Source organism: Schistocerca americana, chromosome 5, assembly GCF_021461395.2.
Source record: "Schistocerca americana isolate TAMUIC-IGC-003095 chromosome 5, iqSchAmer2.1, whole genome shotgun sequence".
In the NCBI taxonomy this organism is placed as follows: domain Eukaryota; kingdom Metazoa; phylum Arthropoda; class Insecta; order Orthoptera; family Acrididae; genus Schistocerca; species Schistocerca americana.
In genome coordinates, this window is record NC_060123.1 from 597442531 (window position 1) to 598019246 (window position 576716).

Sequence of the window (576716 nt, forward strand, 5' to 3'; positions counted from 1 at the left end):
TGAGGTAAACAGTGACAAGAAGATGAGACAGGGTCATCACACACGTGTTAACCTCATGGAACAACTTATGTAGTTCTCCTAAGCAACCGGTACAGCGCGACATTTCATTTAGTAATGAGGTTTGACGTTTTTGCTTTGGTCTTCACTTCGGCAGAATTGAGATGTCAGCCCTGTTTACCTGTTCGTGGTATGAAGGACGTTCACTAGTGCAGTGGGTGTTCTCTCAAAAAAACAGGCGGTCAAGCGATCTTTCGTCACAATGAAAAGGATTGACAGAAGAAGGTTACGAGCATTCTCAGCATCTGTCACGCATCCGCGTAATCGACTGCTATTAGAAATTGGCTGTGAATCGATATTATAACACCATGCAGGAAGGATTCAAAGATTTAGCTGTCAGTGAAAGAGCAAACAATTACAACGATGTATGGACGGGCTTCATTCTACTGTACACAAAGACGTATACTAGGCAAAATTTGGAGGCACGCAACACGTGCAGAAACTGGTGATACGAATGGTAAAATTTCTGAAGTCGCACCCAGCATTCCACTGTCAGTTGCAACAGTTTTTGATGGAACTGAAGGTAGAGTATTGAATTTTTTAAGTCCTTTGGTTAAGTCAAGAGGAATGCCTCGAACGATTTTTCGATTTAAAACTCGCTATTGTAAAATGTATGAAGCAAAAAGTATAGCAGGAACGAAAATTAAAAGATCCGTAATGGGTAGTACACCTCGCATTTTGAGTGAACTTGAGTGTACATTGCCCACAGTAAGACACTGCAAGATGAGAAACAAATTATTTCTGATCTGATTGGGACGCGCTTGCAAAGAAAATTACATTGTAGATATTCCGACAAACACAGTGGAGTTCCCTAAACTCACTGGTGTTAAACGAAACGCGAATTCTGAATACTTTTTGTGGTGCACCTACTGTAAGACCTTCCGTACACACACCATCAGATTATTCGACTTGTCGCTCTAACGAAGTAGGCGAGTGTCAGCAATATGTCTCGTGGTCTTATCTTCTGCCGTTAGGTCAGATGATAGAAATGCCACTTGCACGCTTAGAGTAGCAGATTGACGGTGACCAAAATTGATAATCTGATGTTCCTTTGGTATTGGTAGGTTAATCTTATTCTCACATATATCTCTGATACTTGACAAAAGTGACTATACATTTATTGTCATGGCTATGTACAGGAATATGGTAATCTTTTTAGGCACAGACTGAAACTTGACTATAGACTGGCACAGACAAATGTAGAATTCGTACAGACTGATACAGACTAATGCAGACTAATGCAGACTGGTACAGACTGGTGCAGACAAATGCAGACTGACTAATCGGTGGTCTGTACACTCCTTATAATACCTCGCTCGTTCATGTATCACTGCGCGAGTGTGATCCGCAAGGAGAAACGGTTCGACGTTAGCAGCAATCTCATTGGCTGCGTTACATATTAATACGCAGATCAGCGGAAACAGAATTTGGTCCATCTCTATGGCAGCGCCATCTCATAGTGCGGAGACAGACGAGCGCTGCGCCTGCGCTGTTGTGCTTAGCGGGGCGCGCTCTAGTCGGAAAGTTGTGTACGCGCTGACTATGTAGAACTATGTACACAACACTTATTGCGTCCTTAAAAGAATTATAAGGATTGTTTTCTAAACGTTTTGAGGACGCTGCCAATTTTAGGTATGTTTTCTAGCTGTTTTCGATACTGTTTGAGTTGTAAGGTCTCCTGCATGTGTAGATCTAGTTGATTGATCTGCAATGTAATACACATTTTAAGGACAAATGCTTTTACGTTAAAACTGCTCAAAACATATAAGTTGATTTTATGGTGTCACCGCCAGACACCACACTTGCTAGGTGGTAGCCTTTAAATGGGCCGCGGTCCGCTAGTATACGTCGGACCCGCGTGTCGCCACTATCAGTGATTGCAGACCGAGCGCCGCCACACGGCAGGTCTAGAGAGACGTCCTAGCACTCGCCCCAGTTGTACAGCCGACTTTGCTAGCGTAGGTTCACTGACAAATTACGCTCTCATTTGCCGAGACGATAGTTAGCGTAGCCTTCAGCTACGTCATTTGCTACGACCTAGCAAGGTGCCATTATCAATTGCTATTTATCTTGTGATGCATGTACCGTCAGACCGATGTTTACCAATTATGGATTAAAGCTAAGTATTCCAGAAGCTACGTACCATTTTTGCTAGTCTCTATTCCTTTAACTGTTCCAGACCTCACGCCAGCCAGCCTTTCGGCTATCTCATAGTGGCTTGGCTGTCTTGCCAAGTCACAACAGTTTGGCGACGAGGCCAATTTGCGTTCGTAACTATACTTTCTGATTTACTTGTGTAATGGCTTCGCCACAATGTCCAGATGTACTGTCCGAATTTTATCGCTTACAGAACCAGCAGATGCAGGCCTTGCCTGATGCCCTTGGACAGCTCGTCCAGGATCAAAGTGCACTGCAAAACGATGCGGCGGCCGCCGCTCCACCGCTACCGCAGCCACAACATGCTGTTGCACCTACTTTTCGTCCTTTTGATGCTGCACTGGAAAGCTGGACGGAGTGGTCACGCCAATTTGGATTCCATCTCGCCTCCTACAGAATTCAAGGTAATGAGCGGCAGCCTTTTCTGCTTTCTTGCGTCGGAGTGACCACGTACCGTGTGATAGTGAAATTATTTCCCCGACGCGACGTAGCAACTCTGTCCTACGAAGAAATTTGGTCTGCATTAGATGCATATTTCAAAGAATCAGTCAATGTAGTTGCAAAAAGGTATACCTTCTTTCGTACAAAACGTACGGCCGGTCAGACTAATCGGGAGTGTGTTGCAACCTTCCAAGGCCTTACTAGGGATTGTGCTTTTGAGTGTGAATGTGGACTCCCTTATTCAGATACTATGGTACGTGATGCAATTGCATAGAACGTTTCTGATGTTCGTATAAGGGAACAGATTTTGAAACTAGTCAATCCCTCCCTTCAACAAGTGATGGACATATTGGATCGGCAGGACACACTTTCCTCAGAAATCATTTGATACTTCATCAGCCGTGTGACACATTAACCGGCCCGTCGGGCGCGCTGCACACAACAGTAAACAGCCCTCGCGCCCGTCCGCGCAGCTGCCGCCAAGCTCTCCGCCACATGTCCCGTGCCGGCAAGCAAATGCAGTGAAATCATGCCCGCGGTGCGCTACTAGACATTCGTGTGAGAATTGCCCGTCACGCCAGGCTATTTGCTTTTTCTGTAATAAACGAGGACATGTTCAGAGTGTTTGCCAGAAAAAGCTCCGATTGGACACTCACAACCATTCCCGGCCCTTTGCTTCACGCCGGAATCGAACCCAAAATACTCAGGCTCATGAACCTTCGTCCATGGAAATTCATGCAGTTCATTCCACTCCACCCAGTGCCACTCTCTGTAACAGTGACTGTGTTTGTCCCACAAATGGTGTGCATCGACATCGCCGGAAATCCCGTCAAGTCACAAGTGATTCTGTACCAGTGTCAGTTCACGTTGCACGAGACATCGCTCTTGTCGTCAGCACGACAATAAACTTTTTGTAGATTAGGACATAAACGGCAAAGAGATACCATTCCAGCTCGATACCGGAGCTGCAGTTTCCTTGATCCATCAAGACACGTACAAACAGCTGGGCACCTTTCCGTTGGGTGCCGCAAATGTTAAGCTCAGTAGTTATTCAGGATAAGCAATCCCTGTGTTAGGACAGTGCAGCCTTCTTGCAACATACAAGGGACAAACAAAACTTGTGACATTGTACGTCCTTCGTTCTTCTTCTGCTGTGAGCTTGTGTGGTTTAGATTTATTTCAGTTGTTTAACTTGTCTATAGTCACTCAGGTCCTCTCTGTGAACCAGACTGTGCCTTCAGACAGCGTTTCTCGTCTATGTGAAGAATTTGCAGACATTTTTGCACCGGGCCTTGGTTGCGCTAAGAACTATAAAGCACATTTGGAACTGAAAGTAAACGCGCAACCGAAATTTTTCAGGGCGCACAATGTTCCCCACGCACTGCGTGATGAGGTCGCAGAAACATTACACGATTTGGAATCACAAGGTGTGATTGAACGTGTGGAGGCTTCTCTCTGGGCATCACCCTTAGTAATTTTGCCAAAACCATCCGGAAAATTGAGACTTTGTGTGGACTTCAAGGCAACAGTGAATCCACAACTAGTAATTGCAACTTTTCCTTTACCCCGCCCGGAAGATCTTTTTGACAAACTGTGCCTGGGTAAATATTTTTCGAAGTTAGACCTAGCAGACGCGTACTTGCAAATACCGGTGGACGAAGACTCCCAGCGCGTTTTGGTGGTTAACACACATCTTGGTTTGTACCGATTCAAACGATTGCCATTCGGGTGTGCATCCGCCCCTGCATTGTTTCAGCAATATCTACAAACTGTTTGTGGGTCGGTCCCTACTGCAGCAAACTATCTGGACGATATTGTGATCCCCGGAAAGACGGAAGAAGAACATTTAGCCAATATCAGAACATTGTTTCAGGTCTTGCGACAAAATGGCTTTCGCTTGCGGAAGGATAAATGTGTGTTTTTTGCTCGTGACTTACCCTATCTGGGCCATGTACTCAATGCCCAAGGCATACATCCCAGTCCCGAGCACCTCTGTGCCATACAAGACTTGCCTTCGCCGCAGAATTTGAAGCAGCTACAGAGTGTGCTGGGGAAAATCATTTATTATCATCGCTATGTGCTCCACGCCTCTTCCATTTCAGCTCCGCTTCACCGCTTACGCCGTAAAGGTGTTCCTTTCGTCTGGACGACTGAATGCGAACGCGCCTTTCGCCAGTTGAAATCGCCAGTTGAAATCGGCGTTACGCCATTCGATCCCCAGAAACCCCTGTTGTTGATGGTGGATGCATTGGATTTCGGGATCGGTGCTGTGCTTGCGCACAAAGATGGTTCGCACGATCGCCTTATTGCCTTTGCGTCCAAATTGCTCTCGTCTGCACAAAGAAATTATTCGCAGATCGAGAAAGAAGCATTGGCTCTCGTGTTTGGTGTTACAAAGTTTCATGATTTCTTGTATGGTCGTCACTTTACCATAATCACAGACCACAAACCTTTGACATCGCTTTTTCATCCGACCAAGCTTGTACCTCCACGTACAGCGCAGAAATTCATTCGCTGGTCACTTTTGCTCTAGCAGTACCGCTACGATATCATGTATCGGTCCACTGCTAAGCACGGAAACGCCGATGCGTTGTCCCGTTAGCCTGTTGCTGAGGATAGAGCATTCGATTCCTTCGAGCTTGCTTGCATGTTCATTGATTCGGAAACCGTTGACGTGGTCGAATCGTTTCCGATTGATTTTCGTCGTGTAACTACAGCCACAGCTGTAGACCCTGTCCTTGCTACCGTTCTGCGTTTTGTTGCTACGCAATGGCCCTTGTCAAAGTCACGGATCGGGGATCCGTTGGTTCGCCGATTTTTTGCTCACAAGGAGAGACTTTTTGTACGACGTGGTGTTTTGCTGTTGCGTTCTGACAATGATCAGTCCAGGGTCGTGGTCCCACGTTCGTTACAGTCCTCTGTCTTACAGCTGCTCCACCAAGGACATTGGGGTATAGTGCGAACGAAACAATTTGCTCGTCAGCACTGTACTTGGTTCGGAATCGCTGCTGCGATTACGAATATGTGCTCTTCTTGCATGGCGTGTGCCGCACAACAATCCGCACCACCGCGGAAATTCTTTGCATGGCAGAAAGCCACTAACCCTTGGCAACGCTTACGCATCGAATTTGCTGGTCCATCTGGAATGCTCGATGGTTGTTCCTGGTCGATTCATTCAGTAATTTTCCTTTTGTTTTCCGGATGTCTTCCACGACGTCATCTGCCACCATCCAAGCGTTATCCGCTATCTTTTGCATTGAAGGTCTTCCACAGACTATTGTTTCCGACAATGGCCCACAATTCATGTCCGCAGAATTTCAGTCATTCTGCAGGGCCAATGGTATTCAACATCTGACGTCCGCGCCGTTTTCGCCACAGTCAAACGGTGCCGCTGACCGTTTGGTCAGGACTTTCAAGTCACAGATGTTGAAGTTGAAAGAGTCGCATTTTCGGGAGGAAGCGTTATTGCTCTTTTTGTCCTCGTATCGCTCTCAGCCCCGAGATGGTCGCTCGCCGGCTGAGTTGTTGCACGGTCGCCCTCATCGCAACTTGATGTCTTTGCTACATCCGCCGCATAAGGTTCCTGTGCAGCGGCAGACACCTGCTTTTGCCCCAGGCGACGTTGTATACTATCGCAACTATCGAGGTTCACGGCGTTGGCTCGCGGGGCGCATTCTTCGCTGCCTCGGCCGCGCTATATATCTGGTTTTGGGGGCCTCTGGTGAGGTGCGTCGGCATCTCAATCAGTTGCGCCTTTGTCGTCGCACGGGATCTGCCGCTCCCCGTCTGCTTTCAGCGACGGTGCCGTCCGGTCAGCGCCCTGGGCACCCATCTACTGGCTCGCCTCAGCCCCAGGTGTTACCGACGCTGCCTTCCATTTTGCCCCATGGCGACGCGCCGCCGCCGCCGCCGCCGCCGCCACCGCCGCCTGTTCTCCCGCCGGCGACGCCAGCAGTGGACGCGTCGCTGCAACCGCCGGGCGCCTCCCTGGATCACGCGCCGCCGATCGCATCCCGTGACCAGTTGTCCTCCGACATGGAACTCTTGCCCGCTCCGGACCATATGTCGTCTTCGCGCATCGAGTGCCCCGACCCGATGGAGGTCGACCCTTCGGCCCCTCCTGTCTCTCTACGGGCGCATACACCGCATGTTGGCGTGCACCCTGGACTAGGTTTTCAGGCGTTTCCTAGCTCCCCTCGGACCGAATGGCAGGGTGCGGGTGACACAGACTCGCCTGTTGTTAGGCTCCCCACCTCGTCGCATACCTCAACATGGGGTCCTCCCCACGGCGGGCGGAAGCCTTATTCCACAACCGTCCGCCGATTTGCGGGGGAGGAATGTGGTGTCACCGCCAGACACCACACTTGATAGGTGGTAGCCTTTATATCGGCCGCGGTCCGCTAGTATACGTCGGACCCGCGTGTCGCCACTATCAGTGATTGCAGACCGAGCGCCGCCACACGGCAGGTCTAGAGAGACGTCCTAGCACTCGCCCCAGTTGTACAGCCGACTTTACTAGCGTAGGTTCACTGACAAATTACGCTCTCATTTGCCGAGACGATAGTTAGCGTAGCCTTCAGCTACGTCATTTGCTACGACCTAGCAAGGTGCCATTATCAATTGCTATTTATCTTGTGATGCATGTACCGTCAGACCGATGTTTACCAATTATGGATTAAAGCTAAGTATTCCAGAAGCTACGTACCTTTTTTGCTAGTCTCTATTCCTTTAACTGTTCCAGACCTCACGCCAGCCTGCGTGAGCTTAAACGCGTGCCTTTCGGCTATCTCATAATGGCTTGGCTGTCTTGCCAAGTCACAACAGATTTCATCGTGCAGACTTTTCCTCCAGGTCCCCCCCCCCCGCCCCCCCGCCCCCCCCCCCCTCCCATCATCTGCCTTTGGCTCAAGAGTGTCATCTTTGTGCCGCCTCTTTCGTGCAGTGTTCTACAGGGAGTGTTCTACAGTGAGTGTTCTACAGTGAGTGTTCCGTGTTGTGACTTTTGGGAAGTGTTGCGAACGGCCATCATACTGTCGCTAGGTGTGGCTTTTATCTCTTGCGAACAGAAACCAGACTGTGTCCGTGTTTTTTAATTGTGTGTGTACTATGTTACTTGTCTGGTTCCTGTGTCTTTTATTAACATTACCAACCCCTTTTGCTTTCTGTTTTAACTTTCCGCATTTTTCCGCCATTTTACGCTTTACGTCACCGTTTCATCGCCTGTTTTTCTTGCTTCTTTTCTTCTTCCATTTTTAAAATAAAAGTCTGTAGGCTGTAGAGCAGCGTACTAGGCTGCTGCCAGCCCGCCCTCTTCGGGGGGAATTGAAAATCAATACAGGAAAAAAAATGCAGACTTTCTATGTCTCCACAATGAGGCTGCAAAAATGTTCGAATATTTTCAGCAGCATATGTGTGTAAAAGAGCTCTCTTCAGCTGTGACACTAAGTAAATCACTATTACCTGGCAACCTGAGTGCGATAACCTGCGAAATTTGTCTGCGATTGCAAAACAATACGCAGGCGTACACCTTATGTCTGCAGGATATTTTCTTCTCGCACTGACGAAACAAAATCTTAGGGAAAGCAAAAGTATGAACTTTTGATTAGGAACCCTGACTGGTATGCGGCTGAGTCTAAAGTTATAAGCGGAGAAAGGAAGTTTCCAATTTATCGATGGTCTGCTAAAGTTGATTAAAATTTTATTTACGAACATAGTAGCTATTCAGATATACAATCAACAGTTTCATTTTGAAGAAAGTTGTGCCCCACGCGATCGGACAATTAGAAATATTCGGGCTTATACAAAGGCGGAATAATTTCCTTTGGTTGTATTCCACAGCCCTCATTAACTTTAGAATTAGAATCGCGGTAACACCAGAAGCTGTTATTAAAGCCATTCTTCAATAAGCGGTGGGTTTCTGTCATTTTTCAGTATTGCTTCGGTTAACAGCAAGCGCTATATTGGAATAAAATGACGTGAAAAAGGAGCATAGTCTCAAACACTCGACTGCAGCTCCCTAGACAGTTTCCGCCAAACTTTATGACGTTGCGCTCGTGGATTCCGGGGAAGCTCTTGCTGTTAACCTCAGCTGTGCCGTAAAATGTTATAGACCGAACATTTATTATGGAATGACTCTTACGGTTCAGATAGTATTGGAAGTACGCTCCATTCGAATATTTGCAAACAGTTTTGTATAATAATAATAATAATAATAATAATAATAATAATAATAATTTAGGTAACATAATGACATGAAAGACCTGAGTCGAAACAAGGCCCCGGGAGTAGACAACATTCTATTAGAACTACTGACAGCCCTGGGAGAGCCAGTCCTGACGAAACTCTACCATCTGGTGAGCAAGATCTATGAAACAGGCGAAATACCCTCAGACTTCAAGAAGAATATAATCATTCCAATCCCAAAGAAAGCAGGTGTTGACAAATGTGAAAATTACCGAAATATCAGTTTAATAAGTCACGGCTGCAAAATACTAACGCGGATTCTTTACAGACGAATGGAAAAACTAGTAGAAGCTGACCTCGGGGAAGCCGGCCGTGGTGGCCGAGCGGTTCTAGACGCTACAGTCTGGAACCGCGCGACTGCTACGGTCGCAGGTTCGAATCCTGCTTCGGGCATGGATGTGTGTGATGTCCTTAGGTTAGTTAGGTTTAATTAGTTCTAGGGGCCTGATGACGACTGATGTTAAGCCATTTTTTTGACCTCGGGGAAGACCAGTTTGGATTCCGTAGAAATGTTGGGACACGTGAGGCAATACTGACTCTACTACTTATCTTAGAAACTAGATTAAGGAGAGGCAAACCTACGTTTCTAGCATTTGTAGACTCAAAGAAAGCTTTTGACAATGTTGACTGGAATACGCTCTTTCAAATTCTGAAGGTGGCAGGGGCAAAATACAGGGACCGAAAGGCTATTTACAATTTGTACAGAAACCAGATGGCAGCTATTAGAGTCGACGGACATGAAAGGGAAGCAGTGGTTGGGAACGGAGTGAGACAGGGTTGTAGTTTCTCCTCAATGTTATTCAGTCTGTATATTGAGCAAGCAGTGAAGGAAACAAAAGAAAAATGCGGAGTAGGTATTAAAATCCATGGAAAAGAAATAAAACCTTTGAGGTTCGCCGATGCCATTGTAATTCTGTCAGAGACAGCAAAGGACTTGGAAGAGCAGTTGAATGGAATGGATAGTGTCTTGAGGGTATAAGATGAACATCAACAAAAGCAAAACGAGGATAATGGAATGTAGTCGATTTAAGTCGGGTGATGCTGAGGGAATTAGATTAGGAAATGAGACACTTAAAGTAGTAAAGGAATTTTGCTATTTGGGGAGCAAAATAACTGAAGATGATCGAAGTAGAGAGGATTTAAAATGTAGACTGGCAATGGCAAGGAAAGCGTTTCTGAAGGAGAGAAATTTGTTCAGATCGAGTATAGATTCAAGTGTCAGGAAGTCATTTCTGAAAGCATTTGTATGGAGTGTAGCCATGTATGGAAGTGAAACATGGACGATAGATAGTTTGGACCAGAAGAGAATAGAAGCTTTTGAAATGTGGTACTACAGAGAATGCTGAAGATTAGGTTGGTAGATCACATAACTAATGAGGAAGTATTGAATAGGATTGGGGAGAAGAGAGGTCTGTGGCACAACTTGACTAGAAGAAGGGATCGGTTGGTAGGACATGTCCTGAGGCATCAAGGAATCACAAATTTAGCATTGGAGGGCAGCGCGGAGGGTAAAAATCGTAGACTAAGAGATGAATACACTAAGCAGATTCAGAAGGATGTAAGTTGCAGAAGGTACTGGGAGATGAAGAAGCTTGCCCAGGATAGAGTAGCATGGAGAGCTGCATCAAACCAGTCTCAGGACTGAAGACCACAACAACAACAACAGTGACAACTCAAAAGCAACACTTCGTTGTACCATAAGCAGTAAATGAGGAAATGGCTTTTGTCACACTTCCTTCATTCCGTCCTCCCCTTCCAGGCAGGTGTATGAATGAAAGAAAGTGTTTGTGCAGACTAGAGGACGACTAGCCAGAGACGTGTAGCATACGGTGTTTACAAGCACAGAGAAGAAGGGAATGTTGAGCGAAGAGGCTAGCAGACGCTTCGGGCTGTGTCGATAGCCTAGAGGGAGTCAGGGAGGTCAGCCAGTGAGGGCTATCCTCCGACTCAGTTTGCGTTGGCAGCCGGCTGGCCTTGTTCGTCATTCTCTCTCTGGGAACTGATGTGTGCAGTCCTCTCCACGCCGGATGTCCGTTTGGTACGACAGTACTGTGGCATGCTGAGCTAAATCATTTCGATCAGGTTAGAAACGTGTTTAAAGTCACCGTTCACAGGGAGATATCAGAAGACGGTATAATTTTCATGATTTTGATCGTTTAGCTAATTAGGACTTGGTAACTTAACGTAGTGGGGGCGCTCAGCCTAGCATCTTTGTGTGTGGGTTAATTAAACCACACAGAGGCCGAGAGGCCGCGCGGTTAGAGGCGCCATGTCACGGATTGCGCGGCCCCTCCCGCCGGAGGTCTGAGTCCTCGCTCGGGCATGGGTGTGTGTGTCGTTCTTATCATAAGTTAGCCTAGGGACCGGTGGTCTCAGCAGTTTGGACCCTTAGCAATTCACACACATTTGAACTCACTCAATTCCACAGACGGCAAGAGCTGACAAGTGCGAGAATTATCACAGAATCAGTTTAACAGTTCGTGCATCCAAGTTGCTGACCAGAAGAATGTGCAGAAGAGTAGAAAAGAAAATTGAGGATGTATTAGATGGCGATCAGTTTGGATTTAGGAAACGTAAAGGCACCAGAGGGGCAATTCTGACGTTGCTTTTCATAATGCTAGCAAGGCTAGAGAAAAATCAAGACATGTTCATAGGATTTGTTTAGCTGGGAAAACGGGTTCGACAATGTAAAATGGTGCAAAAATTTGGAAATTCTGAGAAAAGTGGTGGTGAGCTATAGAGAGAGACGGGTAATATACAATATGCACAAGACATAAGAGGAAATATTAAGAATGGACGACCAAGAACGAGGTGTTCGTATTAAAAAAGGTGTAAGATAGGTGTGTAGTCTCTCGCCCCTACTGTGTTCAATCTATATGTCGAACAACCAATGATGTAAATAAAAGAAAGGTTCAGGAGTGGAATTAAAATTCAAGCTGAAAGGATATCAATGATACGATTCGTTGATGACATTGCTCTCCTGAGCGAAAGTGAAGAAGAATTACATGATCTGCTGAACTGAATGAAAAGTGTAATGAATACGAAATATGGACTGAGATTAAATCGAAGAAAGAACAAAGTAATGAGAAGTAGGAGAAATCAGAACAGCGAGAAACTTAACATCGGCATTGATGGTTACAAAGCAGATGAAGTTAAGGAATTCTGCTATCTAGGGAGCAAAATTTCCAACGACTATCGGAGCAAGGAGGACATGAAAAGCAGACTGTCACCGGCAAAAAGGGCATTCCTGGCAAGAGAAATGTACTAGTATCAAGCATAGGCCTTAACTTAAGAAAGAAATTTCTGGTAATGTAAGTGTGGAGCACAGCATTGTATGGTAGTGAAACATGTACTGTGGGAAAGCCGCAAAAGAAGAGAATCGAAGCATTTAAGATGTAGTGCTACAGACAAATGTTGAAAATTAGGTGGACTGATAAGGCGAGGAATGAAGAGACTCTGCGCAGAATCGGAGAGGAAAGGAAGTGTGGAAAACACTGACAATGAGAAGACACCAGGAAATGACTTCCATGGTAGTAGAGGGAGATCTAGAGGGTAAAACTGTAGAGGAAGACAGAGTTTAGAATACATCCAGCAAATAATTGAGGATGTTGTTGCAAGTGCTACTCTGGGATGGAGAGGTTGGCACAGGAGGACAGGAGAGGAAATCATGGTAGGCCGCATCAGTCAGAAGACGGAGGTCTCAAAAAAAAAAATCAATTAATTAATTAAGCTGAATATACAATAAGTAAAAATGTTTCATTCTGTTATATATTTATTTGGTTTATGAATCAAAATTAACAATATTTGCTATGCTTCGTTCTTTTAGTGTTCGTGGTTATAATGTGGGATTTATAACTTAGTTACCGGTTTGAAATGTGCAGTAAACGTGTGGAAACTTTGCCAAAGCTGTGATACAGGGAAAATTTTCATATTTTTGGAGTTTTCTTTGTAGTGTGGTGTTGCTGAACGTACCACTGCAAGTGGTTGAAACGAACGTTGAACTTAGGTATTATTTGACATAAAGCTGCATTACCTGCTAAATTAAATATTAATTGAGCTCAGGGTCCAATGGAATAATTTTTAAGAAATGTGATTTATATTTAGAGGTAATTCTGTCTGTGGAGCCAGGACCTGTACACTTCACTCAAGGACAATAGACGCGATTCACTGTAGTTGGTGCTCATTAAAATGCTTGTAGACTATAATTGTGCATTCTGTGTCATGAAGAGGGTAATGAAAGTGATTTTGTATACACATATCAATAAAAGTTTTGCCTCACCCTGCTTCCCAGAACTCCTGAAGATAGACGTTGACTGTGGTTATTGTATCACAGACACAGTCCCTTTGACTATTCATAGATGTCACTACACCCGCCTAAAAGATGTAAACAACCATCCATGAGCAGCGCCTATTAGACTGAGGGGTTGCGACAGCCGATCAGTTCCAGTCATTTTACCAGGAAGAAGGTACACGGCTAGTATTGTCTGTAGTTCAACTATGCCTAGACGGTCAATACCGCGGTTCGATCGCGTCAGCATTGTTACTTTGTGCCAGGAAGGGATCTCAACAAGGGAAGTGTCCAGGCGTTTCGGAGTGAACTAAACTGATGTTGTTCGGACATGGAGGAGATACAGAGAGACAGGAACTGTCGATGACATGCCTCACTCAGGCCGCCCAAGGGCTACTACTGCAGTGGGTGACCGCTGCCTGCGGATTATGGCTTTGAGGATCCCTGACAGCAACGCCACCATGTTGAATAATACTTCTCGTGCAGCGACAGGACGTCGTGTTACGACGCAAACTGTGCGCAATAGGCTGCATGATTCACAACTTCACTCCCGACTTCCATGGCGAGGTTCATCTTTGCAACCACGACACCATGCAGCGTGGTGCAGGACTGGCATCACGTTCTCTTCACCGATGAGTTTCACATATACCTTCAACCAGACAATCGTCGAAGACATGTTTGGAGGCAACCCGGTCAGGCTGAATGCCTTAGACACACCGTCCAGCGAGTGCAGGAAGGTAGAGGTTCACTGATGTTTGGGGGTCGCATTATGTGGGGCCGACGTACGCCGCTGGTGGTCATGGAAGGCGCCGTAACGGCTGTACGATACGTGGATGCCATCCTTCGACCGACAGTGCAAGCATATCGGCAGCATATTGGCGAGGCATTCGTCTTCATGGATGTCAATTCACGCCCCTATCGTGCACGTCTTGTTAATAACACATCACTCGATTAGAGTAGCCAGCATTTTCTCCAGACATGAACCCTATGGAACATGCCTGGTGTAGATCGAAAACAGCTGTTTATGGACGACGTGACCCACCAGCCACTGTGAGGGATCTACGCCGAACCGCCGTTGATGAGTAGGACAATCTGGACCAACAGTGCCTTGATGAACTTGTGGATAGTTTACCATGACGAATACAGGCCTGCATCAATCCAAGAGGACATGCTACTGGGCATTAGAGGTACCGTTGTGTGCAGCAATCTGGACCACCCCCTCTGAAGGTCTTGCTGTATTGTAGTACAACATGCAACGTCTGGTTTTCGTGAGCAAAAAAAATGGTGGAAATGATGTTTGTGTTGATCTCTATTCCAATTTTATGTACAGCTTACGGAACTCTCGGAACCGATGTGATGCAAAACTTTTTTTGATGTGTGTATTTTGTTTGTTTTTAGATGGATTTTCTTTTTGATAGGTTTTGATTCCACGTGCTTGACCATGTGCGTTCTGACTTACGTAGTGAGGAGAACAAAAGCTTACATCTTGCCAGAATAAATGGGAATATAAATCATATTTCAAATAGTCATAGATTTAGCGCATTCCTGGTTTTTCTTCAAAATTTGTGGTTTGATTCAGGGGCTGTAGTCAGATAGATGCAGATTATTCCAAATGTATGGTAACTTGTTTCACCTCTACTGAACGGTTACAAACCTTACGAGATAAATACAAATGCCGAGTATATTTGATTATTTTCAGATTAAAGTTGGTGTTTAGTTATGCGAATGTGGTAGGTTGTGTGGTATTTTCTAATGATCGTAAGCCACAGTAGGTAGGTTTCAGTACGGCATTTAAATGAATCAGCTAAATTAACTTATATCATTTTTTTAAAGAATTTGCGAAGCTTAATACTAATAGGTGCTACAGTGCAAGCATCTGGTACTATCATTTGGTTGCTCTCACACTCAGTAGAGTTTAAAAGATAGTTCGTAATGAAAAGATTGCCCTTGGCGATAATGTGCGACGAATGATGATAGAATTTTTGTTACTTTTCTGCCACTCATCTCCACCGCGTCCCAAACAGTGTGACACAAGTAGATTTAGTTTAAGACACCTATTAAAGTCCAGGTTGGGAATTACCAGACTGCTTTATTGTGGACTTTTGTGCAAAAACTGAGTCTAAATTATTTTCGTGAATACGAGAAAAATCTCTTTTATCAATAAACATGTTGGATCTTTGTTTGGATTCACAACAGCGGTTTTCGCAATTGGAAAACCTCCGTCTCGTGCCCAACAACAGGAGTAAGGAAATAATAATAGAAAGTCAAAGAAATTATTAAAAAAGAAAGCAAATTGTCTCAGATAGGAATAAGAGCACAGAAAGGGTAGTTAGGTAATTGTCGGGCATTGCCCAAAAACTCCCCTCTCCCCTCCCTTTGGTCTGATGGTTATGGTATGCCACTATGATAGGGAACGTTATCCGTTGCTCAACTATTTATTTTCTGAATACAGAAGTTAATACAATGAGTTTGACATAACTTATCTGTACATATAAATTTACTTTTTATTGCAAGAGGACCCCTGCTGTGGTTTATCAAGACAGAACGAGGTATGATGAAGATTAAATATCACACAAATATCTCTGATGCCCATATAATAAGTAATAATATAAAACAATAGCGAGTACTCAGTGGAAGATGGGCTTTGGGAATAACAGAATACAGAAAACAAGCTTTAAGGCCGACTTCTACAAGCGGGGGTATGCTTGCGCGGTGTAAGGTGATGCCATTATACCAAAGAGTGGGGACACTCGTTATTGTTGTCCAACATGCGTGACAAGAAGAAAAATGTGTAAAACGTAACATCTCGCTCCAGCAGACAAAGACAGACAGCAATGGTTTCCCCGACACTTACCCAGATGTTTTGCTATTTACGTGGATTACGCTGAGTCGTTCCACTAACGCTGGGCCTGCAGTTTTAAAACAGCGAGCACAGAACTCTAAAAGTAAACGACGGCTTCCAGAAAACTAATTGCCAACGTAATTGGAACTCTGTTTGTCGACAGCAGGAACGCCATTAGATGCGACTCTTACTCCCAGACAGGCCATCAGTATCGTCGCTCTCCGCTGAGGACCGCCATCATGGAATTCCGGTGTAGTGGATCGGCCTCCTCGCCTTCGCGTTTCAATGTTCCTGCTGCGACGCTGAACATGACACTAAACGCATCCGGTCTCCACCTTAAATTAACAGGTCAAGCCACCATGGAGTTTGTAACGACGCTGGTCAGTGATACAATCACTGCCTCTGTTGAAGAAGACGATACACTACTTCTTACCAACTCGATAGAATAAAATTTCTTACATACAATTTCTTATATAGAATTGGAATGCCTAAGCGAGAAAGGAAAAGCTATTAATACTTGAAAGAAGAGTAGAGAGGAAGACACGGGGATAAGTTTTAGATGACGTAGAATGGAGGAGGGGGAGAAACGAGGAAATCTACCTTCTGATGCGACAACCAACTATTCTACAGAAGATAAAGAGCAAAAGAAAACAATGGCTGGGCCATACTAGAGTGGAAACCAAACACAAAATGCCCCATTGGACGACCAAGGCAACGCTGGATGGACGGCCTGGCGAAGGACCTAGCAACCATGGGGATTGAAGACACCTGGAGGCACCGGGCATAAAACAGGAAGGAATGGAGGCAGTTTGTGGAAGCAGCGCGTGGTCTGCAGGGCCTGTGATCGCTGGATATCTGTCAGTATAGAATTAGTTCTTCATCTGTACAGGGTGGCAGCCAGTGAAGGAAATTTTAGGGAACTGGTGTAAAAACTTTTATTTCAAAGGCCCAAGTCAAAATTTTACGAGTTTTCTTCCAGAGCAACTTCCGCTATATCTGCGACACACAAGTTGCCTGCCTTTCAGAAACGAGGCAGTTCTGTCCAGTTAAGGGTGCTGACAAGAGGCGCATTGAGCCCTCTGCGGAAATCGCTAGCGAATTCACACCATCGGTTTTAGCCATAGCGTGTCCGGGTTCGATTCCCGGCTGGGTCGGGAAATTTTCTACGCCCAGGAACTGGGTGTTGTGCTGTCCTCTACATCATCCTATCATCCTCATCGACTGCAGGTCGCCGAAGTGGCGTCAGATTGAAAGACCGGCACCCGGCGAACGGTCTGCCCGACGGGGGGCCCTAGCCATACGATTAAATAAAGAAATATTGTTTCTATCTAAATCCCTTTTAACTTCGTTGACCCAGCCTGTTGTGGACTTCCTACTCGAAAAGTATTTGAAAATCTCTTTAGTTAATCTACCGTCTTGTATTCGAAATAATGCCAAAAGAAAAAATTGCCTTCTTTTTCTCATTACGTTTGAAATATTTTCTATATTTCGGTATATTTCAGCAATACTTCGTAATTTACAACCTTCTGCTGTGTTTTGTGGTCCTAATATTTTCTTTATAATTCCATCTTTTTAATACTTCTGCCGGCCGGGGTGATCGAGCGGTTCTAGGCGCTTCAGTCTCGATCCGCGTGACCGCTAAGGTCGCAGGTTCGAATCCTGCCTCGGGCATGGATGTGTGTGATGTCCTTAGGTTAGTTAAGTTTAAGCAGTTCTAAGTTCTAGGGGACTGATGACCTCAGAGGTTAAGTCCCATAGTGCTCAGAGCCATTTTTTTAGTACTTCTAATTAATGTAATTTATAGTTTATTGCCAGGAATTCGCTTGCCTGTAGGCATTATTTCGAAATAATACTGACCATAACTCTAAAATGTACTATATATAGGTCACTTTTCATTTGAAACCTTATAGTGTATATTTCAACGTAATCAGGAAAACTATAGAATTTAATAAAGTCACAAAAAATCGATTTTTCCACCATTTATAAGTAGCCTCGACCCTTAAAAAGAGTTTGGGTGACGCTGTCACTTTGTCGTACACCTGGTTTTATTTTGAAATGCTGCGAAATTTCTCCTATAAATTTTACTTTACAGACTGCATCTGTAAGCGTTTCATAGATTTGATTTACCAGCTTAGGCTTTACGCCAAATTCTCGAATTATTTTATCTATAGCTTGTCTCTCAGCAGAACCAAAATCCTTTTTGAAATGCACAAACATAATGTGTCCTTTGAATTAAGTAATCTGTGGCGAATTACTGATCAGAGATTAAATATTTGTTCTGAACATGACCTTCCTTTTCTAATTCACCTTGATATTCATCTAAACGACTGTCTAATGTTGTTTCTATTCTGCTTAATAAAATCTAAGGAAGTACTTTATATGATACTGGCAGTAAAGAGAGTCCTCTGTAGTTATTTACGTCCTGTTTATTACCTTTTTGCCAACGGCCTTGCCGTAGTGGTAACACCGATTCACGTCAGATCACCGAAATTAAGCGCTTGGCTGCTTGTTGGGTTGGTGACCATCTGGTCTGCCGAGTGCTGTTGGGAAGTGGGGTGCACTCAGCCCCTGTGACGCAAACGGAGGAGCTAGTTGAGCGAGATGTAGCGGCTCTGGTCTAGCAAACTGACAAAACGCCCCCCCCCCCTACCCCCATCCTCATCCAGTGATGCCTCTGGGCTGAGAATGACATGGCGGCCGGTCGGTAGCATTGGACTATCATGGCCTGTTCGGGCGGGGTTAAGTTTAGTTTCATTACCTGTTTTGGGGAGTGGGTGTATTAGGGCAACTGTCCATTAATATGGGATCTATTCTGTTCTCCAGATTTCTTCAAATTTAGCTCCTTTGTTATGTTTGGCAAGGACCACATCAAATCAGCTGTAATAGAATCTCCTCCACTAACTTTGTTGTGTTTGAGGGTCTTAATTACTTCTTCAATTTTGTTGTCGGTAAATCCTCTTCCAAGTTTTCATTAATATTTGAGAATTCCAATTTATGGCTCGGTTCAGGAGAATTCGGAAGCTGATATAAATATCTTGCTAGTATTTCACAATTTTCAGTATTGCTTAACCCAATTCTGCCGTATTGATTTTTGAAACAGACATTTGTAGCATGGTACTCCTGTAATTTGTTCTTAAAATTTTGATAAAGGTGATGGGTATTATTTTTAACAATGGCCTTTGCCACTGATGGTATCTATGTGATTACAGATCCTTGTTGTACGCCCGATGTGCCATGTCACTCTGTAAATGTTTTTTTCATCCCAAATACATTTTTATGACATGATTTTTGGTTGCCATACACTTCTCCTGCTACGATGTAAATCAGTGGATTCTAGGTTACGGAATGTATGTAAGTTTTAGATAATGAGTGCCATTGTAATTTTATTTTCAGATCCCTTTTAATTATCTGGGTCTGCCATCTTAAGTTCAAAATGGCTCTGAGCACTATGGGACTTAACATTGAAACGCGTGCGTTTCGTATGTTTTCATTACCAGCGATGGCGAGGCATGACAGAATCTCTGACCAGAGAGTTATTTATCGTGGCTAGTCTGCACTTGACTGCGCGAGAGTTCAGTTGCGAGTAGGATGTAGTAAGTTGCGAGTTGTACTCAGTGGGAGTTGTGTGTGAGGAATCGGCGGGCGCCGACATGGGTATCTGGTCACGGTTCGGGACGAGGTATATTGTTAAATAAGGTAATGAAGCAGCATTGCGCTCAGCCAATAACATCCGTTAGTTGTAATTAATTTGTTCAAGAAATGCCCCAATAATAATTTTGTTTTCAAAGCAATCGTTTTTAAGAAAAGAATCATTCCAATTGAAACAATATTTCCTATGCTTTTCCCACCAGAATCTATTTATCAGATTAATTATTGCACAGGGCCTAAGGTCAGCGCACCTGCCCTTATAAAATTTATCAGGTTCACCTTAACGTTAATTTTGTGGGGACTTAACATTTTTGCACATTTTTATTATCATTGAGTTTTATTACTGTGGGAAGCTAACATTTGGCACTATTTGCAATTCTATTCAATTCTTTTCACTTACATATTTTTGCGGGGAGATTACACTTGGCGACATCCGGACGAGGATCGTATTTCGTTGAGAATCTTCTGAGAAGTAGTTAGATATCTGGTCTTATTTAATAAAATATAATTAGCATTTGGCGCAACGCTTTTACTAATTTTGTGACTTTATTTCCTCAGATCATCGGGAATTCGTTGCTCTTTGTTGTATTTGTATTTGTTGGATTTTGCAATGTCTTTGTCTCATTAGTGAATAATTGTGATTTGTGTAAAAATGCCGCGAAAAACTATTAATAGTACATCGCGAGGTGTAATGAATGAAATTACCGACTTAAACAACTTCACCGATAGTACTTGTGTCACGCAGTGTAATGATGACAATCCTGCGTTTACTGACAATCAGTGCGTTCCAACCACTAATGATGATTTTTATCTTAATGATGAACAAACGAACTCAATTGTCTCCTCTGTTAACTTAACGACAATTGATGACGCGGGGCGTTCTGTTGCAATGAGCGCTGCCCAGCTCAACACAGCCGGTTTGCAAAATTCACGTGACGAACAGACGAATTTTTCCAATGAAAATGAACAGGATACTCGAAACACGACAGATCTATTTAATTCCAAGGTAGTGACGCACAGTGCACATCCGATAAGCAAACCTTTTTGTGAGTCACAGAATGACCAAATGGTCACACAAAATGTGACAATTGCAGGTACACCACTAAAAAGCACAGAGAATAAAAATGCTAATTTTGACTTGGAACAAATTATGGCAAGATTGCTACAACAACAACTTAATGAAATTAATAAAAGCAAGACATCCTTAAAGAAGATCTAAAACAACAATTTAGTGAAGATTTCAAACAACTTAATGAACAGAACAAACACCTTAATGAAAAATTAGACAGCAATTCCAGGCAGCTTAGTGATCATATTAGAGCCGTTGCTGCACGATGTCATGATACTAAAGAACAGTTACGCGAGGAAATTGAGGCTTGTGCTAGGGAAAGTAGCGAAGAAATTGGATCTGTTGCGCAAGAATTAAGGGATATGCAAACAGCTACAACAGAATCACTCAGAGACCAAATTAGTAAGTCGGTAAACAATGCTCTGAAAAAGCTACACAATTACGCGACGAGTTTAAATTAATGACAGCAGAACTTTCGCGCACACTGGATGCAAAAGTAGACGAGAAATTCGAACAACAGAACAGACAAATTGACGAACGTTTTAATCTTCACCTACAAAACAGTGATACGCGTTTCCGCAAATTTATACAGGATCAAAATAAAGTAAAACATCAAGTCATGGAAACAATCACTGCACAGAGACAAGAAGACAAACGTAAAATGTTTGCGAAGGCAAAAACATACGTAGACAACAATATTGCTACAGTATCGGACAAAATTAATACCATCGAACAGTTGAACGCCGAATTACGTGGTGAAATTTCCGATCTTAAATCAAAAACAGATACACACACGGCAGATATTCAGACAGTGACAGACAGATTCTAACAATTAGAACTAACACAGGATTCCGATGTCGTCAAAGCTGACGTTAAGAAACTGAACGAAACTACACGTAAATTACAAAAACAGATTAATGCTTCTGACAGTAAAAACGATGATCAGGCAAAAATACTGACTGAAAAATATGATGAATTGGCCAGTCGTATTGATGTTATTGAAAGTAATAATGACAACAAATCAGACGATACTGCACCGATTTCGTTTAACCAAACACCTGACTTCCAAAATTTACAGCTGACAATCAATGAGATCGATTCATCTAATAATACATTACGTAGAAAGTTGTCAAGTTTACAGCAAGAAGTAACAGAGATGAAAAATATTTCAGTTAATAACACATCACAGCAGACGCCACTTTGCGAACATTTGTCAGACTCACGCAGTGCGTATAATTTGGGTAATCTACAGAGAGTACACGACTTAGATTCCGAACAGACACAGACAAATAGATTCTCTTACAATCATGAACCTGTTCCATCGTACAGAGACGATAATTTTGATTACAAACATTTTCTGTCAGTGAAAAAATTTAAAGTGTTTAAAAATGTCAGAACACAGATTCACCCATTGGATTGGATACAACAATTTAACTTTGCTTTTCCACCGACTTGGCCCGTTACGCATAAACTTGAATTTATTTGCAGTTTTTTGGAAGGCGAACCGGCAACTCGTATGAGACCGATCGCGAGGCAATGCTATTCAGTAGAAGAGTTTCAGAATGCTTTTCTGTCAGCGTATTGGTCGAAGACGACACAGCGCGGAATTAAAGATCAGTTAATTAGTTTACCAATTTATGAGAACTCCAATTTTCCTAGTGTGACGCAATTTTTTGAGCATATGGTCCAACAAAACCAGTACTTAAGTGAACCATATAGTGAATCTGCACACATTCAATTATGTATTTCTAAATTGCCACGATCATTAAGAGTGTCACTTTTAACGGGTCAGCAAAAAGAAAATATCTCGGAATTCAGGGATCTGTTACAGCTTTTGGAAGTGCAGCAATCGGATTATTCCTTTATAAACAAAAATTTTTCTTATAATAACCAAGGTCAACAAACGTACAGCAATTACGTTCAGCCATGTAATTTCAATAGCAAAGGTAACAGACGCTTTAGGAACGACAACCACCAGAACTTTAATAACAGACAAAATTTTAACTATCAAGGTCGTCAAAATTATCAGCAACAGGAACCACATTTTGGTAATAATAGACGTTTTTCACCACAACAGCATCAAAGCCAGCCGGTTAGGATACTTGACCAACAATGCAGTGTGCAAGGTCAGACAGGCTTTAATGTTTCGCCGCGTGCACGTATAGTCCCAGCTACAACAAATAGTAACGCACACCAGCAAGGAAATAACTACGTACAGAAAACTCAATATTTCAGTTTCTATCGCAATGCACCGTATAGGAATGACTATCACGATAGACGTAAAAACAATGAGCACCATTATCAGCGTACGTATAATAACAGTCGGTCCTACCAGCAGCAAAATGATCAGCAACAACATATTCTGATGAATGAACCAGACAGTATGTATCATCCAGAGCGTAATACGTCTGGAAGAAATAATAGAACAGTTCAAATAGTCGAAATGCCACAGAATCGTCCTGACAATAATAACACGTCAGATAGAATTTGAGTAGATACAGGTCGCATCTTCCAGTAACACAAGCACTACTTTGGACACGCAGAATGTTGTTCACGAAAATGTTATTACTTTTGACGACATCAGAGACACTCTTTTGCAGGAAAGACCAATTGTGCAAAAATCCATTTCACATTCTGTCATCGAAATTAAAATTGGTTCATCGAAATTCTCAGCAGTAATCGATTCTGGATCACCTATGTCAGTAATAAATGAAGAAACTTTCAACGAGTGTAACAAAGAGAATACCTATCCTACATTACCATTAGGCAAAACGAAAGTGAAAGGAGCAGTATCGAATAAAGGAGTAGACGTTAAATTACAGACACATTTATCATTTTGCATTGCAGGTCACACATTTCACTCAAATTTTTGGATTGTTCCTTTATTGACAACAGACGTTATTTTAGGTACGAATTTTCTGGTACAACACGACGCAGTTATTGATTTTCAAAATTCCTATTTAATGCTAAAGGATGAAAATGTAGAATTGGCTTTAGAATTTCAGCACTCTTTATCTGCGGAAGAGCAAACAATTAATCGTACAGAGGTCATTTCCGTATCACGTGGCATAGACTGTAATTCCACATTGTTCACGGATACGTACGTACATAACTATAACACTCCAGACGAAGCTGACTACGACGTAATGCAGATGATTTCTGATAAAGTTAAACAAAGCAGTGCAAATACAGACGACGAACGCACGCAACTACACAAAATTCTTTTACAGCAAGCTCCAGTTTTTGACAATGTTCCTGGTACTATGTCCGGATTTATGTATGAATTTCAATGAATTTCAAGTCAAACAGCACGACACATTTACAGCAAAGCATTATCCCATTCCATATATCCACAGAGAACAAGTTAAGAAAGAATTGCAGGATATGCTCGACCAAGGAATTATTGAACCGGCAGTTAGTCCGTACATAAACCCGCTCCATATTGTAAAGAAAAAGGATGGCTCACTTCGCCTCGTACTTGATTCACGTCACATCAATGACATAATTATTAATGAAACAGATCGACCACAGACACTAGAAGAACTACTACAGAAATTTCACGGTACTGCTATCTATTCTACATTAGATCTGAAATCGGGATTTTGGCAAATTCAGCTCCATCCGAATTCCAGAAAGTACACAGCTTTTCTCTGTTTTGGTGACTGTTATCAATTTTGTAAATTACCGTTCGGCTTAACTATTTCTTCAGCAGCTTTTATTCGCGGTTTGAACACAATACTTCCGACAGAACTTAAAAGACAGAATTACAACGTACGTAGATGACATTCTTATTGCAGAAGCTAACTGGTCTGAACACAATATGATTCTTGAACGACTGTTACAACCCTTCGTGCACAAGGACTCACAGTTAACCTCAGTAAATCGCATTTTGGCAAAACTTCTATAAAATTTCTTGGAGATGTAATTTCGGCCGAAGGCATTGCGCCTGATCCGGAAAAACTTCAAGCGCTACGTGACATTACTGTTCCTACGACGAAGAAACAACTACGCAGTTTTTTGGGTCTAATAAACTTTTTTCGTAAATTTATTCATCACTCTGCTTTAGACACAGCTAGATTATGCCAATTGACAGGTAAAAACACTATTTGGTCCTGGGATAAGCAAGCACATTCTGAATTTAGGAACCTGAAACATGCTTTGTTGAATGCACCACTTTTATCGCACCCAGATCTTACCAGAAATTTTTCCATTGCCACCGACAGTTCCAACACCGCTTTAGGCGTACATATTTTTCAGGAAATTGAAGAAGATGGCTCAACAATAATTAAAAACATCGCATTTGCAAGTCGCATTCTGTCACCTGCTGAACGAAATTATTCCGTTACAGAACTGGAAACGTTATGTGTTGTATGGGCTTTTACGAGATTTTGGCATTTTCTTTATGGAAGACACACCACCGTTTACACAGATCACAGAGCGATACAATTTTACCTTCAGCTAAATGCACTCACGACGGATTAAGTAGATGGAAACTTTACTTGCAGGAATTTAATTTTACAATAGTTCACATTCCCGGCACACAAAATGTTGTAGCAGACGCACTATCCCGTTCTCTCAGCAACAATCAGCAAGACATCGCAACCAACTTCTGCAAAGCAAATTTCAGCGTCATGTACATTCAACAAGTTGCATTTCAAAATTTTATTTCGTCGTCATTACAGGATATAGCAAAAGAGCAAAATAAAGACAACGTGTGGAAAGAAATTAAACACCTTTGGCAAGATAGGAATAATGTTACGATTAGAAACCATTACACTGTACGCAATGACATTCTGTTTCGCCGCTCTCATCCTGACAGCAACAGTTGGTTATTATGCATTCCTGACGAGCTAGTAAACAAATTAATCTGATATACTCATTTAAGTTACGCACATTACGGAGCCAGAAAATGTTTTCTTATACTGAGACAGAACTGTTATTTTACCAACATGGAAAAACGTATACGACGAGTTTTAGCGTCATGCAAAATCTCCCAGAAAGCTAAGTCAGACACAACTTCACATATTCCTCCATTATATCCCATTGTACCTGTCAAATTAAGACATATGGCCGCTGTAGACATTTTTGGTCCGATTCCCAGAACTATTAGAGGTTTTTGCTACATCTTTGTCGCTGTAGAACTCACTTCAAAATTTGTTACTTTCACTCCGTTACGCAAAGCTACTGCTAAAACCGTTTCGAAAGCATTTGTAAAACATTTTCTATTTATGTAGGGCATGTGTTGAAAGTAATTTCCGATAATGGATCACAATTTCGTTCTGCTATATGGACACGCATGTTACGAGCTAGAAATATTTCTCCGATCTATATATCCAAGTACCATGCTTCTTCGAACCCTTGTGAACGCTTAATGAAAGAAATTGGTAAACTGTGTAGAATATACTGCCACAAAAGACATATTGATTGGGACACACACATATGCTCATTCCAAGATGTAATTAATTCCATTCCAAATGAATCCACTATGCTACCTCCGTCTGTTATACTGAAAAATGTTGAACCACTTAACAAAATTACAGAATTAGTTAACTTTCCTACATCTCGTCGATTACGACACCACGAAATAATCGACATCGCGCTGAACAACATCAAAAGTGCCGCGGAGTGCCGGGGAAGACAGCAAAACCGGTTTGTACACGCCGTGACTTTCACATTGGACAGAAAATATTAGTACGTACACACCATTTATCCAACAAAGGAAAAGGTAGGTGCAGTAAATTTGAACTTCTATATGCAGGTCCATATCGGATTCGCAGCATTCCTCACCCCAATGTTGTACACGTCGAAACTTTGAGAACCAGAAAATCCAAAGGCAACCACCATTGGTCAAACATCAAACCTTTTATTGAATGAAGACACTTTATGATTTACCATGCTATAATGCCATTTTGCTAATTTTATGATCACTTATGTAATTATATTCACATGACTAATTACCAATGATTATCGTATTTTTTCTTGGAAAGTGCCCGGAAAGGTAAGGTTAGCAGGTCGCTCTTCTTGTCGTTACATATCAGACTGTGCACATTTTTTCCAGAGAAACTTACGCATCTTATGAATAATTATGCAATGCTATCTAGTGACACATTAATTTTATTGAATTTTCTCTCCATTAAAGTGCTTAATTCTCGCCTCTATTAACTACACAACATACAAGCTGAACACAACGAACGTCACATTTTTTGTCTTTCTTAGGTATATACGATTGTTTCAGGTTTTGTTTGTATGCACTATGAAATAGTTAAGATATAGCAAACACCAGTTGACTTTGACATTTTGCCTTACGATATCTCAACATCGTGACTACTTTACTGTTACATTGTGATACACTGAGTACATTTTGCCTCTGAACACTATATAAGTTTTTCACATATTACGTTTTCTGTCATTTTATGCTGTATGCTTAATTACGTTCCCATAAACCAATCATTATTTAGTGAGTATATGATTTAAATGCAAGACATTGATCTCTGTTCATCAATTTCAGAAAGAAATGGTGCGTGAAAGAAAATTAAACAAAATGGGAATTCCACCTTCGGAATGAACGAAAGAGAATGCAATACTTCGTGATGAAGAGTAAATGGATCAGGATTAACAAGCATTAACAAGAATATACTATACACATCGTAGAATAGCAGTCTTAACTAATTTTTTCTTTCAGAATACGAGGCGATTGATGCAGGCTGTCAGACAGAACTACACATCTTAGTTTTAGTGATGAAATATGATAGGAATAAGGAATGGTTGTATAATGAGTAATGAAGTGATTTTTTTTGCAGATGATAATGAATGCTGTTGAATAATGGTGAAGAATATGCTACTATGGATAATGAAGTTTTTCTTTACAGGTGATGATAATAATGGAGTTATGATAATATAGATAATGAAATGATGGATAATGTGGAAGTTATGTATTCATGCTATGTACTTATTTAAGTATTTGTTGCAGTTCGCTTTGACAGCAGGTGTTATATTGCATAGTATAATGACTGAAGGTTTTGGAAAGGACAGCTATGGAACACATTTTTATACACATTTCAGTACCTGTTAATTCGAAGTTCACTACTTTTCAGCATAAAATGCGTTTCTTCTTTCAGCTTAATAATCCATTTTTTTTATATTTTTGCAGGAGAAATTATTTATGAAATTAATGTGCTATAAGCAGTTGCTCATTAAATCTATGTCATTAATGAATGTGATTACATATACTCTACTTGTTTCATAACCTTGCTACAGCTGACTCATGACGAATGACGTTACACATTTTCATTTGCAGGAACAACCCAGAAGCAAATTTTTTTCTTTTTCTCTTCTTGCTTTCCCCTATAAATAGCCAAAGCAATGCATTGCTAACAAAAAAATGTATTACCAGTCCCAAATAATGATACCAGTTTAAGAGAGTTCTGAGTAATTCTGATTAGCTCTGAATAGTATGTCACTTGAATAATGAATGCATAAATACTATGCCCATAATTTCATTACTCTATTGAGATGACCAATGATTAATTATAATGCTTTGTAACTGGGAAATGAATGCTACTGATTACTGTATTGAGATGACCACTGATTAATTAATAATGCTTTGTTATTTTAACTGGGAAATGAATGCTACTGATTATTGTATTGGGATGACCAATGATTAATTAATAATGCTTTGTAACTGAGAAATGAATGCTACTGATTACTGTATTGAGATAACCAATGATTAATTAATAATGCCTTATAACTGAGAAATGCATGGTACTGATTACTGTACTGGGGTGACCAATGATTAATTAATAATGCTTTGTCACTTGAATAATGAATGCTACTGATTACTGTATTGGGATGACCAATGATTAATTAATAATGCTTTGTAACTGGGAAATGATCGCTACTGATTACTGTATTGAGATGAGCAATGATTAATTAATAATGCTTTGTAACTGGGAAATGAATGCTACTGATTACTGTATTGAGATGAGCAATGATTAATTAATAATGCTTTCTAACTGGGAAATGAATGCTACTGATTACTGTATTGAGATGAGCAATGATTAATTAATAATGCTTTGTAACTGGGAAATGAATGCTACTGATTACTGTATTGAGATGAGCAATGATTAATTAATAATGCTTTATAACTGGGAAATGAATGCTACTGATTACTGTATTGAGATGAGCACTGATTAATTAATAATGCTTTGTAACTGGGAAATGAATGCTACTGATTACTGTATTGAGATGACCACTGATTAATTAATAATGCTTTGTTATTTTAACTGGGAAATGAATGCTACTGATTATTGTATTGGGATGACCAATGATTAATTAATAATGCTTTGTAACTGAGAAATGAATGCTACTGATTACTGTATTGAGATAACCAATGATTAATTAATAATGCCTTATAACTGAGAAATGCATGGTACTGATTACTGTACTGGGGTGACCAATGATTAATTAATAATGCTTTGTCACTTGAATAATGAATGCTACTGATTACTGTATTGGGATGACCAATGATTAATTAATAATGCTTTGTAACTGGGAAATGATCGCTACTGATTACTGTATTGAGATGAGCAATGATTAATTAATAATGCTTTGTAACTGGGAAATGAATGCTACTGATTACTGTATTGAGATGAGCAATGATTAATTAATAATGCTTTCTAACTGGGAAATGAATGCTACTGATTACTGTATTGAGATGAGCAATGATTAATTAATAATGCTTTGTAACTGGGAAATGAATGCTACTGATTACTGTATTGAGATGAGCAATGATTAATTAATAATGCTTTATAACTGGGAAATGAATGCTACTGATTACTGTATTGAGATGAGCACTGATTAATTAATAATGCTTTGTAACTGGGAAATGAATGCTACTGATTACTGTATTGGGATGATCAATGATTAATTATCAACATTATTCTGTAATACTATGTTATTGACTGCCTCCTGTTTAAATATTGACTCCTGATGATTTGTAATTTGGCAACGAATTTCAATGTTCTCTGTAAAACGAATGATTTCTGATGATTTGTAATTAGGCAATGAAGTTCAGTGTTCTCTGTAAAACGAATGACTTCTATGATTTGTAATTAGGCAATGAATGCCAAAGTTCTCTGTAAAATGTTCTCTGTAAAACGAGTGACTTCTGATGATTTGCAATTAGGCAACGAATTTCAATGTTCTCTGTAAAACGAATGACTACTGATGATTTGTAATTAGGCAATGAAAGCCAATGTTTTCTGTAAAACAATTTTCTGTAATACTACATACATGATACAGAAATGTTCAATAACTGGGCTATGACTGCCGCAAACTACTAATGTAATTCCCAATGAAGACTAGTATGTGACTTAATGTCCTTCACCTTCTGCCCTAACTACCCTGAATTACTGCAGTATCCATTTGTCCTGTATATCCCCTTGATCATGGAGCACTATATTTGGTTTTTGCACTAATTCTACGTTGGTGTGCCTTGTAAGAGCGCGGTGTTGACACGAAATGCTGTCCACCACCGTGAGCGATGGAGACGTTATTATGGTCCCACTGTTTGGTGTACCTGATGTACTGTCAAAATGATATCATGGAATATTATGACGACATTTCAGTGTCTTGGCTACGCTGATGAAACACTTCTGGGAAAAGAACTTCAGATTGTCTCACTTGGTGTTGTACTTCTGTGGAAAGATATGGACTTTCAGTGCAGCTGCGTGCAACCTAAAGTGCTACAACCATGATGCAATCCTTCCCTTTCCTATCCTAATTCTTATAACATAGTGAAAATCATTTTTTTTTTGCTAACATCATTTGTATTCGTGGCCTATACATTTTTTTTCGATTTGCTGATATATTCTGAACTACAGTGCGTGTGCACTTTTGTCATTTTTCTAACAATATTTCTACTCATTGTATGTACATTTTGATTTGCTGATATGTTCTGAACTGCAGTACATGCGCACTTATGTCATTTGTCAATGAGATTTGTACTCATTACGTTTATTTGTTGTGAAAATGCTAAAGAGTTTTTCAGTGCGTGTGCACTTATGTCATTTGTTAATATGTTTTGTACTCATTCTATATACATTTTGTTATTGCCTAATATGTTTTGTACATGGTGCATGTGCACCATATTTACTTCATGTTCTATATCTGTATATATGCTGTAATTGTAAAGTTAATTATGAAAAAATTTGTTGCTCATGGCAAGTCCAAATGACTCACCATCGCTGCCAAATTTTTGCTCCCCCCCCCCCCCCCCCCCCAGTGGAGGGTTATGAAACGCGTACGTTTCATATGTTTTCATTACCAGCGATGGCGAGGCATGACAGAATCTCTGACCAGAGAGTTATTTATCGTGGCTAGTCTGCACTTGACTGCGCGAGAGTTCAGTTGCGAGTAGGATGTAGTAAGTTGCGAGTTGTACTCAGTGGGAGTTGTGTGTGAGGAATCGGCGGGCGTCGACATGGGTATCTGGTCACGGTTCGGGACGAGGTATATTGTTAAATAAGGTAATGAAGCAGCATTGCACTCAGCCAATAACATCTGTTAATTGTAATTAATTTGTTCAAGAAATACCCCAATAATAATTTTGTTTTCAAAGCAATCGTTTTTAAGAAAAGAACCATTCCAATTGAAACAATAATTCCTATGCTTCTCCTCCCAGAATCTATTTATCAGATTAATTATTGCACAGGGCCTAAGGTCAGCGCAGCTGCCCTTATAAAATTTATCAGGTTCACCTTAACGTTAATTTTGTGGGGACTTAACATTTTTGCACATTTTTATTATCATTGAGTTTTATTACTGTGGGAAGCTAACATTTGGCACTATTTGCAATTCTATTCAATTCTTTTCACTTACATATTTTTGCGGGGAGGTTACAACATCTGAGGTCATCAGTCCCCTAGAACTTAGAACTACTTAAACCTAACTATCCTAAGGACATCACACACATCCATGCCCGAGGCAGGATTCGAACCTGAGACCGTAGCGGTCGCGCGGTTCCAGACTGTAGCGCCCAGAGCCGCTTGCCACCCCGGCCGGCGCTATCTTAAGTAATTCGTTTCTGCGCCTTCTACTGAAGTAATTTTCCTTCTAGTATATAAGCTTCATGGAAAAGCTCGAAAAGCAGTCCGTATATAGTCACCAATAATGTGACACATTATTCTCAAGTTCTTTGGTTCTGGTGAACCAGTCGACCTTGTTATTAATTTTTGTGATCAAAATATTCAGTAAAAACAGTTGTCAGCAGCAGACCACGTGGTCCATAGAGAATTATTAGTTACCACAACCAAGACAAGTTCAGTAAACCGTTAGTCAGTATTACATCACGTGGTCCACAGTGTCTCATTTCGTGAGCTACGTATTTTTCTTTGTAGTACAATACCCAGAAATGACATGTCGGCTGTTATAGTTGAGAACAAAAGTCAGTGTAAAGCAAAGTACAGTTATTGCTGAAATAGGACCTGTTCTTATATTTCTCTTTACCTTCCATCTATTTATACAGTCATACATTCATAATCGCATCTCCAGTTTGTGTCTGCATGTTCCGGCTAACCTCAGGAACTACTTTGATAGGATGCTCCCTAATACGTAGGCTGATTCACGAGGACCTGTTGTGTACATGACCTATAAGTATTTCGTACAACGGACTGAAACTGCCGGTAGAGCAGTTGGCTGAACAATGATGAATTAAAGCCTCTCGCTGCAGTGAAATCGATACCATTGCCATCTCCCGGTGAATGGGAGAAATCCTTTGAATCATCCACACATAATGTAGACGTAATGAAACGTGACTGCATGCCATGGAAGCATGAACTACCCCTAGTGGTAGGCCATCGTGAGGTAATACAAATGTCAATGAAATATGGAAGACTAAATTCGTCCCTCTTGGGAAATTTCCTGGCGTTTGCTGCGTAAACCATTTAAGTTGTATAAAAGTGATGAAATTCAGTTACCTACTGTTGTTCCTGACTTTTAATCATAACACCACACCGAGGTCTGCAAATAAAATTACTTATGCGCCAGACAAGTCGTCTAGCTGTCCATATTTGTGCTAACCGTGCGAGAATGGGGCAGTTAAATGTGGGCTGCCATGGGATACATCCTAATGCTATAAAAAAAAGAAGAATTTAAAAGCGAAAGTGCGAAATGAAAGCTCTTTTCTTTTTTTAGTCTCTTCAATTAATGATAACGGAAATTGCACAATAATGTTTTATGGAGTTTAATGATCAGCCTCAACTGCTGCGTTGTAGGCTTTTGATTTTAAAATCTCTCTAAGATGAAGACAGAATTTTCTGGGCCCCACATCACAAGTTCAGTAGAGGGCTTCATACGTGAGGCAATCAATAAGTAGTGCAACATTTTTTATCTGAAAACAGTTGGGTTCTATTCAGAATTCCAGTACACTCTTTCGGCTACAAAACCGTATTTGGCAACATAATCCCTCTTCATTGTGTCGGCCTTAGGACGCCTTACTGGGAGGGCGTGAATGCCAGCATGGTATCAGTTTACTGCGGAAACGGCCTTTCGGCAGTGGTAACACCGGTTCCCGTCAGATCATCGAAGTTAAGCGCTATCGGCCTGGGTTAGCACTTGGATGGGTGACCATCCGGTCTGCCGAGCACTGTTGGCAAGTGGGGTGCACTCCGACCTTCTGAGGCAACCTGAGGAGCTACTTGATTAAGAAGCAAAGCCCCTCCAAATTCGCATGCAGTGACGCATGTGGGTGAGGATGACACGGCGGCCGGTCGGTACCGTTGGGTCTTCCATGGCCTTTTCCGACGTAGTTTAAGTTTTAATCAGTCTACTGGTTGACGTCGGAGCCAACGTTTTGCTGCATCAATAACTCCCCTATCATTTCTGGGAAATGAATCCTTCATACCGCCAAACGGACGGAAGTCTGATGGTGCGAGATCTGGGCTGTATGGTGGATGAGGAAAAAGAGTGGAATGAAGTAATATGAGCTCGTCTCGGGTACATAAACTTGTATGAGATCTTGAGTAGTCATGGAGAAGGACAAGTTCGTTTACATTTTTTTTTTTTTTTTTTTTTTTTGGCGACAAACAAGCTGACCTCATTTTTCAATTTCCTGAGTGTAGCACAATATATTTCTGAGTCCTCCATGATGGAGAACGTCAAACGAAATAATCCATTGAGGATCCCAAAAGACCTTCCCTATGACTCACCATGCTGAGGGTGCAGGTTTGAACTTTTCCTTGGAAGTAGAGGTCATGTGGCGCCACTCCATGGATTGCCATTTTGTCTCCGGTTTGAGTAATCCACCCGTGTTTCAATGCATGTTACAATTTTCGACAAAAAATCTCACGACCAGGCTCGCAAAGCGCGATCAGTCCCGCAAAGAATGTCGTTCGTTGCTGTTTATGGTCTTCTATTAAGTGGCGAGACACACAGCAGGCACACATTGGCTCAGAAGTGTGTTAGCACTAACAACAGAGTTATCCAGTTTTGTAGTGAGGTGTTTGATAGTGGTCTGTCGATCATCTCGAATTAGAGTGTCCACACATTTACACAGACGTCTACAGCTGGCTGGCATGTGGGACATCGGACAGGTTAGCGCGAACTTGTTGCGAAGATGACAGATGGCTCACCAAACGACTTACCGTGTTTTTGTACACTGTCAGGTCTATACAAAAAAAAAAAAAATGGTTCAAATGGCTCTGAGCACTATGGGACTTAACATCTGAGGTCATAAGTCCTCTAGAACTGAGAACTACTTAAACCTAACTAACCTAAGGACATCACACACATCAGAACCTGCGACGTAGCGTTCTCGCGGTTCCAAACTGAAGCGCCTAGAACCGCTCGGCAACCACGGCCGGCTCTGCCAGGTCTCCATAGACATTTTGCAAGCGCCTATGAATATCTGCGATGCTCTGATTTACCGCCAAAAGAAACTGACTGACAGTTTTCTGTTTGGAATTCACCTCCGGTACAGACACCATTTAGAAAGCTACGTACAGCGCAGCCACTTAGATGAAACTATAGAAGCTGAAACGGGAATATTCCACAATGTCCCACAGCAAATTCCGCATATTTCAGCCGAAATTGGCCGAGAGAATGGAAGTTTTTCATTACTTGCTGAACGCCCTCGTAGATTTAAAGCGCACCGCAATGACCAAAGATTAATATTACAATTTTCTAATTGGAGACAGAGGTCACACCTTATGATCACATCCATAAACTGTCATACAAGTAACGCAGGTTTCAGATTACATTGTTCGAGACTTAAGCACGGTATTTCACCTGTTACCTGTCTCATGATAAGAGCGGTAATTCCGCATATGGAGCTCCCAATACGAAGCGCTGAGTGTTTAGAAAGCTGGACGCAGTGACATCGAGATGTGGCCGTACTATTCAGCATAATGTTATGGCAGAAACGCTGCGGGCAAACCCATTAGGAGGAACTGCGCAAAAAAAACTCGCGGCGATGTCACGCGCAACCGCAGCGGTCGTTGGCGGAAATTCCGCAGGAGCCCCGATCCGCGCCGCATAAACTGACCGGCCACCGCTGCATGCTCGTAAAGTGAGTGCCGCTCGTAAAGTGGTTGGCCGACGCACGGCGACGGCAGCGCCACGCATGCCCCAGCGTACGGCGGAGCGGCAGACTACCTGCGGCGCGAGCTGACCCAGCGCTGTTCGCAGTGGCGCGTCTCCAGTTCAGTAGTGAGGCCCTGTGAAGGACATTCATACCACAAACATGAATAATCTCAGTGACTGGTGGCCTCTTAAGCAACCTAGCTAAAAATTTTACACAGACAGTGCCAGTCAAAAAAGTGCATCTGGAAAGACAACGTGGTATGATGACGTCATTTGCCAGTTGGGGGGATTCCAAATGTACTGATAATGGTTTCAACGCCGTTCGCCTACAGGTGGCATAGTGGCGTAGCTACCAGAGTCCCATCTGTGCCTACCCATTAATACAGAATGTCCTCAGCCAGAAAGCTTAGTGTCATAAAAATATGTGTAGCAATCAGGCAAATACACTACCGGCCATTAAAATTGCAACACCACGAAGATTACTTGCTACAGAAGCCAAATTTAACCGACAGCAAGAAGAAGCTGTGATATGCAAATGATTAGCTTTCCAGAGTATTCACATAATGTTGGCCCCAGTGGCGACACCTACAACGTGCTGACACGAGGGAAGGTTCCAACCATACACAAAAAGCAGTTGACCGGCGTTGCCTGATGATACGTTGTTGTGATGCCTCGTGTAATGAGGCGAAATGCGTACAATCACGTGTCCGACTTTGATAAAGGTTGGATTACAGCCTATCGCGATTGCGGTTTATCGTATCGCGACATTGCTGCTCGCGTTGTTCGAGATCCAATGACTGTTAGCAGAATATGGAATCGGTGGGTTCAAGAGGGTAATACGAAACGCCGTGCTGCATCCCAATGGCCTCGTATCACTAGCAGTAGCGATGACACGCATCCACATGGCTGTAACGGATCGTGCAGCCACGTCTCGATCCCTCAGTCAACAGATGGGAACGTTTGTAAGACAACAATCATCTACACCAACAGTTCGACGACGCTTGCAGCAGCATGGACTATCAGCTCGGAAACCATGGCTGCGGTTACCCTTGACGCTGCATTGCAGACAGGAGGGCCTGCGATGGTGTACTCAATGGCTAACCTGGGTGCACGAATGGCAAAATGTCATATTTTCGGATGAATCCATGTTCTGTTTACAGGATCATGATGGTCGCATCCGTGTTTGGCAACATCGCGGTGAACGCACATTGGAAGTGTGTATTCGTCATCGCCATACTGTCGTATCACCTGGTGTGATGGTATGGGGTGCCATTGGTTACACTTCTCGCTCACCTCGTCTTCGCATTGACGGCATTTTGAACAGTAGACGTTACATTTCAGATGTGTTACGACCCGTGGCTCTACCCTTCATTCGATCCCTGCGAAACCCTACATTTCAGCAGGATAATGCACGACCGCATGTTGCAGGTCCTGTACGGGCCTTTCTGGATACAGAAAATTTTCGACTGCTGCCCTGGCCACGACATTCTCTAGGTCTCTCACCAATCGAACATGTCTGGTCAATGGCGGCCGAGCAACTGGCTCGTCACAATAAGCCAGTCACTACTCTTGATGAACTGTGGTATCGTGTTGAAGCTGCATGGGCTGCTGTAGCTGTACACGCCATCCAAGCTGACTCAATGCCCAAGCGTATTACTGCCAGAGGTGGTTGTTCTGGGTGCTGATTTCTCAGGATCTATGCACCCAAATTGCATGAATATGTAATCACATGTCAGTTCTAGTATAATTTATTTGTCCAGTGAATACCCATCTATCATCTGCATTTCTTCTTGGTGTAGCAATTGTAATGGCCAGTAGTGTATGACGTGGAGATGTACTCTTGCATCCTGCACCCAACTCAGTGAGTCTGAAAGGGAACAAATTGCTGCTATCTGAGTGGTATGGTGGTCCTTTTGGAGCACTGCCACAAAAGTTGGACATGCTGAATCAGTTGTGAAATGGTGCTGTTTCTAGTGGCCATGAGAACATTCTAAAAACCTATAGATAAGTTTCTGAATGTCCAACGCAGCATAGACGCCCACCAGGATCGTTGTGTTGGGTGGACAACAGAGGCATGTCGTACTGATACCACAGCACAGATAAGACTTGTGAGCCCAGATGTGTCAACACAAATTGTTGTGTACAAGTTATTGGCAGTCGGACTGTGGGCACACACACCTCTAGCATGTCTTCCACTCACACCACAGCACCGACATGCACGTCTCGACTAGTGCCACCAGAGGATCAGTTGGAGACGTAATGGCGCGCCATGGTCTGCAGTGATGAAATCAGATTCTGTCTGCACACAAGTGATGGTGATATGCGCAAGCAATGTAGACCTTGTGAGCGATACATTGTCTAGAGCAGTCATCCAAGACACACTGCCCCCTTGCCACGCTTTACAGTCCAGAGTATGATAACCTGCTACACTCATTCACTATTCTGGAGAGGACGCTAATCAGTTCTCGGTATGTGCTGAATGTTGTTAGACCTGTTCTTTTGCAGTCTTGCAACAGGAGTGTGATGTGTTTCTCCAGTAGGATAATGCTAGACATTCCACTGCCTGTGAAACTCAATGTCATCTGTGAGATGTGCAACAACTGCCCTGGCCAACATGACCTCCACTCTTTTCTCCAATCGAGCATGTGTGGCGATGTGATGGAATGAGGAGTGACTTATGCAGCCCATCAACCAACAACTGTTACAGAAGTATGTGAATAGGCCGACCAGGTGTGGTATAATATGTGCCAGGACAGTACTCCCCATCTTTGCAATGGACTAGTTGCCAGAGTAAGCATTCACATTGCCACCTGTGAAGGCAACAACATGTATTAATATGGGTGTTTCAGTATAGATTGGTACCTGGTACCACAGAAGTCACTGCTATTATTTATCTGTAAATGTAATCTTTTGTGCACTCAATATAAAATGTGGCAACAATAAATCTTGAGTGAATTGGAAACCTCTATAAGGGCGCACTAACTTTCTCCTGGGACTGTATTCTTTCTAGACTTTGCTACAGTTGACACTTTATTCACTCATTGTATTTACATCAAGACAAAATTGTTTCTGAATTTTTTTCCAATTTTCATATGATGTACAATTATTTGTGATATTGTATGATATAAATATATAGCTTACATCTATGTTGTAAGTTATTTGTTCTGCAGTGAATGCCACATAATTTATGTCTATGTACAATTTATGTTTCAATATAATATAATATAGAAGTATATGGCATATAAAAGCGTTCTCCACTGATAATTACAGCTTTACAATGAATTTTATTCACAGAAAATCAGCAATATATACATTTCAAAGATTTTATAACTATAATTTTTCATTTGTGATAGAAAGACATTTGTGTTAAGTACTCTGTTGTTATTTATGATGTGAAATGTTGAGAAATTATCACTTTTCTTTCAGGGTATCAATAAGATTTGCCAGATATTTTGTATGTTTTACTTCTGTCACTTTTTACTGGAGCAAACTGTCATCACAAACACGTTTATGTGCTTTGATAAATGTGACCAAATACAAAAGTTACCAGTTACTCTAAAAGCTGAAAGACAAAAGACAGATGTCCAGGAAGCAAAATTATAATTACATCATAATATCTGAGACCTAAAGAGTAGTAAGTGGCTACACTGAGCATGTTTCTATTGCACATCTTCTGGAAGAAATTAATTAGTTTTATTTTAATATAAATTAACTAAATTAATTTTGTTAATTTATGTTAAAATTAAATCAATTCAATTAGTTTGTCAAAAAATGATTAACAGATGCATGCCAACTGCCCTAAGTGTACCCACTTATTACTTATATATAATAGTCCACATCAAATTTGTGTGCACTAGAATTGATTTAAAATAAATTAAAAGAGGTAAAAAAGTTTTACTTTATGACAACAATTACATTTTATGAATATTTATCATCTCTAATTCTAAACACTAAGTGGGCCTGTTCAGGGCATTTAGGTGGAAATTAGTTAACATTTTTCTCAAGATCCCACAAACTTAAAAAATCTGAAAATCAGCATATAAAAAATCTGAAAAAGAAATTTAAACTAAAAATTCTAGATAATGATATTCGTTATGATAATTTTTAAGTTTCTTAATTCCTTTATATTGTAGTTTAATATTACCTCCTTAAAAATTGAAAATCTTAATTACTAATTAGTTTCAAATATCTGTCTAGGAAAATTATTATAAATTTGTTTCTCAGTTGCATACATATTTTCTCTCCATGTCTAGTGACCAAATATTCACCACCAGTAATGTTATGTGTGGCTCACTAATTTTTTTAAAACAAATTGGTATTGTTAGCACTGTTCAATATTTCAGTAATGCTTCCATTTATATAGAATAAAAATTTGTTAATAACATTTAATATCTGTATGGTACTGTATCATAACTTTCTAGATCTACTCTTTTATTATAGTGAAATAAGAAATCATTTTTAATGTGCTTCTTCAAGTAATTTTTAGTATTTGCATCTCTGGTTATCAGATTGTACAGTAATTGTAACTTTTCCTTATTTTACCATAGATCCTCCATTCACCTTTTCAATATATACATAGTTTAAAGTGAAGCCCTTTACTTTCATTTTTATGCATTTATAGTTTTTCTCAAAATAATAATTTTTAGTCCAGACAAAGCTGAATTTGTAATCCATTTATTACTTTTAACCTGGCATATAACCTTTTTCCACAGTAGTTTCACAATTATCGATTTATACAGGACTGTCTGCATCAAAATACACACCAAAACGCCAGAGAATCTGGTATATTCATGCGTATTCAAATACAGAGACATGTAAACAGGTAGAAGCCTGTACTGTAGTTGACAATGCCTATGGAAGACACCAAGTGTCTGGTGCACTTGTTAGATTAGCTACTGCTGCTACAGTGGCAGTATATCAAAATTTAATTGGGTTTGAACTTGGTGTTATAGTCGGCACACAAGCAATGGGACACTGTGTCTCCAAGTTAGCGATGAAGTGGGGATTTTCCCATATGAAAATTTCACGAGTGTATGGCGAATACTAGGAATCTGGTATAATATGAAGTCTCCAACATTGCCGTGGCCAGAAAAAGATGCTGCAAGAATGGGACCAACAACATCTGAAGAGAAATGTTCAGCATGACAGAAGTGCAACCCTTCCCCAGATTGCTGCAGATTTCAATGCTGGCCATCAGCATGTAACCATTCACTGATACAACATCGATATGGGTTTTGGACGTTTAATGCTCAGTTGTGTACCCTTGATGACTGAAAGACACAAGGCTTGCCATCAACTCTGACATTGTACTGATGATATCTGGAAACATGTTGCCTCATTGGACCAGACTCATTTCAAATTGTAACGAGTGGGTGGACGTGTATGGGTATGGAGACAACCTCATGAATCGATGGACCCTGCATGTCAGCAGGGGACTGTTTAAACTGGTGGTAGCTCTGTAATTGTGTGGGGCTTTTTCTGTTGGAGTAATATGGGACCCCTGATATGTCTAGATATACCTCTGACAGGTGACACATATGTAAACATTCTGTCTGATCAGCTTCCCGCATTCATGTCCAGTGTGCATTCTGACAGACTTGGGAAATTTCAGCAAGATAATGCAACACCCCACACGTCCAGAATTGCTATTGAGTAGCTCCAGGGACACTTTTCTCAGCTTATGTACTTCTACTGGTCACCATACTCCCAAGACGTGAACATTATTGTGCACCACTGGCATGTCTTGCAAGATGTTGTTCAGAAGAGATCTCCAACCCCTCCTTCTCGTATGGATTTATGGACAGCCCTATAGGATTCATGATGTCATGTCCCTCCAGCACTGCTTCAGACATTTGTCGAGTGCATTCCACATAGTGTTGTGGCATGTCTGCATGATCATGGGGAACCTACATGATATTAGGCAGACATGCCAATTCCTTTGGTTATTTAGTGTATGACAGCTTTTCCTTAGCTTATGTAACATATCTCCTGAGTCTTGCGTTTGATGTAGACAATGCTGCTATAAAAATATTTGTAGATGTATTATTTATTGCATAATAATCCTTGAAACTGTACTACATTGTACCATGTATTCGCTAATAAAATTTATGTCTTTATTTTCAAATCAGTCATCCAATAATATCTCATAAAATTTTTGTAAATCAGTAACATCCCCAGTTTTACTCATATTTCGACATTTTCCAAATTTTCCTCATAATAAATTCAGACATATCTTAGCAACAGCTCGGTTTCCTGGGTTTATTTTTGTTCTATCAAGAACTAAGTTAGCACTTATATTATGTTTCACATATTTTATATTTTTCTAATTAGCTTCAAAATTATAATGATTGGTTTATAATTTCGTTTTTATAACGTCTTTCATGTAGTTTTTAAACAATATGTATCTTTTATTTTTTAAATTCCACTCTTTGTAAATATCTTTATATAGTTTTCTATAGCTTCATTTACTTCCTTAGGTGCCCAAGTTCTAATAAAATTCTTGGATCATAATTATGATTACATTTCTTTCTTTTTTCTTCAGATTTTACACAAAAAGGAAACAACATTTTTTCGTTTTTGTCAGTCTTCATTCATACAGGTAAAGCACAACTGTTCAATCCTGTAGGTGCCGCTACTTTACAATTGTAATCTCATACCAATTTTTAGAATAATATTTTGGTTTATATACTTCTGTTATGTGTCACTCAGGCTAATAATCATAATATTGTAGTGTTGGATAAATGCTACATACACTGATATATTTTATTTTTGTGTTAACACTATCTCCTTTAGGTCTTAATTTTATTGTATTTGTATGACCACCATATAAAGCATTCCTGAATTCAATGACTGAACAACTTCAGGTAATTGTTTTAATTTCTCAAGTTTTTTACACACTCTTGAGTTAATGCAGTTATATTCTCACATCTCTATTAGATTATATCCTGATTTCGTTTTTTGGTACTTCATGTTAATGTCTTGTGATATGAATCATCCACTGATTCTCGATTTTCGTTGTTAATTGATTGTTTTAAAACACATTTTACAAGCATGCCAAAAACTGCTATGATGTTGATAAACAGTGTTGGTTTCTTTACAAATACTACCTACTTTTGTTCCACTTATATTTCCTGTATCACCATTAAGAGCATGTTCAATATTGTCATGGTTTAATCAATTAACCAAGCATTGGTTTCTTTACAATTATTTTCCATTTGTTCTTTATCTAATACACCAGTACAGAAGTTTGGTACATAAATATCTCTTTCTTAGTCCTAAACGACCTCTTCTTAATATATATACACAGATTTACAGTATTCAATAATTTCATACTTTATATTTAACGTTTTGAGTACGCCATTTGAGAAATATTTCCCTATCTTTCGGTTTCATAATGACAACACAATAACATTTTATATTTTCCCATGTATTAAATGAAAGTGGGAAGTAGCCTTTCTTCAGTTCTTTCAAATCAATTGTTATGGGGAAAAATTAGTGCTGTCTATAATTTTTAGATGTAATTCTTTTGTAATGTTGATTTAGCTCCTGTATCGATAGTATATACATTTACTGTATTTTAAATGCAATACTTGAGAATGAAAGTGAATCACTACTTTTAGCGTAATGAGTTATAAAGACATAGTTTCCGTTTTTTTTCAGATATCACCCACCTACATAATTCATCATTTGTTTTAACACTAGAACGGCGGAAGGGGTCGAAGCGACCTGTGTCATACGTTTTTCGTTCATTGTCATATGGAATTTATTTACTGCATTAAGGAAATTATATGACCTTTTCTAATTTTTTCTCCTCTTTCTGGAGATATTTTAGTGTTTTCAAAATATTTTAGTTTTCTTTGCCATTTCATTCAGTGTACATAGAATGGCTGAATATAATATCTATTCTGAATATAAGTAAATTACCCAACAATAGAGTGGCAACAGGAAGCAGTAATGCAGAGCACTTGCTCCTCATTGTGGCAACTTGGCATGTGTACATTGCAGTCTACCATGGCTTACGTTGTGTCACTCAGGCAGTCATGTGAAACAGGTTTTCGATCATGTATCATTCGTGTCGATGGAGTGTTACGTATCTTAGAGAATTCCGAAGTTGAATCGGAAATTGACTTCACTGATGAAGATGATGATTATGTACCTGACACAAGTGAAGATGAAGACATTGTGAATAATGGGCGATTTGTGAAAGAGGATTCAGATGCTAACGTACATCAATCATCACCTCTTTCACCACGAAAAGTATACCTGGAAGCGTCTACAAGGACGATTTCCAGGGATGGAACCATGTGGGAGATTGGAAATTATTTACCTTCTGGAAGACGGACAGCTGTGTTTGTTCTGAAGGAGAGAGGAGGTCCCACTGCTTATGCTTGCCAACGAGTAAACAGCTCTGTCATCGGTACCTTCTGTCTTATTTTTGATGGAACAATGTTACACCTCATGAAGAAATACACAGAATCAAATGCTTGAAAAGTACTAGAAAACAATGACTGGACTGAGTCACTTGAGGAACTGGAGAAACTGATAGCCACCATGTATGTTCTAGGTGTATTGTGAACAAAAGGTATGTCTATGGATGATTTCTGGTCACACACTTGCAGGCCTGCTTTTATCAAGGACATTATGTCAAAGGAGAGGTGTCAGGAGTTTCTCAGATTTCTCTGTTTTGATGAAAAATCGGCCTGGGCTGAACGCCTGGCAGCAAAAAAGTTTTTGTATCTGAAATCTGGGGAAAGTTAATTGAAAACAGTATTCGCCCTTACTGCCCTGAAGAAAATGTAACCACTGATGAGCAACTGTTACCAAGCAAAGCAAGATCCAGATTTACTCCATTCGTGTCTAACAAACCAGACAAATATGGTCTCAAATTCTGCTTGGCCATTGATGTAACGACAAAGTATATATATATTGCTTTCCCATACCTCAACAAAGAGGACAAGCATAGAGAGAAAGAACCACTTGGTAAGTATGTCATTCTGCGTCTCATGGAGCCATTTGTAAATCAAGGAAGAAATGTGACCACACACAACTTCTTTACATCTCTTCAACTCGCTAAAAAACTCAAAGAAAAGAAACCTTCATTAGTTGGTACAATGAAAAAGATCCGCTGTGAAATCCTTGATGAAGTAACGAAGCTGAATGCTGAAATACATTCCACTGCACCTTCACTGTATACCAAGGAAATAAGAATAAGAATGTAATTCTGAGTTCACTGCATGCTGAAGTGACAATAAGCAAAGAATGGAAGAAAAAACCTGAAACCGTGACGTTCTACAATGCAACGAAGTACAGGGTGGACATGGTTGATTACATGACCCATATATATACTACAAAGGTTGCATGTAGGAGATGGCCAATACATAGCTTCTACAACATATTTGACATGCTGGCAATAAATGTATGGGTCATCTATAACATAAAAACGAACAAGAAATGGAATGGAAGAAGTTAATACTTCCACTGGCAAATGAACTCAAGGGAACGAAAGAGTAAGATCATCAGAGAAGGGAAGCAGGTACGGGACCTAACAAGTGGAAGAAGTGCCAAATCAGCCTCAGCAAAGGCAACAAGACCAGCAAAAACTGTGTAAAATACCAGAATGCTGCTTGCAGAAAATGTGTGCATAAAACAGAAATCACCTGGGCTAAGTGTGTCTAGCAGCTTCAAATGACTTGAGTGAAAGGTAATACAGAGCAGTTTGAAAACACGTGTGAGAGTAAAATGGACCAGATATGCTAAATATGTTTAGAAGGGTGTGTAAATAGGTAATAAATTAAAGTCTATAGTTAAGAATCATATTAGCAGTAGCAACAATAAATCTGTACGATACATTGTTGTTCAAATAAATAAACTAGTAATTATTATTTATAATTGTAAGTAATTGTTGTGATCACTAGAAATAAAGTATGGATTAACATATACTAAACAGAGTACTTGTTTAAGTCAAATATGAAAATATTTGACATGGGGTCAAAATGACCACTATCCCATATTTTAGGACTGTTTGAAACTCTGCTATTCCAGTGTTAAATTTACAAACGGGATCACCATTAAAATTGTGACCTGTAGTGAGATTTGGAATAATTATACCTGTCTGGTGCTGAGCTTCAGAAATAAACCATATGTATTTTCGGTACAGATACAAGGAATTCTCTTTTAAAATTCTTTTTTGCAACACTTAAACTATTTTGCTATAACTCTATTACTGCATTTCCAAGATGTAAAAGTATGATCATTTTTATATTCTTCATTATCATAACAAACATTTTAATGCATTTTTAACAACTGACTATATTTTCTTCACTCAATTTTCTTTTGCACACAGCACTTTTCTGTATTCTGCATGTAACATTTGTGACTTTTAATTTCTACTTCCAGATGACGTGTTCGACACACTTCATTCCACATTTATGTTTCTTATATCTCAAACAAACCCTTTTACATTCCTCACATTCCTAAGCTATATAACAAACTTCTTGGCGATTGTTTAAGCATTCTTCATTATAACAGGACATATTACAGATTTCACAAGATATCTTATTTCCCAGAGTATTCTGATCTATACCCCCCGCATAACATACATTTTTCTCTTTTTATTTTGTGTTTATGTTTCTTCTGTTATTGTGTTTTATTATATTTATCACAGAAATATGATGATCCTAAAAATTCTGGCATACTGTTTATTCCAACAAAATTGTAATGATTTTTAACAGATATATTTATATTGATTTCTGAGGACCATGACAGATAACTGAATCGAAATTTTGAAGCGATACATCATTTATTTGGATATCCAATACTTCCTCAACATTTTTAGTATCATTTTCTTCCTTGTTGTATTTGTCTAATTGGTCACATAACATGCTGGTTAACTCTTTTGTAATTTGTATTTATTGCCTTCTCTAATTTTCTTAATTTTAGAGATAAAATCTGTTTGTTACATTTAAGTAATGATTATTGCTCTAGGACAACATGGGATATCACTACTACTAAATCTAGTAATGCATCTTTTAGTATCTTCATGATCAGCTAGATTTATTATTTTATTACCTTTGCTGTCTCATGTAACTGCGAAGATTTGAATATTAAATATAGTATCTGCCCTGTCACTACACTCATCAGATGTTTACATATCTCTGAGTCTATTGCACAAACCTTGAACAGATTACTTTGCATTAGTTGATGGTTTATGTATTGTACAAGGTGATAAAACATTTTTTCTCACTAATGGCATCTAGTTTATTAATATTAGATCGTTGAAGACAATTTTATAGTTAACAGAACATTTTCAAATTTTTAAAAAATTTAGATCTTATTTGCTCAGATAGTTTACTACTGATTGGATATTTTTTATATAGTCTCACTATTTTTTCTTGTCTTGGTGCTTGAGGTTACTCAAGTGTCATCGTCAAATCTGTAAGAATAACTTATATTACTCCATGTTTAGGTCTTGTTTTAGTCTATTGGAATAATTCTTGATGGAATGGAAAATCTTGTAAAACAGCTGAATTAATTAATTCTGATTTCTTTAGTATTTTCAGTTCTAGCCTTGAGTTAAGCTACTTTCATATTTGTATAAACAGGTAATTAAATTAATTCATCTTTACTTCCTCGATCGTAAATAGTTACATTATATGTTATATTATATACAATAATCACAATGTTGGGCAAATGTGAATTGCTCCAGGAACTTTAAAATGGTCTTTCTTACCTTTTGTATCTTCTCTGTATTTTCTCAGGTACATTTCTTACATGTACTTGAATATTTGTCTATGCATTATAGATTTGATTAACAACAATCTAAATACTTAAGATCTAGACAACCAACAAATTCTTTTGTGTGTTATCATGCTGTGTAGACAACGATATCTTCGAATGTTCTTCATTTGGATTTCAATTTAAAAGAGTTTTATAATAGTAGATCTATCATAAATTATATTTCTTTTATTGAAGTGTATTGGAATATCTTCATGTTCAGCTTTGTAGCAAGACTTTTTAGTTCTTCTTTGTTGACACAGTTGTTAAGCAGCATTATAATACTTTGATATTTAGGTTTTGTAACAAGTTTGTTTAGTCATAGACTCATGTCTGCTTTAGCTGATGCAAACTCATTTTTAAATATTGTTTGGTAATTGCATCATAAGCATTTACAAGATCTTTCAATCAGTCTGCTACTTTTAAAATCAATAAAACTTGCTGATGCTTTAAAACGTCACTGAAATCATTCTGAAACTGGTTAATTGTATTCTCTATTTTTGCATCCACTAATGATTGAAAATTTATTTTTGATTAGGTTTTAGCTTTACTGCTAACTAGCAAAGTATAGTCAATAGTCAAGTTACTTAATTATACAGACAAATATTTTATAGAGATTTAATAAAAATAATATTTACAAAATTATAAAATTATCTTAGTTAAAAAATTACTATCTTCATCCATTTTCATCAAGACTCAGGCTTTACCTGACACATGATCTATACCCATAGCTAATTTTCTTTCACCATGTATTATTCATCAAAGAGCTGCTGTGATTGAGCTTACTCCAGTTGCTGCATCAGATCCATGCATTCTTTCGTTTGTAGCTAACTGAAGTTCTTTAACTCTTCGTTTCACATCTTTATTCTAAGTGTTTACTATATCTATAAACAATATCGTGTTTCCTGCAAGCCTCATCTAAGGGATTTATACCCTTATCACCCTGTTTTTATCTTTTCTTTGGTCTAGTAAAAGGTGCAGAGTATGTATAGTCTGGTAGATGCTTCTCTGAATGTAACTCTGACATTGGAAAGTTCTTTAAAGACTGATTTACTAATATTACCCATGTTTTTCAGTTTTCCAAAATTATTGAGAAATCTAATCAGATATTGAATGTCTTTTGGATTGTTGGTAACGAAATCACTAAATTTATTTGTTGACATGTGTGTTATTCAAATTTTTCATTATGATAATTTTTTATTCCAGCTAATTCTTCAACATGAGCTATTGGTTGTTTTTCAATTAAGTCTCTAATATCTATTGAACAAACTTATTCAATTGGTTTCTCTGTATACTACTATAACAAACCTTCACCTAATTTCTCTTTCACTTCTGAAGAACCTATATTTCATTGTATTACTCTTAATCTTTGAAAGTAGTAATCAAATTTTTTTTATCAAACCATTGTGTTTATTATCTCTATTTCCTTTCTTTTAATTACGTAATACATCTGCATAGTTTTATAAATGAACACCATAACATTTTTCACACAAATCATCTACAGTAACTTACTTTTTAGTTAACAAATTCATTAGTCCATCTCTACCTTCATATTCTTTTCCATTGACCATTAATGATATTTTGCAGCTTTATCGCCAATATATTACATTGTACCAACAGGTCTCAAAACAAAACTGGTGCCTGTGCTATGGTCAGCATACTTTAACATTCTTTTTGTTATGTTTATTCTTCTAACATCATCCTCCTTATTTTTTGGACAGCACTCTGATCTTGAGATATCTGCTTTCTATCTTTAACCTTTTCTTAATATTTATTCAACATATTGTGTATTTGTGATCCATATAAAGTATAGTCACATTGAGGACTGTCACATCTTTTAGTTTGAGGTTTATCTCCCAATTCTTCTTTATGATGAGCATAAGGATTATATTGTTTCTGAACCCTATTTACTTCAGTGCTTTATCGCCTAATTATTCAATTCCTTCTTTATCTCTTTAAATTGCATCAATAACAGATTAGATGTTCGTTTTTATATCTTTCATATTCTGCACAACATTATCCATCTCTTAAATTGTTCTTATCGCCTAATCAATCAATTCCTTCTTTAACTCTTTAAATTGCACCAATAACAGGTTAGATGTTCGTTTTTACATCTTTCATATTCTGCACCACGTTATCCATCTCTTAAATTGTTCTTTTAATGCTTCAATTGTTTTCTACTAATGGGTAATATTTCAAAAACATTTACTAAATATAAAAACGTGAACAAAATTTGTTTTTGACATTTATGTTATCAAGAAACATGGATTTACAAATATTAATCAGATAATGCATTGTACTTTTATACTTATAAAAGTAACAGCAACCATGTATATCTGTCCAACTTTAGCTTCTGTACTAGCCCATGAAAAGTGAGTATGATATTAACCAGTTATACTAGTTTTCATATTTTATTATACAATGTGCAGCATTTATAAATTAGTTTGTGTGTTTAGGTAAAACACCATCATCATAGTGTAATAGATATGCAGTATCATCTTTAAAAAAGGGGTAATTTAAAAAGGATAAAACTGTTAGTGAAAGAAATCTTTCATTTTGTGTCTGTATTTAGAGCAAATTACCCCATGTCAAAAGTTTGTGACATTGCAGTTCATACTACCAGGAACCACTGCACAAATGAAGCCTCTGGATGTTTGTTTTCCAGGTGCTATAAAACATATTACCGCACTATCTGTAGCTACACCCTAAACGCTGACCAATTTCACGATAAGCTCCTTAACAGACTGTTTCGTATTCGCAGGGAAAGAAGGAAGATTGGGTTTAACGCTCCGTCGACATCGAGGTCATTAGACACGGTGTTTTGCATTCGGTTGCATGTGATCATATTCCATCAGTTCTCATGACCCCGCTACACCAATTTGATTCTATATCCATTCTTTAAGAGTGGATACCTAGCTGAACATCCTGCGCGGTTTCGATCTCGATGGTGCGAGCCTTAGTGGTCACTGTGGCACAACATTTTTCATTCGGTCTTCATGTTGCAAGTTAATGGTGTGTTTTGAACAACATTTCTTGAACGTCCATTCTGTGAAGTGTAACACATACATCCAAGAGAAGGTTGATCTCTGCACGTCCCGGACACTTGTTTTCTGTCGCACATGGTGAATCGTTGGCAACAAATATTTTGTTAACACAGGAATGACCCTTCCTAAAAAGTGAATTTGCAATCTCACAGTCAAGGGTTTCCTTACTAGTTTCACGTGCCAGAATGAACTGTTTTGGCGGCGGCCGCAAAAGATGCAACAGGGTAGTGTGCCTACGACCGTATATTAATTCTGTCGGTAATGTACCGTCACGTAGCAAAGAGCGATAGGAGAATACAAAAACATTTATATCTTGTTCGCATCTGTGGGAGATTTTACTTGCGACTTTCGAACGATCAAACGAATCGTAAGCTTCACCGTCATACTGAGAGTACCAAAGTGTTTTCATGTGATGTGTGCTATTGACGGCACAAAACTATTGGAAATCGGCTGAAGTGTATCGTGGTCCACTGATCGAAAATGACCTCAGGAAGACCTTCAAGACAAAAAATAGGAATCAAAGACACCGTACTGGCAGTAGTGACGAATGTCATGGGGACAACAAAATGAAACTAACTACTGTCGTCTACTAGTAACAACCATTAGATGTTCCAGAACAGACTCCAAAAATCAATATGAATACATTGCTATGGTCCAGACAGAAATGGCCACTGAAAAAAGCGTTGCGGCGGAGTTGACTGACATTCTGCACTAACGTTTCCAACGAAATGTCATTTGCTCAATGTGAACGCCCATTGCCAAGTAAAAAGACATCAGGTGAGTTGCTTCGTGTTCACTGCGTCCCAGTGAACAAGACAAAACTTCCCGCACAAGAGAGTGAGAATGACGAACTACGCATCATAGATCTGTGTTTGCTACACAAACGTGCAGAAAGCAAGTGACGATCTGAAAAAAAAGTGACATACCACTGGGTGTGGAAATTCTTTCAAACTGTGTGGTCACCCACGGCGCATGCATAGCAAAACAACATGAAGAGCTGCGTCGGAAGCAGTTGCTGCGGCAACAAGTTCAAAATCGAGAGGAATATTTTGAAGACTCTCGAACTCCTGAACATCGATCTGAAGATACCATTTTTCAGGTGAATCAAACGCCTGGGGTGTAGACAACAAGTCATCATTTGACGGCTGGACAGTTGTACAACAAGTCATACTAATAATTAGACGATATTAGATCTTAATGGTGCAAGTTTTTGCACTATTAGAAGTGGGACAGGCTTAACAGGACTGAACAAGGCCCTCAATGGCCAAGGATCTGTCAGAAAACTGAACATACGAATATTGCTGGAACTTTGTAACACCGTAGATAATGGGAAGTACTCTCTATCAGGTTAACTGTTATTACACTTCGCTATGTTGTGAGTTTTCGAGGTAAAAGTACTAGGTCAGGAGAACCAACTTTATGGGGAACATTGCTCCTATTCTGTAAGGGGATGCATCCGCAGCTAATACGACAGGCTTAGTTGGGTCAGAATGAGTAAACATCGATGACTTACAACTGTGTCTTCCATTTGCTGAAATGCGTTCTGGCATTCTTTGGACCACACGAGAGGAACAGTTTTCGGGCGCAGCCGTTTGCGCGGTGCAGTAATTTGCGCAGTGTTAGCAACAAATTTTATACAACAGGTGAGCTTCCCCATGACTGATAGCTCATTAATGTTACGCTGTGTTGGCAGTTATGTAACAGATGCCAACCGTGATTTAGTAAGATCAATACCCTGTCCATTTATGACGCTACCAAAGAAGTTCAATTTTTCTGGAAGAAAGGGTACCTCTCTTTCTACATCTACGTCTACATAGATACTCCACAAGCCACCGTATGGTGCGTGGCGGAGGGTACCCTGTACCACTATTTGTCATTTCTTTCCTGTTCCTCCTGCAAATAGAGCGAGGGAAAAACGACTGTCTATATGAGTCCATAAGGGCCCTAATTTGTCATATATTATCTTGGTGCTCCTTATGCTCAATTTCGTTACACTTTAGGCCAGCCACAGAAATAACTTGAAACAACCAGTCTAAATTTACTAGATATTTTGCAGGTGTACGACCAGTGACCACAATATCGCACAGATAATTTGTACAAGAAGGTACTTTTTCTGTTAACTGACCCAGGGACAGTTGAAAAACTGCAGTAGCTGTAGCATGTCCAAATGGTACTGTTTTAAAGCGGAATAATCCCAAAAACTCAAGTGATACATATATTTTTCGGAAAGTAGGGAACGACTGGTCGCGAGAAGGAAACCACAGTCAAAATCAAAACTGTTTTCTTTGCACATTTAGCTACACCTTCCCTATACTTCTCTACTTAGTCGTCGCTCCGACTCAGACATTTATCGGAGTGTTGTCCCAAATTGCCAACACCATCGTCCTAGAAGGCAGCCGCCTGTGCTTTCCGATAATTATGTCCCCTGGTCTATAGGGCGTAGCCTGCGCCCAAGTGTTGTCTTCGTATCCAGCGTTTCATATAAACAGAGATGATACTCAGGACGAGCCAATTAGGGCTGTTTTGTGGGTAATCGAGCACTTCCCATCGAAAAGGCTGCAGGAGCGTCTTCGCTGCCCCTGCAGAGTGCGGCTGAGAATTGCCATGAAGATGGAAGTGCGTGGCAGTTGTGTTGGGTGGGCTGCATTCATTAAGGCGAAGCCTCTCGGTGGGCCCTCCTACTTGGCGGGAGACGTCGTTGTTCTAGGCACCTTTACTCACTCACAGTGTGCACACAACTGAAAAGAGCGTCCTGATGCGATCGATGGGCGTACTAGAGACACTGTCCAAAACGTCTGTGAAAAGCCTCGCCGGATTTTAACAGTGGTTTCCCTTTCGCGATCGATCGTTCCTCACTTTTCGAATAGCCCTCGTGCATATATAACTCACGCAAATCAATCTTTGAAAAGTATAAAAGCATTTGTCCTGTCTCAGTCTGGCCATGAATTGCTCTGGACGTGAAATGGGAAAAGAATCAATTACTATTTGTGGGTTTTCCGTTGCATTAAAATCAGCACACAGACGAAAACCACCTGAAGACTTCTTAAAAATGACCGGGAATGATATTCACTGGCTTGAAGAAGCAGGTTGGCTAACCTAATTCTCTTCTCATCTTGGCAGTTCCTGACAAGCTTGCTCCCATATTGCAAGGAGGACACGCCATGCGCGAAAAAATTGTAGTTGCTCATTGTCTTCCACAGTATAGTGCGTTACAAAGTCTTTAGTCCTTCGTAACTCTGGTGCAGACAGTTCCTCTTAGTTACGAAACAAGTCAGAAACATTAATGTGAGGCATTGAAACACGTGTTTGCTATACATTGTCATGTATGCACAGATTGAATAAATCAAATAAATCTAACATAAAAACGTTTCCACTGTTTCTAGAACTGAGTAAAGGAAACGAAACACACTTTGTCACTCAAACAAAAGTTATAGGCAAACTACACACGCCAACCACTGGAATTTCTTGTCGGTTACAGGCAGAAAAAATCGAAGTAGGCTGTTACAGCGAAGTGCTACTGTCACTAGAGTGTTTATTACTCAGGGAAACAGAATAATCAGCATCCAGCTATAACTTAATTGTCTTTTGAGTCACTCGTAAATGAATAAAATATTTTTCGTCTACCAACATACTGCAGGAGTAGATTTCCACGATGCATAAATGCGAGGTTTGGCTTGTGCCGTTGTGAATTGGTTTCTCCGTAGCGGTATGCCCCTGTTGACACTTTTGCGGTGGCCACTGTTGCCTGCACCTGGGTTGCCCACTAAACAGACAGTCTGAATGTTACCTTTCTGCCCGCGCTGGTAGCATTTTGCATGACAAGGACAAGCTTTTCGGTCGGATTCGAAACCCACGGAGGACAAGGCTTCCTACAGAATTTTGTAGCACACGTCATACACCACGAGACTGGAAGTTTTTACTTCAACGCTGACTGTCTAAGCCCTATGTTTAGCCATTTAACACTATCACGTACTTCAGACGGAGTGTCTTGAGCACTCTGAACGGAGCCTCAAAATCAACCCCTGTTGCGTCCACAGTACTAACAGGCAGAACTGCTGTTAAATTAGGACTTGGCGGTTCTAGAACTGTTGCTCGAATTTGTGTTTCTCATACATCCAATGTGATTGAATCACGTAACATGACATCACTGTAACACTTACAACTTACAACGCCTTGTTAGCGCCCTGAGCTAGGCAATGCATTGTTTCAGTGTTTTCACGGGCTTGGGACGAAAAATGTTAAACCTTATTGCTGTGGCACTAGGACTGTTAATATTTTTAAGAATATCAGGGATCTGATATATCGATATTTAAAATACCGCTCTCTGTCCTCGCAATATCGAAAAACGTATCGATAAATCGACGCAGAAAAAAATCGACGTACGGACCTATGAAAATATAGGTTTCACATTGTAAATACAATGCCAGTTTTAGAGACGTATATTTAAGTATTGATTTATTATTATGGATTCTGTATATCAGCAAGCGTGCAGCCTGCCTACCCCCATCGGAGCAAAAATTCAAAGGAAAACGATGCTCGTTCACGCTTGGTGATAACCACTTTGTGTAAGTGGCGCAATATGAGATGTCCGATAGGACCATTGTTCGGTTTCGTCACATATCGGATTTGTCTGGAACACTTCATGTCGACCTCCTTGTTTTCTCATTTCTCCAATCGCCAGCGACCTAGCACTTGTAAATATCAAAATTGCGTTGTGAAGTTAAACGTTGCAGTTCCTGTTGCTAGCACCCAGCACTGATTACGTCAGCACTTCCGATCACACGTTTCCGCCCACCGAAAAGACCAATCTTGTGACTTAGATTTTCGTTCATCACTTTCAGCAACTGTTTTCGAAGAATGCTGATGTGATGAAACAGCACACTAGTTGCGTTAAAAATTTTTTTATAACGGAACGTGTGTGCCATTTCTCTATGGAATCTCGTTATTCCAATCACACCAGCACCCCCCGCCAGTGCAATCGTAGTTCTTGTTTGTGTCAGATATAGTTGCTTCAAACGAAGAAAAAGACTGGATATGATGAAAGTTTAAAAAATGGTAGGACTCCTTCACACTGCGAAAGTAAAATTATGTTCCACTACAACTTCAGATGACCAGTTTCAAATAGTTTCCGAAAACTGAGAAATAATATAACATATAATAAAATCTTCAGCCCACGATATTGTCATTTAGGTATCGGTATATCGTGGGAAGAATGTCGCCGACATATATATTGATAATGTCTTGAAAAAAAAATTGATGTATCTATATTTTACCGTCAGCCCCTTGTGGAACTGACCATCAAAATGATTACCGAGGAGGTTAACAGGGTCGTCATATGTGACTGGTTCGGACTAGAGTCTAGACACAGTTTTACGCACAGACGCTAAACCTCGGCGTCGACTGTCGATGAAACGAAAGCCTTTCGCCCCACACCTGTGGCGTTTTATGCGGCAATATGGGCTCCAGTTGGGTTCAGTAGTCCGACCGATATCCTGGTATGGCCGAAATTTTGGTGCAATAACCCACGGTGGTGCGGCTTGGCGAAAGAACAGTGACGTCAGTTGCTGGACACTAAGCAGCAAGCATTCAGTCTGCTGCAACTGAAATTCAGCGATTTCGGCTAGCGACATTTACTGTGACAGCTCGGTCGTGATGAAACACATGGTACGATACATAGAAGTCAAGAACAGAAAGCTGGTAAGACACGGAACTAAAAGAGCGTGCACACTTGCACACTGTAACCCTGCAGCATGCTAGGCAAAGGTTGTTTACAACCAGCGTCACCGCTATACGATATTACCACCCGCGGGTGGAACGGAGAGCAGACGAGTGGAACTGTAACATATAAAATATTAGTTCACTTGATTGCAAGACAGATATTAAGATTTACTTAGCATTGCACAATCCATATGCACAGGAATATTCTCAGTATTTACATCTGCCTATAGAATATCAGACAATGACTTGACGCAGACAAATTTGCAAGAATCTCAGCCTGAAAAATTACTGGCAATGTTCACTTAATATTCTGACTAAAATCTTTAGTACACTAGTGGCCTATTTACAGGATGACAATTACTCAACTACATGAAATAAGCTCCTCATAACTTCTCAAAGACACGTAACGTGTATCCGCAGGACATGTGGCCTGTAATTGAAGAAGTGTCATGATGATCTCTCCATTGGCAAAAGATTCCGGAATAGTCCCCCAGTCGGATCTCCGGGAGGGGACTGCCAAGGGGGAGGTTACCATGTGAAAAAGATTGAATAATCTACGAAAGGATAACGTTCTACGAGTCGGGGCGTGGAATGTCAGAAGCTTGAACGTGGTAGGGAAACTAGAAAATCTGAAAAGGGAAATGCAAAGGCTCAATCTACATATAGTAGGGGTCAGTGAAGTGAAGTGGAAGGGAGACAAGGATTTCTGGTCAGATGAGTATCGGTTAATATCAACAGCAGCAGAAAATGGTATAACAGGTGTAGGATTCGTGATGAATAGGAAGGTAGAGCAGAGGGTGTGTTACTGTGAACAGTTCAGTGACCGGGTTGTTCTAATCAGAATCGACAGCAGATCAACACCGGCAACAATAGTTCAGGTATACATGCCGACGTCGCAAGCTGAAGATGAACAGAGAGAGAAAGTGTATGAGGATATTGAAAGGGTAATGCAGTATGTAAAGGGGGACGAAAATCTAATAGTCATGGGCGACTGGAATGCAGTTGTAGGGGAAGGAGTAGAAGAAAAGGTTACAGGAGAATATGGGCTTGGGACAAGGAATGAAAGAGGAGAAAGACTAACTGAGTTCTGTAACAAGTTTCAGCTAGTAATAGCGAATACCCTGTTCAAGAATCACAAGAGGAGGAGGTATACTTGGAAAAGGCCGGGAGATACGGGAAGATTTCAATTAGATTACATCACGGTGAGACAGAGATCCCGAAATCAGATACTGGACTGTAAGGCGTACCCAGGAGCAGATATAGACTCAGATCGCAATATAGTAGTGATGAAGAGTAGGCTGAAGTTCAAGACATTAGTCAGCAAGAATCAATACACAAAGAAGTGGGATACGGAAGTACTAAGGAATGACGAGATACGTTTGAAGTTCTCTAACGCTATAGATACAGCAATAAGGAATAGCGCAGTAGGCAGTACAGTTGAAGAGGAATGGCCATCTCTATAAAGGGCCATCACAGAAGTTGGGAAGGAAAACATAGATACAAAGAAGGTAGCTGCGAAGAAACCATGGGTAACAGAAGAAATACTTCAGTTGATTGATGAAAGGAGGAAGCACAAACATGTTCCGGGAAAATCAGGAATACAGAAACACAAGTCGCTGAGGAAGGAAATAAATAGGAAGTGCAGGGAAGCTAGGACGAAATGGCTGCAGGAAAAATGTGAAGACATCGAAAAAGATATGATTGTCGGAAGGACAGACTCAGCATACAGGAAAGTCAAAACAACCTTTGGCGACATTAAAAGCAACGGTGGTAACATTAAGAGTGCAACGGGAATTCCACTGTTAAATGCAGAGGAGAGAGCAGATAGGTGGAAAGAATGCATTGAAAGCCTCTATGAGGGTGAAGATTTGTCTGATGTGATAGAAGAAGAAATAGGAGTCTATTTAGAAGAGATAGGGGATCCAGTATTGGAATCGGAATTTAAAAGAGCTTTGGAGGACTTACGGTCAAATAAGGCAGAAGGGATAGATAACATTCCATCAGAATTACTAAAATCATTGGGGGAAGTGGCAACAAAACGACTATTCACGTTGGTGTGTAGAATATATGAGTCTGGCGATTTACTATCTGACTTTCGGAAAAGCATCATCCACACAATTCCGTAGACGGCAAGAGCTGACAAGTGCGAGAATTATCGCACAATCAGCTTAACAGCTCATGCATCGAAGCTGCTTACAAGAATAATATACAGAAGAATGGAAAAGGAAATTGAGAATGCGCTAGGTGACGATCAGTTTGGCTTTAGGAAAAGTAAAGGGACGAGAGAGGCAATTCTGACGTTACGGCTAATAATGGAAGCAAGGCTAAAGAAAAATCAAGACACTTTCATAGGAGTTGTCGACCTGGAAAAAGCGTTCGACAATATAAAATGGTGCAAGCTGTTCGAGATTCTGAAAAAAAGTAGGGGCAAGCTATAGGGAGAGACGGGTCATATACAATATGTACAACAACCAAGAGGGAATAATAATAGTGGACGATCAAGAACGAAGTGCTCGTATTAAGAAGGGTGTAAGACAAGGCTGTAGCCTTTCGCCCCTACTCTTCAATCTGTACATCGAGGGAGCAATGATGGAAATAAAAGAAAGGTTCAGGAGTGGAATTAAAATACAAGGTTAAAGGATATCAATGATACGATTCGCTAATGACATTGCTATCCTGAGTGAAAGTGAAGAAGAATTAAATGATCTGCTGAACGGAATGAACAGTCTAATGAGTACACAGTATGGTTTGAGAGTAAATCGGAGAAAGACGAAGGTAATGAGAAGTAGTAGAAATGAGAACAGCGAGAAACTTAACATCAGGATTGATGGTCACGAAGTCAATGAAGTTAAGGAATTCTGCTACCTAGGCAGTAAATAACCAATTACGGACGAAGCAAGGAGGACATCAAAAGCAGACTCGCTGTGGCAAAAAAGTCATTTCTGGCCAAGAGAAGTCTACTAATATCAAATACCGGCCTTAATTTGAGGAAGAAATTTCTGAGGATGTACGTCTGGAGTACAGCATTGTATGGTAGTGAAACATGGACTGTGGGAAAACCGAAACAGAAGAGAATCGAAGCATTTGAGATGTGGTGCTATAGACGAATGTTGAAAATTAGGTGGACTGATAAGATAAGGAATGTGGAGGTTCTACGCGGAATCGGAAAGGAATATGTGGAAAACACTGATAAGGAGAAGGGACAGGATGATAGGACATCTGCTAAGACATGAGGGAATGACTTCCATGGTACTAGAGGGAGCTGTAGAGGGCAAAAACTGTAGAGGAAGACAGAGATTGGAATACGTCAAGCAAATAATTGAGGACGTAGGTTGCAAGTGCTACTCTGAGATGAAGAGGTTAGCACAGGAAAGGAATTCGTGGCGGGCCGCATCAAACCAGTCAGTAGACTGAAGACCAAAAAAAAAACTTCTCAACGGTTTGCGTTAGGACGTTCATACTGCATAGCCGCCCGCGGGGCTTGTTGGGAATTAGTATGCGCATGCTCACACGCCTTGTTGTCATTCGTCGTTTTCCGTTGTTGTTTGTCAATAAGCAAATTTGGCGCATTTGGGGGGATTGAGAATCCGCATTTCGCGATATAGGAGTCTCTTCACACTCAGAGGGTGACCGCATTGTGTGCATTGTCCAGTCATGGAATAATCGCTGCGATATTCCTTGGTGGGACGGTGACTACCGAACTTTACCTGAAGGTTTTGGACAATAATTTTATCCCCACTGTCCAAAGTGACCCTGATTTCGACAATATCATTCATGACGAAATTCAACCCCCATGGAAGCAGGAGAATGTTTGATGTCCTGAAGGAGTATTTTAGGGACCGCATTCTGTCTCAAGAGTACACAGAGGCCAATGGTATGGGTCTCGATTGGCCGCCATTTTCTCCGGATCTGAAAACATGCGACTCCTTTTTATGGGACTACATTAAAGATAAGATGTACAGCAATAGACCCAAAAGCATTGCTGAGACGAGGACAGCCATTCAGGAGGACATGGACAGCATCAATGTTTCGACACTTCAGCGGGTCATGCAGAATTTCGTTATTCGCTTGCGTCACATCATCGCCACTGATGGAAGGTATATCGAACATGTCATAACCTAGATCTGAATATCTGCAGTGACGTGTACATGTTGAATAAAGTGTGCGCTCTCCGTAGTTTGTGACTAATTTACGTTTATTTTCTCTTCATATACACTACTGGCCATTAAAGTTGCTACACCACGAAGATGACGTGCTACAGACGCGAAATTTAACCGTCAGGAAGAAGATGCTGTGATATGCAAATGATCAGGTTTCCAGAGCATTCACACAAGGTTGGCACCGGTGGCGACACCTACAACGTGCTGACATGAGAACCGTTTCCAACCGATTTCTCATACACGAACAGCGGTTGACCGGCGTTGCCTGGTGAAACGTAGTTGTGATGCCTCGTGTAAGGAGGAGAAATGCGTACCATCACGTTTCCGACTTTGATAAAGGTCGGATTGTAGCTTATCACGATTGTGGTTTATCGAATAGCGACATTGCTGCTCGCGTTGGTCGAGATCCAATGGCTGTTAGCAGAATATGGAATCAGTGGGTTCAGAAGGGTAATACGGAACGCCGTGCTGGATCCCAACGGTCTCGTATCAATAGCAGTCGACATGGCAGGCATCTTATCCGCATGGCTGTAACGGATCGTGCAGCCACGTCTCGATCCCTGACTCAACACATGGGGACGTTTGCAAGACAACAACCATCTGCACGAACAGTTCGACGACGTTTGCAGCAGCACAGACTATCAGCTCTCGGAGACCGTGGCTGCGTTAATTCTTGACGCTGCATCACGGACAGGAGCGCTTGCGGTGGTGTACGCAGCGACGATCCTGGGTGGTGCACGAATGGAAAAATGTCATTTTTTCGGATGAATCCAGATTCTGTTTACAGCATCATGATGGTCGCATTCGTGTTTTGCGACATCGCGGTGAACGCACATTGGAAGCATGTATTCGTCATCGCCATACTGGCGTATCACCCTGCGCGATGGTATGTGGTACCATTGGTTACACGTCTCGGTCACCTTTTGTTCGCATCGAGGGCACTTTGAGCAGCAGACGTTACATTTCAGATGTGTTACGACCCGTGGCTCTAGCCTTCATTCGATCATTGCGAACCCTACATTTCGGCAGGATAATACACGACCGCATGTTGCAGGTCCTGTATGGGCCTTTCTGCATGCAGAAAATGTGCGACTACTGCCCTGGCCAGCACATTCTTCAGATGTGTCACCAATTGAAAACGTCTGGTCAATGGTGGCCGAGCAACTGGCTCGTCACAATACGCCAGTCCCTACTCTTGATGAACTGTGGTATCGTGTTGAAGCTGCATGGGCAACTGTACCTGTACACGCCATCCAAGCTCTGTTTGACTCAATGGCCAGACGTATCAAGGCCGTTATAACGGCCAGAGGTAGTAGTTCTGGCTACTGATTTCTCAGGATCCATGCACCCAAACTGCGTGAAAATGTAATCACATGTCAGTTCTAGTATAATATATTCGTCCAATGAATACCCGTTTATCATCTGGATTTCTTCTTGGTGCAGCAATTTTAATGGCCAGTAGTGTAGATCAATAATTGTCACTCTGTAAGAAAATTTTATCGTCTTGATCGTTGACAGCCAACTGGGCGAACGTTCCTCTCCTCAACCATAGCTGCGGTGGCGTAGTGAAGCTCAAGAATGCATTGCTACGCCTGCGTTTCTCATTCGTCGTGCGGCATGCGGCGACTATACTCTTGTGTGGTTTTGTTGCGAGGTGCCAATCAATGGGACCCCGTTCTTCGGACGACACCACTATACGGCATAAAATATATACCTGATGGTAATTGACACCAATATTCGATTATCGAACGATGGCAAGGATGAGGGATCAGTACCGAACAGAAGACGGACCAAGCGAGAAATTTTCACCTCATTTGATTCATACTGATATACGAGGGGCGTTCAATAATTAAGATTCCGGATTTTATAAGAGTATATCACACACAGTTTTTCATGTTGAAATAATATTTTGACATCGTACAATCCTTCTGTTACTTTTCTACACAGTCTCCACATTTTTCGACGCAATTCTTCGTAACATGGCACCAGGTTTTCCAACGCATTGTTGTTTCGGATCGGGTCCTGCGCTCATAACGTACTCTTCACTGTTTACATTACTTCATCATCGGTGTTAAAGTGCTTACCTCCAATATGACCTTTCAGTTGGAGGAACATGTAAAAATCACTGGGAAGGGCGTGAGGGGGTGGGGCAAGATCTAGGGAGTATGAAGGACGCGGGAACATTTGGCAGCTCAATCTTCCGGGCTCCACCTGGGTCATTCCAGCTGCAACAACCTGAGAATCATGATGAAGGAAAAGAACTTTGTGAGAAAAAAGCCCAGAATGTTTTGTTTTGATGCCAGCTCCCAGATTCCTCAACATATCACGATACCTCTGCATTCATAATGCTGTTGCAAGACAGATAGCGATCGAGTAACACTCGTTGGGAGTCCCAGAAGTTTTCGTAACTTTCCCAGCCGAATGTGTGACTTTTGTCTTCTTTTTGGGTCAGTTTCGCCAGGTCTCTCCTGCGCTATACCCTGACTTTTGTCTCAGTTGTAGAATGACGGACCCAGGTTTCACCTCCATTTGAATGCTCATACAGGCTTCCTCATAGGCGGACGTTCAGTTCAGAAACATATCGGCAGCGGACGGCTGTTTTCTGCGAAAAAATTAAGTGATACAGCGCAGCTCACAAGGGGACACACGTTGTAGCGGTACTCCCACACTACCGTACTCAAAACAGTTCTAGCCTAACGTCCGCCTTCGTAGCCGAGATCGCTAACAGATACCTGTGTATTTACGCTGTACAAGGCGGTAGCATGTTAGAATACTATTGGTGGAGGAAGATCTCACTGTATGGACGGCAGGGGGAAAGAGGTGGCGGTGTAAGAGCTCTGATCATCAGACCTTACACCTGGGTTAAATTCGAAATCTCCCCTCAGTGCCTCATGGAGTGAGAACACTTGATACCGTTACTTCAGAGGGGACGTAAAGCTCGGCTGTCGCCTTGCTGCTATTTGAGAGGAGGAACTGTGTTCCGGCCCCAGGTTTCACCGTTGAAATTCAATCTCGGTACACAGTGCGCTGCGTAGGCGTGCGCATACTGTGTGTTTGTCGTGTTCGTCAATCTACCAGAGTGGGTAATTCGTTAATAACAATAGGCTTCCGACGATATTAGCACATCTGATGCTGTATGTTAATTGGTTTAGGCTTTCGGTGCTCTTAGCAGCTTGCTAGTCTTCACAATGGCTAATAAAATTGTCCTCTTAAGGTCTTAACCTTACGAGAATGTTGCAAACTGTACCACCAATACCGATTGTCGGTAACACCGTCCCCTCTGCCGAAGAAATACTTTATCCTAGAAGGTCCTAATTTAATTCGTCTAGTTGACATTAACTGCGTAACTATGATAAACAAATCTGCTCATAATTTGAAGGAATAACGTATATTTTCTCAGCTCAACATATAGTGGTTGTTCTTCATTGCTAAGACAACCAGCGACATTAGCACAGGAAATTAATCAGTCATGAGCGCAACTATGTACCTCATATCTCTCAGCTAGCGTTACGTCAGTGTCAAAAATTAAGGTACCGTTTCACTTTTGAAAATTCTAGATCACTTAAGAAGCATGTAACAAGTGTTTCGAAGTTGATCGTGGATGCTAATACTGCCTCCAACACTCAAAGTCAATGCACCGAAAATCGTCAGTCTCGAAGACATCCACTTCCCATTTTCTCAGCTGTGCTCAGTTACTGTTTCGGCTTTTACTCAGTGACATAATCAGCGTAAGACTTAATACCATGAGCGTCTAGGAGAAACACTCTTGCGCCAAATAACTTCTCAACACATGTTATAAATTTCCATTAATAATGTCTTCTGTTCAGTTTTTATTCATTCTTCGCAATGCAGTGTGTATCAAAAGGAATCATCCGGTTTCAAAGAATCATAATTGTTATGTTATCTGAGATATGTGCATGAACAACGTACTGTTGGAAAGGGCAGGCTCTCGAGTCTTACAAGGTTCCCGCTAGGTAGCAGCAGTATGCGCCCACTTCAGTGTCGCAACAACAGGAAGCGTTTTGTTTTCTACATTTCGCGCAGTGCTGGTCAGTAATAACTGTTCAACGTGACTTTCGTACTAGGTATGGTGTGGATCCTTCTACAGCACAGACCATTAGATGACGCCATGAACAATTTCGAGAAACAGATTGTTTGTGTAAAGGGAAATCGTTGGGCGGTCCCCGAGTGTCTGACACAGACGTCGAACGCATCCGTTATAGTTTCACAAGGGGTCCACAGAAATCCGTTCGCCGTGCAGCTCGACAGCTCAACTTCCCCCGATGCCCGTCTGGCCTGTGTTGCGTCGACGTTTACACATTATACAAAATAAAGCCGCTGCAAGCTCTTCGTGGAAGTGAGAAACAACAACGTTTGGCATGATGAAGGATGACAGTTTTCTTCCACACTTAGTGTTTAGTGATGAGGCTACATTCCATTTAAATGGAATGGTGAATCCTCATAATGTGAGAATATGGATTACGGAACAACCCCGTGAAACAGTACAACATGAGAGCGACTCTCCAAAGTGTATTGTGTTTTGTGCAGCTTCACGGGGAAACGTGTATGGTCCATTTTTATTTACCGACAACACTGTTACAGGAAACACATACCTCGATATGCGTGAGAACACAATTTTCCTCCAATTATACACTGATTAGAACGACTCCATTTACCAACAGGATGCGGCACTGATACATTGGCATCTAGAAGTGCGGGAATTTTTAAATCAGAGGTTTGCTGAATTACAGATCGGTCCCACTGGACCAAATGATTCAGCCTTACACGACCGGCTTCCAAGGTCACTGGACCTGACTGTATGTGATTATTTCTTGTGGAGGTTTATAAAAGACTCTGTCTCCGTTCAGTGCGGATACAGAAAAATCTCAAGGAGGGGGCGCTGAAGATATCTTGAGCTACCATTACTTTTACGAGGTGCATTCAAGTTCTAAGGCCTCCGATTCTTTTTCTGATTAACTACTCACCCGAAATTGATGAAATTGGCGTTACTTTTCGACGTAATCGCCCTGCAGACGTACACATTTTTCACAACGCTGACGCCATGATTCCATGGCAGGGGCGAAGGATTCTTTAGGAGTCTGTTTTGACCAGTGGAAAATGGCTGAGGCAATAGCAGCACAGCTGGTGAATGTGCGGCGACGGAGAGTGTCTTTCGTTGTTGGAAAAAGCCAAAAGTCACTAGCAGCCAGGTCAGGTGAGTAGGGAGCATGAGGAATCACTTCAAAGTTGTTATCACGAAGAAGCTGTTGCGTAACGTTAGCTCGATGTGCGGGTGCGTTGTCTTGGTGGAACAGCACACGCGCAGCCCTTCCCGGACGTTTTTGTTGCAGTGCAGGAAGGAATTTTTTCTTCAAAACATTTTCGTAGGATGCACCTGTTACCGTAATGCCCTTTGGAACACAATGGGTAAGGATTACGCCCTCGCTGTCCCAGAACATGGACACCATCATTTTTTCAGTACTGGCGGTTACCCGAAACTTTTTTGGTGGCGGTGAATCTGTGTGCTTCCATTGAGCTGACTGGCGCTTTGTTTCCGGATTGAAAAATGGCATCCACGTCTCATCCATTGTCACAACCGACGAAAAGAAAGTCCCATTCGTGCTGTCGTTGCGCGTCAACATTGCTTGGCAACATGCCACACAGGCAGCCGTGTGGTCGTCCGTCAGCATTCGTGGCACCCACCTGGATGACACTTTTCGCATTTTCAGGTCGTCATGCAGGATTGTGTGCTCAGAACCCACAGAAATGCCAACTCTGGAGGCGATCTGTTCAACAGTCATTCGGTGATCCCCCAAAACAATTCTCTCCACTTTCTCGATCATGTCGTCAGACCGGCTTGTACGAGCCCGAGGTTGTTTCGGTTTGTTGTCAAACGATGTTCTGCCTTCATTAAACTGTCTGCCTTCATTAAACTGTCGCACCAACGAACGCACTTTCGACACATCCATAACTCCATCACCACATGTCTCCTTCAACTGTCGTTGAATTTCAATTGGTTTCACACCACGCAAATTCAGAAAACGAATGATTGCACGCTGTTCAAGTAAGGAAAACGTCGCCATTTTAAGTATTTAAAACAGTTCTCATTCTCGCCACTGGCAGTAAAATTCCATCTGCCGTACGGTGCTGTCATCTCTGGGATGTATTGACAATGAACGCGGCCTCATTTTAAAACAATGCGCATGTTTCTATCTCTTCCCAGTCCGGAGAAAAAAAGTCGGAGGTCTTAGAACTTGAATGCACCTCATAGCGTAATAAAAAGTAATCAAGTCACATGCAAAGTTTAAGAAAGATTTATTTAAACTGATTATATACGTGTACAAGACAATGCCATCTTATGATATAAAAAAGTTGCAATTGTGGTTCTCTTCCTTATATGATGAATTCTACACGTCTATTCTTCCTGGCAAATTGCATAATTACATCGTCAATACGATGACGCTGATGCGCGTGCTAGATAGAAAAGTACAGCTCGATAACTCGATTCAGTGGAGTCGACTGACGAAAGATACGAACAAATAGCATGCAGGTTGACTGGCGGGGGTGGCGCAGGTGGTAATGCGGACTGCCCAGCAAGGATGGCGCGGGGGCGCGGGGTGCACGGTGCGCCACCCCCCCCCCCCTCAATATGTACCCACAACTGTTCCGTTATCAACGACAATGCAGGATGTGAGACAACGCATAACAGCACCTGTTCAAGCTGTAACTCAAGGCATGCTCGCTGCAGTGTGCGGACAATTTGAATGCTGCATTGACACATGTCGTGCGTCTCAATGGGAATATTGAACACATATAAAATGCACGAAAAGAAACTTTCTGAGTTTCCGTTCATCAAAAAACAAAATTCATTTTGTACGTTTACTAGTTTCAGAAATATAGACGAGCCAAATTGGATGATTGTTTTTTGAGACACCCTGTACTTCTGTATCGTCAACGTAATAACAGAAACTTTGGTTGGTCACACGTATAAGTGCGACTTAATTCTGTGAAGACAACCAGTCAAAAATTGTGACGTGAATTAACATCATAGAAAGTTTTTTCTCTTTTTTCTTACTACAGTACAATGCTCTACATTTTTTTTAATGACAACCGAAGGCCGCTGTCCCGTGAACGACGTCTTTCAGTTTCGGCACCGCGGTCGGCTTGGCGCGTATGGTGACCAGCTGTCAACGACGCCGTACCTTGCTGCAGAAAATGCACCGCCTTTGCTCCAGCGACCTCGAACCCGTGTAACAGAGTGAAATAACAACGAAAAGTACACACTATTTCAAACGTAGAACTGTTCGTACCAGAAATATACTCATTTTAGATATTACGACCAGATACAGCTGAACTACGTTTCCTTTAATATCAATATTACATACATTGTAAATCAAGAGTTCTTACCACAAACCATGCGTCGAACCGCGTCGCCGATAAAGGTAGCGGTAGCCCAGGATGTGCTGTATTCTCTCGTGAAGATCAGCACAGCAGCACACACGTGACACTTAATGTCATATCTAAGGAAGGCCTCGGCGAACCTCTGCGCTTCAACTTTGCCCTGACGGTAATGAGGGATTTTCGTATCTGCACCATCACTCATTTACTGAGAAAGGTACTCACTGTGAACTTTTTGAACATGGTAATGCTTTGACCATTTACACTTTCGTTACGCTGTGCCAAAGTGCTTCAAATCGATCAACTAAACGGCAGCGGACGAGCAATTTTCCAGGTAGGTGCTATTAACACCACTATATCGATAAAATAGCGATGGGCTGCGTTTATAAACCGTTAACTACTTTCTATGGTTTATTTTGCTTAAATAAATGAACGACTGTTTTGCGTCTCCCTCGCTGCCGCGAGGAAGACACATTTCCGTTTTACCTCTAGTTACGAGTAGACGCCTTTATCATTATAGGCGCCGTGATCATTTTACAATGTGTAACATTTACGTAAATATCGTAAAGAATATTTAATTAAACTAACTATTCTAACAATTTAACTAACCTTAATCACCACTATTTAAATAATTACCCACATTCCTCAAAAATAGTTCAAATGGCTCTGAGCGCTATGGGACTTAACATCTGAGGTCATCAGTCCCCTAGAACTTAGAACTACTTAAACCTAACTAACCTAAGGACATCACACACTACCATGACCGAGGCAGGATTCGAACCTGCGTCCGTAGCGGTCGCGCGGTCACAGACTGAAGCGCCTAGAGCCGCTCGGCCACTCCGGCCGGCCACATTTCTCATTACAGCTTTAGATTGACTATGGGAATGTCGCCATATGCCGATAACAGAGACATGCTTTTTTCCAGTTCAAATTTTCAATGCTGTTACTGCAAATCGCACGGCCATAATATCTAAGAACCTCGTCTTCTCGAACGTTTCGTTAGCGGATTTCCAAGTCAGATGGCTTGAAATTATTCTGTCATTATTTCAGTTTCCAGCAACACTCTCACGGTAATCCTTTGTTAAACAGGCAACGGCAAAACTGCTAATATTTTCTCAGTAAGATTACAGGTCTCCCAGCCGGTCCTACGCACTTAAGCACTTGCGCAAACAAAAATCTTCTATATAACTGATCCATTTGAGCTAAATTTTATTGCAATCACTAATTCCGATATCCAGTATGCAACGACAAAACCTCTCATGGGATCGCCTGATAAAACATCATTGCCCTCCTTTCATGTCATACCTTCTTAATAAAAGAACAGATAGAAATTGACGAAGATACGGATATAGAATGAAAGTATTCTATCGCTGGAGGCCGACATTCGAGGTCCTACTTGTCATTATTTGCTCCTTCATCACCTTACAATATCCTTGCGCTCCCTATTCGCTACGTTTCTCCGCAGTACCGCCGTTTTTAGCTTTCCAGCGAAGCGCGAGAAAGCGTGTTCCGGACGTACCGAGTTCCGCCACTGAGCTAACCAATTACGGCGTCCTTGTCACAGCGAATGGACATGATACAGAGGTCAGGGAGCACTCCCACACTGATCCTCCACATCAAATAGTACGAGATGAGAACGCCTGACATTACTGTTATGCTTAAGGCGTGGTGACACATCCGGGTCCGTACCGCATCATCCATTGGCGTACTGCGATCATTGAAATTGAGAAATACGTGCCTTAAGCTTAACAAGATAAACACTAATGAGCCGAAACATTATAAGCACTACCGAGTACAGTGCCTGTACTTCGTAATGTTCAGTAAAGAAGCACAGGCACTTGAATTCGTACCTTGTTTACTAAGCTGTGGTACAGATACATCGATGATACCTTCGTTGTGCGGAGCTCGGTGATTTCGTAAGAAACTTGAACAACCTCCGTGCCAACATAAAATTTACCATGGAAATAGAAAAGGATAAGAAACTACTATTTGCAGATGTGCTGGTCACAAGGGATGGCGAAAAACTGGGACAAAGCGGTGTATCGAAAACCGACACACACGGACCGATACCTGCACAAAACATCAAACCACCACCCGAGCCAGCAAAGAGGTGTGATTAATACACTCGTAACGCGAGAAAGACGAATATGTGAGCCGCAGCACGTCAGGCGCGAAATGCAACACCAGAAAAGTGCACTGATGAACAATGGGTACTCAAAAAGTTATATTAGCAGTATGACAGAGTCAAACCCTGGGCGAAGTGATCCGTCAGAAATAGAATTGTTGGTTACGTCCTTTCTGTCATGCACTCCTAGAGTGACGGACAGAATCGGTGGTATGCTGCTCATATACGGCGTAAAGACCTTTTACAAATCGACAAAGAAGGTGAAAGAGTGTCTCATATCGGCAAAGGAGAAAAGGCATCCACTTGCAATGTCGGAAACATACATCATACCGAGCACATGCGGAAGAGTTTACGTTGGAATGACTGGACGATCATTCGACACCAGGATCACAGAACATAAGCGACGTTGCAGGTTGGGGCAGGTGGAGAAATAGGCCGTGGCAGAGCACGCTCTGTGTAAGACCGACCATGTCCTGGCGGGGTCAGGGATTTGCACCTGCCTCGAGATGACTGGGTGTTTGTGTTGTCCTCATCATTTCATCACCGTTCATGAAAGTGGTGAGGTTGGAGTGAGCAAAGGTTGGGCATTTGTACGGGCGCTGATAACCGCGCAGTTGAGCGCCCCACAAACCAAACATCTTCACACCCGCTTGTTCAGAGAAGCTGTAGAAACACGCAGACCCGAAAATAACTTCAACAAGAAAGAAAAAACCTCAAGCAAAACGGATCCTGGCTTCCCGTGCTGCAGTGAGTGATCGTTTCAGGCAGCAAGAGGAGAACCGCACCGGCTATGACTACGGAGAAGCCCTTGGACGTTGGCGCGATAGATACATATAGCCTGCGGCCGCGAGCAGCAGTGGAGGGTGAAACTTTGACAAAGCGACACACTCGTGCTGGCGAAACGTCAGAAAAATCATCAGACGAACGTCGGAAGAAGGAGCCGAGATCGAAGCCAACAGTCAGCTTGTCAACAAGTGGCCACGAAAACCGTAACAGTTTTCTGTAATACAGCTGATTCCCAGAATATAGTGTCCCGTACTGCCGAGCTACGAACCACACCACGGTGTATCGCGGGTTGCCGCCTTTCCTGTCCACCAGCAACATTACCGCAGAGACCACACCTTGAGCAGTGAACTCACTGCTGAAAAAGAAAAGCCTCCAAATTAAAAAGGAGTAGGCCGAAAGCAGAACAGCTACAAAGCTATGTCTGTCACCAAAGCTGTGGCAAGTGCAGGCAAAAGAATGGAAACTAAGGAGACTGATTCGATTTATCTTTAAGGAGTGACGACAGCATGGATTATGTCCAGCCCTTTTGTGAATAATCATCAGATATTATTGCAGTGACAGATTCAGCACATGTGGATGGAGGAGATTATTTCTTGGCTGTATAACAAGGAGAAAAGGGAAATTCATACAGCTGATATATCTGCAACACACAAAGAGTGCTGGAAAATGACATAAAAGTTATGTCTGTCAAGTCTGAGGACAAGGACAAAATATTTTTTCAGTTAAATGGAAATGTCTCTTATTGATAAGAGTTTTGTGATACGTAAGTTCCAAATCCTCATGTTACTACTAAGAAGGTAAATAGCAGATGAGGAATTTGCTATTTTTGAACGGTTCTGTTGATCATATTGGAATTTTCAGATCAGTTCCAGTGCTTGCTGAAAAATAGTTATGAATTAAGGGTAGGCCTTGTGCTTGAAACGTGAGTCCAATCCACAGCAATATATCAGGTCAGACAGAAGGAAACGTGAGTAAACAGTCTCAAAATACAAAACACAATACATGGATATACAAACCACACGAAGTAATTCGCCATACCTAAGCTTCACAAAACATTTATCGATATCCATAGATTCAACTCAACTGCAAAAAAGCCCGTTTGATATATAAGAAAAAATTTGTCACAGCTAAAGACAAGAAAAAAACTACAACGATAACACCAAAAACGTTCAAATGCCACGAACTTTACGAGAACCCACATTTTAAAGATTGGGTAATAAACTAAAGATTTAATACAGACGATTTCCTAGCACACCTTATGTTTGCATATGACATGGTGTACTAATTTAGACCTGTAGCTGATTGTAGCTGGCAGCCACAGGACACACACACACAGTGGAAAGTAAAAGGTAGAGTACACAGAGAATTTAAATGACAAAATCTGGCTAATCAAATGTTCGAATTTCAGGACAGTAATAAAAAACCCACTGAGGATGCCACAACTGTGCTGAAACATGTTTGCCTGATAAAATAATAATTTGTATACTTGCAAAAAGGCCGACCCAACCTGTTGATGTTCATAAAAAATATAAGACAATGATTCTCATTCGTGTATCTCTTATTTTTGTAGTAGTGTGAATATATGATGCAAATATTGTTATCAGTACCTAACCGTACCTATTAGAGTCTATTAGTATTAATAACCGGAAAAAATAAAGATATTTCTGTAGTTCACTCTGACGTACGTTTCATGCCATAAATATCCTAAAAACAACTACCACAGAAAAATGCTATTTATACATATGTGTCTTTTGTTCGTTCCCTATTTATTTTTAAAGCCTCAACTTTCTATCTTCTGTGTACATAATGATATGACGTATGTTTCAAATATTGGACGAGCCAAATCATATTGAACAATTTCAGTCCAATAAACAGTACATGGTTTTATTGTCTCTAACTAGCATTTATAACTTTAAATAATTGAATGCAGTATCAATTTAATGCAGCTTGCACTCTTTAACTTCTACACTTTTTCACTGTTACAGTTTTTCTTTCAAAAATATAGACAACTTTTTTATTTTTATCATATGTGTGTCATCTTCCGCTAAGGTACTTTGACAGAGGGCAGATTGTTATGTCCTGGCGCCTGAGAATGTGAATCTATGGGAATGTCTGAGCTGGTCTCCTGCTCGCCTGGTACTGTAACGACCAGTCACGAAAAAGTCCAGTGAAAGTATGGGTAGGTGAGAGGATGCTCGATATCCACGCCTCATTACAGAATGTCGAGCTCTGAGGCTTAGCCGATATGTAAAGCAGGACAGGCTGAGACTGTGGCAGTGTTGGTGCAGGATAAAATGTTTCTTAGAACACCGTTCGGCGCATCGTTCTTGATCATGTGGATCCGCAACAGATGACTATTATTTGTTTTGAACCGATGAAAACGGCAATCACAGTTGCACTGGGGATGATCGAGACTGGATGAATCTATGAAACTTCCTGGCAGATTAAAACTGTGTGCCCGACCGAGACTCGAACTCGGGACCCTTGCCTTTCGCGGGCAAGTGCTCTACCAACTGAGCTACCGAAGCACGACTCACGCCCGGTACCCACAGCTTTACTTCTGTCAGTACCTCGTCTCCTACAGGTGGTGAATCTAGTTTCTGTTATATATGGTCGGTGGTCTTGTCTGGATACGCCACCATCCAGTTGATCAAGTGCGTAAGTGAAGTCCTGCTGCAACGCCGCGAGTTAATGGGCGATAACATTCGTTGCTATACAGCCCACAGTATTGGAGCCGGAGGCTGTGAAAGAAGCCGCCACTTGTTTCGTAGCCAATGAGTCATATACGCCTGCTACTACGGCGTCGTGAGAACGTCTCCTGTGTCACTTCTTAGTGACCTTACATTCACCACCTGTAAGAACCTAAATAGTTGATATTAAATATTATTAAATCATTTTAAAAATTGGTACACTACCTGTTGACATTAAGGATAAGTTTGTATCCAAGTTTAAGCTTTAGAACTATCACAGTTTTAGAGATAGAAAAATTGCTAAAAAAAGTCAAAAACCGACAGTTAGGAAACTAGATTCAGTTACAAAATATAATACACTCCTGGAAATGGAAAAAAGAACACATTGACACCGGTGTGTCAGACCCACCATACTTGTTCCGGACACTGCGAGAGGGCTGTACAAGCAATGATCACACGCACGGCACAGCGGACACACCAGGAACAGCGGTGTTGGCCGTCGAATGGCGCTAGCTGCGCAGCATTTGTGCACCGCCGCCGTCAGTGTCAGCCAGTTTGCCGTGGCATACGGAGCTCCATCGCAGTCTTTAACACTGGTAGCATGCCGCGACAGCGTGGACGTGAACCGTATGTGCAGTTGACGGACTTTGAGCGAGGGCGTACAGTGGGCATGAGGGAGGCCGGGTGGACGTACCGCCGAATTGCTCAACACGTGGGGCGTGAGGTCTCCACAGTACATCGATGTTGTCGCCAGTGGTCGGCGGAAGGTGCACGTGCCCGTCGACCTGGGACCGGACCGCAGCGACGCACGGATGCACGCCAAGACCGTAGGATCCTACGCAGTGCCGTAGGGGACCGCACCGCCACTTCCCAGCAAATTAGGGACATTGTTGCTCCTGGGGTATCGGCGAGGACCATTCGCAACCGTCTCCATGAAGCTGGGCTACGGTCCCGCACACCGTTAGGCCGTCTTCCGCTCACGCCCCAACATCGTGCAGCCCGCCTCCAGTGGTGTCGCGACAGGCGTGAATGGAGGGACGAATGGAGACGTGTCGTCTTCAGCGATGAGAGTCGCTTCTGCCTTGGTGCCAATGATGGTCGTATGCGTGTTTGGCGCCGTGCAGGTGAGCGCCACAATCAGGACTGCATACGACCGAGGCACACAGGGCCAACACCCGGCATCATGGTGTGGGGAGCGATCTCCTACACTGGCCGTACACCACTGGTGATCGTCAAGGGGACACTGAATAGTGCACGGTACATCCAAACCGTCATCGAACCCATCGTTCTACCATTCCTAGACCGGCAAGGGAACTTGCTGTTCCAACAGGACAATGCACGTCAGCATGTATACCGTGCCACCCAACGTGCTCTAGAAGGTGTAAGTCAACTACCCTGGCCAGCAAGATCTCCGGATCTGTCCCCCATTGAGCATGTTTGGGACTGGATGAAGCGTCGTCTCACGCGGTCTGCACGTCCAGCACGAACGCTGGTCCAACTGAGGCGCCAGGTGGAAATGGCATGGCAAGCCGTTCCACGGGACTACATCCAGCATCTCTACGATCGTCTCCATGGGAGAATAGCAGCCTGCATTGCTGCGAAAGGTGGATATACACTGTACTAGTGCCGACATTGTGCATGCTCTGTTGCCTTTGTCTATGTGCCTGTGGTTCTGTCAGTGTGATCATGTGATGTATCTGACCCCAGGAATGTGTGAATAAAGTTTCCCCTTCCTGGGACAATGAATTCACGGTGTTCTTATTTCAATTTCCAGGAGTGTAGTTTATCTCTTGGTAGAATGGGAAATCATAAGCCGAACTCTCAGTGTGCAGAATTAATTGATTGAGATTTTCATATTGAAACTTTAAATATTTTTCGTTGTCGTAATATAAAAATGAAAATTATTATTTGTGTATAGTATTGTTGTGGGAGCACATGTGAATATATGTGAGTGTGTACGTGGGACATTCGTCAAATTTTAATGTTGCATTATATACTATCTTAAGTAACCTGAAAGAGTTACGCAAGCCTGTCGTGGGAAAATGTTCATAGGGAATTTACTCACTATGCTGATGACATATGTCTAGGAGTGATTGTAAGTGTAACAGAGCGGCGAGAAACTCAGCTGGAGTATTATCTGCATCTAAAGGATATTTCCAGATTTATTTTAATATTTGTATGTCAGAATTGACGTAAATGCGTCTGTATATAAGGATTGATGCTGCTCAGTTTTAGCGCGAGTATGATCAAAAGATAAAAATGCAGTAAATGAAGCAGGCAAAAAGGAATACAAACGTCTCAAAAACGAGATCGACAGGAAGTGCATAATGGCTAAGCAGGGATGGCTAGAGGACAAATGTAAGGATGTATAGGCTTGTCTCACTAGGGGTAAGATAGATACTGCCTACAGGAAAATTAAAGAGACCTTTGGAGAGAAGAGAACCACTTGTATGAATATCAAGAACTCAGATGGCAACCGAGTTCTAAGCAAAGAAGGGAAGGCAGAAAGGTGGAAGGAGTATATAGAGGGTTTATACAAGGGCGATGTACTTGAGGACAATATTATGGAAATGAAAGAGGATGTAGATGAAGATGAAATGGGAGATAAGATACTGCGTGAAGAGTTTGAAAGAGCACTGAAAGACCTGAGTCGAAACAAGGCCCCGGGAGTAGACAACATTCCATTAGAACTACTGATGGCCTTGGGAGAGCCAGTCATGACAAAACTCTACCATCTGGTGAGCAAGATGTATGAGACAGGCGAAATACTCACAGACTTCAAGAAGAATATAATAATTCCAATCCCAAAGAAATCAGGTGTTGACAGATGTGAAAATTACCGAACTATCAGTTTAATAAGTCACAGCTGCAAAATACTAACGCGAATTCTTTACAGACGAATGGAAAAACTGGTAGAAGCGGACCTCAGGGAAGATCAGTTTGGATTCCGTAGAAATGTTGGAACACGTGAGGCAATACTAACCTTCGACTTATCTTAGAAGAAAGATTAAGAAAAGGCAAACCTACGTTTCTAGCATTTGTAGACTTAGAAAAAGCTTTTGACAACGTTAACTGGAATACTCTCTTTCAAATTCTGAAGGTGGCAGGGGTAAAATACAGGGAGCGAAAGGCTATTTACAATTTGTACAGAAACCAGATGGCAGTTATAAGAGTCGAGGGGCATGAAAGGGAAGCAGTGGTTGGGAAAGGAGTGAGACAGGGTTGTAGCCTCTCCCCGATGTTATTCAATCTGTATATTGAGCAAGCAGTAAAGGAAACAAAAGAAAAATTCGGAGTAGGTATTAAAACCATGGAGAAGAAATAAAATCGTTGAGGTTCGCCGATGACATTGTAATTCTGTCAGAGACAGCAAAGGACTTGGAAGAGCAGTTGAACGGAATGGACAGTGTCTTGAAAGGAGGATATAAGATGAACATCAACAAAAGCAAAACGAGGATAATGGAATGTAGTCAAATTAAATCGGGCGATGCTGAGGGGATTAGATTAGAAAATGAGACACTTAAAGTAGTAAAGGAGTTTTGCTATTTAGGGAGTAAAATAACTGATGATGGTCGAAGTGGAGAGGATATAAAATGTAGACTGGCAATGGCAGGGAAACCGTTTCTGAAGAAGAGAAATTTGTTAACATCGAGTATAGATTTAAGTGTCAGGAAGTCGTTTCTGAAAGTATTTGTATGGAGTGTAGCCATGTATGGAAGTGAAACATGGACGATAACCAGTTTGGACAAGAAGAGAATAGAAGCTTTCGAAATGTGGTGCTACAGAAGAATGCTGAAGATAAGGTGGGTAGATTACGTAACTAATAAGGAGGTATTGAATAGGATTGGGGAGAAGAGAAGTTTGTGGCACAACTTGACTAGAAGAAGGGATCGGTTGGTAGGACATGTTCTGAGGCATCAAGGGATCACAAATTTAGCATTGGAGGGCAGCGTGGAGGGAAAAAATCGTAGAGGGAGACCAAGAGATCAATACACTAAGCAGATTCAGAAGGATGTAGGTTGCAGTAGGTACTGGGAAATGAAGAAGCTTGCACAGGATAGATTAGCATGGAGAGCTGCATCAAACCAGTCTCAGGACTGAAGACCACAACAACAACAACATGATCAAAAGTGAGCATTCTGGTTGGGAGCGAGTATGATCAGCCAATCGGAATTCAGACGGTTCCCGCTGAATGCGTGATAGTTATTCTGGGAGTGAGGCCACAAGAAAGGAGCCGCTCGCTAGCTTTGAATGCGGACGGTCAAGTTACTTGAGCGAGTCAAAATAATGTGTAAAATGAAGGAATATTGAGTTCCTCGCGTTTGATACGTGGCGTGAGTAACGCTGATATAGTTACGGACAGTTTTGTGAAGCTTCGAAATTTTGGAACTGTTTTATTGGAATGATATTCACGTGTAAAAATTTGGCCTTCATAGTATCCGCGTGGCATCTTTCAGTATTCAACCACTGAGGACTTATGGCGAGCAGTTTTCTTTCTTCAGAAATCCAAAAGGACCGAATGTATTCACTCAAATTAGTGGTGAAGTTAATGACTGTGGAAACGTTGTTTGATTCGGGTCGAGTTTTGGAAGGTTTTTGGCTGCTGTGTGTACGAAATGAGTGTATGAATTGTGAATTTAAATTTGGACTTAATAGTACCGTTTCTTTGGCTATGAGAACAAATAAACATTTTTGGGTGGAAATTTCGGACGTTAGTTTCCAGAAGCCATTCCATGATCTTATCGCCCGATAAATTGTGTTATGACAGTTTTCTACAGAACTTTATTTGATTACTAGAGTTGCGCAGCCTCAGTAATTGTAGATATTAGGTGTTGTTTTTTATCAACGCTGCTTTTTACATCGTCTTGTATCTACGTTGCAGAGTGGAGGGAAATCGAGCAGACGCCGTTCTGAGGTAGGTGCAATTTCTGATTTGCAGCCTGCACAGAGATAATGACAGAATTCAAACCCGCCACGCCGCACTGTGCCATAGATGAACGTTGGCAAAGAGGCTCGGCTCTGAGCAGTATGGGACTCAACATCTGAGGTCATCAGTCCCCTAGAACTTAGAACTACTTAAACCTACTAACCTAAGGACATCACACACATCCATGCCCGAGGCAGTATTCGGACCTGCGACCGTAGCAGTCGCGCGGCTCCAGACTGAAGCGCCTAGAACCGCTCGGCCACAACGGCCGGGTTGGCAAAGAGGAAGGAGGTGTAATGGTTTAGGCATTTATAGGTGCGGCAGAAAAGTATGCATACAAATACCTTTCTAAATACAAGGTGATACTGGCACAGAAGTAAGACGAGGTATCGCAAGGGAGTTTGTCCGCTTTTGTTGTGTACGACTTCGTGCCCAGCAGAGGGACAGGTCGACTACAGAGTGATACAGCAACTGTCGTCGTAGGAAAGCTGGACAGGAGCATAAATGTTTAGGGAACAAGTTAACAGAGAAAGCAGAAGATTTACTTAACTTGTATTTTTCCTCAATACAAATAAAGGGGAAAGAAGTAATTCCAGCAGTCAGTGTCAGCAAGGAACTCTGAACTGAGGCACAAACGGTGGTATCGGCGCCGCAAGTAGGTGGGCGGCGTCTGTATAGCATCACATAGCGATGAAGCTAGTTATGGTTATTTATTTACGTGACAATTACGGCACTCCAACTACAGTTCTCGATACCAGTAATATCGTACTACTTTTCTGCGAAGTAACAGACATATTTTTGTGACAATATTCACATTTGGTTTTATTAATGTATAGGTATTCCGATGTATCGATATATTACAGTTATATGGTGCTTTTGTGTATTCATTTCTGTGAAACTGTCATAATCTTTGACTTACTTCTAACCGTTCTGGCACGAATGCGCACAGAGCAGTCTTTGTTTCACTTTGCACAAGTTAAGTTGTTATTTCGTTTTGTAAAAGAACAGTCAAGTCTTGTGTTTCGTTAAAGTGGAAATTAAATATACGAAGATTGATACAAAACTGTTTTCTTGATGATGTGACATTTAAGAAGAAGTATATGTGAATTTACAAGAAGTTTAATAAAAATGTGGATCGTGAACACCAAGTCAAAAATTATTTCTACCATACCAGTGTTCTGATCTGGGATTGTTTGATCATTAAGAATTTCCTAAAAAAAAACGCATTTGTTAGGTCTTCAAATATTGCTAAAATACAGATCTGGACCTTCTTGCAGTCAAAGCTGAATCACCCTAGAATCAACAAGATGAACCATAACAACTTTGACGAAATCTACGTGGGAATTCATTCAAGATAAGTTTCAAAATTAATTTTTTTACAGTGACTTCATTATTTCCATTCTGACAATACCATCCACAGTCAATAACTTTGTTGTTGCCCGATAAAGCAAACATATGCTGCGTGAGTAACATTATTAATCTGATTTCTAACCTATTTTGCAAGTGGTGGTATTGTTAAAGGCTCCAGTTGAGAGTGGGCCGTCTGGCTGCTGCTGGCCGTCCTACATCGCTGTGGCAGAGTGCACTCGTGGTACAGAGCTGCTGGAGGCGTGGTTCAGTGGACGCACACCACTGGGTCTGCTGGATACTGTACGACCTCTATCGCCGTCTGATGTAAACTTGCAACTCTGTTGCCAATCTTGACGCCTGTGGGCTGGTACTGATATGTCATATCACAGGTTGAGGAAAAGTAGGTTTTTGGAGGGTTCCAGAATTCAGAATAGTTGCCTGTGAAGAGTATCATCTTGCAAAGTGTTTGTGAGGGTTACTATGAAAGGCATTTGATGTTCCTTTTTACAGGTGTACAAACTACTTAATCAGTACTTTCATAACTATTTTTTGGCTAATGGTCCTTTGAACGATGATTATAAAGAAACTAAGGTACTCTTTTTCTTAATTTTGGCAACTGAGCAGGACTTGTACAGTTACTGTCATACATTGATGAGCAACATACACACTGCCGTGGCGAGCACAGCCACACAAACGCAACGGTTGGCTACCACGGCAGAGTTAAGCGGCGCCAGTAACTTAGTGCCGGCGCTTTCCGCCAACCAGTGCTAGAGGCGTTCCCGCCAAACATTCAAACATCCGCGAACTACTCACGTGCGCGAGCCTTTTTTCGGATCGGATGGTCACACTGTGATGTCACCATCCACCAGTCAGGGATCTCCAACGGCCGCCAATCATCACTCCGGAATCAGTGGAGGAAGACTGGAGTCGCCGTGTTAAATAGCCGTCCCATCCTCTGTTATGCCAGTCCCGCCTGGGTATCTGCCCCCCACAAATTCTATTAAGTCCCTCCAGATCCTTGAGCGTCATGCACTCCGCCTCGCCTTCCGTATACGCCTCCCGTCCCCCCCATGGATCCTCTATGACCTCATGCCTTTCCCCCATCTACTCCTATTCCTCGAACATATCCGCATACTCTACACCTCCCGCCGCCTTGATCCCCCTCACTCTGGTTGCTCCTCTCCTCTCCAGTCCCCGCCCCCTGACACACCTTCACCGTTGTGTCGCCCCTACCCTCCATCTCTACACCCTACATATCCTTTCCCAAGGTGGCGTCCATCAACTCCCCCTTCCAGATGATGCTCTCTCTCCCTCCATTTATCCCTCCTATCAACTCTGATCCTCACCCCTCTGTCCTTTCCCTGGGCTCCCTCTGCCCCCCGCTTCCATGCTGTTTTCTCCCCACCTAACCTCTCCGTACCTCCCTTCTCCCTCTCCCCACCCGAGTCCTTTTGTATTCCCCTCCTCTGCCTTCCCCACTCCCTGTCGCGTCTGCCCAGCATCCCCCACCCCTTTTATGGGTCCTCATCCTCCATCGGCGCCTTTCCTTCCTCCACCCCTTCGCTTTTCCTCTCCTTCCCCCCTTTTTTATTTTCCCATCATCTATCGTTTCCCCCCACCTGTTCTTGGCTGTGGAATGTCATATTTGCCAACCTTTTAGTGCAGTGTTCCAGTGAATGTTCAGTGTTGTTTTGTCTTTCCAAGTGTTGCGAACAGAAACCATGCTGTCGCTGGGTGTGAATTTTACGTCTTTTGCTAACAGAAACCAGACTGTAGCCGTGTTTTTTAATTGTGTGTCTATTATTTTACCTGTCTGCTTCATATGTAATTTATTAGCATCATCATCCCTTTGTTCTATGTTTTAAGTTCCACGATTTTTTTCGCCATATTACCATTTAAGTCTCCGATTTTATCGCCTGTTTTTATTATTTATTATCTTCATCTTTTTAAAACAAAGTCTGTTGGCTGAAGAGCGGCATACTAAGCTGCTGCCAACCCGCCCCCTTCTGGGAGAATCGAAATTCAATAAAGAAGAAAAAAAAAGGAAGAAGGCGTCTTTCGACCCGCTGCGGACTGCCGATCGGAAGACACTTCGACGCAGCCGGAACGTCAGGCGCCACGTCTTCGCTACGCCAGCCATCGACCCCGGACTCTGCGTCCGTCTACTTCCTCGGCATCCGCCGGAGAGCGTCGAGAGAAAACCCGACAAAGGAATGTAAATTCAGTTTAGTTGCTAATATTCCAATTCAATAAGGTGGCATATTCTTTGGCTTGTTATAAGATTTTGGTAGGAGAAGACGCCTTTTGTTTTCGAAGAAAGTTTATTTTTTTGTAAAATTAAGCGGTGGCCTTGCTCCACCTAATAAAAATTTTTGTTCGCACATGGGTGTTAATCAGTGGATATAACACACACCACGACTTAATACATTTTACGTCAATAAGAAAGTAAAATATCTACAGAGTCATATGAAAAACTGACATGATCTCCTAACAAAGTGTCATATAAAATGCAATAAATTGTCAACTCCTTCAAGCATAGCAACGCTTTTCTGCCAGCGGCAACGTACAGTGACTAGGTAGCCAAAAATCATGTGGTTGACATTTTGTTCTTCACCAAAGTCAGAAAATGGGGATGTGAACAGACCAGAACGTTGCAGATGCTTCCCGTAACAGCTGTGGTTGAAAGTAAGGCTTCTTAAATGCTTATAGAGTCTTTTGGAGCATCGATGTTTGTAGTGGCAGATGTTAGGTATCAGTACTGGATTCAGTTTTGCATAATCTTTGTCTTTTTATCTACATGTCTCTTTTCAATCAGTGTTCCACTTTTCTCTAATTATTAAACTAACAACACTTAGAACTTCTCCAGCTGGCTATACAAGATGTGTCCCCTCTTTCTGTCATCGACGACTGCTTGTGACTAGCTTGTCTACAATTACACTGCGCCGGTCGCGGTGGCCGTGCGGTTCTAGGCGCTGCAGTCCGGATCCGCGGGACTGCTACGGTCGCAGGTTCGAATCCTGCCTCCAGCATGGCTGTGTGTGATGTCCTTAGGTTAGTTAAGTTTTAGTAGTTCTAAGTTCTAGGGGACTGATGACCTAAGATGTTAAGTCCCATAGTGCTCAGAGCCATTTTTTTTTTAATTACACTGCCTCTTAACCGTGCCACGCAACTTCCTGGTTCATAGTTGTGTTCTGCAACACCGGACTCGTGTTGTCACATGCCACTGGAAAGTGGGATCGTCTGCTGTGGATATATCTTAGTGGGTTCTTCTGCTGATGTGGAATCAGGAAAGATAACGATCTTACAGACAATGTGCTTCTCGGCTTATTGAACGGCTCCAAGTAATGCCAAATGCTGAGCTGGATAATCATTTGTTCTTTTGTTCGTTTTGTAAGTAGGCTTTTTAGGTTTTTATGTTGGTAACGCTTCGTAGCTCTCTCTATGAAAGTCACTGACTGTGCTGCGTGCAGTCTGTGGCTGGTTGGACTCTTTGTTGGAATATTCGCTTGTGTTGTGTTGGGCAGTCGGATGTGAACAGCGAGCAGCGTTGTGCAGTTGGAGCTGAGCCGCCAGCAGTTGTGGATGGAGAGATGCCAGAGTTCTGAGAGTTTACTATAAGCGGACGATCTGGACGTGTGTCCGCCAGAAAAAGGAAATTTGTAAAGATAGATGTCATATATATATATATATATATATATATATATATATATATATATATATATATATATATGTCTTTTTATCTACAGGTCTCTTTCCATTCAGTGTTCCACTTTTCTGTAATTGTTAAATTAACAACACTTAGAACTTCTCCAGCTGTCTATACAAGATGTGTCCCATCTTTCTGTCATCGACGACTGCTTGTGAATAGCTTGTCTACAATTACACTGCCTTTTAACCGGGCCACGCAACTTCCTGATTGATAGCTGTGTTCTGCAACACCGGACTCATGATGTCATATGCCACTGGCAAGTGGAATCGTCTGCTGTGGATATATATATGATGACTTTTGAACATTATTAAGGTAAATACATTGTTTGTTCTCTATCAAAATTTTTCATTTGCTAACTATGCCTATCAGTAGTTAGTGCCTTCAGAAGTTAGAATATTTTATTTACCTGGCAGTATTGGCGCTCGCTGTATTGCAGTAGTTAGAGTAACGAAGATTTTTGTGAGGTAAGTGATTCATGACAGGTATAGGTTATTGCTAGTCTGGACCATTCTTTTGTAGGGATTATTGAAAGTCAGATTGCGTTGCACTAAAAATATTGTGTGTTAGTTTAGTGATGATCAGAGTAAGTAAAGAGTAAACTGTCTGAGTACGTTCAGTTTTGTTCAGCTGTCTCTGTATCAAATAACGTTGCAGTTTACCAGCACAGTAATTTGTAATTTTCCAAACGGGACGTCTCAGTTTGTTCCAGTATGACAGTTGCTGTCCCTCTAAGCACTACCGCATCCACCAACTAAGCTACTTCTAGTTTGAAATGGTGTGCGCAAGCTATGTGTTTACCAGTGACCTGAATGTTGTATCAAAGTATTGCTTCCCTATTGGTGATTAATGCAGCGAGAAGGAGCGAAAGTGTAATGGGAATTCGAGGAAACAAGGACCTATCGTATTCTAGTACCCTGTCGTCTGGTGGTTTCACTGGAAGCCCAGTGTGTACCAGTGCCGAGTGATATTTGCTCTTGACGGCGGCTTCATCGAGATACGGCGCTCGTTTGATACCACATTTTCAAGTGGAAACGGCGGGGAATTCTGTGACGCAACAGGTACACCGGCTGGTGCCTCAGAAATTCATTTACGTTGGGGCAGCAGTCACAAAGGTGTCAGCGGATGCCCTTTCGTTCTTTTCTAAACCGGTCTGAACGTTTGCGGCCAGAGAGCTGTGTTATTTCAGCGCAGCTCTCTTCCCCTCCACGTCCCCTCCACTCCCCACTCCAGGCGACCACAAAGAACTCACTTTGCACAGTGCTCAGCTTTTTCTATAAAAGCGAGCCGTATCGCTTATCCTCGCGGTTCAAAGCGAGCTGAAAACATAATACCGTCGTGCCTGTGGCAGCCGTGTGTATTATCACACGCCGTACACTGTGCAGAGCCGGCGTATCTCTCTCCGTGCCTGGAGCAGGGATTTGCAAGAGCCGCTCGTGTGTTTATCACGTCTGGTGGAGATGGGGTAAACACCTGATGCTTGTTTTATAGTAGAAGCGAGTTTCAAAAATTTCTTCACGTTTCACTGAAAACAGACGCAATGTTATTTTCTGAAAATATACTTAGGCCGAGATTTTTCAACTGGTTTCACGTACGCAGTGTCATACACTGCTCTGCAGAACTTAAGCACGAATAGGATAAGCTGAAACCACATATTAACTACTCTGTGTAAATTCAGGTTGCTCTAGGTCTCCCAGTCGTGCACAGAAACCTGGACGCCACATGGTGTGAGGTAAGCGTGAACGTAGGGCCAAAAGCGGCTGGCCCTGAAACATGAGGCATTTGAATGAATGTGAAAAGGCACTGCACCTAGTTACTGTGAACTTTGATGATGTTATTTGTGGTGTCACCGCCAGACACCACACTTGCTAGGTGGTAGCCTTTAAATCGGCCGCGGCCCGTTAGTATACGTCGGACCCGCGTGTCGCCACTGTCAGTGATTGCAGACCGAGCGCCGCCACACGGCAGGTCTAGAGAGACTTCCTAGCACTCGCCCCAGTTGTACAGCCGACTTTGCTAGCGATGGTTCACTGCCAAATCATGCTCTCATTTTCCGAGACGATAGTTAGCACAGGCTTCAGCTACGTCATTTGCTACGACCTAGCAAGGCGCCATTACCAGTATTGTACCGTCAAGAGCGAGTTTCACCAATTATGGATTAAAGTTAAGTATTCTACCAGTTACCTCCTTTTTCTGAAGTCTCATTGCCTTGTCCTGTTCCAGACTTCACGCCAGCCTGCGTGAGCTTAAACGCGTGCCTTTCGGCTATCTCATAGTGGCTTGGCTGTCTTGCCAAGTCACAACATTATTCGTTACAACATAGCCAGAAGAGAACTTTGTGTGACATAACACAGTGACGAGTGTGACGAGTGTGGTTCGGTATTTCTCACAGTATTGTTTCATGCAGCTGAGGAGCGTTCCAAACCACAGCCACTGTTACCCGAAGGTGAGGAGGCAGCCGACCACCGTCAACTTGAGGGCTTTCAAACAAAAATGAATGTGGCCCTCAACAACGTACCCTCAGACTCAGAGTTGAAATATTAAAAGTTTTGGCTGGTTTCGTTGTCTAGGAGCTGGGATACGTAGTTGCCGCATTACATGCCAAATACTGCTGAGTCTACCGTAAACAATATGAATACACGCATGAATCGAATGGTCGAAGGTTCCTGTCACTCGGCAATTACTAATTTTTACTGTAACATAGAAATTTATAAATGTAAAATTGCAATTAAGTAAAATCTGAAGGTACTATTTTAACGACTTTAAATGATGAGAACAATAGCAGAAGTACCTGTAAGAAAGCCATTTATTACTGCAAAACTCTTATTGGTGTCGATGGTCAAGCAATTAAATAAAATATAATTTGAATAACAGGGAAACAGTAGATAATCTGTTAACAAAATGTTTGTGATCATAGACGTAAATTACAGGTAACTTATTTCTTTTCTAGTTGTTCACTACTACATGCTCCACCCTCAGTGCTTCATTCTTGTGAAGCCGTAGGTCCTCAGGGGTACATCTAGTGGGGAAATTGAGGCATTATTGAAAATGTTCAGCATTTCACAACAATCGCTCTTTTATCTTCTTCCTGTTTCAAGACTTTTTTAATTAGATTTGATTTGACTGTCGCTACAGTTGCTGTTATGGCAATCAAAGTTCTTTAAGTCCTTGAGCTTGATGCAGTGTCGATGGGCGTCTCTTGTGAGGCAGGGTAGCCCTTCGGGGCTTCATTTTGCACAATACCACGGGATCTTTTGCAGGGCTTGAGTATGCCAGGTCCACGTAAAGCACAGTGTTAGGGTGACGATAATCGAAAATCTGTTTAAATTTTCTGTATGTTGTGCAGTTCTTTGGAATTCACGAGCGCTTTGTTTAAATGTGTAAGTCAGACTTCTAATGACTTATGGCATGTGCTGGCTCAAATGGTTCAAATGGCTCTGAGCATTGTGGGACTTACCGAGCGAGGTGGCGCAGTGGTTAGACACTGGACTCGCATTCGGGAAGACGACGGTTCAATCCCGCGTCCGGCCATCCTGATTTAGGTTTTCCGTGATTTCCCTAAATCACTCCAGGCAAATGCCGGGATGGTTCCTCTGAAAGGGCACGGCCGACTTCCTTCCCCATTCTTCCCTAATCCGATGAGACCGATGACAACGCTGCCTGGTCTCCTTCCCCAAACCAACCAACCAACCACTATGGGACTTAACATCTGTGGTCATCAGTCCCCTAGAACTTAGAACTACTTAAACCTAACTACATCACACACATCCATGCCCGAGGCAGGATTCGAACCTGCGACAGTAGCAGTCGCGCGGTTCCGGACTGCGCGCCTAGAACCGCTAGACCACCGCGGCCGGCTATGGCATGTGCTGATCTGAACCATACGGTGCCTGCATATTCCACCGTCGAAGATCAAAGAACCTCGGAAGTTCTTCTTGATACAATTGGTTCGGTTTCCCATTTTAGAATTTGCTACACTTCTGAAGATGTTGTTCCTGACCGTAACATTTGGCGGGTCTATTCGAAATGATATTTGTATATCAACGACCTGTCCTACACGACGTTTTTTAGCTGTGTTCCAGATTGCTGCCGTTCCAGGTAACGTTCAGCTTCTGTTTGCTGTTCTGAGCGAAGGTGGGAAACGCTAGCCTGTGTTTTCAAGGAGACTGGTTTCAGCGAGTCCTCTTGGTAATATTCGGACATGATGTTTAACAAGTTTTCCGTTTGCCCTTCTACTTCCCCTAAGGACTTTCCTTGTGCGGTAGTAGCCAGATCACCGGCATACAAGAAATGGTCTTGTGTTGTTTAATTACGATCACAGTACGCATGGGAAGAGCGAGATTACTCAGCAGATCGGTAGAAACATCGTCCAGTGCAATCAATCACGTTTCTTGCTACACTAGGTCGATGGTTGTGTCTGGATACGCAGTTGTTCAGGCGAACTCTCGCTCGCAACGTGCACCAAGCCACGGATCTAGAACAGTGGGTGACTTTCACCTCGATTTCCATAGGACTTCTGGTAGTAAGTGAAGGCAGAATAACAGCTGTGCACTATGTAAAAACTCTTACGAAACACCTGAATCCCCTCACACCTGATATCCCCGACAGCGATGAAATCCTCCAACGAGTTCGAGTCTCGGTCCGGCACACAGCTTTAATCTGCCAGGAAGTTTCATATCAGCGCACACTTCTCTGTAGAGTGAAAATTTCATTCTAGGGTGACACAAGATCAGAACCGTGCTGCGGTGGTCTGAAGAGTACGATAGTAAACTCACGTTGAGTTGCTGACCACAGAATTTTCCTGATTTCAATCTGGTGCAATACATCGGAGACGCTATAGTGCACCATATCTGTGTTCACACAAAGCACGGGCCCATAATTTACGGAAAGTGTGTGGCTCATGCGTTGACAACTGGTGCTACGCACCTCCGTAATCGTATAAAGAACTTTTTGATCCCTTGCCAAGCAAAATTGCTGTTGTACTTGGTTCAAAATGTGAATCCACCTCCCCTTCAACGGGTGGTCTCAATAATTTTGCTCTTCCGCGCAATGTGGGAACGACATAGAAATGGCAGATAACGAAATGGTAATAGGAGTGAGGTAGTGGAATCATCTTTTGTGTTCTCCTGTATACACCGCAGAGCTAAAGGAACCGGTACACTTGATGAATGTCGTGCAGCGACTCCGCAAGCACGCAGAAGGGCCGCAAAAGCACGTGGCATGGACTCGACTAATGTCTGAAGTGGTGCTGGAGGTAACTGACACCGTGAATCCTGCACGGCTGTTCATAAATTCGTAAAATTACGAGTGGATGGATATCTCTTACGAGCAGCACGTTGCAAGGCATCCCAGATATGCTCAATAATGTTCATGTCTGGAGAATCTGTTGGCAATCGGAAGTGTTTAAACTCAGAAGAGCGTTCCTGGAGCCACTATGTAGCAATTCTGAACTTGTGGGGTGTCTTTGTCCTGCTGTAATTGCCCAAGCATGTCGGAATCCAAAATGCATATGAATGGATGCAGGTGATTAGACAGGATGCTTACGAACGTGTCACCTGGCAGAGTCGTACCTAGGCGTTTTTTTTTTTTTTTTCTTGGTCATCAGTCTACTGACTGGTTAGATGCGGCCCGCCACGAATTCCTTTCCTGTGCTAACCTCTTCATCTCAGAGTAGCACTTGCAACCTACGTCCTCAATTATTTGCTTGACGCATTCCAATCTCTGTCTTCCTCTACAGTTTTTGCTCTCTACAGCTCCCTCTAGTACCATGGAAGTCATTCCCTCATGTCTTAGCAGATGTCCTATCATCCTGTCCCTTCTCCTTATCAGTGTTTTCCACATATTCCTTTCCTCTCCGATTCTGCGTAGAACCTCCTCATTCCTTACCTTATCAGACCACCTAATTTTCAACATTCGTCTATAGCACCGCATCTCAAATATTTCGATTCTCTTCTGTTCCGGTTTTCCCACATTCCATGTTTCACTACCATACAATGCTGTACTCCAGACGTGCATCCTCAGAAATTTCTTCCTCAAATTAAGGCCGGTATTTGATATTAGTAGACTACTCTTGGCCAGAAATGCCTTTTTTTGCCATAGCGAGTCTGCTTTTGATGTCCTCCTTGCCCCGTCCGTCATTGGTTATTTTACTGCCTAGGTGGCAGAATTCCTTAACTTCATTGACTTCGTGACCATCAATCCTGATGTTAAGTTTCTCGCTGTTCTCATTTCTACTACTTCTCATTACCCTCGTCTTTCTCCGATTTACCCTCAAACCATACTGTGTACTCATTAGACTGTTCATTCCGTTCAGCAGATCAGTAATTCTTCTTCACTTTCACTCAGGGTAGCAATGTCATCAGCGAATCGTATCACTGATATCCTTTCACCTTGTATTTTAATTCCACTCCTGAACCTTTCTTTTATTTCCATCATTGCTTCCTCGATGTACAGATTGAAGAGTAGGGGCGAAAGGCTACAGCCTTGTCTTACACCCTTCTTAATTCGAGCACTTCGTTCTTGATCGTCCACTCTTACTATTCCCTCTTGGTTGCTGTACATATTGTATATGACCCGTCTCTCCCTAGAGCTTACCCCTACTTTTTTCAGAATCTCGAACAGCTTGCACCATTTTATATTGTCGAACGCTTTTTCCATGTCGACAAATCCTATTAAAGTGTCTTGATTTTTCTTTAGCCTTGCTTCCATTATTAGCCATAACGTCAGAATTGCCTCTCTCGCCCCTTTACTTTTCCTAAAGCCAAAGTGATCGTCACCTAGCGCATTCTCAATTTTCTTTTCCATTCTTCTGTATATTATTCTTGTAAGCAGCTTCGATGCATGAGCTGTTAAGCTGATTGTGCGATAATTCTCGCACTTGTCAGCTCTTGCCGTCTTCGGAATTGTGTGGATGGTGCTTTTCCGAAAGCCAGATCGTATATCGCCGGACTCATATATTCTACACACCAACGTGAATAGTCGTTTTGTTGCCACTTCCCCCAATGATTTTAGTAATTCTGATGGAATGTTATCTATCCCTTCTGCCTTATTTGACCGTAAGTCCTCCAAAGCTCTTTTAAATTCCGATTCTAATACTGGATCCCCTATCTCTTCTAAATCGACTCCTGTTTCTTCTTCTATTACATCAGACAAATCTTCACCCTCATAGAGGCTTTCAATGTATCCTTTCCACCTATCTGCTCTATCCTCTTCATTTAACATTGGAATTCCCTTTGCACTCTTAATGTTACCACCGTTACTTTTAATGTCACCAAAGGTTGTTTTGACTTTCCTGAATGCTGAATCTGTCCTTCCGACAATCATATCTTTTTCGATGTCTTCACATTTTTCCTGCAGCCATTTCGTCTTAGCTTCCCTGCACTTCCTATTTATTTCATTCCTCAGTGACTTCTATTTCTGTATTCCTGATTTTCCCGGAACTTGTTTGTACTTCCTCCTTTCATCAATCAACTGAAGTATTTCTTCTGTTACCCATGGTTTCTTCGCAGTTACCGTCTTTGTACCTATGTTCTCCTTCCCAACTTCTGTGATGGCCCATTTTAGAGATGTCCTTTCCTCTTCAACTGTACTGCCTACTGCGCTATTCCTTATTGCTGTATCTATAGCGTTAGAGAACTTCAAACGCATCTCGTCATTCCTTAGTACTTCCGTATCCTACTTCTTTGCGTATTGATTCTTCCTGATTAATGTCTTGAACTTCAGCCTACTCTTCATCGCTACTATATTGTGATCTGAGTCTATATCTGCTCCTGCGTACGCTTTACAATCCAGTATCTGATTTCGGAATCTCTGTCTGAGCATGATGTAATCTAATTGAAATCTTTCCGTATCTCCCGGCCTTTTCCAAGTATACCTCCTCCTCTTGTGATTCTTGAACAGGGTATTCGCTATTACTAGCTGAAACTTGTTACAGAACTCAATTAGTTTTTCTCCTGTTTCATTCCTTGTCCCAAGCCCATATTCTCCTGTAACCTTTTCTTCTACTACTTCCCCTAAAACTGCATTCCAGTCGCCCATGACTATTAGATTTCGGCCCCTTTACATTCTGCATTAACCTTTCAATATCCTCATACACTTTCTCTATCTGTTCATCTTCAGCTTGCGACGTCGGCATGTATACCTGAACTATCGTTTTCGGTGTAGGTCTGCTGTCGATTCTGATTAGAACAACCCGGTCACTGAACTGTTCACAGTAACACACCCTCTGCCCTACCTTCCTATTCATAACGAATCCTACACCTGTTATACCATTTTCCGCTGCTGTTGATATTACCCGATACTCATCTGACCAGAAATCCTTGTCTTCCTTCCACTTCACTTCACTGACCCCTACTATATCTAGATTGAGCCTTTACATTTCCCTTTTCAGATTTTCTCGTTTCCCTACCACGTTCAAGCTTTTGACATTCCACGCCCCGACTCGTAGAACGCTTTCCTTTCGTTGATTATTCAATGGTAACCCCCCCTTGGCAGTCCCCTCCCGGAGATCCGAATGGGGGACTATTCCGGAATCTTTTGCCAATGGAGAGATCATCGTGACACTTCTTCAATTACAGGCCACATGTTCTGTGGATATACGTTACGTGTCTTTAATGCAGAGGTTTCCATTGCCTTCTGAATCATCATGTCGTTGATCATTGCTGATTCTTCTGCCTTTAGGGGCAATTTCCCACCCCTAGGACAACCTCTATCCGCTCCTCCGCCGTCTTTGACAAGGCCGTTGGCAGAATGAGGCTGACTTCTTATGCCGGAAGTCTTCGGCCGCCAATGCTGATTATTTATCAAAATTTAGGCAGTTCCAGGGATCGAACCCCGGACCGAAGACGTTTTGGTTATGAATCAAAGACGCTACCCCTAGACCACGGGTGACTAATCGTATGAGTGGTCTAATATCACTCCCACTGCACGCGCCCTACACCATGACATAGCCCCCACCAGCTTGAAGATCCCTTGCTGGCATAAGGGGTCCATGGATTCATTTGATATGGATTCTCCATAACCGTACACGTCCAATCTATACAATTTGAAACGAGACTCGTTCGACGACGCAACATGTTTCCAGTCATCAACAGTCCAGTTATCAACAGTCCAATGTCAGTGTTGTTGGGCTCAGACGAAGCGTAAAACTTTGTGTCGTGCAGTCATCAAGGGTTCACCAGTGGGCCTCCAGCTGCGTAAGTCGTTATCGATGCTGTTTCGTTGAATGGTTTGCATGCTGACACTTGTTGATGGCCCAGCATTGAAATCTGTAGCAATTTGCGGAAGGGTTGCACTTCCGTCACGTTGCACGAGTCTCTTCAATCATCGTTGGTTCCGTTCTTGCAGGAACTTTTTCCGGCCGCAACGATGTTCTAGATTTGATATTTTACTGCATTCCTGATATTCACGGTACACTGGTGAAATGGACGTACAGGAAGATCCCCACTTCATTGCTACCTTGGAGATGCCGCGTCCCATCGCTTGTGCGCCGACTATAGCACCACGTTCAGACTTACTTAAGTAACGATAACCTGTCATTGTAGCAGCAGTAACCGATCTAACAACTGCGCCAGCCACTTGTCTTATATAGGCGTTGCAGCGCCGTATTCTGCGTATGTACATATTTATGTATGTGAATACGCAAACCTATACCACTTACTTTGCCGCTTTAGTGTAAATCAGATGCTTATATCTAATGTACTGTTTAAATTTCTCACAAAGAATAAAAAGCGCTGAGGCTCAAGTCGTTAATGGTACTGAAAGCTGGCTGAAGCTGGAGGTAAGGTCACACGAAACTTTTACAAAGAACCTACCGGTGTTCAGGAAGAACTAAATACCTTAAGTGGTGGCGCGTTTGTAGCTTTTAGTAATTTATCTTGTAGTGCAACTGAAGCAGAGAGCTTTTGTGAGTTATTATGCTTAGTGGTCATAGTTGCGAACCGGTATTTTATTAACAACTGGTTCCTTTTACCGACTCTCTGACTCAGATGGTACCATTACTGAATCATTCAAAAAGAACCTGAGCACCATCTCAAATAGATACACCATTCTCACAGATATAGTTGGTAGTGAATTAAATATAACCACGCGGAGTGGCCGTGCGGTCTGAGGCGACCTGTTGCGGACTGCGCGGTCCCTCCCGCCGTAGGTTCGAGTCCTTCCTCGGGCATGGGTGTGTGTGTGTTGTTCTTAGCATAAGTTAGTTTAAATTAGTTTAAGTAGTGTGTAAGTCTAGGGACCGATGACCTCAGTAGTTTGGTCCCTTAAGAATTCATACACACACCATTAAATGTACGCTCTATATATTCGTCTACATACATGTTCAAAGACAGCGGAACGCATAAACCATCGTCCGGAATTGTACTACTTGCTTTCTCCGAAAATTGTTTTGCGCGACAAGTTCAGGAGCCCACTGGAACGTAAGTGTTTGAGAAAAAATGCTTGACCTCTTAGCAACAAATAATCTTGAACAAATAGGCAGCATCATGATAAACACAGGAATTAGTGTCAAGATCTTTGTAGGGGAACCAAACAAAAGCAAACTTAAACTATATCTATTTAAGAACTCAGATATTTATTTGCTTGAGACCTACTTACAAGAGAGTCACCATTACTTTAGAATTAACTATGTACGCATAGACCAGATACGACATCAGTTCAAAGAAATGCACTGCACAGCACAATGTAAGGATAACTTTTTGGAAACCGGTAATTGCCTCCCACTGCTACGCACAAGTTATTTGGCTCATAGATGCCTATAGCCTTCCTCCGTAATGGTGTAAAAGAGTGGCGCCTACGGCGTTACCCTCGAACTCGACAACGCTTCAGACAGCAAGGTGATGAAATGTGCGAAGAAAATCCCCGAGTTCAGAAGTTCGTGTGACGATTGTCACTTTATAATTAATTTGGCATCAGGAAACGCAAAGTCATCTAGGTGTAGTTCGGACGATACAGTTGACAATGCTGTCAAAACTCTTTCTTAGGGTATTTTGAGGTAGAAAAGGTATACATCAACGTATAGTTGTTCAAGAGCCTCAGAAAATAGGCATTAGCGATGTGAAATGACGGGATATTTGTACAATTAGCATGAGGGAAAAATACGAATAGAATAGCCGGCCGCGGTGGTCTAGCGGTTCTGGCGCTGCAGTCCGGAACCGCGGGACTGCTACGGTCGCAGGTTCGAATCCTGCCTCGGGCATGGGTGTGTGTGATGTCCTTAGGTTAGTTAGGTTTAAGTAGTTCTAAGTTCTAGGGGACTTATGACCTAAGATGTTGAGTCCCATAGTGCTCAGAGCCATTTGAACCATTTGAATAGAATACTATCAGGAAACTGCTGGTATTGAAAAGGATGTACGGCTGCGATGCCATTTTTCTCCTAAATTGTCCAAAGTTTCTATTGAAGAAGAAATTAAGGAAAGGGAAGAGTTTGTAGTTGAATTTAAGGTCGGGGTGTACGGCTATCAACGATAAAAAATCGTTGCTGACATGGCTACTGTCTGTGGAAGACTAATCACTGAAATTAGAGACCAGATATTAGACGAATCGAAGGCATTCTGGTCTCCTGGTAGCAAAATATCCCACGACGCACGAAGTAAGAAGAACGTAACAAATAGAGACACAGGGGTAACTGCCCGCACGAGATGTCTGTAAGTATCAAACGTAGACCTTAATTTGAGGCAGAAAATTGTGCGAATGTGCGAGAATGTGCGTATGAAAGTGTAGCGTAAGAAATTATTACGAGTTGTCATCTTGCACTGAAAGCGCAGCTTGCCATGAAGCCGGAAGGAGAGCAGAGATTAGTCCTCACGCCCGCACAGCTGACGCTGGTTTCTGGGTCGGGCGAGCGGTGTACTTGACCAGTGCTGCATGCAATAAGCTACGTGCACTCTCTGTGAATCTGAAGGAGTACTATTAAATATCAATCGATCTTTTCCATGCTTGCTATACCAAGTTCTGTGGATAACACCACCATACTGTTAAACTTTCAGATCAATAACTTCAGTACTTTCGGAGATTCAAATTTTTACCTAAAAGACATAATAACGGTGCTGGAAATGTGAAACCGAGTTAGGTCCTGTAATGTGTTCATCTATAGTATCAATTGAAACTTCAACCAAGTGTATTGGTTCACATAATCCAATTTTCTGGAATTTTCTTTAGCTTCATTACTAAAGATTTCTGGCGTGATTAAAAATAATTTGGAAAATTAGTATTTCATGGTGTTTTGGTTGACTGAGAGTTTTGGAGAGACTGAGTGAATGAATGGAGGACATATATAGAGTGAGAATGTGATATTGTATTAAAACTATATATGTATCAGAAGGTTGACCAATAGCGGAATTTGTGACGTATATCCGAGCGAGCTTGATTTTGAAAAGGCAACTAGAAGGGGCGTTGAGTATACAGTCTATTAGTAATTTATTTTGTGAGAAGGCATCATATTTTGTTTTTATTAAATTTTATTTATTTCCGGAATATCTAGATTTATAGTCTAAATTATTTGTGCTAATCTGATTGTGTGACATTATAAATACCGCCAGTATAGATGGGCTCGAGGTGATCTCATTGGCTGCTTAATATACTAGCCAATAGGAACTGAGCACTTTCCAGTGCGCTTGCCTAGGGCGCTATGCCTCAGATCTATGAGTCTGTATAGTCGCTTTGGAGCTGTCTTCTGGTAAACAATTATGTTAAATCCGCGCTGACCACATTTGTACGAAAATGAAGCAAGTCGCGCGTTTGATCGGTTCTTGTATCGCTGACGAAAAGCAACTACAGTGTTGAGTATTTAGTGAAAGTTAGAATATTGTGAGTGCTTTATTTTAAGATAGATTCGCGTGTTTCGTGTAGATAACGAGACATTATGGCGATCGCTTTTTTACAAGGAGCTTACTGAACGACTGACTGCTTTAACTCGCAAGTAGCCGTAGGTTATTGACTGTTTAGGACGTTTAAAATATCGGCTCGAACTAAATATCTTCTGGCTGCTTTCCGGTGTGAGCTTGTAATAGGGACAGTCAGTAATATGGCATAATTAACGTCGGGATATTAAATACGGACTTGTTAGCCATTTTCTTTGTTGAAAAGACAATAAGAGAACGTAAATTTTAGACATTTTTTTTTTCAAACGACTCTTGCAAGAAACCCGAACGCTCGATAGTTTAACTAACTTTCGGATGCTATCCATGGACTGGAGCTATGTGGCCTTCGCGTGGTAGGTATTTAGTCGAATTTTCGTCAACCCTGCTTTTGTGCGCTGAACCGTCACAGAGTGAAGTGGTGGATAACCTGAAGCCTATCCAGGTAGGTGGACAGATCGTTCAAAGGGTAGTGAGAGTCCGATCCGCCCCGAGAAAAGTCAGTCATGAACTGTATGAAAATCGGAAGGAATGAAATCGAGTATTTGAGACATGGTACGTGGATGGCTGTCGTCAATTCAGTAGACTGACAGGACAAGAAATCAGGATATTCTGCGCAGAGTCGGCTAGGAAAGGTATATATTGGTAACGCTGACTGGGAAAAGGGAAAGGATGATAGGCTGTGTGTTAAGACCTCGTAGAATAACTTGAAGGGTACTAGAGAGGGCGCTAGAGTGTAAAAACTGTGATAAAATACAGATATTTAAATGCATGACGGAAATAACTGAGGACGTTGGGTGTCTGTTCAGTGATGATGAAAACATTGGTACAATAGAAACATGTTTCGAAGCACCTTATCATCACTTCAGAATCTAGCTTCATGTGTATGATGCATGCATCACCTTAGTTAATTAACTCAAAACCATATACTTTCGTAGTAAGTACAGTGTTTTGTGATTGGGAGCTAATGATATCTGGTATGACGTAAACAAGGCTTTTATCTTTAATTAGAGTGTCATAGAGCGATAAATGTATTCCTACAGAGCATCTTACCGTCGTCATCTGGGAAACATTGTGTTTTTCTAGTCCCTCGCCGCTCTCCTTGAACAATAAAGCCGTCTTCGGAGAAGACTCCCAGCGGCTGGAACAGGATAATAGCGAACCAGTTGTTTCATAAAGCCAGATGTTACTGCTGAAAACTATGAATTGTTACCGAGATGAATCAATGGACCGCTGAAGTTTCAAATTACTGCCAGACCTTTTAAATTTAGCGATTTCCGTTGCTTCCCTGAGTCTGGGTGATGATTCCTTTGCAAGGATCTCTGTCAAATTCCTACCCCTACCCTCCTACAATCAAAGATTACCTATGTCTCTAATAACTGATGTAAATAGTCCATGGGATTTTAGTCCTTCAGCATTACGAATTTATAGCGTTCGTCATTGAATTTCACAGACATAAAATTTTGCAATGTTATCAGTGGAGTGGCATTGTCGCCAAGATACAAGGTTTAGAGGTGTTTCCTACTACTAATACACGCCTTAAGATGACGCGAAGTGAACTTGTCGAAACGTTGTGTGAAGAGAACACTTCCAATCGAGGGTAACCTACGAAGATTTCGTTGGCCATGATGTCGTTTGTATTTTGTAGTCTAATACTATCATCATCCTATCTAAAACACCAGTCTGAATACTGCACTCTTTCCTATACTTCCACGGTTATGATAAAGTTGGTGATGCCATTTCATGAAGTTTATATGACCACAAAAATATTCTGTGGCCGATTCCAGTAACAGATGCTTGTTCGTTAATGGTCGGCTCGGGAATTATCGGTTCGAATAGCTGTGGTACGGAACGACTCAGTAAAAAATGAAATGAAATGATCATGTGGCATTGATGGCTCGGAGACCCGATCCGGGGAAGTTAGGCCGCCGAGTTGCAAGTCTTACTTCAGGTAACGCTTCATTGGGCTCCTCGCATGTCTGGATGACGAGGACAACATAACACCCAGTCCAAGACGGGAGAAAATCTCCAACCCTGCCGGTAATCGAACCCGGGTCCGCCGCATGGTATGCAAACACGTTACCACTCAGGGACGAAGGATTAAGTGTTGTGCAACAATGTTCCGTGAAAGCAGATAGCGCTCCGGCGCCACTGCAGACTACGAAACAACGCCGGATGATGGATAAACGATGCTCTGCAGAATGAAAATTGAAGTGAAAACCAACAACTGAATTTTATCAAGTACACTGGGAACTGCAGGAGGAAGCAAAGCAAAACGTCTGCAACTTGAGAACTGGACGCTCTCATGTGCTGTTTTACAATCCTCTGCAGACGGATAAAAATAATTGTTCTCTGTTGTAGTCAGATCTAAAGCAGTGTCAGATGGTTAGGCACAATGTAGTAGTTTCGCGCGACATGTACAGAGTTCTACAAATATGTTTCTGCACGCCCAATACGGAAGGCACTCACGACAGTCTCATCTGAGGCAGCAGGTAATGACGACTTCAGCCTGTTGTTTTTGTTGGTATTGTGATCTTCATTCATAAGACGAGTTTAAGGCAACTCTCCATCGAGGTCTGTCATGACCCACCCGCTTCATTTTGAGTTAATACCTCAACCTACATTCGTTTGAATGTTCTTACTGTGCTGAAGGCTTGTTCTCGCTCTACAGATTTTTATCCTTCCAAACTTTCTCCCATTAACAAATTGATATTTTCTTTATTCCTCATCAGCTCACCCTTTGATTCACTTATGTTGCCCCATACATTCCTTTCTTCCCAATTCTATCCAGACCTTCTCATTTGACACGCCCCCTCATAATCTTAAGCACTATTCTATAGCACCACATTCCTAACTTCTGGTCTTGCCTGAACTGCTCATCATCCACATTTCTCTTCCATGCAAATTTACACCCCAGGCAAATATCTAACACTTAAGCTGTTATTAGGAACCAACAAATTCCTCTTTTATAAGAAATGCTTTTCTTGATATTGTCAGTCCGCATTTTGCACCCTTCCTACTACAGCCATCATCAGTTATTTAACTGCCCACGTAGTAAAACTCATCTATCACTTTTAGCTCTCGTTTCCTAACTGAATTTCCTTAGTATCTCCTGATCTAATTCGAGTACATTCTATTATTTTTGTTTTACTATTGTTGATGCTCATCTCATAATTTTCATTCATTACATTATCCATTCCGTTCAACTGCTCTTCCAAGTAGCTTGCCGTCTCTGACAGCATTCACTAACATCGGCAAACCTTTCAAGTTTCATTTCTTTTCCCTGAACTTTAATTCCCTTCCCATATTCCTCCTTCACTTCCTTCAGAGCTTTCTCAATGCAGGAACTGAATAACAGGCTAGAAAACTATATCAGTTGGGCTTGCCTGCCGAGTCCTTCGATTCTTGTAACTGCTTTCTGGTTTGTGTACAAATTGTAGATAATTTTTCACTGTCCGTATCTTATTCCTGCTACCTTCAAAATTTCAAAGAGTGTATCCACTCAATATTGTCAAAATATTTATTTAAATCTGCAAATGCTGTAAACGTAGGATGGAGTTTCTTCAACTTACCTTTCAGGATACTCGCAGACCCAGTTGTCTCTTGTGTCCCTACAGTCTTCCGGAACCCAAACTGAACTTCCCTGAGATTGGCTCTCACCCGTCTCCTCCAGTTTTCTGGAGTCGGTTGTTGTCAATATTTTGCAGCCATGACTTAAACTCTGGGTTAGGCAGTATTCAAACCTGTCAGCATCTGCCTTATTTAGAAGTGGAATGATTACATTCTTCCTCAAGTCTGAGGGTACTTCGCCTATATCATGTCCATCAGAGAGATGTCAAAAACTTTGAGGTAATTTCGTCTACACCAGGGCTCTTTATTCGATATAGGATTTTCAGTGCCCTGTCAAATTCTCCTCGGATTTCACATCTCATTCTTGTTTTCTTTCTATAATACGAAGGTCGTCCACAAAGTAAGTTCTGTTTCTATTTCTATCCGCCGCAGCGCTACGATCGCAGTTCCGAGCATGCGCGGCAGTTACTCTGACTAAAGGAGAAGACAAGTACGCCATTTACAGATCGCTGCTGCCGACGTGTGCTTCTTTATAATGTCAGCCGTAATTGAAAATGCCGCAACGTGTGAAATCAGATCTGTGATTCGTTTTCTAAATGCAAAAAAAGGTAAACGAAAAGAAATTCATCGGCAATTCTGCGAGGTTTATGGACAAAATGCGATGAGTGATTCAATGGTTAGAAAATGGGCCAGACTGTTCAATGAAGGACGTGATCAAGTGCACGATGGAGAACGAAGTGGATGCCCGTATGTGGTTACAGATGAACTGGTTCACACAATTGAAGAGAAGATTAAGCAGAACCATAAGTTTACACTTAGTGCCCTTGCTATGGAAGTTCCGCAAATCTCACAATCACTAATTCATGAAATTGTTACTGAAAAACTGAAATTTCGAAAACTTTGCTCAAGTTGGGTACCCAAACTTCTTACTGAACAACACAAAAAACAACGGATGGGCAGTGTACTTCAGTTATTGACACACTACAATAAAGAAGGCGATGATTTCCTTTCTCAGATAGTCATGGTGGGACTAAACTTGGATATCGTACGACACCCCTGAAACAAAACAGCAATCAATGGAAGGGCGGCACACTTCATCCCCAAAGAAGGTTAAGCTTAAGCAAACTACGATAAGTCATGTGCACCATTTTTTAGCACAGAAAAAGCATTTTGCTGATTGGTTTCTTACCATGAGACCAAACAATCAATGCACATAGTTACTGCGAGACCATTAAGAAATTGCTCCTCGCAATTTAGAACAAGCACCGAGGATTACTGTTAAAAGGTGTTTTTTCCACGATTATGTCCCCCTCCCCCCCCCCCCCCCCAACGGCGAATGTGACCAAACAACTCATACGGGAATTTCACTGGGACGCGTTTGCTCATCCTCCGTACAGCCCGGACCTCGCTCCTAGCGACTTTCATCTCTTCTTACACCTAAAATCTGTCCTTGGTGGTCAAGGATGATGACGAGCTGAAACAACATGTTACAACATGGTTGAATACATCGGCGACAACATTCCAAGAGGGCATACAAAAATTTGTGCCACGCTATGACAAGTGCCTACAAAATTTCGGGAGCTATGTGGAAAAGTGGTTTACCAGTTGTAGGTTTTTTTTACAATACATATTTTTTCTGTATCTGTACATGTTTGTTTTACATAACCATACGGAACTTACGTTGTGGACATACCTCGTATTTTCTTCATTTTTTTTTCTTTTACGGACTCTCTTTATATTCCTTTCACATTAGGACATAGTCATGACATTATTGCTACATTTCTTACAGACTTTCTCAGTCTCACTCGAGGGTGTTGCAAATCTTAGTGAGTGGAAACATTTACTCGACCAGTGCTAAAAAATTATAACCTAAAATCACAAGGGAACTATTGACCGTTCACCATATTACCTGTAATACCTAAATTTGTGGAATACGTTTTCTATCATTCAACAATCACCATAAATATCAATTAGCCAGATTAAGCCACCACAAAAAATATGCTCTCTTGAGTCCCTTTGGGTCATGGCCCATTTGTTTTCTTGCTACATGTGAAAGATATTTCATTTCCTCTACATTCTTGTATCTACTATTTATACGTAATTGACGTCCAGTTGTACCTAAGCACTAGCACTAAGAGCAATGCTGATGCTGTATCAGATACGTATGACGACTTTTGTTCAGTAATACTAGGTACACAGAATCTGGACCTCAAGTGAAATCCTAGGACATCACAGGCCATCCTCATACCACACCGCAAGTTGATCAGAGAACAGTGCCGAGAAACAGTTTCTCTTCTACTCCGTGGTGGTATCCAATCACAACTGAAAAAAAAAAAATAGGAAACGATCTCGGCTTGATCTTGGTTGAACAAAATATCACAGCATTCAGGAAATTACTCCCTTGCGTACACGCATTCTAAAAATTTAGTAAGTAAATCAACCCCAAATGAAACGGTAACTTGTGCAGTCTTTAGACTAGCCGAATCTTGCGTGTGTAACATTTGGTTAGTCATTTCTATGCTCAGTTATGGAGTATGCAACCAGATATTCCACTCGATGGTGTACATGCTCTTTTCCTTGGTAACTGGTGTCCTCAATAATTGTCCTCGAGCAAGAAATACCTGCTTCATTCCATAACTGCATTACGAGTTTCAACACATTGGCTATATCTATACATGATACTAAATGTTTCACCACCTCCTTCTTCTTTTCAGGCTCTGGAACAAACTAGCCTGCAACCAGCATTTTATCCAAATGGATATTAAACATGAGCCTGCTGCCATCGATGTAGCTCCCGTCTGGGCATGCCTTCTGTCCTTATAGTAGTATATCTGTCAAATGGTTCAAATGGCTCTGAGCACTATGCGATTTGTAAGGTCATCAGTCGCCTAAGAACTAATTAAACCTAACTAACCTAAGGACATCACACATATCCATGCCCGAGGCAGGATTCGAACCTGCGACCGTAGCGGTCTCTCGGTTCCAGACTGTAGCGCCTAGATCCGCACCGCCACTCCGGTCGGCAGTATATCTGTCACAGTCACTCTTGTCTATATATCTTTCATGAACAAATGTCCGTCAACTGTCTGTATTTCGGTTTCTTAACTTCGTATTTGCGATACGAATTTTGGGGAGAAATCTCCATCACCAGGAACTCCAAGATACTTTCGAGGCCTTTAATTGTGACATGACGATCTAGTCGCGCCTGCGTATTGCGAGAATCTGTTTCGCTGGTGGTACATCGTAAATTTTTCTTAGTTACATGTTTTAACTGCAATCACAACGACAACAAACTGATAACAACATTTTCACCCCAAACTATTTATTTTAAGTAAATACCTAAGAGGCAGAGAGTCCAGGATGTCAGTTTTAATGAAATATATACCTCTCATTGTCTCTGTGTATGGAACAATTATGGATTAGTAAAAAAAATTGTCTGTTAATCATTTTATTCTTCCATCTCGTCTCCTAGAGTTACCGGATTACTTCTCGCTTTTCTCCAAAGTAGACATCTTCTCCATACATGATTTCTGTCACACGTTGTTCTTAGATGCCATTGCCAATATTCCACGAGAATTTAATGACAACATTGCTTAACACAACGGTAATTGGAGTGAATTTTCGTATACAATCATACCATTTATACACCACTACGCTTATTTTCAATTTAATTACTGTTCTTATTTTTACTTTTACAATTATTACCACTAATGTTATTATTACTATTATTAGTATTAATATTATGTCCTGCTCAGTTACTATGCGTATTGTAATGTTAATTTAAGACGAATTTCTGGTTACATACAAGAGACCTAAGCAGACAGAATAAATGTATTAATAAATGAAAATAAATTAGTAATTACAGTCTAAGTTTACCAGTCTCGTCTCTTGGAGTGGAGGCATGTGATACAGTCGACGGCGTTCCTTCCGTTCAAATCAACAGTTCGTTGTTGCTATTCGATAGCCGAGGACAACGTACTGAAACAGGTCGGGTGGATCCGTCTCATGAATGTTAAACACGTCTGGCGCCTTAACATGCTGGCAGAGTTTAGTCAGTTTAACATTTCACTTTGTCACAGCTGCACGTAGCCACTGGAAAAGGGGGGCCTACCTTGTTTATTTATCCACATCTCACAGCCTGCTCTATTACCACTCTTCCCTGTAAATGTGTGTGTGTGTTGTGTATGTGTGTGTGTGTGTGTGTGTGTGTGTGCGTGTGTGAGAGAGAGAGAGAGAGAGAGAGAGAGAGAGAGAGAGAGAGAGTCAGAACGAGCATGAGGATGGAGAGATGGCTCCAGTATGGCCGGCATTCATAGAGGTGTGGGTCTTCATTAGCAAACTAACGTGACAGGCGGGAAGCTTAGAAACCAGAGAGTTTTTCGAACCAAGACAGGACGAGAGTGAGGTTAGTACAACACAGAAACGCTGTTGTCATTCCGCCGCTGCTCTAAGGGTAACAGACCCCTCATTTGTCGAGGGGTTGATGGTATGAACAAGGAGGCCTTCCGATGTACTTCCGTTGGGACCTGCAAGTATTTGATGCATTTTTTTAGCAATCCACTGGTAACAGGACAATGATATTTGTCTTAATTCAGATTAATTTTGTATGATGGTTAGCTTTATTTATTTCAGTTGTGATTAGACAAGAGATTCGTTATTTCTTTTAGTAGCACACTTTCACATAACTTCGTGTGTTTGTTTAAACCGGAAGTGATGCCCTATGTTCTTATTGTAGACCAAAAATATGTATGCTTTTGCCCTGTAATGTTAATGTATCGTTAAAGTTTTGGTTCATAGTAAAATTTCTGTTTTTTTTTTTGTTATTTTTATTTTTTTTAATCCCCATGTTGTTTCGTGGATCGTTATTTTCTAAAATGTTGATACGATTATCTTTGTGTACTGTTGGTAATATTCGATTGTTCATTTCATGTAATTGAAAGTTGGTTGCTGTACTTCAAAGGTACTGCACAAATTGTAGATGATAAAGAATAGAGCTAAGCAAATACCAATATGTGAGATGAATTTTTATTCTTTTCCCTATTTCTGAATTTCTTGAAGATAATGTGAACTTTGGCCTTCAGCTAACCTTGTGCTCCCCATTACGTTACCAAAGTTCAATGGCGTTGTTGAAACTACAGATCGTAAAACAAAGGGTTGAACAGATCTACATATGTGCTGAATTTCTCTTAGTTCCTCATTTTCAAGAAATATATTGGGTATAGTATAAAACTTGTACATTAGCCCACGTCGCGCTAAGGGCAAATGTTACTTGTCAGACTGTAGATCAGGGGTATCCAACCTTTTAGCTTACCTAGGCCACATTGCAGGAATAGGAGTATTTTAGGGCCGCACACAATATGCTTAAAACTATTAACAATTATCGTTGAAAAAAGGAAAGAGAGGATAATTAGTGAGGCAGGAGTTTTCAGAGTGAAAATACTGAATTTATCATAACTTACCATAAAAATAAGTTTAAGGATTGTATTTTTTGTTTTATTTATTAACTTTTTACCAGACTCAGTTCTCGCGCCACACTGATGTTGTCTTTTATCATAACTTTCCATAAAATTAAGTTAATGGATTTTCTATTTTTATTTATTTTTTACTATACGTGTGACAGATGCTCACTTCTTGCGCCGCACTGATACTTACTTTGTACTACATGCGGGCCGTGGGCTACGGGTTGGATACACCTGCTGCAGATCATAGAGCATAGAATCCAATGACTACCTACATTCTCATTGAATTTACCGTAGCTTTTCCCATTCTTGAAACTCCTGGCGTGCAATTCTCGCCCTGAAGCCCACCTTACGTCATGAGTCCCACCATCCGCGTGTCCAGTCATTTTGTAAGGCATGAAATCATGAGCAAAATGACTTTATACTTGTATGGAAAAATAATTTTAATTGGTGATTTAAGTGTTTTAATCCCTTTTTATGTGGTAATTTTGGAAACACCTTTCAAGGCCCAACTTGGATCCCTGACAATCTCAAAGTCTCTCTGATCGCAGGAATAACAGAAAATTGTAGGGTGAGTTTTTCTTGGTTTCTGCGTGGGTGTAAGTCATCTGAGTGCTCTCCACTATCCCTATAATTGTAGCTTCCCATTTCCTTAATCTGGGCTGTGTCCTCAATTGTTAACCATCTTACCCAGTGCTTATTAAGGAACCATTTACGGACAGATGTCTACTGATCAATGTAACTCTTAATCGTGTAAATGTATGATGGTGATACGTGGGCAGAGACTTTTAATATTAGCACGTTTAATAAATGCATATCCTACTTATCGAACCTCACTATATTCAAACTATACCCCAAGTTGACGCACCACACTTCCCACTTCGTCCCCAAAGACATTCCAAATATTGATATGCACGGAGAAACTGCGATTAGGCAAGTGAGAAGAAATCAATGATTAAGAAGCTGTTTAGGGAACCAGAAATTCAACTATCGTCCATAAAGCCAGTTAATGTGTAAATAAAGCTCTGCAGAATGAAGCTTCAAGTGAAACCCAACACCTGAATTTTATCAAGTGCACTGGAAGTTGCGTGACAAGGTGAAACAAAACGTGTGTAACTTGAGAATCAGGCAGGCACGTTCTGTCAAATTCAGCGAATCGGATCCTGCAGCAACGTGTAGGAAACGGCGCAGCTTCGATTTGGGAAGGGAAAGCCATGTGCAGCTCTACAAGCCTCTGCAGAAGCATTAAAATAATTTTTCTATATTGCAGTCACATCTAGGGTTGTGATAAATAATCAAGAGCAGTGTACAGTGTTTTCCAAACGTGTTCCACGCTCACAGCAGAGAGGTCAACCAGGATGGTCTCATCTGGGGCAATTGATAATGATGGATACCGCATGTTGTTGTTGTGTTCATTCCGAAGACTGGTTTGATGCAGCACTCCCAATAGTCGAATAGTTGATCCGGAGCGAACCTGTCCATCTCTGCATGAATAACCCACATCCAGCTGTACCTTGTTACTGTACTAGAGCTTTGCTCTCGCTCTACAATTTTTACGCTCCTCGCTTACATTACTATACCGACAACTCCTTGGTTCCTCAGGATGTTACCCATCAACTAATCTATTCATATTTTAACTACCGAACCTCACTCTATTCAAAATGTACCACATGTTGCACATCCTCACTTCCTAGTTCGCCTCCTACGATGCTCCAAATGTTGATGTGCACGTTGCCTAATTGAGATTATGAAACGGAGAAACAGATGAATGATTAAGAGACAGTTTGGTGAGCCAGAAAATCAAATATCGTCCACAACGTCACGTTCCTCTTCCGTCACATGTCTTTCGCAAAGTAGGTGAGTTTCATCTTAATTTTCCATTGCTCTTAATACTAATGAAATACCTGTAATTACAAGGCCAGCTCTGTAACTTGAAGATAATTAATGTGATGGGCCTGCAGGGTTATGAATGTGATGTAGATGGATGCGAATGGAATCCCAGAGGTCTGAGTTGAGACCCAAAAACAACCGCAATCACAGAGCGCATTGTAGAGTAAGCAACTAATTAAATGGATGAAACAACACCCTTTCAATTCTGCCTGCTGACACTTTCATGATACAGAGAGCACATCATTGTCTGTCTAAGCCCATTCGATATAGACAGATATTTGCCTCGCCACGCTTAGGAACGTACAGAAATTTACATCAGAAGCTACATATGTCCAACAGATATGCATAATAATGCCCCGATTCGCATACTACAGCGTGACAAAAACGGGTCGAGATTTTGGTAGAGTTATATGGTCCAAAGGACGCTTATTTAAATGTAGAGGTAGTTCTTATTTTGCCAATAAGTTATGAATTAATATATTCAGAAAACTGCATAATGAGGCACGGGAGTAGAATACGTTTAGTTCGGTATGAAACTACTTCGACATGACTTTTCTATTAGTGGACATTGTTACAGTTTATAACTATTGATGTCAACCAACATGGTGGATATAGCGTTTCTTTCCGTGAAGGAGTTTGCCATGACGGGAAGTACATTCTTGTTGGAAAGTATCAGGCGGCTATGACCAGCGACGTGTAGCAATGTAGCAAGTCTGTAGAGACCCTCAAAACTCACGTGTAAGAGTGACCTACGATTTTACGGAGGACGGTTAGTTCAGCGTGGAAATGGATAACACTGCCAAACAAATTATGCTGTTATAAGAACGTAGGCTTCCGCGGCCGGTGTCATAGTGATTAAAATTCTTCTGGGTATTACACCGCGTCATTGCTAAAAACTAACAACAATAATAAACTAAAACAGACGTTCCGGCCGAATTGCAACGGCCTTCCTCAGGGCGGGACTGGTTTAGCATGGGGTAGGTGCTGCTATTTATTACAGACTATCGATGTCACTGTGACGTCAGACATTGATAGTCTGTAATAAATAGTAGCACCTACCCCATGCAAAACCAGTACTGCCCTGAGGAAGGCCGTTGTAATTCGGCCGAAACGTCGGTTTTAGTTTATTATTGTTGTTAGTTTTTAGCAATGACGCGGCATAATACCCAGAAGAATTTTAATCACTGTAAAATATGCTGTTTTCGTACTAGGAGTGAAACTTTAAAAGGGACCCGGGGGGATCACTCAGGCTCTCTTTCACGAAAGTTTTATTACTATGCTCTTCACAGGAAAGTTATTCGAGTGGCAACACTACATATTCGACATTATAGAAGGACAACATCACGTGACGCCGTTTCAGTGACCTGGAGCTCAAGTATATACCTAACCCTAATAATGTACAATTCTGAAACTGTCACACGAAGTTTACACCAGGCTCACAGTGACCCTCAATTATTTGCCGGAGAAATTGCCTGAAAGCAGAATATTTTACAATGAATTGGACTCATTTTGTTCCACGTCTTTCATGTATTATTCAGTCAATATTAGCACTAATAAATCGAAAATTCAAGCTAACTAATAACATTTCAGTGAAGTAACTACAAAGTGATCTGGATGTAAATATTTTCCTTGCAGTTTAATTAGATGTAGATGCTATTAATTACACGTAGATGGTATTCATTTAATATTACACAAATAGTTTTAGGTGCTCTCAGTTCTCACAAGTCCATACATTCATTATTTCCACACACTTGGAATACGGAGTACAATGTTATCGGCTAGGAGGCATGAACTATCAGGGACAGCTATGTTCCAACAATAACCAGTCTTACTGTGGACGACTAGTTTGTTCATCGATATCTGAAGATGTGGTAGATTGGTCAGTTTCGCCATTTTCCATAACTACTGCTGGAGCATCAGTTTCAGAATCGTTTCCAACACGAAAGTCACTTACCTCTCTTTCACAATTGACTTCTTTTAACAAAGCTTCCCGCCTAACGTCTTTCATTAGTAAAATGTCATTCCCTCTGCCATTGTCACGTAAATGAACCTCACACTCAGCGACAGAACAGTTACACAATGTGCCGGACGGTGTGTCCGAGCGGTTCTAGGCGCTTCAGTCTGGAACCGCGAGACCGCTACTGCCGAAGGTTCGAATCCTGCCTCGGGCATGGATGTGTGTGATGTCCTTAAGTTAGTTAGGTTTAAATAGTTCTAAGTTCTAAGGGACTGATGAACTCAGATGTTAAGTCCCATACTGCGCAGAGCCATCTGTACCATTTTTTGAGTTGCACAATGTGTACTCCAGGGTCACAGTGACTCCTAAAAAAATTTTCTGTCAGATTAATTAAACAACAATGTTTCACCACATCAAACATCTGCCCCTACTAGATCTCACTCGGTGCTGAATTTGGTGGCAGCGGTTTGTGTATAGACAGTGGCGCATGCACAATAACGAACAAAAAACTCGAGGGTCAGAGTGACCCTGAACTACATTTCCACGGTAGTGTCACTGTGGTTCTCTAAAGCAGTATGCCCAGTCTACGTAATTCATTGCGATATTGTGCTCTGTTGTAAGGTACACATTAGCAATAAGGTTTGCTAGGCCTCAGTTCTACAACACTTAACACAGGTAAAAGGGATTACATCAGTTCTGCCCAGGTGGCTACGAATAACATAGATACTAAGTGACTCTTCAGATTTCACACAATTTATGACAGAATCAGTTATGTACAACATTTAATTCTCGTCTGGAAGAAGTTCCACATCAGGTACAATATTTGACAAACTATCACCTAATCCGTGTAATAACACTTTCAAGAAATTCTTCTAAGTCCAATCACAAGTCAATTTGGTGCCTGACTCCCTCATATGACTCACCTTCATGGGGAAGGCGTTGATGTGTGCATGGATGTGGGATATGTGATCACGACCTTAGTGGAAGGTACTCGGTGGTGCTGTCCAGGTGTTGGGGTAGACACCAAGAGGGCCACCCCATCGTTGGCGATATATAGATGGACAGCCCACATCTTGCTGACCTGCGCCAGCGATTTGACGAAGTGGCCATTTCACGTCAGAAGCCGCTTCAGTGCCGACACTTCCTGGTGAATCACTTCAAGGCTTGTATTGTGGATGATGGCCATGTGCTTGTTCGTCACCAGCTGCTGGAAGGTTAGTCCCATGCATTTGGCCAATGCAATTCCAAGCCCCCCATTGCCTACAGAAGAGTGATGTAGTACAGAGAGGTGTCTGCCAGCAGTCAGGCCCACCTTCTTTCAACAGGCTGGGTGCATACGTCCAGGGCCTTGTGTGTACCAATGCAAGAGCAGTTCAAGGACTGGCCATAATGCAGGCCTAGGAGGAGTGTGGTGTCGCTTCAAGGGTGTCCAGCTGACGACGACAGGCTTCTCAGATAAACAAACACTCCAGCTTGTGACAACTGTGCACCCAGGTAGCGGAAGATCTCCCGCATTCATGGAGACGGTGTGGCCAGCAGTGATGGTACTACACATGGGCAGAAGCATCCATCATGAAGGAGGAGAAACACCTCTAGACACTAATGTGTGGCCACTGGTGGTCGAGGTCTGCGATGGTGGAACCAATCTGGGACTGTGGACCTCTCTTTGTTGAGACAAAGAGCAAGACATCATCAGCAGAAGCCACAGCATTAACTCTGATGTGGGATGGCAGCTGATTTAGGACAGTATCTCTGGTCATGTTAAACTGTAAGGGAGGGAGTGGATTACCCTGAAGTTCCTCTCTGGAAGAATCTATAGCCATGAATACACTAGTGCCTTCCACTATTGTTCTTATGCTGGTCTTATAGCGCCCGTCGACATATTTCACAAACCCTTGGGAAGGAGACGTGCTCTAACCACTGGGAAAAGTGTGTCGTGGTCTACCGGCTCAAACGCCTTGGAGACGCACAGTGATGACTTAAAGGCAGACCAGTATGAGTGGACAGTGTCAGAGATAGCATATTCCAAGATAAATGAGTTTTTCAGCATCCCATTCCTCGGGATTAATGCTTGCTGATGCTCTACCACAAAAAAGGCATGCATAAGTAGTTGGCAGTACCATATGAAATGCCCTCGCAGCACAGAGCAGATCATGACAGGGCGAAAGAGAGAGGGGGACACTGGCATAGACTTCTTAGGGAGGAAGGTTGTTTGGGCAGGAAGGATGTGAGAGGGACGTTTCCTCGCTAGGAGGAAGATGTTGAAGACATTCTTCAGGACTTCACGTGGCAGGTTGTAGAATTGAGCTGGTTGACGCTGACAGGGCTTGTGGCAGACCATTTGGGTGGCAAGGAAGCTGCGACCTCTCGAGCTGTGACTGGTGTTTGGATGCTCTCGAAGTCGACTGCCTCCAAGTGTGGCAGGATGCAGCCAGTGATGGAGCTGGCAGACGAGCTTCTTGGAGAAGACTTCTGCCCAGCAGTCGATTAGCCCCAGGATGTCAGGTGGTGGGTGCTAGAAATCCATAAATGCAGTGCACATAATTCCTCTGGAAGGGATTCTCGGTATTGGCAACCTCCCACTGGAACAACTTCCATTACTGTCATGGCAGTACCCAAGACCACGGAGGTGGTGGATGCAGTATGTTCTACTTCGGCACCTACCTACAGCCTGTGACCTTTTGAACATCCAGGAGCATGCCCAGGATGGTTGAAAGCAATGCCCCTGGCACCACATTGATGATGTCGACCAGAGCCAAGAAGCATGGGACAAAGACCTGGAACATCACTAGATCCTCTCAGATGGTGGCTTTGTTGGGCTGCAAAAGTAGTACTGTCCTCTGGCGGTGTTGTGCCGTCTTCTGAGCTGAACGGGTCTAAATGTCTTCGGTGATGACTCCTCCTCTTGCTGGGTGGGTCAGGGTGCAGCCACATTGTCCTCCACATGCTTCACATGTGCTAGCATCCTCCTTTGGGTCATGATCAGGAGGCTGTGGGGTGAGGTGCTGATTGATGAAATGGGAGCTTTGGCCAAAGAGCAGTTTCATCTCAGCCAAGATGGGAAAGAACACCCTTCCTCACTTGAACACTACCTACGTCTCTTTGTGTGGATGCTGACAATGCTTGTCACTGGATGGGCACGGCTGTGGCTGAGCTACTGTGCAATTTTGGTAGTGAAAAGCATATGCTCTCGTTACATCAGTGGGTGTGCATCTCACAAAGTATATGGAACAGGGCATTTGACTGGCCAGGTGTTGAAATTGTTGGGGTGGCACCTTCACTGGAAGGGCTACTTCTCGTGATTTCTTGCAGTCTTCTTATAGTGAAATTTAACCAAGGTCACACAATTGTGCTAACTCCTGATTCGGAAGGAAGGCCATAGACATCGGGCACAGTCTACAAAATCTAACCAATCGAGTACGTGATTCCCAGCAATTAATGATCTCCCGATGGTGACGTTCATATATGGGCATTCAAATGGCTGACTGATGAAGGAGAGGATTCCTATCGTCGAGGGAGTGAACCGTTGCTAGGATATTACGACCATTGTTTATAGAGTCTTAGAGCCAAGTCCATTTGGTGACTGATTTCCCCCCCCCCCCCCCCCCCCCGTCCCCAAGACTTCTCTTTGCCTGCATGGTTTGAATATTCAGCGTATCAGCTGTTTGCTGTATTCAAGTCTCTAAGTTAGAGTGAGTATTTAAATGTTGCTTAACTTGAACGGAGTCTCTTTCTGTGGAGTTCTTTTGTTAGGGGAACTAATTGGTAGGTTGAGCATGTGGTCACAATTAGAATTCGTAATATGACTGCAGGATATTATGTTCATTGCCACGAGGTCTGGAGCAGGGGTTTTCGCTCAGACCGCATCGCCTATGAGGAACACTAATCATAATATTGCGTATGAGCGACATAAAGTAATCTAGTTTTTAATAAAGGTAGCTGAGGGGAAACCAGTCTAATTGGTATTTGAAAGACAATCTAGACTTCACGTAAAAAATTATAGAAATAAATAACCAATCAAAAGCCGCTGACTGAAAGTGATCACACTGATGAACATGGCAGGAAGAAACCTTTCAACACATCCTGTATGGCTGATAGCACTGCCAAACCGCAAAGTAAAAAGGCACCTTTAAGGCACGGCATATGAAAACCTGTCAATTTGTTTGGTAAACCCTACCTGATTACAACTTACTATAGCACTGTACGGTACAAATGACTAATGTAAAGCAGATACTCCACTCGGAAGAAAGCTTAGCGCCGGATGTACACACGATCAATTACAAAATTAAAAATAAAAGTTAGTAAAACAGCCTCTCATTAGCGATGCCTGTGTCTGTTAGATTCTGAAGTTACTGGATAATAAACTTGCAGTCAGGCATAATCCCACCATAAAATTACGAAACATGAATATAAGTGTTATGTTTATTACAGAGCTATACGTCTCTATCTTCAGCTCATGACTGGCAGTCAACGCACGACTCGTCAGATGTTTACTCCGGTCTGCTTAATCAGAATTTCAAAACGTCAGTGGTATATGGAATTCTGCTTTCTCTTCCTAACTTTTCACTTACGATGTTAGTAGAGTATTTTCTCTACTCGCTGCACTTAGTTCTTGTTGCTGTTTTGGTAAAATTATGTCCATTGTATAGACCTAATTTCCATTGTGTTATAATGGATACTGTATTTTCTGACGCGACAGAAATCATGATCCCAACAGATTTTGGCGATCGTCGTAGAGATGCTGCACTGGGCAAATGCTGGACTGCTGTTCCGAATGGATTGCGGCGTATGTTGAAATCGCTTTGCCACCAGTTTTTATTTTCCTATGTCGTTTCAGTCATGTATTATCATAAAATGAAATTGGTTTCGTGGACAACACAATTCTGTACTATATCGCCAAACGTAGATGTGGTGAACTGTCTGCTATGGCTAGAGCACTACATCGGACGCAAAGTTAAAAGTGGGTATCTCCGTATCACAATCACTGTCCGTTAACCGATAAAACCTTGCTGAATACTTCTTACAGGAGGGAAAAATTCGCATGTGATTTGGTACAACATGTCTACGAGGGATGGCATCAAGAAAAATTATGTAAGCATTTGTCATCTGCATTCACTGACGCTCAACCGTATCTGAAAGCTACTCAGTTTTGCCTCAATGCGAACGACTGCTCACACAACGATGAAAAAAATGTAGAAAAATCTTCTTCTTTCTTCGTTGCCTCACGTTTATCCCGTATAGTACAATTTCAGTTCTGTCAGTATTTTACAGATATATATCTATATGTAAAAGGCTTTTGTATGTACGAACTGCCGGACTTTTTTTCATGACCAATTCGTTGTTGTTGTGGTAGATAGAACTTGGTCTCATGTTGTTAGTAAGGGAGTTTGATCGAAGTCCGTGGCAATGCGTGAATGTGGCGAGTAAAAATCCGCGAAATATGGAGCAATAAACGCTCTTGGGAAAAGTTATAAATTCTCTGACATACGAACTTTACCGTGAATTTGAAAATGCGTTTGTTGTCCCATTCGTCCTACGTCACACTATTCTTCATCCTGTCTTTAATAAAGACCTGTAATATCAAATAGATCAATTTTTATTCTCTCATTGCGTTTTCGTCCGTCACACTTTCTCGACGATCAACAGACGAAGAAATAAAAATAAATGGATAGTCAAACGGTCCAACACAGTGATTTCTGATAAACATTTGGCTTATTCTTCTGGAGTATAATCCCTTCCATGATTTTGCGAGTTTTCACCAATCACTTCGGTTATTTTTCTTTTGCGTTATTCTTCCTGAGTATAATCCTTATCATACTTTTATTTGTTAATGCCTTAATATTACAAATTGCATAATTTCGTTACCAGACAAAATTCCGAGGCCTAAAACTGCGTTCAGAAACACTTATGTGAATTTGCAACAAAGAAAGATAGCACGACAAAACGAAACGGAAGAGGAATGGGAAGCAACGACATATACGAGGTGTTCGTAAATTCCCGTTACAAATTTCTACGACATATAGAGATGAGTGAGTACATAAGAAAATAAGAGAAATCAGAGCTCGCACGGAAAGACATAGGTGTTCGTTTTTTCGGCACTCTGTACGAGATTAGAATAATAGAGGATTATTATGAAGGTGGTTCGTTGAACCTTCTGCCAGGCTCTTAAATGTGATTTGCTATCTATGTAGATGTAAATGTATTTCGAATTGGGGCCATGTTCGGAAACTGAAGACGTTCCGCATCCAGCGACGCCTGTGGTCTGAGGATGACACGGCGGCCGGCCGATACCGTTGGGCCTTTCAGGATCTGTTCGGGAGGAGTTTAGTTTTAATTAATGAGTGGAACTGTAGAGCAGGTGATGCACTAAGTAACGCCTAATCGATTACTTGTAAAAGTGGTCGCGTTACCAACATGGTTTCAAATGCTTCTAACATGGAAACGGTAAGTTTCCGGAGATGGCTTCCAATTGAAAATTCTATCAACTGACTTCCTCTACAAATTCTAAAAGTTTGTAAAGAGAATTCCCGAGCACTCTGTATTCTGACCTGGGCAACGCCGGGTCTCCTAGCTAATTTTACTTTCTTACTTCAATTTGTGGTCGTATTCCGTTCTTCAACCCAATATAGTGTAGTCGCGTGCGTACCCTGTCTGTGACTCACGTAGCGTTTGTTCGGTATGTGATCGTATCTTAAATCCAGAACGAAATTTTCACTCTGAAGCGGAGTGCGCGCCGATATAAATCTTACAGGCAGGATAAAACTGTGCCCCGGACCGACGCTCGAGCTCGGGATCTTTGCCTCTCGCGGGCAACTGCTATATCGTCTGATCTACCCACGCACGACTCATGAACTCATGACCCGTCCTTTACTTGCGCCAGTATCTCGTTTCTTACCTTCCAAGCTTCACAGAATCTCTCCCGCGAACGTAGTGCTGCCATAAGTAAAGCTGCGAGGACGGGTAGTGATACGTGTTTGGGTAGCTCAGATGGTAGAGCGCTTGCCCGCGAAAGGCAAAGGTTCCGAAATGGAGTCGCGATCCAGCTCTCTGTTTGAATCTGACAGGAAGTTTCGGACCCGAACTGCTTGTGTATCGTGTTCTCTGATGCTGCCCTTCCAGACCAGCGGAGCATTTGCCTAAACTTGCGTGGGAAACCACCTAAAAAGCATACTCAGTCTGGCAAGTGTGCCAGCCCAGGGTCGTTAATATACTACACTGATCGATCCGTGCCTGGCGCACGTCCCTCTCTCACAAGCTAGTGCCTGATCGTTAAGCGATAAAACTAAGAACAATAAAACATCGACTTATAGCAACATTCATATCTGTGTGGCAATGTAATCAAAATACAAATACTGAATATTACTCTTGATTTTGATAACATTTTACGGTAATACAGTCACAACAGTGAGTGCATGTGGAACTCTTAAGGCAATTTTAACATCTACATCTACATCTATACTCTGCGAACCACTATGAGGGGCATGTCAGTTCGTACGTCCCATAGTACCAGTTATTACGGTTTCTTTGAGCGCGGGAAGAATGATTGTTTGAATGCCTCTGTGTATATAATAATTATTCTAATCTTATCTTCACGATCCCTACGGGAGAGATATGTAGGGGGTTGTAGTATATTCCTAGAGTAATCATTTGAAGCCGGTTCTAGAAACTTCGTTAATAGAACTTCTCAGGACAGTTTATGCCTGTCTTCAAGAGTCTTCCACTTCAGTTCCTTCAGTATATCTGTGACATTCTCCCATGGATTAAGCCAACCAGTGACCATTGTGCTGCCCTTCTCTGTATACGTTCAATATCCCCTGTTAGATCTATCTGGTGCGGGACCCACACACTTGAGCAATATTCTAGAACTAGTGGAAAAAGCGATTTGTAAGCAATCCTCTTTGTAGACTGACTGCACTTCCTCAGTATTCTGCCAATAAACCAAAGTCTGTCATCTGCTTTACCCACGACTGAACCTATGTGATCATTCCATTTCATATCGCTACAAAGTGTTACACCCAGGTACTTGAATGAGATGACCGATTCCAACAGTGATTCATTGATATTATAGGATATTCATTTTTCTGTTTTTTTGTTTTGTTTTTTGTTTTGTGAGGTTGACCCTCCATCCAAGATACAATGTTGCGTCCTCCGTACCAAAAAATCTTCAGTATAGCAACAAATTTCACTTTTGACAATAAGTGTAGGTGTGGTACTGAGTCAAATTCTTTTCGGAAATCAAGAGAAACAGCATCTATCTGATAGCCTTGATCCAGAGCTTTCAGTGTGTCATGCGAGAAAAGTGCGAGTTGGGTTTTACATGATCGATATTTTCTAAATCCATGCTGGTTGACATGAGGAAATCAATGTGTTCGAGATACCTCATTATGCTTGTGTTCAGAATATAAGACTACAGAAAATCTATGTGAAGGGTATTTGACTGTAGCCTTCTTGTAAATGGGTGCGACCTGTATCTCTTTCCAAGAAGTGGGCACGGTATTTTGTTCGAAAGATCTGTGAAGCATTACAGCTTGAAGAGCAGCTAACGCATCCACAAATTCAGTATGGAGTCTAACAGAGATTCATCGGGCTCTCGAGTATTGTTCAATTTCAACGATTTCAGCAGTTTCTCAATGCCACTGACACTAATACTTATTTCTTTCATCGTCTCAGTGGTACGAAAATTAAATTGGGACAATTGTCTTGGCTTTTCCTTTGTAAAGGAACATTTGAAAAATGGTTTTAAGCGTTTCAGCTTTTGCTTTGCTACCCTCAATTTCTGGTCCTGGGTAATTCACTACGGACTGAACACTAACATTGGTGCCAGTAACAGCCTTTACATACGACCAGAATTTCTTTGGGTTCTGTGAAAGATCACTTGAGAGTATTCTCCTACGGTAGTCAACCAAGGCATTATGCATAGCTGTCTTGACAGCCAAAAGCTTTCATTCAGCACCTCTCTACTACAGCCCTACGCTGTGTTTTTATCACCTATTATGCAGTAATCTCTGATTTTTAAGGAGTTTCTTTACAGTGACTGCATACCAACGAGGTTCCCTCAGCATTATGAACTGTTTTACTGGGTACATATCTATCCAGTGTATGGTCATCCAGTTTCGATGTGGACATCCTTAAAGAGGTCAGGTCTCTTTGTTGCCATTAGATCCAATATATTTCCAGCATGAGTGACGTTATTAACTATCTGTTTTAGTTAGTCTCCAGAGAAGGCATTTAGTAAAGTTTAAAGGGATCTCTTATGACGCCCATCACTAATGTAATTTTCCCAATTAATTGTTGGATGATTAAAGTCTAAAGTCTCCACTGATGATTACAGTATGATTGGGAAACTTACATACAAATATACAAGTGGACTGAGGTTTTCTATAAAGTTTTCAGTTACATCTGTAGATAAATCAGGTGGCTGTTAGAAGCATCCAGTTATCATATTATGCACACCTATGATACTGAGACTTGCCCAATCAATCTCTCATGCAGCTTCAGTTTGTACCTCAGTGGATTTAAGTTTCTTGTCCACTGTGAAATATACACCACTTCAACTTCCCATTTGCCAACCCGTTCGATAAAAAATTTTCCCCAAAATTCTTATTGTTGTCAATTCCAGGTTTCAAACAGCTCTCTGTACATATTATTTTGTGAGCTTCACTGCTTTTCATGAGCGCTTCAAACTCTGGCACTTTATTGTGAATGCTATAGCAGTTTATCATTAGGATTTTAATATTCTCACCATTGGGAACCATTTCTTTTGATTTAACACTGATATTTCTGGGTTCAACTTAGCTGTCGTTATCTGGATTGGATGGAGAGTCATCTAATCTAAAACTCCCTTGTGTGCACCCGACGCACAGTCAGCTACGTGATATCAGCATCTGATGTGCACTGCACACCTGTACTACTTACGGGGACCCTACAGTTATCAAACCTATGGCACAAGTCCAGGAAGTTACAGACTAGCTTCTCACAGGAGTTTCTAAGTTTACGGTTCGATCATTCCACTTGACTCAAACCAAACGGCCACCATCAGTTCTGGGGACAATTCTGCAAATTGTGAACTCCGTTGAAAGTCAGTGCGTAACGCTGCTATTGTCAACCTTCTCCGCCAGTCGCTGGAAAGATCCAAGAATGCCCTTAGAGCCCAGACGACAGGCATAATTTGTTCCCACATGCTCCATAATCTGCAGCTAATTGGACTTTTTACCTCAGTGACTGCTGGAATAGCCTCTTCAATATGTTGAATGAGGTCCCCAGGCATAGGCACTGAGTGCACCTAGTGTCCTTTCCTGTCCCTTGCTGCCGTTTCCCTAAGGAGTACCATCACTCGCCGTATGTTTGAACTGCCGACGATTATTACACCTCTACTTTTTTGCGTTTGCCTCCTCCTGACACCAAACGAGACAGCTCTTCCCAATACAGGTGAAGTGAGTCCCTTTGGCTCAATTTCTTTTCCAGTGACAGCACAAACTTGATGATTAGGAGGATTGGTGTAACACCCTGAGTCCTCCCTGGTCACCATCCACACCCCACACTGTACAGGATGCCTAGATCTATCATTGACACGCCACTCACAGTGAAGTGGACGCGTAATAACAGATCCTGTACTTTCTGCAGAGGAGACAAGATCCATGGGAGGGGATAGTGCTTGATGTATCTCTGGTACAGGTAATACAGGTACATGACTCCGATTTGCAGCAGCTGCCAGTGGTCTGAAGTAGTCAGGGCGATTTCCAGCTCCTTAGGACAAACTCACCCTGTGATCGAGAACAGCATTCACAGTGCGGCTGCATTTTGGCTGATGTGGTGTATTACAAGGCAGTGAACAAATATTTGAACAAATAACTTTGAAGTAAGCCCGCTGATTATCTTTTAATCTGTTGACAAAAAGAGTTGCTAATTCCCTAAAAGAAGTGAAGCAAATACAGGACACGAGATTTCTCTTAACACAACACAAAAACATGTGGTACTAACTAGTTTCCTAAAACGTTTTGATGTTAATTTCAGTTGTTAGCAAACTCGAATACAGAGTTATTTACGACAGATGCTGATAATATGTAGGGCTGCTACTCCTTAGGGGAAAAACAGATGTAACACAATATGCTACTTAGAAAATCTGTTACAGTAATTAAATCGCAAACGTCGATTATAATCATTAACTATAAATGCACCATTTCTATACCTGCTGAAGAAAATATCCATACACTGAAATTATCGACAGTAGTGATCACTAAAATCAAACTGTAGTAATCCACTGAAAATACTTGATGAAAGTCCTCTATCTGCTAAAATCTCTAGAATACAAGACAATGTATTAACTCATGCTGCAACGGACTTAAACGTTTAAGTAACGCTTATATATTCATTAAAAGCGTGTGTATTTTCTATTGGAACAAACGAGTAAAATCAACCAACACATGTTTTGAAAATATGCTTAAATATATTTCAATGGGAAATATTTAAGAGTTACTACGTAACAAAACGTACAGAAAGTATGGATACAAGCTTAAGTACAATTTTCTCTTTATGGCTTCTTTTTCTTTCTTTTTCTTCAGGGTGCTGTCTACAGTGATCTTCCACACATCACAAAGTTAATTCTATTTTTTGTTCTTCATTGGCTGTTAATACACCATTGACATCTTACATTAATTACGATCCACTTTCCTCCGTATCATTTATCACATTTAGATTTTTAGTAGTCCCTTTGCCACTAAGGTAGAAAGTATTTGAACCCCAAGAAAAAGTAACCTAATCTAACAAACCTAAACCTTTGCTCAAGTTCTTAGACATGTAAACGCTTTACAAAAATGACTTCATCACTTGGCTGCAGACTCAAAATTTCATTCTGGACACATCCTCCAGATAGTGACTAAGTCGTGTCTCTGCGATACCCTTTCTTGCAGGAGTGCTAGTCTGGAAGCTTCACAGCAGAGCTTCTGTGTAGTTTGTAAGGGAGGAGATAAGGCACAGGCGGAAATCATACTGCAGTAGGTCAGTCAGTAGAGCACTTTTCCACTAAAGGCTAAGATGCCGAGTTCGAGTCTCGGCCTGGCACACAGTTTTAATCTGCCAGGAAGTTTCATACCAGTGAACACTGCTCTGCAGGGTGAAAATGTCATTTTGGTGTATAATAGCAGTCAGACACACGGTAGGTACTAATAAAGCCCCATTTAATGACATGACGTGACTTCATGGCCACTGCGGCATTGTTTCCTCGTCTTCAGTTTCAACAAAAGCAGTATTAAAATTCTTGAAGCGGAAGGAAAAGAAAACTAGGTGTTGTGGGTGAAGAAACACGAAATTTCGTAAGTAAGGACTACCCTAGTAAGCGTTCTACACTCCTGGAAATTGAAATAAGAACACCGTGAATTCATTGTCCCAGGAAGGGGAAACTTTATTGACACATTCCTGGGGTCAGATACATCACATGATCACACTGACAGAACCACAGGCACATAGACACAGGCAACAGAGCATGCACAATGTCGGCACTAGTACAGTGTATATCCACCTTTCGCAGCAATGCAGGCTGCTATTCTCCCATGGAGACGATCGTAGAGATGCTGGATGTAGTCCTGTGGAACGGCTTGCCATGCCATTTCCACCTGGCGCCTCAGTTGGACCAGCGTTCGTGCTGGACGTGCAGACTGCGTGAGACGACGCTTCATCCAGTCCCAAACATGCTCAATGGGGGACAGATCCGGAGATCTTGCTGGCCAGGGTAGTTGACTTACACCTTCTAGAGCACGTTGGGTGGCACGGGATACATGCGGACGTGCATTGTCCTGTTGGAACAGCAAGTTCCCTTGCCGGTCTAGGAATGGTAGAACGATGGGTTCGATGACGGTTTGGATGTACCGTGCACTATTCAGTGTCCCCTCGACGATCACCAGTGGTGTACGGCCAGTGTAGGAGATCGCTCCCCACACTATGATGCCGGGTGTTGGCCCTGTGTGCCTCGGTCGTATACAGTCCTGATTGTGGCGCTCACCTGCACGGCGCCAAACACGCATACGACCATCATTGGCACCAAGGCAGAAGCGACTCTCATCGCTGAAGACGACACGTCTCCATTCGTCCCTCCATTCGCGCCTGTCGCGACACCACTGGAGGCGGGCTGCACGATGTTGGGGCGTGAGCGGAAGACGGCCTAACGGTGTGCGGGACCGTAGCCCAGCTTCATGGAGACGGTTGCGAATGGTCCTCGCCGATACCCCAGGAGCAACAGTGTCCCTAATTTGCTGGGAAGTGGCGGTGCGGTCCCCTACGGCACTGCGTAGGATCCTACGGTCTTGGCGTGCATCCGTGCGTCGCTGCGGTCCAGTCCCAGGTCGACGGGCACGTGCACCTTCCGCCGACTACTGGCGACAACATCGATGTACTGTGGAGGCCTCACGCCCCACGTGTTGAGCAATTCGGCGGTACGTCCACCGGGCCTCCCGCATGCCCACTATACGCCCTCGCTCAAAGTCCGTCAACTGCACATACGGTTCACGTCCACGCTGTCGCGGCATGCTACCAGTGTTAAAGACTGCGATGGAGCTCCGTATGCCACGGCAAACTGGCTGACACTGACGGCGGCGGTGCACAAATGCTGCGCAGCTAGCGCCATTCGACGGCCAACACCGCGGTTCCTGGTGTGTCCGCTGTGCTGTGCGTGTGATCATTGCTTGTACAGCCCTCTCGCAGTGTCCGGAGCAAGTATGGTGGGTCTGACACACCGGTGTCAATGTGTTCTTTTTTCCATTTCCAGGAGTGTATATACAAAAACTCTTTTTCATTTGACAGATACATCACGTGCTGAAAATACATTCATATGGAATGAATTTACAGTCTGCAATGGAGTGTGACCTGATTTGAAACTTTCTTGCAGATTAAAAATGTGGTCTGGGCTGAACCTCGAACCTGCGAACTTTTTCTTTCGCGGACAAGTGCTCCCGCCACTGAGCTGTCCATGCACGACTTACATTCTGCTCTCATAGTTCCACTTTGACGGCACATCTCTAGGCCTTCAAACTTAACAGAAATTCTGTATTCTTTGCCTTACTAGCACCGGCTGGAAGAAATGTTATAACGAATAAATGGCGTAACCACAGTCTATGGGACTGCTTTCAGAAAGGATTTTCACTCTCCAGTGAAGTTTCCGTTGATTTCGTATGCCATGGAAGATTTTTATATTCCCACAGTAGTTTAGATGGTTTAAATCTGAAAGTGTGTTTCAGAAAGTGAACTCGTGAAACTTAGCAAAATGGCACGACACACTTATCACTAGTGGCAGAGGTTACCTGATTATAGCACGTAAACGCGCTCTGCACATGGACTGATGCGAGGACATATGGACAGGTAAGTTAGTATTCTGTCAACTGTTAGTGATTCATGATTATCTATCGATCATTTTAAATATTATGCTACACTGTCCACTTGCTTCAAGAGGAAAGATTAGGTTCACGAAATTCAAGCTACTTTTGGAATTTTTCGAAAACCGAAATATCTGAAAAAATATAGAGATGCAATAGTAAAGTCAGTTCAAAGCTTACGAAATGAGCACTGGCCACATCTCTGACCTGGGCAAGGAGGTGGGTTGCTGGTGCATTCCTCCACCTTCTTATGAAGGGCCAGGCTGAGATTTACCTATGGCTCATTGAAATCGCATTAATAACCGTCCCAAACAGTGGTGTAAGACCCTAAGTCCGCAGCCCTTGTGGATATACTTAACTTCTGGACGTTATATGTCCAGGAATGTTGGTTCACGGATCTACACTGCGCAACACAATTAACGGATCACTTCTTTGAAACCCCGTAATTGCCTTTCATTGTTATGCGGAAGTTTTAAAATTTGTTGAACGTTGTCTACAAATTTCCTCTGTAATGGTGCAAAAGTGTGGTGTCCTGCAGCGTTACCTCGGCTTCAACGACGATTCAAACAGAAAGGTGTCGACACATGCGAAAAAAAGACCGCAGTTAAGACCTTCAAATGACGCGTAAGAGAGGTTAATGATGTCTCTTTAACGCCAAATTCCGCCACATTGTTGCCAAACAGCACCGTGGATATTTCACACGAAGACAGTCGTATCCCCTTTTACACAGCCGCGCGTGGTAGCCACGCGGTCTGAGGCACATCTCCACGGTTCGCGCGGCTCCCCCCATCGGAGGTTCGAGTTTCCCTCGGGCATGGGAGTGTGCGTTGTCTTTAGAACAAGTTAGTTTAAGTTAGGTTAAGTAGTGTGTAATCTTAGGGAGCGATGTCCTCAGCAGTTTGGATCGACAGGAATTTACCACAAATTCGAAAAAATTTTTCCGTCTTCTCCAAATTTAACCCCTTCTTTTGATAATGTGATGGAAGTCAAAACAGCGTTGGAATCACGCATTTTCTTTATTGGTGGCCAAGGGAAACATTTCAGACACGCCACCACTCAGAATCGCCCCTAAAGACGTCAGCAGGTGGCAATAACAGTGTCAATGAAACCACTCCTTTCCTTGGGGCATTGCTTCTCGTACGTTTCGCTGACGAAATCGACAATTTCGATGAGCACGGGACTACATTCTTCACAGTCGTTGATGCTTCTGACACTTCCGGATGCTTCAGCTCGTCCATAAGGACACTCTGGGACCGCATCCCATTGAGCGTGATAGCATCCCTCTGAAGTGCAGCTCGACCTCAAATTTTGTTCTCGTGTACAGATTGGAACCACTAGGGATCGCCCAAAACCATTCAACGAAATTTGATCTTGACTGGAACGAGGAAAGGTGCCTACACTTTTTCAGTCTTGCAGTGTGACAGTAAGACATGAGTGAACACAATGCCAAAGGGTCTCTCTAGGAGCCCCCAGGTTGGCAATACCGTTGCTGCCGCCTACCCATATTTGTTGAGAATCTACAATCAGTGCCTTTACAGAGAGAACCTACAAAGAGACAGAGGCACCTACAGGTAGGCAACTACCTTGAAAATTAACCCTGGTGGGACTATTTAAATGATTGAGATTGTAGGCAAAATTTAGTGTACTAAAACATTTATTATTCCATAACAAGGCATAAATTATACTAAAAAGTTATAGATTGAATTCCTTAAACTATTAACAGGTAATTTAGTTTTTCACTGGTTGGATCCTTGGTGGCAGAGACGGTTTAACAAGGTGAAGAGTGAGTCAAGTACTCTGGCCCTAAAATGTGGATAACGTAAACTGAATTGATCTGACGCTGAGCAGACTTTGACTGATTAAATCTGCTGAAGTTTTACTATACAGGTGCAGCTGAGAGCAAGTGGTGATTGAGATCTGTACGCCCTAGCAATGCTGGAGAGGCAGTACGCTACTCTGTTTATTTCGTGTGGCGATGTAACTTGCAGCTGGCGAGATGTGTTCGGCGGAGGTGAGACGCGGAGGCGGCATCTGTGAATCGATCGCGGCCAAGAAGGAAATGCAATAACGGTCTAGCGATCAGGCAGACGGATCGCAATTTACTCTCTACCAGAGCCCTGAGATCATGGTAGATTTCAGTGTGTGACACACCCGTTCGCTGGTCGTACCAAGGACCAATTTGGTTCACTTATATGACTGAGTGCACAAGGACCAAACGTCAAGCCTGGTAAACCAAAAACGAATAAGTGTGCCGTCGGTAAACGAGTAGTCCGAGACGTTTGAAGTCACACTGGAGGTACGGTAAGAACTCCACCACACGCTCCCCAGTCTAAATTGATCGCAAGTGAACTCATTCTCAGGACAGGTCCCAAGTACCAACCACACATGCCAGGACTTCGACCAGAAGTGCTTACCAGATCAAAGTCCTGCACCCGAGTGCTTCGCACCTCTCCAGAAAAAAATCCGTTTTCCCACAAAGTGCACGACCGACACCGCCTTCACCCTGTCTTGAGCCAATCACAGGGCTCTAGAGGCGCTAAATCTCCCCTCCCACATAACAGCACTAACTCATGTCTAACCAGGACAAGAGTTAAGAAATCTGCGCGTCTGGAAAAAAATAAACCGCCAGTTACTGGGTTTTTTAAGTTTTCCCAGAGGGGGAAGATAACTTTTTTCTGAAGTCTTGTCTCTTCCAATGGCAAGAAGTGAACAGATATTGTGCCTTGGAGCTTCTTAGTCCTAGCTATGGGGTGTAATAAAGATTCTATCTCGAAACGTTTCTCGGACACCAGATTTTTCTTATACAACTGATGTGGCCAGGGGAAGTGGTTCATCGACCTATTTGCACTATTGGCATACACGAAAACAGGTGAATTTTTATTATGTGTGGCTCTGCTCACAATGCCCAGTTGATGACTTCATTGTCTAGATATGTTCCTTCAGCCGTCTCTTCAGGCCAGGCTTCAGCTGGTGCGGCGGCAGATAGTGCACCATTGTTCTGCTGAGACCTGTCTCTATGAGGGGCTGCCCTGTCTGCCCTGTACAGCTGCGGACCTGTCTGACAAGATTTACTAAGAGGTGGGCTCACCGCAAATTGCTTTCAACTCCCAAAATGCCGTTTCTATGAACCAAGAACCATAAAAACACGTCATGCTTTTAGCGCCCTGCCAGGCTCCATCAACGTCTTCTCAGGCCGTTAGCTTTCTAGAGTCTCACTCAAGGTGCGTCAGGTTGTAATGAGATCTTTAATAAGTTTCCATATGCGAAAAATAGATGTGAGGGTAACTTGCCCTCTCTCAACCTGACAGTCCTCTGATGTCAGCTGCGTGCCTGCGGATGTCAAAGGCAGATGAGTAAGATGGGGGTGTAATGGCCTTCCTATCGTGTGACACGTCCATGGTGGCGTTGGGCGAATTTCTAGCGAAATTTGCTGCCAATGTGACGTCATTAGCACACCTTACACATGACATGAACTTCTCCGTTCTGGCTTTTCTATCATATGTGTTGACACCTTGCTATTTGAAGACTCACATGGTGCCACGCTTTAGCACCATTAGAGGTGTACGCATTTTTGAGCAAAATTTCATACTTCTGTAATACAATGGAAGGCAGTAGCAGGGATTAGAAAACATAATCCTTTAAACTTTTTGCGCAGTGTACTTTTAGTTTGACGTTCTCGAACTTTATAAATACCAAACACTAGCTTCGAGTAATGTTTATTTCTTATTCTCAGTGAAGAAAACAGTAACACAATCAAGATGCACTGAAATATGTAGGTGCAACGGTGTTGCACATTTTCGCTCTAGACAAAAGCAATCGGAGCGCCATAATCATACAGAGGGGCGTATGTCGTTGTGTGCTTGCTACAGCTGTCGATAGCAAGCCAGCGCTCACCACAGGCACCCATCCACCTTCAGCTGAGGCCACTTCAAAAAAAAAAAAAAAAAAAAAAAAAAAAAAAAAAAAAAAAAAAAAAAAAAAAAAAAAAAAAGATTCAAATGGCTCTGAGCACTATGGGACTCAACTGCTGAGGTCATTAGTCCCCTAGAACTTAGAACTACCTAAACCTAACTAACCTAAGGACATCACAAACATCCATGCCCAAGGCAGGATTCGAACCTGCGTCCGTAGCGGTCTTGCGGTTCCAGCCTGCAGCGACTTTAACCGCACGGCCACTTCGGCCGGCGAGGCCACTTCTTTTGTTATCGTGGCATCTGAGGTGACTCTCATGACGTCCAGCAAGGCCAGCTTCGGAATTACGATGTCTTATGATTAAAAGTAAATTTAATGTTATTTTATGCTTATGGTGAATTACATGGATATTTCAGTGCATCTCCATGACATATGGAGCGCCTCGCAAGTTTCTGGTTGCATGACCGTGCAAAACGTGTTTTGACTGAACGAGATTCAGTTTTAAACATCGTCTCGTAAGTAAGTCTTCTTCTTAGAATCGATGTATTACGAACCCCGTGGTTAGGTTGTAATACCTCAAACGCTTCAAATGTTTTTTCAAAATAAGTGTCGGAATGATTGTCATAGGCCTACTGGACGAAAATGCACTCGTCCGAACAATAGTGGGTTCTTTACATTGTTCTGGAAGGAAACCGTATGGATACTATAAGATATAAAATATTAGAAACAAATTTTCACTCTGCAGAGGAGTGTAAGCTGGTACAGCACTTCCCCGCAAAAGGCAAATGTCCCAAGTTAGAGTATCGGTCTGGCACACGGTTTTAATCTGCCAGGAAGTTTTATAAAAAATTTGTTTATTTTATTATAACATAGATAAGAAGAATTATTTAACACTGTGCAGTCCATTTCGATACGAATGTCATGAGTATTTGTAACTGTTTCTGAACATTAATTTATCACTTGATACAGACTATGCTGTCCTTAAGCATCAACCATACTTCGACCAGCGCAACGCCGTGGAACGTCATCTAGAAGGCGCTGACACAAGGATCAATAGAACGAATTCGGCAGCGCTACACCTCCAGGAAGACAGAGTTCAGCGCCGACTGTCAACGCAGAGTTAACCAGCCACCCATCTCTGGTCAGTCCCAGTTCGGTCGCAGTCTTCTAGAGCATCTGTACTGGGAAATGGGAAGTCGATACTTAGTCTTCATTCTGTAAGTAGTAGTAGTAAAGTTGTTGCATGTAGGAGGCACATGAAGCAGAGGAATCGAGAAGTTAAACTTATTTTTTTCTTAGAAATGAAATATTCAATTAATCTCGATGTGCTATGCACAGATCACTGAGCTGGCCGATTAGAAGGCGATGCCGTCGTCTTAGTCCAAGATCGCAGGTCCTGTGCTCGGCTATAAGCAAAAGAGCAATTGTGGCGGCATAGCGAAACTATTATGGGTGTGGCTACGCAGACGTTGCTCATTCGTCGATGCGCCTTGCAGCGTCCATCTTCTCTTGCGGCTGCGCTGCGAGGTACCAACCTTGCCTTGGCAGGTCTCTCTTTGAGGACACCACGATGAAGATGACAAATGTTACAGGATTAATTCATCGAAGCTCTCTCATAGACAAACTGCCATCGCACTGAGGATAAGAGGTGGTTCTGATTGCAATACTTGTTGGTGAAGCTGGAGATTATGGGTGAAAGAGAAGCCAAATAATAAAACTTCAACCAGTAGAAGCTATAAAAGTAGATCCAAGTAAAAATATCGTAATGGGAAGATGTAATGTTGGTATGTTTCTGTTTGTGTGTTTTCATTGTGCTGCTGACGTGCTGGGGCTCATCAGTGCAAAGTAGAAATTGTCTACCACACTTATGTACTGCACTCAACACAGAAACTTTTTATGTGCGAGAGTGTACGCGTTGTGTCACATTAAACCAACAAAATGCGCCAGATACAGCAACTGAGTCTCTCTATCATATCAACGCTGAGTTAAATGCAAATGAGAACAACTCTCAATAATCATTGGCTATATAAATGAATTAAATTTCCTACAGCACTTACTAGATGTTCCAAAGAGAGGCATCTGTTTTCCAATGGAATGAAACCACAGTGAGAGCACGATTATTTGGGTATTTAAGAAAGATCGGTTGTATTTTCGGTTGCCTTACCAGGACAGTTAGAGGACAGATTGAAAAAGCAATTTTTTTCTTTTTGGGAAGCCGAGGGCTTGTAGACGTTGAGAAGCAAACGTTCTGAATTCAGAGGCCGCCGTTGTATCTCTGAGGATCAGCCGATCACACGGCACCTGGTAAAATGTGGCTGCCAGGGGACTCCCCTGACGCTAGGACTCGTCAACTTTGGTGAAGATATCTTGCGGTGCAGAGCTGTCGGAAATGAAAACTGTTTAGCTTTTTAGGTTTGTTGCTTCTAAATATGACTACGTGCTGTAGCTTAACATCCAGCCACGGACTGGAGTGCTCACTCATGACTGAGCAGATTTCGTCATTTTCATTCGGTTTTCTGGAACGACTCGGCTAATCAGTGCACACCCATACACGGTCAGGTATTTTCGAGAAAGACCTTGTGAGACAATGGTCACTTCTGTCTCACTTATTTCTTGCGGACATTACTAAACCAATCTACCTCTGATTTAAGTGCTTTCAGTGTTCACCGTTGGTAGTACTTATCTCTTCCTAATTTACTGCTCATGTCAATATGTAATTATTTTTATTATGTATGTGCCTATGAGTAATGGCTTTTATAAATTGGGATTAAATTGAGCCAAGACTTTTAATTCATTTGTTAGATGGATTCCTTGTTAACTGAAGACCTAACGTTCTAAACGTGCTATGGACCTAAAGGACTGTTTTGACATAAAACAAAAAACCAGTATTGTACGACATATGAAATCAATACACACGTCTCATTGTACTAATAGCCAGGAAATATAAACTATACTTCAAGACCAGAGAAAATTACGTTGAATTGTCCAGAAAGAGCAACCTAAAACTTGAGAACAGAAGTTGTCTTACACATTACCTTATTCAGAGTAAATGGGCTAAATTCAACAGAAATATGGAGCTGTAGTGATCGACAAAACGTATCTAAATATAAGAGATGTAAACATGACGCAACAAATATCTTCAGTTTGGAGTATCATTTTGCAAATCAGTAAAAAAAACTGCCGATGGTGATGTGGTATAAAGGGTACCATACCTAGCAAATCCTTCTTTGTTTCACCAGATAATAGTGGAAAATGTGGCAGTACTGAAGTCAACAGTTTTGCCTTTCTTTAGGATGTTTACACTTTCCCACTGTTCATTGTCACTGCGTGTCCATTTTATGTACACTAATTTGTACAGCAGAACTTCTGTGTAGCTTTCATGTGCTGATGGATTCGTCAGCAGCGGCCTGAAAGTCAATGAAGTCCTCTTCTTCCATTCTGAGTTACTTTTTGTACATCATCAGATACATATCACTCAAATACTTTCTTGCGCTTTTCTATTAAGGCAAAATATCTATATATATGCTGTTAACTCCACAAGACCGTTCACCCTCGTGCCACAAACATATTATTACCTCGCTGTTGTCATTAGTGTATCTGTCATAAATATGAATTAAAGAAGTGGCCACCACCACAACTGGCACTTTTCGTACCCAAAAATCGGAGTTTTCTCGGGAACTTCTCATGAACAAATGCTGCTTTTATAAGCTGTCTAATGTCCATCTTAGACCGTACCTAATGCAAAACAAGCAACCAATTTGCTCAATTTGCCTGGGCTGTAGGATATGTGTAATGTTTAAATTTTGACTCTGTCCTGAAGGATAGCTATAATATGCACATTCTTCCGAAGGGTATAGAAATGGTCGCTAGGCGAAAGGCTATCCAAAACACTTGACCCCTTCTCTCTGTGATCAATAGAATCCAATTTACAGCCAACTGAAAAGTCACATTTTCACTCGATGTTTACTGGAATATATTGCCTCGCTGTTGTCAAGAGTGTGAGCAGAGAAGTTGTAACACGAAAGCTAGCATAAGTACAGTATACCCGAGTGTGTAAGATTTCAAACAAACAATACTTGTTACAGATCGATCGCTAATGTACACGTGTTACTTCGAGGCATAGTTGAAGACGTCGCATCATTCTTCATGTTTGTCATTGCTCTCTCTGCCTTCCTACGTCGCAGTTCTAGTGCTTCCTGAGTTTGTATATTCCCTGGTGAGTGGTCTTTCCCCTCAAGGCGTCTTACAAGTATCTGGGCTTTATCTTCCACAAGATAGATTGGAAAAGTTTTTGAGAAATGTCCTCCTATACTTCATTTCGTTAACTTTGGTCTGTGGAAATTAGACTTTAAAGGCTTTGTACAAACGAGTAAAATTGTGATCGCAGCTAAGGTATCATTTAGAAGACTTCTTTCTATTATAATGAGTCCCCTCTCTTGGAATTAACAGCAGAATGTTGCTTTATCAGTAGAATATTGTCCTCAGTATATTTTCAGCTGTATCGACCACCTCTGCTATCATGGTACGACACCTGATCCATCTTCAGTTTATTGGTCAATGTCGTAATCTTCCTGTTTGAAACACAAAACACTTCCGTGAATGATTTACGGCAGACTCGGGGATGACCACCTTTTCCATCAGCAACCATATACACTACATCTGACTGATGACGGCTGTTTGCAGGTTCGACATATTTACCGCTGCGCCGGCTGGAGACTGGTGGTATTTCCATAAAACCCATTAGAAATGTGCCTTGAATTGTTTCATTTTCCTTATAGAAGTCATGAAATAAATTTGTTCTTAATTTATTCGACAAGAACTTGCATGATACACAGCTTTTGCAGCTCATCTGAAGTGGGAAAGCTTACTTACTCTAGTTTCAATACACTGAAAAACAGTTTCTTATTACACTAGATATAAATCCATTACTCGTGTTTCACTAAAATAAATACCTAAAATCGTACATTATTCACTGTTTCCCTGTCACGCTAGAGTCAAACATAGTTCCGACAAAAATGGAACCGTACAGTGTATAAATCAAATACCTACTTTTTGTTCTTTTTTTACACACTTTGCTGGAATTGTATTTCCAGAACTTACAGCATATTCTGCCCCTTTAACGCGTGCATTACGCAGTCGAACTTTCACAGACGAGCGATGTTTTGAGACACTACTAGTAGCATCCTTTTGTTTTTCCATAGCAGAAACGTGCTCACAACACAACAACAATATGGCAGCTATTAAGTACACTCGTAAAACTGGTGTAATGTAAATGACCGACGACTGTCGGGTACGTTTAGAATGAAGAAGGCTGTATCGTTAACAGCAACAGCATCTGTTAGTCACCATTTCAACTTCTTACCTTCGTCATATGACGAAGCTCTTCTAGTTTAATATACAACATCAGTTATTACCGACACAGTCACTCTTGCTGATAACATCTGCGATCCACAACATAAACGGTTTATTTAGACAGTTTGAACTGTGTATATGAATGATTTTAGAAGTGTTTTATTTCAACCCAAATTTTATACACCTGACAGCAGCGAACTTGTCAATCTCTCTGCATATACCTCTATCAAGGGCACAATCAAATCTCAGATATCTCAAGTGCAAACTGAATCTGTTTTCACTCGGTACTAAGTAGCGTGAGTCATGTATGTTGCCCTTCGGGTTATCCCATAATTTCATAAGCTCTTTCTAGGATGTCTCAGAGATCCACAAAGATGTTACAAAACCAATGAACGCTTTGATCTCTAAAACATCCGTTTCTTTAGTATTCCTTTTCCTAGAAAAGGTACTGAGAAATCGAGAACTTCAGTGATATAGATAATTAGTCATGTTGCAATAACGGGTTTTGTATTTTTTATCCAAAATGACTTCGGAATATCTACTTCTTTTTCAAAGCACCGATATTCTTTTGTGTCCATGTAAATATGTAACAGTATTACAAGTGATACGTCATGGTATGGGAAAACTCAACGAAAACGTAAGGTAAGCAGAGTTCAAAGGCTGCAGGGAGTGAAAGCGTAGACTCAAATGAGGTTACAGTTTCAAACACAATTTAATTTTATTAAACATTAAAAAATATATCACAAAACATATTAAAATTTTTTAAACTCCAAGCCTTAAGGGCCGCTGAAAATTCACAACTGTTTATGTCAGAATGACAATCTTAAGATTCAAGATAATCACGGTCTGAAGGACCCAACACTTTTGATTAATTATTGACCAACACAATAAGTTACTGAAAGGAATGACTTTAATCATTCGGCCAGAAAGGCCAATCAAATATAACGACAAATGTTGTTTTGATAATGCTGCAAGAATGCAAAACCAACAGTTAATTTACTTCGTCCAAAGGAGCAGTAAAGACCAAACGACAAATTGATATACCAAAAGTGTTTCTTTTTTTTAATGAAACAAGCTAACAAGATAACATTAATAACCAAAAAGGGGTAGTGACGTCGCCACTCGGCCTGAAGAGCCTGAATATCAGTAGTAATAAATGTTTGAGAATGGTTGAAGTTAGTGAGTTAGCACCTAAAACCAGCCCATGCTCCTCACCACTAGGAAAAATTTACAGTCAGCTGTGCTAGGACTGCCTGCTTTAGCAACATGGCGCAGACCAGCAGAACAACTAGAAACTTCACCAACGTGGCGAATCGTCCACATAGGGCATGACAGCAACTCTGTATAACACATAAGATAAAAATTACTAAACATTGAAACACATGGTTCAAAATATAACGCCTATCTAGGCAGGAACTGTTAATGACGCCCACAGGCCTTCGTAAATCTTCGACTTAGTAAATGTGACGGCCAGTACTAAATAATAATATCACTCAAATTGTCAAATGCAAGATCGTTATTGCACTTGGGTCAGAATAAAATTTCAACCACAGTTAATATTTTAGGTTCAGTTATTAAGGCACAGAGTGTTAACGCTCTTTTCTAATGATAGTTACACTTGACAATATCACAACAGATCACTGAACCGGGATTTCGGGCACGACTGAGCCTACTAAAATTGCGAAACACCATGGCGCACGACCTTGGAGCAAAGCACACCCGACGACAAGGGCAGAAATTGAGTGAGATACATCAAGTCAAGAAATTCTCACCATTAGTCCAGAAGACAGACAAGCATTCGGCGACAGGTTGCAGCCAGCACCAACTCGAGTAATGTGAATCGCCCCAGTTCCGCCATAGCAACGCGGACACGCCACGTCAACAGTTTCCACGCCGAGCTTTCTTATCACACAGCCCGTCCAGACCGACTGCCGCCGTCCCGAGTACAAACGCTCGTAGCAATCACGTGCGTCCACCTTTCCCGCAACACTGCGCTGCCACACAACCGGAAACTAAACTCCCCGTCTCACTCCGGCACCAGCACTCGATACTCTCGTCGTCAGCAGGTCCCTCCCCAGAACGCAGCGCCCTCCGAAATTTAAAAGCAAACGGACCAATCGCGGCAGAGCAAAGCCAAGGCTCCGGAAGACGACACACCACACCTAGGCATAGGTGAAGATGATACGGTTCAACAAGATCTAGTTCTAACAGTGGTGGGATATTTACTTTACCTCCATTTAGCAATTCCATCTTTTCCGAAGACAAATAAGTCCTCTTGAATTACTTCTTCCTCTGACTCATATTCATCATTTTCAAACACTTGTTCTGTTTGTGATTCGTGACCACTTTCATGTACACAGTTCTTGTTCTCTGAGTCAGCAATGTCACTGTGAGGATGTTCACCTCTCAGTTCATGGAACCATTCCAGCCATACATCAAGATTTCAAATAAACTCTGTCCTAGGTATTTTTACCTTTTGACGTTTATTCCACAGACTCAAGGTACAGAGAATACTCACTTTTCGTAGATTAGTTTGCTAGCTAAAAAGGAAATTACCCTCAATTATTTTAGATTCGAATCTAGGAATGCAGTAAAGCAACATAACTTATTTCACTTTAAATTGCCGCATTAGTGTCCGCGTGGAACACCGTTGTCCTGGAAGCTATAATAACTTTTCATAAACAATGCATCTGTCCGAAACTGAAAGACAGTGATGGCTAAAGCTAATTGATGGCGAGTGGACGGAAAGGCACTGAAACTGGTACTGGTATATATATACCTACTATTTATATAGCACCTGAACAGAGGTCAGTAAATAGGGTACAATGCTTCAAATGTTTGTATGTACATGTTGATGAAAATTTGAACTGGAAGAAAAACATTTCTTAGCTTCTCAAACAATTCAGTTCAGCTAATTTGCTATTTGTATGATTACTAGACTGGGAAAGAAACGAATCATATTTCCAGTCATTTATTTTCTCTTGCAACTCACCATGTAGATAGAAAGTACTGATTCCACTAAAGCGAGCAGTATGAAAAACATATGGTGTTTACGCAAAGTTGTCATGTAGGCGTGTCTTCAAGGACTTAGGCTTTTTCACTTCAACATCACAATACACATATTCGCTAAAGAAATTTGTCTTAATTAATAATCAATCACTATATGAGAAAAACAGTGGTGTCCAGACATACAATGCTAGAAGAAGCAAACAACCTTTATGAACGACACAGAAGGGACTTCAATAAGTAGCAACAAAAATTTTTAATCCTTTGTCCAATAATATAAACTGTCTGACAGGTAGCAAAGAAAATGTTACATCAAAGCTAAAATCATTACTTCTGGAGATCTCCTTCTGTTCCATGAATCAATTTCTATTTAAAAACTTGTAGTCTAAGAAAAATAAGAAGAACCATTATTCTTAAGTGTAGTAGGAAGTCTAGGACTTACAATAAAGTTAACACTAACCGTCTATACAGATCTTGTGTACTGACACACTCCACATCGTTTCAATAAATCAATCGTTAAAATGATCTACGAAACATGTAACGAACTAGCTATTCGATTCATACAGAGGTCTGCAAATATTTGACATACAACAAGTGATGTGTGTTGCTAATGACATTTGTTGGTCTTGAGGCTGCAAAGTATAAGATATAAGCTGGGCTGTCTTGTCTTACTGTGAGTGAAATATTTTTGAAGTCAGTTTTATGTAGCACACCTTGCATCACATTATTTACTGTCAACATTAGCAGCTTTCACAATTTCAGTCTGGCAGGAACAGAATACATTGGATGTATGGGACCACTTGGAAATCTTCAGGCTAATATCACCGCCAAACGAACGCCCTTGTTGAACCCACACTACACTGAGATTAGCACAAATGGAACGACAGTCATTGTATGGCAGTGTGATGGTTCCATTTGAGATCCCCCAGGACAGGTTATGTTTAATACTGCTATGAATAACATTTGAGAACCTTCTGACATACATGTTTCTCACCCATTGGTAGAGTTAAGCGTTATTTCACTGGAAACATTACCTCGTCATCATCCAGCTTGAACAACTTGTCAGTTATATGAGATGTTCATACACATATTTACCTTAAGTACCCATAGATCAGAGGTTTAGATATGATGCAGTCTTCAGTAACTGGTTACTGCACAGTAAGTAGAAGTTTTACGTTTCTGATTGAAGCAAGGTGACTATTTTTTCATGCATTTTTTCATGTAATAACAGTGTTGGAAATTACTCATCATGTGAATTGCATTACTGAGAATTTTTCAACGTATTACCCTTTTTATACTGTTTTATTTGTCATAGTTCCTCGCAGTTAAGTATTGTGACACCTTGAAACTAAAGTTCCATAGTTTTGAAAACTATTTCTTCTGTTTTGAGTATTACAATTTTTGATGACTTCTGTCTTATTATTATTGAAAACTATAAAAATGTTGTAAAATATACGTCATAATAATTGTACCATAATAATTGTTCCGCTGACTCACAGGAACGATTGATAAATTAGACTTACAAAAACTGATATGTATTAAACATGGTATTTGTTGTTTCTGGTCTGATAAGGAGGAAACACTTCCCTCCAGTCATAGATATAATACATTAATGTGTTATCTCCTACAGTTACAGGTAAAATTTTGCTTTACAATAGTACTTACTTCCTCCCAGTTCATCTTAGGAACACCTAAACCTGCGAGAAAAAATTCTTGATTGTTAGCATTCTTCTTATTTGTTTCATATGGAAAGTCAGTACAAAATTTGTCACTGGATAATGAAAGGTCCATGTATCAACAGAGATTTGCTATATGTTTATTTTGAGTCTGGTTATTAATTGTTATATATTATTCTCGCCTTAAGCTTTGGCACTGCGAAAGACACTGAGAAAAGCTGAAAAGGTAATACTCTCGATAATTTTCGTAATTCTCTACTGATTTGTTTATTTAGGAGTTATAGTGGAAAAAGAGCATTTGTTCCTCGTCTCTGTCAATATATTTCAACTTTAATTTGGCATGTTTTTATGTTTTTATGGAAACATTTAAGATACATTATGTTTAAGGTTGTTCATAACAGATTAATAACAATACATACGTAGCTGTAACATTGGTGCTATTATTCAGTTGCAGAGTGAACAATCATGTAAGATTTTTATTGTTTTTTCCAAAAATTGTGCAGTTACAAAAAATTACAAAACGTACGTATAAAAATGAATTAAAATTTCTTTTGGTACGGAATTTGTGAGCAATAACGTCAAAACTGTCGATAAACAACGGACACATAATAACACATGTATGCTGTTATTAACTCGAAGTCTTTGATTAAATGTAAGCTAAAACGTTCGTGTTGTTTTAAGATGTGTATCGATGAGGGACCACTGGCCTAAAACATATCAGTCAGACCGCACTTTCCGATGGCGTCGTCGGAACTCTTGTCTTCTTACTGGAAAAGACGAAAATTTTCATTAGTGAACTCAGCTGCCATAACCGAGGATCATAAAAGAATGTTATATGACGAAATATTGTAGAACAGAAAGGAAGACATATAGTACTATAAAGCGTGAAAACTATTTCAAGCTTGAAAACTTGCAAGCAAATGAGCATATTACGCTTTTAAGAATTTGTATACAATAGGAAAGTTATTAAACTGAATAAAATTTGGTTCGCGTATGCAAACGCTTCACTTGTTCAACCTCTATCTGGAATATCATGCCAAGAGACAGAGGAAAGCGAGCCTTCGACTGTCTGGGTTGTAAGGTAAGTTATGTGTCACACATTATAGCAGTAACTTTGTATTTAAAATTCATTTCTTTGGTCACTTATTTACTGCTGGCTCAACATGTTATGCCTGCCTTTCGTTTCTATTACAAGTCGTTTGAAATTTAATCCATTATTGTACGACGGCTGTTTGTGAATGTATTCCCGCCACTGCCTGGCGCGGCGAAAATTGAGTGATGTCAACACAGCATTGCCCCGGCTCGGTAGGATTCCGGTAGTGCTGCAGAACGGTGACTCAGCTCTTGTTTGCGTCGTAACCCAATTGACCGCTATCATCGAAAATCCCACAGTCTGTGAATTAAGTGCTGTGATCCACTTTTGTGTGTGAAAAACGTGAAAGCTGTAGACATTGATTTTCTACTTTGTACAGTACGTGCAGAGAACGCTGTGGGCTAATGCTCTGTACTAACATTGTGCTGTTTGTTTCGGGATGGTCGGACGAACATCCATGTTGAAGAAAAAGGCTGACCACCGTCCTTTGTGGCATATGAACTACTTGCAAATTTTTGTGACAGGACCGAAGGGAATCGTCAATTAGGAGAAAAAATGATCAGTCATTTTCCTTCACATATTATGGACAATTCCATATGAACTTGTGATTTATAAGGTCAGTTATGACAAATATTGAGCACGATGAGTCCCAGAGCGTATGAGTGATATCCAGAAACTAAGAGATTGGAAGATGCATTAACATTTCTTAGGCAATACAATACTAAAGGAGATGAACCCCTCCTTTACGCTCTGACAGGCAGGTGAAACGTAAGTTAGGTATGTCAAGGTGGAGAAAAAAAAAGGGGGCCATAATAGCTCGCCATGTACTGCCAAATATCTGTGCACGAAAACTGATGACATATTCTTGTTTGGACAGAAAGGGAGTAGTCCTTGAGGTTTTATTGAAAGAAATACCAGAATTACCTCTGAATTTTGATGCAAAATCCTAAACAAATTCTAGAACAAAAGTCGTGAGATGTGGAGTTCTGGCACGATAACGCCAGGCCATATCCTGAGGCATGCACAGAAACGTTGTTTAAGAGTTACAACAGGGTACTGTACGAACATCCTCCGAGCAGCTTTGATTTGCCATGCAGTGACTTTAACCCGTTTCCGAAGTTGAAAAAATTGCTAGAGTCACAGCAGTTTGGTGATGATGACGAATTATAGGGGAATGGTAAAGCAGGGCTTAGCTCACAAGCGACATGATTCTACAGATACAACATTGAAAAACTCGTTCCTCGACATAAAAATTACTTTAATGAGGCAGACAACTGTGTATACGAGTAACTGATAGTTGTGCTCTTAAGTAAGACACATTGGCCCTATCAATACCAGCACATTTTCTGTGATGTGTAATAACAAGGGGGTAAACTTTATTTCTCCACCAAAAAGATAAAGAATAACAAATTTTGTTAATTGTCGTTAACTTTTATTAACAACAGACTCCTCATATAGGTATGGATATATAAGTTTTCCCCAAAACTTTAAAATATCTTTCAGCAGAATCTTAGCAGTACCAACGCATTTTCCGTAGTGTATACACCAAGAGTACACGTACTTTATGACCAGCGCAAAAAAATCAAGAAATAAATATTCCGTTAACTGCCGTTAACTTTTATTCACAACAATTTTTTAAAAAGTATACATATGTGTAAGAAGATAGTGAGCCGCGGAGTATGAATATGGTATTTTTTGCGAAAAGTTGCAGTCACTACTAAGACTTAAATTTTGGGAAAAGTTTTACTGAAAGAGTTAAAATAATTACGGAATCTGGTATAACAAACTATTAAACAATATGAATATTTTTTCTGAGTTTTATGACACGACGTACATGACGAGATTACAATACACTATGTTATCAAAAGTATCCGGACACCCCCCAAAAAGTGCGTTTATCATTTTAGGTTCATTGCGCTGCCATCTACTGCCAGGTACAATACACTATGTTATCAAAAGTATCCGGGCCCCATCAAAAAAATGCGTTTTTTCATTTTAGTTTCATTGTGCTTCCATCTACTGCCAAGTCCTCCACATCAGCGACATCGTGGGAGAGCAGAATTGGGCGCTCCACGGAACTCACGGACTTCGAACGTGATCAGGTGATTGGGTGTCACTTGTATGATATGTCTTTATGCGAGATTTCCACTCTCCTAAACATCCATACGTTTACTGTTTCCAATGTGATGTTGAAGTGGGAACGTGAAGGGACACGTTTAGCACAAAATCGTACAGGCTGACCTTGTCTGTTGACTGACAGAGACCGTTGACCGTAGAAGAGGGTCGTAATGTGTAATAGGCAGACATCTATCCAGACCATCACACAGGAATTCCAAACTGCACCAGGATCCACTGCAAGTACTATGAGTTAGGTGGGAGGTAAGAAAACTTGGATTTCATGATCGAGCGGTTGCTCATAAGCCACACATCCCGACGGTAAATACCAAACGACGCCTCACTTGGTGTAAGGAGCATAAACATTGGACGATTGAACAGTGGACATATGTTGTGTGGAGTGACGAATCACAGTACACAATGTGGCTATCCGACGGAAGGGTGTGGGTATGGCGAATACCCGGTAAACGTCATCTGCCAGCGTATGTAGTCCCAACAGTAACATTCGGAGGCAGTGTTGTTATGTTGTGGTCGTGTTTTTCATGGAGGGGGCTTGCACCCCTTGTTGTTTTTTGTCGTACTATGACAGCACAGGCCTACATTGATGTTTTAAGTACCATCTTGCTTCCAACTGTTGACGATCAATCCTGGGATGGCGATTGCATCTTTCAGCATATTCATAATGCACGGCCTTTGGCGGAGTGGTTACACGACAAACATAACCCCTATAATGGACTGGCCTGCACAGAGTCCTGACGTGAATCCTACAGAACACCTCTGGGATGTTTTGGAACGCCGACTTCGTGACAGGTCTCACCGACCGACATCGATACCTCTCCTCAGTCGCACCGTGAAGAATGGGCTGCTATTCCCCAAGAAACTTTCCAGAACCTAATTGAACGTATGCTTGCCAGAGTGAAAGCAGTCGTCAAGGCTAAGGGTGGGCCAACACCATATTGAATTCCAGCATTACCGATGGAAGGCGCCACGAACTTGTAAGTCATTTTCAGTCACGTTTCCGGATACTTTTGATCACATAGTGTATTTTCGGAAAGTGGACATAAAGTAATTCTCTCTCCCCCCTCCATTCCCTGGTATTGCGAGGCTTAAAAACAAACAAAGTAATATCGTTTTTTTTATATGTGAATAACACTAACCTTCCAAATAGTTTTCGCACAAATTTTGGTAGTTAGGTTCTTATTTAATAAATCAGATTGGTTAATATAACATAATCTTCACGACAAAATAGACTAAAATTAATGTAAATCCATCGCCGACTAAAGAAACAAAACTAAAAGCAAGTAATAAAATTTAACCCTTGTAGTACATGTTTAAAGTGTCGGACCAGTCAGTAGCCATGAATTCTAAGAAACAAGGCCTACTGCTAATGTCGTCGGTACAAGGATGCTGCTAACCGCATCTTCGTAAGTTTAGGCAGGCAATGGTCATTCTGATTCTAATACTAATCTCTACGCTCTGCTTGTAAGAACATTGAGCTAGGCAACAAATACATAATGAAAATATTTACTATATAAGTAAGTTTGTTGTTATTACTTCCTAATTGCATCAGGGAATTCCTGCACACCTCGGACTGCTGCGCTATCGTTCCATCCACGTGAGATACGCTTAACACTGGAGGCTCCGCTTTGCCAGTTGTGCTAGTTGCCTTGCGGAGAAAGGCAGCTTGCGACATTTAGAACATCGGCTTCCACGGTGGGAGCGGTGGAAAGATTCGACGGAGGCTTTTGACCTCTGGAATGCTATGAACTTTAGCCCAGGCGTTCTGTGATTTTTTAATCAATTATTAAACTACTATATGGGAAATACGTGTACCTAAATGAGTTTCACTTAGATGAAATGACGTATGAAATTACGTGGGCTTACTGAAAAGAAATGCTTCCGAATTTTTAATTTGAAAACCCTCAAAGCTTTTTAAATAAAACAGATTTTATTAATGTTCAACATCTTTACTCTCCACGTCTACATACTTAGTTATCAACATAATCATAGTGGCGACAAACACATTTCTCCCAACGAGAGACGAGTTTGTTGATACCATCGCTGTAGGATGATTGACTTGTTTATGGAGCTACAACCTGTGACTATCAAAGTGGAGTACTCGAAGGTCTTGTTTAAGTTTTAGAAACGGATTAAAATCGGATGGGACCAAGTCGGGACTATGGAGGATGATCGATGGCAGTGAACCCAAGACGTTGGACTGTTGCAGATATCGCAGCGTTCGTGAATGGTCTGATATTGTCATTATCAGGGAGCGGGTGCCCCATTTGGGGACTAAGTTTTCTGCGGTTTAAAACTCTATTACAGCAAGTAGTTTCTCAAGCACCTGCACAACGACGGATAATAAACCGCTACACCAAATATTATGAATGTAGAGTAATGAAATTTCTGGAATACATTGTGTAGGCAACATTTTAAGGGATTGACATTGCAAGATCAAAATTTAATGTACGCACGAGATAAGCAGTTTCAAATGTATGTTGCAAGTGCATTAATAACCGATGTAACCGCCAGAATGTTGAATGCAAACATGCAAGCATTTTGTTGTACAGGTGCCGGGTAACAGTATTTGGGATGGAGTTCCAAGTCTAATGCACTTAATCGGTCATTAAATTGTCGGGTACTACTGTTTGTGGTTGACGCTGGACTTGTCGTCCAATGATGTCCCATATGTACTTTATTGGAAACAGATCTGGTGATCGAGTAGGCCAAGGAAACGTGTCGACACTCAGGAGAGTATGTTGGTTACAACAGCTGTAGGTGGATGAGCATTGTGCAATTGGAAAACACTCCCTGAAATGCTATTCATGAATTGCATTACAATAGATCGAGTCAGAAGATTGACGTACTAATTACTAGAGGCCACGAGAGTGCTCCTGCTATCATAAATAATCATACCCCAGAGAATAACTACAGGTGCAGGTCCCCTGTGTCCATCACAGAGACAGCTTGTTTGCAGACGCTCGCCTGGTGTTCTTCTAACCAACACACACCCATCACTGGCGCCGAGGCGGGACAATCTTCCATCAGAAAATATAACTAACCTCTACCCAGCCCTCCAATGAGCTCTCCCTTAATAGCAACTAAGTCGCAAATGGCAGTGGTTTTCGATCAATGGAATGCATGCTAGAGGGCATCAGGCTCGGTCCTGTTCTTGTAGTGACCGATTTGTAACAGTTCGTTATGTCACTGTGGTAGCAACTCTGCTCAAATTCATGCTGCAGACGCAGTGCGAAGCGTCGCAGCCATACGCTGAGTGCGATGGTCTCCCCCCGGTAATACCGCATGGCCCTCTGGAGCCCAGTCCTATTGGTACCGTACATTCTAGTGACCACTGCTGGCAGTAATCACATACTGTGGCTATATTCCTGCCAAGTCATTCTGCAATATCGCAGAAGAAACATCCTGTTTCTCGTAGCCCTATAACATGACATCGCTCAAACTATGTGAGGTGTTGATATTGTCGCCTTTGTAGGCTTAAGGGGGGGGGGGGGGGGGTAGGACGTCAAACGGGCCGACTTGGAGCAGGAGAGGCATCACAGAACATTTTAATTTCCAGTGTCTATACTTTTGCAAATAGATTCATAAAACTTTATCAGCATCACCAGGAAGGATTCAGGATTCACAATCATTGCAGTGGAAGTTCGAAGACACAACAAAATAAATTTTTTTACGTGTGAAATTTCATCATTTTTTCACTTACTAATGGCTGCATTTGTTGCTATATGTACACTTTTCTTCATAAGTTAGAGACATTCTTCGATGAATTTTACACATCATACAATTCCTTCTTCGTGTTTCGCGTCAGTGTAGTTACGTTATACAGTCCGTGTTACATGCTGCAATACAGAGTCCTCAAGCGGCAAAGTGTTGCAACTTGCGTCAGGGAAGTGGAAAAATCAACCGAGTAACATGCATAACATGGCGTACCTCAACCGATATTGAGAACAGAATAGATAATTCGGAGCCACCACTTTTCAGCACGGCCTCGTATTTGCCTGGTATTTCGAGGTAGTTCGGCCGCTTAGAACTAGTCTATTTATTTGACGCCATTTTGGCGACTTGCGTGTAGATAAAGATAATGAAGTAATAATGAGGACAACACAGCTCTCAGTCCCTGAGTTGGTGAAATCCGACTCGACTTACAGACCCCATGATTCTGAGACATCATCCTAACCATAGGACCACGAGCAGCGGACTTACAGTTAGATCCAAGCATGGTCACTTATGACACAGGATTGATGGCCCTAATCTTCTCGTGTTAAACAGGATTATAATTTGTGAACTATCACCTACCCTGGCGGCTTCCTATTGGCTGATTACATCTGCATAGTGAGTAACAGTAAGGACGCTCATACCATCAAGACATTCAAACATTCTGGAACATCAGGTCATAAATGGATGCACTATAGATGGGTGTATTGTCCTTAGGGATTTTTTGCCTCCTTTTCTTTACAGCTGCACGCTAGAATCGAGGAAATCAGTATAGAATTACCTTTTATTCTGTTCTGCAGTGAGACAGTAAGAATGTATCTGTAAATTTTAATTACATTTCATTTACCTTATTGGTATTAATATTACTTGAGGCTACACATAATGAAACCCTTTTCTTTAACAGTGTTTTGGGTCCTACTTTGTACAAGTTAATAAATGAAATTAACTCAGTCCCACGCGATTTTACTCAATTAATAGAAGCATCTCCAGTGGGCGCGTGTGTTGCTGTGACACTACAGGCGTCCCTTCTGCTCTGCTGGTGAAGCAGTTTTCCCACTTCCACTGTCAACTGGAAGTCGAAGATCAGTTTGAACAACAGAACTGCACGCACGCTTGTGAAGCTACACCAACTGAATGATACTGGAAAGGTTTCAACAAGTGGTACCCATATGACAAAATTTAAGTTGTACTTGTTCAGTTGCACATGGAGATATCCTCAAAAGCATTCAGATAACATTATTTGCACTAAGGCAACTGATGGAGAGGCACAGAGAAGTACAAGCCGAACTGCATATGGCCATTATAGGTCTTGAGAAGGCATGTGACAGAGTGCCGAGGCAAGAGTTATGGACATGTCTGAGAAGTAAGTGCCTGCCAGAAAAATATCAGCGTGGTAGAAGACATTTATGAAGGTGCAGTGACACAAGTCAGGAGCAGTACAGGTGGAACAAAGGCATTTCAAGGGAGAAAAGGACTACATAAGGGATCTGCTCTCAGCCCATATCTCTTTGACCTTGTCATGGATGTGAAAAAAGATGTGAAAAAAGAGGCACCTTGGAGCATGTTTGCCGATGATGTTGTAGTCTGTGAACCCACCCAGGAGCCACTTCCAGTCAAGCTTGAACAACGGAGAAAAGTTCTAGAGGAAAGCAGAATGAGAATTAGCAGGGCGAAAACAGAGTGTATGCCAAAGACCTGCAAGAAGAACAACTGACGCTGGTCAAGAAATTTAAATACCTAGGCTCTTACATGCAATGTGATGGAGGACTGGTGGCCGAAATACAGCACAGGATAAATAGTGGATGGATGAACTGGAGGAAATTGAGTACTGTGTGATAAGAAGGTTAGCTGCAGTGCTGTATAGCGCAGAAACTTGGCCAATTACAAAAGTCCAAGAGAAAAAGATGGAAGTGGCAGAAATGAGAACGTTAAGGAGGATGAGTCGGGTGACACTAAAGAACAGACTTAGGAATGAGTACATCAGGGGAACAGTGAAAGTGGGGCCCATAGGGAAGAAGATCCAACAAAGTAGGCTAAGATGGTATGGACATGTGCAGAGAAGAGGGGGAGTATTATGTGGAGAGAAGAGTTGAAAACCTTGAGATCGAAGGATCAATGCGAACGGAAGACCGAACTTAGATGGAAAGACAAGGTAGCAGGGGACCTATGGGAGAAAGGATGGCTCAGAGAAGAAGCACTGGATAGGCATTTATGGAAGAGAAGGATCCAGCAGAGCAACGCTGACCCCACATGACGTGGGAAAAATGCTGAGATGATGATGATGATGATGTTTCGCCAAGAGTGATACGAGGTTCGGATTTAGTTGTAGGTCCTCTACTGCCAGTAGGAGTACTGGTGTCAGGTGCAGACACACAAGCCGCCGATGTGGCGTACAATTGAAAGACTTGCACGTGGCCGTTATTAGGCTATCAAGGGGAGATTCAGGTAAGATAACGATCTTATCTCAACGTCAATTGGGCCACTTATTTTCATCCTGCAGGGCATCATAGGCAATTGGTCAAGATCATCCAGGGGAACAGCAACACACATTAGGCAATTGTGGAAGTTATATTCAAGGTCACTGCGTACTTCGACACTGGTCATGTTGTCCTATCCACATACCTTAGAAAACTAGACCACTTGTATTCAAGGTAATGACATATCTGCACACTGATCATGTGATATAAAATTGGTGGGAAATTCCTAGACCAATGAAAGCACATTAAGGCCATAGGATACACCATGGGTCAACAAGATTTGACCTCCCCCCTTCCCCCTTATCATCTTTTATAACTAGCTCACCTGTGTAGGCCTCTTCATCCTAGGTCTGAGTACCGTGGGAAGAGTATGAGATTTGTTATAAGCAAATTTTTATCAAGAATAATTCTGCGGTGGCAGGTTTTGCAAATAAACTAATAATTTATTATTATTCTATTTCTTTTTTGCAGTATGTTATTTACTGTTCTTTGTTTTCTTTTTACAATGCTATTCATTATAAATATAGTATATTTTTATATATTATAATTTGCTTTTTATTAAAAAAAATTTTACAATCATTTGTTGTTTATACAATAAGATTTTGTTACAAGGCATTTTTTCAATAGTTTTCATTTCTTTGTGTATTTACATATACATACACATAGGTCTTATTCAGAAAGACTTTTTTCTGAAGACTTATGACTATCAGGTACAATAGGAAGGAAAGAAACTGCATTTCCCATAACCTGCCTGTATACATTTTCATCATTTTCTTTCTGATTCCTTTCTTCAATTTAGATGTATAATATTTGCGTTACAGATCACTCCTTTCTACTCAAATTTCAGTCAGTGCTCCTCCTACATACAGTAATGGGAAATTGGGACTAGCAAATCAGGTGAAGAAAAACCACACACACACACACACACACACACACACACACACACACACACACACACACACACACACACACACACAGATATAAATATATATACAACAGTGACAAGTGGTTCATGCAACCATAGTCATGTATATACATCGGCTATTTACAAATTACATGATGTCCTGCTCTGAATATTACGTGACCTATCATATGTGGAGTTGTGCCAATGATCTCTACTAGGCACCTCGTGTTACCTGCATTCGTGAGAGCCTTTGAGGCACCCGCATCTGTAGAGAGTTTGTTTTTATCAGATCTGACCCCTACAGTCTCCACAGTCTACAACTCATTCGTCTCGTCTTTTACCAGGCCAATAAGTTTCATGTTTTGAGCTGTTATTCCTATAGGATTATTGGCTGAATATCCAGACATTTCATATGTTTCAGGATTGTACCTAAATACTGGCCTTTACCCATTTGATGAAACTGTCTGTATCCATGTAAAGTGATCCGCGAAGTTTGGCTTCACAAACTCGTGGAGAAAGCTGTGCATGTGGTCTAGAACACATATACGAGTAAAGACAGGCTTCGTTAAGTCCACTGAAGCCTTGGCCATCACTACAGTGAATAGTTCTTCACTGAAAATGGTGGTCTGCTCGTATTCTGCCCTCCATGTAATCTCTTGAGGCATAACGCCCATCATACTGGTAAACTAAATGAATTTCGCGATATTCTCCAACATTTTCATGTTCTTTTATGAAAACTATGTTTTTCATTAACTTGGAAAAATCTTTTTCAGAGTCACACATTGCGAGAGCCCTCTATTCAGTGTTAACGTAAATGCACTCTTTCAAACAACAACTCTGAGTACATGGGATTTCGCAGGTGATACTAAGAAGTTAGTTCTCCAGCCTGACACGTAGGTGGAGGTTTCGTGCTACAGAAATAGTAGCAAGTCCTTGTCATCATCATGCAAGTCGGTGGGGTATGCCAGTTATACCACCACACTATATTCCTCACCAGCACTCTCAGCCACATCATACTCGTAGATCTACAAACTGACGATATCCTCCTCAGGTAGCGGTTGGAGCCCTCTAAAAGGCATACTTTGTGGCATGGCGTAGCCATAGACGTTGTTTATGTCCAGGTAAGCACGTAACTTCAATTGTTATTTGGCCTGTAATTGTCCTCACTCGTTTGTGATTATTTGCCTTGACAGAACTGTGCACGCAATGGCAAAGTCCCCCGATGTATCATGCGTGCAAAGAAGAGCATCATCACAACATCAGTCGAAAATTCAGTGCTGATATGTGCCTTTCTGAACATTATGTTTCAATAAAGCCCAGGTACAGTGAAATAGAAGGCGGCATCCAATTTTTATGTTGCCAGACATATACTTCAGAACTTCTTGAACATGTCCTGGAACACGTATACGAAATCATGCCAATCATAATGCGGATCTATTGCATCAGTGCCTGTTATTTTACTGGGGAATGCAGGTTATGTCAGGCAATGTAGTTTCGTAGCGTCCCTCCTTCAAGTCTAGGTATTCAGGTGGAAAGAGTTCTCACAATTTGAAACTATAAATCATCAAGGTGTATGGCACAGGTGATATGCATATCCTTCTGATCCATCATCCCAGAAAATTTCTGAAGAGATGCATGTGTGAAATGAAGCAAATCCAGGTAGCAGACCATTATTCTCAGCATGACTCTCTCAGAAAAGGAGATGTCGGGACAGGAATGATACTAACCTTATCACTCTTCAACCCAAAATCACCCACGTGTTGAAAGAGAATGTGAACATCATACTTCCTTAAATTGGGTAATAAATGGACATGTGCTGTGGGAGTTGGCACTTCAAGTTTCGTGCTATGTTTGCCGTGCCGCAAAACTTACCCATTAGTTGAAAATGTTCACTGTGTGGAGTTCTCACTTCACTATCCAATGGCAGCCCACAAGTATGACACCTGACTGCCTACTTGTACAAAGTATCATTCTAATGCGAGTCGATCATGAGGGTGTTGTTGCAATCAATCCCATTAACCTCTCATGCAAGTTTTTTGAGCTCAGACAGAAACTATCTTGCAGGAGTATTCCCAACATAAGATTCGAATTTATTGCAACTAGGTCATAGAAGCGTGCAGATTGATATGCCATCACATATGATATTGCAGTTCTGCAAATGAAGAATGGGAGGCAGAGGGGTCGCGTTCATAGCATGCCATAGGAGCAAGACGCACTCGAAGTCAGTGTAAATAACGAAGGGACATTGCTCATGGTGGTGTGCATTCTTAACTTGTAAGAAGTTTTTATCCTCAAAAGTTATATCCACAGGTCCAACTTCCAGCATCGAGGAATCATTGAGGCGCCTTTCAGGATACTTATTCTCTGTAAATGAGTTCAGGCACCTACGACAAAGATACCCTGTTCTACTGTTCTTACGATCTGGACAGACAGTAGGCGGGACATGCTTTTGATCCACACATACTGTTGCCTCTCGCGTCAGAGTATACCAACAGGTCTCATGTTTAGGGTGTTGAGTGGCCAAATTGGAAAAAGAGAGAGGACCAACCATTTAATGTTTGACTCTTTTGTTGTTCACAGTGTGCTCAGGTAGTCTTCATTTTATGGTTTATAAACATTCAGGATGGGGAAGTGGACTGAATAATGAGGGTTCTGCCTCTCAGATTTTGGTAGGTCCTGTATTTTTATCGGGAACATGATATTTTGGAAATTATAATGGCTGTAGACATCAGATTTTACACATTTACTTGTGCCATGTGAATCTTTCGGATCATTTCTATTGCTAGCCAGAATCGACAATGCTAGCAATATACTATCTCTCATCACGATTCTGGATATTAACACAACGGCATTTAGCAGCAATATCTTTCAGAAGGGGGATGTAACTAGACCCCCCAATAATTGGATCAAAAGCATTTGACTGTATATGGAGGTGGAGAATACAGCTCTGCACCTTACTGGACCTTCTTTGCTGTGTTTCAGAAAAATGACCCAGTATGACAATGTCGGTAAGAGCTCTGAACCACTCTGCAATCTATCAACGATATCACACCATTAGTCACCCCAGATTTTGACAGTACTGTTCTCCTCAACAGCAACAACACTGCTCTCTTTTTGGGGAGGTGGGGGGGGGGATATGAGTCAGTTCACAGTAAAGAACATTCGAGTCACCAGCGTGGGCGAGTTTGGTCCTGCCCCCAAATGTGCCAGCAACCATGGAACAGTCAAATGGAACTATGCGACTTTCTTGGTGATGCATAACAGTGTGGGCAGAGGTTCTGCTGCTGCTAGGACCAAGGCAGTGTCGTGGTGATCTCTGGTAAGGTTGGCGATGTTTGTGATAGGAGCCAGGACATAGTGATTGTCGCCCAGACCATGGAAAATTTTAGGTGTGATCCGGTGCCACAGACCAGCCTGATGCGACGATGGCCTGGGCTGCATCACAGGTGATGGTCTAGGTTTCTTCACATTCAGCCACAGGTACATCCAAGATAAATGAGCAGGCTGCTGCATGTATGGCTGCAGGTGCATTATCATCGATGATGGACCAAGTTGCTGCATGTCCAGACATCAGTACATCATTGATGATTTGCCGTGTGTACATCATTGCAGTGATGGGTTGGACAGCTGCATCTGAATCAGTCTGTGATACCTTATTAGTAACTGTCTGCAGCATTATTCAGCTCAGATCTGTCTACGTATTGACAGTTCCTTGATTCATGTCATCAAGTGCACCTAGAGAAAACAACAATACGTCACATTAATAATCCATGCATGGAGTTGTGTTGTGTGTTAGTACTACTGCACAAGAATAGAAAGAAGTACAACTCACATATTCGCTGCTCGGTAACTGTCTTCATTACCCATAAACTAATGCTGGAGATGGGTCTTATAGCCTGTGGTTAAATATTGTCAACTACAAACAGTCAAGAACATATTGTATTTGTAAAGCCTGCATGCACTTGTGTGGCGCATTATAGAAAGAACCACTTCTCGTGTATTCGCATCATATGGCATGGGGGCATCCCCCATGAGCTCACAATGGAGAATGGCATCGGCCATAATATGTGGATCCCCTACACATCATCATCATTGGTAATTACAATAAGCATCCATGGCGGCACTGAGATAAAAGTTGTAGGACTCAGTTATGATAGAGTATCCATACCGATGGCTGCTGACTCGTTGAATAATTCTACAGTGGATAGAAACATAAAAGCAATACAGATAACTGCATTGCTCACACACATGGAGAGAAAGAGAGGGAGAGAAACGAATATTTACGTTTACATGAACCCAGAGTTATCCAACTGACACCCTCTTGAACGTCAAGTTTCCTCACGACATCCTTGAAAGCACTGTCACTCATCAGGAGTGACAATATGCTCCCATCTTCAACTGAAGAAGAAGAATGAGGAGAGATTAGTCATTACATTCCAGTAAAAAAGAAATATGCACACGAAAACGAATGGAAATCATGTCTACATGCCTGCAGAATCATCATGACAGTCCAATATGTGGCACTTCTTAGCGACACCATCGTCATCAGCAGCAGCTATGCGACGCTTCAAGCGCACAGAACGCTGTCAGGGTATAGGCATGAACTAAAACAAAAGTACAGGGTAACAGCTGTTCCTACTGAAAACGACTCAGTGGGAATGAAGCGAATTTTGGGACGGTTACTAGTGACAAACACTAGAGATTTACTCCAGCCAGTGGCCGGACGCTGTGGCCGCGCGGTTCTAGGCGCTTCAGTCTGGAACTGTGCTGCTGCTACGGTCGCAGGTTCGAATTCTGCCTCGGGCATGGATGTGTGCGATGTCCTTACGTTAGTTATGTTTAAGAAGTTCTAAGTCTAGGGGACTGATGATCCCAAATGTTAAATCCCATGGTGCTTAGAGCCATTTTACTCCAGCCAGTCTGCTGATTAGGGAATGAATGCTTGGAGAGCTACCGAGAAGCACCAAAAATTCGCTTTGTCATTCTACTTACTATCAGAAAAAAGTGGCCCTTTTTATAGCTGAGAGCCGCATATTTCAGCCAGTAGGAAATGAGTATGCTTACTGCTGCGTAGGAAGGTATATTCAAGCATGTGTAGGTGTGAGTGAGTCGAGTTCACGCACTATAACACCACAACATCCTGTGATCAAAGGAAAGGTACTTCCGTTCGTTTCTTTGTGGATCACTATCATACTGGTGTTATTATATGAATGTAGGTGTGTGCTATATCATATTTGAGGCCGTATGTGGGCTGCAACACGTCAGACAAATATTCTTCGACTGATTTGCAGGACTTTCCCATTACTGGTGGAAGAACTACCCATGCACTCACGTGCAGGCAATCACCGGCAGCTGTCAGCCGCCGCTGTCTGCAGAGTCCTACCCACTCAGCGATATTGCTGGTACCCAGTGTAGAGGTGCCCGTGGCTGCATGGGGCTGACCAGCCACAGCGACTCAGAGCTGATCACTGACTGCACTGCGCACATCTGTATTTTAAAGTGGGTCTGTGACAAAGCTGTCGCAGTGACAGTAAAAAACATACCTTTTCCGGAACAGGTATGTATCTCAGTTCATGGATTAACTTGTTGGTTACTTAAATTATAACTCTAGTACCCAGTGAACCACAGAGACTGTGTATAATGAATCCTAATAGGGTGGCAGTTATTGAACTATACATCTACATCTACATCCATACTCCGCAAGCCACCGGACGGTGTGTGGCGAAGGGTACCTTGAGTACGTCTATCGTTTCTCCCTTCTATTCCAATCTCGTTCGTGGAAAGAAAGATTGTCGGTATGCCTCTGTGTGGGCTCTAATCTCCCTGATCTTATCCCCATGGTCTCCCTGCGAGATATACGTAGGAGGGAGCAATATACTGCTTGACTCCTCGGTGTAGGTATGTTCTCGAAACTTCAACAAAAGCCTGTACCGAGCTACTGAGCGTCTCTCTCATAGTCTTCCACTGTAGTTTATCTATCATCTCCATAACGCTTTCGCTATTACTAAATGATCCTGTAACGAAGCGCGCTGCTCTCTGTTGGATCTTCTCTATCCCTTCTATCAACCCTGTCTGGTACGGATCCCACACTGGTGAGCAGTATTCAAGCAGTGGGCGAACAAGCGTATTGTAACCTACTTCTTTCGTTTTCGGGCTGCATTTCCTTAGGATTCTTCCAATGAATCTCAGACTGACATCTGCTTTACCGACGATTTATTTTATATGGTCATTCCATTTTCAATCATTCCTAATGTCTACTCCCAGATAATTTATGGAATTAAGCGCTTCCAGTTGCTGACCTGCTTTATTGTACCTAAATGATAAAGGATCTTTCTTTCTGTGTATTCGCAGCACATTACACTTGTCTACATTGAGATTGAAACCGCCATTCCCTGCACCACGCGTCAATTCGTTGCAGATCCTCCTGCATTTCAGTACAATTTTCCAATGTTACATCCTCTCGATATATTTCAGCATCATCCGCAAAAAGCCTCAGTGAACTTCCGAGGTTATATATATATATATATATATATATATATATATATATATATATATATATATATATATATATATTGTGAATGGCAAAGGTCCTACGACAGTCCCCTGCGGCACACCTGAAATCATGCTTACTTCGGAAGACTTCTCTCCATTGAGAATGACATGCTGCGTTCTATTGTCTAGGAACTCTTCAATCCAATCACACAATTGGTCAGATAGTCCATATGCTCTTACTTTGTTCATTAAACGGCTGTGGGGAACTGTATCAAACGCCTTGCGGAAGTCAACGAACACGGCATTTATCTGGGAACCCGTGTCTTTGGCCCTCTGAGCCACGTGGATGAACAGCGCGATCTGGGTTTCACACGATCGTCTTATTCGAAACCCATGCAGATTCCTACAGAGTAGATTTCTAGTCTCCATAAAATTCATTATACTCTAACATAGTACATGTTCCAAAATTCTACAACTGATCGACGTTAGAGATATAGGTCTGTAGTTCTGCACATCTGTTCGACGCCCCTTCTTGGAAACGGGGATGACCTGGGTCCTTTTCCAATCTTTTGGAACTATATAAAATGAAGTCGTCATAACTTCTGAACAGTTTGCGTTAGGACGTTCAAATTTCACGGTTGGCCACGGGGCATCATGGGAACTGTATGGATTGGTTTAGCGACGAAGCGTACTTGCATTTGGATGGACCCGTCAACAAGCAAAATTGGCACAATTGGGGGACTGCCAGATTGCATTTCGCGATCGAGACGTCTCTTCACTCACAACAGGTGACTGTGTGGTGTGCAGTTTTCAGTCACGGTGTCTACCCAACGGTACGTGAAGGTTTGAAAGATGATTTCATCCCCATTATCCAAAGTGATATTGGTTTCTACAAGATGTGGTTCATGCAAGGCGGAGCTCGATCCCATCGAAGCAGGAGAGAGTTTAATTTCCTGTAGGAGCACTTTGGGGGCCGCATTCTGGCTCTGGGGTATCCAGAGACCACTGGCCTGAGCCTCGATTGGCCGCCATATTCCTCAGATATGAACGCAAGTGACTACTTTCTGTGGTCTTATATTTAAGACAAGGTGTACAGCGATAATCTCAAAACTGTTGCTGTGCTGAAAACAGCCTTTCAGGAGGTCATCGACAGCATCGATGTTCCGACACTTCAGTGAGTGATGCAGAATTTCGTTATTTGCCCGCGCTGCATCATTGCCAATGATGGCAGGCATATCGAACGTTTCATAACCTAAATCCGAATATCTGTAGTGACGTTTACATGGTGAGTTAAGTATATGCACGCCGTAGTCTGGAACTAATCTAATTTTTTTTCATATAGTTCAATAGTTCATATAGATACGCTGTACATGGATCCCGTAAGAGGAAGAGGAGATTGTGGATAAATAAAGCAAAGAAAGCACAGCTTTATAAAAATGACAAATTCATCTATTCATTATTTAACGTAAATGTGTTGGTACATTTCATGAAGCATAGATATAATCGCTCATGTGTCCACCACTATAATCTTTTCTGAGTCTCCAAATAGTTGGGCAGATATAATCTTCATGGTTCCCCTATTAACACACTGTCACGGAGCCACAAAACTTCTTCGTGCTCTTTGACACAAGCAATGTTCTCGTTAGGATTGTAGTTTTGGAGCGATATCACCATTCCTTAATACCGCTGTTGGTAATTGTTAAAACGATATCCGTGGTAATTCCAGGTTTATCAGGCAGCAGTCCGTCGAGTCTTGGTTCTCTGCGCTTTTCTGAGCGGTTTAGGTGAATAGTTGAAAACATTGACAATACTCATCCAGTGTTGGCAAACGCAAGGTATACAACTCATCCTAGCCAAAATTGTCCAGATTCGTCTTAAAGGCCCCACACGTCCGCGACTATTTTTAAACTTTGAGGCGACATCGTGGAATACCTCCGTTGTGAAGCAACATCGCCATATTTATACTTACTGCTGCACAATTCTTGTGGGGGGCGAGTAATTAGTAACATGATTGTATGACAATAATGAGTACACCGCTGCGTTTGGTGGGAAGTCGCCTGATGACTCACATCCAGTACGGATGTCTATAGGGCTGTCTTGATAGTTTCGTTCTGCCAAGGGCAATCAGTCAGAACTGGTACTGACTGTTTAAATCTCTGTGGGCTCATAGTAAAAAGAGCGAAACCTCGAACACATATTGTATAGAGTTCCGTTGTTCCAGTCAAGGTGTAAATTATCGCATGCGTATATAATGAATTCAGAAACGCTTTTGCATCGGTTAGGTTACACGTGTGAAACATGCAGGAATTCTTGGTCACATTCCTACTCTTGTGTGTCTACAGCCCCAGAACAATGAATCAAAGTGTCTGCAGTTGGACAGATGTTTTAATAGACCAGCTATGTCTTGAAGTGGTCGGTAGGATTGGATACTTTTAGAGTTCCCACAAATGGAAACTAAATGGCAGTTGAACACCCAAATGTAGCACACGTCAAAGTTTGAAACAGTCTCATTCGATATCGGTATATGCCGCACTTTACGCGCCAATTTATCCAAAACGACTTTATTTTACGCTGCTAGCGCTTCTTGAATATAAGCGTTCTTATCTGTAGCACATTGAACGAGAATTACTTCCAGATTGGCATTAAAATGACTCACTTATTGTCTTCAGAGAACCACATAAGAATTTGGAGCGGAATGTACATACTAATCTGATTACTTAGTGAGCCATCCTGTGCTTTTTAGAATATCAGTGTCCGAATTTGATGCTGATACGTAACTTTTCAGCAGAGGTGTGACTCCAGGGTTTCTTGTGCAGTCGATTTAGACGCCATTACGTTCGTATCGTATCTCTTCAAACAACATGGCGAATACGTTATGGGTAAGTTGCGATGTATCTGCTGGAACGATTCCATCATTCTTCGTAACTGTGCTTTCCAAGTATAGGAAACTGATGCATGAATTTCTTAAATAATCCTGATGCTGAACAAGAATGCTTACAACTGAATGTCGCAGAAGCAAACAGTTTCAGTCATCGTACTGAACTATAGTTGTTATTTCAAGTGATGTCATTACGACGTTGCAATTCTTTCAAATTAAGGAAGTCATAAGTCGAACATGTTAACACCTTCTTCATCTGGTACACACTGGAGTACTGACTGGTGTGTGTGTGTGTGTGTGTGTGTGTGTGCCGCTTTTGTACTTCATACCGATAGTGCTCATCCTGTTCAGATGAAGGTACACTATTTCAAATGAAGATGAACTGCGATTTTCACTCCTCAAAAACAACCAAATTTCTTTCCTGGTCAACGATGCTCATCTTTTATTGGACCACACGGACCTCAACGTATTTCTAACCTGGTCCCATTGTAGTAAAACAATTGTAGATCGACCATTGTGAGACGCCCTGCTGAACCCGCAGGACAGGACAGATAGTTTAAGTTGCGGAAAGAAGCCAAAATAAGCGTCTGTTAGTTACACTCGAACATACAACCTTTTATTTGATCAAACATTGCAAGAGCCAAGAAAAAATAAAAAAACACAGCTTTAATTTTGGAACTTAATTAGCGGCTGAATTCCCCGTACAATCTCATGCCTTAAGGGCAAGAGTACTTTAATTTAAAAACGGCTGAAAGCCAATAACTTAGAGCTCAACCAAAATCTGAGATTTAAAAGGCAAAGCAAAAAAAAAAAAAAAAAAAAAAATGGTTCAAATGGCTCTGAGCACTATGCGACTTAACTTCTGAGGTCATCAGCCGCCTAGAACTTAGAACTAATTAAACCTAACTAACACAAGGACATCACACACATCCATGCCCGAGGCAGGATTCGAACCTGCGACCGCAGCGGTCGCTCGGTTCCAGACTGTAGCGCCTAGAACCACACGGCCACTCCGGCCAGCAAAGGCAAAGCCTTATCTTAAAACTGTTCCTTAATTAGGCTGAAGGTCCAGAGAATCTGACACTTTAAAATCAAAGACAACTCAAATTCAAAATCGGCTTAAGGCCCAACGCTTAAGACTCAAAAATATTAATTTTAAAATACCAAAGTGAACCGTGAATTTACCTTCAAAACATTTTCTTAAGAATTTACTTTATTTACTAACGATTCACGAAGAACATTAACACATTTAATTACATTATGTGGGCGTGGAAGTAGTTGCCAGTGGGTAACTGATGAATACAAATTAAATTTATTTCAACAAATGGAAATTTTATTTCTAAAAGCCCTTTTTTTTTTAAACAGATTTAAAATTATAATCAGAAAGCACCTTCAAAATATAAAGTTATAATTTTATTCAGAGGCAGAAAGAACAAATACTAACAGTATGAGCTTTCAGGCTGAGAACCTTGCCGCTGCCTTTTGACAAAGCCGTAGTCACGACAACTCACAACGATCTCTGAAAGACTACACTGGTGCAAATCTGCAACACACCAGATTACTTTAAACTTAAACTTTTAACAACTCACACAAGCACATAAACCATGCACCCCGCAGGAGGGATGGAAATGGTACAAAACACTGACATTAAAAAAATTAACTTGCCACCGAAGGTGCAACTTAATTAAAAAAAAAAAAAAACTTACGGTGGAAGGGTGGAACTTTATATACTAAAATGACCATTTAAATAAAAACCCATGAAATGCACTCTTACATAAAATGTACAAACATGCTCTACATTACACATATACCGCTTCTCAAGATGATAGGCAAGATAAAAACATAATGCAGGAATTCGGCCGTTAAACTTCAAGCAATAAATTCGTCAACACCAAATCCGACAAACATGACAGAGGCAGCGATTAAGGTATGGCAGTTTGACAGGGAGATTACTGAACACCCGAACCGCAGGTTGCTCTAACCTGCCTCTACTCCACAAGGGAAAAACTGACCACCCAATTCAGAAAAAACCACATTCCCGCAGGTGGGCAAACGGAGAAGAATGATGAGACGACCACCAAAACAAAGCGGCTGCTGACCTCACCAAGAAAACAAGTAGAATGTAACAAGTAAATGAAACAACATATCTCCAATCACTTAACTTCTAATAAACTGCCATTTCTCGAGAAGACCTGGCGCAGCACCACCAAATCGTTCTCCCGAACCGTCCGCTGCCAGCCGCTTCAACGGTCGCAGGAAGGCGCGCCGATCTCCCGTCTCACGGCGTCGCAGCTCGCACCGGCGAGGCCGATGTCGTGGGTTGACTCCTGTTGCTCTCGTGTCGACCGCGAAGCCACTACCCCTCGCTATACGACGCGGCCCACTGGACTCACGTGGCGACCTTACATGCGCCGACGCTCAAGGTGGACAAGTCATCTTGTGTCTCAGTGCGCGACCGACCAACCGATCGATCCAACTACCAATGACCGTTGCCCGAGCAACTCGAGCAGACTGGCGGCCTAACGCGCAAACTCAGATGCAGGAACTCAGTCCAGACCGGGATCCACTAGCTGAGTTCTGTTACTGGCGGAGTGGCAAGACTCATTTGCCGGCTTTAAAGTTTGATCCAAACGACAGACATACTAGCACTCCGACGACAGACAAAAAAAAAAAAAAAAATTACTGCCGCACAAATGCGAACGAGAAACGGACCAGCAACTGGTGACGCGAGACTGACCCAGACTCACTCCGACTGACCAACAGATCGATCCAACCGCCAATGACCGTTGCCTGAACAAACTCGAGCATACTGGCGGCCTAACATATACTAGCACTCCGGACGACAGACAGACGCTGACTGCCCCACACTGACCCGGCTGACCAACTAACCCACTGGCGAGATCTAGCGGCCCTTAAATGCACGGTATTAGGAAACCTTTCCCCTTTCCCACCAGAGGGAGAGACCAAAGCTGCGATTGTCACAGCGGTGCCACCGCCAGAAACGGAGGGCGACTGCTCCACACAACGCGCTGCGGCGCGCTCTTCGAAACAGCAATTTTTACCACGGCTCTTAAATTAGGCTGAAGGCCCAAACCGTCTGACGCCTTAAGGGCAAAACAGCCTTACTTTAAAAATCAGCTAGAATCCATACAAGTACAAACAACAAGGTCAAACAAAAAAAGGCAGTACACCCAAGGGCGCTTAGAAGTTCTGAGGGTCGGCATGGAATTCAAACACTAATGTTCACTTAGGTGAGACAGGCAGTCGGCCCAATCATTGTCGATTCTACGACAGCCCAACCAACAGACAGTCAACGGACCCACCGATGAGATAACCTCTGCTTCACCCGACCAGCTCACAACAAGGAGTTAAGTGGAACATTGTAGAAGGTATTGGCGCTCACAACCAATCATACATTGAGCTTTCGAACTACACACCGTGCTGGACAGCAACAACACGATGAGGAAAATACACTGCCTGAATTTATGTCAACGGCCAGGGCAGGTAATCAGAATGTTAACGGCCATAAGGCAGAAGATTCCGCTGGTGGACTGCAATTCAAATAACCAAGTACAGTTAAACTCCACCGCAGAGTGTCTAAAATTTGCCATCTTGAAAACACACGTTGTTGCTCGAGGGAATATCCCAACACCCGACAACGAACTTCTAATGACACAACGTGAACAGTCGTGACTTGCTGGTAGATTAAGTAAAAACTTAACTGTCATGCCCAGGACCGGTGAGCCATGAACCTCATAGCAATGGGAAAAGCACCACACATTATGACACTGCATAGAGGCCGCCAGTGGGCCTGGCCGAACTACGTGCCACGGAGACTTCCTCGCTGCTCCACGCCAACCGACCAACTTCCCGCACACAGCCCAGCCGGAAACTATAAGCCAAAGATATTCCAAAGTGTGAGTACACACCGCTGCTGCCACCCGCGGAAAGAGAGCATCCAAGGTTTAATCCAACACACAGCATGAGGAATCCATGGCTCACATTGTTTTATGATTTAGTTGCGATATTACGCTGAACTAAGTCAACAAAGGTCATGCTAACAGGCAGAAGATCCTCACAGATCAGATTCGTATATTTTCTAGGTATTATTAGTGAAAACATAACTCCTTGAGAAACCGAGTATTGATCCTTTTGGGGTTTTCCGGCTAAGGTCCATTGTGCGTTTTTCGTTTTTATCTCTGTTTTGAATGTATTAATCTCAAATGTTTTACAGATTGTTCTCTCCAAAGGAGCACATAGGTTCAATAATATTAAGACCTGCGAAAATTCATCCTCATGCTTAAAAAGACCACTCCTAGACTATGTGAGCTATATTAACAAGCGCTCTGTCGTATTGGAACACCGCATCACCATTGGGGAACAAACGTTGTACGAGGAGATGGGACTGATCAGCGAAAATGTTCACATAATGGAGCCCATGGAATACCACGACAGGGCTATCCTCATCTCCTCCGAACCCCCGCCATGTTTCACTCTTGTGACTTAAATTCTGTCAGAACTTGGAAATAGTGTGAAACAATACTAGTCCAACCGAATAACGTTCTTCTATTGCTGCGTAGTCGAGATTATGTGACATAAATCTTCGGTATGGTGGCTCGTGAAACACCGAACACTTCAATTACCTTGGTTGTTGAAACACTTACCATATTAGCACCAACAATTTGGCCATGGTCTAGTTCACTAACCTCTGACGCATTGCATTCCCAACTCCGAGGAACACTATTGTAGCCAGGACTAACACATGACGCGTATTGAGGACATTGCACAGGCGCCGTCAAATAAAACAGCACCATCTGCAGGATTGACTAGCATCTGTACTTGTATTCAAGCATACTTTTATCGCTGTGTTTGCATATTGTCGTTCAACCTATTTGTGTCCCTCTCCGATGTCCGAACCGTAGTTAGGCAAGACTCAGTGAAACAACTAGCACTTCTAAAGATGTCCAGTGTAGCTATCGACGACACGTTAAGAACGGAAAAATTTCATGGAACATGTCAGTACAAACATGAAGATTTACCAAATGTGCACACATTCGCTGGTGAAAGCCTTTCATGTAATGTGTGTTACAACTGGGATTCTTACTTTATCGTAGCTAATTTCCAGGAATAGCAGTAAAAGTTTTTAAGCTCTCTGTGGTGCTAGAATCGAAGAACATGACTCACCTTGATTTGGCAAACAATGAAGTGCCCAAAGCAGTAGCATACACGTGTTTTGTTGAATCCCTGTAACGTTGTGCGGTTTCAACAACCCAGCAAACATCTTCAAAAGATCCTTTCCAGAGGAATGGCGCCTTGAAGAAAGCATCCAGAACGGCTGTGCGAAATAGATGCCAGCACTGTCAGAAGTGTGCAGGGCGCCTTCGGTGCTACGAAGGCGCACACGGCAGTAAGGTGTTGTCATCGCCAAAATTCCCTCAGAACGGCAATCGCTATACTGACGACAACTGGCCTCGCCGACGAGTGGTGAAACGCGTGGGAAACTTCTTGTTTCTGGATCGCTGCTATATTGTCACCTGTAAGAGAAAGGGCGTAACCATCAGAATCTGCTGTGAGAGACATGTAACAAATCGTTTGGGTGCAAAGTACAGTAATGGAAAAAAATCGAGACACCAAAATGAAATTAACGTATAGTAATGAAATTTCGCGAAAACACTGCTGGCCATTAAAAATGCTACACCAAGAAGAAATGCAGGTGATAAACGTATATTCATTGGACCAATTTATTATACTAGAACTGATATGTGAATAAATTTACACGCAGTTCGGGTGCATAGATCCTGAGAAATCAGTACTCCGAACAACCACCTCTGGCCGTAATAACGGCCTTGATACGCCTGGACATTGGGTGAACGAGAGCTTGGATGGCGTGTACAGGTACAGCTGCCCATTCAGCTTCAACATGATACCACAGTTCATCAGGAGTAGTGACTGACGTATTGTGACGAGCCAGTTGCTCGGCCACCATTCACCAGACGTTTTGAATTGGTGAGACATCTGGAGAATGTGCTGGCCAAGGCAGCAGTCGAACATTTCCGTTATCCAGAAAGGCCCGTACAGGACATAAAACATGCGGACGTGCATTATCATGCTGAAATATAGGTTTTCGCAGCGATCGAATGAAGGGTAGAGCCACGGGTCGTAACACATCTGAAATGTAACGTCCACTGTTCAAAGTGCTGTTAATGCGAACAAGAGGTAACCGAGACGTGTAACCAATGGCACCCCATACCATCACGCCGGGTGATACGCCAGTATGGCGATCACGAACACACCCTTCCAATGTGCGTTCACTACGATGTCGCCAAACATGGATACGACCATCATGATGCTGTAGACAGAACCTGGATTCATCCGAAAAAATGACGTTTTGCCATTCGTGCACCCAGGTTCGTCGTTGAGTACACCATCGCAGGCGCTCCTGTCTGTGATGCAGCGTCAAGGGTAACCGCAGCCATGGTTTCCGAGCTGATAGTCCATGCTGCTACAGACGTCGTCGAACGGTTCGAGCAGACGGTTGTTGTCTTGCAAACGTCCTCATCTGTTGACTCAGGGATCGAGTCGTGGCTGCACGATCCGTTACAGCCATGCGGATAAGATGCCTGTCCTCTCGACTACTAGTGATACGAAGCCGCTGGGATCCAGCACGGCGTTCCGTATTACCCTCCTGAACCCACCGATTTCATATTCTGGTAACTGTCACTGGATCTCGACCAACGCGAGCAGCAATGTCGCGATACGATAAACGGCAATCGCGATAGGCTGCAATCCGACCTTTATCAAAGTCGGAAACGTGATGGTACCCATTTCCCCTCCTTACACGAGGCATCACAACAACGTTTCACCAGGCAACGCCGGTCAACTGCTGAGAAATCGGTTGGAAACTTTCCTCATTTCAGCACGTTGTGGATGTCGCCACTGGCTCCAACCTTGTGTGAATGCTCTGAAAAGCTAATCATTTGCATATCACAGCATCTTCTTCCCGTCGGTTAAATTTCGCGTCTGCAGCACGTCATCTTCGTGGAGTAGCAATTTTAATGACCAGTAGTGTACTTTTGTCTGGGTAACATATTTAACATCACAGGTTAATGTAAGCAGGAGGCAAGCCAGTTCAAATTTGAAATGCTGGTACATCAGTAAGCAGTGCAACAGCCAAATGCAAACATCCAAACGTGTAGGCGTTGTGTTGCACAGGTGCCGGATATCAGTTTTTGGGTGGACTTCCATGCTTCTTACACTTCGTCAGTCAACACAGGAACGGTTAATGCTGTTTGTGGATGACGCAGGAGTTCTCGTCAGATGAGGTCCAACATGTGCTCGACTGGAGACAGATCAGGTGCTCGACCAGGCCAAGGCAACACACGTCGACACTCTGTAGAGCAGCTTGCTGTACATCGGCAGTATATGGGCGAGCGTTATCCTGTTGGAAAATACTCTCGGCAATGCTGTTTATGAATGGCAGTACAAAAGGTCGAATAACCAGACTGAGGTACAAATTTGCATCAGGGCGCGTGGGGTAAGCACGAGAGTGCTCCTGCTGTCTTACGAAACCACGCCCCAGAGCATAGCTCCAGGTGTAGGTCCAGTGCTCCTAGCGTGGAAACGGGTTGATTTCAGACCCTCAGCTGGCCTCCTTCTAACCAACACATGAACATCACGGGCACCGGGGCAGAACCACCCTTCATCAGAAAACACAACAGACCTCTACCCTGGCTTCCAAATAGCTCGCGATTGACACCACTGATGTCAGAAATCTCGGTGGCTTAGGGTCGCTGGAGTGTACGCTGTAGTGTGTCTGACACGGAGATGTCTTCGCCGTAACAGATTTTTGACTGTTGTGTCACTGAGTTGCCAAGGGCGGCTCACATTGCTGCTGCAGATGCGCCAGACCCATACGCCGAACAAGAAGGTCTCTTTCGGTGGTGCCACACGGCCGTCCGCATCCCGGTCTTGTAGCGACCATACATTCTTGTGGCCAACGCTTCCAGTAGTCATCTACAGTGGTCACATTCGTGCCAAGTCTTTCTGCAACATCGCAGAAGGAACATACAGTTTCTCGTACCCCTATTGCACGACCTGTTTCTAATTCCCTGAGATGATGCCTTAAAGGCATTCTTGACTTACATAAGCCTTTCCGCAGTGGTAACACCGATTCCCGTCAGCCCGGGTTCCCGGGTTCGATTCCCGGCGGGGTCAGGGATTTTCTCTGCCTCGTGATGGCTGGGTGTTGTGTGATGTCCTTAGGTTGGTTAGGTTTAAGTAGTTCTAAGTTCTAGGGGACTGATGACCATAGATGTTAAGTCCCATAGTGCTCAGAGCCATTTGAACCATTTTTGATTCGCGTCAGATCAGCGAAGTTAAGCGCTGTCGGGCTGGCTAGCACTTGGATGGGACCATCCGGTCTGCCAGGCGCTGTTGGTAAGCGGGATACACTCAGCCCTTGTGAAACAAACTGAGGAGCTACTTGATTAAGAAGTAGCGGCTCCGGTCTCGGAAACTGACATACGGCCGGGAGAGCGGTGTGCTGACCACACCACATGCCCTTCCATATCCGCATCCAGTGACGCCTATGGGTTGAGGATGACACGGCGGTCGGTCGGTACCTTTCTGCCTTCATGGCTTGTTCAGGGGGAGTAACTTACATAAACTCACCAATACAATTGTCAAATGTAACTGGTGCCTTACAACCGTTACAGCGTGTATTTAAAGGAAACCTGAACTGCATCCTCATAATAGTGCTACAAGAGCAACTCTAATGCGACTGGCGCGAAACTGGAACAGACATCATCTTTCTGATGTAGAAACACGGCGAGGAACTGTCGTTTATGTCACAGAACTCCTTCTTAGTGCTGGGATTCTTTTCCCCGTCAGTGTATATGAGCTGCTTAGGTTTAACCCACTGGCACTATTATACCTTCTGCGATACTGTCGAAAGAGCTTACACAACTATGAGATTGATTATTCTCGTAAAGATATCCCTTTGCACAGTATTCTCGGTTTACTTGTCGCTTCAAATTCTTCTCGGATCGTCGACTAATTTCCCATTGTCTTCCTTAGAAACAACAGACTTCCCTAGCGTCTTGTGTGGAGATCATTTGCGGCATGTAGACGTCGTCACATCATGCTACCAGAGATTATTTCCATTTGTCCACTGGTGGTTTCAATGGTCTCGTAGGAACATAAACAATACAGTGCATTTCTCTGAGTCTTTTCTGCGTCCAGACCTCGCTTCTAGCCACTGCTATTATTATAGCTGCTGTCTGTGATGAAAAAGTTAACGTGCATTCTATTTTCTACTGCTTCTTTAATAATGCAAAATACTGTCTAATGAACCGTAGGGAATTTGTAAGAAGTTTTGGTCCTATATTAAAGCAGTCAAGAGGATGGAAGCCATCTGTCCACGCACTCTGAGATCATAATGGCACTGAAGCGAATGACGACATAGGAAAGGACGAAATACTAACGTTTTTCCAAAACTGTTTCACAGAGAAAGATCGCAGTGTTTTGCCTCCTTTAAGACAGCACAGAAACGAAAAAATGGTTGACAGTGAATCAAGTTTGACAGAAAAGATTTTTTGAGTTTCTTGATTCTGCTTTTTGTAAGTTTGAGCGAAGTTAGACTGCGAGCGTGTGAGTAGAGCTTTATTTTCTTGTGCAGTAAATTTGATTTGATTGTTGTAGCTCAGAACCGCACACGTGGAATTAATCGCTGTTAAATAACACACTTCATTCCATTCAGTGTAAAATAAGGAGATTAATACATCACTTAATTACAGAGTCATTTACATTATTTAAATTTAGGTCCTTATCCGTAGGACCGGTCGAACAGAAGCCTGTCGACATGTTCCAGTACATACACGAATACTGACGCTTTTGCCGAGTGAGAAGGCATGTTTTCGTACGAGCACGAAAACGTGATGCGACGTAAGCCTCTTTGCATGGGACGTGCATTTCGCGACGACAGCAACCACTTTGTCCCGCTTTAATGGTAAACACTCCATCAGTCTCCCCGTCTCCACGATAAAAGTGCTCTACGCACCGGAAACAAACCTATATAAATAACAAACGCCTCGTCAGTTACAAGGAACTGTTCATACAGCAAGAGCAAAAGCAAGCAAACTGAAAGATTACAATAACTATGTGTGACTCAAAATGTGATTATTCTCCTCTGCAGCCGGAACAATGAAAAGAAAAATGTCAGAGACGATAATATAACCACTAGAACAATCTCTTTAAAGCCATCGTCTTAAAATCTAATTTCTACACTGTTTATTTTAATGTAAATTAGGATTTCTTCGACTAGAACTGCTCGTATAGCTTAAGACATGTTTTGCAACTTGGACAGCTGAAGCAACCGGTTGGTTTTCGTGTTCCGTTCATTGAAAAATTGGTAACATCGTCCGTCGCTGAGGCGGTTACCATCTGGCAGTCTTCCCGGTAAATGAGACGGAAAGTAGTACGAAAGCTCAGAATTACGTAAAGTAAATGAACTGGAGTCATTCAATCTAGAATTCCGTTTACAACACAGGGAACACCTGTCGGGATACCAATACGGTTCTACACAGAGTATGAGAAAGAACTTGCCCCTCTTCTAGCAGCAGTGTACCGGCAGGTCTTTCGTCGAGCGAAGTGTTGGGGATGATTGGAAAAAAGCACAGGTCATCCCCGTTTTCAAGAAAGGTCACCGAAGAGACGCACAAAACTATAGGCCTCTTTCTCTGATGCCGGTCAGTTGTAGAAGTTTGGAACATGTTCCATGCTCGAGTATTATGAGATTTTCGAATGGTTCAAATGGCTCTGAGCATTATGAGACTTAAAATCTGAGGTCATGTGTCCCCTAAAACTTAGGGATGTGTGTGATGTCCTTAGGTTAGTTAGCTTTGAGTAGTTCTAAGTTCTAGGGGACTGATGACCTCAGAAGTTAAGTCCCATAGTGCTCAGAGCCATTTGAATTACAGGGTGATTTTTTCCACCAGATTTATACTCTAGGGATTGATGGATGAGAGGATGCGGAACAAAAAACATCTAATGAACTTACGTCCGAAAATTTATGGTTTCCAACCTAGAGACCATTTATTCAATCATACACTGTTAGAGAGACTGCGGCCTAATACGGGCTCTACCATGCAGGCACGGTTAAATTATGTGTTGTAGATGGTTTGCATGTGCCTCAAAGCATGCTTGTACTCGCCTAGCGTGTTCGGTCTCACACGTTCACATCTGCCAGGCTGTATACGAACAGTGTCCAGGGCAGCATGAATACGCTGCTCCACTGTCTTCACAACGGGAAAGAGATCTGCATACACGATACTTTTCAGATGGCCCCCTAGCCATAAATCGCACAGGCTGAGATCTGGTGAACGAGCAGGCTATGCAACTGGACCTCCACGTCCGATCCATGGAACCGCGGAAGATACGAATGAGACGCGTCCAGACGTTTAACAGCGAAATGGGCTGGAGCACCATCATGTAGCAGCCACATAACGATTCGAATCGTCAGTGGAACCTCTTCCAGCGTGGGAAGCAAAGTCAACCGCTAGAAACGCAGTTAGTTCTGGCCTGTTAGGCGACGTGTAACGAACACTGGTCCCAAAATATGATCGCCAATTATCCCCGCCCACACATCCCGACTACACCGAAGCTGATGATTCGCTTTCACCATACCATGGGGGTTCTACATAATATCCCACAGATGGCTGTTATGTAAGTTGGAGATACCACTCCGCGTAAAGGTGACCTCACCTGTGAATAGAATGTATGTCACAAATCCTAGAATTGTGGTTGCCTGGTGAAGAAATCAGTGAGAAAACTGTATCGTTACACTTCAGATCACAACCTACTGATCTGAGTGTGCTTTTACGAGTACATGAGTGCGTGTGCATCACTGTGTGGGTGCGTGTGTGTGCACGTATGTACGTAAGGGTGGATGCATCATTGGATGCATTTCTTAACGTAGCAAATTATTGCGAGCTGTCATCTTGCATTGAAAGCGTAACTTGCCGTGGAGCCGAGAGGTGGGCAGACGTCTGGTTCTCACGCTGCCACGGCTGACGCTGGCTACTGGACCGAGCGAGCAATGTGCAATACGTTACACATACTCTGTATTAAATATTAATTTCACCTAAAACACATAATGACCGTGCTGGAATTGTGAAACCTGTGTCTGGGACTATCAAGAGGATAGGTTCCCATAATCTATGTGTCTGGAAATTTCTTTACTTTCGTTACCACACATCTCTGATGTAATTTAAAATACTTTGGAAAATTATTATTTCATCGCGTTTTGGGTTGTGTGAGTGTTTTGGAGAGACACAGAGTAAATGGAGGACATAGGTAAAGTGAGAATATGATATAGTATTAAAACTACCCTAATGTAAGTGTGACAAAGTCGCTGGGCAATAGTGCAATAGTGGAATTTGTGACGTATTTCCGAGCGAGGTTGATTTCGTAAAAGTCAGCTAGCAGATGCGTTGAGTACGAAATTTATTAGTAATTTAGTTGAAGAAATGAATCGTATTTTGTCTTCAATAAATTTTATTTACTTCCGGAAATACGAAATTTCTATTCTAAATTACTTGTGGTAACATGATTGGCTGACATTAGAAATACCGCTCGAGATGAACTGACTGGGTGCTTATTATACTAACCAATAGCAAACCAGCATTTCCCGAGCGTTTCAATAAGGTTTTGTGCCTCAGATCTATGAGTCGAGATAGTCGCTCGGAAGCTGTCTTCTGGTAAACACCTATGTTAAAGCGGACTGACCAAATTTGTAGCCGGCCGAGGTGGCCGAGCGGTTCTAGGCGCTACAGTCTGGAACTGGGTGACCGCTACGGTCGCAGGTTCGAATCCTGCCTCGGGCATGGATGTGTGTGATGTCCTTAGGTTAGTTAGGTTTAAGTAGTTCTAAGTTCTAGGAGACTGATGACCTCAGAAGTCCCATAGTGCTCAGAGCAATTTGAACCATTTTTGAACCAAATTTGTACCAGAATCAGGAAATTCGCACGCTTGATCGGTTCTCGTGTCGTTGATGAAGAGCAGATGGAGCCGTATTGAATATTTTGTGAAATATTGAGCGTTGTGAGTACATTTGGAGATATTCTCGTGTAAATCTGTCATATCGTCCATAAACTCCACGTGGAACGTTTCGTGCAGATAACGGGACATTATGGCAAGCACTTCTTTACAAGAAGACTACTGAACCAGTGAATGTGTTACCTCGCATGCAGTCGTGTGTCAGTGACTGTTTAGGACGTTTAAAATATCGAATCGGACTAAATATCTTCTGACTGCTTTTGGGTGTGAACTTGTTACAGAGACAGTCAGTAATATTGCATAATTTACGTCGGGATATTACATACGGACTTGATAGCCATTTTTCTTATTTTAAAGACAATAAAACACATAATACACAGTCTAAAAAACAATAAAGCCCCAGGTGAAGACTCCATAGTACCAGAAATCCTAAAAATAATGGATACCAACCTCCCACAAGTTTTGGAACATATGTTTAAGAAGATCTGGGACGAAGAAAGAATTCCTGAAGACTGGCAGTGTGCCCTGATACACCCACTACACAAAAAGGGGGATAAGATGAGTGTTAATAATTATAGAGGGATCTCGCTACTACCAGTAGGATACAAAATGTTGTCAAGGAAATTACTTCAAATCGTGGAGCCAGTTCTGGATAAAAAAATAGGTGAATATCAAGCAGGTTTTAGACAAGGTAGATCCTGTGTTGAACAAATATTTAACCTGAAAACACTAATTCGTTACAGAATCTCAAGAGGCCAGAGATTTGCAATAGTATTTGTAGATTTCAAAAAAGCATACGACTCGGTAGATAGAGAAACATTACTGAAAGTATTGGAAGAATTTGGGGTCGATACGAAAACAATTCAAATTATCAAACAGACGCTAACAAACAGTAAGGCCAAAGTTAAATTTATGGGTGAAATTTCAAGGAAGTTCGAAATTAAAACAGGTGTTAGACAAGGTGATGGTTTATCCCCAATCCTCTTCAACTGCGTACTGGAAAAGATATTGAGAATATGGAAAGAAGAACTCAAAGGCACCAAGAATGACATCAGAATTGGAACAAAAAAAGAAAAAATAGAAGTGGACTGTTTAGCTTTTGCAGACGATCTGGCAATAATTACAGAAAACGAAGAAATAGCTCAGAACTACCTGGAGAAACTACAAGAAGTTTCGGCCAGAGCTGGACTGCAGATTTCATTTGAAAAAACTGTGTATATGTCTAATCATAGAAATAACAAGAAAAATCTTATTACTAAATACGGCAATATTAAGAGAGTAGAAAAATTTAAGTATTTAGGTGAAATAATTCAAGTGAATGGTTTAGACAAGAGTGCAAACCAGGCGAGAGCAAGGAAAATGGAATTTGCTTTTCACAAAACCAAAGACATATATAACAAAAAAAACATTTCGATTCAAGCTAAATTAAGACATTATAAAACTGTCATTAGACCAGAATGCCTGTATGCATCGGAGTGCCTAACTCTTAACAAAAAGGGGGAAATAGAAAACATGGAAAAGAAAGAAAGGAAAATTTTGAGAAAAATATTAGGACCGAGAAAGATTGGAGAAGAGTACAAGCTAAAGAGTAATAAGGAAATATACAAAACTATTGAGAAAGTGAGTGAGGCAATGCGTAAACGCAGACTAACGTTTTATGGTCACCTGTCGAGGATGGATGGAAACAGACTAACAAGAAAAGTGTTTGAACATAGTAACAGGAACGAAAAAACCAACAATAAATGGATACAGATGGTGAAAAAGGATTTGGCCTATTTTAATGTCACCCGTGAGTCAATCAGGGACAGGGAAAAGTTTAGACAAATAGTGAACGAAATTAAGTGTTTTCCAGAAGAAACGAAACTAAAGAATAATAACAGGAAATGGTCGGAAGAGCGGAGGAGGAACCACTCGAAAATGATGAGGAAATATTGAGAAGAGAGAAAAAAAGATCAAAAAGCCGGGCAAGTGAATTGTTGAACGTGGTCCAAAGATGGCCGAAATCGAAAGAAGAAGAAACGAACTTAAAGGAAATTTTAGATATTTTTTCATACGAGTCATGCAAAACGCTCGATAGTTTAAGTAACTTTCAGCTACTACCCCTGAACTGGACTTACTTTGCCTTTGTGTGGTAGGTATTTGGTCAAATTCTCGTCAACACTGATTTTGTCGGCTAAACCAGTACCTACCATCGCAGAACGAAGGGGCAGAGAAGCTGAAGCCTATCCAGCTAGGTGAATAGACTGTTTAAAGGTTGCTCACCCGCCCCGACATAATCTGTACATACCAGCAATGAGTTAAAGAAGGAGTAGTGGAATATTAGAAATGGCAGTGTTTGTTAGGTCGTTTGTAAGTATGTAGATAGGAAAGGACGTCACACACAGTATTTAAATTGACGTCAAACCGCGCCAGTAAGTAGTTCGTTTCTGGGGCACGGGAATTAGTTACTTTATAAATATGTTTAATCGTTTACTCATTTGTGACTAATTGCACTGTAGAAATGATATGGGGGTGAATGAACAACTAAGTAACCAAATTACTATCTAAGAAGATAATGCACTTTCTAGGATATGTGCTCTACGTCCATTGCAGATCCTTCAATTTTATCTGTTACTAGTGTATTCGAAAAGGAAATTTGTCACAGTTAGTTAGTGATTGTCACTATTCGTCCTTGAAGGCAGCGTAGCGCTAGAGTCATCCATAAATGTTGTATAGTACTGCTGTGTCGGAGACGATGTATGGTCACAGTCAATTAAGAACGGACTTGCAATTTTGATTATGGTTCTGCATCAGTTGCAGAATATTGCAGGACAAATGAAAATCTGTGTTGGAATCGTACTCGGGGGATTTCCCGGTTGTCATGAGCGGTCGCCTTTAATGACCCGAGCTATCGCAACACTCTTCCAGGTGCGACCCAAATCGCCTTAAATATGACGTCAGTTCTATGTGGACGTGGACATGAGCGAGGCTTTGATTTGCAGCGATAGGTTAGGAACGATCGCATGAAGCGCGATAGCTAACGGGGCGGGCGACCACAGCTCTTTGCAGTGTCACTTGCTGACTACATCCGGGGCACCACTTACACACTTTTTATAGCCGAATATGGACATGCCTTACCTTCATCAGCAATTCCCAAAGGTGCTCAGAGAAAAATGGTTCAAATGGCTCTGAGCACTATTGGACTTATCTTCTGAGGTCATCAGTCCCCTAGAACTTAGAACTACTTAAACCTAACTAACCTAAGGACATCACACACATCCATGCCTGAGGCAGGATTCGAACCTGCGACCGTAGTAGTCACGCGGTTCCAGAATGTAGCGCCTAGAACCGCTCGGCCACCACGGCCGGCTCAGGCTCGGAGAAAATCCTGAATAATACGGTGGAGGTGCCAATAGATTTCAAAGCGCTTAACATGCTGAAAAGTAATTGAAAATACCCCTAATGACATGTTTCACCCCGTGCCCCCCACGAACTATGGATCATCGACTTCCCTAGGCTTGCGTGCCCCTACAACAAACATGGATGTGCCATAGATGCCACCACATCAGAGAAATATCTGTGGAGAGACCAAGAAACATAACTCTTCCTGAAGAAGGACAACAGTATTTGCAGTAGTTGCAGCAGCAAGTCTGAACGAGCCACTGAACTGGCAATTACGCAACATGAACTTTCCATGCTGGAACTGTAGTGCCGCTGTCATTACATGGGAAAGTCAGAGAGAATATGTCGAGGTATATTGCAGTGACTGCTAGTTACTGGCGAGCGGAGGGTGTTGTCATTTTGATTATAGCAATAAACCTGTCATGTTATTGTCAGATGGGCCAGGCTTGCTTGGAGAAACAATGGTAAAGCACAGTTATTGCGGTGCAGGCAAGGCTATTCCTCTACCAGTGGCTTTCGGTGGCGTTTCTGTGCACATGGCTGGAAGTGGCGCATTGGCGTCGAAGATGGGCTGCTAAAGTGCGCGTCATTTATGTTGGCGGCCGAGTTTAGGTTCGTTCTGCGCATCTGACGTCACAAAACACAGTCAGCCAATGAACAGAGAACAACGTTACCACATCTCGACCGCACTGCAGAGCATGGACGAGTGTCTTCAGATTTAGAAACGTTCAGTCATAAATAAAGTAATAGAACAAAAGCAATGTCTTGATAGCAGACATTCTTTTATAGAAAGTTTGGAAAAAGCATTCTTTATACCAATTGCTTCATATTCTATTAATTAATTAAACCAAACAAGCAATAAGACTCCTAATTCAGGCGATAGCAAGGAAAGGTGTTTGTATCACTCTCACGAACCGCTTTTTCGCAATAAAGAACAGCGGTAATTGTTTATTTCCTATTGTACTTCGACGAAGCGTGAGTAATTCATAGTCATACCAACAGTGTTTGTCTGTATTTTGCGTGACGTGTTATTGTCTTCATGGCGTTGTGTAGTCAGACGAGGTGCGTTAGCGTAACGGTTAAGGTGTGGGGCTGCTGTGTGAAAGGTTATGAATTCAAACCTTGAGCAGTGCTTAATATTTTCATTATTTAAAAACAATATCGAAGTGCCTTACTTCACGAATTATATTCGTTTTAATGCAATTTTTTGAAATTTCTAGTGCTTTGTCTCTTCATTAACCCTTTCGCTGCTGCAGACACGTGCTCGCCGCATTCCGCACTGTGCGCGATTTTCTCATCACTGCACTGCTCGCCTGTGCAGACACATGGTGTTCCCACTGCTTTGACACACTTATCATTCGGTTTCACAAAAAAGTATTTGGCCCACAAATTTGATTTTTACACGTCTTCTTGACGGATACCTCCCCCCATAAATGACTTAATTTTGTTTCGATGTTCAACGCAGTTATTATGCAGCATTAAATGTAGTAAACCATTGCACGAAATTTTGAAGAGTTTGCAGAGGTAGAAGTCCATAGCGTATACTTTCCGTATGGTCGATTTTAGTTGCCACAATGTTGAGAATGAAATGTGGACAAGATACCTAAATTTCATATAAAATTTACTGTATAACAATGTCTCATTTAATTTAAGTACGACATAGGTGTCGTATATAATATTGAGAAATATTCCATCTTTCGCGACTGTAATAAAAGTATTATTTACACCGGACGCGTTTGGCTTTATTTTAAAGCACTTCAATCAAGGAAAGGTATGGCACATACACAATGGTACTCATGTTCTCTTTCTTGTTTTTGTTCCACAGTCGCAGTTTTACCAAATGTATTGAAATATATTCCTCTTCTGCAACTGTAATAAGGGGCTTATTTAGACCAGACGCGTTTCTCTCTTTTGAAGCATCTCCAGTGGACAGTATTTTGTCTCCTCCATTGCCAAGTCACCTTTCGTAGTTTTGTGCTGCGGTAACACAATATTCAGCGTTTGTGTTGGCAGATCAGTGTTTTAGCAAATAAATGATGTTTGTGTGTGCCACACACAAAAATTGTATTTGACATAGCTCAGAGCACTTCGCTGATAGACGGTATATTTAAGTCCTAATGTTTTTGTAAGTCCACAGTTTTGTTTAATGTATTTTGTCTACTTCCTTTTAATTGATTGAAGTGCTTTAAAATAAAGCCAAATGTGCTCAGTGTAAATAAAACTTTTGTTACAGTCGCGAAAGACGGAATATTTCTCAATATTACATACGACACCTATGTGGCACTTAAATGAGCTATTGTTATACAGTAAATTTTACATTAAATTGAGGTATCTTGTCCACATTTCATTCTCAACATTGTGCAACTAAAATCGACCATACGGAAAATATACTCTATGGACTTTTACCTCTGCAAAATCTTCAAAATTTCGTGCAATGGTTTACTATATTTAATGCTGCATAACAACTGCGTTGAACATCGAAACAAAATTAAGTCATTTATGGGGGGAAGGTATCAGTCAAGAAGATGTGTAAAAATCTAATTTTTGGGGCAAATAGTTTTTGTGGAGTCGATTGATAAGAGTGTCAAAGCAGTCGGAACACGATGTGTCTGCACAGGCGAGCAGTGCAGAGACAAAATCGCGCACTGCGCGGAATGCAGGGAGCACGTCTCTGTAGCAGCGAAAGGCTTAATGCGGCCGTGGTGGCTTTACTTCATGAACTGCGCGCTCCCCCCTAAACGTAAGCTTGCGAACTATGCTATACTATGGCGCTGCTTCTATTGGCGCGTGCGTCGTGTGCAACTGGCAACGCAGCAATCTCCCGCGTCTGGGCGGGCATGCGCGAGCCGCCAAGATAAAAGAATTGAACTATACTTTGCACAAATAACAGTAATTTTGTGTCAGTTTCATTCACAGTCCAGCAGTTCTACCAGTAAGTGGGTGGAAGGCAGATGAGGAAACCACATGGAGCTGCCACCACGTGTTTAAGTCTCCGTCACAGCACCAGATTCCCACAATAAAAAGAAAACGACTGTCTGAACGCCTCGGTACGAGCTCTAATTTCCCTTATCTCTGAATGGTGATCTCTGCGTGTTTTGAAAGTTGTTGGTAATAATATATGCTCTACATCCTCGACCAAGATCGGATTTTGTAATGTAATGAGCAGCCCCTTCCGTTTAGCGCGTCGTCTATCTGCAATTATGTCTCACTTCAAACTTTCTGTAAGATTTGTAACGCTCTCGCGATGGGTAAATGTACCAGTCACAAATCTTGCCGCTATTCTTTGGACTTTCTCAATCTCTTGAATCAGACCCCACTGGTAAGAGTCTCATACAGACGAACAATACCCTAGAACTGGAAGAACTAACGTATTGTAAGTAACTTCCTTTGTTGAAGGACTGCAGCGCTTCAGGATTCTACCAATAAACGGCAATCTAGAGTTCGTCTTACGCGTTACTTGCGTAATCTGATCGTTGCATTTGAGATCATTTCGAATAGTCACAGCCAGATACTTGACGGATGTTACTGCTCCCCAAGACTTGGCATTTATTTTATACCCATCCATTAATGGGGATTTTTGCTTTGTTATACACAGTAGGTTACACTTACCAACATTGAGACATAACTGCTAGTCATGACACCACACTATTATTTTCTGCAAATCCTCATTGATTTGTTCACAACTTTCGTGTGATACTACTTTTCTGTAGACTACAATCGGCAAACAGTCTAATGCCGCTGTCAATATCATCAACCAGATCGCTTATGTAAGTCGTAAAAAGCAGGTGACCCATTACTCTGCCCTGGGGCACACCTGAAGTTATACTTGTTTCTGTTGAAGTCACCCCGCTCAGGACGACATACTGCTCCCTGTCTGTCAGAAAACTTTCTATCCAGCCGCATATATCATCGGATGGACCGTAAGAGCGCACTTTTTGGAGCAAGCGACAGTGCGGAAATGAGTCAAACGCTTTTCGAAAGTCTAGGAATATGGCATCAGCCTGGGAGCCGGTATCTAGAGCCCCTTGTATATGATGCACAAAGAGGGCCAGCTGTGTCTCCCATGGCCACTGGTTCCTAAAAGCGTGCTGGTTTCTGCAGATGAGTTTCTCAGAGTCTGGAAAGGTCATTATGTCTGGTCACAAAATGTGTTCCATGATTCTACAACAAATCGATGTCAGTGAAATTAGCCGGTAATTATGTGCATCCGATTTCCTACCCCTTTTATAGGTAGCTATGACCAGGGTCTTCATCCAATCTCGAGGAACTTTCCGCTGTTCGAATGATCTCTGATAGCTGATGGATAAGAATAGTGCTATACTTGCAGCACAGTCAACATAAAATCTTACGGGGATACCGTCTGGGCCAGATTCCTTCCTGGCGTCTAAGAACATTAACTGTTTTACAGTCGCAGATACACTAAACACTATGTCAGCCATCCTTGGGTTGTTCGATAATTGTAAGTGGGAATGGTGCTGCAGTACTCTACCGTAGACGAGTTTTTGAAAGATGGGTTTAGAATTTCGGCCTTCCGTTTATCGTCGTCCGTTACATTACCCATACTGTCAGCAAGAGAAGGTACTGAATTACTTTTAGCGGTCACAGATTTTACGTACGACCAAAATTTTTTGGGGTTATTTTTAGAAACTGCAGATAAAATATTGCTTTCAAATTCGTTAAAAGAATCTCTCATTGACCTTTTGAGAGCTGCTTTCATTTCGCATGATTTCTGTTTGTCAGCAGAGCAATGACTACGTTTAAAACGACTGTGCGAAATTCTCTGCTTTATAAGCCACTTTCTAATATGTTTGTTGAACCAAGGTGGATCCTTTCACTCCCCTATATTTTTGCTAGGCACATATTTCTCTAGCACGTGGTGGACAATACCTTTAAATTCCGACGCATCTCAAAGTGGCACTCAGGATCTGTTGACTGTGGCCAACAAAGCTTGCAGCTGCGTTTGGACTGTGGCCAACTCCTGCATCCGCACACAACAGACACAGTCCCTGTCCATCTAGCTAATATGGGATTTACTATAAGAGACTTAAGGGAACCTTCTGCCACACAAGGTTAACAGCTACACTCCAGTCGGCAGAAACGACACTCAAAAATCAAAAATTATAAATATGCATGGTAGAAGCTAGATCTGGTGCTTATTTTCCTACTAGGGGCTACCTAGTGAATACTAAAGAAAAACACAGTGACCTACAGTAAACTGCTAGGGGCTATCTAGTGAATGTTATTAACGAATTAAACAGTAACCTATGGTAAGCTACACCTACTGATTGTGCCTCGTATTTTAATGCAAACAAACGTTTACCTAATAAAATTATAAAAACCGCTACTTTCAATCTATCGAGTCTAAATGACACTAAAAAACTTAAATACTGAGTATTGTATACTGACATATGCAGGTACAAAACAAAACCTTTAGCTAACAATAAGAGTTCGGAATGTAAAGCTCAAATACGAACACTACTTAATAGGAACCGGTGGGCTTACAATACACGATCACAAAAGCCCACCATAAGCTAAGGAATTATAGCAGACGGCGAGGTGAGTTTTAGCTTTCTGCTAACTAAACCGTATGTAAGAAGGGATCAGAAGTTGTATTATAGCACTGATTTACTCAGATATTGTAGTGTGACACTAATTTACCACGTATTTTACGTTTTCTTAACTGTTAACGCTCGCAGGTTGCGCTAGACGAAAGTATATAATTGAGGTTAGAATTCACTGACAGTATCACTTCTCCTAATAAAACGTATAAATACTGCTACCTTCAATGTATCGAGTCTAAATGACACTAATAAACGTAAATACTGAGTATTGTACACTGACTTAACTGATAATTCCGCGTATTTAACGTCAGATAAGAATGTAAACAAACGTTTGCGCACGCGCGAAACTGTCCTAAACAAAACTCCGCTTTTCCTATTCAGAAGCAAATGAAAACTGAAGCCTCCAATCTATCAAGCCTATCTGACACTAATACACGTGAATACTATAGAATATACAGAAAAAACAATTAATTTGTAGCTAAATTACTTAACTCGTCACACAGCAAAGAAAAAGCGCTCGCAGCCGGCGTCAGGGCTGCCAATCCTGCAAGAATGACGCAAAACTGACCATTGTTGACGAATAGGGCAGCGGACCATCACAGAGAATGTACGAGATAAAGCGTCCAGACGAACTCGCATTTTGTGTTCCGTCGGGGATCTCTGTGGGAAGCATAATAAGAACTTTGGTTCCTGAGTCTTCATACCTTTAGAAGCGACCAGGCTCAGCCTGTTAGGATATTTGAACTCAAAGAATCATGTGCCATTATGCAGAACTTTAAGGAGTCGTTGCATAATCTCAAGATTGGCGTTTGCTGTGCAACGTCTAGCGTCCACATCATAATACGGTCCCAAACTGTTAACGCTAACTCGTACGTCCAGACGCTGTTGAATCCATATGTGGATCAACTCAGTAGATATTTTGAGCAAGATAGAGCAACGGCACACGCTGCCTTGATCAACTTATCGACCATTGATGAAAACGGATAATGACTGGAGAAATATGGTTTAGGTGTGCGGTTAGGAGAGAGTAATCAGCAAAGGCAGTGCAGTCTCCGGGCCACCTCGATCGCCTGATCTCTCTCTCTCTCTCTCTTTGTAGTCAAATATTCCTCACACACTGGAAGAGCTACAGCAGAACACCGGAAAATGGCCTTGCTACTGTCCCTAGGCAGAGCTGCTGCAAGTGTCTATCAGTTTATTTAGTCAAGCACAGTGCTGCATCGAGGTCAACAGTGACCATTTCCAGCGTTTCCTGTAATGTTAATTAACAACGAACAATCTCATGTCAGTCTTACTGTAAATATTTTATGGGCATTTTTTTTCTTTTGGATGCCCTGTACTTCTTTGGACATGATGGTCTGCTATTGGTTTTAATGATGACGGCATCATCCTGTGAAAATATTTGTTAGTTGAAGTGGCCTTCCACTGGGTGCCTGGGGTGGAAATTACCCAAGAGCTTGTTGTCGTGAGGAGAAACAAAACTGTCCTACTGGTCAGAGCATGGAATTTGGGATCTGCTAATGAGACAGGTAGGTTAGAGCATTTAAAAAGTGAACTGAAAAGGGTGAAGTTAGATATAGTAGGTACTAGTGATGTGCAGCTGCAAGAGGACCAGTGCTTATGTGCTAGCAATTAATAAGAAAATATGGATGTGGATGCACTACTATGAACGGCATAGTAAACATCTGATCGTAGCCCAGAAATATACAAATCCAACACCCACTCAGCGCTACAAGTTTATATGACGAATTTCTCCGCAGATGATCAAGACAGTCAATGAATGTGTGACGAGGTAAATGGAATATGTTAGTAGCAGAAGGACAAGTGTGTTGTCTCTTTCATGCAGCGATCCACTTCGATGGTAGCGAATCTGCATGCAACCATCAGAGAGATGTACATGTTATATGGTTCATCCAGCCGGACGTGAGGTATCCATTGATCCATGGGCCAATCTCGATGAGCGTGTGCCGACTACAATCATGGTATGGCAGATACCGATTGGGCAAGATGGGAGCTTGTAGGACTCATTTCTTGTGTAGTTCCATGTTCAACATTGTCCACTGAGTGAAATATCTCGGTATTCATCAGCAATGTACTCTGTCATCAAATCACTCACATACTGTTTTACATAACAGGCCTCCCTTCCCCATGTTCTGTGATGATGCAGGGATGTGCAACGACTTGTAACCTATTGGTGATTTCATCACCTTTCCACTGCTTCCCATAGATGCACATAACAGTGGAGTATGAACAGCCGACCGGTTTCACTGATGCTAGATGCTCATTCATAGGTGACAGGGTATTTCCCATTCGTCTCTGCTCCACTTATATACTTCCTTTACTGTTTCATGTGCTCACAGTGCCACCAGATTCAATCTCATAGTGGACAGTGGTCATCATATTTTGTTTGTCAGTGTGTGTTATATGTCAATTTGCACTTATATAAGCACTTTATGATTCCATCTTCTTTAGTAAGATTTTCATTGAACTGTATGTTTCTACAATGATATACACTACACACTTACTTCGACCCTTGTTGCTAGGTTAACTAGGGAATCAAGAGAACTGCAGAGGTTAACAGTACTGAAAGGTGTTGGTTAGAATGGCAGATGGTTAGTGGAGTAGCAGTTTAAAAAATCTGTAGAAACAAGTTGGTTTAACCATTTGAGGAGAGTGATTTGTTCAGTACTTAAAAAAACGGTTGAATTCATCCAGAAACCCAGCAAGACCTCCCCAGTATATATATATATATATATATATATATCAAAGGCTGAAATAACATATTTTTAGTTCCTTCTATTCAATGGATGAATTTTTAGATATGAAGTAGTAACTGCAGAAAAAAGTTAGTTATATTGTCTTAAGAAAAGCATGTTTAAGTGACACAATCCACAGTATTATGAAATGCAAGGTCTACAGAACAAATATTAATGTATGTATTGTAGTGGCTGTCTGCGGGAGAACAGATAGTTAGCGAAGAAAGGCTAGGTGCAGTGGAAGGTCAGTTGAGAGAGAAGGGAGGAGTGTTGAGATTCTGGTTGTGAAACGTTAGGCAGTTATCAAGCAGAAGAGGAGTGAGAGGTGCTCTGTGAAAAAACAGGCAGTTATAGAAGGGAAGTGAGTTGCAGTGAGAGGCTAACTGTGAGAGAACAGGTAGACAGTGAGCGAGTGGAAGTGAGGAAGAATGAGACAATGGTTATAACACATCAGGCAGCTAGCAGAAGTAAAGTGTTATGAGAGGCTGGGTGTGAGCGAAGAGGTGAAGAGTGAGAGGAAGTGAGGTGTGGTGAGAATCTGTCTGTGGAAGTACAGGTGGTTAGTAAGGGGAAATTAACTGTGCTGAGATGATTGGTGTGAGAGAACAGGTGGTTAATGGGATGGAAGTGAGGTGCGGTGGGGAGATGGCTGGCCGGCGGTCTCACCTTGAGAGACGTACACGTTGATGGTGTCGGGCTCGGTGTCCGGCGCGGCGCACGTGTAGTTGCCGGAGTGGGCGCGCGTGGCGCTGGAGACGACCAGCCTGGAGTGGGTGCGCGGGCCCGGCTCCGTGATGACGGAGACGCCCCGCGGCCCGGCGCCGCCCACCGGCCGGTCATTGTGCCACCACTGCACCGGCCGCGACGCAGGCTCGCTCTGCCACACACCCAGCCATCGCGGGTCACGTCACTCCAGTACCGGCTGGCAACACTGCTATACTGCACTACACCGTATGCCGGAGTCTAACAAGGGGAGGCCGCCAATTGTGAAATTCAGATTCGATTCATATTGCGCATAATAAAAGCTCATAGCCAGAGGTGTAATGTGGCAAAGCACCAAGATGCACTTCTCAGCCGTTGTCGAGAAAACTGACAGTTAAAAGAAACCGTTGATGTGAAATACTCTCTACGATTTGTAACTTCCTACAGCGTCGTGGCGCAGCGGTAGGCGCTCGGGTTCGTAATCCGAAGGTCAACGGATCGAATCTCGCACCATGCAACTTTTTTTTAGTATTTGTTATTTTTAATATATATATATATATATATATATATATATATATATAATTCACGGCAATCAGTTGCAACAATTATGCATATAATAAGTTGTTGAAAGTCGTTTGTCGTGGAAAAACTGGCGACTTCGAACATGATTATGTTTTCTGCAAACAAAGTTGTATTTCACAAATGTTATTAATTGTCTTCATAATGTTTACACGTGTAGTTAACGGAAGACGTAGAAACGATATTCCGAAACGAATACGTATAGTGGCCATGAGCTTTTATTATGCGCAGTATGAATCGAATCTGAATTTCACAATTGGCGGCCTCCCCTTGTAAGTGAATCCGAAATGCTCGACCAAAGTTCTTCAGGATACATGGAAACCGAAAGAGTATTCAATCTCAAATTTTATTATTCATCTCAATAATCGGTCACAGTCATTACGACCACCATCACATCGATGGAAGAATGAGCATATTCAAGAGTGGTTGCTTTCGTGTCTCTGTATGTTTTCGGCTATTAGGTTGGTGCATAAGGTTGTAGTGTTTTTGTATTCCATATTGGTATTCTGGTTGCTATGAGTTTACTTATCCATTGGCATTTTTTTAATTTTAGTTCACTCTTGCTATTTGGGCAACGGCCTTGCCGCAGTGGTTACACCGCTTCCCGTGAGATCACCGAAGTTAAGCGCTGTTGGGCGTGGTCGGCACTTGGATGGGTGACCATCCGGACCGCCATGCGCTGTTGCCATTTTTCGGGGTTCACTCAGCCTCCTGATGCCAATTGAGGAGCTACTCGACCGAATAGTAGCGGCTTCGGTCGAGAATACCATCATAACGACTGGGAGAGTGGTGTGCTGACCCCACGCCCCTCCTATCCGCATTCCCCACGGAGGATGACACGGCGGTCAGATGGTCTCGGTAGGCCACTCGTGGCCTGAAGACGGAGTGAGTTCAAGTATTCTCATTTTTTCAGTTGGGGATAGTGAGTGGAGTTGTGGGCGCTAGAAAAGCGAGAGTTACTTATAGAAATCGGAACATTTCTGACATACGTACTCTCCTCTTAAATTTCAATAGAGGATGAAAGCAGCGGAGGCATCCAAAAACACTTTTGCCGTGTATAGCGATAATCCCATTCGAGAGAGCACGACAAGAAAAGGATTTCTCGTTTTAAGGAGGATCGTTTTGACATTAGTTACTGTCCACATTCAGGACGACCTTCAGGGTTTGATGAAGATCGTTTGAAGACATCAGTCCACCATTATTTACATCATTGTACTCGGCAGCTGGCAAACGTAGTGAACTGGGATCATTTCAACATCGTGCGACGTTCTCATGTAATGAAGAAGGTTAAAAAATTGGGTGTATGGGTACCGTATGCATTAAGCCAATCCAAAATCACGAAAATCAGCAGTTGGGCATCTGCTCATCTTTGCTTGCTCCTCATCAATTGGCTCATGAAGAGGAGCGACGATTCCTATCCTGTATCGTTCCTAGTGAAGAGAAATAGTGTCTTCATGTCAACGTAAGGGAAAGAATGGAATGGTTTAGCCCAATCAAAGTAGCAGCTGCCCGATTAAAGATCTGTGTGCATCCACAAAAGATGGTATTACGCATGTGGTTGAAAAGCGACGGTGTGGTGTACTAAGAATTGCTTCCCTGAGGTGTAACCATCACTACTGACATTTACTTTCGACAGCTGATAACGCCTTGCAGGCGCAATAAGAGAACAACGGCTAGGAGGACTGAGTGAAGTGATGGTATTCCACGATAACGCCCGCTGCATTCTACTAGACTCACGAAAACCTATACACAGGAATTCAGTTGGGAAGTCATTCCCCACCCACCTTATTCGCCTCATCTTGATCCCTCAGATTTTCACTTTTCGCTCTCTATCGAACAACTTTCAAGAAAATTTCTCTCTGTATGGTGATGCACTCCGAACATGGCTCGATGACTCCTTCGCCTCAAAACCACGTGATTTCTACAATCACAAAATAGAGAAGTTACCGCAGCGTTGGCAAACTTGCACATAGTGAAGCAGAATATAGTATATTATTGATGACTAAAGCCTCCATTATGCGTATCTGTTTTGTTTATTAAACTCGTGGATAAACACTACGCACTTACGCGCCAACCCAATAGTTTTATCATGTGCTATATGCCATGTAGCACCTATCTGACAACAGGCATTTGTAAGACTAATATTTTACTGTGAACCCTTTTATATGCTACAGCTATTTTTCTAATAACAATTTTAACTCCAGAATGAGATTTTCACTCTGCAGCGGATTGAGCGTTGATATGAAACTTCCTGGGAAGTTAAAATTGTGTGTCGGACCGAGACTCGAACTCGGGACCTTACTAGAGCACTTTCCCGCAAAGGCAAAGGTCCTGAGTTCGAGTCTCGGTCCGGCACACAGTTTTAACTATTCAAATTTTTTGCTTATGTAGAATTTTGAACATCCTACCACTGGCTTTGCAAAATTCATATGTGAACTGTGCATATGGTCAGTGACACCTAGCCATCAAGTGCCCCCTCCCCCCTCCTCGACCACCCAGTTCTTTTCACTGCAGCTGTAAGCTCAGTGCGTCAATGGCACACTGCATCACAGGCCATGAGAGTTATCAGTTTTATAATGCTTTTGTATTTTGTGACAGTGCTGATCATGGCTAAAAATTATGTTTGTCCTAAAACCAATTAAGTAATTTTGAGGAGTTATAAAAGATAAATGAAGAAATATAGAGGAAAGAGTTTTTAATTTTCGAAGTTAGTTGTTCAAAAATGGTTCAAATGGCACTGAGCACTATGCGACTTAACTGCTATGGTCATCAGTCGCCTAGAACTTAGAACTAATTAAACCTAACTAACCTAAGGACATCACACACATCCATGCCCGAAGCAGGATTCGAACCTGCGACCGTAGCGGTCGTTCGGCTCCAGACTGTAGCGCCCAGAGCCGCACGGCCACTCCGGCCGGCCAAGTTAGTTGTTCATGGCATTTTATATTCATTCTGCAAAAATTGTTTCCATTCTGGTCTGCAGAAAATTTCTCTACATTGATACATAACAGTCAGCATTCACAGCCATATTGTCATGTTCCTCCTCAAAGAAGTACACTATATAGTGATACGGGACACCACACCGTTAGTTCGGAGAAATGCAATGGCCTTTCGTGAATAATCTTGAGGTTATTATGAGCCCAGTAGCGAAAATTTTGTTTATTCGTAATCGCGCTAAGGTGAAAATGTGCCTCACTGCTGCTGAAGAAAACCTGTCTACAGCGGCTTCTGTGCAAGAATTTGCACAAATAGGCTTCTGTGGTTGGCATAGTCTGTTAGGATCATTTCTTGAACCATCATTATGATGAAGGGACTGAAATTCAATTCTACATTCAAAATCATCCTCACACTGCGATCTGAAATGCCGCATGGAACAGCGTGTCCTCGAGCAGAACATGTTAGCGAATGCTCGACAGCTGCCACCACCAGCCGCACATGTTCTGGAGCTGTGATGGATACACGTCGGCTATGAGTATCTATTGTTAGTGTGTGATCAGTTTCTTCAAACCAACAAGCCGAGGACTGAATTGCGTTCGCATTAGATACGGCTTTGTTGCTCGGAAAAGCTCTTTGCGTGGCGGTGACAGATCGGTTGTTTTCAAAATACGCACACACGTGCAAATCCCCTTTGTGCTCCGGTCCAAACCATGTTGGCTGCTGAAATGAGGTCACCGACGGAACAAAGGGAGACCACGTGACCACGTGCAACTGACCGCCTCCCCCCCCTCCCTTCCTCCCACCCGCCATCGAGCAGCTATTTCTCGTAATTGCTTACTCGGTTCTGCCTCATCTTTTACTAACTTTAAGGGATCAAGTATTTTTCTCAGATGTTTCTCAGGTCATGTGAATGAACTTATGCTCTCGTATCGCTTGATTATGCACTTATTCAAAAATATATACACCCTTTTTGTTTTATATCAATATGATCATTGTCATAATGATCTAAACCGATTACGAAATTGGATAAACAAATTTCAGACCAAAAACTGTTTTACTTTCCATATATTCTGCAAGAATAAATAATTCATTGTTGTCATTCCGCTTATACCTGTTGAAAATGATTTTTGTGATTGCGATTTCTACAATTTCTCATTCTCAGACATGCTGAAAGCACACATTGTCACGAAATGAAGTACGGTAACATTAAAAATAAAGCAACTGAATGTTCGAACTGGAAACGCAAGTAGGATCTTGAAGTCCACTCTATAGCGTCAGCTTGTGACATGCTACAACATAGCTTCCAGGGTGGTGACAGCGGTGAAATGATAAGCGCGTAACCACTCAGAGGGTGAGCTGAGGAGTACAAAGATACTGGTTTGTGGAGCTCATATCGCATGGCTTGGATGACGCGTATCCAGAAAGGACGAAAATTAGAACAAAGTATGTATAATAATATCAATAGCCTAATGTAAGTAAACCAATGCAACAATGCAAATTAAAAGTAGGTAATAATGCATAGCTACGTGTAGAACTACACGGGGTTGACAAGTCATATGGTAAAAATGAAGTGATTTGCCTAGTTACGACAAAGAAAATTCTCTAAACAGGAATATATGTAGGTCGAAAAGGATAAATGTGATTGAGAAGTAGGTAAAATCCACACACGAGAAGTGTGAAGATGCATAATAAGGTTGCAAAGCAGGTATTACTGCGCAATAGTTTAGCATGGCCATGAATGTTTGCCAAGACCAATGAGTAAACAAAAGTTCATCTGTAACAAAATCACCATCAGCATCCTATAACAATTTCCAGAAATAATCTGGGCATCTCCTACGGTTGAAGTCTGTTCGTTCTAGATTTGTTCCGACTGATCTCTAAATCACTGTAAATTTTGATTTGATTTAAGAAGTAGAGTTTGCTTCCCTTAAAGCCTCTCTGAAAAACATCTGAAGAATTTTGAGTTGTATACGTCAGTGACTCTGCAGTGAACACAGTCCGCGCATGAAACGTATTCGCGGTGCCCTGGCTGCAGTGGAGTTGTGTGATACGGAGCACAAAAAATTGGTGAATTATTCTGTTTGTTGTGGTTTGAAAGTTGACTTGCGGATACATTATTTATCTCGTCCAACGCCCCTATTATGGGTACCTGTACAATTGGTACAGGAGACTTGCAATAACGCTTTGTCGCGGTCTGAAAATGGGAATCATGGTTACCGAAACCGGTAATTAACAATGGAGTTTCTGTACAGGTGATCCTGGCTAAGAAGTTCACCATCTCTTTGGCAGTGGTTAAAGATTCCTCCTGCTCCATTTATTGATAGAGCGTCGAAAGATAATCTACAGAGATACGTACGAGCCTTAATGTCGAATACTATCTTCACAATGCACAACAAAGCAGTTTGTTTCCGGTTGAAGCGTAGTGCCTGATTAAAATACGTTTTCCACGTCTTTTAGCTTTAAGAGTACGTTTTCATGGCATTATCAGTGTATTTCTATAAATATCGGACAAGTTGCGTTTCTGAACGCTAATCTGTTTCCAACCAGTAAACAGTGAAAAAGAATTAACTTTCGTTCCATGTTTATTATTGACTGTTTTATGGTAAGTTATTCAAGATCATGTAAGCTATATCAACATCAAAATGTTTACAAAAACACATGACTGATTTTTGCAGACTAATGAATTATGCTACCACGGTTAAACTTATGTGGTAAACCCATTTATTACTTCCACGTTTTATTACCTGTGTGATTTTCGTGTGAATGAGTGACTCTGTTTGCGAGAGCTGATACTGTACCAATGATCACAACATTTGCATGTTTATTGTCTCGGTCAATCTTCTATGAGTCTATAATCTACTCAAATGTTCCTATAAGTAGATGCAGGTATTTTTCTGTGCAGCACAATGTCATATGGAAACAATCTTAGAATGATATAACATTAGCCTCCGTGCTTTTTATACACCCACTTTTAGGAAAATATACACTGAGGGAAAAAATAGCAACACTGAAAGTAATTAATGTAGAATAAATCAATTTTTTGAATGGACTTGTCTGGTAAGTGGTTATCATTGGAAGATCACACGTTAATGTAAGCGCGAGATAAGATATTTCAAATGTGAAATTCTGGTACGTTAATAACCGGTGTAACCGCGATAGTGTTGAGTTCAAGCATCCAGACGTGCTTGAATTGTGTTGTTGAGGTGCCGGAAGTCACTTTGTGGGATGGAGTTCCCTGCCTGATGCACCGGGTCGGTCAACACACGAACGATTAACGCTGTTTGTGGATGACGCTAGAGTCCAGTATGTGCTCGACTTGAGACAGGTCGGGTGATCGAGCAGGCCAAGCCAACACGTCGACACTCTGTAACGCATGTTGGGTCTCAACAACAGTATGTAGGCGAGCATTATCCTTTTAGAGAACAACCCCTGAAATGTTGATCATGAATGGGCAGTACAACAGGTCGAATAACGAGAATGACATACACAACTGGCCATTAAAATTGCTACACCACGGAGATGACGTGCTACAGACGCGAAATTTAACCGACAGGAAGAAGATCCTATGATATGCAAATGATTAGCTTTTCACAGCATTCACACAAGGTTGGTGCCGGTGGCGACACCTACAACGTGCTGACATGAGGAAAGTTTCCAACCGATTTCTCATACACAAACAGCAGTTGACCTGCGTTGCCTGGTGAAACGCTGTTGTCATGCCTCGTGTAAGGAGGAGAAATGCGTACTATCACGTTTCCGACTTTATCATATCGCGACATTGCTGCTCGCGTTGGTCGAGATCCAACGACTGTTAGCATAATATGGAATCGGTGGGTTCTGGAGGGTAATACGGAACTCCGTGCTGGATCCCAACGGCCGCCAGTCACTAGCAGCCGAAATGACAGGCATCTTATCCGCATGGCTGTAACGGATCGTGCAGCCACGTCTCGATCGCTGAGACAACAGATGGGGACGTCTGCAAGATAACAACCATCTGCACGAACACTTCGACGACGTTTGCTGCAGCATGGACTATCAGCTCGGAGACCATGGCTGCGGTTACCCTTGACGCTGCATCACAGACAGGAGCGCCTGCGATGGTGTTTTTTCGGATGAATCCAGGTTCTGTTTACAGCATCATGATGGTCGCATCGGTGTTTAGCGACATCGCGGTGAACGAACATTGGAAGCGTGTATTCGTCATCGTCATACTGGCGTATCACCCAGCGTGATGGCATGGGGTGCCATTGGATACACGTCTCGGTGACCTTTTGTTCGCTCTGACGGCACTTTGAACAGTGGACGTTACATTTCAGATGTGTTACGACCGTGGCCCTACCCTTCACTCGATCCCTGCGAAACCCTACATTTCAGCTGGATAATGCACGGCCGCATGTTGCAGGTCCTGTACGGGCCTTTCTGGATACAGAAAATGTTCGACTGCTGCCCTGGCCAGCACATTCTCCAGATCTCTCACCAGTTGAAAACGTCTGGTCAATGGTGGCCGAGCAACTGGCTCGTCACAATACGCCAGTCACTACTTTTGATGAATTGTGGTATGAAGCTGCATGGGCAGCTGTACCTGTACACGTCATCCAAGCTCTGTTTGACTCAATACCCAGGTGTATCAAGCCCGTTATTGCGGCCAGAGGTGGTTGTTCTGGGTACTGATTTCTCAGGATCTATGCAGGCAAATTGCGTAAAAATGTAATCACATGTCAGTTCTAGTATAATGTATTTGTAAAATGAATACCCGTTTATAATCTGCATTTCTTCTTGGTGTAGCAATTTTAATGGCCAGTAGTGTACAAATTTGCATCAGTGCGCGAAAGAGTACTCCTGCCATCTTACGAAATCGCACTCTAGACCGTGTAGGTCCAGTGTGTCTAGCATGCAAACAGGTTGGTTGCAGACCCTCAGGTGGCCTTCTTCTAACCAACACACGGCCATCACTGGTACCGAGATAGAACTAATTTTCATCAGAAAACATAACAGACCTCCACCCTGCTCTCCAGTGAGCTCTCGCTTGACACCACTGACGTCGCGAACGGCGGTGGTCTCGGGTCAGTGGAGTGCACGCTACAGGACGTCTCGCCCGTAGCCGTCCTTGAGGAACCCGATTTGTGACATTTGTCTGTGTCACTGTGGTGCCAACTGCCGGTCAGACGGCTGCTGCAGATTCAGTACGACGCGCCAGAACCATACGTCGAACACGATGGTCCACGTCCAATCTCACGATCGTTACAGCTGTAGCATTGAAGCAAACCTGCTTTCTGCCTCGTAGTGATGGTACTAGCGCCACTCTTATGTGACTGGCGCGAAGTATGAATAGGCATAATCTTTCATATACAGAAACCACCTGCCAACTTTCGTTTACGTTGTACAGCCAGCCTAATTCTTGGTGTTGCGATTCTTTTCCGTCAGTGTATATTGACAAAAATATACCAACAAACTTCGAAGTTTTGTACAGATTTCCGGAAGAAATTGAGGCTAAGAAGCTAAGTCCGAAAACGTCAGCCACCGACGCTACAAAATTAAGTTGCAGATGCCAACCGCCGGACAACCCCGTCGACAGTAAACGTAAGTTTGCGTTGCTGACACCTTTGCTGCTGCTACGCTTTGCGCCTTCCACAGCATAGTTATAGGTTTCCTCATTTACCGCGGACTCTTGAAGTTTTGCGTACTCCCAGGCCCATTGCGACGAGTTTCACTTGCAGCTCGTCAAAGTTACAAGTCACGTTTGCTGCGGAAGGGGTGTCCCAGCGACATGAGCCAGCCTTTACATCTCTCCGTGTGCGCCGTTTCATGACGTTCCAGAACAAGGGTTCCTACCCCCAGTTTCTTTGTCCAGGCTGCCTCTACAAACCCTCGGGTTTCTTGGAATATTTTTGTTACAATCTGTACACCTTGGGTCGATTATGTCTACGTACATTCTCGATGATGCAGACGAGAGAGATGGTGCTGCCCTCGCCGATGTGGTACTCGCCGTTGCCCAGTATAAACGCCGTGGGCACCACCACGTGCAGGTTGAAGTAGTGCGACATCAGGCCCTTGTCCGTAGCCACCTGTAACAATGTTGCTGTCAAGCAATTCGCAATGAGTTTTCCATTAACCTACTTTTTCTTATTGCTAATCAGTCCTGCAGCATTCCCATGGTCTGCCGCTTATTTTCTAAGCTCTGGCACTATTCTAAAATTACATGAGGGCGACCAAAATGTTTCCGTTCCAAGGCCACACTTAACCCCCCCCCCCCCCCCCTACATGTCGGCTCCTACATACCCACATCTTATATACCCACACTGAGTTCCCTGGGCATATAGGCTGCAGCAACATCTGAAAATGGAAACTTTTTGGTCGCCCCTTTACATTCTTTATACTCAGGAAAACTGGCACCCTAGTTCATCGATATGAATGGATCGGTTGACTCCATCTTTCCTTTTCTTTCCATAGTCAACATACGAGGGCTATTGGGAAACTAATGTCCGATGGGGTGCTAAATGGAAACCACAGTGAAAATCCGACAAAGCTTTGCACACATGTGTTGGGCAATGTCTCTAGTATGTCCGTCAATCGCGCCACTTAGCTCTTTTCAGTTCTGAGCACACAGTGAGAACGTAAAGATGCTTAGAACAATAGTGTCTCTCGTCAAATATGAGGGCCTGGTGTCAGATTTCGCCTGATGTCGTCCAGCCACATAACATAACTGTGATGCGTTTCCTTGGAAATTTGTTTTACGGTCTTTCGGGATCTAACTGCCATAGACCGTAACAAGGTGGTTTTGACCGCGTGGCTACACCGCGTGACGCGTTTACTTCTGCATGTTCTCGGCCGCACTCTGCAGGGGCAGTGAAGATGCTCCTGCAGCGTTTAATAGAGCCCGTAATTGACTCTTCATCTCTGCTCACATGAACCGCGGGCTATGAAGACTATGTGCAGGCACGGACAACCACCTGTAGACCAGCTTAGAGAATTGGCAGGAAGCAAATGCGGCTGCATTCTATGACGAGGGTATTGGAAAGTTGATAGAAAGCTACGACAAACCTCTAAATCGAAGCGACGACTATGTAGAGAAGTAGCTGGAAAGTGTAGCCAACTGTTGCAAATTAAACGTTTTAGATTTTCACAGTGGTTTCCATTTTGCGACCGATCGGACCTTACTTTACGTATAGGCCTCGAAGCTTAGCTCTCTGTGCTCATAAAATTTTACCACATGTACAAGTCCGCGATTGTCAAGCAATCCACTTTTATTCCTGTCTTCATCTTCTCCCACATGAATGCTCGGCTTTATCAAGTGATAAAATTCCCTCCTGTCCTAAATTACTTAGAAGACTTTCATTACACCTAAGTACGTCGTAAACTCAAAAACTGAAATCCCATTGCTTCTTTGCGTGTTCTTGCACCTATACTAACATCTCCCCTTATTCCCCCACTTGCCCGTACCACAGATCCTACCCCAGGGAAATATTAACTGGCTGCACCCCGCTGACGCAAAACTTTGTGTCAACATATGCTCCCCCCCCCCCCTCAAAAAAGAAAAACAACCTGTCAGTAATTAGATGCTGTGAGGCAGCGGTGCTTTACTTACCTTAAAGCACGTTGTTTGTACCGTACACTGATTTCTAATTTACACTGTATTTGTAAGAAAGCGCATGAACGACGTATCAAAAGCGATATCTAGAGCAGATTTCAGCACTTCCGACAGATAAAAAAATAATCATTGATTAAAATTCGTTCCTACAAGGAATGAAATCATACAGAATGTGAAATGATGAATACACTGAAAACAATTAAGAATTTTTTTCGCCTAGTAACGCCTGCAGGTTCTTTAGCACTCTATGTTTACGGTAATCAAAATTAATTGAAAGAACGCCATTATAGAAAATTGGGAAAATGACCAAATGCAATTACGCTATAGAAACAAGACTCATAAAATTCATAGTTTTGGTTATGTCGACTAATTTGCAAAATTCTCCCAGACATATCAATGGCAACAAGAGAAATTATCGTTTTGACAAGAATGCAGTAAGAACAGGACTTAAAATATCTTATGCAATCAGAGTATACGAAAATATAAAAAAAAATTCCAAATTTCGTGAAAACATATTACGCAAAAATTAAAAGAGTCAATACTGTCTTGGTGAGGTAATACAGAAGAACGGCAGTGACGGGGTGGCTAATAAATTCAAAGTCAGGAAGAAGAGAATGGCCTTTCAGTTGATTAAAGATGTATACAGAAGAGATCTACTGTCTGTCAAGGAAAATTGTCATGTAACAGTAGTAAGATATAGGACGACGTTTTTCCTCCAGCTGGTTCGAATGAATGATAATAGGATATGTAAGATTTTTTTAACACGTGGATCGCAAAAAATTCTTTTTGGTGCAATTGGCTCTAAGGAATCAGAAGTGATCTGAAAGAGATGAAGGTTGAAGAATATGAAAGTCTGGAGAGAAATACATTTCGAAATTAAGTTTGAAAGTTTGCAGAGCAATATTTCAGAGCTAGATCAGAAATGTAAGGACTATGGTATGAAGATTAGCATCTCCAAAACGAAAGTAATGTTAGTGGGAAAGAGATATAAACGGATTGAGTGCCAAATAGGAGGAACAAAGAACAGGTGGACGATTTCAAGTACTTAGGATGCATATTCTCACAGGATGGCAACATAGTGAAAGAACTGGAAGCGAGGTGTCGCAAAGCTAATGCAGTGAACGCTCAGCTACGATCTACTCTCTTCTGCAAGAAGGAAGTCAGTGCCAAGACTAGGTTATCTGTGCACCGTTCAATCATTCGACCAACTTTGTTGTATGGGAGCGAAAGCTGGGTGGATTCAGGTTACCTTATCACTAAGGGCGAGGTTACGGATATGAAAGTAGCTAAGGCGATTGCAGGTACTAGTAGATGGGAACAATGGCAGGAGGGTGTCCACAATGAGGAAATCAAAGAAAAACTGGTAATGAACTCTATAGATTAGCAGTCAGGGCGAACTGGCTTAGATGGTAGGGTCATGTTACACGCATGGGAGAAGCATGGTTACCAAAGAGACTCATCGGTTCAGCAGTAGAGGGTAGGAGGAGTCGGGGTAGACTAAGTAGAAGGTACCTGGATTCGGTTAAGAATGATTTTGAAGTAACAGGCTTAACATCAGAAGAAGCAAAAATGTTAGCACTGAATAGGGGATCGTGGAGAAATTTTATAAGGGGGACTATGCCCCAGACTGAACGCTGAAAGGCATAATCAGTCTTAAATGTTGATGATAATGAATTAAGTTTCAACTACCATTTCCAGGGCAAAGCGGTTAGTATTTCGGAAACGATAGCACTGATAGAATGAAAAAGTATTGGGAAAAGTGGAAATCCAAACACGACTAGTTATTTACCTGATAAATAGGAAGCCCAAATAGAGAAGAAATGTCTCTGCAGAAGCTACCACCATCATCCCTACGCTACGAATTTAGATTGCTACTGATTTACGGCCTACAAACACGTGTTACTTCAAAATAGTTCCGTGTCTACATCAGGTACACCACAACATAATTATATGCACACATATCAAATATATATAACCCTTGTATCATCTGTGCTGGAACCGGAAGTACTAATTACGTTTTATGACACGAGATACATTCCCCCGTCTCACTATGCCCTATTAATGGTAAAACAGTGCTACTGCACAGTCGTGTACATATGTTTTCTAAGTGGCAACGTAAATTTGGTTAGTTATGTACAATATTGTTGTTGTTGTTGTGGTCTTCAGTCCTGAGACTGGTTTGATGCAGTTCTCCATGCTACTCTATCCTGTGCAAGCTTCTTCATCTCCCAATACGTATTGCAGCCTAAATCCTTCTGAATCTGTTTAGTGTATTCATCTCTTGATCTCCGTCTACGATTTTTACCCTTCACGCTGCCCTCCAATACTAAATTGGTGATCCCTTTATGCCTTAGAACATGTCCTACCAACTGATACCTTCTTCTTGTCAAGTTGTGCCACATACTCCTCTTCTGCCCAATCGTATTCAATACCTCCTCATTAGTTATGTGATCTACCCATTTAATCTTCAGCATTCTTCTGTAGCACCACATTTCAAAAGCTTCTACTCTCTTCTTGTCCAAACTATTTATCGTCCATGTTTCACTTCCATACATGGCTATATTCCAATAAAATACTTTCAGAAACGACTTCCTGACACTTAAATCTATACTCGATGTTAACAAATTTCTCTTCTTCAGAAACGCTTTCCTTGCCATTGCCAGTCTACATTTAATATCCTCTCTACTTCGACCATCATCAGTTATTTTCTCCCCAAACGTGTCTCATTTCCTAATCCCCTCCGCATCACCCGACTTAATTCGACTACATTCCATTATCCTCGTTTTGCTTCTGTTGATGTTCATCTTATATCCTCCCTTCAAGACACTGTCCATTCCGTTCAAGTGCTTTTCCAAGTCCTTTGCTGTCTCTGACAGAATTACAATGTCTTCGGTGAACCTCAAAGTTTTTATTTTTCTCAAAGGATTTTAATACCTACTCCGAATTTTTCTTTCGTTTCCTTTACTGCTAGCTCAATATACAGATTGAATAACATCAGGGAGGGGCTACAACATTGTCTCACTCCCTTCCCAACCACTGCTTCCCTTTCATGTCCCTCGACTCTTATTACTGCCATCTGGTTTCTGTACAAATTGTAAATAGCCTTTCGCTTCCTGTAGTTTACCCCTGCCACCTTCACAATTTGAAAGAGAGTATTCCAGTCAACATTGTCAAAAGCTTTCTCTAAGTCTACAAATGCTAGAAACGTAGGTTTGCCTTTTCTTAATCTAGCTTCTAAGATAAGTCGTAGGGTCAGTATTGCCTTACGTGTTCCAACATTTCTACGGAATCCAAACTGATCCTTCCCGAGCTCTACTTCTACCAGTTTTTCCATTCGTTTATAAAGAATTCGCGTTAGTATTTTGCAGCCGTGACTTATTAAACTGATAGTTCGGTAATTTTCACATCTGTCAACGCCTGCTTTCTTTGGGATTGGAATTATTATATTCTTCTTGAAGTCTGAGGGTACTCCGACTGTCTCATACATGTTGGTCACCAGATGTTAGAGTTTCGTCAGGAATGTCTCTCCCAAGGCCGTCAGTAGTTCTAATGGAATGTTGTCTACTGCTGGGGCCTTGTTTCGACTTAGGTCATCCAGTGTTCTATCAAATTCTTCACGCAGTGTCATATCTCCCATTTCATCTTCATCTACATCCTCTTCCCTTTCTATAACATTGCCCTGCAGTACATCGCCCTTGTATAGTTCCTCACTATATTCCTTCCACCTTTTTGCTTTCCCTTCTTTGCTTAGAACTGGGTTTCCATCTGAGCTCTTGATAATCATACAAGTGCTTCTCTTTTCTCCAAAGGTGTCTTTAATTTTCCTGTAGGCAGTATCTATCTTACCCCTAGTGACATAAGCCTCTACATCCTTACATTTGTCCTCTAGCCATGCCTGCTTAGCCATTTTGCACTTCCTGTCGATCTCATATTTGAGACGTTTGTATTCCTTTTTGCCTGCTTCATTTACTGCATTTATATATTTTCTCCATTCATAAATTAAATCCAGTATTTCTTCTGTCACCCAAGGATTTCTACTAGCCCTAGTCTTTTTACCTACTTGATCCTCTGCTGCCCTCACTACTTCATACCACAAAGCTACCCATTCTTCTTCTACTGCATTTCTTTCCCCCACACTTGTCAATTGTTCCCTTATGCTCTTCCTGAAACTCTGTACAACCTCTGGTTTAGTCAGTTCATCCAGGTCCCTTCTCCTTAAATTCCCACCTTTTTGCAGTTTCTTTAGTTCATAACCAATAGATTGTGGTCAGAGTCCATATGTTCCCCTGGAAATGTCTTACAATTTAAAACCTGGTTCCTAAATCTCTGTCGTACCATTATATAATCTATCGGAAACCTGTCAGTATCTCCAGGCTTCTTCCATGTATACAACCTCCTCTTATGATTCTTGAACCAAGTGTTAGCTATGATTAAGTTGTGCTCTGTGTACAATTCTACCAGGCGGCTTCCTCTTTCATTTCTTCCCCCCAAAACATATTCACCTACTATGTTTCCTTCTCTTCCTTTTCCTACTATCGAATTCCAGTCACCCACGACTATTAAATTTTCGTCTCCTTTCACTATCTGAATAATTTCTTTTATCTCATCATACATTTCTTCAACTTCTTCGTCATCTGCAGAGCGAGTTGACATATAGACTTGTACTACTGCCATAGGCGTGGGCTTCGTGTCTATCTTGGCCGCAATAATGCGTTCACTATGTTGTTTGTAGTAGCTTACCCGAACTCCTACTTTTTTATTCATTATTAAACCTACTCCTGCATTACACCTATTTAATTTGTATTTATAACCCTGTATTCACCTGACCAAAAGCCTTGTTCCTCCTGCCACCGAACTTCGATAATTCCCTTTTTAAATTTTCTAATTTACCTTCCCGATTAAGGAATCTGACATTCCACGCTCCGATCTGTAGAACGCCAGTTTTCATTCTACTGATAACGACATCCTCCTGAATAGCCCCCGCCCGGAGATCCGAATGTGGGACTATTTTACCTCCGGAATATTTTACCCAAGAGGACGCCATCATTATTTATCCATACAATAAAGCTGCATGCCCTCGGGAAAAATTACGGCTGTGGTTTCCCATCGCTTTCAGCCGTTCGCAGTACCAGCACAACAAGGCTGTTTTGGTTAGTGTTACAAGGCCAGATCAGTCAATCATCCTGACTGTTGTCCCTGCAACTACTGAGAAGGCTGCTGCCCCTCTTCAGCAACGATACGTTTCTCTGGTCTCTCAACAGATACCCTTCCGTTGTCGTTGCACCTACGGTACGGCTATCTGTATCACTGAGGCACGCAAGCCTCCCCACCAACGGCAAGGTCTACGGTTCATGGGGGGATGTACAACGAGGTGACAAAAATCGTGGGCTATCTCCTAATATCGTGTTACATCTCCTTTCTCCCTGCGTAGTTGAGAAACTTCAGCTGGCATGGACTCGACAAATGGCTGGAAGTTTCTTGCAGAAATACTGAGCAACGTTGCCCCTACTGTCGTATGGTGCAGTATTTTGCGCACGAATTAAACACTCGATTGTGTTGCGTAAATGTTCGACAGGATTCATGTCGGGCGATCTGGGCGGCCAAAACATTCGCTCGAACTCTCCAGAATGTTGTCCAAACCAATCGCGAACAACAGCGCCAGAGTGAAGTGGGGCAATGTCATCCGTAAAAAATCCATTTTCGTTTGGGATCAAGTAGCCGAATATAACCATTTTAAGTCAACGATAAGTTCAGTTGACCAGAGGAGCCAGCCGCATGTAAACATAGCCCACACCATTATCGAGCTACCTCCAGCTTGCACATCACCTTGTTGACAGCTTGGGTCCATGGTTTTGTGAGGTCTGCGCCACACTCAAAACCGTAGCATCAGCTCTTACCAACTGAAATCGGGACTCATCTGACCGTGAATAAACTTGTTGTAGTTGGGATTTACAGTAATAAATTTTTTGAAGGACTTCATCTTTACGCCAGTGACTGTTATAAGTTATTATTACACACCCATGGTGGTCTAATGCATTTGTGACTAGTGACGGTTTAACGAACATGTGCACTTTGAGCTAATGTTGTTTTACGATGTTTGAATACGTGCGCTCACACTATGTAACAATGCCACGTGTGTATTTAACAGTACTGTCAACGATATAAAAATCCCTTCCAACTGTAACCTGGCCTTGCTCTCTCCCCTCCACAGGGCTCCCCTTTTCCTCTCCCCTCCTTCTCCCAGAGTGGATTTTCCTCCTTTCCACCCCACGAGTCCAGCACCCCCCTCCTCAACTGTGTCCCACCCACGTCCTTCCCTCCCCAGCCCTCTTCGAAGCGCCCCTACCCGTCTCTCCCCCCTCCACAACCTCTTCCCCCTCCCTCCCTTCCCCCTCATCACTATGCCCCTGTCAGATCCTGTGTTTTGCTCTTCGTCATCAGTGTGCTACATCAGTGTTGTGTTTGGTGCTGTTTTCTTGTGCGTCCAGATGTGTGATTTTACTTGTGTGCTGTATTTGTACATATTATTACTAATAGTGATTGTTATGTTCTACGCCGTCCATTGATACTTTTGTGCTCCGGCCATACTTCGCCTTGTGCTCTTTTAATTGTCCCAGTGTTTTTTTTTTCGCTACTTTTTTCCGGTTTTTATCTCCACTTTACAGTTGCCCGTTTTTGTCTACCGTCTTCCATAATGTTCCCCCCTTTTTTATATCTATGTACACCATGTTTTTTTTCCCTTTATGTTATTTTTAAATGTCTGCTATTGTATGTTTTATGTCATTCGGTTGAAGAGCAGCACGTATGTTGCTGCCAGTCCGCCCCGATGGGGAACTGAAATACAATAAAGATAAAAAAAAAGACATACAAGTGTATCAGCATACATTACGTTGAGCCTTAATATCAGTACTTGATAGTGGCCTAAGGCCGAAATTGCAGTAGTGTAATAAAAACTTACAACAGTGACTGTCAGAAAGATGATGTCCTTCATCTGACCTGCCAAGGTTTTCCAGTTGTATAGAGGCCCAACCGACGTGATCACGAGCCCAGGAGAGGCGCTGCAGGCGATGTCGTGCTGTTAGCAAAGGCATTCGCGTCGGTCGTCTGCTGCCACAGTCCATTAATGCCAAATTTAGCCGCTCTGTCCTGACGGATACGTTCGTCGTACGTCCAACACTGATTTCTGCGGTTATTTCATGCAGTTTTGGTTGTCTCTCACCACTGGCAGCTCTACGAAAACGCCGCTGCCCTCGGTCGTTAATTGAAGGCCGTCGGCTACTGCGCTGTCCGTGGTGAGAGGAAATGCCTGAAATTTGGTGCTCTCGGCACACTTTCGACACTGTGGATCTCGGAATATCGAATTTCCTAGCGATTTCCGAAGTGGACTGTCCTATGCGTCTAGCTCCAACTACCGTCCTGTTAGTCTGTTACTTCCCACTGTGCTGCCACAATCACGTTGGAAACTTCTTGACACCAATCATTTTCGTACAAATGACAGCTCCTCCAATGCATTGCCTTTTTATACCTTGTGTACGCAACACACCGCCATCTGTATATGTGCATATGGCTACCCCATGACTTTTGTCACCTCTGCGTACTTTATTTCCTTAGCAGGTCTTTTTTAATCGCTCTACAGATAGCCGCTAATAGTGAGGCTGAATGCTTCGAAGTCAACCACATCAGTAAATTAACAGAAGCTAGCCTAACATGGCTGTGGGAGGATTTGTTCAACGTATTGGTGAGACATTTCATTCGCGATTTCTCGAAAACACTAACAATGTAATCAAAACTCCTTTAAAGTCAGTTAGTGACTCACCTGACACTCGTAGGTGCCGTTGTCCCTCTTCTGGACGTATCTGATGTGCAGCGTCCAGTCCTGGCGGTTGTTGAAACTGCTCACCTGGAAGCGTTCGTCGTTGGTGTAGGTGTACAGGCCGGACGAGAGGATGTGCCAGTCGCGCCGCCTCACCCACGACACCTGCCAACACGCAAAACAGTTCACCAACACTCATAGTACCCAGAAAGAGGTATCTACTACGTCCGAGTACACAGATACCCAGAGAACTGCTGTGTCACGAATAAGTACAGGCATCGATATGGGAAATTCTTGTAAAGTACACTTAGCTATGGCTGGAAAGTAGTAGTTAAGGGACCGATTGTCGCATTGGCTGGCAGGCGCGGGCGGTTTTGATATTGAGTAAACGATTCTGCGAGCTACGTTTACGACAGCACTCGAGCCGAGAAGGCAGGATCCGGACGCCACTGTGAAATAATCAGGGCAGCACAGGGCTCTGACGTGCTGTGAACCCATCGTTGCTGTTACAACAGCGCCTATTGACGTGTGTGTAGAAGCTGAAGTGGGCTGAGGGAAAGCTGACGATTTAAGTATTAAAGAGCACACCACTTGTTCCGTCCAGAGGAATTACACTGAAGAGCGAAACTGCTACACCTGCCAAGTATCGTGTAGGACCCCCGCGATCACGCGGAAGCGCCGTAAGACCACGTGGTGTCGTCTCGACTAATGTCCGAGGTAGTGCTGTAGGGAACTGACACTGTGAATCCTACAGGGATGTCTATAAATCCGGAAGAGCACGAGGGGGCGGAGATCTCTTCTGAACGGCACGTTGCAAGGCATTCAAGATATACTCAATAATGTTCATGTCTGGGGAATTTGGTGGCCAGCGGAAGCATGAATTGTCCCCTGCTGACTTGCTGGGTCCATGGATTCAAGAGGTTGTCTTCATACCCGTACACGTCAATGCGCTCGATACAATTTGAGACGAGACTCTCCCGACCAGGAAACATGCTTCCGCTGGCCTCTGTGGCCGAGAGGTTCTAGGCGCTTCAGTTCGCAACCACTCTGCTGCTACAGTCGCAGGTTCGAATCCTGCTTCGGGCATGGATGTGTGTGATGTCCTTAGGTTAGTTAGGTTTAAGTAGTTCTAAGTCTAGGGACTGATGACCTCAGATGTTAAGTCCCATAGTGCTTAGAGCCAATTGAACCATTTGAAAAGTTATTGATTGGCGACTCCATGGAGTGTCCTGTGCACCACGACCGGATAATGGATGTACTTAGAAGGAGAGACAGCATTGGTCGTATTTATTTTTATTAACTGAAAAATCGATTTTCGGTCACTTAGTAACCAGCCTCAGTGCTGTAATATACAATTTAAATTGGTAGGCACTGGTGTCAACATAAACATTTATGTGATCGCTCTAAGCTTGTTGACACAAGTGCCTACCAATTTAAATTGTATATTACAGCAACGAGGACGGTCACTAAGTGACCGAAAATCGATTTTGCGGTTAATAAAACAAAAACAAAAAAATACGACCAATGCTGTCTCTCCTTCTAAGTATATACATTTGAAACAGGCTGCTGTTAATCAACACTCCAACGTCGATGCAGTTATTAAAGGTACACGAGTGGGCCTTCTGCTCCGAAAGTACATATCGATGTTGTCATGTTGTTTTGTTGTATGATTCGCACGTTGATACTTATTGATGCTCCAGTATTGAAATTTGCAGCAATTTGGGGAAGGGTTGCACTTATGTCACGTTGAATGATTGTCTTGAGTTGTCGTTGGTCAAATTCTTGCAGCATCTTTTTGCGGCCACAGCGAAGTCGGTAATTTGATGTTTTACCGGATTCTTGATATTCACGGTACACTCGTGAAATGATCGTACGGGAAAATTCCCACTTCATCTCTACCTCGGAGATGCTGTGTCCCATCGCTAGTGCGCCAACTGTAACGCCACTCTCAAACTTTATAACGTGCCACTGTAGCAGCAGTAACCGATCTAACAACTGCCCCACACACTTCTTGTCGTATATAGCCGTTGCGAATCGCAGTGCCGTATTCGGCCTCTTTACATATATCTGTATTTGAATACGCATATCGCGTGGGATTAGCCGAGCGGTCTCAGGCGCTACAGTCATGGACTGTGCGGCTGGTCCCGGCGGTGGTTCGAGTCCTCCCTCGGGCATGGGTGTGTGTTCTTGTCCTTAGGATAATTTAGGTTAAGTAGTGTGTAAGCTCAGGGACTGATGATCTTAGCAGTTAAGTCCCATAAGATTTCACACACAATTTAATTGAATACGCATGCCTATACGAATTTCTTTGGCGCTTCAGTGTGCATCAGGAATGTAGAGAAAATATGTATAAATAAGCGAGACCAGAGGCTCAAATCGGGCTGTCGCGTTGTCTATCCGTCCACATCTAGAACGAGAGAGAATGAGGAGTGTTTAAGTTGCAGGCCAACCACGACTACCTACCGTTGATGAATATCAGCAGCCAACAGGCCCGCTGAAACTACCGCCGACCTCCGCTACACTGATACACCATAGCTGTGGCGGGACAGGTCGCTGGGTGACATCGTACACAGACTGCTAGCTGTCATGCGTAGAGGCGGGGTCGGCGCGCGATCTCGCGGCCTCCCAGGTACAGAGCTGTCTGCGGTCACCGACAGAGCTGCCCTGGATGGGCACCGGGAGCTGCTGAGGCTTACTGAAACGACGGCGGTCTGCTGTTTCCCTTCAGCGCTCTACAGGGGCTCCACGAACTGCGCTTGAGGAAGTAGTCAGACGTGCCCCTAGCTGTCGGCGCAACCAACACGTACAGGTGCACTTAGCTGTGGCGTCAATAGAAGTGCTACGTGTGGAAGGCTAGGCGGCCGGATAACCATGCAGCCGTGTACCGCTAGTCTCTAGAGGAACGGAAGGTTCCAAATGATTGGAAAAGAGCACAGGTAGTCCCAGTTTCCAGAAAGGGTCGTCGAGCAGACGCGCAAAACTATAGGCCTATATCTCTGACATCGATCTGTTGTAGAATTTTAGAACATGTTTTTTTTGCTCGCGTATCATGTCATTTCTGGAAACCCAGAATCTACTCTGTAGGAATCAACATGGATTCCGGAAACATCGATCCTGTGAGACCCAACTCGCTTTATTTGTTCATGAGACCCAGAAAATATTAGATACAGGCTCCCAGGTAGATGCCATTTTCCTTGACTTCCGGAAGGCGTTCGATACAGTTCCTTACTGTCGTCTGATAAACAAAGTAAGAGCCTACGGAATATCAGACCAGCTGTGTGGCTGGATTGAAGAGTTTTTAGCAAACAGAACACAGCATGTTGTTCTCAATGGAGAGACGTCTACAGACGTTAAAGTAACCTCTGGCGTGCTACAGAGGAGTGTTATGGGACCTTTGCTTTTCACAATATATATAAATGACCTAGTAGATAGTGTCGGAAGTTCCATGCCGCTTTTTGCGGATGATGCTGTAGTATACAGAGAAGTTGCAGCATTAGAAAATTGCAGCGAAATGCAGGAAGATCTGCAGTGGATAGGCACTTGGTGCAGGGAGTGGCAACTGACCCTTAACATAGACAAATGTAATGTATTGCGAATACATAGAAAGAAGAATCCTTTTTGTATGATTATATGATAGCTGAACAAACACTGGTAGCAGTTACTTCTGTAAAATATCTGGGAGTATGCGTACGGAACGATTTGAAGTGGAATGTCATATAAAGTTAATTGTTGGTAAGGCGGGTGCCAGGTTGAGATTCATTGGGAGAGTCCTTAGAAAATGTAGTCCATCAACAAAGGAGGTGGCTTACAAAACACTCGTTCGACCTATACTTGAGTATTGCTCATCAGTGTGGGATCCATACCAGATCTGATTGACAGAGGAGATAGAGAAGATACAAAGAAGAGCGGCGCGTTTCGTCACAGGGTTATTTGGTAAGCGTGATAGCGTTACGGAGATGTTTAGCAAACTCAAGTGGCAGACTCTGCAAGAGAGGCGCTCTGCATCGCGGTGTAGCTTGCTGTCCAGGTTTCGAGAGGGTGCGTTTCTGGATGAGGTATCGAATATATTGCTTCCCCTACTTATACGTCCCGAAGAGATCACGAATGTAAAATTAGAGAGATTCGAGCGCGCACGGAGGCTTTCCGGCAGTCGTTCTTCCCGCGAACCATACGCGACTGGAACAGGAAAGGGAGGTAATGACAGTGGCACCAAGTTAAGTGCCCTCCGCCGGACACCGTTGGGTGGCTTGCGGAGTCAAAATGTAGATGTAGATGTAGAAATCAGCATTGGCAAAATCGCACGCGCGCTGCACAGCGCCATCACCGGGGTCAGCGAAAGGCCCGAAGTGTACTTTCGATGTAATAAAATCAATTACACCCTTGACATTGTTTCTCTGCACGCTTCAGCACGCTTCAGCATGAGCCACCCCACTGTGCCAACCTATACCTCTCGGTCGTTCGGACATATTACAACCCTTGAGCTCAGGGGGTTGTAACAGCCTCGTGTCAGGAAGTGGTCGTTTCGCTTTGCAACACAATATGTCGTGTCGGAAGGTGTTGTTTCACGTCCAACACTATGTTTTAGTGAGAGAGCTGGTTTCGGTCAGTGGTAAGTGAGGCAGTGGCACTTTACGTAGGTTAGGTGGTGCTGTGAGTCCAAGTTTTGTTTATATTATTTTTGATGTTTCCTCTTCTCGTCAGAGTTAGTTGTGTGAGCTAGGACACACGATTTTTAGAGCTACTTTTCTGAAGCCACAGGAACCGGTGGACTTACTTATATTTAGAGGTAATGGTGGGCGTGATAATTTCATGCCAGTGAGTCGTCCATTTTGCAATTTATCTGGGCACGAGTTGCCGCGTACCAGAGCTGTAGCAGGAGTTTGTTCTGTATGCAGGCGTACTGGTCATCTGTCTAGTAGTTGTATTGAACGTAGATGGACGATAATTAGCCGGCGGAACTAATCTGTAGTTACATTTTCTGTGGAGTGTTGAATGGAAGTTCGTGTTTTGTCTTTTTTCTTTTTTTTTTAAAAAAAAAAGGAAAGGTCACTTGAATTAAGGTGGAAGTGGGGAACGGGAAATGGTGTAAGCACGTGTTACTATCTTAGATACAGTTTCTGCATTAACTTATCAAGTGCAAACGTTAAAAGAGTAGTTTGAGAGCATGAAGGAGAGAAATTTACATCGTGAGTAAGAGGCTCGTTGAGTTATGATCAGTCGCAATCAATCTTGGGAGAGTGCCGTCTGCTCCGTACACACAGGGTTAATTCATCTGACCACCCATGTGCTTCCGCAGCGACCCTAACATCTTCAACGAAAATTGTTTTTGCGTCCGTTGCCTTGCCCGAGAAACAATGAACCAGTGCGACCACTGCCAGGTCGGCAGTGGTCGCGCTGGTTCATTCTTTCTCGGGCAAGGCAACGGACGCAAAAACAATTTTCGTTGAAGATGTTAGGGTCGCTGCGGAAGCACATGGGTGGTCAGATGAAGTAACCCTGTATGTTGCTAACATGTGTTTCGTTTTTTTTGGTCATCAGTCTACTGACTGGTTTGATGCGGCCTGCCACGAATTCCTTTCCTGTGCTAACCTCTGCATCTCAGAGTAGCACTTGCAACCTACGTCCTCAATTATTTGCTTGACGTATTCCAATCTCTGTCTTCCTCTACAGATTTTGCCCCCTACAGCTCCCTCTAGTACCATGGAAGTCATTCCCTCATGTCTTAGCAGAAGTCCTATCGTCCTGTCCCTTCTCCTCATCAGTGTTTTCCACATATTCCTTTCCTCTCCGATTCTGCGCAGAACCACCTCATTCCTTACCGTATCAGTCCACCTAATTTTCAACATTCGTCTACAGCACCACATCTCAAATGTTTCGATTCTCTTCTGTTCCGGTTTTCCCACAGTCCATGTTTCACTACCATACAATGCCGTACTCCAGTCGTACATCCTCAGAAATTTCTTCTTCAAATTAAGGCAGGTATTTGATATTAGTAGACTTCTCTTGGCCAGAAATGCCTTTTTTGCCATAGCGAGTCTGCTTTTGATGGCCTCCTTTCTTCGTCCGTCATTGGTTATTTTACTGCCTAGGTAGCAGAATCCCTTAACTTCATTGACTTCGTGACCATCAATCCTGATGTTAAGTTTCAAGCTGTTCTCATTTCTACTACTTCTCATTACCTTCGTCTTTCTCCGATTTACTCTCAAACCATACTGTGTACTCATTAGACTGTTCATTCTGTTCAGCAGATCATTTAATTCTTCTTCACTTTCACTCAGGATAGCAATGTCATCAGCGAATCGTATCATTGATATCCTTTCACCTTGTATTTTAATTCAACTCCTGAACCTTTCTTTTATTTCCATCATTGCTTCCTCGATGTACAGATTGCAGAGTTGGGGCGAAAGGCTGCAGCCTTGTCTTACACCCTTCTTAATACGAGCATTTTGTTCTTGATCGTTGTACATATTGTATACGACCCATCTCTCCCTATAGCTTACCCCTACCTTTTTCAGAATCTCGAACAGCTTGCACCATTTTATATTGTCGAACGCTTTTTCCAGGTCGACAAACCCTATGAAAGTGTCTTGATTTTTCTTTAGCCTTGCTTTCATTATTGGCCGTAACGTCAGAATTGCCTCTCTCGTCCCTTTACTTTTCCTAAAGCCAAACTGATCGTCACCTAGCGCATTCTCAATTTTCTTTTCCATTCTTCTGTATATTATTCTTGTAAGCAGCTTCGATGCATGCGCTGTAAAGCTGATTGTGCGATAATTCTCGCACTTGTCAGCTCTTGCCGTCTTCGGAATTGTGTGGATGATGCTTTTCCGAAAGTGAGATGGTATGTCGCCAGACTCATATATTCTTCACACCAACGTGTATAGTCGTTTTGGTGCCACTTCCCCCAATGATTTTAGAAATTCTGATGAAATGTTATCTATCCCTTCTGCCTTATTTGACCGTAAGTCCTCCAAAGCTCTTTTAAATTCCGATTCTAATACTGGATCCCCTATCTCTTCTCAATCGACTCCTGTTTCTTCTTCTATCACATCAGACAAATCTTCACCCTCATAGAGGCTTTCAATGTATTCTTTCTACCTATCTGCTCTCTCCTCTGCATTTAACAGTGGAATTCCCGTTGCACTCTTAATGTTACCACCGTTGCTTTTAATGTCACCAAAGGTTGTTTTGACTTTCTTGTATGCTGAGCCTGTCCTTCCGACAATCATATCTTTTTCGATGTCTTCACATTTTTCCTGCAGCCATTTCGTCTTACCTTCCCTGCACTTCCTATTTATTTCATTCCTCAGCGACTTGTATTTCTGTATTCCTGATTTTCCCGGAACATGTTTGTACTTCCTCCTTTCATCAATCAACTGAAGTATTTTTTCTGTTACCCATGGTTTCTTCGGAGCTCCCTTTTTGTACCTATGTTTTCCTTCCCAACTTCTGTGATGGTCCTTTTTAGAGATGTCCATTCCTCTTCAACTGTACTGCCTACTTCGCTATTCCTTATTGCTGTATCTATAGCGTTAGAGAACTACAAACGTATCTCGTCATTCCTTAGTACTTCCGTATCCCACTTCTTTGCGTATTGATTCTTCCTGACTAATGTCTTGAACTTCAGCCTACTCTTCATCACTACTATATTGTGATCTGAATCTATATCTGCTCCTGGGTAGGCCTTACAATCCAATATCTGATTTCGGAATCTCTGTCTAACCATGATGTAATCTAATTGAAATCTTCCCGTATCTCCCGGCCTTTTCCAAGTATACCTCCTCCTCTTGTGATTCTTGAACAGGGTATTCGCTATTACTAGCTGAAACTTGTTACAGAACTCAATTAGTTTTTCTCCTCTTTCATTCCTTGTCCCAAGCCCATATTCTCCTGCAACCTTTTCTTCTACTCCTTCCCCTACAACTGCATTCCAGTCGCCCATGACTATTAAATTTTCGTCCCCCTTTACATTCTGCATTACCCTTTCAATATCCTCATACACTTTCTCTATCTGTTCATCTTCAGCTTGCGACGTCGGCATGTATACCTGAACTATCGTTGCCGGTGTTGATCTGCTGTCGATTCTGATTAGAACAACCCGGTCACTGAACTGTTCACAGTAACACACCCTCTGCCCTACCTTCCTATTCATAACGAATCCTACACCTGTTATACCACTTTCTGCTGCTGTTGATATTACCCGATACTCATCTGACCAGAAATCCTCGTCTTCTTTCCACTTCACTTCACTGACCCCTACTATATCTAGATTGAGCCTTTGCATTTCCCTTTTCAGATTTTCTAGTTTCCCTACCACGTTCAAGCTTCTGACATTCCACGCCCCGACTCGTAGAACGTTATCCTTTCGTTGATTATTCAATCTTTTTCTCATGTTAACCTCCCCCTTAGCAGTCCCCTCCCGTCGATCCGAATGGGGGAATATTCCGGAATCTTTTGCCAATGGAGAGATCATCATGACACTTCTTCAATTACAGGCCACATGTCCTGTGGATACACGTTACGTGTCTTTAATGCAGTGGTTTCCATTGCCTTCTGCATCCTCATGTCGTTGATCATTGCTGCTTCTTCCGCCTTTAGGGGCAATTTCCCACCCCTAGGACAAGAGAGTGCCCTGAACCTCTATCCGCTCCTCCGCTCTCTTTGACAAGGCCGTTGGCAGAATGAGGCTGACTTCTTATGCCGGAAGTCTTCGGGCGCCAATGTGTTTCGTAGAAGATGCCAAAGCATATGTTGTCCACCTGCAGACATTGAGTAAAGCATGTCCAGGAGTGTGCCACTGAACTGTGATAGCGGCACGAGAACCAGAACAGCTTATGGAATCCATAAGTTAAATGCAAACACGTTATGTACAGACGCAGGACGTAGAAGCTAATAGGGTACCCTTACAGGAGGCAGAAATTAGAGCGGTTGGATGTTTCTTTTGCGTGTATACCCGCTGAAATGTCACGGAGAGTACGGATTGAAGACCCGAAGGATTAGAGTCAGCTCTTAGAAGCACAACGTTTATGGAGGAGGTCAATATTGCCACAAAGCAAAGAGCGGACCATCGTGTGTTTGCTTCTGAAGTCAAGTGTTATAGATGTAGTTTGGAGGTGTACATAAAGAGGCAGTGTAAGCAAGCAGAATGCTATGCATTTCAGTGCAGAGTTTGGAAGGGTGGAAAGTTCTGGCAAGGGAAGCAGCCGTTAAACGGAAACGGGATTGCTTCAACCATCGGAAGGCAATCCCGATAGAAAGTAACACAGCACACGTAACTGCACAGACGTAACGTAACTTAATGGGCTTAGCGGGTGGCAGGTGACAGAGACTTTTGGAGGACACTGGTGCAAATGTGTCCATTATCAGCCTGGACGGCGTATGAAAGAGGAGACTGGGGAACCAAGTATAGGTTACGTTGGGTTAGCGATGACAGAGTGGAATCATTGGGTGTACTGGAGTTTTCAGTCGGGAAAACTAAATTCAGTGAACACATGGAATATTGCCACACATAGGCAAAGGTTATTCAGTGACTCTTGGGCTAGACTTTCCCGACAAATATCTCGTTAAGATTGATCTTTTGCAAGTCAGTGGGACTCTGTTTCAACGGGGGGAAACAGTTGCAACTGAATCAATGTCGCATGGTTCACCTACCTTAGGGTGAAAGCAACAAAAGTTCATATGTTTTTAGCTGATCGCAGCCATGTAAAATACCAGTAGGTCGGGAAAGATGGTGTGGGTTTGCTGAGGTAAACATTTGTGGTTGAACCTCTCTTAAGGAATGAAGAGTTTGATAGCTTGCATTGTTTCGTCCACAAGAGTTTGTCGCATGCGAGTGGCATTAACGGGGAATACATGATTCTGGTTAGTGGGGGGGTGACCCTGTCAAACTGTGCAAAATAGCTAACCTGGAAGTCTTGGAAGATGATGGAAGGTCGAGCCTAAAGGAAAGCCACAAGCAAACCTTCGATACGGTAGTGTTACGAGGGATAGGTCACTTGAAGGAGAGTGATCGAATGACTATGGAGTGATCTATTTTGTTTGGAGGTTTACTGGCAACCCCACTGACGCAACATCGCATACCGACAGGGGATTGCATACCAATTTATAGGGAGCATACCATAAAGCAAAACAGCTGCAACCATTGGTAGAAGAATTTATTGAACAACAACTATGTGGTGGGATCATAGAATCGAGTTATATTTCCTGGAGCACAAATATGGTCGTCGTGTCGAATAAATCGGCGGATGACACAAAGAAATACAGATTTTACTGTGTCTACAGATATGTAAATGAGCGAACTATTTTATGCATTTAATCCAATCCCTTATATCACAATAACTTTCGATAATGTTGTTTAGTGTCGGTTCTTTACAACCTCAGAAGCGGACACCATCAATTGGAGGTGGCACCTGAAGATAGTCCAAAAACAGCATTTACCATCCCAGCAGGACTTTTCATTACAGATGCATGCCATTTGGACTAAAGAATGCACGCCAACTTTTCAGCGGTTGTTAAATGGACTGAGAGAATTAAAGCCAAAAAGCTATTTGGTCAATGTCTACGACATAATTGTGTATTCAGAATATTTACAAGAGCGTGTGAGACGTTTGGAGGATGTCTTTGGTATACTTCGATGAGCACGTTTGTTTTTAGGTGTGGACAAGTGACATTTTGCGGAAATGAGGTATAGTATCTGCGGCACGTGATTAGTGATTATGGTGTACAGACATATCCTCATCTTACAGACGCAGTTATAAATAATCCGATACCACAAAAAACTAAGTAGGTACAGTCGTTTATCGGCCTCTGCAATTATTACAGACAGTCCATCAAGAACTTTGCAAAAATAGCCGCACCGTTGAACAGCTACGGAATAAGGGGATGAAATTCCATTGGTCGCAGGAATGTCACGATGCATTTGAAAATTGAAAGAAAAATTAGTTTTTTGATCGAGTATTTGTTTTTGCAGATTTCGAGAAAGATTTATCCTTCTATGTGATGCTTCAGATGCGGCAGTCAGTTGTGCTTTGGGACAGGTGTTCAGAAACATCCGGTAGCTTACACTTCAAGGTAGTTAAATAAGGCAGAGTGTATCTGTTCAACAACGGAGCAAGAGATATTGGCGGTCATGTATAGTATTATGTATTTTCAGTGTTACCTGTATGGAAGGCAGTTGAATGTCGTGATAGATCACGCCTCATTGAAATGGTTCCTTGATTTGAATGATCCACCTGGTAGATTGACGAAGTCACATAAGCTTAGTGTATTTGAATATGAGGTAATCCATAAGCCAGGGAAATCACAAGCAAATGCATATTCGTTAGCCCCCAGGGAAGCAATGTTACGTATACTAGGGAAGAGCATTGAAGAGGGGCAGTGGGCACACAGGAAAGGGATAAGGACTGCTAGACATTTAAGCCACAGTCACATTTCGTTATGCTCGAAGGTTTGATGTGTAGAATGAACAGGTCTGGACCACATGTGGTGCTTCTACAGGGTTTTCAGAAGGAACTTTTGCAACAAGCTCATGGCCATATGTTGTCTGGACATGGTGGGTGACGTGCAATGGACAGACGTGTAGCGGAGCAGTTTTGGTGCAGGAACAGGAAGCGTGACGTGGAGCAGTATGTTATGGGCTGTGTGCAATGTGCGCAGATTGCCGACATTACGCATCACAAGGTGCCGTTGCAAAGGTTACCAGAGGCGTCCAGTTCATTTTCTGTGTTAGGTTTGGATGTCCTCAAACCATATAATAAAACACTTCCAGGAGATACGTACGCTCTCAAGACTATTGATCATTTTCCTCGTTTTATGGCAGTGGTACAGATGCCGCATCAACGGGCTAATATTGTAGCGCAGGTGTTAGTAGACAAGTGGATATTAAATTTTGGGGTGCCCGAGACTATAATTACAGACCATAGTACGAATTTTGTCCCGAATTTAATGAAACAACAATGCCGCACTTGCGTGTATGGAAGTTACGGACGAGTCTGCTTCATTCTCAGACTAATGGGAGAACCAAACGCGTACACAAGACAGCTAAAAAAATGTTGAGCTATTACCTAGGTTCCAGGCACGACTGTTGGTCCAATGTTTCCCTTATGTAATGTGCCTATAGTACGAAGGTTCATACAGCAATCGGCTTATCGTCATTCGAGGTGGTGTACGGGAGGAAAATGCCATCTCCCTTTTACGTTTTGGTTCCTAAATCAGGATTGGAAGGTGAGTCAGTGAGAAAGTCTCCCACAAGAATTATGCAAGTCTGGAGGAATGTATAAAAGGCAAACACGAAGGCGCTAGAGCGACAGGAACAACCGAACAGACGCCTGGGAAAAATGTCGCAATACCGCGTAGGGTTGTGCGTAGTGGTTACTAGTCATTATATGTCAAACGGAAAACGAAGAAATTTTTCTACAAAACACCAGGTCGTGGAAAGATTCCTCCAGTCATCGTGAAGACGCAGTTCCCCACAAAAACCTCTGGTATACACGTCAGTCAAATAAAACCGTTTAAAGGGGTGGTAGAGGGGGTGCCACAGTTATCGGCAACCAACCAGGAGGGGAAAGTTACAAAGGGTAAAAAGAAGTGATCTGGAATTGGGGAGCAACGTAAGGGGCGAGATGTGCCGTATATGTTAAGGTCACGTAAGTAAGTTGTATAATTGTAATATTGGTTTTTTTGGGTTTAGCATATCAAATGGTTCAAATGGCTCTAAGCACTATGGGACATGACATCTGAGGTCATAAGTCCCCTAGACTTAGAACTACTTCAACCTAATTAACCTAAGGACATCACACACATCCATATCCGAGGCAGGATTCGAACCTGCGGCCGTAACAGCCCCGTGGTTCCGGACTAAAGAGGTATTTGTTGTTTCTTTGTGGGGATGATTGTTTTTCATGTCAATATTACTGATATGGATTGTGTGTTTTCGGAACGAGAAAGAGTATGACAGAGTAATTTTGTTCTACCTGGTGGTGAATACGTAAGAACATCCGGGGGAACGAGGACAGTGCTGCTGTTACGGAACGTTTGCAAGGGAGAGGCAAGGCAGGTAACGGTTATTCAGCATCTAGAATCGGGTATGATGTTCTCTAGGCAACCGGACATGTTTCTTACTAGTCCTAAATGGACGTAAAAACAACTGCGGAGATTAGCAGTGAGGTTTGTAGGTTGGACGATACCTTTCGGAGTGATATAATGCATAGGGGAATAATTTATTTAGCGAGATAAAAGAAGAGTACCAGGAGTTGCAGTTCACCTATAATAAATTAAGGGCACAGTTGTTGTAGTTGGTACATCTGGTTCCTCAGGCTAGGAGTCTGCGAAAGAGAGTCTAGATAAATCCTGGAGGAAAATCATTAAAGACAATATTCGCGACAGCAGACAAAGAGGAAGTGGAGAATTAAATAGTACAGTTGTTGAGATTCAGCAAATGGAAAGTTCAAGGAAGGATGCTATAGAGTAGCACACAGTGCGGTTGTCGAACGTGGAACACGGGATGTTGAATAACACAAGGCTAGAACGGGAATTTCAGCAGTGCTAATCCGGTGTGCCAGCGAAACGAGGGAAGTGTTGAATAGCGATTTGGAGAAAATACAGGAGCAATTGAGGGTTTTGGAGAGCGAAATTAATGTAGCTAGGTTGTTGAGTTGGCTTGCGGACCAATTTGGGGTTGCTAGGAGTGAAGTGGCGATATTACAGCAAGCACTCTTTCATGCGATGAACGGGCGACCTAGTCCCGTATTGGTACAATGGGGAAATTCATGATGAGATTGCGGCAAGTAGAGATGCAGTTCCTCATGGAGTTACAGCATGTAGCCAAAGTGTCGCATGAAAATCTGTCACTGTTCTTCTATGTAGCTAGGGTGTAAGTGGAAACAAACATAGCTAGGGTGCATATACCAGCCCGTGTGCCTGTTGGGGAGAAACCAGAGTTCCACTGCTACAGCATTCACCCATATCCAGTGAAATGTGGGATGTTGGGAAAGTGGGTGCAGGTGAGAACACCTAGTCTCAAACGACGGGCAGGCCCACGTGGTAATGTGATGGATAGAGTTGGATTGGTGCGTACAAGGGAAGGTTGTGATCAGTCCGGATGACCAAGTACGAACTGACATGCAGTTTCTTGCTGGGGGAGGTAAATTGGACGAGTAGTCGGAAGGAGCTTCTACCAACCCAATCGTACTTCCAAAGAATGGGTACACTTTGGTTATGCCTTCATATTCACGCCTGAAACAGGTTGAACTGCTACGATGGAGGCAGACCGGTAGGGTTGAAAAAACTTGAGCTTCAAGAAAGCGGAATAATCATTAATGGCACGAGTTGTGAAATAGTAGCTACGGATTTCTGTCTTCAGGCTACGCTTACAGGCTCAACTGTTATGACTTTGTCGCTGAATACGTCGTATTGGCCGGAAGGATCTCTGAGAGTATTACCGGTTTAAAATTTAACTTATTTACATGGTACACTCAACCCAGAGCTTTTGCACTCTTTGGACAGGTTAACCTAGTCCCAGCGTGGGGATATTTCGATAGAGCAAATGTTGCAGCCTATAAACCATTTCTTGGAAGAACAGGAGGACAGAGTATTAGTGGTGAGCGTATAAGCCACTAGTTGTGTCGTGTTTCTAGCAGGTTTTTGCTTACTATATTCCTGAGTAAGGTGCAAGAAAGGACAGTCTGTGGGCATGTCAACACACAAATAACCAGTAGAATGTTTGACTAACACTGGTCGGGGAAGCAATTAGTTTTAAGGTCTTAATTAGTATTTAAGGGCATGATAAAGAGTACATTGTAATACCAAAGTGTGAGCGGAAGTGCTGCATGTTATACCCGGGAGATTGTCCTCTATATGTGAATTATTAGTTAAGGTAGCTGAGTGGAAGCATGATGTTAAAGATTCATGACATATCCTCTCGGAAGGAAGGAGGCATGATGCGCCACTAGAATGTATACACGTGGATTTGGGGAATTCTTATAAATTTTGCACAGGCATGGGTGGACGGCAGTAGTTAAGGGACCGATTGTCACATCGGATGGCAGGCGCAGGCAGTGTTTAGTTTAGCAAATGTTTCTGGGGCAGGTTTACACCATGCTAGCAAAAGGGAAGGCATGGCCTGGCGGGCACTATAAACAAGGGTGAAGCATTGAGGGCAATACAAGGCACTGACGTGCTGTGAATAACCGATACGATGCAGTTACACAGCGCCTAGTGCCCTGTGTGTAGGGGCTGAAGTAGGCTAAGGAAATCTGAAGATTTATTAAAGAGCACTCCACTTTTGCCCTCCAGAGGACCTATGTCAGGGATGTATTAATTTGGGAGCCCGGAGTCTCACATAGGGCAGTCGTGTCGCCATTCTGTCTGCGTCTAAATCCGGAGAGAAACCATTATCTAAGTTGCAGGCCAACCACGATGACCTTCTGGTGACGGATATTGGCGCCCCATCAGCCCCTGAAACTGCTACCAACACCACGGAAGCGCCACAGCTGTGACAGGGCGGGCCGTACCTTGGAGCTGCACCGAGTCGAGGCGCGGGAAGGCTGCTGGCCTCCTCTCTCTGAGTGGTCTGCAAGGGAAGGGGGGGGGGGGGTAGGGGCAGGGCTCGAAGTAGCGGCCTCCCAGGTGCAAAGCTACCTGTGGTCACCGTCGGATCTGCGGCTAACTACAACGACAGTGGTCGACTGTTTACCTTCGGCGCTCTACGTGGGTCCACGAGTTGCAAGTGAGGGACCTGTCAGCCGTGTCCCAGGCTACCGGCACAGCCAACATGAGCGGCGTTCAGTCAGTCATGCTGTGAGTAGGATCGCTACGTACTTAAGGCATGGCGGCCGCACAGTGACACAGCAGATTCCGGCATTGGGATTGGCGCTGACCCACTCACGCACCGCGCGCTGTGGCATCACCAGCATCAGCGACAGGCCCACAGTGTACCTTCCCCGCAATAAAGGTAATGACACACTTGCCGGTGTTTCTCTGCGTGCTTTGACATGAGTCACCCCTCTCTTCCAACCCATATGTCTAGATAGTTCTGATATATTACAACCTCTGAGCTTGGGAGGGTGGGGGGGGGGGGGGGCACAGAACATAAAAGTCGTCCTTCATCTTCTGTTTACAGCTGAGAACTATTAAGTGGCTTCCAGAATGAATTTTTTGTCGGCAACGGAATGTGTGCTGATTTGAGCCTTTCTGGCACACTGAAACCGTTTGCTAGACCGGGATTCGAATTAGGGATGTTGACTCATCACAGGCGAACGCTTTACCGATTGAGCTAACCAAACATGTCTCAAGACCAATTCTCACAGCTTCAGTTCCACAAGTATCGCATCTCTTATCTCCCAAACTCCACAGAAATCTCCTGCATACCTTGCGGGAATAGCACTCCACCGGAAACGGCTTCTCACAAATTTTGGTGGGTTCTGTTGCCGTACCACAAAAAAGATACAGAAAAAAGACAACATATGTCAACAACAACAAAAAATAACAAGCATATCAGAAGCGATATAGAAACAGAACCTCGCGATTGAACCAGGAAAAGATTTCTGTTATTTGGGTAGTAACTGACTTGTGGCAATAAGAGCCAGACGGATGATATCAAAACGAAAGTCGCAGTGACAAACGAGGCTTCAGGAATAAAGGTAATACGTTTGCACTTAACTGCCTAAAAATACAGACCGTGGTAAAATGAGTTGGGTAACTTTTTTCGAGCGTTGCACTATCTCACTGCTGGCATCCGGACATCATTCTACAATGTGGAATTGCCGACTAGGTGTCACGGGAGGTGGAACCGTCAGTATTATAGGGGGCCTGGTGGTGTAGAGTTGTCAGTGGAGAAGCAGTAACACCACAACTGGTCGTTCAGGATAGCTCAGTGATTTCTAACACGGACGGGTCACTGCATGTCACCTAAGTAACAAATCGGGCACATTTCAACCCTTCAAAGGCTGCTCAAGTCGAAAACTGGTGATGCAATGGAAGCGTTTACGTTTCAGGAATGCCTGTAGAACATTACCTGCCATCACGTATTGCGCCAACAGTGAAGTACAGAATAGGTGGTTTTCGCTATGACGGTGTTTTTCGTCGTTAGAGGAAAAAGCTAAATTTGAACGGATATGAACACACTTTACAGCATTATATACTGTGTTCAGTAGACAACTACTTCGGAGATGATGATCATGATGCCTAGTGTAAGGAAAATGTATGACGTGGAGGTATGTACCGTCTATGCAACTAATAGAAGACAGAAGACAGTTTGTTTATTGCCATACGGAGTTCGCACTTTTTATTTGGGAAGCATTATCAGTGGCCTGTAATACATGTTTCCTTTTATACATACACTCCTGGAAATTGAAATAAGAACACCGTGAATTCATTGTCCCAGGAAGGGGAAATTTTATTGACACATTCCTGGGGTCAGATACATCACATGATCACACTGACAGAACCACAGGCACATAGACACAGGCAACAGAGCATGCACAATGTCGGCACTAGTACAGTGTATATCCACCTTTCGCAGCAATGCAGGCTGCTATTCTCCCATGGAGACGATCGTAGAGATGCTGGATGTAGTCCTGTGGAACGGCTTGCCATGCCATTTCCACCTGGCGCCTCAGTTGGACCAGCGTTCGTGCTGGACGTGCAGACCGCGTGAGACGACGCTTCATCCAGTCCCAAACATGCTCAATGGGGGACAGATCCGGAGATCTTGCTGGCCAGGGTAGTTGACTTACACCTTCTAGAGCACGTTGGGTGGCACGGGATACATGCGGACGTGCATTGTCCTGTTGGAACAGCAAGTTCCCTTGCCGGTCTAGGAATGGTAGAACGATGGGTTCGATGACGGTTTGGATGTACCGTGCACTATTCAGTGTCCCCTCGACGATCACCAGTGGTGTACGGCCAGTGTAGGAGATCGCTCCCCACACCATGATGCTGGGTGTTGGCCCTGTGTGCCTCGGTCGTATGCAGTCCTGATTGTGGCGCTCACCTGCACGGCGCCAAACACGCATACGACCATCATTGGCACCAAGGCAGAAGCGACTCTCATCGCTGAAGACGACACGTCTCCATTCGTCCCTCCATTCACGCCTGTCGCGACACCACTGGAGGCGGGCTCAACGATGTTGGGGCGTGAGCGGAAAACGGCCTAACGGTGTGCAGGACCGTAGCCCAGCTTCATGGAGACGGTTGCGAATGGTCCTCGCCGATACCCCAGGAGCAACAGTGTCCCTAATTTGCTGGGAAGTGGCGGTGCGGTCCCCTACGGCACTGTGTAGGATCCTACGGTCTTGGCGTGCATCCGTGCGTCGCTGCGGTCCGGTCCCAGGTCGACGGGCACGTGCACCTTCCGCCGACCACTGGCGACAACATCGATGTACTGTGGAGACCTCACGCCCCACGTGTTGAGCAATTCGGCGGTACGTCCACCCGGCCTCCCGCATGCCCACTATACGCCCTCGCTCAAAGTCCGTCAACTGCACATACGGTTCACGTCCACGCTGTCGCGGCATGCTACCAGTGTTAAAGACTGCGATGGAGCTCCGTATGCCACGGCAAACTGGCTGACACTGACGGCGGCGGTGCACAAATGCTGCGCAGCTAGCGCCATTCGACGGCCAACACCGCTGTTCCTGGTGTGTCCGCTGTGCCGTGCGTGTGATCATTGCTTGTACAGCCCCCTCGCAGTGTCCGGAACAAGTATGGTGGGTCTGACACACCGGTGTCAATGTGTTCTTTTTTCCATTTCCAGGAGTGTACAATAAACCTATTATGTCGTAGATATAATATGCTGCTATATTGCATGTTGTCGAATCTTTATCTTGTTTTTTAGGTTATAATCAACTTTTGTAGCAGAAAGTTCGTAATGTGAACTTATCATTTGGTGTTACTTACGATTTCCAGCGCTGGTAACTCATGTGTTTGGTAATGGAGACGTATTCGTTAGTTTCATACTCCAGCTGGCCGATTTCTGGCATTCTTTCACCCACATTTGTCACATTGCATATATCACTTGCCCTTTCCATTTTGTGATCAACATACGTGTGTTTCCGGTGTGTAGTGTGTTTCCAACTGTTGCTGTGTTTGTCTGTCTTTTGTTTGTGTTGTGACGAAAACATATGTTTTAATCATGCAACAGACACTTCACATTTTCGAAGTATACTTATGTTGCCCTGTCCACCAACCCTTCTTAAAAATGAGAGGGACCTTTTTCTCAGATCGGTATGTATCCTTCGCTGCTCCAGCGGCTTACGATAGACTACGGGTAGAAGGAGCTCAAGTTCATTCGCATAATCTCTGTAGAACCTCACAGGTATTTCATCCGGACCAGCTATCTTTCTGGTGTTCAGCGACTTTACTTCATTTTCCATTCCGACGTGGCTTATCTCAGTGTACATTACTTTGGCTTTCGTACGTCGTTTGGAAAGAGGAACCGGATCAGGACAGTCAACGGTGAAACAGCTCTGGAAGAACGAATTCCCTATTTCTGATTTTTCACTATCATCATCAGTTTCGCTTCTAGTACGGATGCTTGCGTGGTTACTGACATTACAGCCGCGCGGGGTAGCTGCGCAGTCTGAGGCACCATGTCACGGTTTGCGCGGCTGTCCCCATCGGAGGTACGACTCTAGGACGAATGATCTCAGCAGTTTGCTCCCACAGGAAATTACTACAAATTTCCAGTTTTTACTGACATTACATTAGATCAAAATTTCTTTGGATCGCTATGAAGTTCTTCTGGTCAAATAAGATGACCTTTCCTTCTTGTATCGTATTAATCGGTTTTCTGTTTTTATCGTTTTCCTGTAACACTGCCGTATTGATTTTTCTATCTTTCGAGGTGTCTCTCTGTCTCCCTTCCACACCTGCTTCCTACTCGCTGTAATTTGTCCCTTCCCTGGTTTCCAGGCCCCCACAATTCACTGCCACTTCTTAAAACCATCGTTACGAGTGACCCGTCTCATTTTCCAATGATTTCTTATTTCGGTGGACATTTCCCCTTTGATATCCGTGAGGCTTCTTTTCTCATTTAACATTAACAGCAGAATTCTTTCGCCTTTTTATCTGTAGTGAGTTCTCTTTTCTAGTGTTGACTCTCATGTGCTTGGTAATTTTTTCTATCAGCATGTGTGTTTATTAGAATTTTCTTGTGGTAGTATACAGCATCCATCAATAGGCGTAACACTTATTTCGTGTCCTCTTCTAAGTCTAATAGTGCAATATCAGTAACAAATATAACAGTTCTCCTTTTTTGTGTCAGTTTTCATTGCAGTTATTGTATTTTCTACAACCAGACTACATAGTTATGGAGCAAGAAGAAAGTCTTGTTCGATATCTGTTCTTAGCCACTTTCCTAATGCCATTAAGCGCCCATCTATGACATAAGATGATAGGAAAAATGAAAATGGCTCTGAGCACTATGGGACTCAACTGCTGAGGTCATTAGTCCCCTAGAACTTAGAACTACTTAAACCTAACTAACCTAAGGACATCACACACATCCATGCCCGAGGCAGGATTCGAAGCTGCGACCGTAGCGGTCTCGCGGTTCCAGACTGCAGCGCCAGAACCGCGCGGCCACTTCGGCCTGCAAGATGATAGGAAGAACTAAATGTCCAGCAGAAGGGGTCTACATTCGCCTTGACCAGACGGTCCTTACGTTCCATTTGTGACATCCATTGCTAAGCACTAAACTCTTACAGACAATAAAGCAGAAGAAGACAGTAGAAGAAGATTGTACAGTAATGTTATCCTGCAGATTCTGCAATAAATTTAGCTTAACCAGACATACACATGGGTAGTCTTGTGGAGCCTAAATGAAGGGGGCATTTGAGATCGTTCCCGTGCAATTATTCTCTCTGGGGCATGAGTTACACCGGTTGTAAAACACAGAATACTCAATTCTCAAATCCTTCGTGTAGAAATATTAGCATGGCCTGTATACGTGAAGTGTGTCGTCAGTAGAGAAGTTTTATTTGTGTATTCCAAGCAGAGTAGCTGCCACGTGGGTGACTGATGATAAGTTCAGAAGTCAGAAAACGTAACTATTTCCATCAGAAAGCGTCCTACCGTGAAACTAGATTGTTGAAAAGCAACCAAATCTCTGCAATTTCTAACACTCGCACCGCTTACGTTTTCTTGTACCTGTTAATCATCACCATCTTCTTAGCTTTCAATGTTGACATTGTGTCACCTGTTACAGTTCCCACCATTCCCAGTGACTCTTCTTCCTGTTCATTTGTATTCCTATGTTCTTGCAGGTATTCTTTTAAGATGCATTGTCTGCAGATATTCATTCCAGATTCTGTTATTTTCTTCAACCATGTGTCTATTTCATTTCTGATATCAACATTTGTGATTCTTTCTGTACCTTTAAGTCCGTTGGCATTTCTTAGATAAATCTCCGTTCTTTGAATACGCTTCTTTCTGTACACCACACATGTTTCACTTCCGTATAAATGCGTTGACAGAACTACACTACAGCCAGGATAGTTACATTATTTAATCGTCTGGCCAAACACATAAGTTGTAGTAATTGTCTGCTCCGTCATTTCTTAAGAGGATGTCATGTAACATTGCGAATAAAGAGTACACAACACTGGTGTAATATTCTGCAATATTTATTGGTAAAACTTATAAAAGTAGTATGTAATGATTATTTATGTTGTAATGGGTTTCAGTGTGCAATTAATTCTTTCCCTCTACTTTCGTCAAAGAAAACTTTTATCCAGTGTATAACTAGTATTAATAATGCTACACGAGTGGTAAACAGTGCATGACGGACGCTTTTCCACATGAGGGAAATGGAGAGCATTGCACACACACCAGCGGAAATCACGACACAACGCAAACCCATAAACACTTTAACGCTGGCGGCTCTTTTCAAGCCGTAAAACACGCATATTTGCCACGAAACAAATTTATAGAAACATGCTAGACTGGTATAATAAATCAGATAATTACATGGATAGCCTGGTAACCGGAAAAGTACATCTCGATGGAGCATAAAATCAAATGGCTGTCCGCGATGATGAATTCCTCAAACAAAGCTAAAACGAAGTGGTACTCGAAACTCCTGTTATATCGTGACTATCTGTCACAAGCAACCGTAAAGTTAAATATATCCCTTCGCTCTGATACAATACAGGTTTGCTAATTAGTCAGAAATCGTCAGCTTCCCTTAGTACTACATGTATTTCGTACAGCTGATGGATTTTAGTGAAGTATCTATGAAAGTTATGTATTACAGTAATTAATTCAAATATTTTCCTTTTATTCTGTGCAGCACTTTATTTATTACAAGATACGAATGGAAAATGGAACTAATTTAGTTTACTTGGATTACTGTATGGGCAGTTTTAAGACCTATTGCAGATATTTCATTTACTACAGTGGTTCCCAACATTTCTTAGGCCATAACCCCTGAATGGAATCAGACATTACCTGCCCCCCCCCCTCCCACCCAACATGCCATCTGTTAACCTTCCCCCCCCCCCCCCCCCATTCCACATTATAAACAACTTTAGCACCTAACTAAACTATAGCACAAAAGTCTTTTCTTGGAACACATTTATTTTTACGCTACTGGCCATTAAAATTCCTACACCAAGAAGAAATGCAGATGATAAACGGGTATTCATTAGACAAATATATTATACCATAACTGACATGTGATTACATTTTCAACCAATTTGGGTGCATAGAGCCTGAGAAATCAGTACCCAGGACAACCATCTCTGGCCGCAATAACGGCCTTGATAGGCCTGGGCATAGTGTCGGATGGCGTGTACAGGTACAGTTGCCCATGCAGCTTCAACACGATACCAAAGTTTATCAATAGTAGTGTTTGGCGAATTGTGGCGAACCAATTGTTCGGCCACCATTGACCAGACGTTTTCAATTGGTGAGAGATCTGGAGAATATGCTGGCCAGGGCAGCAGTCGAACATTTTCTGTATCCAGAAAGGCCCGTACAGGACCTGCAACATGCGGTCGTGCATTATCCTGCTGAAATGTAGGGTTTCGCAGGGATCGAATGAAGGATAGAGCCACGGGTTGTAACACATCTTAAACGTAACGTCCACTGATCAAAGTGCCGTCAGTGCGAACAAGAGGTGACCGAGACGTGTAACCAATGGCACCCCATACCCTCACGCCGGGTGATACGCCAGTATGGCGATGACGAATACACGCTTCCAATGTGCATCACAGCTATGTCGCCGAACACGGATACGGCCATCATGATGCTGTAAACAGAACCTGGATTCATCCAAAAAAATGACGTTTTGCCATTCGTGCACCCAGGTTCGTCGTTGAGTACACCATCACAGCCGCTCCTGACTGCGATGCAGCGTCAAGGGTAACCGCAGCCATGGTCTCCGAGCTGATACTCCATGCTGCTGCAAACGTCGTCGAACTGTTCGTGCAGATGGTAGTTGTCTTGCAAAAGTCCCCATCTGTTGACTCAGGGATCGAGACGTAGCTGCACGATCCGTTACAGCCTTACGAGGCCGTTGGGATCCAGCACGGCGTTCCGCATTACCCTCCAGAACCTACCGATTCCATATTTTGCTAACAGTCATTGGATCTCGACCAACGCGAGCAGCAATGTCACGATATGATAAACCACAATCGCGATAGGCTACAATCCGACCTTTCTCAAAGTCGGGAACATGATGGTACGCATTTCTCTTCCTTACACGAGGCATCACAACAATGTTACACCAGGCAACGTCTGTCAACTGCTGTTTATGTATGAGTAATCGGTTGGAAACTTTCCTCATGTCACCACGTTGTAAATATCGCCACTGGCGCCAACCTTGTGTGAATCCTCTTAAAAGCTAATCATTTGCATAACACAGCATCTTCTTCCTGTCGGTTAAATTCCGCGTCTATAGCACGTCATCTTCGTGGTATAGCAACTGTAATGGCGAGTAGTGTAAAGTAATGAAAGATATTTAGTTTGTGTGTGTACTCCCCCTGCTTTACTCCTCTCCATTGCTGCACTTACTTGGCCTGCGCACCCAATCACATTTAAAATCAACAAAGTTAAAATGTGTGCACTATACTTACTTCTGAACTGACAGAAATTGAAAGACTTCAGGCAGTTAATACTTCTTGTCTGCCACTAATACTAAGAGCAATAATAAAAGTTATAATAATAATGTGTACTGCACTACAGCTGCCCTTGTGTAGTTGCTGCTGTGTCGTGCTGTCAATTAATTCATTTAGCTGTTTCGTAGCGAGGAACGAAGCTGTTTCTGGACTAGCGTAGGTACTTTCTACAACTTGAAGGCATTTTCTTGAGATATTTAACATTTGTTGCGTCTACGTTTCACTTTTATCATCAGTGATGTACGAGACAAAGCACAACATATGTGTGTAGTGGGTGGACTACGTGAGGAACGTGTAATCCGTACCGCATTAATGCTTACTTATTGAGAAAAAGTGATTATTGATACATTATTTAATCAGTACTAGAGTCTTACAAAATTGTAGTTTAGTGACTGAAACAGCATTTAATCTTGAAGGTTATACCCCTCAGAAATTTTTATTTTGCCCCTCAGGAATAAATACCCCAGGTCCATGCGTGGAACCATTGATTTACTGCATGATGTACTGATATCGCAAAAAAAAGGCTAAGTGCTTTCTGAGATGTGAAGATGGTGCTTTCCTGCTCCAAAATCGGTAATAAGCAAAGTAACACTTCAGATATTAGTTAAGTATTCATTGATAATTTAAAAAATAACATAGCTGCCTTCCCTTGGTCTATCTGAAAGCGGCTATACGAAAACTCAAATTTATCGTGACACCTTCATGATATGCTTTGGATGAAGCGCCAAAGAAAGTGGTACAGGCATGCGCATTCAAATACAGAGATACGTAAACAGGCAGAATACGATCGGCAACGCCTATATAAGACAAGTGTCTGGTGCTGTTGTTAAATCGGTTACTGGTGATACAGTGGCAGGTTATCAAGATTTAAGTGAGTTCGAAAGTGGTATTATAGTCGGCGCACGAGTGATAGGACAGAGGATCTCCGAGGTAGCGATGAAGAGGGAATTTTCCCGCACGATCACTTCACGAGTGCACTTGGATATCACGAGTCCGATAAAACGTGGTATCTCTGACATTGCTACGACCGGAAAAGAGATCCTGTAAGTAAGGGACCAATAACGACTGCAGAGAATTGTTCAGCTTGACGGAAGTGTAACACTTGCGCAAACTGCTGCAGATTTCAATGGTGGGCCATCAAATAGTGTCACCGTGCGATTCAACGAAACATTATCGGTACGGACTGTCGGAGCCGAAAGCCCACTCGTGTACCCTTGACAACTGGACGACAGAAAGATTTGAGGCTCGCCTGGGCTCGTCAACACCGACATTGGACTGTTGATGACTGGAAACATGTTGCCTGGTCGGACGAGACTCGATTCAAATTGTATCGAGCGGATGGCCGTGTACGTGTATGGAGACAACCTCATGAATCATAAGACCCTGAATGTCGGCAGGGGACTGTTCAAGCTAGTAGAGGCCCTGTAATGGAGTGGGGCTGGTGCAGTTTGAGTGAAATGGCACCCCTAATACGTCTAGATACTACTCTGACTGGTGACACGTGTGTAAGATTCCTGTCTGGTCACATGGATCCATTCATGTCCATTGTGCATTATGACGGACTCGTACAATTCCAGCAGTACAATGCGACACACTTGCAGTCCAGAATTGCTAGAGTGTGGCTGCATGGATACTCTTCTGAGTTTAAACACTTCCACTGGCCACCAGCCTCCCCAGACATGAACATTATTGAGCATATCTAGGGTGCCTTGCAACGTGCTGTTCAGAAGAGATCTCAACACTCTCGTGTCAGTTCCATCGAGCACTACTTCAGACATTAGTCGAGTTCATGGCACGTTGTGTTGCGGCACTTCTGCCTACTCGAGGGGACCCGCATGATATTAGCCAGGTGTACCAGTTTCTTTGGCACTTCAGTGTATTTACACAACAGGGGCACTATCTCAGAGAAGAAGACACTCCCTTTCTTTCGTAATCTAACAAGGAAGTGCAAACAGAGGGTAGCAGAGACGGTGAGACGTAAACTCACGGCGTGCTCGCCCAGGTTCCTGACGCGGCAGTGTAGGTAGGCGGTGGCACCCAGCAGCGCCGTCACGTTGGTCACCTGCCCAGCGTCGAACTCCGGCTCTGGCGGGCCGGAAGGCTGTCTGGAGGAGGCCCGCGGCGTCGTCTGCGGCTCCGCCAGGAAGTCACCTGTCGAGGATCAGTGAGTCACCAGTACCAGCTGGTCTGACGAGTGAAGTACACCGCGTTGGGCAAACAAGGACACAAAATTTCTAAAATACACTCTAAAAAAATTAAAAAGAAAGGCGACGCGCGACGAAGGAGTTATCCGAATGGGACGGAAATCGATAGTTGTACACGTAGAGACAAACGCAACATTACAATTTCACATTAAATTGATGATTTATTCAAGAGAAAGAGCCTCACAAATTTACCAAGTCAATAATGCTTTCCTCCAGCTCAGACCGGTAGCCGTTATTCGGCTTGGCTCTGATCTATATCGTTGTTGGATATCCTCCTGAGGAATCTCGTGGCGAATTCTGTCCAATTGGGGTGTTAGATCGTCATAATCTCGAGCTAGTAGGAGGCCCCTGTAGTATTGTAACCTATCGATGCTGCTGGAGCAGGTGCCTCGAAGATTCATGTGGGCATCTCGAGCAGCGCTTTGAGCATCCCTCCGGCGAAGAACCTCCAGGCCGCCGACAAATGAAGACCGCAAGGATGGCGTTATAAGCGGCGTGCACTTGCCCACCAATCTTCCAGTCCAAGATAGCTTCTAGTCAAGATTACTTCGTGACGCTGGTTGGTGCCGAACGTTACACCGTCTTGTTGATAGTTATCTCTACAGGCAAACATTCAGTGTACTTAGACGCACTCCTGTGACATGGAACTGCTGATAGCAAGTCGCGGGTGCCGTAAGTTGTGAAGAGTGTAGCATTTGTTCAGCCAAGTGCAACATATTCCTTTAATGTGCCCTTGTGTGAGCTACTCTTCCGCTTGTCTGTTTACACTCGCCTGGCCAGCTTCCACTAATTTATATCTAGCAACGAGAACATAACATTTGGTTCCCCGGAACGTACGTGCTGCCGACTCGCGTCATAAGAGGCCCTACCCATTGGGCTCCTACGTTTCTCAATCGGCGACAAACGGGACGACATTGACGGCCATGGCAGGGCTTGGCGAGCACGAAGACAAGCAGTAGAAACTCTCGTCGTGTGTGGGCGGGCATTATCTTGCGGAAATGTAAGCCCAGGATAGCTTGCCACGATGTACAACAACACGGGGCGTAGAATGTCGTCAACGTACCGCTGTCTTGAATGGATACCGCGGATGACAAGCAAAGGAATCCTCCTATGAATCGAAACAGCATCCCAGACAGTCACTCAGGGTTTTCGAGCTATCTGGGGCGTTTCCACATACTTTTCGCTGTCCGTGGGGTCTCATTTCGAAGACAATCCTGGTCCAGTCAACGAGATTCTAGGCCGAATGTGCCGACACCGCTACAGACGGGCCTGTTGGTGTACTGAAGTCAATGGGGGTCGGTACAGCGGGAGCCGTGAGCTCAATCCAGTTTCTGTGAGCCACCAATTAATGGTCCTTGTGGTCACTAAAGCTTCAGTTGTACGATAGATCGATGGTAATAAGGAAAGCGCGGTTCTGGGTGACCTCACTGACTATTGCTCAGTCCTGACGTTGTGTCGTCTCCCTAGGTCGATGACTTCCTTCTTCACCTGTGCTCAGCCATTCTCTAGCCATTCCTGACAACATTGTCGTATACTGGCATCGCTCCTATCCAAATGTCGAGCGATTCGCCGATTACTCCAAACGGTTTCTTTCAGCCCAACTACACGGCCCCTCTCAAATGCTGTCATCTGCGTATACTGTTCACTTGCCTCTTGGGGAGGCGTAATTACAATGCAACATAGCACATGGAATAAAATCTGTAAAGACTTTATGGCCTGGTATCGACATATCCCATCTTTACTATCCTTTCCAGCTTCTCTGTGAAACTGCGCTACAGCGTCACAAATTCAACCATCGCCCGCCAAAGTTTACAGTTTTGCATTTTTTGTCGATATCTGTGTGAATGTCAGTTTGTTACCAATTTGCATAACTTCTTCGTCTTGCGTCGTGTTTTCGTCCTAGAACAGGGTGACAATTATTGAACTGTATGAAAAAAGGTAAATTAGTTAGAAACTATGGAGTGCACACACTTTATTCAACATGTAAACGTCACTACAGGTACTCAGATTTAGGTTATGATATGTTCGATATGCCTGCCCCTCACTGACGACGATGTGATGCAGACGAATACCGAAATTCCGCATGACCATCTAAACTGTTGGAACACCGATGCAGCCGATTACCACCTGAATGGCTGTTTTCAGCTCAGCAGTGGTGTTGCGATTATTGCTGTACACCTTGTCTTTAATGCAGCCCCACAAAAAGAAGTATTCATATCTTGAGAATATGGCGGCCAATCAAGTCCCACGGTAGTGGCCTCTGGGTGCCCCATAGGCATTTGCGGTCCCAAATGAGCTACTCCACGATATAAAACACTCTCCTGCTTCGGTGGGGTAGAGCTCTGTCTTGCAAGAATCTTGTTGAAATCAGGATCACACTGGAGAGTGGAGATGAAACCAACTTCCGAAACCTTGACGTGCCATCAAGCAATATGACACCGATTATTCCGTGACTGGACATTGCACGCCACACAGCTAACCGTTTGAGGATGAAGAGACTTCTCGATCGCGAAATGTGGATTCTCTGTCCCCCAAAAGCGTCAATTTGACTTATTGACGACCCATCCAAATAAAAGTGGGAATATTCGCTAAACCAAACCATGCATGCTCATACTAATCCCCCTCTTGCTCCTGGCCAAACGATCAGTTTCAATGTCTTAACGCAAATCGTTCAGAAGCTATGACGATTTTATTTCATATAATGCAATAATTGTCACCATGTAGTTTACATTCACTTAGTATTCATTATGAAACAATTACTAATGTACATTTAAATTATAATAAAATGCGTTTTGTCGTTTGTTTGTGTTGCGCCTTTCTTTCGGGAAGAATGCTGTGTGTGGCTAGAACTAGAGAAACTACGAATATTTTAACTGAAAACTACGAATATTTTAACTAACAACACGCATGTGATGGTTTATTCTTGTTATGTTACATGCGTCTATCAAAAGTATCTGGACACTTTTATGTAATACAAAATTCATCACCCGACGTGACGAGAGGGGTGTTTTTCAGTATAAAAGATGTCGGTGAGCTCTCGGAGGAGGGGATTAGTGTTTAGCGTCCCGGCGACATCGAGGTCATTAGAGACGGAGCACAATCTGTGATTAGGGAGGGATGGGGACTGAAATCGACCGTGCCCTTTCGAAGGAACCATCCCGTCATTTTCCTTAAGGGCTTTAGAGGAATGACGGAAAACTTAAATCAGAATTGCCTGTCTGAACCGTCGTCCCTGCGAATGCGAGTCCAGTGTGCTAACTACTGCGCCACCCTGATGGGTTCGGGGAGTACTGTGCTGTCAGTAGTGAAGCTGTAAGAGCAGAATTGGTTATTCAGGAGAGCTCTGTGACGTCCAACTTGAACTTCACCTGAGTAACAAATCGATTAAGATCATTTCAATCCTTACACAGTTGTCCAAGTCGTCTGTTAGTGACTTGACTGTGAAGCAGAAACGCGAAGGAACAGCCACAGTTGAGCCGAGACCAGGCGAACCTCACTCATTGACAGACAGGACCGTGGAGCATTGAGGAGGGTGGTTGTCAAATATCTCTTGAAATCAGTGGAAGGACCAAGGCTACTAGGAAAGCTGTCGTAGCTTACGCTTTCTTAAGACAGTCTGCAGTAGCTTTACAACTCTAGTGATCACACCTCCATTAAAATACTTCATTAATCTACTTGAGACCTGCACTCAGTCATCTATCTTCCTTTGTTGCTACTCAATACATTTATACAGATCTAAACATTATGTATGGTCCAGCAACATGATCTTTTCACAGTTGATTCCTATAAAGGAGAATCTAGTTACGATAAAGTTTTCAGTTGTCATTTCTGCATTTTCAGGTCCTAACCAGTCATTTACGTGGTCAGCTGAATTTAGCTTGATCATGTCGACATGTGGTGAGGTAACTAAATGAAAAAGAGCTGTTCTTTGTGGAAAGTAGCTACTTTTTAGGGTTCATTTCCTCATTCACTAAAAATAGAGCCCGTGCAGGATCGCTTTATTTACCGTCTGTCTGCCTGCCTGTCCTACTGTTAAGACCCCTTTTTCTCAGGGAAATGTCTAAGACTTACGGCAGTGTGAGAAATTGAAGCTTCTGCGTCAACACCATGAAAAGATACGGCCATATAGTCACATACTTCGGTATTCTCCAACTATCTCGTCAAAAACACTACATGATTTATGGCCTGGCAGTCTAGGCATTAAGTGCGTGCCTGGAAATCCAGAAGTTGTGTGATCCAATCTCGGCTGCACCGCCGATTTTTCAGCCATCGTTTTGACCTGGCCTTAATCTCTCTACGATGTGAGGGATCACCAGAAATTACATACGGTTCGGATTCCACTTTAAACTGTAGGTTCCCTTTCCCCAGTTGGATAAATGATGTAGGTTAGGCACACGCAAGTCGCCAATAGGACCGTGCTACTGAGCCAAACTAAATTATTATTGTTATTATTCTCCGTATACCTCGCTAAGTTTGCACGGTACCCTCAGATCACGAGTTCTTCTCTGTCTTGTAGTGGTTTATTATCTTTTATTCTTTTTTTTTTTTAATCATCAGTCTTCGGACTGATTCGATGCGGCTTGCCGCTAATTCCTACGTTGAACTAACGTCTTCATGTCAGCATTTGCACCCTACGTCCTCAAATCACTGTTGAATATGTACCTGTCTCGGTCTTCCCGTATCCTTGTTATCTTTCGTAGCTCCCTCTAGTACTATGGAAGTTATTCTCTAATGTCTTAATATATGTCCTACCCTCTTGTCACTTCTTTCTCTCAGTTATTTCCTTGTGTTATTTTCTCTGCCACATCTGCGGACTACGTTCTCATTGCTTATTTTATCAGTCCACCTAATTTTTAACATTCTTCTGTGACACCACTTCTGAATCTCTTCGATTCTCTTCTTTTCCGGTTTTCCCACATTCCACGATTCACTACCATACAATGTTGTACTCCAGACTTATACTCTCAGAAATGTCTTCCGCAGATTAAGGCAGATACTTGATACTAATACTCTCCTATTGGATAAGTCCGCTTAGACTGTGCTAAACTGCTTCGTCCCTTCTGCTTGGCTCGTCCGTCGTATGCTATTTTGTTTCGTAATAGCAGATATGCTTCCTATCGTGTACTTCGTGGTCCTCGGTTTAGATATGAATTGCATCGCTACTTTCATTTCTAGTGCCCTCATTAGTATCGTCTTCTTATTCTCAATCAGTACGCTATACTCAGTAGACTGTTCATTCCACGTAACATGTCCCGGAATTCTTCTTCACTTTCACTGACGATAGCAATGTCATCATTGAATCTTACGATTGATGACCTCTACCGTGAATTTTAATTTCACTATCGAAGCTTTGTTTCTCATCTTTCATTCCTTATTCTACGTATAGATTGAACAGTAGGAGTAAAAGACTGCAATGGTGTCTTTCCCCCTATTTAATCCGAGCATTTAGTTTTTGACCTTCCTTTCTGATTTTTCCCTCTTGGTTCTTACACAAATTGAGTGCTATCCGCCCTCTCCTAAAGCTCATTCTTAGTTTTCAAAGAATTTCGAGCGTCTTGAACCATTTAGTGTCTAACACTTTTTCAGGTCTACCAATCCTATGACAGTGTCCTGATTTTTCTTCGCCTTGCTTCCATCATCAAGCGCAACGTCAGGACTGTTCTCTGGTGAATTTACCTTTCCTAAAATCAAATTGCCATCTAACAGATTATCAGGGTATTTTCCATTCTCCCGTATATGATCCTTGTCAGCTTATTGCATGCATGAGCTGTTAAACTGATTGTGAGATAGTTCTCGCACTTATCTGGTCTTGATATCTTCGGTATTGTGCGAATGATATTTTTCCGCATTTGTCATCGTATATCTCCAGACGGATACATTCTACACATTTACCTCGAAAATCGCCTGGTTGCCATTCATGCCATAGTTTCAGAAATTCCGAAGGAGTAGTACTGTTACGCCGTCGCCCAGGCAACCCCTGCGGGCCGGCAACACATCTAACACGACACAGGACTTAGGTTGTCTAGTCCCAAAGCGTAAGCAATGGTAAACTTGGGCTGTTTTGGAAACAGACATTCCGTGTACTACTTTCTGCAGAGGGAGTTCGAGATGGCCTGCAGGAAGTATTACTACACCAACATCTGACTGGATGGCCAATACTATTTAAAGGCTAGAACCAGCACCGGACGTCAATTCACGCTGAATACCGACCTCAAGGACGTCTCCACGGAAGACTACGTCTTCGACAGCGGAATAGGACTAGGAATTAAGTGTGTGTGTATTACATCGGGTTCTTGTGGGAAACTTAGAAGTTATCTTTTGTTGCCTCTAGTAGGAAATTCTTACTGGCTTTGTGATTGTGACCTTTCGTTGTTATTCAGTCACTTCCATGTAGAGTCACGTAACTGAAAGTTGTGTTATAACACCTTTCAAATTGTCAGTTACAACAAGTACCTATTCCTTCTGCCTTATTTCATTGCAAGTTTTTCCCAAAACTCTATTAAACAGTGATTCTAATACTGGATTCCCTATGTCTTCCAGACAGACTCCCATTTTTTTCTTAATCACTTCATCAGACAATGTCTACCCCTCGTAGTGGCCTTCAGTGTATTCTTTCCACCCACCTGCTCTATCCTCTGCGCTTAACATCCAATTGCACATTTTAATGCTGAGGCTCTGGCTTTTAATTTCACTGGAGATTATTTTGACTATCGTCTGTGCTGAATCAGTTCTTCCGACGACCTTTCATCTTCAGCTTATGGATGGTAGTTTCATAGGACAAATCAAAGGCAAATGGGCAGTAGCCGGGTTTGAACCTCCAAAATTTCGCTATAAATATTAAATACAGTTGCCTTACAGAATTGTCCTGTGGGGTCTTGCCCACTCGTCTCGTATAGGGTGCCTAAGAGATGCTGCATTATCGGAATGCTATACAACGGTTCAAGCAAAGAATATTAGTAGTTTTATTTCAATAAAGCAAATTGACAATACTTAACTCTGAAATAACAGTGGTGTCGCAAACGACAGGCGGCATGCAACATATATCCGAGTCCTTTGCTATGTATAACGTTCATGCAATTTTTACACACAGTTTGTGTATCACTAATAACTGCAGTCGTAGCACTCTCTTCTAGGCAGTGATAATGATGTCCACTAATGTCCGACCAAGGCTGGCAGAAGCGGGGTTTATGTTCGCTTTGGCTAGATGCCGCTCCTATCGTCGTGACGTCCTAGACAGCGCGCTATCGGCCGACGTCGTTTCACCGCCTTCTCATGAGTTCCTCATCTGCGTTCCGGCGCTTCTGGTTACGCCAAAACAGGTCCAATCATTTCAGCCGAGGTGTAACGTCCTCGGACTGCCAGTAATCACCACAGGCGCCTCAGCAGGGTGCTAGTACAGCGACTCGCTTGTGTGATCACGGACGGAGCCGAGTTGGTACCAGTGATGCTGTGATTGGCCACAAACAGTCCTCATCTCTGTATAGTCGATCAATGGCGTTTCCAGAGGCTCACAACACTGTTGAAGTTAGTGACAGCCTATCACTATACAGGGTGATCCATTGATAGTGATCGGGCCAAATTTCTCACGAAATAAGCATCAAACGAAAAAACTACAAAGAACGAAACTCGTCTAGCTTGAAGGGGGAAACCAGATGGCTCTATAGTTGTCCCGCTAGATGGCGCTGCCATAGGTAAAACGGATATCAACTGCGTTTTTTTTAAATAGAAACCTCCATTTTTTATTACATATTCGTATAGTACGTAAAGAAATATGAATGTTTTAGTAGGACCCCTTTAGATCGCTCTTTGATAGTCACAAACGTATAAGTACGTGGTATCACGTAACATTCTGCCAGTGCGGACGGTATTTGCTTCGTGATACATTACCACTGTTAAATGGACCGTTTACCAATTGCGGGAAAGGTTGATATCCTGTTGATGTATGGCTATTGTGATCAAAATGCCCAACAGGCGTGTGCTATGTATGCTGCTCGGTATCCTGGACGACATGGTCCAAGTCTCCGGACCGTTCGGCGGATAGTTATGTTATTTAAGGAAACAGGAAGTATTCAGCCACATGTGAAACGTCAACCACGACCTGCAACAAATTATGATGCCCAAGTAGGTGTTTCAGGTGCTGTCGCAGACAAATTTCGCGAGAATCGGTAATCTGAAAAACGTCGGTGTTGAGAATGCTAGATCAACATCGATTGCACCTGTATCATATTTCTATGCACCAGCAATTGCATGGCGACGACTGTGAAGGTCGTGTACAGTACTGCCACTGGGCACAAGAGAAATTACGAGACGATGACAAAGTTTTTGTACGCGTTCTATTTAGCGACGAAGCGTCATTCACCAACAGCGGTAACGTAAACCGGCATAATATGCACTACTGGGCAACGGAAAGTCCACTATGGCTAAGACAAGTGGAACATCAGCGACCTTGGCCGGCCGGGTTGGCCGAGCGGTTCTAGGCGCTACAGTCTGGAACAGCGCGACCGCTACGGTCGCAGGTTCGAATCCTGCCTCGGGCATGGATGTGTGTGATGTCCTTGGGTTAGTTAGGTTTAAATGGTTCTAAGTTATAGGGGACTGATGACCTCAGTAGTTAAGTCCCATAGTGCTCAGAGCCATCAGCGACCTTGGCGGGTTAATGTATGGTCCGATATTATTGGAGGAAGGATAATTGGCCCCCATTTTATTGATGTCACTCTAAATGTTGCAATGTATGCTGATTTCCTACGTCATGTTCTACCGATGTTACTACAAGATGTTTCGCTGTATGACAGAATGGCGATGTACTTCCAACATGATGGATGTCCGGCACATAGCTCGCGTGCGGTTGAGACGGTATTGAATAACATATTTCATGATAGGTGGATTGGTCGTCGAAGCACCATACCATGACCCGCACGTTCTCCAGATCTGACGTCCCCGGATTGTTGAAGGATATTTACTACCTTGATCCACCGACAACGCCTGACAACATGCGTCAGCGCATTGTCAATGCACGTCCGAACATTACGGAAGGCGAAGTACACGGTGTTGAGAGGAATGTCGTTACACGTAGTGCCAAATGCATTGAGGTTGACGCACATCATTTTGAGCATTTATTGCATTAATATGGTATTTACAGGTAATCACGTTGTAACAGGATGCGTTCTCAGAAATGATAGGTTCATAAAGGTACGTGTATCACATTGGAGCAACCGAAATAAAATGTTCAAACGTACCTACGTTCTGTATTTTAATTTACAAAACCGACCTGTTACCAACTGTCCGTCTAAAATTGTGAGCCATATGTTTGTGACTATGACAGCGCTATCTATTACAAATCGAAAAAAGTGGTTCAACTAAAACATTCATATTTATTTACGTACTACACAAATATGTAATAAAAAATGAGGGTTCCTATTTTAAAAAACGCAGTCTATATCCATTTGGCCTATGGCAGCACCATCTAGCGGGCCAACCACAGCGCCATCTGGTTTCCCCCTTCAAGCTAGACAAGTTTCGTTGTTTGTTGTTTTTTCGTTTGATGCTTATTTCGTGAGATATTTTGCCCGGTCGCGATCAAAGGACCACCCTGTATATAGCCAAAACATTATGAGCACTGCCCACTGCGACGTTGTACCCCGCGGCTGGAAGAGTTGCGGGCACGTGACGCTGTTACGAAAGGTATGTAGAAGGAGCAGATACGGACAGGGTATTACACTAGCGAAGATATTGGCTGCAGATGGGTAAATCCATTGAGATAAGCGACTTTAACAAAGGGCAGGTTGAAACTTCCTGGCAGATTAAAACTGTGTACCCGACCGAGACTCGAACTCGGGACCTTTGCCTTTCGCGGGCAAGTGCTCTAGAGCCCGCGAAAGGCAAAGGTTCCGAGTTCGAGTCTCGGTCGGGCACACAGTTTTATTCTGCCAGAAAGTTTCATATCAGCGCACACTCCGCTGCAGAGTGAAAATCTCATTCTGGAAACATCCCCCAGGCTGTGGCTAAGCCATGTCTCCGCTATATCCTTTCTTTCAGGAGTGCTAGTTCTGCAAGGTTCGCAGGAGAGCTTCTGTAAAGTTTGGAAGGTAGGAGACGAGATACTGGCAGAAGTAAAGCTGTGAGTACCGGGCGTGAGTCGTGCTTCGGTAGCTCAGTTGGTAGAACACTTGCCCGCGAAAGGCAAAGATCCCGAGTTCGAATCTCGGTCGGGCACACAGTTTTAATCTGCCAGGAAGTTTCATATCAGCGCACACTCCGCTGCAGAGTGAAAATCTCATTCTGGAAACATCCCCCAGGCTGTGGCTGAGCCATGTCTCCGCTATATCCTTTCTTTCAGGAGTGCTAGTTCTGCAAGGTTCGCAGGAGAGCCTCTGTAAAGTTTGGAAGGTAGGAGACGAGATACTGGCAGAAGTAAAGCTGTGAGTACAGGGCGTGAGTTGTGCTTCGGTAGCTCAGCTGGTAGAGCACTTGCCCGCGAAAGGGAAAGGTCCCGAGTTCGAGTCTCGGTCGGGCACACAGTTTTAATCTGCCAGGAAGTTTCATATCAGCGCACACTCCGCTGCAGCGGGAAAATCTCATTCTGGAGAAGGCAGGTTGTTACTACGCAGAGTCTGTGAAAGAGTATGTCGAAAACGGTGAAGATGGTCGAATGTTCACGTGCTGCTGTCGTGAGCACCTACGGAAAGAGGCATCAGGACAGTGAAACTACAAATAGGCGCTAAATGGTTAGACGTCTACGACTCTTCACAGAACGTGCGTGTCGGAGGTTTCCTTACCCTGCAAAGTGGCATCTGTACTTAAAAAGCACATTTGGTGCGCGCATAAGTGTTTCGGAGCACACTGTTCAGCGTACGTTGTTGGAGCTCCGCAGCAGACCACCGCTACGTGTTCACATGTTGACCCAACGACATCGTCAATTACGCTTGCAGTTGCACGTGACAATGGTGATTTGAACGTCGCTCAATGAAAACGTGTCGACTCTTCGGATGAATCACATTTTTGCCACACTAGGTCGATGGTCTGTCGCTACAGCAGCAGCCGGTGTATGTCATGCAGTACAGCAAGCTCCCGGTTATATGGGTTAATGCGGACCCGATACAGCACGGGCAACCAAAAAGTAATGGGAATACCAAATACACCTGTTCTTACAAGAAACTTTTGTTCGCTGTACTTACAAAATATACTTGTAACACGTGTAAGTTCGCTGCATTACTTACGCTCTACCCGCCGGATACTGACATCTTATTTACAAAGTTACGTTTAAAACTCAATTTAACTTGTATTTTTTGACGAGAGACCACTTTCGGGAAATAATTGTACAATATTTCTGTTTCTGTTTTTCATTCAGTTTTTTTTTCTTTTCTTTCTTTAAAGACATCGCTTCACATTAATTCTATAGCAACAGATAGGAGTATTTCAGTGTCTGAGGTGTATGTTGACGGGTTCCTCCGTCGTTTCGTCCTCGGTATCTTCCTCTACGGAACCTACTTTGATTACTGTACAGAAGTCACTTTGCTGCTCAAATTCTGCATCACTGTTTAAACCCTACGTCTTCACAGATACTTGTGCAAAAGACCAGCCACGCGAGTAGCGGCAGCACATTCCTCACTACAATAACCTCCAGTTTTCAATTTCATTCAGGGCTGTTGCAGTTGTCTTCCAGAAGATATCTATTGTTGTTACTTAAGTTTGTCGCTAGCTTGAAAAATTACTTGGATTTAAGGAACACTTTCATGGATTTTCCATGATACCTGAACCACGTTTCATTGTTTCATGGGATTCAACTGAAAATGTTCTTTCACAGCAACGATCACACCTGGGCCCATTGGCTGGATGTGACGTAACCCAAGGCAGCAAGTACCTTGCAATAATCACCCCGCCATCCAAGCAAACGCGTCTTCTACGGGATGACAAGGTGCGTTTTCCAGTAAAAGAACACCACTTTTGAACTGAAATCTGCCCCTCCGAATATGTATTGTAGACAGTATTTACCAGGCTTATGTCCGACAGGATGCGCTTCGGCTAAAGCTTATGAGGGCGTGCCCTTCCAGAACAGTCAGTTATCGTGGTAAATTTGCTCCGAGAGAAAATTTTACTTTAGTCCTCATAGTTTGACAGCACTCTCTAGCTATCTCTGTTATCTTTGGACCCGGGGCTCTACTAATACAACCACAAGTTAGAACAACATTATTGTGAATGAACATATTAGTAAATGAATGTGTATCATTAAAAATATTCCTATGGCTAGAAAGACAGTGGATTTCCACTTATATTTCGTCCTTTACCTAGTGTAAACGATTCACATTCAAGATCATACTTGTCTGAAAGAACAGACACTGCCCATTCCTATAATTGATTCGTCTCGATGGGCAGTGACTCCACAACTTTCACTGAATATGCACATTTACGTTCGACCTCCAGCGGGAATCTAAAATGGGCGAGCATGGAGGACATGTATGAGGCTGCGGATGGGTGGCTCTAGATAGGAGTGTCGGTCTGTCGGGGACTGTGTATAAATGGTCGGCACATATGCGATAAACCGTGTCCTGCACGCATTTTCACCCGTCACCGCAGATTTCGTATGCAGCCGACACTGTTAAGTAGTTCCTTCTCTTTCGTTTCCTTTGTGCTCCTCCCACCTCCAATTTACATAAAACAATCGATTGTAAAAAAAATACTTAGTTGGTAAGAAGAGCATGTGCTTTGCAGTGCATATTCTCCTAGTCCGCCAAATGGTATTGATTCAGATGATATTACAGATTCTGTAGTTCACTTTTTCTTGAAATTGGCGGTGATTGTGGTGAAAATTCATTATTTTCAAAACGAGCCAATTTTTTATGTAAGTAAGAAATCATCGACGTTTGGCTCTTATTGTATATATCCTGAGGACACACCTTTCCATTGCAGTCCATGTTCATCTGCGTTGCACATTTGTTCCGGGAGAAAACTGTTTGGTTCGGTATAATTGAAACAATTAATTGAAAATATATACGCGCGAATTGGCTATGGAAAAATTGCGAGGGTAGAGTCCCGACGTTTACGTGGATATGAAATGGCAAGGAATGAAAAATATTTCAGGGATGTTGAGGACGGTAAAACATGAGTCACACGTATACATATGCACTCTAAAACAAACAATTCGTTGAGCTTTGTTTTTATTTTTTCGGAAATCAACGATCTATGCGCGGAAATTCCGCAAATCGGATAATCGGAAGCTTTCTGTACTTGTAAAACAATTTTTCAATTAGAATGTTTGTCGTGGCTGTCCACAAACAAGTGCTGTTTAGGAGTGGGAAAAATTGTCTCGTTCGTGTTGCTTCCGCGTGTGACTGACGTCTTTTTGCATTCGCTATTATCCAGTTAAATTGGATCGGTCATTTCTAAAAAAACCGATCTTATAAAATTCTACTGCCGAGAAAAACGCAAGAATGTCTTGTAAAATCAATTTTTGTCCCCGAAAGAAATATTTTCTTTAGATTAGTAGTGTACACAACAGAATATATTGTACAGCAAGGTTTGCTATGTAAGGAGAAAGCTGTAGGCTTTCAATTACTGTTGAATAATAAACTTCATAAATCTGCTTCCTTTTACTCGGAGTTTACATGCTTATTTTTATAAGAATCTATATAGACATTATAGCATTAGAAAAGATTTATTAAATGTTGGATTTATACCAGTCTTTGCCTTCGTCTTCAGTTTCTTACGTTCTACAGATGCAGGTTATTAATTGGTGTCTTAACATTTGTCCTATAATTCTATCACTTTTATTTTAAGTGTTTTCCATATGTTCCGTTTTTCCCCGATTCTGCGGAGAACCTCCTAATTCCTTGTGTTATCATTCCACCAGATTTTCAACATTCTTCTGTACCACCACATTCCAAATAATTCCATTTTCTTCTTTCTCGATTTTCCCACAGCCCGTGATTCACTACCAATCCAAAGAGATATTCTTTGCCTGAAACTCCCTCTTGTTTTCCATAACCACAGTGACGTCCACTCTCGTACGTTTACTTGGTGCAGTTGTGTTGAGCACTAGACATCGAGGAAGAATGACATGTTCTGTTATTGGAAAAATTAAGTTGACAGTGTGTTCACCAATAAAACCAAAGGTGGTCATTACATGCAGAATGATAATTCTGAATCTTTAGAACTGAATGCTGCCTTCGACTAACGCTTCACTTCTGTTCTTAAAGAGCCCGAATATCTTGTACAAATGAGACCACCGACTGTTAAAATTTAAGATTTCTTCTGAATTCACCACGTGCACTGTACGTTGTTCTTCCCATAGCTACAATGACGACTCCCTGCTCAACTTCACCGTATACTGAAGAAGACGCCATTCAAAATTAGTAAAGATGAAGTTAGATTCCTGTGTCAACACCAGCTGTAGGAGGGGTGCACTCCAATGTGATGCATCTACCCCTGCAGAACTACACACCACAGTAAAACGATTTTGCCAAAGAACGTTGGCAAATGTCTTAGAAATAATGGATTTCATTTAATAAACGGACATCTTTTTTAATGTCTTGGTGTTCTCCGAGATGACCCTTTTTGTGACGAAATACAAAACAGTATTAAAAATGAAACTAACACCTCGAAGAACGGATCCAACATGAATTACGTTTGACTCATGAACTGAACAGATCACCTAGTGCACAACGTCGCATTACGCCTAGAGCGATCTGTCGATGCCCGATTGTCAATTATGCCGGATTATCAAGATCAGTTCATAGAACCTGGTTTTGAAAAAAGGGATATAAGCCAACGCTATAGTTTTTACGTAGAAAAAAGGTAACTATAATTTACTAATCACAACAGGAGATATTACAGTATAAAATAATTAAAAGTATGTATTATTTTCTGGTAAAAACAAAATTGAATTAACAGTCGAATAATTTACTGCACTATTAAGTTAAAATCTCAAAGTTTTAGAAGATTTCAATACACGTAAATAATCTTTTGTACGCCACATAAGAAAAAAGGGACATTTCACTTCAAAATATAAAGAAGAAGCTAATTTTGTTTCCAATGGGCCCACAGCACGATATAAGTCATGTAAAGACAGTATGGATTAACTCCAAAATGCTACTTGTATTTTGAGATGTTTATTTCATCACGACAGGCCTGTTTCAGCACTATTGCCTTCATCAGGCGTTCTGAAAGTGATGGTTTTATTATATACTCTTTTCTAGGGCAGATGGTAGCCTACTTGTCATATATGAGATCGACAACCATACATTTACAGAATTATTAACTTACCCAATACCAACGCTGATTAGTCACTCAAGCGTTTTTCTTACGTCTTTTAAAATTATTTTATGACGTAGCTTTCATAGGCTATATTTGTTGGAAGTTATAGCCTGAATTTTATTTGTAGTGTGTGACAGATTTTTTGTTTTACGTTTAACCAACGATGCTATCAGTTTGCATCCGAGCAGTTACTTATCGATTTCCCTTAGTTACCGTGTTGTTTATTTTTATTTGTGAAAGTGTTTTTGGTTTGGTTTTGCTTATGTCTTTGGTTGTTTATCCGTTTTCATGATCGATGATTTGAATATGGTTTTCTATATAGTGTTTATATTTTAGATCTAATTGCTCGTTGAATATTTGTTGTGGATATTTGTGTGCATGTGTATAGATTGTTCCATTAGAACAAGAAGCAATACATAAAGAAATAAAAATTTTAAAATATGTGGCACTAGAGAACAGTTATAACCCAAAATTGGTTCAACAGATATATGACAAAAATACCACACCGTAAAAATCAAAAATACGTAATGAAGTAACACTTCAGCGAGAAACACAAACCAAACAGAAATTCACATATATACCGACAACATGTATAGGCAACATATCGAACACACTAAACACAATGTTAAAGAAAACAAACGTACGCCTCGTATACCGTACTAAAGAAAAATTAAAAATTAGATCAGGAAAAGTTAAATTACCAATATACTCTGTTATATCCTAGCCAGTAATGCCACCCGAGCCCGCTGCCAAAAGGTTGGCAGCATCAAAGTCCGGACGCCGTCCGCATAAGCAGCGCCAGCGAGACAGGAAATCGCCGCAAGTCTGCGCGCGCCACCACTGGCTTCTGGTTACTTAAGCGCTGGAGTCGCGAGCGCTAGGACAGTTCTGTATTCGCCGCTCAGTTGTATACTCGCCACCGAACTGTGTACTTGCTAGTCAGTTGTGTGTTCATCGCGGCAGAGTTGTTGTTTGTCGTCAGCCGACGCTGACCTAGCCGCTCTGACTCGAACTAGACAGATTTCTGTAGATACGGAGTTCACTACTGTGTTTCTGTATCTTCGTTAATAAAGATAAGTACCGACTTTTATTTAATCAGTGTTTGGGTTTTCATCTTTCTGTTCACTGTTCCAGCGGACCGGTCGGCCCGCTATTAAAAGTGTGGCGGTGACTTCGTAAGCCGTTTCTACAGCGAATTGTTTGTCGCTACGAACGCCGCCACAAAATACTCGAATCCAGGTATATACAAAATTCATTGTAAAGATTGTGGTAAGTTCTATGTAGGTCAGACAGGTAGGAACTTTAATATCAGATACAGAGAACACACCGGAAACACTGAACGCAACCCGTCAACCTTCTTTCAACACCTACACATAGAACAACATACCACAGACATGATAGAAAAAGCAATCCAAATTTTGCATATAACACTTAAAGGTCGCTTACTCAATATTCTGAAAGAGGTTGAGATCTACACACATGGACACAAATATCCACAACAAATACTCAACGAGCAATTAGATCTAAAACATAAACACCATACAGAAAACTTTATTCAAGTCATCTGTCATGAAAATGGATAAACAACCAAATACATAAGCTAAGCCAAATCAATAACACATTCATAGATAAAAATTAAGAACACGGTAACTAAAGGAAATCGATAAGTAACTTCTCGGATGTAAACTGATAATATCGTTGGTTAAAAGTAAAACAAAAAATCTGTCACACGCAACAAATAAAATTCAGGCTATAACTTAAACAAATATTGCCTATGAAATCTACGCCATAAAATAGCTTTAAAAGACGTAAGAAAAACGCTGGAGTGACTAACCAGCGATGTAATAGGTAAGTTAAGAATTCCATAAATGTATGGTTGCCGATCTCATATATGACAAGTAGGCTACCATCTGCCGTAGAAAATAGCATATAATAAAACCATTACTTTCAGAACGCCTGTTGATAGCAATAGTGCTAAAAAAGGCCTGTCGTTATTAAATAAACATCTGAAAATAGAAGCAGATTTTTGGACTTAATTCATGATGTCTTTACAAGAAGCTATTTAATAAAAACTGTTGCATAATGAAGAAACTAATTAATAAAAAGTGGTACAGTTTAACTGATAACGCTGTCTTCAGGAATAGCACAGATATCTGACATTGTCGACGGCGTGGAATATGTCGGATTGGTATCTGTCATCGATGGTTTTCCTAAAATCCTTTTCTGAGCCCTCAGGAACATTGCAGAAACGCTAACTTGTTTTTTAGATTGAGCTATTTTCTGGTCAAAATTGTTTTGTGGGGATGTGCAGATTCATAACATTTGAAGTGTTATATAGTTGGCCACTCTCAGAGAATTTCATAAAAGTTTTCATGGCTTCTGAAAACTCAGCCTATGAGATGTGAGTTGTAGACGTTTTTATTTCGTGATTCTCAGTTTCTGGGGCCTCCTTTTGCATGAAAACATTATTTAGTATCATATCGTCAGTCAGCTGTTTTTCGGTAGCTAAATTTCTGTCAGTATCATTCTTCACCGTCATTTGTTGAGAAGTTAATTACTGAATGCAGAGAGTTACAGAACTTCATCTGTGGGTAGATGTAATTTCTTGCGAAAAAAAATTGGCTTTTTCTGTTAATATATGCCGCGTCATTGGCTTCCCCATCCGCTCTCTCAGAATTGAACCACGGGTACATAACTGTATCTGCAGTTTCTAACTTAGGATTTTCTAAGATTTTGCCTAACGTCTAGGCGTTTAATTGAACCACATTGTGAAACAATTTTTCTAGCTCTTCTTCGTTTTTTAATATCGTGCATAGCTGAAGATGCGATATTAAGTTCACTTATAATATTGATTTGGTCTCTTGTTTTCCAGTTTTTGGTGGATTCACAACGTCCGATGTTTTCGTTTTGCCGCTTTAAGCGCACTTTGCTCTGTTCCGAAAATACATTCACTCTACGTACTAACGTTTTACTATCCTATAGTCTGCTTGACAGTTGTACATGTATCTGTGTATTGATATAGTACAATCACTTTATTAAGTAAACAACACATAAAGTCTCATAGCTCTGACGCGAATGCAAATACTGTTAATTTGGGACTAGTAAATGAAGAATCGCTGATGCTGGCACGAACCTAGAAGTGCAATCGGCTTATCTTGGCAACAATATAATCACTTTGTACAGCACTACCTTGGGGAACGCCGGAAAGCACTTCTGTTTTATTCGCTGATTTGCCGTCAATTATTACGCACTGCGACCTCTCTCACAGGGACTGATGAATCCAATCGCGTAAGTGAAAACATATTTTAGAAGCACGCAATTTTACTACAAGCCGCTTGTGTGGTACAGTGTTACAAGCCTTCTGGAAATCTAGAAATATGGAATCAATTTGAAATCTCTCGTAATAGCACTCGATGCTTCATGTGTGTAGAAAGACAGTTGTGTTTCACAAGAACGATGTTTTCTAAATCCCCGTTGACTCTGTGTCAGTAGACCTCTTAGAGGAAATTCATGATGTTCGAACACAACATACGCTCCAAAACTCTTCTGTATACAGACGTTAATGATATGGGCCTGCAATTGAGTGGATTACTCCTACTACCCTTCTTGAATATTGGTGTGACCTGTGCAACTTCCCAGTCTTTGGGTACGGATCTTTCGTGGTGCGAGCGGTTGTATACGTTTGCCAAGTATGGAACTACTGCATCAGCATGCTCTGAAAGGAACCTAATTGCTGTACATTGGACCAGAGGACTTGATTTTATTGAGTGATTTAATTTGCTTCCCTTCTCCGAGGATATCTACTTCTAAGTTACTCATGTTGACACTGTTCTCGGTTCAAATTCTGAAATATTTGCTTCGTGTTCTTTGGTGAAGGAATTTCGAAAGGCTGTGTTTAGTAACTCTGCTATAGCAGCACTGTCATCTATAGTATTTCCATTGCTTTCGTGCAGAGAAGGCATTGACTGTGTCTTGCTTCCAACATACTTTACATATGGCGAAGAGTTCCACATATACTTTACATATGTCAGAATCTCTTTGGATCTTCTGCCAGGTTTCGAGATAAAGTTTCGTTGTGGAAACTATTATAAGCATCTCGTATTGATGTCCGCGCAAAAATTTGGAGCTTCTGTAAAAGATCGCCAATTTTGGAGATTTTGCGTTCGTTTGAATTTAGTATGATTTCTTCGTTGTTCCTGCAACAGTGTTCTGACCCATTTTGTGTACAATGACGATCAACTCAGTCGTTTGTTAAATTATTTGGTATAAATCTCTCAACTGCTGTCGATACTATTTCTTTGAATTCAAGCCACATCTAGTCTACACTTACAGTGTTAATTTGGAAGGAGTGTAGACTGTCTATCAGGATGACATCAAATGAACTTCTGTCTTTTTCTTGAATAGGTATATTTTTCGTGTATTTTTGGAGAATTTGGGGGTTACAATATTCAATCTCATTCCGACAGTCCTGCGTTCGCTAATCCCTGTATCGCCGGCCGGTGTGGCCGAGCTGTTCTAGGCGCTACAGTCTGGAACCGCGCGACCGCTACGGTCGCAGGTTCGAATCCGGCCTCGGGCATGGATGTGTGTGGTGTCCTTAGGTTAGTTAGATTTAAGTAGATCTAAGTTCTAGGGGACTGATGACCTCAGCAGTTAAGTCCCATAATGCTCAGAGCCATTTGAACCATTTTTTTTTAATCCCTGTATCCGTTCTGATGTTTGTCATTAGCTCAGGATTATTTGCTGCTAAGAGGTTAAGTGTGTTTTCAGGACCGTTTACTATTCGCGAGGCCTTATGAACTAACTACTCGAAATAATTTTCATAGAATGGACTTAGCACAATTTTGGATGATGTTTTGATGCATTCTTAGCATTTCTGTTTTTATTCAAATTTCTGTTTTTGTAGCCATATACCCCAATATACTACCACGCCAGCAGTGATCTATACAATTCGATCCACTCTAACAAGAATGACCTTTCGTCATGTTTTGAACTTATTTTCAAAACAACTGCAAAAATGACCAGTGGACTGGAAGATATACAGCGACAGTAGGGGGTGAGGGACCGGCAAGGATATTGTATACGTTGCTCATGAATGGCACAAAATTTCCAGGCAGTGCAATAAATTCCACAAATTTTTATAGTAGTGCCGAGTGTGGCACTAGTTCGACTTAGCATTCCAAGTAGGCAGCACTTCCTGTATTCTGCTACTGCAACGAGTGGATTGTGTTACCGGTTTGGGAGTATTTATATGGTCGTACAATGTGCACTTAGGGCAGTGAGCTGAGCTATGATGTCGCAGGCGGTTGCTGGCAGGCGAGGTCCTAGCTGTGACTGGGTTTGTTGAAGTGTGGCAAGTCTGGAAGTGGTTATCTTGTATAGAGGCCAAACTACAGAGTCGAAGGACAAGTAATGTAGCAGTAATTTGAGATTGGGCTGCAGGTAATCCGCAGACTGGAAACGAAGAACTTCGAGTATTTTAATGTCTATTCTGAAGGTATTGTTATAGAGCATTTCCTTGTGCCGAAGTGAAACTTGTACGATAAACAAACCAAAAATGAAAAGCATAAAACCTTTTGAATTGAAAACATGCACAATAATGTGGAAGATTTGACGAGTACGGCAATTATGTGCTGAAGTGGAATGAATCAGATCAGGAAATAAGAAAATTATACGACATTTTCGTAAAAGAATAGACTGGTTGATACTACACATCCCGAGAAATTATCAAGAAATCGTCGATTTACTAACGGGAGGAAACGCGAGGGTTAACTTTTATTGTAGAACCAGGCCATGGCGTGATTATAGTAACTTACTTACTTTGTGCTCTGCCTTACGGCAGGTCTTGTCATGGGGGAAGCCTCGTCAGAGAGGTCCGCCGCATGAGCGTCTAGGGAAGTGATTCCAGTGATGGTTTCCGTTGCCTTCCACTGATGATAATGAAATGATAATGAGGACAACACAACATCCAGTCCCTGAGCGGAGAAAATCTCCGACACAGCCAGGAATCGAACCCGGGCCCCTTGGCGTGACAGACCGCCTCGCTGACCACTCAGGTATCGGGGCGGACATGACTATAGTAAGCAGGTCCAATAAATGTAGGTTACAGTAGTTATTCAGATATGCAGAGAGATGCTCAGGGCAGTTTACAGGGAAGATGTGGCCTCAAAGCAATCTTCACACTGAAGAACACAAAAACTACAATAAATTACATGTTTGTACGTGACCTATTCATGTAATATTAATGAACTAGGCCCGGGCAGGAGCAGTGCTGCCCTACTCAATGGACAGAATCACGATACACTCTGACTGGACATCTCATCTTGGATACTTTAAATGTTTACTAAGAGATCAGATCACTTTGAGGATCACTTTGAGGATCATATCACTTTATTCAAGAGATTCGTGTTCACATCCTTGTGACTAAGACAGCATTAGAGACTAGAATTTTTTTCAGAGGAATGAGGTATTTCAACCATGCACATTACGACCTGAGTAAAGCGTAAAATTAAATTCCATTCATTTTCATTTGCAGCCAGTGATGGCCCTTTTTCTCTGTAGAGTTGTGTTTGTTTCAACCGAATGCGCATTCTCACACAGTTCGCCAGTGTTCGCTACCACTCACATTGTCTATAAACGCTGCGTTGTTGTTGTTTGTGGCTAAGGTACCTAAAACAGGATACAACACTATGTAGTCAGAGACACGATGGGAAACTTCGTTATTCAGAGAGGATTATTTTCCACGACAAGCGCACTATGATTGACGAATTGGAGTGGGAAAGGAACAATTTTACATGTCTCAGTTTGTACGTAAGCTTGAAATGTGTGGAGGAAGTGCATTTAACACTGAACTGCAGTACCAGCTTTCCCTACCATTAGACCAAGAATTCGTAGATATTCAAAATCATATCCTGAAACCTGGTATTCAAAAAGCTTGCAGTTCAAAACATTTAAATTCCGATTACAGAGTCTTCCACTTATTCCGACCTCCAATCGCCTTTGGTACTCTACTTTTGAACGGGAACAGTAACTGTGTAAATTACCTTTAATGTATATGAAGCTAATGACACTAAAGCAAATTAACTGTCTGTAAATCAAAATGAATACAAAGGACGGCTATCAACAGTATAGAGAATGGTTCAAATGGCTCTGAGCACTATGGGACTTAAGTTCTGAGGTCATCAGTCCCCTAGAACTTAGAACTACTTAAACCTAACTAACCTAAGGACATCACACACATCCATGCATGAGGCAGGATTCGAACCTGCGACCGTAGCGGTCGCGCGGTTCCAGACTGTAGCACCTAGAACCGCTCGGCGACCCCGGCCGGCTATAGAGAATGACTAGCTCATAAAAAAATCACAACAAATTTATTAATTCTCGCGTACGGAAACTGTACCCTCTTAGAAAATGCATCTACTGAATAATGTGAAAACTTTAAAATGAACACCGTCTCCTAATTCCATTTAGGAAAGTACGCTTAGGCCCAACATTTTATTTCTTACCTTGCAACTGATGCCTAATCTCTGCTCTGCAGTATGAGGTGCTGAACTGCAGGAACCTGAAATAAATCCCTGCACGGCTACCTGCCTTATCATTTGCTTTAGCATGCTTTACCAAATGACAATTTTCCTGCAGTTCACATTCCACTGCGAGGATGAAATATGTGCTAAACAGTTGGGCTACGTCGGAAGGGGAAAATAAACAGAGTCACAACATGAGAGGTAAGCAGTATTTGGGAATTTGAATAAAATGGGAGGCACGTGCGGATGGCAGAGGCGGTCAAGCAGGAGAAACAGGCAATGCGGCCTCGGTTTCCGGTCCAGTCACAAATTTTTAAGTGCAACTGTTGAATTATTTCAACACCCAAAGCAGCTAAGACATATGAATTTCTCTTTAGTTGTGAATATAGAACCTGCTTATGTCGAATCTAATGAGACATCAGCGTGTAATTACAGTTATGATGACCGTTAGCAACGGGGATGATGATATCAGTCGAATATTTTTATTGTAGTCAGCCTAATACATACTTTTTTTGTATTCAATAGTGATAATCTAGTATACTTATAGATTATCTTTTTTATTTGTAGTTCAGTGTTGCTATTTTAATGTACATATCGTGATTTGGAGACGGTGAGTGGAGCAGCGGACCTAATACACTACTGGCCATTAAAGTTGCTACACCAAGAAGAAATGCAGATGAGTAACGGGTATTCATTGGACACATATATTATACTAGAACTGACATGTGATTACATTTTCACGCAATTTGGGTGCACAGATCCTGAGAAATCAGTACCCAGAACAACCACCTCTGGCCGTAATAACGGCCTTGATACGCCTGGGCATTGAGTCAAACAGATCTTGGATGGCGTGTACAGGCACAGCTGCCCTTGCAGCTTCAACTAGATACCACAGTTCATCTAAAGTAGTTACTGGCTTATTGCGACGAGCCAGTTGCTCGGCCACCATTGAGCAGACGTTTTCAATTGGTGAGAGATCTGGAGAGTGTGCCGGACAGGGCAGCAGTCGAACATTTTCTGTATCCCGAAAGGCCCGTACAGGACCTACAACATGCGGTCGTGCGTTATCCTACTGAAATGTAGGGTTTCACATGGATCGAATGAAGGGTAGAGCCACGGGTCGTAACACATCTGAAATGTGACGTTCACAGTTTAAAGTGCCGTCAATGCGAACAAGAGGTGACCGAGACGTGTAACCAATGGCACCCCATACCATTACGCCTTGTGATACGCCACTATGGCGATGACGAATTCACGCTTCCATTGTGCGTTCACCGCGATGTCGCCAAACACGGATGCGACCATCCTGATGCTGTAAACAGACCTTGGATTCATACGAAAAAAATGACGTTTTGCCACTCGTGCACCCAGGTTCGTCGTTGAGTACACTACCGCAAGCGCTCCCGTCTATGATGCAGCCTCAAGGGTAGCCGCAGCCATGGTCTCCGAGCTGACAGTTAATGCTGCAAACGTCATCGAACTGTTCGTGCGGGTGGTTGTTGTCTTGCAAACGTCCCCATCTGTTGACTCAGGGATCGAGACGTGGCTGCACGATCCGTTACAGCCATGCGGATGAGATGCCTGTCATCTCGGCTGTTAGTGATACGAGGCCGTTGGAATGCAGCATGGCGTTCCGTATTACCATCCTGGACCCACCGAATCCATATTCTGCTAATAGTCATTTGATATCGATCAACGCGAGCTGCAGTGTCGCGATACGATAAACCGCAATAGCGATAGGCTACAATCCGACCATTATCAAAGTCGGAAACGTGATGGTACGCATTTCTCCTCCTTACACGAGGCATCACAACAACGTTTCACCAGGCAACGCCGATCAACTGCTGTTTTTGTATGAGAAATCGGTTGGAAACTTTCCTCCTGTCAGCACGTTGTAGGTGTCGCCACCGGCGCCAACCTTGTGTGAATGCTGTGAAAAGCTAATCATTTGCATATCACAGCATCTTCTTCGTGTCTGTTAAATTTCGCGTCTGTAGCACGTCATCTTCGTGGTGCAGTAATTTGAATGGCCAGTAGTGTAAAAGGGAGACCCAAGTGGAAAAATGAAACATTTCTTCGGTTTCACCTAAATAGAGGGATGACAGCATCGGAAGCAGCCAAAATGATTTGCGCCGTGCATGAGGACAGTGCCACTAGATAGAGCACCTCGCTTCAAGGAGTATTATTTTGACGTTAGTGACTGTCGACGTTCAGGAAGATATTTGGGGTTTGATGAAAATCGTCTGAAGGCATTAACCCACGACGATCCATGTCAGTGTACTCTAGAACTGGCAAATGTGATGAAATCGTACAACTGCATGCAATTGGGAAGGCTCAAAATTCGGGTGTGTGGGTACCGCATGCTCTAAGCCAAAACCACAGAAATCAGCGAGTGGCCATATGCACGTCTCTGCTTGTCCGTTATCAATTACCTCGCGAACAACAGCGATATATCCTATCCTGTACCGTTAATGGTGTCTTTAAAGTATGGAGAAGAAAGGAATCGATGAGCGCAAACAAATTCGATGCAAAGATGCAGAGATGATGTTGTGCATCTGGTGGAACAGCGAAGGTGTGGTAAACTACGAATTGCTTCCGTGAGCTATTAACTTCAGAGCTGACAATTATTGCCAACGACTGTGACATCTTGCAGGTGCAGTCCACGAATAACGAGTAGGAAGACTGCGTGAAGTGATATTACTCCACGTGTGATTTGAGGTTTTCCCGGCGTACAGAATTCTTGAAAATTTCTCGGTTATTCAGCCGGGTAGCGTCGTCCAAGAGGCACGATATTTCAGAAAGCTACCTTTTTCAATGATGTTACTCCACGATAACGCCCACCCGTATTCTTCCAGACTGACAGAAACAGTATACAGAGGTTTGGTCGGGACGACATTCCGCACCCGCCTCTTTCACCTGATCTTGCGTCCTCTGATTTTCATCTTTTCCGCTCTCTATCGAACAACCTTCAAGAAACTTCCGTATGAAAATGTGCTCCGAACATGACTCGACGTGTCCTTCGCCTCAAAACTACATAATTTCTACAGTCGAAAAGTTACCCCAGCGCTAGTAGACTGTTGTAAATAGCGAATGAGAATGCACTGTTGATGAGTGAAGTCATACGATATTGCAGTGCCTACGTTATTCTGATTATAATACAAAGTTCCTTTGGACATGCATGGATGTCCAAAGGAACAGGCTTTGCAGAGACTACAGCTGTAATGAGCTGCATTAAATGAAATCGCAATTGCGAATGAGGAAAACCATCAGCTTTACAATGGAATGACAACAGTGAAAATTCGTGAAAATTCATTTAATGTATTTCATAACAGCTGTAGTCGCCGCAGTGCCTATTCCTTTGAACACGCATGCATGTCCAAAAGGAACTATGCACCGCGGGATTAGCCGAGCGGTCTGAGGCGCTGCAGTCATGGACTGTGCGGCTAGTCCCGGCGGAGGTTCGAGTCCTCCCTCGGGCATGGGTGTGTGTGTTAGGATAATTTGGGTGAAGTGGTGTGTAAGCTTAGGGACTGATGACCTTAGCAGTCAAGTCCCATAAGATTTGACACAAATTTTTTGAACAAAAGGAACTTTGAATCGTAATCAGAATAACACAGGCAGTGCAATATCGTATTCATCTGCCGATACCGGGTAGGCGACTTTCAAATACAACCTCTGACCTGTAGGGGAACATACATAATAGATGTACGAGTACAAGTCGAAGACGCATGGTTGACGACATATGGAAGTTTGGATGTGGCCGTGAGTCGTGAGCGGGTAGCCACATGGCAAGGCGACCGCTCGCGATAAGCGGCAAATCCGGTTTCGAGTACCGGTCCGGCACGAATGTTTACTCTCGTCAGTCCACTCTACGGCTGATGGTTGTCCTTATTCGCAAATGAGAATTCATTTGATGTATCTTGAGCATTATTTATTAAACTTATGGGAAAACGCCACGAACTTATGAACCAACTCAATATATACACTCCTGGAAATGGAAAAAAGAACACATTGACACCGGTGTGTCAGACCCACCATACTTGCTCCGGACACTGCGAGAGGGCTGTACAAGCAATGATCACACGCACGGCACAGCGGACACACCAGGAACAGCGGTGTTGGCCGTCGAATGGCGCTAGCTGCGCAGCATTTGTGCACCGCCGCCGTCCGTGTCAGCCAGTTTGCCGTGGCATACGGAGCTCCATCACAGTCTTTAACACTGGTAGCATGCCGCGACAGCGTGGACGTGAACCGTATGTGCAGTTGACGGACTTTGAGCGAGGGCGTATAGTGGGCATGCGGGAGGCCGGGTGGACGTACCGCCGAATTGCTCAACACGTGGGGCGTGAGGTCTCCACAGTACATCGATGTTGTCGCCAGTGGTCGGCGGAAGGTGCACGTGCCCGTCGACCTGGGACCGGACCGCAGCGACGCACCGATGCACGCCAAGACCGTAGGATCCTACGCAGTGCCGTAGGGGACCGCACCGCCACTTCCCAGCAAATTAGGGACACTGTTGCTCCTGGGGTATCGGCGAGGACCATTCGCAACCGTCTCCATGAAGCTGGGCTACGGTCCCGCACACCGTTAGGCCGTCTTCTGCTCACACCCCAACATCGTTGAGCCCGCCTCCAGTGGTGTCGCGACAGGCGTGAATGGAGGGACGAATGGAGACGTGTCGTCTTCAGCGATGAGAGTCGCTTCTGCCTTGGTGCCAATGATGGTCGTATGCGTGTATGGCGCCGTGCAGGTGAGCGCCACAATCAGGACTGCATACGACCGAGGCACACAGGGCCAACACCCGGCATCATGGTGTGGGGAGCGATCTCCTACACTGGCCGTACACCACTGGTGATCGTCGAGGGGACACTGAATAGTGCACGGTACATCCAAACCGTCATCGAACCCATCGTTCTACCATTCCTAGACCGGCAAGGGAACTTGCTGTTCCAACAGGACAATGCACGTCCGCATGTATCCCGTGCCACCCAACGTGCTCTAGAAGGTGTAAGTCAACTACCCTGGCCAGCAAGATCTCCGGATCTGTCCCCCATTGAGCATGTTTGGGACTGGACGAAGCGTCGTCTCACGCGGTCTGCACGTCCAGCACGAACGCTGGTCCAACTGAGGCGCCAGGTGGAAATGGCATGGCAAGCCGTTCCACAGGACTACATCCAGCATCTCTACGATCGTCTCCATGGGAGAATAGCAGCCTGCATTGCTGCGAAAGGTGGATATACACTGTACTAGTGCCGACATTGTGCATGCTCTGTTGCCTGTGTCTATGTGCCTGTGGTTCTGTCAGTGTGATCATGTGATGTATCTGACCCCAGGAATGTGTCAATAAAGTTTCCCCTTCCTGGGACAATGAATTCACGGTGTTCTTATTTCAATTTCCAGGAGTGTATATATTCACACCCGTTTACATCTATGGACATTTGTTGTCGTTTTTCATTTTTAATAAAAAGGATGATACAGTTGTGTGTATTCACTGCATTCTCGCCAGATGGAAGATTCCAGTGAATTTATCTACTATTTTACGAGGGGGAGTTGGAAAATAGTTTTCCCCTGTCGACTGTGGGCAGAGTTGTGTGATATGGGCGAACGACGACACGGCAGGTGAACGCGCACGTGCAGGACACCGACACACCGTTGGGCAGAGGTCGACCGCGGTCAAGCAGATGGCGTTGTCGCAGTGCCTGCGCAAAGTGGACGCCGCTCATTTTCCGGAGTTATGGAGAGAAGGTGCGTTTTGGAGTTGTGGTGACAGGCAGAAGTGAGAGCTGTTATCAGCTATGAATGGGCCCGTGGAGTATTAGGCACAGAAATTCATAACCGCCTTGTTCAGGTGTATGGGTCAGGTGTGACGTCGAGGCAAATGGTGCGGAGATGGTGCCAGCAATTCAGTGATGGACGTCAGCAAGTGCAGGACATACCGAGTCATGGGCGGACGCGCACGGCCACTACAGATGCAAATGTCAGCAAGGTGGATGACATGAGCGAGCTGACAAGATCATCCACGATATTCTTCGATACAGGAAGGTGTCAGCACGATGGGTTCCCCGCCAACTGATCCCGACACATATGGAACAACCCATGGCGTTCAGCCTGAAACAGCTCGTGCGTCAGCATGAATCTGGCAGTAACCTTCTGTTTCGGATTGTGACGGGGTATGAAACGTGGGTCCACCATTACACGCCCGAATCGAAGGCCGCATCCATGGAGAGGAAACATCGGTCAGCACTTGTCCGAAAGAAGTTCAAAAGCACTTCGTCTGCAGATAAAGTGGTACTCACCGTTTCTGGGACGCCTAATGAGTTTTGCTGCTGGAATTTCTGGAGGTTGCAACCATAAATGCTGCTCGGTACTGTGCCATTCTGTCGAAATTTAAAGAGGTGATAAGGAAAAAGCGGCCTGGCCTTCTCAGATCTGGCTTTCTACTGTTGGATAACAGTCCGAGACCACTGACGGCGACAGCAACGCAAGACCATATTGTAACTCTTGGTTGGGAGCGCCTACAAAATCCGCCTTACAGTCCGGATCTCGCACCAAGTGATTTCCATCAGTTTCCTGCTTTGAAGAAGACTCTCGGCGGAAGGCGCTTTCGCAGCAATGCTGACGTCAAACATGCCGTTCAACGCTTCTTCCGTATGCAACGCCCCGATTTTTTCCTGGAAGGCTTTTTGAAGCTTACAAAACGGTAAGACAAATGTCTCAATGTACTTAGAAATTATGAAGAAAAATAAAGGTATGTCTTATATTTAATGTCTCATTCTCTTTTTTTCCTTTCACACACAACTCTGACCACAGTCGACAGGGGAAACTTATTTTCCAACTCCCCCTCGTACATGCAGAATAGTAAGTCTGAGTGCTTCGGCAGAGTTCTACCAGTCATATTCCTTTTGTTTCGGTATTTGTGCTATGTAGGGCTCCAGAGACACGAGTAATATTTGTACTATTCGCTTCAGAGCACTCTGTCGGTCACATAACTCATGTCAACAACAGAAGCAGACGAAAGATCTCTTTGCTGCTACCTCCGAAGCGCAGAGGTCGCGACCTTCATTTGTTTGTTCTCTAAGAGACCGACAAGCAGCGGAACACGAGTAAACAAAAGCGACTGTGGAGCAACCACAAGAGAAGGCGTGCTGAACAAAGCGAAAGCCGTTTGTTCATGCGCAACTAGCTTTTACACCATAGACCATTCTACTTCGCCGTTGCACATTCGCTTTTGTTTACTTTGGTGTGAAGACGAGTTAAGGAGCACCCAGGCCATCACAGCCCAGCAGCGACATAACTGTCTCCGCATGCAGTTCTCTCCAGATCATCGTGTGGTCACTCGCGGATGTATGCTGATGGAATGGTCCTTTTGATACGCCACAATGGCAGAACCCAGCCTACCATTTGTGCTGTGTGGTTCCTCCGTCTATGTTTGTATCTCGGCTCTGCCGTTGCAGGGTTCTGTTGCACTGGTGTGACAGGCGCGCGTCTCCTCCGACGCCATATTAGGGTCTGAACTCTGCTGGGCCCAATGAAGAAAATTCCCCTACCCGTCCGTCAGCGCATTAAAAAAAAGCACCCCGTCTTCAGGCCACAAGTCGCCCATCGGAAACATCCGACCCGCCGTGTCATCCTCAGATGAGGATGCGGATAGGAGGGGCGTGTGGTCAGCACACCGCTCTCCCAGTCGGTATGATGGTTTTCTTTGACCGGAGCCGCTACTATTCGGTCGAGTAGCTCCTCAATTGGCATCACGAGGCTGAGTGCGACCCAAAAAATGGTAACAGCGCATGGCGGCCGGATGGTCAGCCATCTAAGTGCCGGCCACTCTCGACAACGCTTCACTTCGATGATCTACCGGGAACCCATGCACCCACTGCGACAAGGCAGTTGCCGTCATCGCATTAGGCGAAGTTCAATACCTGACGGATACACCAGAGGCTTCCGTTGGCCCCCACATAAGAGCCACCGCTCAGTATAGATGTTGCCACTTTTCTGGATATGGGTTCATATCCTCGATTTGTTCCTCAAGAGACTGTTTATTGATTTTCGTTCTAACGCGTGACGTCTAGGATTATAGGAGCGTAGATGGTTGAATCTAGTGAAAACTAATACAGTCCCCTTTATACCTGGGCCATTTTGAGCTGATGTTATGCGCTGGTTTAAGCCTTGGTTCCTATTCTATGTTCGGTTTCCCGCAGTTATTGCAATTATGCTGTTGTTCTCTCTCTCCATGAGAGGCAGCAGCAGTGTGTATCGATATTCGCACCTTGTACTATCTTTGGTCTGGTGCTTATTGTTTCCAGCTGTACTGTGTGCGAGCAGTCAGTCGGTTGGCGTGGAGCAGCGAGAAAATCTCCGCGGTACATAGTTTGGCCGGGCCCACTGGCGGTCTCTATGCAGTGTCGGAGTGTGTGGGACTGTTCCCATTGCTACGAGGTCCATGGCTCACCGAAAGTTAAGTTTGAATTTAATTTACCAGCAAGTCAAGACTATTGACATTGAGCCGTTTGGTTCTCGTTGCTGGCTGTTGGGACATTACCGGGCCGGCCGCGGTGGCCGAGCGGTTCTAGGTGTTTCAGTCTGGAACCGCGCGACTGCTACGTTCGCAGGCTCGAATCCTGCCTCGGGCATGGATGTGTGTGATGTCCTTAGGTTTGTTAGGTTTAAGTAGTTCTAAGTTCTAAGAGACTGATGACCTCAAATGTTAAGTCCCATAGTGCTCAGAGCCATTTTTGGGACATTCCTGCGAGCAACAACGTGTGTGTTCGAGTTGACGAAGGTTTAGTCACCGTGCGGTGGAGTCTAACTGTATTTTGCTAATAGCAATTGAAGTGCACCAGCGGAATTTTCTGCCGTGTGGCCATTAACGTTCCGGTTACCTGCCCTGGCCGTTAATCTAAATTGACGTGGTGTCATTTCCTAACGTGTTGTCACTGTCCAGCACAGAGTGTAGTTTGACAGCGAACTGTATGCTTGGTTGTGGGCGTCCATGCCTTTTTGCGTTTTGCATTAAACTCCCGGCTGTGTGCTCGTCGAGTGGAGCGCAAGTCACCTTGTCGGTGAGTCCGTTGACTGTCTGTTGGTTGGGTTGTCGTCGGATCGAGAATGGTTGGGCTGACTGCCTGTCTCACCTAAGTGATCGTTAGTATTTAAAGTGCTGGCCGACCCCCGAAACTTCTGAGCGCCGTTAGCTGCACTGCCTTTTCTTACTTTGTTGTGTGTGTTTGAATGGCTCATAGCCGATGGTTTTAAATTAAAGTTGAATTGTTTTCAGTGATGTTTTAAGTCATGGGCCTTCAGCCGCTTTAAAATCAAAATTCCTTGCTTGTCAAGTGTGAGATTGTTCGGGCCTTCAGCCTAATTTAAGATGAGGCTTTGTTGTTTACATTTCTTTTACCTTGAGTTTTAAGTCATTGGGCATTTAGCCGTTTCTAAATTAAGGATCATTGTCTTCCGAGCATCAGACTGTTTGCGGCATTCAGCCTAATTGAAAATAAGGCCTTCTGCCTTGTGTTTCTTTATTTAATTTTACCTTGAGTCTTAAATCATGAGCCTTCAGCCGTCTTCAAATTAAGGTTGTTGCTTTTCAAGCGTTAGATTTTTGGGCCTTCATCCAAATTATAGATCTTAGTTAACGTGAGGCCTTCTGCCTGCTAAATATTCTCTTTGGCGTCTGAAATTCAGATTAACAGCTTTTAGCCATTTCTTTTTTTAAATTAAAGTGGCTGTGCCCTTAAGGCATAAGGTAGTGTGGCGCATTCAGCCGATAACTAAGTTCTAGAATTTGTACTGTAGTGTTTGGTCAAATAAATAAAGTTATATGTGTTCGGGTGTAGCTGACAGCCGCTCATTTTGGCCCCTTTCCACAATTCCAATTACCTGTCCTGTCCTGCGGGTTTAGCAGGACGTATCAATACTGAAGCGAACACAATGGGCAACAGGGAACAGGAATCCTCTCTGCTGTAAACGCTAGGGGCACGCGCACGAACGGTATTCGTTCGTATTCGACTGGCATATGGTTGTGTTTGATCGTGTTCCGCTGGCTGACTGTCGTTTAGCGAGCTACTGAAGTATCTCTGCAACTCCTTAGTTTCGACGCTAGCAGTACAGAAAACTTTGTCTGCTAACTGTTTTACTTCTCTTGTTGTTGTCAGGCATTATGTAAGCTGTGGTACGGTTCGACGAGCATATAATCATGCCGGTACAAGAATACAGAAATCATACGCTCTCCTGGCATGTAGGGCATCCTCAGCACAATTGGAGAAAAAGAAATATAATCGGTAGAAAAGCGACGAAGCATACGAGACACACGATCAAGTCATTAGATGCTTCCGTCAGACGGGAACGCAATGACCGGCACTAGCTTTCTAATTCCTTCTGTTACAAAGCAAAACCACAATAAATTGCCTTGAAAGTAAACAAGAGTGAATATGTACCTATTAAGCTGATTACAACAAAATAAACAAAATAGCTGATGATTTTCGATGCTCACGTTCATACTAGATGTTATTACGTGACTGATATATCACTCTAATGTGCTTAGGAAAACCATCTAGGAGGTTCAGATAATATTTGTTGATGACAGGTTTCAGTCTAAAGACGGACCGTCTTCAGACCGTACCCCAAAGTTAATGTGCGGAGACAGATCCACAGAGCTGGAACTGCAGAGGTTTTCGGATGCTGCAGTTTCTGCTCTGTGGATCCATCTCCGCAAATCAACTTCGGAGAGTGGCCTGAAGATGGTCCGCCTTTGGACTGAAACTGGTCATCAATAAATATGATTTGTGCAATCTAGACTGTGTTTCTAAGTACAGTTGTGAAGATGTGTTAGAAATTTTTCCTGTGCCGAGGTGGATACACCGGTTCCCGTCAGACCAGCGAACTTAAGCCACATTGAGAGTGGCCAGTACTCGGATGGGTAACCGTCCGGGTACGCCGCGTGCTGTTGACAATAATTTACCCTTTGTCTTTACGGCAGGTGGACAGGAGGGGTGGTGGCGTGAAGTCACTGATCGCTAGCGTATACTGGATGAAATCCCAAACCTCTTATCAGTGTCTCATGGAATGAGGGCATGTGGAAATGTTCACGGCGATCCGTTCGTCGGATGGAGACGTTAAGCTTGACTTCGAGCAGACTGGCGTGTGTTTACGACATCAGGTTTCACCCTGTACCATCTCTCATCTCCAACATCAACATGACACTACACTCCTGCCGGCTGGGATGGGCGAGCGGTTCTAGGCGCTACAGTCTGGAATCCTGCCTCGGGCATGGATGTGTGTGATGTCCTTAGGTTAGTTAGGTTTAAGTGGACTGATGACCTCAGACGTTAAATCCATAGTGCTCAGAGCCATTTGTACCATTTGAACTACACTCCACACACACACACACACACACACACACACACACACACACACACACGCTTGTGAGCTAATTACAGTATACTTAACAGATACATTTACCCACACAACTCCCATACTTCGTCAAATAAAGGGGTCTGGGGACGCATAAATGTGGAAAACCCACGCTATTAGGCGGATGAAACTGCCCTTGGGGGTCTACCAGTAAAATTGTGGTGTGCGTACTGTAAGACCTTCAGTACACACACCATCAGATTATTTGACTTGTCGCTCTAACGAAGTAGGCGAGTGTCAGCAACATATCTCGTGATCTTATCGTGGCGTGTTTATCTTCTGCCATTAGGTCAGACGATAGAAATGCCACTTGCACGCTTAGAGTAGCAGATTGTCGGTGACCAACTTTAAACAGAACTTGATTAATTTTCACACACATCTATTGAAATAATAACAAGCATAAAAATTACTTAACTTGGTTCTGGATGCTATTTACAATTGACAATCTGAAGTTCCTTTGGTATTGGTACGCTAATTTTATTCTCACATATATCTCTGATGCTTGACAAAAGTGTCTATACATTTATCTTCATGGTTATGTACAGGAATGTGGTAATCTTACTAGGCGCAGACTGAAACTTGACTCTAGACTGGTACAGACAAATGTAGAACTCGTACAGACTGTTGCAGACAAATGCAGACTGGTACAGACTAGTGCAACAAATGCAGACTGAGTAATTGGAGGTCTGTACAATCGTTATAGTACCTCGCGCGTTCATGTATCACTGTGCGAGTGTGATCGGCGAGGAGAAAAGGTTCTACATTAGCAGCAGTCTCATTGGCTGCGCTACATATTAATACGCAGATCGGGGGAAGCAGAATTTGGTCCATCTCTATGGCAGCGCCATCTCGTAGTGCGGAGACGGACGAGCGCTGCGCCTGCGCTGTTGTGCTTAGTGGTGCGCGCTCTAGTGGGAAAGTTTTGTACACGCTGACTATGTGGAACTATGAACACAACAAAAATATGCTATACAAAATTACTTTTTAGAGATTTTTGATGATAAATACAATAAACGGTTTGCTGAACATCTCCGGTCTAACAAACTACAGGGTGAGTCACTAAATATTACCACCTAGAATAACTCCGAAAATATGACAGTAGCTGAAAAGTTTGTGGGACATATGTTGCATGGTACAACGGAGGCCACAATACGACGTTGGCTTTTTGTTGTTAGGTGGAGTCGCGTCAGAGATATGAAGGTCAAGCGTTTTTTTTTTTTTTTTGTTTAATGGGATGTTATATTATTTTCTGATAGCGGCTATTGAGACGAATCCTATGACGTGTAACAGTAAGGTCTTTGAAGGTCAACGAAGATGAAAAAGATGGCATGAACGTCCATTTACAGATGGTGTTCGAAGTGATGACCATTGTTATCAATGCAGTGCTGCTATCTTCTTACCATGGATTGAGTGGCATTCCTTATCACTTCGGCACTTATGGAAGCACATATTCTGACAATTCTCTCTCGCATATCTTCAGGTGTAGCTGGAATATCTTTATAAACAATCTCTTTTACGAATCCCTATAAGAAAAAAATCCAAAGTCAAGTCTGGTGAACTAGCTGGCTACGACACATCTCCTCCGCATCCAATCCAACTATTAGGGAACTGTCTCTGCAATTCATTTCTAGCCATTAGCTAAAAATGTGCCATTTTTCCCACAAAGTTTCAAGGTCCTACCATACTTTCGGAGTTATTCATGGTGGCAATAGTTACTGACTGACCCTGTATATAGCAGATATTATCCAGTGTATGTTAACTTCACATTTCATTTATTTGTGTTATACTGATACATTTTCCTTACAGGTACTTTAATAAACGTACTTGTATTTGCCAGTGCAGGCAGCAGAAACACTCTGAGATATACTCATAGTAGATACTAGAAAGTGAAACAGTCATGAAGGTAAATTTCTCCAGTTGCTAAAAAAAGAGAGTAAACGGTATTCTTTCTTCAGGTTGGCCATCTGTAATTAGTGTCTTAATTTTAAGTTTCCCCCTGTATTGTTACAGTAAGCCAGCTAAAAGCATCACCCATTTGTGCAAACTTTAGGATGAATGCAAAGGAATCCTGGAGATGCATATGTGTCGAGTGTTTTACATACACGGATCATACGTTTACGAAAAAATTGAGGCATCTGAATTCTTCCTTTCATACGGCATATTGCTAAATTCGTGCAAAACAGTGCCTTCTCATGCAAAATAATCCTCTCTGAATAGTAAAGTTTTCGATCGTGGCTCTATAGTCGGCGTCCTGCACCACGTGCATTAGCGGTACTGATTCACATGTCAGTACATACAGCGAAAAGTCTCTGAGATATAGCAGCTACCGGAATGCGAAACTATCACTAAGGTAAATCACTCCAGTTGCTAATAACTAGAATGTAAATGAAAGTCTTTCTTCTGGTTACGTTTGTCTTCGGCTATTAAATTTCCCCCTTATTTCTAATAATAAGCTAGCGAAAAGTATCAACCGACATATGTGCAAATTCTTGTTCATTCTAAGGAAAGATTGAGTTACAATTAAGTACTAAGTGGACGACGTTCACGTATTTCACGTTTACCTACAAACTGGAACACCTGTTTTGTCCAAAATAGTGCGCTCGCCATGCAAAATAATCCTCTCCGAACAACGAAGTTTTGCGTCGTAGCTCTAACTGCACTGCCGAAAAAAATAGTACGTTCTTTTAGAGGTTTCTAATTCATTCAAGATTTATTGCTGCAATTGCATGTGGTGTATATGAAATGATCACATTTACAAATCACTAACACAAGCGTTTCTAATGCGCCATGTATCAACCTGTGCTGAAACACCCATCTTAGTACGTCATGTAGACTCCACAGGTGACAATGCAGACATTGACTGTGACGTCCATTAGGTCGTACGGATGGTTAGTACTGTCCTGGAAAACGTCATTCCACGCCTGCTCGACCTGATCACTTATTTCTATAAGAGCTGTTTGTTGACAAGTCGCACGGGCCACTTCTCGTCTCATTATATCCCACACGAGCTCGATTGCAGACAAGCCAGCAGATCATGCTGGCCAGGGAAGTTGCTGCACGTCTTGTAGAGCACGTTGAATTCCAAGGGCAGTGATTGGAAGAGCATTATTATATCCCACACGAGCTCGATTGCAGACAAGCCAGCAGATCATGCTGGCCAAGGAAGTTGCTGCACGTCTTGTAGAGCACGTTGAATTCCAAGGGCAGTGATTGGAAGAGCATTATGCTATTGGAACAACACATCACCTTCTTCTTGCAAGAACGGCAAAAGAACGGGTGTAACAACGATCTGTAGTTACCGAGCGCTGGTCAGCTTCTTGTCCAGAAACATTAAAGTTGAGCGAGTGTTGTAGCTTACCTCACCCCAGACTGGCTGGAGCCAGTGGGTCTTGCACAGGTGCACCCTACGAGACAGTGCTCGCCACGTAGATGGAAGCGACCATCACTTGTGTGCAGGTGGAATCTGCTTTCATCGCTGAAGACCACGGCATACCATTCCACATTCCAAGTGATCCGTTGATGGCACCAGTCGGGTCGTTCACGTCGATGGTGTGGCGTGAGTGGAAGACGGACTACAGGTGTGCGTTCCCGTAGTCCCATTGCTAATAACGGATTCACAACAGTTCCTGGTCTCACAACACCTCTTATCTGTCCTGTGGTAGCTGTACAATCGGCCGCTGCTCTCCTTACAATACGGCGATCGTGGCAGGCGTCTGTGCTGCTTGGAAGTCCAGAAACTGGTATGAAAATGTTCACATGACCACTGATACCAACATCGTTGCACAACTGACCCATCGCCTTCAACTTCTGTGGAAATTCTCCGAAAGTACCATCGCACGACTAGGAAGGTCGCAAATTGACGCTTTTCAGACTCGCTTATTTTGGTGTAGGAAGCACCAGTGCGTCTCTGTGGCATGGTTGCCTTCTTGCTTCACACGTTTGCACCACACTGAGCTTTCTGGCTGACCTCTTGCAACTATGCCACTACGCTATCTGCTGGCCGACGACGTTGAAACTATTATCAGTACATTTACTACTCCCAAGGTGGCATATGCTGTCATTGGATCAAAATCGACGTCTTCTTTCAAGAGGTATTAATTTTTTTCCCTCTCTCAGTGTTGTCAGTGTTTTGCTGGTTACTAGTCTCATAAACTAGTAATGCAGCCTTCAGAGGATTTGTTCTCCTACATTATCTCTAGAATGAAATCTTGTTCACAGATACAAGTGGAGCCCAAAACTCCTCCACCTGTTCATCTCCTCCAGTTTGCTGATGACACCGCCTTCCTAGGCCTTTATCTTACTCTTCAACGGTCCCAACGTACCCTCCAAACCCACCTTGACCAGTTCACCCCTTGGTGCAACCAGTGGTTCCTTCATATCAACCCCTCCAAGACCCAGGCGATCATCATAGGCTGCACCACCCACTCCTTTCGTCTCCATGATTTCTATCTAACCATTTATGGCCATCCTGTGCACCTTACTCCTACCCACAAATACCTTGGCCTCACCCTCGAGCGAAACCTCACCTGGACTCCCCATCACCTTACCATCCAACACAAAGCCCACAACAGACTCCGCCTCCTGAAACTCCTGTCTGGCTTGACATGGGGACTGCATCCTTCCTCCATCCTTCACACCTACAAATCCTTGTTCCACCCCATCCTTTGTTATGCCAGCATTGGTTGGATTTCTGCCCCTCAGGTTCTATAAAGCCCTCCAAATCCTAGAGCCCCATGCACTCAACCTCACCTTCCATATCCACCTTTCATCCCATACCCACTTCCTCTATGACCTCATCCCCTTCCCCCTCCTTCACCTTTACCTTGACCACATCCACACCATGTAGATTGCCCCCAGGTGTGCCCTTTCCTCTCACCTCCAACCTGTTGCCGCTCCTTTTTGTGTATTTTTATGTGCCCTTTTTACCCCCATTTCTTATGTAAGAGTTGCCAGCTGCTGCGGCCGAGCAGATCTAGGCGCCTCAGTCTGGAACAGCGCTGGTGCTACTGTCGCAGGTTCGAATCCTGCCTCGGGCATGGATGTGTGTGATGCCCTTAGGTTAGTTAGGTTAAAGTAGTTCTATGTATAGGGGACTGATGACCTCAGATGTTAAGTCCCATAGTGCTTAGAGCCATTTGAACCATTTTTTAATGTAAGAGTGGCTTTGTAAAAGCCATTTGCCTGAAGAGCGGTGGATTGTGCAGCTGCCAGCCCTCCCCTGCTCATATGCGGCAGGGGAATGAAATTAGAATAAAGGAAAGTAAAAAAATAAAATTACAAGCTGATGCTAGTGAACATGGAACACTTTCACTTGTGTTGGCTTCTAGTGGCTCTGGTGTCTGGCCACGGTGTCTGAATTGTAAGTAAGCTTTTACAAAAACGGCCCTTACTATTGTTTAGAATTTTGCCAATGTGTGACTGAATTAGGATGCAAATACCACGAAGAAAGATATCAGGATGTTGTATATCACGAATTTAGCCCCAGTTGTCTCATAATACGATAGAGGATCAATGAAATTGAAGAATCACCGTCGTCGTCTTCGTCAACGTCTCTAAATTTATGATTCACAGTAAGTGACAGATGCAAACTCCTCTGTAAGTATGTTACTGTAAGAGTTGATGTTTTTACCGTGTCATTTATCTTTAGCCACAGCATTAGAGTACTAAAAGTCAGAAAAAAATCATATAATGCATTTCGGAAAATGTGCAACAAACGTACCAAGAATCAACAATTAGCAATAGGTAGCTTGACAAAGAGGTGAAGAGATCAAATAAATTCCAGAAAACTGAAACACTGATTATGTGATCGTAAGAGACAAATGCAGGACACATGGAAAAAGAAGAAGAAGAAGGAGAAGATGAAAGAAAGAAAGAAAGAAAGAAAGAAAGAAAGAAAGAAAGAAAGAAATATTACAATTACCTTGTTACGTGGCATTACTTAAAATTAAATAAGAATGAGGGAACAGACCAGTAAAGTGAAGCTAATGGACGATTTGAGATGTAGGAGAGAGCGGCAAGTCGGCAAGGTTTTGGCAGACGTGACGGGTGTCATCGGCATCTTCTGGAATGACGGAGAGGTGTTGTGAGAGCGCGGCCAGAGAGGTGTGCTCTTACCGATCAGGTGTCCCTCCTCAACGTCGTCGAAGCCGGCGATCTGCCAGGAGTCGTTGTGCGGCCAGTAGAGGTCCCTCAGGTAGGGCGAGTCGTCGTCCAGGGAGAGCGGCAGCGACGCCGACCGGCCCAGCGCCGTCAGGTTGATGAAGGCGCCCTCACCTGTGTGCGCGCCGGTAAACTTCTCAGTTAAACGTGCGACCGTGCCGCAAAGTCAAATAACAGAACTAGTACATAGGTACACCAGAGCGCCGTCCTTTGCACCAAAAGAAGCTTCTGGCCTATTGTGAAAAGTGATTATTAAATCATTCAGTATTTGGTAAGACTCACTCTTCTTCAACTGTCACGACAGGACTTGAGTTCTATCTTGGGCCTCCGTAATCGCTGTCTGGGGAATTATATTCACGTTAGGCTTATGCAGATAGAGTGTGTGACTTATACCTTTCGTAGGAGTCTCACCTCTATCATCACAATGAGCGGATTTTAATTTCGTCCACTTTGGTTAAAGAATCGTAGTTATTTATTTTGATAAGAGAAAATCTGTTCATTATCGTGCTTACTTTGTACAGTGTGGTTCAAATGCCTCTGAGTACTGTGGGACTTAACTTGTCATCAGTGCCCTAGAACTTAGAACTACTTAAACCTAACTAAACTAAGGACATCACACGCGTCGATGCCCGAGGCAGCGGTAGCGCGGTTCCAGATTGTAGCGCCTAGAAGCGCTCCGCCAACCCGGCCGGCTTATACAGTGTGAATCAGCTGCGTTTATCGATGGATTTTATGCAACCCGCAACACTTTCAGAAACCACTGGCCAGATTTTCATATTCTCTCTGTCACTATGCACAGTCTTTTAGTGCTACAGAGAAAATGAACAGTACATTTTTGTAGGAAATTTAAAGCACTTTAATTTTGTATTGGGACAGAGTTTCGCTGGAGGCCACGGTTAAGATATACGCGTTTGAAGATCAGTTTTCTACGTTTATCTTGAGCAACTCGAGAACTACTGCCTCTAGTGGAAATGTATCTCACAAGGGAACCTCCCCATCGCACCCCCCTCAGATTTAGTTATAAGTTAGCACAGTGAATAGGCCCTGAAAAACTGAACACAGATCAATCGAGAAAACAGGGAGAAGTTGTGTGGAGCTATGAAAAAAATAAGCAAAATATACAAACTGAGTAGTCCATGCGCGAGGTATGCAACATCATAAAGTACATGAGCTGAGGAGCGCCATGGTCGCGTGGTTTGCGTGAGAAGCTGCGGAACGAGAGGTCCTTGGTTCAAGTCTTCCCTCGAGTGAAAATTTAATTTTTTTTATTTTCGCAAAGTTATGATCTATCCATTCGTTCATTGACGTCTCTGTTCGCTGTAATAAGTTTAGTGTCTGTTTTTTTGCGACTGCACCGCAAAGCCGTGCGATTAGTAGACGAAAGGACGTGCCGCTCCAATGGGAACCGAAAACATTTGATCGCAAGGTCATAGGTCAACCGATTCCTCCACAGGAAAATCCGTCTGATATATTCTATACGACACTGGTGACGGCATGTGCGACACATGACAGGAATATGTTGTCGACCCACCTAACTTGTACACTTGGCGAATGAGTAAAAAGATTCTTCTAACTTGCCCGATTAGGTTTTCTTGTGGATGTGATAATCACCCCAAAAAAGTGATGAAAACATAAGAGTTTGTCACATAAACTGCAATAAATGAATGCAACAGTTTCACAGTCGCACAGTTTTCCCTGTGCTCTGTCAAAACATATGTTTTTAACGTTATCATATTTTTCCGTGTATAGACCGTCAAATCCTGCATATGTCCAAGCAAATCTGAACATGTCCTGGAATTTTGGAGAGCGAAGTTAATTATGTGTGATTGCCTGTTGGTTAATAATTGTCGGAAAATAAGAAATTAAACTTTTTACTCGAGGGAAGACTTGAACCAAGGACCTCTCGTTCCTCAGGTGCTCACGCTAACCACGGAACCACGGCGCTATTGAACTAACACTCTCCTTGATGTTGCCTATTTTACGCAAGGGCTACTCTGTATATTTTGCTTATTTTTTTCATAGTTCCACACAACTTTTTCCTGTTTTCTAGATTGATTTGTGTTCAGTTTTTCAGGGCCTATCCACTGTGCCAACTTACAACTAAATCCGAGGGGGGTGCGATAGGGAGGTTCCCTTGTCAGTACAAAATTAAACAACACTTAATTTCCTACAAAAATTTCTGTTAATTTCTTTTGCAGGGCTAATAGTTTCTGCATAGTGAGCGTCAGAGCAATAAACTCTTGTAAATGGTATATGAAGATGCTGTGGGTTGCATAAAACCCATCGGTAGCAGCAGCTCAATCACACTCTATTGCGCAGCTCTCACAACACATGCAAGGATCGTCATGAACGCTACATTACTGAGAAAGTTTAAGGCCTAGAATTTAATCTTGACCGAAGAATAGGTAAACGCAACAGAAACGCTATTGATCTGGCATGACCACGCAAGGTCGAACAATACAAGTGATACTGTGTACCTTATCTGTCTGCAGATCATTAGTCCTAATATAATTCTAACATGTGCTTTGTCTTTTGGCTAACTCAGTTCCATAGAAACAATCATTTGTTACACACAGCCTCAAGATCAGAAACAATATTCAACTGTAAATTACATCGCAGTGAAATAAAATCAAATGACAAACCATTGGTACTGCCTCCATGAAGGACAGGGGATAAAATAATCAGTCACGACGGTAGAAAGAACAGTACAAGTCGAGCATGTTCGTTAAAATTTAGTTGTTTAGTCACTGTTTATACCAAGAAAGAAATTGCCAACCGGGAATACTTAAGTTCTGTCCTCAGTAGATAGGATCACGTAGTTCAGTTGCAGAGTACTAGGGACTAATAGAAAAGAGACCATCTCCGCGGTCGAAATACGTTAGGCTTACGTAAATTCATCATAAAATGAGGAGGCTACAGCGTCGGTATTTGTAGTACTTGAATGATCGACCTCTCTCTACTCAAACAGTTCGTAAAGTAATTGGCACAGTTTGTTCACCACGCAGGGTTGAACGGCATACCAAAAGAGCGACGTGATCGTAGTAAAATTTACGTTACTGAAAAAGCAACTTTCCACCCATGCTAGAGTTACTCTCATAAGAATTCGCTGAAGGCAATAAAACAAAGAATAAGTAACGAGGGAAACCAAAATTGCAAGGGACACGCGTGGCACTGGCTGACATTAAAGCTTTCGAGTTCACTCTACTGTTAATTTTTCTCTTCAATCGAGAACTTCGTTTAGATTACGCTCCGCTAAATAAAACTCAATTGAATGTCCAGTGCAGAAGGGATACGGGAAATTTATCACAAGTAAACCCTAAACTACAGCATGGGCTGTTGCCACTAGCAAATAATGCCTGAACATTCGATCAATTGCTACGCTACGCTCCTCTCAGGTTTTGAACAACGTATATCTATTGTTGGATATTTGATCACAAATATACAGTTAGGCTTTCGTACTAATAAGAACCTCACACTGACATTATGTTTGGACAGTATTAAATCCGCAGCATAAGCTAACCCAAGTATACATAAAATGACGTATAACAACTGCAACAACTTCTACGTCGTCCAGAGAGAACGAAATTTTAACGTTAGATTCGAAGACCCCATCTGAAATAGCGACAATAACCAATCGATCTTCTTTCTGCGTCTGAAAACCCAACACCACACAGTCAAAAAAATTCAAAATGCATAGCAACTACTGCACAGAATACGCGAAGGTCCCACTACTAACATTCTTGCAGAATCTGAAATTTTCTATACACATGGGAACCAACAAACAAGAAATATTAGACGAACATTCTACCTAAAAATCTTTATTGAAATGCTAGAACTCGAAAATGGATAAAATTAAAAACAAATAATGAATAGCAACCAAAGATACCCTATGTCGAAATCCAGACAGTGGGAAATAATATCATCGCTTTATATTTGCATTTACTTGGTAAACATATAACGTCATAGTAACACAGTTGTCAAATTACTGTCGAAACACATATAACGTATAACAAACAATACATTTACTTAATTTTACCAACAGCTGAGCACGGACAGTTACGTGACAGTTTGATTATGTAATACGGACATCATGTTCACCTAGACGTGAGTACCAGTACGTAATCAATGAAATATACAAAGTGTACTATGTACATAAATGTTTTGCGAGTTAATTCAAAATGTCAATGAAAGCCAAAAAATATCTGTGGTGAAACGAAAACTGATAATTACATTGTACCTATTATGGATATTCTTTATAACATGTCATTATGTGATGGATAGTATGCTGCAGGCCCAATTGAATAAAAAATATTTTTCATATCCGGTTCCTTTTACAATTATAAACATGGAATTCGAACTACCGAATATTTGACGTGTTAGACCTATGGACATCTCATTATGGTAATTCTATAATTCGTGTGGATCCACTGGCATTTATCCAGGTGGTGCAATGATCAAAGCTGTAAGGTTTAAACAAGGGAATGCTTGTATACCCACCCATATTTTGTTAAATCGCTAATTTTGACTGGTAAGAATGGTAGGGTGATTCCTTAGCATAGTCGATTCCATTCCTTATCCCCTTTCAATCTGAGTTCGTACATCGTCTGTATCCACCTCGTTGTCGCCTGTGAGGAGTTCAGTGTCAGGATTATTCATACTAGGACCGACAGCAAACCGACACCAACAACATTCGCCTGGTCTTCTATGGGGCCCGTAGTGGTAATCGAAGGCAACCCGACAGATGTGCATTATTTGATAACTGTTGCAAACCAACTGCAAACCCTAATTACTGACGTCTTCTCCAATAACGATAGCGTTTCCAGTGGGATAACTGTCCGTGTCACATGGGCAGAAACATACCACAGTGGTTTTAGGAGCATGACACGGAACACAAATTGAAGTCTTGGCCATCACATTCGTCTCATATGAAACCAATCGAACGCGTCTGGGGCACTATCGGGAGCCAGCTATGCACCCAAAAGCCAACAGCGCGTAATTTATTTGAATTTCGTGAGCTAAGAGAAGCCACGTGGTGCCACATCCATTCGAAAGTTTCCCAAGGACTTGTCGAGTTCCAGCCTCACAGAAAAGCTAGTTTATTTCTTTTCAAAGATGGACCAACACTCTATGAAGACGTTCGTCCCTTGTTTACCACCAGTAGCTCACGCTAGATGCTCCCATCGTGCAGCAGGTACCACTGGTGGCTTACACTAGATCCTCCCATGAGATGATGAATACCACTGGTGGCTCAAGCTAGATTCATCCACAGGGTGGTGTTTACCACCATGGCCTCACACTAGATTATCCCGTAGGGTCGCTTGTATCACTGGTGGCTCACACTAGATCTTCTTATCAGATGGTGTGTACCAGTGATGACTCAAGTTGTAGTGTGTACCAGCGGTGACTTACATTAGGTCCTCCTATTACATGGTGTGTACCACCTGAGGCTCATGCTAGATCCTCTCACAGTGTAGTGTGTACCACCACTGCCTCATACTAGATCTTCACATGCAGTGGCATATACCACGGTGAATTATGTTAGATCGTCTCATTGGATTGTGTGTACCAGCACTGGCTCATGCTAAATCCTCCCACTGCGTGGTGTGTACCACCATGGCCCCGTTCTAGATCCTTCCATGGGATGGGATATACTATGGTGGATTAACCTAGATTGTCCCATTGGATTGTATGTTCCATTGCTGGCTCATGTTAAATCAACTAGTGTGCCATCAGTGCCTCATGATAGATCCTCCCATTGTGCGGCATGTACCATGGAAGCTTACGCCATACCCTCCCATCGAATGGCGTGCACCACTGGTGGTTCACACTCGATCCTCCCATCGGAAATGATGTGCCACCGATTGTTCATGTTAGATCCTCCCATCAGACAGCATGTACTGCTAGTAACTCGCGCTATATTCTCCCTTTGGGCGGCACACACCACCGCTGATTCTTCTAGATCCTCCTGTCAGACATCATGTACCACCAGTGACTCGCACACGACCTTACCAATTATGCTACCAAAAATATATTAACGTATGATATTTAGTTGTCAGGCAGGTGCAGAGAACAGCTCTGGACACAGTTATGTGCAAACCTTCAAAGAGCGTGGTGAACCCATTCTTCGACCATAGGAACGGTATACATGAAAACATAAAATTTACCATGGAGATGGAAAAGGGCCGGAAGTTTGCATTCTTAGATGTGCTGATTGAGTGGGAAGCAGATGAATCAATCCGCTTCCTGTGTATTGAAGGGTGACCCATGTGGCTAGCTAGCTCGGAAAGGAGATGTGCGGAGCGCCCTAGTACACAGAACCAGGACCATTCTGGAGATTGATAATGTGATGAGCTTGTTCAGAAGGAACAGACATTCAGACCGTTTCTTTGTCGAGGAAACCAAGTTGCGACGCTGGTTCAGTCGAGCGAGGATGACCAACACAGAGTTCGACTTCCATACTGTGGTGCATCAGGTAAGATAGGGAGAGTCTTAAACACGCGAGCGATCAGACCAGTCTTCCGGCCACTCAGGAGAGTTAAAGAAGTGCTGGGACAGTTGGGCGGTTGCACGATCATCGAATCACAGAAGTGTCGCGTAGTGACCTCCAACAGCGGAGGCCTGGAAGTGACGCAGGCCGCCAGCCATCTCGATGCGACAGAAGTGATGCTCAGTTGAAAGATAAACAGAGATGCCTCAGTGGTGTAAAAGATGGAAGCTTCAGCAGGTCATCAGTGTGTGTACACCTTTGTTCTTGTGTGTACACCCTAGTTTCAATAGTCGTGCCGCGCTTTGTATCCGATCGGTTTGAGGCGCCATGTCAAGGATTGCGCGACCCCACCCGCTGGAGTTTCGAGTCTTCCCTCGGGCATTGATGTGTGTGTTATTCCTATCATAAATTAGTGTAAGTAGTGTGTAAGTCTAGGGACCGTTGACCTCAGCAGTTTGGTCCCCTAGGAATTCACACACACACTTTTCAGCAGTCGTCTCTTGTCATTAGAACTTTCTGAGCACCAATTTTCGTCCGATTTAATGTCTACAGTTAGAAGAAATATGTCATCCACGAATGACAGATTCTGCTGTCCGCTGTCATGATTCTCACCTCGCCCTAATTTATGTTCACCCTACAGTAGGACGTCGATGTTGTAGAAGGGCGAAGAATTTATGACTGCCTCACACACCCAAACGTACAGTACTCTGTGGTGATGCTGTGCTGAAGTTGAGTTTGGCGGGAAGCACATTGGATAATCGCTGGAGAAACCATATCGTGTTCGTACAAAGCTTCCAGTTTTGAGCTGTGAAGCTAATCATAATATTGCAACAAGCATGGAAACATTGAGAGACTGTACTTGGTTGTGTGAAAATGTGTTAATTGTTTTAGCCGAAGTAACGCATTAGTGAAGATAATATACACGTCTATACGTCATCGATGGGACTACAAAGATTTAGCGTCATCACGTTGTGCAACCGGTCTTAGCTGTGGTCTATATTACAATATTTGGCAGCAACTGTCGTAATGTGTGACTTATTTATCTCAACATACTTCCAGACATCATCCAAGTTCTTAAAATTAAGATGCCACTGCTAACATCAGAATAAATAAGCAGGCAGCAAACTATCATTGTCAGACGCGTAAGTCTCTCCCTTATACAATCATGGTATAATTTTGGTAATTACTTGTGGTGCATAACACTCTCTAATTATGGTTAAGGACATATTAATTGTAAGAGCTCGATAATGGGATAGTGTCGTCGTGAAAATGTTAAGTAAATCAAACATTTTGGATAACTGGTGCGAAAGAATCTCCGTACCGACACAATGACTTTAGAAAAGTCAAATAATTCCTGCGTAAATACAAGCAGTTAAAAATGTACCTCAATTAATTCATATAGACCGAGCACATAATACTTTGATTTGGGTCACCTGTAAACGCCGCGCTCAAGGCCATTGACTTTGATAAAGGAGGAGCTTTATCAATAAAGCCAAGAGATTACACTATCAGCAGAGTCAAATCGTCAGTAAATTTCAGAAAGCATTTTGGAGAAAAATGAACGAGTAGACAAAGCACGCTGAATAGTCTGTTCCAGTACATCAATGCAGCTTCCCTGTATGGAGAACTCTTAACATAATCGAGTGCGGGAGCGGACAGAACCAAAAGCAATCAGAAAAGTGGCGTGTCCAAAAAGCTGCGGACCCCGTACGAGAGAGTGGGAAGTATTCTGTGTCGCATACTGTAAAAGGCCCTTAAAATCCGATATGGCGGCTCCCCGCTAGCGGAGGAAAAGGCAGCTACACAGGTGCAGTACTCATTGTTAATATTTCTCGGTTTAGAGACTGATGTTTTGGTAACTGTAAAGATATTTTGATTTTTGTAAAGCTTGTTGCTTGTCACAGGGAAAAAATAAAATTCAAGTGCATTTCTTTAATAACGGTCTGCCTGTTATCTGCTGCACATAAGTGCGTTATTGTTAATTTGATTATAAGGGTAGGTGACAAATGTGTACCACAGCTCTGATTCGATGAAATACTACATGTCAATAGGTGGAACATGCATGCTGAATTCTTCCACTCATAGATATAAACTAAACGGACTCCCACACTCGTCATACACATAAATAGAGGGAGAGGGAGAGAGAGAGAGAGAGAGAGAGAAAGAAAGCTACGGAGACAGAGACAGAGACAGAGGCGGAAGAGAGACAGAGAGGGGGAAGAGGGTGGCTACAACAGTATGTGAACCTGTAAATACATCCCACTTAACAGTGGAACAATGCAAAATTGACGCGTCTATTCTACTCGATATAGCGATGATTCAAGGCCATAAAACACAATGTATATAGGAGTACAGCTTGGTAATCTCTCTAGTATTTACGATGTTGGTAGCTTTGTTTGTGACGGTAGTCTGCGGGAGCGAAACATGCGTTCTGCTGCCAGAGATGTTGTAACGTTGAAAAAAAATTGCACAACGGACATTGTAAATGAAAAAACTTAAACAAAAGTGCAGTATTGTGTGGCAGAGACAGACAGTGACTGTTAAACCTGCAGCAATACGTCACGAGGTTGTTTTGAACAAGCAATAAGAAACTGTATCATCGCCGTGTGTGCAAGTGGACAAGGAACTAGCACGACACGAACAGTGAGCCGATAACAGACGGTGAACCAAGTTAGTGTCAACCTATAACTCTTTGTGTGTCAAGAGACGCCAGAAAAGCGCATTGACTACAGAGATACATTTTGTCCTAAGGTGAAAACTTGCGTGTGACTAATGACAAGTCATGACATGGTGAAAAAATATTGTGTGCCCATAAAACGTGTTACTGTGACAACGAAACATTGTGCAAACCAGACTAGTGAAGGCCTACTGAATAATAACTGCCAATAACTGTGTGCGTTTTTTCCCACAGCAGGAAAAATGCCCATAAGGATAGTACACTGTTTGTGAACTTGTTGCATGTTTGCTGGAGCACTGCAAGAAGATGTCACACGGGCGAGCTGATATACAATGCGCATCCGGCTACCTCAGCCATGCGGCGGCCGCAGCAGCCCGTAGCAGACCAGACAGCCACACGCCTCTCCGCGCCGTAGCTGTCAACACCGGGGGCGGTGACCTACACGGAGCCGACGCGCCGCGCCGAGCGCCGCTCAACAATCACTCCGCACCGCTCACCAACTACAGCACTATTGACATTTTCCAAAATATTTACACGAACTGCATAACATGTCAATGACTCCATTTTTGATAAACATTGAACATTTATTATGTATACCTGTGAGCTGATAAGAGAAAATGAACAAGTGTGGGAGATGGATTTGTAACACGTAGGTAGTGGGAACATTATAAAAAGTGATGCTGTGCTAAATGATTTCAAAAAGCTAAGTGATATATCCTAGGACAAGTGACCTTGCAGTATATCGTTGAACTGTATGTGACTGTGATATTATGTAACCGTTGATGACAAACTGTTAAATCAATTCAAAAGAATGACTGTTAAAGAGACAAGATTAATCATGAACCAACTGGGATGGCTGGGCTCCGGCACAGTTTTGCCCAGGTTTCCTGTCTGCCTTCGCCCAAATGGGAGAGCCATGAACATATATAACCCTGGGACTAATTAAAAGAGCCATTCCATGAAAAAATACAGAATTGTAAAGAACGTTACTGGCACCATTGTGTCAAAGTATAGAAACTCTTTGCCAAATGCTGCCAGGGGGCAATGTAACGTTCCCTGGCAAACTCACACTATTAATAAACTAAAATTTAATCGTACCATATACGCCGCTCTGAGCAATTTGTATATACTGTAATTATTTAGCAAAAAATATTATTGAATTTTGTGTAAAAGACATTTGTTATTACTGTAATATTTTTGTAGTAATATTCTCTCTGTATTTAGGATGGTAATATTTCTATATTCATAATATAATTGCGAAATGTGTCAATATCTGCGATAACAGAGATGTGAAATTCAGCCAGAGGAAAATAATGTTGTGAGATTACAAAGAAGTGTTAATAGTCAGCAGCAGTATAAAAGCACAATGTACTATGTATTCTTTGGTCATCCTCCTTTAGAGCTGAAAGCGATAGGAAGCTGTGACGAAGCGTTTTATGAATGGGTAGACTTCTTTTGTCTGTATCGAGATTTAGCCGCCATTAGAGCAGAAATTACAAACTAGTGTAAGTTGAATTATTGTTGTGGTATAAATACATCATAATTTATCAAAAGTGTGTATTATTAATGTAAATTAGCTTGCCCATGTCATCTATAATATTTCTTTAAAGAATTTTCAGCATTTTTAGCGGTGTTGCTGGGCTGTGCCGCGACCGATCGATTTGCAGCGGCGGCACATTTAAAAAATTGTTCCGCTAAGAAAAATTAACCAAACCCGTAAATCGGGAACAGATAAAAAATTAGCAGTGAATTAAGAAAATGTCCTTCTTTTGCAGCGATCCTGAGACTGACGGATTTTAAAAATAGTTACACATTTGTGCATTCATAGGCGGATAGTTAATGTTGAAATTGAACAATTTTGGTTCTTTCAAATAACTTAAATGTATAGCGATGAGTGTTTTATCAGTGATAATTAAACGTCGGCTTGGCAATATTTAACCATTTTCTGCTAATAGAGACAGTCTTGTGTTCCATAGCTAACGCCGGGAAAAAATTCAGTAAATAATATTTAAAAAAAAAACCACTGCATTTAGAAAATGTGTGCCAAGGCCGAATTATATAAAGGATTTAATTCTCAGATAAATATTCTGAATCAGTTAATATGAGTTCACGTAATTTTAAATGTACTTAGTTCCGTGTAAATGAATTTTTTATTACCACACGTAAATGAGAGGTTCTACAACAAAGTTCGTTCGTACGTACAGAAAGAAAGAAAGGCAAATTAACTAAAAGCAAAAAATTTAAAAAAGGTAACTGATTATTTACTTTTATTCTTTAATGAAATTCCATTTAAATTGGCAAATTTCATTAAAATGTGGAGCCCATAGCAGCTCAGACGCTGGCGGCGGCGCGAGGCAGATTACAATCGGGCCGAGGGCCTTCTGTTTACATTATCTGCTTCTCCGGGTCCTTTGTATTGCTGCGCCGTTGTCTGCTTCCCCGCGGAGCACTGGCTAATTTCAAGCGTTGGGGAAAATATTTAGGGGGGGGGGGGGCGGGGGTCGCTGCGGGAAGGCGGAGGCCTTATTCACTGTGTTGCCTGTCGTCTTTTGTTCCAGATTCCTTCCAACTAAGGAACGTGGGGCGATACCGAGTTTAAAGCCACACTGTTTGATATTGTTAATAACAAATGCGGACACTGTTTCTCAGACATTGGTCAACTGTAATATTGGTCATATACGCTCAAAAAAAGAAAGCATACCATGAAGGAATAATGCGAGTGCGACTGCCCCGGAGGGTAACTAAACGGGGAGTAGAATATCGTCGACGTATCGCTGTGATGTAAGAGTTCCACGTATGACAACCAAAGGAATTCTGCTCTGAAAAAAAATGGCACCCCAGATCATCAGTCCTGGATATCGCGCCATATGGCGGGCGGCATCAGGCTTGTATCTCACCGCTGCCCCTGGAGTCTCCAGACACGTCTTCCGGCTTGGAATCTCACTGACAAGAGTAGATCTGTCTTCGGTGATGAGTCTCGCTTCAAACTGATCCCGGAACATCACCGAAGACTGTTCAAAATGGCTCTGAGCACTATGGGACTTAACATCTGTGGTCATCAGTCCCCTAGAACTTAGAACTACTTAAACCTAACTAACCTAAGGACATCACACACATCCATGCCCCAGGCAGGATTCGAACCTGCGACCGTAGCAGTCGCGCGGTTCCGGACTGCGCGCCTAGAACCGCTAGACCACCGCGGCCGGCCCGAAGACTGTTGTCCGCCATGTGGCCTGATAGTCATGTAACGATCTGGGCTGTCATTTCTTTTCGTGGCAGTACCCTATTGGTTGTCATTTGCGGCACCTTTGCAGGAGAGCGTTACGTCAACGATTTATAGGCGCGTTTTGATTGTCTTCGGTCCAAATGGCTCTGAGCACTATGGGACTTAACATCTGAGGTCATCAGTCCCCTAGAACTTAGAACTACTTAAACCTAACTAACCTAAGGACATAATACACATCCATGCCCGGGGCAGGATTCGAACCTGCGAACCATAGCGGTGGCGTGGTTCCAGACTGTAGCGCCTAGAACAGCTCGGCTACCCCGGCCGGCGATGGTCTTCGGCTCAAACCATTGTGCTCTTACATTTCAGCAAGATAACGCCCGCCCGCACAAGACGACTGTTTCTGCTGCTTGTCTCCGCGCTTGCCAAACCCTACCCTGGCCAGCAAGATCGCTGGATCTCCCCCCAACTCAGAAAATTTGTCTCATTATGGGCAGAGTCCAGCAACCAGGTCAGGTTTTTGACGATCTAATTCACCAGCTGGACAGAATTTGGAACGATGTCCCACAGGAGGACATTAAACAACTCTAGCAATCAATGCCAAACCGAAAAACTGCTTTCATAAGGGCCAGAATTGGACCAGTGCGTTACTAACTTGCTCAGTTTGTGATGCGCCCTATTTTGAATAAATCATCCAATTTTTCTGGAATTGCAGTCACTTGTTTGCCTGCACATGTACATTGCATCCACCGATATCCATCCCATTCGCATAATTCCTTCGCGGTATGTCATATTTTTTTCTTTTTTCTTTCCTTTTTTTACTGCAATTCGTAGCGGACTCTATCTGCTAAATGTCTGATGTACGCTGGAGCATTCATCTTACGGACCAGAGAGAAACAAAACAAAAGTTGACAAGCAATGCATTCGCCTCTGTTCATTACTCGATTCACTTCAGGAGGGTTTTTCCGTCTTTTCACAAGTTTGCGTTTCACCTTTCTTGGCAGACACAATGCTCCTTCGAATATATCTCAGAATCTGTCACAATTCTATTTGTTGCTTGATCACAGTCTCATAGAAGTTTTTACATAACATCATACTCTCCATCGACTGTATCATTTAGTACAAGTGGTTAAAGTTGACTTCAGTATACATTTCAAAGTTAAACATACCGCCGACAAAAGTACCTTCGACATAGCTGTACATCCTCGAAAAAGCTGGCTTAAGAATTCACGAAAAAATAACTCACTTGCTGAAAACACAGAAACTGTCAACATAAATAACATGAATAAAAAGGTTGTGGGACTATATGCCACATGTGTATGTGACGAACGCTGACATAAGCGATAGGAGCTTATATCATTTTCATTCGTTTTATTTATATTGACAGCTTCTGTGTTTACAGTACGTGAGTTACTTTGGGTTAATTTTTCATAGATATAATGTGGAACAAGATTTTTATTTTGTTTTTCTTCCCCGCGTGTGTATTGCTTAGTTTAATTACGAGAAAATCCATAAAAAACCTATAATTTACGTGGTATTTATAACAGTTACAAATTTTAATTGAGATATAGAACGGTTTCTTTTTGAATAGCATTAAAGCATCAGCTGAACTGTTATTTTATACAGTAGCAGTTTCATCCCACAATGCTGTTACGTATAGCTGTCTCAAGCGTCGTAAATCTAGTCAGACGCAAGTTCAGTGGTCACAGGTATTTAAATTTATATTTCTGTTTCCAATCAAGACACCAACATAAATTTGCGCCTTGTACTAAAATGGTTTTATGTCTTCCGTTGTTGGACAGTGCCATAGTGCCCACGACATATCTATGCCATATTAATTGCAATTAGTCCAACTGATGATGGAGGTACCGTCTTTGAAACGTGTATTTCGAAAAATAGTAAGTGAGACTGATTAAAATAATTTTGTAATTCTAAGTTAAACGCAACTCAAATTTCTAGCTGATCTGTGGAATTGTTTGTTTTATATAACTTTTCAAAGCAGTTGTTTGTACATGTTTACTGCCACCTTAAGTTAAAAAAAATATGGTTAAGAAATATTAGTCCAGTTTATATTTTCGACAGTTAGAACACGCGTGGTTGAATTCCATCACAGCAGCGTTTTTCATGATAGTGATTCACGTGGAGCACTTTTCGAAACTGCAGCTACAGATCAGAACAGACAGAAAACGCAGGCGATCAGAGATTGAATGAGTAGAGATGTATGAGTATAGCATATACGTAAGAAGCAAAATAATTTTTTTGTTCGGCCTGCCATCTCAGGATGATTTTACTTTGGAAATAATTCAGTAGAACAATCGCCCTTGCTTTTATTTCGAAGGAGTTCAAGAGTTCACCAAAATCTGAAGCGTCTGATGTAGTAGGCTCCATACGGACTCCGAACCGGGAAGTATTTTCTTATTCCTTCTACTGAGACTTCGTATCCGGCATGTTGTAATTAGGCAAGATATGAATCAAAAGGATACATGGGTTCACCCGGAGATCTCTTTACTTCGACATCTAGTTAAAAAGGCCTCTAGAAATTCCAGGGGCCATGTTTTTTCTTCCTCTTTTTACCGTGTATGCACATAACTTAACAACTTACCGCTACATAACGCTAGGAGTGGAACAGGAATAAATGCAGTACGTAGAAGATAGTAATTCTGTAAACTTATTTCGTATTTTCATACTCTGAAATCGTTACTGATAGTGCGTTCTGGGGTCCAAAGGGAATATCTCTTGTTGATTACCTTTCGAAGGACGAAACATTGTCAAAGGTACACCTCGCATATATTTTACACTCATCTGATGAAAGATGTGCAATAGAAGAACCTTCGATTGTGAGGTAAATAAAATCATTTAAGTTAAACAATATACTCGAAGAAGACTGGTAACGGTAAAAACAACCGGTATGAAATATGAACTATAGGAAAATCTATCCCATTACCCAGATTCCGCAAGCTCCAACTTCGAACTGTCCATTACTTGCAGTAGAAATCTGCAGCCATGTGAAGTTGTTACAGCGTAATGCTATAGCCTCCCACTTCTACAGAGACAAACTTTTTATTCTTGTTTCTTAGAATCTTCTACTAAAGAAATTTCCGTTGATCAGCAGTAGCAGCGAAATCTGTTAAATCCTTACATGACCAAAATAGGTCGTCTGTGCTGTTCCCTGCAGAAGAAATTGTTAACTTCGTATTGAAATATAAAATATACGGTCCTGAATTAAATTATTAATTGTGTTTCCGCAGTGGAGTGTGCGCTGATACGATACTTCCAGGCAGATTAAAACTGTGTGCCGGACCGAGACTCGAACTCGGGACCTTAGTCTTCCACGGGCAAGAGCTCTACCATCTCAGCTACCCAAGCACGAGTCAGGCCAGGTCCTCACAGCCATACGTCCGCCAGTACCTCGTCTCCTATTTTGCAAACTTCACAGAAGCTCTCCTGCGAACCTTGCCCGCGAAAGGCAAAGGTCTCCAGTTGGAGTCTCGGTCCGGCACACAGTTTTAATCTGCCAGAAAATTTCGTTAGATTTTATAGTTCCTGAAGAAAGGTACATTACAGCTCAAAAAACTCAGTTTACAGCAGTTCGCATTTAAGGTTTTTATTTCAGTTTATGACAATACTGCAATACTTCTAGTGACTAATATTGTTCATAGGAATAATCCTTATTCCTTTCCTCGTCTTCCTGGGCTAATCCCTCCCCCTTCCTCCTTTGCCTAGCCGACTTCTGCAATTTTTGTTTCCTGAGCTTCGTCCAGTCACACTTCATCGATGCTTCTGAGTATCTTCAGTCTGAATGCACCAGGATGGAAGCCTACCCTCTGCAGGCTTTTTATCCTACACATATTTCCACTTTTCCACACTAGACAGGCATCACATGCAGCTGTCTTCACAACAGTGGAGAACACAAATACTGTTTTTGAACAACACATCTATATGAGGTGACTCTAGCTCTCATTCGTATTCTATTTTTTTCCATGTACACATTTTTTTCACCAGTTCAGGATTCGCTAGGTACCTAAACCCACTGGAAAACCTGTCTTTGGCACTGTACACAGCATTATCATTTCCTTCAGTAAGTTTCTTCTCCGGTGAACTCAGTGACTTTGTCAAATACAGTTCTTCACACTCAGGAGCAGCATCTGTACCCTTTAGCCGTGAAATTTGACATTTTCTCACTTTTTTGAATATTCTGCTACTATTACGACCTTTTTCGAGCAAAACAGATTGATATACTCGTATGTATGCAAAACTAAAAACTGAAATAATTTTAGCCGTGAAATTTGACATTTTCTCACTTTTTTGAATATTCTGCTACTATTACGACCTTTTTCGAGCAAAACAGATTGATATACTCGTATGTATGCAAAACTAAAAACTGAAATAATTTTGTAGCATACACTATTTAAAAACATGTTTGTAAACAAAGGAACAAGCAAAGAAAATCTTCCTCACAGCGTTATAAACTCATATGCAGTTCGTTTCGATCGTCAGAAGGAAATGTTAAAGATCAAAAAATTTATAGCGTATAGAAAGAGAGAAAGTGGCAGGCGCTGGAGCATTCATCTTACGGACCAGAGAGAAACAAAACAAAAGTTGACAAGCAATGCATTCGCCTCTGTTCATTACTCGATTCACTTCAGGAGGGTTTTTCCGTCTTTTCACAAGTTTGCGTTTCACCTTTCTTGGCAGACACAATGCTCCTTCGAATATATCTCAGAATCTGTCACAATTCTATTTGTTGCTTGATCACAGTCTCATAGAAGTTTTTACATAACATCATACTCTCCATCGACTGTATCATTTAGTACAAGTGGTTAAAGTTGACTTCAGTATACATTTCAAAGTTAAACATACCGCCGACAAAAGTACCTTCGACATAGCTGTACATCCTCGAAAAAGCTGGCTTAAGAATTCACGAAAAAATAACTCACTTGCTGAAAACACAGAAACTGTCAACATAAATAACATGAATAAAAAGGTTGTGGGACTATATGCCACATGTGTATGTGACGAACGCTGACATAAGCGATAGGAGCTTATATCATTTTCATTCGTTTTATTTATATTGACAGCTTCTGTGTTTACAGTACGTGAGTTACTTTGGGTTAATTTTTCATAGATATAATGTGGAACAAGATTTTTATTTTGTTTTTCTTCCCCGCGTGTGTATTGCTTAGTTTAATTACGAGAAAATCCATAAAAAACCTATAATTTACGTGGTATTTATAACAGTTACAAATTTTAATTGAGATATAGAACGGTTTCTTTTTGAATAGCATTAAAGCATCAGCTGAACTGTTATTTTATACAGTAGCAGTTTCATCCCACAATGCTGTTACGTATAGCTGTCTCAAGCGTCGTAAATCTAGTCAGACGCAAGTTCAGTGGTCACAGGTATTTAAATTTATATTTCTGTTTCCAATCAAGACACCAACATAAATTTGCGCCTTGTACTAAAATGGTTTTATGTCTTCCGTTGTTGGACAGTGCCATAGTGCCCACGACATATCTATGCCATATTAATTGCAATTAGTCCAACTGATGATGGAGGTACCGTCTTTGAAACGTGTATTTCGAAAAATAGTAAGTGAGACTGATTAAAATAATTTTGTAATTCTAAGTTAAACGCAACTCAAATTTCTAGCTGATCTGTGGAATTGTTTGTTTTATATAACTTTTCAAAGCAGTTGTTTGTACATGTTTACTGCCACCTTAAGTTAAAAAAAATATGGTTAAGAAATATTAGTCCAGTTTATATTTTCGACAGTTAGAACACGCGTGGTTGAATTCCATCATAGCAGCGTTTTTCATGATAGTGATTCACGTGGAGCACTTTTCGAAACTGCAGCTACAGATCAGAACAGACAGAAAACGCAGGCGATCAGAGATTGAATGAGTAGAGATGTATGAGTATAGCATATACGTAAGAAGCAAAATAATTTTTTTGTTCGGCCTGCCATCTCAGGATGATTTTACTTTGGAAATAATTCAGTAGAACAATCGCCCTTGCTTTTATTTCGAAGGAGTTCAAGAGTTCACCAAAATCTGAAGCGTCTGATGTAGTAGGCTCCATACGGACTCCGAACCGGGAAGTATTTTCTTATTCCTTCTACTGAGACTTCGTATCCGGCATGTTGTAATTAGGCAAGATATGAATCAAAAGGATACATGGGTTCACCCGGAGATCTCTTTACTTCGACATCTAGTTAAAAAGGCCTCTAGAAATTCCAGGGGCCATGTTTTTTCTTCCTCTTTTTACCGTGTATGCACATAACTTAACAACTTACCGCTACATAACGCTAGGAGTGGAACAGGAATAAATGCAGTACGTAGAAGATAGTAATTCTGTAAACTTATTTCGTATTTTCATACTCTGAAATCGTTACTGATAGTGCGTTCTGGGGTCCAAAGGGAATATCTCTTGTTGATTACCTTTCGAAGGACGAAACATTGTCAAAGGTACACCTCGCATATATTTTACACTCATCTGATGAAAGATGTGCAATAGAAGAACCTTCGATTGTGAGGTAAATAAAATCATTTAAGTTAAACAATATACTCGAAGAAGACTGGTAACGGTAAAAACAACCGGTATGAAATATGAACTATAGGAAAATCTATCCCATTACCCAGATTCCGCAAGCTCCAACTTCGAACTGTCCATTACTTGCAGTAGAAATCTGCAGCCATGTGAAGTTGTTACAGCGTAATGCTATAGCCTCCCACTTCTACAGAGACAAACTTTTTATTCTTGTTTCTTAGAATCTTCTACTAAAGAAATTTCCGTTGATCAGCAGTAGCAGCGAAATCTGTTAAATCCTTACATGACCAAAATAGGTCGTCTGTGCTGTTCCCTGCAGAAGAAATTGTTAACTTCGTATTGAAATATAAAATATACGGTCCTGAATTACATTATTAATTGTGTTTCCGCAGTGGAGTGTGCGCTGATACGATACTTCCAGGCAGATTAAAACTGTGTGCCGGACCGAGACTCGAACTCGGGACCTTAGTCTTCCACGGGCAAGAGCTCTACCATCTCAGCTACCCAAGCACGAGTCAGGCCAGGTCCTCACAGCCATACGTCCGCCAGTACCTCGTCTCCTATTTTGCAAACTTCACAGAAGCTCTCCTGCGAACCTTGCCCGCGAAAGGCAAAGGTCTCCAGTTGGAGTCTCGGTCCGGCACACAGTTTTAATCTGCCAGAAAATTTCGTTAGATTTTATAGTTCCTGAAGAAAGGTACATTACAGCTCAAAAAACTCAGTTTACAGCAGTTCGCATTTAAGGTTTTTATTTCAGTTTATGACAATACTGCAATACTTCTAGTGACTAATATTGTTCATAGGAATAATCCTTATTCCTTTCCTCGTCTTCCTGGGCTAATCCCTCCCCCTTCCTCCTTTGCCTAGCCGACTTCTGCAATTTTTGTTTCCTGAGCTTCGTCCAGTCACACTTCATCGATGCTTCTGAGTATCTTCAGTCTGAATGCACCAGGATGGAAGCCTACCCTCTGCAGGCTTTTTATCCTACACATATTTCCACTTTTCCACACTAGACAGGCATCACATGCAGCTGTCTTCACAACAGTGGAGAACACAAATACTGTTTTTGAACAACACATCTATATGAGGTGACTCTAGCTCTCATTCGTATTCTATTTTTTTCCATGTACACATTTTTTTCACCAGTTCAGGATTCGCTAGGTACCTAAACCCACTGGAAAACCTGTCTTTGGCACTGTACACAGCATTATCATTTCCTTCAGTAAGTTTCTTCTCCGGTGAACTCAGTGACTTTGTCAAATACAGTTCTTCACACTCAGGAGCAGCATCTGTACCCTTTAGCCGTGAAATTTGACATTTTCTCACTTTTTTGAATATTCTGCTACTATTACGACCTTTTTCGAGCAAAACAGATTGATATACTCGTATGTATGCAAAACTAAAAACTGAAATAATTTTAGCCGTGAAATTTGACATTTTCTCACTTTTTTGAATATTCTGCTACTATTACGACCTTTTTCGAGCAAAACAGATTGATATACTCGTATGTATGCAAAACTAAAAACTGAAATAATTTTGTAGCATATACTATTTAAAAACATGTTTGTAAACAAAGGAACAAGCAAAGAAAATCTTCCTCACAGCGTTATAAACTCATATGCAGTTCGTTTCGATCGTCAGAAGGAAATGTTAAAGATCAAAAAATTTATAGCGTATAGAAAGAGAGAAAGTGGCAGGCGCAGACGACCAAACAAACATATTTTTAGCCAACATTCGATTACGAATCTTTGCGGTGTTATTCTCAAAGAATCAATCTAATAAAATACGCAATAAATCAAACTCAAATTTTTTCCCCAATTTGGCCCTACAAGTGCCCTTAATTATATGAGTGCATGGTGTCTGTTATTTCTGACATGATAAAATGAAAACGGTATAACGGGAGTTGGATTTGTTGCAAAAAGGAAGGCAGGAGAGAGAGTGTGTTACTGCGAACAGTTCAGTGATACGGTTGTTCTTATCAGAATCGACAGCAAGCTAACACCGACAACGATAGTTCAGGTATACATGCCAACGTCGCAAGCTGAAGAAGAAGAAACGGGAAAACTATATGGGGCTATCGGAGAGATAATTCAGCGCGTAAAAAGAATGAATATCTAAGACCCACGGGAAATTGGAATGAGGTTGTAGGGGAAGGAGTAGAAGAAAAGGTTATGGAAGAGTATGGACTCGAGAGCAGGAATGAGAGAAAAGAAATACTAAGTTGAGTTATGCAATAAATTACAACCGATAAGAGCGAATATTATGTTCAAGAATCAAGAAGAGAAGGTATGCATGGAAATGGTATGGAGATTCGGGAATATTCCAGTTACATTACGTCATGGGCAGGCAGAGTTTACGAAATCAGATATTGGTTTCTAAGGCGCTAAGGCATACACAGGAGCAGATACAGACACTTATCACAATTTCTTAATGATGAAGTGTAGACTGAAGTTTAAGAGATCAGTCAAGAAGAATCTCTGAGCCAATAATGAACAGCTCATAGGCAGTCCATTTGAAGAAGAATGGATATCAAAATTTCTACACTTATTCTTGGAAATGGCAACAAAACGACTGTTCATGTTGGAGTGTAGAATGTATGAGAATGGCGACATACCGTCAGACTCTTTGAAAAATGTCACCTACGTAATTCCGAAGATTGCAAGAGACGACAATTGCGATAATTATGACATAATTACCTTAACAGCTCAAGAATCAATGTTGCTGATTAGAATAATACACAGAAGAATGTAAATGAAAGTGGAGGATATGTTAGATAGCGATCAGTTTGGCTTTAGGAAAGGTAAAGGCACCTGAGATTCAGTTCTGACGTTGCGCCTGATAATGAAAGCAAGTCTGAAGAAAAATCAAGACATATTCATAGCATTTATTGACCTGGAAACAACGTTAGACAATTTAAATGGTGCAAGATGTTAGAAATTCTGAGGAAAACAGGGCTAAACTATACGGGAAGACGGGCAGTATATAATATGTACAAAAACCAAGAGGGAACAATATGACTGGAAGACAGAGAACGACGTGCTCGTATTAAGAAAGGTGGAAGGCATGGATGTATAGTCTTTCGCCTTTACTCTATACATCGAAGAAGCCGTGACGGAAATAAAACATCAAAAGTGGGATTAATATTCAAGATGAAAGTATAGAAATGTTAAAATTCACTGATGACATTTCTATCCTGAGTGTAAGTGAAGAATAATTACAGGATCTGTCGAATTAATAGTCTAATAAGTACAGAATACGGACTGATAATAAAGCTAAGAAAGACGAAACTAATGAAAAGTAGCAAAAGTGAGAACCGCAGAAACTTTACATCAGAATTGGGGTTCGCGAAGTAGACGATGTTAAGGAATTCTGCTACCTAGGCAGCGAAATGTCCCATGATGGACGGAGCAAGGAGGACATAAAAAGTAGCACTGGCAAGAAAGGCGTTCTGGGTCAAGAGGAGTCGACTAGTATCAAACATAAGCCTTAATTTGAGGAACAAATTCCTGAGACTGTACGTCTGGAGCGCAGCACTGAATGGTAGTGAGACATGGTACTGTGGGAAAACCGAAACAGAAAAGAGGCGAAGCATTTGAGATGTGGTGCTACAGAAGAATGTTGATAATTAATAAGGTAAGGAATGAAGGGTCCTCCGGAGAATGGGTGAGGGAAAAATACGTGGAAAACACCGCTCCTCCATAGCAGAGGGCTCACAAACTGCATACCTGGTCATCAATGATTGTAACCTCACGAGTAAATAGATTGCTTGCGGACGTTACTAGGACGAAGAGGAAATTCTTTTCCGTGCAAATTTCATCGATGAAGTGCTGTCTGCAAATTCCACACAGTGCCCAGCAGTAACTGCCGTAGCCACATCTTATGACTCGGAACTGCAAATAACAATTTAGTAAGTTGTGAAAGAAGCTGGAAATTAGAAGGTGAGAGTTCTGAACACTGGGATGGACATTCCAAATGGTGTACGAAGAAATGAATCCTGTGTAATACTGGTTTAACAGAAAAACAGAAATGGGTGCCCCTTGGCCTTAACGTGAAAATTGCAAAATGATCTCGTTTATTTAGTTTATCGCAAAATCTTTTTCTACAGATGTAGGTGACAAACCGATATCTTTATTATTTTCAACTTAATTATTAGTCTTACTGGATAACCTACATTAACAGAATCTACAATATTACTATGTACAGAACTTGGAAGGATAATACGATGAGAATACCACTTTTTGATTTGAATATTCGGTTTTACAAGCAGTTTCCATTTCATAGCCTGGAAACTTAATGTGAAACGTAGATACAACCTGAAACATATACCGTTACAGGTTATTTTTTTGTAAATAAGTTATTGTTGTTCTCCAAGAGCTTTATGAACCTCTCCGCCACATCAGAGACTTCTTGTGTCATTCAGTTTACCAAGTGGGTCTAAAGCGTTGGAAAAACCTTCTTTTTCACGCCACTATGAAGGAATGCCATAAAGACAGCGCCACTTAAGGGAAAAACGCTAAACTAGATTTCTTTTATTAAAAATAGCAAATTACTGATAAATCTCGTATTTGGTAGATTCCTGATTAAAGTATCCCATATTTTCGTCCTGCTCTTCTACCTTAGCATTCGGTGCATTTGCCTTTTTTCGTTTTTGAGTACAAATCACGGTATCAAGGCGACAGACTCAGGAGACACGTAACGTAAACGATTTTTCAGTTGTTACAAAATATTTCTAATTTTCCTCAAGCGCAACGATATTTAAATCAATACCTGGTGCAGTATGTCTTCAAACTTTCGTTTATGAACGTCTATCTTCGCATTTTTTTTAGTTGTGTCCAACGTTGACACAGATCCTGCCGTATTACAAATTCTCAATTATTGTTTCAGGGTTTTGCTTTTTTCCAATAAATCCACCACAACAAATATGGCACTCTGACACACAGATAATTAAAATACCCGCATATTTCAAAAGAAAACGATTAACGTTTATTTGATAGTTCGCAATTTGTTTCCAGTCGTTTTATTTATTTATTTAATTATCTATCATGTTCTGTGGGGCCATGCGACCTACAACTGCTTGGTCATGGAACATATTTTACGGAACACTGATTAGAAAATTTATAAACAAACACTGATGAAACATTTAAAAATTATGGGAGAGTGTACATATAAATAACACATAACAAAGACAGATTCTCGACGACAGTAAGGAGTTCCTGTACGGAAACTGGATTTGAATATTTGGCGCATTTATCAGTCAATTTCTTACTTCTTCTGAAAGGCAGTTCAGAATGAAACATAATGAACATATATCTGCAACGCTTAAGAAAGTATTACCCGAGTGCCTATCGTTTTACAGTCCAGTATTCACTGAATTAATGTAGCAGTTCCTTCTGAATTAATCAGTGTTGTCAATAACAAACCCCATGGTGGAGTATTCATGGTGTAACCGGTATAAGTGCAGATATATGTACTCGCGCGTAAAGACGGTGAACTGAAGAACATTACATCAGAATTTACATCACTTGCAGACTAATAATTATAGACACTGCGAATCGTATGTTTCTTGGTTTGCTTAGAAACTCCAGATACACGTGGCAAGAGCAAGCCATTAATGTTTATTTTCCCCGGGGCAGCATGTCAGGTGTTGAAGTGTGGACGGCAGGCCGCTGTGGTCGAGCGGTTCTAGGCGCTTCAGTCCGGAGCCACGCAGCTGCTACGGTCGCAGGTTCGAATCCTGCCTCGGGCATGGATGTGTGTCATGTCCTTAGGTTAGTTAGGTTTAAGTAGTTCTATGTCTAGGGGACTGATGACCTCAGCTATTAAGTCCCATAGTGCTTGGAGCCATTTCAACCATTTGAAGTGTGGACGCGTGGACGCAAAAGGTGCCTCATAGGGCTAGTGGAAAATGTAGGCAACGCTAAAGTGCAGGACGACTACCCAGGAAACATCGGCTCCTTAAGATTGTGACGCGTATGTCAGAAGGCTGTTCGATAAAGGTAGAAAACAACCGACGCAAGAATCTGTGTAAATATTAAGATACCATCTGTAATGATATCTGCAGTTATACCTGTTACACGCTAGATTTAGAATACGGAGACACACGAACAACGGCCCGCCACACATCATTGTGACCGTCGTTTCCTGAGCTAAGAATATTTTTCATGAATGCGTAGAATTTTCCGAAAATAAATGACGATACGGCACATTAGAGTGGAGGTAAGTAAAGTAAATAAGTCTTCAAGTTTCAGTGTCAGCGGCAGTGGACACCATTCTTGTAGAGAACAAGGCAGCATGCAGTTTCTCCGAAAGGTCCTGAATGTGATACTTTCAAGATTTTTTTTTAAATCATATGTTGTGTTTAGTGGCATTCATTGATACACAACAAGAAAAAGGATTCAGAACAGAGCGCTGGGGTACTCTTTACTTGACGTGAACTTCGACATGTTCAAACCTCATCCACGTATGTTGACACTGGAGATGCATCTTTGCTTCCAACTTTCCAGATGTGAACCATTGTTCAGTATTTTCCCTAATACCATAAAGTTCCGTCTTATGCAGAAGTATTATCAAAGAAAATACTTGATATCCTCAAGGTATCGTGTTGCTCGGATAGTGTCCAACACACTAAAGAATAAATTGTATTTCTTTGGATGCTGTCTTCCCGAATCAAAACTAGGAGTATGACAGTAAATGATATGCAATGAGATGAACCACTACTCTTCTACACATTGCTTTTTCAAGAACTTTGGAAGCATTGGTAGCCTGAAAATTGGCTGATAATTCTCTAAATTCTCTCTCTCACCGTTTCTGCAAAGCGGCTTCACTAACGAGTATTTCAGTATGTCGGGAAACTGGCATACTGCACAAGTGACTGGTACGGAACTAATGTATGGTACACTGATCTTCGTTATCTTAATTGAAATTTCATAGTCCGCAGCTCGTGGTCGTGCGGTAGCGTTCTCGCTTCCCACGCCCGGGTTCCCGGGTTCGATTCCGGCGGGGTCAGGGATTTTCTCTGCCTCGTGATGACTGGGTGTTGTGTGCCCTCCTTAGGTTAGTTAGGTTTAAGTAGTTCAAAGTTCTAGGGGACTGATGACCATAGATGTTAAGTCCCATAGTGCTCAGAGCCTTTTTTTTTTTTTTTTTTTTGAAATCTCATAGCACCTACGGGAATCTTTACTTTGTAGTGAGGTAATATTTGATTCCTTGTTTCCTTAAGCTCATGTGATGTATCTGTCATGAAACACCAGCTTTGAAGAGTTCCGCACATTTTCCTAGACCAATATGATTTTTATTTGAATTGACGACTACTGACAAGAAACGATTATCAAATATTTCTGGTACATCACAAACAGTTTTATTTTCATGCAGGTGAGGAGCAACACATTGACCACCCACGTTTAGTATTAATACCTCTTTCACAATCTCTCATGTGTGTTTTCTTCTGCAGACGTTTATTTTCTTGATGTAATGCACTGTGATAGCTTTTCCGATGACATTCCTCAGCACGTTGCGGAATATTCTGCAGTGTGACTACGGCTGTACTTCATAATATGATACTGCTCCACTTTTCTTCTGCGTGGTGTACTAATTCTATGTGTTATCCACATTTGTCGATTAGTACTGCACATTGCTTGCAGTTTTTGTAAAGGAAAAGAGCTATCCAAGAACGTGATAAACGTATGAAGTAACGTATTACCGTCACATTTTTTGTTTCTCGTCGTTTCTTCGTTGCTTCAAAATTCATAGAGGTACATTCCGTCTTTGCAACTAAATGAAAGACAGTCTGCTTTTGCCCTAAGACTTTCGCGTCTTCTATTTCTGAACCACATTCAGTGATCTGTAATACCTGTTTGCTTTATGTATATAGCTAAGAAATGAATTATATAGAATTTACAAGTATGTTAGTATATTACGTGTTCTCTTGGTAATCTCTTGTTGCCGGCCGCGGTGGTCATGCGGCTCTAGGCGCTCAGTCCGGAACCGCGCGACTGCTACGGTCGTAGGTTCGAGTCCTGCCTCGGGCATGGATGTGTGTGATGTCCTTAGGTTAGTTAGGTTTAAGTAGTTCTAAGTTCTCGGGGACTGATGACCACAGATGTTAAGTCCCGTAGTGCTCAGAGCCATTTGAACCATTTAATCTCTTGTTGCCGGCCGCGGTGGTCTAGCGGTTCTAGGCGCTCAGTCCGGAACCGCGCGACTGCTACGGTCGTAGGTTCGAGTCCTGCCTCGGGCATGGATGTGTGTGATGTCCTTAGGTTAGTTAGGTTTAAGTAGTTCTAAGTTCTCGGGGACTGATGACCACAGATGTTAAGTCCCATAGTGCTCAGAGCCATTTGAACCATTTAATCTCTTCTTGCCGGTCGCGGTGGTCTAGCGGTTCTAGGCGCTCAGTCCGGAACCGCGCGACTGCTACGGTCGTAGGTTCGAATCCTGCCTCGGGCATGGATGTGTGTGGTGTCCTTATGTTAGTTAGGTTTAAGTAGTTCTAAGTTCTAGGGGACTGATGACCTCAGGAGTTAAGTCCCATAGTGCTCTGAGCCATTTGAACCATTTGAATCTGTTGTTTTTCGGGCTAGAAACAAATTTCGTAGCACAAGAACGGCATATTTACCGTGTGTAGCTGTCGACGTGTGTCTATATGCTTCTACTTTTGTTTGTGTTGTGCTGTGTATACGTGGTTTTATATTTGTTAATTTATTGTGTGTGTGTGTGTGTGTGTGTGTGAGAGAGAGAGAGAGAGACAGAGAGAGACAGAGAGAGAGAGAGAGAGAGAGAGAAAGAGAGAGAGAGATAGAAAGACAGACAGAGAGGGAGAGAGATCAATTTATTCTGTAGTGTGGTTATATTTTAGATCTCTGTTTGTTACTGTTTTAGTGGCTAACATGATCAGTGACTTATTGCTTATATTGATTTATTCATTAGTTACCTTCGTTTTCATTCCAAAGGCTCTTTGTATATGGAAATTTTACGGTAGTGTGAAGAGCTTGGTCACCCTACTAATTCTCATGTTGTGTTCCACGTTCTATGGTTCATGCCTATGTCTTATCAGGTGTTTCACATAGGTGAGCCGTGCGTGGCTCGTGTTCCCGCCATCATGTATTTTACACGCTGTTTTTAACGTATTCCCACCTCACTACGTTAATTTAAATTACTACTGTCACTGAGTTGCTGCTTTGCCTGACCGTGAGCGGCGCTAGCAGCGCGTATCGATATATCTCATCTCGTAGTATCTTTGCTCGACTGCTATTACTTCCCGGTCGTTGTCTGTCGTAGTTCAGTTCGGGGTCGCGAGTTCGGGTCGCCAGTCAGCTGGAACGCGTCTGGAGCGTAATCCTGACCTGCCAGTCGGGGAGTTGCAATGCGGCACTAGTGCAGTTGGATTGGAGCAGCAGCGAGGTCTGCGTCGACATGGCTCGCTCGACCATTGCCGCCACGCATCACTTGAGCCGGGCCACGGTCTTGGTGGGTCGTTGGTCGGCCGTCCTACCGGACGACGCGTTTTGGATCGCCGATCGTTCATGAGTCGGTTGTGTGTGCGCGCATCGACTCCCGATTTGTCTCCGTGCGTGCTTAGTTACTGTTGAGTATCGTTCAAGTCTTCGTGCAGTGTTTGTCAGGTCGTGTGTGTAGCTGGCGTTATGTCCACTGACGACTATTTTAGATGTTGTCGGCATTCTGAGGTGGTCCGTCGGTTTCTGAGGACCAGGGAAGTTATCTCCTCGAGATACAGTCGGCTTGGTCCGTTGCCGGTCTCTGCACAGTGTCGGAGCGTGTGTGGAGCTGTCCGATCGCTACGAGCTTCGTGGTTCACCGACCCAGGACGTTAAAGTTGAGTAGTGGTTTCAACTACCCAAGTGACATCCATTCATGTTGTGGTGGTTCGTTCCGTGGTTCGCTGTTGGGGAGGTTTTCCTGTGAGCAACACCGAATGTTTCTATTAATGAAATTTAGCCGCCATGCCATGCAATTAACTATATTGGTTGAATACAATTTGAGTGCACCAGCGGAATTTTCTGCCTTGTGGCCGTTAGTGTTCCGGTTACCTGCCCTGGCAACTAAGGTAATTTCAGGCATCTTCCTTTCCTCACCTGTTGTCGCTGTCCAGCTTGGTGTGTAATTTTGACAGCTAATACATACATCATTGTTGATCATCACGTTCGTAACCTTTTGTGTTTGAGTTCTCGTGTACTCCGTCGTGGCAAGCAAGCGGTTGGTAGGTAGGTCCATGACTGTCCCTTGGTTGGGTTCGCACGAATTAAGTGTAGTTGGATTCACCACCAGTCTCGCCTAAGTGAACGAGGGCAGACCGATCCACTGGAGGCTCTTGAGTGCCGTTTTCTTAATTGCCCTTTTGCCAGTGTTAATGTTGTTGTAATTTAACTACATTTTATACTTTTAATTTGGCAAGGTTAGTTGTGGGCCTTCAGCCCTGGAAACACGTTCTAAAAGTTTCCTTCAACTCCAAACATTATCGCCTTCTGCTCTTGAGAGGTTATTGTAATTTCCTCTGGAAGATTTTACAAGTTATTGTGGGCCTTTTGCCGTTGGTTTTCCAAAATGAAATCTTTAAACTTAATGTATTGTTTTACCGACTGTCACAGTATGTATTTCCTTAATTTGCAGAATTTAATTATGCGGCCTTCAGCCATCTTATTGCGTTTGTTTATCTCTTTCTGTGCACCCTGTGGGCAATCAGCCCTGTTAGCATCTTAAAACATTGTGGCCTTCTGCCTTCAGTAATCATCATGGTATATTTGAAGTTTTGATGATTTAATCGGACGGCCTTTAGCCGCTACGCATGCTGATCTCATACATGTATACGATTTATCTTATTCGTAAATTTAACTATGCCTCATGTCGTTTCAAAATTGAACTTCTTCTAAAGCATCTCTTTCGAGGCCTTCAGCCGCGAAGCAAATACTTTCAAAAGTGTATTTGTGAACTATATGATCATAAATTAAAACTGTGAAATGAATCAGACCGCAACTGCCTTGGCCCTTGCCTCAACCCTAATTACCTGTTAACCGTGCGGTTGATTCAGCGGTCGTATCAAAAGGTATTTTTATGCTTCCAGCTACTTATATGTTCTTTAAACCTAGTTTTTAAATTCCTGCCTTTCATTCTCAGACACACTGATTCACATTCTTGACACTCGAACTAGTATGTTCCTGCTCCTTGATATTTATCTGGTTTGTCTGATGATGTGACTGGAATGTGTTTCTTGTTCTGTGAGCAATATGCTACTGCATGTGTTGATTTGTGATTGTGTGTTGAAATGTACCATTTCTTTGTGTTAGTCATGTCATAAGTGTTACTGCTTTGGTTTTCTGTGTATACTGTAGTGTCTGTATTCTGTGATGTTTGTGTTCTCTGCTTGTTTCCATTTTTCCCTAGTTGTGTTTCGATTTTGTGGTTCAGTCCTTGAACTATACGGGATGTGTAATCATTGATTTTGTCTACTAGTTGTACTGTTCGTAACTCATTTTGCTAGTTTTCTGTGTTGGGTAGGGTGTTACTTAGTCTGTGTAGCGTCTGTCACAGGGCTGCTAATTTTTTTATTTTGGGGGTGGTTGGACGTGGGAAGTGTATTTGTGTCCGCTGCTGTTAGCTTTCTGAAGATGCCAGTGAATAATATATTACATCCATCTTTCAAGTTGTTCTTTGTTGTAGACTTCTTGTCAAGTTTCCCCTTCGAGATGGGCCTTCATGCGACTAATAAGTCAAAATTTCATACCGGAAACACACTCACTGTACTTGCTACGAGCACTACCTTCCCTTGGAAATGAAAGACAAGTAGGATGATGCGAGTTGCTTCTTTAAACGTACCAGATCGGGTCGTTATGCTGTCGCTCTACAAGGCTTGAAATCACTGACTCGTAACGTCACCTAGCAAATGTGTCCTCTTACAGCAGAAGGCATTCAGTCTTGAGGACCGTAGTAAGCAACCTGTTAGCATTAAATAATGAATCAAACTGTCACGCAGACCTAGTATTTAGCAAAGTTCATGGCTCTGTCTGTTTGTGGACTTCCACATTTTGAATTTCCCATCCCCTATATCCCAACTGAGCTGAAATCTTCCACAATTTTCTCTTTCACATGGAATGGACCGAAATTAGCGGGGTAGCGGGGTGTGGTTGGGGTGGGGGGCAGTAATTTTGGGAATATAATAAATTTTGAACAGTACTATAGACTGCCTCATGAAAAGTATTCGGATACACCGATGTTGTAAGGAATGGATCACTATATACCATGAGAGGTGGATCTGTCAGTATAAAAGGAAAGGAGGAGGGGATTATTTTGTTGCCAGCAGAGAAGTAGTAACAGAAGAGTGGTTTCAGGGATTTCGATAGTAGAGCGGTGACTGAATGTCACCTAAGTAACAAATCCGTCAGCGACCTTCGAAAGTCGCCCAAGCCGACTGTTAGTGATGTGATTGTGAAGTGAAAACGCGTAGGACCAACCAAAGCAAGTACAAGACCAGGCAGTCTTCATGTACTCATCAACAATAACCGTCGAGCATAGTCGAGGGTGGATGTAAATACAACACGAAACCAGCAGAGGGAATCGCTCATGAGTTCCAGGGTGCTACCACAAGTCGAGCGAGCACAGTGACTGTGAGTAAGGGGTTAAAATGAAGAGTTACAACAGCTGAGAAACTCCTCATAAGTCACGTATTTAAGTAGTTATTGCTAAACAACGCTTGAGCTGGTGTAAACAGCGACGAACCTGAACAGTGAACTTTACCCGGCATCATATGTAGTGTGAACAGTGATGTATGGAGGAGGTTGTGTTTTTGGGGTTGTAAGGTGGCTTTTCTCAAGGTTAGCTGTGGTCCCCTTATTGCGTCTGAGAAAATGCTATGTGCGGAAGGATATGAACAGACGTTACAGCATTGTGATCTTTCAGAAGAGGAATAATTCGGACGTTATTATTGTCTCCTGTCAGAACCCAGAATCTGTGAGGCAGTGATTTTTGGATGATAACGTTCTCGAAATGGACTGGTCTGCCCAGAGTATCTACCTGAAAACAACGGAACAACTTTGGGATGGATTAGGTAGTCGACTTTGCTCCAGACCCCAGAGTCAAACACCCGACACCACTAACGAAGAAGAAGACCATAGAGAAGATCAGCGTAAATTACAAAGCATGTTTTGGGAAACCTCTAGAAACAACACGCCTGTTTACTCCAGCGTAAAGGAGAACTTAGGTAAATAATTGTGAGACCGGAAAAGAAACATATCTCCTGGACTGGATGGGAATCCTGCGGAAGTAATGCAAATCTTACGTCACCAAATAGGGATCTACCTGTGTGAAATGTACAACGATTGTCATTTGCAAGGAACGGTCCCTGCACTGTGGAAGCTGTTATCAGTAAAGAAGAAGACAAGGAAGCGATGATACCAAAATACTACAGACTCTGTCTTCTGAACGTTCTTGGTAAAACATTTGAAAAATTATTGTGCAGAAGACTAAGTTCACAAACTACTACAAGGGATAAGCCCTCGCGAGCATTGGCTCAGAAGAGGCAACTGAAGACATAAATTAAAAGTCGATGTACATAGCGAAAGATACTGATTTTGCGTGTGTTCCGCCGATGATGATCGATGCTACTGGTGCTTTCGATACTCAATGGACACCATCTTTCTTTGGCCTCCCTAAGGAGCTGGTGAGTTCACAGGCGGTGTACAGCTGCCTCATAATCTATACCCGCCGTAGACATAAAACTTTAATATGATCAGGAAACAAAATAACGAAGACCATGACAAAAGTATGTCCGCAGGGATGAGTGTGTGGTCCAGAGTTTTGGTATACAGGATTGTAACCAGTACTACAGACGCCACAAGACTGCGGAAACGCAAGCGCACAGGTAGCGTTTGCAGATGGGATGGTGTTCGTTGTAAGCTATGACTCCAGAACTATAGAAGAAAAATATAACGCAGCGGTTCAAGAGTTTGGGGGATGGTGTAGAAGTGTCAGATTGTCACTAGAACCTCATAGAACCGCGTATCTCTTGCTGCAAGGGAACCTAGCAGGAAATCCAAATATAAAATTAAGTAATATAACTTTTACGAGAAACACAGTAAAGATGTGTGGTATCGAGGTTTCTAGGGATACTCATGTACGAAATCCGTAACTTTGCATACCATCTAGAGGAGACAGGCAGATGAACAAAATTTTAACCATCGAAAATTGTAAATTTCGAATTTCTTTGAAAACAATCAGAGCATACCACTCATCTTTATTAGCATTAGTCGTTGGATATGGCGTGAGGGTTTGGGCTCATTGATTGCATCTCATGAAGCCACTTTCGTTAGTCAAAGGAGTTCAACCAGGGGTTCTACACAGATTAATGGGCGCCTCCTGCACTACCCTGAAAGATGATCTAACTCTATGTCCACTGGATATGAAAATAAGGAAAAGGGGATTACTTTATTGGTTGAAGAAAGACTGAAATTGAAGTACGAAGGATAGTTAGAACTCAGAGTTTGTTGATGTTGTGAGACAGGAGATACGTGATCGGTTGCAAATTTTTTATTTATATTAGTCATGAAGTCAAGACCACACATGACATCTTCTTTATTTGAACTAATTACTAGCTAAGAATCTAGCCATCTTCAGGCCATAAAACAGTCTTGATTAGTGTTGGGTCCATTACGGCTTCACACATAGCTAAAATCTTTCTTAAAATGACAACTTCTGTACATGATATAATTAAAAACACCTTTTCATTATTCGTGGCCAGTGAAATTGAACGATGGTCATAAATCAAAGGCATTAAGCTGTTGTTGTTGTTGTGGTCTTCAGTCCTGAGACTGGTTTGATGCAGCTCTCCATGCTACTCTATCCGGTGCAAGCTTCTTCATCTCCCAGTACCTACTGCAACCTACATCCTTCTGAATCTGCTTAGTGTATTGATCTCTTGGTCTCCCTCTACGATTTTTACCCTCCACGCTGCCCTCCAATGCTAAATTTGTGATCCTTTGATGCCTCAAAACATGTCCTACCAACCGATCCCTTCTTCTAGTCAAGTTGTGCCACAAACTTCTCTTCTCCCCAATCCTATTCAATACCTCCTCATTAGTTACGTGATCTACCCACCTTATCTTCTGCATTCTTCTGTAGCACCACATTTCGAAAGCTTGTATTCTCTTCTTGTCCAAACTGGTTATCGTCCATGTTTCACTTCCATATATTACATCCATACATACATACATTCCATACATACAGCATTAAGCTGTTACAGCTTAGAAATTGACACAGTCAGCATTTACATCATTTGTAGCAAGTAACTGTTACCTGAAACCAGTTATCATTTCAAATAAAGTAGATTTCGTGTGCGACATTCACTTCATGGGTTTTCAATACCCATCAAAAAAATACAAAGAAGTTAATACAAGATGGCGTATTGCAACAATAGCAAGATGAACGGTACTGTTGAGGCACCGGAAGAAAGACATACGAATTTCACTCTAACATCAGGAAGACTCTAAAAATGGAATTTCAGCAGCCGTCGAATGGACTGATTCATCACCTGACTGGTCATAGCCCGTATGTTACGTACTGGACAAAATCGGAAGGCAGACTACTGATACCTGTTCCTGCCACAGTCTGGGCGTTCCAGAGCACACACTATGGGACTGCCATATGGTGCAGCGGGTAACGGTCGTCAGGCCTTAAGGACGCCGGTCCCCAAAGGAGCACTGAGGAACGAGTCAAAGTGGCGCATCTCTGACGATACTGCAGCCGCGGTATCTACGAAGGCCAAGGAAGACTTCACAAGGCACGAGAGTATGCCGCCATCCCGGCTATAGGAGGCACTCTGCAGGTGGAGACAAGACAGTTGAAGTCGACGGCCTCTTAATGAAATGGTTTTTGAAAGATGTACATTGCGTTGGTACAAGTGAAACGTGCAGTTGCTTGCAAAGCGGAAACGCTGCTGAAGTTCTGCGCCAAGCCTAAGTCATCCAGCAGATAATGACTGTTGACCGACGCATTGTGATGGTGGATCCGGCAGCGGAAACAAATATGAATAGTTTATATGCACCCTGATAAATGACCATGAACAGAACAGTATCTGTGGCACTGAGGTAGTATTAATAGCTGGATTACTAGTTAAGATATATTTGATTTAAATTGGAGTTTCGTAGTGTCAGATAATAATTGTAGCAGTTGTATTTTGTAGAATTCCCATATTTTTTAATATTCTATGTACCAGAAACAAATAAGGTGTCAGGGGTAAACAACAGGGATTGAAAGGCTATTTACAATTTGTACATAAACCAGATGGAAATTACAAGAGTCGTGGGGCATGAAATGGAAGCAGTGGTTGAGAAGGGAGTAAGACAGGGTTGTAGCCTATCCCGATGATATTCAATCTGAATATTGAGAGAGCAGTAAAGGAAACAAAAGAAAAAACTGGAGTATGAATTAAAATCAATGGAGAAGAAATAAAAATTTTTGCGTTAGCATGACATTGTAATTCTGTCAGCGACAGCAAAGGACTTGGAACAACAGTTGAACGGAATAGACTGTGTCTTCAAAGTGGATATAAGATGACCATCAACAAAGGAGGATCATGGGATGTAGCCGAATTAAATCAGATGATGATGGGGGAATTAGATTAGGAAATTAGACACTTAAAGCAGTAGGTGAGTTTTGCTATTTGGGGAGCAAAATAACTGATAATGGCCAAAGTAGATAGCATATATAATCTAGACTGGCTATGGCAAAGGAAGCTTTTATGAAGAAAAGAAACTTGTTGACATCGAGTATAGATTTACGTGTCAAGAAGTCGTTTCTGAAAGTATTCGTAGGGAGTATAGCAATGTATGGAAGTGAAATATCGACGATAAATAGTTTAGACAAGAAGGGAATAGAAGCTTACGAAATGTGGTACTACAGAAAAATGCTGAGGATCAAGTGGTTAGATCACATAACTAATGAGAAGGTACTGAACAGAATTGGGGAGAAGAGAAATTCAAACCAACGAAGATGCAACCTGGAACTGTGCGCTATCCAGACAAGCAGCCAGCTAAACACACACACACACACTCACATAGACGCCAGGCCGGCCAGTCTGCGCAAACTGCGGAGCCCCCCCCCCCCCCCCCCCTCAATCCTGACCGCGTCCTCCCCCCTCCCCCCATCCCCCTCCACAACACACTCCTGCATCGCCAGTCACCACCATAATGCGAGCAAAACAAAGCTAGGGACAGACAAACAATACTGCGTGATCAGCGCTACGCGGTATGAAAAGTCTCGTTAAACTGTATGCAGACTTTGTCAGCTCACCACCCACCTTTCCGCTTCGTGATGAACTAATTTCAGGTCGTGCTCTGCAAAAATTAGCAATGCGTGTAATAAATTGACAGTATTAAACCTAATTGTGGCAAACTGAACAAACATATTATTACTGATTCTGTTCGTTGTGGAACCTCTGCCACTGTGCATCTTCTAAATGACATTATGATTGCATAACTGGCTGAATTTCTCACCATTGTTTGCTTTATGGCAGTCTCAGAAGCTAGTTCCATTGTCACACGTGCTTATGCGGATTACACAGCATGAAAAATTAAGAAGATTTTTATATATCGATTTTGAGAAAGTATGATTATTCAGAGGAATAATCAAATAGCTAATGAGTTGTGATAGCGACATAACAATACGTTTAGGTATTGATCCACACTCGTAATAAGAAGACATTAAATTTATCTACTTTGCCGTATTACTCTCAGACATACATACAGCACAACAACTACGATTAACATCATCCATTTAATAGTACTAGCCGAGGTGTAAGTGTTGTCTTACGTAGCTATCACAACTGTTCGTTGGAAAAGCGTTTTGGTTATATGATAGACCCTGTGAGTATTCTCATAACCTATATATATATGACTTAAAAAATTGTCGCTGTGCTATTTTTACACACCTATGTGTTGATGCAACTTAGTTCTAGATATTGAATATGGTCTAATAGTCGAGACAAAGTTGACTGGAATACTCTCTTTCAAATTGGAAGGTGACAGGGGTCAAATAAAGGGAGTGAAAGACTATTTACAATTTGTACAAGAACCAGATGGCAGTTAAAAGAGTCGAGGGGCATAAAAGGGAAGCAGTGGTTGGTGAGTGAGACAGGGTTGTAGCCTATCCCCGCTGTAATTCAATCTGTGTATTAAGCAAGCAGTAAAGGAAACAAAAGAAAAATGTTGAGTAGGAATTAAGATCCATGGAGAAGAAATAAAAACTTTGAGGTTTGCCGGTGACATTGTAATTCTGTCAGAAAAGAACCTGGAAGAGCAGTTGAAAGGAATGGACAGTGCCTCGAAAGGAGGACATAGGATGAACATCAACAAAAGCAAAAAGAGGTTAATGGAATGTGTCGAATTAAATCGGGTGATGCTGAAGAAATTAGATTAGGAAATGAACACTTAAAGTAGTAGATGAGTTTTGCTATTTGGGGAGCAAAAAAACTGATGATGGCCGAAGCAGACAGGATATAAAATGTAGACTGGCAATGGCAAGGAAAGCGTGTCTGAAGAAGAGAAATTTGTTAACCTCGAGCATAGATTTAAGTGTCAGGAAGTCTTTTCTGAAAGCGTTTATATGGAGTGTAGCCATGTATAGAAGTTGTAGTGGGACGCGAAATTGAAGCGTCACCCATCCACCAGTGTCAACCCAGTTTGCAGGTGAATATAAGTTTAATTTAGTGTTTTGTTTATGTATTTTTGTAATATTTGTGAATTATCTAAAGTTTTGTATTTATTTTTTATGTTTCATGTACGGAGAGGGCGGCGCAACGAACGGAGACAGCATCTTCACTGCCGGGACCAGAGAGAAAATTGCTGGCCACTATACGTCGCGGGTCGACAGCCGAAGAGCAACAGAAGATCCTGAAACCGAGTGTTGCGTCGTGATTCTAAAAACTGAAAAAATAAGAATTTGTAATGTTTCTACAACAATGACGTCATAGAAAGTTTAATCATGTTGTAAATGTTCAGTCCTATCTTGTCAAGGCTCAGGTTCACGTCTATATGTAGGAAGATAATAAACTAGTGGATGCTACTAAAGTTTAAATACGTGTTCCGAGAATTTATTTATGAAGAATTATCTTAATGAATTACTTATTTATTTGACAAGATTATTAATTTCGACAACGTTCATCGCGAGTTTGAGTCTTGAAAGTTTATTCAATGTGGCTCTAAAATTTATTAAAGCAGATAACTTGCATTAATATAATTTCTGGGAAGAAACAATCGACATCTAAATTGAAAAAAGTTTGCGCAAACCAACTGGACTGCGCATACGACTCAAATGATGAAGTTTTAATTACAGTTTCGTTCAAGAACCATTCAGACACAATTTTAAAAAGAATTTAAATAATTTTGAAGCGTGTTGTAACTGACGTAGGTGACGAAGTCTGCACATGGTCATATGTCAAAAGAAAATCATTTATACAAAACTTACGTCGTTACACAACAAAGTGTAACATGGGCGATAAATAGTTTAGAAAGAAGTGAGCAGAAGTTTTCGAAATGTGGTGCTACAGAAGAATGTTGAAGATTAGATGGTTAGATCACATAATTAATGAGGAGGTACTGAACAGATTTGGGAAGACGAGGAATTTGTGGCACAACCTGACTAAAAGAAGGGATCGATTGGTGGGACACATTCTAAGGCATCAAGGGATCACAAATTTAGTACTGGAGGGAATCTGGAGGGTAAAAATCGTAGAAGGAGACCACAACATGAATGCAGTAAGCAAATTCAGAAGGATGTATGTAGCAGTAGTTACTCGGAGATGAAGAACCTTGCACGGGATAGAGTTGCATGCAGAGCTGCATCAAACCAATCTCTGGACTGAAGACAACAAGAAGAACATATATACACGATTATTCTAAATGGTGGACACATTTTGAAAAATTCGTATGTATTCAAGTGCGAATCCAAAATGAACAAAATTTAAACCAATGGAAACAGGAACTTCCAAATTTTTTTGCGGGCGGATGGAGATGATTTCAGAAATGTCCGGTAGAGTTCGCGCGGCAATAGAACCGTCATTCCGTTTCACTGTCAGTTGTGAGTGAAATGACGACTGTGGAGCACAAGGTTTTCTGCGTTCTTGAGTTCGCGAAAAGTGAGTCGCGGGCATTTCGTACCAAATTCGGTATTCAACCACCAGCTCACAACAGCATTTGCCGTTGGTTTAGGCAACAGACTGGGAATGTGCACAAAGGAAAAAGCATAGGCCGACCACGTGTGTTAGAGGTTAATGTCCGACGAATTAGAGAAAGTTTTGTGCGCAGTCCCAGGAAGTCTACAAACAAAGCCAGTCGAGATCTTGGAAAATCCCAACCAACCGTATGGAAAGTTGTGAGACGGCGTTTGCTGTAGAAGCCTACCGATTACAAAGTAGTGCAGGCTCTCAACACCAATGACAAAGAGAAGAGTCCCGAATCTTGTGGTTATGTGCTAACACAGATGAAGCGACGATCCACCTTAGTGGAAACTTCAATAGACACAATGTTCAGATATGGGGTTTGGAAACTTCACATTCACCATTACAACACGAAAGAGACTCATCGAAGATCAACGTGTTCTGTGCCGTATCCTGTACAAAGGTTTACTGACCATTTTCTTTGCGGAATTAACTGTAACGGGAATCACGTACCTGGACTTGTTTGAATAATGGTTGTTCCCTCAAGTTATGGAAGATTCCCCGGACTTCATTTTCCAACAGGATGGAGCTCTGCCTCATTGGCACCTTGACGTACGAAGCTTTTCCTCAATGCTGGATCGGTGGCAGGGGACTTGAGGATCTGGCTCTGCACTTCTGGCCACCGAGATCTCCTGATCTCACACTCCGCGACTATTTCTTACAGAGTTATGTGAAGGAAGCTGTTTACGTCCCGCCTCTACCGACCAGTCTGAACGATCTGCGGAACCGGATCACTGCTGCCGTGCACTCAGTAACAGCAGACACGCTTTCACGTGTGTGGGACGAGTTTGGCTACCACGTCAATTTCCTTTGCAGGCAACGGTGCCCACGTTGAACATTTATAACATTTAACACATTTCTAATTATCAAATAATTATTAAAAACTAATTAATTACAAATAATTAAATTTATTAAATTTATGTCAAGCATTATGAAAAAAAACTTTGAAACTTCCTGTTTTCATTGGTATAAAGCTTGTTCATTTTGGATTTGTACTTGAATAAATACGAAGTTTTGAAAATGGGCCCATCATTTAGAATAGCCCTGAATATTACTGTTCACAAAAATGTGACTGCATGGCCAATGTTAAGCACTCCGTTTTCAGGCCGCAAGTGGCCCATCGGGACCATCGGACTGCCGTGTCGTCATCAGTTGAGGATGCGGGTCGGAGGAAAATTTCGAAATTTGCGGTAGGATCTTATGGGACCAAACTGCGGAGGTCATCGAGGTCATCGGTCCCTAAGCTTACACACTGCTTAACGTAACTTAAACTAACTTATGCTAAGGGCAACGCATACAGCCATGCCCGAGGGAGGACTCGAATTTCCCGAATTTCCGACGGGGGTAGCCGCGAGAACGGTGACAATACGCCTGAGACCCCACGGCTACCCCGCGCGTCGCGGACAGGGGCACAGCTCTCCCGGTCGTTATGATGCTTTCCTTTGACTAGACCCGCCACTATTCGGTCGAGTAGCTCCTCAATTGGCATCACGAGGCTGAGTGCACCCCAAAAGATGGCAACAGCGCATGGTTGCGTGGATGGTCACCCATCCGAGTGCCGGCCACGCCCGTTAGCGCCTAACTTCGGTGGTCTGACGGGAACAAGGTGTATCCACTGCGGCAAGGCCGTTTCATGGCCAATGTTCGCTTTCCAAATAACAGATTCTAATGCGAATAACAAATAAATAAAACGAAATTTCCTGGTTGATTAAAACTGTGTGCCCGACCGAGACTCGAACTCGGGACCTTTGCCTTTCGCGAGCAAGTGCTCTACCATCTGAGCTACCGAAGCACGACTCATGCCCGGTCCTCACAGCTTTACTTCTGCCAGTATCTCGTCTCTCGTCTCACTCTGGAAACAAATAAATAAATAACAATGCTGCTTTCAGCTCTTAAGAATGGGCTTCAATTTATTGAAATTGTCCCCAGCACAGCTGGAGCCGTCATAAAGGTGAAGAATGTGAACTCTCTAATTATTGTCCACTAACAGGTGTCCAGATACTTTTGATCAGTAGTATATTAAGACCCATCTAAGCACATACACGACGAGAGTGGTGAGAAATATTGAACCTAGCGGTCTATGTGTTCTGGTGAAAGCAATGAATAAACTGTGCCTATTGTTTTGGCCCAGTCGGGCAAATCCTCAGGCAGTGTCGATAGTGGGCGTAGTTATCTCACACTTTCTTGTTGCTCAATAAATATTTGTCATGATTTCATAGTGTTTACAAATGGAAGCACCCAACAACTTCAAGCGTTGGAAAGCGGTGGCGCAGTTTGAGCTCACCTGTCTTGGGAAGATCTCCAGCGAGGGCGAGAAGCGCACACAGGTAGAGGGACAGCTGGGTCACGCTGGGCGCCGACCGGCGGCCCTCAGAGATGGCCGGCCCCCAGCACCGATGTGCCAGCCAGCCTGCAAAACAAAACACACAGATTTACTGCGTGGCGGAAGTCGGGCCTACTTGTTACATTACTGGAGTGGCTGTAGAGTTCGTAATTACAGGAGAAGAGATGGTGATCTGAGTGTAAAATAAAGAAGTGTGGAGAATTAAGTAGGAGAAATAAATTAACCAAAGAATTAATTAGAAAAATCTTATTAGTTATTAAGAACCAGTAGTTGAATGTCGAGTCAGTGAAGCCAGCTATCCAGCTGTAGTGTGCCTCATACCAGTGAAGAAATGTTGACCTGTCCTCGCATAGGGCGCTGATCCCTAACGTATGGCTTCATACTATGGTGACAGGACCAATCATTAGGACCTTGATGCCACCTTTTAACTGAGTTAGTTTTTAATTACGAAGAGCGGTCAGAGGCAAACAGATCAGTGTACGTCTCCTCTATTATGGGTAGTGGTGCTCTAGTGGGTAGAGAAATATACTCGCGTTCTTGAGGTCTCTTGTCCAGTCCCTGGTAGGAGAGGGGAATTTTATTCATTTCTGTCTTTTCAGGGCGGTCAGACATTCACTCAGCCTGCTGTCTGAACGATCTCTGTGGAACTTAATCTAGAACCACTCCTGAGTTTTGTCGTCCGGCATCTGGCCCAAATGTGACTTCGACGATTCTGGCCCGTGGTGCTATGTCCGGGCCAAATGCAGACATCATGGGCCCGGCCTGTGTTAGGACTGTCGCGATTTGTGGTCTGTCCCTCCATACACAGAACAAGCCAGGGTCGTGATATTTTCTTATCTCCTTGTATCATACGCAGTTACATGTTACTCTTGGTTACATTCGCAATTCAAAATATAAGTTCTTAAATATTAGGAACACCCCCACAAAATGTTTTCAAAACGTAAATCTGGTGAGAACAGTGAGCCTTACGTTGATATCTGTGTTACCTATAGTGACATCATATATGTACTATACGATAACAATGCAGGCGATTAGTTACTGAGGATGACACCGCTGGCGAAGATCAGCTATCAGAGCCCTGCATTTGGAAAGAAATGCCTAATACAAAATAGTCCAAAAAATCTGGAACTGCTCAATAACTCCCAGAGTGAAAGAGGCAACGTTTCATAAGGTAGGAATAAATAGAAGACAACGACATACATTTAATTTAGTATCTGATAACATATTGTGGTAGAATTTGCAAACGAGAACAATTCGTACCCAGAACAAATACGAACCAGTCCAAACAGAATACGTAGAATCGACAAGGATCAGTCTGTAAATAAATTAAAAGATATTCTGCTTCGACTATAATAACCGCGCAGGTCAAAAACACAGAATTCAACTGAACTGATCGAAGAGCGCTGTTATAGGAAGTCCATATTTACATAAACAATGCTACTGAAAAGATATCAGCAAATTACATGATGTTTGCACATTGCAAATAATGATCTTGTTGTTGATAATTCTTCCGGGTTATATGGCCGTGGTGCATATAACCCAGAAGAATTCTCAACAACAGTACCGTCCGGTCGTGAAAGCCTTCAATGAATGATCTTGTTGCCATTACAGGAAAATTGAAAAAAATAAGGTCTATACAGAAGTATCTGAATGAAACATTTAAGGAGAAGAATACAGTGAAACAAGACATTACTGTTGAAGAATCGATTATGAAATATAAGGGAGGCATATCTTGCAAACAATTCACTCCTTAAAAAAGGGCACGATTCGGTATTCCATTTTGTGAAGTATGTGAGTAAAATTTACATTTTCGCTGTAACTTTAAAATAAGTGAAGGCTATGAGAAGATAAATTATGATAGTACCTCCAAACTTTTTGTCAAAGACGTATCTCAGTTGGTGTGACACAGAATACACGCTTTATAGCCAGATATATTTGTATTCTTCATCAAAATTATTTATAATACTATTCCACAGTCATAAAACGAATGTCATTGACACAGTACGTGTGAGTACAAATAATATGCCAATAGATTTTTGTAAATTAAAATCAAAGAAGGAGCAATACAGAACTAGGAGCTGCAGTCGAATACTCGCTGTAAAGTGGAAAGAGTAGCGAAACAATAGAAATGGTACACGAGCATCCAATCACACTTGGAAACAAAGTTGTGCTATTGGGTAAAACAAGGGAATTACTGGAATTGATCGGCAAGACCACATATTATCATGCTTCCCAATTGTGAGAAAATATATGAAATGATATAGAAAATTTGTTTATCTATTCGACACTGTTCTTTTCAATTTCTACATTTTGTGCAACAAAACAAATAATGGAAAAAACAGAGTTACATTGACTACAGGATTGAAATAGAGGAATAATTACAAAGAATATACCAAAACCAGAGTATTGGACCAAAGTCGTATCAGCCCAAATAATATATTTATAATGGCCGCGGTCCCTCCTGTCCACCCATGACGTCACACAACACTTCAACCCTTGGAAATGAAGGGAAATTTTTTTGGGAAACAGGTGACCTGGTCTACCTCCATTAACCTAGATCCCCCACTCCTACCCAACTCCTATGACGTGACCCAACATCCTCCACACACTCACCCACTTATGTATTGGCAGGAAAAGACTCAATCTGTGCTTAGCTGCAGGAGAGCGAGGATGTGGGGTATTTATTCATTTATTTTGGTTTTAAATGTGTTCTTGGCGTTGTTATCGTGCTGGTGGAGTGTCCTCCCCAGACCACCATCATCTGCTCCCGCTTTAAAATGATCACACTCCCCACTTTTCCAATCGCACATGTGTACTTTCGCCACCAAGTTTTAAGACTGACTGCCCTAGTCCACAATACTGCCACCAGAATCTGCTACAGACTATTATATTGCCACACACCACTTTGTGTTTCCCCCCCTCCCCTTTCTCGACTTTCCGCTGCTTGTCTGGAGGCAGTGCCAGAGATAACAAAATTTCAATTTACTACACCTACTGAAGTGTTTATCACTTTTCTGAAACTCTGTGCGAGCTTAGTTTATTTTCACTGCTGCAGTCAGAGATATTAAGGCACTTATTTATTTTCGTCACTTTCTAAGCATATTTCTACGATGAGAAACACACATTAGTGTCTAAGCACGGATGGGAAAATTAGAACAGTTAAAGTTCTAGAAGTTGATGACATATTTCGAAATCCATAAAAGATTGCGAAAATAACACAGGCACACAAATGATCGAATATCTAGAAGAGTCTCCTATAATTCTAAGGACTCTCCAACATATGAAGAAAATGACTGGAATTTTGAATGAATTTTCGATGTCCTACAGCTGCTGCTCTGGAGATGCTTTAAAGCCACAATGGTGGGTGGAGAGTGGCAGCATCCCATCTGGCTCAAACAGAGGAGTATGGGCTGCCTGGACTTGTCTCAGAACACTCGAACAAAGAAGATATCACGTGACTCTCAGACGTCATGGAAATTTCCGTAGCTACCTTGCCCCTCTCCTGCTGGAATCAGTCTGCACAAGCTCCTACGCTCCCACAAAGAATGTCTTGCGACTCCCTGATGTCACGGAACTTCCGGTGAATGGATCATTCTTTTTGGTTCTTACTGAATGTCCCCTGCTAAATGGTGCTGCTGGTACGGGAGCACTGTCCTCTACTTTCTACAGATGGACACATTCCGACAAATTCATCGGAAAACTATTTTGTACATATCGAAAAACGTATAGCAGTCATATTGCACTGACAGTTGAACAATGCGTAAGTAGTGTACAATCATGAAATACGGAAACTATCGCCAAAGACACATAGTAAATTACCCTGCTCGTTTAGTGTCGAGGACTGCTTGAATTTTTGGACCTGAAACCGATTTCCAATTAGGTTATATCACCACAAACGCTTGTACCACCATACCATATTACAGTAATAAGCAAAATTCGTGTCCTTCATCATGTAAAATAATCACTTCTTCATCCTTCATATACGCAGTCATACATATGTCTTCACGACACACAGAAAAAAAAAAAAAAAAAAGAAAAACAGAAAGAGCGCTAGACATCCCCCACAAGTGTGGTCGATCATCCACCACGGCCAACGGTCACGCGGCAACTGGCCCCACGTGATTGGGGCGCCTTTCGCAGACAGTGGTGACTGTCGAAACTCTCGTACAAAGGGTGGCTGGCTCTTCCGGCACAAAGGCATCCACTAGTAGTATGATTTCCGTCCACTAGACCTGCTTCCTGCTGTGGTTTCTGCAATGATATGCAACCATCTCCAGATTCTGGGATTGCAAGAATATTTACTATCTGATCTATGTCAATCGCAGATTCATGTACAGATCTCAGAACCAATATCAGCCAAAATATTCCATGTTACACTCCAAAATGACGATACTTGTGACACTTTTATGCTGAAATCATCGAGTACCATAAGTAAATTTCCATAATTTCATGTGTTTTCATGTGGTTTGGCGAAATATCATACCAGCGATTCGGTTGTTCTCTGGGGAATAATCGTCCAGCGCAAACACTCGCCATATTGAATCTTCACAAATGTTGCCCGAACTCTTACGTGAATCGGCTGTAAAGCCGCGAGTAATGAGTATAATGAGCAGGACACTATAAATATAGTGCGGGAGAATAAGTTTCGAATGTGGGTCTCACGGGAGGCGTGCCTGAGATAAGCCCATGCAGTCGAAATATTCCTATGAGTCCTCGGTGGCTCTGATGGGTAGAGCGTCTGCCATGTAAGCAGGAGATCCCGGGTTCGTGTCCCTGTGGGGGCACACATTTTCAACTGTCCCCGTTTACTTATACCAACGCCTGTATGCAGCTAGGGGTATTCATTCGTTGTAATTTCGTTCTTACATTTGTTTGTTAATTGGCTCTCGATATACAATACTTGGATAAGCGTGTAAGTACTGGGTTTGCATCTAAATAAATAATTAACACCACACATATGCGTACTACCTAAGTGGATATACGCCACCCTAGACGGAATACAAATCATGGTCGGTTCACTATCGAATAGCTCATAGGGGATAATCTGCCCCTTGTGCTACATAGCTCCGAATTATGCTTGGAGGTGTGAGGTTGGTGCACCAATGTAAATGATTCAATGGACTGTGATACTGCTATTAGGGAGTTGTGCCTCATTGGAAGAAAAACGTGACGTATTCCTCACGAATCATTATGCCGTTAACGAAGACTCTCACATCATTACACTGTCGTATTGCTAGCGACGTAATCATGGAAGTACCATAAAGGAGATTAGGACACATTTCCCTAGGCAGTTTCACGCATTCTCTGTGTTGCAGTATAGACTGCAATGTTTCTTACAGTCCACCGGAACATATCGGTGATGTCTTTCCAACCGTTTATGCCACGGGAGCGCTGTTGATTATCACACAGTGCCGGACGCTTGTACTTTACAACACTTGTCTGAGACAGTCTTGGCGAGGTGCAGCACCTTTTGCAATCGTGATTGAAAATACCTGCAGTCTGTTCTCGAATCTGATGGGCTAGAAGACCTAAATATCAAATAATATCCTAGAACTGAGGAAAATTGAGACACCTAGCCGGTGTAAATGCAGGCGTACCACAATTCTTAGACGCTATATACACATAAACGATAACTGCACTATTTGTACGTGATGGAGTGTAAAGTTACTATGGTCAGTGATCTGATGTTTGCAAACAAAATTATATGGGTTGGAAGCGAGCAGACCACGTCCTGTCGTAAGAGACGTATAGGTTCTCCGATTTTTGTGCGGAATATTGTGATTTCAACACATGCCCAGCCGTAGGGGTATGAAAGGTTTTATAAAGAAATCTATGTCCCGCCATAGGAAGGATATAGAGAAACGTGTAAAATTGGTATTTCCAGAGCCACTGTCGTCATAAGGAGGTATTTCCGATTCTTCTTTCTTCGTCGAATATCACCAGATTGGTACTGTGTCTGTAATATTTAGTTGTAGTTACACTGATGTATATGTGCGTGTTTCTCTAGAATGACTCCACTTGGCGTATAGGTGTATGGCCGATCGTTGGAACTAATGGACATTTTCGGCGTAAGGCGTCAGCCACCACTGAGCCTCCCGAACTGGTCAGGTAGATTACGTGTGTGCAGTTGACTTAATGAATAAATAGTGAAATAATAGTATGTATCGGGTAGCCTATGTAATCGCGTATGTTGCGATTTTTATCCTCGGAATATTTTCATAAGTTACTTGAAGATTTCAGCATGAAAGTGCCACAAACATCGTCATTTTGGCGTGTAAATGGTCATGTTGCAGCAAATGTTGGTTTCGAGATCGGTAGTTTAATTAGCGATTGATGAATCATTTCTCATCGACAGAGCTCAGATGATTTACAGTCTTCTAATGCCAGAGTCTGGAGATAGTCGCAACTTGCTGAAGAAACCACGGCAGGAAGCAGGCATGGACAGAAGCAATAACATTAGTGGACGCCTTTGTGCAATAGGAACCAGTCCAGCGTTTCTGCACTAATTTGGAGCGTGACTACTGTCAGCAGAGGACACCACTGTTGCACATAAGACCAGAGTGTGCGGGAGCAGTTGCCACGGTCCCCGTGGTGGGAGATCGACCAACCATGCGGGGTATGCCTAGTTCTCCTTATGTTTCTTTTATCCTTGTGTCTTTACGGTGTATGTATGAGTGTCTATACGCAAGATGAAGAAGCAACCATTTTGTGTCGTGCAGGACACAAATTTTGTTTATTAATGCGATATGGTATGTTGGTACAAGCGTTTGTGTGGTTACAACTCCCTTTCACGCCGAGAAATCCAGTCTTTCCTTGACAGTAAGAGAGTAGCATAATTGACCTGTCTTTGGCGATAGTTTACGTATTTCATGATCTGTAGACTAATCCTGTAGGCTTGTCATTCCAATATGACTGCTGTATATTTTCAGATCGATACAAAATAGTTTTCCGCTGAATTTATCGAAATTTGTCCGTCTGTAGAAAATAGCGGACCGTGCTTTCACACCAGCTGCTGCATTTCGAAAGGTAAATTCACTAAGAAACAATCAGGATGCTCCATTCACAGGAAATTCCAGGACGTATGAGAGTCACAAGACATCCTTCGTGTGGGGTTTAGGGGCCGCTACTGAATGGTTCGAACAAGACCGGAGCGAGGTATCTACGGAAAGTTCGATGACGTCTGAGAGTCACATGATGTCTTCATTGTTCGAGTGTTCAGATACGAGTCCAGACAGGCCAGCCTCCTCTGTTTCAGACAAGTGCGATGATGCCATTCTCCACCTACCATTGCAGCTTTAGAGCATTTCCAAAGCAGGAGTTGTAGGACATTGAAAATTCACAGAAAATTCTGTACCACAATGCTTCAACTACAAAGAGAATCTTGTAGATATCTGATCTGCTTGGTGTCTGTGTTATTTTTGCAAGCTGTTATGGGTTTCGAAATATTCTTGAACTCTAATATACTGGCCATTAAAATTGCTACACCACGAAGATGAAGTGCTATAGACGCGAAATTTAACCGACAGGAAGAAGATGCTGTGATATGCAAATGATAAGCTTTTCAGAGCATTCACACAAGGTTGGCGACGGTGGCGACACCTACAACGTGCTGACATGAGAACAGTTTCCAACCGATTTCTCATACGGAAACAGCAGTTGACCGGCGTTGCCTGGTGAAACGTTGTTGTTATGCCTCGTGTAAAGAAGAGAAATGCGTGCCATCACGTTTCCGACTTTGATAAAGGTCGGATTTTAGTCTATCGCGATTGCGGTTTATCGTATCGCGACACTGCAGCTCGCGTTGGTCGAGATCCCATGACTGTAAGTAGAATATGGAATCGGTGGGTTCAGGAGGGTAAAACGGAACGCCGTGCTGACTACCAACGGCCTCGTATCACTAGCAGTCGAGATGACAGGCATCTTATCCCCATGGCTGAAACGGATCGTGCAGCCACGTCTCGATCCCTGGGTCAGGGAGGTTTGCAAGACAACAGCCATCTGCACGAACACTTCGACGACGTTTGGAGCAGCATGGACTATCAGCTCGGGGACCATGGCTGCGGGTACCCTTGACGCTGCACCACAGACAGGAGCTCGTGCGATGGTGTACTCAACGACGAACCTGGGTGCACGAATGGCAAAACGTCATTTCTTCGGATGAATCCATGTTCTGTTTACAGCATCATGATGGTCGCGGTGAACGCACATCGGAAGCGTGTATTCGTCATCGCCATACTGGCGTATCACCCGGCGAGATGGTATGGGGTGCCATTTGCTACAGGTCTCGGTCACCTCTTGTTCGCATTGACGGCACTTTGAACAGGGCACGTTATATTTCAGATGTGTTACGTCCCGTGGCTCTACCCTTCATTCGATTCCTGCGAAACCCTACATTTCAGCAGGATAATGCAGGTCCTGTACGGGCCTTTTTGGATACAGAAAATGTTCGACCGCTGCCCTGGCCAGCACATTCTCCAGATCTCTCACCAACTGAAAACGTCTGGTCATTGGGGGCCGAGCAACTGGCTCTTCATAATACGCCAGTCACTACTCTTGATGAACTGTGGTATCGTGTTGCCATCCAAGCTCTGTTTGACTCAATGCCCAGGCGTGTCAAGGCCGATATTACGGCCAGAGGTGGTTGTTCTGGGTACTGATTTCTCAGGTTCTATGCACCCAAATTGCGTGAAAATGTCATCACATGTCAGTTCTAGTATAATATATTTGTCCAATGAATACCCGTTTATCATCTGCATTTTTTCTTGGTGTAGCAATTGTAATGGCCAGTAGTGTATTTAACTGTCGTGATTTTCCCTTCTGTTGTTAGACAGTGATGCGGGTATCCCACTGTAGAACTGTTCTTCGAAATGTGAGGAATGTATAAAATAAGTGTCTTAACATCCCTGACTGCAGCATCGAAAATGAACTAAGCCTACGGAACGTATCAGGAATGTGATGCCCCTCAGTAACTGTAGGACTCTGAAATTTTTTTCTCTCTGGAAGTGCTTCCCGACAAACAGCAGAAATTCGAGAAGGGGCTCGAAGTGTGCGCAGCGGAAAGTAGGTTGTGGCTGTAGGACAGTTTTGAGTGCCTTTAACTGGTGGTATTGTGGATTAGGGCAGTCGTTCCTCATACTTCCGGGCGAACGTACATATCTGCCATCGGGAAATGTGGTGGTGGGGTTGGTGGAAAGTGGACGCTGGTGGCGGCGGAGTGCGGAGGACAATCCACCAGCAGGATAACACCACCAAGAACACAGTCCTCACCAACATAAATAAATAAGTATCCTACATCCTTCCCCTCCTACAGCTCAGCACAGTCAGCATATTTTTCTGGCAATTCATAAGAGGGGGAGTGGGTGGAGGGTGCAGGTGTCGTAGTAGCAGTGGGGTGAGGGAGTTAGGTTAGTGGAGGTAGCCCAGCTGACCTACTTCCCAACACAAAAATTCTGCCACCCATGGAGGGGATGGTTAACGTCATGGGAGATCTGGGAGGACCACCGCCATTTCGAATAAATTATTGGGGCTCGTAGCGTCTTTGTTCCACTAACAAAAAGACTATGGAAGACGAGTATCATACAGAGGTTTACCAGAGAAACTGCATATGAAAAACTGGGGCGATTTTTCTAAATGCATTCACACAACATGATCAAAATAAAGGCCACCACAGCTGCGTAATGTTTGCACAAAAAATAAAAATGCCGTGAAACAATGTGAGATTGCAAGAGACACCAAATGTTCAAATGGCTCTGAGCACTATGGGACTTAACAGCTGTGGTCATCAGTCCCCTAGAACTTAGAACTACTTATACCTAACTAACCTAAGGACATCACACACATCCATGCCCCTGGCAGGATTCGAACCGGCGACCGTAGCAGTCGCACGGTTCCAGACTGCGCGCCTAGAACCGCGAAACCACCGCGGCCGGCTGAGACGCCAAGTTCCATAACATGCACCCGTATTTTTCAGAGGATACCACACCCCTGAAAAATATTTACTTTTCGTAAAAGTGCTAATTATGTGAATTGTGAACACATTCAGGAGTTTGTGATAAATGTTATTGAGTTACATTATATTATATTGGTCTATAGTAAATTTTTTGACATTTTTACACAAGTGTTGTAATTACTTATAAGATTTCTCACAAAACGAAAGCAGTTGGATCTTACACGTGTACTTACATTTTATAAATCGAAAGCAGTTGGATCCTACACACGTACTCACATTCCATAAGTCCAGCAGGACTGGTAAAACGTCGGATCTATTTGCTGAACCATGGAATGGCTCGAAGTCCGGGCGATCGTGTTTGACTTTTGGGCCCAGCTCGTTGGAACTTATAACGTTAAGTGGTTAAGACTGTGGTCTGGACGAGTCCGGCTAGTAATCCGGTCACGGACCTGAGCCACAACCTTTTGTTTCTACCTCATCTCCCCTCTGCTTTAGCTGATGACGAGACGAGTATGGTAAAATTTTTAAACTCTTGATTAGTTTCTTGACTCCAACCCGAGGCTTCATTTGTGTTAGGGATTGAAAACCCATGGAGCCAAGATCGCACGTGAAATATTCTTTATTTGGATGGGTTACTGGTTTCGCCTAACAATCTCGCCATCTTCAGATCTAAGACATGAAAAAATGTTCTCATGTTAGCAACATACGACAGCTTACAGAACTGCATATAATGCTGTAGTAGGATTCAAGAGTATATAAACGAATTTATTTCAGAACACATACTGTAAAATATTTTTGGTTACTGTTGGTGCCCCTATACCTTCACACACCTCTAAAATTTTTCTAAAAATGACGCTCTCGTATACGAAATAATTGTAACAGCTTTTCATCGTTCCTGACCAGTGTAACTGAAGGATGCTCATGAAACTGAAAACATATGTTAATACAAAGAAGAGGTAGTGAAAGTAAAACAATATTTGCGTTAGGAACTACCCGTTAAAATGACTAAATGTAAAAGATATAGTCTTCCCAAAGGCGTAATCACGTTACATTTTACTAACTGACACAGTTAGTACTTACATTATTTCGTAGAAGAAATCATCATATAATATTAATGTGATGTGGTACATGTGAATATTTTGGCAGCTGACTCCCGTTACAATCTACAAGAAACGAAACGTTCGGCTTATGCATAGAATACCTATGAGCGGCCGATACGGTCGTGAAATCGAGACGGACAGCTGTAGATTTTGACACGTTTCTTGAGTAGAAGACCGTTAGGAGGTTTTAGCAGCTGACTATATAGTTTGCATTAACTCTACATGTTCTAGTAACAATTTAAGGAAAGAGATTGAAATGTGAATAAAACCAAGTAGTTGACGTAAATACGAGCTGTATTGTTAGCCGAAACTAATTACCAATCTCAATAAAGATGATTTCATGTGCGATCATCATCAGTTAAGTGTGAGCTTGATAACTTAGAATCGTGATGAGGCTGTGTAAGTCTTCGACCTAACTGAAGCAGTTAAAGATTTTCATTTGCAGAATGATATAGAGTAGGGACTGGTAGGAGTTTAACGATTTCTTTACTAATTCAGGGGTTTGCTTTTTTCCGCTGGTACTTGATATGTGGAAGAGTGATCTCCTCGAGATGCTTAATTTGCGTTAGAATGTTTCCTTCCCTAGTGTGAATGCATGTGTTATTGTTTCTTCCCATGCGTGTAATTCTTTTTCTTGATGTAGTTCGATATTTAATCTTGAATTTTCTGTGCTTCTGAAGCTCGCTTTGATCATACGTACCATTCGTTGCAGCGAGAAAATCGAGTCCTCAGCTTTTCCCATTCGTTAATTTACAAGCACTGCTGTATTACTCTCTATATTTTTCGAACGTGTGTTGGGTACTTAGTCAATTTTTCAATCATTTATGTTAATTCACGTGTAGGTACATTAGTTATATTCAGAGTTTGTTTCTTCCCATGCGTGTAATTCTTTTTCTTGATGTAGTTCGATATTTAATCTTGAATTTTCTGTGCTTCTGAGGCTCGCTTTGATCATACGTACCATTTGTTACAACGAAAAAAATCGAGTCCTCAGCTTTTCCCATTCGTTAATTCACAAGCACTACTGCATTACTAGCTATCTTTTTCGAACGCGTGTTGGTTATTTAAGTCAATTTTTCAACCATTTATGTTAATTCGCGTGTAGGTACCTTTGTTGTATTCAGGGTTTCCGTACTTTTATCTTTTGGCTTTGACCCTTTTGGTGCCATGCCCTTTCTGTATCAAATTTTCTCTATCCTGCCGGGGCATTTGCTGACCCTTATATGGCTCAAATTTGTCAGCTCTCTTAAGGTACAACGTAAAGTTTTGGAAGGTAATTTGAAACCATTCTGTTAGCTAGGAGATTTAAATTTGTTTAAACATTTTTTACCAGTTACTACATTTGTGCTAGTCGTTGTTACACTTTACTTTCACAAATCTGGCTTTAAATTTGTCAGGTCTCCTAAACGATTGTATTAAATATCGGCTCTGTAATTTAAGCCCGCTTTGTTAGCCTGCTATCATTTTGCTTCATTCTTCAAAGAACTGCCGATTTCTAAAAGATTATTTGAGTTATGCTATTGTTGTTTTTTAATGAAATTTGTTTAGTAAATGTGAATGAATTTGCAAATAATGAATGACATCATAGCCTGGGGCATAGGCCTTCCATGAATTTTCGTTAATCTGGCTTGTCGGTGCTTAATAGCCATATGGGCGTATTGACAGTTCCTTATCGTCGTTTAATTTATGAACGTTGATACCAAAATCATATAACATGCCGTGGTGTACACTAGCTGGCTTTATCACTCAACATACAGCAATATTTAATTTAGTGTTTGCCACAGCTAGCTACACAGATGAGTCCATCACACAATAGCCGGCCGCGGTGGTCTAGCGGTTCTGGCGCTGCAGTCCGGAACCGCGGGACTGCTACGATCGCAGGTTCGAATCCTGCCTCGGGCATGGGTGTGTGTGATGTCCTTACGTTAGTTAGGTTTAAGTAGTTCTAAGTTCTAGGGGACTTATGACCTAAGATGTTGAGTCCCATATTGCTCAGAGCCATTTTGAACCATCACACAATAACAACAACAACAACAACAGACACACAAAGCGGTTAGAAACAGTCTGAAAAGCTTGTAAAGATGTTGCAGGGTAGGTTGTGCTGAAAAAAGAATCGCAACATTGCATCTTTTTCGAATTAGTTAGCATATGAGTTAGCCAAGCAGTTCGTTACGTGCGCAAATTCAAGTGGCTCTCCAGGTACTAATAGCGTCAGTTGTTATCGTAGTGTAGCTGATAGAGCTCTACACTGCTCAGCCTTAGCTTGGGTTCGAATCTTGTCAGCGTCCCATGTCCAATTTTTGTATCACCCTGTTGTTCGGTTCTAGGGAACCAAAGGAAGAACATCTCTGGCGTCACTATCCCTGGCGGTCAACTTGAATTTTTCGTGAGCAACAACATGATTAGTTAATTTCAATGCTATTTAACTCTGAAACGCCGCAATGTGTCTATTTATTCTTGACACTTATTCCTCAGCACTCTGAAAAACCCTTATAAGCTTTGGAGATTGTATGTAATCAACTTTCATCACTAATTACTTTTAAAGAACGGCAATAATATCGCTGGACGCGAGCGAGCGCAGAGAGAGAAATGGAGAGAGAGAGACTGCCTTTTCTGAAGCAATATTTATTATGAAACAATGATCAATCGTGAGTGTATGATTCACAAAACCCAACGACAAAGAGCATTACAGTGAGTGGTACCTCTTGGTACATCTCACATCTTGTGTTACTAGTATGTAACCAACATTGGATTTTATTAACTACGAAGAATTCGCGTACTACTAATTAATATAAATGCACTGTATTATTCGTGGATTTCCAGTTCATTTATCGCATTCGCATTTTGTTCCACTGCTGTCTAACTACACATTTGTCGTTATTTATGGAATTTAAGTTTCGGTTTAATTGTTATTGTTACCGTTGTGATCTGCAGTCTGAAGACCAGTCTGATGCAGCTCTCCATGCTACACTATCCTGTGCGAGCCTTTTCATCTCCGTATTAACTACTTCAATCCACATCCTTCTGAATCTGCTTACCGCACTAATCTCATCTCTCTCTCTCTCTCTCTCTCTCTCTCTCTCTCACACACACACGCACACACACACACACACACACACACACACACACACACACACACACACACACACTCTCTTCCCTTCAGTAATAGATTGGTGAACCCTGATGTCTCAGAATGTGTCCTATCAACCTCTTCTTTTAGTCAAGTTGTGTCATAAATTTCTTGACTTCCCAATTCTGTTCAGTACCTCTTCATTAGGTCCTGATCTACCCATCTAATCTTCAGCATACTTCTCTAGCTCCACATTTCTCTTCTTGCCTAAACCGTTTCTCGTCCATATTTCACTTCCATACACAGGTACATTCCACAAAAATGCTTTCAAAAAAGACTTCTTAACACTTAAGTCTATTTCGATGTTAACAAATTTCCCTTCTGCAGTAACGCTTTTCTTGCAGTGCCTGTACAGGGTTTATATGCTTTCTACTTCGGCTATCATCAGATAGTGCCACCCAGATAGTAAAACTCATCTACTACTTTAAGTGTCTTGTTTCTTAGTCTAATTCCCGCAGCATGTTCTGATTTAATTCGGCTACATTCAATTATCCTGGTTTTGCTTTTGGTGACGTTTATCTTACGTCTTCCTTTCAACACATCGTCCATTCCATCCATTCCATCCATCTGCTCTTTATTTATTGTTATTAACAACTGCCATTCTTGATTCTTAATAAATATAAAATTTTTGGCCACTGTTTAGCTGGCGGCCGTAATTTATTATTACCTGTTATCAAACGTTCATAGAGTTCCAGTTACATATACAAATTTACAGCTAACTACACTGAATTATTGAATGCCTTAATAAATTTCTTTCCGATCTATGTACATGTGGTAGTTATCAGTGCAATAACGTCCAGGTTAGAAACTTTGCCTGTAATCTCTCTGTTGGTATTATTCTTCGGAATAGATGCCTTTTCCATAAAACATTGAACGTTAGGTAACACAAGTCATGAAATCGATAATATACCGAAGAGAGTTGGCATGTCTGCGAGTCGCAGTTTGTTAACAGAGCGAATAGTGGTCATATCATTGGCAATACATGAGGCAACTACAGCAGTTGCAGAAACAGTCGTTAAGTAAACTAAATGTAATATACGTTCTGCTTGACAAATTTAAAACTGACGGAAAACCACTGATGTGGGCAACCGTAAGGGGCCATTACAACGTTGCAGTACAGCTGATTTTCTATTCGGGAAAAGAAACTAGAACCCAAACTTATTTGGGACTTCATTCGGCAAGGTACGGTGAGGTTTGATGTCATCTCATTAGCATCTGTAAGTGCAAAGGAGCCTACTTAATTGGAGGACCAATTGAACTGAATACTACGCGACAGATATTCATGTGGATGCTCTGCAATTATTAATGTACGTATTTACGTTGCACATATTGTCCTCAAAAACGCTGTGTGCAGATGGTTGTCCTTGTACACAGCTGGTGTTGTAACTTCTTACGCACATTTCAAGGAAATCAATACAAATGGTTTAAATTTTTCCATCAGAGGTGACATTCAGGTTTAGGTTATGCTTTTGTAAAGTACTCGAAATGATCATTAGGCCACATTTTTACAGCAGAATAGTAAAAAAGAGTTCTAGTTTAGCTTGCTGTGAACTTCTCGAAGTATGAGAGTCTACGCAATACGACACTGTTCGTCTTTGTTATGCTTCATAACTCAGTGTTACTGCTCTATTTTTCTGTATTCTCTTTTGAAATCACGCTAAGTTAAGGGGTGACAGGAGTAAAATATCGGAGCAGTCGTGTAGATTACTGATACAAAATAGAAAATATAGCCTTTGAAACATTATTTGAATCTGATAAGCCTTCTACTGTAATGAAAACAAATTAATCAAGTACGATTGAAAGTACCAATTGACAGGTCTGGCGCCACAGTTGCTACTAGTCCTACCCAAATCCTATATTTGCTTCGTATTGTCTGAGCAGTGTTGCAACTTACAATGCTAGAAGCTTATTGCTTTTGCCTACTGAAGACTGCACTGCAGGTTCGTGGATATTTCCCATTCAATGCCTTCATTTGCATCCTACAATTTAAAGCTGCTAATCACTATTAAAATGTAAAACTGGATGACAGATGCCATATTCATACTCGCAGTGATGGGATGTTAATTATAGTCCGCTCTGGGTTTCGTGTACACTGACCATAATACGCCCTTGATACTGAGACAATGGCAGCAGCTCTCTGTGACAATGGTCGTTGCAACACTGCTTGATCAACACCGTGCAAACAAACGTAAGGCGACATTCACACAGTGAGCATAAGCGCTACAGGTCTAACATCTCCTGAGACATTTGGCTGACGTCGACAAGCGTAGCCAGATGAGTATAAAAATTACTGAAATCTCATCAAAACACGCATATCATATGGGGCATTATTTATAACTTTTTACTTATTTAATTATCAAACGGCAAAATTTTCCCCGCTGTCCTAATCGAGGATTGCCTATCTAACAGCTTCCAAGGGCAACAAAATTTTGTATTTCACATAATTTTTGGCTGAATTTGAAAATTTTAAACGCTGTCAGAATCTACTCATTCAGAGGTACACACTGAAGAGCCAAAGAAGCTGGTAAACCTGTCTAATATCGTGTAGGCCCTCCTCGAGCACGCAGAAGTGCCACAACACGACGTGGCATGGACTCGAGCAATGTCAGATGTGTTGCTGGACTGAGCTGACACCACCAATCCTACAGGGTTGTCATAGATCCGTAAGAGTACGAGGGTGAGGATATATATTCTGAATAGCACGTTGAAAAGCATCCCAGATATCGTCAATAATATTCATGTTTGGGGGGCTTGGAAGCCAGCGGAGTTGCTTGAACTCAGAAGAGTGTTCCTGGAGCCACTCTCCAGCAATTCTGGACGTGTGGGGTGTCGCATTGTCTTGCTGGAATTGCCCAAGTCCGTCGGAATGCACAATGGACGTGAATGGGTGCAGGTGATCAGACGGGATGCTTACGTACCTGTCACCTGTCACAGTCGTATCTAGACTGTGCCGTCCCAGCGGCAACTGTGTCGTGAAGACATTTAAAACAAATCAAACTTGGAACGAGAAGTGTATCTTGTGACGAAATAAATATAAACGAACCTTATGTCTTTCACCGACAGCATAGGAGGCATAAAATTTTCCTGTTTTATAGCAAATATTAAATTTAATCTTAGTATCAAGGAGTAAACTCCTTAAATGTAATTATTTCTATGCTATTAATAAGGGAGAAGAGCGCTCCTAGATTGTTCTTCACTTCCTCTCTCTTCGCTGGTTCCTAGTATTAGGAAGCTGACATATTGTACCACGAAAATAATGTAAGCATCTGTACTGTTAACCTTGTTAATATAGTACGTTAAAGTTTATATGTGAGTTTTTTCAATGTACAGTGAGCCCTCTGTCATGTTCCTTGCATTGAATTATTTTTTCTTAAGAAGTTTACAGCTCCTAAATTTTAGCGGACGCTGCTTCAACGGGTGCCATTCAGCGTCGACCTATGAAGCGAAATCTTAGCGGAAGCGCAGAGATCGGCCACTTTAACATTTATCCACTTTTTTTTGTTTTTTGTTTTTTTTCCCGACAGCAATGAGCCGCAGCGGAGAGCAAAATTAGTTTTCAGATTTTACTTTTTTCCAGTTTACTCAGACAGCCAGAATTCGACTACCGCAGCCTGGATACGTTTTTGGGACGAGTATTCTTAGAGTGTTGTGTGGGTTCACAATACATTCAGTACTTGAGTCCATGCTCTTAAGGTACAAATTTATCGAGTCTAATTATATTACTGGGATATTTTCAATTGCAAGTAATATTCTTGGAAGTAAATCAGTCCATTACGTTTGATGACTTTACTGCTCAGTTGTCAGTTATATAAAAGTAAAAAGAACTTTGCAACAATTTTCTGAAATAGTTATATAACTCAAATGTCAAAAACCGAAGTGTATACTTGAATCTCTTTGAATGATGGGTTTTAAGTACAAATCATTTAACAATGTTGGCATATTAGACCACACCTTCACGTGTCATTTTAAGGGCACCGAAAAAATGAGAAAAATGTAAACAAAGAAATAAATATGAAATATACTCCTCTCGAAGAGCCACTTCAAGACGTATCAGGGCTCCCATATCTCTCCAACTACGGATGTGTGCAGAGTCTATGAATTCTTTTTTTATTATTATTATTATTTTTGTCCGTATTCGTACACGTCTATCCGCTCGATACAATTTGAAACGAGACTCGTCCGACCAGACAACATGTTTCCAGCCATCAACAGTCCAATGTCGGTGTTGACGGGTCCAGGCGAGGCGTAAAGCTTTGTGTAGTGCTGTCATGAAGAGTGCACGAATGGGCCATTGGCTCCGAAAGCCCATATCGACGCTGTTTCGTTGAATGGCTGACGGTGACACTTGTTGATGACCCAGCATTGAAATCTGCAGCAGTATGCAGAAGGGTTGCACTTCTTTCACGTTGAACGATTCTCTTCAGGCGTCGTTGGTCCCGTTCTTGCAGGGTCTTTTTCCGGTCACGGCCTTATCGAAGATTTGATGTTTTACCGGTTTCCTGATATTCGCGGTACTCTCGTGAAGTGATCGTACTGTAAAATCCGCACTTCATCGCTGCCCCAGAGATGCTGTGTCCCATCGCTCGTGCGTCAACACTACGTTCAAACTCACTTGTAGCAGCAGTAACCGATGTAACACCTGCGACAGATACTTGTTGTCTTATACAGGCGTTGCCAACCACAGAGTCGTATTCTACCTGTCTACATCTCTCTGTATTTGAATATGCATGCCTTTGCCAGTTTCTTTGGAACTTGATTGTAGTATTACGTTAAAGACTTAACACAATAAGCCAAGATTAAGCTTAGAAACTTGAGGTAACTCATGACGCAACATTTAGAGACTATACGGTGTGATATGATGATGTTACAAACTTTCTTCGATGATGGGGAGAGCTACAAGAGTCAGTTTAAGATCCAGGACCTCACCGGAAACGACCGAGTCGAAAGTAATAAGCGGACGTCGTTCTGAAAGCTTTGAAAATAGAATCCATGTAACGTTGCTGTTGTTGCTGAAGCCATTACCCCACGGATCATGCTGTCGAGCGTAAACTTTGAGCGTACCGAGTTCAACTTGCTGCTGAACGATAAGAAACGATGCTACCTGCGCACACGGCAGAGTGCCTAAACGCAGTGTATGTGATCGCAGCACGCTCCACCGGAAGTTGTCTGATGCATCTGGCTCGCAAATCACACAGCATAAGAAATTGACGTAAGTAAATTTAAACAATGGAAACCCCATGTATCAATATCAACAATGTAAAAAAAACATTTTGCTACTTACCGTAATGATGACAAACCAAGTTGCAGGCACAATTAAGAGACTTACATAAACCTTACGGCCACAGTCTCCATCAGTTACACACACACACACCCATAAGCAAGTGCATCTCACCGACACACGACCGTCGACTCCGGCATCTCGGACCAGTATTCAATGTGTCTTTTCCTACAATGACGTAAGTATATTTACTACGTTAGCTCTATTAAAATGTGAATTTTTTACCTTGTCCATATGGTAGCCATGTTGTTGTGTCTGCAGTGCAACATAAATAAAAACATCTGTATCAATGCAAAGCAAAAAAGAATACCATATCCAGTCAGTCAGGACGTCGGCCTCCAAAAGTTCCATTACAAATAGTGCGATACAAAATTACAATAGTTCTCCATGTAAGATAAAAACTTTTCATCATTCTCACATTTTACTAAACCCCTGAGGTCATTCTCACTTGATGACGGGTTCTACTAAGGAACAGAATCGTCACAGCATGTGAAATGCGAAATTAGAAATTAAATAGAGCAAAATATCTTAGTGGAAGTAACACAAACTGTATTGTAGACAGAACCGAACTACTCCTCAGTAAGAGCGCACTTACGTTTACATAACATCGTTCTTTATAGAATGTGCTTCTATTAAAGTAATAATAAAAGAACGGTACGCGTTGTAAAACCGGAAGGTCATTAAAAAATTTTCGGGTGCACTGAAGCGCAAAACATGTATCACATCACCTGTTAGCTCAAAATTCTGTGAATGTAGTCATTACACTGAACCGAACGAGAAAGAAATACGCCCTCACTTTGTTTCTTACCATCTCCCGAAAGCTTTAATCGTACATATGCTATTAACTGACATTTACGTTAACACGTTGTACCAAGTACAATGAGTTTTGATGCATCCTTAATCTGGCGTTGCCTTGACACGGCAATTATTCCAGCACCAATACGCAATTATTTCAGCACCAATAAGACGTTTCCTGTCATTTTATTACATCAAATCGTATAACCAACGACCGGTTTTCGAGACATCGTCAATTAACAGGTCATTAGAAGCAGCATATATGCATATGGCCTTCAACTGGAGCCAGCATCACGTCTCGCGGCTCTGTACTGAAGAAACATGGGGTGCGTGTGACGTAGGCACCGTTCTTCTATCTCATTGGTCTACATTCCAGCTCACGTTCAAAATATCTGACATGCAATATGTTGCTCTACACGTTCGGAAGTACTCCGAAAGTGCTTTTTCCATTCTATGATATCAGGAACTGGGTACGCTCAACTCTCAACTTTCGACTGCGCCGGCGACTTAAGATTACGGGATAGGCAGTCCCGATGAACACTTAGGTGCAGATATTGGGATAAGAACTCAGCTAATCCAATGCAGACTGCGTACTGTGTTATCGTATAAGCTGTTCTACTGTGCAACCTCTGTGTTGTAGGAGACTGCAGCCGGTGAACGCAGATTCAAATACTAAAGTCGATCAGTCCTAACCATATGGAGTTGTACCTAGTGATGGAACCTGCAGACATGATTTTCGTGTATGGGCAAGCAAATGAAAGCACCAGACGAGCGAAACGGCTGTACAGCACCAAATACCCGCGTAGAAGATATCGGGATCACACCATGTCTTCAAGACTCTTTCAACAATTACGTGAAACGGTCTCCCGACTTGGAGGATGCAGTGCTTGATCTAGTGGATGAGTTTCTGCCATCAGCACTAATCAGATGCATGTGGAATGAATGTTTTGCAAAGTATTGTCAAATGCAGCTACACCCTTACCATCCACAACAAGTGGGCGCTTTGACAGATGAAGCTTGTTTCACCACAAACGGAATGCTACTACACAGTCGAAACAGTCATGACTGGACCGATGACAATCCTCACGCTACAGCTATGAAGAGGCCTCAACACATATTATGTCAACGTGTGGACAGAAACAGTCAGTGACTGCGAACTAGGTGAATTCCTCCTTCCTCTTCGCGTAAATACACAGTTGTATACAAAGTTTATCAGAAACAAACAACACAGCTTCCTGGAACACATCCAGCTTGTTAGCCAGCAACACAAGTTGTTGCAACACAATGGAGACTCCTCTGTTTTGGCTGAGGTTTCGTGGACACCTAGATCAGTCATTCCTTGAAACGCAGACAGGCAGAGGGGGTCATTCACCTGTTCTCAAAACACATGAGTTCTTCTTGCGGGGTCATGTGGAAAGTATTGTGTACGAGAAGATGTTGCTACTGAATAGAATCTCCTGACAAGTATCCTCGCTGCTTGCGACGTTGTTGAAACAACAGCTGTGATATTAAAACGAGTACAACCGCACCTGTGCAACAATGCCACACTTCCACTGACACGCTAGGGGAACCCATGCTGAACAACTGTTCTAAATTTATATGAATCTTCGGAATCCGCAGCTGTGATACATGGTAGATAAATTGAACAATATTATAAGTTCAAATGGTTCAAATGGCTCTGAGCACTATGGGACTCAACTGCTGAGGTCATTAGTCCCATAGAACTTAGAACTAGTTAAACCTAACTAACCTAAGGACATCACAAACATCCATGCCCGAGGCAGGATTCTAACCTGCGACCGTAGCGGTCTTGCGGTTAATGACTGCAGCGCCTTTAGCCGCACGGCCACTTCGGCCGGCGAACAATATTATAAGTATAGTTGCTACTCACCGTATAGCGGAGATGCTGAGTCACAGATATACCCAACAAAAAGACTGTAATACAATAAGCTTTAGCCGCGCGGGATTAGCCTAGTGGTCTCAGGCGCTGCAGTCATGGACTGTGGGGCTGGTCCAGGCGGAGGTTCGAGTCCTCCCTCGAGCATGGGTGTGTGTGTTTGTCCTTAGGATAATTTACGTTAAGTAGTGTGTAAGCTTAGGGACTGATGACCTTAGCAGTTAAGTCCCATAAGATTTCACATACATTTGAACAATAAGTTTTACACCACAAGGCTTTTGCCAAAAAAAGACAACACACACACACACACATATACAAAAGCAACTCATACACACATGACCACAATCTCTGGTAGCTGAAGCCAGACTATGAGCAGTAGTGTGATGCAGAGTGGTATATTCTAGCAGGCAACAGCGAACCGCCAGTTTGTACTCAAGGTATGCGTCTCCCTACAGCGAAATGCTGGCCACACAAGGTAATTCTCTTGAGCCCGCTTGTTTAGGCTGCTTGTGGACATAAGTCACGTTGAACTGCTGGTTGGCGAACAAACGTGGACCATTGGACTGTGATCGCTGGCAGCATCATCATTGGTTACTTGCAGCGATTCTTCATGCTGTTGGAGAGTGTAGTTACAAACAGTAGCACAACTTACAGCCAACACTCACAGGCATATCTGCCTCGAACGGTCCAATTATATACCAGAATATGAAGTCGATTGTCACCTGCAAACCGAAATTAGACGGTAAATACGCTTACGAAAAACAACTAAGGTTGGTAGGCGTGTTCCTACAGGTGAAAGATGACGTCTATTTCGCGCAGTTGCATGAGACTGGCGCAAGCAGTGCCACTGTTATGATGCAAATCAAGTTTGCGTTAAATACGCTCTGTAACGGTCATAGGCGTTAGTTACCTTTGAGATAGAACGTAGTGAGTTGGTTTGTCAAGAACGCCTTTACGAATGCGCCTTTGTCTACAAGTCACTGAGTTCGAACGAGGTCGTGTAATGGAGCTAGAGAATCTAGACGTTCCAGCTGGCCGGTGTGGCCGAGCGGTTCTAGGCGCTCCAGTCTGGAACCACGCGACAGCTATGGTTGCAAGTTCGAATCCTGCCTCGGGCATGGGTGTGTGTGACGTCCTTGGTTAGGTTTAAGTAGTTCTAAGTTCTAGGGGACTGATAACGTCAGATGTTAAGTCCTATTGTGCTCAGAGCCATTTTTGAAGCTAGACGTTCCTTCCTCGATATTGCAGAAAGACTTGGCAGAGATGTTGCCGGTGTACATGACTGCTGACAGCGGTGGTCACGGGAAGTTACGGTCGCAATCAGACAGGGCTCTGGACAGCAACGGGACACTACTGAGAGCGAAGACCGCCATGGTCGGTGTATGGCTCTGGCTGGCATGGCGTACTGCCCCTGCTGCAGCAATTCTATCAGCAGCTAGCACCACAGTGACGCGACGGAATGTTATAAATCGGTAACTTCAAGGGAAGTTCCGAGCCAGACCTTCTATAGCCAGCATTCCACTGACTGCAAACCATCACCGGTTGCGACTTCAGTGATGTCAAGCGACACCTCGTTGGAGGGCGCAGTAGAGGTCTGTTGTCTTCTCCGGTTAAATCTCCTTCTGCCTCGCTGCCAGTGACGGCTTTGTGTTGCTTAGGAGGAGGCCTGGTGAGCGCCTGCAATCGACCTGTCTGCAGGCTAGACACACTGGACCTACACCAGGGGTTCTGGTCTGAGGTGGGTTTCGCATGACAGCAAGAGTTTTCTCATGGTTATCCCATGCACCCTGACTTCAAATTTGTTCGTTAGTTTGGTGATTCGACCTGTTGTGCTGGCATTCATGAACAGCATTCTAGGGGTTGTTTTCAACAGGATGACGCTTTATCACATACCTGTGAAGTAATAGAACCCAGTAAGTTGTCCTCGATGGTGAGTGTTCATCGGAGGTGAGGGTATCATCTGGAGTGCCCCAGGGAAGTGTGGTAGGTCCGCTGTTGTTTTCTATCTACATAAATGATCTTTTGGATAGGGTGGATAGCAAAGTGCGGCTGTTTGCTGATGATGCTGTGGTGTACGGGAAGGTGTCATCGTTGAGTGACTGTAGGAGGATACAAGATTGCTTGGACAGGATTTATGATTGGTGCAAAGAGTGGCAGCTATGTCTAAATATAGATAAATGTAAATTAATGCAGATGAATAGGAAAAAAAATCCCGTAATGTTTGAATACTCCATTAGTGGTGTAGCGCTTGACACAGTCACGTCGATTAAATATTTGGGCGTAACATTGCAGAGCGATATAAAGTGGTACAAGCATGTAATGGCAGTTGTGGGGAAGGCGGATAGTCGTCTTCGGTTCATTGGTAGAATTTTGGGAAGATGTGGTTCATCTGTAAAGGAGACCGCTTAACCGCTTATAAAACACTAATACGACCTATTCTTGAGTACTGCTAGAACGTTTGGGATCCCTATCAGGTCGGATTGAGGGAGGACATAGAAGCAATTCAGAGGCGGGCTGCTAGATTTGTTACTGGTAGGTTTGACCATCACGAGAGTGTTACGGAAATGCTTCAGGAACTCGGGTGGGAGTCTCTGAAGGAAAGGAGACGTTCTTTTCGTGAATCGCTACTGAGGAAATTTAGAGAACCAGCATTTGAGGCTGACTGCAGTACAGTTTTACTGCCGCCAGCTTATATTTCGCGGAAAGACCACAAGGATAAGATAAGAGAGATTAGCGCTCGTACAGAGGCATATAGGCTGTCATTTTTCCCTCGTTCTGTTTGGGAGTGGAACAGGGAGAGAAGATGCTAGTTGTGTCACGAGGTACCCTCCACCACGCACCGTATGGTGGATTGCGGAGTATGTATGTAGATGTAGATGTAGAAGTAACCCATCGTTTACACAGTGCCGACATGGTCGCGGCCTGCTCGATCACCATGTTTGTCTCAAATCTAGCACATATGGGACATCGTCGAATGTCAACTCCAACGTCACTCACAACCAGAATTAAACGTCCTTGTATTGCCGGACGAAGTGAAACAAGCGTGGAACTCCATGCCACAAATTGACATCCTGCACCTGTTCGACACAATTCATGTACGTTTGCATGATTGCATTCAACATTATAGTGGTTGGACCGATAATTAATGTACCAGCATTTCATATTTGCAATGTCTTATCTCGCGCTTAGATTAACCTGCGCTCTTGAAACGTTAATCACTTACATTAATTACCTAGGCAAATGCATTCCAAAAATTTCATTACTCTACATTAATTATTTTTTGGTGTTGGGATACTTTTCCGCCATTGTATAGTGAAGACATTTCCCTGAACTCAGCGGTTTAGTCGCTTTGAAGAGGACCGCATCGAATGTGGTCGAAACATCGGTTCTGTAGTCTTTTCAGAGTTTCATATTAACGATGACTAACACACGACAACATTTTATTTAAATTGACACTTGCCTTGGAAGCCTACGTTTTTATAGTTGGTAAGTTTTTATATTTTCCAAAGTTCATTTTAAAATGAAATTTGATTTGTAGGCTAATCTATTACGGAACAGCAACCGCTTCTTAAAACTCCCACAGAGCATGCCGGAAGGTACTTCATATCAGAGAAATCCTCGATAAGACTATCCTGCTGAGTTTCGTCTGCTGAGAACAACTCAATGAGCTCCTTCAGTATAATGTGTCAGCCGTCCACCTGAGTCTTTTAATCTGATAACTTCTTAGGTGATGGCAGGAATTTTCAGAAAATTTTTAAGTATGTAATGTTCTGGACAGCTGTAGTTCCTACGACTTATTGGATCAGTCGTGAAAACCGACTATATTTTAAATCCATACGCGAATGACTAGTGTGGAATTCAGCGTAAATATCATAGATATCTCTCCTCGTTATATATTCTCTTAGCATTCATTTTTTTGATCACTTATGTCTGAAACATCATGTATACTGTTTAGTTAACAGTTCTTTCCTTGTTCTTCGCATACTTACATACAAGTAGATTGAGGGCATAAAAGAACATCTAGGCAAATTATTACCTGAACGGGTGTAAAAATGATCCAAAAACATCATTAATCCTTACATTCGTGCAGTTACCTGGAATAGTTTAGTGAATGTACAGTTCTACCATTATTCAGTAACTCGGCACGCTACGATTCCATGCTATAAAGTATTGACGACTTCAGTCTTGTGAATTTCAACATATTTCCTGTAGACGGCTGTATTCCATTAGTAAGCAGAGCACTTCGGCTCTTTATATTCTATTGAGTTCGGTAACACAATGTGCACAGAAAGGACAGAACATTTAGTTCAGTCACGTAGCCCTTGCCTCGAAAGTTCGCGGAGAATATTGGTGCTCAGCTTTTATTCTGACGTGCCACTCCGGCGTAATTCACAAATCGGCCGCCCTTTTGTACGTCACTCGGGGAGCGCCAAAACACAGGCAGGCCACCAGCTAGAAAACTAATGGCGACATCTCTGAATAACTCCTGCAGGTCTTTTGTCCAAACCATTCATTTTTCAGGCAAGCGCAGAATTTCTAGTCTATTTTATTAGTCGCAATGACTTGGTCACCATTGTTAACGACTGACCAGTTTTTGAGAGCGGTAACATCAAGGGATGCTCCGAATCACAACTTGTAGCAGGTGTTTCGTATGGACAACGTCGTTTGGTGCTAGACTTTCTCCAAAATTTACGTCGTCTGGCGGCAGTTACATCAGTAGTGGTTTTCAGATTATGAAGTGATGATTCAGTAGAGAGGTCATTCCGGACGATGAAAATGGATTTAATGAGCAATCAAGTGATTCAACGATGAATTAGGATACAGGAAGACGAGAAGGAGATCTTTGATGTGTTACTCCGCAGTTCGGTGGTAACGAATGACATATCTTTTTCAAATGTGGGTAAACGTAACGTAATAGCTGGAACGAACAGAAGGCACCAGATAGTGTCAGATTACGACATGAGTGGGGAACACCTACAGCACATAATACCGCAAACATATTTTGCGTCATACTAACAAGCAATATGAACTGGGACGAACGTTAAAAATATGTACGATGGGCGTCTGAAAAGTCAATGCAAAGTACGAGAGATGGAACCACCGGCGCGTATCGAGGTCATGTTTAGTTAGTAGCATCTTTGAAAAGGATTTCAGCCATATTGGTCTATTTCTTTCTGTTTGGCATTCGTGTGAATCAAAGAAGTCCAGTGTCAAAAAATGGACGCAAAAGAATTGCGTGTGCTGATTAAACATTACTTTATGAAAGGGAAAACGCCTCAGGAGACTAAAGAGAAGCTTGATAAGCATTACGGTGACTCTGCACCTTCGACTAGAACAGTTTATAAGCGTGGCCATATGGGCACAAGTGATGTGAACGTTCTAGAAGCCCTGTGGAGGTTACGACTCCAGAAATCATTGATAAAATCAATGATATGGTGATGGATGACACAAGAGTTAAGGTGCATGAGATTGCTAGTGCTGTGGGCATCTCGAATGAACGGGTACATAATATTTTGCATTAACATTTGGACAAGAGAAAGCTATCCTCAAGATGGATTCTGCGATTGCTCACGCTTGACGAAAAACGGAATCGTGCGAAGTGTTGCAAGGATGGTTTGCAGCTGTTCAGGAAAAATCCGCAGGACTTTAAGCGTCGTTTCGTCACTGTGGATACATTACTATATCCCTGAGACCAAACAACGATCTAAACAATGGGTTACCAAGGGAGAATCTGCACCAAAAGCCGGTCGGTGTGGCCGTGCGGTTTCTAGGCGCTTCAGTCAGGAACCGCGTGACCGCTACGGTCACAGGTTCGAATCCTGCCGCGGGCATGGATGTGTGTGATGTCCTTAGGTTAGTTAGGTTTAAGTAGTTCTAAGTTCTAGGGGACAGATGACTACAGATGTTGAATCCCATAGTGCTCAGAGCCATTTGAACCATTGTGCACCAAAAAAGGCGAAGACCATTCCTTCGGCCGGAAAGGTTATAGCGATTGACTTTTGGGATTCGCAAGGGATAATCCTCATTGCCTATCTGGAAAAAGGAAAACTATTACAGGTGCATATTATTCATCGTTATTGGACCGTTTGAAAACGGAGCTGCAAGAAAAACACCGGCGATTCGACCGTAAAAAGTCCTTTTCCGTCACGACAATGCACCAGCACACACCTCAGCAGTTGTGGCCGCAAAATTAATGGAAACAGGTTTCCAACTCGTTTCATTTCCCCCATATTCTTCAGACTTGGCTCCCTCGAACTACTATTTGTTCCTCAATTTGAATAAATGGCTGGTGGGACAAAGATTTTATTCAAACGAGGAGGTTATTGCAGTAACTAATAGCTACTTTGCAGACTTGGAAAAACCCTATTATTCGGAAGGGATCAACAAATGAGAACAGCGTTGGATGAGGTGTAGAAGTCTAAAAGGAGACTATGTCGAAAAATAAAGAAGGTTTACCCCAAACATGTAAGTGGTTTTTATTTTTGCACAGACTTGTCAAATGCCCCTCGTATTAGGATGAAAAGAATATATATATTGGTTGGAATAGTTCTGCAAAAGTGCACTGTGGCTATTACGGAAACAGGATGCAAGAGGTTTGTGCGAGCGTTGGTCGAGTTTTGTTGCAACGTTCTTATCGAATAGGCACTATAAAAGACATCGAACATGTTAAGATATGTGCTGCTCGGGACGTAACAGGCTGAAACGTATGGCCCATACAGTACTGTAACGGTAATGCTCGAGGAATATACACCATCTAATGAAAAGTGCCTATACACATGTATGTAATGCTTAACTGATCACTAGACGTCACAAGAGGCGGAACCGCCAGTATAATAGGAGTCGAGGAGTATATTGTTATCAGTACAGAAGCAGTAACAGGAGGAAGAGTCGGACAGGAGAGTTCAGTGACTTTGAACGTTGAGTAGTTCCTGAATGTGATCTAAGTAAGAAATACACCACGAGCATTTCATCTCATATGCACCCGTTCAAGCCTGTTGTTGTGTACACAGTGTAAAAGTGAAGGAACAGTCACAGCTAAACCAAAACCATAGGGACCTCACGCACTGACGGACAGGAATTTTCGAGCATTTCGGAGGATGGACGTGTGAAATTAGCTCAACGAATCGCTCGTGAGTTCCAATGTGCTGTCAGCAGATCAGCTAGTATAATAACTGTGCTTTAGGAGTTCAAATTCTGAAGGTGGCAGGGGTAAAATACAGGGAGCGAAAGGCTTATTTACAATTTGTACAGAAAACAGATGGCAGTTATAAGAGTCGAGGGACCTGAACGGAAAGTAGTGGTTGGGAAGGGAGTGAGACAGGGTTGTAGCCTCTCCCCGATGTTATTCAATCTGTATATTGAGCAAGCAGTAAAGGAAACAGAAGAAAAATTCGGAATAGGTATTAAAATCCATGGAGAAGAAATAGAAACTTTAAGGTTCGCCGATGACATTGTAATTATATCAGAGACAGCAAAGGACTTGGAAGAGCAGTTGAACGGAATGGATAGTGTCTTGAAAGGAAGATATAACATGAAAATCAAGAAAAGCAAAACGAGGATAATGGAATGTAGTCAAGTTAACTCGGGTGATGCTGATGGAATTAGATTAGGGAATGAGACACTTAAAGTAGTAAAGGAGTTTTGCTACTTGGGGAGCAAAATAACTGATGATGGTCGAAGTAGAGAGGATATAAAATGTAGACTGGCAATGGCAAGGAATGCGTTTCTGAAGAAGAGAAATTTCTTAACATCGAGTATAGATGTAAGCGTCAGGAAGTCGTTTCTGAAAATATCTGTTTGGAGTGAAAGTGAAACATGGACGATAAATAGTTTGGACAAGAAGAGAAGAGAAGCTTCCGAAATGTGGTGCTACAGAAGAATGCTGAAGATTAGATGGGTTGATCACATAACTAATGAGGAGGTATTGAACAGAATTGGGGAGAAGAGGAATTTGTGGCACTACTTGACAAGAAGAAGAGATCGGTTGGTAGGACATGTTCTGAGGGATCACTAATTTAGTATTGGAGGGCAGCGTGGAGGGTAAAAATCGCAGAGGGAGACCAAGAGATGAATACACTATGTAGATTCAGAAGATGTAGGCTGCAGTACGTACTGGGAGATGAAGCAGCTTGCAGAGGATAGAGTAGCATGGAGAGCTGCATCAAACCAGTCCTTGGACTGAAGACCACTACAACAACAGGAGTTCAAAATAAAGGAGTGGAATGGCCAAGTAGCTCTTCATGCGTCACACGTTTCTGCAGTCAGTGCTAACAACAGACGCTTGAGGTGGTGTAAAGAAAAGAGCGACTTCGCTTCAGACCCGGTGTCCAGCGTCCGCCGAAGGTAGCACAGTCAGGAACAAAATAAAGTCTTCTGGTTGTAATACAAACGGCACTGGTGTGAAAATGCATATTAATTGTGAACAACCACCGAACTCTAAGCCGGCCGGAGTGGCCGAGCGGTTCCAGGCGCTACAGTCTGGAACCGCGCGACCGCTGCGGTCGCAGGTTCGAATCCTGCCTCGGGCATGGATGTCTGTGATGTCCTTAGGTAAGTTAGGTTTAATTAGTTCTAAGTTATAGGGGACTGATGACCACAGCAGTTATGTCCAATAGTGCTCAGAGCCAGCCAACCGAACTCTAAATAACGTTAACCCTAAACTGTTACTACGGCAGAAGGTCGGTGATAGAAAAGGCAGATTGCCTCTAAAACCAAAGCAAACACTCTCAGAGAATGTTATTAACTAGTAGTTGCATAAAGCGTTACACTAGAAAATAAGCCAAGTCTCTGACTCAGTTAAAGTCCCCGAAGGATAGTACAACATTGAGGTTTCAGTATGATGAAAACATAAAGAAATTCAGTGTATCACAAATGTAAACAAAGCCCAAAATTCTTATTAGTCAGCTTGGAGAAACAGTAGTAAGAGGCATTGCATCGTCTTTGTAGTGGCACCAAAGTGAGTTCCTGATTGAAGAAACGCACAAGCATTCGATGCGTGACCCAGGAAGCTCACTCGGAGCGAACTGGCCTCGCAGGGGCCGCGTGCCGACCTACGTACAGTCCTCGGCTCCAGAATACAGTCTGTCTCACTTCCTGTGAGGAGGCTGGAATAGGAAAGAGGTTCCTGGGATCTGCGACCTCTAATAGCGCCTCAGTCGCCATCTGGTGATCGTGTGTAGGGGAGCAGCGCTCGAGTGTCCTCTGTAAAAATTCAGGCTGGCCGCGTAACTTGGATGTAATGCGGGTTGCAGGCAGAGTAGGCCACGGTACTGCGTCTGGTTTCGGTTTCTTGAAGAATGGGCTGCAGTTCCTCCACAGACACTCAGACACGTCATTGAAAGTGTTCCCAACACCCCACATTAATGTCGACGAACTGCAAGCTTGCGATAAGATGGTTTGTATGGGAAGTACCGTAAAGAATTTTAACTACAGTCGTTTAATCACTATAACATCTGACTCTGCTCCCGAATGAACTGGAAACATGACATTGGTACTAAAATACTCACAACTGAAGCTGGGACGTATAGGCCTACACGCTTATAGTCGAAAACAGACAGCCATTCATCCCATCGATGACTCCCATTAAAATTATAATTAATGAATAATTAATATCTGTTCTGCAAATTTCATTGGGACTCAGTTTTTTGCAGGATCTCACAACCTATTTTTGTAAAGAAAGTGAATAGTTAATAGTAGGGTCGCTGTAGTATCACCTATCTTCGATTTTATTTCTCTTGTAGAGCAAATGTTTATGCAACCGCACAAGTGATTTATATGGCTGAAAGACTGCTAGAGACAAATTATCTCTGACTCGTTATATGAAGACTCTGTGAATATAACGTGGACCGTTACGAGCACAATGCACTTAGTTACTTCTGGTTTAGAATTGCAGAGACTAGGTATGTAGTGGAACTGTAATTAGCGGAAATGTTGTAAGCTGCCATTTTGAATACCAAATGTAATTTGATGAATTATGATAACATTTCATCTCGTACAAGAGGATAATGTATTATGAAATGTAGTTAGGAAGATCATTTATGGAAAAAATATAATTTCATGAATGGAAAAGGTACGTTCAATTCTGTGGTTATTTTAACCTCTCCCTTGTCTGTGGCTCCGAACAATATTTGGGATGTCGTAATTCGTAGGGAACTTTGTATCCTGGGAAACCAGTAGACCCTGCACCATGGGCCGTTTGTGTTCTACTTTAAGATATTAAACACTGGACTTCATCGAAACAAACACACAACTTGGACACTGATTCCCGTACTGCAGAGTGAGTACGTTGTAGTACCCAAAACGGTTTCACTACGACGTACGATTGTGTCTATGATTATATTAAGAATTTTCAGACTCGACGATCGTTGGGGAATTCTGCAGAGCCACAGCAATTTTATTCCATGTACAGACTTCGACATCAATAATCAGAATAAGATTATGAACTGTGACTTCTAATCATTTAGTTTAGTAGACATAAGAATTGAAAACAATAACAAAATTTCTACCTGGTAGTGTGGGAGATAACTGTGCAAAAATATTTGGGAAGCCCAAAAGTTTTCTTTCAAGTAACTAGGTATTAGTCAGTCATAATAATTTAACATCAGTTTAATGGGGATGGAAGTTAAAACGCCAGCTGACTAAAGACGAATTACTTTAACACAACCAGTGGGTTATCGTGCGGTAGTGTTAACGACGATATTTCATCTGGCATTTGTATCATTAACTATATAATATTTTGTGTGTCGCGCAGCTTCAACAAAAAGAAAATCATGTCGAAATATCTGAATTCCAAAGATGCGTCCGAAGACATTTTGAACACAATAATAACCTTTGAGTCATTTACAATTTGGGAAGCTGTACTCCTATTGCTGAATATAAATACTAACACGAAATAAGGCGTGAAGTGGTAGTAGATATGAACGCTTTTAGCTACAAAACGCACTGAACTAACCTAACCAGTTCTCATGGAAATCACCCAATAAGTTACTTTTATACAATTTCAACACGAAAAGAAACCTCACTGGAATACTGTACACCAAGCAGTAAACAAGAAAAACCACACTCACAATGTAAGGGAAGTTTTATCAATTCTAGATCAACAAAAATATTCGTGGGTCAATATCTTCTTTATTTTCCTCGTTACTGATTTTAAAGTAGTAAACGCTCAAGTAATCATTTACTCTGTCCTAACTAAACTTTACATTTTCACAAAATTTGAAGATAAAATTCAAATTAGCAGAATTTGGATCACTGTTCGTAATGATAATCCGACAATTAAATAGGACATTAGGGAATACAACCCTGTCTACGTACCAATGAGTAAAAAGAATATTAATAATTTTGAATCAAACTATAGTAAGGCAGAGGCACTTTCCCAAATTAAATTATATAAAAATTTGTCACTGCGGTCGTTATACTACTACTGTCGTATTTAAGTCTTTAATTTTATGCATAAGAGGCGAACAACCACGACATTGTAGATGAGATATCGTCGTCTCGTAAAAGGGGGCTATGTTCCAGCAATTTCCTTTTAATCCGCCAGTGCATATTATCACAAAGGCATTTTGTTTATGGGTGTTACTCCTTTTCACTGAATGTTTTCCAAAGCATTTGTTCTGAAGATAGGCTACTAGTAATGCAGTAAACCATGCCAACAGCGACGTAATTTATAGACAAATGTATATGCTTTGACAGGACATCAAAAATATATCGAAATTATGGTAATATTTGCAAAGATTACCCCATAAAATATTAGAATCAGTGATGGCAAAGTATTATCAAAAACTGTATAGGACATCTGTGATGGGACGCTACAACTAGAGCGCGAGTACTGGTACGAATTACTTACCGCCCTGCGCTGTGCAGTGCCTCGCCGACAATACATGGATGTGTAGATAGTTTGAATTATCCAGCATGTGGTGCAGAATAAACTGGATTTCCTTTTAGCCATTAATTACAATTTCCGTGGTATACGTTTCCAATTAGGTAAGAGCGCCCGCAGTGCAGGTGTTCTATTTTCTATGAGCTATGCGACCGCAGACCTACTACCAGCCCCCACACAGGGTGATCTCCGGCCACCGTGACGCAGGGGCCAGCCAGGTATTTATGGCAACTGCGTCATTAATTTCCGAACACCAGATAGACCAAACGCTGTGAGCAGGAAAACTCCAGATACACGTCGTCCCCAATACTAAAAGAATCCCACACGTGAGTTTCCTCTCGTGTTGGAATACGAAGCATCGAAAAACGTGTACGTCATTTCATTTCACTTTTTCTTCAGCTTCAGGTTTGGTTATTGGCACGTGGTCCACCAAAGCGGTATACATTGATGACAGAAGAACATGTGATCATGACCCAACGCGAATTTAAATGCCGCCTGCTGGATTTGTAGCACATGACGTGCTAACGAAAGGATGCAAGAGGAGCACAGACCAATGAGGAAACATTCAAGCGACGATGTGGGGCGCGATTGTGGAAGTTCACTGACGGAAGCATCTTTGTTAAGGGCCAACTTGTTATATGATGGTAGTTTAAAAAGTTATCGGACTGGAATAGGAAGAAACGACGTGCCTCAGTGGAACTTATTTTTATTTTTCCATGTATACTAGCCTTCCTGTATACTAATGCAATAGCCCCAGCGAAGTTCTAATGCAAGGATCTCATCTCGAAAATTAGGTTCCTCCATGTCGGGAAAACACACGTCAACTTACACTCTAAGTTCTCTGCTTATAGAGAACCTCGGTCGACCAAGATAAATTTTTAGCTTGGGCAAGAAATGAGAGCTTGATGGAACGAAATCAGGCGAATAAGGCCCGCGTGGCAACAATTCTTAACTCCCGTATTTTTGTTATGGTAACGCAACTTGTGCCTTTGAGCGCGTTTACTCGATTAAAGAAGACCTTCTTCCTTGTCGAACTTACCATTTGTTTTCATATCTTCTGCTGTAGTTGGTCCAGAATGTTAGAGCAATATTTTCCGGTAATTGACCTTCAGGAAGCTTCTCTATCGGCAGAATCAATTTCGCAACCCAGAAAAAAGACGCAATGAACTTTCCGGCAGACCGAATTGCCTTCGCTTCCTTTGGTGGTGGTGAATCAACATGGTTCCACTGCTTTGATTGTTACTTCGTCTTTGGTGTGTAGTAGTGGACCCAAAGTTCATCTGTGGTCCCACACAGGCACGAAAGATCTCGTTGGTTGCTTTGAAAAAAGGGTCAACCATCCTTCGGAATTCTCCATTCTGAACTTCATCATAGTTGTCCTGAAAAAACTTTAACGCATTTGTCCAGTTGTCAAGAGTTTTATATGAGGAAGCTGAGTACGTCATCAAGTTCTGAAAATCGGTATAAATGTCCTTTGCTTTCAAGTATTTTTATGAAGTACTTAATCACTGTTCGAATCAAGAATATTTTAATCTTCATAAATCACGACACGGGGCAACAGAGAGACGTCAGCATCACCGATCGCCACGCAGAGCACTGACATGTCACGGGTTCAATAACAAAAGGACAACCTACTGTTACGCAGGAACCTTGTTGCGCTAGTGCTGACACACGGTGATACTACGAACTTTGCAATGTACCCTCGCAGCTCGACCCTCCCGTGAACGAGCATACTGCAAACGGTGAAGTTGGTCTGCTGTCCGAGTCAATGGATTGTCAATGGAAAACGATTGTAGCACGGTAAGACTACGAGTGTGTGACAAGGTGAGGTGGTCCACATCTCATCAGAGAAAGAGCTGGTTGTAGGTTTGTCCACTGTGTGAAGGGGGGTAGGCGGCGATTCGTGGTCGAAATGAGAACAGGGTACAGTACTGTCGTAGCTAAGTATTTCGGAACATAACGTTCAGCGCACATTGTTAAAACTGGTACTAAACAGGGTACGATTCTACGTGATGTTCTGATGTTGATCCGACGACATGAAATGGTTCAAATGGCTCTGAGCACTATGCGACTTAACGTCTGAGGTCACCAGTGCCCTAGACCTTAGAACTACTTAAACCTAACTAATCTAAGGACATCAAACACATCCATGCCCGAGGCAGGATTCGAACCTGCGACGATAGTGGTCGCACGGTTCCAGACTGAAGCGCCTGGAACCGCTCGGCTACACCGGCCGGCCCGACGACATCAGTTACGATTACTGTGGTGAAAGGATAGTCGATATTGGACCGTGAAACTACTTAAACCTGTCGGCTGATCGGATAGTTGCTGATCGGATAATTCACCTGAGATTCCATGGGATGGAGGATGGCGGCCAATCGAGGCCCATGCCAGTGGCCTCTGGGTAACCCAGAGCCACAATGCGGTCCCCAAAGTGCTCCTACAGGACATAAAACTGAAGGCACCGTGACGGCTGTGGACTGCGAAATATTGCTACCGACAACCCACATCCCTTCATGCTTGATGTCTTTCCAGAAGGGCGGTGGTATCTGTCAGCATGATATTTGACCGTGTGAGAAGGCCAGAATCGTGCTGCAGTGGTTTGAGCAACACGGTTTTGAATTCACTTTGATGTCGTGGACGCCACAGCCACCTTATCTGACTCCGATGGAAAACGTCTTGAACGCTATCCACTGCCAACTCCACATTCTTAAAACACTGGCACTTCATTTACAACAGTAGTGTGACCTATCCGTATACATCAGTTAGCCTTTACACCCAGAAGACAAAGACTTGTCGGATCCAGTAGCGTGGCCTGTCCATGTATGTCTGTTGTCATATATCCACCAGAAAACTATAAAGGACTAGTTGAATCTAAGGCACGCAGAGTTGCTACAGTATTGCGCACTGAGACGGATCAACACCCTGTTAAGCAGATGGTAATAGTGGCGCCGCATCACGAAAGTGCCCCGGACATAGAATATTGATATCTGCTGACTTCATTCCGTCTAATATCAAATGGGAAAGCTACAGGGTGACTGTATGGAAAGAAACGTAAATTAGTTACAAACTATGGTGTGCACACACGGTATTCAACTTGTAAAAGACACTACAGGTATTCGGACTTAGGTCATGACATGTTCGATATGCCTCCCATCATTGGCAGACGAATAGCGAAATTATGCATAACCCGTAGATGTTGTCGATGACCTCCTGAAGGCTGTTTCCAGCTCAGCAATGGTTATGGGGTTACTGCTTTACACCTTCTATTTAATATAGCCCAACAAGAAGGAGTGACATGTATTCAGATCAGGAGGATATGGCGGCCAATCGAGGGCCATGCCAATGGCCTCTGGGTAATCCAGAGCCAGAATGCGGTCCCCAAAGCGCTCCTCCTGGACATGAAACGCTAGTTCTTCGATTGGGTTGAGCTCCGTCTCGCATGCCCCGCATCTTGTCGAAATCAGCGTCACTTTGGATAATGGGAATCAAATAACCACCGTGCCATCAATAAATATCGCGCAGTTTACTCCTTTGTTGGACATTGCACACCACACAGTCACCCGTTGACGGCGAAGACACTTCTCGATCGCGAAATACGGATTCTCAGTCCCCAAATGCGCCAATTTGGCTTACTGACGAGCCCATCCAGAGGGCAGTGTGCTTCGTCACTAAGCCAAACCACGTATGCGAATACTAATTCCCATCATGCCCCGCGGCTGGCCGAGCAGTTCGAACGTCCTAACCAAACCGTTCAGAAGTTATGACGATATTATTTCAGATAGTTCAATAATTATTGTACCCTGTACGTATATGTTATCGGCTGCAAGGATCGACAGTGTTGTAAGAAAATTCTGGAAATTCCGTCTGCAAATGCCTCGAGAAACTACTCTGACGACACGAACGAGGAAGTAAGATACTAGAAGTAGTTACAGAAAGACCCTATATTTTTTAGTCAATCACAAATAAGAGTAGAACTAGCAACTATAAAAATTACCGACGAAGGTAGGAGAGTGTTGTGTTCGGTAGAACTGGTAGAGTGGTAAACACCTTATTTAAAAGACGAAGGAAAGCATTTAGTTTAGATTGGGCAAACACAGAACAATTTCTCTTAAAGTTTAAAGACTTTATAAGCCACAGTGTGGGCAAGTGCATTAGAAGTAATGTAACAAAAGATTGCAATGATTCACCTTGGTTACAAATCATTGAATGTTGCGAAAGCACAGGTTACAACACTCTCGCTGCAAACGAGATTACAGGAATACAGATTGTGCAGAGTTACTGGCACATAGTTCAGAAATAAGAATCGCCTATTCAAGAAAAGTTTGGTCATACGTAAAGTTGATGAACGGCTCCAAAATTTCCATTCAATATCTCGTGGATGTGTCTGGTGTCGAAATTGAAAGCAGCAGACAGACGGCAGGAATATTAAATTCCCCATTTAAAATTGTATTCACGAAAGAGAATACAACTGTTCCAATATTTGTCCGCCGCGCACACTCGTAAAAGAACAACATTAACGCACGCGGCACTGAGAAACAGGGTTATAAAAACCTTGTGGCTCTAAGTTCACACATTTTGACGTTCCTGGAGAGAGAAAACGTCTCGAAACGAATCAGCAAGCAGTCACAAAATCTTGCAAACAATAGATGCAGATTAAGAAGTATATTCTGTCTTCTTAACAGAAGGAGTTCGGCACTGTACCATGCCGTCGACTCTTAATGAATGCACCATCAGACAGAGTGTCTTTACAAATACATGACTGACTCTAGGAATGTTTGACTAACAGTGCTGTACTGGACGGGAAGTATTTCAGGGAAAGAAAGTAAGAAATACTTTAAGGACATCTAATGCTTTGAATATAGCCAAGGATTTTATGAGGTGGCATCAGCAATACTATACGATTCGTTGACGATCTCAGTGACTTCCAACGTGCGTAAGTCACTGGATGTCATCTGATAAACAAATCTATCACAGACATTTCTAACCTTCTAAATCTGGCCAGGTTGACTGTTTGTAGAGTTGTAAACCTACTGAAGGCTACTATAGACTGTTGTAAGTAAACGTAGACTACGTTAGTTTTTCCTTTTAGCTTTGGTCAGTTAAGGGCGTACCCGAGTTAAGTATACGTTGATTTTGTTGCATGCCTGTTGGGCGTTACCTAATAACGATGACTTTTCTTATGTATGTGATCAGTGTCTCACTAGTTTCCCCTAAAATCCTGAAGCGGAAAACCATCTAGCAACTGAGTGAGCATATATAAAGGGTCGAGTAACCTACAGATCATTTTCGTCCTACATAGTTATCATCGTGTCTCTTAATTAAAAGTAAACGGTATTTACAGAAAAAATGAAATTGTCAATGTTTAATTAAGGTCTTTTTCGAAAATTGTTGTTTTGTAATTTGAAACAGAGGGACGTTGTAGTAAAAATACAGGTTTATCATATAGCGCTAGAAAATGCAATTATCTCGACAAAAAGGTAATATAAAGAAAACTCGGAACAAAAATATATAAATCATTGCTTCAATACTTCGTCGAACTTATATAAAATACGTTTCTGTTATTCATAAATTCTTTCTCATTTATGATTAATAACAGAAAACTCTCGCCTTTGATCCTGACGAAATGCGTTCTGCTGAGCACACAATAACAATAATAATACACATTTTTTTATGTTTGCGCTTGTAAATTATACTTTCATCAAAATAAATTGCCTTGGTTACATAAATGCGCAGAAGTTAGTCGATCAACTAACTGTTATTATGAACATGCAGGACGGTGCAGGTGAAAAATAGGTCTGCAACTTGTCTTATAATTGAAATAAATGGTTGTAGCTTCGTCGTAAATTGCACTGAGAACGACTTTTCACTGTAACTTATGACGGAGATACAACCATTTATTTCAATAAGTTCTATTACCTATGAAATGAAATTTATATTCTGAAAAGATATGAAATACGCAATGGATTAACACTGAATGATCTGCGTTCTAATTTTGTGCGAAATACACAACCAAGAAAAGAAAAAAGAAGCCGTAGGGTCCCAGTTTCCCACCTACACATTTATGTATGTTTCTTTTCCTGCCAATGCTTTCAGCATCACCGGTAATGCTATAGTTTTGATAGAGAGCAAGTCTGTTGGTGATTGTGAACTGGAAATGGAAAGGAACAACCGCAGATAAACCAAGACTACGCAGTCTTTATGTACTGATGGGAAGAGACGGTGGAGCATTGGTGAAGATGACTGTAAAAAATCGAATACATTTAGCGGAAAGACTCGCTCTTGAGTTCCAAACAAAGGCCAATAGTCCAGGTGACGCAATGACGGTATGTAAGGCGTTAAAAGGAATCTGGCAGAATGGTCGAGCAGCTCGTCATAAGGTAGAAACTTTGGTGAGGGGGTGAAGAGAACGACGTCACTTCACAGTGGATAACTGGAAACGACTGATTTGGGGTGATCAGTCACGCTATAACTTGTGGAGATTCGATGGAACGGTTCGCTTTTGGTGAATGATTAGGGAACAGTACCTGCCATTGTGCGAGGGTTGGAACTTTAATGGTGGCAACTATTTATTCACAGCGCGTACAAAATAGATACGTGTTTCAAAGTCTTACTGACCTTCAAAGTAATCACCAGCATTGTATATAACCCGTTGCCAGCGATGTGGAAGTCGCACTCAGCAGTGCCAGTTGTGTTGACAGTTTTGAGCGTCGCGGTCTATTCCCGACGAATTTGTAACAGTTCTGAAGCGAATGCCGTGTTTCCTGCAGTTTAGAAATCGAATTGAACTCACAAGGGCTTAAGTCAGGGAGTGCAGTAGGTGGTATAGCACTTAGCAGTACCATCAGTCAAAGAAATCAGTAACAGCCTGCACTGTACGTGCTGAGCATTGTCCTGCAAAATGATGGCCAGGTCCAGCAGAAAGTGTCATCACTTCGGTCTCTAAGCTGTTCAGTTTTGGAACACAACCTACGACCAGCTCAGAGACAGAAGTGATCACAATTTCTGCAGGACTTGACCATCATTTTGCAGGACAATGCTCGAGCACGTACAGTGCAAGCTGTTACTGATTTATTTGACTGAAGGAGCTGCTAAGTGCTGTACCACCTACTGCACTCCCCTGACTTAAGCCCTCGTGAGTTCAACTCTATTTCTAAACTGAAGGAAACTTCACAGCATTCGCTTCAGAACTGCTACAAATTCGTCGGGCAATAGACCGCGCCGATCGAAACTGTCAACACAACTGGCTCTGATAAGAGTATCCTACGTCTTCCACATCGCTGGCAAGGGGTATACACAATGCTGGTGACTACTCTACCTAAGCCCTCGTGAGTTCATTTCTACTTCTAAACTGCAGGACACACGTATCTACTTTGTAAAAGTTTTAAATAAATAGTTGCCACTATTAAAGTTCTAACCCTCGTATTCAGTACCAACAGCAAATTACAGAGGACGTTATTTTATGGTATAGAATGTCTTTCTTATTTAGGGTGTGGTCCCCTTATTGCGCTGAATAAAACGGTAAATGTGGAAGTACACGAACACATTTTGCAGCATTGTGTACTACGTGCAGTAGAGGACCAGCTCGGAGGAGATGGTTGCCTGAATTAGCATGACAGTGCAGCAAGTCGTAAAGCAGAATCTGCGAGGGAATGGTTCAACGACTATCATTCCTTCATTGGGTAGGTCAGCTCATAGACCCGTCCGAACCCAACGGTAAACACTTGGGATGAGGATGTCGTCTTCGCTCATAACCCAAGCCTCGTCATTACCTTCACTGGTTTCCGTTCTTCAGACAAAATGTGTTACCGTTCCTCCACAGACATTCAGACACCTCAATGAAAGTTGCTCTAGCAGAGTTCAAGGCGTTGTAGAGGCAAAGGGCGGCCATACCCCATACTGATGTCAACTAGAAGACATCCGGACGTTTCTGATCAGATAGTGAAACTGGTTAGGTGTAATAATAAGAACCGACTGAAATGGGGCGATCACGTGAAATCAGTATCGTGAAGGCTAGTGGACAACATATTTGTTGGAATGGTTCTGGGAAAGCAACTCGTGTACGAGACTACTGCGACCAGTTCTGCAGTAGTGTCCTAATGTTCTCAGTCCTTATCAAGCAGGCATGACAATATGCTTGGAACCAATTCGGAAAATCACTGCTACGTATTTACCAGTACAGAATAGCCCTCATGGGATTTAAGAGAAATTCCTGGGGAACCTAAATGGGAATGCTTGGATTAAAAGTGACGCACCTTCACGAAGCCCTGTTGAGCAGATTCTGAGAACGGCTATTCGAAGATGAGTTTGCAGTCGCTATTTTCCCACCAATGTACATCCCGCGTACGGAAGATGTCAGTAAGATAAGAGAAATTAGAACGTGTATGAAGACAAACAGATAGTCATTTTCTGCGGCACTCTATATGCGAATCTAGTAGCAAAGAAAATCATAGAAAATCGGTGATGTTAATTCGACGTTCATTCCGTTGACCACTGTGCGGTGTCTTATGTAAACGCAGATGTAGATGCAGAAGCCATCTCATTTCGTCACCTGTTCATTTTAGTACTCCTTCGTTCAGTACTTTTTCAGTCGACTTCATTTCTTACACTCTTCAATAGCGTCGAATTTCGGATGGTTCCACTTTCCCTACTTTGGGCGCTTCTCGTTTCGCTGCAAAAGCATACTGTCCTCCAGACGTACGCATTTCAGAGAATTATTGGACTATGAGTTTCTGTTATTGAAGAGAGCTTGTTTCGCCCGTGCCAGTCTACTTCTGATAATTTCCTTGCTTTGGCCATTCTACGTAATCTAGCTTCCTAGATAAAAGAATTCTTACAATTCTACCAGTACCATGACGTTTTCAATTTAGTTGTGAAGCAAGCCATCATTATCTTTTCTGCTGGGAGGGAAAAATAAAAGTAGCCCCAAACATATTCTATACACCTTAAGGTAGTCATCCCTACTTACACCTATGGCGGATTTTGTAAGCTGGCATGCCTATTTTAAGGCTCAAGAGAAATTTTCTGGTCAGTTTCCTTTTGACCATTTACTGCTCCTCATCACCTTCGTCTACACCCCGTTTATGCTTAAGCTACATTCAGTGGCCAGTGTCCTGTCTATTTCTTCAATTGGTCTTCCAACACTTCTTCGCCTCAAGCCACATTTACGATGTGCAAGGAATTTCAGAAAGAATTTTCGCTGTACAGCAGAGTGTGCGCAAACTGCAAACTTCAGGGGAAAATGGTTCAAATGGTTCTGAGCACTATGGCAATTAACATCTGAGGTCATCAGTCCCCTAGAACTACTTAAACCTAACAAACCTAAAGACATCACACACATCCATTCCCGAGGCAGGTATCGAACCTGCGACCGTAGCAGTCACGCGGTTTCAGACTGAAGCACCTAGAACCGCTCGGCCACACCGGCCGGCAAACTTCCGGGCAGATTAAAACCGTGTACTGGACCGCGACTTGAACCTGGGACCCTTCCTTCTTTCGGGCAAGTGCTCTACCAATTGCCGTATCCAAGAAAAACTTACAACCCCTCTTTGTCGACACTGGAAAAAGTCACTAGTTCGAGTATCTGCCTGGCACAAAGTCCAAGGAATTGTTTCAAATTTTCCGTTTGAAATGTTTATTAGTTATCATTCGGCAGAAATATCATGTCTAGAATTGTAATACTACGTCGGAGGATCAAATATAAACGCGATTCTTGTTCCTAACACCAACAGTTGGTAGGACAGGCCCCGCGCTTCTGATGTGCTTAGGCGGGACAGTTAGAAGTGAGGAGAGCGTGCTGTTAGATATTCCCCGCCGTTTCGTCAATAACGCTCACGATGTCTGAGCAACAGGTGCACTCCTCCATTGCGCATCGCATAATTATGAAATTTCTTTCTCGTGAAGGAGTTACAGCGGCGGAAATTTGGTTCGGTGATAATATCTTATCAAGGACGCGTGTGTTTGCCTGGCATAAAAAGTTCAAGGAAGGACAAGAACGTGTGGAAAATCAGCAACACGATCACCGTCCTCGGACCAGCATTACAGACAAAAACATTCGTGCGGTTAGAGACATTATTGACGACTATCGAGTGGCGAGAGTATCAGAAATTGCACAAAAAGTTGGAATCAGTTATGAGAGCTGTCAAGCAATCATTACAAACGACTTACAGTTCCGTAAGCTGTGTTCAAGATGGGTCCCTAAACCTTTGACCGAAAATCTGAAGTTGAGACGTTTGGAGGTCGGTCAGAGGCTTACAGCATTTTTCAGTCGGGTCGTCACCTGCGACGAAACGTGGGTTCACCACTACACTCCAGAACCAAAACAAGCCAATAAGGAGTGGTGGAGGAAAGGGGAGGCAGTACCAGTCAAAGCCAAGACACGACTCCAGGATGAGATTTTCACTCTGCAGTGGAGTGTGCGCTGGCAGATTAACACTGTGTGCCGGACCGAGACTCGAACTCGGGACCTTTGCCTCTCGCGGGCAAGTGCTCTACCAACTGAGCTACTCAAGCAGGCCACACGACCCGTCCTCACAGCTTTAATTCGGCCAGTACCTCGTCTCCTACCTTCCAAACTTTACAGAAGCTCTCTTGCGAACCTTGCAGGATTAATCAACCAAACAACATGTGCTGCAGTCAACTCTAGTCTAAGGTACTGGATATAGACACAACTCATTCATTCTAGCAGTTTCAGGGTAGTTTGATGTATGTTCCTGGGAGAGGCAGAAGGAGAGAGCAAACGAAGGTTTGTTTGGAGGGACAATGCGGAGAAGCAGGGCTGTACGCACGCCCTCTCTTATTAACTCTCTCAGTCACTTGTTACATCCACTATATCCATAATCTCTTGCGTAAAAATGAGACAAGTAGCTCATATGTCAGCATTAAATACTGGGGCAATCTCGCTATCGGTGGGCCGCATAGAGAAAATCTGAAGCAAAATCCTCGGATATTGTGATAAACATTATATTTTCTGTGTGACTCCACATTACTGTTTGCATTCCACTGAAGTAGACACAGAAGCCTTGAATATTCACGGTTAACGGGTTATTTGAAAATAAAGGTGTTATCGGTCGAATCAAGGCCACTTTTTTCCTCTTTTACCAGTCTGCCCAGTCTACGTCTACAGACATGTGTAACGAGTTGTGTCCCCCAAACCCTATGACGTCTGACGTGGTTTCACCTTGGTTTAGACACGTCTTGAAGACACTCACCACATCACTCCCCGAACACCGCACAAATCGTGCAATAACCGAAACACTCGTGCAGAGTCTCCGGGCTATCACAATCAGTCCTTGGCCGAACTCAGATCGATCGCGAGCCTTCCAAATTTTACACACGGATAGCACCCTCACTGATACTACATGCACCGTGTGTGTGTGTGTGTGTGTGTGTGTGTGTGTGTGTGACCGGCAATAAAGCCTCGCCTGGTGACGCTGCTACAGCCTGAACGGATTTATATCGTTAATAGGTCGGTGGTCATAATGTCCTGGCTGGTCAGCGTACACTTGTGTGACGATTTTTGTGGTGTCACCGCCAGACACCACACTTGCTAGGTGGTAGCCTTTAAATCGGCCGCGGTCCGTTAGTATACGTCGGACCCGCGTGTCGCCACTGTCAGTGATTGCAGACCGAGCGCCGCCACACGGCAGGTCTAGAGAGACTTCCTAGCACTCGCCCCAGTTGTACAGTCGACTTTGCTAGCGATGGTTCACTGACAAAATGCGCTCTCATTTGCCGAGACGAACAGTTAGCATAGCTTTCAGCTACGTCATTTGCTACGACCTAGCAAGGCGCCATTATCAATTGCTATTTATCTTGTGATGCATGTACCGTCAGACCGATGTTCACCAATTACGGATTAAAGTTAAGTACTACAGAAGCTACGTACTATTTTTGTTACTATAACGACCTTGTCCTGTTCCAGACCTCACGCCATCCTGCGTGAGCTTAAACGCGTGCCCTTCAGCCTCCCGTCCTAGTGGATTGGGTGTCTTGGCCGTCCACAAAAATTTTAATAACGTTCCCACCTCTTACAAGCCGCTTGTTTAATCAAGAATTTCCAAGTACCCTATTCCCACCTGCAGCCAGTTGGTTTGAGAGCTATGTGAACGACGTCCATGCTACCAAACCTTTACTTTATCCCGCAGATTTGCATATAAATTATTGCAGTTAAACTGAACGGGTTGCTCTTGTCACCAATACAGTCACGTCTGAGGCGGTTAAGAAGAACGCAAACATGCCATTTTAATAAAAATTGAAAGCACTTTAGTCGGAAACCAAAATTGGTTTCAAACTATTGTGGTCGTAAGGTATCAGTCAGCTTTATTCTATCGTTTACGTTACGTTACGATCCCTCATTCCATCAAATCCATTAATAAAATTTTACTTTTCAAGATATTTCAAATGTCTCATTTGTTACTGAACTGCAGGTACATTCTTCATTGACTTTCGAATGTATTTACGGTAGTGCAAGGGTGAGGATATCTTTGTCAATTGCGCACGACGTTAGCGTAATAAATTCTAAAACCTTAATTTACTTAGCAATGAAAGAAGAATGTGAATAATTACAGCTTAGAACAACCACGTAACTTATTTTATGTAAAGGGGCCCTAGCTCCAGTGGGCAATAGACTGATTACCGTTAACTGCTGAATGAATTTCCCCCTTACTTCCTAATTATTAATTCTGAAATTATTCTGAATGACAGCATGGTTCCACAATTGGCTGAATTTCTGAACTTTGTTTGTGTTGCTGCAGTCTGGACTGTTGTTGTTGTTGTGGTCTTCAGTCATGACACTGGTTTGATGCAGCTCTCCATGCTACTGTATCCTAAGCAAGCTTCTCATCTCCCAGTATCTCCTGCAACGTACATCCTTCTGAATCTGCTTAGTGTATTCATCTCTCTACGATTTTTACCCTCCACGCTGCCCTTCAATACTAAATTTGTGATCCCTTGATGCCTCACAACATGTCCTACCATCCGATCCCTTCTCCTAGTCAAGTTGTGCCATAAATTTCTCTTCTCCCCCATTCAATACCTACTCATTTGTTATGTGATCTACCCATCTAAGCTTCAGCATTCTGCTGTAGCACCACATTTCGAAAGCTTCTGTTCTCTCCTTGTCCAAACTATTTATCGTCCATGTTTCACTTCCACACATGGCTACACTCCATACAATACTTTCAGAAACGATTCCCTGACACTTAAATCTATGCTCGATATTAACAAATTTCTCTTCTACAGGAACGCTTTCCTTGCCATTGTTATTCAACATTTTATATCCTCTCTACCTCGACCATCATCAGTTATTTTGCTCCCCAAATAGCAAAACTCATCTACCACTTTAAGTGTCTCATATCCTAATCTAATTCCTTCAGTGTCATCTGATTTAATTCGACTACATTCCATTATCCTCGTTTTGCTGTTCTTGATCTTCATCTTATATCCTCCTTTAAAGACACTGTCCATTCCGCTGAACTGCGCTTGCAGGTCCTTTGCTGTCTCTGGCAGAATTACAATGTCATCGTCAAACTTCAAAGTTTTTATTTCTTCTTCATGGATTTTAATTCCTACTCCGAACTTTTCTTTTGTTTCCTTTACTGCTTGCTCAATATACAAATTGAATAACATCGGGGAGAGGCAACAACCCTGTCTCACTCCTTTCCCAACCACTGCTTCCCTTTCATGCCCCTCGACTCTTATAACTGCGATCTGGTTTCTGCACAAATTGTAAATAGCCGTTCGCTCCCTGTATTTGACTGCTGCCACGCCACCTTCAGAATTTGAACGAGAGTATTCCAGTCAACATTTTCTCGACTATTAGACCATATTCAGACTCTAGAAGTAAGTTGCGTCAATACAGAGTTGTGTGCAAATTACACAGTCACATTTTTTTCTAAGTCATACATATACAGATTTTGAGAATACTCAGATGGGCAATCATATAACCAAAACGCTTTTCCAACAAACAGTTACACGTAGTTGTTGTGCTGTATGTGTGTCTAAGAGTAATACTGCAAAGTACTTAAATTTAATGTCATATTTTTAGGAGTTTGGGTCAATGCCTAAACATTTTGTTATGTCGCTATCACAAATATTTAGCCATTTGATTATTCCTCTCAATAGTCATACTTTCTCAAAATCGCTATATAAACATCTTAATTTTTCACCCTGTGTAATCCGCATAAGCCCTTGTGTCAATGGAACTGGCTTCCGAGACTGCAGTAAAACAAACAATGGTGATAAATTCAGCCAGTTCTGCAATCATAACGTCATTTCGAAAATGCACAGTGGCAGAGGATTCACAAGCAACAAAATCAGTAATAATTGTTTGTTCAATTTGCCACAATCACGTTTAATACCGTCAATTTATTACACGCATTGCTAATATTTGCAGAGCACTTGCTCTAATTAGTTCATCACGACGCTGTAGGGTGGATGGTGACCTGACAATTAAAGTCTACATACATATTAACGAGACTTTTCACATAGCGTAGCGCTGATCATGCAGTATTGTGTGTCTGTCCCTAGCTTTGTTTTGTTCGCATTATGGTGGTGACTGGGGATGCAGGTGGGGTTGGGGGAGGGGAAGGGGTGGGGGAGGACGCGGTCGGGATTGACTGGGGTCCGCAGTTTGTGCAGACGGGCCGGCGCTGGCGCCTGTCTGGATGTGTGTGTTTAGCCGGCTGCGTGTCTGGAGAGCGCACAGTTCCAGGATGCATCTTCGTTGGTTGTTATTGGGCAAAATAAACAAAGACTGTCAGCTGATAAGACACTCTGCTGGATTCCATGACGATAGCTACCCTGGACCAGAAACTTAGTCGTAAAATGAGGTGGAACGCCAGTTTGCTGGAAGGTGGAATGCAAAATTATTTGCCAGTCTTAATGAGTTAGTCCTTACCTTTCCCGATTAGTGCTGATACCTTAGAACTTTTATACAGCTCAATGCATGCTCCCTCGCCCTAAAACATTCAAATCAGACTACTCTCGTGTACCTGAAATTAAAAATCTTACCTTTGCATCGGAAGATCTGCTCTGAGCTGCAACAGTATCTTAAATTAATTGTCCACATCTTCGCTTGAAATAAATCATGCTGCTGTGCATTGAGATTATGGCTTCTTCTACAAGGTGGCTTGCCAATACTAGATGGCGAGTGTGAGATAAATTTAATCAGAAATTAATTCGGAACAAATCTGATAATGAAACTAGAACAATCAATATGAGGTTAAATAGCTCCATTTACATTTTAAGTTTAAAGTGCATGATTCTTTAGGCGCACTTGTCAGTAACGACTATGTGTAGACAAGCGTACAGTACAGAAACCATACTACTCATAATACAACATTACATCTGTTTGTCGAAAGGTTTGTGCTCGATATATGTTTACATTCTCAGAAGGAAGGGGTTGAGACAATAATTTCTTGATCACAGCACGTAGCCACTATCTGAACACACCAAATCACATCAGTTGATACTTAGAATGAAAGTTTTACCACACGTAATAATTATCATGATAAGCATGAGGTTGAGTTACAACATAATGCAAAGATCCACGTGGCTACCGTCAAGTGGCTATCAAACTAAAGATCTTCTAGTCGTGAATCTGATATCAAAAGAAATGCTCACAGAATTCTTCTTCTTCCCTAATCATATTACAGAATACTGTAGATTGCGGAAGGCACAAAACCTTTCGTGCACTGTATCACATTCAGCACGCAGAGGGCAGCGGCCCCAGTGGCGGGACTCAGTCCCTTGAAGACGTGCGTTGAAAGGAAGTGTCTGCTCCGCCCTGTTTTAAGTGTCAGTTAACGTGTCCGAAAATTTTCTGACGTGAGCTATTACAGACTTTACCCAGCTACCACAGAGGTCTACCCCAACGCTGTTTTCAGATACAAAGCTCGTTGTTTGAGTTCGCATACCATACGTAATAACGTAGCGAGGAAGATGTGTTTACAAACAAAACTAAAGCCATCTCTCACCCGACTTCATGTCTGATCGGACCTTGACATATAAAAACACTTCCAGAGTGAGAATTATTGAACTATATGGTTTAAAATTCTCATAACTTCTAAACGGTTTGCTTTAGGACCTTCAGATTGCACGTTTGGCTGCGGCGTATGATGATAATTAGTATGCGCACGTGCATGGTTTAGTTTGGCGACGAAGCCCAATTCCATTTCGATGGGTTCGTCAATGCGGCGCATTTGGGGCACTGAGAATGCGCACTTCGCGATCAAGAAGTCTCTTCACCTCAACGGGTGACTCTGTAGTGTGCAATGCCCAGTCACGGGATAATCGGTGCGATATTCCTAGATGACGCGGTAACTACTGAACGTTTCGTGAAGGTTCTGGAAGCTGATTTCTTCCCCATTATTCAAACTGACCCTGTGATTCATGAAAGACGGAGCTTGCCCCATAGAAACAGGAGAGGGTTTGATGTTCTGGAGCTGAACTTTGGGGGCTCTGGGGTACCGAGACGCCGCTGACATGGGCCTCGATTGGCCGCCATATTCTCCGGATCTGAACAGTTGCGACTCCTTTTTGTGTGGCTGTATTAAAGACAAGGTGTACAGCAATAACGACAATACAATTGGAGCTAAAAATAGCGATTCAGGAGGTCATCGACAGCATGTATGTTCCGACACTTCAGCGGGTCATGCAGAACATATTGCTACGCGTTTGCGCTACATCATCGCCAACGATGGTACGCATATCGAACATGTCATAACCTAAATCAGAATATCTGTAGTGATGTTTACATGCTCAATAAAGTGTGTGCACGCCGTAGTTTATAACTAGCTTACGTTTCTTTTTCGTATAGTTCAGTAATTATCACCCTGTAAATTAGTCAAAAAAGACAGCGAACGACATGCGGAAATCTGGAGCGACCAACTAGGTGAGCGATGACAAATATTCTACGAAATGCCACACAAACCTCTCAGTGTACTCACTGTAGAGTACTGTGTGCACCAGTAAGATGAAGACGCAGGTGCACCAAGGAAAACAACTGTAGACCTAAATTACTCAATGTGCATTATAACTGGAGCGCTCAAATCTACATCAACACCTTGGCTCTGCTCTTGCATTCATCGCCCCATCACCTGAGACGACAAAATGTCTCAGTTATCTCGAGAATAACCTTATCTCCAACAGTACTTCCCACCGACACTGTTCTCGGTAACGCTGTACGCAGTCGCACGGACCTGTGTGGGAAGGTCATGCCCAGCGGCGGCGTCAACCCTTTCTGCCGGAGGAAGCGTACAGAAAGATAGCCATCTCGAACAAAGGTTCACATTATAATATCAGAGTGGCCACTAGGTACCAATTACAGGGTCCAAACTACGTGGGAATGTCCGAAGAGCGCACGCCAGAATTATGGCCACTCTTCGCAAATGAGGTTCCGCCCATAGAACATGGTGTGGTTGCAGAACAAGCCATGGACAAAATCGTCCGACTGAGCTCAATAACTCTGTTAAATGGAGTGATGTCCTACAAAATAAACTGAAGCGGTTAACTGGGAATGTAAAAACCCCTTTGCAACAGAACAAATGAAAGCGAACACGATTATATATGCATTCCCAGACAGTTGGCCAGTATTCACTTCTGTTCGCTTGAATCTGTATACAAGTGTTTAGACTAGAAGCAACGCAAGGCTACACGACCTAACAATCATAGACTATGATCAATGCCCTATTATTTTTGGCGCTGGTTATTGGCACACGTATTACAGCACTGTACGGTTACACCTACGACAGATGACTTTGATATTGATAGAGGATCATTTTTATGGAGGGTGCACTTTTTTCACGAAGGAAGCGAAGTACGGCAGGAAACGAAGACTTTAGATGTTCGTTGACTACGCCAGCGTGAAATACGTGGAGGTAGTGCAGAGGTAGTGCACCTAACATTGAATTGCAGCTCGAGTTTTCCTTAGCATTAGTCCCGAATTTAGCAAATATGTCTTGTGACGCTTTTCGATGGCTTCTCATTACAACTAAGGAGGAAATTTAAAAACAGAAAACCATCAACAAAACATGAAGAAACACTAGCATTTATTCTCTGATACTTAGTAAAAGGAGACATTTACGTTCGTTATTTTCTCGCATTTCAATAGCTGTTATATCATACAGATCTTGATGCCATCAGAGAAGGACTTACAAGATTGTATTAAAGTTCGTGTAAATAAGATATTATTAGTAACGTATCATTAATTAAATGTGAAATACAAATACGACCCATCACATAGGCAACTGATAAATCTGCTACATAATATGTTGCGTCGTTCTGGCTAAACTATTTTCATTTATCATCAGTAATGTTTAACCTAACAGTGATTCTTTAGAAACGTAATTATAGTCGCCGTAAAGAACACAACGAGAATAATCAGATCTTTCGCAACTTTTAACTTTAATCAAGACAGAGATACTTACGCGCACTTGTTTGCTATAAGTGTAATTTATCGTGTTTGTCCTTTTGAACAACAAGAATTACAAACCTTTTGCTTATTCCTTCCGTTCCTAAGCTTCTACTAAATGTATCGTCTTTCGCATGTCATCAGTAGTACCGTACATAGGTTTGCGCATTTTGTAACAATCGTATACCCTTCGCTTCGATATTTTTGTGCCGTGAATGTTTTGGCAGACAGAAGCACATTCTTCTATCAACAATATTATATTCTTTTCGGACCACTCCTTCGCTCACGCAGCACACGTGAAAAACAACAACAAAACACATAGACAAGATAGCAGACGAAAAACTTCTGTACTGCTAGCACCGGAGCGGAGAGAACGTGAAGTTCCTTTGAAGCTTCAATAGAAGACCGACAACTACCGGAACACGAGCGAACACAAACGGAAGCGAATTGAACACCACCGAATGCCATTTGCGCTCGCGCGCCTGACGTTTACACCGTAGAGAATTCTGTTTCGCCACTGTGCGTTCTCTCGTGTTCGCTTCGGTGTAACGGGATCTTAATGCTGATGCAGATTTTTGAACGTGGAACAGGGCTTCAAAGTGATAACTCATTGCATAATTTGTAAAACGCATTTTATTGTTGAACTGATGAGTCTGGAATTGCATTTCCTTTTTGTGACCTACAACAAACAGCTACTAGGTAACAGGTGTGTAGAATTTATGCGCAACTTCCTATAGGAGGAAATGAGTAATGGAGCAATACACTCACACAATGGTCTTATATCTCATGTGTCCAACAGCACAAATAAATTGGAGCTGCGTTCAGACGATATGCGCACGTTTCAAGAAGCAGACTATACTAGTCATAAATCTGTAAAAGCGTTGTGGCTGTCTGCTTGTCTCTGAACAAGCTGATGTTCAAACCTAGGAGCAGAATTTTTGTGAGGTTTTCGCAGGTGAGCATAGTTTGGGACACCGTACAGGCTTTAGTTCATCAAGATGGAATGACAGAGAAAAACAGATATTGTCATTTAAAGTTTGACTCAAACTTTATTGTCTGTCTATCTGTCTAAACAGGCTAATTTCCAAAATCATTGGACGGATTTTTATGAGGTTTCCACGGATAACATCAGCGTGTCTAGGGGTAGCTCGGAGCTTGGTGTACGCGATATTCCATAAAAACCGGACCACGAAAAAATAATATTTTTATATATTTTTATAATATATACACAAATAACATTTTTCCGAGATCCGATTTATAATATATAGAAATATTTTTCCTTCGAGGTCCGATTTTGAAGGAATATAGCCTTTATAATACTTACAAATACCTTTCTTCCGTGATCCGATTTTGATGGAATATAGCCATTATAATATACACAAATATCCTTTTTTTCGTGATCCGATTTTGATGGAATATTGCCTTTACAATACATAAAAATATATTTTTTTCGTGGTCTGATTTTGATAGAATATAAAACTTCCTGGCAGATTAAAACTGTGTGCCCGACCGAGACTCGAACTCGGGACCTTTGCCACTCGCGGGCAAGTGCTCTACCATCTGAGCTACCGAAGCACGACTCACGCCCGGTACTCACAGCTTTACTTCTGCCAGTATCTCGTCTCCCGCCTTCCAAACTTTACAGAAGCTCTCCTGCGAACCTTGCGGAACTAGCACTCCTGAAAGAAAGGCTTACACAGAGCTCCTAGCTACTACTAGCTACGCTGAAATTTTCGGTGAAAAATTCCACAAAAATCCGTCTAATAATTCATGTATGTTCCACGTCTCCTCCGAAGCTCCCTGGACCAGTTTCAAGTAAACTTAGTACGCATGTGACTTACTGTATGGAAGGAATCGCTGTAGGGATAAAAACTGTCTACCTATGGTTGCGTGTGAAAAAGTAACACAGGCAACGAAATGTAAATACACCAAATTTATTACTCCAGTATTTGAGAATGAGAGCACTTAATGACTTGCATCAAATTTCACATAATTTAAAGCCTTTGCAAACTCTTTCTCGCTGGTACCCCCCACAAAATAATGAAAGGAAAGAAGTTGATAGCTTACTACATTTTCACAATCCTGTTTCGCACCAGGCAAGATGTTTTAATTTATTACTTCTATACTATTATGTGTATTCACGACACATTTTGCAGATAGTGTCCACAATATCACTGAATGTGTCTGCATAATTATGTCATTATAGGAAAGATAGTTCAGGATACGCTTGAAAAACTCCTGCAATCATGCATGATGTTTAAATTCATTTTCACTAACCGACTGGGGTGTAGGATTCAGATGCAAGTTGCTTTGGAGGTTACTGATGTAGCAAGACGTTGCCTCCGAGATCGACCAGTAGAGCGGTACCATGAGGGTGTGAGGGCCCTCCCAGTGATGTGGCGCCAGGCCGCCGGACTGTACGGACATTGTTCTGAGAAATGGGGATTTGTAGCCAGAAGAATGGGCAACAATGTGACGCATTGGAATCCTGAATAAAACCAACCTGGATTCAGAAATAAATCTGTTGCGTTACTTACTGAAAGCCCCTCGTAAGTTACTGTATAGCGACAGAATCTGTTTTAGGCTATGGTTATGGCTATGGTGCCACCCTGTTTAGTTTCGTCTCTGTTTTGTACAACAGACTGGAATGTAAAAGAAATGAATCTGATGTGAAGAAACTGTGATGATAAGTATCATTAGTATTATGTTTGAATTCAAGATAGCTGGAGAAATAAATCAGCTATGCTGAAAGATAATTTGTGTTTTCGTAAGAACCCTGTACCTTATTCATGGAATATCTGAGAGTAACTTAACTTCCCTGGACACTGATGCTCTAAAATGGTTCAAATGGCTCTGAGCACTATGGGACTTAACATCTATGGTCATCAGTCCCCTAGAACTACTTAAACCTAACTAACCTAAGGACATCACACAACACCTAGTCATCACGAGGCAGAGAAAATCCCTGACCCCGCCGGGAATTGAACCCGGGAACCCGGGCGCGGGAAGCGAGAACGCTACCGCACGACCACGAGCTGCGGACACTGATGCCTCAAAGTACGTAAGTTAAAATGATCTTTTTGTGTTTTGCACTACTGCTAGTGTTTTAATATTCACTTCATTGCAATAAATGTGGTACACATACAACGCGCAATTCAAACAATTCACTTCGCAGCCCACTATTAATATTAGCTGCACAGGTAGGTGGCTGTAAAGTATACAGTTGCAAACTTTTCCATGAAGGCATGGAGAGTCTTGTCTCTAACAGAGATAAATGTCTGAATAGTTAGGGTGATTTCTTTTGAATTAATAAATAGTTTACTTACTTTTTTTCCATCTATTTCGTTTTCATTTGGTTGCCTCTTACAGATAAATCGCTAAAAATGTCTCACTATTAAATTGTACATATTTTTCAGTTACATGTTTCATCACAAATACTGTGCCTGTTGTCGATCTTCCTCTGAGGATCCTAGTCTGATCCTCACCCTTGATTCCTTCGAAGACTCTTTCACATTCCTCCGTGTCAGTATTTTGCAGCTATGATTTATTAATCCGGCAGTATCTGTCTTTTTTTGTAATGTGAGGACATTTCGACTATGAAATTTCTAGATTTTTAGGTGGGAAATTGTCGTTAGGATTGGTTCTTTCGACGATCTCAATTTTATCTAAGTGAATGATGTCTACTCCAGATACTCTGTTTTGACTAATGCCTTTCACCGTCTGCGAAATTTATCTCGGATCTCCTATCTAATCGTCGGAGACCTCCTCATAGCTTTTCGTTACACTGTTTTCATGCACCTTTCCCTAATGTTGCTACTTTACATATTCCTTTAATGTTTCAGCCACACCTTATTTGTTACCTGGCATCTGTCTCTCTCCTATTGTCTATTTACTTTTCAGAATAAGAACGATAGCTTGAAACAAACTTGAACAATGACGACTTTCTAACGGAAAACAGACCATACACCATATAGATTAGCTGGCCGTTGTGGCCGAGCGGTTCTAGGCGCTTCAGTACGGCACCGCGCTGCTGCTACGGTCGCAGGTTCGAGTCCTGCCTCGGACATGGATGTGTGTGATGCTCTTAGGTTAGTTAGATTTAAGTAGTATTTCGTCTAGGGAACTGATGACCTCAGATGTTAAGTTCCATAGTGCTTAGAGCCATTTGAACCACACAGATTAATATATCTGAAATGGACTTTCCCCAGAAAACATCCTGGACTTCTCCCTTTTTTGCTTACACACCAAAGCCCAGCCAGAACCTAAACAACTAAGCATTTCCTACATGCAGAAGACCTGGCAACCACAGCTCAGGCAGACGGTCCTCTTCAGGGCAACTAAACCGCTGTGTTCAGGGAAATGTCTTCCCTATAGAATGACGGAAAATAATCCCAACACCAAAAAATAATTAATGTACAGTAATGAAATTTCGGGAATACATTTGCTTAGGTAACATGTGTAAGGGATTAACGTTGCAAGAGCACAGGTTAATGCAAGCGGAAGAAAAGCCATTGAAAATGTGAAATGCTGGGTACATCAATAACCGATCGAACCACTATAATGTTGAATGCAAGCATGCAAACGTACATGAATTGTGTCGAACAGGTGCCGGATGTCAGTTTGTGGAATAGAATTCCATGCTTGTTGCACTTGGTCCGTCAATACAGGGGCGGTTAATTCTGGTCGTGAGTGACATTGGAGTTGTCGTCAGACAATGTCCGATATGTGCTCGATTTGAGACAGAGCTGGTGGGCAAGCCGGCCAAAGCAACATGTCGACACACTCTAGATCATGTTGGGTTACTTCACCGATATGTGGACGAGCGTCACCCTGTTGGAAGCACCCCCTGGAATGCTGTCCATGATAACTGTGAAGGGTAACGGAACACATTCTTCAGTTGATCGATGAAAGAAGGGAGTAAATAAATGTTCAGGGGGTACAGCAATACGGAAATACAAGTCGCTGAGGAATGAAATAAACAGGAAGTGCATGGGAGCTAAGACGAAATGGGTGCATGAAAAGTTCGAAGAAATCGAAAAACAAATGATTGTCGGAAGGACTGACTCAGCATGTAGGAAACTCAGAATAACTTTCAGTGAAATTAAAACCAAGGGTGGCAACACTTAGAGTGCGACGGGAATTCACTGTTAAATGCAGAGGAGATAGCGGATAGGTGGAAAGAGTACACTGAAACCCCTATGATGGGGGAGATTTGTCTGGTGTGATAGAAGAAGAAATAGGAGTCAGAAGAGATAGGGGATCCAGTATCAGCTCAGAATTCAAGAGAGCTTTGGAGGACTTAAGATCAAATAATGTTGAAGGGATAGATATCATACCATCAGAATTTCTAAAACCATTGGGGGAAGTGACAAAAGAACGACTGTTCACGTTGGTGTGTAGAATTTATGAGTCTGGCGACATACCATTTCACTTTTGGAAAAATATCATCCGAAGACGGCAAGAGCTGACAAGTGCGAGAATTATCGCACAATCAGCTTAACAGCTCATGCATCGAGGAGTGCAAGAGCTATCAAGTGCGATAACTATCGCACAATCAGCCTAACAGTTACTGGAACAAGCTGCGCCGACCCACGACGCTGAACTGTTCAGCGTCGTGGGTCAGAGCAGCTTGTTGCATGGAAGTCCACCTGACGTTCTGGAGTCTGAAGATGATCCTTAAGGATTGAAACCGGTCACTCCGATAAAAGAAATTTGCGATGAAGACTGATTTTAATTATATATATATACGAGGCCTGTTCAGAAAGTAAGCTCCGATTGATTGCCAAATTGAAACCACAGTGAACATCAGAAATGTTTTACTTGTAACAATTAGCTACACCTTTCAGCTACTTCTCTACGTAGTCGCCGTTCTGACTTAGACTTTTGTCATAGCGTTGTACCAACTTTTCAATAGCCTCATCATAGAAGGCAGCCGCCAGTGCTTTCCGCCAATTCTCCACGCTGGCCTACACCTCGTTGTCTGTGTCAAAATGTTGTCTTCAAAGACAGTGGTTCATGTGACCAGAGATGAAACTCAGGGGGAGACAATTGCGGACTGTATTGTGGGTAATCTCACATTTCCATTTGAAAACGATGCAGGAGTATCTTCATTGCCCCTGCAGAATGCGGCTGAGAATTGTCTTGAAGAAGAAACAGCACGACAGTTATGTAATGTTAGCAGCATAGCTTCAGGCGAAATTTCTCACCAGGACCTCGTATTTGGCGGCAGACACTATTTTCTAGACATCTTTACGCACTCACTGCGAGCTCAGAAATGAGAAGAGCGACGTGATGCTAACTGGGGTTATACTAGAGACACTACCCAACACATCTGTGCAAAGCTTTATCGGATTTTCATAGCCGCTTCCATTTCGCGACCGATCGGAGCTTACTTTCTGAACGCCCCTCGTATATATATATATATATATATATATATATATATATATATATATATATATATATATATATAATTAAGTATGTATCGCATTGTGCACTAGGGCACAAAAGGACCAAAAATTGTTTGACAGTAACATAACTTTCCATCTTTCTGATGTGCGCGTCGATGACGTTCAAAAACCCAATTGACATGACCACCTTACACTTGAAACATTATGCCTCTCCAGACCACAACAATAGGGTGACCAAAACGATCATGTTCGACAATGTTTCTGGGTGCATTACGAGTTTACACCTCGGTACATAATGTCCGTCATATTCCTGGCGTGTCACACCGATAAGTGGAGTAATTCTTTGTGTGCTTGTTGAAGGAGAAAGTTCTGCCATCTGAGTACTGCCCTCTACCTCGTCCACACTCCGTGCATCTGCACGTTCAGATGAGATATTACTGTTGGACAATGCACCAGAATCACGCAGTTTAGTGAAGATACCAGTCAATAGTCTTGAATGTGGTGCAGCTCTGTTAGAATATTGCCTACTGTGTTCTGTACAGGAAGCGCTTCCATAAGTATATCTGTTTACAAATAACCACATCGGCATACTCATCACTTCTAAAAATGTTACAGCACAGTCAGCCAATACATCAATTCAAGAGTTGAAAAATTAAATTATGTAACTTCAACCATAGCTTTAAAACTTGACCCTTAAAACAGAAATCACAAATCCCTCTACGAAGCTGTATATGGACTGATCAGCCAGAACATTATCACCGCCGACCTACTGCCGATATAAAACCGTGTAGGTGATGGCAGCGTCACCTGATAGAAATGATTGCTAGTCAGTCACGCGCACAGTGCATGTAGTATCAGTGAGCGTGTTGTCCATGTGTAGAAATCTGAAGGTCCATGATCTATCTGAGTTTGACCGAGAACAGTTTGTGATTTGCCGTGGGCTCTGGAAGAGCATTTCGGAAATTGCAGGACTTGTTCAGTGTTCGATGAAGGTGTTCGAGGAATGCTTTGGTGAGTGTCTTCAACAGGTGGCAAAAACAAGGTGAAACGACGCCCGGACTTCATGGGGTATTACGGCCACCACTCATTACATATGTCGGACGACGTAGGCTGGGCAGACTGGTAAATCAGGACAGGCGGCAAACTGGGAGAACTAATATCAGACTTTAATGCTGGGCGGCATGTGTCTGAACACACCGTGCATCAAACACTCCTAACGATGGGCCTCCGCAGCCGGGGACCTGTGCATATGCCAATGTAAACACGACATTGACAACTATGGCTGAAATGGGCACGTCACCACCTGGACGTTGGAGCAGTAGCAGAGGGCCTGACGAATCCGGATACCTTCTTCATCATGTCGATTGGGTAGCGCGAATCCGTCGTCTTCTATGGAAACAGCTCCTTGACACATATACTGCGGGACGGAGACAAGATGGCGGCAGGTCCATTATGCTCCGGGCAACGTTCAGGTGGTCGTCCATGGGTCCAGAGCTGGTGCAAGGCATCATGATGGCCAAGGAGTATCTTACGCTGGTTGCAGCTGTCCGTCCCGATCATTTTTCCTGACAGCTGTGGCATTTTTCAACAAAGTAATGCGCTATTTCGCCCGCCGGTGTGGCCGAGCGGTTCTAGGCGCTACAGTCTGGAACCGCGCGACCGCTGCGGTCGCAGGTTCGAATCCTGCCTCGGGCATGGATGTGTGTGATGTCCTTAGGTTAGTTAGGTTTAAGTAGTTCTAAGTTCTGGGGGACTGATGACCTCAGCAATTAAGGGGAGCCGGAGGTGGTCAAATCCAAAAAAATTACGATATTTTTTTTTTTGCTACCGAAAATTAATTGGAACATTCCTCTTTAATGTAAACTTTGAATTATTGTTCTACTCGCCCTAGAAGTGGAGTTATTACCATTTTCCCCCACGCCTGCAGGGGAAATGGGCGGCCGCTGAATGCATCTAACACCCTCTCGTGACTTCCTGGCGAACTGCTTGGGATTTTCTCGGCCTGTTACGCATACAGCGCCTTATGTTACGCATACAGCGAGTGTGCAAGGGTTGGCTACATTGTTTTCTGTGACAAATGAAGCGCTAAGAGGCTCAAACAAACTTTGGGTTCAAGTAAGCTCAGTGATGGAAAGACAATAGGAGGGAGAGGCAGGCTTACTGATGAGGTGATTGAACGTCTACAGAGATACTATGGGTATGCTATAAGGCAAAATACTAGTAACGTTAGTGACATGCGAAAAGCAGTGTGGGCATTGTTCCTTCATACTGCCTCTTCCAATGAATACCCTCAACACAGCCTGCGCCCAAAAGATTCCTGGTGCAAATATAATGCAAAAAAGGACTATGATCACAAACTTCGTTTGCCAGCAGCTGTGATAAATGCAATAAAACCAGTTTTTTATGACTTAGCACAGCCAGAATTGTTACACAAATGTCTACACGGAAAGACGCAGAATCCTAATGAGAGCGTAAACAATTTGATTTGGAAAGTGATTCCTAAAAGGGTGTTTGTAAGCATAAAAACACTGCACTTTGGCATTTATGATGCAATAGCAACCCACAACCAAGGGAACAGTGTGACGTGTGAAGTTCTGAAGGCATTAAGATTTACAGCTGGGGTGAACACTGTACGAGCACTAAGAAATATTGACAGAGAAAGGATAAGAGGAGCAGAAAGAAGAGAAAGGCATATGAAGTATGATGGGAACAACAGGCCAGAAAAGAAGACAGAAGAGGAAGCTTTTGAAGGATGAAGAAGAAGACCCTGATAATCCATCCGATAGTGCAGGAATGTATTGAGAAACTTTGATAGCCATTTCCCGTAAATGATAATTATTCGAATATAAGGAACATTTTCTCAAAATCCACTCAAGCTAGAGAGATGAAATTTTTGTACAGCACTCCTAGTGGTCAAACTTACATTGTAACACAGCCATTTGGCAATATGTTCAGTAGTTTCATTTCAGTTTAATTATAAAGCAATTATTTGTAAAAAAATTTGGGTAATTAATTTTGGGTCATTAATAAAAAAAATAATTGGAAGGAAACTAGAAAAGGTACTCCAAAAACCCTCTGTCATAACTGGAATACTAAACCACTCTATATGTAAAAATTCAAATTTTTAATTTGGTAGTTTATTCATAAATGTTCCTCAAACTTAGTGATTTTAACATGGGCAGCATAGGCACCTCCGGCTCCCCTTAAGTCCCATAGTGCTCAGAGCCATTTGAACCATTTCAACCAATGCGCCATTTCACAAGGTCAAGAGTGTGATGGAGTGACTCGATGAACGCAGCGGAAAATTGTAATTGATGTGCTGGCCCCCAACTCGCCGTATTTGAATCCGATCGAACACATCTGGGACGTGATTGAACCTGGCGTCGGAGCTCATTAGCCCGCTCCCCGGAGTTTACGGGAATGAAGTGACTTCTGCGTGTACATTTTCTGCCTCCAGCGACCTACCAAGGCCTCATAGCTTCGATACCGTTGGTATGCGCGCCATAGGTTGACTTATTAGGTCGGTGGTCATAATGTTCTGGCTGATCAGTGTTTTTTTTTTTTGTGTCATCAGTCTACTGGCTGGTTTGATGCGGCCGCCACGACTTCCTTTCCTGTGCTAACCTCTTCATCTCAGAGTAGCACTTGCAACCTACATCCTCAATTATTTGCTTGACGTATTCCAATCTCTGTCTTCCCCTACAGTTTCTGCCCTCTACAGCTCCCTCTAGTACCATGGAAGTCATTCCCTTATGTCTTAGCAGATGTCCTATCATCCTGTCCCTTCTCCTTATCAGTGTTTTCCACATATTCCTTTCCTCCCCGATTCTGCGTAGAACCTCCTCATTCCTTACCTTATCAGTCCACCTAATTTTCAACATTCGTCTATAGCACCACATCTCAAATGCTTCGATTCTATTCTGTTCCGGTTTTCCCACAGTCCATGTTTCACTACCATACAATGCTGTACTCCAGACGTACATCCTCAGAAACTTCTTCCTCAAATTAAGGCCGGTATTTGATATTAGTAGACTTCTCTTGGCCAGAAATGCCTTTTTTGCCATAGCGAGTCTGCTTTGATGTCCTCCTTGCTCCGTCCGTCATTGGTTATTTTACTGCCTAGGTAGCAAAATTCCTTAACTTCATTGACTTCGTGACCATCAATCCTGATGTTAAGTTTCTCGCTGTTCTCATTTCTACTACTTCTCAATACCTTCGTCTTTCTCCGATTTACTCTCAAACCATACTGTGTACTCATTAGACTGCTCATTCCGTTCAGCAGATCATTTAATTCTTCTTCACTTTCACTCAGGATAGCAATGGCATCAGTGAATCGTATCATTGATATCCGTTCACCTTGTACTTTTAATTCCACTCCTGAACCTTTCTTTTATTTCCATCATTGCTTCCTCGATGTACAGATTGAAGAGTAGGGGCGAAAGGCTACAGCCTTGTCTTACACCCTTCTTAATACGAGCACTTCGTTCTTGATCGTCCACTCTTATTATTCCCTCTTGGTTGTTGTACATACTGTATATGACCCGTCTCTCCCTATAGCTTACCCCTACTTTTTTCAGAATCTCGAACAGCTTGCACCATTTTATATTGTCGAACGCTTTTTCCAGGTCGACAAATCCTATGAAAGTGTCTTGATTTTTCTTTAGCCTTGCTTCCATTATTAGCCGTAACGTCAGAATTGCCTCTCTCGTCCCTTTACTTTTCCTAAAGCCAAACTGATCGTCACCTAGCGCATTCTCAATTTTTTTTCCATTCTTCTGTATATTATTCTTGTAAGCAGCTTCGATGCATGAGCTGTTAAACTGATTGTGCGATAATTCTCGCACTTGTCAGCTCTTGCCGTCTTCGGAATTGTGTGGATGATGCTTTTCCGAAAGTCAAATGGTATATCGCCACACTCATATATTCTACACACCAACGTGAATAGCCGTTTTGTTGCCACTTCCCCCAATGATTTTAGAAATTCTGATGGAATGTCATCTATCCCTTCTGCCTTATTTGACCGTAAGTCCTCCAAAGCCCTTTTAAAATCCGATTCTAATACTGGATCCCTTATCTCTTCTAAATCGACTCCTGTTTCTTCTTCTATCACACCAGACAAATCTTCACCCTCATAGAGCCTTTCAATGTATTCTTTCCACCTATCTGCTGTCTCCTCTGCATTTAACAGTGGAATCCCCGTTGCACTCTTAATGTTACCACCGTTGCTTTAAATGTCACCAAAGGTTGTTTTGACTTTCCTGTATGCTGAGTCTGTCCTTCCGACAATCATATCTTTTTCGATGTCTTCACATTTTTCCTGCAGCCATTTCGTCTTAGCTTCCCTGCACTTCCTATTTATTTCATTCCTCAGTGACTTGTGTTTCTGTTTTCCCGAAACATGTTTGTACTTTCTCCTTTCATCAATCAACTGAAGTATTTCTTCTGTTACCCATGGTTTCTTCGCAGCTACATTCTTTGTACCTATGTTTTCCTTCCCAACTTCTGTGATGGCCCTTTTTAGACATGTCCATTCCTCTTCAACTGTACTGCCTGCTGCGCTATTCCTTATTGCTGTATCTATAGCGTTAGAGAACTTCAAACGTATCTCGTCATTCCTTAGTACTTCCGTATCCCACTTCTTTGCGTAGTGATTCTTCCTGACTAATGTCAGTGTATGTAAGCAATAAAAATTGGACACATGTTGTGTGGATTAATCCATACTTCAAAGTACTAAAAAAAGTATTAGTACTATGTACAAGCAGAAGGATATCCTGGGTCGGAGGAATGGTGTTGAACGATTAGTCACCGCAAAAAGAAAGAAATATTTCGCAACCCAGCGGAGCCTCTACATAACTAAGTATAATGTTTTCACCACATTTTTCCTGAAAGAGCGCTTCAAAAACGGCACGTTATGGTGCAGTTTCCTCCTCTCTAGCGGCACAACCAGCCACTCATCACGCTTCCAATTTAAACGGAGGCTGAGAGGGAACGGCAAAAAGCTCCGAGCGCAGAAAGTAGTCCGTACGAATGTACCAGCGGCAGCCAGAATGGAAACTCGTGCTAGGCCGGCAAAAACATTGGTTACGGCCGGTGTGTGTAGAGGAGTTGGAGAGGGCTCTATGGCTTGTCCGTGAGGGTGGCAAGTGGGGTGGGGGGGGGGGAGGGGGGAGCGTGGGAGGCGCGGAGGGAGAGACGTCTGCTGAACAAACGGCCACCCTGCGTTCGCTTACAGAGTTACAAATTGGCCATCAGCGCTAGCTGCCACGTATTCTCTCATCAGCAGGGCCGTAAGCTAAACCTGTGCTGCAACTGCTACCTGCAAGCATTTTGCGAAAACTAACCCGAGAAAGCGCAATTTTCCAGTTCTTATTATTCTTTCTCAAACAACTAGGCATCTGTTTCTTTCGTCCTTCCGTTCAGTGCCTCTGTTGTCAGTTATTACTTTAGATTTCATCTCTCCACCCCTTCCTTAGTATACATATTGATCATCTCCGTTCAGTTCGTCAATTCGTAATTATTTTAGGTTTTCTATATTCATCCATTCATGTGACAATAAGAATATAATAATCCCAATACCAAAGAAAGCAGGTGCCGATGAGCGTGAAAATTACCGAACTACCAGTTTAATAATTCTTTACGGAAAAATGGAAAAACTTGTAGATGCCGACCTCGGGGGAAGAACAGTCTCGACTCCAGGGAAATTCAGGAATACGTGAGGCAATACTGACTCTACGATTTTTCATAAAAGATAGATTAAACAAAGACGAAACCTACATCTATAGCATTTGTAGACTTAGAGGAAACTTTTGACAACGTTGACTGATATACTCTCTTTCAAATTCTAAAGAAGGCAGAGGTAAAATACAAGGGACGAAAATCTATTTACAATTTGTACAGAAATCAGATGGCACTTATAATAAGAGTCGAGGGGCACAAAGGTGAAGCAGTGGCTGAGAAGAGTGTGAGACAGGGTTGTAACCTATCCCCGATGTTATTCAATCTGTATATTGAGCAAGCAGCAAAAGAAGAAAAAGAAAAATTTGTAATAGGAATTAAATTCCAGGAATAAGAAATAAAAACGTTGATGTTTGCCGATGACATTGCAGGTTTGTCAGAGACAGCAAGGGACCTGGAAGAGCAGTTCAACGGCAATGGACAGTATGTTAAAAGGAGGATACAAGATGAACATCAACAAAAGCAAAGCGAGGATAATAGAATTTATTCGAATTAAATCAGGTAATGCAGAGGGAATTAGATTAGGGAATGAGACACTTGAAGTATTAAATGAATTTTGCTATTTGGGGAGCAAAATAACTGGCTAAAATGGTTCAAATGGCTCTGAGCACTATGGGACTCAACTGCTGTGGTCATAAGTCCTCTAGAACTTAGAACTACTTAAACCTAACTAACCTAAGGACATCACACACATCCATACCCGAGGCAGGATTCGAACCTGCGACCGTAGCGGTCGTGCGGTTCCAGACTGTAGCGCCTTTAACCGCTCGGCCACTCCGGCCGGCTCAAAATAACTGATGATGGTCGAAGTAGAGAAGATATAAAATGTAGACTGGCAATGGCAAGGAAAGCGTTACTGAAGAAGAGAAATTCTTTGACATCGAGTATAGATTTAAGTGTCAGGAAGACCTTTCCGAAAGTATTTGCATGAAGTGTAGTCTTGAATGTAAGTGAAACATGGCCGATAAACAGTTTAGGCACGAAGAAAATATAAGATTCTGAAATGTCATGCTACAGAAAAATGTTCAAGATTAGATGGGTAAATCACGTAACTAGTAAGGATGTACTAAATAGAATTGGAGAAGAAGGGATCGGACATAGAGCTCATTCTGAGGCATCGACAGATCACCAATTTAGTACTGGAGGGAAGTGGGGAGGATAAAAATCGTAGAGGGAGACCAAGAGATGAATACACTAAGCAGATTCACAAGGATGTAGGTTTCAGTAGGTACTGGGAGATGAAGAAGCTTGCACAGGATAGAGTAGCATGGAGAGTTGCATCAAACCAGTCTCAGGACTGAAGACCATAACAACAACAACATTTTTTCTTGCATTCCTTCATGAGTCCATTCATGCTTTCGAGTGCTAGTCCCTGAACGATTGTTGTATTCTGTATCAAGTCACATAATCTTTTGCCAGTTGCTAAGTCTAAAAAACACAATATGAAAACCTTTTATTCTTCGATTCTTTTTTCCAAATCTCATGGGCCAGTGGCGAAGGGGCAGTGTGTTTAACTAGTAATCAAAACGTCTAGTTCCTGGGTTCTCGCTTACCCACTGACAAAAATTTTCTATTAAAATCGTCAGCAGTGACTGACGAATACTTTCAGTATCAGGGGTCACCTTTGTTCTGCCAACAGTCTTGTCAAAGAGGGTTGTGAAAAGAACAGACATTCAGATCAGTCACTTTCCCACGGGGTTGGAAAACATACTTGAAACGTGGAAGAATCAGTAATGATCAGTGGCATGACGATGCAGTACAAATTGAAAATTATTGCATTAAAGACACTCAGTATGTATCCACGAACGTACAGCCTGCAATTGCGAAAGGGTAATGATAGTCTCTCCATTGGCGAATGATACCGGTTTAGTCCCCCATTGCCGGCCGCGGTGGCCGAGCGGTTCTAGGCGCTTCAGTCCGGAACCGCGCTGCTGCTACGGTTTTTTTAGTTAGGTTTAAGTAGATCTAAGTTCTAGGGGACTGATGACCTCAGATGTTAAGTCCCATAGTGCTCAGAGGCATTTGAACCATTAGTCCTCCATTCAGATCTCCAGGAGGGGCATCCTTATGGGAGGTGACCAAGAGAAAAGAATGGAATAACCAAGCGAATGAGTAACGCTTAATAAGTCGGAGCGTGGAAAGTCAGGAGTTTGAAAGCGGTAGGGAAGTCAGTGAATTGAAATGGAAAGAGATAAGGATATTGATGTATGTGAGGTATTATCAACAGCAGTAGAAAATGGTAGGATGGGAGTACGTATTATATGAGGTTACTGAACAAGCAGTTCATATATTATAGGAAATGAAAATATATTAGGTATGGGGGGATTGGAATGCAGTAGTACGGGAAGGAACAGAAGAAAGAGTTGCAAAACATTTGGATTGGTAGTAGGAATAAGAGAGGGGAAAGACTAAAGTAGGTCTGCAAAAAATTTCACCTAGTAACAGCGATCACACAATTCAAAGATTATTAGTCGAGAAAGTACACGTAGAGATAAGGTATTCTTAGAGATAACCAAAGATTCTGTCTGGATAACGTCAGGGGCAGAGAGAGATTCCGATATCGTATATTGGATTGTTCGGCGTACCCGGGAGCAGATACAGACATGGCTCACAATTTAGTAATAATTAAGAGTAATTTGGAGTTTAAGGAACTCGTCCGAAAAAATCAACATGCAAAGAAGTAGGACACTGAAATACTGAGGAATAATGAAACATATTTGAAGTTGTCTGAGACTGTAAATACAGCGATACTGAATGCTACAAAATTGCAATTCAGTTGAACAGGAACAGGCATCTCTGAAAAGGCCAGACATGGAAATTGGACAGACAGATATGTGTCAATAGAAGATAGTATCCAAGACAATTTGCGCACCCGCAGAAATACTCGTCCACAAATTCACAGAGGAAAAAGGAAGTACAAATATATTCAGTGAAATTAAGAAATACAGAAACATATTTCATTTAGGAATGTAATAAATAGAAAGCGCAGGAAAGACAAGGCGAAGCAGCAGGGTGTAATATTAGCGATATGAAAGGGGACAAGCGCATATGGACGGTATTAATGAACGCGACTGAACCGCTGCATTATTTACAGAGGTCGTCTAAGAATATAGCGCTCGTATAAAGAGCCTGCGTTCGGAAAGCAGATTGCTCGAATAGACCTACTTGTTGAGTGTTTGGGATACACAACAGGTCTGATTAAAGGAAGCCACCGAAGTAATTCAGAACCGCGTACTAGATTTGTTAGCGGTCGATTTCATCAGTGCGAGTGTGTTACGGAATTGCTTAGTGAGCTTAGATGGGAATCTCTGGAGAGAAGAAATCGACATCTCTGTGAAAGGTATAGGTGGGAGCTAAGAGAAACGTCATAAGCGGCAGACTGCAGAATGTTCGTACTGCCTCCAACGCACACCTCGCGTAATGACAGTAACGAATTTAGTTCTCCTTCAGAAGGAGACATGAAATTTATTTCCGTCGCTCTGTATACATGTGGAGCAGGAAAATGATGGATTAGCATCGCTACAAACTTCCTTTGACCTGGCACTCTGCAGAATACGTACGTAGACGTATTGAAACAGAGGGAGAACTGAAAGATTTTGATGCGTACTGGAAATTATTACTCACTCTGAAGAAGAACTAACACTTGCATTGCGGCGTCAGATACTTCGGACGTAGTTAGTGTTGAAATAACTTGGCAGTGTAGGGACCATAACTAATGAGCTGCTTTAATGGTCCTCTTCTGAATAAGTAGTTGTTGTGTTTGCATCAGTTTGTTTTTCTGGCTTGAGTTTCATATTCATTTGCGATTCTGCTGAAGCAGACTTTTGCATATCAAAGTTGAGTTTGTTCGGCTTCTCTGTGGATATGGACGATGGGCCTATAATAGCGGTCATTAAGTGTACCCCATGTTGCCAAAGGTGATAGAGTTAGTTGTTCCGCGCAGGCACAAAGCAACAGTGAAAGAAGCTACGATTTGCACTGTGTTCTTGTAATTTACTAGTACTAATGGTTGAAACCTTGGAGTGATAGAAAGTTAGTTAATTACATGTTTCATAAACCATTTGAACGATCCTTTTATCGAAATGATGAGGAACGAGTCAATTTACAGGATTTGTATAAATGATTGTTTTAACATTAATGAAATCATTGTCGTTTTATTCCTGGTCGTGCAACTACACTTAAAAACAAGTTTATGGTAGCAGTGATTAAATTTCTGCAGCTATCATTGTAAAATACGACCAATTCAAACCATTCTGCCATATTCACAATACTGCTGTGCGCAGAGACCATACGTTGCTAAGATTTTTAGCGATGTGCCTTGATTGAGCCATGTCAAATTTTGTTAGGCGCTTGTTTAGACATACGTCGACCACTATGAACAAATTTCAACAACAATTTAAGTAATGGTTTTCATTATCTGCCTTTTCATATATTAAATGTTCTGACATTTATTCAGATGTGTATAGTACGTAACAGTTATATCACTGTACACCGATATGCACTTATACAGATGGCGGTAGTATAGGGTACATAAGGTATAAATGGGTCATATCTTACCCCAGCTGTCATTTGTACTCAGGTGATTCATTTGGCCGGCCGGAGTGGCCAAGCGGTTGTAGGCGCTACAGTATGCTGCCTCGCGACCGCTACGTTCGCAGGTTCGATTCCTGCCTTGGACATGGATGTGTGTGATGTCCTTAGGTTAGTGAGGTTTAAGTAGTTCCAAGTTTTAGGGGACTGATGACCTCAGATGTTAAGCCCCATAGTGGTCAGAGCCATTTGAACAATTTTTTTTATTCATTTGAACAGGTTTTAAACGCTATTATGGGCGCAGGATGGGAATCAATAGACGTTGAACGCGAGTGTTAGTTGGAGCTAGGCGCATGGGAGATTCCGTGTCGGAAATTATTAGGGAATTCAATATTCCGAGATCCACAGCATCACTAGTGTATCGAGAATACCACAATTCCCGCATTACCTCTCACCACGGACTGCGCAGTGGTTCAAAAATGGTTCAAATGGCTCTGACAAGGGAACCTCCCTATCGCACCCCCCTCAGATTTAGTTATAAGTTGGTACAGTGGATAGGCCTTGAAAAACTGAACACAGATCAATCGAGAAAACAGGAAGAAGTTGTGTGGAACTAAAATATACAAATATACAAACTGAGTAGTCCACGCGAAGATAGGCAACATTAAGGACAAGGGGACTCAAGGAGCGCCGTGGTTCCGTGGTTAGCGAGAGCAGCTACGGAACAAGAGGTCCCAGGTTCAAGTCTTCCCTCGAGTGAAAAGTTTAATTTTTTATTTTCAGTATATGTGACAAACTCTTATGTTTTCATCACTTTTTTGGGAGTCATTATCACATCCACAAGAAAACCTAAATCGGGCAAGGTAGAAGAATCTTTTTACCCATTCGCTAAGTGTACAAGTTAGGTGGGTCGACAACATCTTCCTCTCATGTGACGCACATGCCGTCACCAGTGTCGTATAGGATATATCAGACGTGTTTTCCTTTGGAGGAATCGGTTGACCTATGACCTTGCGATCAAATGTTTTCGGTTCCCATTGGAGAGGCACGTCCTTTCGTCTACTAATCGCACGGTTTTGCGGTGCGGTCTCAAAACACAGACACTAAACTTATTGCAGTGAACAGAGACGACAATAAACGAACGGACAGATCATAACTTTGCGAAAATAAAGAAAGTAAAATTTTTAGTCGAGGGAAGACTTGAACCAAGGACCTCTCACTACGCAACTGCTCACGCTAACCACGGGACCACGGTGCTCCGGAGCTTATAAGCTCCTTCATGTTGCCTATCTTGCACATGGACTACTCAATTTGTATATTTTACTCATTTTTTTCATAGTTCCACACAACTTCTTCCTGTTTTCTCCATTGATCTGTGTTCAGTTTTTCAAGGCCTATCCACTGTGCCAACTTATAACTAAATGTGAGTGGGGTGCGATGGGGAGGTTCCCTTGTGAGCACTATGCGACTTAACTTCTGAGGTCATCAGTCGCCTAGAACTTAGAACTAATTAAACCTAACTAACCTAAGGACATCACACACGTCCATGCCCGAGGCAGGATTCGAACCTGGGACCGTAGCGGTCGCTCGGCTCCAGACTGTAGCGCCTAGAACTGCACGGGCACTCCGGCCGGCGACTGCGCAGTGGCCGACGGCCTTCTCCGAGAGAAGTGACATTTGCGTAGAGTTGCCAGTGCTAACAGACAAGCAACAACGAGCGAAATAACAGCGGGAATCGATGTGGGGCGTAAAACGAACGTATCCGTTAGGACAGTGCGGTGAAATATGGCAGTAATGGGTTATGGTAGCAGACGACAGACGCGAGTTCTTCGCTAACAGCACGACATCGCCTGCTGTGCCTTTCCTGGGCTGGTGACCGTATCGGCTGAACCCTAGACAACTGGAAAGCGGTAGCCTTGTCAAATGAGTCAGGACTCCAGTTGGTAAGACCTGATGGTAGGGTTTGAGTTTGCCGCAGACCCCACGAGGCCATGGACGCAAGTTGTCAACAAGGCACTGTCGAATCTGGTGGTGGTTCCATAATGATGTGGGCTGTGTTTAAATGGAACGCACCCGGCTCTTTGGTTCAACCGAACCGATCGTTGGCTCGAAATTGACATGTTCGGTTAGTTGGAGACCATTTGCAGCCATTCATGGACTTCGTGTCCCCAAACGACGATGGAATTTATAAGGATGAAAATGCGCCATGTCACCAGGACGAAGAACATTCTGGACAATTTGAACAAATGATTTGCCAGCCGGATCGCCCTACAGGAATCCCATAGAATATTTATGGAACATAATCTAGAGGTCAATTGGCGCACAAATTCCCGCTTTTGGTAACACTTTCGCAATTATGGGAGGCTATAGATGCAGCAAAGCGCAATATTTCGCCAGGTGACTTCCATGGACCTGTTGAGTCCATGCCACTTCGAATTGCTGCACTACGCCGGGCAAAAGATGGTCCAACACGATATTAGGAGTTATAAAATTGGTCAAATGGCTCTGAGCAATATGGGACTTAACTGCTGAAGGCATCAGTCCCCTAGAACTTAGAACTACATAAACCTAACCTAAGGACATCACACACATCCATGCCCGAGGCAGGATTCGAACCTGCGACCGTAGCGGTCGCGCGGTTCCAGACTGAAGCGCCTAGAACCCAGCCGGCCATTAGGAGATGTCCCATGACTTTTATCACCTCAGCGTAGACCATCCATGGAAACTGCCTGACCCATTGAAGAAAACCAGTGACCTTGATTAGACCGACAACACATATTATTATTTTTCAAATACTCCGTTATCGGTGAATATTCAAGGCTTCTGTGTCTACTGCAGTAAAATGTAAACAATGGTGTCAGTTCACACTGAAAATAGAATATTTATTACAACATCCGAGGATTTTGCTTGATATTTTCATTAAGCGGCCCATCGATAGCAAGCTTGCCCCACTATTTAATGTTGACATATAAGTTATTTGCCACGTTTTTTACACAAGAGATTATGGATGTAATGGATCTAACGACTGACCGAGAGATTTTATGAGAGAGGGCGTATGTACAGACATGCTTCTCCGCATTGTCCCTACAAAACAAACCCTCGTCCATTTGCACTTGGTGACCATCTTCAGTGCTGTAATATATAACTTAAATTAGTAAGAACTGGTCTATGTGATCGCCGTAAGCTTATTGACACCAGTGCTTACTAATTTAAGTTATATATTACAGCACTGAAGATGGTCACTAAGTGACCGAAAATCGATTTTGCGATAATAAACAAAAATATACGACCAATGCTCTCTCTCCTTCCAAATATGAGCTGTATTGAAATCTTAAAATCGGCAGTAAGCATGCAGAATTAAAGATGTGGATTTGTTGGTAGGGTTCTGGAAAACTGTGTTGCTTCTGTAAAGGAAATGACGTGGCGTAACGTTTGTTGAGATTCTGGTGATAATTTCTGAACTTAGACGCACTACTGTGTGATCCACAAGTGGAGGAAGATCGTACTCTTACCTCACAGAAAAGCTGGTTGGAGTCTATATGACAAAAGCAATAACTTAATTGTATTATTTTACATCTTCAGCAGTGGAATTTTTCGGTACAAAGAAAACTTTTAAGAAAATCATGTAAGGATACAGTTTTAGTTAATATGTCCCACAGGCATCAAAGTACTGGATTATCGATTTTCATGTTAATCTTTTTATACAGTTAGTGATTCAGTCGAGCCGAGCGGAGGCAATCAGAACGTAGAGTTAGAAGCGTCCCCTTACCTGTTTCAGTATGAAACAGGAGATTCACACGGAGGCTGAACAAAGTCTGTGAAGAGTGATGAATATTAATCAGTAATATGGGCGAAGAAAATTTCATTAGAAGTTACTAGACAGACAGAGTTCTGATTAAGAGTGACTAAAGTTAACATCCGTATATAAATAATAATAAGCTGTAATTGTCATATGCGATGGTTTTTAACAAAATATTTTTTATTTATATTGGGAACAATGCTGAGTGACAGAACCTATGTTGAAGACGATACTGTAACAATAGTTCGTTACTAGTGTAAAATCATTGGTGTTAAGGTACTTTTCAAATAAACGAACATATTTATGTATTTTGTTCAGTATGAGTGACTGAGTCTAAATCATACTATTAGATAGATCTTACGAGAAGAAGAGAGCTCCGAATGATCTTAGGAAAAACAAGGCCACCAGAGTAGCAATCGTCCCCAGAATTATTGAGATCATTGGTGGAGGCAAACTTTGACAAAACTGTTCTACCTGGTGTGCAGTATACGAGTATATGAGATAGGCGGAGTGCCACAGAATTAAAGACGAATTAGTACTTCAAACTCCAAAGGAGGCAGGTGTTAACGAGTGCGAATATGAGGAAGCTACCAACGTAATCAGTCATGATTATAAAATACTGACATGGTTTATGGAAGGAAGAATGGAAAAAATGGGAGAAGCCGATCATGGCGAGGATCAGTTCGGGTTCATGGAGAAGGTAGTAAAACGCGAGGCAATCCCTCCCCAAGGTTTATGTCAGACAGTAGGATCACGACAGATAAGTATACGACTGAAGTCTTTGTAGAGTCACAGAAAACATTGTTCCTGTTGTCTGGACAACGCTGTTTGAAAGTGTGAAGGTAGCAGACATAAAATACAGGGAACAAAAAGTTGTTCACAACATGAACTGGTATAAGACTACAGTCATAAGTGTTACGTCTGTACACCGAACAAGCTGTGAAGGGAACATTTTCTCTTTAGGGAAAACAAAGAAAAACACTGAAGTTTTTCATTCTGTCAGCAACAGTAAAGAACTTGAAAGACCATATGAATGAAATAGTTAAAATTTGGAAACATGTTTTGAGAAGAACATCAACTAAAGTAAAACAAGGATAATGAAGTGTAGTCCCCATTTGTTGGTGCGTTCATTCCTACACATATCGCGGTTGGAAACATCAGTCCATAATGTGATGTGCACTACGTCCTTGACAACCTTTGACATTGCTAACCGTCCCCAGACGATTGAACCCTTTCTGACGACGTTATGGGTCTGTAAGCGCAATGAACGTGATTGAACCCATGTTGAGTCTACTATAGCCACAATTTTTGCTCTGTTAGGTGCCGCTAAAAATCACTCGGCGTAATATGAACGTTATCTGACAAATCAAACGGTGTTTACGCTTTCACAGCTCTTCTGTGGTGTGATCACAGAGGGCTGTGACATTGACAAACGTGTGAATAAAATGGTGATGGATTCCTCTAACATCTCCCAGTTCTGCAACACCCTCGGTGTCGTCTTTGCAGCTTTATTGAGCGCTTCAAAAATGAGCATGCACATAGACAGCTTGTGACGGATTCTTAGGCCCTCTTCAGGCGGTAGCAAAAAGAAAAAAGAAAATACGATTTCATAGTATTTTACCTGACTGTTGGACTGAACGCCCCTCAAATATGTCCTTGCTCTATTTGTATCCAAAGATACAGCGGCGTTTGAATGTGCCATACGCATTTTTCTTAGAGAATTTCTAATGTCATCTTTGGAAGAAGCTGGAATTCACTCAGCATTTAGTTTATTCTTCGGGACACACTTACACTCCTGGAAAATGAAAAACGTACACATTGACGAAAATGAATAAGATCTGCTATACTTGCACTGGATGCAACGAGGGGGCGGTGCGTGCGATGGTCAAACGCGCAGCGGGCACGCCAGGAACCGTGTTATCAGTGGTGGAATGTTGCTACCTGCGCGGCGGTTCCTCTCCGCCAGAGCCACCAGTGGCACCCTGTTTGCCGTAGCGCACGGAGCTCCGTTTGTCTCTGCAACACTGTCAGCATGCCGCTACAGCCCGCGGGAGGTCGGGTGCGCGTACCGCAGAAATGCGGAACACGCGGGTTGTGAGGTCTCCACAGTGCCTCGATGTTGTCGGCAGTGGTCAACAGAAGGTGCACGTGCCCGTGGAGCCGGGTCCGGACAGCGGCGATGCACAGTTGCACCCCGAGACCGTCGCATCCCGCGAAGTGCCATAATTGACCCCAGCGTCACTTCACAACAACTTAGGGATACCGTTACTCCAGGGATTTCACCGACAACCGCAACCGCCTACAAGAAGCAGGGCTACTGTCACGCATGCCGTTAGGACGTCTTCCCCTCACGCCGCAACATCGTTCAGCCCGCCTCCAGTGCTGTTCGAGAGCACCCTTATGGAAGGACGAAAGGAGAGTCGGTTTTGCTTTGGTGCCAATGATGGTCGTACGCGGGTGTAGAATAGTTGCAGGTGAGCGCCAAAATCTGGAGTATGTACGAAAGAGGAACAAAGGTCCAACACTCACCCGGCATCAGGCCGTACACCTCTGGTAATCATCGAGGGAGCATTGAACAGTGAATAGTGCATTCAAGCCGTCATCCAACCCATCATGCTACAGTTCATGGACCGGCAAGGTGAAGTGCTTTTCCAACAGGACAATGCACGTCCACACGTATCCTGTGGCATCCAACATGCTCACAAAGGTGTACGTCAAGTATCCTGTGCAGCATGATCCCCGGATCTGTCCACAATTGGGCATGTTGGGAGAGGATGAAACGTCATCTTGAGTGGTCAACATGTCCAGCATGATCTGTGGCCCAACTGAGGCACCAGGTGGAAATTCCAAGCAGGCCATTCCTCAAGACTCCATTCGGCACCTCTACGATAGTCTCCATGGGAGAATTGCAGCCTACATTGCTGCAAAACTAGGGTATACACGGTAATTGCGCTGACATTGTGCACGCTCTGTTGATTGTACTCACGTACGTATGGCTTCGTGTGTGTGATCGTGTGTTGTATACGTCCTCAAGAACGTGTCAATAAAATTTCCCCCTGCTTGGGCGAGGGATTCATGGTGTTCGTTTCTCATTTTCCGGGAGTGTATTTAGCGTGTGACCTACAGTACGTCTTTGATTCTGTCGCATATTCTCAGCCATATATCCTCGTTCTGAATGCTTTAAGACATGAGAAAAGGAGACACATTCATCAAATATCGCATGGCTAAGGGCGTGCAATATCTCAGACGCAATCGGGTGAAGACAATTTAGAAAGGCGAACGTCACGAGATACAATATACGTCTCCACTTTCGCTTTTATTTCTCGATCTTACAACTACTTATGAAGGAAGTGCATCACATTTTACTACCTTCTCTGCGCGATAACAATGGAGATACTATCGAAGACAGTGCTGCCAAAGCAGAGTTACTAATCACAGCCTTCCGAAATGGCTTCACAAAAGAAGACGAAGTAAATATTCCAGAATTCGAATCGAGAACAGCTGCCAACATGAGTAACGGAGAAGTAAATATCCTCGGAGTAGTGAAGCAACTCAAATGACTTAATAAAAGCAAGTCTTCTAGTCCCGACTATACCAATTAGGTGCCTTTCCGAGTATGCTGATGCATTAGCTCAATACTTAACAATCATATACAACCGTTCGCTCGACGAAAGATCCGTACCCAAAGACTGGAAAATAGCACAGGTAACACCAATATTCAAAAAAGGTAGTAGGAGTAACCCAATAAATTACGGGCCAATATCGTTAACGTCGATATGCAGCAGGATTTTAGAACGTATATTGTGTTCCAACATTGTGAATTACCTCCAAGAAAACGGTCTATTGACACACAGTCAACATGGGATTGGTAAACATCGTTCCTGTGAAACACAACTAGCTCTCTATTCACATGAAGTGCTGAGTGATATTGACAAGGATTTTCAGATCGATTCCGTATTCCTGGATTTCCGGACGCTTTTGACACTGTACCACACAAGCGACTCGTAGTGAAATTGCATGCTTATGGAAAATCGTCTCAGTTATGTAACTGGATTTGCGATTTCCTGTCAGAGAGGTCACAGTTCGTAGTAACTGACGGAAAGTCATCGAGTAAAACAGAAGTGATTTCAGGCGTTCCTGAAGGTAGTGTTTTAGGCCCTTTGCTGTTCCTTATCTATATAAACGATTTGCGAGACAGTCTGAGCAGCCATCTTCGGTTGTTTGCAGACGAAGCTGTAAAGTCATCAGATCAAAACAAACTGCAAAACGATTTAGAAAACATATCTTAATGTGCTAAAAGTGGAAGTTGACCCTAAATAACGAAAAGTGAGAGATCATCCACATGAGTGCTAAAAGGAACTCGTTAAACGTTGGTTACACGACATATCATTCTAATCTAAAAGCCGTAAATTCAATTAAATACCTAGGTCTTACAATTACGAACAACTTAAATTGGAAAGAACACATAGAAAATGTTGTGGGGAAGGCTAACCAGAGGCTGCGTTTTATTGGTACTACACTTAGAAAATGTAACAGACCTACTAAGGAGACTGCCTACACTACGCTTGTCCATCCCCTTTTAGAATACTGCTGCGCGGTGTGTGATCCTTAACAGATAGGACTGACGGAGTACATCGAAAAAGTTCAAAGAAAGGCAGCGCGTTTTGTATTATCGCGAAATATGGGAGAGAGTGTCACAGAAATGATACAGGATTTCGGCTGGAAAAAATTAAAGAAAGGCGTTTTTCGTTGCGATGGAGTCTTCTCACGAAATTCCGATCACCAACTTTCTCCTGCGAATGCGAAAATATTTTATTGACACCGACCTACATAGAGGGTAACGATCACCACGATAAAATAAGGGAAATAAGAACTCGTACGGAAAGATATAGGTATTCAATCTTTCCGCGCGCTATACGAGATTGGAATAATAGAGAATTGTGAAGGTGGTTTGATGAACCCTCTGCCAGGCACTTAAATGTGATTTGCAGTGTATCCACGTAGATTTAGATGTGGACACCGTTCGCTTTTTGACACTCGTTTTGTTGGCGGTTCATCGCTCCTACCTCTTTGACGGTGGAACAGCTTGCTGTTGAACGATTCACTATGTCACCCACGCTCATGGAGGATTTACTAATGTTGGATGGTAAACAGCGTTGTCATCAGCGCCCTTTCTCAAGAAAGTGGCGCCGGTTGAAGAGTAGTTATTGTTGTTGAAAGGTAAAGCAAAGGATACAAACTACGGCCGTAGTCACATAAGATTTCACACAGTCTCCGATGTAGCTATTCATACGACTGTCATACGTTAATAATATTAATAAAACAGTGGATGGATATTAACATGGCTGGTTATCGCGGAAGTAATAGGATGAGCCAGCCACCCAAAAACATATTAAACCGTCTACCACGTAAATTGGACAGGAGTCCAGACGCTACGTAAAATGTCAACAATTTACTTGCTATTGTTTCATCATTACCTAAAATTGAGCCAAGTCCCTCGGCAGCCTACAGGCTTCCTGCTTCCTCCCGACAGTATACAAAACAAAAGACGTGTGATGCGGAAAACACTACATTCCGGTGGGCCTCCTTGCTGCAGGAGATACGCTGATGTCATTATGCAGTGTCCACTATCAAGACGACTGAGCACTACTTGTTCCATTCTTGAAGTTCGAAGGCATCTTTGACCGATCGCAGCTCTTTGTTGGCCATTTCCAACCACTGCCTCTCCCATTCAGCCAATAATCATTGTCACACATGACACGACAGCCTGTAGGGTGACGTCAAGGTGACCTGCGGTATTTTCCTGGAAGCCGGCTTTCGCTGGTGCACGAGGTAGCTGCTGCCACTCCTGAAAGTCACAGAGTAACAGCTCCCCCCCTCCCCCGCCCCACTACTCATTGTTGGGGAGGAAACAAAGCACGCATTCCTTTATTGCTTAACTACTACTAGGGCGCAGATCAGTGCAATACTGAATCAATTTGTCACCAGTTTAGTAATCTGTCCCAGTGATGATTATGCTTGAGAAAAGTGTTTGCTGGGCAGTTGCACAAAGAAGAAAACATGTAGAAAAGCGTTTATCCACCTGAACACGCCTCAAACTGTTACTCAAAGTTTGAAGACATTTCGCAGTCTTTACATGGTATTTCTTCTTGTTTCCGGTAGAAAGAACGCTTATTTCTCGAGTTTAGGAGTGGGGAGGCAGATGAAAGGACCCTGAGATGGTCACCACAGAATGAGGCTGCTTAGAAGACCAATCCTTGATTACTGTTCGTGTGGTGAGAACCATACGAAACTCGATTAACAGAAGAGGTAGAAGAGGTTCAAAGGAGATTTACATCGTACATCAAGCGTAAATTTAGCTCAGGTGGACTCCATTGGAAACGTTCAACACACTGCAGTGAGAGTCGCTATAAGAAAGTCCATGTGCTTCCCGGATAGCCTTACTCACGAAATTCCGTATTTGGGCAAGAAACATGTTACTACACACACCTCACGTTGTAATTACGACGGTTGTATTTTCATATGCCTATACGCAATCTTTTACTAATCTTATCTTCATGGTTCCCCACGGAATTATAACTCTGAACTAACTATGCATATGGATTTCATCCTGAAAACTCCCCTTTGTTTCCCGTGATTGGTTGTGCCACATATCGTGTTTCCCGTTATGAGTTATTCCGTATTTCTGCAATACCATTTTCCGATTATAGCAAACGCACGGTTTTGACTTCTGTTGATCTCACACGCTTCATGAGTATTTCCTGACAACTATTATATACGTCTGATAAACAATAGCTCTGGTATACGAACTAAACTTTTAAAGGGCCCAAAACAACTGACAACATTCACCTGCCCCAGTAGTTTTTATATCATGTGAGCCATAATCATCAAACATACGCATAAACTCTATGCTCTATAGCTGCCTGTACAAATGTTATTTGCTGAATATATTATCGATAACATATACTAATGTCAGCAGCTAATGTCAATATATGACAGTAACTGTTACTACTTATGATGCGTTCACTACATCTCTATTATACAGGATCTGTATTTTTGCCCCAGCACTGAGATAGCTTTCGTCACAACCAGTGTATTAGAATTAGTCCAAATCCAGTTTCAAAACATAACCACTAACAACATTTACCCACTCAATTCATCGCAGTTACCGCGGCCGAACCCAATACAAGTTATGTTATCGGCTCTTCTTTACCATACAAAGGTTTTCTGTAGCATATTGGAGCTATTCGATATATTGTGCTGACGAACACGTCGATTCGCTTTTTGCGGGAGGAATGCACTGCACTACGTCTCCAATAACAACAATTCCATTCATCCTGTTTCCAATTGAATACTTACGCTGGAAATGGTGTACCATTTCCAGTATTTGCTGAGAAAACTGAGAGAAAATTTGGAACTATCATAAAGTTGCACTATTTCTCAGAAAATGTTTAGATTGTTTGTGCACTACACAATAACGTGAATCCTGGCGAAACTTCGATTAGATGGTGGAACATATTCTTTATAAATTTCAGATTATGTTTGATAAGTAGGACGTCAGTGCTACAAATATAGCTCCTGCTCAACAAAAACTTGAAAATGATGTTGATAGGCTTCCAGAAATCATTTATGTTACCTGCAAAAATATTTCGCTGCTGGATGCTTGTCTAAAATGCTCTCGGTCTTCGAGTCACAGGTAATTTTATTAGAAATTCTAGCTTTCGAAAATTCGCACCAACTTTATAATCTGAGGAATGGCGAGGTCGAACTTACATCTCTTATACCTGGTGTCTCGGGGAGAATAGTAAATACAATAGGAGGTGACTGTCGTTTATTTTTATTTTTATTTATTCATCCAGGGATAATCTTCCAACGTTACAGGATTTATTACTGTAATATAATGAAAATACATGGAAGCGCCAAAGAAACTGGTATGGATATGCGTATTCACATACAGAGATACGTAAACAGGCAGAACACTGAGCTGCCGTCTGCAACGCCTATATAAGACAACAAGTGTCTGGCGCAGTGGTTACATCGGTTACTGCTGCTATAGTGGCAGGTTATCAAAATTTAGGTGAGTTTCACAGTGGTGTTACAGTCACGCACGAGCGACAGGATACAGCATCTCTGACGTAGCGATGAAGTGGTGGTTTTCCTGTACGACCATTTCACGAGTGTATCGTGAATATCAGGAATCGTATAAAACATCAAATCTCCGACATCGTTGCGGCCGGAAAGAGATCCTGCAAGAATGGGACCAACGACGACTCAAGAGAATCGTTCAACGTGACGAAACTACAGCCATTCGGCAAACTGCTGCAAATTTCAATGCTGGCCCATCAACAAGTGTCAGCGTGCGAACCATTCAATGGAACAGCAGATATATGGACTTTCTGACCCGAAAGCCCACTCGTGTACCCTTGATTATTGCACGACACAAAGCTTTAACAAATTTTGCAAAAACAGACATAATGTCTTATGGGATAACAGCAATCAGTGATTTTATAATGTTACTTAAAATCCGTCTTGATTGCAAATTTTTTATTCGTATGACCGGTTTCGGTTCACTCAGAACCATCTTCAGATCTGATATTTCAGTTACAGTAGTAACCCGTCCAAAACCAGCAACTTTCACATGCTGCGTCACGATCATCAACCTAGTGCAGCAAAAATGTGACTCAGCCCAAGAACCGACACGTTTCCATTAATCGACGCTCAAATGTCGATGGTCCCGTGCACACTGCAATCGTAACTGACGATGTCTGGGTGGTCTGCTGCGGAACTCCTTGTTCAACGGTGTACGATGAACGGTGTGCTCCGAAACACTTGTGCATGAACCACCAGTGTCTTTCGGCAGAGATACCACAGATCACCATCTGCCCTACGCTACATAGCAGACAAGCCCCTGAATCCCATGTTCTGTGAAGAGTCACGGACGTCCAACCGTTTAGCGGCTAACGGTAGTTTCACTGTCCTATCTCTTTTCGTAGATGCTCAGGGCTGTAGCACGTGAACATTTGAAGAGCTTCACCGCTTTTGAGATACTCGTTCACATGTTCTGCATAATGATTGGTAAAGTCGCTTATCTCAATGGATATGTCTAGTTGAAACCCGTATCTTCGCTAGTGTCACCGCTGTGCCTGTCTGCTCCGCTTACATTCTTTTCTTGCGCGTCCGTGTCCACAACGCCTCCATGTGGCATCAAATGTCGCGGTGGTCATGATCTTTTGACTTACCATTGGTTCTTCTATGAGGTTAGGAGAGGTGGTCGGCCGTGACGTTTTTGAAGGAACCATTCCCTAGAATGATTTAGAAAAACATCTGAAGGGATGGCCAGACAACGCAAATTCCAACCTCTCGTATATAATGTTCTGACACCTGCACTCCATTTTGTTGCTCTCTCTTGTGCAGTGTTGTCTGATTTATACATAATTTTCTCCAGGTAATATATTTTATAAATCGTAGATTTGCTCTTCATCAATGCATACACTTAAGGACATACGCTGGTGATTCCTGATTCATGAACATGGTGCTATGTTCCTTGAAGTAACACCACTCTGTTCGGGAAACAGGCTCTGGGCCCACAAACATGCAACTATATTAGATGCACGTCATCATGTCCTCTCCTCCATGCACCTGGAAAACTGGGTCTGCGTCCCTGCTAAATGAGTGAGATGTTGAACTCAGGAGAATGACAAAACGTTGCTATCAAGGAATAGAGACATTGGTACATGATTCTCTTGTAAAAGATTTGCAATGTCATCATGCAGAATGAGATTTTCACTCTGCAGCGGAGTGTGCGCTGATATGAAACTTCCTGGCAGATTAAAACTGTGTGCCGGGCCGAGACTCGAACTCGGGACATTTTACTTTCGCGGGCAAGTGCTGTACCAACTTTTTTTTATCTTTATTGAACAAACGGAGAGTACATATATATATACACAAAGCAACAGTTCTTCAAGGTACCAATTAAACATATACAAATGAAAGTTAGGTAAACAAATTATTAGACTAACGTTAAATACAACAAAATATAACATATCCTGTTCTCTTCTTTTTTTATTTTTTTAATGATTTTTATTGAACAAGCTAAAAGTACATATATATTCACTATGAAAGAGTCCTTCAAGGTACCATTTAAACATATACAAATGACTGTTAGTTAAACAAAAAAATATTTTAAAAAAACATTAAATACAACAAATTATAACATATTCTGTCTTCTTCCTTTTTGTTTAATTTGTTTATTCGGTCGATGCATATACTGTGTGCCGTCAACTGAGCTACCCAAGCACGAATCACGCCCCGTCCTCACAGCTTTACTTCTGCCAGTACCTCGTCTCCTACCTTGGAGCACTTGCCCGCGAAAGGCAAAGGTCCCGAGTTCGAGTCTCGGCCCGGCACATCTGCAGGGAAGTTTCAATGTCATCATGTATTGTTTGTGACGTGGTGTTATAATTATTCCCTTTGATTACGAATTACTGCTCCGACTACTCTGAGTAATTTTTAACTGTGTAGTATGCATTACTTATGAATAATGTTTTACCTGCCTTTTTAAACATATGTGTTTTAGCACTCATTTTCATTATTGTGAGGAATTTATTATGTACTTTTATTCTCTGATAGAAACACTGCTTTCAGTTTTTTTTTTGTTCGTGTTTGTTTAGCAACAAATAGTCCTGTGCTAATAACGTGCATCAAAACGGATACAGGTATTAGTGAACACAGGGTTGTTATAACGAAATTGAATAGTGAGCCCCCAAATCGTCCAAAAATAAAATAAAAATATACCTATTCAAAACAGCAAATAAAAATTCACTTGACGCTTAGCTCAGTGACAATCTCCACTCCTTCCAAATTAACAGTGTAAGTGTACACCATATGTGACTTGAATTCATAGAAATAGTATCGACTGCAGTTGACAAATTTATACCAAATTAACTAACAAACGATGAAGCTGATCCCCCCCTATGACTGCAAAACGGGCCAGAACACTGTTACAGAAACAACGAAAAGAGCATGCCAAATTCAAACGAACGTAAAATGTCAGAGTTTCGCGGCCTTTTACAGAAGCTCAGAACTTAACGCGGACTTCAGTGCGAGATGTTTACAATAGTTTCCACAAGGAAGCCCTGTCTCGAAAGCTGGCAGAAAATCCAATTAGATTCTAGTTGTATGCTAGCGGCAGGACACAATCCAAGCCTTCTCTTTGCAATAGCAATGGAAATACTATCGACGAAAGAGCTGCCAAAGCAGAATTGCTGAACACAGCCTTCCGAAATTCCTTCACTAAAGAAGACGAAGTAAATATTCCAGAATTCGAATCAAGAGCAACTGCCAACTTGAGTAACATAGAAGTAGATATCCTCCGAGTAGTAAAGCAACTTAAGTCACTTAATAAAAACAAGTTTTCCAGTCTAGACGGTATGCTAATTAGGTTCCTTTCAGAGTATGCTGATGCAATAGCTCCGTACTTACCAACCATAGACAACCGCTTGTTCGACGAAACCTCCGTACCCAAAGACGCTAAAGTTGCACAGGTCACACAAATATTAAGTTAATATGAGTTATGCACTAAATTACAGAGCCGTATCATTAACGTCAATTGCTGCAGCATTTTGGAGCACATATTGTGTACGAACATAATGAATTACTTCGAAGAGAACGATCTACTGACACACAATCAACACAGATTTAGAAAACACCATTCTTGTGATACACAACTAGCTCTTTACTTACACGAAGTACTGAGTGCTATCGACGGGGGATTTCAAATTGATTCTATATTTCTGGATTTCCAGAAGGATTTTGATACTGCGCCACAGAAGTTGCTTGCTGAAAATTGCGTGCTTCTGAAATATCGTCTCAGTTATGCGACTGGACTCGTTATTTCCGTTCAGAGAGGTCACAGTTCGTAGCAATTGACGGAAAATCATCGAGTAAAACAGAAGTGTGTTCTGGCATTCCCCAACGAAGTGTTATAGGCCCTGTGCTGTTCCTTAACTATATATACGATTTACGAGACAATGTGAGCAGCGTCTTAAGCTGTTTGCATATGACGCTGTCGTTTATTGTCTAGTAGAGTCATCACAAGATCAAAACTAAATGCAAAGCGATTATGGTGCGAATATTGACAATTGACCCTAAATAATGAAAAGTGTGAGGTCATCGACATGAGTGCTAAAAGGTAACCCATAAACAATCATATCTAAAACCCGTGAATATACACTCCTGGAAATGGAAAAAAGAACACATTGACACCGGTGTGTCAGACCCACCATACTTGCTCCGGACACTGCGAGAGGGCTGTACAAGCAATGATCACACGCACGGCACAGCGGACACACCAGGAACCGCGGTGTTGGCCGTCGAATGGCGCTAGCTGCGCAGCATTTGTGCACCGCCGCCGTCAGTGTCAGCCAGTTTGCCGTGGCATACGGAGCTCCATCGCAGTCTTTAACACTGGTAGCATGCCGCGACAGCGTGGACGTGAACCGTATGTGCAGTTGACGGTCTTTGAGCGAGGGCGTATAGTGGGCATGCGGGAGGCCGGGTGGACGTACCGCCGAATTGCTCAACACGTGGGGCGTGAGGTCTCCACAGTACATCGATGTTGTCGCCAGTGGTCGGCGGAAGGTGTACGTGCCCGTCGACCTGGGACCGGACCGCAGCGACGCACGGGTGCACGCCAAGACCGTAGGATCCTACGCAGTGCCGTAGGGGACCGCACCGCCACTTCCCAGCAAATTAGGGACACTGTTGCTCCTGGGGTATCGGCGAGGACCATTCGCAACCGTCTCCATGAAGCTGGGCTACGGTCCCGCACACCGTTATGCCGTCTCCCGCTCACGCCCCAACATCGTGCAGCCCGCCTCCAGTGGTGTCGCGACAGGCGTGAATGGAGGGACGAATGGAGACGTGTCGTCTTCAGCGATGAGAGTCGCTTCTGCCTTGGTGCCAATGATGGTCGTATGCGTGTTTGGCGCCGTGCAGGTGAGCGCCACAATCAGGACTGCATACGACCGAGGCACACAGGGCCAACACCCGGCATCATGGTGTGGGGAGCGATCTCCTACACTGGCCGTACACCACTGGTTATCGTCGAGGGGACACTGAATAGTGCACGGTACATCGAAACCGTCATCGAACCCATCGTTCTACCATTCCTAGACCGGCAAGGGAACTTGCTGTTCCAACAGGACAATGCACGTCCGGATGTATCCCGTGCCACCCAACGTGCTCTAGAAGGTGTAAGTCAACTACCCTGGCCAGCAAGATCTCCGGATCTGTCCCCCATTGAGCATGTTTGGGACTGGATGAAGCGTCGTCTCACGCGGTCTGCACGTCCAGCACGAACGCTGGTCCAACTGAGGCGCCAGGTGGAAATGGCATGGCAAGCCGTTCCACAGGACTACATCCAGCATCTCTACGATCGTCTCCATGGGAGAATAGCAGCCTGCATTGCTGCGAAAGGTTGATATACACTGTACTAGTGCCGACATTGTGCATGCTCTGTTGCCTGTGTCTATGTGCCTGTGGTTCTGTCAGTGTGATCATGTGATGTATCTGACCCCAGGAATGTGTCAATAAAGTTTCCCCTTCCTGGGACAATGAATTCACGGTGTTATTATTTCAATTTCCAGGAGTGTAGCTAAATACCTAGGAATAGCAATACGAACAACTTAAATTAGAAAGAAAATATAGAAAGTGTTGTGGGGAAGGCATACCAAAGACTACGTTTTATTGGCAGAACCTCTAGAAGAATTAACGGAACTACCAAAGAGACTAACTACACTAGGCTTGTCCGTTATCTTTTGTAATACTGCTGCGCGGTGTGGACTCCTTACCAGAGATAGGATTAACGGAGTATATCAAGAAAGTTCAAAGAAGAACAGCAAGTTTTGTACTACTGCGAAATAAGGGGAGAGTGTCATTGACAGGATACTGAATTAGGGGTGGGAACATTAGAAACAAAGGTGCTTTACGTTTCGGCAGAATCTTGTCACAAAATTTCAGTCATCAACTTTCTCTTCCCAATGCGAAAATATACTGTTGACGCCTACTACTTGGGAAGAAACGATCGTCTTAATAAAGTAAGGGAAATGAGAGGTCGCTCGAAAATTATAGGTGTTCGCTTTTTCCTGCGAGTTGTTCGAGATTGGAATAATAGAGAATTATTGTGAAGGTGGTTCCATGGACCCTCTGCCAGGCACTTAAGTGTGATTTGCAGACTGTCCATGTAGATGTAGAATATTTTCCCTGATACAATAGCTTGGTAGATGTACTCATATTGTACTCTAAGGGCGCCCAGTCGTTATAAACAGCTGTGTTTACTATTCTTGGGTCTTTTCTACAATTTTTAAATGTGTACATGTATTGTTCTTTGAGCCCCAGAAAATAATTTCATAGGTAAGGACTGAGTGTACTTTGGAACAGTGCGTAACGACAACACATTGGCTGTTACAAACTCACAATAGGACCCTAAGAGCATAATATACAGATGACTTTCTTTTTCCCATTATCATTGTGTGTTTATTTCATGTTAACTGATAATCAACATTCATCCATGATATCTTTGTGTTTTTTACAAAATCTATAAATTTGTGGTCTATGCTTACTCTGCCACACTTGTTTTCTCTCTTTACGCTGAAGTGCACACTGCTTGTTTTCTTTATCTTTAATATTGTTGCGGTTTTCAGTCTGAAGATTGGTTTAATGCAGCTCTCCTCGCTACTCTAGGCTAAGAAAGCTTCTATACAGCCATCTAAGCTTAGTTAATGTATTCATCCCTGGTTCCAGCTCTATCATTTTTGTCCTCCCTGTCCCACTTGAATAGTTCCTACTTTTACCGAACGACGACTTCGTCATGTCTCAGGATGTGTCTTACCAACACAATACTTCTTTTGTACCATTATTTTTTTTCCAAATCGATTTAGTAGCTCCCCTGTAGTTACTCGATTTACATCTACATCTACATGTCTACTCTGCAAATCACACTTAAGTGCCTGACAGAGGGTTCATCGAACCACCTCCACACTAATACTCTATTATTCTAATCTCGAACAGCGCATAGAAAAGTCGAACACCTATATCTTTCCGGGTGACCTCCTATTTTCATTTCTTTATTGTGATGATCATTTCTCAGTATATAGGTCGGCATCAATAAAATATTTTAGCATACAGAGGAGAAAGCTGGTGACTGAAATTTTGTGAGAAGATCACGCAGCAACGAGAAATGCCTTTAATGACGTCCGCATAAAATCCTGTATCGTGTCCATGACACACTCTCCCCTACTTATCCATAGTGTAAAACGTGCTGCCCTTCTTTGAACTTTCTTACGTGCTTCGTTAATAAAACCTGCTAAGGAGTCCACAGCGCGCAGCAGTACTCCAAAACAGGACGAACAAGCGTAGTGTAGGCTCTCTCTTTAGTAGAACTGTTTCATCTTCAAAGTGTTCGGCCCGTAAAACGCAATCTTTTGTTCGCCTTTCCCACAAGATTTTCTATGTCTTCTTTCCAATTTAAAGTGTTCGTAATTGTAGATCCTAGGTATTTAGTTGGATTTACGACCTTTAGATTTGATTGATTTATCGTGTAACCGAAGTTTAACAGATTTCTTGCAGCACTCATGTGTATGACCTCACACTTTTAATTATTTAGAGTAAATTGTCAATTTTTGCGCCGTATAGATATCCTTTCTAAACCGTATTACAGTTTGTTTTAATCTTCTGATGGGATTACTACACAATCTACCCACCTGTGATTAAGTGTTATCTGTAGCAGCACATTTCAAAATCTCTTCTTCTCTGATGTTTATGATCCACTTTTCACTATTGTATAAAGCTACGCTCCAGACAAGCAACTTCAAAACACAAATATTTATATTAGGTGACAACAAATTTTATTTTATCTGAAATTAGTGCTATAGGCATTTTATGTTCGCTTTACTTCGGCCATCCATAGTTATTTTGCTGCTCAAAGAGCAAAACTACTTTTCAAAGTAGAATTATCAATTTCAAAGTAATGGACGATTTTGTATAAATAAGAATGCATGACATTAATAACTCTCCATATCTTTGTAGAAACTCTTGCCCTATGTCCAGAATCACTGTGGAAGCGAACATCTCTGAACTGAACTGCAAGATTGCAAACTTTTGTAACATGGAAAGGTGTATAGTGGCAATCACGTTCTCTACGGCAGCATAGAGCAAACACATTATTCCCACTATCTAGTAGATACAGCTTCCACATACGTGTTGAACTTGTAGAAACGCATTCTGTGCTGTAAGCAACACTAAAGTTTATCCACCAGTGCAAACCTCCGTGGCACACCGCTGTCTGCCAAATACACTCCTGGAAATTGAAATAAGAACACCGTGAATTCATTGTCCCAGGAAGGGGAAACTTTATTGACACATTCCTGGGGTCAGATACATCACATGATCACACTGACAGAACCACAGGCACATAGACACAGGCAACAGAGCATGCACAATGTCGGCACTAGTACAGTGTATATCCACCTTTCGCAGCAATGCAGGCTGCTATTCTCCCATGGAGACGATCGTAGAGATGCTGGATGTAGTCCTGTGGAACGGCTTGCCATGCCATTTCCACCTGGCGCCTCAGTTGGACCAGCGTTCGTGCTGGACGTGCAGACCACGTGAGACGACGCTTCATCCAGTCCCAAACATGCTCAATGGGGGACAGATCCGGAGATCTTGCTGGCCAGGGTAGTTGACTTACACCTTCTAGAGCACGTTGGGTGGCACGGGATACATTCGGACGTGCATTGTGCTGTTGGAACAGCAAGTTCCCTTGCCGGTCTAGGAATGGTAGAACGATGGGTTCGATGACGGTTTGGATGTACCGTGCACTATTCAGTGTCCCCTCGACGATCACCAGTGGTGTACGGCCAGTGTAGGAGATCGCTCCCCACACCATGATGCCGGGTGTTGGCCCTGTGTGCCTCGGTCGTATGCAGTCCTGATTGTGCCGCTCACCTGCACGGCGCCAAACACGCATACGACCATCATTGGCACCAAGGCAGAAGCGACTCTCATCGCTGAAGACGACACGTCTCCATTCGTCCCTCCATTCACGCCTGTCGCGACACCACTGGAGGCGGGCTGCACGATGTTGGGGCGTGAGCGGAAGACGGCCTAACGGTGTGCGGGACCGTAGCCCAGCTTCATGGAGACGGTTGCGAATGGTCCTCGCCGATACCCCAGGAGCAACAGTGTCCCTAATTTGCTGGGAAGTGGCGGTGCGGTCCCCTATGGCACTGCGTAGGATCCTACGCTCTTGGCGTGCATCCGTGCGTCGCTGCGGTCCGGTCCCAGGTCTACGGGCACGTGCACCTTCCGCCGACCACTAGCGACAACATCGATGTACTGTGGAGACCTCACGCCCCACGTGTTGAGCAATTCGGCGGTACGTCCACCCGGCCTCCCGCATGCCCACTATACGCCCTCGCACAAAGTCCGTCGACTGCACATACGGTTCACGTCCACGCTGTCGCGGCATGCTACCAGTGTTAAAGACTGCGATGGAGCTCCGTATGCCACGGCAAACTGGCTGACACTGACGGCGGCGGTGCACAAATGCTGCACAGCTAGCGCCATTCGACGGCCAACACCGCGGTTCCTGGTGTGTCCGCTGTGCCGTGCGTGTGATCATTGCTTGTACAGCCCTCTCGCAGTGTCCGGAGCAAGTATGGTGGGTCTGACACACCGGTGTCAATGTGTTCTTTTTTCCATTTCCAGGAGTGTAGAAAGCGTATATGTAGAAGGTAAGAGACGAGGTACTGGCTGAAGTACAGCTGTTCAAATGGCTCTGAGCACTATGGGACTCAACTGCTGTGGTCATAAGTCCCCTAGAACTTAGTACTTAAACCTAACTAACCTAAGGACATCACACACATCCATGCCCGAGGCAGGATTCGAACCTGCGACCGTAGCGGTCGTGCGGTTCCAGACTGTAGCGCCTTAAACCGCTCGGCCACTCCGGCCGGCAAAGAAGTACAGCTGTGGGGACGGGGCGTGAGTCGTGCTTGGGTAGCTCAGATGGTACAGCACCTGCCCCCGAAAGGCAAAGGTCCCAAGTTCGAGTCTCGGTCTGGCACACACTTTTATTCTGCCACGAACTTTCAACGCATGTGTGCTTCAGAAATAAATTCAACGCCGTGAACGTAAGAGCTTATTTCATCTAAAGTTGATAGCACGACCATCGAAACGTCTAATGCTATTAAAAATAATAATAAGAGATGCCGAACAAGTGGGCCAGTAATTAATTTTGCTATTCGGTTAGCTGCGGGTTGGGGAGCGGTTGACTGCAGATCGTTAAGAGAATCGTGGGAAAGTGATGCCCAAAAATTAAAAGGGATCAATCCTTGGCTATTTCTTGACGTTGAGGTATCCCAACCAGATTGTGTTAATCGAAGACATCGAAGTAATTCAGATCTGTTATTTTTCGGTTTTATTAGTAAGAGAATGTTGCGGAAATGCTCGGTAATCTTAAACGTTGATCCCTGGATGGAAGACGAAGATAATCTCTGGAGCCGAGTGTTTTAGTCAAAATCGAACTGAGTACCTGGTATAACTAATTTGTCAGTCCACGTTTTTTAGATGCGAATGGGTATAAACTGTTCAGTTACTTTCGAAATTGATGACCGGAGACAGACTGTTACGTAAGTTTTGGGCTACGTATTGTCATTGTTTGGCTTGACAGGATACGGTATTGCACGGACCAGCGCGCGTGACGAATGTGTTTCTAGGCTGTATATGGTTATGCACCGACATTGGTTGTGTTCACTGAAAAATCAATGTTTCCACTGTGGGCGTTTCTTGCTGTGCGGTTTTGTGAGGTCATTTGTGTATGAAACTCCACTAGAAACTAATTAACAACATGTTTGTAAAGTCCCTGCTGCCTTTGTCTTTGTACTGAACAACAGACAGCAGATATGTTTGAGGAAGCCTTATGGCATTCGGTACTGCGTTGTTGATACATTTAGACCAGCGGTCGTTACTTTGACCTGTTCCTATGACCTTTAAGAAAGACGATCCGAGTGAATGATATAGGGCGTACTGCTCAGGAAATGCTCTAATGAATTATGCGAGTGCGAAACAGTGACAGAGATCACAATGCGGGTTGGTAATGGATATTACCTGGCCAGTGCGCTGACGTCAAAATAGCGTGTTTCCACGAGACACGGCAGAGTTCCCATAAACACACCCGGGCGCCGGTGTTACATGAATGCAGAGGCCAGGCTAGGCTCTTGGTTGGCAGTGCTCCGCCACACTAACCCCAGGGCGTGTTGCTTGTGTTCCACTGTCCGTTGTTTACAGTTCTGCATGTTCTGCTTCCGCCTGAGGCGTCGCATGGAAATTGGAACACGCAGCTCTGTGGTGTGGTTCCGCCACTGGCCTCTAGTTGCTACTCAACAGTAATATCTCCTTCCCCGCCAAGCAGTGTGTATCAAATAACTGTGCCTCCATATACGTAATTCAACCTGCGCTTCCGCCACGAATTCTTCTCTGACGACCAACATTTGTACTGCACCAGCCTTCTATTCCTCCAGGTCAATAACTTTGTATTTTTGTTTATCCCCTGACGTCTAACAAGCCTAGGTCTGTGAGTTGCATCCCCGTCACCACTTCGAAATCCACTTTCAATTACGTCCGCCATATTATATACTTTTTACCGAACCTTTGTTGACGGCCGCGGTGGCCGAGCGGTTCTAGGCTTTTTAGTCCTGAACCGCGCGACTGCTACGGTCGCAGGTTCGAATCCTGCCTCGGGCATGGATGTGTGTGATGTCCTTAGGCTAGTTAGTTTTAAGTAGTTCTAAGTTCTAGGGGACTGATAGATGTTAAGCCCCTTAGTGCTCAGAGCCATTTGAACCATTTGGAACCTTTGTTAGCTACGACTCTACTACACAAAACTCTCTTCCGGCGCGACGTCGTGTGACCAATATTGCAGGACAATTGTTGACGATACATTCTACAATCATTGTCAACATCCAAAGGCAAAAAGGCAGCAAAATTTCAAAATGACGTATCAAAGTGTAAAATGAAAATATTTCCTTTCAAAACACTGCGTACGAACGATTACCGTTTAAAATAATAATAATAACAATAACGAGAACCTTTTTTTTTAGTTACAAACAGCTCTTCGAATTGCAAAGCCAACGAGTTGCATGGAGCACTGATTACAAGACAAAAGTTGTTATAATCCGTGGCAATTTTTGTTACATGGGCATCAGGCCGTGTTCTTGTATGTGTTTCTGTGACTAACATTTCGCCTCCTAATGTTGCAGACATCCACATAGTCTATAAGAAATCATTTACTTCAGGATGAATCAAAATTCTAAAGCCTAATTGCTTTTACCTTATATCACAATGGCCCTCTCTTCCATTCACAGAGGAGCGATTCCTCGATCTTCAAAAGCAGTCTGATTACGTCACGCCCTGGACAATTGTTTAAATACATATAAACAGTTCGGTTTACTGAGCTTCTTTCATCTTGAATCTTCTGTGAGTCCTTGTGGCCTCTGATAAAGTCTCCAGCATTAGGAAACATGCGCTAGACCACGACCTAATAACGCAATCTTCAATCAAATGGTGATGGCTGAAACTGCAGAACTGTTTTCTTTTACTGGAAGGATCGATATTTTCCGGATGTCTGCTGCTGAGCCAGCGGTAATTGTACTGCGGTGTACTTTCTTAAATGATTCTTTGGTGGCTTCTTGGTAGAATAAATTCATAACTATGAATGAAAAGCACGATACTGTGTGTGTTCTACAATTTTGTTTTAATTTGTTCACCCATTTTCGGTTTACAAGGCCACCATCAGGCTTTAAATGACTTTCGTCGTTAAAAAGGGTCCAATATTGAAGAATAACATTGAAAAATATGTTACATACGAACTCTATATATATAAAAAGTGCGCGTGTAACATATTTATTGTGGTGTCACCGTCAGACACCACACTTGCTAGGTGGTAGCCTTTAAATCGGCCGCGGTCCATTAGTATACGCCGGACCCGCGTGTCGCCACTGTCAGTAATTGCAGACCGAGCGCCACCACACGGCAGGTCTAGAGAGACTTCCTAGCACTCGCCCCAGTTGTACAGCCGACGTTAATAGCAATGGTTCACTGACAAATACGCTCTCATTTGCCGAGACGATAGTTAGCATAGCCTTCAGCTACGTCATTTGCTACGACCTAGCAAGGCGCCATTATCAATAGATATTTAACTTGTGATGCCTGTACCGTCAGACCGATGTACACCCCTTATGGATTAAAGTTAAGTATTACATCAACTACGTACTTTATTTGCTACTAAAAATTCCCTTAACTGTTCCAGACCTCACGCCAGCCTGCGTGAGCTTAACGCGTGCCTTTCGGTTTCCTCTCATAGTGACTTGGCTGTCTTGCCAAGTCACAACATTTCTCAATATCATTCTTGAATATTGGACCCTCTTTGACGACGAGAGACATTCGAAGCCTGATGAAGGCCTTGTAAACCGTAAACGGGTGTTGTTTTTCTTATTTTGGGATTGTTAATTTAACAAAAATAGTTAAATATTCAGTGTTTCTTGAGTTTAGTGTTAATGTTTTGCGGGTTTGTTGACAGCATATTTACTTTCTGTTTAACTTTCACATATTAAATGTGTTGTTTCGGTGTCGTTCAAGAATACTGTAGCCCGCTGACGACGAAAGTCAGTTAAAAGTCCGATAATGGCCTTACAATCAGAAAACAGGTTAACAAAATAAAAGAATACGATCCAACAGTGGTTTTCAATATTTTGGATCCACAGCTCCATTGGCCTGATCATAAATCCATGCTGCTCCTTTCGCAAATGATATCCAAGACCAAGAGCGGGATAAATAAATTTCAGTGTCCAAAAGACCTTACTAGGAGTAGTTATTTCTTTAGCAACTACAGACATACACATTTTAATCAACTTTCAATGTTGTTACATCTTATACTTGCTACAAAATCAATCGGAAGTGTGAACTTCGTTTCGGCACAAAATTAGAAATTGCGACTCGCATCTCTTTCTTTACAGTTATTGGCAATCTTGTAATCTATATTTCGTGTTGATGATTGCCAACGTCGAAAAACGTATCTCACTTACGTAGGATGTTGCAAAAGGCATCAAAACTCCCGGTGTCTTGTTACCTACATGCACACACTCCTGTTTCGCCAAGCCTCAAAACTGAAGCAGTGACGAAACGAACTTCAGTTTCAGTGTAGTGTCCGAACATGCATCATTGAACAGCTCTTGTTCTTCAGTGGTAAGTCTTCATGGAAAGTTTGTCCTGAAAGGAGCTTTGGTTCAATTTACGAGCGGGATAAATAAATTTCAGTGTCCAAAAGACCTTACTAGGAGTAGTTATTTCTTTAGCAACTACAGACATACACATTTTAATCAACTTTCAATGTTGTTACATCTTATACTTGCTACAAAATCAATCGGAAGTGTGAACTTCGTTTCGGCACAAAATTAGAAATTGCGACTCGCATCTCTTTCTTTACAGTTATTGGCAATCTTGTAATCTATATTTCGTGTTGATGATTGCCAACGTCGAAAAACGTATCTCACTTACGTAGGATGTTGCAAAAGGCATCAAAACTCCCGGTGTCTTGTTACCTACATGTACACACTCCTGTTTCGCCAAGCCTCAAAACTGAAGCAGTGACGAAACGAACTTCAGTTTCAGTGTAGCGTCCGAACAGGCATCATTGAACAGCTCTTGTTCTTCAGTGGTAAGTCTTCATGGAAAGTTTGTCCTGAAAGGAGCTTTGGTTCAATTTATGATCCCCACGGGAAGAAAACACATTCTCGTGGCCAGCTGTCGGAATTACAAGGCAGGTAAAAAGACTTTCAAATGACGCGGCAGGACACAAGGATTCAATGGATTTCGTTTTAAGCGGTAACGGAGAGAAGGTTGCCGGCTGAAGTGGCCGAGCGGTTCTAGGCGCTACAGTCTGGAACCGCGCGACCACAACGGTCGCAGGTTCAGCTCCTGCCTCGGGCATGTATGTGTGTGATGTCCTTAAGTAGTTCTAAGTTCTAGGGGACTGAAGACCTTAGACGTTAAGTCCCATAGTGCTCAGAGCCATTTGAACCATTTTTGAGAGAAGGTTCTGCGTCAGTCATTTCATAGGTAGAATGGGGCCAGTCCAAGGTTTGCTTCCACTGTTTACACTACACTTGTTAGGTCACTTGGGTTGTGACCGCAAATGTGACTGGCTGAGTTCCTTTCTCTGTGTTATTCCCTTACATCTTCAGTGTTTATCATGGAATGTGATAATAGTATGGTTCTGCCAGTATCTTCAAAATATATGGATCACTGAAATGTAACAGTGAGAAGCCCTCTATTATTCAGTCATCTAAAAAGAGAAAAATTTAGGGCGGAATGAATATTGTTTTTAGGGACTTTACGACACATTCTCATGAGTTAGACAACGACTGTAAATGCTCAATGTCTAAATGTTTTAACAAATTAAACTGCACGAAGAAGAACAGCTTATCTAGAACTTCAGTTTGTTAGGTAACTAGAATGGTCAATCTTCCTATTTAACCATCTTAATTTCTGTGACGTTAAATGCTCGTAGAAGGCCTAGGCATGAAGATTCCAATGTCAGAAATTGCTCCTTCCGTTTGCAAGGGTGAAACTAAATGATACCAACAGTGAAATTCCTGTATGCGAATAGGCCTTCATAGGTTTGATTGAAATAACAAATCGCAGACTGCAAACTATACATTCGAGTGTGAAGAACACTGGAAATCTCCCAAAGACGAAAGAGGCATGCATGCTAATCGGCCTTGGAAAGTATTCAAAGAAACGGAGGCAGGCGTTGTAAACCACACAGGAGCATCTAAGAATATAAGGAGTCACTATGGCAATGGAAAGACAAACAGAATTTACCTTCCTGAAGAACTATAAATAAATAAAAAGCCATGAGCTACTGTATAGAAATATATCCTGAACTGCCTGTTCCATATGAGACACACCGCAAAATAATTAACAGTAAATTCAATTTATGGTGTGGATAGCCGCATACTGATACCTACTCGACATGTGACTAATTTCAAGCAAAATCAAAAGTTTTGATGCTTGCACTGAAGATGTAGGAAATAAAGAAGCGAATGAAGTTAATAATTTCTTACACAGTTATGTGACTGAAGTCCTTGAAGCAAAAGTAAAGGTTTTTTTAATATTGTTTGAGTCATGCTCGGGACACAAAAAGAACTACGCAGTGTTCTTATACATTCAGTATATCATTCATACCATTAAGAGATCAGATAGCGTCAAAACAGCATTTCCAATAACAGAACACTCTCACATGGAATGTGATGAAAACTTCGGTTTGTCAAAGGAGAAGTCAGTTGCAGAGCTACGGTGACTCTAAGGCCTCAAAAGGCAGTTACTGTTCAACAAAATATTATGCAAGATTGGACAACATTTTAAAAAAGCATTTTACGAACTGAAGTGTTCTTTCAAGACTCGACCACACAGCAAAGCTCTGGTTGTGAAGAAAGATACAGTGTTCTGATAAATTATAACTTACAATGGACCCTTCACACCAGTACATTTGAAACATTCTGTAGGTCTACAAGTGTGTTGACAGATGTGAAAATTGCCGAACTATCAGTTTAATAAGTCACAGCTGCAAAATACTAACACGAATTCTTTACAGACGAATGGAAAAACTGGTGGAAGCGGACCTCGGGGAAGATCAGTTTGGATTCCGTAGAAATGTTGGAACTCGTGAGGCAATACTAACCTTACGACTTATCTTAGAAGAAAGATTAAGAAAAGGCAAACCTACGTTTCTAGCATTTGTAGACTTAGAGAAAGCTTTTGACAACGTTAACTGGAACACTCTCTTTCAAATTCTGAAGGTGGCAGGGGTAAAATACAAGGAGCGAAAGGCTATTTACAATTTGTACAGAAACCAGATGGCAATTATAAGAGTCGAGGGGCATGAAAGGGAAGCAGTGGTTGGGAAAGGAGTGAGACAGGGTTGTAGCCTCTCCCAGATGTTATTCAATCTGTATATTGAGCAAGCAGTACAGGAAACAAAAGAAAAATTCGGAGTAGGTATTAAAATTCATGGAGAAGAAGTAAAAACTTTGAGGTTCGCCGATGACATTGTAATTGTGTCAGAGACAGCAAAGGACTTGGAGGAGCAGTTGAACGGAATGGACAATGTCTTGAAAGGAGGATGTAAGATGAACATCAACAAAAGCAAAACGAGGATAATGGAATGTAGTGAAATTAAATCGGGTGATGCTGAGGGGATTAGATTAGGAAATGAGACACTTAAAGTAGTAAAGGAGTTTTGCTATTTAGGGAGTAAAATGACTGATGATTGTCGAAGCAGAGACGATATAAAATGTAGACTGACAATGGCGAGGAAATCGTTTCTGAAGAAGAGAAATTTGTTAACATCGAGTATAGATTTAAGTGTCAGGAAGTCGTTTCTGAGAGTATTTGTATGGAGTGTAGCCATGTATGGAAGTGAAACATGGACGATAAATAGTTTGGACAAGAAGAGAATAGAAGCTTTCGAAATGTGGTGCTACAGAAGAATGTTGAAGATTAGATGGGTAGCTCACATAACTAATGAGGAAGTATTGAATAGGATTGGGGAGAAGAGAAGTTTGTGGCACAACTTGACAAGCAGAAGGGATCGGTTGGTAGGACATGTTCCGAGGCATCAAGGGATCACCAATTTAGTATTGGAGGGCAGCGTGGAGGGTAAAAATCGTAGAGGGAGACCAAGAGATGAATACACTAAGCAGATTCAGAAGGATGTAGGTTGCAGTAGGTACTGTGAGATGAAGAAGCTTGCACAGGATAGAGTAGCATGGAAAGCTGCATCAAACCAGTCTCAGGTCTGAAGACCACAACAACACAAGTAGATGTCGAGCCTCAGTATCAACGACAGCAACCTGACGAATTCCTACAGCCTCATCAAGCACATAATGCGAAACATTTTGGAAGGCCAATTTAGATTGTTTTGGAGGTAAATAATTGTAGGGGTATATTATCAGACCTCCTGCTAATATCCTATGAAAAATATGCTGATCTTCGAGAAGTTGAACAGTCTACTACATACGAAACCTCAATCCAACACCAGCGAAAAGAAAGTTCCAAAGTCAAATAACACGAAGATGAAAATTAGAGTTTTACAAATGTTGACCACGTGGAAAAAATTAATATGTGGGTCAAATATTGGCCATGCGGAAAAAATTAATATGTGGGTCAACATTTGTAAAACTCTGATTCGTTTCCTGTAACCCCACCCTATGGGGAGAGAGGGAGAGTTTTAGTTTTCGCGAATCAAAATTCACGAAATAAATATTTTTTATTTATCCGTAACCATTTTCCACTAAAAAATGAGAACATGGATTTTCTTGAATTACAGTGCCTACTACCAAGAATGAAAACAAATCTTTAAGACAAAATGAACGTAGTTTTTTATTTATAATCTGATTCTGCAATAAAAACGTGGGTTCCCATTTAAAATTTTAAAGTTGCCACCCACCCCACCCCCAGAGTGCTGGGGTAGAACGCTAATTTTAGCTCCAGCAGATGTCTTCCTCGAAAATAATCAAATTTTGATTATATTCATTTTTTTGTGTGAAGCTTATTTTTCGAGTTATTCTGGTTTGTCAACTTACAATTTACACCCTGTATAAAACAGTGATTAAAAAGTGACTTAACGTGGGCTCAGACGGATAAACTAGGTTCTCGTTGCTATTAAGGAGTGTGTCCCAAATATATGCTAATTCAAATATTTTCCTGTTGTCATTTATTCCTTTTGTGAGGACAGGTGTAGTTGAATTTCACTACTTACAACTGTCGTATTTCAGTTTCATGGAATCATTTCTTTTCTAACCATTTCCTGGTTGAAATTACTCAGTTGAGTTTGTTAATGTTTTCCGAAATGAGTTACTAATTCCAACTACCCCTGTTCATAAGCTATCTACAAACTGAAATCATAACTGTACGTTAAAGTGGTTACACACAAAACACTTCCGAAATCGAGGTCTTCCCGTGCTAAGCGATATGCATTGCATTTAAAGATCAGTACCTAGGAGTACTAAACACAGGCGCTAAGCTTGTGAAAGAAACGTAATGCATGTTCCTGAAACCTCTCCTGTCCTGCCGTATAGTCTCACACGTAAGAAACTACGTGAGCAGACTTGTATGTGGTCTGTACCTTCTTTAACGGCTGTAAGAAGTCGTATTAGGCCAAACGCGTTTAGCTTTACAGTATTTCAAAGAATAGTCCGTGTTAAATGTGATTAACGTCGGTTTGACGAGATCACGAACAATACTCACTTTTAAAATAGCCTTTTGGTACAAACAGTGGTGTCCGCAGCTCGTGACCTTGCGGTAGCGTTCTCGCTTCCCGCGCACAGGGTCCCGGGTTCGATTCCCGACGGGGCACAGGGAGTTTCCCTGCCTCGAGATGTTGTTGTGTTGTCTTCATCATCATCAGTCATCCCCATTACGGTCGGAGGAAGGCAATGCTAAACCACCACCGCTACGACCTCGCCTAGACGGCGGTGCGGATCTCCCGCATCGTTCCCTACGCTCCTCGGAGTATGGGACCTCTTCATCATCATCATCATAAACATTGTTAGTCACCAGGAAAAGCGTTTTGCTTGAGTACTTTTTTTATTTACAGATTCAGAGGCGCCTCGCCTTTTTAACAAGTTAAAGCTATAGTTCCTTACCTGAAGATCCTACAGTTTTATTCCTTGCTCAAAACAGGTGAAAGTTATGCTTTTTCGAGTAGAGTCACTGTAAGATATACAGTGCTATAACATGTTACGAAATTACGGCGTATGGATAAAAATATGGATACACCGCGGGAAATGGATGCTTGAACAAAAATACAGATGCTAGGCAAGCCTGGAGGCTGTACTGTTGTATTTGATCACTAACGGCGCCTGTACAGTGTCCTCTGTACATTGCAAGTGTCAGTCGGGATCACAACAGTGTTCTGTGTGCTTGCGAGGGCATGACGTCGCAACATATTGAATTGCAACGTGGTAAAATTGATAGTACTCGTTCATCGAGTGCTTAGATAACCAAGGTAGCCGAAGTGTTAGGTGTATCGAGAGGTACAGTACCCAAAATTTGTACCGCACACCGGGAAAGCAGAAAAATGTCATCCGGTGAGTCACAACGGGGAGCGAAGTGTGTATTTTAATCTCCCCTCTCCTTCCTTATCCCAGTTATTGTCCGCAATATCCAAAGTCTTACGAAAATTTTGAGAGGAGGGAAGATCACAATAAACTTTCTAGTTTACGTAGCTTTTCGTGTAGAGTTGGTTACAGTTCTTCTTGTCTAGAGGTCTGATTCTTGAAGCTGAAATTCTCACATTTTAGATCCTTATGGTTGAATTAATCTAAATAAATTTGAAGATCGTTGTTGCAAAACTTTTGTTGTTACGTTAATATATTTTGTCACATTTTAGTGTATTCTTGTGTTTTCACACTAACAAAGCCGACATTACATTGTTCGCCCAAAATAAAAAATCGTTCGATCACATCAGAGGCATGGTAACTACTACTTCACTCTGCAATAATAACAATATTCGAAAGGGTTTAAAAGTTTTCTTGACAAACGAAATTCTATTTATGAAGACAGTAGCTGTTCTCGAAAGAACAGATACCACTGATGACCGTGCAGCTTCTCTAGAACAAATGACAACTAATTTAGGGTTTCAATTAATTATCATTTAAATGAAATTCTACTAATTCCGATTATTATTTCTAGAAATAAACAAAACAAACAATACTAGATTGCGTAATTAATAATAGAAATTTTTAGTGCACCAAATAATTCGTAATTTGGTTCAAATGGTTCAAATGGGACTTAAAATCTGAGGTCATCAGTCACCTAGACTTAGAATTACTTAAACCAAACTAACCTAAGGACATCACACACATCCATGCCCGAGGCAGGATTCGAACCTGCGACCGCAGTAGCAGCGCGGTTCTGGACTGAAGCACCTAGAACCGCTCGGCCACTATGGCCGGCAATTCGTAATTTCAAATATTTCTTAAAAAATAATTTTAACTGTACATTCAAAGCTAGTACTTTCGACTGTAACGTCTATAATAAAGTAATTCCCTTTCATAAATTTTAGCTTGATAACATATTGCATATAAAATAATATGAAAGTTTTCAGAAAAGCAGCCGAGATAATATCTATCTCTCACAAATTTGAGAAATAATACTGGTATCGACAACGAATGTTGAGGAAAAATAATGCTAGAGGTGTATGTCCCGTTATAGTGTTCATTGATCGTGACAGGTGGTCACTGAAGATTGTGACAAAAAATAAATTACAGCAGCAGAAGTCACTTCAGAACCACTCATCACTGGCGTAAACGCCCGTTACAGGAAAATATGGCGCCTAAGAAATAAAAATTATCGAGCAATGGAAGAAATTTATTTGATCGCATGAGCCTTCTTTCACACTGTTTTCAACTTTAGGCCAAGGTTACCTCCCAAGAGGGGAACATGATGGTGGCTCTATGAAGTTGTGCGCAAGCCGTATTCAATGGGCATCGTAACAACTAATGTTGCATTACTGCTACAGGATACGTTACCATTTTGGCTGATCAAGTCCATCGCATTGTACAATGTTTGTTCTCCAGTGGTGGTGCCGTGTTCCGAGGTGACAGGGCCCCGGCCCACACAGGCCACAGCGTTCAGGAGCGGTTGTGTGAGCACCAGGATGAATTACCTAATCTCCCCTGGCCTCCACATATATCAGATCTCAATATTATTGAACTTTTGTGGCCTACTTTCCATAGAAGGTTGTGCGATCGCAGCCAACTCCAAGAATGGTATATGATTCTCTTAAGACAGAACCTGTAACTATCCACGCCGAGAAGACTGGAAGCGGTTTTGGATGCTACTCAGTTGTCACTAATTTCATTCTGAACACGACGTCTTTATAAAAGTTAAAGCAACGGTCAACGTCTTTAAATAAACTTTCCATTTTGCAGCTAATTGGCTGCTTATTGTTTCTTCTCGAAGAGTAAGGTCAAATCCATAAAGAGACATTTTTTTCCACTATACCGTGAAATATAAAATGATATGGCATACTATTGATAGTAATTCGTGATGCAGAGGCTCAAACAGAAATCAGAATCTAAGCGATTCTAACAGTGTGTTGGTATCATGATTAGCAACTTAGTAAATTTTCATTGATTAATTAAGTTTTCAGCCAGAGTTGCGAATAACATTTTTATTGGTGACTAGTTCCGAACTTTCAGTTCATTCTAAACGATTACCTGTATTAGAAGATCCAATGTTATTAACAAAACATGAAATAAAACATTTTGAAATTTTTGTGTGCACAGCTTACTGCAGTGCAATAAATCTTGTCACATACCTTCATTTGCAATCTTTCAGTGAACGTAATACATTTATTTTTACAGTAGGACAATATTGACTGTATTATGGTTGTCTTGATGCGTTCGAAATTTGATTGACGTATTTAATTTTTTTGACATAAAAATTTGACACGCACTATTCGTTGTTTATTAAACAATATAATATTAAATTTTTCTGTCCATATGTTCCTTCTCGCAGAGATGATAATGTTGCAACTTAATTGACAAATATTTCAGGCATGATCATATGGACATAATAAACAACTGAAGGCACGTGTCAAATTTTTATGTCGGAACAACTAAACAACCCCGTAGAACTTTAAACGTATTAAGACAACCGTAATACAATCAAATAACATTTCAAAATGCAGTAAAAATGCAGTAAATGAAGCAGGCGAAAAGGAATACAAACATCTCAAAAATGAGATCGACAGGAATTGCAAAATGGCTAAGCAGGGATTGCTAAAGGACAAATGCAAGGATGCAGAGGCGGATATCACTAAGTGTAAGACAAATACTGCCTACAGGAAAGTTAAAGAGACCTTTGGAGAAAAGAGAACCACTTGCATAAATATCAGGAGCTCAGATGGAAACCCAGTTCTAAGCAAAGAAGGGAAAGCAGAAAGGTAGAAGGAGTCTATAGAGGATCTATAGTACAAGGGCGGTGTACTTGAGGACCATATTATAGACATGGAAGAGAATGTAGATGAAGATGAAATAGGAGATATGATATTGCATGAAGAGTTTGACAGAGCACTGAAAGACCTAAGGCGAAACAAGGGAGTGGACAACGTTCCATTAGAACTATGGACAGCCGTGGGAGAGCCATGCCTAACAAAACTCCACCATCTAGTGAGCAAGATGTATGGGACAGGCGAAATACCCTCATACTTCAAGAAGAATATAATAATTCCAATCCCAAAGAAAGAAGGTGTTGACAGATGTGAAAATTACCGAACTGTCAGTTTAATAAGCCACAGCTGTAAAATACTAACACGAATTCTTTACAGACAAATGGAAACACTAGTAGAAGCCGACCTCGAGGAAGATCAGTTTGGATTCCGTAGAAATACTGGAACACGCGAGGCAATACTGACCTTACGACGTATCTTAGGAGAAAGATTAAGGAACGGCAAACCTACGTTTGTAGCATTTGTAGACGTAGAGATAGCTTTTGACAATGTTCAGTGGAATACTCTCTTTCAAATTCTAAAGGTGGCAGGGGTAAAATACAGGGAGCGAAAGGCTGTTACAATTTGTACAGAAACCAGGTGGCAGTTATAAGAGTCGAAGGACATGAAAGGGAAGCAGTGGTTGGGAAAGGAGTGAGACAGGGTTGTAGACTATCCCCGATGTTATTCAATCTGTATATTGAGCAAGCAGTAACGGAAACAAAAGAAAATACGGAGTAGGAATTAAAATCCATGGTTGTTGTTGTTGTGGTCTTCAGTCCTGAGACTGGTTTGATGCAGCTTTCCATGCTACTCTATCCTGTGCAAGCTTCTTCATCTCACAGTACCTACTGCAACCTACATCCTTCTGAATCTGCTTAGTGTATTCATCTCTTGGTCTCCCTCTACGATTTTTACCCTCCACGCTGCCCTCCAATACTAAATTGGTGATCCCTTGATGCCTCGGAACATGTCCTACCAACCGATCCCTTCTGCTTGTCAAGTTGTGCCACAAACTACTCTTCTCCCCAATCCTATTCAATACTTCCTCATTAGTTATGTGATCTACCCAACTAATCTTCAGCATTCTTCTGTAGCACCACATTTCGAAAGCTTCTATTCTCTCCTTGTCCAAACTATTTATCGTCCATGTTTCACTACCATACACTCTACACTCTATACAAATACTTTCAGAAATGACTTCCTGACACTTAAATCTATACTCGATGTTAACAAATTTCTCTTCCTCAGAAACGCTTTCCTTGCCATTGCCAGCCTACATTTTATATCCTCCCTACTTCGACCATCATCAGTTATTTTGCTCCCCAAATAGCAAAACTCCTTTACTACTTTAAGTGTCTCATTTCCTAACCTAATTTTCTCAGCATCACCCGACTAAATTACATTCCATTATCCTCGTCTTGCTTTTGTTCATTTTCATCATATATCCTCCTTTAAAGGCACTGTCCATTCCATTCAAAAGCTCTTCCCAGTCATTTGCTGTCTCTGACATAACTACAATGTCATCGGCAAACCTCAAAATTTTTATTTATGGATTTTAATACCTACTCCGAATTTTTCTTTTGTTTCCTTTACTGCTTTCTCAATAAACAGATTGAATAACATCGGGGAGAGGCTACAACCCTGTCTCACTCCCTTCCACCACTGCTTCCCTTTCATGTCCCTCGGCTCTTATAACTGCAATCTGGTTTTTGTACAAATTGTAAATTGCCTTTCGCTCCCTGTATTTTACCCCTGCCACCTTTAGAATTTGAAAGAGAGTATTCCACTGAACATTGTCAAAAGCTATCTCTACGTCTACAAATGCTACAAACGTAGGTTTGCCGTTCCTTAATCTTTCTCCTAAGATACGTCGTAAGGTCAGTATTGCCTCGCGTGTTCCAGTATTTCTACGGAATCCAAACTGATCTTCCTCGAGGTCGGCTTCTACTAGTGTTTCCATTTGTCTGTAAAGAATTCGTGTTAGTATTTTACAGCTGTGGCTTATTAAACTGATTGTTCGGTAATTTTCACATCTGTCAACACCTTCTTTCTTTGGGATTTGAATTATTATATCCTTCTTGAAGTCTGAGGGTATCTCGCCTGTTTCATACATCTTGCTCACCAGATGGTAGAGTTTTGTCAGGACTGGCTCTCCCTAGGCCGTCAGTAGTTCCAATGGAATGTTGTCTACTCCGGGGGCCTTGTTTCGACTCAGGTCTTTCAGTGCTCTGTCAAACTCTTCACGCAGTATCGTATCTCCCATTTCATCTTCATCTACATCCTCTTCCATTTCCATAATATTGTCTTCAAGTACATCGCCCTTGTAGAGACCCTCTATATACTCCTTCCGCCTTTCTGCTTTCCCTTCTTTCCTTAGAACAGGGTTTCCATCTGAGCTTTTGATGTTCATACAAATGGTTCTCTTATCTCCAAAGGTCTCTTTAATTTTCCTGTAGGCAGTACCTATCTTACCCCTAGTGAGATTACATCCTTACATTTGTCCTCTAGCCATCCCCGCTTAGCCATTTTGCACTTCCGGTCGATCTCAGTTTTGAGACGTTTGTATTCCTTTTTGCCAGCTTCATTTACTTCATTTTTATATTTTCTCCGTTCATCAATTAAATTCAATATTTCTTCTGTTACCCAAGGATTTCTACTAGCCCTCGTCTTTTTACCTACTTGATCCTCTGGTGCCTTCGCTACTTCATCCCTCAAAGCTACCCATTCTTCTTCTACTGTATTTCTTTCCCTCATTCCTGTCAGTTTTTCCCTTATACTCTCCCTGAAACTCTGTACAACCTCTGGTTCTTTCAGTTTATCCAGGTCCCATCTCCTTAAATACCCACCATTTTGCAATTTCTTCAGTTTTAATCAACAGGTCATAACCAATAGATTGTTTTCAGAGTCCACATCTGCCCCTGGAAATGTCTTACAATTTAAAACCTGGTTCCTAAATCTCTGTCTTACCATTATATAATCTATCTGATACCTTTTAGTATCTCCAGGGTTCTTCCATGTATACAACCTTCTTTCATGATTCTTAAACCAAGAGTTTGCTATGATTAACGTCTGTTCTGTGCAAAATTCTACCAGGCGGCTGCCTCTTTCATTTCTTAGCCCCAATCCATGTTCACCTACTACGTTTCCTTCTCTTCCTTTTCCTACTACCGAATTCCAGTCACCCATGACTATTAAATTTTCGTCACCCGTCACTATCAGAATAATTTCTTTTATTTCATCATACATTTCTTCAATTTCTTCGTCATCTGCAGAGCTAGTTGGCATATAAACTTGTACTACTGTAGTAGGTGCGGGCTTCGTACCTATCTTGGCCACAATAATGCGTTTACTATGCTGTTTGTAGTATCTTACCCACATTCCTATTATCCTGTTCATTATTAAACCCACTCCTGCATTACCACTATTTGCTTTTGTGTTTATAGCCCTGTAGTCACCTGACCAGAAGACTTGTTCCACCTGCCACCGAACTTCACTAATTCGCACTATATCTAACTTTAGCGTATCCATTTCCCTTTTTAAATTTTCTAACCTACCTGCCCGATTAACTGATCTGACATTCCACGCTCCGATCCGTAGAACGCCAGTTTTCTTTCTCCTGATAACGACATCCTCTTGAGTAGTCCCCGCCCGGAGATCCGAATGGGGGACTATTTTACCTGCGGAATATTTTGCCCAAGAGGACGCCACCATCATTTAATCATACAGTAAAGCTGCATGCCCTCGGGAAAAATTACGGCCATAGTTTCCCCTTGATTTCAGCCGTTCGCAGTACCAGCACAGCAAGGCCGTTTTGGTTATTGTTACAAGGCCAGATCACTCAATCATCAAGACTGTTGCCCTTGCAACTACTGAAAAGGCTGCCACCCCTCTTCAGGAACCACACGTTTGTCTGGCCTCTCAACAGATACCCCTCCGTTGTGGTTGCACCTACGCTACGGCTATCTGTATCGCTGAGGCACGCAAGCCTCCCCACCAACGGCAAGGTCCATGGTTCATTGGGGGGGGGGGGGGGAGGGGGGGGGGAATCCATGGAGTAGAAATAAAAACTTTGAGGTTCACCGATGATAGCAAAGGACCTGGAAGAGCAGCTGAACGGAATAGACAGTATCTTGAAAGGAGGATATAAGATGTACATCAACAGAAGCAAAACGAGGATAATGGAATGTAGTTGAATTAAATCGGGTGATGCTGCGGGAAATAGATTAGGAAATGAGAGGCTTAAAGTAGTAAATGAGTTTTGCTATGTGGGGAGCAAAACAACTGATGATGGTCGAAGTAGAGAGGATATAAAATGTAAACTGTCAATGGCAAGGACAGCGTTTCTGAAGAAGAGAAATTTGTTAACATCGAGTATTGATTTAAGTGTCAGGAAGTCGTTTCTGCAAGTATTTGTATGGAGTGTAGCCATGTATGGAAGTGAAAGTGGACGATAAATAGTTTAGACAAGAAGAGAATAGAAGCTTTCGAAACATGGTCCTACAGAATAATGCTGAATATTGGATGGGTAGATCACGTAACTAATGATGGGGTATTAAATAGAATTAGAGAGAAGAGAAATTTGTGGCACAACTTGACTAGGAGAAGGGATCGGTTGGTGGGGCATATTATGAGGCATCAAGGGGTCACCAATTTAGTATTGAAGGGCAGCGTGGGGAGTAAAAATGTAGAGGGACACCAAGAGATGAATACTCGAAGCAGATTCAGAAGGATGTAGGTTGCAGTAGGTACTGTGAGATGAAGAAGCTTGCACAGGATAGAGTAGCACGGAGAGCTGGATCAAACCAGTCTCAGGACTCAAGACCATAACAATAACATTTGTTATAATTATCAGATGTAAAAGCCAATCTATTATTTACAGTGAAATGTTAAAAATGCAGGTATGTCACAAAAGATATTTTCCACTGCTGTAACTACAAATGTTTTATTTCATGTTTTGTTAATAACATTGTATCGTCTAATACAGGTAATTATCAGTGAATGAACAGATAGTTCGAAACTGGTCAATAATAAAATATTATTTGCAATTCGGACGGAAATCTAAAATAATAAATTATGAGCGGAAGTCAAAAAGTAAAGGGACTTCTGAAGTTTCTCGCCATAGGTCTTGGTGACACTGGTAGTATCCAGGGCTGAAGTACTGTCTTCTGTAACAGTTTTACATGGTGTGTCACTCTTATTACCCTTTTAGTGGTACTATTGTAGCGGACCGTGAAACATGGCAGCTCCATTCTCGATTAGCACCGAGGAGGAAATGAGGGCAGTGATTCGCTTTTTATTTGTTGAAGTTGTTATGCCTGCGTAAATTGTTTGTTGAATGTAAGCGCAGTATGGTAACAGCTATTTATCGAGAAGCAAGTTTTACAAATGGATAGAGCGCTTCGAACAGGGAAGAATTGCTCTATGTGACGAGAAAAAATCGGACAGGCCATCGACGTCAACAACTGAGGACAGCCTGCCGTTGAGGGTGTGGTGATGGAAACAGAAGCCCCGGAGTGAAAGAAATCGCCAGTACTTTACATATCAGTCGTCGTTCAGTGTATGCCATCTTCGACGACAGGCTAAATTTTCGGAAAGTGTGTGCAAGGAGGGTACCGAAAGAATTTTCAGCCCAGCAAAAAGCGCAAAGGATGGACATTTCGCGTGACCCTTATCATCGTGAGGGAGATGTATTTTTACAGCAGATCGTTGGTGTAGACGAAACGTCAGTGCATCATCACGAACCGGGAAGTAAAGCTGCAAGCATGGTTTGAAAACACACAATGTCACTAGAAGTTAAGGAATTTAAACATCAGCCATCAACTGGTAAGATTATACTAACACTATTTTGGGACACTGAATGTCTAGTAGCCGTAGATTTCATTCTAAGAGGCGAAACTGGGAACAGAGAGATCTATTGTGATGTGTTGCGAACTAAACTGAAACCTGCGATCAAATCTTCAATCTGTGAAAAGGTGTCATCCTGCAGGAAGGTAGGGTTGGGCCACATGCTCCCAAAGCGGACGCCAGAATCCATGAAGATTCGAACTGCTGGAATACGTGGAGGAGCTGGAATACATTGGACCAATGGAGGAAGCGCTCATGGAAAGAAGATTTGCAAAACCGACGCAGACGGCGTCAGTGCGGTGAAAAATTGAACTTCCTGGCAGATTAAAACTGTGTGCCAGACCGAGACTCGAACTCGGGACCTTTGCCTTTCGCGGGCAAGTGCTCTACCATCTGAGCCATCCAAGCACGACTCACGCTCCGTCCTCACAGCTTCACACCTGCCAGTACCTCGTCTCCTACCTTCCAAACTTTACAAAAATGGTTCAAATGGCTCTGAGAACTATGCGACTTAACTTCTGAGGTCATCAGTCGCCAAGAACTAATTAAACCTAACTAACCTAAGGACATCACACACATCCATGCCCGAGGCAGGATTCGAACCTGCGACCGTAGCGGTCGCTCGGTTCCAGACTGTAGCGCCCAGAACCGCACGGCCACTCCGGCCGGCCCAAACTTTACAGAAGCTCTTCTGCGAACGTTGCAGAACTAGCACTCCTGGGATTTTCACTCTGCAGCGGAGTGTGCGCTGATACGAAACTTCATGGTAGACTAAAACTGTGTGCCGGACCGAGACTTGAACACGGTGAAATACCTTTTATCCCGACTGAATCAAGAAGCTCATGAAACGCTGGAGAAAGTGCGTTGACGTGCAGGAAGATTATGTAGAAAAATAGTGTATGTTTCAGTTTTCTATCATTAGAAGAAATATTCCTGCTCGTAAATGTCCCTCTATGTTTATGCTCATGACATTTCAGTCAGAATGTTTTGCAAAGTGACTTTTTTTAATGACAGGCTGAAAATCCTTTGTTCACTTCGGGCAACACCCACTCAGAAGCAATATAATTCAAACACAGCACACTTTGCGAAAGCCTACGAACTGCTGGACGAATGGAATACGATTATCACGTTACTTTCACCACTACCAAAGAAAGAATGTCAACGTTATCGCTCTAAGCCTGGCCGCCCCCCTAGCTGACTGGTAATACCGACTGCTTGTCATGCGGAGTTCCCTGGATCAGTACTCGGTGTGGCTGCGAAACGTTTCATTGGTGAGAACAGGGGAACGCGACGCACTCAGCCGCATTATGCCAAATGAGGATTTGCTTGCGTGAGAAGTCGAGGCTCTTCCGTATGGAAACCCGAGACCGGCCTGGAGAGAGCAGCTACTGTACTGAGCCAGAATCTTGTATAAAACACTTAGTTAGCAGTATGCAGTATGATCAAGACTCGCATGAAACGGTTAAGAATTCAGGCTTCCTTACGAATTAAAACCTCACCTTTAATGTCTGATTCGTACAGCATTTTTTAAAAAAAAATCATGAATGGTCTGTTCGCATTCAAGATTAGATTCAGAATTAGCACTTCTGGCGTTATAAACAATAATACTATTTCAGCTGAGAAGAAGAAAAACATTCATATAGGTAAATGACATATACTTTCACTTCACTGACGTACAGCTGAACTTTCGACTTTAAAGAAATATTTTTACTCTCGGTTATAAGAATAAAGAAGAAAGTAACCCTTAGGAATACTGTAACATATTTTTATTAAAAAGTCACAGAGTAATTAATTATGCAATGTGTGTAATCCGAATTGTTATTTTACAATACGAACCAGTTATCAAAGATAATCAGAGTGAGAATAACTCATATTACCCCTAAGGTAATGACAAGCGAGAGACAGATCGTGACTTTCATTATGCTTTTGCACGCCTTTTCATATATAAAATTATTCAGCATAAGAAAAATGTAGAAGCATAGCTGGTTTCAGCATTGTACTTGCTTCATCTTCGATGCGCATTCGCAGGTGTGATCGCTTTCGTGGTCTCTGAGACTGCGCGAACATTTTCGAACACGCCCTCCCTGGCCAGTTGAGGTGGAATGCGTCTATACTCCCCCTACCCTCCTTAAATTTCCAAGCTTACAACGTTTAGTTGTCGGTTGCGTTATCGCGTTCTGTGTTTATTGTTGACACGTGTTATTGACAGGTGCTGGAGTCTCCTAGACCGCACCTCGTAACTACGTAGCTGGTATGTAGCTGGTATGGTACCGTATAGCTCAAAATGTGCTGGCATGAATGCGTCATTGTTAACTTTGCCGAGTTTGATGAAATTGTTATTCGGTCTATGGAGGAAGGTGTCAGTGATATATATCAAGAAATCAACGAAAAACACGATTTTACATCAGCCAGTGATCACAGTTCTGCTATCGAACAACAGTATTATTCAGAGGGAGAACTACAAGAAAGTTGCGATGGGTATCTGTTTCGCAATTAAATGCTTAAAGTATCTGTTATAATCGAATATGTTATGAGTGATGATAAGAAAAATCAACTTCCCAGCAATGAATGTCAATTTGACAGACTTTCTTCTTGTACCTATCACGTGGAATTCTTATGCGCAAATTTAAACCCTGTAATTAATTTTTTTCTGGAAATTTATTTGATACAGAGATTGTATAATTTTTCAGATTGTAAAATTCAGTCTATTTGTGGGTACTATTTAAAAGAAGCAACTAAACTTCTGTGCTTTTGTGTGATAATAAATAACATTTTACAGACTTCTTTTAGTGCAATAAAATAACCTAGAAGCATTTAAACAACAATTACATAATTATAAAAATAAATACACTACTGGACATTGAAATTGCTACACCACGATAATGATGTGCTACAGACGTGAAATTTAACAAACAGGAAGAAGATGCTGTGATAGGCAAATCATTGGCTTTTCAGAGATTGGCGCCGGTGGCGACATCTACAACGTGCTGACATGAGGAAAGTTTCCAACCGATTTCTCATACACAAACAGCAGTTGACCGGTCTTGCCTGGTGAAACGTTGTTGTGATGCCTCGTGTAAGGAGGAGAATGTGTACCATCACGTTTGCGACTTTGATAAAGGTCGGATTGTAGCCTATCGCGTTAGCGGTTTATCATATCGCGACACTGCTGCTCGCGTTGGTCGAGATCCAATGACTGTTAGCAGAATATGGAATCGGTGGGTTCAGGAGGGTAATACGGAACGCCGTGCTGGATCCCAACGGCCTCGTATCACTAGCAGTCGAGATGACAGGCATCATATCCGTGTGGCTGTAACGAATCGTGCAGCAACGTCTCGATCCCTGACTCAACATAAGGGGACGTTTGCAAGACAACAAACATCTGCACGAACAGTTCGACGGCGTTTGCAGCAGCAGGGACTAGCAGCTCGGAGACCATGGCTGCGGTTACCCTTGACGCTGCATCACAGAAGCGCCTGCGATGATGTACTCAACGACGAACCTGGGTGCACGAATGGCTAAACGTCATTTTTTCTGATGAATCCAGGTTTTGTTTACAGCATCACGATGGTCGCATCCGTGTTTGACGACATCGCGTTGAACGCACCTTGGAAGCGCGTATTCGTCATCGCCATACTGACGTATCACCCGGCGTGATGGTATGGGGTGCCACCGGTTACGCGTCTCGGTCACCTCTTGTTCGCATTGACGGCAATTTGAACAGTGGACGTTACATTTCAGATGTGGTACGACCCGTGGCTCTACCCTTCATTCGATCCGTGCGAAGCCCTACATTTCAGCAGGATAATGTACGACCGCATGTTGCAGGTCCTGTACGGGCCTCTCTGGATACAAAAAATGTTCGACTGCTGCCCTGGCCAGCACATTCTCCAGATCTCTCACCAATTGAAAACGTCTGGTCAATGGTGGCCGAGCAATGGCTCGTCACAATATGCCAGTCACTGTGAACTGTGGTATCGTGTTGAAGCTGCATGGGCAGCTGTACCTGTACATGCCATCCAAGCTCTGTTTGACTCAATGCCCAGACGTATCAAAGCCGTTATTACGGCCAGAGGTGGTTGTTCTGGGTATTGATTTCTCAGGATCTATGCACCCAAATTGTGTGAAAATGTAATCACATGTCAGTTGTAGTATAACATATTTGTCCAATGAATACCCGTTTATCATCTGCATTTCTTCTTGTGTAGTAATTTTAATGGCCAGTAGCGAATAATATAGCATACACTAATAATTTCAAATGATTTTACTTCAAACCTCGGTTTAAACATAGGGGTTCCAGAGACCCCGCCTCGTAGTATACGTTACCGAAAAGTCACCTCGCGACTTAAGGGTTAACTTATGTGGTTTTAAAGATATTGAAAATACTGTTGTGTCATTGCAGGCACCTTATGTTTCTGAGATTGCATGTGTATTCAGATATGCTTCACTTCTAGACTGTAAATTATTACAGATCGTCAAATAGCTGTATAAAACCATGTTTCAGTTTGCCTCAAAGCATGCCATTCCTGGCTATTCGCATTTTGCTAAGCTAGGCAGCCGCCATCGAAATTCCCAGTTTTGGGGCTTACCCACATCCAGCCACGCTACGCCTCTCTGCATGAACCTGGATCGTACCAGGGGCCCTACTGTGTATCGTTCATACCGATCGGTGCAGTAGGTTAGTCTTGGTAGTGACTTTATTTTCGGTTCTTTATCCGAACTACCTATTCAGTAAGCTTTTGAGACCAGTTACCGAATGATCCTCCTGCCTATTTTTCGACAACTGTACTGAGAGGTTTAGAATTCCGGTATGGCCCTGTCGTTCTGTTAGCTGGGGTTTATTTACACTTATAATTTGTTATTTTAAACATATTGAGTGGTTTTAGCTTTAGATTTAGTGATTGTGGTACTAAAGAATCACCACAGGATGCGTCCAATTGGAAAGTGAGTTCATAATAGACTACTTTCCTCTGTTTGAAATGTGGTTAGGCTCTGTTGTTACTGCGAATGATTACATTAGTGTTAGCCGAAATTACTACTGACTTCGCGTACTCTTTTCGACAAGTGGTTTACTTGTTAATTATCGGAACACTTTTATAAGTACCAATGCAAAGGAATTTTGTGATGCATGATAGAGAAAACTTCCAAAATTTTATGCATTTACGGCTGACGCCCGCATCAATCGGCAACGATGTCAGCCTGTATCTCCCTCGACTGAAATTCCATAAAATAAACCGCTGCTAGCACGCGAGGTGTAGTAGCGAAGTTGGTAAGGCGATAGACTGTTGCCGGCACTTTAGCTCAGCGTGTTCGGTCAGACGATAGCTACTCTCTGTAATAAAAAAAAAATCTCAGTTAATCGATCAACGATGAACTTAAACGAGTGTCTAACGACGTCCACCCCGAGCGGATGCAACGAACGAAAGCGAACAAAATGAGATTAAAAAAAAAAAAAAAAAGAAAAGAAAAGAAAAAACTGTCGTGGCAAATGACGTAGATTCGTATAGTGCTAGATGCGGAAATATATATATTTTTTTTCTCTTCGTGTTTGCAACACATACTGAGACTTCATTAATCGTCAAAGTTTAGCATTTTTCTGAAATATTCGTTGTAATTACACGTAAGACCCCGCATTCTCAGTAACGAGTATCTCCGATTTCGTGACTTCCATATGTTTCAGAAATGAAAGATGATATTTCTGTCCGTGAAACAACTGACAGTGACATTATAGTACTTCTTGTCACAAATAAATCACCTTTTTTTTTTAATACGTAGCAATTTCCGAGAGTATGGTCAGACACGAATCTAAGAGCACAACGTAAATTACTTAAATTACTGAGAATGAAACCAGCTGCAGTCGTCTTTATACTCTAGCTTATCACAAGAATTTATCTGCGATCGAATCCTTAATAACAGTAGACAGAGATGAAAGGTTCCTGCTACAATATTTTCAGACTATACCACCGTCTATGAAGTATTTTTATTCGTCAGATGCATGTTATAAACTGCAACGAACTTCTATAGCTGCACTCGATACGTGCTCACCAAAATTAGGTTCTTTAAATTTTGTTTTTATGAACCAAATCGTTGACCTATCACATAGGGAAGTAGGCTACTTTATCATTTGGATCTCTAGGAGCGAGTTATAACCACATTCTATGCATCTTCTTATTCTTCCACACTCTCTTAAACAATTTTTCTGGTTCGTGTAGATGTGTTCCGTCTATGCAACTAATTGAAGTCAGTTATTCCCGTAAACGTTTCGCTTCTATTATTTGTGAAGCATCATCATAAATAAAGGAAGCGAAACACGTATCGCAATAAACAAACTGCCTTCAGTTAGTTGGAAAGACGGAATGTACCTCCATGAATATTGAAGCAACTAAGAAACGACGGGAAACAGAAAAAATGGCGAATTTTTCGGGTGTTCCTATAGATTTATTTGTACAATGAAGTACTACACTCCATTCCTAATTCACATTCCGAAGCGTAAAATCCAAAACAAGACGATGATGTGAATGAGAATAAAATGACATAATGTGACATATACGACAGCTTCTTGAACACAGTCAATATTCTATCGTTATCATGCATTCATGGAAGCCTGTGGTCAGCGAAATTTGAACAGTATTACTTATTCTAATGACACTTTGCGGTACTGTGAAGAATGGCATGCCTGTATCGGCTGTTAGCCGCTTCGAGTTCGTGCCACTGTGGCGCAGGAGTGCGCTTGCGCGGATCTGAGGCAGATTGCTTTTCAATCGTAGGTGCAAGGAGAACTGACAGCAGCGTTTCGGTTCGCTAGGACCGTTCGGCATCGCTTTCTAAATGCTTACTGAATAATGTTGGGCCTCTGTTTCGAAAACAAGACCGTTCGGTGCGCTCGCTTACCGTAACTTTTGGCGAAATGGCGGAAAGATACAGAATAGGACACCTGGAGCCACACAGCTGGTTCTCAGCTGCACAAGGAAAATCCCCTCCCCACGTACCAATTGTAGGTGGCCGAATCGGCTTACATACGTCTAACGTTACAGTGAATATGTGAATGTCAAAATATGAGATGTCAATGGCCGTATCGTTTGAGCATGTGGACTTATAAGCTTAAATTTTATGCACCGCTAAGATACCTTAGGTCTTGGTATTTAACATAAATTTCAGCTTTAAATCTCCACCCATTCCTGAGAACAAGGTCTCCGAACAGACAAAGACATGTATGGAGAACTAAGTGATCCTATAAGGGTTCTGTTTTTGTTGAGTGAGGTGTGGAACTTAAAATTACATCACCTGTTACCTGAATTGCGAGTACATTAACTCTCTCAACATTTAACACATTGCTCTTTCATAAAGAAGAGCTAAGAAGAAGTTATTTCTGGCGTTGCTTGAAGTGATGTTACAGGTCCTCTGCTGTTCCTTATCTACATCCACGATTTAGGAGACAATCTGAGCAGCCGTCTTAGGTTGTTTGCAGAGGATGCTGCCGTTTATCGTCAAGTAGAGTCATCAGAAGATCAAAACATATTCTAAAACGATTCAGGAAAGCGGTCTATAGTGGAGCAAAAATTAACAATTGACCATAAATAATGAAAAGTCTGATGTCATATGAGGTGTCACCGCCAGACACCACACTTGCTAGGTGGTAGCCTTTAAATCAGCCGCGGTCCGTTAGTAGACGTCGGACCCGCATGTCGCCACTATCAGTGATTGCAGACCGAGCGCCGCCACACGGCAGGTCTAATCTAGAGAGACTCTCTAGCACTTGCCCCAGTTGGACAGCTGACTTTGCTAGTGATGGTTCACTGCCTGCATACGCTCTCATTTGCACAGACGAAAGTTTAGCGTAACCTTCAGCTACGTCATTTGCTACGACCTAGCAAGGCGCCATATTCAGTCACTGCAACTAATTACTTCAAGACTGTATTCTGAACAAATAATATTGTGAGTCATGTACCGTCAAGAGCGACGTTCATCATTAATGGATTATAGTTAAGTATGAAACTAATTACCTCCGCTTTCTGAATTCTAATTCCTTGTCATATTCCATACCTCAATTCAGTATAGTTCTTCCCTCCTCACGCCAGCCTGCGTGAGCTAAAATGCGTGCATTTCGGCCTCCACTAGTAACACGGTGTTAGCTCTTCTGCCAACTACAACATCATCAACATGAGTGCTAAATGGAATACGGTAAATTTCGGTTAAACGATAAGTCAGTCAAATCCAAAGGTCGTAAATTCAACTAAATACCTAGAAATTACAATTACAAACATCTTAGATTGAAAAGAATGCGATTTATTGCCAGAAACTTAGAAAATGCAACAATTCTACTAAAGATACTACATACACTACGCTTGTCCATCCTCTTTTCGAGTATGCTGCGTGGTATGGGATCCTTAACAGATAGGATTAACGGAGTACATCGAGAAAGTTCAAAGTAGAGCAGCACGTTTTGCATTATCGAGAAAAAGGAGAGAGAGTGTCATGGACATGATACAGGTTTTGAGGTAGACATCGTTAACAAAGACGTTCCTCGTTGCAGCGATATCTTCTCACGAGATTTCGATCAACAACTTTTTCCTCCGAATGCGAAAGTATTTTGATTTTGTTGACTCCGACATGCATAGAGAGAAACGAGCATCATAATAAAATAAGGGTAATCAGAGCACGCAAGGAAAGATAAGGCGCGTTTCTTCCGCGCGCTGTTTTCGAGAATGGAATAATAGAGAACTATTGTGGATTTGATGAACCCTCTGCCAGGCACTTAAGTGTGATTTTCAGAGTATCCCTGCAGATGTAGATGTAGGCTGCGCCCACCTGGATACGCTTATTTCCACGTGAATCTACAGATCTATTGTGTATCGTACAGAACATGCGATGAATTTTGTATTCACCTCTCTCCTTCTTCCGTTCCCCCGAAGTCACCTGCCTCCACAAGCCATGTTAATCTTGGGAGTGCTGCGCACTGTTCTTTTACTGGGGAATAAAGACTTTTATTGAGGAATATAAAGTGTGTGCAATATGCTCAATCACCAATTGACGAGCCACATTATAGTAATTCTTAACCTTCTATTTGAAAAGCAGTTGAGATATGAAACAGTTTTGTAAACAGATGGAGAGCGAGTCAGTGTGCAAGACGAATCGTGGAAAGGTATGCACATCTGGAGTCCTATCTGATGTGTATGTTGTAGAATTATGTATCATAATGTATTTTGCGGCCAAACGCTCTGAGCACCAGGGTTCCGAATACACCGCGTCTTGTTATCGAGGGAGCGTCCCAAAAACCTCACACGGACTAGTGCGGTTTACTGATGATGACTTTCGCTTTGAAAGGATTGATCGACACAGCTAGGTTCGTGTGGACCGCAGAATTTAGCGGGATCCTAACAGGCTTCCCAGTTACGAACAAACGGACCTAATGTTAAGGTACAGCTTTCTTGACGATCGGAAATGAAATGAGGAGGGACACCTGGGCGCATTCACTGGCGTTTCTCCGGAAACTCCGTCGTGTAATCTGCTGTAGAATTTGCCGCCGGTAGCGGATAGCGCCGCTGTTCGTGGGAGCGTAAAATCTGCTCCGCAATTTTCCAAAGTCAGATGGAGAAAGTTGGCGCCCTATAACCAAAACTGGCAGGGTGGAGGACGTTCCAGATTCGCCTCACCAATGACAAGACAATCAATACGACGGGAAATTCAGCGCCTTGAAGGACAAGAGTGAAACAATGAGGACGAAATTCCACAGAAACAATGTTTAGGGGTCATTCCGAGATTGATCCATTTGGAGACTCTATTGAGAGTTTGTAATTTGAAATCATGCTAAGTGACTGGCATGCTCTTTCGTATAGAGTATTCTGACTTCGCTTTCTCATTTACTTATTTCCTAGCTCGTTGGAAGATGTATCACATTAGCAAAGTCTATGGGTGCAGTTCATCCACAACGGCCTGCCAGCACGTTCTAATGTGCGTGAACATCCGACGCTAACACTTTACGAAGACTTGATTAACAGGAGAGGTCCCACAACCTGGTCTCGTCTCTCTAGTATGTCTAAATCCTATAGGTATTTGGTTGTGAAGGAATTGGTTTACCCTAATAGTAGAAACATTGTATAGACTCTACAGAATCGCTCAACAATGCATACCAGCACGTAGGTCTACAACAAAACAATAACCAGGCAAATTTCAGTGTATGACAACGTAGAGCAAAGGCAGGGGGTTGGGATGCCACAGAGGAGCGCTTAGCTTCCTCTATGACCAAGTCTCATGGTCGGATGTTAATCGAGCCCCTCCTATTGGCAGACACAGAAACTACAGTGCAGAGCCAAAGAAACTGGTACAGCTGCCTAATAACTTGTTCGGCCATTCCGAGCGCGCAGAAGTGCCGCAACACGACGTTCCATGGACTCGATTAATGTCTGAAACAGTGCTGAAGAGAAATGGCACCATGAATCCTGCAGGGCTGTCCATAAATCCGTAAGAGCACAATGAGAGGCATCCCAGATCTGCTCAATAACGTTAATATCTGAGGAGTTAGGGTCCAGCGGAAGTGTTCAAGCACAGAATAGTGTTCCTGGCGCCACTCTGTAGCAATCCTGGACATCTATGGTGTCACATTATCCTGCCGGAATTGCCCAAGTCCGTCGGAATGCACAATGGACGTGAAAGGATGCAGGTGATCAGACAGGACGCTTACGTGCGTGTCACCTGTCAGAGTCGTATCTAGACCTATCAGGGGTCCAATACAACTCCAACTGACAACTTTGTGTCGTGCTGTCATGAACGGTACACTAGTGGACCTTCGGCTCCGAAAGCCCATATCAATGCTGCTTGGTTGAATGGTTCGCACGCTGGCACTTGTTGATGGCCCCGCATTGAAACCTGCAGCAATTCGTGGGAGGGTTACACTTCTGTCACGTTGAACGACTCTCTTCAATCGCCTTTGGTCCCGTTCTTGCAGGATCTTTTTTCGGCCGCAGCGACGTCGGAGATGTGATGTTTTACCGGAATCCTGATATCCACGGTACATTCTCCAAATGGTCGTCCGGGACGTTCCTTGATACCTCGGAAATGCTGTGTCCCATCGCTCGTGCACCAACTATAACACCACGTTCAAACTCACTTAACTCTTGATAACCTGTCATTATAACAGCAGTAAGCGATGTAACAATTGCGCCACACACTTGTTGTCGTATATAGGCGTTGCCGACCGCAACGCCGTATTCTGCTTCATTACGCATATCTCTATTTGAATACGCGTGCCTATACCAGTTTTTTTTTTTGGCGCTTCATTGTATGTTTTTCCAGCCCTATGTTCATTGAACTCGTTCTCAATATCTCCACATACATAAAACCCGGAAGTTCAGGTCTGCAGTTCTTTGACACTTTCACAGTGAAAGTAGTTGTTTACAGGTAAGTAATTTCATTAGGAAATTCTTCAAAAATTTAGATCGATTTGGAGAAGATCGTCGCCCAGTGAAAAGAGCTTGTCTTCACCTTAAATAGCTGAAGGGTAATACACCAAAATAGAGGAAGAGAATCGATAACGTTGAGATAGACATGGAGAGAAGAAAATAAGAATGAGAAGAAGGAGAAGACCTATTCGCTTCGAGTTGCCTTTGTTTCGTCAGCGGCGGGATGGTCCGATTGTGATCGTGTTAAACAACGTAGACAGGTAATATGTGATTTTATACAGAGCTACTCTACTGAATATTAGGGTGAGATCAATAGGTCAGGTGCTAACTCTGTCACCAGGTGTATGAATGGGTATAAAATATCCTTATAAATTAGCCAGTATTTTTATGTACTAAAATGACACACATTTGATGTCGTTGAAATGTATGGAAATGACTATTCAGACATATGCCTAGGTAGAAGTAGGTAGAGCTGACATCAACCTGGACGTTGCTTCGCTGGGCGTCGTCCTATTGCAGCTAGCATGTCGCTGCTTTCTTCCGATCTTTGAACTGAGGTAATAAAACAGCTATGCAGAAATTCTGAAGCCGAATACGGTCTACCTACCACGATACTATTTTTCTATTGTTCCCATACAAAAATCATTAACATATGTGCTCACCATTTTTTTGCTTTCTCAGATGGATTTAATTTGAATATTTTCTTACTACTTCGATTTGAAGTACTTTTTACTCCGATGAAAACAAACTAATTACTTTCTCTAACGGTAACGTTCTTCACGCTTGGAAAAGTTCAAGTTTCATCAAGTTTATCTGTAGAAAAAGCTTCTCATTTCACATAACCACCGAAACACACTTCGCAAATTTGTACTGAGGAAATTAGTAGAGCTGCCATGTAACTTGTCAGCATTGTATCATAAATGCACTTTCATCGAAATTCGAATGTCTGGAATGAAGGTAAAGATATGTATTTCACAGAAGGAATTATTTTACAACTGTTAACGGCAATATAGGTTTTTTAAGGAGTAAATTCGTTACATTTTGATCGGAATTTCTATGGACAACGGGAATCAAATAAAAAAAGAAAAAAATACGCATTCTGTTATAGTCCACGCCGTATGTATGAATTTTTTCTACTTTTCCATCACATAAATAATAATACCCGCTATCGGCTTGACGTGTGAATTTAGCAGAACTGTGCCATAAATAAGGAGATTTTAAAAATACGCATAAATAACGCATCCGAAACAGAAATCCGCTGTTCTGATGTGTTCAATGAACTTATTGTTCCGGACTCAATGCGTCATATATCAAGCGAAAAACTCAAATTTATCGCTGCAACGTGAATAGCATCTAGGCCTACGATTTTAATCAACACGCACGAATCAATGTAAATATTGTGTACGCCCACGAGAATGAATCACCACGCCGGCCGTCGGTGTACGTGAAGGCAAAAGGCTCTACAACGTGAACACGAACGTTTAGATCGTAATCTCTGATAAAAAGCTCAAGCGTAGCTCAGTAGCTCGAAAAATAACCCTGCAGCTGTTAAGTACGCGGCTCTAAATGCTGGCGTCTCTCAGCGGTATTCTGTAAAACACATTTGCCCATAGAACAAAACACTCTACTGTAAACAACAGTCGTAAATCCTACGAGGCAAGATGTTCGCAGTTGCCACGGTCAAAGAATACTGGGCGAAAGATTGCCTTTTCGGCGGGTTATTCTTTTTCGAATTTACTGAAATACGCTGGTGTGCAAGACTTATGGACAATAGTAATTTTCGCATCATGTGTCACTGCAGAGTAACAAAGCCCGATGAGATGTCGGCTATACACTCTTCGTTACCATCTGCCGCTGTGGCCGAGCGGCTCTAGGCGCTTCAGTCCCGAACCGCGCTGCTGTTACGGTCGCAGGTTCGAATCCTGCCTCGGTCATGGATGTGTCTGGTCTCCTTAGGTTAGTTAGGTTTGAGTAGTTCTAAGTCAAGGGGACTGATGATTTCAGATGTTAAGTCCCATAGTGCTTAGAGCCATTTTCTTCGTTACCTCGGTCCACGTATGTGGAGCTTCGTACATCGGATTCTTTCTCCGTTTATAGACCAATCGTCTGAGACTGTGGACCTCCTCTTTCATAGTTTTAAAACCAGGGCGCAGCACCTTTCAAGGAACGATTCGTGACTTAGTCTGTAGCCGGTCGTAAGCAGGAACTGGCTACTTCTACAAAACGAAGAGGTATGTAAATAATTATTGTGTCTAAATATTAGACTGAGAATCTGTGTTCTTTCCTAATGTTTGCTAAATATTCTAGATGTTGAGAATTACTTGAAATTTGTATAACTTTTGTTTGTTACTATAATGAAATAACCCATTTCCTGATGATTCTTGTACCTGGACCTCAGTTCATAACGCATATTTTTTTAATTTCAAATTGGTCTTCGATAAGGGAGTACTGAAATAACCGTTATTTTTACACTCTACAGTAATACGTAAAATATTAACGGAAGAACAGTTAGAAACTCTTCTTAATGACAGTAATGTGGGATAATCTGAGTGTGAAGATGAACTCTCGTTTTTGACTGAAGATTGCCCTGCTGAGCTTGATGAAACTGACTAGTAAACAATAAGAACGTTATAATGTCGTGCCAGTAGCTAGGGGGACGTCCTTGTACAAATGACTCTAAACACTATGGGACTTAACATCTGAGGTCATCAGTCCCTAACTAACCTAAGGACATCACACACACATCCGTGCCCGAGGGAGGATTCGAACCTGCGACCGTAGCAGTCGCGCGGTTCCGGACTGAAGCGCCTAGAATCGCTTGGCCACCGCGGCCGGCTACAGTGAATTTCTCTGACAGTCTGGCTGTAGAAAATATGAATAAAAAGCGAAGAAGAACTGTGCTAGAACCAATTTCAGAAGTTAGGTTCTAAAGTGTTGGCCAGCTACCAAGGTTTGGGAGGAACGGAATGCCTCAAAACGCAGGAAACGTGGCTGTAATTCCGAGATAAGAGACGTGTCCGCCAAATATGAAATGCGTTTTAGTATCGTGAAAAGTAAATATTCTGGAGATTATCATAAAACGTACATCAGAGATTTCTTTACTGGCGGCAGGAAATTATAACTTGGTAGAAATTATTGTATGTTTATTATTTTCTTGCATTTGTGAAGTTGATTTAGAGCATCAAAAAGAACTGTATTGAAAATCATATAATTAAAACATCTTAACATTAAACATCCTATTTTCTGTATGCATTAACAAATTCAGTTCACTGTTTCAAATGAAACTGCTGAATAAAATATTCTAATTGAGGAAGGGCGAAAGAAACCACAAATAAAAGAGTCGTATGTTTTCATATTACGTGAGCTCTGAGGTTGACATACGTAAATTTCTATTTGCGCCTTTGTGAATCATCAAAAAATATTTCATATCCATCTGTATCATGTTTGCTCATTATATTCCTGGAAAATGTGAAAAGAAATATTTCCTATGGTTTCTTTGTATCTCAGGAGTGAAGAGGAAAAATAGAAAGAACCGCTACAGTATAGTCTACTATTGTATAGTATAGAAGGTAACTGAAAGAAATACGCAAAGAGACGAGTAGAAATGACATTTACTTTCAAAGACATTATTTGGAAGGAAGACGCCACGATTTGTGATTACCCCCTGAACATTAAAAGAGGTGGGACATATTTCTTAACAGGCTGTGTGATCACCGTAGACTGTAACGCATGCTCTCAACACGCTCCCATATTGGCCAAGGGGTTGGTAAGTGGTTCTTGTGGCAGACCATTCCATTACTCCACTAGCGCGGCTGACAACTTCTGCATGGTCGTTTGTGCATGTGGATCTGCTGCGCCTCTTCAATGCGAGGGAAAGGGTTTGACAGTCAATTCGCAGAATGTCCTCTCATTCCAAGAGTTTCTCCACATACTCTATTGGATGCGGTCGCACTTTGTCATCCATGGCGTCGGGGCAGAATGCAGCCCTGAAAAGGTTCACAAAGGGAAGGAGTACAGTTTCGCAATAGCAATGACCGTTCAGTGTACCGCTTTCAAGGGTTTGGATGCAACATTGTCTCTCCACACCGCAACACTTGAATCTCCAAAACAATCATGTTCGACAGTATTCTTAGACGTACTCTCATATGGCGAGAGGTGAGAACACGTAATTTATCGAGGACCGTAGTGTGGAATATACGTGTGGAATATACCGGGCGTCTGGGTTAAACATACAATAATATAAAATGTAATAACTCGAGAAGTAATTGAGAAATTTAATGACGGTAAGTTTCTACAAGTGTGCAAACGCAAAATGTTTTTACACAGCTAATAAACCCTAACATGGCACCATTAGTGATGCGACATACATTTAATTTATACCTCTCTCCAGGCAACGGCCTTGCCGCAGTGGATACACCAGTTTCCGTCAGATTACCGAAGTTAAGCGCTGTCGGGCGTGGTCGGCACTTGGATGGGTGACCGCGCCGCTATGCGTTGTTGCAATTTTTCGGGGTGCACTCAGCCTCGTGATGCCAATTGAGGAGCTGCTCGACCGAATAGTAGCAGCTCCGGTCAAAGAAAACTATCATAACGACCGGGAGAGCAGTGTGCTGACCACACGCCCCTTCTATCCAAATCCTCAGTTGAGGATGATGCGGCGTTCGGATGGTCCCGATGTGCCACTTGTAGCCTGAAGACGGAGTGCTTACTTTTCTCCAAATTTTTCGCAGCATTCCACATGTAACATTTTCGACAGGTGCACGAATATGACAGCAGAGATCTGGTAGATCATGGATTGATATCTGGTACACCTGATTCTTGATAAACCACCATGTAAAAAAAAGAACGAGTGTCTTAATGTCCGCGCTTATAGGGGCACAAGCAGTCGATGAAGTACCTATCCCAACCCAGCCATCTGGGAACGCACGACGCAAGATATCTCTCACAATCTTCCCAAATGTCACGATACGCCATTTTGCTGAAAGATCACGTCACCGCTGAAAACGACGTTGTATTAGTGTGACACGGCACGAAAAAGCAAACACAACACCTTCTGCTGTAGAGTCCACGTGGCTGCTGACACGCGTTTTCAATGAACAAAACAGTTAAGCTCATGCGCACGCGTTGCCAACTGCCGCGGGCAAACACACAAAGTAATTTGAGTTATCATACTTGTAGACGCAAATATCTCAATTACATCTCAAGTTATCATATTTTTATTACTATGTGTAACCCAGACGCCTGCTATCTGTACTCTGCAAAGCATAGTAAAGTGCATGACAGAGTATATGTTCCATCGTACCAATTATTTCAGTCTCTCCCCGTTCGATTCACCTACGGAGCGCGGGAGGAATGTTTGTGAAAGTTCCTATGCGCGTGCTGTAGTTAATCTGATCTGCCCCAACAATCACTATGGAATCGATACGTAAGGGGTTATAGCATATTCTTGTAGTCATTATTTAAACTGAGTACGTAGGCTTTCTCAGGATGGTTTTCACAAACCATATCTAATGGATCAGATCAAATAGTTCAGGTCTATCTTCAAGTGTCTGCCAGGTCAGTTTCCTCTACAACACTCTCCCGGGGGTCAAACAAACTTGTGGCGATTCGTGCTGCCCTCTGTATACGTTCAACATCCCCTGTTAGTCCTGATCGGTACAGGACCCAAACACGTGAGCAGTATTCTAGAATCGGTGACACGAGTGAAGCAATCTCATTTGCAAAGTAATTGTATTTCCGTAGTACTTTACCAAGAAACCAAAGTCTACCGCGTGCTTTACCCACGATTGAGTTTGTGTGATCATTCGATTACATATCCCCACAAAATAATACACCAAGGTATTAGTATGAGTTACCGGATTTCATCTGTGACTCATTGACATAGGATACTTCGGTTTTTCGCTTCATGAAGTGCACAGTCTTACATTTATGAACATTTAGAGGAAACTGCCAATCTTTGCCCCACTTTTAATTCTTTTCACGATCTGACTGAATATTTACGCAGCTTCTTTCAGACATTACTTTATTACGGATAAACACGTCATCTGCAAAATGTCTGCGGTTAAGATTAATATTGATGGCAAGGTGATATACGATGTGAACAGCAAGGGTCCCAACATACTTACCTGAGGCACACCCAAAGTTACTTCTACATCTGACGATGTCTCCATCCAAGATGACATGTTGCGTCCTCTCTAAGAAAAACCCTCAATCCTGTCACAAATTTCGCTTGATACCCCATGTGACGGTAGTTTTGATAGTAAGCGTGTGGTATTGAGTCAGCGCGTTTCGTAAATCTGGAGATACTGCATCTACCTGACTACGTCGTCCAGAAACTAACTGTATATGAGTGAGAATGGAACAGGTTCTGGCAATTGAACTCGAACGTACAGAAATGTAGTGTATACACTGAAGCGCCACATGAAGTGGCATAGGTGTGCTTATTCAAATACATAGATTTGTAAACAGGCAGAGTACGGCGCTGCGGTCGGCAACGTATTTACAACAATTGTCTCTCGCAGTTGTAAGATCGGTTACTGCTGCTACAATGGCAGGTTATCAAGAGATAACTGAGATCGCCCGTGGTGCTACTGTCGGCTCACGACAGATGGGACACAATATCTCTGAGGAAGCGATGGAGTGGGAATTTTCCCGTACGACAACTTCATGAGTGTACCGTGAATTTCAAGAATCCGGTAAAACATCGAATCTCCGACATCGCAGTGGCCGGAAAACGACACTGCAAGAACGACGACTGAAGAGAATCGTTCGACATGGCACAAGTACAACCCTTCCGCAAATTGCTGCAGATTTCAACGCTGGACCAATAACAAGTGTCAGCGTGTGAACCATTCAACTAAACATTCATCGATATGGGCTTTCGCAGCCAAAGGCCCACTCATGTACCCTTGGTGACTGCACGACACATAGCTCTATGCCTCAGCTGGATCCATCATCACTCTCATTGGGCTGTTGAATACTGGAAACATTTGCCTGATCGGACAAGTCTCGAACGAAATTGCATCGAGCGGATGGACGTGTACGGGTAAGGAAACAACCTCATGAATCCATGGACCCTGCATGGCAGAAGGGGAGTCTTCAAGCTGGTGGAGGCCTGGTAATGGTGTGGGGCAACTGGATTGATATGGGACCCCTGATACGTCTAGATACGATTCTGACAGGTGACACGTACGTAAGCATCCTGTCTCACCACCTGCATCCATTCATGTCCATTGAGCGTTCCGACGGACTTGGGCACTTCCAGCAGGACAATGCGACACTCTACACTCTCAGATTTGCTACGGAGTGCCTCCAGAAACACTCTTCCGACTTTAAACGCTTCCGCTGGCGACCTAACTTCCGAGGTCAAAACATTATTAAGCATATTTGGGATGCCTTGCAACGTGTTGCTCAGAAGAGATCTACACCCCCTATGGATTTATGGACAGCCCTGCAGGATTCATGGTGTCAGTTCCCTCCAGCACTACTTCAGGCATTATTCGAGTCCATGCCACGTCGTATTCCGGCACTTCTGCTTGCTCGCGGGGCCCCTACAAATATCAGGCACGTGTACCAGTATTTTCGGCTCTTCACTGTACATAGGGAAAGAAATCCACTACTGTACAACTATACTGTTGATGACAAATTGCTGGAAATAGCACCTACCGTAAAATATCTAAGTGTAGCTCTCCAGAGCACCTTATGTGAATGACCATATTAAAAAAAAATAGCTGGAAAAGCGGATGGTAGAGTGATAGTCACAGGAAGAATCGTTAGGAAATGTGATTCATCTACTAAAGAAATGACCTAAAAGACACTTGTTCCAGAGATTCGTAAGCCTGACTGGTAGAAGAGATGGGGAAGACCCAACGAAGACTAGCACGTTTCGTCACGGGATGGTTTAGTCGACGCGAGAGAGATAAAGAAGTGCTCAACAAACCCTAGTGGCAGGCTCTGCAAAAGAGGAGCTATGCATCACGGAGAGATGTAGTATTGAAATTGAGAGTAATTTCAGGGAAGATTCGGATAACGTACCCACTTACATCTCGTGAGATGATGAAGATGAGAAGATTAGAGAAATTAGAGCCATTACAGTGGTTCACCGACAATTATTTTTCCCACGTGCCATACGCGAGTAGAACAGGGAAAGTGGGATTAGTTAGTGGTACGAGAAGTACTCCCAGCCACACACCGTCAGGTGGCTTGTGCAGTGTTGATGTATATGAAAACACTGAGCTGAGTTTCAAATGACCGCTGTTTCCGGAATCGATGTTGGTTGGCATGGGGGAAGTCATTCCGTTCGAAATATCTCATTATTTTTGAGCTCAGAATATGTTCTAAGATTCTACAACGAATCCGAGTCAAGAATATTGGATGGTACTTTCATGAATCACTTCTTGTATCGCCGGCCGGGGTGGCCGAGCGGTTCTAGGCGCTACAGTCTGGAACCGCGAGACCGCTACGGTCGCAGGTTCGAATCCCGCCTCGGGCATGGTTGTGTGTGGTGTCCTGAGGTTAGGTTTAAGTAGTTCTAAGTTTTAGGGGACTGATGACCTCAGAAGTTACGTCCCATAGTGCTCAGAGCCATTTGAACCATTAAGTTGTAGGGGACTGATGACCTCAGATGTTAAGTCCCATAGTGCTCAGAGCCATTTGAACCATTTGAACTTCTGCTATCCTTCTCGTAAACGTATGTAGCATGCTCTTCCTTTCAGCTACGGGGCACGTGATTTTGTTCGGGGAACCTATGTAAAATAGTAGTTAAAAGGGGGGCTATCTCAGTCGCAAATTCAGTATAGAATATGACAGATATTCCATCGGGCCTTGGAGCTTTGATTATTTTTGGCGATATCAGCTGTTTATCAACATCACTGACGGTAATACATATTTCACTTGTCTTTTCGGGGTACGAGTATAAAACAGTCAGTAAAACAGGGGCAGTTCCCCCGGGGGTTTCCTTTCTAAAGGAACATTTGAATACGAAGTCGAGCATCTCAGCTTTTACTTTGCCACCCTCAATTTCAGTTCCTGTCTCATTAGCGAGTGGCTGGACACTAACTTTGGTGCCACTAATAATCTTCACATATGCACCGAATTTCTTTGGGTTTTGTGCAAGCTCATTTCAAAATATTCCGTTACGGTAGCCATTGAAGGCAACATGAATTGCTCTTTTGACAGGCCAAAGCGTTACATTCAGGTGTCTCTAACTACAGCCTTTCCTTTGTTTTACGTCTATTTAAGTGGTTCAAATGGCTCTAAGCACTATAGGACTTAACATCTGAGGTCATCAGTCCCCTAGACTTAGAACTACTTAAACCTAACTAACGTAAGGACATCACAAACATCCATCCCGAGGCAGGATTCGAACCTGCGACCGTAGCAGTAGCGCGGTTTCTTACTAAAGCGCCTAGAATCGCTCGGTCACATCGGCCGGCTTTACATCTATTATACGGTAGTCTCGGTTTCTTTAGATGTTTCTTTACAGTGACTGTATCCTATGCAGGGTCCCTCCCACTACGGTCTGCTCTACAAAGCGTGTGGCCAACTACTCTGTAAACTTGAGCCATAGTTCTACGTTCTACATGCTACCGTCTTGTGGTTTCCAGTTCCTCATTGAAATAAGACTCTATCGTTCTTTTTTATCAAGTTTACTGAACATTTATATCTCTATACTTGTTTTAGCTGTATTTTGTAGTTTATTCGTCATTGTTGCCACAGCCGCCTTATGTTCACTGATACCGGCTTTGATGTGGACATCCTCAAAAACATCTGGTCTATTTGTTGCCATTACATCTGATATACTTCCATCACGAGAGGGGTTTCGAGCTGAATAGTGCAGGCAGTTGGTTCAAATGGTTCAAATGGCTTTGAGCACTATGGGACTCAACTGCTGTGGTCATAAGTCCCCTAGAACTTAGAACTACTTAAACCTAACTAACCTAAGGACAGCACACAACACCCAGCCATCACGAGGCAGAGAAAATCCCTTAACCCCGCCGGGAATCGAACCCGGGAACCCGGGCGTGGGAAGCGAGAACGCTACCGCACGACCACGAGATCCGGGCAGTGCAGGCAGTTCTCAGCGACGCCCACCACTAACAAAACTGAAATTTTCGTAAGTTTATTGTCGGATGATTAACGTCTCCACCGGATGACGCTTTGATTGTGGAGCTTACGTACAGGCGAAGTGAGGTTTTCTTTAAAGTTTTCGGTTACATCAGAAGGTGAGTCTGCTGAGCGGTAAGAGGATCCAGTTACGATTTCTTGGCAGCCACTAATACGGAGTCTTTCTCAAACAATCTCGCATACAGCTTCAATTTTTATGTCGATGTATTTGATTTTCGTGTCTACTGCGACAAATACACTACCACCGTTTCCCATTAGCCTACTCTTTATTATACTTAAATTTTCCCCGCAAATCTTACTGCTATCAATTTTATGTTTCAACCAAGTTTCAATCACGTACCTGTACCTGCTATTATGTGAGCTTCATGCTACCTACGTAGCCATAACCCCTAGCGGGTGAAATCGCTACTTGCTAAAATATGAAATATATTTCTACACAAAATAACAGCCTGCACTGTGTTGATATTTGAAAGTTCCTTTTCAAAAAGTTATCCAGAAGATCCAAAGACAGAAAGTAAGACGTGGGTAACTAAGGGACTCAAAATACCTTGTAAGAAGAAGAGAGAAATGTATAGAAATATCAGGTGATTAAGGATCGGACATTACGTGCATACCACAAAAGATATTGTAATATTTTAAGAAAAGCCATTAAAATACCAAGAAGTATGCATGTTCTGACAGAAATAAATAATGAAGAAGTTTAAAACCATGTGGCATCTTGTCACCCCGGATACAGAGAAGGCAGTCAGTGAACAAGATACCGTCACTGCTAAACAACAATTCTGTGGCCGAAAATTCACCAGTTGCCACTAGTTTTAACGAGCACTTTCTAAATGTAGCTGCAAAATTGAGATTAATAGTTCAGTGGAAGTAGCTGTATTAAAAATACCCATCCACAAAACTTTAAGTAACTGGAGGTAGCACCAGCATTCTTCACTGAAATTAGTACAACTCTAAACATTCTAAAAAAACAAAAACTCATGTGGTGCTGGTGAAGCTACAAACAGAATTATTAACTGTAATGCATCACTATCGCAGTGTTTTCTTCCAGACAGGTTAAAATATGCAATAGTTAAACCTGTTTGTAAGAAGGATGACAAGAAAGTCTTAACAGTTATAGTCCAGTTTCCTTACTGACACCCTTTTTCTAAAATATTCTAATGAGTATTGAAATCAAGAGCAGCTTCGTGCTTAATCTGGGACAATTTACTTAACATATCACTCTTTCGATTGCAGAAGGGTTGCTCGTTTGAGAATGCTATTCATAATTTCTGTCATCGAGCAGTACAAGCCTAAAATAATAAAATATCGTCAAGTGGTACTTTTTGTGGTCTTCCCTAGATGTTTGACTGTCTAGATCATGATACTCTCTTAGAAAAACTCATTTTTAAGGAATTAATGCCTTACGGGGAGAAATCGTAAAAGGAGTACCTCAAGATGCAATATTGGGTCCACTCTTGCACCTTATGTATGTGAATGACGATCCATTTATCGTTCAACAAACAGGCTTGATACTTCCTGCATTCGATACTGGTATTGTAATAAGTCTCATTAAAGAGAAAGCAGAAGACGAAATTGTAAATGATGTTTTCGAAAGAAATGTTAGGTAGTTGTCAGAAAATGGGCTTTACCTAAGTACTGAAAAAATTTACTATATTCAGTTCTGTGCAACAAAGAGTATCATACCAACAGTTGAGGTAGCGCATTAGCAACTGCCAGTAAATTTCCAAATTTTTTGGTGTACATATTCAAGAAAACTAGAACTGGGCTAAGCACGTTACTGTGCTTATCCTGACGTATTGCGTATATTTCCAATCAATAATGTTTTATGGAATAATTTTCTCCAATAACTCACAACTTATAAAGAATGTACTGACTGCAGAAAAGCGAGCAGTGAGAATAATATGTGGCATACTCTTACAGACGTCATGTAGGGACCACTTCAAGGAGTTGGTCATTTTAACCACGCTGTCACAATCCATACACTCGCCAATGAAATTCGTCATAAATAATACATAAAAATTTGTTGATGAACAGTGAGACCCACATAACTTCCTCTATTCCATGGAGGAGTTTCTATTAGAAAACAAGTAGCCAGTAAAACCAATGTATTGAATTAGTGTCGGCGGATGGGTAGCATTAAGTACTGTTTCGTTAACATTAACATTGATCACGTACACATATCCTGTAAACATACTCGTCCCAAATTATTTCGATAAAAGGTTAGTTCGAATGATGTAACTAATTAACTAACTTACAGAAGAAAATGTCTTCCTTCAAGAAATTCACAACCATTCTGGACCCGTGCATACAAAAGACTACTGAATCAGACAAGTAGGTTACTATAAAAGGAAGTACGATCACAGTTTAGCATCACGTTGAGAACGAATGGACGGATGTAGCAGCCAACGACGCGTGTCGCGATCCTCATTTATTTCGGTGTGCCATCCCCCTCGCTGCTGAGGTCCATATCATGAGTAGCTGGGAAGAAGAGTGGCGAAAAGCGACAGACAATAAGCTGCACCTGGTAAAGCCCACAACGCGGCCATTGGCGTACTTTCAGCCACGGAGGCGGGTTGAGAATCTTCTCAAGCGTTTTCCTATAGGGCACAGCCCATTGAATTATGGCATCTTGCTCCGGCGAGAGGAACATTCGATGTGTGGTGCTCGTGGCATAAAGATCAATGTGCTTCACATTTTGCTAGAAGGTGTTTTATATTCAAACCAGAGGACAGCGGCAGATTTGCATACAGATCTACGTTCTATTTTAGGTGACATTCAAACGAATATGGTTTGAGTTTTATGGTTTTTTGACATGCCCAACTTATTATCTGAAATTTTAGAGAGATGTTCTTAATGTACTAACAGGATGGCTCTCTCACACTTGATTTTTGTAATTGGTCAGCCAGTCACGTTGCCCTGTGATGTTATTTCAGTTCCCCTGTCGCTTTACTTACGTTTTAATCCCAGGTACAGCATCTTCCTCATTTCTCCGTTGTCTTAAGTTCTGCAGAGTAGTGTGATTGTCTGGGCCAGCTATAGGTGGGAGTGAACATCATTTTTATGTGTACTCCTCATTTTGTGACAATATTTTTAGCTATGTTATCCACATTCGTTTCGTCTAACATTTGTAATGGCGCTTATACCTCCGCCATTAAGCGTCCTTAAATACCAAACACAGCTCTTTACAAACAGAAGACTTTTATTTACCGTACCGCTCTCAAGTATTACATAATACCAATGAGTATAGTTGTAGGCAAATTTTTATATAGTTTATCATTCCACTCGTAACTGCTACGATGTCATAGAAAGGTTCCTTTCCGGCACATACAGGACCTGAAGAAACAGCATGGACCTGAAGATACAACACGAGTAACTGTGTGTCGTCCAGCACCACAGTCAAAACATGGTGATGAATATTTTCACCACTTGTGCACAGTTTCCGTTCATCTTCCACGGTCCGTACGGATCTGAGGTTGGTAAAATACAGGGAGTTTTACCTGGATCTAGGGCTGTTTCTGGCAACTGTGAAGGACAGTTTTCTTATCAATAAAGTATACATTCATCGACGGCCTTGAATTCATCATCAGTAAGTACCCTCGCTGTGATATGAATTTGATGTCCTGAGCTCAGTCTTTCTCGCTCCGCAGAGGATACGTCAGCCAATACTGAAAAGACGGGGTTATCAACAACACTCAGCATTTACTTACAGTGGATGGCCCGTGAGAAACTGAACTCAGATCAAGCATGAAACCAGGTGGAAGGTGGTTCAAATGGTTCAAATGGCTCTGAGCACTATGGGACTCAACATCTTAGGTCATAAGTCCCCTAGAACTTAGAACTACGTAAACCTAACTAACCTAAGGACATCACACACACCTATGCCCGAAGCAGGATTCGAACCTGCGACCGTAGCAGTCCCGCGGTTCCGGACTGCAGCGCCAGAACCGCTAGACCACCGCGGCCGGCGGTGGAAGTTGTTCTGAACTGTGAAAAAAGAAGCAAAACAGTGAACGGTCCAAGCTTAACAAGTGCAACATCGAGCGAAGTGGAAGAGCGACAGCTTTGTCGTACTGTACATTGGCTACAGAAAGAAAATCATGTGGAAAGACTATATTACCATCGCAAGTAAATGTGACGAACAGTGAGAGCAGGCAAGCTATCCCAAATACGTCTCATATACATGAAAACCACAAATAAACGAGTGCGAATTATGCTACAGCAAAGGAACTGAAGAGTCAAAACTTCCAAAACGGAACTTAACTTCAATAATGTTAAAAACATATGTTTCGACAGAGCACAGAGAAACTGTGTGATTGTGAAACTACTGTGTTCATTTGTTGCAGCTTATATGACAAACTATCGTGTTTTCATCATTTCCTTGGAAGTGATCACATTCAAATTCATACGAACACCTAAATCGGGCAAGCAGGCATATCTACCTTACTCACTCACCAGGCGTACAAGTTAGGTGCGTCGATAAGATATTCCTATCATATGATGCACGTACTGTCACTAATATCGTATATGACACTCCAGGCGAGTTTTTCAGTGGATGATTCGATTGACTTATCGCCTTGTCATCAAACGTTTGCGGTTCCCATTCGAAAGCCACTTCCTTTCGCCTGCTAATAGAGTAGTTGCGTAGAATGGACTATCATTATGGGTCCCTTCCTTACACATCACTGTAGTAAACGGATGTTGCATCACGACGCAGGCACAGATTTGAAGACAGCGAACAGCGGCAGAAAACTAGCAGGAGTTAGCTTTGAATACGGCTTGCTCTTTTCGAAGTCCATCACTTTGACCACTTAACCACCACGCCGCGGTTCTTCCGCGTTCCTTTATGCTGCACTTCTGCTTCGAACGTTCACTGTTTCCATTTTACTTTTTTTTTCACTGTTCAGTACACCTTCTTCATGTCTTCATCTTGTGTTTAATTATCGCTAAATATGAGGGGGAAGCGATGGGCAGTTTCCTCTGCTAGTAGTACAGTCTTCCGTCTATCAGGAACTGGAATGCTTCTCAAGATAGGTAACCAGTATGTGGTTGTAGGTCTTATTGACGCACTAACAATGCTCATGGGTTCGTTAAGTCGTACATCTGTCTATTTCACCTATCGACTATTAGCCAGACAAACGCACAGTGCTGTTTTGTTGAGTACAAAAATCCTATCCCCGACTAGTGCTAAGCAGTTTACGAAGAACCTTGTTTCTACTTTTTAGCTCAGCACAAGTTCGCGTTATGTGTTTCTTAAATGTAAGGCCCGGCAGTGTCGTATTTAAATGAAAGTGTCCTGCTTACGGCGATCCCAAGGTATTTAAAGTGCTTGGTATGACGAAGTTTGTGTCTCTCAAAATGTATACGAAAGGCTCTGTGTGCCAAACCGTTGGATAGATGAAAGCATGCAACTTCTATGTAATTTGGACTAGATCGTATTCCCCATTTATGGAAGTAACGGATATATCATCGTGAACAGATTCATAAAGTGTATTAATGGGAAACTATTATGCGGTAATTAGGTCTGAAGACGTTATGTGAATCTTTACGGAAGATTCTGGTCAGATGATGATGATGTCCCATACTCCGAGCAGCGTAGGGAAAGATGCGGGAGACCCGCAACGCCGACTAGGCAAGGTCCTTGCGGAGGTGGTTTGCCATTGCTTTCCTCCGACCGTAATCGGGATAAATGATGATGATAAAGACGACACAACAACACCCGGTCATCTCGAGGCAGGGAAAATAACTGACCCCGCCGGGAATCGAACCCGTGACCCCCTGCACTGGAAACGAGAACGCTACCGCAAGACCACGAGCTGCAGACCATGGATAGAGAGTATAAGCAAACTAAAAGTACTCCTGTTGTTTCTAAGAGCATTTCAGTATTTTATGATTTGGACATTAGTATTCAATTAGTGTAAATAATCAAAGATAAGATTAAAGTAGTATCAATGAAACAGATACCTGTTATCAGTAATAAAACTGAATTTTTCGCTCCGACTAAAGCCTTGGATCTGCCGTAGTCTACCGCTACTCCTTTAGATTTCGTATGAGATTCCATATATGCCTCAGCGCAACAGCATTGGTGAGAGAAAGGCTATAGCTTAGGCAACAAATAGACAGTGTCTCTAGAGTTAATCTGCAGCTTTCAATGGACACTAAACTTAAAAAGAATTGGCTGAAAGGCATAAGATGGCTACTGCAACGAGAGTCGAACCTATAATTTAACCTTCCGGAATCTGTGTCTCTTATCATCTAGCCATACTACCCACCTTGGCTCCGAAAGGCAAAGGCATCCGACTCAGCTCCCGCACTGAAACGTAATTTTAGTCCCCCAGGTACTTCGATTCTAGCGCCAATGTCTCATGTGACATTAAGGATTCGCTGTGGAAAGAAATCTACAGCCTTTATCGAAAGTGAGTGTCTCGTGAATATATGCTAGAAAGGAGCATTCTAAACGTAAGATGATAATTTTTGTTTGGGTCAGTTCTAGATTCACTGGTGCATTATTTGACAAATGCGTTGATTGTTCTTGCCTTAAAAAATCAGAGCTCAAGACTCAAATATCAAAGCCACAAATCTGTTAGATGAAATTCCTAAAATTTCTCAAGAAAAACGATTTTGACGTTTTCCGATCATCTTGAATATCCTAAAGTCAGGTTAATTTTGCAACAACCGGCGAGGTTGTATGTTAGAGTGCTCACCGGCCATATGACGGCCGTGTGTTCGATTCCCAGAGGTTATTTGACTAAGATACATGTTCTACGAGCATTACTTTGAAGCTTAAAATACGTAGAGGTGGAAAAAAAATCGGTAGCGTTCGAGACTCGTAATATGTGGACCGCGTCTCATTTCGCTCATTATTTTTGCGTTCAGTTCGAGTACCAACTCATTTAAATATAAAATCCGTCGAATATACGTACGCGCTTAACACATATTTAAATGTAATTTTTATGAAAAACACACGCCCTAACATTATTACTTATATTTCACACACGGAAATCCAGTTTTCATCGCTGATGCAAATTCTTAATTACTGATATGTTATAAAGGATTGTTACTCAATATTATTTGAATCTGTAGAAAAAAGTTTGAAATTACATTTTTATGTACTGTACGTTTTACGAAAATGCTCTCAGAAAATGCACTTTTGTTTACAACCCAACGTGAATTGAACCCATGTCCCCTCCCCATGCATGACAGGCGAGCATTCGACCACAGAGCCACTTTGCTCGGCGCACCATAAGCCTTACCTTAGCATACTGATGATGGTCTAAAACTTCAGATTCCATTTTCTCGTGAAGTTTGAGATTTCCAACGAACTGCTTTTGCCGACTGATATTTGAGTTCTGAACTTCACGTACCATAAACAAAAATTTAAAAAAAGAAAGAAATTTAAAAAAAAATTAGAAAAATCGGATTCCCAGGCTCAAAGTATACCGCTAACAAGTTAACTGCAAGATAGTGAGAACAGGACGTTGGTCTACTAGCAGCCAAATATGTAACGATTAACGGACGCCACTGACCATTACGTTCAAATGGTTCAAATGGCTCTGAGCACTATGGGACTCAACTGCTTAGGTCATTAGTCCCCTAGAACTTAGAACTAGTTAAACCTAACTAACCGAAGGACATCACACACATCCATGCCCGAGGGAGGACTCGAACCTCCGCCGGAGGCTACCCCGCGCGGTGATCATTACGTATTAATCCGGCCATTGGATATATTCTTTAACACGTACGCTTATGCGAGAACACGGAAGAAACCTGTAGATGTTTTAACCGTGCAATTGTAGTGAGAGCAATCAATTAATCCATGGTAAATCATTAAACTCTGATTAACATTTTCGGAAGACTTTCTTCAGTTGTACAAGTAATTTCAGATCAGGAATTCTCATTCCAAATTTCTAGAATAAGCGTTATGTTGCCCCATTGCCAGACATATGAGATAATGAGACATGTCGAGAGCACCAGCAGACGGAGTAATCAGCCGCACGCTCTGGCAATATTGGTAGCAAATTGAAATACTGCTTTATTAGAAATGGTTTAGAGGCCTACTCTTTTTCCTTAACGACTACAGCGAAGGCCTAAGAAGATATTTACCATGACGAAGGATCTCTACATTCCTGCAGAAGGAAGACTGCTGTGTTCCACAGAAAATGTGTGTGTTGACATATACACTACACACAAATCAAGAAACCTTATTTTACGAGGGCGGTTCAGAAAGTAACCTCCGATTGGTCACAGTGCGGGTTGTGGGGGGAGTAGCGACGCCATCTGTGCGTTCACGCACTCAACAGGTCAGTCGGCATCAAGCCGTGGTCGAGTGAACGTCGTACCTGCGCTAGTTTAGTTTTTGTGGCAGTTTGAAATGTGTGCTGCAATAGAAAACCCCGCCAAATGTGAAGTGCGTGCTGTCATAAGGTTTTTTACAGCCAAAGGATATTCTGCAGCAGCTATTCATCGTGAGCTTTGTGCCGTGTACGGACCAAGAGTTATGAGTGAAGGAGTTGTCCGTGAATGGGTACGTTTATTTAAAAGTGGACGAGAAAACGTTCATGATGAAGAGAGGAGTGGTAGACCATCATTGGTGACTGACGAACTCGTTCAGACAGTTGATGCAAAAGTTCGTGAAAATCGACGTTTCTCAATGTCGGAGTTGTCTACTGGTTTTCCACAGATTTCTGAGACTCTCTTGTACGAGATAGTGACAGCAAGATTGGGTTACCGTAAGTTCTGTGCACGATGGGTGCCCAAAATTCTTACCGACCACCACAAAACTCAAAGAATGGCCTCTGCATTAGACTTTCTGTCACGTTATGAGGACGAAGGAGAACCATTGTTAAACAGAATCGTGACCGGTGACGAAACCTGGATTAAGTACGTGAACCCTGAGACAAAAGAACAATCAAAGATGTGGGCACATTCGAATTCGCCTACCAAACCAAGAAAAGCCTCGCAAGATTTTTCTGCCGGAAAACTGATGGCAACGGTGTTTTGGGATGCCAAAGGGGTGTTGTTGGTTGACTTCATGGAACGTGGTACGACCATTAATCAAGACGTGTACTGTGAAACAATAAAAAGTTACGACGGGCTATACAGAACAAACGCCGTGGTATGCTGACTTCCGGTATCGTTTTTTTGCACGATAACGCCCGTCCTCACTCTGCTCTCAGAACAACGGCCCTTCTTGAGTCCTTCAAGTGGGACGTTATCAACCATCCACCTTACAGCCCAGACCTGGCGCCAAGTGATTATCACCTCTTCATGCATTTGATGAAATGGCTCGGGTCACAGCGGTTTGATGACGACGAAGAGCTCAAAGATGCGGTCACAGGCTGGCTCCAGGCACAAGCGGGTGATTTTTATGCAGAAGGAATTTCAAAGCTTGTGAAGAGATACGATAAGTGCCTCAATCGCTATGGTGACTATGGAGAAAAATAGTGCAAAGATGTAGTTGTAAGATGTATATATTAAAATATTTAAATTTAACTTTGTGTATTTTTTTAAATCAACCGGAGGTTACTTTCTGAACGGCCCTCGTATATTACCGGACTTGGTTACCCCCTACTTTCTGTCCAGATTTAATTCGTTAACTAGCACTCAGAAACGCACGGATTTGGCAAACGATAAGAACATAGCATGTTTCACTGTCAGCCACTTAAAGAAACCCTTGCTTGTCCCAAAAGTAGCCACTCGACATTTCATTTCACTGGATTTGACATATTGCTTCTAGGGCTTATTATAGTGACACGATGCGACTGGACTTTCGATTAAATGACCTGATTATGGTTTGGTGAACCAAAAAATAGTCAATTTCAGTTGACGATAAATATTCTGGTAAAGAGCTGATGGCGGATTTATCGTCCTAGAAACTTTTATTATTCCCACAAGAAAACGTATTTTGAATTAGATCAATGACGAGTTTATAGTAGGTACAAAATGAGATAAGGCGGACAACGGTGGGGATCACCATGAAGTTAGGCTATATTTTATTGACACTACTTCCTGTCTAGTAGCCGGAGATTACTTAGTGAAGCTACTTAAAACAGGAATCACAAAATTATTAACAATTTGGGTTTCTTCTAAATTATTTCTCCCATCCTGTGATACAGCACTGTATTTCACGAAAGCTTGTAACTGATAGTCGGTTTCACTTATGGCGCCGGTCGAGGAGGCCGAGCGGTTCTAGGCGCTACAGTCTGGAACCGCGCGACCGCTACGGCAGCAGGTTCGAATCCTGCCTCGGGCATGGATGTGTGTGGTGTCCTTAGGTTAGTTAGGTTTAAGTAGTTCTAAGTTCTAGGGGACTGATGACCTCAGCAGTCCCATAGCGCTCACAGTCATTTGAACCATTCACTTATGGCTCCACAGCCACTGAATATTTCTGTAAGGAAGCCATTTTCCTGCTGATACCTACAGAAGAAAATGAATCAACCAAAATAGTTACTCAATTGCCCTATGCTTTGAGATACACAGCTAGCTGTCATAGCTTGAAGGTACGTTTCGGCGTTTACAGTGTAAGAGATTCTGAAACGTAGGTAAGATTCATACTGATACCCCAAATTATCTCTACCCTCAGTAATGTGAACCATTTGTCTGCCTTTTCTGAGTGCGGAAAAGTTTGTATATTTGCCGTTTACATGGTCATAATAATTAAAAACGATATGCCAAGGGGGCCATAGTTGCTAAACGACACAGGGGGTTGGTCATTCATTCATGGCAAGTCATATATTTCACATTTCAATGCTGCCTGTCCGCACAAAGGTCAAAGGGTACATGTTCTGGAACTGTGATATTTTCATGCATCCTCGTAGCCACAGTAATCGCCTGTGTGCATACTAAATGGGACTTTGTATTTCCGTCGCTGAAAACATGTCACCAAATGACCCACGTATATTCGGGACTAACGTATATTCTGTACTGAATACCGTTGAAAATGCTCTTTGACAGCGATCTACGGAGGCTGTAAGAAGTGATGCAATCGTTCGAAGGTTTGATCATTTGTGATATAGGGCCATTAGCTTTTTAGTAGAAGCCAACATTACGCATTTAAGTGGAAAAGCAGTATAAGTACGTTTTGTTCCACAGTTAAAATATTTACTATTTGTTTCCTGATATTGAAAGAACGAAAATATAATTTTTTAAAGCCTTTGTGTCACAAAACAAAGGGAAGGAATCGTCGAGAAAAAAATATAATAGTTTTCACTATGCACGATTCCGTATAGGGTCACTTGTTACAGCCGCGCGCTGCAATCAAATGTTGAACAGGACTTCTTGCTTTGTACTGTTCAACGTAGATTAACAGAAAACCATTTTTATAAGTACTTCTAAAAGTCGATTTCCTACCTTGAGACTGTTCATACTGCGTTTATTAACAAATAATTAGTTCTCAAATCGATTTTCGGTAAATTTACAAGGCCTCATTGGCATTGTTACGTACATTTAAAAGACTATCGCAAAGTCTCAGGAATATGTTAAACATCTTTCTGCAAAATTGTGCATAATAAAAAACTAAACCTAAAATGAAACATGATAGTTGAAGCTAATTCGTTTCTTCGCATACAAAACTCTAATCTGAATTTCAAAAAAAAAAAAAAAAAAAAAATGGCTCTGAGCACTATGGGACTTAACATCAGAGGTCATCAGTCGCTAGAACTTAGAACTACTTAAACCTAACTAACCTAAGGACATCACACACATCCATGCCCGAGGCAGGATTCGAACCTGCGACCGTAGCGGTCACGTGGTTCCAGACTGAAGCGCCGAGAACCGCTCGGCCACTCCGGCCGGACTCTGAATTTCAGCTGGGTGAGTCCCTCATATCACACTTTCACCCAATAATTAGAAAGCTATCCAAGAATGACTGAGCACCGTGTCGGTTTTAGGAATTTTTTCCTACGTTTAACGGCAAGGAAGTTTTTGCGCCTTTATTTCAGTAATCGCTCTGAAGTTCATTTCCATAATTGCAGATCTTTCGGCCCACATTATCGTAGGTGGTAAAAGATCGCCAAATAAGACACTGTATTTTCGTTTAGTGATTCATGGAGTGAATGACAACACAGAGAATTGTATTTTACAGCTAAACAGTTACTAACATTGGTGCGCCAATTCAAATCATTCTAGTACATATCGAAAACTACTTGAAGAGTTCAGTGAACAGTCATTGCCTTAACGCGGCAACTGTGTAGCAGAATTACGTTTAAACCTTTAAATCACACAGAAAACCAAATCAAATAACCAGTTAGTATTTCACTGCGGAAACCGTAATGTACATAGATTGAAGCTATTCCAACACTATTTGCGTATCCATCACCCGCAGAATGTATACAAGTATTCGTTTTATGATTTAAACTCTTTTAAAGCCATCTGAATTTATAAAACGAATATCTGTATATTTGTCATGGATGATGGACACGCAAACAGAAAGGTATATACATTTATGAAACGAATAATAACATATTCATGTTTTCTCACGTTCCATAGGAAGCTTATAAATATTTCCCTCTCGTGTTAAAGGGTAAATGTTAAAACTGTTAAAAGAAAAAAATTAGGGTCGGTAGCTTTCCAGACAACTGACGTGTAGAAGCTACTGAGAGAAAAGGTGGCGTGAGTATTTTGATAGTTTTCGCTGATAGTCATTTCGTTTCTATGACGATCTTCCCACACAGTCAGACTACTGAATTTTGTTCGTAGCGGAAATGGATAACATATTGTCTTAAGCAGCTGACAATATCTCAGGTAATGTACTAAAATCTTGTTGGTGATATATACGCAATGTATTCAGTCACATTCGTAACTCATTTCCATCCTAGGGAATATTTCCAGACAGAGATATATGCTATTTTTAGATTGTTTTATAAGAAATATAGTAAGATAGAGATCAAAAATCATCGACGAATCCAACTGTTTACCTCCTTGTTGAAGGTACTGGAAAAATTATGTATGCAAGAAGGATAAAAAAGCCGTCTGAAAATAATATATTTCACAGTCATAATTTGAATTTCAAAAGCGTGTCTTCACAGTACATGGTACTTTTCAGTTCATGGATCACAGTATACAAAATTCAAATAACAAAGTATTTCCATCTGTTACTTTCCGTGAACTTCCAAAATTTTTTGACTGTGCAGGTAACATAATTTGTCTAAAGCAGCTAAAATACTATGGTGACAGGAACTTTTCTGACACCATAATACTTTAACTGTTATAGACAAAAGGTTTCTGACTGGTTTTGATCCCATCTTTCTGAAAGGATACATAAATATCAATGATATTCCATCAGGCATGCAAGATGCAGAAACAGTACTCTTTGCTGACGACGCAAGTATTACAACTAATTCAAATCGTGTAACTTTAATAGTTGATAATTGTCGGCCGGAGTGGCCGTGCGGTTCTAGGCGCTACAGTCTGGAGCCGAGCGACCGCTAAGATCGCAGGTTCGAATCCTGCCTCGGGCATGGATGTGTGTGATGTCCTTACGTTAGTTAGGTTTAATTAGTTCCAAGTCCTAGGCGACTGATGACCTCAGAAGATAAGTCGCATAGTGCTCAGAGCCATTTGAACCATTTGAAGCAACTAAAATTGTTATCTGGTTCTTTGCAAAAGAACTGTCGCTGGAATGAGATAAAACCGAATAACTGCAAGTTAGTTTATCACAAAGATTAACGACAACGTTACGCTAGATGAATGAGAGCAAATTCATAAATAAGAGAGAACATTATAAATTATTAGGTGTTTATATTGATAAGAACATTGTACAGATTGCCTCAAACATTTAAGCTCTGAAATTTTTACGAAAAATGTCATAGTTTGGAGGTGAAAATGCCAAAAAGTTGACTTTATTTTCCAATTTCCTTTCACTAGCGTCTTATGCCATCATATTCAAAGGGAAACTCGTCATCGAGGAGAAAAGTATTTGTTGCACAGAAGTTTGTAACAATGATGATACGTGGTGCCCACTCCGGAATCTCTTATAGACAGCTCTTTAAAACTGTTGAACAAATTGACCACAGCTGCGCAGTAAATTTAGTTGCTTGCAAAATTTGTAGTCAAAAACCAGTCATTGTGTGAAAACAGCAGTGATAGCGAAAGGGGAAATGAATTCCACTATCCAGCATTCAGCCTTGGCGTGTCACAAAAAAGGAATGTAGTCTTCAGTCTCAAAAATCTTTGACAGCGTACCTAGTGATACAAGGAAATTAACTGATACTAAAATTAACTTCAAACACAAACTGAAATCGTATCTGCTTGACAGTTCTTTCTTGAATAATTTTTAAATGTATATTACTAGGACTTGTATGCGTGGTCTTTTCATTTTTTTTAGAAAGTGTGTGTGTGAGAGAGAGAGAGAGAGAGAGAGAGATAGAGAGACAGAGAGAGAGAGAGAGAGAGAGAGAGAGAGAGAGAGAGAGAGATTGAATATACCTATGTATAAAACACAGTACGAAAATAAAAAGACATCATGTAAATGAGAGGATGTATTATAATTGCAATAGTGACTTTTACCGTGACACAGCGAGAAGCCACAAATATGATCCACGAAACATGAAAATCATGGTCTGACTAACTCGCGCTGACAGGTACTTTGTTCAGATTGTAATGAACGTTTGATACAATCTGTAAGAGTATAAATGGTTCTAATTATTAAGATCTTTACCAAAAAATTAATTAAATTCACTAGACACCGTTGTCATAAAGTATTAACACAATATTTGTTTTGATTGATTGCATAGATATTTGTGTAAAATCTTTCTAATTGATATATTCGAAATAATTATGTGTCATTTTGTTTCACAGGTACCTGTTAAGCAGACACTCATTTCATCGGCCAGTGATCGCTCGCGAGTGGAGTGGGCGGTGCGACCTTACGAGCGCCGCCACGTCCCCGCAGAATGGCCCGTCTCGTCGACGTCTGCAGCACTAGGGGCAGCACCCTACCCTGCGACTGCCGGCGTCTGCCGAAGACGCGCAGGCACTGACTGATTCTGTGCGAACGCGCTGCAGTCTCCGCCGAGGAGCCGGCGGCTGCTGCGCATGCGCCGAAACAACTGCGAGTCGCAGGCACCGCGCGGAACCTCGTTTACCGTCATTGTCATATCTCTCTATCCGGCGTCCGCCAAAGTGCTGGCCGTCATTGGGCAACATCGGGATCGTGCCGCTGATGTGAGCAAACAGTACCTGTCCCACAAAATCAGCAAGCAGCCTTTTCTGGCCTTCAGTCCAAAGAACGGTTAGGTGCAGCTGTCCCTACTGTTCTGTCCCGTGAAAGCCTCTTCATCCTTGTGTATCGCTAAATGGGATCAAGTTGGCTACTGGGATGAATTTCCCCGAAAAAGTAAACAAAAAATTATATTGAATAACTACATATTGGTGATAAAATTTCATTTATTTTATTTGTTATATATACTGTGCAAAATTCTAAATTCATGGCAGTGCCGCGCGACTGCTACGGTCGCAAGTTCGAATCCTGCCTCGGGCATGATGTGTGTGATGTCCTTAGGTTAGTTAGGTTTAAGTAGTTCTAAGTTCTAGGGGACTGATGACCACAGATGTTAAGTCCCATAGTGCTCAGAGCCATTTGAACCATTTTCATGGCAGTGGCTATAAGTTCTGTATTCCGAACCTCTGTCTGAGCACTTAACGTTTTCAATACTACGTTATGATACAAGCGTCATTTGACTGTGTTATATACTTTATTATACGAAATTTTTGCCTTAATCTTTTATCAAGTGTAACAACTGCAATAAATAAAAGTACAAATAGCAGAAAAGTAGCGCAAAAATATAATTAACTTGTGCCCGCATCTCGTGGTCGTGCGGTAGCGTTGTCGCTTCCCACGCCCGGGATCCCGGGTTCGATTCCCGGCGGGGTCAGGGATTTTCTCTGCCTCGTGATGGCTGGGTGTTGTGTGATGTCCTTAGGTTAGTTAGGTTTAAGTAGTTCTAAGTTCTAGGGGACTGATGACCTAAGATGTTAAGTCCCATAGTGCTCAGAGCCATTTGAACCAACCATAATTAACTTGTAGATTACATGATTTATTTTCTTACTTACATATCAAAAATCATCTGACGTGTGCAACACGATTCATCGTTAGAAAATATATCTTCGGGTATATAAACTTGCTGAAACTTCCTGGCAGATTAAAACTGTGTGCCGGAGCGAGACTTGAACCCGCGATGTTGGCCTTTCGCGGGAAAGTTCTCTACCTACTTTTTTTTCTTTTTAATCTCATTTTGTTAGCTTTTTTCGTTGCATCTGCTCGAGGCAGACGTCGTAAGACATCCGTTTAAGTTCGTTGTTGATCCATCAACTCAGTTTTTTTATTACAGAGGGCAGCTAACCCTCTGACCGAACACGCTGAGCTACATTAAAACTGCAGTTTCAATTTGTCAACAAGTTTCATATCAGCGCACAATCCGCTGCAGAGTGAAAAGAAGCTCGTCATTAGCCGAGCGGTCTAAGGCGCTGCAGCGTGGACTGTGCGGCTGGTCCCGGCGGAGGTTCGAGTCCTCCCTCGGGCATGGATGTGTGTGTTTGTCCTTAAGATAATTCAGGTTAAGTAGTGCGTAAGCTTAGGGACTGATGACCTTAGCAGCTAAGTCCCATAAGATTTCACACAAATTGGAACATTGGAACATTGGCACAGTCAAAATATCATTCTGGAAACATCCCCTAGGCTGTGGCTAAGCCATGTCTCCGCAATATCCTTTCTTCCAGGAGTGCTAGTTCCGCAAGTTATGCACGATTGCTTCTGCGAAGTTTGGATGGTAGGTGACGAGGTACTGGTGGAATTAAAGCTGTGAGGACGGGGCCTGAGTCGTGCTTGGGTAGCTCAGTTGGAAGAGCACTTGCCCGCGAAAGGCAAAAGATCCCGAGTTAGATTCTCGGTCCGGCACACAGTTTTAATCTGCCAGGAAGTTCCACATACAAGCGTAATTTGACTGTATGATATTATATTTTTATTATAAAAAAATGGCTCTAAGCACTGTGGGACTTAACATCTGGGGTCATCAGTCCCCTAGACTTAGAACTACTTAAATCTAACTAACCTAAGGACATCACACACATCCATGTCCGAGGCAGGATTCGAACCTGCGACCCGAGCAGCAGCGCGCTTTATTATACGATACAAATTTCTGCCCTAGTATTTTATTGAGTGCTACAACTGGAATAAACGAATACTACAATAAAAGTACAAATAGCAGAAAAATAGGGCAAAAATATAATTAGCTTGTAGATTACATGATTTATTTTCTTACTTACTTGTCAAAAATCATCCGACGTGTGCAACACGATTCATTGTTAAAATATATATCTTCGGGTATATAAACTTGGTCTTTCGTGTGTAGAAGTGAAAACAATTACTTGATATGTTAATTGGCTGTCGATTTGCATAGCTTGTTAACATGATAAAGCTGTGAAATAAAATGGATGACGAAACCACAGGTTTAGCCTTCGTGTCGCTGTGTCTAAGTAGCATCAAACATAAAAATAAGTAAAATGATCGTCAAAGATCATCATAGAGATATGACAGTCTGCACCATGTAATCTATGGTATATCAGGGAACCAAGCAGTGGAACTATTTATTTGGCTTGCTGGTTACATTATCTTTGCAACAGGGACAGGTAGCCAGTGTTTACATTATATGGCATGGAGAGCTAACTTCACAGTCGTAAGTGTGCTGCTTCTGTGTTGGCAGCGCTGTATAGTGCTTTGCATTGGATTTCTGACTGCGCTTTCTTTGTAAGAGGCTCTGCGGCTGGTTGGACTCGTTAATGGAAATTAATCGCCGGTAGTGTTGGGCTACTGGTTTAGTCGCCAGAGTGATGGAAGTATCGTTGGATAGTTGGAGGTGAACAGCCAGCAGTGACGGATGTTAGTTATGAGAAGTTAGCATTGATGGAGGTTAGAGGTCTGGAGTGTTAGCGTAGGATAACGATCAGTACATGTTCGACTTGGAAATTGAATATTATTCATGATTATATACCTTTGTACTAGATGTCAATGACGATTTATATTCGAGTCTGAACTGGATGTCACATTATTAAGGTAAAAAACACATTATTTGGTCTGCAACAAAATCTTTCCTTTGATAAACACATTTCCTTTTATTAGTTAGTGCCTTCAGTAGTTAGAATCTTTTATTTCGCTGGCAGTACTGACGCTCCCTGTATTGCAGTAGTTCGCGTAATGAATATTTTAGTGGGGGAAGTGCTTAATGAGATGTACAGGTTATTGTTTAGATTTCTTTTTTGTCAGGGCCATTCTTTTGAATTAATTATTTAAAGTCACGTTGTAATCTCCCTTGAGCAGTCAGATTGCGTTGCGCTAGAATATTGTGGGTCAGTGTTGACATGATAAGAATAAGTAAAGAGAAAGTAGGCTCTGTACGTTCAGTTTTACTCAGCTGTTTCAGAATCAAATACCGTAGAAGTTCCATCTTCTCAGTCATTCAGAAATTTAAGTACAGACACACACGCATTTAAATAAAGAAGTTTCACAGTGTGCATGTAAAGATCGCGACATACATCATCGTAATTGAAGAGACATAGAAGTTTAACCTTCTCAGATCGTTAAATATTTGATGTATCAACATTTGGCATATAAGTAAGACAAGAAATTATGTAATCTGTAAGGGGTCAACCGCCCCTTACGTATTGAGAACAATACATCTTTGCCTCACGCAGGTCGCAGTAGGTACTATCGATAGTCGAGAGCCCACTGCGCTAGAGTAGTCAGTATCGACACTCCGAGGAAGTAAGTTATTGGTTGCTAAGCGAGCAGGGAGGATTTAGGCAGGACGGCCGACCGCGTTTACAATTGTTTAACAGCTGTGTGTGTCAGCAAAAGCCTTGAGTCTGACCTCCAGCAAATACGTAAATGGCGTTAATTGAGTGATTTGTTTGATATGTTTAAGTGTACATTTGTGCACCGTGTGCACCGGAAACCCACGATTTGGATTTCAGAGAAGGCTATGTATTCATTACCATATGAGGAATACTGGCTTGTGACGACATCAATAGGCGACCTGTGATGAGTTAACCGTTATTACTGTGTCAAGCGAAGGGAATAACTGCCTCATTCGTGTTGTTTAGATAAAAGATGTAGAACATTAATAACAAAGTATCGACCGATTATTGCTACCTGACATCCTAATTAGCTTTCTTGGATTTGATACGAAGCAACTCCCGTGCAAATATTAACCGATGAGCCTTTATTAGTTGCACACGGTCAAACTATTTTAAACTACTAGGCTATAATCCACTAGTCAATAACGGTGGTTTAATAGGGAGTGTTTCAAACCTATACATAAATTATATCTTTGCCCTGTTTTTCTGCTATTTGTACTCTTACTGTGTATTCATTTATTCCACTTGTGACACTTGATAATGGCGTAAGGTTAAAATCTGGATCTAGCAATAAAGCATATCGTACAGTCAAATGGCTGTTATATCTTTCTGTAAGTTCGATTTGGCAGTGTCTCCGCATCAAAGATAAATCATAAGTTTGCACCTTGATTTTTTTTTACCTTTCTTAAAGAGCTAATATTTTCCGTCGTGTGACTGGCATAAAATAGCTCATGGGTCTTGGTCTTTTGAATGTCATGCATTGATCCTTCACAACGACAACCAGAGCAATAACAAAAGGTTAACATATTATGCTTACCTATTCACAGGCACATAAATAAAACTCTGCAAATTGTTAGTGGAATATGGATGACGTTTACCGTCTCTCTCTTGCGGATCTTTAATAAACAAATATTCGTGAATGTGGGAGGAATATGACCTAATGAACTAGGAAACAATTTTACACAATGTCTGCAACACTGATTATCTGTAACAGCATGTTAGTGAAGGGATAAAGCGATTATTGCAAGTATCTGTATGATATCTTATGAATATGTGATGTAGGTCGCAGTTCTGTTTTTTTGCATTGTAAGAGCTGTCGGTGTGAAAATACCGCGTGTGTAACCGGATGAACTGAAGAAATAGAACTTGGATGGTTTGGAACTGTATCGCACAGAAATTTCAAATGAAATATTAGTATTAACAAAACTAGCTGAGTATGTAGAATACTGATGACCCGGATTCGTGGTCGTCATGACACAACATAAGGTAGTCTGCACGTTTTTAGTAGTAAACGAGAAACTGTGTGTTTCTTCGGAATTTCATGAAGCAAATTTGTGATCACATTTTTTTTTGTCCTTTTGTTACTCTGAAATTAATGTCAAAGTATAATTATTATGCCTGATTTATTTTTCAATTATCAGTAAAGCAGCAGAACAGTTTACGTCAGCGTTGAGTCATAAACAATCCACAATTATAACATAAAAAGTTATCGATTAGAATCATCCTGAGGTGGGGTAAAGGTTATTGATGATTTCACCCTCAGTTGATCGACGCATTTTTTTTTCGATATAATTTTAATACTATAGCTGAAATAAAAAGCAACGTATTAATTTTATTGGTTTCATCAATACTAAGGGTGACGGCCTAGATCCATTTGAAGTTTGTTACTGTAGTCGGCAGTGGTCCCTCTAAAGTTTTCGCCCGGTCTGCCTCCCCCCATTAGCAAACTGACAACACCGCGATGTCTCAGTTTCTGTGATAATTTAAAAGAAATTGACGAAACCACACGATACAAAAATACAGTAGCAATGTTTCTTTTGCAGCAAGGTTTAAACAAGATACCAGACTGTAGTTCTTGCAAGGTTTTTTATCGATCGGCTGTCGTAATTGCTCATTTATTGTCAACAGAGAATCATAGGATTTTATATACTATGTAGGAAGTTTGTATTGTTGACAAGGAACTTTTACTACAGAAGAATTTCTACTGAAGCAAAGTTCTGTGCCAAACGGTATGGAAAATAGGAAAATAGGAATAATAGTAAACAGTATGAATGTATGACCAAAAGAAGAACAACCTTGTTGGCAGCTAACAGACCAATATGCAATACTTGAGTGCTGTATAAGTGATATACGTGTCATGTATAGATCGCTGCACATATGTCCTGCGCTATCTGAAAATATTGAAGTAGGAATGAAGGTTGTGACGAAAGTGAACATCTTGCATATTATTTCTCCCTTCAGGAAGAAGTCTGTTCAGCACAGCACTGTGACAGTATCCAGTAGGAAACTTTTGGAAAAACTCAATACTTACTGTTTCACACAATCAGCGTATAGTTTGCAGTATCGTGGAAAATATGTGACTCGATTTCAGCTAATCACGAACTGCATACGGCATCTAGTAAAGGGGAAAAGTACAGCCAGTTTTTCCGTATACCTAGAACTTTATTTCGCTTTGAGCAGTAACACTGCCATAATGAAGCTACAAGGCTCACGCTCGCTTCCGAAAGCGTAGCCTATTGACAAGTGTTATTGACCTACAATTCCGACGCTTTATAGCGTCGCTGGGTAACATTTCCCGAAATGGATTCCCAGCTCTCTCTTCCACTATGTCCTACATTTGTGACAGACACTCTCTACAGCCCCTCGAAATTGGTCGGTCTTCTTTTGTTCCACTCTGTATGTACGTAACATAGGGCGGTTCCATCATCACGACGGTACGAACTTCCAGGGGGGGGGGGGGGGGGGGGCAAGGAAAAATTGATCAATGCAAGACATTTATAACGTGGTGATGGATTAATCGAACATAGTAGGTGGTGGCATACGCCGTTCCTCCTATCTGGCGAGTATATTTTTTACGGAATCTGATTTTGTAGATGCCACAACTCAAACTGAAGTTAATCCTTTGCAAAATTTCGTCTCAGAAGTGTAGGAACTATGACACTTACAGTAAATGACCGTTACTATTAAAAAAAGCGATCCACAACCGGTAGGAACTTCATGCATTACACGTCATAAACTTGATTATTTGAACTTCTTCAGACATCATAAAGGAAAAAGCATTAAGTGCTCTGACTTACATATATTGATATGTTATTAAATCACAAACAGGAACACCAGGAAATATCTTCCTCTCGCATTTTTATTTGCACATAACAAATACAATTTCGTGAATCGGATAAGCAGTTAACTCAGATCGCAAAAGCAAACAGTGGTAATCAGAATCGTATTCGTACTAGCAAACAGAAATACAAAGATGAGCAACGAACAATGACCAATGAGCAATAAGCAAAAAGCTCGTTTTTAGATTCTGCAGTCCATTTTATCGGTTATTCATGAAACCAGCGTGTCGCTAAAAATTACAGGGAAAAGAAACCTAAATCTATTCGAATGTTACTCTTTTGGGACGCACGACTACAAAGCAGAGATAAAACAATATTGCAAAGTACAAAATCGTAAATGATTCGTTAGACTGCCCCCAGTGGCGACAGACTTGGGCTGTAAAATAAACAAGAACGGAACTGTTCTAATCCGCTAGCTTTTACAAGCAAAGATACAAGCAGCGAAACTGTTGGTAATCTGTAAAAGCTCGCGTTCTGAGACTGATTTAACGTGGCTTGAAGAGCGAGAAGATTTTGTATAATAAAAACGTATTTGGCACAAATCGTTTTATTGCCCCTCAAAATAATTCTCATTAAAATTTACTCACTTTTCAGTGCCCTCGAACCGTTATGGAGATATTATTTGCAGTCTGATGTTGGCACCCAAAAAAGAAATGGTTTTTGGGGGGCTTCAAGCACTCCTTCAGGTGACATAGTCGCTGTGACCGTCATTCTATATTGGCATGAAGGAATAAGAAGACATGGTCAGGCGATAAATGAGGTGATACCAATGAAGAGAGACTAATTAGATATGTTTCTCCCTGAAATAGTAATCGATTGTTTTTGTAATCTGTGTGGTATCTAGGATTGTCATATGATTGGACGCTTACGAAAACCTTTAATAGTTTCATCGATGGCTTGTGGCACAGAAATTAATATATGCGATTCAGCATTAATGTTTCCTGGGCCCTCTGAAGCAATGGTCGCGACATGTTTAGTGTAACCAAAGGAACAAGCAATCGTTTCCGTGGATGTGCTTCATAAACGGTTAACTTTCGTTCCCCTCGGTTCACCTTGGAAATATGTGGCAATTGTGTAGCGTATGTGACGACTGTATACATCCGAAGTACAGAAAAAAGTAATTTAGCATCAACCACACTGATTTTTACTTATTCACTAATCAGGAACCAAAGAAGAAGAGAAATATTGCAAGATTAGTAAACAACATCAATGGTGGTCACCGCGATATAAAGCACCGAACCTACACCACTGCTAATTTGCTCTGATCCGGAATTTTGTTTGCGCCACAACGAATATAATTTACTCGTTTATTTTGTAAATCCACTGTTTGACTGATAATTGTGTGACGTCCGAGAGTTTGTTAATTAGGTTCCTTTAGACGTCTACTCTCATACAATATTTCCACATTTTATTATTTTTTTCTCTATATTGCTTCTCGCATACGATGCGGAAGCACACATGAACGCCGTTTCGTTTGGTGTCACACGTAGAAAATATCTTACTGCGTTTTGATAGTGTTACTTAATCTCGTTACTAGTATGGGTAAACCAAGTCTGCACCATTTTGCACTTGAACACAGAACTGAAACAGGCGCTGGCACTGATGGAACAATTTTAAATGGACATGTAACAGCAAACCATTCAAGATCATTTGTTGGCTTTAATTTAACGCGCTTATCAGATTGTTGACACGTGACTGCGAACTTGTCACTTCGCTAATGTCAGTTCAGTGCTCTTTGGCTAATGACATAACGTGAGCGTAAGTTTTCTAAATGTTTGCGGATGGTGTAACTGCGGCGGGACTTGGCTGCCAGCCCGGCATGCAGGTAGTGGGACGTGAAAAACGGACTAACAATTACAGCCCGGCTGGCCGTCACACCAGGCTTCATCGTAAACCTGCTGGGCGTGTTCCATCTAGGGCCAGCGAACTTCTCCGTTCTGGAAGCAGCGCTTTTATAAGCACGGCTATCCCGGCAGGTTAAAATTCTGACGTAACATTATACATCTTATAGAGTAGATTGCGACAGCATTGTAAATTATTTAATTTGGCCAGTATTTATATGCTGTAATGAAAATGAAATATTTTACTTCAGAAGAAGTTAGATAACTTGCCTGCAACAGGTAAAGGGTAACCAGGTAGATAGTTATTTGGTAATATAAAGGATGTCCACAAAGTCTGCGTACTTAGGGAATTCGAATAAATTATAATAAATATTCTACAAATATTAATAAATGAATAAATAATAAAACAGTTCTAATAAATTTTGAAACTTCTTGGCAGATTAAAAAACTTCCTGGTATATTAAAACTGTGTGCCGGACCGAGACTTATAATAAATTTTGTTTCTTTCCAGTTTGAATGATGGCTCTGTCTAAAGAAGAACGAGTGGAGGTGGTACTCGTAAGTGGACAAGAAGGATGGTCATATCGCAAAATTGTGGAAGAATTTAATCTTAGACACCCTCGTAATCGACCTATTTGTTTTATTGTCGTCGGGAAATTAACCACCAAGTTTAAAGAAACAGGCAGTGTGTTGAACAAACCCCATTCTGGACGACCAAAGGCTTCAGACGAAACGCAACTGACTTTCTTGGCCAAGGTTTATGGTAGCCAAAAGAAATGTCTTTGTCGGACATCCACGGAGTTGGGTGTTCCAAGGTCAGTCATCCACAAAATCCTGGCGGAGAAGAGGTTCCATCCGTACAAGTTACAGATATTGCTTCACTTAAATGAAGATGACCTCCATAGACGCATGCAAATGTGTGAATGGTTTGCAGACAAGCTGGATGAAAACATCAATTTTACTAAAGACTGTTTGCTGTTCAGTGATGAAGCCGTGTTTTATGTCAATGGTGAAGTGAACAGACAAAATCATCGATACTGATCTCAAGGCAGTCCACATTGGATGAGTCCATTCAAATAGCAGGGCAGCCAAAGTGATGGTGTGCTGTGGTTCGTGGAAAGCTAATATGCTGGGACCTTTTGTTGTGTACATAGTTCCGCGTAGTCTGCGCGTACACAACTTTCCCAATAGAGCGCGCCCCGCTAAGCACAACAGCGCAGGCGCAGCGCTCGTCCGTCTCCGCACTACGAGATGGCGCTGCCATAAAGACGGACCAAATTCTGCTTCCGCCGATCCGCGTATTAATATGTAATGCAGCCAATGAGATTGCTGCTAACGTAGAACCTTTTCTCCTCGCGGATCACACTCATGCAGTGATACCTGAACGCTCGAGGTATTATAACGAGTGTACAGACCTCCGATTAGTCAGTCTGCAGTGGTCTGCACCAGTCTGTACCAGTCTGTATTAGTCTGTACCAGTATATAGTCAAGTTTCAGTCTGCGCCTAATAATATTATCATATTCCTGAACATAGCCATGAAGATAAATGTGTAGACACTCTGTCAAGTATCAGAGATATGTGAGAGTACGATTAACGTACCAAGTCCAAAGGAACTTCAGATTGTCAATTGCAAATAGCATCCAGAACCAAATTATGTTATTTTATGCTTGTTATTATTTTAATAAATGTGTGTGAAAATTAGTCAAGTTCTGTTTAAAGTTGGTCACCGTCAGTCTGCTACTCTAAGCGTGCAAGTGGCATCTCTATCGTCTGACCTAACGGCAGAAGATAAACACGCCACGATAAGACCACGAGACATATTGCTGACACTCGCCTACTTCGTTGGAGCGACAAGTCAAATAATCTGATGGTGTGTGTACCGAAGGTCTTACAGTACGCACGCCACACCTTTCTTCTTTACTGATTATGTGACCAGTGAGACTGATCTGTACATGCCAAGAGACAAATTGATGCGGCTGTTATAGATTGGTTGAATGACAATTTTCCTGACAGCATTGGGAGAAGAGGTCATGTGGAACGGTCCCCTCGTTCTCCAGATCTTTCTACCCTTGATTTATTTTTCTAGGGTATGTTGTAAGAAAAGGTTTACTCGATGAAAATTACAAATTTAAATCACCAGACAGAACGCATTTCCAAACACTGCGGTAAAATCGACGGCAGTTCAGACCTATTCCATCGAGTTCACCTTAATCTTGCAAAGCGTATCAAATATCAAAGTATACATTTAAAAGCACGGGGATCGTGTTGGAAATACGGGGCGTTCAAAAAGTGTCTTCGAAGTGCCGTATGATTGTTAGCCACGCGTGCCGTATAATTGTTCGCCTGCATGAGTTACTTCCCTTCAAGTGGACTCTCCCAACATTCCACTCTTTCGTTAATCTCAGCCAGCGTTAGTAGTATCGTTGGTGTGTGTCGTTACGAGTTGACGTGAACGTTTAAGTTTACTTCCTTTGTTCGTTAGTTTCGTTTTTGTCACTGTTAAAATGCTAACCATTGAAGATCGCGTGTTTTTAGTGGAACAAGTATTGAGAGCTGGCCGTAACTTCACAGTTTCAGTTCGTCAAACATTGAATTCAGTTTTCCCGCAGACAAAACTCCCACATCGCGATACTGTGCGAGATTTGACTAACAAATTTCGAAATACGGCTTCAGTGACAGATGCACCGAGAAGTGGTCGTCCTTGCGTTTTGTCTGAGGATAAACTACTCGATATTTCCGAAAAAATGTCCATGAGCCCGAACAAGTCAGTAAGAAAACTCACCCAGGAAATCGATGTTAGTGTCGGAACGGCCCACACAGCTGTAAGGAAAAAATTAGAAAGAACTGAAAAATACTGATCATGGCAAGAGACTGCATTATTGACAATGGCTTAAATATTTCGTTCAACAAAATGGATGGGATATTCTTAATGAAACGTTTTTCACTGATGGGGCGTGGTTTCATTTATCCGGGTACATGAACTCGCAAAATTCTGGTATATGCAGTACTACAAATACATTGCGTATTCATGAGGAACCACTTCATTCTGTGAAAATAGGAGTTTGGATTGCAATTTCTAGACGTCGGATTGTGGCTCCTACAGTTTTCAAGGCCGGCCGGAGTGGCCGTGCGGTTCTAGGCGCTACAGTCTGGAGTCGAGCGACCGCTACGGTCGCAGGTTCGATCCTGCCTCAGGCATGGATGTGTGTGGTGTCCTTAGGTTAGTTAGGTTTAGTTAGTTCTAAGTTCTAGGCGACTGATGACCTCAGAAGTTAAGTCGCATACGCTTAGAGCCACTTTAACCATTTAGTTTTCAAGGAAACAACGATATTGCAGCGATATTCTGTACCCGTACATAGGAGAACGTGTCTTACGTGAAATACTGAAAGGTTATTTTCAAAAAGGTGGTGCAACCGCGCATACAGCTCGCGTTTCAATGTCACTGCCTGCTGATGTTTTTGGTGATCGTATAATTTCACAGGGACTTTCGCCTCCACGATCGCCTGCCCTAACACCACCTGACTTTTTCTTCTGGGGTGCAGCGAAAGCAACTGTCTATAAAAACCGTCCAAAACGCACCGATGAATTGAAAACTGCAATATCCACTTACACTGCTTCTCTGACAGAAGAAATGTTACAGCTTGTGTTTGGAAACATGACTAGACGAACTGAATTGTGTATTCAACAACAGGGGGGGGAGGGGCACTTTCAACATTTATAATCAATATTCGATAAATTAATAACTTGTAATTCACTGAGTTTCATTTCGGGATACGGCACGCGAGGGTAACAATCATACGGCACTGCGGTGAGACTTTTTGAACACCCTGTATTATTTATTAACATTAAAGTGACTAAAATGTGCTTTATTATTATTTATTTTAATGCCGTATGTACCCAGACTTTATGGACACCCTGTAGGTGTCGTGCACACACAGCGTGTTCCTACTGCTTGGAGTTCTGCTGGATAGACATCAAGCACCGAGAAGCACTGACGGCCAGGCCTGGTACCCGAGTCACGCAGAGAGGGCGCTCTGAGGGAACTCCACGGCGGGACGGTGGTTGCTGAGCAGTGGGCTGTGCGGAGATACCAGGCGAGCTGGGATGCAGCCAGCAGCGGCCGCTGCGAACTGCCGAGCTGGCAGCGAGGTGGAGGTCGCTAGGTTTGACCTCCAGGCAAATCGCGAATGTAATCTGTGCCTCTGCAGAACAATTACGGCGCTGTTTCTTGATAAGTGTCGCCTACAACGACGGGAAGGTTCTTTCTTCGACATTATCTAGTCTCTGGGAAATTTAAAAACAAGTAATACTGCGGCGCATTCTTTTCGTCTTGAAAGTCGTTCGACCCATTTTTTGTCGCAGACATCTACACTGCAGAGTTAGCAATTAAAGAGTTACTTTTTAACAATCTCGTTGTTGTTGTTGTGGTCTTCAGTCCACAGACTGGTTTGATGCAGCTCTCCATGCTGCTCTATCCTGTGCAAGCTTCTTCATCTCCCAGTACCTGCTACAACCTACATCCTTCTGAATCTGTTTAGTGTAGCCTTTGGCTGCCTCTACGATTTTTACCCTCCACGCTGTCCTCCAATACTAAATTGGTGATCCCTTGATGCCTCAGAATATGACCTACCAATCGATCCCTTCTTCTAGTCAAGTTGTGCCACAAATGTCTCTTCTCCACAATTCTATTCAATACCTCCTCATTAGTTATGTGATCTACCCATCTAATCTTCAGCATCCTTCTGTAGCACCACATTTCGAAAGCTTCTATTCTCTTTTTTGTCTAAACAATTTATTGTCCACGTTTCACTTCCATACATGGCTACACTCCATAGAAATATATTCAGAAAAGACTTCCTGACACCAAAATCTATACTCGATGTTAACAAATTTCTCTTGTTCAAAAACGACTTCCTTGTCATTGCCAGTCTACAGTTTATATCTTCTCTACTTCGACCATTATCAGTTATTTTGCTCCCCAAATAGCAAAACTCATTTACTACTTGAAGTGTCTCATTTCCTAATCTAATACCCTAAGCATCACCCGACTTAATTCGACTACATTCCATAATCCTCGTTTTGCTTTTGTTGATGTTCATCTTATGTTCTCCTTTCAAGACACTGTCCGTTACATTTAGACGCTCTTCAGGTCCTTTGCTGTCTCTGACAGAATTACAATGTCATCGGCGAACGTCAAAGTTTTAATTTCTTCTCCATGGATTTTAATTCCTACTCCAAATTTTTCTTTTGTTTCCTTTACTGCTTGCTGAATATACAGACTGAAAAACATCGGGGATAGACTACAACCCTGTCTCACTCCCTTCCCAACCACTGCTTCCCTTTCATGCCCAGCGACTCTTATAACTGCCATCTGGTTTCTGTACAAATTGTAAATAGCCTTTCGCTCCCTGTATTTTACCCCTGCCACCTTCAGAATTCGGAAGAGAGTATTCCAGGCAACATTTTCAAAAGCTTTCTACAAATTCTAGATACGAGGGTTTGCCTTTCCTTAATCTAGCTTCTAAGATAGGTCTTAGGGTCAGTATTGCCTCACTTTTCCAACATTTCTACGGAATCCAAACTGAACTTCCGAGGTCGGCTTCTACCAGTTTTTCCATTCGTCTGTAAAGAACTCGTGTTAGTATTTTGTTTATTAAACTGATAGTTCGTAATTTTCACATTTTTCAACACCTGCTTTCTTTGGGATTGGAATTATTATATTCTTCTTGAAGTCTGAGGGTATTTCGCCTGTCTCATACATATTGCTTACCAGATGCTAGAGTTTTGTCAGGGCTGGCTCTCCCAAGGCTATCAGTAGTTCTAATGGAATGTTGTCTACTCCCGGGGCCTTGTTTCGACTTAGGTCATTCAGTGCTTTGTCAAACTCTTCACGCAGTGTCATATCTCCCATTTCATATTCATCTACATCCTATTCAATTTCCATAATATTGTCCTCAAGAACATCGCAATTGTGAAGACCGAGAATCCCGTAACTGTCTCCTATTGCGTCACAGGAGTTGAAATTTGGCTCAAAGCTGCCATGAACCTTCCGATGTTGTATCCCGTAACTGTCTCCTATTGCGTCACAGGAATTGAAATTTGGCTCAAAGCTGCCATGAACCTTCCGATGTTGTGATACAAAATCGTGGCGCCCTTTGACGGCACCTTGGCACTGCGCGACACTTCAAATGGCAAAGTGTCGACACACACGACAGTAAGGTCAGAGCTTGGCTGTTAATGTAACGTGTAAGGTGGGTTAATAATATCACTGTGCCGGCAAATTTCACTACAATTCTGCACAAGGCCAGCGTGGACTCGTCACACTATGGGAAGGTCGTCACACTGCCTCTTACCCAAGTTCACACCTTCTTTTCGTTCTACTGCGATGGAAGTCAGAACCCAGCGTTGAAATTACGCCGTTTTCTTAAGGGCGACCGCGGGAAACATTTCAGACCGTCGCTCAGAATCGACAGAAACGGTGAAACTGGTGGAAATACAAGAGGTCCTTTTACACACATTTCGGCGATCGAAAACGACAGTTGGCCGTGCGATGTATAATAGAACAATCTTCGACATTGCTGAGACACCCACACGATTCAACCGTTCTAGAATTACACCGTGGGTTTGCAAATCCATTTAACCTTATCTGACCCCATTAGGATATAGCGTGACCGTAATTTTTGCTATGGTTTGTAGAGTGGAACCACTAGGGACTATTGAAACTCATTCGCCGAAGATCGAACATGATCCGAAGCAAAAAAGGGTGTTCATGGTTTTTCAACCCTGCTGTTTCTCGCCTTCCTGTAGCGTGATCACGGGGGATGCGACACTGACGCGTGCGTGAATAAAACGGCAAAGGATTCCTCCAGTTCCCGCCAATCCGGGAACGCCCTAGTGTCACTAGCACACCGTTCTTTAATATGTTAAAAACGTACCTGTACAAAGACAACCGTATCATCGATCTCTATGCGCTCTAAGGCTGTCAACGCCATCGATACCCACTACCACACGCCTGCAAGCAGGTGCTACGCAACAGCAGCGAGTCCAGGACTCACCTGCCTACAGGCACCTAAAGATCGAAAGACGGTAGTCTGTGTGCGGGTACATTTTTCACATGTTCAACGATGGAACGGCGGTGGCATCGAGGCGTTTTGTTCACGCACATGTCAATATCGTTCGCCCCCCGTGATTGCGCCACAGAAACAAGAGGGCTGCAAAAGTATGAACACTTTTTTTCTCCTTCGGATCATATTGACATTCCTTAGAATTGATCTGAATGGCTTCTGGTGGTTCCACTCTGTACATCAGAGCAAAAACTGCCGGCCGCGCTGCATTTCAAAGGAATCAGAAAACGCTCAATAAGGTTCTCAGTGGTAAGCTGCAAATTGTGCAGGAGTGTCAGCAGTGTCAAAGATCATCAAGAATACAAAATATGTAATCGCAGTTGCGAATATGGACAACAGTCAACTGTGTAGTGGGATGAAGACAATGAAAATTTGCCGGCGCCCAAAGGGAGAGGTTCCAACATTCTGCGTGGTGTCTATTAGTTCTAAGTCGTGTCTCCCTACCACTTTCGCGCAACGACGCTCTGAGAGCGTTTTCTAGGGAATTCACTAGTTTGAACCTGGGACCTGTTGCTGATAAGGAGACGCCAGACCACACATGACATGTATTGTGAGACTAGCGATGATATAATCAAAAACTTAATGATTTCAGCATCAGCTCCACTGCACTCCCTGTAAAACAATCTTCATATTAACTAAATTTAGTGGAAGGGATTCAAAGCTTTCCTATTTTTAGTTATCTGGTAAAATGACGTCGAAAAAGCAGTTACGTTTACCACTGGAGTTTTTATTGTACTCACAAAACACTGTTTATAAGTTGCACTATTGATAAAAGGAAATATTTTAATATAAGATGATAAAAACCAACTGTGTTCAACAAAAATGTGAACGAATATTCCCCGAATGGGTTTCCAAGTTTTACAATGGATCGAAGGATGACCTATGCCATATCACATCTATAATCTAGGTTTAAATTAAGTTTCACAAAAGAGAAAACTATCAAAATGGCCTACAGTGACCCTCAATTATCTTTAATTACTTATCTAACTTGTCGTAAATTACAGTGGCTGATGTGGCTTCTCAAAAATCATCGCGTTTCAGATTTTAACTTCAAGTAGCAAGTGTGAACACAATGAGATTTAATTGACGATCGACAATGGTATTACGTAAAAACGGGATATAACAGATGAGACTTCTGCAGTTCTGAGTGAAGCCTTATGCGCTCTTATGCGGCATCATGTGCATTCATTACCTTTTCGATGGTTAGTCAGCGTCAGGGGGCGGCGGGCGGCGCAGCTCCACACATCTCGCCGTCTCGGAAGCAACTCTCTAACTTCTCCTTACTACAATTTACCGAAGTTGGTGTAAGAAAAAGTTATCTGGCTGTGTTTTCCATCAGACCAATCAGCGTCTCAGTGTTAACCTTAAGCTACGCCTACAAAAATTTTGTCTATCCAATGAGAAACGTCATACTTTTCGTGGTGGGGCAATGTTTTTAATGTTTGCAACGTAACAGAGATGCGTATAGTCTCACGCTAGAACTTGCAGCTGGTGTCGCCCTTTTAGTGTTATCGTAAGATCTATACTGTTCTTCTGGAGGGCTCTATCTTTTAACATGAGCTGGGGGCTGTTCTTGGCAATCGGCCAGTGATGTGGGTGTCCGTCCCTTATCGTAGGACCTTCTAGCTTACACAGCTCCGCTCTCGGCTTCTGTTCTCGTTTCTCCCCTCGGAACTGCGTCTGTTTCACGGTGGGAAGGTATGACATGCATTTAGGCGTTCTTGTGTTAGTCTGTGGTATTCCATTTGCTCATTTGTTGATTTAATATCAGGATTTATTCGGATCTGTTTGACATACTGCCGGATTTGTTATCATGTCAAGGTATTCATGGAAGGTGTTGGATTTACCTGACACCTTACAAGGTGGCTGGCAAGGAGGGTAGGGTTTGCAACCCAGAGCCTGGCCACCATGTCCCATTCCCACCATCCAGGAGCAAAGGAAAGCGTAGGGAATGTGGAGTACAGGTACAATGAACATCGCTTATTTATTTATTTATTTATATGTAACCTTAAGACCACCAGGAATAGTAGGAATCCGGCGTCGCGAGGAGGAGGACGCAGTAAGACGTCAGTCGCATTGAGGCTATCGACGTATAGATTCTCCGAGAAGAACATTCCGATGACCTTAAAATATACAGGATCTAAGTGTGGAGGAGGCAAGAATCAACTCTAAATGACAGGAACACCCCAGCTCTGGGGTGAGTTAAGAAAGACACTGCAAGGGAAACTGGAGAAAACTTGTCTGTATTTTGAAGTGCGGACAACCGCACAAGGCCGTTCATTAAGGAATTGCCAAAAATCAAGTGTATTTTTCTCGCCATCCGCAAACAAGTAATGAGCTACGCGTCCACAAATCCATTTCATTGAGTTCGTCTTCGCTTTTGGGTTCAAAATGGTTCAAATGGCTCTGAGCACTATGGGACTTAACTACTGAGGTCATCAGTCCCCTAGAACTTAGAACTACTTAAACCTAACTAACCTAAGGACATCACACCGCTACGGCCGCAGGTTCGAATCCTGCCTCGGGCATAGATGTGTGTGACGTCCTTAGGTTAGTAAGGTTTAACTAGTTCTAAGTTCTAGGGGACTAATGACCTAAGCAGTTGAGTCCCATAGTGCTCAGAGCCATTTGACATCACACACATCTATGTCCGAGGTAGGATTCGAAACTGCGACCGTAGCGGTCACGGGTAATTAGGGACAACATCTGTCGCACCAAGAACCAGACACCTCTTATCGATTTTCGCACCAGGCGGACTCGAACCTGTCTTTTCCGCTTATCAAAAGCCGTCGGCTTAACATCAGGCTATCCGAGCCCGACTCACGCCCAGACCAGAACTTCCATAAGTCGTTGACCATTTACCTACAACCTGCACACACACATCCATTATGTAAGAAGGGGAAGTCGGTAGCCCAGTGTCGGTGGATAAATACCATATGCATGTCCGAAGGAACATTGCATCACACTTTTGAACCACACAGGCACTGCAGTATCGTATTGTTTAGAATGTCGTTCTGGTGCACGTCTCATTGACAGCTGTCGTTTTCGACCGCGAAATGTGTGTAAATGGCCGGCCGGGGTGGCCGAGTGGCTCTAGGCGCTACAGTCTGGAACCGCGTGACCGCTACGTTCGCAGGTTCGAATCCTGCCTCGGACGTGAATGTGTGTCATGTCCTTAGTTAGGTCTAAGTAGTTCTAAGTTCTAGGGGACTGATGACCTCAGAAGTTAAGTCTCATAGTGCTCAGAGCCATTTTTTTGTATGTAAATGGACGCCGCAAGAGAGGGAGTGGTTTCCTTATGGTACCCCCATGAGGCCCGTTCCTGTCGATTCTGAGCGACGGTGTGTCGGAAATCTTTTCCTCGGACACTCATGAGAAAACCGTGAACTGGTGAAATTGTTGTTTATTAAAACAAGGCTGGTTTCACGGCTTTAAGCCGCATCATCAGGTGAACAATGTTAACAGATCATCGGCATACCCATTGCTTCTAGTCAAAATGTAATATTCAGATAATATCGTGAATAATATGGCTAGCGGAATGTGAAGAAGAATAGCCCCATTTGTCGTTCGTGCGGGCCCCGCTGTCCTACTGCTGCAGGCAAATTTAAACAATGGGGCACTTCTATGTTACCTTTCGCTTGCCATAGTATTGACAATATTCTCTGGATATTAAATTTTGACGAGGAGCGATGGGTATGCCCATGATCTTTTGCCATTGTTCACCTGAGGATGAGGCTTAAAGCCGTGAAACCGGCCATGTTTTAATAAACAACAATTTTTCCAACTGTGAGCGGAGTTCTTCCTAACATCTTCACTTCCAACAGCTGCGGCTGCCCCGAATATAAAATAGTTTGCTACTCTGAAATGTACAGACAGGCCATAGAACACCAAAAAGAAGAAACTACTTTAAAAGAAAAATGAGAAACTAGAAAACTTGAGAGCTTTTGTACTTATTATTACTTCGTTTGGCATCAAGGATACATTACTTGAATTGAACAGCAATGATGTTACTGGTAACACAATATGCATATACTACAAATAAAATAGATTACATTCATTTATGGTAATAAAAGTCTTAGATTAGATCGATAAATCAATAATATACATATGGATGAAAACACTAGAGTGAGTTACATGTAAAAGAGAAAATGTGGTTTTTATAAACAGTAATATTGACAAACAGAGCTTCAAGTTGTAATAAAAACTATAGGTTAATATCTAAAGTATCCAACCAGGAGATTGCTTCCTCAGATTGCTACAACTGCGGTCTCGTCTGAAGCCAGCCTGTTCTACAGGAATGTGTTTCAGGATAGTTGGTGCAATTCTATTATAGAGTACTCTCTCCAGCAGTTTATAGCAAACACTTAGAAGTGCAATGGGTCTATAGTCTTCAGGATTGTTACCAGATTTTGGCGGTTTCAGGATGGCAATTATTTTAGTTTTCTTAAAAAGATTTCGCAGTCTTCCTGTTGCGAGAATTTCATTAAACAGTGCAGTTAGCCACTGCACTGCACCTTGGCCAGCATGTTAAAGGAACTCCGGGTATATACCATCACAACCAGCCGCTTTACCAGATTTCAGAGTATCTAGGGCTGAAACAACTTCGGCTGCAGAGATTTTCTGTGCAAATTCGGACGGCTGTGCTTGAGACATTTTAGACTTTAGCTCATGTTTTATTTCTTTTGCTTTCTGTTTTTTGTTGTTGCTTGGTGTTCTTGTTATATTAACAATCCTGGCTGCTATTTTGTTAGGATTTATTTTGTCTGATAAGATATTAACTTTTGTGGCACTGCCAAGCCTTCTTAATAAATTCCAAGCATTCTTACTCGAGTGTTGGAAAGACATGTTTTCAGTTAGTTCCATCCATTTCTTTTGCCTAGCTGAATCTAGGGCCGAAATCAATTCATCTGCTACCTTGGTGTCTCGAGTCGTTTTAAATTCGTCATACAATTCTTGACATCTAGGGCTCCATCCAGAAATGTAGTTCTCTCTGTAGTCTCTTGGAATATGTTTTCTGCCAATGGAATGAATCAGTCTAACAAAGCGGTCGTAGTGTCTAACTTCAGGTGGAATAAACTGAATAATATGATCAACCTCTTCAGAGAATTTTTCCCATTTGGCTTTTTGGAAGTTCCATCGTGGCTTTGGGATAGACTTCACAACTGGGATTTCGAGTCCAATTTTCACCAGTACAGGTCGGTGTTGGCTTCTAGGGAAATCACTGAGCACCTTCCTGCTACTCTGCAAGGGTAATCCTTTGTTGTTAGTGGTAACAAAACAGAGATCGGGAGTGTAGTCCTGAGCCCATCTAGCTGAGCGGAATGTCCCTTTGTCCTTCCCGTCAAATAGTAAGAAAATTTCAGCCCATTCTGATACTTTCTTACCATCTTCATTCGTGGTTCTGTAGCCCCATTGTGTGTTATGGCTGTTGAAGTCTCCAATTACTATTCCTGGATGTGGAATATTTTTAGCAGCTTCATTTACCCATGGTTGTGCTGGGGGCTTATACATGTTCACAATCTCTGTGTTGGCGACTTTCAGCCTGATGGTATGGATGTTATTTTCCGTTTCTGTTTGGACATCTGTTACCTCTTCAACGTCATTCTTGATGTATGTTGCAGATCCGTAACTTGCATGGTATGTCGCAGCAGCTAACGTGTAGCCAGGGAACTTACACCTGGAATGAAGTTGGGTTTCGTCTGAGCAGTGGGTGTCCTGTAGTAGAACAACGTCCACCTTGTTTTCAATCAGTATTTGAGTGAGATACTCACTTTTTGCTCTGCTTGTTTCCTCTATGTTTAGCTGTAAGAGCCGGAGGGTATTCCCTAAGTCCTTTGTCAGGTAGTTCTTGGCAGAACTGATTTGCTTCATTGCTATGCATCCTCTAACAGCTGGGATATCCTAAGGTAATTTGCAAGCACCAGAGGTCCAGCAGCCTATATCTGTAGACTATTTAGCCGTAACTTAGTTACGTTGCCCGGGGTACACCACTTGGAGGCTAGTCTACTTTGTACTAAATAGTGCAAACAACACCAACAACACCTCAATAGGAGCTCTTGAAGTCCGGCGCGATTCCTCGAGCTTTAACAGCGGTTACATTATCTCAGCACATGACCACTCCGCAGTTAGATATAAGCAGTTCGGCTATCTGAACTCGTCTATGCTCTAAAGGCACTCAACGAGGTCCTCATAAACCTTCAGGATTACCACTGCATCAGAAGAGGGAGAGTTAGAGGCATAAAGTTTCCTTCCATCGCGACCTAAAGCCCATTTAATTAAAATTACCAAGTCTCGAAATAAACCTATACTTATGCGCCGCTTAGGAAAAATGGTTCAAATGGCTCTGAGCTCTATGGGACTCAACATCTGAGGTCATCAGTCCCCTAGAACTTAGAACTACTTAAACCCAACTAACCTAAGGACATCACACACATTCATGCCCGAGGCAGGATTCGAACCTGCGACCGTAGCAATCACGCGGTTCCGGACTGAAGTGCCTAGAACCGCACGACCACCGCGGCCGGTGCCGCTTAGTAAGTGTAATTTCTGTGTTCTACGAACATTTTCCCTTAGTATAAGGTTACTGCCTTACGAATTATGTAAACTGAAATTGTAATGTCTACCGCACAGAGACACTAAAAAGCAAGTTAGAGATCCATAGAAATTTTTTGAAACATTCGTCTCCTCTACAAAGGAACAGGTTTACACATCTCCCGTGCAGCTAATATTGATTACAATAGGAGGATCCAGAGTATTATTCACCAGTCTGGGATTGCAAAACTTATTCAAGTATTGCTAGTTTCGGATTACAAGTCATCTAACTTTAATTTAATCCTTTGCACAAAGTAACTAGTGATTTCTAAAACGGTAAGTAGCCTTCAAATTGCAGTGATGCTTAGCTGCTAAAACTGACTGCTTACATTGCAGTTAGGCTAATAGGTCTCACGACGTTAGTTTTAAGGCGAAAGCGGTAATACCGGTACAAAATTTTCAACGCGACACAGCTACATAAAAATCTGTTAAGATAGATGTCGTACGCCGGACTTGATAAATCAAATAAGTTAATATCGACGACAAGTTGCGCTATGGATGCTATGGATGCATCAAGGGGCGAGAAGCAATAACTGGAGTACATGGAAAAGTAATTGCTAGTCAGAAGGTAAAAGGAAGGCTCAAAATTAATTATAGGAGAAAGGAAACGTATGCATCGTTGCATACTTTTGGTACAGTGAATAACTAGTTCAAGAAGCATGTACAATACTAAATACCTTTCTTGAAGTGAATGTAAAATAAGACGTATGAAAAAAGCGCAATAGGTTTGACTACCTGATCGTGAATGAATAAATGTGCTTATTAGCTGTAAATATTCCTTCTAACTGTAAATAATCTGTAACTTTAAGAAGATATTGTCTGTAGATCATTGTCTACATAGAACTAACATGTGTAGCAAAATAAATCACCACATGTACATCGTAGATGGCTTAGTACCTGCAATAATAAATGATTAATTATTTGGCATTGTAAGTGGTTAACCACTTAGAACTGGAAATACTTCACTACTTAGAACTGCAGGTGCCGAATAACATGTAGCAATAGCTGATCAGCTCTCCAAAATCTCTAAAAAAGTTGAAAAACTAACTAACTGTTACAAATAATTGCGAAATATGGAATTAGTGACGCGACATGTTGTTGGAATGCATGTATTTAATACAACTGGTATTCATGTGAGTTTATTGTGGGACTGTCCAACAGGTGGCGAACTGCTGATTTATACAGTTCATAAGCCAGCTTTATAACAGCAGTACTAGTTTGAAATATGTACCCTAACGTGATAAGTAAGTACAGTGTTGAGAAGTGTCTCTCTTCCATTTTCTCACGTCTGATATAAAGGATGGTTACAAAGATGCTTTTAGATACTTTGGGGACAGGTTAGTTACAATCACATGCCCAAAAATCTTTAGTTCATTAATAAAACTACATTTTCAACACATCAGTTATACATTCTCACCTTGAAAGTACCATTAGCTCAGAAAGTCACAATAAATGTTCAAAACGTCCACCTGTTTCCACAGAAGGACGAATTCATCAAATCATGGACTGTCCCAACTATTCAAACACTATCTGCCAGGATCGAATGGTTTTGTAGGCTTTCATGATACGTCGATGAAGATTTTCCTGCAGCGTAAAGCAATTGTTTAAGGTGCTCTAGAGGTATAAATCCTAATAATTGTGGTCATTAGGACGTGCATGCCGTGGAACTGGTCCTCCTCTACGGACATATGTCTCGTGGTTAATAGAACTTAGTGCAACTAAAGTGTGCTTTACCCCATCATGCATAAACCACATAGTTACTTTCAATCCCAGGGGCCTTGTAGTAAGCCTTGGAGGATGCTCTGAATAATGTCACAGTAGACAACATTTGTAAGACAGGCTAGGAGACCATGTGACCCTACTATACAGTCACCTAAAATTACAGTCTACACATTAAACTTAAACTTATTCTGATGTCTGAACTTCAGTAGCATAAATTAAATTGGCCAGGATATGTTCATTGTGGAAATTTGTTATTCCACGTCTTTAAAAACTTGATAATAAACTCATTAACTACCTGATAAGGACATTTGGACATTTGTTTATAAGGTGTGTTTTCCTTGTATTGGTGTAAAGAAATTATCCACAAAGGTTACTGAAGCATTTTTGAATCACGTTCTATATCTTGGCCTTATTGGGAATGAAGATGGGAACTTTATCCAAACCGCGTTTGAACATCCACACTTAAGGCCTCTAGCTTTGCATAGACGTGGCTGCTAGATGGCTTTGTCACTCGAACGTGGACGGAGATGGTCAGTTTAGGGTACCTCTGTCTGGTAAAATGACGGAGAACCAAGGAACCTAGATTCCTGATGCACCATGAGGAGACGTGCCCGCTCAGTTAAATGTTGTACAACAGCCTCAGCACACTTTGTGGGAAGATGTGCAGTCTTGCAGGTATCTTCGACCAACAATATCTCCTCTTGGCGTATCATCTTCATTATCTCCCAAATGGTAAATTTGTGGTAAGACCTTATGGGACCAAACTGCTTAGGTCATCGCTCGGAGCCGGCCGGAGTGGCCGTGCGGTTGTAGGCGCTACATCTGGAACCGAGCGACCGCTACGGTCGCAGGTTCGAATGCTGCCTCGGGCATGGATGTGTGTGATGTCCTTAGGTTAGTTAGGTTTTATTAGTTCTAAGTTCTAGGTGACTGATGACCTCAGAAGTTAAGTCGCATAGTGCTCAGAGCCATTTTTTTCATCGATCGGAACGTGTCAAGACGCCTCAGACCGCGTAGCTACCCCGCACGGCCCCATGATCTCTCCTTGCAAATGCAGAGACGTGGTTTTAATATCATTCTAAGAAAACTGCACTAGAATCGTATAATATTGATGCAGACGTGTTTAGTATGACTTGTGTCAGGCACATCAATCTTGTCAGACCACGTAGTAACATTTTCTTATTTTTTATTATTTTAAACATAGCTGCACAACAGCAACGGTTCCACGTAATAAAATTATAAACAGCCGACCAGTTGCAATGGATAAAGAATTCTTTACCTAGGTATCAACAAATTTAAATTTGTCTTCTTCAGAAGGTGGCAATTTTACATTAGTACGGATTAATGTACCATCGCCGTTTTTACAAATGTCGGCATAGATCCATTTGTCAAAATTAAAATATAGCCCTAGAAATAGGGTTTGTCACGTAAATATAAATTAGTACATGGATCTTGCAGAGCTCACAACCGACCAGTTGGTCGGTTGTGAGCTCTGCAAGATCCATGTACTAATTTATATTTACGTGACAAACCCTATTTCTAGGGCTATATTTTAATTTTGGCAAATGGATCTATGCCGACATTTGTAAAAACGGCGATGGTACATTAATCCGTACTAATGTAAAATTGCCACCAGTTGGTCGGTTGTGAGCTCTGCAAGATCCATGTACTAATTTATATTTACGTGACAAACCCTATTTCTAGGGCTATATTTTAATTTTGACAAATGGATCCACGCCGACATTTGTAAAAACGGCGATGGTACATTAGTCCTTACTAATGTAATATTGCCACCTTCTGACGAAGACAAATTTAAATCTGTTGAAACCTAGGTAAAGAATTCTTTATCCATTGCAACTGGTCGGCTGTTTATAATTTTATTATTATTATTTATTGTTTGATTTTTTAAAATTCCTTCTGTGTAGTAACCAAATCGGGTCATAATCTAGTGTAAGTGATTCACGCAGGTGACCTAAAATGTCTATAGCTACAGAATTCTGAGCACACAAATAACTTCTATGCCGTCACAACTTCACCTTTTACAACCTCTATAAGAAATTTTCATGGAAGTATCGTCGTTACAAATTTGCATAAGAATTGTAGTAGCATCATTATCGTGGACGTTATGTTTTGACGGCAATGATATGATGGGTCACTAACACTTTACGTTATGGGACACCGTCCTGTTTAAAGAACACCGGTAGGGCTTCCAATGATGGTGTCTGAAATACACCACTGGCCATTAAAATTGCTACACCACGAAGATGACGTGCAACAGACGCGAAAATTAACCGACAGGAAGAAGATGCTGTGATATGCAAAAGATTAGCTTTTGAGAGCATTCACACAAGGTTGGCGCCGGTGGCGACACCTTCAACGTGCTGACATGAGGAAAGTTCCCAACCGATTTCTCATACACAAACAGCAGTTGACCGGCATTGCCTGGTGAAACGTTGTTCTGATGCCTCGTGTAAGGAGGAGAAATGCGTACCATCACGTTTCCGACTTTGATAAAGGTCGGATTGCGGTTTATCGTATCGCGACACTGCTGCATGCGTTGGTCGAGATCCGATAACTGTTAGCAGAGTATGGAATCAATGGGTTCAGGAGGGCAATACGGAACGCCGTGCTGGATCCCAACGGCCTCGTATCACTAGTAGTCGAGATGACAGGCATCCTATCCGCATGGCTGTAACGGATCGTGCAGCCAAGTCTCGATCCCTGAGTCAACAGACAAGACAACAACCATCTGCACGAGCAGTTCGACGACGTTTGCAGCACCATGGACTGTCAGCTCGGAGACCATGGCTGCAGTTATCCTTGACGCTGCATCACAGATAGCAGCACCTGCGATGTGTGATATTCGAAATTTCTTGCTTCATTAAAACAGCAAATAGTTAATACATTCAGCCAGAAGGCAAATACTTGTTTATAAAGGATGATTAATGTATAATAAGGCGTCGCACAGCGATGGTGGAATTTCCTAAATAATGTAATTTGTCGTCTTTGGGCGGCAACATAAACACAAGAATACGGATAGATACGCGAACCTTCACTAATTTGTTCGCTGGAGAACAAATGAAGTTTTGAATGCTATACACATGTACTGTTTTTCTTAAGTAGGACGGACGCAGATTTGTGGCGGTCTGATCTAATTTTTTACTAAATAAATAAGAACGTGTTCCATCAAAGTTTGAGTGAAGTGCAAAAAGAAGAACTGTTATACCTTAGCGTGAGGACGCACGAGCGACTAAAGAGGACAATGGCTATATAAAAGATCGCTCAATGGACATGAAACGGACATGAAAATCTACCGTCGTTGTAGTACTAAGCATAAGGTACGATATATGGGTTATAATACATATTTGTTCTGGAAATATTGAATCAGGACAAATATTTATTATAACTAACACATCTTAGAAGCTAGATTAAGAAAAGGCAAACCTACGTTTGTAGCATTTGTAGACTTAAAGAAAGCTTTCGACAATGTTGACTGGAATACTCTCTTTCAAATTTTTAAGGTGGCAGGGGTAAAATACAGGGAGTGGAAGGCTATTTACAATTTGTACAGAAACCAGATGGTAGTTATAAGAGTCGAGGGCATCAAAGGGAAGCAGTGGTTGGGAAGGGAGTGAGACAGGATTGTAGCCTCTCCCCAATGTTATTCAATCTGTATATTGAGCAAGCAGTAAAGAAAACAAAAGAAGAATTCGGAGTAGGTATTAAAATCCATGGAGAAGAAATAAGAACTTTGAGGTTCGCCGATGACAATGTAATTCTGTCAGAGACAGCAAAGGACTTGGAAGAGCAGATGAACAGAATGGACTGTGTCTTGAAAGGATGGTATAAGATGAACGTCAACAAAAGTAAAACGAGGATAATGGAATGTACTCGAATTAAATCGGGAGATGTAGGGGGAATTAGATTAAGAAATGAGACACTTAAAGTAGTGATGGAGTTTTGCTATTTGGGGAGCAAAATAACTAATGATGGTCGCAGTAAGAGGATATAAAATATAGACTGGCAATGGCAAGTAAAGCGTTTCTGAAGAAGAAAAATTTGTTAACATCGAGTATAGATTTAAGTGTCAGGAAGTCGTTTCTCAAAGTATTTGTATGGAGTGTAGCCGTGTATGGAAGTGAAACGTGGACGATAAATAGTTTGGACAACAAGAGAATAGAAGCTTTTGAAATGTGGTGCTACAGAAGAATGCTGAAGATTAGATGGGTAGATCACGTAACTAATGAGGAGGTATTAAATAGAATTGTGGAGAAGAAGAGTTTGTTGCACAACTTGACTAGAAGAAGGGATCGCTTGGTAGGACATGTTCTGAGGCAGCAAGGGATCACCAATTTAGTATTAGAGGACAGCGCGAAGGGCAAAAATCGTAGAGGGAGACCAAGAGATGAATACACTAAACAGATTCAGAACGATGTAGGTTGCAGTAGGTGCCGGGAGATAATGTAGCTTGCACAGGATAGAGTAGCATGGAGAGCTGCATCATACCAGTCTCTGCACTGAAAACCACAACAACAACATATAGAGTCATTTAGCAGTGCTCATTCCTATCATCTCCTCAGTATTATTTTCATTTTAGTTATGCGTTTTGCTAAGATTAGACACCAAGACCAGCAGTCCAATATGCATGTTACATTGACAAAAACTTAACTGTTTTATCGTCTTCTTGCATCAGCTTTAATATTTAATTTCCCTTTTGTGTTATGTTACAGTTGTGTTTGTGCCCGTAAGAATTTTTGGCCCCTTAGGAAATTGTTTTGTCATAACAATAACTTCACGACCGAATATGATCGTATGTACGATCATGAAGTAATTAGAAAGCCGATAACGCAATTTCTTAATAACACCCTAACTGTGACTGCTTCAAGCCACGCGAAACTGCAAGTAAAGACTATTCACATTTCATAATTCAATATTTTATCCATGATTCTTACTCCAGTTTTGATTGATAAAACAGTAAGCGAAATCTCGAATCCAACTTTTTATTTTTAGTAAAGTACTTGAAGTTCTGTTGTAAACGCCCAGATTACCTGCTTAAATAAATACATGTTCAAAACGTCCAGACAGTGAACAGGAGTGAAGGAAATATCTTAGTTTTAAGTTCCGTCTAGGCGTGCTGTTATATGAGAAAACAAGTGGTAACCCATATGTGTTCACGCAAGGGGACAATAAGCTGTAGTAAACTAAGTTAGTTGAAATACAGTACAAAGAGAGAGAATTCATGAAGCATGAATATTGTAGCGTAAGTACTCACGAGGCCATTAATTGCTATGAAAGGAAACTGTTTCCCTGTTATCTGAGCCCAATCTGAAGAGTGTATGAGGAATGTTAGCTGACGAATTGATTTCAGTAGAATCAAGGTACTAAATAACCACACAGCAGGCCTCTTGTATCACAAATACGTCCAAATAAAGATCTTCAGAAGTTTTGTAGTGTCATCTACCGACCATTCAATACCGTAATTGAAGGCTAATCTGAAGAACAAGCAATGTTAAAACTTAATACTGACTATAACGAGAGTAAGACGTAGAAGTAGCAAAGCATGCTGTAATCAAAGAGGTTAAAATTTTATATATGTGCATATGTTTATTGATAATTTTATTTACATACCGATACTACTGTAAAAATGTCTCCTAAGACACTCCTCTTATGAAATCCATTTTCCTTGTGCCCGTTCCTTTTGATCCTGGTTCATTAACCCAGACTAAAGGTCGACATGTAAAAGGCACGTGTGCTTGGAAGCAAAGTAGCTTCAACACGATACCACTGCTCATCAAGAGTAGTGACTGGCGTATTGTGACGACCCAGTTGCTCGGCCACCATTGACCAGACGTTTCCAGTTGGTGAGAGATCTGGAGAATGTGCTAGCCAGGGCAGCAGTCGAACATTTTCTGTATCCAGAAAGGCCCGTAAAGAGCCTGCAACATGCGGTCGTGCATTATCCTGCTGAAATGTAGGGTTTCGCAGGGATCGCATGAAGGGTAGATCCACGGGTCGTAACACATCTGAAATGTAACGTCCACTGTTCAAAGTGCCGTCAATGAGAACAAGAGGTGACCGAGACGTGTAACCAATGGCACCCCATACCATCACGCAGGGTGATACGCCAGTATGGCGAAGACGAATACACGCTTCCAACGTGCGTTCACCGCGATGTCGCCAAACACGGATGCGACCATCATGGTGCTGTAAAAGAACCTGGATTCATCCGAAAAAATGACGTTTTGCCATTCGTGCACCCAGGTTCGTCGTTGAGTACACCATCGCAGGCGCTCCTGTCTGTGATACATCGTCAAGGGTAACCGCAGCCACGGTCTCCGAGCTGATAGTCCATGCTGGTGGAAACGTCGTCGAACTGTTCGTGCAGATGGTTGTTGTCTTGTAAACGTCCCCATCTGTTGACTGAGGGATGGAGACGTGGCTGCACGATCTGTTACAGCTATGCGGATAAGATGCCTGTCATCTCGACTGCTAGTGATACGAGGCCGTTGGTATCCAGCACGGCATTCCGAATTACCCTCCTGAACCCACCGATTCCATGTTCTGCTAACAGTCATTGGATATCGACCAAAGCGAGCAGCAGTGTCGCGATACGATAAATCGCAATCGCGATAGGCTATAATCTGACCTTTATCAAAGTCGGAAACGTGATGGTACGCATTTCTCCTCCCACCTCCGTACACGAGGCATCACAATAACGTTTCACCAGGCAATGTCGGTCAACTGATGTTTGAGTATGAGAAATCGGTTGGAAACTTCCCTCATGTCAGCACGTTGTAGGTGTCGCCACCGGCGCCAACCTTGTGTGAATGCTCTGAAAAGCTAATCATTTGCATATCACAGCATCTTCTTCCTGTAGGTTAAATTTCGCGTCTGTAGCACGTCATCTCCGTGGTGTAGCAATTTTAATGGCCTGTAGTGTAGCTATTTCGCTGAATGTGGGAGTGGTGTTTCGCACTACACTTAGTCCAGTTATGTACTTCGTTAAACTGTTCTTGACAACCCACGCCGGGGTGGTCGAGCTGTTCTAGGCACTTCATCTGGAACCGCCCGACCGCCACGGTCGCAGGTTCCAATCCTCTCTCGGGCGTGGATGTGTGTGATGTCCTTAGGTTAGTTAGGTTGAAATAGTTCTAAGTTCTAGGGGACTGATGGCCTCAGAAGCTAAGTCTCGTAGTGCTCAGATCCATTTGAACCATTTGACAACCCACTCGGGAATGGAGTACGTCGTTATCAGTGGGCATAGATACTTACAGTGAATCGTCAGATAACAAAAGCGCAAAAATATTACGAAAACCATTAAAGATATGTTTGCTGCGTTCAGATGTTTATCACAGTTAAATACAGTGACCGCGAGGTTGCGACGAGTAACCGTCGGAATTGAGTAGACCTAATATATTGGACAGAGCTGTGTCATAATTTTACTGAAAATACATTTTAAGTCTGACATTAGAGCAGCTGGTGCAATCTCAGTCACAAAGCTCCGAACTCATGCGAGGTGCTTTATCAGCCGGAATACGACGTTTCCATTAGAAATGACACGTTCCTTGCCGATCATTTCTGTGAAAATTTATAACACTATGCTAAGAATCTTCCAGCGCAAGCAAGGGAGTCATTTCAAAATCGCGCAGAGGACGAGCTAGCGATGTCTTTGTAGTGGCAGGCATCAGTGACTGGGGTCAACAGGTGGCTCTTGTGGGATACTACTTTGAGAGAAGTGCGCTCTGATCGTATCTTACGCAGTAGCTTCAGCCTTCGAACGCTGACGACGTGAATAGGTTTAAAATTGTTGATGATGTAGAAACCCAAAACTAACAGATTGTTTCAGTAATGGTAAACAGACGCCACAATGACACACAGACTCTTAATAAAAAAAAAAAAACATTTGGTAATTGTGTGTGGGGATAATACTGCGAAACCGATCACCCGTGAGGGTTTACGAAGATGCACGTAGTTTAATTCAAAGTTTGTGGAGCTGTAGCCTCCAGTGGTATCGGACATAGGGCGCACAGTAGTAGTAAAAAATGGCTCTGAGCTCTATGGGACTTAACATCTGAGGTCATCAGTCCCCTAGAACTTAGAACTACCTTATCCTAACTAACCTAAGGACTTCACACACACCCATGCCCGAGGCAGGATTCGAACCTGCAACCGTAGCAGTCGCGCGGTTCCGGACTGAAGCGCCTAGAACCGCTCTGCCACCTCGGCCGGCCACACAGTAGTAGAGTTGGGGTCTCCAGAAGCAGCGAACTTCTTAACTGACTTGTTTATTTCCAAACAGTTTGGTTTGTAACATATGTTTAAGTAAAACCATGCATAGACTAATTTATGTACAATAATTTATAACGTCAACCGTCACTTCCGTATAATCACGGTGACTCATCTGCCCCTACTAATGTCATTTTATAGCAACTTGCAATGCTATATCTGGCCTGCATAAACCACTTGTAAGGTTTTCATACTTTCTCGCACGCTACGCACAAACTCATAGTCCTACAGAAAAAGTAAACAGAACCTTTTCAGAGGAAGTTTAAGGTAGGTCAATTTTTTGCTATTATACATTTTCGCTAAAGGTCTATCATTTGAGTTATTCAAGAGAAACGTACAATAGTGAGCTTCAAACGCCCCTACACCCCCACTCTCATTCCTCACCAGTCAGGATTTCTTGTATGTTGTCCATGGCACTACTCCTACACGTGGCACTTCCTTCTACCACTGTACAAATAATGTCCGACTACATGAGCTGTTTCCGATATTCGGTCTTTTTCGATCTGTATTGACACCATTAGCTTAGTCTATTATTTCACTGACATTGTTAATTTAAGCGTTCCCTTGGCGGTAATGAAAAAAAATGACTTTCGTAAATGCTACGCTAAAACGAATTAAGTTGACAATTCCATTTAAGATTAATCCTTAAAAGCATAGCAGCTTAGCTGTCAGAATACAGCAACGTAACTTTTCATTTTCTGCTGCTACAATTCACAAAATTCATACAAACGTCAACTATCCAGTTTGCATGTGCTCGACTAAGCCAGTGGAGTAATAAGGTCAGTCACTGAAACCGTTAAAGGTCGAAGGTGCACTTGCAAACTTTTCAGCAGTGGTAGGAGAGAGTGACATAAACAGCAGACCAGAAATCCTGACCTGTGGGAGCTGAGTGTGGGAGTGAGAGTGCGTTTGAAAGTCATATTCGTACGTTTCTCTTGAATAACTCGAAAACTACGGACGCTAGTGAAAACGTATCCAGGTATAAAATTTAATTAATTAAATTTCCTACAAAAAGGTCATGTCTTGTGTGGGACTAATAGGTTGCGCATATCGAGAGAATGTGAAAATCTCACACGTGCTTTATGATGGTCAGATATAACATTGCGGGTTGCAAGAAACGACACCGGTAGGGGCAGCTGCATAATCCTGTGTATAAAAATAGCCGCATTAGCGGTTTCAGCAAACAGCAACCACCTTCAGATCACTCGAAGTACACTCTAGACCTTCGTATAGATACATAACAAAAACCGTTAGCCGCAAGGCAAGTAAAATATTTGAATTACTATCGCCACTTGGTAATAGGATGGTGAGCCATTTTTACAGTGTGACGATACGATGTATCTTCACTGAAATATTTTAATTCATGATGTTCGAGGCGCAGTCTTTTTTACCATGTTACGTTATGATGTACATTCATTGAAATATTTTAGTTCACTTCATGATGTTCGATATGGAACTTGTTTTGTTGTGTACCTGTGCGAAGCTTTGGAGAGGATTTTGTCGTATCTTAAGATGATGGTAACTGCTTTCCGAATCCTGTTATATTTACACTTATATTTTATACTTATTTAAGCGACTGTTCAGGTAATAAGTTATTATACATTATTTGCAAAGATCGTATACTTTCAGTTGACAGTGTGATGAAATGATGCCGATTTTGTGTATGTTGTTGTTGTTTGTCAGTGCTGCATTGCATTCACCACTAGACGCAAGGGTGAATAATAGTGTGATATATAAAACATGTTGTGTATGGTAGAATACTCAGTTATTCAAACAACATAATTTCGTATATGGTTGGAACGTTATGTTACGGAATCTCGAGAAAGCCGTCAGAAGGTAGCTGACAAGAAAACACAACATTGCAGCTTCAGCGGAAAATTTCTACAGAGACGTGGAACAACATAGCGCGCCCTGTTGTTCCATATGTCGTCTACAATAAGACTTCGATGGACATTGTTTAAGGAACGACAGAAGCACCGTTTAATCTTGCCAGATACTATGAGCATTAGAGAAGCTATCCAATAAACTGGGACAGAATAATATAGTAATATAGGTGATATGTTACAACGAGAAATGAGTAGTCACAATAAAAAGGAAAAGATAGCACTATATACTGAAGCCGGCCGGAGTGGTCGAGCGGTTCTAGGCGCTACACTCTGGAACCGCGCGACCGCTACGGCCGCAGGTTCGAATCCTGCCTCGGGCATGGATGTGTGTGATGTCCTTAGGTTAGTTAGGTTTAACTAGTTCTAAGTTCTAGGGGACTGATGACCTAAGATGTTAAGTCCCATAGTGCTCAGAGCCATTTGAACCTTCTTCACGCCATGTTGCCCTTCTTCTTGTCCCAGTTACATGCACAAGTTATAGATAATGATGATGTCCCATCCTCCGAGAAGCGTAGGGGACGATGCAATAGACCGGCACCGCCGTACTAGGCAAGGTCCTAGCGGAGGTGGTTTGCCATTGCCTTCCTCCGACCGTAATGGGGAGAATGATAATGAAGAAGATGACATAACAACACCCAGTCATCTCTAGGCAGGAAAAATCTCTGACCCCGACGGTAATGGAACCCGGGACACCGTGCGCGGGAAGCGAGAAGCAAGACCACGAGCTGTGGATAAAATTGGCAGGAAGGACATGAATGAATAACGATAAAATTGCAACATGCTTGCAATTAAACACCAAAACGAATGAAACAAAGCGACTTCACGGGCGATACGTGATACTCTGACACTACGAATTCCCTGTGACGTCACGCTAAACACATCAAACTGTTCCAGAGAGTAACGCGCTTTCCCATTCAACCATGACGGGAAACATGCCGCCATGCCGCCGGAGATAATTAACCGGTAATGTGACCTTCTCCGCAAAGATATTAGTCTGCATCTGCGACCAATGATTTATTGGCCACATCGCTTCTTGCGGAGGAAGCTCGTACTGCACGAATACATGCATACCGGAACGATATTCAGGATGGCGAGAGGGTTGAAAAGCGGAGTACGCTTCTTTGTAATTTGGCTTACGTTTATGCTGCAGCCTTACTGTTGGCAGATGGATGCTCACTGACAGCTGTTCACATCGCTAAATAAGGGCACTACTTTCAATGGTGTGAAGTAAAAACGATATTCTCTGCATTGACTGATGACAATAATAGTGGATTGCTCAGTCGGTAAATGTGATTAATAGGAAAGGAGAAAGAGGAGGATGTATGGGTGAATCGTTTGAATACTGAGTGTCCACGAAGAATAAACTTTCACCATTAGTAACAACGGCTCAAAAATTGTTGTGTGATCTGTTTCAGACAGTTACGAACGCAACAAAAATTTTACTGAAACAGAAGCAGTTAATATACGGCGATTCGACCGGACCATAATCAACATGACTCCTGTGAAAGGTTCGTTGTTAGCACTACTATGAAGTAATTAGTTGTTAGTTTTTATTCACGACTGTTTCATGTGCTACAACTGGCGCATGTTGATTTTCATTCCGATATTTTACTGAATAAAGATTACAAGCGATTCAGAGACGGGCTGCTAGATTTGTTAGCGGTAGGTTCGAATAACTCGTGTTTCCGATATGCTTCGAGAATTCAAATGCGAATTCGTGGAGGGAATGCAACGTTCTTTCTGAGAAAAGCTGTTGAGAAAATTTAGAGAACCTGCACTTGAATCTGACTACCGAACGAGTCTACTGCTGCCGATATATATTGCGCGTAAGAACCACGAAGATAAGATTCCAGAAATTAGGGCTCATACGGAGGCATATAGATAGTCGTGTTTCCCTTGCTTAATTTAGGAGTAGGATAGGAAAGGAAGTGACTAGGAGTGGTAGAGGGTACCCTCTGCCACGCACCTAACTGTGGCTTGCGGAGTACCTATGTATATGTAGAAGTAGGTAGGTGAGACATATGAACCGTTTTCCTAAAATTATTACACTCAAATTATTGAGACCGACCTGTCAGACCCCTCTCATATCTTTTTGCTTTTCTGAACTATTCATTGACTTTTGCCACTTTCTGAATGTTTGCGAATATAATCAAGATCTCATGAAGAAGTGTGTCATTCTATTCACTAACTTTTCATGTTTGATAAATGACATAATCATTTATCAAGTACTCGTGACTCCTTTCCTAAACCAGCTACTCATCATCATTTTGAACACTCTCCAGCCTTAGGCTGGCTTTTTCAACTTCTCGAGGCTAGCTTCCGTGCTGAAAGCTTGTTCTTGATCCACTGTTGCCTAACTAGACCTATCACATCTTCACCAGAGACCCGTTAGCCCACTTTTCGGAGATCTCACAGGGCACTCGAAGTCTCCACTCTGCTTCAGCCAGTAGGCCACCCCCTACTTTGCGGCGATGCCCGTCTTCCACGGCTTGGACGAGCGGTTGGTCTTCTGAGAAGCTAAAAGTAAACCTAACGCAACATCTGATAAGGAAGTAAAATAATAAATGAAATATAGAAGGATCCTGGCGTGTGTCTGGCAACGGCCTTGCCGCAGTGGATACACCAGTTCCAGTGGGGTTACCGAAGTTAAGCGCTATCGGGCGTGACCGGCACTTGGATGGGTGAACATCCAGCCGCCATGCACTGTTGTCATTTTTCGGGGTGCACTCGTGATGCCAATTGAGGAGTTACTCGACCGAATAGTAGCGGCTCCGGTCAAATAAAACCATCATAACGACCGAGAGAGCGGTGTGTTCACCACACGCCCCTCCTATCCGCATCCTCGCCTGAGGATGACACGGCGGTCAGACGGTCCAGTTTGGCCACTTGTGGCATGAAGATGTAGTGCTGGCGTGTGTCTCACTATATGCACCTTGAGTGAAACATCCGCCTGCTAGGATTAAAAGTCGGTTAAAACTGGTTAACACCAGTAGTTTCAGTGTGTACATAAGCAGAGCAGAAGCAATTGCAATCAGACTGCCTAGGAATTATCTTCGTTTTAATACACCGCAGAGCCAAAGAAACTGATACACCTGTCTAATATCGTATTGGGCCCCCTGAGCGAGCACGCAGAAGTGCCACGACACGACATGGCATGGACTTGACTAGTGTCTGGAGTAGTGCTGGAGGGAACTGACTCCATGAATCCTGCAGGGATGTCCATAAATCCGTAAGAGAACGAGGGGGTGGGGATCTCTTCTGATCAGACGTTGCAAGGCATTCCAGATAGGCTCAATAATGTTCATGTCTGGGGAGTTTGGTGGCCAGCCGAAGTGTTTAAACTCAGGAGAATGTTCCTGGAGCCACTCTGTAAAAATTCTTGACCCGAGAGGTGTCGCATTGTCCTGCTGAAATTGCCCAAATCTATCGGAATGCACAATCGGCACCAATGGATTCAGGTGAACAGACAGAATTACTTACGCGTCACCTATCTGAATTGTATCTAGACATATGAAAGGTCCCATATCATTCTAATTGCATACGCCTCACACTATTACAGAGCTTGAACATTCCCTTGTTGACATGCAGGGTCCATTGATTCATGAGGATGTCTCCATATCCCTACACACCCATCCGATCGACGCAATTTGAAACGAGACTCGTCCGACCAGACAACATGTTTTCAGTCATAAACAGTCCAATGTCGGTGTTGACGGGCCCAGTTTAGGCGTAAAGCTATTTGTCGTGCAGTCATCAGGAGCAGAGGAGTGGTTCTTGGGCTTCGAAAGCCCATACCGATGAAGTTTCATTGAATGGTTCCCACGCAGGCACTTGTTGATGGTCCAGCATTGAAATCTGCAGAAATTTGCAGAAGTGTTTCACTTCTGTCACGTTGACCAATTCTCTACACCCATGGTCGGTCCCGTTCTTGCAGGATCTTTCTCCGGCCGCAGCCATGTCGGAGACTTGGTGTTTTACCGCAATGCTGATATTAACGATACACTTATGAAATGGTCGTATGGGAAAATCCCCACTTCCTCGTTTCCTCGGAGACGCTGTGTCCCATCGCTCGTTGGCCGACTATAAGACCTCGTCCAAACTAACTGAAATCTTGATACCCTGTCATTTTGGCAGCAGTAACCGATCTAACAACAGCGCCCGACACTTGCCGTCTTATATAACCGTTGCCGACCGCAGCGCCGTATTTTGCCGGTTTAGGTATATCTTTATTTGAATACGCATGGCAATACCAGTTTCTTTGGAGTTTCAGTGTATAATCTAGATAGATACTTCGATACTCCTCTTATCGGGGCAAAGAATATGGAAGTCAGATTTCATCGAAACAACAATACTTTTCGTCTAACGCATTGTTTTCGCTAAGAGAATTTTTAGTCGTAAGTCACTAAGGGCTCCCTGATACGACTGAGATCGTCAACCAACGTATACTCAGGAGTCTCTGCCATGGGAAGTTGTTTTCACACTTGCAAGTGGTCCGTCATGCTTTTATTTCAGCGGTATGCGTCGTGGAAGAGGCTTTACTGATTAGCGATGGAGACAACACAAGACACTATGGCACCAGCCCCCAAGCTACAGCTTGATGTTTGACGATGGGTGTGCCCACTACTGACCTGCTGCCACCATTTGAGAGTTGACAGTCTGTTAATTGAGTAGAAAGTTACGAACTCGGCAGATTTAGTGATGCCTAAGTTGTTTCCAGGAACCGAGATAATTTTCACGCGTTTTTGAAAAATCTTTCGGAAACAGTCTGAATGTTGAGAGAACAAGGGAGTATTTACTCTTGTGTCGTAGACTAACGGCGAGACAAGGGCTCTCATTGGCCACTAATATGTGACGTTGATCTTTCCGTTGCTCATAATACGTGAGCAGGCCTGAATAGTGTGGATAACTCTCTCTTCTGATAGGTCAACAAATAAGTGCCAGCCATGGTTGGCTGACATGGGTGTGTGGTGGGATTAATTTTGGTTAGACGAAAATAAAGTACAGAGGGAGTGAATTCTGTCTGTTCTATGTATCGCTGGAGAGAGAGAGAGAGAGCGGTCAGGTTCAGAGGACGATGGAGGACACCAGCTTTCAAGCTCCCTAACCCACGCGCAGCAACTGGTATTTGTTCGATAGCCAAGACTGCATCGGAGTTGTAAGTGTTCACACTGCAGTTTCAGAATTTAACTGAAGGTAGCATCGTGTGAATATTAGGGACGTTTCACAGCCGTATTTGTGATTAACGAGCTTAAGTTTATTGAGTTACGCTCTGAGGACCTAACCAATGGCCAGATGCCTGAAAGCAAGTTAACTCGACCCAGGATTTTGGCCATACAGTGTGGGCCTATGAAACGACCAGTGAACGTCCCGAGCTTGGCACCAGCCCTCGCTCGACCGGCACAGTTCTTCACGAAAACCTCATCTCCTACCTTGCGTAAAAGGGACGTGTATTTCTCTTATTTATCTTATAGTCTAACCTAATGTTATTCCTGGTCCGTTCCAAATTTTCGTTACTATCTTCAGGATTTTTTTTTCTTGATTGTGATTTCATTCCCCTGCTCCATATGGACAGGGAGAGGGCTGTCAGCGGCACAATCCGCCGCTCTTCAGTCGAGTGGCATGACAGCTAATACAAGAAGAAAATGTTACATATAAGGCGATAAAAAGGGGGACATAAAACAGAGTAAGAGGAGATAATGGAGGTAAAAATACACTGACATGGAGACGTTAATGTTGGAACAATGGATAAAGTCGTCATAAAGTTAAAAACACAATTGGCGACTCGTAGAACACAAAAAAGTCACCGAAGTCACACGCACAAGTTAAAAGTTGGCCACAGTATTAAAAAAATTCCAGAACAACACACTTAAAACCCACTTGGAACACACAGCCAGATGGGACCGGTAGAGGGAGAGGCCTGAGAGGATGGAAAAAGAGGGGTTCAGGAGTAACGGACGAAGGCAGGAGGTCGTTGATATCCCACAAGTTCGATGGAGGGGAATTGATGGGATATGCAAACAAGAGAGCGGCAGGACTGCCTTGGATGATTCATGTTGCGCAGTGTTCTTTTTTGGGTTTCTTATCCTTTAGTGATTCTGGATTCAACATTTATTGCAGTGAATCTTGAGTTACCTTGACTTGCCCGTTAACACGTGATGTGCATCTATCAATTCCAGCGCATACCTAATCCCTACATAATGCCATGGTAAGGCAGTTACCACAGCCACACAGTTTAAAGTCGATTAAGTGGCGGTCTCTGTATGTTGACTACTTTGTGGGCCCACCGTATGTGTATTATTTGTAACTGAGATTGTTTAATACTTCATGTTTTCCTTGTTATTTTGAACGATGGCGTTCTTCACGGTTACTTCTCCCGTGTACAAATGTTTGTGACATAAACGTTCAGGAAGGAATATCTCTTGATATCATTTCTGTAGCTAGCTAATAGCACGTCAGTTGATTAACCAAAACTATCAGTCACACTTATACGAGGGCATGCTGAAAAGTAATGCCTGTGAATATTCCACTCCGTTCTCAAGGTCGGTTGAGATATTACGTGTCATGTATGTTACTCAATCGACTTTTCCGCTTCACCGACGCAGTATGCAACACTCTGCCGCTGGAGACTCCAAATTGCAGTGAGTAACATGGCGGTGAGTAATGTAATTATGTCGCTGTACCGCGAGACCATCAAAAAACTGAAAGCACGAATTCGAAGAGTTCGTCCACACATGGAACACCCTCTTCTTCAGCGTGACAATGCCGGACCACGCACGAGCGCTGCGACGTCTGCTACAATCCGACGCCTTGGCTCCACTGTCATCTCTTGTCTTCAATAGAATCGGGGCTTGACCCCATACCAATTTCATCTCTTTCGAAAATTTAAAGAACACGTTTAAGGGCTTCATTTTGTTAGTGATCAGTCGGTGTAGGCAGAGGTTAGATAGCTCCGTCAAGGAAGTCAAACATTCTACAAGGAAGTCAATCATTTTACGCAAAAGCATATCCTTCACGCATCTCAATGTTTATGACGTCACGTCTACCGAACTATGTGTCGTACAGTGATACATTTTCGCAGAAACGTTACGTGATATACGTACATAACTGTATGCTAAGGGTGTTACTAATGGAGTCGGTAGTGAAGACGTAATTAACTAAATTATCATATCTGTACGAACAGCGAAAATGTTGTAAGCAATAAACATTTTCCCTTTCTTCATTTTGTCGGCGAACTGTAATCCTCGTATTGGTATGTTAAGCCGTTAAGAAAACGTTACACATCTTAATGAATGGACTACTACAGCATTCTAAATTTCTAAATTCGGTCAATAATCACTCGAAATATCTACATCTACATCTACATCCATACTCCGCAAGCCACCTGACGGTGTGTGGCGGAGGGTACCCTGAGTACCTCTATCGGTACTATGTCGTATTTTAAGGGCTAGAAGTCGTTAAGCACTATGAGATGCACCATAATTTTTAAGAAACTATTTAAGAATACTTTTACCATTTTTCTTATTAGATTGCAGAACCAGACTAAAAAAATTCTTTGTTTATGAAGAAAGAACGACCACTACAATCCCTTAAAGTCGTCATCTGAAATTTCTTCTTCTCCTTCTTCGTCGTCGTCATTGTCCTCTTTATATACACTATGTGATCAAAAGTATCCGGACACAGCAAAACACATACGTGCTTCGTATTAGGTGCAATGTGCTGCCACCTACTTCCAGGTACTGCATATCAGCGACCTCAGTAGTCATTAAACAACATGAGAGACGAGAATGGGGCGCTACGCGGAACTCACAGTCTTCGAACGTGGTAAGGTTATTGCGTGTCACTTGCATCATACGTCTGTAAGCGAGATTTACACACTCCTAAATATCCACTGTTCCCACCGGCCGGAAACTGCGCTACCGCTACGGTCGCAGTTTCGAATCCTGCCTCGGGCATGGATGTGTGTGATGTCCTTAGGTTAGTTAGGTTTTAGTAATTCTAAGTTTTAGGAGACTGATGACCTCGGAAGTTAAGTCCCATAGTGCTCAGAGCCATTTGATACATCCACTGTTCCGGGTTGACAGTGAAGTGGAAACGTGAAGGGGCACGTACAGGACAAAAGCGTACAGGCCGACCTCGTCTGTTGACTGTCAGAGACAGCCGACGTGAACAACAAATCCTGGCGATATTCCAGAACGTTTTGGCATTGTTTTGCACTCGAAAATAATCATTGGATTACGTTTACAACGTCAGCTGATCATGAAAGGACAACTGCGCAGTGCATTTTTTCAAGTCCATTTGTATTTGCAGTTTCCGTTCTAGCACCTTTTATGGGAACACTTATCTGAGGACAGTTATACGGCACGTCAAATGTCAGAAGGGTTTCGTCCATATTCGCTATTTGGATTGGTTTCACGCTGGTTTTGTTTCGATACTGAATAATGAAGCCATAGAAATATAATACTTTCTCTTCATACTCTTGTGGCATTTTCTGAGATATATTGGTTTTAGCTCGCATTCTTAGCCCATGACGCGTCATAAGCCTGTAGCACCAACCAACTCCACTCTTTAAGTCCCTGAAGTTCCACTGTAGTGACAGCTTACGTGAGCGTACTTACTCATTTCTCCACTGTCGTTTTCACAGTGTCTTTAAATCCATTTCAATACGTCTACATCTACATCTACATCTATACTCCGCGAGCCACCTTACGGTGTGTGGCGGAGGGTACTTATTGTACCACTATCTGATCCCCCCTTCCCTGTTCCATTCTCGAATTGTGCGTGGGAAGAACGACTGCTTGTAAGTCTCCGTATTTGCTCTAATTTCTCGGATCTTTTCGTTGTGATCATTACGCGAGATATATGTGGGCGGTAGTAATATGTTGCCCATCTCTTCCCGGAATGTGCTCTCTCGTAATTTCGATAATAAACCTCTCCGTATTGCGTAACGCCTTTCTTGAAGTGTCCGCCACTGGAGCTTGTTCAGCATCTCCGTAACGCTCTCGCGCTGACTAAATGTCCCCATGACGAATCGCGCTGCTTTTCGCTGGATCATGTCTATCTCTTCTATTAATCCAACCTGGTAAGGGTCCCATACTGATGAGCAATACTCAAGAATCGGACGAACAAGCGTTTTGTAAGCTACTTCTTTCGTCGATGAGTCACATTTTCTTAGAATTCTTCCTATGAATCTCAACCTGGCGCCTGCTTTTCCCACTATTTGTTTTATGTGATCATTCCACTTCAGATCGCTCCGGATAGTAACTCCTAAGTATTTTACGGTCGTTACCGCTTCCAATGATTTACCACCTATGGCATAATCGTACTGGAATGGATTTCTGCCCCTATGTATGCGCATTATATTACATTTATCTACGTTTAGGGAAAGCTGCCAGCTGTCGCACCGTGCATTAATCCTCTGCAGGTCCTCCTGGAGTACGTACGAGTCTTCTGATGTTGCTACTTTCTTGTAGACAACCGTGTCATCTGCAAATAGCCTCACGGAGCTACCGATGTTGTCAACTAAGTCATTTATGTATATTGTAAACAATAAAGGTCCTATCACGCTTCCCTGCGGTACTCCCGAAATTACCTCTACATCTGCAGATTTTGAACCGTTAAGAATGACATGTTGTGTTCTTTCTTCTAGGAAATCCTGAATCCAGTCACAAACCTGGTCCGATATTCCGTAAGCTCGTATTTTTTTCACTAAACGTAAGTGCGGAACCGTATCAAATGCCTTTCTGAAGTCCAGGAATACGGCATCAATCTGCTCGCCAGTGTCTACGGCACTGTGAATTTCTTGGGCAAATAGGGCGAGCTGAGTTTCACATGATCTCTGTTTGCGGAATCCATGTTGGTTATGATGAAGGAGATTTGTATTATCTAAGAACGTCATAATACGAGAACACAAAACATGTTCCATTATTCTACAACAGATTGACGTAAGCGAAATAGGCCTATAATTATTCGCATCTGATTTATGACCCTTCTTGAAAATGGGAACGACCTGCGCTTTCTTCCAGTCGCTAGGTACTTTACGTTCTTCCAACGATCTACGATAAATTGCTGATAGAAAGGGGGCAAGTTCTTTAGCATAATCACTGTAGAATCTTAAGGGTATCTCGTCTGGTCCGGATGCTTTTCCGCTACTAAGTGATAGCAGTTGTTTTTCAATTCCGATATCGTTTATTTCAATATTTTCCATTTTGGCGTCCGTGCGACGGCTGAAGTCAGGGACCGTGTTACGATTTTCCGCAGTGAAACAGTTTCGGAACACTGAATTCAGTATTTCTGCCTTTCTTCGGTCGTCCTCTGTTTCGGTGCCATCGTGGTCAACGAGTGACTGAATAGGGGATTTAGATCCGCTTACCGATTTTACATATGACCAAAACTTTTTAGGGTTCTTGTTTAGATTGTTTGCCAATGTTTTATGTTCGAATTCGTTGAATGCTTCTCTCATTGCTCTCTTTACACTCTTTTTCGCTTCGTTCAGCTTTTCCTTATCAGCTATGATTCGACTACTCTTAAACCTATGATGAAGCTTTCTTTGTTTCCGTAGTACCTTTCGTACATGATTGTTATACCACGGTGGATCTTTCCCCTCGCTTTGGACCTTAGTCGGTACGAACTTATCTAAGGCGTACTGGACGATGTTTCTGAATTTTTTCCATTTTTGTTCCACATCCTCTTCCTCAGAAATGAGCGTTTGATGGTGGTCACTCAGATATTCTGCGATTTGTGCCCTATCACTCTTGTTAAGCAAATATATTTTCCTTCCTTTCTTGGCATTTCTTATTACACTTGTAGTCATTGATGCAACCACTGACTTATGATCACTGATACCCTCTTCTACATTCACGGAGTCGAAAAGTCCCGGTCTATTTGTTGCTATGAGGTCTAAAACGTTAGCTTCACGAGTTGATTCTCTAACTATCTGCTCGAAGTAATTCTCGGACAAGGCAGTCAGGATAATGTCACAAGAGTCTCTGTCCCTGGCTCCAGTTCTGATTGTGTGACTATCCCATTCTATACCTGGTAGATTGAAGTCTCCCCCTATTACAATAGTATGATCACGAAACTTCCTCACGACGTTCTGCAGGTTCTCTCTGAGGCGCTCAACTACTACGGTTGCTGATGCAGGTGGTCTATAGAAGCATCCGACTATCATATCTGACCCACCTTTGATACTTAACTTAACCCAGATTATTTCACATTCGCATTCGCTAATAACTTCACTGGATATTATTGAATTCTTTACTGCTATAAATACTCCTCCACCATTGGCGTTTATCCTATCCTTGCGGTATATATTGCATTCTGTGTCTAGGATTTCGTTACTGTTCACTTCCGGTTTTAACCAACTTTCCGTTCCTAATACTATATGCGCACTATTTCCTTCAATAAGAGATACTAATTCAGGAACCTTGCCCTGGATACTCCTGCAGTTTACCAATATTAGGTTAACTTTTCCTGTTTTTGGTCTCTGAGGACGGACGTTCTTTATCAACGATGATAATGTCCTCTCTGGTAAGCCGTCAGGTATTTTATCTTTTCGCCCAAGGGGGGGTCCCTCTAACCTAAAAAACCCCCGTGTGCACGCCACACGTACTCTGCTACCCTAGTAGCTGCTTCCGGTGTGTAGTGCACGCCTGACCTGTCTAGGGGGGCCCTACAGTTCTCCACCCAATAACGGAGGTCGATGAATTTGCAACCATTATAGTCGCAGAGTCGTCTGAGCCTCTGGTTTAGACCCTCCACACGGCTCCAAACCAGAGGACCGCGATCGACTCTGGGCACTATGCTGCAGATATTAAGCTCAGCTTGCACTCCGCGTGCGATGCTGGTTGTCTTCACCAAATCAGCCAGCCGCCGGAAGGAACCAAGGATGGCCTCAGAACCCAAGCGGCAGGCGTCATTCGTTTGCCATTTTTCATTCAGTCCTCTATTTACACATTTATTTCTATTTATTCTGTTCTTCCTTACTAGTCCAACAACCGCGAAAGGTTTTTTCTGTTGGTGGAGGGCTGAAATGCCCCTCAGCTGCTCTGTTCTTCAGCATGTGCTATTAATTTCAATTTATAGCCCCATCAACTAAAAATCCTTTATTCTTTTTTCCATTACGAAACTAATCACTAACAAAAATGTTGTAGTGTTACCGACAACACACATCTCTTTCAACTTTGCCGGCACCGTAGACTCCAATGACACATCATAGGCTAGAGAATGTGGTGGTTTTGTGATGACTGAGCGGGAGGGAGACACTGTTACCTTGTGAATACCCGCTACTCATGTTCGTCGAATCGGTCCACTGCTGCTGCCAGTTGAACCCAGTGTTGCTACATAGAGATATATTATGTGATCAAAAGTATACGGACACGGGTTGAAAATGGCTTACAAGTTCGTGGCGCCCTCCATCGGTAATTCTGGAATTCAGTAAGGTGTTGGCCCACTCTTAGCCTTGATGATAGCTTCCACTCTCAGTCAGCTGCTGGAAGGTTTTTTGGGGAATGGCAGCGCATTGTCCACGGAGTGCTGCGCTGAGGAGAGGTATCGATGTTTGTCGGTGAAATTGGCGTTCCTAAACATACCAAAGGTATTCTATAGGATTCAGGTCAGGATTCTGTGCAGGTCAGTTAATTACAGGGATGTTATTGTCGTGTAACCACTCCTCCACAGGCCGTGTATTATGAATAGGTGCTCGATCGTATTGAAAGATGCAATCTTCATCTCTGAATTTATCTTCAACAGTGGGAAGCAAGAAGGTGCTTAAAACAACAGTGTAGGCTTGTGCTGTGATAGTGCCATAAAAACAACAAGGGGTGCAACCCCCTCCATGAAAATCACAACCACACCATAACACAACCACCGAATTTTATTGTTGGCACCACACACGCTGGCAGATGAAGTTCACCGGGCATTCGCCATACCCACAACCTGCCGTCGGATCGTCACATTGTGTACCGCGATTCCTCATTCCACACAACGTTTTTCCACTGTTCAATCGTCAGATGTTTACGCTCCTTACACCAAGCGAGGCGTCGTTCGACATTTAACGGCGTGCTGTGTGGCTTATGAGCAGCCGCTCGACCATGAAATCCAAGTTTTCTCACCTATTGTCTAACTGTCATAGTACTTGCAGTGGATTCTGAATAAGTTTCGAATTCCTGTCAGATGGTGTAGATAGATATCTGTCTACTACACATTACGACCTTCTTTAACTATCAGCGGTCTATGTCAGTCAACAGACGAGGTCGGCCTGTACGCTTTTGTGCTGTACATTTCGCTTCATATTTCGTCTTCACTATTAATCGGGAACAGTGGACCTACAGATGTTAGGAATGTGGAAATCTCGCGTACAGACGTATGATACCCAGTCACCTGACCACGTTCTAAGTCCGTGAGTCCCGCGGAGCGTACCATTCTGCTCTCTCACGATGTCTAATGACTACTGAGGTCGCTGATACGGAGTACCTGGCAGTAGATGGCAGCAAAATGTACCTAATATGAAAAACGTGTGTTTTTGGGTGTGTCCGCATGCTTTTGATCACACAGTGTAGGTTTTCAGCGGCATCGAATGCATGGCCATTTTTAAGACAGGCGGAAATTTTAAATCAAACACTGGACCTTTTTATATTTATTTCAAGTGTAAGACGCACCTGAATTTTGGAGGCAATCTTTCGAAGAAAAAAGTGCGACATATAAAAGTAATACGCAATGTGCAACTAGTATTGATATCCGGTTTAGGCGTTTAGCAAGTTGTCAGTGAGAGGAATGAATGCGTGGCACGTAACGAACAAATTTGCGGGAAATAACTAATTAAAAATGACTTATCCTTGTAGTACCAATATTTAATGGGACAATTAAACGTAATCATTATAAATCCCTTGAATTGCTAGTTAACTGACCACTTGTTGTTTCGTCCCGTGAAGTTGACATCGATGGTCAATTTATTTAAATCGACAGTAATGTTGCAAATAAGGACAGGAGAACAGCTTTGAAAGTTTGGCGCTGTAAAAAAAAAGGCGCCAGTTTTGGCCGGTAGGCGGAGGGATACCAAGATTTCCGACAGCGTGCTGCCAATAGTAGATCACTCAGTGCGCCTCCGCTGCTTTCGGCTCGTGCCTTGGGCCAAGAGTTGGGCTAACCCCCGCTTACGTTCGTATCCAGAGAAACATGGTGGAGGGCCTTCTCAATGGAAAAATTTGAACGGCGAGTTTGAACTGCCAGCGACTCGTTTTTCAAGAAAGCAGTCGTGAAGTCGTTCTCGGTCTATCTGCATCGAAGCCGCCGAACGATTAAGCCGGCATATTTTCCATGAGGTGATCCCATATCGTCATTACATTCCCTTGCTGCATACTGAATCATTTCCAGTCTCCTTAAGTCCTTGAAAAAGTACTCATAAAAATGATTAAATGGAGTAACTTTTCTGTAAGGTGTGTGCATTCTATGCGTGTGTGTAGGTTTGAGGGGGGGAGGGGGGGGGCTGCGTCCAATGTCCAGTTTCATTCAGTTTCCATCAGCTCTTTGTGCTAACTTCGACGTAATACGATTTTGGTACGTAAATATCAACTGTGTTCTCGCTACTAAATAAACTACTCTTACTTGTTTCCCTCTGGCAAATATACTGGGTAACTGTAATTAAACCGAGTGTTCCGAAAGCTGCAGTGTGGACTGTATACTTTTGCAGGATGCTTCCGCATTGTAGATATCTTAATTAATCCCTGTGCTCGCGGAGTGTACTGAAAAAGTAATGGTTTCACTTTCTGCCAGCAGTCTGCTGTAAGCAGTCAGAATGTGGTTTTGGTGCAGGAAAAGGGGAGGAACGACCTAACGCAGTATAACGGCGGTTCTGGCAAGTTTATTAGTAAATGGTCACAAGTTACAACATTGTTCGCGTTCAATATGGTTCCCTGACGCTGAAACTTACTGCACTCGTAACACGGCATGGTCGACAGTTACTCGCAGCATTTCGGGTGTAATCAGAGTAATAGGTCATCGTATGCTATACTTCAGGTCAGGAAGGCTTCGGACACAACCGTGATAGATACGATGTTTCAGATATCCCCAGGACCAGAAGTCAGATGGATTTGCACAGGGGATCTGGAAGGCTAAGCATTTTCAAATTGCCTAGAGACGATTCTGTCGTTACCGAAAAATTAAAAAAAAAATTGTTCAAATGGATCAGAGCACTATGGGACTTAACTTCTGAGGTCATCAGTCCCCTAGAACTACTTAAACCTAACTAATGTAACGACATTACACACATCCATGCCCGAGGCAGGATTCGAACCTGCGACCGTAGCAGTCTCGAGGATCCTGACTGGAGCGCCTAGAACCGCTTGGCCACCCCGGCCGGTCTGAAAATTTCTCGAAGAAAATCTTTCACCTGGTAAGCGAGGTGTGGTGTCGAGACATTTTGGATAAAATAACGCTCTGGCGACAGCTGCGTCCTTGTAAAGCTGGAATCACGTGTTGGACATGGAAGTCCTTGTAACGAGCAAATGTCACTGTACCCCTAAGACGGCACGAAGAACCACCTTCTCGAGGAAAAACGGACTGGGAACGAAGTAGTGCGTGAAACCACACCACATAGTCACATAAGCAGATTGCAGTTGATGTTCCTGGGCAACATGTAGCGGAGCAAAATCCCATACAAGACACTTCTGTGCATTATTGCCACGGTGGAGAGTAAAATGTGCCTTGTACATCCGGTCACATTCCTCCCATTTTCACGCATGCCAAAACACGAAGGGAAAAGTGACGGCGTTATGGCCTGTCTTGGGGCTTCATTTGGTGCAAATCCTGAATCTTGTGGGGATGCCAGCGTAAAATGTGGTTCAAAATCATCTAAATTATTGGCTGCAGAATTTGAGGTGTGTGCTGCACGGTCGTTGGTAGTTACAGCAACTTCATCAGCAACTACCATGGGAACTGGAGGTCTCCTTCTCGTTTTTGCGCCACCAAATTCACCTGTTTCTTCATATTTCTTCATCATATTCCTTAGCCCACCTATTGGCACGGGGCCTCTTCGCAGCTGTTTCTGCAGGCGGTATTCCCGCAGTTCAGCGCTGCTATTGCTGCCGTTCTGCTACAACACCTTCACCAACACGACACGGTCGTTCTTCTCAATAGCCATTGTGTTTCTTACGGAAAACTTGACTTGCTTAATTCTGTACACCAACTGTCACTTCACAAAAGAAAACACGCGTCGCCAAGCGACAAACAGCATACTGACTTCAAAATTGGAAACGTTTCACGTTCTGACTGCTTACAGCACCATATATTCGTCCGCCCCCGGTAGCTGAATGGTCAGCGTGACAGATTGACACTGCTCTCGGCCCGGGTTCGATTCCCGGCTGGGTCGGGGAGTTTCCTCCGGACTGTGTGTTGTGCTGTCCTCATCATCATCCTTTCATCCTCATCGACTGCAGGTCGCCGATGTGGCGTCAAACAGAAAGACCGGCACCCGGCGAACGGTCTGCGCTACGGGGGGCCCTAGCAATACGATAAAATAAAAAAATAAAAACCATACATTCACCTGGCGGAAAAATGAGAAACTATTATTTTTCCAACCTACTCCGCGAGTGCAAAAATTAATGAGCGTACCTACGATGTTTTAATGTCCTGTGACGTACACAGTCCGTACTGCAGCATTCGGAACGTCGTCTGTTTCATTATAACCAACCGGTAGCTTATTACTGTGTTGAGTAATGGCGCGGCGGCAGGTAGGGGTTACGATATCCTTTGGAGGCCATGGCTAACAGGAAATTTACTATCATTCAAACTACAGGACATGAAACACTCCTGTAAACAGGGAAAGAGGCCGAAATTGCTATAGAATTAATTTCACATGTACGGCAGCATCTCTCTGAAAGATAAACTACACTTACCTCATCCGCGCCGAACCGCAGTGTAGCTTTCGGAACGTTGCAGAAACTGCGTGTATTCTCATCTGAGCTTTTCGTGGATTCCTTGCTAATAATGCTCCAGATTCAAAACACTCTGTAATTCCTATAATTGGCGGGCGTTAGAGACGCAGGCCTGTAATAACGTATAACCACTTTGCTGCCCTTTTTAGAAGAGCGAGTAGCGTTCATTCTGTTTCAGTATCAAGAGGCACTTCACAGTGCAAGATAATCTTCACAAATATGAGCAAATTCCACAGCCTATTCCTTGTAAAATGTAACAGGAATTTCGCGGTGGTCTGCGGCATGTAGATGTTTTCATCGTTTTCCGATACCGGTAGCCCTCACTTCGACATCACAGTCGAAACGGTGGAACAGTGATGCGATAGTAGGGTGCCCAGGTGCAGAATTTTTATTAAATAATGAATTTAATATTCCGGCTATATGCTCTTTGATAGTAGCCTACATGGAACCTGAAATTCCGACGATTTAACTCCTAAATTCATTCCGAAAATTTCTGGCTGTGGAAAACGTTATGGGCTTCTCGCTGTAACCGGAGTTGGCTTATACACTGCCCGAAAAAATAAATTAGCACGCCTGGAAAGACGAGGTCGATTTTCATTCGATGACGGCATACGCCAGCTGGGAGACAGTAGATGTTCTGAAAATGCTAACAGATAGCCTAGTGGCATAGCTGCCGGAGCGCCATCTGTGTCTGCCCTTTAATAAGGAATGCTCACAGCCAGAAGACTCAGAATGGTGCGAACGTATGAAGCAAGCAGGCAACCGTGCCACAGAGATGCACTCGTTCTTCCTACAGTCAAACGAGCAGATTTGAAAGGGTCGTATTGTGGCCATCCGAGTGGCTGGATGGTCCTTTCGGAGAACTATCACACAAGTTCAGATGTGCAATGATGCTGGTATCAGTGGCCACGTGAACATTCTCAGAGCTGTAGACGATGTTCGGAAAGTCCACACAGCACAGCCTCCCACTAGGAAAGTCATATCGTAAGGGCAGCAATGGCAGATCGTGCAGCTGCCACAGCACAGATAAGTGGGCGCGTGAGCCCAGGTGTGTCTACATCTACATCTACATCCATACTCCGCAAACCACCTGACGGTGTGTGGCGGAGGGAACCATGAGTACCTCTATCGGTTCTCCCTTCTATTCCAGACTCGTATTGTTCATGGAAAGAAAGATTGTCGGTATGCCTCTGTGTGGGCTCTAATCTCTCTGATTTTATCCTCATGGTCTCTTCGCGAGATACACGTAGGAAGGAGCAATATACTGTTTGACTCCTCGGTGAAGGTATCTTCCCGAAACTTCAACAGAAGCCCGTACCGAGCTACCGAGCGCCTCTCTTGCAGAGTCTTCCACTGGAGTTTATCTATCATCTCCGTAACGCTTTCGCGATTACTAAATGATCTTGTAACGAAGCGCACTGCTCTCCGTTGGATCTTCTCTATCTCTTCTATCAACCCTATCTGGTACGGATCCTACGCTGGTGAGCAACATTCAAGCAGTGGGCGAACAAGCGTACTGTAACCTACTTCCTTTGTTTTCGGATTGCATTTCCTTAGGATTCTTCCAATGAATCTCAGACTGCCATCTGCTTTACCGACGATTAATTTTATATGGTCACTCCATTTTAAATCACTCCTAATTGCTACTTCCAGATATTTTATGGAATTAGCTGCTTCCAGTTGCTGACCTGCTATATTGTAGCTAAATGATAAAGGATCTTTCTTTCTATGTATTCGCAGCACATTGCACTTGTCTACATTGAGATTCAATTGCAATTCCATGCACCGTGCGTCTGCATGGGCCATGCGCCATGCGCCATGCAGATCCTCCTGCATTCCAGCACAGTTTTCCATTGTTACAGCCTCTCGATATACTACAGCATCATCGGAAAAAAGCCTCAGTGAACTTCCGATGTTCTCCACAAGGTCATTTATATAGAGGGTGGTGCATTGATCGTGACCGGGACAAATATTTCACGAAATAAGGGTCAAACGAAAAAACTAGAAAGAACGAAACTTGTCTAGCTTGAAGGGGGAAACCAGATGGCGCTATGGTTTGCTCACTAGATGGCGCTGCCATAGGGCAAACGGATATCAATTGCGTTTTTTTTAAATAGCAACTCCCATTTTTTATTTCATATTCGTATAATATATTCGCTTTATGATAGATGGCGCTGTAACAGTCACGAACATATGCCTCACAATTTTAGACGAACAGTTAGTAACAGCATATTTAAACTAAAATACAGAACTTAGGTACGTTTGAACGTTTTATTTCGGTTGTTCCAATGCGATACATGTAGCTTTGTGAACTTATCATTTCTGAGATCGCATGGTGTTACAGCGTGATTACCTGTAAACACCACATTAATGCAATAAATGCTTAAAATGATGTCCGTCAACCTCAATGCATTTGGCAATACGTGTAACGACATTCCTCTCAACAGCGAGTAGTACGCCTTTCGTAATGTTCGCACATGCATTGAAAATGCGCTGACGTATGTTGTCAGGCGTTGTCGGTGGATCACGATTGCAAATATCCTTCAACTTTCCCCACAGAGAGAAATCCGGGGACGTCAGATCCGGTGAACGTGCGGGCCATGGCATGGTGCTTCGACGACCAATCCACCTGTCATGAAATATGCTGTTCAATACCGCTTCAACCGCACGCGAACTATGTGCCGGACATCCATCATGTTGGAAGGACATCACCATTCTGTCATGCAGTGAAACATCTTGTAGTAACATCGGTAGAACATTACGGAGGAAATCAGCGTACACTGCATCATTTAGATTGCCATCGATAAATTGGGAGGCAATTATCCTTCCTCTCATAACGCCGCACCATACATTAACCCGCCAAGGTCGCTGTCGTTCCACTTGTCGCAGCCATCGTGGATTTTCCGTTGCCCAATAGTGCATATTATGCCGGTTTACGTTACCGCTGTTGGTGAATGACGCTTCGTCGCTAAATAGAACACGTGCAAAAAATCTGTCATCGTCCCGTAATTTCTGTCGTGCCCAGTGGCAGAACTGTACACGACGTTCAAAGTCGTCGCCATGCAATTCCTGGTGCATAGAAATATAGTACGGGTGCGAGCGATGTTGATGTAGAATTCTCAACACAGACGTTTTTGAGGTTCCCGAGTCTCGCGTAGTTTGTCTGCTACTAATGTGCGGATTAGCCGCGACGGTAGCTAAAACACCTACTTGGGCATCATCATTTGTTGCAGGTCGTGGCTGACGTTTCACATGTGCCTGAACACTTCCTATTTCCTTAAATAATGTAACTATCCGGCGAACGGTCCGGACACTTGGACGATGTCGTCCAGGATACCGAGCAGCATACATAGCACACGCCCATTGGGCATTTTGATCACAATAGTCATACATCAACACGATATTGGTAATCGGTCCATTTTAACACGGGTAATGTATCACAAAGGAAATATCGTCCGCACTGGCGGAATGTCACGTGATACGACGTACTTACATGATTATGACCATTACAGCGCCATCTATCACAAAGGGAAAAACGTGGTCCGACTAAAACATTCATATTTTTTTACGTACTACACGGATATGTAACAAAAAATGGGGGTTCCTATTTTTAAAAAAACGCAGTTGATATGTGTTTGACCTATGGCAGCGCCATCTAGCGGGCCAACCGTAGCGCCATCTGGTTTCCCCCTTCAAGCTAGGCGAGTTTCGTTCTTTGTAGTTTTTTTGTTTGATGCTTTTTCGTGAGATATTTGGCCCAGTCACTGTCAATGGACCACCCTGTATATAGTGAATAGCAACGGTCCTACGACAATCCCCTGCGGCACACCTGAAATCACTCTTACTCCATGTCTACGCCAACTGCTGCAGAGCAGTTATTATCAGTGGCACTACAGGCACGCACGCCTCTAGCCCTTCTTCCACCCACGCCACAACGTCGACGCGCACGGCTCGGCTGGTGCCGTCAGAGGATAGCCTGAAAGGTGGAATGGCGCGCCGTGCTCTACAGCGATGAAAGCAGATTCTGTCTGCATGCAAGTGATGGTCGTTTGTGCGTACGACATAGACCTAGTGAGCGGGCGGTGTCTTCGCAATGTGCATTATTCGCCCAAGGCACACTGGCGCCATCCCAGGACTTGTGGTCTGGAGTGCGATAAGCCACTCTCGTTCATCTTGGGTGTTTGTGGAGCGCTCAGTTCGTGCAGAATGTTGTTCGACCCTTTCTTTTGCGTTTCTTGCAGCAGGAAGGTGATGTGTTATTCCAGCAGGATAATATTCGCCCACACGCTGCCCCTGAAACTCAACGTACAAATATTATTTGTACGCCATGATACTACTTTTCCTTTTATTATTTTAATACTTCTATTCCTCTAATGGGTACTTCAAACGTGTCGTAAACTTTTATCCTATTTTTAGATTTTTTAGGTTATCCTTGATTGTCGATATTTCCATAACCTCAAATAAGTGATAACATCTCTGTGGATGAAGAGCCTTGACATACCGCTACCACGGCAACGGACGCCGCGGCCAGGGCAAAGTTAACACCAAACGAACACACCAGCCGCTACCATGACGACGGCGTTCTCGCTACACAGACTAGAGGGCGCCTGATATACGCTTTGTAATCCATGGCAACGGAGTCCTCACCACAAGGAGTAGAGGGCTCTGTAGTCCTTCCATATTACCCGTTTTAGTAAATTGACTCAAATGTTTTGTACGTAAATGTACGAATAGATATATTGTAATACAAGACGACACCAGTTTTCGTGTGTCACAAAGTGTTTTACTTTATATTAGAGCACATAATGTAATATACTTTTACGAATTTTACGAGTTGACTACGGAACATTTGTTATTATTTTATAACTAACACTATAATTGTAACACTTTTTAAATGGAATGGTTCCGTTTTCTGTTATTTACTGTCACATAAATTTATGTTAAGCCCAAGTGACTAGTAATTACATATATATAAACTGTATCAAATGGCGTTGATCGCTGCTGGGGGGTGCTGCCGTCTATTCACGTGATCTCAGCACGCTATTTAAGCCCATAGGAAGGATTAGTCCTGCATAGTTTCCTGCCGTTATGTAGACAGGAGTGGCACCACCAGCAGTCGACCAATGGGTAACATATGTTAAACTTACGTAATTTTAGCTGTTGCATAACGGAGTCTTTCTGACGGATATCTGTAATTTCACAGTGTAAACGCCCAGAAGATGACCCGTACGTCTGGTTGAAACCGGTTGGCAGTATAATAATAATAAATGCGATTAAGACTGTTTTTGAGTAACTGAATTCCTTTGCAAAACGTGCAGGAACTTGCCTAGCCCGCACTATCTCTGAACTAGTCTCCAGTGGAACACGTGTGGGACGCGACAGGATGTGAAGTGAGCTGTGCGAATCGTCAGCAAACCACTCTTACGGAACTACGTCAACAGGACGAGCAGGCGTGGCATAACTTATGCCACGACAGTGTCCGCCATCTGTACGATAGACAGAATGCCAGAGTCAGCACCTACCAGCCACCCGTGGACTACACACCACGCACTGATGTGGTATTTCAACAAGAGTCCATACCTAGTATATGAGAACCGCTTGTGTTATTGATTTGTAAATGTAATCATTTCATGTACTCCATATGCATTGTTACAACAACAAATCTTGAGTGAATTGGAAACCTCTAAAGGGACGTATTAATTTTTTCCGCCAATGCAGATTTTTTTCACCACTTTCCCTACTGTCTCATCAGTAGGCTAGTAATAATCTATATTTCTGCAGTTTTCGTCAGTTCCTAAATCTGAGCCAATGTTGAAGTTCCCTGCGTTTTATTGGTGCACATAACAGATATAATAGCAGAAAAAAATATTGTGGCGGGCTTGAGATTTTTTACTTAAAAGTTCGTACTTATGTCACATTTTTCACAAACATGGCCTCGACAGTCTTAATAAAGTTGAGTAGCAATATGACACTAATTTTAATAATTAAAGAAAATCACTTCTGCTGTACAATTATACATTTACTGTGCAACGACAGGTTTCGTTTTTAGTACATCTTCAGGTTCTCTACATTTGCATTGTCCGTTGAACGGCAACGCCTGTAGTTTCTCCAGGTCAGGCAGCAGACCTTTGTGGTTCAACGGACAAGGCAAAAATTGGGAACCTGAAGATGTTCTTAGAAAGAAAACGGTCGTATCACAATACATGCCTACTAATACAATGATGTGATTTTTATTAATCAGTAGAAGACTTCAATTTGTTAATGAATAAAATGACAGTGCTCACATGCACAAACTCCCTCATGGGAGTCTCAAGAAATACAAGGACCATTTTCCCGCAATGTAGTTTTTGTCACACTTGGTAACCATCGTAGATATAATTGTACTATGATCACTATTGTTAGATGAAAGTCTTGAAAGTAATAAGACTGTTTTTAGCTAAAATAATTATTTCGACGTGTGGATTTCCAGACAAGCTGCTAGAAGTAGTTTCCTGTTAAGGCGTTCGATAGTATTTTAAAACATTCTTCACCTCATCTGTTCTTGTCATACATCTAGTAACCACAGCACTCCGGAAATTAAACCTACTACATAGCTCTACCGTATTGTACGTTTATTTCATGTCACCAATTTTATGCTATTTTTTAATGGCTCTATGTCCGATTTTTGTAAATCAGGAGGCCATCGGACAAAACCGACTAAGTCCACAGTCATTTACTCTTAGCGAATGACTTCATAGAGTGATTCATTTTGAACCACGTTAGACAAAGTCTCTACTTGTTGGCAAAACAGTAAAATTCCTTGGAAGTCTAACCTATCTATTCTCCAAACAATTTAAAAATTGGTCTGCCTTGTACTACAACTAACTCTTTCTTCCTTGTGTTACAGAAGCTAGACTTCCCTTATTTGAAAATGACGCAGTGGTAATCACCTATTCGTATGTAGCTCCTATGTCTCTCTCGACATTTACTATCCTATCTGTTTTGTTAATCGGTTTCTGAGATGTTGGATTTTATTATTAAGATTGTGAAGTTTCGTGCAAGACGAAACAGTCAGATGAGCATTCCACACGTACGCTGTCACCAGATCAACTCATTCTAATTTATAGCGAGGACTGGACTCGTTAGGGGCAACTGCAATGCAAGTGAGGAAACGTGAAGTGAAGAACGTCACTGAACTGAAGATCTACTAGTTTAGACCGTTCTCTCGGCTCCAGTTCAAAGGAATCCGCCGATCAGTCGGCGGAACGATGTTTCACATCGATAGCTACATTACAGTGAGCGCCGTGATGAAGGTTTCGCCAGTATCCGAAAGGAACCAAGATTATTCTAAGATTCTAGACAAAAGACATAACAGATGTTGAAGTGAACGTGAGTGTTGCAAATAAAGTGTGACATAATCAGAAGTAGATAATGCATCAAACAGATTCCTCAGAGAAATGATACTGCACGTTTCATTAGCGACAATGAATACCGCCCGTCTGAAACAACTCTGTCGACAGCAAGCACTGGGACTAACTGTGCAAGCTGTCAAGAGCCAGGCAGTTAGAAAATAACGTGACATTCCTCGAGCGAGAGACACGCCGGCAGCACAGCTGCCTTTAACGTGTGCTGCCCAGTTTTTTTTCTTTTTGTGAAATAAGTTTAATGATGGAAAAATTTCAGAGTAAGCAACCAGAAAAAAAAGGATGGAGTCACATCCCGCAGTAGAGGACTCGCGTGCAGTAAGTAAGTAGAAAGGGGGAACATCACAGAGTAAAGAACACACAGCAAGCACAAGCGAGACAAATCCCACAATTGAGGATCGACACGCTATGCTTTCAAAGATCCATTAAGAAGAGCTACAGATACTCCTCACAACCAACAGATACAAAAATAAATCTGTGTACACGAGAGCCAGGATTTTGAAACATATTGATTAGTACTTCCATGTTTTCAGAAGACAAATGTGTGGAAAACTACAAGACATACAGAAAAACGACGATTGAAAATGTAAACATATCAGTGAACAGAGCAAACTCTCAAAGTTTTCAACTCAGATTATAGGTGTTCGGTATAGGCACAGTCTGCGACGCAGCAAATGTCAATAACTCATGTAATTAATTGACATCGCTGACACAAATTGGCGTGACAGCAGTCCGATTTGGAAATGTGTTAATTGGGTTGTCTATCTGCAGGCGCAATGTAATTCTGAGCGACAATACCGAGGAGTTGATTTGTTTACGAATTCTGAGAAGCCTGCCCCTTAGAGCGACTACGTTACAGAGTGTCTTACGAATCGAAACTTGGAGAGATGAGCTGTACGCTGATACTTGTCGTTTGTTGTATGTATTTTAGTTTTCACGCAACTGTGTTCTGAGACATTGGAGGTACTTCTGAATAATCCAGTAATAATACAGAACTCACAAAAGAAACAACTAGAGACTCTCGTTGAAAAATCTGAAGAGGTTGAAAACAAGCTGCAAGGGTGATATCGCATCCTCACTGGATTTGGTACGGTTTGCTGCCTCGGACTGATGCCGCTTTTGTATACGACGACTACGTTCTGTGCCTCTGGACGCGATTGTCGACGCAGCTTTGCATGCTACTACTTCACGCTCACGGTGACCTAACTATTCGAAGTGTCATCGACACCCACGAATGAGCATATCGTATATGGAATGTGGGTAATCTGCGTTGTCGTAGTAAGTAAAAGACCAGACGTATGCAGGTACGTAGGTGACACAAGGGGTACACAGCCCCTCCTTTCGCTTCTAGGGCCACAAGCATCAGTTCTCTGTTTGTGAATTCAAAACATGAACACAGTTTTCTTAGTAATAACAACTTTCCACGTCGCTGTAAATACAGTATATCCAAGAAAACATGGCTGGTTGCTTGATTTGAGGGAAGAACCCAACCAGCGAGGTCGTCAGTCGCATCGGATTAGGGAAGGATAGGGAAGGAAGTCGGCCGTGCCCTTTCAAAGGAACCATGCCGGCATTTGCCTGAAGTGATTTAGAGAAATCACAGAAAACCTAAATTAGGATGATCGTATTCGGATTTGAACCGCCGTCCTCCCGGATGCGAGTCCAGTGTGCGAACCACTGCACAACGTGGAAGATATGTGAGCATTATAAAAATGTGTATCAAGCAAGATATACGAGCCGTGGTTTTCAAGTAAGTACTGTTTTGAAATTAAAAAAAAGTGCTAAGATATCTCAATAATTTTATTTTTACATGAGAGCCTGCAACTTAATGTACGCACTGACGCCATTACAGTCTGATTCTTCTTTGTTTACGTTGTATACTGTTTAAAATGCCTCCGATAATCGCGAGTCCCGCCGACTGTGAAGTACGGGCTGTTATAAGATTTCTTAGTGCTAAAGGCCTAAAAGTGATCGATATTCATCGTAAGATCTGTGCAGTTTACGGAGAAAACATTATGAGTGATGGAATGGTAAGAATGTGGGTGAGTGCATTTAAAGATGGCCGCACAAACGTGCATGATGAACAACGGAGTGGGCGTCCTTCGGTCCTTAATGAAAGTTTGGTGCAGGGAGTGGACAATAAGGTGAGAGAAAACAGACGCTTTACGATTTCCTCCTTGCGGGATGACTTTTCTAATGTTTCTCGTAGTGTTTTGTATGGCATTGTGACCAAGCACTTGAAATACCGAAAATTGTGCGCACGTTGGGTACCGAGAATGTTGACGGATGTGCACAAAACCAAACGTTTAGACAGTGCATTGACTTTCCTTCAGCGGTACCGCAACGACTGTGAAGATTTCTTAGCCTTATTGTTACGGGCGATGAAACATGGGTGGCTTACGTCACACCAGAATCATAGCAACAGTCCATGGAAGTTGAGCAAGGGCATCGTTTTGCTGCGAGACAATGCCCGTCCGCATGTGGAGAATCAGACCAAAGATCTCATCACATCTTTTCGACGGGAAACTCTAGATCATCTTCTGCACAGCCCCGATCTTGCGCCCAGTGACTACCATCTGTTCCTTCACTTGAAGAGACACCTGGGCGGTCAGCGTCTTAAAGACGATGATGAAGTCAAAACAGTGGTGATGCAGTGGTTAAAAAGTCAAGCGGCAGACTTCTATGAGGAGGGTATTCAAAAACTGGTACAACGTTATGACAAGTGCCTCAATATTGACGGAAATTATGTAGGAAAGTTGATTAATGTACAAGTTTTCACGTAAAAATAAAATTATTGAGATATCTTAGCACGTCTTTTTTAAATATCAAAACGGTACTTACTTAAGAAACACACCTCGTACATTGAATGCACAGAGTATAAATCGTATAACAATTTATTTAATAACAAAAAAAAATTGAGTGACAGTTCATAGCAGGAGTTTTCCATTAGGACAGAGTATGCTTCATAAAAGAACGAAAAGTAGGATTTAAACGATAAAACAATAAGGAACAGCGTAGTATTCATCTGCGAAGGGTACACCCTGAAATGTTATGTCGAACATTGAAGGCAGCACTCTTCTGCCGGAAGGAGGATGGTTACGTTGCAGGTCATTTGCATGGTCGCGTCGACACGATTCAGACACAGAGGCACAGTGCCGCACTGTGGGACCAATCACGGGGGTGAATGGTTTTCAAATATACTGGAGTAGATCAGACAAGTGTCCTTGGTTCAAATGTAGTAGTACTACCCAAATATCTCCGTTCTGTAGATCGCGTCTAACAGAGCATGCTGTAAATCTGGAATCTTCTCGCTTTCTCGTGTCTACTCTACTGGCTGGAGGCTGCCTTTTGGAGTCACTCCGTCCTGTTATGAGTATAGTTGTTCCTCTGAAACATGTATCTACTGAAGTCAGGTTGATCTTCCTGCTATTTTCATGCTCGTTCCTCTGGAAAATGATCTAGTGAAACCAAGTTTAATTGTGCACTCTTGGATGGTGTCAGATGTTGGTAAATCTACGTCTTCATGTCTATTTAGTAACTGTTAATAGTTTTTGCGAGGCTCGTGCTTTCAATCTAATCCAATTCACGTCTTACGTGCGATCTTGCAAATATGCTACCGTAGTCTCTTACAGACAACATGAGCTTAGTACTTGTGGTGTCGCTAAGTTTAACACTACATGTTTCGATACAACTGCTCAGTGCAAGTGTCTTCACGGAGAGTTATTTGTCATGACGTGCAAAATGAATGGATTTCTGATGTAGAGGATGTTTTGGGTGCAGTTTGAGTGATAGTTCATCGTACTGTCTCCTCGTAATTTAAAGTTCGTTCATTATTCTTTCATCTAATCGCCTTGAGCTATCATATCTCGTTATAGTTTTGGTTTCCTGCTTCCACATTAGACCTTTGGTAATTTGAACCCATCCTCTATGTGGCACTGCCTACCACGTGTTTTCGAGTCTGGTGTCGCAGTTAAAGATGCTATCTGGTAGAGAGAGCAAAACTCACTGAGTCTCAGCAAAGTAGCTGAATGTTACGGAGAGTGGAAGCCACTGCGGCCCCCTACTAATTACCAAATAGTACCCTTTTTCTCCTTCAGAATCTGAATGATATCGAATTCGAAAAGTAACGGATCTCTTTTGATTGAATGAACGGTCATCCACTAAAAAAGGACAAGGACCCTCGTTATGCAGGCAACCCGTGACTTAGTGAGCAGGTATTTTCCAATAACACTTGACGCAAATTTCAGATATTTGTACAGGCACCAATTTTCTTGGCGCAGTTGTCACACACTCTACTACGAGGGGGAGTCAAATGAAAACCTTAAGTATGTTTTTCGATATTATTTTATTATGCAGAAGTGGTACAAAGCTGTATCAGTTTTCAACATAATGTCCCCCACGCTCAATGCAAGTCCTCCAGCGATTAAAAAGTGCATAAATTCCTTTAGAAAAAAATTCTTTTGGTAGTCCGCGCACCCACTCATGCACCGCGTGGCGTACCTTTTCATCAGAACGGAACTTCTTTCCTCCCATTGCGTCTTTGAGTGGTCCAAACCTATGGAAATCACTTGGGGCAAGGTCTGGTGAGTATGGTGGATGAGGAAGATATTAAAAAACTAAAAACCCGCCTTGATTGCGAAAAAAGCACCTAGTGTTGAGTGTTAACCCAGGTTTCGGCGTAGATAACTACACCTTTTTCAGACAACAACAAAACCCAAAAGTTTCTAAGAAGACGTTTGTCGATGATTAAAAGAACACCGTAGTTATACATTTATAAACGAAAAAGAAAAGGAAAACACAAACAGTACATATGTACAAAGTCAAAAGCACTACTTAACTTCTTGGTATACGCTCCACCTCACACCGGCCTATGTTCGATGGGCCATGACCTGCCATAAATTGCAGCTACAAATAGTCGCTCACTTACAAGCCTGACATGCGCAAGACAAGGGAAGTTACTTGAATGTCCATGCGCATACGAATACGAGAAAGTTTATACATGGGTCGGGGCTAAATAGTCCATATACAGGGTGAGTCACCTAACATTACCGCAGGATATATTTCGTAAACCACATCAAATACTGACGAATCGATTCCACAGACCGAACGTGAGGAGAGGGGCTAGTGTAATTGGTTAATACAAACCATAAGAAAATCCACGGAAGTATGTTTTTTAACACAAACCTACGTTTCTTTAAATGAAACACCGTTAGTTTTGGTAGCACATCTGAACATATAAACAAATACGTAACCAGTGCCGTTTGTTGCATTGTAAAATGTTAATCACATCCGGAGTGGCCCACCGGGACCATCCGACCGCCGCGTCATCCTTCGAGGAGGATTCAGATAGGAGGGGCGTCGGGTCAGCACACTGCTCTCCCGGTCGTTATGATGGTATTCTTGACCGAAGCCGCTGCTATTCGGTCGAGTAGCTCTTCAATTGGCATCTCGAGGGTGAGTGAACCCAGAAAAATTGCAACAGCGCATGGCGGCTAGACGGTCACCCATCCAAGTGCCGGCCACGCTCAACAGTGCTTAACTTCGGTGATCTCACGGGAACCGGTGTATCCACTGCGGCAAGGCCGTTGCCACTGCTTATTATTAGGAGGGAAGGAAAACGACAGTAAGTCATCTGTTACAGATTAATGGTCCAACACGTTATTTACACTGATACCATGAACCAAACCAGATTCTAGCAGCTTAGTAAGATAGTAAGATTTGATGACAGAGTAGCGAAGCAATCGCACGAAACGTGATAAATATGCTGCAGTACGAGAAGTTTTTGATAAAATGAATGAGTTACTGCCTAAATATTAATCTATTGGGACGCACACTGTTATTGATGAAATTTTGACATTGTTCCGTGGCAGGTGTCCCTTCAAGGTCTTCAATAAAGAAGAACCTGGTAAATACGGTATACCTATACACTTGCTCACAGACGCGGAAACCAGATATGTTATCAGCATGGAGCCGTATGCTGGGAAAAGAAATGATGGTACTCAACAATCAAATTCCGCTGCAAAATGGTTCAAATGGCTCTGAGCACTATGGGACTTAATATCTGAAGTCATCACTCCCCTAGAACTTAGAACTACTTAAACCTAACTAACCTAAGGACATCACACACATCCATCCCCGAGACAGGATTCGAACCTGCGACCGTAGCGGTCGTGCGGTTCCAGACTGAAGCGCCTAGAACCGCTCGGTCACACTGGCCGGCTAAATTCCGCTGCGTCTGTGGTCAAACGCCTGGTGTTTCCTATACATAATACGGGTCGAAACGTTACCACAGGCAGATATTACACTTCAATTGATTTGGCGGAAGATCTGTGGAGGATTCACAAGCTAACTCTCGTGGGAATATTACAAGTTAATAGGAAATATACAGGGTGAGTCACCTAACGTTACCGCTGGATATATTTCGTAAACCACATCAAATACTGACGAACCGATTCCACAGACCGAACGCGAGGAGAGGGGCTAGTGTACTTGTTTAATACAAACCATACAAAAATACACGGAAGTATGTTTTTTTAACACAAACCTACGTTTTTTTAAAATGGAACCCCGTTAGTTTTGTTAGCACATCTGAACATATAAACAAATACGTAACCAGTGCTGTTTGTTGCATTGTAAAATGTTAATTACATCCGGAGATATTGTAACATAAAGTTGACGCTTGAGTACCACTCCTCCGCTGTTCGAGCGTGTGTATCGGAGAGCTCCGAATTACGTAGGGATCCAAAGGGAACGGTGATGGACCTTAGGTACAGAAGAAACTGGAACAGCGCATTACGTCGAATGCTAACACCTTTTTACTGGTCTTTTTCACTGAAGTACATGTACATTACCATGAGGGGTGAGGTACACGTTCGACGGGCGTTTCATAGGACGTGGAGGACGCATGAATTGGCCAGCCCGTTCTCCTGAACTTACACCTCTGGACTTCTTTCTGTGGGGTAAGTTAAAGGAGAATGTGTACCGTGATGTGCCTACAACCGCAGAGGATATGAAACAACGTATTGTGGCAGCCTGCAGCGACATTACACCAGATGTACTGCGGCGTGTACGACATTCATTACTCCAGAGATTGCAATTGCGTGCAGCAAATGATGGCCACCACATTGAACATCTATTGGCCTGACATGTCGGGACACACTCTATTCCACTCCGTAATTGACAACGGAAACCACGTGTGTACGTGTACCTCACCCCTCTTGGTGATGTTCATGTGCGTCAGTGAAAAAGACCAATAAAAAGGTGTTAGCATGTGGACGTAATGTGCTGTTCCAGTCTCTTCTGTACCTACGGTCCATCACCGTTCCCTTTGGATCCCTACGTAATTCGGTGCTCTCCGATACACACGATCGAACAGCGGAGGAGTGGTACTCAAGTGTCAACTTTATGTTACAATATCTCCGGATGTAGTTAACATTTTACAATGTAACAAACGGCACTGGTTACGTGTTTGTTTGTATGTTTAGATGTGCTAAAAAAACTAACGGGGTTCCATTAAAAAAACGTAGGTTTGTGTTAAAAGACATACTTCCGTGCATTTTTTTATGGTTTGTATTAACCAATTATACCAGCCCCTCTCCTCACGTTCGGTCTGTGGAATCGATTCGTCAGTATTTGATGTGGTTTACGAAATATATCCAGCGGTAACGTTAGCTGACTCACTCTGTATTCACAACCGTGGATCAAAGTATATCAAAAAATGAAATGGATAGAACAAGAGACGAGCTAAATAGGAGATGAAACCTAAAAATAACGGTACACGGTTGCTTATGCTAGTAAAGAAACTTATTTATGAAGCTACGTATGACAACGGGAGGAACTCTTAAGAACTATATCTAAAGCCAGTACTTAGCCTGCGGTGGGGGGGGGGGGGGGGGGGGGACTAAGGGGACGTAATCTAAAGACGTCGTGGTAATAAAGATATAGGAATACAACGTGAGGTGTAAAAAGAAAGAAGATGAACAACTTGACTAACCGCGCTCGCGAATCAGCGCGCGCATGTGATAATCCCCTGGTCATCAGATTTACAAGCATGAAGAACAAGGTAAAGGCGCGAAACCTTCAAAAAAATTTCTATTTCTTAGTAGGAGTTGGTCGTTAAGGAACGATTGCTGACGCGCTGCGATGTTGAAGGATGAGGAAGACACTCAAAATGCAGGTCTGTGATTGTTGCAACTGTTGTACGGGCAGTGTGGGGCCTTGCATTATCATGTTGCAAGAGGACACCTGTTGACAGATCTGTGTATGATGCACTGGAGACAGTGGTCCCTCCAGGTATGTAATGCTCCAAAATGACGCCCTTTCCGTCCCAAAAGAGAGTCAGCACAACCTTCCCTGCTGATGGTTCTGTTCGAAACCTCTTTTGTTTTGGTGATGAGGAATGGAGCCATTCCTTGCGAGCTTCGTTTCCGCTCAGTGGAAGTGAACCCGGGCTTCGTACCCAGTAACGATTCTTGCAAGGAAGCCATCACCCGCTCGTTCAAAGCGCCGAAGATGTTCTTCACAAGGGTCAACACGTTGTTCTCTCGTTTCAGGAGTTCAAATGGTTCAAATGGCTCTGAGCACTACGGGACTAAACATCTGTGGTCATCAGTCCCATAGAACTTAGAACTACTTAAACCTAACGAACCTAAGGACATCACACACATCCATGCCCGAGGCAGGATTCGAACCTGCGACCGTAGCAGTCGCGCGGTTCCGGACTGAGCGCCTAGAACCCTGAGGCCACCGCCGCCGGCGTTTCAGGAGTCAGCTGCTGTGTCACCTATCTTGCAGACACTTTGTGAAACTGGACCACATCATCCACAATGTGCCGTGCTGACCCATGACTAATGTGTAAACATGCTGCAATGTCACTCAGTGTCACTCGGCGGTTTTCCTTCACTATGGCTTCAGCAGCTGCAATGTTCTGTGGAGTCGCAACTCGTTCTGCCTGACCTGAACAAGGAGCACCTACCACTGACGACACACCATTTACGAACCTCCTACTCCATTCGTAGACTTGCTACTGTGACAAACATGCATCAACGTACTGAACCTTCATTCGTCGATGAATTTCAATAGGTTTCACACCTTCATTAAGAAAAAAACCGAATAACAGGAAGCTGTTCTTCCCTGGTGCAAGTCGCAAATGGGGTGGCTATCTTTATACTGATACTGCGACGGTATGTTCTGCACTATGCTGCCACCTACAGGCCATTCTGCACGCTGTTTGTAGCCCGCTTACCAGTTTACAGGATAATGGCGCGAAATTTCGATTTGTTATTACAAATTTAAGGTTTTCATTTGACTCACCCAAGTATTTATGAGGGCGGAGTAATCGACCAGCAACGCGTTCCACGTGGGATGAGGTCCAGATGCGTCTGCGAAAGACGTGCGTGATCGAATAGAAGAAGAAATTCATTTAACTGAGGACACCTCTAAACCCAGCACCAGAGTTGGGCGAACGGTGGTCTCAGTTTACTGTGAATAACTTGAACATGTAGATGTAGTGGCTAGAGAAAACAGGCGTAGCTCAATTTAGACTCAAGGATTATGGGCTCCTGAAATGTCGTGAAAATTTCACCAAAAAAGTTTTCATAGGCGTTTGCGTGCGGGGTCTAAAAATAGACGTTGACCACTCTCTATACCGAACAGCTGTAAAATTATTTATTTAAGTTAATGTACTGTCGATTATTATGCTGAGCGATTCTCAAAAAGCGGCCGTCGAAAGCGCAACCTCGTTCGTACTGCACGATGAAGAGATTCTTGCAATTTTTTCTACCGTTATAATTCCTCACGCTCCGAGACGACAAACAAGAAACTACGTGGTAGTATACCAAGGGAATCGAAATACGTAATGTGTATTCTTTACCACGATGTATCTGCCAAGTTTCAGCACCCAGTGATTGATTTTATACCTACGCGCGGGAAAAAGGGCAAACGAAATTATCAAAACCGCATTGCATTTTATCTGATTGCGGCCATCGCCAGCACTCCAAACGGATTAAAGAGAATTGCATCATAGCAAGCAGACTAAAAGAATAGTTGTCGCGGGGTTGTGATAAAGAACAGTGGAACACAAAAATAACGGCTTGCTTCAGAAAGACTAGTCTCACTAATCCCTTGCATTACTAGTTGCTCCCTTTGTTTCCTGAATTTATGTCGCTGCTCTTTATCACCAAAACTTGCTATGTCAATGGAAATCCGTCTGTCAGTTGCAGGCGCCTAGCTACAAAATTTTGAATTCGACAATTTTTTTTTAGGTAACTTCCATTGTGTAGCTGACATTGTGCAGCTGACATTTGGCTTGTGTATTTCAAGTTACTGGGCATATATACCGTTATAGGGGAACTGCAGTCGTCTTATTATTAGAGCATTGCTCTTTGAAGAGGAATGTAGATCTTTGTTGAAAATGAAAGCTAATATTCATTTTTACAGAAATTTCTTTTTAACTCTCTTATGTATGGAGGACATTGTTCCAACAATACTTCGAACTCCATTAAACATTGAGTAGAAACTATGTCGCCATGCAAGTGACGACAAGCCTGTTAATCTTTTCTGTTTTCTATGGACATACTAGTACTGCATATATCAACTGGAGCAGTGAACAAAGACCTCGTCAAGATTATACTGTGTGCCGACTGATGGTTAAGCTTTCATGGAGAACGTTTAAACAGAGTAGATATCCATTTGCTAACCACAGAACGACACTTAAAGGCGGCAAATCCGCTGGCGGAGAAGAAACTAAAGATAGTTACAGTCCCGAAGAATGTGTGCGTGGTACTGTCATATGAGAATAACAGCTATCTCCGGTAGAAAAGTCGAAATATAAAATTACCGGAAACACTGCTCTACTTGTGAAAAGAACAATTTTCTGCAGAAAAAAATTTATGACAGACTCATCAATGCCTGGAAAAATGGGGCAATGTTACATTGCTAGCGCAACACGCTTTTCTTTCGTTTCATCGAAACAAATCTCTTCTCTTACATTCTTATTTAGGTCAAAATTATCCTAAATCATTATCAGCTGCATTTAGAAGTCACTGCTAAATGCTTACTGATACTTCAGATTCCATATGGTATGACGAATGTAATGGATCTGGTAAACTGAGAACTTTACTGTGTTAGTGGAATACATTGTGCAAAACATTATTAAAGGAAATTATCATATGCTGGCAGTAGCAGCTTTCAGTGAACCACCGTGACAACTTCCTTAAATTGAAATCTCTGATACTCTCATTTTTCCCTCTCATCTCTTTCAAAATGTGATTACATTTGCAGAACACACTTTAAAACATACCGGTATTGGGCGGGTTGTCCTTTTGTGAGTAAGGCATCGTTCTATCATCCTGCTACGCTTTTCCATTTATATTGGCGATTATGATTTTCGGAAGTAACGTAAGTCAAAGTATGTATGACATTTGTTAAATCTGCGATACGTTTTCTGCCGTTGAAGACGGTCTAAGACCGAAACAGGTAGCAGAATAAACAACATTATCACAGACAGCAGAGTGTAATGACTTTGTAAAATTCGTACATGCTGTTCAACAGCGCCTACACAAGATGCTCAGCTTAACTATGACACAGTTTACTGTAAAAACGTCGAAGCCTGTCTGCTACTGACATAGTTATCAGTTTCCGTACGTAATTTATGTTCATGGAGATCAAAGAAATTGTGTCAGTATTTCGCTTTACAACAACGCTTAATGTATACTTGTTGGTAGTTTCGTATTTTGGTGCATTTCCTCCACATCAGTTTTAAAAGAAAATTATAGATAAAAAAAATGCTGTGATTCTTCACGAATATTTAGTGATCTGCAAGTAGCCTTTTAATCGGCGACAGTGAACGCATCTGTGTGGCACGAGGGCAGCGCGTGGTGTAGCGAGAGAATTCAGGGTTTTATACTAGGCTGTTTCAAGCGCGGAGACCATGCGAAACATGAAGTATTTCACGTGCTGTGCTGTAGACGACTGAAAAATCTCGCAACGAGTGCGGCGCTATAAATTGTGGTCCATCATTCTTTGTGAAGCCGCATACCTTGCGAGTCAGCGCTTTTGCTGTCCAACAGCCCTTGCAGGACCGAGTTGCATAGTAATGGGCCACATCATTTCAGCTTGGTGATTATTAAGGCTAAAAGTCTTTGATTGTAATCTCTCACTTACCTTACAACTAATTACTCAAAAAAATTAAATATTTCCTCACCAAAGCTTCGTCAGACCATGATTTATTCATTTTTACGTCCTATTTCACTGAAAACATACACGAGTATGAATTGTAGTGTACCGTATTAATACTGGCTTAGTACTTGATTTAATTGATATAATCCATTCAGAATGAGGTTTTCATTTTCCAGCGGAGTGCGCGCTGATATGAAACTTCCTGGCAGATTAAATCTGTGTGCCAGAACGAGACTCGAACGCGGGACCTTTGCCTTTCGCGGGCAAGTGCTCTACCAAGGAGACGAGGTACTGGCAGAAGTAAAGCTGTGAGGACGGGGCGGGAGTCGTGCTTGTGTAGCTCAGTTGGTAGAGCACTTGCCCGCGAAAGGTAAAGGTCTCGAGTCTCGGTCCGGCACACAGTTTTGCTCTGCCAGGAAGTTTCACAATCCATTCATTTCTGAGAATGTACGTTTGGAGCACAGCATCGTATGGTAGTGAAACATGGACTGTGAGAAAATCGGAACAATAGAGAATTGTTGACGATTGTTGAATGTTAGGTGGACTGATACGGAAGGGGGTGCTTCTGCGCAGAATCGCAGAGGAACGGAATGTATGAAAAACACTGAGAGGAAGAAGGGACAGGATGATAGGACATCCGGGAGTAACTTCCATGGTATTTTAGGGAGCTGCAGAGGATAAAACCTATAGGGGAAGACAGAGATTGGAATACATTCGGCAAATAATTAAGTGCGTAGGGTGCAAATGCTACTCCGAGATGATGAGGTTGACACAGGAGAGAAATTCGTGGGTGGACGCATCAAACCAGTCAGGAGACTCATGACTCAAAAGAAAGAAACATATATTTTACAAAAAATGGATTAATGTATGTTGCATGGGGGCTTAATTAAATAAAATGCAAATATTTTTGGTAGCTGTAAGTCCGATTACGCTGTGTCTCGTAAACGGTTGGCCCTGACTAGTTTTAGTACACAATCTGACTGCATAGAACAACAACAAAGACTGAAATGAAAATTTCCTTTTAACACAATTAATTAATTAAGTCCCCAGCAATTATAAAACCTACGAAATCAAAACACAAGTCTAACTGTTCTGTGTGTGGGAGTGTGATTCAACGTACACATCTGGCACGGTTCTTCTTCAACAAGACAAGAAATTTTAAATATCATTTATACTGAAGTAATTAAAAAAAATAGCAATCCTATAATCACGCAAGAAAACCAGAATTACACTCTAATACAAGAACACACGCCAGATGCTTTGTTGACTGAACCTGTAATGAGGCATTATTTAAGACATTGAGATAATAAAAAGAAAAGGAAAATTTTTTTTTTTCTTTTACCTTCATATATTGACGAAAATCACTCTAACCATTACAATATATCTCCACACCGACTCTCTACTACCACATCTCAACACGAACGCTCCACCACGACCTCTCGACAAGCACTCTTCACTACTACATCTCAGCAAGCACTTTTCACTAGCACATCTCAACAAGCACTGCCAGTGGAGGCGGCTGAATAATACTCTTTGGCGCAATCTCTGGCGCAGTGACTCAGTGTGGCCACCTTTCATATGCCCCTCCTCCACGGGCCAGAATTTGATGGTATTTTTGCCAGCATTGGTGGTGAAAATGCCACCAAGTTCGTCCACAAAAATACAGACAAAAATAAAAGATAATATTAATACCTAAATATCACATAATTAGTTAAAATTTTGGCTTAGCACTGACCTTTCAATAACCTAATATATAAAATACAGTAAGCAATACAACTTCTTTTCATACATGTGACTTTACATAATAGTTCACACAATACACAAAAAATCAGTTTATACAAATGTTCACATAAAATGCTTTCAATGATTAGAAAAAAAACAAGTAGTTGATAGTTCCAGCAGTAGCACCCAGCAATGGTCAACAGGTGCAAATACCAACAAGTGACATCATTTTAGTAGAAGCAGTTCATCAGTGGCACCCAGCAATGTTGAACAGGTGCAGACACCAACAAGTGACATCATTTCAATAGAAGCAGTTCATCAGTGGCACCCAGCCATGTTGAACAGGTGCAGACACCAACAAGTGACATCATTTCAATAGAAGCAGTTGATCAGTTGCACCCAGCAATGTTGAACAGGTGCAGACACCAACAAGTGACATCATTTCAAAAGAAGCAGTTCATCAGTTGCACCCAGCAATGTTGAACAGGTGCAGACAGCAAGAAGTAACATCATTTCAATAGAAACAGTTCCAACAGTGGCACCCAGCAATGTTGAGTAGGTGCAGACAGCAAGAAGTAACATCATTTCAGTAGAAACAGTTCCAACAGTGGCACCCAGCAATGTTGAGTAGGTGCAGACAGCAAGAAGTAACATCATTTCAGTAGAAACAGTTCTAACAGTGACACCCAGTAGTGTTGAACAAGTGCAGACACCAACAAGTGACATCATTTCAGTAGAAACAGTCCATCAGTGGCACCCAGCAATGTTGACAGGTGCAGACACCAACAAGTGACATTATTCAGCAGAAGCAGTTCCATCAGTGGCACCCAGTAATGTTGAACAGGTGCAGACACCAACAAGTGACGTTATTCCACAAGTGACATTATTTCAGTAGAAGCAATCCATCAGTGGCACCCGGCTACGTTGAGCAGGTGCAGACACCAACAAGTGACATTATGTCAGTAGAAGCAGTCCGTCAGTGGCACCCAGCATTGTTGAACAGGTGCAGACAGCAACAAGTGACATCATTTCAGTAGAAGCAGTTCCATTAGTGGCACCCAGCAATGTTGAACAGGTGCAGACAGCAGTCTATAATATTCACTGTCACTGGTCACACTGTTCATCAGAGTTTATAAGCAGAAATTAAACATGTACTAGTGGCACCAGTCATGTAGGAAAAGCACAAGTAACAGTCCATAATATTTACTATCACTGATCACACAGTTCATCAGCAGAAATTAAACATTTCTAAGTGGCACCCATTATGTTAAAAAAGTGCAGGTAACAGTCCATAATATTCACCATCACTCATCAGACATTTCAGGTATGAACAATAGTTTGAATTCACATACAAATGCTAATAAACACACAAATGATATCAGATAATTGTCATATTAACTATTACAAATACTCAAATATCAGTAAACCTATAATATTTATGGGTGTCAGTGCAAGCCACTACAAACAAATAAAATAATATTTAGGAGATAGGTGGGTAGGATTAGGAAAGGAAAACACACAAAACACACTCACTCATCTTTCATCCATATTAAGTACTACTGTGTAATTGAATAGTGTTAACTGTGTAAATGCAATTCTGTCAAAATTTGATGTTCATCATGTGTATCAAGTAGTAGTGGCAGCAATGTATAACAGTCAATAATAGTTAAGTCAACGTCATGGTCATCATGTCAAGACCAATGTTTGCCAAGCCAGATCAAAATGTACGGTTGCTGAACAACTGTCAGCATATGCAATTACTTCCTCTCTCCAAAAAAAAAAAAAAAAAAAAAAAAAATGTACTGCTTATTGACTTAACAAAGTGTGTGTAGACAATCTTCCTTCTACTTGAGTGGTTTAGTCTGCTATCTTTATCCTCCCTGTTCCATATAGACCAACAAAAAATATATGCACCTCACTTACTTCCCCTCTTACCCACCAAAACTCCAATAACCATCAGCATCACATAATCTCAATACTTCAATAATACCTCTTACGTCGATACATATAAATCTTATCATCAATATCATATACCTTACCTCTTGTCCACAAAAACTCCAATAATCATCAACTTCATATAATCTCAATACCTCAATAATACCTCTTCAATACGTCGATACATATAAACCTTAGCACCAATATCATTTCACTTCCATAACAACTCTTTCCTCTAGTCAGTCTCCTCGAACAAGTACAGATAAAATCCTAATGCAAACCTCATCATCCCATACAATCCGAAGACACACTGTCAACACACAACCTCTGTGTAATCCATCTGACCCAAATCTTCTACTCATTATGAATTATAAACAAAAGAAATGCATACATGACCTCTAACAGACTTAGTTCGAAAAACTCTCAGTAATTAAGTACGATTACGGAGTGTGAATGATCATAATATTTCACAGTGTGTACACCACTTCAAGAATTATGGCAAACAGAAGCAAACATGTGGAGTATTTCTTGTGTCAAGTGTCACTTACTATTTCAATTGCTCACGAAAAATGCAGTGTAATGACTGTCAATGCTCTAAACCTAGTTTTGGTATGTCATGTCGTTAGCTTCCTTCCTATTAGTATACATTTATACAGCTTTCATAAAACCTCCAGCTCATGTGACTTCTATGAAGTTTCTTGTACTAATGTCGTTTATGTCGAATTATAGCAGTTCATTTTCCTATCTTAAAAATATAAGGCACTGAGCGTAAGCAAAACAAGCAATAGCGAGTAAATATACCAGTAGAGAACAGAATGTCAACAAGTGGATGCAGCACAATTCTTACAACGAGGCTCTGCCAAGCAAGCAATCTATAATTAATACAATAGTGTGACCTAAACTCTATGTTTATACACAGTATATCAGCATTTCTGTATACCAAATTAAAGAGTAGTTATGACAACAAACAGAAATGTATAAATATGCAATCCATACGCATAGCAGCAAACATATATCTTACGTACTAAACAGGTCATTAGCATCATATCAGCATAAGCAAATAAATGTTCATATGTCATCTTAATAAGTAAACATGAAGGCGCAAGCAGATAAATCACAAAGTATAACTTACATACCCAACCACATCAGCACAATTAATCAGGTGACAATTATAATTTAAATAAATAAGCACAGCAGGCACATAATAAGAAAAGCAGGAAGCAATTGTTTGCGGTCAACGACTGCCTTGGGCGGCGCACGGACTTGACTGTTGCTTTGAGTATATGCCGCCGCCAAAACACTGCGCGGTATCCTTGTATTCTCTGCATGTTTACGTAAACTGTTGGTTTCTCGAAAGTATGTCATTCCACAAAAATTTTAACGTTTGATATATGATGTATTCCCTTAGAGCGTCGAGATTTAAGTGTTTCTACTTCCACAGCGTTATCATGAATAATTTTGCGAATTCTATATGGACCGTTATAAAGCAGAAAAAATTTGCGACACAAGCCTTTTCCTTTGTGAGACAAACGATGAGACTTAATTAACACCTTTTGACCAACTGACAAGATTTTTAAACGTCCAGGACGCTTAGCTGATTTCTCTCTTCTAGCAGCCACAGATGCAATATTTTGTAGAGCCAGGTTCACAACTTCAGAATGCCGCAGTTTCCGTGTAGGCGGAAAAGGAACGACTTCAGAAATGCGATTTGTCGGTGCTTTGTTTGTTAATATCAGTATAGGCGGTAAAGAAGTTGAATCATTAGGAAGTTCATTCAGTATGTTTTGAAAAATATGAAGATACTGATCCCACGTTCTGTGATTCTGATGACAATAAAGACGACACAATTTATTGATTTCCTTCATGCATCTCTCTGAAGCGTTAGATTGAGGGTGAAAAAGTGAAATGAAAATTGGTTTAATTTTACGTCGCCGTAGAGTACGAAGCCAAATTTTAGAGCGAAACTGTGATCCATTATCTGATATAACCTTATCAACATGACCAACTTCTTTAAGAAAATGGTTGATGAAAGCATTAGATACTGAACGAGCTGTTGCTTTGCGTAACGGTGTAAAACACACATATTTTGATGTCAACTCCACTGCTACGAAAATGTACGCAAAACCATTAGTAGAACGAACCACTGGACCGAACAAATCAACTGCAGCCATCTCCTTTGATTTCGCTGGAATGATAGGAAACAACGGTGCTGTGTGAGAAATTGTTGGCGGCTTAGCCTTTTGACATAATTTGCATTTGGCCAGAACAGATCGAATAGGTCTTTCCATATTACTGAAGTAGCAATTTTCTTGTAATTTATGAAATCATTTTCTGGGACCAAAGTGTGCATAACTGAAATGCGTATACCAAATCAGCTTATTAACCCACTCATCAGGAATACAAACTAACCAAACAGAGTTGTCGACCGATTTTCGTTTAAAAAGAATGTCATTGCGAACTAAATAATGCTGTCTAATCGCTACGCTTTCCTTTCTCCTCCACTTCTCCTTAATGTCCTTCCAGATTGGATCCTTATATTGCTCCTTAGCGATGTCCTGGAGCGAAGACGAAATAAAGTTCTCAAACGCAACACCTTGAATATACATCAAACAATAATTGTTTTCTATGCAGTCCTCTTGAGCACTTTGTTTCAAACCCATAGGTGCACGTGATAAAGCATCAGCAACAGTATTTGAAGAACCCTGTATGTAAACAATACTTAAGTCAAATTCCTGTAGGTACAACGTCCATCGTGACAATCTGCCATGAGTTAATTTTGTCTACATAAGAAATTCCAGAGCTCGATGATCGGTGTAAACCTTAGTATGTCTGCCAAACAAAAATGTCCGAAATTTTGTAAAAGCCCAAACAACAGCCAAAGCTTCAAGTTCCGTAACCGAATAATTCTTTTCTGATTTAGAGAGAACACGACTTCCAAATGCAATAGTCTTCTGTACTACAACGCCGTCTTCTTCTATCTCTTGAAATAAATGTGCCCCTAGGCCTTTGTATGATGAGTCCGTCGCCAAACAAAAATCTTTAGATAGATCCGGATGTGAAAGAAGTGGAGCAGCAACTAAAGCATCACGAAGTTGTTCAAATTCTGACTGAGCTTCCTCATCCCAACACCAATTAGATTTCTTTCCAGATAGTTCACATAAACGAGGTGTGGCCAAATCGTCCAATTTAACAAAGCGTCTAAGAAAATTACAGACACCAAGAAAACTACGAACATCACGTTTTGTGGTAGGAACAGCATAGTTACGAATAGCGTCTAATTTCGCTGGATCAGGAAGAATACCTTCTGTAGAAATAATGTGACCAAGAAATTTCACCTGAGAACGACCAAATTCAGATTTTTCCAAGTTCACTGTAATGCCAGCTCTTGCAAAAATACGTAATAATGAATCCAAAATTTTGTTGTGCTCACTCCAAGAACGTTTAACAACAAGAATATCGTCAACATATGAAGTAATATTGTCACGAAGATAAACAGGTAACATTTCATTTAAGCTACAAATGAATGCTGATGTGGGGACTTAATTAATTAATTGTATTAACGAAAATTTTCATTTCATTCTTTGTTGTTGTTCCATGCAGTCAGATTGCGGACAAAAACTAGTCAGGCCCAATCGTTTACGAAACAGCGTAATCGGACATACAGCTACTAAATAAAAAAATAAAAAAAATATTTTCATTAAATAATTAAGCCCCCATGCACGTATGAAAGGTGGCTACACTGAGCCACAGCGCCAGAGATTGCGCCAAAGAGTTTTATTCAGCCGCCTCCACTGGCATTGCTTGGGGAGAACTCGTAGTAGTCAGTGCTTGTTGAGATGTGCTAGTGAAAAGTGCTTGCTGAGATGTGATACTGAAAAGTTCTTGTTGAGATGTGATAGTAGCAAGTCAGTGTGGAGATATATTGTAATGATTAGAGTGATTTTCGTCAATATATGAAGGTAAAAGAAAAAATATTTCCTTTTCTTTTTATTATCTCAATGTCTTAAATAATGCGTCATTACAGGTTCAGTCAACAAAGCATCTGGCGTGTGTTCTTGTATTAGAGTGTAATTCTGGGTTTCTTGCGCAATTATAGTATTTCTACTTTTTTTAAATTACTTCAGTATAAATGGTATTTAAAATTTCTTGTCTTATTGAAGAAGAACCGTGCCAGATGTGTACGTTGAATCACACTTCCACACACAGAACAGTTATACTTGTGCTTTGGTTTCGTAGGTTTTATAGTTGCTGGGGACTTAATTAATTAATTGTATTAACGAAAATTTTCATTTCATTCTTTGTTGTTGTTCCATGCAGTCAGATTACGGACAAAAACTAGTCAGGGCCAACCGTTTACGAAACAGCGTAATCGGACATACAGCTACTAAATCAAAAAATTAAAAAATTATTTTCATTAAATAATTAAGCCCCCATGTACGTGGCGACCGCTGCTTCGGATCGTCCCTTGGAATTCTTCTGATTGTAAAAATAGCAGACAGTAGTATTGTTGTAGTAATTTGTAGTTAGTAATTGTAGTCTATTTTGCATGTGTAGATTCTTCTAATGGTATTTTCCAAAATTTAAATTTGTTGTCTTGTCTTTGGGTTTGACAACTTAGTGCAATTATTTCAATAGTTCGTTAATCGTGTTTGAGGGAAACATCGCGTGTGAATGGTATTGTTGGAGATGAGGAGTCATTGTGTGTAATTTTCGTACAGTGACGAGTTTTGTATGTTTTGTAAATGATTACGCGATCGATGAAAAAGGCGAAAATGATGAATAGTGAGAATGACGAAATTGTTGACATGGCGAACTCGCCAACACAGGACAACAGTATGATGAATAATGGAGTTGAAAACAATTTAATAAGTCGGGAAGACAGTCCAGAACCATTTCAAAATTTTTCTCAATTAGAAAATTCACAGAATACGAGATTAACGATAGAATATTCTGGAATAGTATCGAACACAGATAGCTTTACAGCTATGACGAAGGAAGCTGGTTTTGTGGGAAATGTTAGGGGCGAAAGGAATTTCGAACAAGTTAATATGGAGCAGTTGATGAGTGTAATATTAAATTTTCGATCTGAATTTATAACAGAGATAGGAACAATTAAAACTGAGATGGGAACAATGGGATCACAAACAGGAACAATTAAAACTGAGATGGGAACAATGGGATCACAAATAGGAACAATTAAAACAGAGATGGGAACTTTGGAAACACGGTTAGATTCACGAATAGGGACATGTTTCAAAAATATGAAAGATGAATTAATGAAAGAAATCAGGGAAGACGTACAACCGATTTTGAATGCTCACAATAATAGATTAGTTGCAGTAGAGATTATACAAAGGGAACAGGATAGAGAACAGGAAGAAAGAGATCGCGTGATAGTACAGAAATTTTCAGAGTTAAATTTACAATGTGCAAAAGATAAGGAAGAAATATTTGAGAGAATCGAGGAATCCGTACCGAATGACAGATTAAATAACCTAACACAACAGTATGAACAGTTAACTACCAAATGTGTTAATACTGAAACCCGAGTCGCGACACTTACGGAAGACATAAATAAGCAGAAAGAACAAATAGGTGATTTATTGGAAAGAGTTGAGGAGATTTCAGACAAATTGACAAATCTTAGTTTAAATGGGGACAGAGATTCAGATGATACAGCACCATAGCCATTTGCAGAAAGCGAAGAGTAACAGAACATAAATAAGCATGTTGAAAATCAGGGAAAATTTAATGAACGCGTGAAAAGGGAATTTGAGGCCTTAAAAAAGCAAGTCAAACAAATTGAAGGCGAAATCGTAGGAAAAGACAGCAGAAGAAATCTAGAATCACAGATAGCAGAGGGCTTTGAAGAAAATAATTTATTTCATTTACGGGATGCAACATGAGAGCGCCAGGCACGTGAATTTAACAATAATCGACATTGGGACTGGGACAGACGCGGTAGGTCTTTGTCGCCACGAGGCGAAAACTTTGACTATAAACACTTTTTGACTGTTCGGAAATTTAAGATCTTCCGCAATTCTAAGAATTACATACATCCATGTGCATGGTCAGATCAATTTATGTACGCACTTCCACCAAATTGGCCACTAAGTCACAAACTGGAAATTATGTGCGGCTATTAATGTCCTCAGGGGATTCACTACACTAAGTGAATATGTGCCGTAGCGTGCATAGGGCCCCGAGCTGTAGTGGTGCTATTTCCCTTTTAGTTTTCTGCACCGCTGCCTACTCTTTTACTATTCTTTGCATCTGTCAAAACAACTCTTCGACTATCAATCTATCTAGTGAGTAAGTAAACAATAACCTGATATGACTATTTTACCTAAATGTGATTTCGGAAATTGCCGTTTGGACTTACTGTACCTTCTGCAGCATTCATTCGTAGTTTAAATGAAATTTTACCTGTTTATCTTCGTGACAATATTACTTCATATGTTGATGATATTCTTATTGCTAAACATTCTTGGAGTAAGCACAACAAAATTTTGGATTCATTATTACGTATTTTTGCAAGAGTTGGCATTACAGTGATCTTAGAAAAATCTGAATTTGGTCGTTCTCAGGTGAAATTTCTCGATCACATTATTTCTACAGAAGGTATTCTTCCTGATCCAGAGAAACTAGACGCTACTCGTAATTATGCTGTTCCTACCACAAAACGTGATGTTCGTAGTTTCCTTGGTGTCTGTAATTTTCTTAGACGCTTTGTTAGATTGGACAATTTGGCCACACCTCATTTTTGTGAACTATCTGGAAAATTCTTTTTAAACGAAAATCGGTCGACAACTCTGTTTGATTAGTTTGTATTCGTGATGAGCGGCTTAATAAGCTGATTTGGTATACGCATTTCAGTTATACACACTTTGGTCCCAGAAAATGCTTTCATAAATTACGGGAAAATTGCTACTTCAGTAATATTCGATCTGTTCTGGCCAAATGCAAATTATGTCAAAAGGCTAAGCCGCCAACAATTTCTCACAGAGCACCGTTGTTTCCTATCATTCCAGCGAAATTAAAGGAGATGGCTGCAGTTGATTTGTTCGTTCCAGTGGTTCATTCTACTAATGGTTTTGCGTACATTTTCGTAGCAGTGGAACTGACATCAAAATATGTGTGTCTTACACCTTTACGCAAAGCAACAGCTCATTCAGTATCTAATGCTTTCATCAAACATTTTCTTAAAGTAGTTGGTCATGTTGATAAGGTTATATCAGATAATGGATCACAGTTTCATTCTAAAATTTGGCTTCGTACTCTACGGCGTCATAAGATTAAACCAATTTTCGTTTCACTTTTTCATCCTCAATCCAATGCTTCAGAGAGATGCATGAAGGAAATCAATAAATAGTGTCGTCTTTATTGTCATCAGAATCACAGAACTTGGGATCAGTATCTTTATATTTTTCAAAACATTCTGAATGAACTTCCTAATGATTCAACTTCTTTACCGCCTATACTGATATTAAAAAACAAAGCACCGACAAATCGCATATCTGAAATCGTTCCTTTTCCGCCTACACGGAAACTGCGGCATTCTGAAGTTGTGAACATGGCTCTGCAAAATATTGCATCTGCGGCTGCTAGAAGAGAGAAATCAGCTAAACATCCTGGTCGTTTAAAAATCTTGTCAGTTGGTCAGAAGGTGTTAATTAAGTCCCACCGTTTGTCTCATAAAGGAAAAGGCTTGTGTCGCAAATTTTTTCTGCTTTATAACGGTCCATATAGAATTCGCAAAATTATTCATGATAACGCTGTTGAAGTAGAAACTCTTAAATCTCGACGCTCTAAGGGAATACATCATATATCAAACGTTAAAATTTTTGTGGAATGACATACTTTCGAGAAACTAACAGCTACATGTAAACATGCAGAGAATACAAGGATACCGCGCAGAGGTAAAGTAAGTGAGGAGCATATTTTTTTTTTGTTGGTCTATATGGAACAAGGAGGATGAAGATAGCAGACTAGAACACTAAATGGAAGGAAGATAGTCTATACACACACTTGTTAAATCACTAAGTAGTACATAATTTGCATATCTTGGCTCATTGACTGTTGTTCAGCAACTGGACATTTTGATCTGGCTTGGCAAACATTGGTTTTGACATGATGACTATGACGTTGACTTAACTATTATTGACTGTTATACATTGCTGCCACTACTACTTGATACACATGATGAACATCAAAATTTGACAGAATTGCATTTACACAGTTAACACTATTCAATTACACAGTAGTACTTAATGCGGATGAAAGATGAGTGAGTGTGTTTTGTGTGTTTTCCTTTCCTAATCCTACCCACCTATCTCCTAATTATTATTTTATTTGTTTGTAGTGGCTAGCACTGACACCCGAAAATATTATAGGTTTACTGATATTTGAGTATTTGTAATAGCTAATATGACAATTATCTGATATCATTTGTGCGTTTATTAGAATTTGTATGTAACTGTTACCTGCACTTGTTCAACATTGATGTGTGACACTTAGAAATGTTTAATTTCTGCTGATGAACTGTGTGATTAGTGATGGTGAATATTATGGACTGTTACCTGCACTTTTTCAACATAATGGGTGCCACTTAGAAATGTTTAATTTCTGCTGATGAACTGTGTGATTAGGATAGTGAATATTATGGACTGTTACTTGTACTTTTTCTACATGATTGGTGCCACTAGGACATGTTTAATTTCTGCTAAATAACTCTGATGAACAGTGTGATCAGTGATAGTGAATATTATGGACTGCTCTCTGGACCTGCTCATCATTGCTAGGTGCAACTGATGGACTGCTTCTACTGAAATAATGTCACTTGTTGCTGTCTGCACCTGCTCAACATTACTGGGTGCCACTGATGGACTGTTTTTTACTGAAATAATGTGACTTGTTGCTGTGTGCACCTGCTTAACATTATTGGGTGCCACTGATGAACTGCTTCTACTGAAATAATGTCACTTGTTGCTGTCTGCACCTGCTCAACATTGCTGGGTGCCACTGATGAACTGCTTCTACCGAAATGAAGTCACTTGTTGGTGTCTGCACCTGTTCAACAATGCTGGGTGTCACTAATGGAACCGCTTCTGCTGAGAAATGTGACTTGTTACTGAGTGTACCTCTTCAACATTGCTGGGTGCCATAGATGTAAGTGCTTCTACTGAAATAATGTCACTTGTTGCTGTCTGCATTTGGTCAACATTGCTGGGTGCCATTGATGGACTGCTTCTACTGAAATGATGTCACTTGTTGGTGTCTGCACCTGCTCAACATTGCTGGGTGTCACTATTGGAACTGCTTCTACTGACATAATGTCACTTGTTGGTGTCTGCACCTGTTCAATATTACTGGGTGCCACTGATGAACTGCTTCTACTGAAATAATGTCACTTGTTGGTGTCTGCACCTGTTCAACAATGCTGGGTATCACTATTGGAACTGCTTCTACTGACATAATGTCACTTGTTGGTGTCTGCACCTGTTCAACATTACTGGGTGCCACTGATGAACTGCTTCTACTGAAATAATGTCACTTGTTGGTGTCTTTACCTGTTCAACATTGCTGGGTGCAACTGATGAACTGCTTCTATTGAAATGATGTATACTGAAGTAATTAAAAAAAATAGAAATCCTATAATCACGCAAGAAAACCCGAATTACACTCTAATACAAGAACACAAGCCAGATGCTTTGTTGACTGAACCTGTAATGACGCATTATTTAACACATTGAGATAATAAAAAGAAAAGGAATTTTTTTTTCTTTTACCTTCATATATTGACGAAAATCACTCTAATCATTATAATATATATCAACACCGACTCTCTACTACCACATCTCAATAAGAACTCTCCACCACGACCTCTAGACAAGCACTCTTCACTACGACATCTCAGCAAGCACTTTTCACTAGCACATCTCAACAAGCACTGACTACTACGAGTTCTCCCCAAGCACTGCCAGTGGAGGCGGCTGAATAATACTCTTTGGCGCAATCTCTGGCGCAGTGGCTCAGTGTAGCCACCTTTCAATGTGAGTATGTTCCGCGTGTCCTAGTGAACCCCTGGATCGATTTCAGCCAACGTTGGTACACACGACCCTTAGTGCCAGGCTACCATCGCTGTTGGGGTAAGAACCACATAAATATCGTAGTTCTGGGGATATGACGTCATTGACATAGGGATGCGTCAAAAACTACCGCGTCATGCATGACGTTTATGTTTATTACTTCTGTGCTACTGACTCCCTTAGCAATAAGTTTCGCAGGTAGTATTCACATATGACGCTAAATGCACGTACAAGACTGTTACGGTACAATACATAGTTCCGGAGATCTGACGTCAAAAACACTGAGATTAGTGAGAAAGTGCTATATTGTGCATAAAGTTTAAGGTTATTACTTCTTTATTACTAACTACGTTTGCGACCTATTTCGCAGACATTATCCACATATGCCGCTGAATGTAGGTAGACGAATATACACAAAGTTTTGCATCACCCCAGTTCCCAGAACTCCTGAACATAAACGTTGACTGTGGATATTGTATCACAGACACAGTCGCCTTGACTCTTCAGAAATGCCATAAACTGGCTCAAAGATGTAAACAACAATGCACGAGCAGCGCCTTTTAGACGGAGAGGGTCCGACAGCCGATCAGTTCCAGTCATGCCAATAGGAAGGAGGTACACAGGTAGTGTTGTCTGCAGTTAAACCATGCTTAGACGATCAATTCCGCGGTTCGAAGGCGTCCGCATTGTTACTTTGTGCCAGGAAGGGCTCTCAACAAGGGAAGTGTCCAGGCATCACGGAGTGGTTCAAATGGCTCTAAGCACTACGGGACTTAACATCTGTGGCCATCAGTTCCCTAGAACTTAGAACTACTTAAACCTAACTAACCTAAGGACATCACACACATCCATGCCCGAGGCAGGATTCGAACCTGCGACCGTAGCGGTCACGCGGTTCGAGACTGAAGCGCCTAGAACCGCACGGCCACACCGGCCGGCATCACGGAGTGAACCAAACTTGTTCGGACATGGAGGCGACACAGAGAGACAGGAACTGTCGATGACATACCTCGCGCAGACCGCCCAAGGGCTACTACTGCAGTGGATGACCGCTATCTACGGATTATGGCTCGAAGGAACCACGACAGCAACGTCGCCATGTTGAATAATGCTTTTCGTGCAGCCACAGGACGTCGTGTTAGACTCAAACTGTGTACAATAGGCTGCATGTTGCGCAACTTCACTCCCGGCGTCAGCTACGAGATTCACCTTTGCAACCACGACACCAAGCTGTACGGTACAGATGGGCCCAATAACATGCCGAATGGACCGCTCAGGATTGGCATCACGTTCTCTTCAGCGATGAGCGTCGCATATGCCTTCAACCAGACAATAATCGGAGACGTATTTGGAGGCAACCCGATCAGTCTGAACGGCTTAGACACTCTGTCCAGCGAGCGCAGCAAGGTGGAGGTTCCCTGATATTTCGGGTGCTATTATGTGGGGCCGACGTACGCCGCTGGTGGTCATGGAAGGCGCCGTAACGGCTGTACGATACGTGAATGCCGATAGTGCAACTACATCGGCAGCGTATTAGCGAGGCTTTCGTATTCATGGAAGAAAATTCGCGCCCCTATCCTGTGAATGACTTCCTGCTTGATAACGACAACGCTCGAATAGAGTGGCCAGCATGTTCTCCAGACATTAACCCAATCGAACATGCCTAGGATAAACTGAAAAGTACTGTATATGGACGACGTGACCCACCAACCATTCTCAGGGATCTACGCCGAATCGCCGTTAAGGAGTGGGGCAATATGGACCCACAGTGCCTTTATGAACTTGTGGATAGTACGCCACGACGAATACAGGCATGCATTAATACAAGATGACGTGCTACTGGGTATTAGACGTACCGGTGTGCACAGCAATTTGGACCACCACCTCTGAAGGTCTCGCTGTGTGGTGATACTACATGCAATGTGTAGTTTTCACGAGCAGTAAGAATGGCGCAAATGATGTTTATGTTCATATCTACTCCAGTTTTCTGTACAGGCTCCGGAACCGAAGTGATGCAAAACTTTTTTTGATACTGTGTGTCACCGTGCGATCAGCGGTATTATTTCATACACACTGAGATGCGTGAAAAATGCTGCATTATGTATGAAGTTTTAACACATTTATTTTTTACTACTAAGGCACTCCTATAGTCGAGTGAGCTTCGGCTAATTTCTAGCACCTGGCAGCGCTTTTGACAACTTTCAACTGCGAAGCGCAAACGGTCGTATGAGATAACAACAGCCGTCTATGAAGCTATGGCGCAGCCTTGCCATATGGACGCGTACAAAATCGTTGCTAGATTTGTACCTGTAATTTTTGTTTATAATCAGATTCTGAGTTAAATAAACATCCCATAGAATTTGTATTTTATATAATATGTCTCGTAATTTGGACGCGTTACTTATACATTTCTACGTAATACGGGGTGTTCAAAAAGTATCTCCGTAGTGCCGTATGATTGTTAGCCGCGGGTGCCGTATTGTTGTTCGCCTGCCTGGGTTGCTTCCCTTCAAGTGGACTCTCCCAACATTCCACTGTTTCGTTTCTCTCAGCCAGCTTCAGTAGTATCGTTGGTGTGTGTCGTTACGTGTTGACGTGAACGTTTAAGCTTAGTTCCTTTGTTCGTATGTTTCGTTTTTGTAAGTGTTAAGGTCCTAACCATTGAAGAACGTTTGTTTTTAGTCGAACTGGTGTTCAAAGTTGGCGGTAAATACACAGATTCAGTTCGTAAAACATTTAATTCAGTTTTCCCGGAGACAACACTCCCACATAGCGATACTGTGCGAGATTTGATTAAGAAACTTCGAAGTACGGGTTCAGTGACAGATGCACCGAGAAGTGGTCGTCCTTGGGTTTTGTCTGAGGATAGAGTACTCGATATTTCCGATAAAATGTCCATGAGTCCGAACAAGTCAGTAAGAAAACTCGCCCAGGAAATCGATGTTAGTGTCGGAACGGCCCACACAGCTCTAAGGAGAAAAATTAGAACTTTTCCCATACTAAGTGACAGTCGTGCAAGAACTGAAAAATACTGATCATGGCAAGAGGCTACATTATTGTCAATGGTTCAAAAATTTCGTTCAACAAAATGGAATGGATATTCTTAGTCAAACGTTTTTCACTGATAAGGCGTGATTTCATTTATCCGGGTACATGAACTCGCAAAATTCTCGTAAGTAGAATACTGCAAATCCATTGTGTATTCATGAGGAACCACTTCATTCTGTGAAAATAAGAGTTTTGATTGAAACTTCTAGACGTCGGATTGGGGGTCCCATATTTTTCAACGAAACAATAAACGCACAACGATACTGCAGTTATATTCTGTACCAATTCATAGGAGAACTTGTTTTAAGTGAAATACTGAACGGTTATTTTGAACAAGATGGTGCAACCGCGCATACAGTTCGCGTTTCAATGCCACTGTTTGCTGATGTTTTTAGTGACCACATAATTTTACAGGGACTTTGGCCTTCACGATCGCCTGACCTAACACCACCTAACTTTTTGTTCTGGGGAGCAGTGAGATTAACTGCCTATAAAAATCGTCCAAAATCCATCGATGAATTGAAAACTGCAATATCCACTTTCACTGCTCCTGTTACAGAAGAAATGATCAGACGAATTGAATTGTGTATTCAACAACAGGGGGGGGGACACTTTCAACATTTAATGTGAAAATTTGTAAGTGAAAATGAATATTCAATAAATTAATAACTTCAATTTCACTGATTTTCAATTCAGTATATTCATTGCGGCACGGGCGGCTAACAATCTTAAGGCACTGCGGAAAGACTTTTTGAACAGCTCGTACATATTTGTTGTACGTAGCGAGCACGCGGACGCAATTTCGGAACTCCATTGATGCAAGCTATTTTGGTAAAGGGCACATCATTACTGCCCGGAGCCTGCAACCGATAATCTCGGAAATGGCGATGCTGGTCGAAATGGCGATGCTGGTCGACCGTTTGCGATTTACTGTGGTCGACATCTGTGGAAAATAGTACAGGGACAGTGAAACAACGAATAGTGCTGTACTTCCACGCCTCTTTACAGAACGAGCCTTTGCAGCTCTGTAAGGAGGAGATATGTGGCACGACATGAGAAAAACATGCCGTGTGTGTCGCAGGTCTTACGAGCGCCAGCAGCCGTCCCCAGACGGGAGCGAGTAACTGTTTCAGACGAGTTTCATCATTCTTGACTGCGCGTTTAACTGCACGCAAGTACTCGATATAACACGACAAAGTTAAGATCTTTACTGGGTACTTTTTTAATTAAATATTGATTTGCAGTGGGTTCTGCACGCTTTCCCGAAGTGTGGCGGACAAGCCTACTGGTGTGACGTCACAAGTTCGTTGTATGGCCCGTATATTTCGTTGGCCCCGTATGTGGCATATGTGACTTCCAAGTAAAACGCTGGTGCAGGCACAGGTATTTCGGAGCACATCATTCAGTGCATATTGTTGGATATGCGGTTCCGCACCAGATGACACCTACGACACGTACTTGAGCCGTTTATCGACTCGTGCTACACCTTCTATTTAGATTGCATTGGGTTTCCTTTTCATCCCCTGACATGTTTGTTTTATATGTTGTCGGTCATTAAGTGGCTGCTTGGTTGTTTTTCCCCTCTGCTATCGATATCTGCGTTTACTTCCGGGAAACTGCTATGGCAGAAGTGAGGTCTTTGACCAGTTGTAACTTTGTGTGGTGGCGAGGAAGTAGGGGCGTTGTGCGCAGAGAGAGTGTGGTGGACACGCGAGGGCAGTGTGGCTCGCCAGCGCCTACCAGGCGTGGTCGGTTGTACCGAGTCGCCACGTGATGTATGTCGGTTGTGTGTAACGAGCGGGTCGAGTTGACGGAAGAGCTCCCCGCGGGTTGGTTGTATACAGAATCGCCCCACGAGTAGTTGCTGTTCGTTTCACCTTGGTGGGACGATGACAAGCTTCTTTAAGTCCTCCGTTTCAACACTGGAGTTTAAAAAGAGACGCCTAACATGAAGGAGCGGTCACTACCCGTCAACGTTGCAGACGAGAAGACGTAAACTCCGGTGACAGACCGTGTTGTCGCGTGACCGTGACGTGTTGGGTATACTGGCGACGCGTGCGCGGTCTGATGTGTGGATCCTTGCCGTCGGAGGTCGTGTACTGCCTGTTCGAGCATAATTGCAAGTTAAGTTCGTGGAAGGTTTAATCATTAAGTAATAAGTTTGCGTAACCAGTGTCTCCTCTACCTTGTGGCCTCGGGCGATCGGGTTTCCTGTCCCCGGCACCGGTGTAATTGAAGACAGTGATCTTTCCTCCTCCTCTCGTTACTGCCCGATGGGAGGTGTACTTTTTGGCAGTCTAATTGTTCCGCTATTCTGTCGTGTGTTATGAGTAAATTCATGCTTCTCGTTGGTTGATCATTCAGGACTGTGGGGTGTAATGTTTCCTTGCACTAGGTTAGCTCTAACTGTATTAGCAAGTTAGCCGGCCGGTGTGGCCGTGCGGTTCTGGGCGCTTCAGTTTGGAACCGCGTGACCGCTACGGTCGCAGGTTCGAATCCTGCCTCGGGTATGGATGTGTGTGATGTCTTTAGGTTAGTTAAGTTTAATTAGTTCTAAGTTCTAGGAGACTGGTGACCTCAGAAGTTAAGTCGCATAGTGCTCAGAGCCATTTTTGTTAGCAAGTTAAGTCATCTTATTACAAGTTTTCGCTGGCTAAAAGTCGGTGCAGTGACCAGCCTGAGAGTGGCAGTTGTGTTTACGGGCGCATTTAAATTGGTCAGTATTCTGCCTAGCCTGAGCATCCATGAGTGGGTGATTTGTGGCCGCCTTACACGGGTCGGTCATATCTGTTAGGTTCTAGTGATATTCCAGGACACTTTTGCTTAAAAGCTTTTTTAAATTCCTCAATTCGTTTATTGCCATTAATCGTGTGTTTGCTCAGACATTTGATTTTTTTTTTAAATGGCGGTGTTGGTAGCTTCACTACCTCACAGTACCTTATTAAAAAAATTTCTGTATTTACTTTGGTAGCCTGTTTACTAACGTTCTTTAAATTTTTTAAACTGTTGCATTGCCGTTAGCGGCGTGTTTTGATATGTTGTTTATTGCCGTACTGTTACTGGTATTTTTTTAAAAAAGAATTTTTTTTAAAGATTGTTGTATTACTATAAATTACTTGATTGCCGTTAGTGACGTGTTTAAAAGGCTGTTTATTGCCGTGCTGCTAGTTTCAGTAAGATATGAATAAAACATTTGAGTGTGAAAATCTCAACTCGACAGTAAACTACTAGAAATTTGGCCCCGTTTCCCAACTTGTGGTGTGGCTTGTAGTAACCGTAACCACTGTGTGTGTCGTACTTGTTGACATAACTACATCATCCTCAATTACGACTGGAGTGGAACAGGATCGTCGACTTCGACCATATGCTGTGGATCATGAATGTTTCTTGTTACACCTGGTCGACACACATCGTCCAAACGTCTGGCCACACGAAATGTACACCGTGCTGCGGACACACGCTGGTGTGGAAGTATTATGCAATGGAGGACATTCGCCTTGGCTTTCACGTCACCTGTGGCTGTAATCGATAGCACTGGGACAGCTAAGGACTACGTGAACATGGTTGATGACCTCTTGTATCTCCTCATGCTTGGTAGCCTCCCCGTCGCAGATGGCACTTTCGAGCAGGACAAGTGTTCTTGTCATAGGGACACAATCGTGTTACAGTGGTTTGAGAACCACTATAAAAACGTCTTGGTGCTATTTGCAGCAATTTTACCTGCTCTGAATCCAATGGATGGTAACTACAAAACTGCCTCACACCTGTTCCGCGCCCACGGAACAACGGTCCATAATAAAAGGGGATTTTGTGGCCTTTGTGTACACTTCTGGTGGTACATACCTCTAGAGTTGTCGAATACGTGCCGCTACGAATCGTTGGTGTATTGCGTTCCGAAAGTGGACGAACCCAGTACCAATCATGCGGTTTTAATATTTAGGCTCATCATTTTAAAATGTGTTAATATCTTCTGCTGCAGCCCGGTTCTATCTTCACAGATAGTTCTTACTTAGAACCTACGTGGCATTTTTAGTTTCATTGATGGAAATGCTAATGTTTATGCAGTGAATTTGTGCTGTAGTTCCACCGTTATATACATCCGCAATATCTTTGATACTGTAAGTGGGCTGCTTCTGTGTTGGCAGCGCTGTGTAGCGCTTTGCATTGGATCTCTGACTGCGCTTTCTTTGTAAGAGACTCTGTGGCTGGTTGAACTCGTTGTTTGAAGTTAATCGCCAGCAGTGATGGAAGTACCGTTGGGCAGTTGGAGGCGAACGGAGAGCAGTCACTGATGTTAGATGTGAGAAATTAGCATTGATGGGGGTCTGAAGTGTTACCTTAGGATAACGATCTGTACATGTTCGAATTGGAGATTGAATATTATTCATGATTATATACCTTTGTACTAGATGTCAATGATGATTTATGTTTGTGTCTGAGCTGCATGTCACATTATTAAGATACTTTATTTAGTTTACAACAAATTCTTTCCTTTGCTAACCACATGTCTATTAGTAGTTAGTGGCTTTAGTAGTTAGAATCTTTTATTTAGCTGGCAGTATTGACGCTCGCAGTACTGCAGTATTTCGCCTAATGAAGATTTTTGTGAGGTAAGTGCTTATTGAAATGTGTTTGTGATTGTTAAGATTTCTTTTTAGTCGGGTCCATTCTTTTGAATTAATTATTTGAAGTTAGGTTATCCTTTTTTTGAGCAGTCAGATTAAGTTGTGCTAGAATAATGTGGGTTAGTGTGGTCATCATAGGCAGAAGTAAAGAGAAAGTAGGTTCTCCTGCATTCGAGCTCACTCAGCAGTTCAAGTAAAATATTTAATAAAGCGTTTCAGTATGTGTAAAGGCAGCATTGGTCAGTGTACCGATGTAATAACTGCTTACTGGCGTCAGAGATATCACAACTGCGCTTTCGATTCGTACCAACCATAGTCCTCACACCCCTCTATCTCGCTAATTACAGCAGTTTTTATTATCTGAGATATTCGACAGTATTTAGATAAATCTGACAAGATCTTATATTTACTTTGATGCAGGTTACAAAGCGTGACTTGTTCTGTAGTTCTACAATCTTTAGTCACCTATGTATCTGCTCTAACATGAGATGCAGAGACAGGAACGGAAATCGCGAAGATAAGTGACAAGAACGACCTTCTCTTCTTATAAAAAAAACTACCACACTCAAAAAACCAGAATGCATAATAAACAGTACGTGAATGATCAGATCAATCTAGCAAACGACAACATTTGAAAATTGGTACTCGTATAATATTAAATACAGACAAATGATCCTACATCTCCTTCTTACCAATGCACACCCATTTCTTTCTTCTTCTCGGTCTGTGAAAAAGATTTCATTCTAAATATCCAAAACTACAATCAATATCGACGTTATAAAAGTAACAATAACTGAAAACATTTCTTGATCCAATTGTTATTACATCGACACCAGATCTAATGCTGTACTTTCTTGATAATTTTCTGCGGTATTCAGAAAAATACTAGCATGCCTTATGACATGAGTACGACTCATCATAATCGACAATTTCATTTGTGCATTACAAGCTGAGTGTGTCGCAATCAGAAACTTGCTACAAAAGAAACAAAATTCGTCACGAGAGATTTAACACCATGGCCAGGGACTGTACTAACAGAGTTACTAAGAAATAGAGAGCAGACAGTAGCTTTCATTTTTACACAATTTACAGTTTTACATAAAGAAGAAGACCTAATATCTTGTCACACCAGTCAGAACATAAGCCTTATACGAACCAATGTAACGATTCTCACCCAAATTTCGGACTCTTAATATTAACTCAGAAGGTAAAAGAAAAATATGTCATGGAAATCATAAAAGTAGTTTTTTGCATCTTGAATATTGACTGTAAAAAGTGTTCAATGTTATTTTCTATTATTATGTTAGCATTCAGGACACTAAAACCTACAAGAATAAGAGACTAATTTCTGAAAAAATTCTAATTTTCGAATATGTAATTTACAGAGCCTGTTACTAATATTCGATCCCTCTCGAATATCTAATCAGGAGTCCTTTATTTTCACGTATACATTTAACAAACACGTCACATCAATAGTTAAAAAATTCCTTTGCTGACTAATGTGATCGATAGTATATAATTACTTCAGTTTCATAGTAACACAATATTTTCGTAAACGATACTACACAGGTTGACGGTACAACGTGTGCAATATTTTGTTACAACATAATAGTTATTAAACAGTACTAAGTCCTAATACTTTGTGGAATGTCTCTTTTCCTTTACATCCAATTTCGAAAGCTCTTCCATTTCGAATTATGTTTTTTTTTTTTTTTCTCATAAACATGCTCAGATATCTCCCAATGCTTCTTGAGCTTCTTTCTCGGCTCTTCTTTTTAGCTCATTGTAGTTCTCATGACAGTCCCACGGAGTTTGTTTACCTGTTGGTGACTGAGAAGGTGTCTAACAATCTTTGGAGCATTTATAAAGAGGCTATTCATTTACAATGTGTAGCGTGTGTTTCCAGTCACCATCTTGGGAAAATTGTAATGTAGATAAAATCACTAACTTTTCTTACATTTGCGCAAATTTTTCTCCATAATATTAAGACTTCCCTCCTTGTTTAACGTGCTGTCAATGAAAGTAATCTCTCCCATTTTAGACAACGAAGTGAATCCACGTACCAAAACACACACGCCGCAGTCTTTTACGGTCGGTTGCAAATCTTCAGCCTACTGGCGTCATTTGACATTCCCCACACAATAGTTCTCCCATCCTTCGAAAAGACGTTAGGTTTGCTCACATCAGCATTATTCTGCCAATCGCACTCTCCGTTAACGTACTGGGGCATGTTGCCTCGGTTCACATTGTTCATGTATTTTGTCTCTGAAATACACTCCTGGAAATGGAAAAAAGAACACATTGACACCGGTGTGTCAGACCCACCATACTTGCTCAGGACACTGCGAGAGGGCTGTACAAGCAATGATCACACGCACGGCACAGCGGACACACCAGGAACCGCGGTGTTGGCCGTCGAATGGCGCTAGCAGCGCAGCATTTGTGCACCGCCGCCGTCAGTGTCAGCCAGTTTGCCGTGGCATACGGAGCTCCATCGCAGTCTTTAACACTGGTAGCATGCCGCGACAGCGTGGACGTGAACCGTATGTGCAGTTGACGGAATTTGAGCGAGGGCGTATAGTGGGCATGCGGATGGCCGGGTGGACGTACCGCCGAATAGCTCAACACGTGGGGCGTGAGGTCTCCACAGTACATCGATGTTGTCGCCAGTGGTCGGCGGAAGGTGCACGTGCCCGTCGACCTGGGACCGGACCGCAGCGACGCACGGATGCACGCCAAGACCGTAGGATCCTACGCAGTGCCGTAGGGGACCGCACCGCCACTTCCCAGCAAATTAGGGACACTGTTGCTCCTGGGGTATCGGCGAGGACCATTCGCAACCGTCTCCATGAAGCTGGGCTACGGTCCCGCACACCGTTAGGCCGTCTTCCGCTCACGCCCCAACATCGTGCAGCCCGCCTCCAGTGGTGTCGCGACAGGCGTGAATGGAGGGACGAATGGAGACGTGTCGTCTTCAGCGATGAGAGTCGCTTCTGCCTTGGTGCCAATGATGGTCGTATGCGTGTTTGGCGCCGTGCAGGTGAGCGCCACAATCAGGACTGCATACGACCGAGGCACACAGGGCCAACACCCGGCATCATGGTGTGGGGAGCGATCTCCTACACTGGCCGTACACCACTGGTGATCGTCGAGGGGACACTGAATAGTGCACGGTACATCCAAACCGTCATCGAACCCATCGTTCTACCATTGCTAGACCGGCAAGGGAACTTGCTGTTCCAACAGGACCATGCACGTCCGCATGTATCCCGTGCCACCCAACGTGCTCTAGAAGGTGTAAGTCAACTACCCTGGCCAGCAAGATCTCCGGATCTGTCCCAAATTGAGCATGTTTGGGACTAGATGAAGCGTCGTCTCACGCGGTCTGCACGTCCACCACGAACGCTGGTCCAACTGAGGCGCCAGGTGGAAATGGCATGGCAAGCCGTTTCACAGGACTACATCCAGCATCTCTACGATCGTCTCCATGGGAGAATAGCAGCCTGCATTGCTGCGAAAGGTGGATATACACTGTACTAGTGCCGACATTGTGCATGCTCTGTTGCCTGTGTCTATGTGCCTGTGGTTCTGTCAGTGTGATCATGTGATGTATCTGACCCCAGGAATGTGTCAATAAAGTTTCCCCTTCCTGGGACAATGAATTCACGGTGTTCTTATTTCAATTTCCAGGAGTGTACCTCATTGTATAATTTTTCTCCAATAAACCTGGTGACAGTTGTTTCAGCTACTTGCTTTTCTGCTTCTCACTATCTTGCAGCAGTTATATTACAATTTTTCGTGAATTTAATCGAGTTTCATGCTTAATCCTTCTTATGATGACTCGCCTTTGTCTTTCAGTTAGCTTCTTTCATAGTCCTTTTTCAGAGATGTATCCGAGAACTTTCTGCATTACATTTCAAACTGCCATATAATATACCGAAACGTACTTTTAAGTATATTCAGCAAACTAAAGATACCACTGTGACTGCTGTCCTCTGAAAAGTCAGTGATGACAGGATGTCACTGTTCGAACATCGTGTTGGTTCTCTAATGTTCCACTTAGTGCTTATAGACCATGCGGCACAAGGCAATAATGAACTAGGGCACGCAGAGAAAGAGGCTATATACACTCAAGCTCATAAATTAAGGATAATTGCAGTATGTGGTGTTACACAACGTGGCACTAAACAAAACTGGCACTAATAGCATATGCACATAGGGAACACACACGACACAGATCTGTAAGTACACGACATTGGTGATAAGTTGAGAAAAGCATCCCGAAACACACGTGCTACAAATCCTGCGCATGTACCCCGACATCAATAGGGGATATGATCACCATGCACACGTATACAGGCCGCAAAACGGGATGACATGCTCTGGATCAGGTGGTCGAGCAGCTAATGGGGCATAGCCTTCCATTCTTGCACCAGTGCCTGTGGAGGTTCCTGAAGTGTCCTAAGGGTTGGAAGACGTGCAGCGATACGTCGGCTGAGAGTATCCCAGGTGTACTCGATGGGGTTTAGATCTGGAGAACAGGCAGGCCACTTCATTCACCTGATATCTTGTGTTTCAAGGTACTCCACCACGATGGCAGCTCGGTGGAGTCGTGCGTTATCATCCATCAGGAGGCACCCCTGAAAAGATGGACGTGCTGGAGCAAAAAGACGTCCCGATACACCTGACCTGTTACAGTTCCTCTGTCAAAGGCCTGCAGGGGTGTACGTGCACCAATAATCCAACCCCACACCATCAAACCAAGACCTCCATAGAGGTCCCTTTCAAGGACATTAAGGGGTTGGTATCTGATTCCTGGTTCACGCCAGATGAAAAGCTGGTGAGAATCACTATTCAGACTATAATAGGACTCGTCCGTGAACATAACCTAGGACCACTGTTTCAGTGACTATGTACTGTGTTCTTGACACCAGCTTTACGGGCTCTCCTGTGACCAGGGATCAGTGGAATGCACCTTGCAGGTCTCCGGGCGAATAAACCATGTCTGTTCAGTCGTCTGTAGACTGTGTGTCTGGAGACAACTGTTCCAGTGGCTGCGTTTAGGTCCAGAGCAAGCCTACCTGGAGTACTCCGTGGCTGTCTTCGGGCACTGATGGTGATATTTCGGTCTTCTTGTGGTGGTGTACACTGTGGACGTCCCGTACTGTAGCGCCTGGACACGTTTCCTGTCTGCTGGAATCGTTGCCATAATCTTGAGATCACACTTTACGGCACGCGGAGGGCCCGTGCTACGACCTGCTGTGTTTGACCAGGCTCCAGTCGCCCTAATATTCTACCCCTCATAACGTCATCAGTTCTTTGAGCCATTTTCAACACACACTCACCATTAGCACGTCTGAAAACGTCTGCACACTCAGTCGTTGCACCGTACTCTGACCTGCACTAACACACCTCTGCGTATGTGGACCAGAGGTGTACAAATTCCCCTTGCAGCCTGCTTGCCCCTAGCACCTCTGCAACCATTCATGCAGGTCAGCCTGCCGCGATGTAAACACAAGAGTGCGCGTGTACTGACGCATAGTGGGCAATGCGGGCGATACGGGCTTCCGCAAGCCCGGGCTACCTGGGTTCCCGCAAGCCTGCCAAGCTTCACGGGACCCGCTCAGCTTGCTGCGCCTGACAACAGGTTGCGCTGTCAAGCTACCGTGACTAGAGTAGCCAGGTAGTTAGCCTGCAGTTCATTTATCGCAACGGTGGAGGCAGCACAATGAATAGGTCGAACTTTAGTAAGATTGAAAAAAAATTGACAACTGGCGAATACATGCTGGTAACGAAACAGAGCACAAGTGCCGCATGGGAAACGTTTCCGTGTGTTTATGAGGCCGCTTCAAATAAATCGGTAGGTGTGTCTCAATGCAAACTATGTAAAAAGCTCTTAAGTACTTATTCGGGAACCTCGAGTCTGTTACGACATGTGTGCAAATTTGACAAGCAGTTCCCTCACTCCGTAAATATCTTGAAAGAGGACAAAGATTTAGTGGGCGAAAAGTGCGTCGAAATGTGTGCTAAGGACCTGAAACCATTTAGCAGTATAGAGGGAGAAGGATTTCTTAATTTAGGGCAGACACTGATCGACATAGGTAAAAAATATGGCTCAGTTGATATTAAAAATGTTATGCCTTCCCGAGTGACAGTAGCTAGGAAAGTTCAAACCTTAGCTGATAAAGTGCGCAGCAAAATGCTCCCAGATATAGTGCATGCGATTCGTTCTGGTATATGTGCCAGTACAATTGATCTATGGACAGACAATTACAAAGGGGTGCATTACATGTCCGTGACAATGCATTACATAAATTCAGACTGGCGTTTGAATAAATATGTACTAATGTGCTCTGCGTTTCCTGACTGCCCAAAAACTGGCTCGAATATTCGAAACGAGTTGGAAGATGGCTTACAAACTATGGGTGTTTCTCGTGAAGACATTGCCAAAATTACGTTTGTCACAGACCAGGGCAGTAACATTGTCAAAGCTCTCGAAGTATATCAGCGTCTTTCATGCATGGCTCATAGTATAAACACAGTCTTGAAACATGTTCTGAGCGAACAGTTTTTGAAAGAAAATGTTCCAAATATATTAGCCATTCTTAATACAGTGCGGGCTACGGTTTCGTACTTCAAGAGAAGAGGTCTCTGTGTGAGACTGAACTCATCTTTAAAGCAGTGGGTTTCAACTCGTTGGAATAGTTATTTTGACATGCTTGTATCAGTCCATTCTCAGATTGATTCAGTGAAGGCTGTTTTACATAATGAAGGTGCCTCTGATAAGTTGCTGGGTTATGACCACCATATAACTGGCCAGCTTATAGAATTTCTTAAGCCGTTTAAAGAAGCCACAGTTGATCTAGAGAGTGACAAGGATCCAACCCTACATTTAGTTCTACCGTGGTTTTATGCCTTAAAAACTCACTGTACCGTAGGGGATAACGATGAAGCGGTTTGTAATTTTATTCCATCTGAATATTATAGAACCACTTGTGAAATATGTATGTTGAGAAAGTGTATTTTCAGGACATGAAACCTTTGAAACAAGCCACTGATGCCTTCCTAGAACAGAAAATGTGCGTTAGTATGTTGCATAAAATTGCAACGTTTATGGTGGCTAACTACCGCACATTAAGAAAGTTAACCGAGGATGAAAAAATTGAAGTTTACCAAGCAGCACGACAGATGTGTGCTGAAGGTAAGCTCCTAAGATAATGCATATATTCTTCATCTACATGTACATGGTTACTCTCCAAGACACACGCAAGTGCTTAGTTGAGGGTTCATCGAACCACTTTCAACTTATTTGTGTCCTTTTCTCGAATTTCGCGCGGGGTAGAACACCTACAGCTCTCCGTCTGAGCGCTGCTTTTTTGTATTTTATTCTGATGATCATTTCTTCCAATGTATATGGGACTCAACAATATCTCTTCGAATTCGGAGGTGTAAGTTGGTGATCGAAATTTCATATATAGATCGCACCACGTCAAAAAACGCCATTGTTGAAATGATTAACACCCCAACTCTTGTGTAATTTCCGCGACACTCTTTCCCCTGTTTTACGATAATACCAAACCAGCTGCCCTTATTTAGACTCTTTCGACCTCTTCCGTCAATAGTAAGGCTCTCCAACTTCGTAACAATGCTCCAAAAGAGTGTTTTGTCATTAAAACGCCTACAGCATTTTCTGTGTGTCCATTCCTATTTAAGTGGGTGGTAATTGTAATCAGAGGTATTAAGTAGAATCTACAGCCTTTAGATTTGTCTGGTTGATCTTGTAAACGAAGTTTAACGGACTTAGTTTAGTACACACAGGGATAACCTCGCTCTTGTCATTATTTATTGCCAAGTGCTAATTTTCACACCAAAAATATATACCTTATTTAAATCGTCCTGCAGTTAGTTTTGATCTTCTGGTGACTTTACAGGACGATAAATGATAGCATCATCTAAAACCTATTATAATTTCAACTATGTGTAGTACGATCTTCACATTATTCTGCAAATATTAATTGGAACCTGTGCAGTTTCAGTACAAGTGCCCAATCACAGCAACCAAGAAACAAATCCAGGGCCGTACAAAATGGCGAAATTTGAGGACTGGGCAGACGAGCCTCCTCTCCTACATGATTAAGTCAGCAGATACTTGCAAGGACACTGTGTGAACGAGGGAGATATTCTACAGTGGTGGAAAAATAACTCCCAACGACTTCCTCGACTTGCGTGTGTGGCAAGAAAAATATTAAATATACCAGCCACTAGTGCGTCTAGTGAGAGAATTTTTAGTTGCGCTGGAAACCTAATTAGCGAAAAACGATCACGTCTTAATGCAGACAGACTTAACGATCTCGTCATAATTAATTCAAACACTAATCAGCAGACACATTGAAAATACAGTAGAACATTAAACGGGAAACTATGAGTTTGAGCGCAAATTTACTAATTAAGAGTGCACATTTCTTTCTTGTGCTTTCTGGGCGTCAATTTCTGAGATAGAAATTTTGTAATGCATACAGTTCATTTTTATTTTAGACTAAACTTTTTGATTTCAATCCTTCCAAGTGACATTAATTATTGTTTGTAAACCATTTTCTGTTACTTGGGTTTGCAAAAGTAGCCAAATATTTTTAGGAGTATCTGGTTTGGCCTAAATAATACTTTCAGGAGAACTGAAGGAAAATTTGTAAAGATTTTATGTTGAAAAGTGTTCTGCAAAATAAAATATTCATTTGTGGAGTAAGGCAATACACATTATGAGTTTAAATTACAATTTATTTTGTTGAGTTCCACACACATTGAAAAATGTAATTTTATTCTTGTATTTCTATATTAAGGGGAATCCCACATGCAGAGTCAAGATGCTGAAGACCTAGACACTACAAATACTCCTAAAATGAAGAGCGTCTTTTTCCATGAATGTATTGTAGTAGGAATATAATGGAAACTCTGAGCCACTCTCCACAGCGTCTATATCTGCCTCATGAGGATTCAGACTCGTCGTTTAGGTCTGTGTTATGAGGGTCTAGAGTCGTCGTTTAGATTTGCATCATGCAAGTAAACACTCGTCGTCTTAGTCTGCATCATGATGGTCCGAAATATGGTCCCTCATGATGCAGACCTAGACTACAAGTGTGGACTCTCATGACGCAAACGTAGGAGCCGCGAAAAATGGCTCAGGGTCGCCATTGTATTCCCAGTACTATAGTTTTTAGACGAACTGGATACGAAACAAGTCCTTCGATTTTGTTAAAATGCATTTTGGCAATTTAGAATGATTTTTCCAACTTCGAATGAATTCACAGAACCAGTAAAATACATCCTGGAAACGTAGTTAAATATTTATATAATTGGTGTCATACTTGGCTGAAACATACTAAAGTTAAAGAATCTAGACTTCCAAAATCTTAATTTGGTTCTCATTGCAGTACAGTGGTTAATAGGGGCGTATATAATTTATTCTTCTGGGGAGGTGACCAATCTTCTTTTTGGGGGGTGGAGGTTCACTTCTTTAGTACAAATATCCATCCGTTTCGGTGTTGAAAAGTGCAGCACAGACTGCATTGCGTTGCCTGGGCATTTATTTATTCCATACTCTCATAGTCCATCCTCCCTCCCGTATTTTCTCTCTATCCATTTTGTCCTCTCCCACTATCTCTTTGATCGCCTCCACCCCCCCTCCCCCACTCCCCATCCCTTGGCCGGCCGAAGTCGCCAAGCAGTTCTAGGCGCTACAGTCTGGAACCGCGCGACCGCTACGGTTGCAGGTTCGAATCCTGCCTCGGGCATGGATGTGTGTGATGTCCTTAGGTTAGTTAGGTTTAAGTAGTTCTAAGTTCTAGGGGACTGATGACCTCAGAAGTTAAGTCCCATATTACCCAGGGCCATTTGAACCATTTTTGAACCCATCCCTTGGCCCATCTCCCCCCCCCCCCCCCCCACCCTCTATCCTTCTCCTCGTCCTCTCTCTGTTGGATTCCGCCACCTCAGTTCATCTCCTCTTCACCTATCTATGAAAACTCATATATATCTGTCAACTTTTGTGGTGATCAGTGAATCAGTGTCAAAGTTTATTGCTAGGTAGCATTTATTGTAATACTTTTTGATACGCAGCATTTTTCCCGACAGGGCAATATGCGACATACAAATAGCCATGTGAAAAACATGATTTTCAAGATTGATGCCACAAACATATAACAACTGCCCCTGCGATTTATTTATCGACATGGCAAATGTAAGCTGCACTGGAAATTATAACCGTTTAAAGTCGAATGGCATGTCGGTCGGAATCTTAGTGATATTGGAATCAAACTGTCCTCACCTTTGTACTTTCCTTTTAAAATTGTGGCTTCGATTACGTTGTTCTTTAACTTCTTCCCCGCAAGCCGGGTGCCATTACAAAGACGTGGCTGGTTTACCTTTCGCAACATGATTGCCGATCCGACTTAATTACAGATTGGGAGGCGGTAATCCGGGGAAATCCAGCAAATTTAAAAATTCCGTAGGATAGTTGACTACATCATCTTGGTTAGTAACGGAATAAACCGACTTGTATGTCAGCAATTCGCCAGGTGTCATATTTTGAATCTGAAAATTCATTTCGTTAACATCAAGGTTTTTTGCAGCCAATATAACACGTTCACTCAACCAAAAATGGTTTGCAACTTTTAAACGACATTTGCTGTACGCGAATTGTCCAACACGATGACTGTGAATGTGTCAGACAGCTCTCAAATTTCAAAAAGATCATAGACATTTCGTTTAAAAGAAATATATATATATATATATATATATATATATATATATATATATATATAGAAATGTATATATATATATATATATATAGAAATGTATATATATATATATATAGAAATGTATATATATATATATATAGAAATGTATATATATATATATATATATACATTTCTTTTAAACGAAATGTCTATACTCATAGACAAATATATATATATATATATATATATATATATATATATATATATACATATATATACATATACATATATATACATAAACATATATACATATATATATACATATACATGCACATGTAAATATTCAAAAACCTTCTCCATGGAAACATGCATACATAGTGAACTTTCATGGTAACCCACAAACGATGTCAAAATCTTTTGTAAGGTACTCTCTTCAATGTACTGTCAGAAATATTATGTAGACAGTGATGTACCTCTTGATGGTCAAGTGTGCAAAATTTCTTCAAGATCGGAATAAAATTGTAGGTTGGTGTAGAAGTGTGTACGTAAAGTACCCTCCGCCATGCACCATTCAGAATTTTAAGCAGGCAGCGCCCTTCATCCTGCTTTGAATATCAAGTGTGCCAAATTTCATCAAGATCGGAATAAATACGTACAATTTGTCGAGTTCCGTTATGCAAAGGAACCTCTGCCATGCACCATATGAAATTTTATGTAGACTGTGACCTTCCTCTTGGTTTCAAGGTATAGTGTGCAAAATTTCATCAAGATTGTATGCAATACAAACACACGGACACAATGAAAACGCACTTTAAGTTTTTGTCAAATTTTCCAATTTTTCGGTCGATTTTCGAAAAATTTTATTTCATAAAAACCTAGTCCTGAGAATTACGAACACAGCAAAAAAAATTTAGCCGAACTGGTCCAGGCGTTCTCGAGTTTTACGCTTATCAACACATTTGGCAATTAATTTTTATTTATATAGATAAGAAGCCCGAAATATACACGTAAAGGAAGAATATACAAATAAAACCAATATTTTTTTTACCTGAAATTAATACATATATATATATAATGTTGGGGTTTGTCTTTTGGTGCTCAGGTAAAATAAAAACTTTTGATTAACGTTCATAATACGACAATGACGCGCGCAGACTAAACGGCTGCGTAGCGCAGCTCAGCAGTAATATGGGCAGGCAAGCAAGTTTCCCGCAGCCTGCTCGGGTTGGGTTCTGCTTGGCTTGGCTGGGAGTGAAGCAGCCTGCCCGTTCTGTTGACAACGAGCGGCGGCCTCCCCGCCTGGCCACCGGGCAAGCATGGGCGGGTTGAAAGCGGGACATGTACACCTCTAATGTGGACTGCTGCCAGCGCCACCGTGCGACGACCGCAGGTCAAATGCACCGCATGGCCATACCCCGAGGTGATTTAAGCCCGCAGTCCGCCCACCAGAGCGTTGTGTCACCATGTATCAGCATTATCCTTAATTTATGAGCATGAGTGTAGTAGATACCGCACACAACGCACATTTGTACAAGAATCCCAAGTCATTTCAGAATACTAAAGATTCGTTCCTCTACGTTCCTTCCACGTTACGTGTTTTAAAAGCACAGGCCGTCCATAAAAGAGCGTCCCCGTTACATATTTCATTTATATCAACGGTAGATGTTGTAGAGTGTTGGTTTAAGGTCACAATTAAAGAACATATGAAACAGTTTCAGACAAGCACACGGGGTAGTAATGGTTAGTTTTTTTCTCGCTTGCAGCGCAACGTGCACAAATGGCGACTCTAGAGTGTTGAGCGATTTCTGCTCTGCAGCTTGGTAAGCGTGTATTTGTAATTTCAGTTCAACGTGCACTTTATTTAAAGTTTCACTGTGATCCCTACGAGGCAAATTCATCCACCGATGGTACAGTAATTCGAATCGACTGAAAGGGGAAAGTACGTGACGACCGGAAATGTTCGAAAAGGTCGTCGATCGTGGTAGGGCATCTTACCTTCGCAGTCCTAAGAAACTCGTTCGAAAAGCGAGTACTGAACTTCAGTCGCCAAAGACATCAATGCGGAAGGTTTTAAGAAAATGTTTACTCATGTATCCATACTATCTACCAATGGTACATTCTTTAAAGGCAGATAACTACTGTGCATATTAAAGCTTTGCGAGTGGGGTGTTGCACCAGGAAGATGAATTTCTTTATCACGTAGTGGTCGGTCATGAGACAACTTTTCATCTAAGTCGGAAGGTGAATATCGCAATGTTCGTACCCTTTGATCGAAACCTCCCCACGATCTTGTACAATGTTATCAAAGAGATTTCTCAATATCAACCGTTTTCTGCACCATGTCCAGACGTCAGGTGTACGGATCTTTTCTTTTTTCCCCCTGAAGCTGTCGTGAGAGAGGCGACTTATCTGGATATGTTGCAAGAATAGCTCTTCCGCCCCAGTCAGAAGGTGAACCTGAAAATTTCATTTGGCAATAAGATGGATCCCGTCCCATTGTCATCACTTTGCACGGATGTGGTTGATCGTCGAAATCTCTGATCCTTGTATTGGTATTAATGTCAAGCTTCCACGTTCAACTCACCTCAAGCCATGCGATTTTTTCATTTTGGACTTTTTAATTGATCGTATCTACGTTCCACCACTACCTAATGATTTACGAGAGTTGAGACACATAACTGAAGAGGCTATTGCTTCCATTACTCTGGACTTGTTCGCCAAATTGTGGGAAGAACTGGATTTTAGGTTCGATGTGTATGGCAGAATTAAGGAGCACATGTTGAATATATGTGACAAAAACTAGTTAGTTAACCTTCAATTTGGTGTATGATTTCTTGCAAATAGTCTAAATTAATGTGTTATAATGTACCACTGAAACTAGGAAATTCGTATATGGACATTCTGTATGTTTACTAAAACTATACACTGATGTGCTGTGAAAACGAGACAGTGGCAAACATCTACAAGAAGTTGAGAAAGGTGTATCGAGATGCTGCTGCCGATCGCAGTACATTTAGTCGGTGGGCAAGCAGGTTACGTGATGAAAGCGGGCACGGCAATAATGAAGATTGTCCTCGCAGCGGCAGGCCTCGTACTGCACACACTCCAGACAATGTGCAGAGAGTTAACGAATCGGTGACTGCTGACAGACGCATCACAGTGAACGAATTGTCATGCTAAGTTGGGATAAGGGAAGGAAGTTTTTGCAGAATACTGAAAGTGTTGGGGTTAAAAAAGGTTCGTTCCAGGTGGGTTCCCAGGATGTCGACAATGGCTCACAAAGAAACAAGAAAAACGATATGTAGCGAACTTTTGGAAGAGTGCGAGAATGGTGGAGATGAATTTCTTGGAAGAATTGTGACAGGTGATGAAACATGGTTAAATCATTTTTCACCAGAGACGAAGAGACAATCAATTGGCCGGCATCATGCAAATTAACCCAAGAAAAAAAAAATTCATAACCACACCTTCCGCTGGAAAAGTTATGGCTACGGTGTTTTTCGATTCCAAAGGACTCTTGCTTGTGGACATCATGCCAAATGGAACCACCATAAATTCTGATGCATATGTGACGACACTGAAGAAACTTCAAGCTCGACTGAGTCATGTTCGACCACATCGGCAAAAGCAGGATGTCTTGCTGTTGCACGTCAATGTACGGCCACATGTCAGTCAAAAAACCATGGAAGCGATCACAAAACTCGGATGGACAACACTGAAACACCCGCCTTACGGTCCTGACATGGCTCCATCTGACTATCATCTCTTTGGGAAACTGAAAGACTCTCTTCGTGGAACAAGGATTGAAGATGATGACTCCCTTGTGCACGCTGCCAAACAGTGGCTCCAACAGGTTGGTGCAGAATTTTACCGTGCTTGTATACAGGTGCCGGATCCAAGATGGCGTAAGGCAGTTGACAGGGATGGAAATTATTTGGAGAAATGAAAATATTGTTCCTAAAGGATGTATCTACACACTGTAAAACTCAAACATGGAGAATAAAAGATGGATTTTAAGAAAAGCAGTGTGCATTTCTTTTGGAGTGACTGTCGTATACGTATCAGTTTACTGGCGAAAAAAAACTTTTAAAAGTGCCTTGCTATATATTAATGACAGTCTGTCCATTTTCCTATCTGGTCTGCATCAAGCAGTGCCTTACTTAGGTCATAAAACAGACGTCCCCACTGGCTGTCAGATCGACGGACTCTGCGTATGCCACGAATGCCGCCTTTGTCGGTCCGTCGGCTGGTGAACCTCAGGCCGGCCTGTGGTTGTGGTTGTGGTTGTGGCTGACCGTGCTAGTGGTGGCAGAAGGCTGGTGAACGCGGCGTGGCGTTTGATGTGGCCTCCCGCGGAATCACAAACACGAGCAGCGCCGCTACAAAGTCACGGACGGGGTTGGTTCCGCTTCCGGAACGCCTGCTGCTGACACAAAGCTGTTTCCGGCACTCATGTAAGTCCGTGAATAACTCGATATCAAGACGAGCCAGTACAGTAAGTGAGAGAGGTCCGATTATTTCAGATGGTCAGTACAATGGATAACAGCACCAGTTCTTTTAAACATACATATACTGCAGGCGTATGCCACACTAATAGTAAGAAATTCGCTCACGCTCTTCACCTAGCCATTTGTCTCGTCAGGAAGTCTGCAGAGGAAACTTAAAGGATACTGACACAACTGATGCCTAGGTTTTGTGTCAGCGTCGATGTAACTGGCGACTCAAACTCAATGTAAATGAAGCAAAATGCTCGTGCTTCCATTTTAATAACAGACTAATTGTTAACTGCAAATCTATTTTTAACGGAAATCCTGTAAGACAGAAGCCTACCAGAAGTATCTGCGTGACATCCTTCTCAGAATCTTGACTTATAGGACACTTCACTAACACTACAGGCAAAATTTCTGTTGATGTTGTGGTCTTCAGTCCTGTGACTGGTTTGATGCAGCTCTCCATGCTACTCTATCCCGTGCAAGCTTCCTCATCTCCCTACTGCAACCTACATCCTCCTGAATCTGCTTAGTGTATTCATCTCTTGGTCTTCCTCTACGATTTTTACCCTCCACGCTGCCCTCCAATGCTAAATTTGTGATCCCTTGATGCCTCAAAACAGGTCCTACCAACCGATCCCTTCTTCTAGTCAAGTTGTGCCACAAACTTCTCTTCTCCCCAATCCTATTCAATACCTCCTCATTAGTTACGTGATCTACCCACCTTATCTTCAGCATTCTTCTGTAGCACCACATTTCGAAAGCTTCTATTCTCTTCTTGTCCAAACTGGTTATCGTCCATGTTTCACTTCCATACATGGCTACACTCCATACAAATACTTTCAGAAACGACTTCCTGACACTTAAATCTATACTCGATGTTAACAAATTTCTCTTCTTCAGAAACGATTTCCTTGCCATTGCCACTCTACATTTTATATACTCTCTACTTCGACCATCATCAGTTATTTCACTCCCTAAATAGCAAAACTCTTTTACTACTTTAAGTGTCTCATTTCCTAATCTAATCCCCTCAGCATCACCCGATTTAATCTGACTACATTCCATTGTCCTCGTTTTGCTTTTGTTGATGTTGCAATTACTCCTGATAACGACGTCCTCTCGAGTAGTCCCCGCCCGGAGATCCGAATGGGGGACTATTTTACCTCCGGAATATTTTACCCAAGAGGACGCCATCATCATTTAATCATACAGTAAAGCTGCATGTCCTCGGGAAAAATTATGGCTGTAGTTTCCCCTTGCTTTCAGCCGTTCGCAGTACCAGCACAGCAAGGCCGTTTTGGTTAATGTTACAAGGCCAGATCAGTCAATCATCCAGACTGTTGCCCCTGCAACTACTGAAAAGGCTGCTGCCCCTCTTCAGGAACCACAAGTTTGTCTGGCCTCTCAACAGATACCCCTCCGTTGTGGTTGCACCTACGGTACGGCCATCTGTATCGCTGAGGCACACAAGCCTCCCCACCAACGGCAAGGTCCATGGTTCATGGGGGGGGGGGGGGGGGGCAAAATTTCTATCAGGAATAAAATCCTCCGAATGCTATGTGGTACTTCTTGGGAATCAACATCTGGGATGCTCAGATCTGCTCCATTTTAGTGAACGTACAGTATTGTGGCCATACGTGTCTAATTACAAGATAATCCCAAAAGTAAGGTCTCCTATTCTTTTTTATAAGTACAGAACTCCATTTGTGTGGCAGTTGGTCACACTGTTATGAAGAGTGCTTCACGCCCTGCATGTAAACATGCGCGCACGCCGCGCTGAGGCGCTCAGCCTTGGTTTGGCAGCCATTGAGAATGGAGCTCCCGTTGGATGTTACCCCCAAGTGCGAATTGCGCGCAGTTATTCGGTTTCTGAACGCAAAGGGCACTGCCCCGATAGAAATCCATCGCCAGTTGACCGAAGTGTATGGTGAGTCGTGCATGGATGTCTAAAATGTTCGCAAGTGGTGTAGAGAGTTTGCAACTAGTCGTACCGATATCCACGACGAACAAAGGAGCGGGAGACCGTCATTTTTGGTTCAAATGGCTCTGAGCACTATGGGACTAAACATCTGAGGTCAGCAGTCCCCTAAAACTTAGAACTACTTAAACCTAACTAACCTAAGGACGGCACACACATCCATGCCCGAGGCAGGATTCGAACCTGTGACCGTAGCGATCTCGCGGTTCCAGACTGATACGCCTAGAACCGCTCGGCCACACCGGCCGGCAGACCGTCATTTTCTGAGGAGACAGTGTTGAAGGTTGAGCAAAGCATGCGTGAAGATCGGCGGATCACCCTGGACGATCTCTGCTCGTTGGCTCCTGAGGTTTCGCGAAGCACCGCTCATATAAATTTTACGGAAACAATGAACTACCGGAAGGTGTGCGCCAGATGGGTGCCACGCATGCTGACTGAGGACCACATGTGGCAACGAGTTAATGCTTCCTCTCATTTCTTCACCACTTTGCAGCTGAACAGGACAACTTTCTGGACTCAATTGTCACTGGTGACAAAACCTGGGCATACCACTTTAAACTTGAGACCAAGCAACAATCACGCCAGTGGCGGCATCCTTCTTCGCCAAAGCCGCGGAAATTCAAACAAACACAGTCTGCCGGTAAAGTCATGACAACCGTTTTTGGGATCGGAAAGGGGTATTGTTGGTCGACTTTATGCCCACTGGGGCCACAATTAACGCTGATAGGTACTGTGAGACTCTGAAAAAACTCAAGCGAGAAGTTCAGAAGCGGAGAAGAGGAATGTTGAGCAAGGGCGTACACGTTCTCCATGACAACGCTCGCCCACACATCGCTCGGCAAACCGTTGCTCTCCTGCAACACTTTCAGGGGAACATAATCACCTTACCACCCTATAATCCTGACTTGGCGCCCGGTGACTATCACCTGTTTCCTAGGTTAAAAGAACATTTGCCCGGAAAGCGATTCAGCTCCGACGACGACGTGAAAGAAGAGGTTCATAACAATCTGAACAGCATGGCGACGAGCTGGTATGACATGGGCATACAAAAACTGCCACAGCGTCTACTAAAATGCATAGACAGAAATGGTGATTGTGTCGAAACATAGCTAAATGTTCAAGCTGTAAACTGGTGTAAGCCATTGTAGAAATAAACAGATCTATGTACTTCTAAAAAAATAGGAGGCCTTGCTTTTGAGATTACCCTCGTATGTAATGCAACACATTTTTTTCTCGGTCAGTTTTTGTTGAAAAAATGCAGACTTTGTTGTGGTATGTCGTGGAATATTCCCGCTCCAGTTCCTATAGTTTCATGAAGATCCGATAGGTGGCAGCGCTAAATGTGGCGTCGGGTAACAGAGGTGTGTTCCAGGCAGATAGCTCTCATTGAGTTCCTTTTAGCAGAAAACCAGGGCATCGCAGCCACTTGTAGCCGCCTGCAGAATGTCTTCGGAGACCTGGCAGTGGACAAAAGCGCCGTTAATCGGTGGGCGTGGCGTCTTTCATCATCGGAACAAGGTCACGTAAACCTGTCCGACTTGCCGCGTGCCTGTCTGCCGCACATAGCTGACTACTATCACGAAATTGAAGAAACGACTTCAGCGCGTTCGTCGCCACAAAATTGCAAAAGAATTTCTCCTTCTGCACAAAAATGCAAGGCTTCACACAAGTCTGCGCACCCGAGAGGAGTTCACAGAACCTCAATGAACTGGTGTTCCTTATGCACCTTACAGCCCGGACCTCGCACTTTCCGATTTTCATCTGTTTGGCCCAAGAAAGAAAACGCTCCGCGTGAAATAGTAGATGGATAAAAAAGTGTCGTGTGGCTAGGTCCTCCCGTCGGGTAGACCGTTCGTCGGGTGCTAGTCTTTCTATTTGACGTCACTTCGGCGGCTTGCGCATCGATGGGGATGAAATGATGATTATTATTAGAACACAACAACCAGTCCCTGAGCGTAGAAAATGTCCAACCCAAACGGGAATCAAACCCGGGCCAGTAGGACTGACATTCTGTCGAGTGACCACTCAGCTACCGGGGGTTGACAGTAGGTGGATGAGGGGGAGGTTATTGGAGGAGCAAGATGTTAGATCCAACGTCGATTAATATAACGGTACCAAGCGGTCATACAGGCCCTCTCAGTAAGGTGGTTTAAGGCCCTCGTATTGGACTGAGATTATGCTTAAAAATTGGATTTTGTAGACAAAAGAGAGCGGAGTAATACGGTTTATTGGGATCCTGAATAAAATAACCTTCCTTTCAGAAAAAAAAAAAAAATACGATACATTATTTATTGGACACCGCTTGTAACAACCATGCCAGCGAGCTCGACATTTGGATCAATATTACTATGTGTAAGATCAGAGCCTGCCTAAAAGGCTACACCAACTCATTAATCGTGGAGGAAAAATCGTGGTGCGTGGGGGAGGAAACGTTTTTGTCTACAGCCTCTGCTAGCACCGAGGGAAAATAACATCCATTACGAAACATGGGAAAAGGCAAACGGGAAAAAAGCAAAAAAGGCGAATGATAACTGAACACGAAATTCATAATAATAACCATTTTAACGTACAAAACTCAAAAACCACAACCATATTATATATGCCATATATAGAGAACCATCACAAATGATGATTTGTCAATAGAGGAGTTTCTTGTGTAACACTGTCTTAAATCTGAGTATGCGTATACAGCAGTGGCGTATACAGCAGTAAGAGTTGTGTAATTGTAATAAAGACAAACGTGTTTTTCATCCCAGTTACATATATTTCGCTAATTCTCTTTCACAACGAAGTCACACTGTAGTAAAACTGTACGTGGTAGAAAACGAAATTGAGGAACGCATGGATTCAGTGCCCAAAACGTCCTAAAAAGGAGAGTTTCTTGCCATTTTCGCCACCTTTACTTTTCATGCTTTCTCGTTTAGTCGGCTAAAAGTATGTGAAAATATAAAGGTTTTCGCGATCGTGTACTCTGCAGGGGGTCATGACCCACACGACCCTCCCCAGGCTCTGACTTCTGTACCTTCTCAAGCTTGCTGTTCTGTGCGGTGTCGAGAAGCTATAAATACTCCTCTGTGGGAAACTGTTCAAGCTGGTAATGAAATCTAGTGAATGGTCTATATTCGGATAAAGAATAATAATTAACCCACGTGGAGTTGAATAGCTTATTCGCCTTTAAAAACACTCTGGTCAATGGGGACGACGGAAATGTCCTGACACAAATCTTCCGATAGGAACTCTTTGTTTACTGGCTCAGCCTTAGAACTTTATTGGCTTCCATATGTGTCGATTTTCTTACTGCTGCTGATTGCTTCCCCAACAGCGCCCAAAACAAGTCGTTGGCCAAAATGTGCACGTGTACAGGGTTTTCCGCATTGTACAAACTCTAGGGATTGATAAATGAGAGGATACGGAACAGGAAAGGTCTAACGAACTGATGTCCGGAAATGCATGGTTTCCATGCTAGAGACCATTTATTATTCAGTCATACATTGTTACGGAGACTGCTGCCTAATACGTACTGTACCACGCAGCCACAGTTAAAGTATGTGTTGAAAATGATTTCCATGTGCCTCGACGATTGCGTGTACGCGCCGTAACATGTTCTGTCTCACACGTCCACGTTGGCCAGGTTGCATCCGAACAGTGTCAAAAGCAGCATGAATACGCTGGTCCAATGTCTCCACATATGTAACGGGCTCCACATATACGATACTTTTGAGATGGCTCCATAACACAGGTTGAGATCCGGTGAACAAGCAGGCTATGCAGCTAGAATCCCTCGTCCGATCCATCGACCAGGGAAGACAAGATTGAGATGCGCCTGAACGTTAACGGCGAAATGGGCTGGTTCAAAAATGGCTCTGAGCACTATGGGACTTAACTTCTGAGGTCATCAGTCCCCTAGAACTTAGAACTACTTAAACCTAACTAACCTGTTACTACGGGTTATTCCTTATTATTGGGAATGGAAATACTTATTGCTTATGAAATCAACGTGAGAAGAATAGGCTCGCCACCGACTCAAACCATACAACTAATCAAAGATTTGGTTGAGTCGAAAAATAAATTAATTTGGTCACAGACCAAAAACTCACAAACATGCATACGTTGTTATGTCGCTCATAGGGGATACGATGTAATTAATAGTGTTCCCCGTGCACTGTTCACGACAATCAAATATTTAAAATAAAAAAGCACATGAAAGAACACTGTGCAGAAGATCAGCTCCTAGCAACACACCTGAAAATAAGACTTAATCTACAGCATTTGTTATAAAATACACGGGGAGACTAATCACTGGACCTGTGCATAAGGAAACGCATTGGATGTGCTAACGGGAAAGCTACGAGGTGAGTGGCTTAGGCGCAAAAGCGTAATCTCGGAACACAAGAGAAAATTGTAGATAAAATCATTTATTCCTAAGATAAGGATGTGAGGCATGTACACGATCCCTGATAACACGTGGTTTGTGGAGACACAATTTCTAGTTATAGTGCCAAATTCCAACAATATCACTTCACACAATCATGTTAACATTATCTAAAACAAACATGCGATCGGATAGTTAGTGATGCCGGCAGCCCAACAACTATAATATTCTACCACGTGGTTGGCTCCCCACGGACGAAAGACACATGAAGCAAGGAAAATTTACGATAAGGCAAGGCTCTAAATATTTAGAAAGGTGAAAGCTTATGCAGGCACAGCTGAAGGCAAACAGACATTCATACAGAAGCGAGTGCTCACTTCTTATCGACACCTTTGTGTGGCGCTCTTCCGGCGGATCCAAGTCTGCTACAGAAATTTGCTAAATGAAAAATCTGCCAAAGGTTTGCATTCCTTGCTGCGACAAGGCAAAGCAATCTTCCAGATTTGAAAAGCGAGACCAAAGGCTAACAGCTCTCCCCTCGCCAAATAACGATGCGCCACGCGGTCAGTCTAACTCACCATTCTTCGACTGGAGCACAGCTGTGGACGCTTCCCGTACCGGCGGCAGACTGCCTCCCTGTTTCCTCTCCAGCCTCCTCCACGCTCCGCGTGGACCGGAAAGCCCAAGGATGCCATTTCCGCCACCAACCTAACGCAGGTGGATTTCTCACAAGTAGCGCAAACCTCTTTGCCTACTTGATCACTACGAGAGTTGGCTATTCTGTACCAGTGCTGCTGAATCTGTACGACTATCGTAGACTTTCTGCAGCAGACTACGCCACCGTCTAGCAACGTGACACACAACCACATTCATTCAATCACGCCACTATGAGACTAAAGAGAAAAGAGAAACAAGGAAAAGAAAGAGATATACTTGTGAAATTGGGCTACCGGACTAATGAAAGGTGGCTACAAGACCCTTTCACCTAACTAACCTAAGGACACCACACACATCCATGTCCGAGGCAGGATTCGAACATGCGACCGTAGCGGTCGCACTGTTCCAGACTGAAGAGCCTAGAACCGCTCGGCCACACCGCCCGGTGGTGTGGTTGTTCCCGGCGGGGATAGATATCCTGATACAACCTTGCTTCCCGCTGCCCGTTGCAATTTGCCTTTCCGTAATTAAACACCATGCCGGCAAGTTCTCGATTCGAATACGGAACATTGTATACAACGTTGTATCACAACCACTACAAGGTGAGTCAGAACGAGAACTGAATCGGACACAACATTATCACTTACTATGGCAGGAGAGGGCGCTAGAGAATGCTGTACGAGGAACGGTACCACCCTCTAGGAGGAAACCATGCATACTGTAACTGTGGATGCGTGATACAGCGCTTATTAGAGCGCAGCCTCCGTAACAAAGTATGATTAAATAAATTGTCTCTGCTGTGAAAGCCATGCATTTCTGGACGTAAGTTCATTAGACCTTTCTCGTTCAGTATCCTCTCGTCAATCAATCAGAGTTTGTACACGGTGGAAAAAATCACCCCTTATACGCACAGTCTCATTACACCATAATTCGATGCAGAACGGAAATAACCTGAAAATTCTGGTACTCATCAGGTTACCTTCCATTCCGAAAGGTATTGCACTCAGCGACTGTTATTGACTTGTAAATTATAGATTGAATCGATCAGTCGTCCTTTCTGAATTTTATTGTGCAGATCTAGATTTGGGCTAGAAGCTAGCAATTCTCAATGCACTATTATCTTCGCTCGATGCATGTAATTCATTGAACTGTGGATAAATCCAATCAAAAGGGAATTACAGGCATCCAGTGAAAATAATAGTGCATTGAGAATCGCTAGCTTCTGGCCGAAATCTAGAGCTGCACAATAAATTTAAAAAGGGCGACTGATCACTGCAATCTGTAATTTACAATTCTGGTACTGTAACGCAAAGAATCCGTTACAGAAATTCGTCTGCGAAAGTAATCCTCCGCAAGTTTTCCAAGTTGGATTCCCACTGTCCGGCGGAGGCCAACTATAAACCAACTGTAATGAGCAATTTTGTTGGCGTTAGTGCAGGTTAGTAACGTCGCTCTGTCTGCAAGGTTCGATTCTCTAGAGACAGCTACAGTTTGCGTCGTTTCTGAATCTCTTAGTGGCTGTTTTGGCGGTTTAATGGAAGCTGCAGTTCTCATGCATATTATTCAGTGTACTAATACAGTCTGAACTGATGGCTTGTTTCTCAAGGGCCCTCAAGGCATGTTTTGTTGAAATTCAGTCACTGCCTCGCCCATATTCTGTAAATTTCAGAAAAAACTAATCATACTCGTTGCTCTCGATTTACAATCATGCTCATAAATTAAGGATTTGGCTGATACGTGGTGAAACAACGCTCTGGTGGGCGGTTTGCTGGTTTAAATCACCTCGGGGTAAGACCATGCGGTTCAGTTGACCTGCGGTCATCGCACGATGGCGCTGGCAGCATTCCACATACGCAGAGGTGTGTTGGTGCATGACAGAGTACGGTGCAGCGAGAAAGTGTGCAGACGTTTTCAGACGTACCAATGTTGACTGTCTGTTGAAAATGGCTCAAAGAAATATTGATGACGTCATGAGCGGTAGAATACTAGGGCGACTGGAGGCCGGTCAAACACAGCAGGTCGTAGCACGGGCCCTCTGTGTGCCATAAAGTGTGATGTCAAGATAATAGCAACCATTCCAGCAGACAGGAAACTTGTTCAGACGCTACAGTACGGGACGTCCACAGTGTACAACAACACAAGAAGACCCATATCTCACCATAAGTGTCCGCAGACCGCCACGGAGTACGGCAGGTAGCCTTCTTTGGGACCTTACCGCAGCCACTGGAACAGTTCTCTCCACGCACACAGTCTACAGACGACGGAAAAGACATGGTTTATTCGCCCAAAGACCGGCAAGGTGCATTCCACTGACCCCCTGGTCACAGGAGAGCGCGTAAAGCCTGTTATCAAGAACACAGTACATAGTCATTGGAGCAGTGGTCCCAGGTTATGTTCACGGACGAGTTTTAGGTATAGTCTGAACATTCTCGTCGTGTTTTCATCTGGCATGAACCAGGAACCAGATACCAACCCCTAAATGTCCTTGAAAGGGACCTGTATGGAGGCCTTGGTTTGATGGTGTGGGGTGGGATTATGATTGGTGCACGTACACCCGTGCATGTTTGTGAAAGAGGAACTGTGACAGGTCAGGTGTATCGCGACGTCATTTTGCGTCAGTATGTCGAGCTTTTCATGGTTGCAGTGGGTCCCACCTTCCTCCTGATGGATGACAACGCACGGCCCCATCGAGCTGCCATCGTGGAGGAGTACCTTGAAACAGAAGATATCAGGCGAATGGAGTGGCCTACCTGTTCTCCAGACCTAAACCCGATCGAGCACGACTGGGATGCTCTCGGTCGAAGTATCGCTGCACGTCTTCAAACTCCTACAACACTCCAGGAACTCCGACAGGCACTGGTGCAAGAATGTGAGGCTACACCCCAGCAGCTGCTCGACCACCTGATCCATAATATGCCAACCCGTTATGCGGCCTGTTTACATGTGTGCATGGTGATCATATCCCACACTGACGTCGGGGTACCTGCTCAGGAAACAAAGGCGTTTTGCAGCACATGTGTTTTGGGACGGTTCTCTCAACTTATCACCAATACCGTGGACTTACAGATCTTTGTCGTGTGTGTTCCCTATGTGCCTATGCTATTAGCGCCAGTTTCGTGTAGTGCCACGTTGTGTGGCATCACATTCCGCAATTATCCTTACTTTATGAGCAAGAGTGTATTTTTATTATCGGCGATTTACAAACAGCTCGTTGTGTTTTTTACTTGTGGGTGATAATGACTTTAGTGAATATCTTGTAAATTACTGAGAAGAGGCACATATTTTTAATGTTGTATCCTGTCTTGCCAATATTCTTACTTGTAAAGTAGAACAGCTGAATCATTTTTCCAATTTCGGTGAACTGCTGTCTTTCGCAGTGCATTCCCAGGTAATGTTATCGACGTCATTTGTATTAGGTACACAAGTGAGCCGTGCGCCGTGCCCGATACCTCGCGTCCTGTATATTGTACACTGCCTCTGCTTGTGAGAGGATACTCATTTCGCGGACTGTTGGCTGAAGAGACAGGTCCGATTAGAGGAGGGGAAGTCGAAGCTGAGCAGTGAATGCGAGCAGATGTGCGTGGGCGAAAGTACGTGTTTCTTCGGAAGGCGTGGCCAGTTTTTCCGGCGCAGGCATTTTTCTAATAGCGTGCTGAGGGGCGGCCCAACGGGAGAGATCGGTGCGTCTGTCAGACGCGGCGTACTTGACTGCGCCGGTGCTCAACTGGGCCGCATCAGGCCTGCGTTTTTCTGTGGCTCTCTGCTCTGGAGAACAGAGTCCAGAGAATGCCGCCACTTACTCCACGGTGAGCATCGTCTGTGAGAATTGTCGAAAACCCCGACTCTGTTGTCGGTAGCTTGCTGTGCAGGAGCAGCTTGGTGCCTCCCTCCCCGTGTGGTTTAAAGCTAATAGTCATATGACCGCACGATGATCGATTTGTTCTTAGCTAAACAAACCGTCAACATGCTCGTGCTCATCTCTCTCCTGAAGAGCAATTGGTTTGCCTTGTTGTAACGGCGGCCGGAACAGTCGCGGGGTTGAAGTGACGGAAAACGCGGCGGGACTTGCGGAGCGGCCCACTAACAACAACACAACGGGAGAGGACCGACACGACCAACGAAGGACCTTACGACATCAACAAGAACGGAACAACAGAGTCAAGAAAACCTAACTAGACAACCACGTCCACTCGTAAACGAAACACGAAAGTACATACGCTGTCTAAGGCGAGGCATATGTCATGAGACGTACGCAAGGTTAGACTGGTAGGCTGAGCTTTTTTTTTTTTCCTTTATTGATTTTCAATTCCCCCCGAAGGGGGCGGGCTGGCAGCAGCTTAGTACGCTGCTCTACAGCCTACAGACTTTCATTTTAAAAACGGAAGAAGAAAAGAAACAAGAAAAACAGGCGATAAAATGGTGACATCAAGTGTAAAATGGCGGAAAAATGCGGAAAGTTAAAACAGAAAGCAAAAAGGGGGTGGCAACGTTAATAAAAGACACAGGAATCAGACAAGTAACATAGTACACACACAATTAAAAAAAAAACACGGCGACAGTCTGGTTTCTGTTCGCAAGAGATAAAAGGCACACCCAGCGACAGTATGATGGCCATTCGCAACACTTCCCAAAAAACACAACACAGAACACTCACTGTAAAACACACACTGGAGAACACTCACTCACTGTAGTAGAACACTGCGCGGAAGTGGCGGCACAAGGATGACACTCCCGAGCCAAAGAGGGGGGGGGGAACTGGAGGAGGGGGAAGAACAAGGAGGGAGGAAGGAAAAAAACGAAAAAGGCGGGGGGGGGAACCAAGGAGGGAGAGGACGAATAAAGGGGGAGAAGGGCAGACGCGAGAGGGAATGAGAGGAGGCAGAGGAGGGAAATGTAAAAGAACTCGGGGGAGAGAAGGGGGCAAAGAGAGGGGAGGTGGGGAAGAAAGAGGATGGAGGGGGGGGGGGGGAGAGGGAGCCCGGGAAAAGGACAGAGCAAAGGAGGGGGAGTGAGGATCAGAGTTGATAGGAGGGATAAATGGAGGGAGAGAGGGCATCATTCGGGAGGGGGAGTTGATGGAAGCCACCTTGGGAAAGGAGATGTGGGGTGTAGAGATGGAGGGTAGGGGGGACACAACAGTGAAGACATGGCAGGGGGTGGGGATGGGAGAGGAGAGGAGCAACCAGGGGATGAGGGGGTTCAAGGCGGCGGGAGGTGTAGAGGATGCGGATATGTTCGAGGAATAGGAGCAGATGGGGGAAAGGAATGAGATCATAGAGGATCCGTGTGGGGGACGGGAGGCGTATATGGAAGGTGAGGCAGAGTGCATGACGCACAAGGATCTGGAGGGACTTATAGAATTTAGGGGGGGCAGATATCCAGGCAGGACTGGCATAACAGGGGATGGGACGGAATAAGGATTTGTAGGTGTGGAGGATGGTAGAGGAGTGCAGCCCCCATGTCTGGCCAGAGAGGAG

General features: G+C 42.5%; 1 protein-coding gene and 1 pseudogene across 1 annotated transcript; one reads left to right on the forward strand and one right to left on the reverse strand.

Annotated features, from left to right (window-relative positions):
- Positions 1-162149: 162149 nt before the first annotated feature.
- LOC124616573 (hemicentin-1-like) lies at positions 162150-456560 on the reverse strand. Its single transcript, XM_047144893.1, has 9 exons — positions 456462-456560; positions 309201-309326; positions 267717-267875; positions 227202-227365; positions 201105-201266; positions 191631-191765; positions 182149-182359; positions 177523-177525; positions 162150-162265 (listed from the first exon to the last, which is right to left on the reverse strand). The coding sequence occupies exons 1-9, from the start codon at positions 456478-456480 to the stop codon at positions 162150-162152; spliced, it is 1095 nt and encodes a 364-aa protein (XP_047000849.1). The 5' UTR covers positions 456481-456560.
- On the forward strand, positions 183334-183451 carry LOC124616845 (annotated as a pseudogene).
- Positions 456561-576716: the final 120156 nt, after the last annotated feature.

What these genes read in the sequence shown, in the direction of transcription:
- LOC124616573 (XM_047144893.1), bottom strand. An exon ending in TGGAGATCTTCCCAAGACAG is followed by an intron (nt 267,876 to 309,200) that starts GTGAGCTCAAAC and finishes GCGCGCACACAG; the next exon opens with GTGAGGGCGCCTTCATCAAC. An exon ending in GGAACCTGGGCGAGCACGCC is followed by an intron (nt 201,267 to 227,201) that starts GTGAGTTTACGT and finishes GCGTGTTGGCAG; the next exon opens with GTGTCGTGGGTGAGGCGGCG.